Source organism: Nymphalis io, chromosome 15 (assembly GCF_905147045.1).
Source record: "Nymphalis io chromosome 15, ilAglIoxx1.1, whole genome shotgun sequence".
Classification (NCBI taxonomy): domain Eukaryota; kingdom Metazoa; phylum Arthropoda; class Insecta; order Lepidoptera; family Nymphalidae; genus Nymphalis; species Nymphalis io.
Genome location: NC_065902.1, coordinates 4,286,092 through 4,764,301, shown reverse-complemented (window position 1 = coordinate 4,764,301; position 478,210 = coordinate 4,286,092). Strand labels below are relative to the sequence as shown.

Sequence of the window (478,210 nt, the reverse complement as noted above, 5' to 3'; positions counted from 1 at the left end):
TAGAATATGACTTGCAAACAAAGCTTTTGTGTATTTATTTTTAATAATAATTGTTAATGCTCACATCCCATTAGTTATATGACAAAGCTTATAAAAAATATGATTACTTGCAAATAATTAGTAAATTCTTTCAGATTTATATATGATATAAGACCTCTAAAGCATCAATAAATTGTTATCTAAGAATACTTCATCTTCATTTCTCTGACCTTACAAAAATACCTGTACTTGACCCAGCCATTCGAAGTCGTCACACAAAACAAAAACAGTCGTCTTGACAAAAGTCACTCGTGCGCTTGTAGCTTGAAATGTGCTCGAGCATCGGGCACGTGCATCCGTCACGCTTCGCAGATACTTGGATATTCGTTTAGTTTGTTCTTGGACTTGGTACCACTCGTGCGCATGTGGGTTTAACCGCGCAGTGATTATGAAAAATTGGTGTTAAATTCCATGCCTCCACTAATGTTTTTAAACTGAAAACAAAGAAAATATCAAACTGTAAGTATTTATTTCTTTATAGATATTTTTACTTTAGTGTTTCATTATTTGCAATACCTATTTTTTTAGTGATTATTAAGCTTTTATATATTTTATATATAACGGAAATCCATTAAAATAATCTTCAAAAACTTTAATCCTTATTATGAGTTTTAAATATTAGTATATATAATTTTATATAAGCTCTATCAAATGCATATTTGAATTATAAGAAAAAAGCTAACGAATTACATAATGAATTAAAAATGTAGTAGAACAGCGATTATTTTTGCATAATTTCACCAACATAATAATTGTATCGATTAGTAATTTTTTAATTTAACTTCTGGGTAATACAGATCAAATACAATCAAATTAAAAATTACAAAATTATTTAATATAAAGTATGGAATAATTATAACTCGTATGGACTTTAATGTAATTATTATTAAGAAAAACAATACTAATGTACTGTATTATTATATATATCATAATCAATATCTGTCATTGATTAGTAGTTTTGAGAGAGGCTGATACTGCATTAACGCGAGTTAAATATCGCTTAAGCTGTTTGGAAATTTTACTTTCGTTTATATAATTAATTACTTCGTATGATCGTAGACGTATAAATCACCTTATATATTATGTAGAATGTGACTGAAATTCTGTTAATTACCATGACTTATTGGTGCTCTGTCTTATATTTAAGTGAATAGAAACTTATTCTTTTCATAAACTGTAATGTTATTTATTTTATAATTTATAAATAAAATACAATGATACATGATACAATAGAATGAAATATATTTTACAAATATTATAAACACAAAACTTGATGAGAACTTCTTTTCAATTGCGCCCACAGTGAACCAACACGTTAACATTTTAAAACAAAAAAAAGTTTCCATTATACCTCGAAAAAATATTTTCCGCATAGAGATTCAATTATGAATTCGCCCCCTGGTTTACAGATATTTCATTACTTATTAAATTTTACAGAACAAAAATGACGGATGTACACAATCCAAAATAGTGTAAACACTATAATTTGTTATTAATGTTACAAGTTAAATCGTACCTTATAAAAAACAACAGCGTTTTAGTTTAATATTGGATAAAATAAAATTGTACTTGTAGGATCAGCTGTAGCTATGCTGATTGCTAGCCTGTAAATGTCCCACAAAGGCCAGCTCTCCTTTTTTTGAGGAGAAGGTTTGGAGCTTATTCCACCACGCTGCTCCAATGCGGGTTGATGGAATACACATGTGACAGAATTTCAGTGAAATTTAATACATGCAGGTTTCTTTCACCGTCAAGTACTAGATGAATTATAAACACAAATTAAGCACATAAAAATTCAGTGGTGCTTGCCCGGGCTTGACCCACAATCATCGCTTAATATTCACGTGTTCTAACCACTAGGCCAACTCGGCTTATCATACCATCATATTATTGTGCTCTATCGAGGTAACACTTCAGATGTTAAAACCATATTAATTCTTCAAAAAATAACTGTTTGGGCTATTTATAACAGTATTACTGTTATTATTAGTCTTTAGTCTTTGTTATTTCAGCTATATACTATTAATGCATTAATTGTCATTGAGCTAATTTATATAGACCCTACTCACACTTAGCCTTGACGGTCTGTCGATACTACTATGAAAAGTACTAAAAACTGTCTACATGGGCGTACCCAGGGGGGCGGGCAGCTGCACCCTCTCTGGTTTTTGTACCTAATGTCGTCGATAAAAGTTATCGTAGCATATATATAACATAGCTGAGATCAACATTGAATGAAGACAGGTTAAATGGACTTTTATGCTCAGTGTACATAAAAAACTTGTAAGCGGTAAGGGCGATTCTTACACGGGAGACATCATAAACCGTTTTGCATCAACCTTTGTAAAGAAAAGCACCACCACACTTCTGTGCCATGCCTTTGGCGTTTAACCTTTGGCTATGACGGAGTTAAATAGCCTCTGAAGAGCCCTGAGGATCGGTGTACCACCCGCCTTCAGAAATTCAGCTGTAACACCACCAGGTGTCTTGTTGTTTTTGAGAAACCGCAACCAAATCAGTAAAGCCGTTTCAGGAATTAGCGCGCACAAACGCACAGAAAAACAGACAAAAATTCTAACAATTGATTTCGGTTATATTGCATTTATAAAGGCATATAATAGTTTTACTCATGTATCTTCCATGTACAGATAGCGGCCAGTTAAATTTTTATTATATGTATAGATTGATTAATTATCACAAAAAAATAAAACGAAAAACAAAAAAAAATTACTTTTGACAAATAGATACAATTTAGTACCCAATCATAATATGATTGGGTACGAGAAGAACGGCTACTTTTGGTATTGGCCCCATTAAATTGTTTCAAATAATTCAGTGCGAAGCCTGGACGAGTAGCTAGAAATCACAGATTATAAAACAAAGGTTTTTATAATCTTAGTGAGTAATTATAAAAAAGATTCAAGATAATTTTAGTTAATTTATTATGCGACTACAGACACTGAATTAAACAATAAAATGTTTTTTCTTCTTCTAATGTTTTGATTGTATGAAATGTTTAAAATGTTTTGTTTCATTGTCTAATAAAATATATTAGTATATAAATAAAATAAAAATCATAAAACAAGTTAGTTGGTGGTGGTTTTATGTAAGCCCCTCTGGGCTATTAAAACCTACTCTTCAAATACTTTACCAAATAATAACTACTTATTTCCCAAAGTTGGTGGTTAAATTTTTCTTACAGTACCAAAAAAAGTTTGTCACCACAAAGGTTTGTTGTGTTTAGTTTATGAACATTATGTCTTAAGCCTCCAAAATTACGAATAACATATATAAACACACAGTCCAATCATCACTTACGATCTAATTGAGGTTCCCTTGACCCTGCCATATTCCCTTATGGCTAACTGATAAAGTAATTTTTTTAGGTAACTTATCATATTAATATGACCAGGAGAAGAAATCTATTTTGTCAACATACAATACAAAAATGCTAAGTTAATACACATATACAATTTTATTACATCTTATAATCATTATATTTATATGTATATTCGTCAGATATTGTTTCTTACGACATAAGCATCTTTAATTCAAACTTTATGGTTGTTTACTATTTCGGTCGGAGGAATTCTAATTGAATACTAAAATTAAATGAACAACGATGAAATAATGTTAGTGAATATCATAAATATATATACATTATATTCTATATATCTTATAAAACGAAGAAATAAATACGAAATTTTGTCTTAACTTTTAAATCAATATATATATATAATATATATTTATATATATATATATATATATATATATATATATATATATATATATATATATATATTTTAGTAATTATGTCCCATCGGATAATGAGAGGTAATAGAGAGTGCACCTGCGTTTGCGCACACACTTGTGCACTATAATATCTGCTGCGCAATTAGCTAATCCGTGAATTTTGTCGTCGCTCATAGGGGGGTTTTTGCCTTAGTCACCACGCTTGGCAGGCGGGTTGGTGACCGCAGTGGCTGGAAATCTTTCACTAATAGCGCCGCTGCCCGCTATCAGGATTTGCATTTTCGGATTCCAGCATTTGTGTGGTTATACCGCCACGATTTCGGTCGCCAGAGCCTCGTTCGTTGATTAGCAGGATGTACCACGAGCAGGTGAGGTTGACAGTAGAGAGCCTAGGTTGTTATCGGCTCCCCTTAAATCCCTAATCGGGATGGTTGGCGTTCTATGGGGGAGGCTTTCGTCCAGCAGTGGACGGCAAAAAAAAAAATAGCTAATCTCTCTTGAGATTGGTCTGGAGGACATCTATCTATCTCCATCTCCATCTATATTATGTATAAAATAATTTTTAACTTGGTTTGTCGCCCCGTGCATATTTTCGACCCCTTAATATTTTTTATAATATCGTAGCAATTTATACTCCTTTTTCTTATGTGCAATTATCGAGTTTGGTTATTTGGTGTAGCTAGTAGTCGTATTCATGCTTAAGTATAAGAATTTGAAAAAAATATTAGCTTTCACTAATACACAATTACAGACTGCGTTTTATTGCCGCTAGTAAATTAATTATTGTATTGCACTAAAGTGCAAAAATATTTTATTCTGTAAAAAAAAAACAAACTACATTAATACTACAACATTAATTCCTATTTTATATTTAGCTGTTTTATGCTGACTTCGTTTACTTTACATACCTACATGATTTCTGATAATTTCTCTTTTTTCCATCAAAATATGATAATTCTTATAGAAGTACATATTGGACGTGATAAACCAACACTCATATATCTTTCTCATTTGCATATTTATATTATTACAATAATAGACATACAATATAAAAGAAATTCTTAAAAATATGTACCTTCTTTAAAATCATTATCATACTATATTACAAAACTCAGTATCCAATACAATTGAACACTAATTATGCAAGCTAAATTTAGTGTTGAATAATTCTTGGTAAGTGCGGAATGTGACATGGCAGTCTTCTCAATCAGTTCAGCCGAGTTTCACCCAGAGTATTCACGCTGTTACTTTTACAACGCGCGGCCGCACATGACAACGCTCTGTTTCCTTGGGTCTCATTGTCATGTAATACGTTGTTTGATGGAAAACTTTGACTTTCCACTCCTTATAACTTATTCCTCGTATAAATGCGATGGATCGATTAGGCCACACTTCATTACCATTGTCTGTGTTTTTATTTGGTTAATGTATCATACGTTCTAGTCTATATAACATTGGGTTGTCAAAGGGAAAGCATTCTCTTACTTCACGTTAAATTATTGTTGTTTTACTCTGTAATAGTAGTTTAAAATTTATAGTACATTTTCTTGTTTATTCTATACAAAAGGGTAGATACACTAAGAAAACGTATTATTGTCACTAAATATATGCCTTTGCCTTCTTTAATTAATTATTATATGACAGAGGTATCCGGCATAGAGCCAGACCACTTACAGGAAGCCGAATTAAAGATATTAAGATGAAACCATACAAAATACTACTTTTTACAGATTTGACATATTTCTAAATGTAGAAATTATGTTGGGAAAATTAAATAGCGTCTATACCTATTTTGGTTGATTCGTTAATTTAATAATAAAATCAGTTTGAACAGCTCTTCACTGTAAATTACAGAATGGTGTTCCTGTAATATTTGCAGGTATACCTAATGGTTCGGCAGAGACCTTTCGCTGCCGAGCGTGATTAACGCCATGCTCGGCAGCGAGAGGTGCTACATGGAGATGGTCTCTTTTTGCGAATGTGATGTCGCGGAAGGAGGCCGCGGAGTGCGAGCGTGAGGAGAGTGCCTCCGCTGACCCGCTCCGCCGTAGAAGACCAGGGAGAAGGCGCCGACGCTATGCGCACCTTCTCCCGCTGCCGTAAGCTTTGCTCTGTACCCGGAAACTCGCATAGGCGGGCCGACCATCAGAGCGTCACGGTAGAATATGCAAGCGATCCCGTGGCGTTTCTCAAAAAGACAAAGAGGGTACCGCTGGTTTTTTAGTGGGTATTCTAATGTTCGCGGCGTACTAGGCGTCTTGGACAGCGGCGAGTCCCACATACCCCCCACTTCACGTGGGAGAAACGTGCAATGCTTTTTTCCAGCGATAAAAAAGGTATACCTAATAGTATAGTGAAAAAGTGTAATAAGGCATTCATTTATAAAAGAACAATCTATTAACAGTGAATAGTTAATATTTAGTTCCCAACACTCCCAATATATAAAGCCTACAATACCAAGCTACAGACAGAGAGAACATAACATAAAATATATATATATATATATATATATATTTTATTTAATTATATATAACGGTATTCTTAAGTTGACTGTTGTGAAATGCAGTAAAGATGTATTGTTTTTCATAGGTTTCGTTTTTTTGTATAATCTGAAATTTTTACGAATATAGAAAGAAATAAAAACGAGAGACCATAGTCATCTGACGCCTTTATCCCTTTTACGAGTAGTACTGGCATTTATGGTTTACAAATACGCTCCAAATAACGCAAATTCTGCAAAATTCTCGCTAAATACCATATATATCATAGCATTGTCTTTATTATACAGTATATAGAAATGTTACTTTCATCTTGCTAAATGCTTATATGACTCAGGAGGATTACATATAAAAATTAAATATTATATTCATACATAAGTATTTAATTATTTACAAGTAACGTTTAAACCCACTTAAATGTAAGAAACAACGTAAAAGCATCTATTGATCATTTTTTATTGAGTTCGTGTTCTAAAATGGATGGAAATAACTCTAGTTGGTTGAAGCCTAAAGAGCCACAAATCAGGTATCACGAGCGTTGCAGATAGGTAATATTTTTTATACAGATCACGATCACGACTTGAAAACAGCACATAAATATGTAGGTACCTACAAATAAATGATAGAATAGATACCTATTAAAAGATGTCTTTGATAAAAGAAGTAACAAGTTAAATATTATGAAAGCCTTATAGGTAAATGTTTTATAGTTTCAAAGAATTGGTTAAGTATTCTTAATCAAAGGCGTGTTATATATTGAAATTAAAAAATATATATTATTTTGTACGCACGATATTTTATTTCTCATTTATAAATATAGTATTTACTAAAGCGAACAAAAAGTTATATTCTATTAATTTTTTGAACTAATAATGTTTAATCACGCAATCCCAACTACATATATACGTTACGATAAACATTGTTTTCTTTAATGTTAACGATATGAGGGATGATAATCGAGATTCTTATGATGTTAATCCATCATAGCATGAAGCGTTTTGAAGCTGATATCAAAATTATTCATTGCAGTATTACTTTAAATTTATAGATATTTCAATAAAGTTAAAAACGATTTTCTTAAAAAAGGGTTTCTTAGCGTATTAAAGAAAATAATATTTATACATTTTCATAAGAAAAAATCAAAGATATTGACTAGCCTAAAAATAAGTAATAATAATCGGCATCACAACAATCATGCGTTTTATTTCCAAAGATTTGGCTATGATTTTTCATCTAGATAAAATGACTGAATACCGTTGCCGCGATCATTCGCCGGCGCGGGCGAGATCGAGTGCCCCAAGCCAAGGTCCGCAGTCCACACCGTTACTTTAGCGCCAAATCTGTCTACAATATGCTCCATGTACATACTTTGATTCGGATAAGAAGTTTAAAGTCACGATCCGGTTCGCGGAGCTGTCTGCGTAATCTCGAGCTTGACTTAGAAGCTTCCTTGTATGGCACCGATGCATATTTTAAGTTTATCACAATTTGCGGCTAGCGTTGATCTTTAACTTACGTTTATCGGGACGATGTTGAGTTGTGAGAACTCAGTTACAGTCTTCCTGTAATGTAAGCCTTTGTTTCGCTTTATATAAATGTAAAAAGATACACCGAGATCTAATGAATAGGAAAGTTCGCATTGTAAAATTATTTAATTTAGAATATTTTTCTACTACTAGAAAACAAAACCTGCGTATTTAAATAAATGAAATATGCGATTATTACCTTTACTCTACGTCTTTCACTAAAAATCTTAATTATGTTTTAATTAAATTTTTATATTATTTTTAATGTTTCGTGAGTTACATACCTATTTATGTATCTAATCTTTACGTGGATACATTTTTAAAGGGAACTCTTTTTTCCATTAAATATATGCTGGTATTTTTATTTATTTGTCCTAATATAGCACATACGAATATAAGTAATAAAAATATATTAACTGGAAACTAGTAAGTTGTTGCCATGCGCAGGTAACTCACTTGTACAGACAATGTCCCTTGGGGATGAGAATTAATACGTTCGTTGCCCCTGTCGGACCAACGATCGTAGTCCTGTGTCTCCTTTACTATTTCTGTACACACGAGTAAATTTCATCACCACAAATAGACTTATGTATAAGAAGCTGTCGTGAGACTTCGTTCAAATGCGCTTCGTTTAAGGAATTATATCTGTATATAATTTTATACATACTCGCATCTTACTACATTTTAATATTTCATTTCTTAAACTTAAAATGAATATTAAATTATATTAATTCAAATAAATCATTTATTTTTCCATTTTACAATAAAAAAAATTCACATATTTTATAAAAAAAAATGAAATTAAAAACAAAATACGCATAACAAATATATAGAAAAAACACGCCATCTAAAATATTGTCTTGTGGCATTGTTCCCAAGACTTTCTGCACCGCTAGATTTGAGCTAAATAAGCGCCAGCTCTTAGGTCATCATAAGTTTGGAATTAATATTAAATTTTCTAAAATAAATCCGTTTTAACGCAGGCACAATAGTATATTACAAAATAGTATTCGATTTTATTAATGATTTCATTGACTATTTTCTTTAAACTTATAACATTTTTTATACAGAATTTTGCTTAAAATTATTTTTAAAGCAACAAATTTCACTCTTTTATCTGTCTGACATCTATGACAGGCAATAAATATTAAAGTATTTGATTTATTAGGTAGTTATGCTATTCAATGTATTGCAGTAGAATAAGTATTGTGTATAAATATGATACCCACCTAAACAGGCTTGCACAAAGCCAAGAAATCACACATTCGTTTACTCATTATTTCTTTCTTAAAAATATGTATATTATGAATGTACATATATTTAGGACGTACCTATAATCAGCTTGATAAGTAAATGCACATTCCCAGAATATATTTTTTTCGTATTTGCTGATCTTTTATTATTTCATATAACATGTATTAGTTTTTCTATAATATCATAATATACATTCGCTTTCATAATTTTCATTTAACGTCTATGAAATAATAATCTTAAATAAATCGAATTAAATATTCTTGGTAACTGTGTAGGTATATATATATATATATATATATATTGAATTTATTAAAATATTCAGTAAAATTAAATTAGCAAGTTAGGGTGCCTAGAGGTGCAAGGCGACCAGTAAACCGGTTTAACCGGGAGATTCTTTGTTTGGTTAAGTCGGGACGTCGCGACTTGTAGCGGACACCTTGTCGCCTGACTGACGGCACGTTTATCATTTTCAGAGACAAAGCGACGAGTGCGGATGTGTCGACAACGAAAAACGGGCAGCTGAAGGCCGGCCCGGCCTGATGGCGAACATAGCAGTGCGCACACTATTCGTGACGGCATTTCTGGCCACTGTTGCGGATGCTGGCGCAGCACGTTTCGGCGATCGCTTGGCACCCCGCGTGCCCGCTCCTTACGCACCACGCAATGCGCCCGCAGCGCAACACTATGTTGATAATGAAGATGACGATTTATACGAACAAGAATATGATGAGCACGACAATCGTAATGAAGAAGATGACCTACCATTAGCTATCAAACAACAACAAAGTCTTCCTCGACGACCAACGCGTACAGAAGCTCATCGCCTCGAAATGAGCACTGAATATTTCGTGATACCTGAGCGTTCATCACCGATTCCCACACCGTCATCAACCGCGCGCACTATTGCTGCATCAACGTTACGGCCGTCGAATACAACACCAACCCAGATAACACCATCACCGAAAGTCACCATTCTAAGAGAAGAATCTTGGGCAGTGCCTATCTTAGCACTAGCTTGTGCAAGCATGGTCATAATTGGTGGTTTTGAAGCCTTTATTGTGTGGGGAGCAAGTAAAAAGGCCCCCAGTCAAAGGCACTTGCTTTTAGGACAAAGCTTATTATTGGGACTTTTTACATGTGCAGCTACGGCTGCACTATTCACCGCTGCACCCACTGCATTTACATGTGGTGCCGTTCGATTTGGAACAGGCGTTGCCTACGTAATTGTGTTTGCATCACTACTTGTAAAATGTGTATTCTTATTAAGTTTAAACGGTGGAGTGTACTTACCGGCAGCTTACCAAGGATTGTTATTATTTTTTTCTGTAATGATCCAAGTGGCCATTGGTGCACAATGGTTAGGTGGTTCACCACCACGAGTGACAATTGGAGCAACAAAATGTGACTCATCTCTATCAGACTTACTGCTTTCATTGTGCTATGCAGCATTTTTAATCGCAGTTGTTTGTGGAGTAGCTCTGCGATCACGGGGTATACGTGACAACTACAGAGAAGCGACACACATTGCAGGAGCTGGAGGTGCAACGGCCGCAGTATGGATCTGTTGGATAGCAGCGGCCCTAGGGGCACCTGAACAACATAGGGAAGCATGTGTTGCAGCAGGATTAATAGGCACATGTGTTGTAGTATTTGCGCTAATGTTTGCGCCGAAAGGACGACGACTAGCGGCATTGGGACGAGAGGGTCGATGGGATGCAGACCGTGAAGAGGGACTTAGCTCAATAGGCGCGGGTGGTTCCGGTTACTCCCCCTCTTTTTTCCACTTCAAACCAGTCAAGTATGGTATGGTGTCAGCTGCAGCTCCTGGGCCAGCTATGCCGCCTATGCTCGACCGCAAGGAACCCCCTGCTCAGCCAGCCGGTTAGTTAAGTATCTAAAATGCGCTAATATGTGAGAACTAGCGCTTTTACGCACTGGGAATTGACAGTCGCTTGAAAAAATTTACTTTTGCAGATCAATACGGAGCTAAGTTCGCCGGTTCACTCCTGCACGCACGCTCACTGTGTCCTCCGCTACACTACCCTCTGCACCCACTAACGCATTATCACTACAATTTTCCTCCTTATCATTACCTTCTACCGCCAGGTAACATAGCACTTTCAAAATATTCTGTTTTTTTATCAAATTAAATATATATGCCTATATAAAATAGATACCTGAAATGTTATCGATACGTTAATATTATAACAAAGATTTTTAAATTTTAAAGCAATATATTATAGAAATAAATACTTAATCACATAAACTATATATAGGTAACCTATTTCAATCGACGAAAGAGTAAAGATAAACAAACCTTAGATTTACATATTCCATGCGATTTGCTAATAGTTCTACTGTATTATTCACTAAAAACAGTTATTTATTTACTTTTATTTATACAATACAATATTATTCCACTTAATTAGTTATAACCACTTTTATTTAACTTCCAAAGTTCCAAATACAACTTCACGGACATTATAATTGGTGGTAGGGCTTTGTGCAAGCTCGTCTGGGTAGGTACCACCTACTCATCAGGTATTCTACCGCAAAACAGCAGTACTTGGTATTGTTGTGTTTCGGTTTGAAGGGTGAGTGAGCCAGTGTAATTACAGATACAAGGGACATAACATCTTAGTTCCCAATGTTGGTGGCACATCGGCGATGTAAGCGATGGTTAACATTTCTTACAATGCTATGTCTATGGGCGTTGGTGACCAATTACCATCAGGTGGCCCATATGCTCGTCCGCCTGCCTATCGTATAAAAAATGTAAATATCGTAGATTGTTCAAGATCTCGACCAATGATATCGCGTCAATTGGATGTCAAAGTCGTTTATTTACTCCTCTTCTGGTTGGAATAGGCTATAGCTAAGTATGTTATATATACGATAACACTAAAAATAAAAAGTAGCAGCAGAATAAATAACTATGGAGCAAACCTTTGTAGTTTAATCTCTTACGAAAAAAATACACTTATAAATCAATATTTAATATAAATTATATACCTAAATAAAATAAATTAAAATATTTAAAAACGTAGATAAAATAATATATACGTTAATAGATTTCATACAGTGAAATAATGAAATAATATTATTAGGAGCACACACTTAAACTAACTATTTAATTGTCATATTAATTTATCGTTATACCTTAGGTTGTTCGGTATATATAGCTTTGTAAATAATATCTTTATTCATTTTTATATAATAATATGTTTTGATTTGTTAAAATTTGATGTTTTTATTTTAGAGTTACTTTCACTTTTTATTATATGCATATTACGCGAATAACTTAATTTAATTTATCTTAAAAAAAATAAAGTAAAAAGTTACTATATAAGTAGAGTAGATCATTAAGTAATTTATTTTTAAAACTTAACTTTTTATAAATATTATGTAGATTTATATACGTAGAGTATTTCGCAAAGAACTAACATCTAAACAACTTACAGGCGTGATGATGCGTCCGGAGGAGGGCAACGTGTACACGAGCGTAGAGCCCACCTTCAGCAGCAACCCCAACGTCTTCTTCCAACGGACAGAGCCGTTGCACGTCGGCATGATGTACTGAGCATCTGGCAAACCAGCGTTCCAACGCGAACAGTGAGATTTGACAGTGCAACTGCTAGTCACTACTTGGTAATTGTTATGCATTATTAGCATTCTGTACCAAATTTGATAAAAACGGAACATTTATTTTTGTATCACTACCCTTCTGTCAAATTATTTCTGAACAAAACGATATACGCCAGAAATATGAAACTTGGCATAATTAGTTAAGGATCGCTATGACCCAATGCCAAATTATAGATATGAATGAATCCCATCGAGTATCGAAGTGTGTATATCACTTTCCCTATATAGTTAAACTTATATTAATTAATTAAAGGTATCCAGCCTAGTTATACCTTAATTATTCTCCGAAAAACCTGAAAAATTAGTAAGTTTAAAATGATGGCAGTATTGAGCATATATAATTATAAGTATTATTTAACTTGTCCCAAACTGCACTATCATATAAATTCAAAAAATTGAGAGCTCGTTTAATATAAGTGAAAGTGGTAATCTAGTTTCAGTATGATATATTAAACAGCCATGTTACGGAACACTTATTTCGCGAAGTCGAATTCACACTTCATTTTAATATTTACAATTTTTAACTATAAATTAACTTAAAACTGTATAATTTCGCATTCTACTTGTTTTATTTATTCAATTCATAAATAGGTTGCAATTAATATTAATCTCGAACTCTTGAAAGTTGCTTTTAAAATACATTTTTATTTAACATTACATCTGCTATCCTTTGAAACAATTAATATAGTGTTTTTAACATATGGTCGCAAAATTTGTAGCAGAGCAACGTATGAGTAAATCTAAATAATCACAAATTTCATTTAAAAAAATCATTGCAAAATTAAGCACAATTTTCAAATGTCATCAATACGAAATAAATAACTAAAAATACTTGTACCATATTAGACTGTCTCTGTCTGTCTTTTTACTTTCAAATTTAGTATCAACAGATTTAAAATTGACTATATTTATAACAATTTAATTTGTTAAATTTAACATTGTGATTTTAACATTATGTGACCCACCCCTATTTTGACAACATGTATTATTTAGTTCCAATTAGATATATTTCTAGATGTAAGGTAATACTAGTTAATTGTTCTGAAAGATTGTAAATAAAACAAAAAGACTGTTTAAACCTATTTTATTTATTCCTATTTCTCTTTTTAATTTATAAATTTATTGTAAAAAACAAAACATCATAGGCATTAGCACATTTGTTAATAATTTAGAAACTGAGTACCCTATGCACTATGGTAGAAAATCATTGTGTTCATAAAATTGTCACAAACACACAAAAATCAGTCTTCACTTGCTACCTGTAGACAGCAGAGCCAGGAGACCAGAAGCTGCTGTGAGGGAAACAATGTAGTTACTGTGTAAACATTAAGGAAATATATTAATCACTTGCCAAATAATACACTGTAATATACTACACAAATAAAGTCAAAATTTATAAAAGTATGTCACTAACTACACTGAAATAGGATTAATTATTATATAATTGTCAAATAGATACTTGAACTTTAACATAGTATGTTCAGTTCAGTATTAAGTTTGTTTCTTTTGTTATTTGACAATAGTAGTATATTCTTACCAGAGGTTTTCAATACCAATTAGACATTAAAAATTCTACTAATGTATTTTAATAAAGGATACACAGTTGGTGTAAATGTGCGCAGCAAGTAGAAGCTGCTGAGAATAACAATCGTCAAGAACAGAGCATTGTTGTAGAAAATTGAGAAAGTTGTTGCTTCATAGTCTGCTACCTCATTCTTTTTCCACAAAATTCTGAAAATTAAAGGTAGTTAAAAATCAATACAATTACACACATGTATAAAATATGCACTTGCATTTTAATTTACACAGTTATTTAGTTTAGTTAATTGAATATATTTATGTCATTTAAACGAGAGAAAATATTTTTAAGGAACATACCTCTCGTCCTTCTCTTTTCGGCTCATTTTCTTTTCTTCAGCCAGTTTCCTGGCCATCTCACGAGCGACTGCATCCTCTCGCCGAACAGCGACACGATGCTTCAATTGAAACTTGGTGTTCCGGTAAGCTAAGGCCAGTAGCCATGTACTAGCTGTTGTTACTAGTGCAAACCAAGCCAACGAAGTGCTTACTTCTAAAGCATGAACTCTCCAAAATAACCCTAGAATTTTTTTAAACAATCAATAACTCATAGTATGTATACGAATTACTCAAAGTGTATCCGTAGCAGTCTCCAATTTAATAATTAAATTGGATGTATTAAAATAACCTTTTTTTTGCTTAAACATATATAAAAAAAACTCAAACAGTAACTTACAAATGGGAATAGCAGATACGATGAAAGCATTTCCATAGAATAAGGCTGATGATTTTGTGGAAACATTTCTACTAAAATCTTGTAATAATAATTCTTCTTCCTTGGTAAAGGCTTTGTTTGCTTTTACTGACATATTTATTAAATGCACTAACGTCTATATGAAATTCTGTGAATGCACAAAATAGGAGAAAGTAAATAACGCGACTACAACTCTTGAAACGTGTACGTTTTCAGCTGACAAGGCAATAGAAAATCTGTCCGATGACATTTAGCTTACAAGTCACTTGACGTTTTTAGTCTTGTATCCAACGTGTCAAATTTAATGATAGATAAATAATTTTAAACATACTTCAAGATGGCACATGGCGTTTAAAAATGTAAATACCATCAAGTTATAGTATAAACTAAACTTTATTTTGGTATAAAAAACAAAACCTATAAAGATATTTTAACACTTGTAATTGAAAAAAATTTTTTTTTACATATCCTAAATCAACTGGACTGGGATTTCTTACCATTTTTTTATGGACTAAGGAATTTAACAAAACAAGATAACTTCTATAACCGACTGTATTCTTATAATCAATTTAATAGAAAAATCACAATAATATTAAGTTTTCTCCCAAACACACTTAATATCTCTATAATAAAATGTTACCGACAATTTGTTATTGTAAACAAATATTTCCAAGGCGATTACTTTCTTTTCTTGTATTCCGACATATTGGCTTATTTTTATATATGTGTTATATACGTTTGTCGTGTGTATTTTGTTGTGTATGATTTTCAAAATTTACAGATTTTTTATTTATCGGCAATCTGTTTTGTTAACTTATCTTTATATTTATAGCGATAGTCAATTATTTCACGTAATGTATGGTCTTGTAATTTTTTTTCTAGATATATTTTTTCCGGTTTTTTGGGTTTTTGCAACTCATTTTTCTTTTTCTTAAAATTTTCTACCTCTACGTCTGATTCTTTCGAATTTGTTTCAAAATTTCCAGTTTGTCAGTTTAGTTTAGTTTTCTTTACCAGTGATTATATATAGTTTTTATTGACGATATTAGTGTCAGTAATTTGGTCATCTTCAATAATTTGCACAGTTCTGCAAGGCTATTTATTTATTTATTTTATTTTTTCTAGCTACTGGTGGTAGGGCTTTGTGCAAGCTCGTCTGGGTAGGTACCACCCACTCATCAGATATTCTACCGCAAAACAGCAATACTTGATATTGTTGTGTTCCGGTTTGAAGGGTGAGTGAGCCAGTGTAATTACAGGCACAAGGGACATAAAATCTTAGTTCCCAAGGTTGGTGGCGCATTGGATATGTAAGCGATGGTTGACATTTCTTACAATGCCAATGTCTAAGAGCGTTGGTGACCACTTACCATCAGGTGGCCCATATGCTCGTCCGCCTTCCTATTCTATAAAAAAAAAAAGCTATCAAAAGGCCTTGACTGGGATTGGGAAGTTCTACATCAGATAATATAACTTAGTCTTCTACCGTGTTTAGCGTGCTATATGATTATTCCTGTTGTTATAATTTAATTTTTCACAACTTCTAAAGCAGCCGCTGTGTTAGATTTCTTTAACGTATAAATATTTTATTATAGTCCGGATAGTCATTCGGTAAAAATCTACGAATCTACTAAAAAAAATATTATGAATCAGAAAAATAATATTGCTTCGTCATCATAATAATAAAATGAATCTTTTTTCTAAAATTAAGTAGAAATAATAACAATTTTTATGTCAGAAATATCCAACAATTTAGTCAAGACTAGGCTGTAAAATGTAATGTTGTAGTGTTTGCCGAGATAAAATTAACTTTGCTTGGAAGTTTGTAATTTGTTAATGTCAAGTGTCAACGGAATTTGTTTTCAAATTTTATATGGAGCTGTTCTGTGAGCAGTATCATTTAATCTTATATTTTAATTAAGGATTAAGTATCTATCGAATAAGTAAAATAGCAATAACATTGCTTTGAACATGAGTCATTTTGAGTTTTCTATCCCTTTACAAAAAGACGAGTTGTTGGAATCTCATGCTGGGCAGTATCATGTTGAAGATGTTGTTCAGCCACGGTTACTACTCTCGAAACTTCAAGGTTTGTGAATAAATAGTGAGTGAGTGAGAGTGAGAGTGAGTGTTATAAGTATGTATACTTATAATATTCATATCTTAAAATACCTTATATATTTTATGTCTATGTATACGATTTATCATCCGAATAGATGCGGCTCGAGCGTACAACTCTGATGGTATTGAATATATACTCGAACACTTTGATACCTATTTCTCAATTATAGTTCATGGAGCTAAATTGGAGTGGAATGTAATAAATAAAGGTATGTTCACAATACGTTATCATTCCATTTTTGTAAATTTCTGGTTCTTATCGAAAATGTTCATACATTTAGGTTTTGACCACATAGTAAGGACTGTCAAAAATATGTGTGGACATCTTGAACTTATATTACAAGAGCAAGGAATAGATGCAGATATACGAATGAAAAATTTAAACATAGTTAAAATGACTATGTATTTGTTCACTCAATTAATGAAAACAAAAGATGCCAAATTAGCTGCAGATGTAAGTATATTCATCATAAAGAAATAATGTATATAATTATTAAAACTCACGACCAAGAAGAAATATTCTACATTATTATACATTTGACTTTTAAAGGAGTAAGTAATTGCTTTTTTATTTGGTAGAATTCAACAAAATTAACATTAGGTAAGAAAGGAAAAAAGGCAACAGATGATGATGAGTTCTGCGGCTGGACTGAAACAGATAAGCAAGCAGCACTTATTTGTTTACATATGCTTCTACAACAACCATTGTCCCAGCTATGGGACCCACCATTGGCAGAAGACAATTTTGTGTCGTGAGTCCTTCGTTTATGAATATAATTATATAAAAATAATTTATTTTAAGTTGTTTTTTTTTAATGTTTTGGCCAGAACATACAATTTCAACTGAATTGTATAGTAAATATAGTGATGTAATGTTAATTACAGAATGGTAGCAGATCCTTGTTATAAAGCTTTAGAGGAACAGATAATAAAAACTAAAAGTGTACGGGAAACTGTATTTCAAATATTAGGAGTCCTCATAAAAAAATATAACCATGGGACATCTTGCCTCATAAAGTTGGTTCAGGTAAATAATTATAATATTAATATATATTTATTTTTGTGAACAAATTTACTTGAATAATCATTAAACATATTGTTATAGCTTATCTAAAAATTATATTCTGTGTATATAAATAACACATTTCCCTAAGGAAATAGATATTACCCCATTAGATAAAATCGGTTGTGAAGTTTTAAAAATAATCATTATCAATTATCATACTAATAATAATTTCTTATTCTTTTATAATTTCTTGTGAGAGATTAGCCAACTACGCACGAGATATTATAGTGCACAAGTGTGCGCGCAAACACAGGTGCACTCTCTATTCCCTAACTCTCATAATCATGATATGGGGAAAGAGAGATTATCATAGTTAATGTTGTTTTTTTTTTAAATATTTGTGTTAGCCTGTGAATGTCCTAGTGCTGGGCTAAGGCCTCCTCTCCCTTTATAAGGAAAAGATTTGGAGCTTATTCCACCACACTGCTCCAATGCGGGTTGGTGGAAGCTAAATTAGACGAATGCAGGTTTCCTCCCAATGTTTTCCTTCACCGTAAAGCACGAGATGAATTATAATTACAAATTAAGCACATGAAAATTCAGTGGTGCTTGCCCGGGTTTGAACCCACGATCATTGGTTAAGATTCTCACTTTCTTATCACTGGGCCATCACGGCTTCCAGGCCGGCGGCTTTAAAATATTGTACATAATAAACTCATTATTATCTATTTGCATTAATATTATTTCAGGTGTTACAAATAGTTGAACACTCCGTGTCACCAATATGTGCTGGTGTAGTGCAGTTGACTAAAGATTTTGGCCTCAGTACATTTGGGCCTCAAATGGTAAGATAATTTTATTTAAATTGTATACAATATAATCTCTTTTTATTTGATTATAAGTTACTTAAAGTAAAAGCAAAGTAACAGCCTGTAAATGTTCCACTGCTGGGCTTCTCTTCTCTTAAGGAGAAGGTAAATAATTTTTTGTATATTTCATAAACTTTATTATACACATGGTAAACTTTACTATATTACGATATACAAAAAGACATTAATGCTTGAAAGCATTTTATACCTATATGGAAATAACTTTAAAATTATTCAAAAGAAACAATCTTTTGTCATTGTTAGCAGTGCATTTCAAATAAAATCCATTATTATTGAAATAGGAGATTTTACACTATGATTTTGCTCAGGTCCGTGAGATTACGGAAGCATTGGCTTCGACAGAGGAAGACAATGGGGGTGCTGGTACTGAACAAGGTACTGCTAAAAACTGTGGAGCTTTTTTACTTGAACTTACAAAAGAATTGCCCAAGGAAATGGTGAATGCCATAGCTACTATACAACCTTACTTGGAAAGTGATGAGGTGTGAAATTTGATAATATTTACCCTTAATTATAAGGTACCGAAGTTATTATAAACAAAGTGTTAAAATAACAAACAAAACTAATTATATCATAGTGCATTTAAATTAGTAGAAAGACATCTTTAGTAACCTTTATTTGCAATTTTATAGTCATACACCATTCGCATTAGTATACTAGGCATGATGTGCGAGGTATTAAGTGTGGAGTTGACCGGAGAGGGGCTAACTGATGAACAAAGAATACAACGTGATGACTTCCTTGACGATCTGTATGAACATATGCATGACCTCTCAGCTTATGTACGACACAAGGCAAGTATAAAAAATATATTTTAACTGTATGTCATGTTTTGATAACAAAATTTATAATAAATCATGTTCTATTTCAACTTAGGTACTTCAATTTTGGTGTAGATTGCAACGGGAAAACTGTGTACCTGTGACTCGACAACATGTAGTACTCGAACGAGCAATTGGTCGCTTAAAAGACAAAGCGGCACTCGTTAGAAAGGCCGCTATTCAGTTGTTAAAGGTATATTATTTTATTGATTTTCAAGTGTATATAGCTTAAATATTATTTTCTTATAATGAAGATAGCTGCCATCTGCCAGAAAGCCAGCAGATGGGATCTGATGATAAGAAATACCGTGGGAACTAAGATATTATGCCCCTTGTGCTGGTAGTTACTCGAAAAATTTTAATTTAATGTTTAATGCTTATTACAGATATTTTTAGAATGTAATCCATTCTCTGCTCAATTGAAACTACAAGTTCTGGAAGAGCAGTTAAAAAATGAACAAAACATTTTAGAAGATCTCCAAAAGAAGTTAAATCCTGGTCCTGACCCCATCCTAGTCCAAAATTGGGAGAAAATAGAGAAAGATGTTGTAAAGACCATAAAAGAAAAAATGGATACTTTAACTCAAGATGAACCGGAATTATCTCAGTCTACTATTGAAAATGTGTATGAAGCAATTCGTAAAAGTTTACGTGAAAAAGATTATTATAAGGCATACTTGATCGTGAAACATGCTGAAAGACAGTATCCTGATGCTAAGTTGCTAAGATGTGATATGAAAAAAAGCGATCAGGTACCTAAAAAGCCATAGTTTTTTAAAACACCTATTATGATCAATGCTGTTTGCACTATCTATAAATTTTTAATTTATACAAAAAAAAAATTACTTTTTATTTTAGGTGGACTACTTTGTGGCATTATTACGTAATGTTTTCATTGTACCAGAAAGACAACAGTCCATATCTTTAACGCAGCAATGCGAAAATGAAATCGCACTCTACAAGAGGCTCGAAGAAAAAGAAAGTATTGTGGCGTTTTTGCAAGAGTCAGTATATTTTAGCAAAATGATATCGGAAGCAGTTCCTCTAATTAACTCATTGTTAATGTCAAAGCAAGCGGGAGACGTGAGTGAGGCTATAGATTTCTTTACGACTGCCCACCATTTCAATATAGAATCTGCTAAGGAAGGAGTCGCAAATATGCTTCTACTCGTATGGTCGCCGGATCAAGTGAGTAATAAACATTTTTAAGATTACCATTTAGTATTGTAAAGTGGTTTCCTTTTTAATACTTTTTGAATACAAAGGACAAACGCGAGGCAGTGGAGCGCGCGTACCGCGAGATGTACCTCGAGAGCGAGGTGAAGGCGGAGCGCGCGCGCGCCTTCGCCGTGGCGCGCCAGCTGGCCGCGCTCGCCGCCTCGCTCGACCGCGGCGGCGCGCTGGCGCTGCAGCACCTCGTCGACAAGTGGCTCGCGCGCGCAGACCTCACGCCCGCGCTCATACAGGTAGCCCACTCTACCGACCGACCTCTTGACGCATTCTTCATTATGTATACTCGAAAATGACGCCTACGTAGTACTTTTCAAAGCTTATGTAGAATATTCTATGAAAGCTTGATAATAAGGATGGGCTTCTAGTGTACGAAAAATGTTGATTACTGATCTTTCATTGCAGGTGTTTTGGGAAATGTTCCTAAAAAAGATTGACGGTACGACCGATATGGATAGCTATGCAGCTCTATCGTTTCTTGTCATGATAGCCAAAGCTAAACCGTCAGTGGCCCTCGCCAACATTGAAGTTATTCAAACCCACGGACTAACGGGAGATTACAACTCGAGAAGGTTAAGCGTTGAACTACTCATCTCGTTATCAAAGAAGAATACGAGATATCCCGCAGATCACACTATATTCACATCGTTGTATAACAGTCTTATGGAAACATTTTTAAAATTCGACAAGTTTACGGCATTCGCTGCCAACTCCATAGACTTTATTTATGCGGTTTGTGATACACCTGATGTAATTTGCACAAATATTCTATCTGAGATGTACAAGTGTATAGAGAAATCATTAGTGAAAGATACCGATAATGAGGACGAGGCCAGTCTGCCGACTGAACTGCTTATAAGATTCATATTTATGTTAGGTCATATAGCATTACAACAACTTATTTATCTGGACATAAGCGTTTATAGCGAACTAAGAAGAAGGAACCAAGTAAATAAATCTAATTACATTTTTAATTTGCTGTATTGAAATTATATAATAGTAAATCCTTTTTTTATAATTTAAGGTACGCGAAGAACGTAAAGTAGAAGAAAAGCGTAAAAAGAAAATGGGCACATTTGCAACTCCAAAACGTCGCGGCCGTGTCGATGACCTACGGCGGCAAACGCTCATGAATGCTAGCAATGCGAGTGCTTCCTCGCGCGGTCAGCGTTCAGCTAGTGTCGCCTCTAATAAGGGTCCATCGGTAATTATACTTATATGAACTATACTGCTCCTATTATATATATAGATATGGTAATCTAACAAATGTATATTTATATTTACATCCACTAGGCCAACACGACAATGACCGAGGAAGAAACGGGCCTCGAAGGAGCCGTAGCCGACGACGCGGACGCGGAGTACGTCCGCAGCGTGTGCGAGCGAGACATCGTCGGCGCCGGCACGGCTCTGGCGCGCTACGTGCCGCTACTGCGCTGGCTGCTGTCCAACCCGGCGCGCTGCTCGCCCGCGCTGCAGGCCGCCGCGGCGCTCACCTTTACTCGGTACAGCCGTCGCGCTCGTACTTTCAAATGCAAATACTTTTATCCATATAGAATACATTTCATGGCTTACTGGTGGTAAAAAAGAAATACCACCGACTACATAAATTTAACAATTAATATATTTTGTTTTCAATTTTTATTTGAAATTGCCTGGAGGTGATAGCTTCAATTCCAAGGTCATCTCAATAGTTACTGGTTTTATACTTTGGTACACAAAAATACCTAAATAATGTTTTTGAAATTGAAATTAAAAATGTTGGTTTTTTAACAGGTTTTTTTGTGCGATCCTGTTTTAAAACTTTATATGCTCTAGGAAAAAAAAATACTTAAGAAAAGCCCAGTTTATATATAGATCAACTTAGCTTTAAATAACTAAAAAAAGTATTCTTATGAGACAAGAACCTTTTATAGTGTAGTGTTTATTTGAAAATTATATAACCTTAATCTTGTTTTGAACAGATATATGTTGGTGTCCAGCTCCGTATGCGAAGAGGGTCTTCAATTAATGGTAACAGTATTGAAGAGGTCCAAAAATGTTTCCCTTCGAACAAATCTTACAATCGCTTTTGCCGATTTAACCTTACGGTTCCCTAATCTGACCCAGCCATGGACGCATCATATATACCATATGTAAGTGATTACATCCTCTTTCTCATCTTCTTAAGATATAAAGCCATTTATGAAATAAGATGTTTTCTTTGTAGTAAGAGGTGTTTATGTCAGGTACAAACGAACAGCTTTGATTGATCGCAGCATCTATAAATTATACCATAAATAAAATTATGCCGCTGTTAGTTGTTCTACATGTATTTAGTACTTTTATTTAACCATAACTAATAATAATGATGTCCTTCAGACCGATTAAGGCCACAGCGGCTAATCTCTAAAGAGCCAACTACGCATTAGATATTATAGTACACAAGTGTATGCGTAAACACAGGTGCACTCTCTATTCCCTTACTCTCATAATGCGATGGGACGGCAATCCGACACGACCGGAAAGAGTTCAGGCGCAGGACCAACGGCTTCCCGTGGCACGGGAGTGTACACACTTTGGCTATTGACCCGACCTGGGAATTGAACGCAAGACCTCGAGGTCTGAGGCCTTACATCTAGCCACTGGACCAGCGAGACAATCGAGAACCTTAACTAATATTATAAATACGAAAGTGTGGTTGTTTGTTTGTTGATACGGTTTCACGTTTTAACTGCAGGGTACAGAAAGGACATAGGGTACCTCCTCTCACACGCGGGCCATACCGCTGGAGAAAACTGGTTATTTATACCATAACAATAAATTCAATGATCTTGATCTATTTTTTATGTCATTGAAGGAATTGAAATGTAAAATAAAATGTCACCTACATTGTCACTTTAAATAGAATTTGAATTTGTATATTTATTATTTTTTACTAAATTATTAATTAATTGTTCATACTTCGTAAAATTTTAAATAATCTTTAATTTTTATTTTTATCTGTTATAATTCTGTTATGTATTTTGATTTAATTATTTGTGAAGACTTAATTGGTATATGATGTTTTCTTAATGTGATAAATATTTTTGTACATGTTATAACTGTTTGTCTTCCTAAGGTTAAATAAATAAATCTGTATAGATAAAAATATTTTTCACAGACTCAGTGACGAAGAACTGGAAGTTCGTCAATGCGCTGTGAAAATGCTGTCATTCCTTGTGTTACACGAGATGGTTCGTGTAAAAGGTCAAATAGCCGACATGGCTTTGTGTTGTGCTGACAAGGATCCTCGTATAGCTTCTATGACGCGATTGTTTTTTAAGCAACTCTCTCAGAAAGGAAATGCTTTATATAATGTCATGCCAGACATAATATCCAGACTAAGCGATCCGGAATTAAATGTTCCTGAAGAACAATACAGGGTTATTATGAAGTAAGACTTCCAAAATACTTTTTATCATTACATACTAAAGTAGTATTAAAGATGCGATACCCGCAGCGTAATTTTTTTTTGTTTTTATATAGTGTAGATAGGATGATGAACATATGGGCCACTTGATGATATCTGGTCACCAACGCCCATTGACATTGTAAGAACTGTTAACCATCGCTTACTTCGTCAATGCGCCACTGTAATTACACTGGCTCACTCACCCTTCAAACCGGAACACAACAATATCGAGTACTGCTGTTTTGCGGTAGAATATCTGATGAATGGATGGTACCTACCCAAATAAGCTTGCACAAACCCTACCACCAGTAAAAATTAGTAATAGATTGTTGAGGCGCAAGGCGCAATGCGCGGTTCGCAGCTTATCGATACATAAAAATTTTCTCGTTTATATTTTGATTTTAATAACATTTCAGTAACAGATTCAAAACAAATTTTAGTAATATCATACTTATAACTTTTACATAGTGTTTCCTTTTCTATCGGATAATATATCAATAGAAGAGTGTGGCACATAAACAGGCGTATGGCGATTTGACGTTTTTAATTAAGAGTCTTCAAAATTACTATATTGATACTACTTAAAAACATTTTAATACAAAACGTATATTATATATATGACATAATGTTAAATGATATGTTCGACTTTTATTTAAGTAACATATTTGTATTGTTTTTATAAATTATTGATAATGTATTTAATAGTATAAATTATTGATAATATAATATAAATAATTATAATTTTAGGTACATTACGTCACTTATACAAAAAGATAGACAAATGGAAGCATTAGTAGAAAAACTTTGTCAACGATTCAAACTGTCAACGGATGAGAGACAATGGCGCGATTTAGCTTATTGCCTTTCCCTGTTTACTTATAATGAAAGGTCTTTGCGTAAACTAATAGAGAATCTCGATTGTTACAAAGATAAATTACACTGCTCTGGTGTAATGGAGTCCTTTACAACGCTAATGAATAACACGTCCAAAATGGCGCGAAATGAAATAAAGGTAATGAAATATAAAGCTTAAGTGAAAGGATAAACTTATGGCAGCATAATTAAATATAATGTTTGATTGAATAATTTTAAATATTCTTGATAAAAGAACGAATTATTTACTAATTATCAAGAAACAATATTTCAATAACAAATCCTACATAAGATATTAAATCTTACATAAAATAGGCATATACATGGTCTGCCTCTCAAGGGTACCTGTGTGCTTCTGCAATATTAGTAGCATCTTAACAATACAAAACACATAAATATTTTTTTGTACATTATTAAGTAATATTATTAAAAAAATATATTAATATAAGTCATAAATTATATTTTCAGAGCCTGGTGAACGAATTAGGTGATAAAATAGAAGAGTGCTTTGCTGTTCGAGAAAAAGATGGTGAGGATGGTGATGATGTGACTAGCGAAGGCGCTGAGACACGACAGGAGCCACCCCGAGCCACTCCCAGACGTCGCCCAGCACAGCGACGTAACAGACAACGATCCTCGTCTAGCCCAGATGAGGTATACACATAGTCTTATTCTTGAAATGTATCACATAATACTTGTATAGCTAATATAATTAAATTTCTCTAAAACACAATTACAAAACAGTCAATGTTTAGAAAAAAACAGTACATTTAACTTACCAAACCAACAAAATATATAAATTATAATTTTGTTCTATTTTATTTTGATGGTATTTTTTATAAAAAATAATATTATTACACATAATTGTGATGCGTTAATAATACTATATATCTATTGCAGAATGAACCTCCTAATAAAGACACTACTCCACTAACAGTGAGAAAGTCAAGGAGGAAAGTTGCACAGAGAAATAAAACAATGAATGAATCAGATGAATCAGGTATTTAGTATTAATAAGATATTTTTCATAAAACTAGTAACATTTCATATTGTAATGAAAACTGATCCCTATAATCTATATTATATTATGTATTCTGGTCTGATTTCACCTCTTGTATAGTTTTTGCACAGTTTTCCTGTTTTTTCCGGTTTTTCAATTTTATGTATACCTTTTTTGCAGAAGATGAAGACTTTCAGAAAAAAGAGGAAGTGTTCAAAAAACCTTCCACAAGAAAAGTAACACGCAAGAGAACGTAAATTAAAAAATATATAATATTATTGTTTGTTTTATTATAAATAATCCCAGCATTTAACAATATTTATAATTTTGTTTGAACTATAAACTATAACAATTTAAAACATATTTATTGTACTTAACACAATGATATTATAAAGATACAAGTAAAAAGAAGCAGATATTAATAGCGACTGCAATTTGAAGACAAAAAAAGTCCCTATTGTTCGCCTTTTTATGTGCTATTGGCTTATCGCTACAGACGACAACAAAAACGAAAACACCTTCGTGTGAATACAGAAAGTGTACCAATAATGATTCAAAATAAATAAAGCATCTTGTACTACATGCAAATACCGAAATTTTTTTGTGAGTAAATGTAATTCCGTATGAAAATACGGAAATTATATATAATGTCTAGATCAGATACTTTTTAAAATCTTTTACGCTTTTAAATTATAGGAAGCGGTGCCACGATATCATTTGAGATGTCAGTAGTTATGTAGTTTGGGTAGCATCAAAAAATACACTTCGCAGTAATTAAATGCGATATTTCTATGAAACTAGTTCTTTTGTTTGCAGCAATAGTAAAGTTTACTTAGTTAATTTTCAGATACATGGCAATACATCTGAAATTATATGTATATTATTTTATTGAACATAATCATCACATCCATTCAATTAAATTGTCGGGCTATATACTCAGTTTAATTGCAATACTATATTAAACTGTCAGATTGCAATCGCGACTGATGACATTTATGTGTAAAAGTGACAATTACATTTTGTCAATAAGTTCAATAACAAATCAACAATCCACAGAAAGAAGTCATGAACTATAGTAATAAAATAACTGTTAATGTCTGCTAATTTTTTGTTTTTTAAGCTATTTACAAAACTTCACTTTTTAGTTGTTTTATTTATAATACTCATGTTAAGAAACGTCCTCGCTATGCCTCTTCATTTTAAATGCCGGTCTTCTTTATATCCTCGGTCTACTGTACAAAGATTTCCAGTGCCTGATGATAAAGTTTCTTGGAATGCAGAATTTATAGAATACAAACCTCCTAATTACACATCTCCATCAATTCATGGTCAAAAATGGGCAGATCCAGAAATTGGTATACTATTATAACAAATGATATTATCTTTTTGTTCATATTATTTTCCTATTTTTATGTATCTATCTTATACGTTAAAGGTGAAACAAATTTCAACCCAAAGTGGAATAGCTTAGATGGAACGGTAAACAGAGAAAGTTACATGGGTTCATATAATATAGTGACTGGTTTTCCACAAAATCCAGTTGGTCGTACTGGTATTTGTGGAAGAGGTGTATTAGGAAGGTGGGGTCCTAACCATGCAGCTGATCCTGTTGTAACGCGATGGAAACATACTGAGAAAGATAAAAAGTACCTGTTTTGTATTTTAAATGATAATCTGATAAAAACACAAAAAGTAGAGTATGAATAAAAATATATACTTCAAGTATTGAGTATACATGTCAACATTTAGTTATAATCAATCAATAAGTGCTCTATTTTATGCTTTCCATATTATTAAATTATTCTAGTCAATACAGTAATAAGTGCTGTGTGTCTCTGGGGTATCAGATCTCTTTGGAGTATCGCTTATTTATTATACAATGTGCCTTTAGTCATAACTGGCTTTGAGGTACATTTTTATGATTGCTATGTTTCACTGTCTCTGAGATACCAATTTGTAGTTTGATATTTAACTAAAATGTTTAGTCATGTAATATTAGGTATTTTATAAATTCTTGTAGTTTTACTGAACCTTTTATTAAATTTTCAGGCCCATTCTTCAATTTATAGCAATTAAACGAAGAGATACTGGAGAATGGGCATTACCTGGTGGAATGGTAGATCCAGGTGAAAAGGTGGCAGCTACTGCTATTAGAGAATTTCAAGAGGAAGCTTTGAATTCATTAGAAGCATCTGAAAGTATGTTTTGTTTGTTAGTAAGTAAAGTTTTAAATAAAGTTTCGTTTCATAAAATAATAAATTATTAATATTATAGGTGAAAAGCAAATATGGAAAGAAAAACTCGAAAATTTCTTTAGTGGAGGCATTAAAATATATAGCGGCTATGTTGATGATCCAAGAAATACTGACAATGCCTGGATGGAGACAGTGGCTTACAACTTCCATGATGAAAGTGGTTCTATAGTGAGTGCACTAAAACTGCAAGCTGGCGATGATGCCGTTGGTGTACAATGGGTAGACATTACAGATAACTTAAATCTGTATGCAAGCCATAAGGACATAGTAAATGCAGTACTTAAAAAATTTACTTCATAATTTATAATAGAATGTTGTGTTTACTTTTAATTAATCTCTTACTTACACTTAGATAATAAGTTTGTATTAACTGTTCTTTGAAAGTTTTAGTGTAGATGATTGTAAGTAAACCTAATAAATAAAATAAAAAAAAATAAACATTTTTTAAGGAACCTTATCTTTATTGCTTGGACCATTTACATTTAACTTTTGTACAGTAAATAGTGAACTCATAAAACTAACAAATAATAATAAACGGTTACTGCACCCTTTATAATATGAATATATAAAACATATATCAAATGTTACATTACAGGCTTCAATATAATAACAAATTCGTTCAATTCGCCTTATTCACATGTCTGGGACTCTTAATTCTTATAGAAACACCAAAGCAGGGCTAAAGGTTATTAAATAAACTTGGTCCCGTGTTCTCTAATAATTTCACTGCCGATGCCGATTCTAGGATACACCTAATCCGAACAGAAACGTATTTAATATATCGTAGTTATAAATGCGATTATAACAAGCAAACAAACTATAATTTTAATTTATTTTTATTAATTTATTTCGTGCGCAAAACAGAATAATTGGGTAGTACATACACAAAAACAATAAATAAAAATAAAATATTGACTTGTATTCTACTAACAAAAATTATTTGCACTTCTGTCAGCCCTATTATTTGCTCTTTTCGCCGGACCTCTATCAAAAATTTTGTAGATTTTTTTTACAATTTTACAATCGTGAATTTATTAAATATTCAGCCAGTTCAGCATTGCGAATTAATCAGTTAAACAAAAGACAATATAGTTACGTCATAAATACATTTCTTAATAACATGGGACGCTGGGACGTGAATCCGGTTTCGAACCCCCCATAGTTAATCGATAATTGCGTCGATAATTGACTCGAAAATGTGCATTCGTATTACACGTATTCAGAACCAGTTTTAGTAAATGAGCTTGGCAGTGAAAGTTCTAACTTTTGAAATATCTAAAAAATATTAAACTAGCGACTAGCCCGATTTTCCACGGGTACAATTAAGTCATTTAAAACATAACTTCTTAAAAATAGTATCAAAACACTTCACACTTGTTTACAAATATTAATTAATTATAATGAGCCCTTCTACAAAAGCACACTCATCGTAATTATTCAAATTACATACAATTTTATACCTGTTATTTAATCATCGTAAGTTTTTTAAATATTGCTTTTAAAATATATCATTAAAAATCATACTACCAGAATGACCATTCAACTGTTAATATAACCTCATAATTGGATTTTCCTTAATCTAAACAAACAAACATTTTATTCTATAAATATGATAAGTGTATCAATGGAGTATGATCATTATAACTTGCTTTATTAAAAGAAAATGAAAAAACATTTTAATTTAATAATAAGCCATGACTATAACTATTTTAGTCACAAATTTTGAAAACGTAAAATGTTATGGTTAGCTTTAAAAAAATTAGTTAAAATGAACATTCTGTTAGAAGATCGAGCGCTTCATTGACCTTTCAAGAACTGTCATTTTACTGTCAAAAATTACGAAAAATATTTAGAAATAAAATTAATATATACTACTAAAATTAAGCAGTGTCTATTATTCGTCTTCTATGACTAGTTAATTAAAAATAACATAAATTTGTCTGAAATAATAAATTCGTCTTCTATTAGATTTATAAACTAAATCTAACTAATATTCATAACCTTTTACAACAGTTAAACGAAGCTGTAAATGCACCTAATGTAATGTACGCAAAAGTATCAATTGCTTTAAAAAAATATATAAAAGTCATTACGAGGCTGCAATTATGAAATGGGTATTGAGATTTTTTGTATAATAGCGGTTTCTAAAGTACCAATGGCCTGTATCCAAACTTGGGCAAAATGTAATCAAATTAATCATTAACGATCACTATTACAATGTGTAACAATCAATCACGATTACAAATTAAGTTCATTCTGCATGGATCGCACAGGGATGTTCTTAGGCATTTGACAAAGTCACTTTACTTTTTGTTCATTTTCGTTATACTGTAATCGTGATTGATGATTACATTTTGCCCATGTCTGTCTGTATCAGAGCACCAATATTCAGTGAGACGTATTGACCTTCACTATAGACCCATTTCATTACACGTAAGAGACTGATATGCTCGATAGCAGTTAACGTCATTCATCAATCGCAGGATGTTTTGAGTGAACGTCGGAAGATCCTGAAAAGAAAAATCAAATAATATTTATCCAAATAGGCTCATAAGAGCACTTTCGAATTACATATGTCATACAGTATTGAATTAACCTTTAGACCGTTCGGTTCAGTTTTGTATGTTAATAATATCTTATTAATTTTAGATAAATTCAATATAAAATAAACTTATTTAGTGTTACAATTTTTGGATATATAACGATACCGTATCGGGCGGGAACTCCTCGAGTCGCTGCGGGTCGAGGCCGGGCAGCGACTGCAAGAAATGCGGCAGAAAGGCGTGGCGGAAGACGGCAAAATCCACGGCCGCCATCGCGTGCACGGCTCCCAGCGCCTCGTCGCGCAGCAGCGCTCGAGCGCCGCCCTCCGCCAAACCCGACAGCAGCACCGACAGGAACTCGCACATGAACTCGCTGCGGAATATTGCCTGGATCGACAGAATATATAATAATTAATTTAACCTACACATACGAGGAGCATCAGATGTATCCTAGACGAAGATTTCATTCGCTGGCATCCAACATCGATCGATCGCGCACCTTGTGATAGAGTTTCCACTTGGCGTTGAGCGTGTCGATGGTGGCGAGCGCGCCGCGCAGCAGCTCGATGTCGTGCGCGAGCAGCGCGCGCCCCACCGCCGCCAGCGCGCCGCGCAGCTCGGCCGCGCGCCGCGCGCCCTCCTCGCCCTCGCACGAGTGCGGGAAGAAGTAGCGCCAGCGGTGGGTGAGCACGCTGGCGAGCAGGCGGTGCGCGGCGCGGGCCAGCGCGGGCGCGGCGTCGGCGCGCGGCAGCACGTGCGAGTGCAGCAGCTGCAGCACCGCGCGCACGCGCACGCCGCCGCCGCCCGCCTCCACGCCCAGCCGGACGCACTCCACCAGGCGCTCCAGACTGCCCGAGCTGTCACCGGAGTCCCTGACGAAGCGAGGAGCACGATTCAGTTTGCGTTGCGAGTAACGAATAATTCACAGCTAAATAGTTTCATCTTCGTAGCTCACCTCTGCGCCACCTCGAGAAACACATCGATGGCGGTGTACGCGAACGCCCCGAGTTGCGGCAGCAGCGCCGTAAAGAGCGCCAGAAAGAAATCTGTGATTTCGGTCTCCGCAGTGGCGTAGGCCGGCTCGCACAGCATCCTCAGTGAGCTCTCCGCCGCCGAAGACACGCCCTCTGCTATTATCTGGGTGTTGCATTATCGTTCATTAATTTACGTCTAGTCGGTCGGTCACAAAGACAAGAGTTTATTCGCAGTGTTGGTTCAACGCTTTAGAGAAGATAGAGAATAATAAAATAGATATAAAAAAAATGAATTTTATAGCCAAACTCTAGAAAAAAAACCTCTATAATTCAAGTTAATTTATAAATTAGAAATAAATATTTATATATCAGCACGAATCGTAGGCAGAAGCTTTTTAGGTATGTTTGGGGAAATGGCATGCATTGGACCGATGCCTCTCTCAATTGATTTGTCTTTTACTTATTTTTATTCAATATTATTCAGCAATGGAATCACACGTTAACGTGTTTATTACTGAATATTTAAATAGTCAATGAGAAGAAACCTTATTATTCTTAACACTAACTGTAAATAATATGCCGGCTTAGGACCAAGCTTAAGGAATGCACACATGAGCGTACAAAGACTAAACTTAACTAAATAAAAATAATATGTATATTGTAATGTATAATGGAACAACCATTTTTAATTTCGTAGAAATTGTATGTATTGTAGACAGAATATGAGTGTTTTACTTTTTTAGCTGCAGTCGGCGCCGAGGCGAATGCGTGGAGTAGTGCAGTTAGCGGTGGCAGGGCGGCGGCGGGCCCGGCCACCGGCAGCGCTGCCGACCAGGAGGCCAGCAACGCGCGCGCTGCGTCCTGGCCACCCACCGTGCCGGCTGCGCTACCGGTCGCGCCGCGCGCCAACGCCAGCGACACAAGCGCCTCTCGCACCACGCCGGCGGTCTATGGCGCAAAAACGAAAGCGGTAAACTTTTGAATATAAATATCTCGTCAAAATCAATTATCTACCTGCGACGAAATACCCGGACACGATTGGGTGAGTAGAAAAAGAAAAATGTGAATATATATAGTAAAGAATATAACCAAAGGGTTAGATTAATATAATTTTATATATTAAATTACACTTATATATATACAAAAACAAAAAAATAGAAAATAAAGAAAACAGAGCTAAGATTCAAAACTCGGATTTAGGACAAATAAGTGTTAGTGAAATATTTTAGTGTAACATTTAACTTAACTTTAATAAAAAATACTAGAATAGATATACTACAATAATATAATCTACATACCTTCGGCTCCAAGTAGTGCAGAGATCGTTGCGCGTGATTGTATAAATCGCTCAGCATGACCATCGGATCGTTTGCGAACTTGACGTTTTTCGACAGACTGAGCAGCAGATGAGCCGCCGCGTGACACAGCAGAGGTGGCTCCTGGTACAGAAAGGTGGGCTAAAGACACTGGTAACCATAGACTTGTATTGTGTATTATATTACTGACAATTTTTGGATTTGGATTGTGACGTGTAGCTTCGTCATAGATTCTATTAGTCTATAAAAAGTCATAAGCTAAAAAATTCATCGGGCGTTCCCAGACATAACATCTAATCTAACATCGCCAATGCTCCACCGATCTTCGGAACTAAGATGTTAAGTGGCTCGTGCCCGTAGCAGCACTGATCGCCTCACCCTTCAATCCGGAACAAAACAACGCGTCGCAAGTATTTCTGCTCGGCGGTAGAACATGTGACGAGGGGGTACCTTGGTGGTAGTAAACCATTTCTGAGTGAGGTTAGTGCATAAACATAAAGCTTGGAGCTACCGGCGCGTCGTGCGGCACGAGGAAGGGCAGCGCGCTGGCCAGCAGCCCCTGCATGGTGGGCGGCGCCGCGCGCACCTCGCCCGCGTAGCAGCACCACGCGCCCATGCACGCAAACATCTCCGCGTGCCTGCGCAACACAGTGGACGTCTGACGCTTTATATTTCATGCGATTTATTTGAGTTTATAATTCATCGAGTGCTAGCTGGTGAGGAAACCTGCACGTGACACATGAAATCAATGGACCCGTAGTGGAGTAGCGTGACTAAATAAGCTCAAATTTTGTTTTGTAAGAATACCTTTTTCCGAGCAAATGTTCTTGTAAAGAGCCATAAATTATTATTAATTATTAGAGCCATAATAATTATTAGGAGAAGTAGAGACAAATATACAACTATGACATTAAACTAATATTATTTCATTGAGATGTTTTGGATGTTAAATAAAAACAATGGTATGGTTTTTGACTGCCTCGATGGTCTATTGGCTAGATATGAGGCCGCAGATTTGGAGTTCCTGGATTAAATTCCCAGGTCGGGTCAATAAAAATTTATTGAGTTTTTTTGTCATAAAATTGTCAATAGCAGCTCAGTGTCTGGATGTTAGCAATGTTGTAATCGGAACTTTGGAAGTAAAATTAAAGTGGATAGAAATAGTTAAGTGGAGTAGTGGTAGTGTTATAAATATATTAAATAATAACTTTGTAATGTATTATACAGCAGAACTATTAGCTAATTGCATGGAATAAGTTAATCTAAGGTTTGTTTATTTTTCCTTTTTCTGCAATAGGAATAGGAATAAGCGTCAGTTCAGTTTAAAAGTGAGCACACACAGTATGACGTGAGCACGCGCGAGCGCCGGCGAGGGGTGAGCGCGGTGCGGCCGCGTTAGAGCCGCGCCCGCCAGCGCGCTCGCGCAGCGCTCCACCAGCGCCGCGCCCGCGGACTGCGCGCGCGTCGCGCCGCCCGCCCCGCCGCCCGCCGCGCCGCTCTCGGGCTCTAAGTCGCAACAGACGAACGAATGTCAACTATATATAACTCGATGCTGCCATGTAAGACTCGAACGTGATTATCCACCGCCGCCGGACTCACCGGCGAGCAGAGCGGGCGCCAGACGACCCAGAAGACGCGTGAGCGTGGCGAGGTCGAGCAGCGCGGCCAGGAGGCGCTCGGCCTCCCCGCCCGCGCCGCCCCGCCCCGCCGCGCGCGCGTGCACGTCCGCCAGGCACTGCCAGCGCTCCATCTGCGACACCAACCAAGAGCTGTAGCACTGACCGGATGCGTTGAGTGCGTATCGATTCAGTTCATCGTATCGTTTATACATTTTTATTCACATGCGCTTGCGATTTAAATTTTTTAAGTATTGCAAAGAAACTTTGTTTATATATTACATGTTATGTCAAAATTTCAAGACATTATTACTTTCGGAACTACCACCTTTACATACCACAGCTGTGAACACTTCCAGTGGTGCCAGATCCGCTACTCGGGCGATGCATTCTATACAATGTTTAAGGAATGTCTGCCATTCGGTTTCTCCCTATGACAATATAGAATATTACTATTTTTTTTTAATATCCAATGATGAAAAATAAAACAAAATTATTTTACAGTCAAAAAAAATTAACAAAATGAAAATTCAATTGTCTCTCGACGTGACGAAATAGAGAAAATGATTTGTCTTACATCATCATCACACACGTCATTGTCGAGGTGCTGTAGCTGTGCTTTATTGTGCTGGAATTGTATTTTATTTAAGATACCAATCACTAAAGCTTGAAGTGCCTCCCAATATCTAAAACAAAAATTGATAAATTACCTTTATAGAAGATATTGCAACTCTATTATTTTTTAAAAAATTTATACTTACTTTGGAGTGTCTTCTGGTTTTAATACGTCTATAAATTGTATCCATATATCTAAGCAGCTTACAAATGTTGCGCATGTCGGAACCTAAAAATTTTAATTAAATTTATTATTTAACTTTAGGCAACATTAAATATAAATAATATTTATTAAAATTACTTACCTGGAATGTGTATTGGAATAAATATGATAAAAATTCTATAGCATCAAACTCAGGCTCGGCCTCCAGCCTCTTAAAATGCAGGGACACAAATAATTTTAGGAACTCGGCTAACTTGTTCAGATAACTGCAAAAAAGTGTATCAGCCACTCATCACTCGAATAATGTTATTATATTTATATAAAATTTCTCTCATATTGTAGTTCCACATAACAATTGTCGCTGCGGACGTACTCGGGGTGCGCGCGCATCATGTGGTGCGCGTGGTGCAGGTGTCGCAGCAGGCGCAGCGCGCAGTGCTGCAGGCGCAGGGCCGTGGCGGCCGACGACGGCGGCGCGTACCGCCGGTACAGCAGCTCGCACACGCCGCCCAGCCCCGCCAGCGCCGCCTCCGTGCTCTGTGCACAACACTCCTCGTTGCATGACGCACACGATTATAGCAGTATTAGAGACTCGCTGCGGCAGAGCAGGTCGCCGCTAGGACAAGAGATGTGACGTATTATATACCGGAACAGGTTTTAATACTAGATATCGACTTGGACGTCTCAGTACTGGTCGCGTAACAAAATATAAGCGCGTATCGAGTATTTTGAAGTATCGCGTACTTCTAATACTAACAGAACCTTATTAATCTGTCGGACTCACATGATACATACCTTTGAACGACGATAAACGTGAATATGCGATCCCTCAATATTATATTGTACTTCTTGAATTCATAAACGAACGTATTTGTTTTTTAAATTAAAAGTCACTTTTAATACGTATATATTTGACTTTTAATATTATGGTTTATTAACGTTATAAAAAAATATCCGTTTTTGCTGAATATAATAGTTACTACATTATTTATTGTAATGTTGTGTCTCAAAATGAAACACGTACCTATACGATTGCAATAATTTTTTCATCGTTCTTTACAGGCGACGCGACAAAATAATAATATTAGCTATAATTTGATTAATTTTTTTACTTATTCATTAAAATGACGATAAATGCTTAAATGAATTACGCTCTTATATCAAAAACATCGTTAAAAGTAGTCATCGCTACTTACTTAGTAGTATTTACTGGTGGTAGAGCTTTGTGCAAGCACCACCCACCACCACCACCCACTAATCTGATATTCTACCGTAAAACAGCAGTACTTGGTATTGTTGTGTTCCGGTTTGAAGGGTGAATGAGCCAGTGTAATTACGGGCACAAGGGACATAACATCTTATTTCTCAAGGTTGGTGGCGCATTGGTGATGTAAGCGAGGGTAACATTTCTCACAATGCGAATGTCTATGGGCGTTGGTGACCACTTACCATCAGGTGGCTCATATGCGCGTCCGCCTTCCTATACTATTAGAAAAAAAAAGTTAACCGATCATCTGTCTATGAACCCGAGGAGTGATTTGATGCCTTATACCAACCAAATATCGACCATATGGTATAGATTTTAAAACTGTGTTTGAATAACTGAAGAAACTGTCGCAGAGACATCTATTGTCTTTCTCGCTTTCATACAAAAATTCTAATTATTCTGTTGCCGTGTTTTTAATAATATTATAACACAGATAATCTCAGTAGTTGTTAGTAGAAGTCTGCATTCTTTTCATTTTTTTTTTAATTATTTAAAGCTGTCTTTATTGAAAGAAAAATTGATAAAGATTAACTAGTATTGCATAAGTGATGAGAGTTAGTTAATTTTAATGATGATTATGGTAAATAATTTAGATATTGTACATAATATAAATACATGTTATCAAAAACCTAAGTGGTTTTTTAATACATGATTTAATGAAAAAATATGCAATACATACATACTTAAAAAATACACATACTTCTAAATACTCGTGGAAATAGTATTTGGAACAGGTTATTACATGTATGAGTACTCGTAAGATTCAGTACATAATAGTAATTTACCTAGTACGTCTCATCTCTAGCTAGGACGCACTTTCACTTACTTGGTGGCTTGTGGAACACCATAGTTACGATTATGTATTGCTATTGATGTATTTTTTAACTCTGAAGCATTTACTCTATTTCTATCTCGAATTAAGTATAAACATACAAATTATGTTGGAAGGAATTGGCTCTCTAAGAATAAATGGCATATATTTATCACAGCATATACCAAACACATTTATGCTGTTTAATGCATTACACAATTGTATTCCTAGCTCACCATGTTTTATTACACTGCCTGCACAAATCCTTAATACTACTATAGTGATATCTTACTGTAGTCAAGAGTCTTCTATAGTCAAAGTACAATAATTTAAGCTAGCACTTTTATGACCTGTGATTGTGTTGCTATACTGCCCCAATAGAACACCGTAGTAACAAGTGAAGGAGGTACGTGAGAAGACAGTGGCAACCATGAAAATAAATGCTGTAGTGTAGTTAGACATTTCACAACTATTTCCATATTCATTGCTCTGGAAAAATAATTGCAGTAACAACATTATAATCACACTCAATAATCAGTATCTCATTATTCATCACATCAAAAATGTTTTATAAACACTTACTTATCTACTGAATGTACATCGTGAGCATTTGCTAATAAATCAGGTAGTGCCGATGTTTGTGGTAAGCCACTAGTAGGTGATGGTGGGGGATTCGACTGACCTTCTTTTTGAGCATTCTTTTCCAGTATAGCTGTAACAGAATATATTATATGTTTCGAGACATTAAATTTTTGATAATACATTCAAGTTAAAGTGTAAATTAATATATACCACTTAATGCTGATAGCATTTGAGGCATGCCCTTCAGCATGAGTCTTTCTAGTTGACTCTTTCGTGCAGAGGGCAACAACACTCCAGTATCACGAGCTGCACCCAACTCTTCACTTGCTGCTTGAGCTAACACCAAGCCAACTATGCATTGACGACCATCACATTTTAATAACTAAAAAGATAAGAATTTAATTTTTTTTCTTGTTTAATTATTTTTTTATGTAAAAATAATATATATAAACATTATTTCCATTCTAAGTGCTTAGCCTATTGAGTATTTATGCTTAAATCTTTTTGACAAGGCAATTAACGAAGAAGTTGTTTAAAAATAATTGTATAACAATCACAGTCAACAATGTACCTCAACAATATTTGTGAAGAAATCCGGATACAAGTGAGGCCAGTCGTAGCGGGCTATAGAGACAAGAAGAGCCGCTAATTTATTTCTTATAAAGTACATCACTTCATGTTTGTTCATAAGCTCATTCATTAAAGTTAATCTAACTTCTGTTTTTTCATCATCTGACAATCTAATCCATTGCCTATTTATTATTTTCTGTAATAATAAGATTTTTGTAATTGTTTTTAAAATACTAACCATATATTTCAATAACATTTGATTATCATTAAAATTAATAACTTACTTCCAATGTTGTCAAAATAAACATCAAAACATACTGATTTTGAGATTTTTGAAGAAATAACAAACAATGTTTCCATGAATCTCTTGCATTGGAAAAGTTTTCAAGCATATTTTCGATTTCTCTTTTTCTGAAATTATTTGTGGTTGGAGCAAAGAACTCCGACATCAACATCTCTAACGAGGCCAAAGCCTCGTTTATTTCAAAATCACCCTAGAAAGTATTGAAGAATAAATTTACGAAAGAAAATAAAAAATTTGGGAAAAAATGTAATATAGTCATTATTTTAAGTATTTTTTTACTAATGTATTTAAATAATTATTTTTGTTGCAAAAATTAAACTTACCATTATTGTTTAGTTCCGAATTTAACAATATTTACATAATGACAGAGGTGGGATTTTTATTGCCTGTGTGCTATAATAACCACACAGGTAAATTTATTTTTAAAATTAGTTTTTACTTATTTATTTGTGACAAAACTTTTATTCCTGTTCATAACTGAATACTTTATAAAAAACCTGCCGTAACAGATAAGATTTTATGAAATGTCAATGTCATTTTTTTTAATTTGTTTTTTTTTTTTTATTTGGAAAAGAAGTGTTCTAAGCATACATAAAACAATTTTCGTAAAATTATTGATATTATACAGGTAGGTTAAAATGGCACCAAGTTTAAAATTTAGCAATCTGGAGCCCGGAGTTAGCTTTACAGGGTACAGAGCTTTTCCCCTTCGCATAAAGTAGTAGATAGGTACTATGCCATTTCCATTACATAAAAGTAACTTCTTCGTTTAACACAAAAGTAAATAAGAAAGTCTATATATTTATTATACTGTTTAAAGAAACACAGTTGTATCTACAGTTCAACAAGCTAAGAATTAAATTTGTAAAATATATGCAATGTATATATTAATTTGAACATTAGGAGGCCAAGTCAATCATGAGTACATGTGCAAGGGACATAGTATCTTAGTACATAATAATAACGTCTATCATACTAAAGGGCCGTATGCCCTTTAGTATGATAGATAGATATAGATATTGGTGATGAAGATAAGGGATGGTTAATATTTTTTACAGTGTCGATGTCTATGAGCGGTGATGACCTCAAGTGCGGATTTACAAGTTTTCCCCAAAATTTTCAATGTCTGAATGCTTAGTATACCTATATTTCTGTAAGTAAGCTAATATGACTACAGAATATGAAATATTTATTAAGAAATTGAAATATTTGATTTTAAACCTGCTAGGTATTATGAAATTTTATGCTTTCTAATTATTACATATATATTTTCATAAAACAATAGATAATGGCAATCAAGTACAGTGGAAAAAATAATGATAGAAATAAAAACATATATATTTTTTAATTAATTTCCACTTTATGATGACGTATTCGCATTTTAGAATCTACGTTTGAACTCAGAACAGAAATACGTATTTTTGTCTTTAATTATAAATACACAAATAATTTTCGGTACTTTATGTGGTATAAGATCCCTTGAATGTTTTATTTAATTGGCGTCCGTTGTTAGTGTCTGTATACACAGAAGGGCAATATTATTAATTATTGTCAGCTGTCACACTTGTCGCCTTGATTGATACGGATTACGGATACCTTGAAGTAAAAACGTCCTGATTTGAGACATATTTCAGTTCAGTCTTCAATTTGTACTTACTAGTAATCTGATTCTTGTTACATTTTAGAAAGCTAAAACTTCGTAATATAATATAACCTCTATCTATTATTCTCTTTTCAGAAAGCTTTCTTTGTCTGTCGGCTTATAACTATCATTTTAACATATTTATATCGATTATTCGTTTAAATACGACATTTTAACTCAAACCACAGACCAAACATTGTAGCGTTTACTTTACTGAATAAAATTATTGAACTTAAACTTTTAAATAGTGACAAAACATATTTTTTTCTTAAGATTTACCATGGAGGTGGACGCCGCACAGCTGCCAGCAGAACAACAATCTGTTAAACTTGAAGAGTTACCAAAACCTTTAAATGTAGAACAGGATCCCAATTCAGCGTTGATTGCAACAAGTAATGGAAACGATAACGATATTGGCATTCAACCTGTAAACTCGAAAGATGTCCAAAAACCATCACCAAAAAAACCGAAAAAGCGAAAGCCAAAGATTCCTCGCGATGTAACTGCGCCGCGACAACCTCTTACCGGTAATTGTTAAAAAATATTTAAAGATGAATTTGTATCTCTAATAAATTTAAAAAATTGCTCAATTGTACATTTTATCCAAATACTTATAGTGATAATGAAAATGTCAGGTACATATTTCAAATTAAATCTACATAAACATTAAATAAGTTGAACTCCACATTAAGTAGAATATATGTTATAATAATATCATTAGCAAAGATTGGTGGTTGCTAATGCATTGAAAATTTTTATGTATATACAAATACTGTTCACATTTATTATGGTTATTTCACATATATTATATTATTAATAATTGTCACCAACTTTTTTTTCACCAATAAATTAAGAACTATGTTGCTTCCTTTTTAAAAGTTTTTTTTTATTTTTATTTACTAATAAAATAGAATATAATGGTGTTATGATCAAATTAAAGACAACATTTTTTATGTTTAAGGCTATGTACGGTTTCTGAATGAAAGACGTGATCAATTACGTGCTGAGCAACCAGAGTTAGGTTTTGCTGAATTAACTAGACAGTTGGCCAGTGAGTGGAGTAAGCTTCCATCTGAAGAAAAACAACAATACCTTGATGCAGCTGACCAGGATAAGGAACGGTAAAATTTTATCGACAAACAAGTAAATTTCAATACATTAACAGTATTATAAATATTCTCACTTTTAAATAGGTATATAAAAGAATGGGCTGAATATAAGAAAACTGATGCTTACAAAGAATTTAGAAAACATCAAATGGAACAAAAAGACTCCAATACAACTGCTAAAAAAATGAAACCAAATACAAATAGTGATAATAATTTAAATAATACAGGTAAACTTCTAAATATTAATATAGATTAATTCAGTATTAAAATCTATGTGCCCGTTGAACAACTCTATCTAACACAATCCCTTCGAAGACTTTGTTGACTGTAACCTCAAGAAGCCTGTTCAATACTTATTAAAAGAATATGCATATTCAGTAAATATGATAAATCTTATACCCTTTTTTTATTGAGGTCCAGGAAGACAAACACCAGAACAAAATATTGTTGGTAATGTAGCAACTGGCCCAGTAACCTCTGTACCAAGGCAACAAACACCACCTCGACCGAGACCTTGTATAACACCTGCTTCAGTATGTATATTTCTGTTTTGTTTTGTAATCTTATCGATCCACTAAATAATTTTTAATTTTACCTTTGCAATTCACAGGGAGAAGAAATACCCGGTGATACGGATATTCCTATATTTACAGATCAATTTTTACATCATAACAAATTAAGAGAAACAGAACTTCGCCAATTAAGAAAAGCTAATTCGGATTATGAGCAGCAGGTGAAAAATACTCTACATTAGTAGATTGCATTTTATTTCATATATAAATAAATTCACAAGTATGCTTTATTGTATTCCATAATTAAATATATATACTTACATAGTATATTATAATTTTAAGCTTATCATAACCGTAACGTAACCGTAACAGCCTGTGAATGTCCCACTGCTGGGCTAAAGGCCTCCTCTCCCTTTTTAGAAGAACGTTTGGAGCTTATTCCACTACGCTACTCCAGTGCGGGTTGGTGGAACGCATGTGGCAGAATTTCAGTGAAATTATACACATGCAGGTTTCATCACGATGTTTTCCTTCACGGTAAACCATGAGATAAATTAAAATCACAAATAAAGCACATGAAAATTTAGTGGTGCTTGCCCGGTTTGAACCTACTTTTATCGGTTTATACCACTGGGCCATCTCGGCTTATCATAAATCCATAAAAATCATTTTACAAAATAAGGTCAGAGTAAGAATAGTACTCACATTTTTTTCAAATAATTTTTGAAAAAAATCGTGCTCCAATAATAATATTCTGGGACATTTTTCACACACGGCCATCTGATCCTAAATTAAGCTTGTATTATGGAAACAAGACAACTGATATACTACATATACTATTTTTCACCCAGACTCAGGACAAACAGACATGTTCATGCACACAAATATTTGTCCTTTTATATATATATTATATTCGCCGGGAGGGCAAATGACTCTACTTCACCTGATGGTAAGTGGTAGTAGAGTCCAAACGCGACGACGGCCAGTACAGACGGGAAAAACGTTCTGCACTAGCCGCCTTCGCCTTGCCGGCCCGCAAGATGCCTCTTCACGCCTCGTTTGAAGGAACCCGGGTTGTAAGAGGAGGGGAACACGTGAGCTGGTAAGGAATTCCATTTTTTGGTAGTGCGACAAAGAAAGGAGTTGCCAAATTTCTTTGTGCGCGATGGAATTGATGTCACAGTTAGGCGGTGACATCGAGAACCAGCTCGCGTGGACTTAAGAAGGAAGGGGGAAGCAGGAATTAGAGAGAATAATTCCTCAGAGCACTCGCCGTGATACAGTCGATAGAAAGCGCTCAGTGCTGCTATCTCACGACGCAATTGTAATGGTTCAAGGGTGTTTGTGACCTTTACGTCGCCAATAATGCGTACTGCACGTCGCTGCAACCGGTTCAAGGCCTCAAGTAGGTACTTAGCGGAGACATCCCAAAGGTGCGAGCAATATTCCACGCAAGACCGTACCTGCGTTTTGTACAGCAGGCACAGTTGTTGTGGCGTGAAAAAGCGCCGCACCTTGTTCAGAACTCCGAGTTTCCGTGAAGCTGTTTTTATAACAGCCTCGATGTAATCCCTTGGACTAAGGTCGCAGCGAACGTCAATCCCCAGCATGGTGATTTTGCTTTGCATCACCAGCGGAGTACCACAGAGGGAGGGAAGAGGGGAAAATGTTGACTTTTTCGCCGTGAGAGCGCATACCTGTGTTTTCTTGGCATTAAACTCAACAAGATTATCAGAGCCCCATTTGGCGATGAGCTCTAACGTCCTATCGAGTTCAATGACAAGATCCTTCCGCCTCCTCAATTTCCGCTCGCCCAGCCACTGCTCGTCCGTGGTATCCACCATGCACTGTACTATCGTCTGCATATCAGTGTTTGTTCCCAAGAGAGAGCATATCATTGATATGCAAAAGAAAGAGTGTGGGAGATAGCACAGATCTCTGGGGGACCCCAGCATTCACTACATAGAATTGTGAAGCGCAACCATCAACTAAAACACGAAGGCTACGCTTGTGTAGGAAGCTGGCAATCCAGGTGCATAGCTGAGCAGGCAGACCATATGCCGGCAGCTTGGAGAGAAGACTTCTGTGCCAGACCCTGTCGAAAGCCTTGGAGATATCGAGGCTGACAGCCAACGATTCTCCATGCTTGTCGATAGCTTCACCCCAGAGGTGCGTTACGTACGCTAGAAGATCACCTGTGGACCGTTTTGGTCGAAACCCGTACTGACGATCATTAATTAGACAGTGATCTTCTAGGTAATAGATCAGTTGGTTGTTTAAAATCCGTTCCATCACCTTACAAAGTACTGAGGTGATAGCTATTGGCCGATAATTTGCCGGGTCAGACCGATCCCCTTTTTTGGGAACCGCTTGCACATTAGCTCTTCTCCAAGCCTCCGGCACACATCCCGAAGAGAGAGAAAGTTGGAACAGGCGCGTTAACACAGGAGACAGCTCCGCTGCGCACTTCTTCAGCACTATGGCTGGTATTCCATCGGGACCGCTAGCTTTCCGTACATCAAGTGATTGCAGCTCCGCACGCACATCACGTTGCCTGATTTTAATGTCAGGCATCGTATGGCCACATGAAGGTATTGTAGGTGGCAGCGCACTACAATCATCGATGACGGAATTGTCGGCAAAGAGTTTAGCCAGGAGATCAGCTTGCTATTGCGGACTGTGAGCTAGCGATCTGTCCGGATTTCTGAGCGGTGGCAGCGAAGGTTGGCAGAAATTGTTTTGCACAGACTTGGTCAGACGCCAGAAGCTACGGGAGCCGCTAGGATGCGAAACAAGGTCATGACCAATCTGTACAATGCGCTGTGCATCCGCTCTCGTGTATGCCTTTCTACAGGACTTGGAATTTTTGTTATAGTTTGCTTTCAGTGAGTCAATGTTAGATGCCCCGCTAATGCAGCCGTTGATCCACTTGCGATATGCCGCCTGCTTAGATGATACAGCATCGGCACATTCACGAGTGAACCAACGGTTACGCGTACTCCTACTGACGAGATCTGAGCTAGGAATGTAGTATTCTATTCCCAACATGATCTCGTCAGCAACAGCAGCGGCACCAGCTGTCGGGTCATTCTCACTGAAGCAACGTTCCTTCCAAGGGACCGACGCATAGTAATCGCGCATACCGTCCCAATCCGCCGACTTATAGTGCCAAACGCGACGTTTGCATACCGCTAGTGGCGGCAGCTTGGCCTGTGGCACTCTGGTAGAAATAAGGCTGTGATCCGAAGAGCCAAGAGGAGCCTGAACCACAACCTAATATTCCAACGGGTGAGAAGTCAGCAGAAGGTCCAGTAGAGAAAGTGCTTGCCCATCAATGTCTGGGATCCTGGTGGGCTGATCAACCAGTTGGGTCAAGTCATGTGTGAGAGCAAAAGCATGAGCAGTCCTTCCAGCATGGTCAGTTTTGAGGGATTTCAACCATGATTCGTGGTGAGCATTAAAATCCCCCAAAAACACCAATTCCGCGTTAGGAAATTGCTCTTGCGCAGCATCTGCCACCCGACTAAGATGGTCAAATAATTGGCTTGTCTCCAAGTCACCATTGTGGGATCTGTAGAGGCACACGTAGACTCGGCTCTGACGAACTAGGTCCACACGTACCACCAACATGGAGAAGGAGGGGTCCTCCAAGCAGCGCAGTCGGTGACAACAAACATCCGTCCTGACGAACAAGCATACTCCGGCTTTCGCTTTGAAGGATTCTTCAAGCGTGTAGCCGGGATAATTAAGGTAGCTGGTATCGGCAGGACGGAGTATTTGTGTCTCCGTGAGAAACAACATTGCTGGCCGTGCTGTCTCGAGATGGTGGTGGACAGCGTTGAGGTTAGTGTGGAGTCCACGGATGTTAGAGAACTCGACCTCAAACAGCGAGGGTATGGTGGGGGTGTGCACCGCTGTACGACCGTTATTTCTGTTTTGTTGCGCCATTTGGGAAAAATAAAATGGAAAAGAGACGTGAAGCGAGCGATGTATTGCCACGATAGGGATGGGCAAAGTGTGGAGGCGTGTTTCCCCAAGTGGTTGCCAAAAGGAAAAATACACTGACCCGCCGGACGGAAGGGCCCCCGAACCCCCCCCCCCCCCGGAAGTGGCCGCCGGGACCCCACCTACCGGTCACCAACCGGCACGACGGTCCACCCCGAGATTATGCGTGGCCTGGTGGGGCAGCTTCACGAGCTGGTTAGGCACGCTCGGGCCCCTGTACTATGCCAAGGGCGGCCAGCGGAACAGCCGTTTCTTCGGGTCTCCCTGTCCGGCAGGTCAATACAGTTTCCCCCGGCATTGGTTCAACAGCCGTCTCCATTGGACCAACACCCATCGCGGCAATACTCGCTCGGGCTCTGGCTGTACGCTGGCTGACCTCGAAACGCGGCTGCAAGCCACTTCATGAGTTTTTCACCATGCGTACGGTGGTAACAAGCCAGGCGGATGTTTAACATCCTACCACCAGATGAAGATTCCTACCTGGGTGGGAATCGAACCTACAACCTTCGGCGTGAAAGGCAAGCATCCACGAACCATGCCAACCAGCTAGTCATGTAATATAAGTTAGAAATACATTACTCGTTTATATTATGGTCCACATTCAAATTATTAATCTTCAAAGTAAAAGGAATTGCTATAAAAGTACTGTAAAAACTGTTCACTGTTCAACGAAGCCACTAGATTAATATATTGCAGATAGACCGGATTTGTTTAAGTTATAGTTTACTGATATTAAAACAAGTTACATAACAGTTGCAACAAACATTTGGTTACTATTGGGCCGAATACCGAATATTGAAACACTTTTCGGTCAGTTGTAGAACCTAATACTTAAAAACATAAGTAAAAAAATAACTTTTATTAATGCTGAACATATATTGCTAGTTCTAGTAAGCATGATTTTTCTAAAGGATCAAAGGAAAGTCACATATTTTTTATAAGAGATCAAAAGCAGGTAACTAGTAAACTTTCAACTAAGTTACCTATTATATAGTTGAATTATAACTAATATTAACTATTTCAATTACATGTTATTTAGAAATTTATTGATTGTAACTATATTATTCTTTATTTAACTATTTAAATCTCAATGCTGGATGGAATAAATTAATGTTTAATGTTCGTTTTTTTTTTTAATATAACATATTAGCTAAATATATAACTCTTTCATTACGTTATTTTGAAGTCATGTTAAATATATTTTTAGAATGCTATTTTGCAACGTCACGCTGAAGAAGTTAGTGCGGCGACTTCCAGACTCCGGGCAGAAACTGCAGCAGCAGCTGAACGAACAGCAGCTCTTGTAGCACACCGTCGAGCCCTTGTGTCTTCTTTGAGCCAAGCCTTACAATCAGTTGTATTGCCTTTGCAAGGTTGTTCATTCACTGTTCATTGGTTGTTCAATCATCTATTATTACTATATTTGATGCTTGATTTCATGCCCAATTTTACCTAAGTTGTGTTTAGGTTTTAAGGCAATACTAATTAATGTTATGGATTTAGTATATAATTATGTTATAGTTTATTATTGCAATCAGAATAAAAGAAACCATAAATTCCAGGTGGTCCTACTGGTGCTTTGGAAAATAACATAGAAGAATATATGGAGAAATTACATAGCTTTGCCTTAGATGGAAAGAATAACCCACTTCTAAAACAAGCAAAGGACATTTTGAACAGAATAGAATTGCCAACTATTTAAAACATTATTTAATAAAACCATGTCACTAGGATATTTGTTTTTTTTCATTAATTACTAAAGCTTATAGAATAGGATGTTTACGTGGGCGTAAATATATACTGTCATAGAAATAGATAGAATGCATAGTAATTTATTATTTATTTTTTTCTAAATACACATAACTATGAATCTAAATCTTCATCAGATTCCATTGTAGGCTCCTTGTTAGCTTCTGTATCATACTGATGTAATTTCTTTCTCCACATTTTTATTAACATATCCCAAGATCTTCTACTATATTTTGTATATTTGTCAGGCGTTTTTGGGTCCTCTTTTGTGCGCTTATCTCTGAAAGTTGTTAGTAACTTATAAAAACAATAAGCCCTATTGTTTTTTTTTTAAATTAACATTACAATTTTTTTAATTAAAAAGGTAATATAAGTTCTCAAATAAATAACGTTAGAAATCTGTTTAACCAGATGTCAGGTAAGAATTGATATATGAAGTGGAAAGTTTAAATAAACAAACACTTCCACTTAATAATAAAAATTTCACCATTTCTTCCCTTACTTCTTCTACAAACATATTTATAGCCATAAAATTAAAATGATGACGATAATGAATGAGTAAAAAGAAAAGCAATCTTTATTCTTCAAATAAACAACCATAAAACATTTTCAAGCTATTAACTATTCACAGCACAGTGAATAACTATTTCAATTAATCTATAAGGGATTAAGAATTTGGTATACTTAACTTAAAGATAATGATATAAATTATCAGTTAAATAAATTCACTAAACATTTGAGACACTTTTTACTTACATAGGAACTTTCTGTAAATAGCTATGATAACCAACAGTATTTTTGCCATAATCTATTTGTTTTTGCCGTCTTTGTAATATTGATGGATCTGTTTCCAATTCAAGCAGCTTTCTCTTAGGTTTACTAAAAAAAATTAAGTATGAAAATGAAATGTTGATTAATTTTCAACTTACAGCTATCAACTTTAAACCTACCCATTTTCTTCAGTTTCATTTTTAATATTCAACTTAATTTTTTTTCGACTAGTTGAATTTTCTCTGCTGTCTGTTTTAATTTTTTCTTTAGTTCCTCGCCTTACTAAAATATAATGTATTTGTTGTTTAATTACTCCATAATAACTGGTTACTTTGTTAAATAATAAAAAAGATAGTTTTACCCTCAATAGTATCATCATTGTTCTCATCCTCATTTCCAATTGGAACAACACAATTGTTCATTTTTGTTAATAACTTTTCTTGAGTGTTGATATTAGGAGTTTTATTCAAACGTTTATAGCCTCCAGTTATTCAAAACTTCATTATTACTTTAATTATACCCTTGATACCTAATTACTTATACGAAAAGCTCATAAACATTTACTTGTTTTGTAAGATGATCATTAAGAATTGTGTTTAAAATGAACACCTACTAAAATATACTTACGAGTAACGAATTAGATATGCAATTTATACGCCGAAATTTGTTTAAGTTTAGCGTTCAGCGTTGTAACCACTAGGTAGCATCATATAAGCGCGAAAACTGACATTATGATTTGTTATTTTTTATTAATGTTTTTATTTGATAAGGCAAAGGTATAATACCATACAACCCACATATTGCTACGGCTATTGTCTAACGTTAGGTATATTCAAACCCTCACATCGCGATTTGACTAGGAATTGAATTATGCACAGAGATTGACAAACATTGTCACATTGAAGTTCGATTTTAATAAAATAAGCTTTCGGCTTATATTTTCTTACTTTCTTATATAATTTTTTTGTATCGCGTATATACAAATGTTATTTTTTTTAATGTTGTATATGTTCGACCTATCAGTTTTTACCCCTATAACAAGTTCTCAAATAATTGCACCAGCTCCAGCCAAAAAATATAAAATCATTACATTTTTACGTTTGATTCCCACTTACATTTGCCTATGTCCAGTATAAAATGACACTATTGACTATATGCATCGTAGCGTAGACAGAAAAACTAATAGACGCAATGACGAATTCCTTCTCACTTACACAAGAAAGAGAATGAAAATTACGTTACAAATGGTTTAGACAGAGATAGAATTATCAAATCTTTTGTCCCTTATCGCGTAACCAGTTTGTTTCGCTACTTAAGTAGCGAAACAAACTTGACAGTTTGTGCGTTAATTGTGTTTTTTGTTCAATTTTCGCTTATTTTAATGTTAGAAAACTATTCTAATTCAGTGAAAAGGCCGAGAAACAATCATTATATAATATCGAAGGTATACGGTTAGATAGCTTCGTAGACGTAGACAGAGAAACAAATAGACCAAGGGGCCGTGAAACCGCGATTGAGACAGAGATAGTTTGTAATCATCCCTGAGAAACTATATTTTCATGTTAGAAAACGATTCTAATCCAGTAAAAAGACCGAGAAACAACCCTTATATCATATCGAAGTTTATACAATGGTGCATTGTCGTATTATTTAATGTTAAAGCGATAGCAAGAAGAAAATTGTCGACGTGTGTTTTCACGCGTAAGTACGACGGTTTTGTCCCTAAATATAGTTTCTCAGTGATGTTTATTTATGCCATAGCATGGCGGAACCGTATATTGCATTAAAATCCTGAAATTAATAGGATTTTCCAGGTTTTATCATGCATAACATAAAATTATTTATTATGTAAGTGCTGCTAGCATCAGTTAAAAAATGTCCCGATTTTCGATAATATCGACTTGTCGACAGTGTAAACAAATAAATACGGCATCCAATAATAACCTAAAGTGCTCCGTTATATGTAAATATGTTATTTACATAAATAAATTCGATTCCCTTTTGATTCAAGTCCAAAAACCCGATGCAAGCCGAAACACGTGACTAATCACGAGCATAAATGCGGTATAAACTTTTTCACGTCAAGAGAAAAAGACAATAACGTGATATTATTTCATAATAATATTGCACGCATTTACTTAAATGAATCAAAACTCGTTTTTATAAACATTTATTTCCAATTGTTTTTTATATACTGTATTACTTGATGTAACCCTTCTTTTCCAGCTTTTCCGTTTAAAAATTCCAATTCCACATTTGGGTGATTGTCTTTCATAAAAATTTTCATAATACCATGAACAATAATTTCTTGTTGATCCGTGTGTATACTTGCTTCATTAGAAATTATTTCTTCTACAACTTCTTTATGTTTAGAAGCAGAAATCTGTTGTTTATTTGAAATGTCTATAGGTCTTGGTTTTTCATTTATGTGCATTTCTAAATCATGTTTAGGTTGTTTGTGTTGGATTTCCGATGTTTGTTTAGAAAGTCGTCTTTTTCGCCGTTGGTTAGACCAGGTATTGTTATAAGCAATAATACTAAGGCTTATTTCGTTTCTTCTTTTATTAATAACTTTAAAAGTTATTTTTAAATCTATTAGCATTACTTTTATTTTTTCTAGACAACTATTTATATCATTTTCAGGTTCTGGTAAGTCTGGTAATATTATTATTAACGGTACATTCTTTTTTCGAGATATATGCTTCGGTACAACTGATAACAAAAACAATTAATTATTTTAAGCGACACATTATACTACAAGTATTACAATATATAAAAAAAATTATCAGATGAAATAGCTTATTCCTAAGAATATCTATATTGTGCAGAACTTAGCGAACATAACGGAGCAGAAATCCAAGAAGATTTTGTATTAAAGTCCACATCCCACAGGTCATCTAAACAGATGCCTACATTCCAACTAGATAGGTGGGTGCAATACCCACTTTGGTAGATAGATAGTAGTAAATTACAAAAACATGCGGCTCTCTTACACCGACTGAAGATAATTGCACAAAGATAGTGATGGTGATGTGAGAGAAAAGAAGGCAGATCCTTAAAGACGTTTGAGGTTTGTCTCCATGCCACAACACTTGTTTAATTAATAAGCTTTTATTTATTTTTATATTTTTTCAAATATTTAACATTATAAGTGTAAAATTAAGTGAATACATTAATTAATAAAAATATAATTATAATATGGATAGATTGCATTAAAATTGTAATAATATTGAAAAACATACAAAAACAATTAAATATATATATTTCTTAAAACTAAAACAAAAATAGTCAAAATTTAAAGAAGTCCTTCCAGTCCCTATTCAAGAAAAGATGCCCATCATACAGGCAGGTATGGGTAGAATATATTTTAAAAACAAAATATTTCAAAAGTAAATTTAACAACTTACCTAACTTAGACAAGTGATAATCTTTATATGTCCAAGCTAAACCCCATCGTGTCACACGCCCTTGGCAAAATTCAGTTGTTGTGTGCTCAATGCTTTCTGCTTTTAAGTCTAATATCAGTTCTTTCAAATTATACTTATGACCAACCATTGTTGTAAATATTCTGGAATGATAAAAATACCATTTATATTGTTGTTTATTTAAAAAAAAAATAAAGAATGCCCATTTTATAAGGAATTACTAATAATCATTTTCTATTTTCCCATCTAATTAAGCATAAAGTTTGTATTAGAAGTGGGGATGAACAATAGCTTATGGGGTCAGGATTAAACCTGCAAACTTTTTTCAACACTAGGTGGCCTGTAGAACATAGTGCTATTGATTTTGCTTTAATTTGTAGTTTAGTTCCCTAATAAAATGCAATATGAGTTTCCTCACAGTATTCTGTTTTTATAAATTTTGCTTTCTGCTATAATTTTTCTACAAAATTGTAGTTCGCCTCCTTCAGTTATTAGTTCATGTGAAGATCCAGTAAAGCCATTTTTCGGTTCTGGTCTAAAACATATACAAGATGCATTATATTCAATTTTAATTATAGTTTTAATAGAATTAAATATAGGACAGGCTTCAAAGCACATTCATTTGTTCATAAATAAATTTAAAAAAACTTAATACTAAACAAAATAAATGTTAAGCCATAAATATGCTTAAAATCTTATTATTATGTTAGGACAATTTACCTGGCTGGGCTTCGAGATTCTAATAATTCTTGTATGTTTGTATAGAAAGGTGGATTGCACATACAAAAATCATAAACTTGGTCATTGTTACCCGTAAATACACATTCAAATATAGATGTTGACACGTTCTTTTTCACTGCAATCATTATTATTCTGCATGTCACTTTTTGTTACTGAAAAATTATATACTCACCAAACCTGATTGGTATAACACGTGGAGGTAAGACTTAATAAATAAAACTAATTTTAAACTACATTTCCGTAAAAATAAAAATCATTATACATACATAGATACATAAATGATTCAGTATAAGCTGTAATGTCATTTAATATATATATATATTATATGTTATTTACATTTTAAATGTACCCATACTTAAAAAAAAGCTTACACCTATCATCAGTAATGGTCCATTCTCTAGACTTTATATGCATAATAAAATGATCACACCAATATTTAAGTTAAATCAATTAATTCATCAATAGTTGAGCACATACATTCAATAAGATGCTGTAAGTTATTCCTCTCAATATTGTCTCTTGCTTTCTCTAGACTTTCTTCATCCATTTCGGTTCCAAGCATATTCCATTTATTTTTCACAGCAGCCAATAATGGATATATAGCACATGCTCCAGTTCCTTTTAAATCACAAATAAAACACTATTTGTAACAATAAAATAAATAACAGCTTTGAAATAAGGATATAAAATTTTATTTAGTTATACTGTTTTCTAAGTATGTTGGGTCAATATAAACATACCAATATCAATGCCTAATATAGAACTATTTTTATTCATTGCCGTCAATAAATCTTCAATCCATAATATGTAATTGAGTCTCAAAGGAAGTGTAGGTACCAAACGATCTTCAGGAATATTTACATCAAGGTTAAAATCTGACTTTAATAAATACTTGGTTAAAGTTCTCAATGCATGTGGGTCTTTAAAGTCAATGCTCACTTTTCCTGTAATGTCCTAAAATTTTAATAATATAATTTCATTAAAAATAATGTTACAATACATAGTACTATTTTTATAACCATTAACAATTAAATTACCACTTTTGCTACATCAGAGAACTCCTTGTACTTTTTGGCCAGCTTTGAAAAATCAGGAGGTGTTTTATAAATATTACGGGGATGCATAAATTTATTCAAAGCCATTATAAAATTTACCAAGTTAAAACAAATTCACTTATGAAAACCGATATAGATTCTATTATTATTTCTGATTTCTCTAGTCTGTTCTCTTTGTATTTGAACTTGAAAGCTAAAATGAAAAAATACATTAGATAAGTAGAGTAGTAGTGATGCCAGAAGAAAAAAAGTGCAATGAAAATAACTTTGCATTCAAATTGTAAAAAAAAAACTGAACACACCTTAAATACAATATTTTCATAAGCCTTATTAATATCGATATTGGTTAAAAATGTATAATTACTACATAGTCACTTTGTTTCATCTTTCTGAACCGGAAAAACGTATTATTTTACCTACCTACTTATTTATTTTTTACAGTTATATCGGGTAACACCTCATATGCCTCCATTTTGGTAATGGTGAATCAAGTGAATCAACTGCTTATAGACGCGCTATTTAAGTTAATTTATCAGTAGTTATTCTACTTAGATCGCAAGTTTTTTAATTATTTTTAGTACGTTTATTAGTTTCATTAGGCCTAAAATGGCAGACAAAATCGATATGGCTTTGGATGATATAATAAAAGCAAATAAAAAAGGAAAACCTGGTGGAGGAGCTGGAAGAAAATTTGATGTAAAAAGACCTAGTCGTGGGGGCGGAGGTGGATTTCGTAATGCCCGTACGGGTGGTATGTTGCGAGGTCGAAATCGTGGTGGAGTATCCAAGCCAGCTAACTATACAAGGGTAAATCGAATAAAAGTATTAAGTTGATTATACAATTTGCAATATGGCGGACCAACGTGGTGAAATGACGCGTCAAGTGCATCGTGTTTGATTCATCTCTTCTATAAAATATACTTAGCTTACCCACCGTTTACTAGTATTAATTAATCTTAAAGCTGTTCTAAGCTTCCACTCCCATTCATATTTAAAATTTGGAGATATTTGGCATTATTTGTATTCTAAATAAATTTTACTGGACGTGTGCTCCATTCTTGGGACTCGGATATAATATCGACAATTAGCACCAGCAGCGACAACATTTTTGAAGATCTTTCACAATATTACAACTAAATGTATTGTGGATGATGGATTTGTTTGCAAACAATCCTTTCTTCGAGTAGCTGTCATTGTATTTGGGTGACTACAGCCCACGGACATATATATCAGTTGTATTGAATGTGGATGATAAAACTTTCTTGTGTAAAAGTTTAAAAAAGTGCAGTGTCAGTGGTGATAATAAGGATTCCATATAAATTGTTGATGTTGCAGTTGTTTTTAAAAAAAAAGTTATTCTATCATTGTATTCAATTTTTAAATGTATTTAGAATATAATTTATAAATCCTGTGAATTGTAATAGAACATGTACAACTAAAGTTTGCTAAGTATTTTGAGTGTATACTCAAAGAAGCTGCAGCGGGCAGTTGGCATGATCTATGAAGGACAACCTATTTCAGGGTGATGTAAACAGCACATGGAAACATGACATGTTCAATGACTTCAATGATAGGAAGATTCAAAGGAGTGCTCCAATCACAATGGGGCCCACTAAACTTTTAGTTTCAAATTTGGATTTTGGAGTTTCTGACTCTGACATACAGGAACTTTTCTCTGAATTTGGCATTTTAAAAAGTGCTGCTGTTCACTATGATAGATCTGGCAGATCATTAGGTTGGTATTATTAATAATATTTTTTCATTAGTTAGTATATCTGCAGTTTTTCCTGATAATTTTATTTGCATAGCTTTTTTAAGTTTTACTATGAGAAAACTAAAAGCAAAACAGGTTAATATACTAATATTTTGATTTATAATCAATTTAAAGGTACCGCTGATGTTGTATTTGAAAGAAGAGCTGATGCATTAAAAGCTATGAAACAGTATAATGGTGTGCCACTTGATGGGCGTGCTATGAACATACAGTTGGCTACATCTGAAATAAACACATTTAGAAATGAAGAGAGAAATAGACCCACCGTAGGTGGAGGACCCATCAGAAAAAATTTAAATAGAGGTGAATATTACAAAAATATAACAAAATCTTAATTAAAGTATTATTTAAAAAAAAAATTAAAAATTTTCTTGTGCTGTTATGAATCAAGTTGTTTTAAATTTTGTTATTTAATAGTAAATGATGATGTTTTATCACAGGGGGTGGAAACAGACCTCAAGGTGGTAATGCTGGTGGTCGGGGAGGAGGGCGACGCGGTGGTCGTGGTGGTGGAGCAACACGTGGAAGGAGACCGGTTCCAACAGCTGAACAATTAGATGCAGAACTAGATGCTTATGTTAAAGAAATAAAGTGATACAAGTCTTAATACATATAATATTAGATTATTGACATACCTAAGTGTAAGATACTATTAAGTTGGTATTATAATTAAATGTACAAGTTTGGTTTTCATAACCTAGACTATTTCCAGTTTTGACTGTGTCAGTTAAGATGCAACATCTGATTTTTCAAAAACATATTTTTATTAAAGTAATAACCAAGTGGAGATTTTTATTTCTTTGAGTACTTTTTAATGTGCCATCAACATAAAACTATCTACAAACAATGATTTATCTACCTTGATACCTACATAACAGTTTATTGAGCATGACAAAATATGAAGCTATATTAATGTATAGTGTACCCATACCTATTAGTTGTTATTTTTTAACTGGAAAAGTTTATAAACTGAAATAGACATTGATGACACTCATTCAATGGTTGCTTTTTATTTACTTCTCATTTGCTTTTAAATTAAAATTGAAAAATATTTAAAGTTATCAATACAATATTATTTAACTTTTTTGATATAAAAAAATGGGTTAATAATCTCTAGTTAAAAATTAAGAGATTAAAATTTGCCTCATGCTAATTCCTATTATGTAGTAACATGTAGAGAGTACTTACAATGTCGTTTTTTTAAGACAATACAGAAAATCTTTTAAAAAAAATATCTTAAATCTGTTTTTACATGTATAATATCCAGAGACCTCTACAAATTCCACAATGGTGACTTGAAGGCGAGCCGATTATTTGACCATCTTAGTCGTCGGGTGGCAGATGCTGCGCAAGAGCAGTTTCCTAATGCGGAATTGGTGTTTTTGGGGGATTTTAATGCTCACCATGAATCATGGTTTAACTTTCTTAAAACTGACCATGCTGGAAGGACTAATACCAGCCATAGTGTTGAAGAACTGTCTCGTTTGTTAATGCGCCTGTTCCAATTTTCTCTCTGCTTAGGATATGTGCCGGAGGCTTGGAGACGAGCTAATGTGCAAGTGGTTCCCAAAATCATCGGCCTATAGCTAACACTTTAGTGCCTTGTAAGGTGATAGAACGGATACTTAACAACCAACTGATCCATTACTTAGAAGATCACTGTCTAATTAATTATCGTCATACATTGCTATACAGACGACAGTACAGTGCATGGAGGATACCACGGACTCGCAGTAGCTGGGCGAGCGGAAATTGAGGAGAGGCGGGTGGATCTTGTTGTTAAATTCGATAGGACGTTAGAACTCATCGCCAAATGGGGCTCTGATAATCTTGTTGAGTTTAATGCCAAGAAAACACAGGTATGCGCTCTCAGCGAAAAAGTTACCATTTTCCCCTCTTCCCTCCCTCTGTGGCACTACGCTGGAGATACAAAAGAAAATCGTCATGCTGGGAATTGACGTTCGGTGCGACCGTAGTCCAAGGGATTACATCGAGGATGTTATAAAAACAGCTTCGTTGAAACTCTGAGTCCTGAACAAGGTGCGTTTTTTCAAGCCTTAACAACGGTGCCTGTTGTACAAAACACAGGTACGGTCTTGTGTTGAATATTGCTCGCACCTTTGGGATGCCCCCGCTAAGTACCTACTGGAGGCCTTGAATCGGTTGCAGCGACGTGCGGTTCGCATTATTGGCGACATAAAGGTCACAAACACCCTCGAGCCTTTACAATTGCGTAAAGGCTCGAGGCTCGAGCGCTTCCTATAGACTGTATCACGGCGAGTGCTCTGAGGATTTTTATCTCTAATTTCTGCTTCCCCCTTCCTTCATAAGTCTACGCGTGCTGGCTCTCGGTGTCACCGCCTAACTGTGACAACAATTCCATCACAAATTTCTTCGCGCGCGAAGAAATTTGGCTACTCCTTTCTTTGTCGCACTTCCAGAAAATGGAAGTCTTTACCAGCTCACGTGTTCCCCTCCTCTTACAACCCGGGTTCCTTCAAACATCTTGCGGGCCGGCAAGGCGGGGGCGGGTAGTGCGGAACATTCTTCTCGACTATACTGGCCGTCGTCGCGTTTGGACTCTACTACTACTTACCATCAGGTGGAGTGGTAGAGTCATTTGCCTTCCCGGCAAATATAAAATATATATATCCAGAATTATTCCTTGCTCTCTCGCAATTCCTCTACTTGTATATAAACTAGGAAATGTCTTTTCTAGGAAAAACTCGTCTATTTTGTTGATTGATCGATGTAGTGAAAGCTCGATATACTGCAGAACAAGAGTAAGTAAATAAACAAGAATAATAACAATAGTAATAAAGCTCTACTAATCCCTGATAAAGAAATGGACAGTAACACGAATAGCTAAACGAATACACGACAATTTTTTCTCAACCTTACGTTCTTAATTATAACTATTTTGTTTCCTTATGTCATCCAATATTCCTCGAAGGTGTTTTATGGCATTATTTGGTCCCAAACACAAAGCATCTGTGGAGAATGAAAAGGATATCCATTTGTAACCTGATTAGATTTAAAAAAGTAGCAAAAATTAAATTTCAAGAAATATGAAAAGGCATTGTTTACCTGGAAATGCTCAAGATTTTTGAAATAACAGAAATCCCAACTTAGAGCCCGGAAAATATCCCAAGTTCTTATTGTTTTAATAAATACAATATGTTTATCAGTTACTATCTGAGTAAAAGTGTTCTGTGTCCAGAACTCGACTCTTACGCAACGGTATACCATAAGGCTCTGTTATGTAGTGGGGCCAATATTATTCACATTATTCTTACTAACTATTCTGCTGAATGTTTTAAAAAGTATGTTAGACCTTTTTCTATTTAAGATTTTAAATCTATATTTCCTTAAGCACATTATTAGAAAAACTACAAAGATAACCCACTAAATTGCCTAAGGCGCTGAAAAACTTGTCATAAAATCCAAAATTTACAAAACGGACACAGCACCTTTAAAGTATGTGAGAAAGGTGATCTTATTGTCTTGTTAGTTTTTTTTTATAGAATAGGAAGGTGGACGAGCATATGGGCCACCTGATGGTAAGTGGTCACCAAACGCCCTTAGACATTGGCATTGTAAGAAATGTAAACCATCGCTTATAGCCAATGCGCCACCAACCTTGGGAACTAAGATTTTATGTCCCTTGTGCCTGTAATTACACTGGCTCACTCACCCTTCAAACCGGAACACAACAATATCAAGTATTGCTGTTTTGCGGTAGAATATCTGATGAGTGGGTGGTACCTACCCAGACGAGCTTGCACAAAGCCCTACCACCAGTTGTTAGCCTTAGACTATCTCCAATCAGACTTGGGGACGATTACGATAATAATATGTAATCATCAATAATTACTATTACAGTAAAACGAAAATAATCCAAAAAGTAAATAAGGGAGTGAGTGAGTGTAAGCGTGAATGATGATAACGCATATTAATCGTAATATTAAGTCCTTACATATGAAATTAGCGTTTTGTCGTACTGACCACATTGATCTGAAATCCACGTCTTTGGTTAAGAATTCTCTCTCTCTTTCCAGATGGTGCACTAATAATCATATGACGCTAAATATAGAAAAGTGCTTTGTAATAAGTTTTACACTGAAAAGATCGAAAAAAGTACTTTTTGATTACACTATAAACGAAAACATACTTTCACGCAAATCCACCGCAAAAGACCTGGGAGTAATATTTGACGAAAAACTCTCTTTTAGGGATCATTACGAGTACATAATTAACAAGAGTAACAGATTGTGTGGATTCATAAGCAGGTGCACTAAAAGTTTTAAAAGGCCTAAAACTACTATACATCTTTACTGTTCCATAGTTCGCAGTATTTTAGAATATAACTCGGTTATATGGTCACCTAACTATGCCACTCACTGTGAAAAGATAGAAGCCGTACAGAAAAGGTTTTTACGATTGCTCAGTTTTCGCTATCAGTACGGACGTAAACTCGAATGCTACAATGACAGGCTTAGTCATTTTAAATTGCAAACACTAGAAATGCGTCGTGACTGCAATAACTTAGTATATTTACATAAAATAATACACGGTGTTATTGATTCACCCTTGCTTTTAAGATCCATCAACATAAACACTAACTTTAAATACCGACACCCTAGAATATTTACCCTGGACGCATACAATAACAACATATCATATCATAATCCTATCGGTCGTATGTGTCGCGCATATAACAAAATTTTTCTCGAAAAAGACGCGAATGATGGTATTGACATTTTCAACAATAACCTAAATCTATTTAGAAAACAATTGGTTTCAATATTTTCAATTAACAACTAATAATAGTGATTAAATCTATTTTCTTATTCATTATTTAGTTCCTCATTTCAACATTTCATAATTTCATTTTATTTTTCATTGTCATAACTTGTTCATATTTTTCTGTATAATTTTTTCTTTTCATTTATTGTAAACGTTTTTTGTAAAGTGTACAATGTATTCTCAAGTGCTGATGTTATTTGATTTTTATAAGTGAAATATTTCGTCTACAATCTGTGTTCACATAGTTGTTGGGACATTATAAGCAAGCTAAGTTATAACTTAGCTTGCTTATAATGTTTACTTATATATTAAATGTGTCTTTAGTTATAATCTGTTTTGTGGACCATAAATAAAAAAATAAATAAATTCCAAATTCAAATTTATAAATTCATTTAGCTGGTACATTTGAGTTTTGAAAACAGTCATTCATTTGTTTTTTCCTCTTTATTATTTTTTTTGGCGCCGCTTATTACCGCACAATGGAAAACATGAAATATCGGTATATTTAATAATAATATTATAATATTATCTTGGCACATTTTTCACACACGGCCATCTGATCCCAAATTAAGCTTGAACAAAGCTTGTACTATGGAAACCAGACAACTGATATACTACATATACTACTTTTCTTTTGTAAATACATACTTATATAGATAATTACACCCAGACTCAGGACAAACAGACATGTTCATACACACAAAAGTCTGTCCTGGGTGGGAATCGAACCCACAAACTTCAGCGTGAAAGGGCAAGTATCTACCAACCATGCCAACTGGCTTGTCAAAATTTACGAGTACGAGTTCTTCTGGCACCAGTGCTGCAGAAACAGCTCGAAGGATTAATGATGTGTACGGCGCTGGTGTCGCAAAAGAAAGCACGGTACGTTTTTGATTTCAACGTTTTCGTTTTGGAAATTTCGACCATCAGAACCAACCCCGTGGACGGCCGGAGAACAAAGTGGAAAATGAAGAATTAATGGCTATTGTGGAAGCGGATCCATCACAAAGCACTTCAGAGATAGCTGCAGGCTTCGGGATAAGTGATAAAAGTGTACTAATCCACTTGAAGCAAATCGGGAAAGTAAAAAAACTTGAAAGATGGGTACTATGGGTACTGGTGGTAGAGCTTTGTGCAAGCTCGTCTGGGTAGGTACCACCCACCTATCAGATATTCTACCGCAAAACAGCAGTACTTAGTATTGTTGTGTTCCGGTTTGAAGGGTGAGTGAGCCAGTGTAATTACAGACACAAGAGACATAACATCTTAGTTCCCAAGGTTGGTGGCGCATTGGTGATGTAAGCGATGGTTAACATTTCTTACAATACCAATGTCTATGGGCGTTGGTGACCACTTACCATCAGGTGGCCCATATGCTCGTCCGCCTTCCTATTCTATAAAAAAAAACCTCATGAATTGAGTGAATCGAACTTGCAAACACGCGTCGACTACTGTGTTACTTTTATTTATTTATTTATTTATTTATGGTCCACAAAACAGATTATAACTAAAGACACATTTAATATATAAGTAAACATTATAAGCAAGCTAAGTTATAACCCAACAACTATGTGAACACAGATTGTAGACGAAATATTTCACTTATAAAAATCGAATAACATCAGCACTTGAGAATACATTGTACACTTTACAAAAAACGTTTACAATAAATGAAAAGAAAAAATTATACAGAAAAATATGAACAAGTTATGACAATGAAAAATAAAATGAAATTATGAAATGTTGAAATGAGGAACTAAATAATGAATAAGAAAATAGATTTAATCACTATTATTAGTTGTTAATTGAAAATATTGAAACCAATTGTTTTCTAAATAGATTTAGGTTATTGTTGAAAATGTCAATACCATCATTCGTGTCTTTTTCGAGAAAAATTTTGTTATATGCGCGACACATACGACCGATAGGATTATGATATGATATGTTGTTATTGTATGCGTCCAGGGTAAATATTCTAGGGTGTCGGTATTTAAAGTTAGTGTTTATGTTGATGGATCTTAAAAGCAAGGGTGAATCAATAACACCGTGTATTATTTTATGCAAATATACTAAGTTATTGCAGTCACGACGCATTTCTAGTGTTTGCAATTTAAAATGACTAAGCCTGTCATTGTAGCATTCGAGTTTACGTCCGTACTGATAGCGAAAACTGAGCAATCGTAAAAACCTTTTCTGTACGGCTTCTATCTTTTCACAGTGAGTGGCATAGTTAGGTGACCATATAACCGAGTTATATTCTAAAATACTGCGAACTATGGAACAGTAAAGATGTACAGTAGTTTTAGGCCTTTTAAAACTTTTAGTGCACCTGCTTATGAATCCACACAATCTGTTACTCTTGTTAATTGTGTACTTTGCTCAACCGACACAATAATGAAGGGATTTTAATCGAATCATTACTTGTTGTGCTCGTCGCAATGGCTGAACCCTGGAGACCCAGCCAAATCCTGCCCTAAACGAAAATTGACTCAAAAAAAGTTACTTGTGAGTGTTTGGTGGACTAGCGCCGGTGTCGTTCACTACAGCTTTCTAAAATCTGGCCAAACGATTACGGCAGATATCTATTGTCAGCAATTGCAAACCACGAAGGAAGAACTAGCTGCTAAACAACCGAGATTGGTCAATCGTTCTAGGCCACTGCTGCTTCACGACAACGCAAGACCATACACTGCACAACAAACAACCACTAAGTTAGATGAGCTACAATTGGAATGTCTGCGACATCCACCGTACTCCCCGGACCTTGCTCCAACAGATTACTATTTTTTTCGGAATTTGGACAACTTCTTGCAAGGAAAAGAATTCAACTCCAATGCGGCAGTCCAAACCGCCTTCAAAGAGTTTATTGATTCTCGCCCCCATGGTTTTTTTAGTAAAGAAATCAATGAATTACCTATGAGATGGCAAAAGTGCATAGAGAACAACGGTGCATACTTTGATTAATTAAATATATTTTACAAAAAAAAATTGACTTTATATTCCTCCCGTACAAAACGCGAATTTCATATGTAAGGACCTAATAATTAATATAATTACATTTAGCTCAAGTCTGATCTATGACCTGTGTTATTAGCATTGGGCGACTCTGTACACAAAAGCTTATAATATACTGTTTAGCTCTGTAATTCTGTATAGTCTATACTCTATACCCACTACCCGTTCATAACTTCACAACAATATACAACTTAGTTTTTTAATCGGTTTGGTACTAATTTATGTTTTACATATTTTTACCATTTACTTAAGTCACAATACAGTCTGTATTGTGTGTATTTACGCTTTTCGCAATAGAAAAGCAAACTTATTAAAATGCTACAAGTAGTCGGAAGAGTAAAAATATAAACGAAAAACGTTTATAATATTATATCGTGTCACTAGTTTGGTTTTACAAATCGATTTAGAAAAAGCAGTCATGAATCTTTCAGGTAGTGACGCCAATTCATCTTCATAAGTTGAAATGATTGTTGTCATTAAAACTTAATCATTTTTATTTGATAGATCCCTCGGATGATGACTCTAGTAGCGATGAAAGTTCCGTGCCTTCTAAACGTCCACGCGCAGATACGTATGGAGCTTCCTCAACAACCTCTCATGGTTCAGGTACGTAGTTTGTATTCAATAGTAAATTTATGACGTGATGGATTGTGTTACAGCATTTGATTTTTACAGTATTTAGCCAAGGTTAAGGATGTTACAAGCTTAATAATCATGAAATGAAAAACTTCCGTTTTAAATTTGTAATATTAAAATTTTACTTTTAGTTATTCAAGAATCTGATGAAGAATCGCCAGAGACACAATTCACTGAAAGATATGCAAGCGATAGTCAAAGGCCCAATAAAATTAGATTAAGCTACACTGATAATAGCCCGGGACGAGCAACTAGATTAAGTAGAAGCAGTTTAAGTGAAAATTGTTCATCGCCTAATGAACAATATGATGACTTTAGACCCGGATTTAAGGATAATGATGGTGAAGAAGGATCAGGTCGACAAGGCTTCCAAATGTCTAATGATAGTTCATTTTACAACAAACCGTCTGATAATAATAAAGACATTAACACATACACTAGTGGCTATTCTGAGATATCCAAAAGGTTGATGAGTAATATGGGTCATAAACCTGGTAAAGGATTAGGTAAATTTGAACATGGCAGAGTTGAACCTGTGCAAGCATCGACTCAAAAAGGAAGACGAGGCTTAGGATTAAAACCTTCTGTTGTTGGAGATGTACCTCAAGATTTTAAATGGTCATCAGATGATGCACTTCCTGAAGCCAAGGAAGATGTGGTGAATAAAAATTTCAATAATTTTTTAGATGTGTTTGCATTGTTATGGTATATATAATTTTTTAAGTTTTTCAGGTGTGGATGCCTCTTTCATCAGAGGAGACTCTTAATGGAGATGACTTAGAAAAGTGGTTAAAAAAAGGTCATAAAAAATTATCAATTGAGGATGAGACTGACTTTGTTGATCCACAAATATTAAAAGGAATTTTGAACTCTAAAGTAAGAAAAAATGTTTTTTCAATAAATGTTTATTGATATATAGTGAATTATTTTTTCCAAAAATGCATGTGAGTGTTAGGTGTGATTATAAATATATATGTATGATTTTTTAGACAATATTTGACAACTTAGACGGAGAGGATATGAGAACTGCTAGATCACGTAGCAATCCATATGAGACAATAGGTTCTGTGATATTTTTAAACCGAGCTGCAGTAAAAATGGCTAATATGGATGCTGTGCTAGACTTCATGTTTACCAATCCAAAGAAACCAAATGGAGAGCCAGCAGTTGACAAAAAAGACTTATTGTACTTTGCAGATGTATGTGCGGGTCCAGGAGGATTTTCAGAATATGTGTTATTTAGAAAAGGATGGAGAGCAAAAGGTTTTTAATACTGCGCTATGTATTGATTACAAAAATCTTTTTCTATTTGTATTAACAGTTTCTTTCACTTCAGGTTTTGGGTTCACGTTAAAGGGTTCTAAAGATTTTAAATTATCAGATTTTTATGCTGGAACTCCAGAAACTTTTAACACATATTATGGTGTAAATAAAGATGGCAACATATTTGATCCAGCCAATTTGTCATCTTTAAAAGATTATGTTTTAAAACAAACTGATGACATAGGGGTTCACTTTCTCATGGCTGATGGGGTAAGTAACACAAGTAATACAAGTGTCATTGACATAGAAACATTAGCTCAAACATAAAATTTTACAGGGTTTTTCAGTGGAAGGTCAAGAAAACATACAAGAAATATTATCAAAACAATTGTATTTGTGCCAATGTCTTGCTGCCTTGATGCTTGTAAGAACTGGTGGTCATTTTGTTGTTAAGTTGTTTGACATTTTCACACACTTCAGTGTTGGACTAATTTATATTATGTACAGAAGTTTTGAAAAAGGTAACAAATTGTCATAAAAATTTCTGAAACAATGCATGACAATTTTTATTATATCACTAAGAGTAAAAATCTTAATTTCTTTTAATGGAGTATTTTTGCTTCAAGTTATCCCACTGTATCAGAATAAAATTGGTTGAGATATATAAAATTACATTCAGAGGCCCTTATTTCCTTAAACATTTTTTTTTTAGTTTGCATACTTAAACCTGTAACTTCAAGACCAGCAAATTCTGAGAGATATCTTGTATGTATGTGGAAAAAAGTTGGCACAGAATCAGCTGAGAAACATTTGTTTTCTGTTAATTCAATATTATGGAATAGCCGAACAGGGAATGATGATGTTACAGAGTTAGTTCCCTTATCAGTTATTCAAGAAGACAGAGGCTTCTATGAGTATATATACAAGAGCAATTGTATGTATGTATAAATAATAAATCTGTTAAATATTTAGAATATCAATTATCAATGTTTTTATGGAAGAATAAATTCTAGTGAGCTCACTAATTACATTGAGATGTTTTTAATTTTTTTAATTATAGTAGTTAATTTAACTATTTATACAACTTTTTTTTGTGTATGAGTGTGTCAAATCTTAGGACTGAATTTTGATCAGTTGTAGATGTGTATCTTAGCAAACACTTATGGTTCTGGTGATAGTTGTATGTTTTAATATACTTTATTTAACTTGTCTTTAGTATATAGTACTATATAAATACTAACTATACTTAAATTAATAAAAAAACTATATTTAAAACAAATAAATTACTCAATATTGTTATTAAACATTCAATGTTTAAATAAAAATTTTCTTTTAGAATTGGTGAAAGGCAAATTAAAAATTTGCTAAAAATTGGTGAATTTAGCAAAGACAAAACGCTTAGAGATGAAAGTCAAGCTAAGATGAAAGAAAAATGTTTGCAGCTGTGGGAAGTAAGAGCCATGAAATTTATTTTAATCTGATATATTAATATAATCCAAGCATTTCAATTTTTCTTGGTGGTAGAGCTTTGTTCAGGTCCATTTGGGTACCACCCATTCATTACATATTCTACCGCCACACAACAATACTTTGTATTGTTGTGTTCCGGTTGAAAGAAAAGTGAGCCAGTGTAACGATAGGCACAAGGGATATAACATCTCAGTTCAAGTCAAGATTAGTGGTGCATCGAAGACACAAGGGATGATTAGAAATTCTTATGGCACCAATGTTTATGGGTGGTGATGACCACTTACTATCAGGTGACCATTGTGTCCGCTGCGTATCTATGCTATCAACAAAAATCTTTGTCTTCTAATTTTAATAAACTTCTATATTGATTCTTAAAATTATATTAAATAATTGAAGATTCGTTTTATTGATCAAATAGTATATTTTTTAAAATGAGAATATAAATTACCTAAAGCTAATGGATTGTTTTCAGCTACCTGATAAAGTGCGAACGAAACCTGAGCGCCGTGGCCCTGATGACACCTTAACAAATGTCTTGAACATATCAAAGATTACGAATGGTATTCACAGTTCTTATTCTTTTAAAAATACTTATCTCAATAGACCGCCGAGATATTTAGAGCAAGCATCAGACTTACGAACAATGTTCGCTAATGTATATGACTGGCATTTCACTTTTTTGAGTAGCAGTAAAAGTAACTCAGACATACGAATATTTATAGGTAAATAGTATATTCTTTTTTTTATTTCAATAATACATAATTTTTACGAAAATACATAACAATATTCTTTTACTTATAATATTTGTATAATTTTAAATTAATATGTTTTAGCCTGTGGGGGTAAACAAGTATACCAGCTGGAGGGATCAAATTGGAGAATTATAGCTGATCTGCATATTACTTTACCGGCAAATACCCTACTTTATGGAGAGGTACCTTTTTAAATAGCAAAAATAAAAATTAAGCATTTATTTATTTTTGCCATTCTATTTTATGTATAGTATTGTAATATGCTTGTTAAGGTTAATATGACTTTGACTGCCTCGTTGTTATAATGGGTAGCTTATAAGGCAGATCCTGAGGTCCTGGGTTCAAACCCTGGGTCGGGTCAGTAAAAAGTCATTGGGTTTTTCCATCCAAAAATCTTGATGTGTGTCTCAAAAAGCATATAAAGCCATTGGGTCAGGGCATGTGCTTTCCCCGATCTTGTTGAATTGTTGTTCAATGTGAGTGAGGGAACAGAGAGTGCATCATTGTTTGTGCACACACCAAAGCAAGGTTAGTAAAGCAAAATTATATTTTTAAAATTGTATGTTTGTGTAAATTTTTTTAGTGTATTTCAGTACAAACTATCCCAATCGAAATTAATTGTTTTTTCCTTAGATTGCAAGAGAGTACCGTGGGCAAGGAGGTAAACAGATGCGCAGTAAAGCACTTCACGTTATTGACGCGATGGTGCTCGGTGGTATTGATATATCAGCATTGCCACTAACTGAACGGTTTGTTTCATAATTTAAATTTAAACTGAACAAAACCAAAACTACTAAATTTTAAAATATTTTAAAACAATTCTTGTCACTTTCTTATTCTTTCTCTATGACTATATATTTTTAAAGTAAGATTTAATTGTCAACACATATTTTCTTATATTTAAAAAAAATGTAATGAAAAACATGTACATATTATTTTTCAGTGTCAATCAATGTAATTTGTTCTGTAATGCTTTGGAGAAACCAGATGATACTCAGGCTCTTCCAATAAGATGTAAAAGGTTTTTCAATATGGAATCTTTTTCATCTGCTATAGCTAATTTGGAGTATCGAGCCATGAAAAGAACTAAAAAGGCATTAACAGTAGACATACCAAAAAGAGGACAAAGGAATGACATGTTCTATGAAATTGGGTCTCTCTTATTTATTAAAGAAATAAAAGGTTAGAGTAATAATTATAATCATATTATAAATCTGATTATTTTATATAGTTGTTATATATTTTTGATCGAAATGAAAATATAGAAATGTGGTATTGGATTTTATTATTATTAAAAATAAGATTGAGCTTCTTGAAGATCAATTTCTTAATATGCTCATAATTTTTTAGAACCGTGGATTGCTCGAATTTCAAAAAAAAGTGGCTGTAAATATTACTACTGCATCGGACCAGATGGGAAACCTCGAAGTGAATATTACATTCCAGATAAAGCGCAACTAGATATGATAAGTGCGTATTCCGACCGGGTCATGTGGCCATGGGAGTCTGCTAGTGCCATTTTTGAAGGCTTACCAAATGTGCCACTTTCTAAGATACACATGGAAGAACACATTGGACTTCAAATTTAAAACAAACTATTGCAATAGTCCGAAAGCATAAAGAGCTCTTGCTGAGAATTGTAATACTATAATTTTGATATATTTAAGTGAAGATGGAATATAATTATATTTCAGTTTCGTAACTTTTTATATAGGGAAAGGAGTTATAAAATAAATCTGCATATTATTTTCTTAATTAATTAAAGAAAAAAAAATTACAAAACATTATCCCACGATTTTTTTTGTTTATATATTTTACGGTTTTTAATCATTTTAAAAAGTAGTAGTTTTATTTATAGTATAAATCAGTAGTAAACTAAAAAAAAAGAAACCAGAAACGAAATTACGCGATAATGATCAAATTCCCAAATGACTCTATAAATGGCGCTGACAGTAAAAACAATTGTAATTGATTACTGTAATTATCAAATTTTAAAATTATCGTACTCTATATATCGTAATCTACGTACGATAGTAGTGTATCATCATACATCGTACGTAGTTATGAAATTATCGTACTTGTACGATCATTATCGTACGGTTGCGATCCCTGGATAGTTTGTCAATGTATGCGTATAATGTTGTTACTAGTAACTGCATTCCCTGTTTTGGGAGATCACTAATTTTCAGGATTTAATTATAACAAAACGAGGTTATTAAATTTTACTTTTTAATATTTATTATACATTTTTTAATTACTATTTTTTTATTTTCCAACTAAATCCAAAATTGTTTTTGTTTCTGTTATCAATAGTACTTCAGCATCTTTATATGGTACTGGATTAGCATTCTACTCAGATGTTGAAATCTAAAACACTTAAAAATTAAATTAAATTATTAATAAAGAATGGTTGCCACATATATTTTTCTATGTTTCTTTTGTTCTCTTGACTCTGAATCTAATAATATTTTAAATTCGTGAAGAATGTAAAATAATGTTGTCGTTAGGAAATTATAAATAGGAGAACGAATAAATTAAAATAACATATTTACATATAACGAAGCACTTTACGTTATTATTGGACGCCGTATTTATTTGTTTACATTGTTGACGTTGAATTAAAAAATATTGGGACAGTTTTTTAGCTGACGCTGGCAGCACTTATATGATAAATAATTATAGGTTATGAATGATAAAATCTGGAAAATTCTATTATCTTCAGGATATTAATGCAATATAAGGTTCCGTCATGTTATGGCATAAATAAACATCTCTGAGAAACTATATTTAGGAATAAAATAGTCGCACTTACGCGTGAAAACACACGCCGGCAATTTTCTTCTTGCTATCGCTTTAACATGAAATAATACGACAATGCACTGTTTTATAACCTTTGATATGATATAAGAACTGTTTCTCGGCCTTTTCACTAGATTAGAATCTTTTTCTAACATAAAAATAAGCGAAAATTGAATAAAAAACAATGAACACACCAACTGTCAAGTTTGTTTCGCTACTTAAGTAGCGAAACAAACTTGACAGTTAGAAACACCAAAACTGATTACGCGATAAGGGACAAAAGATTTGACAATTGACAATCTCTGTCTAAACCATTTGTAACGTAATTTTCGTTCTTTTTCTTGTGTAAGTGAAAAGGAAATCGTCATTGGGTCTATTAGTTTCTCTGTCTACGGGTATTCTGTTGTCAGTTGTCACCAAAGACTACATTGTTGGTTGTCAACTTGTCACTGTCAGTTGTCAAATATCAGTATATATTTGTAATTTTGTAGTTTTCGCGGTTTGGAGTTAACAAATTTTAATAACTGGAGTGAAGATATAGTTTAATTGGAAAATCGTTAAATATTATTTTATATTAAAGTTATATTATGACGATCGATGGTGGTAAAAATTTGCCATGGTTAGCACGATATTTTCATTTGTATGTTCTACGAAACCTTAAGTTTTTAAAATTTCCTAATTAAAGTCAATTCTTTGTTATAAAACACAGGGTGGAGAAGTATCGCCCTTCTAAATTAGAAGATCTTGTTTCTCACGATGATATTATTAAAACGAGTAAGTACCTTTAACAAATTATTTAAGAAATATTTACTGTTTATCCCTATTGTTTCCCTAGATATTTTTAACTTAATTACACTTATCTAGTATACTTTTAGTCTTATTTTCTTGTCATATTCTGATTCTGCATAAAAACAGTACATTCTTTTTTAAATTAATAATTTGACCTTTGACAATGTACTTAAACAACATTTTTTTTAGTAAATCAATTTATGAAAGAAAATCAACTTCCACATTTGCTATTTTATGGACCACCGGGTACTGGAAAAACATCTACCATTTTGGCATGTGCCAAGCAAATGTATACACCACAACAATTTAATTCAATGGTAAGTGAAGTGAAATTAATATACAAATAATTTATGCCAACTTTACTGTTCATCATATATTTTTGTGTATTATAATGTAATATTGTCTATTATGCAGGTGTTAGAATTAAATGCTTCTGATGATAGAGGAATAGGAATAGTTCGAGGGCAAATTCTTAGTTTTGCTTCAACAAGAACCATTTTCAAAGCAGGGCCAAAACTTATCATCCTCGATGAAGCGGATGCTATGACGAATGATGCTCAAAATGCTTTACGCCGTAGTAAGTTTCATTGTAATATGTTAAAGTTGCTTATTTTAAAATTACAAAAAGTTATTTAAAAATTCATCTAATTTAATTATTTATACAATAATGCAGATATATGTTTTATGTTGGCTCATTTGTGACCAGCATGCTAGGCCAATCGGTGAAGGGTACAGAGTTATATGTTTTTGTCATAAGTTTTAAACACTGACTATCCAACCAAATAGTATCAGTTGTTCCTGCACACTTCATAAGATCTTAGAACTCTTGATTCACACAGTGGCTTCGTAATATTTAATATGTGTTTTGCAACAGCAAAGGTTATTGTATCAGTAACAGCCTGTAAATGTCTTACTGCTGGGCTAAGGCCTCCTCTTCCTTTTTGAGGAGAAGGTTTTGGAGCTTATTCCACCACGCTGCCCCAATGCAGTTTGGTGGAATAAGCTCCAAAACTTGGGTTAAGGTAATTGTAGTGTGTATAAAAATAAAATTATTCAATTTACAGAATTATATTTATATATGATAGGATTTATCCTAATCCGGACCTTACCTAGAAACGATTTATCTACTTTTAATTCTTATGCTGAAAGCTGTTGCTGAAGATATGATAATTAGTCTATATTATCTTTGAATATATGTTTCGCAAGTATCTCACAAGGGTTAAATTGATTTGAATAAAATTTAGAATAATAAAATTTAATTCCTATTCCAAAATAAAGGAAATATTGTGGCTGGTATTTATTTTTTATCTAAAACTAATAATGCTTAGAATAACATTTTTAGACAGTCTACTTTGGCGTACCTTAGGGTAATATGGAATGTTGCGTAGACATAAAAATATTACAATGTTGCTATAAAAATAACGAAATTTTCTTTTTTTTTTCACTACTGAATACCATGGAAACCAAAAATCATAATAAAGACACATTGACAAAAATGTTGACCTGTTTTTATTATTTAATAAATTTTTGTTAAATACAAAGGGTTGAATTTAAAATATTTTTGCCATAAACCTTTATCTTGTGGATTGGTTTAGTACTGCCAAAAAAAAAATTGTTTGTGACAAATGTCCGATACTGAAGAAGAAGAAAGCTTAAGAAAATTTGTAAAAATTACTCTTGTTGGAGAACCTGCAACTGGAAAAGTAAGTAAAATATTAAAATTGTATATAGTCTGAATTTACAAAGTTTATTTAACTAATATATTGTAAAAGTTAATCTATTAATTAATGTTACATCAATGAAAGTCAGTATAGAAAGTAGCATACTTCGATTGACTAGACGTTGTAGGAATGGTATTATTGTAGAGCTGCTTATGCAGCCGGTACCGCGGCGACGGCGGGGCGGCGGGCGGCGCGGGCGGCACGCCGGGCGCGGAGGTGAGCGCGGCGCAGTGGGGGGGCGCGGCGCTGCGGCTGTGCGACGTGGCGGGCGCGGCGCTCCGCAGCGACATGCTGGCGAACTACTTGTACGATTCCGATGTTAGGGGACCTTATTATATACGTTTTTAAACTATGTCATATCTTAAGATGGGATGTAGTTACATCAATTACCTAAATGTTTTTTTACAGTTTTTTGTCACGATCAAAGTAAAAAAAGCTGAGTTCCTTGAAACTTATGATGCTTTAGATTATCATTATGAATAATTTAAAAGAATTACTATTACATGGTATAAATTCTACGTATTATACGTACGTCTTACGTAAGTATAAATAATGTTATTTATATTTTAGATTGTAATATTTGTTTACGACCTGACAAATTTACAAAGTTTTGAAAAGTTGACCGAGTGGATAAAAGCAGTTAAAGATATTTTCGAAGTCGAAGCGAAAAAACCCTTGATGGCTTTGTTCGGCAACAAGTCAGACTTAGAACATCAGAGAGCTGTTAGATTGTCTTGCGTGCAAAAATTTGCGTCGGAATATTTATTAGAAAACTTTAAAGGATCCGCGAGAACAGGAGAAATGGTACAGGAACGCATTAAATAATCAGCAATGATTTTGTTATTGAATAATGTTGAAGTATTTTACGATATTTTATAATTTTCAGGTTAACACCGCCTTCACAAATTTAATTGCAAGGGTTTTAGGGAAAAAAATCCCCTTAGAAGTTGCTCCATACAAAAAAAATCAAGATCATCAAGATTCCGCTCAGATGAGTAAACCTCCACAGATGCAAGACCCAGCAAACTCGCTCATAATGAGTAGGAAGATGTTAAGGAAAGTTCAGAGGAAGGCTTCGTCGTCCGTGTGCCGTATTCAATAATAAACATTACATATTAAAAAAAAAATTATTTCGTTTCCTTCGTACACGTGTTTTATTTTTTATAATTATACTACTGGAATTTATTTTATTATATACCTTTAAATATTTTAGTCGGTCGTTTCATTTAAACACTTCTGATAATATTTTTCATTATTTGCAGTTATAGAAAAGTATACGGAAAACGTGCGGTTCTGCATAATTTGCAACTACCTAGGCAAGATTATTCCGGCGCTGCAGTCCCGATGTACTCGCTTTCGATTTGCGCCGCTGCAGCAGAGCCAGATCGTGCCGCGGCTAAAGGAAATTGTACTAAAAGAAAAGTAAGATATATTAATAGTCCTCCAGACCGATTTCGGTCACGGTGACCAATCTTAAGAGAGATTAGCCAACTGCGTAGGATATATAGTGGACAAGTGTGAGCGCAAACACAGGTGTATTCTCTATTCCCTAACTATCATAATCTGATGGGACGGCAATCCGACACAACCGGAAAGAGTTCAGGCGCAGGACCAACGGCTTTAAATGCTTTCCGAGGCACGGGATTGTACACACTTCCATCTTCCAGACTCCGAGCTGCTATTGAGAATTTTCGACAGAAACGCTTAATAACTTTTTTTTTATTAGCCTGACCTGGGATTTGAACCCAAGACCACCGGGTTTGCTGCCTTACATGTAGCCACTAGACTAACGAGGCAGTCGATTGATATATGTTGACATTTTCAAACAGAAAATTAGAATTGAATTAGAACTGAAATTCTGACTCGAATCTGCTATTTCGCTTCTCATCGGACTTGTTAATATGCAAATGGACGCCTTCATTTAAGTGTTGACATAACGGAGGACGGAATAGCGGCGCTGCTGACGCTGTCGGGGGGAGACATGCGCAAGGTGCTGAACACACTGCAGAGCACGTGGCTGGCCTACCGACACGTGAGCGAGGACCACGTGTACACGTGTGTCGGACACCCGCTCAGGGCAGACATCAACTACATCATGAACTGTCTCCTTAATGAGAATGATTTCGCAGCGTGTTTTAAACGTATCCTTTTGGTACTGGTGACAATAATCTATTGTACTATATAATATGTCTAGTATACTAAGTCGATTAAAAATGGCCGCCGCTGCAAGAATCTTTCTTTTACAAAGAAAAAATAATCATCCATCTTTATTAATTAACCTTTACGACTAATATGGATATAAAAGGAAAGGGCTTTGACGAGTAGAAAACTATAACATTTAATTGGCTTAAGTACAAGACGTAATATGACAAATATAGAGAAATAATCTCTCTTTGAAATTGATTGTATAGAGATTGGGTATTCAAATTGTTTATTTATTTGATTATATTATTATTTTTTCAGATTTAAATATCCCATATTCGTTATCATTCATCATATTAATAGGATACTTTTATATAGTAACATAACATGTAGTAGCTTAAAATAATACTTTGTGTTGTTGTGCGTTTTACTGGTGGTAGAGCTTTGTGCAAGCTCGTCTGGGTAGGTACCACCCACTCATCAGATATTCTACCGCAAAACAGCAGTACTTGGTATTGTTGTGTTCCGGTTTGAAGGGTGAGTGAGCCAGTGTAATTACAGGCACAAGGGACATAACATCTTAGTTCCCAAGATTGGTGGCGCATTGGTGATTTAAGCGATGGTTAACATTTCTTACAATGCCAATGTCTATGGGCGTTGGTGACCACTTACCATCAGGTGGCCCATATGCTCGTCGGCCTTCCTATTCTATAAAAAAAAACCCTGTGTACCGAGTAACTGTCATGTATAAATAATTTCCAACGGTGTCAATATTTACAAATACGGCTTTGCATGTAAAATATTTATCTTTCTGATTAGTTGGGAAAAAGTTATAGAAAAATTAGCAATGTAAATTCTTAATACTATATGCAGAAATCAATGATCTCAAGATTGCCAAAGGTTTAGCACTAGGCGATATATTGACAGAGATTCATACAATAATTCAAAGAGGTATAGCAATATTTCTAATTCTTGAATAATATTAAGTGAGTATTAATAAAAAATAATAATAAGGATATTTCATTTTAGTAAAATTTCCGCCGGAAGTGCTCATTTCATTATTAATCAAGATGGCGGACTCCGAAGCCCGACTTGCGAGCGGTTGCAGCGAACGAATAGAACTTGCTGCTCTCATTGCCGCCTTTCAAATTTGTAAGGATCAAATTGACTTGGATGCCCTTGCTTCGTAAAAATAAACCAATTTTTAATCAATATAAAATGTTGTATCATTAATAAGCAGTGTAATTAACTCATTTTTTATATGTTTAAAAATAAAGTTTTTATATAAAATTTAATAATAAAATGAAAACATGATAATAAAGTTTTGTACTGCCATTGTCTCATCTATTTTAGTTTACGAAGTACGAGATCGAACAGTTGCACTTTATTACTTGAATTTTTTTAAATTTTCGATATGTTTTATAATATCATATTATTATCTCAAATACACTTTTTGAAAGTTCATCAAAATTATCGCTTCTAATCCTTATAATAGTGGAATCTAGTTTGGGATACAGAGCAATGATTTTTATAGAATAACCATGGATGTATAACAAGGTTAGAAGAAAATTTGTTCTTTATTTTTGTTTAATTTTTATTTTCAAAATAAATTATTATTACAATCTAAAAAATACTTCTATATCTAAAATGTATTTACAATTTTTCTTACGAATTTTTTCAATGTTGATCTATTAATTGTATGTTTCGTATAAACAAAACGAATCAACACAACAAGAAATACTCCGAAATAAAGAGTTATATTTAGCGTCTGCTTAAACTTATTTCTAATCGGTAGGTATACTATCAAGAGAAATTTTATTTTTCATATGGTATTCTAAAACTTCACAAGTGCCAAGACTTTAATATTATGTAGGAAGCATATTTTTTTCTACAATTCTATTTCTATATAAGTTCAAATCATAATCAAAATATGGTCAGAATCCAAGAAGTTAGAACATAATAATTTACAGCGAACGAAATAACAAATTAACGAATTTACAGTTTAATTGTGTACAAAAATTTAAACCGTAATAATACTTATTATTTACCAATATTATACTGAATTTTCCTTTTCAAACAACTAAACATTTCACACAAAACTCAATATAGTAATTTAATTTCGTTTTATTAGTGCCTGATTGCAAAATTACCCAAAAATATTGGAGACAAAGCTGTTGATAGAGTTTGTCAGAGAAGAGAAGATTCCAGAAGGCGCTGGCGGTGGGCGCGGCGGCAGCGCGGGCGGCCGGTAGTACGGACCGCCATCAATTCGCTGTCGTGATCAAATCTTCGTTTAATTAACTTTCTTTCACATTAGAGCAGTAATAAGCATTTTTAAAACAATATTGATCAAACGAAAGGATAGGTAATGTTATATCTACAATTACATCGATGATTTGTAGTTGTTGATGAAGTTATGTTCCTAGTTGTCAGCAATAATTTGTAAATCATTTTTGCATGTTTCATCATCTACCTATTATGTGCAAACTAGTTTGAGATGCTGAAAATGATGTTATTTTTAGAAACGTAAATTTCCCAAAAGAAGGAAAGCCATGCATGTTTATATTATATTTTACAAGTAAAAGAGAAAAGCATGCAATATTCATTTCTTACCTGGATCTTGTTCAATAATTTGATGGCCAATAGATATTATTAAAACAAATTTTAGTTGACTTTCACATTAACATTTAATATTATTATTTCAATTGAGAGCTTGTTTCGTGAAGAAGTTTGCTTAAGCTGCATTTTAACATGTTTATAGTTTATAGGTAATTATTTTATAATTAAGTAGATACACTTTTTTAATAATAACGTGCATATTTGTTTCTTTTGTTTCAAAAGCCATTAGCATGAAAAACGTTTGAAACTGAAGTGGATCATCGTTTTGAATTTATTTATTGAAGACACGTTGCTAAATTTGGTATAAGAATTAGTCACAAAATAAGAATAAATATTAATATAAAAACAATGTACACTTTAAAAAGGTTATGTTCTAAATACATGCCACTAGTATATTACACATATCATATACTACAAGTTCTTTTTTATAATTGTTTCTTGGTTGGATGTATGATATAATTTCGGAAATATTTTACAAGGCAAGTGATATTTGGTTTACGATAAATAAAAATATTTTGCATATATTTTTCTTTCAACGAATAATCTTTCAGATATCTTTTTTCTTCCAAGAATCTGCATGGAAATATAACTGGATCCCAAAATTATTCTGAATTACCTAAACATTTGGTCACTCAATAACTAGACAGTTTCCATGTTAGATTTTTATTAAATTGAAACAGAAAGTACATGTTAGAGTAGATAAGCATAGGTATTTTATTGTTTTTTTTTTTTTAATACGCTATATGTTAGAAGTGGCTTGAAAGGTAATAGTGCTGAATATTTTCTATGGGTACAAATGTTAAGTAATTAAGTAGTAAGTAGGTATTTAGTTCAACAATACCAATTGTTTTTAATTATACTTTTATATAGTCACTGTAATTATCAATTCAATCTTCGGGAAATAACATTTTTCCTAATTCCTGCGGTAGCGTGGTCGTAGTTGTGATTCTTTTTGACTTCGTCTTTGTCGTTGTGGCTCGGCTTGGTGCGTGTCCCTAGAGTGCAACTACATTTACAATACTGTATAATAAATACAGTACACTAGGTATATGCTATTGGCTACTGGATATTATCTGTACATTTGGCTTACATTAAAGTTTACTCGCGATCCCATCCGCATACACAGGTGTTTTCGTGACGCCATTACATACAGACAGACAAAAATTCTATAAATTGTAATTTAGTATATACTGTATAACATTCATTTATAAGTAGGTAGAATTATATAAGTTCCAACTTTTAATTTTTTTAAAAGTTCATTGTACAGGTCAAAATACTATAAATAATTTTTATTATTGCTTGATTTTATAAACATATTTAACACAAGTTGTAGGTATACTTTACCACCACATACATTACAACTATTTACCCAAATAAATTGTGTTCAATAATTCATCATCATATTTAGAGTTAGTTAATAATACAAGTTTATAAATTAAGCCCTTCACCTCGGCTTGTAATCGGTACAAAGGTATTTACTATTTACAAAATAAAAATATTGTATACCAAAAATATATACTGAAATGTAAGGAACTCACCTTAGCCGAATGTAGCGTTACATTTAATAAAGTTGGATGACTCTCTATAACAAAGAATTCTACTTCTTGTGGTAGATATCCTTCTGCCGCGACCTGTAGTAATGTTTTTGACATATCATTTTTGTTGATTACAAAATATCTAGTAGGTAGGTACCTACTTATCGTTATATATTAATTTCATATTTAAAGCTTCATAATTTTATCACAAATTTCGATCATAGATTACGTTTTTTTTAGAAGATTTGTTTAGCAGCTATCCTTATTATTATTATTTATTTCGACCACTAAGGATCATATATATACATAAAATAATGTCCTCCAGACCGATATAGAATAATCTCTCTTGATTGACGGCCACGGCAGTCAATCAAGACAGATTATCCAACTGTGCTGGAGATATTGTTGTGCACATGTGTGTGTGTGTGTGCACTCTCTTTTCTAAGGAATTATGAGAGCTTATGAGAACGAATTACGAATCGAATTATGAGAGCTAAGGATCTCATAATTCGATTCGACGGCAATCCGATACGACCGGAAAGAGTTCAGGCGCAGAACCAACGGTTTAACGTGCTTTCGAGGAACGTAGAACCGATCTAAGATTTGAACACAGAGGTCTTGTGTCTGCGGCCGTACATCTAGCCACTAGACCAACGAGGCAGTTACACACACACATTGTCACAATACAATAAACCATACAATATAAAGACAAAAATTACAAACAATAATTATGTCATAAATTAAATTAAATCAAATTAAATGAAGCAATGTCATGGATGTATTTATTGTCAATTTACACACTAATCCATTAATTTCAATTCCGATTTCTACATAAATTATTATTAGTTAGTACATGAATTATATTCCAATGATTCAAGTACTAACAGTCAACCCTACATTATATATCTGTATAGTAATTTTCAAAGCTGCCAGCAGTTTTTATATTAAAATATTAATAAAATTATAAACGTTACCTCGAGTTTGTATGTCCCGGGTAATAAAATACGCCAAAATTCTCCATATTTGGTGGTATGGTATGTAACGTCACGTCCCTTTACCCTTATGGAGGCCCGGTCTACCGGATTACCATTCTCATCCATGACGAAACCATGAGCACCGCGATGGGCTTCTGCCAAAAATTTTATGAGTGACTGGAAAGAAAAGATTCATTTAAGACTGATATTTTGAAACGTTTTATTTTGAATTAGGTTGTACACAAATGTAGGTAGGTATGTATTAATGACTTGGGCAGTTTCTTCTGCAAACCTTGAACGCGAAACGACATGGTATTGCTTTTTTAACAATAAATATTCTTAAAATTGTATTTAATAACTATTTGGTCCATTAACATTAATACTATTCCGTTATAATAAGTTTATTTTGTTTTATAATAATATATATATATATATATATATATATATATATATATATATATATATATATATATATATAATAAAAAGATAGTGAGTTTGTTTTTTTTTTATGTTATAGGCAGGCGGACGAACAAATGGGACACCTAATGGTAAGTGGTAACTCATAATACTCACTGGCTAACTCACCCTTCAAACTGGAACGCAACAACACTAAGTATTGCTGCTTAGAGGCAGAATATCTGATGAATGGGTGGCACCCACCCAGACGGGACTGCACAAAGCTCTAACACCAGTGTATTTGTTTAATACGATATCATGCATTAATTACTCAATTGTGATGATCGGTTGATGTATACACACTTTCAGGGTTACAGAAAAGGGCATTGGGTTACTACCATTGGGACCGATGTATATATTAATTGTTACAGTCGTAATCACGATGGGTAAATATGACTATTATGTATAAGATTAAATGTATATTATACTATATATTATTCGGCAAAAATAGTGAAAAGCTATAATTGAAAGAAATGTGTTTTGTTTATCTTTACAGTTTAATCTTTGAAGATACCACTATCTTATCGATATTATAATTTAACAAAGACTATATTAAATTTGTGCGTTTTATTTCTCGTTCAGTGAACAATCAGACATTGAAGATTCATTCCATACTTTAGTACCTACCTCTTAAATAATTACAATTAGAATTTTACAATGTGGTGTCGTATTTTGTTTTATTTTGTAATATTCCATAGTGCAGTTCTAATTAATGGTGAAATCAGAGAGGCAGTAGCGCATTTGATTTCAGAACATGTCAATGGGAGTATATATTTTACGGAGGCAAGTAATGGACTTCGTGTTTACGGCACAATAACGGGATTAAGTACTGGACAGTACGGTTTCCATGTACATGAGCTAGGAGACACGAGTACATGTATTGCGACGGGTGCGCACTTCAACCCTTACGGAAATTACCATGGCGGGCCAGATCACACCGTGCGTCACGTTGGCGATCTCGGAAACGTGCGGTTTGTCGGGAATACCGCAGTAATTGACTTCGTGGATAATGTCATAACACTTCGAGGTCGAAATAATATTTTAGGTCGTGGCTTGGTACTTCACGAACAGGAAGATGACCTGGGTTTAGGTGACCATGAGACCTCCTTAACGACTGGAAACGCTGGTGCGAGAATAGCGTGCGGTGTAATAGGAATACGATCACCATCCGATTGGAATTCCGGATTATCAGTTTATCCATCTTTATTGTTACTTTTTATCGGTCTGTTGTTTTTGACACTTAAATGATTGATTAATTATTTATATTTATTAATTTTATGTGTAATTTTGTACCTGTTTGTTGTCGTGCCAGTATTTATTGAGTTCGTGGGCCGGAGGATATTTGCAACAAGATATTTCCAAAGTTATTTCCATACATCCATGCCATAAGTAATTGTAATCCTGCATACCACCTGTAAAGAATATTTTTAATAATTACTGAATGATCTCTCACAGAAATGTCTTTGAATTAGAGTTTTAATTTTTCTAACATTAGGGAAATATTTTGAATTAAGAAGTAAATAAATTTGTCACCTAAAAATAGGTTATGTTTAATATGAATTTTGTTATATTAATATATTCTGTATTATTTATTGTGATTGCAGAAACCCACTAAGTTGTTATTTTCGCTTAAAGATACGATATTTTGATTCATTATTTTAATGTCAAAATCCAAAGATGATGAATCCGAAGATGTCTCATGAACTTATCTAGAAAAATGTACAGTGGTGTCTAAAATTGCCTCTCAATCGATTCCTGTAATAGTGATGCTCCTAAATTAAAGAATTTCGTAAGTGAAAAACAATTATATTCTTCAACTAAGCCTTAATTCAAAATCGACTATACAATATTGTGCCCAGCGTAGATTGATTCTAACTACGCGATCGCATTTACCATCACTTTCCAATCACCTTCTAATTTTCTAATTATAACTAAATTTAATTATCAAATAAATAAATGGTGAAATAAAAATGCAATTACCTACTTAAGTATATAAAGGTAACAAATAATTAAATGTCTAACTGTATGACCTTCGCCTAAATAAAATGATTATTTTTTAATATAAATAAAGAATTTATTACGGACTAGTTTTGTTTAATCTGTAAATTTTATAAGTAGTTATTAGTTGCTAAACATAATAACCTACTTATATATTTTTATGATTTCATACGAATTTGAAAAATATACATAATGTTAAATATATCTAGGTCAATTGGCTCAAAGACGAAAAGTTTCCATTCAATAGAACCAACTATGATCTCTCTTATCTTGTATATAGATGTAGAAATGATAAAATGTATTACAAAATAAATGATGAATGGCTTGCATTGTATTCTAAGAGAAAGAAAATTCAAGTTAAGTAACTACGTCCTTTTTTTAGGAACACATTTCTATTTTGAATTTTGAAGTCATAAGAAAGAAAATAATTTCAGTTAACTTACGTTAGGAAAGACATGTGACGAAAATTGTTATCTGGTTACCTGTTAGTGGGTACCAAGCAGCACCATTTGTGATTCCTTTCTCGAACCTTGACGAGCCGGACTTGCATGACACTCCTCGCGACATCTTAGCGTGGTTGTTTGAGTAAACGAGTGCGAGGTGACGGAAGACGTCGTCGTCCGGAGCGATAGACGGAGTGTGCGCGTAGTTTTGGAAAACTGCGTTTATTATGTTATATGTAGAAAAAAAATTAAAGTTAGTAATGTACTGTAATATCGATGTTTAAAATTGAAATAACTTATGTTCTTGTTATATATTTATTTGGTTGTAGGACGTTGTGCAAGCTCGTCTGGGTAGTTACCAGCTTTGTGAGTGAATCAGTGTTTGTGGTGCCTTGGTGATGTAAGGGATGGTTAATATTTCTAATGGTGGTCTATGTCTATGGGTAGCAGTGGTCATTTACCATCAGATGGCCCATTTGTTACAGGGCACATAGCTAGAGCTAAATGCTTCAGCTTAATATGGTATTAAACAATATATAGATAATATATAACTGATTTCTGTAATACAGGTCTTTGAGCCTAGCTCAGAAATCAGAGACTTCATTATAATTTCTTACTTTTCATGTGAATAAAGATGATTATTATTATTAAACATCGAATTTTAAATAGGTGGTTTTAATTAAAAATTAATACAATCCTTAGAATGAGAAGGTAGGTACGTCATCGACGCTAAACTAATGTGAACTTTTCGCATGCTTCTTATGCATATAGAAAATTTAAAATTATAATTATTCTGATAAAAAATATTTTATTATGTGTCTTGAATAAAATTGATCAATTCACCTGAGCATAATACCGATGATCTGCATATTCCTGATAAGCAGCAGGAAATAACATAAAAAATTGAGCATCTACTTTATATACTGAAAATAAATTACAAATTTATAATATTATAGTTACTAGCACTGGGCGTGTTGTCGAAGGGGTAAGAGGCGACGAGCGCGCCACCGTGCAGCGAGCCCGACACCACGAACTGTATCTTGCTGATCCATTCCTTCACCGCCTCCGTCTCCGGTTGCGGTTGCTTTGTATTCGCTTTGAAGAAGTCCGGGAAGTTGCGGTTTAAGTCATACCGGCGAGCATTATGTCTGTTTAAAATTATAATTTTTATGTAACATTGGGATGCATTCTATTTTTTTTAAGTTTGTTATGCTTAGGAAGTATATGATACGGTTCCACATTATCTGTAGAAGAAAATAAGAAAAAAAACACATAGTTTTTTTTTTAAATTTAAGGTAAGTGGCAATAAATATATTTTTGAAAATGTTAACAATTTCCACAATTGCGCCTTTTTATTATTTTAACACGTCTTTATAAACTTTCATCTGATTTGAACCTCATTTGAGTGTTCTAGTTTTATATTTTATTGTAATCAACAATTAGCAAAATCTCTCTTTACCTGCTAGAACTTATTAACTTGATCACCTCACTTTATCTCGATTTAAAATAAAAGCAATTGGAAATGTCGTTCTAAATGTGTGTATTATTTTTTAAGACTTATTTAAATTATCTATAATATTAACTAGTTTTCTACGTCAAGTACAAATAATTATTTAAACTAATGTTCATACTACAAATAGATTGCTAAATACCTACTAAGATTAGGTAGGTACCTATTTACTATGGCACTAACTTTTACCTATTTTGTTAAATTCACAAAAATGATGTCATAATCAGCCAAGCGAATGTATGTCAACATTGTCATTAGTTCTGGCATAGATTTTTAGTTATGATAATTATATCTATACATTGACTAAATATAACTACATAACGAAAAGTTGGGAATTTTTAGTACAAAGGATAATTTTGTTATTTTTTTTTATATACAGTTGATTAATAGTGTGTCCGTGGACGCCTTTAGGATAAATAAAGCAAATTCATTATCATATCAAGTGTAATTACAGGCACAAGGGACATAAAATCTTAGTTCCCAAGGTTGGTGGCGCATTGGCTATATAAGCGATGGTTGACATTTCTTACAATGCCAATGTCTAAGGGCGTTTGGTGACCACTTACCATCAGGTGGCCCATAAGCTCGTCCGCCTTCCTATTCTAAAAAAAAATCACTATTATACCGAGTAATACAAAATTGAATGATAAACGTCTTTTTTTGTTTAATTGGTTCAACGGTTGAATTTTCATCACCAACTTCTTTCTAACAACTCGTTGGATTTTACTGCATTTCTTTGCCATAGTCTAGTTTATTTATCCGGCATAGTTTTGAGTAGGTTATAATTATACTATGTAAGTATAATATTTAATTTAATAATAATAGAAAAAATATGTTTTATAATATAGTCGTCAAAAGGTGCCTTTAAGAATAGGTACTTCAAGTACTAATAAATCGTATCGTATATCAATAAGCATAACTTTGTATTTTATTTTGCTAGATTTAAACAAAAAGGAAAGATTAAATTATTATTAATTTAATTGAAAAACTAAATCAAACCGTATTAATTAACAAAGAAATATCACTGGTTGAATCTCTAATTTCTCATGTGTAAAGTCGGGATGTATAGTAAATAAATAAATGATAGATAGGTATAGCCTAGGTAAACTTTTTGTTTTTTAAAATAAACGCCTCAAAAATCCGGCCGGTTCTGGTGATTTTGTAAATAAACATAAAATAAACATACCTGCCGTGGATTGTATCACATTGTCCTTCACGGGAGATAAGAAAGCCATCGGGATTCATAGATGGCATCAAGTGAATTCTCGTATTCTCTAACAACCATTTTATGTATGAGTCTGTTTCATAGGCGGTGGCCAAATACTGGAAAAATAATTTTACCTTTAAAGTAAATGGTATTAGTATTGACGATATTGTTTTCAATTCTCGAATATGTTCTTTATTTACAATACACAAAAAATATATTGATTTTTTCTTAAATCTTATTGATATAAGGAAAAATAAATATATTAAGCATAATTTTATAGATACAATATAACCTAGTTGTATTAAAACGTATTTACATGTAACAAATGAAACAGTTTACTATAAATTTACGGTAATATTCATCATTCATTTAAAATATAACTTATATATATTTTTTTATAATGAATTATAGAGCGAAATACTATAAGGGATGTAACAAATATAGGTAGGTACCTATTTACTATGGCGTATGGTTAAATTCACAAAAATGATGCCATAATCAGTCAAGCGAATGTATGTTAACATTGGCTTTATATTTTTGTGGAGCTTACGAGTTACGGATATAATCTATAACGATTAAAATACGAATGATATAATTTGTAGATTACTTGTATGAGATGCAACAGCAGTTCGCGACCGACAGCCTCGTTGCCGTGAATGTTAGCCACGTACTTCACGTCAGGTTTTCCGATCATGTGTTCATACGGTGATGCCGAAACCACCATCACCCATAAATCACGACCTGTATAATCGCAGATGAATAAAATCATGCCTCACTTCACTTTGTGGAGTTTTTTTTAATATAAATATATTGTTTTTAACGACTCCGTGTAAATTAATTTTAAGCGGTAAATAATTATTTTATTTAAATATATTATTTTATGGCTTTGATATCTTATTATATAGATATTTGTGATATATAATAGCGCAATTTATATAATCTGTATAACAGCCATGGTTTTCTAGCCTTTCACGGTAGCATGCGCAAGCGATCCCCTGAAACGCTCCTCGTTAAAACGGAAGGAGTACCGCTGGTTTTTTAGTGGGTATTCCGATGTTCGGGGCACACTTGGCGCCTTAAACACCGGGGAGCCCTACTGTTCCCGTGTGGGAAACGCGTAATGCGTTTTTACAGCAATCAAAAAATGGTTTTTTTAGCATTTATTAGCAAATCCTTGTTTTAATGTAGGTACATACATATTTATTAAATATTTTTCTTATAAAATTAAATAAAACGATCTCGATTAATTGATTTGTTAATATTCATGGTTACATGGTCTACATTGTTACGAATCTACGCGTAAAAAATCATATGATTGTTAATTTAATTACCTTGTACGGATTTTCCGATTGAATAGAGGGCCGTAAGAGCAGGGTACCGAGCGGAGATGGCACGAAGATACCTCGTCATCTCTTCGTGATCATGGTATTTGAATTCCAGGTCTGGGCCAGTTTCTCGTGATTCTACTTCGCTTAGATTTGTAGACACGTCATCTTCTGTAAACAAAAAACTTATACCTATACAGATGAAGTAAGGCCAGTCAATTCAGCATGCTTTAACTTAATCCAATACTCTTAGAAGTACTACACTATTAATGACTTATTATTTTACAGATGTATGTCTGATATCATTGATTACTAATTGAATACTAGAATAACTTTTGAACCAATTGGCGCCATTAAAAGACTGATCTTGTTGCTCTTATAAATATAATTACTTATCAATTAAATTTAAGAATAATCCAAAGAAATAATATAATTATTCTCTACCTTGATATACGAATAGTAAAAAAAGTTTTTGTTGATTTTTATTTATTTAAAGTTAAAAGTGCAAACTTAGTTTTTGTCTCTTCAGCTCCGACGAAGTTCAATAATAGGAATAGGTTATAATTACCCGTTGCGTAACCTGCACTAGAAGGGTATTGTCCAAAGCTTCCTGTGACTATGTTCATCAGCAGAAAGACATTGACTGTCCATGATGTCCATTTTAAGCGCAAATTCATCTATAATAAATATAATTTAGTCTATTTTTAGTGTTATTTTCAATTATGATTATACACTATATCAATATTGAAATAGCTATCTATTCCCCGCGATTCGAACTTAAGTGAATGTGCTATTTCATAAATTCGCCGATCTGTGTAATAGCTCAAGAAGACGATTTGCCGAAGCGACACAAGACTTGCTATTTATTCATTTTTCGATTTTTCCATTTTATTTAGCAATTTTTTATATGATCAAAATTACCATCATCAAAATAAATTCATGCCAAGGATGTAATAAAGTTATATAATAATATATAATATCCTGGTACATTATTCACACACGGCCATCTGATTCCAAACTAAGCAGAGCTTGTACTATGCAAACCAGACAACTGATATACTACTTTATTTTTGTAAATACATACTTATATAGATAATTACACCCAGACCCAGGACAAACAGCCATGTTTATGCACACAAATGTTTGTCCTGGGTGGGAATTAAACCCACAGCCTTCGGCGTGAAAGGCAAGTATCTACCAACCACGCCAACCGGCTCGTGAAAAAAGTTATTAAAAATACAAATGAAAAAAGTTCAATGTAGTTCAATTTTATGCAATAACGATTAAATATCCTGGCTTGTATTAACATAACAGTGTAAGATTTAATATTAACTGAAAATGCCCAATTTGTACGATGTCAAATGACTTCTTTAAATACTAATTAATAGTTGCAACTGTAACGTACTGTAAAGTGTAACCAATCTCCGGACTGAGATTGTGAATATATTAACGTCTGAACTACAAGTAATAATAAGAGAAACCGCGGATTTTGCTGCCATTATAAAAGATATAAGCTTCTATTCATACGATGACATGAAAAACGCTTTACGAAAAGGGTCGGAAGAACATAAAGCTCTCATTTCCAAATTGAACAATTTACTTAGTGCAGTCAAAAATCTGGAATTAACTTTATCACAAAAACAACAAGGCTCTCGAAATTCACTGTTTATAAGAGCTTAAAATCTAATTAAAACTATTGAACAGATAAGTTGTGTAATAAATTTTTCCTTTGACGATGTAGCTTGCTATAGAGTAAAAAAAGAAAGAAAAATAAATTTATCACATAATTCAAGAATATTAGTATGCTGATTCGTCAACGTTAATCAACTGGAATTATATATATCGAAATGTTACCATGCGATTGATTGCGTGATGATGAATGAATGAATGATGATGCGTATTCGCGAAAAAGAAACAAATATTTTCAAATTATTATATTAATCCAATAAAATTAAAAGAATTTTAAGATCAAGTTAGACACCTTGGTGTTATAATAGATTTTGAAATGAAATTTAAAAGCAATATGAATAAAACTGTCCGTACTTGCTTTAAGATGCTTAACTTTACCTATCAACCGAATACAAGATTTAACATAATAACAGTATATGCTTTACCACGTGGAAGGACGCCCATGCGATGGACCGACCAAATAAAAACAACTGTTGGCGGTCCTTTGCATGAATGCACCAGGCTCACCACTAACAGGGACATATGGCGAAGGCTCGTGAGGCGAATAACATCTGCGCCATAACATCTAACTTCATGACGACCAAGACCGCTCTGACAAGAGTGTCACGACGAAGAAGAAGATGCTTAAAAAACTTTATACAATGCTTATATAATGCTTCAAAAACTTTATGGCAGCATTACTATCTAAATGATGTTGAAAGAATTTACATCTAGTCTTGTTTACATTATTAATTCTGTACGAAACTGAAAACATATAATGTATGAGGACAGGTTTAATCTCTTTTAAATGGACTTATTAAACAACCCTCAAATTAATGTTTCTTTATAAAATGTGTACCTAACTTAATATCTAAAATTGGACTACAAGTTGCTAGCTGCTCGTAAGCTTAGGTTTTAGGCCAACCATTTTATTTTTAATTAAGACAGGATTAATTTGGACAAATCTCGCTTTTAAACAGAGTTTTAAGAAACTACAATTATATCTTTCGCAAGTATACTGATACAGATATATTTTCTAATACAATGTACAATTTCAAAAATTATCATTATCAAGGTTATCATGTAGTTTTTATGTAGTACGTTTTATCTTTTTATAATTTTAACAAAGCGTATGTACCAAATATTATTTAATATTTAAAATTTAAAAATGATACATCATCATAAGCATGAAATGCATAATATGCCCTTAATTTAGAGTAGTATAGAAAAAAAGTAATTGCTTAATATATATTTTTTTGTAATTAAGTTGTGTGTCCTCTGGTTAGTAAGCTTATTCAATAAATAAAAATAAAATAAGTAATAACGATTGTACAAATTTAGGATATACTTGTTTAATTTTCTTTTCTAATACTTTTTCGAAACATGCTTTCTTTTTTTTTTGGATACTTTGCGCGAGCGCAACCGGTCTATTATTCAAGGTCACTAGGTCAGTGGACCACCCTCAGTCACAGTGCATCGACCTTAACTTCAAAATTAAATACCGCTGTACCTTCCTGCCCTCTAATTTTCTCGATGATGGTAGCGGTGCAGTGTAATTTACATTGATGTATTGATTGATCAAGTGAAATTAATCTCTGATTTAAATATTTGATGCTTAATAAAGTCAAATCTATTTCGTTTTATATAAATTAGTTATTATGATTTTATACTATTTTATTGCTCGTAAGATTTAATACTGATCAGATCAAAACAGAATATCAATATAATAATACAAGAAATTCGCTTTTGAATTCATTAGACCGGACGGAACCAGGGTTTGACTTTCTTTTCGTTGTTCGATATTGACACGGTAACCCTAATGTCAAATTATTGTGACTTTTTAAAACTCTCGTTTTTACTTGATTCGTCTCAAAATTTAAAATCAATTACATAGTGTCAGAATAATAAATAAAAAAAGATATTCAAATTGAATCCTTAAGAATACCTAAACATGCGCTACTAAAAGAGTAAATCATGTTTGTAGGTTTTTATGTTTAGTATTGTAACTGAAATATAAATATAATCTCAAAGAAAAACCGTAAAATTGCCAAGTATTTTCTAACATTTCATATTGGACGTTGAATATTCAGCGCACTTTTTAATCAGTGAAAGTATTGTGATTTAAATTTATGTATGTGACACAACAACACTGACTTTTATTCACTGGAATATCTGGGACTTATAAAAATTTATTATTTACTTATTTTATTTGTTTTCCTCATATAGTTTGTTCTAGAAATAATGAAGTTTTATTAATGTCAGTGGATTAAGTACGAGTTCTTAAGCCTTTATAGCTAGTGTATCACGTGTAGTCGTAATTCCCAAATATTTTTTGTAATTTTGACCATCATTGACACTTTATATGTCTACAGTGTTGTATAACTTTAATCCTCTTCCTTTTGTTATAAATACTAAAAAAATTAGTACGACGACCCACGACGATTATTGAAGTTCACATATGAATACCTATATAAACTTAAGTACTATGTATATTTAAAATAAAATCATTTGATAGTATTTTAAAGAAAACTAGTCTGCATGAATTGATTAAAACTGTACATTTTTTTTACTTATACGGCAAGACACGTTTACAAGCAACTTTACATAAATAATTAATTAATGCTGAACTTCACAATCCAATAAATAATTATGTGGTTAATTCTTTTTTAGAAGATCTCTTCTAATAAGCGTATGTATTTCTTGATAAAGTTTGTTTTTAAGTTAACTATAGTAAAGGTAATTAAACAAAATTGATACAAATATAAAGAAATGTGAAACACTTACCTTTAAAGTTGTAAGCGCCGGGTTGCTATACTGCTACAAACTTTTTGTTGTCATTGATAGTTACGATGTACTCTTATAACATATAAAAGGAATGCGACCGCGTAAATTTCGAAACTTATTGTACCGATAAAATGGTAGCTTTGATAGGTCCTTGCCAGGGAGCGAACGAGACTCGACTGGCAGCCGCGTCGCTTAGTTGCTGCTGCTAACCATGAGCACGGCATCATCTGCGTCATCCATGCCGCCACACGACCGTAAAGTGCTTTCTCTCAAAACAGTACATCTAAAACTAATCGTAATCCCAAGGAATAAGGTTTACTTCTTTTTTAGGTACGCGGAAAATCCTAAAATTAGGTATTTTCTTCTTTACGACTGTGGTTATAAAATTGAATTTACTAAATTAACTAATAGACTTGAAGTGACGTAGCTTCACGCCTTCTCATCTGGCACTTTTCCCGCGGATAGAGTTTCTTTCTCGTCTACTCGATATATAATATGAGAAAATTCTAAGTGAAACTTAATAAGTCTACATTGTTTGGGTCCACTTACTTTTAACTTGTCCATTATATACGTGCTTACCTTTTAAAGACTAAACTAAAAGCTTTATTAAACTTTAAGAAATGTGTCAGTTTCGAGCGAAGTACATAAGTTATTACATATTTATTAACAAAATTAAATGAGTACTCTGACCTCTTGCCAGTGCTTATACGTTATGTTTGTTAATCCAGTAGTAACTTGTAATTAAATTGAATAAATGTATAAAGTATAATCAAACCTTTAAGTTATATATAATGTATTTATTATCTTTGTTGCAAATCTATTAAAAAAAATAATTAGTCTAGTACATTTTCAGTTAGAGTTTTAAAAGAAACCTCTTATTTTAGATATTCCGTCTAAGCATGCTTATTAGCTTGTTACTTACATTAACACAGTATAAACTGTTAATGTGTTTGCACTGTAAATTACTTTGTGTCTACTTTTATTTTATATAAATAGGATTGAAAAAGGTATTCGTAGCCATTTTCCAAGTTGTGTTAAGTATTACCTTGGTTTCGAGGTCTCTCATCCCCAGCAAATATGGGTCAAGGTTAAAAAGTTCTATTTCCAACAAATCCTACCTTCCAATTAAACATATTCTCTCAACTGAACGTCAACTTTACGAGAACGTGGTTCCACCTGACCTCAAGATAAATTATACTTACTATTTGTGTCTCAACTTCACTTCTATTATTAAACTAACTTTGTCCATGGCATCGTTTGCATACAATTAAAAAGAAGCATTGGAGCATAATCCAATATAAGCTCCAGCGTGGGGTTGTGGACATAAATATAGCAGTAGAGAGGACATAAAGTGTGACATCCGATATATGCATCCTCATTCCTCACGACGTTTTACTTCATCACATAGCTAAAGATCTTGAATTATAAAGGTGAAAACTCAGTGGTGCTTGTCGGGATAAAAACTTGAACTTGAGTTAAGACCTAGATGTTTTGTCCATTAAGACATATTGGGTCTACATCTTTATCTTTTTGTATATTCTCTATTTTACGAGGATTTATTATATTTATACAGTGATAGGTCAAAAAAAATGTATGTGGACACGATAAATTTTGCTAGGCACTATAACACACAAGATGCACCAACGCCAAAAAATTTCGTTTCATTGTCGGGGTTTTTAAAAATCTTTAAATTATCTGCAATATCTTCATTTCATTAGAGTAGAGACAGACTGTCTGGAACACTGAAGACAAAAATATAAAACATTGCGATTGAAAAATTGAAGTGTTTGAATTTGAAGCTGTGCTATATAAAATCAGCAGTTTCATCCTAATCTTTAAAGGCGCGAGGCGTTTTTAACCGCGAGGCCGTAAGCCACGTGGCCCACGCCTTATGTCGCCTCTGTATTTATATGCTAGCTTATAAACTGTTTAATTTTCCAACAATTAAAAAACAGTATTAATATTATCACTACGCTAGGTATTCTCCGCACCTTAAATTCTTTACATTTTCCGGGATAAATACTCGGGATTGAATTCAGGGTATTGAGATTCACAACCGCTTAAACTAGCCACGACTTAAACGGAACAGTTATTAGGTAATATATTACTATTATATGATATTATTATATACATTAAAGATACTAAAAAAATTAGTACGACGACCCACGACGATTATTGAAGTTCACATATGAATACCTATATAAACTTAAGTACTATGTATATTTAAAATAAAATCATTTGATAGTATTTTAAAGAAAACTAGTCTGCATGAATTGATTAAAACTGTACATTTTTTTTACTTATACGGCAAGACAGCTGTATAGTATGCGTAATATATATATATATATATATATTTACAAGTAATTGAGTAATTGTACATTTTGATGTAAAAAATATAGCATTATATTTTCGTGCTATTTAAAAAAACTTAAACTAACATGACACTTATTGTATTTGTTACAATATAATAATTTTCGTTTCAGAGGTACGTTGACCCAGAACGTGTTCCCATCTAAAGTGAAAACACATTCACTTATCGGTCCAAGTCAAATAATATCTGTTGATCAAGGTAGCAATTATAGGTAGGTATTAAAATTCTAATTTCGTTATTCAATATAATAAGCTGGGGCATCTCCCAGCGGTAAGAACGCGTGAATCTTAATCGATGATCGTGGGTTCAAACCTGGGCAAGCGCCACTGAATTTTCATGTGCTTAATTTGTGATTATAATTCATCTCGCGCTTTACGGTGAAGGAAAACATCGTGAGGAAACCTGCATGTGTCTAATTTCATTAAAATTCTGCCACATTTTTATTCTACCAACCCGCATTGGAGCAGCGTGGTGGAATAAGCTCCCAACCTTCTCCTCAAAAAGATAAGAGGAGGCCTTTAGCCCAGCAGTGGGACATTTACAGGCTGTTACGGTACAGAATTCAATAAAGAATCATTACGCTTAATTATTCATAGCAAAATTAAAATGTAACATCGACTTGAAAAAATATTACTCAGACCTGAAAAAAGCTGATGAAAGAAACTCCGCGAGTTTTTTGTTTTAATATAATTGTCCACACAGACGGTGTGAACAAAAGAGGAATATTTAGTTTTAATTCATTATATTTTCTAAGAAAGTATATACTTACTACCTTGATACCTATATACTTTCTTGGAATATATAGGGTTATTTGAACGGGCGCGCAGCTTAATAACTTGATTCTTAGTAGTATGAAAGGTTAAAAGTTAAATAAATGGTAGAAGGAAAATCTTTATTTAGCTCAGACCGACGCGGGTGTAATAAATTGTGGGTAATTATGTTAAACCTTATCGTATCGCTCCCATTAGACTCGTCTTTGATTTCAATTTAAAATATTCTGATGTCTGCGTCATCTGATTTGATCATGCCATTTCATAAACATAATAAAAAACATAAACGATTTTCTCAGAAATTATAACGTACATATCTACTGTTAACACCAGTAAATAAGTATAAACTTATAACTAGTATTGACCGATTACGCAGGGTTAGTATAATATAATAGGGCAAAGTCTTTTGTGGGACAATGTTTAATGGATCCCAAAAACGTTCAAAAATATTCTTTCAAAAGAATATTACAAAACCCATGATTTTTATTTAGATGATTTCAAATAAAAATTTCAATTATAAATATGAAATATTAAAAAAAACCCACTGAGATTCTTCTGCCGATTATTCTCAGATAAGTGTCACACATCACATGTTAAATAAAAAAAATTACTTTTGATTCTTACCATGTGCAATATGTGCGGTCATAATTTGTAAGGAAACTATTTTAAATTTTTAATTCTTGATATTCATAATTATTATGTAAATACGTCTTTTCTATTACTTGTAGCTATATAATTATTTTCTGCCTCGTTGGTCCAGTGGCTTGATGTAAGGCCACGTACCCGGTAGTCCTGGGTTCAATTCCCAGGTCGGGCCAATAAAAAGTTGTTGGGTTTTTCTGTCAGAAAATTCTCAGTAGCAGCCCGGAGTCTGGAAATTGGAAGTGTATCACTCCCGTGCCTCGGAAAACACTGAAAGCCGTTGGTCCTGCGCTTGAACTCTTTCCGATCGTGTCGGATTGCCGTCCCATCGGATTATGTGAGTTAGGGAATAGAGAGCGCACCTGTTTGCGCACACATTTGTGCACTATAATATCTCCTGCATAGTTGGCTAATCTCTCTTGAGATTGGCCGCCGTGGCGGAAATCGGTCTGGAGGACAATAGAATAGAATAATTTTTGTATTATACGTATAAGAGTTTGTAATAAATATTAACGAAAATAACGTAGTTCCATATAGTGCAGTAAGTAGTAAGCAAAGGCTTTCTTTAAAAAAAAAAAGACGATATTTTTAAGTAATAATTATAAGAGTATTGCTGATCCATTTATATTTATACACACATATTTAAGAATACACGAAACATGACTGATTTTTTATTCGACTTCAGTCATCGGCCACGACTGTTGGTTGTGTATAATGGTAATTTATATAAGATGATAATCCCAAATATTTATTTTGGGAAAATATTATAATTTTAGTATACTTTTAAACAAACTAAGAATATATATATAATAATTAGGGAAGGCAGGCAGATATCTCAAAACTCAATAAAACATTTTTTTTCTTTGTGAAATTTCACTTTTTGAGTATCTTTTTCACTGTGTGATTTGAGTGTGTTCAGTGATTGAGTTTGTGTGCATTGGAGTTGCTACCTCTAGGCTACCTAGGGTTCACATGAATATTAAAAGTAGCAGAAACTTAATCGCGGCAAAATACTAACGCTTTGTAGGTTTAACAATTAGTGACCTTGTTATTAATAAAATCAAAATGTTTATATTACCGCAATTCATCATAGACCAACATTATTTTTATATTACCAGTAAATAGATTTCCAAATAATTTCGTTTTATTTCTGCTTGCGTATATTTTATTATAACTATTATATTATATAAGTATATTTCATTTTATTATACTACATTAAATGAAATAGAAAATTGTTAAAAGATGATAAGTTACATATATTTTATTAATATGAAGTTCTGAACCAACGTTATTCCCTAGTACAGATAAAAAAATTTAAAGCAATCATTTTAGGTAAAATATTAATAACACAAACCTCGACCTTGACAGTATTGAAACGCCCTTAATACATCTAGGGCAACGTAGAAATAGAGAAAATGCAAAGCAGTTCGCTCGAGCGGGGTAGAGGGTAGTCGTGCATGCGCTTAAAGCTCTGCATTATCGATTTTTCTCCGCCCTGTAACTAAAAATTGCGCGCGCCAGGGACGCGAAACGTGTGGCCTCTCGCGCAGAACCGGGGCCGGGCGCAGGGGAGGGTTTTCGAGGACGCGAGCTCACCCCGGACCCTCAGATTATATAACGTAGACGCACAGGACGGCGCACAAACAATGTGATTTAATTTTACCAATTTTTTTTCTACTGTTTTAGATTATACAATATTTAGGATTAGGCTCGTGATATATTGTAGTTTTCGCGCGACTTTTTTTTATTTTAGTGACATTTTTGATGTGTAGTTTTAAATAATGTCGACATGTATCCGAAGCTATACCGGTAGTTATTTAATAAGATAACAATAGTTTATAGTGAATTTTACTCTGATACTGAATATTAAGCACACCATGAATGTTATAAGATGAAATGTTAATATAAATTGAATTACTTTCAATACGTGAAAGAAAAATATTTAGTGTGAATTTTGGTGAAGTCGAATCGATCACCTGGGAAAATGTTAATATTGAGAAGGTTAAAGAAATATGATAAAATGAAAGGAAAAACGTCGTGAAAATTTAATCATAATTTTCGCTACTTTACTTCATATATAGTTTGTGGAAGAAAAAGAAGCCAGACAACACAAAGATGAACGGTGAGATTTATGTATTCATTATTTTCTTTTTAAGATACATATGAATGTTTTGGTTTCTCATGTCTTTTTCTATAAAATGAAAATAAATGAGACTGTGCTGTTACAACTACATTACAATTAAATTTAGACAATTTTCATATTTATTGTCAAATTCGATGTTTTTGTTGTTTTGAGCCTTTTTAAAAAAGTCATGATAACCCATGGTAGCAAATTATTAGCATCAAATCATACTAGATTTGATGCTAATACTTTGAAAATCTGAATATAATCTTTTGCGAGAAGTAACATGCAACAATGTGACGTATGTGACGTGAATAGTTTCGCGTTAGGCAAACACAATTATTTCTTTGTTATTATAAGTTTAACAACAATATGGAATGAATTTATTTTGTGACATTATCAGTCGAAATACTAATAAATTTAGAATAAGATTTGAAAAAAACACTTGTTATACCGTCTTTGGTGTATTTTAAGATGCTAGAGGCTCCAGACCTCAGGTATCAGGATCCAACCTACGAATTTCATATCGCTAGACTGCTAGAGTGAACTTATTGAGGTTAGCAAATATATTCAAACTTTATTCAAAATTTTAGTAATCTTAAAAAGATGTTGTAGACTACATTTTTAAATATATTATTTTCAATGTATATATTTTTACAGTTAAAACATATATTTATTATTTACCATTTAACTAAACTAAAACGATGTATGTATACAGATAGAAAGAGCATATTTATACTTCACTTGTTAGGGCTAGTGATACAGTATAGGTAATAATTACAGGCACAAGGGACATAACTTCTTATTTCCAAAGGATGGCCGCATTGACTGTGTAAGAAATGGTTAATATTTATAACGATTCCAAAATCGGTTAGTTTATTCATATAAAAGTTTTATATTATTTTACGTACCAAGCCAACTCTTTTGCACCCGTCACGTCTTTATCTCACGCTGCCTAACTAATGCTACTAATGCTATGTAAAATAGGCATATATTACGTGAAATTACACTACGAAATTAAAGCTAAAAGCAAAAAGGGTCAAAGTAAAGTTAGTATATACTTCCACGTTTCACATATAGGTTATATATTACATCATTTTGAGCTAAAGCTTAAGCCTTAATATGCGGGCGAAATCGGAAGTGCTACCCTTAGGTTGAAAAAATATCTTAAAAGACTTTTCGAATTTATATTATTTATATGTTGTGTTCAAATATTTTTTTTATTTAATTATAATATTTTTCTAGATATTTACTGTAGAATAACATCACAGTTTTGACTCATCATCATTAAACGATTCAAAATTTGAAACCGAATAATCTCATATCATATGTGTCATCTATTTTATACGTGACATTAGCAGGATATTTTGCGCTCAAATAGCGTAGATACACGCCAGAAAAGGAAAAAAAAAACTTCGAAAATGTACGAAAACTCATAATTTTAAAGAGCGTAGTTTCTTCTAGCAGAAGAATTGATTTAGACAGTTTATGGCAAAGCAAATTTAAATACTAATAAAAGATTGTTAAATTATTTTTTAGAAAAAAAATTAATAAGAACAAATAAGCAATATTGCATACTTTTACTCAACATGTAGGTACAAAACGTTCTTATTCGATTTTGAAAAGAAGTATTTTCCGAAATACTTGTAGGTATGCCACCTATCATTTTAAAATATCAGATTTTGTATAGATAATTTAAATTATTCGTGTATACAATAATAAGAAACAATACGACAACAATATACCATGATAACGTTTATAGACAGATATGTTTATTAAAACTAAATATTAAACAAAGTTTAATGTTGCTCTACGTGATGCAATGAATAGAATGCATTCGTTTGATTTACAATCAAATTTAAATTCAAATTTATTAATATTCACTTCTACTTATTAGATTAATGAAAATATAAGTAGGTAATTAAATAAAAACAGAATAATTAATAATAATGACAGTACATTAATTATTGTTGTCCAATTTTACAAACAAGAGTATAAATCTATTTGACTTTGAAAAAAAAGTATAACTTTTTTGACAATATTTAGTGCATGAACACGTTAATATTAATTTAATTTGAATTGCCGTTAATTAATGACGTAATGTCATATCTATCTAAATCTTACGAGTGACAATAGAAGTTGTCGCTCGAACAAAGTATGTGCTATGGTGCTATCGTGCAGTTGCGTCGCGATCGTAGTACTGGTAGAGCGCGCGAGTGGCTGCCACCGGCGCCTGCGCTGCTCAATGTATCATTTCCGTAATATCCAAATACGTAAATTCCTGAATGAAAGTAAATAATTTATTTTATATTGTGTAAAGTTTTATTCCATTATTCGTAAATTTCCCGTGTTTTTATTCTATCTTTAATGCAATATGTCAGCACAGTAACACAAAAAAGTTATACAACCCATTCGTGGAAAAACATAAAGTCAACATTTCCAGTAATGGAGAAGAGCGATTCATATGCAATCTTAGACATAAATATTTGCGATAAGGATTCAGCACAAGCAGATAATAATCATAATAAAAATAAGACATCTCTCACTACTGTAATAAAAATACGTAAGTTTTTTTAATACGTAAATACTTATTAATATATATTTAGTAATAATTATCTTAATAATCTCTCTGTTTCCATAACATCCAATATTATTAGTCTCACGTTTTAGTATATTATACACAACAATGGCATTATATATTTTTTGTTTGTATGTAAGTATATCGGAAATCATATACAGTCTTACTATTGTCTATTAAGATCGTGTGAGTGGGATTTGCTCTAAATTGATACATTGATTGACTTTTTTTATTCTATAACGCACGATACGGAAGCGTCAGCAGAATTTTTTGAAATATTAACAATTATGGAAACTGTTGCAAGTCTTGTATTTTGGTGTAATAAAATAGTTTCACTAATTATAACGACAGCATAACATGTTCCATTGATGAGCACGTACGTCGTTTCCGCTCGTTGTCCTTAATATTTGATGCGCACGCACTGTGTCCCTGGGCTCTGGTACTCAGGAAACCCGACGTGTTCCACTTCGTCGCGCCCATTGCACTGAGACTCAGCTCTTGCATCTTCACAAAAGAACAACATAATTTGCGTAGGCAACGTAACTAGCGCTTTCTCGTCTTGTTTATATAAAAAATCGTCCTGTGTAGTCACTATTATCTGCAGGATGTCGCCGACTACATACTTCCGCAATAGTTTGCAGTAATCAAATAAGAATACTAACCCGCGTGCTCTGTTGCGTTTGTTGCGATCATATTTTAGATAAATTATACATGAGTCAGTTATGTTACACTACCTTCGATAAAATTTGTTATAACTTCTATTTTGTTCTTTAAATTCTTGCATATAAACATTTGTTAACAGAAAGAGAACGTGGAGAACGCGATTACATAGGATTTGCGACCCTACCAGAGCAAGTACATCGCAAATCTGTCAAAAGAGGTTTCGACTTTACACTAATGGTTGTTGGAGAATCTGGGCTTGGCAAGTCGACTTTGATCAATAGTCTTTTTCTTGGAGATCTTTACAAAAATAGAAAAATATCCGATGTTCAAGGTAAGTTTTAGAAAATTAAAAACGACGACATATTCAACGTAGCTCGTTTCTCTTTCAAAAATATTCTTTCGTACTAAGAAGTACAGTTTCGTACAAAACAGATCAAGGAACATATACAATATATTATACATTTAAAAGCTGCCAGTCTTTATTACGAATGCGGAAGTCCGTTCTAATAAATAAATAAGTTGACTTTCTGGGACGCATCCGTGACTTTGTACGGAAATTTGCATAAGGAATAAGATTTCTATGTGTTACTTTTGAGTGTATTTTAAGTTTATTGAGATGTGATTTAAATTCTTGCAACAGATAGAATAGAAAAAACAACGACAATAGAGAAAAAAACAATGGAGATTGAGGAGCGTGGAGTAAAGCTTCGATTGACAATAGTAGATACGCCCGGTTTTGGAGATGCCATCAATTGCGAAGAGTCGTGGCGGGTGTGCTCTGCATACGTCGATGAACAGTTTCGACAGTACTTCACTGACGAAAGTGGGCTTAACAGACGACACATGCAGGATAATCGAGTACATTGTTGCCTTTACTTTGTCCCGCCATGGGCTCACAGGTAAATAATTTGTTTTAATTAAAACATTTATTACTTTTTATTTGAAAACATCATATTAATTTATCTATATGTGATGTATACTCTAACTTTGTCACATCTTTCCTTAAAAACACGTTTTGGCTTGGTCTGTATTATAAACATGTATTATATTTCACGTACATAATATAGGAATATGTTAAGAAATCATGTATGTATTTATATGTATAAATCAAAACAGTTTTAGTTTTGCATATGTGTGTAAATGTATCTCCCTATACGTACATCACGATTAAATAAGACTCAAATATTTCTTAAACAAATTTCTTGTTTGTTCTTTGTTTTATTTTAAACTAGCTACCCGTGCCAATTTCGCACTGGTAGGATAAGGGTGTACATAAAACGTTTATATCGTAATACATATATCAAAAAGCATGATTTTTTCAGACATCTTCAACAATCATAGTCATATTTCAATCATTTTACACAAAACCTTAATGAATTATGCATCTAAGCATTCCACATGAATCACTCCATCAATTAGTGAACCGAATCAATATCCGTTTTCTAGTTTTTTTAGTTTATAACGTTCAGACAGACTCGGCGAGGAGACTTTGTTTTATAATTTGTAGTGATATATAAACAAATTATAACGATATTGAAGACACGGTTAAAACTTGAATTCCTGAATGTTGATGACAGAATTTATATAGCTGCCTTTAGGTGCGATAATATTATCGTCAATAAAATCTTGTTGTGTTAATATCTCTGATAGCGTTCCTTAGCATTTCGATTGATTAATGTTTGTTAACAACAGATAATAACTATGAATCAATAAACATGATTGGTATGAAGTGATTATATACAATTGATCATTTTGCTTAATAAACATTAATAGATTACTTTCTTTGCAAAACTTAAAATATTAAAACTAACTGTAAAATTATGTAAGTAATGAAATAAATTAAACTAAAACAAATAAGCTTTTTTGAGTCACATATATATGACTCTTTTAGTTTTTACAAGCTTTTATTGAATTTGCAATATTTGAGTGGAATGGAATCTTGCAACTCAATTTTAAAGCAGATATCTTTAACCGATTGAACTGAAATTTTGTATACACGTTTAGTTCCAATGACAATGCACGGTTAGCTGTGTGACGTCATTCTAAATCCAACATGGCGGAACACCGAAGATGGCGGACTAGTTATTTTTAATGCACTTCTACAATATGGGTATCAAATGAAAGGGCTTTTTGAGAATAAGAATGCGAGTTAAACTCTGTTGCTCCAATCCGTCTGAAATTCTGAGGTTTTTGGAGACTTCGATTATGATATTGAGGTCAAATTGTTCGAGTCTGTAGCATCGCTAAGTCAACTTTGACTTGGGTTATTTGGCGAGATAGGTGTTAACAGCATTGGTTTGTAACCTGTCTAGGAGAAGGATAGCCCCAAATTCAAATTCGGAACTGTGTTTCAAACAAGTAAGGCACAAACAAGTAAGCTTCAAGCTGAAATAAGTGGCGCATTCCTCCAAACATCCAAGTCAAGGTGAGGCTGTGCCGAGATCTGAGTTACATGTAACATGATATCGTGAACGTACCGCTTCAGGGCACCGTTGCAAACCCTGTTGTATATTAGCTCTAAACGAAGCTCTGGGAGGGTCGACGAATATTTCTTCGGTACTCGTGGGAACAACTTAGGAAAAACAGAAACATCAACACAAAGGCAGAGAAACTCCGATGACTCAGCAAAAAGCATGGTCAGGACAGTAGTGAAACACACACTCAACGACAGTTGAAACTTGATAAGGCTAAGCAACGTATGCAACGCAATTAATAGCAGCGGAATCACAGGAAGAACACGACGCACGAATTGCAAAAATTCGTCAACACATATCTGAAATACAAGAAACCGAATCAGTTGAACAACAAAAGGTTCGTATCAGCGCTTTACGAGAGCATAACTCTTAAATACGAACAGCAGAAAAGACGCAAACTTCTAACAAAACCATAAATGTATTCTGTGACTTCCGTAGAGCACAAATATATGTTACTGACATCCGTCCATCCGTATAGACTTCAGTAAAGACGGTGTTCATCTCGTCCAAAATATAGTCACGGCACTGCAAAACAAAGAATACTGCCAATTATATTATGTTGGGCTTGCACAGTAAACAAAATACTGGGTAGTACTGTCGACCATGACGTTGTATACTTAGGCTCGAAGCTCTTCGCTGTTGATCAAGCATACGTAATCGTAAAATCCTTAGAAGGCCTTCTTATTGAAGAGCTAGACTTTTCGAAATTAACCGGCAAACGACCTTGCAACATTGCATCGCGTTGCATGAGATGAACAGACTGAGAAACCTGTCCAGCGATAACTATAAATTAAAAAAGAAGTTAAGAGTAAAAAAAACCTTTTTAAAAAGAAACTATTTAAATGCACTAAAAAGAATAAGATAAACTTTTCCTTTAAAACTTTTACTATCAATTTATAATGTCACCTCTTTTTTGATTAATTACTTTGTTTATTTTAAATTTGTTAAAGCATATTATTGATATTGTACAAGACTATACAGAGGCTACTAATTAGCTTAAAATTTCTATTTTAATTTTACCAGGACGTATAAAGTTAAGTGTACATAGTAATTGCGTATATTTGATTGACGAAAAATAGTTCCTCCGAGTTTCTTGATGGTTCTTCTTGCTCCACAACTTTCTCCTCAAAAGGGAGAGGAGGCCTTAGCCCAGCAGTGGGACATTAACAGGCTGTTACTGTTACTTTACTTCTTGGTCGAAGCAATCCATATTCCGAGCCGGTGTTTGAATGAAAATTCAATTTGATCTTGTTAAATGACAATTCAAAAATGCCTGCAAGATCCTACTTGATTAAAGTATATTCTGATTTTAATTTTATATAAGCACCTTGACGATTGAGCTAAGCTCGGCTCTAATAATTATTCATAAAAATATATACATATTTTTAAGAACAAGACCTTAAATACAAAATTTGAAACAAGTCGTTAGAACCGTTTCCGAGATAAATATATTTATACACCTATACAAAACTTTTTACTATATAAATGTAAAGCAGTCCCACTATTAATACAACTATGTTAAGCAACCTTATATTGAATGATAATAGAAAAAACTTCTGATACTTAACAATGAATTACGTAATTAAATCATGATATATACTTATGTGCTTATCATTTATTTTTAACTTTCAATAATAATTATTATTAAATTTCAAAGTTTTTTTTAGTTTGCGTCAAGTAGATCTGGAGATGATGAGACGGCTACATCGTAAAGTTAATATTGTAGTGGTGATTGCAAAAGCGGATTCCCTCACTGCTGCAGAGGTGAAGCGGCTGAAGACGCGCATACTTAACGATCTGGAAGAGCATCAGATTCAGGTAAAATAATAAATTATTTGTACAATTTAATTATGGTGAAAATATCATTGTACCTTTTTTATATCAACAAAATTCGCATACTTAGTTATTTATTACGATTTAATTCAATATTACTTTAATTTTGGTGTATTTTTAATTTCGCTGATTGATTTTAAAATCCTCTTAGCTTAGCGTACGTGCTTATACTAAATTCATTTAACTTTATTTAGACGCAATAGCATTTGTTTTATCTTTATATTTGAAAATAGAATTTTTTATTAAAAAAAAGTATTCTTAAAAAAATGATACCGTAGGATTTATTTCGTCGTTTGAAAGATTTATTTTTCATGGCTGCCTTTCGAGAATCTAACGAGATCTTTTATATACCTTGGTGTTTTAGGTATATCAATTCCCAGAATGCGATAGCGACGAGGACGAAGAGTTCAAACAACAAGATCGTGAACTTAAAGCTGCGGCGCCTTTCGCCGTCGTGTCGTCCGACACCGTGCTGGAGGTCGGCGGGAAGCGCGTGCGCGGCCGACAGTACCCCTGGGGCATAGTCGACGGTAACTCGACTTTTCAGATTATTCGGGTTTTTCCTGATGCTATAGAGAGAGCTGCATATTATATCTACTGCAAAACTTGAACGATTTTATAAAACCTGCTTTGCAAACCTGTTAAATACATACATACAATGTGTAATATACACGATAAGGAAAATTTTATAATAATTAATTATCTCATAAACAGTGGAAAATCCCCGGCACTCGGATTTCACGAAACTGCGGACAATGCTGATCTCAACTCACATGCAAGATTTAAAGGACGTTACACAGGACGTCCATTACGAAAACTTCCGCGCCCAATGCATTTCACAGATATCACAACATGCAATGCGAGAAAGAGGGTAAGGCTACATTTCATATTGATAATTAGTCATCAGTATCGTTCGCTTGAAAATATGTTCTGTTGCATTCATCTCTATCTCTAATCATATCCTCAATTACCTTCGTATCGGATATGTCTTTCACACAGTTCATTAATCTTTTTTTGGTCTAACTCTTATTAAAAAAAAAACATTTCTTATTTATATAGCTAAGTCAACCCACATAATAAATTAATAGTCCGAAATTAAGTGAAAAATTTTCACAAAATGTCCGTTTTGATTACTTCTTGTTCGTCAACAGAAAGCTGAAGAGAGATTCGATGGGCAATAACACTGAAGTTGTATTTACGGACACCGACCGATTACTTCTACAAAAAGATGAGGAGGTATTTGCATTTAATTTAATTATATAGTATATATGAGTGAAACAATCAAGTGTTTACCTATATACCTACTAAATATATATTTGTTTAGGTAAACTATTCTACATAATATAATTTTCTGAACAACTTAGCTACTTATAATGAGAATAATTCTGACATTTTATTTAATTTAAATAGTTTTTATGAGAAGACTATTTTATTATACATTAATTTTAAGGAAGTACTATTAAATACAAATATAAACATCTTTATAACATTTCATGATTATCGCAACATAGGACTACCTTGGACCTCGTACGTACAGAACATGGTGCATGGTTTTCAGTAAAAGCATTACTTCCAACCATAAACTTAATATAACAGCTATTAGATATAGAATTTGATTACATAATATCATTCCAAGTAGGCTAACGTACATCCTAACACATAAAATATTAAATAAGACGCATGGTTTAATTCAGGTCAGACAGTCGGTCCATGAAGTCACAAAATTTAATAATATTAACGACACGTTCATCTTAAATAGGTTATATCGTTTGTCTCTATTGCATGTGTTATTACAACCTCGTAGATACTAAAATTAGAACATTTATGAAGACGAGTTATAACATTCTCCTGATATAGGAAACTAATTTAGGTTTTCATTTTGGAAACGTGTTTGTACATTTTTACTTATGAATAAATAAATAATTAATGTGCATGAAGTATGACGTTGGTTATTATTATCGATTAATATATTCACTTCACTTTCAGATACGACGTATGCAGGACATGTTAACTCAAATGCAAGAAAAACTCAAAGCTTCCGATAAAAAACATGACAGTATTATTGATGTATAGAAAACATAGACAGCAAAAGTAGCTAAGACCTAAAATAACGTTTTAATTAGTTGTAATTAATAGAACGTCTTTAGGAAAATTCGAAGAATTTAATTTATTGTAGTTTGTTAAATTTTAAATGAGAAATGTGTTATGTGAGTATAAATCTAATAGTATATTATTTATATAATCGATTGAGATACTTATTTATTTTAACTTGTTTGTTGAAATAAATGTTTAATATGTATCTAAAAATCAAAACAGGATTATGACAAATCAGAATTAGAAATGAGTTGATTGAGACATGACGTTTGAGAAATCTTTTATATTAATGAAAACAAAGAAGAAAGGATTAAATCAGTATAATTATCGTAGCCCTAATTAGTATTACACTTTGCACTCACAAAAAAGTTTATTTAAGTCGGTTTTAATCACGTTAGTTTAGCCACATGTCTATGTACCTACGTGGATTACACTAAGTATATATTTTAGTATGTACACTTAGACCATTAATATCATATAGACACAGATCTTCTAAATGTACCTATTATCAATATTAATTTAAACCAAAGATATTGAAAACAAAATATTTTAAATATTTATGTTAAGCTGTAATTTGATTAGCAAAAATGTATTAATTAAATATTTAAAAATGTATTTATAACGTTTTAATCTTATTCCACGTAAGATGGTGAATAATATTCTATACACTAATAAACAACGGTTTTACTTAAATCTAACACTATGCATATGTTATTCCATCGAGTTTAAACTATGAAAATATGAAAATATCCTTTAAATGTCAAATTTACCATGCTTTATACGTTGATGTATTGAAGATTACGATTATTTTTTGATCAACAATTATTAAGCGTTTATCTGCTAACACAAAATACCTAACAAAAGTTTATAAACGTACTACGGTGAATTTTTGTATGCGAATCATTATAGTAAATTGATACTTTATGTACCTATTATTCGTTTTCTTTCCTTGTCCCATCATCCAATAACGATATTCCTCTGATATAGCAACAGACGACAGTTATCTTGTATTTTTTGATAAAAAATAACATATTTTGCGATTTAAAAATACAAAATGTAAGTATTAGCATACCTTCTTTTTTCACGTAATGGAAACCCTTGTAAAGATAGCCGGGCTCTTAGGAAAGGAACCGAGTTATGTGGGATTCTTACCCACTAAAACCACTGCAATGGCAACATTCGATACGGATTAGAGAGACTGAAGGATCGTGTCGATATAACCCCCTCCCAGACAAAACCCCGTCAGAGGTGTCCAAGCCACGTGCAGCACGACAATTGGATTGACATGGATGGACATTAGTTCGGGGGATATCTTATTTTAAAACATTTAATGAGCAATTTTTCACGAAATATACAAAATATAAACCTATAGCCGTAGTACCTATTGTTTGCTTAGGTACTATGATGTAATGATGTAACAGCCTGTGAATGTCCCACTGCTGGGCTAAAGGCCTCCTCTCCTCTTTTTGAGGAGACTTATTTTTGAGGACTTAGGTACTAAATAAATAATAAATATAAGTAGCATCCATTCATTGTGTTTCTTTTCTTATTTTTATTTCAATTTCTGAGCATCTGTGAACACCGTACCGTACCCAAACTTATTTCGTCCGTATGTCCGTACTCGGTTCCTACTTCAATCATAGCTACAGATACGACGGCAACTTATTTTTTTTTTCCTTCGCAAAACTGGATACAATTAGATGGTCATAAACTAACACAATAAATAAAAATAAAAAAATTATTGTATCCTACAAGATTCAAATTCAGCTTACAAAAATAAAATAATAACATTTAGCGAAACAGGTTTTTGCTTCTCGCCGGACCTCTATCAAATAGTAGATTTTTTTTATTTAAACGGATTTTATTACGGGTGTAATGTAATAAACATAACATTAAATATTGGTTTATCGTATCCAGTATTGTGGAATAAATAATGAAAGAAATGTTAATGTAGTTACTATATAACATGTATTAATTATAAATTCTATATTTTCTGCTGATCCCGATGAGATCCATGTGCAAAGTTACTATTTAGCAAGAAGTATAAGTAATAATATAAATTTTTACATTATTAACTTATTAATTACGTTTTTAGCTGTAATTTTTTGTATCCAAATTTGAAAATTTTCCATTTTTTGATTGATTGAACTGATTTTAATATGTTTTTTTAATATTTAAAATTACTTGTAGTTTTGTGTAAGTCGATTTTTGTCGACGTTTTACAAACGTATAACTTCGGAAAAGCGAAGTTGATTATTAACAATCATATCATTGGAATTACTCGAAAATTATCTTTCCGTCACATGGTTTGTAAGTTAATACAATATTTTCCACGTGCTTTCGCAATCAGAGAACAAACCCGTCGAAATTTTGCTCGTTATCTGTAAAAATATTATCATTGTAGGATACCTCCGTTATACATTACACGGCAAAAAATTAAAGTGGTGCTAAAACAATATAAAGCTGTGCCATAATTCAACTATAATTAAAAAAAAGTAGTTAAATTTTGTCCATATATTTTTTTATTTTATATTTTTATTTTTGTCTAGGTAAGCAAAATGTTTCAAAATTATTGTTGGATTTTGGGACATCTGTAATCTATATACTAATATTACAGAAGTTTTGTATGTTTGAGCGCGTTAACCTCAGACGACAGTTTTTTTTTATTTCTTAGTAAGTACGAGTGTTGCAACAACAAAGTGAAGACAATTGTTCTTAAAGTTATATTAGTGGTAATTCTTATGATAAAAATGAAGTAAAGTCGATATAATATGTAGGTATTTAATTACATCTTTAAGTAAATTATTTAATTAATATGAACTTCTCCTTGATATCGGTATGTAAATGCAGAACAGTAGATGTTCAGGGTGTATTGATAATTTTATTATCTATACAAATAATAAAGCAATCGAAACCGCGTCTGTATATTGATAAAAAAAATTAACAACAACATTCCACAAAAGTACACGAACACAGGTTTTTATTTTTGTCTGTACGCACTCGCTTATCTTCGAAGAAGAATATTAAAGTTTAGCTTGGAGCAACATTTAGGCTAAATAAAGGACTAAAGTAAACTAAAATAAAAGACTAGCACCAAGTACAGGCATGCAAAGATAGACGGTTACTTGGTTAAGACGGTTTACTTGGTGGTAAGACTGTTCAAACCTACCTGGGTAGGTTCATACCCACTCATCATATATTCTACCAGTAAACCATTGGGTAATTGAGCTAGTGACAAAGCCAATTGTAGGCACTTGAGTCATAACGTCTTAATTTCCAAGGTTGATGGCGCATTAGCAATGTAAGAAGTAGTAAGTATAAAAATAATATGTTTAAGTGATTTATATAATATTTATCTTAAAAATTTAATTCAACATAGTGACGTAAAAGGAAAACCGTAGAGGGGGAAGGATTTAGAGTTCTGAAGGCCACGAAGAAATGGAGACCAATAATTATTTTCGAAATAAATTAAATAATTTTTCTAACACTAATTTTTACTGATTTAACATGTCTCCCAACAATTTATAAAAATAAAAGTTGTGGAAACTTCGCCCGTACGTGTTAAAAACTATATATAATAATTTTTTCGACATTAAAACCGTATATAACTTTCTGTGGTCTAACCTGGGGTTTTGCGGCCTTATATCCACGAGACCAACGAGGCAGTATTAAATCAATAATAGTCTCATTGATGTAATATGCTTCGCAACAATCCGTTTAAATATAACAAACAAATTAAATTAATTAATTATTTACTAATTAACTTAATATATTACCAATATTGTATTATAATAATAATAATAAACTTGGTATGAAGCAAGATTGAACCCCAAGCAAGGAAATAGGCAATTTCTATATTGTAACACCTGTCTTCAAACCATGTTGTGATGGTGTAAGTTATATAGTAAATGATTATTTTTAAAAGTAATTATTATTTTTTTATTACTTTTAATGTATTAGGTCCTACTGTAATATACATATGAAATTAGCGTTTTTTCGTACTGACCACTTTGATCTGAAATATCTCCTCTTTGGTTAAGAATTCCAAATTCAAATTTATAAATTCATTTAGCTGGTACATTTGAGTTTTGAAAACAGTCATCCATTTGTTTTATCCTCATTATTTTTTTCTTTGACGTCGTTTATTACCGCAAATAGAAATCATGAAATATCGGTATATTTACGAGTACAAGTTCTACTGTGGCACCAGTGCTGCAGAAACAGTTCGAAGGATTAATGATGTGTACGGCGCTGGTGTCGCAAAAGTAAGCACACGGTACGTTTTTGGTTTCAACGTTTTGATTTTGGAAATATCGACCTTCAGAACCAACCCCGTGGACGTCCGGAGACCAAAGTAGAAAATTAAGAATTAAAAGCTATTGTGGAAGCGGATCCATCATAAAGCACTTCAGAGATAGCTGCAGGCTTCGGGGTAAGTGATAAAACTGTATTAATCCACTTTAAGCAAATCGGGAAAGTAAAAAAAAACTTGATGGGTAACCTCATGAATTGAGTGAATGGAACTTTCAAACATGCGTCGACTGCTGTGTTACTTTGCTCAACCGACACAATAATGAAGGGATTTTAAATCGAATCATTACTTGTGATGAAAAGTGGATACTGTACGATAATCAGAAGCGCTCGTCGCAATGGCTGAACCCTGGAGACCCAGCCCTGCCCTAAACAAACATTGACTCAGAAAAAGTTACTTGTGAGTGTTTGGTGGACTAGCGCCGGTGTCGTTCACTACAGCTTTCTAAAATTTGGCCAAACGATTACGGCAGATATCTATTGTCAGCAACTGCAAACCATGAAGGAAGAACTAGCTGCTAGACAACCGAGATTGGTAAATCGCTCTAGGCCACTGTTGCTTCACGACAACGCAAGACCACACACTGCACAACAAACAACCACTAAGTTAGATGAGCTACAATTGGAGTGTCTGCGACATCCACCGTACTTGCTCTAACAGATTACCATTTTTTCCGGAATTTGGACAACTTCTTACAAGGAAAAATTTAACTTCGATGCGGGAGTCCAAACCACCTTCAAAGAGTTTATTGATTCTCGCCCCCATGTTTTTTTGGTAAAGGGATCAATGACCTACCTATGTGATGGCAAAAGTGCATAGATAACAACGGTGCATACTTTGATTAATTCAATATATTTTACAAAAAAAAAAATGACTTTATATTCCTCCCGTACAAAACGCCAATCTCTTATGTAAGGACCTTTTTTTTATACAATAGTAAGGCGGACGAGCATATGGGCCACCTGATGGTAAGTGGTCACCAACGCCCATAGACATTGGCATTGTAAGAAATGTTAACCATCGCTTGCATCACCAATGCGTCACCAACCTTGGGAACTAAGATGTTATGTCCCTTGTGCACAGGCTCACTCACCCTTCAAACCGGAACACAACAATACCAAGTACTGCTGTTTTGCGGTAGAATATCTGATGAGTAGGTGGTACCTACCCAGACGAGCTTGCACAAAGCCCTACCACCAATTATAATGTCCGTGAAGTTGTATTTGGAACTTTGGAAGTTAAATAAAAGTGGTTATAACTAATTAAGTGGAATAATATTGTATTGTATAAATAAAAGTAAATAAATAACTGTTTTTAGTGAATAATACAGTAGAACTATTAGCAAATCGCATGGAATATGTAAATCTAAGGTTTGTTTATCTTTACTCTTTCGTCGATTGAAATAGGTTACCTATATATAGTTTATGTCATTAAGTATTTATTTCTATAATATATTGCTTTAAAATTTAAAAATCTAACCCAGACGAGCTTGCACAAAGCTCTACCACAAGTGGAATATTAATTTTTGACTCCGAGTAGTAGTTTTTTTATCCTTTGTATATTGTAGCACTTACATATAAACAAAGTTATAAGTAGTTATAAATAATTATAGTAAACAAAATGTAATATGAAACATTTGAATGGAGGGGGGTTTTTCGTCCTCAATATGTTGATCAGTTTACAAAAATTTGGTTTAGTGTTTTCTCTTTGACCTAAATTGACTTTTCAATGACAACATTGTTGATGGCTTTGATTAGACGTTGAGGTTGTCACTTGTCATGTCAATTCGGCTTCGAAATCTTAAGCAGCTTAATTTTTTCTGTTGATTAAAATTTGTATAAAAGGTATTACATACGATACATCTATTAATTAAAAAATATGCATATGCATTAATATCTTCAAAAAACAAATAACAATGGCGGATAGAGATTTGTCGCTTGGCCCGAGGGAAGGTGTATCGTACCCAATAAAGGTTCAATACTGTGGTAATTGTTCTATGCCGATAGAATACTGCGAGTATTATCCTGAATACGACAAGTGTAAACAATGGCTAGAGAAAAATTTACCAACAGAATTTGAAAAAGTAAAAATAGGTAAGATTGAAACTAATTAATTAAGAAACTTGCAGAAAATGGTAAAAAGGTTATTTTAAAATATCTTTAATTTTTTAATTTTAAGATGAGGAAGATAATGCAGGTGGAGAAGAAGAAAAGAAAAGACAAAAAAGAGGTGGTAAAGGTATGCTGAAATCAAAGAAAAAAGAAGATGTTCCAAAATTAGTTCAAATTTCACGAGCCCCTCGTGGAAAAAAGAAATCTGTAACTGTTGTATCTGGGCTAAGTACTTTTGGTAAGTTAGACATAGTCTACAATATGTTTTTAAATTACAAACATAATATAGTGCTAGTGACTTATAATGCCATTAGAATGAAAAAAAAATCAAATATGTTGATAGAATCAATAATTTTCTTCAATCTACAATTATATCAGCCTACTTATATATTGAAACCTAATAATTAAATGTATAATAAGATAGAATAGTAAATTTACTTTCCTTAAAAGTAGAGACAATGGAAATATACTGCATATATATACTATAATATTAGTTTGTTGTAATATATTTTTGCAGAATTCCTCTAAAAGTAAAAACCTATTCGTGATAATAACTACTATGTGCAATCAATATTATGAAAAAAGTGTTATATTATTTAAAAAAGAAACTGTAGTCATCACACATATAAAATATAAATTCATGATTCTTATTTGAACATTAAAAGTGAAAACAATAAATAAAATTAATTACACTGGAACTTGACAGAAAATGTGGTGTTTTGAATACAAAAATAAACATCTATTTGAAAAACAAAAACAAATTTTCTAGTTATCAAGAATATTTACCGTTTTTTTTTTTAGATATTGATTTGAAAGTAGCAGCTAAATTCTTTGGTACTAAATTTGCCTGTGGATCCTCGGTGACTGGCGATGACGAAATAGTAATTCAAGGAGATGTCAAGGATGATCTATTTGATGTTATTCCTGATAAATGGCCTGAGGTAACAAATTATATAACCTACTTTCAAATAGTTCTTTACTTAACTACTCAAATATAAAAAAAATATTTTATTGCAGATTGATGAAGATAGTATTGAAGATTTAGGAGATCAAAAGAGATAGTCACAATATTCAGAAGCATATAATTCTTGCTTCTGTTTCTCAAACTGTAATGCGACAATTATTGTTGTATGTTTATTAATGAGAAATAGAAATGAAGTCTTGTCAATCTTTCATTTATCTAACCAGGTTTTTTTATAAATAAAAAGATATTATAAATTATTGCTCATATTTTTTTTTTATTATTACACATATAATTATTTGATAAAAATATATACATTCCTATTAGATAGATATAAATATGACCATCTTTCTTAACCATATTGAATTCCAAATGAGTTGAGATAGATCCTAGTAATCCACATAGCAAAAAAAAAATGAGTGGAGAATTAAATAATAATGTCGTAACGACATCTATCTATCATTTACTATTACTACTGCCTATCAATAGATGGCGACACTTGTGATCTTTAATATTTTTCTGTAATAAATTAAAATTTCTTTTTTAAAATGTATACTTTTAAATTTTCTACTCACTTATATTCACTCTATTCTTTTTTATTTACCTTATTTATATTGTATGCAGAAGTCAAAAATAAATTAAAAAGTCAATCTGGCAACTCTGAATAGACAATATTATTTGATATTTATTGCATTATGGCAATACAGTCTTTACTTCGCAAAATCAAACACAACACCATAATACAAAATAAAATCACTTTTATGCGTTTTGCGTTCAATGTATGTAGTGTACAGCAGAGAAACAATGATTCACTAGTGCATTAGGCTAATAGTTTAAAGATAATACGTGGAAGCTAATAGGAAGTGATTAGGAGCTTAAAATCAGAATGTAGCGCTTAGTCAAGTTCCATAAACGAGTTTCTAAAATTGTATTATCGATCTTTGTCTTTAGTAATAAAGTGTAATTTTATAAAAACTTAACATGTCAGTGGTCAAAGCGAAAGCGTTGATGAAAATGGAAGTAATCCAGGTTGGTGAATACGAGTTCACCAAACAAGACATAATAGGACACGGAGCCTTCGCCATGGTGTACAAAGGCAGGAAAAGAAAGGTATGCTTCCATTGCTGCTCTAAGAATTTCTATTGTCACCGTTAGATAGTTAGACAAAAAAAAACACAACGTGCGTTTCCTCTAACAAAGAGATATATTATTTTGGTTAGCATAAAACAATACATTTCGATTCGTTTTACCCGTGGGTTGTGTAAACGTCATATTAATCGAGATGAAGCAATCATAACGAATGACATAGTTGACATAGCCTTATTTTTTTTAAATAACATAAATAGGTAAATCAATATATTACTATTTGCATTCCGAAAAATTATATAATACAAATACATAAAGTAAATAAATAATATTCTAAATTAAAGGACTGATCATTCATGTGTTTCAATAACATCATGTAAACATTATATGCATATAAATATGACAATGCTTGATTTGACATTATCCTTGAAATAGTTTGCTAACAGTTGTGACATGAATATTAAATATATGTTGAATATTAACTCATTACTAGTTTTTATACAAAGGTGTAATATATCTATTCCTTTATCAACACAATGTGATTTACTAAAATCAAGAGACTTTTTATAAGATTTTAAATTGCTAAGTATTTAACAATAACTACTCCATAAAAATTAAATAGATGCAAATATTTTTAACAGCCTTACATGATAAATTTAAGATTAACTGTATATTTATGAATTATGATTTAAAAAACCAATTTTAATAATAAATATTCAAATAACTATAATATCAAATATTACTAAATAAATATTATTAAAGTAAACACTATACCAAAAAGGATACATAATGTATCATATGGTATCATAATACCTATAGATTATTTCTACTCTAAATTATTTCAAAATATTTGTTTTACATTAGAAATGCACTTCACATATCACTAAACAATATTATTGAAATGTATGTGTGTGTACATGAATTTTATCAGCTCAACTTTAATTAAGAGGCCTACACAAAATGAGGAGTCATTATGCAGATTATATTGGTATATTGGCTCATTAACATTGAATGTCTTTACATCTTTTATATTTGATACGTGTTACATTTAAGCATAATCATTGTCATGACTTATTAGTTCTTAATAAGTAATAACTTAAATAGTATAATATATTATTGTGGTGTTGTATGTAAAGTACAATTTAGCAACAACATATTAACAATGTAGACCACACACTAAGTGCTCCTTAACTATAGGAGACCACAGCTTGCACACTAAAACTAATTACAAAACTTGAATAATAAAAGAGATAATTAAAATTTGATGAAAACTCATTAAATTAAACATTAACTAAAAGTAATTTTAAATAATATATTTTATTATTGAAAATGAAAGATAAATTTTAATTGATAATTGCAATGTGTAGCAATTTAGATATTTTCAAATTTCAAGTAATTTATATATTCAAACTTAAAAATGAGTACTTAATTCCTTGTGATATTTCATAAAATGAGTTAATGTTTAAAAACAACATTATTTTTAATAAACAATTCTTATTTTTTTCCATAAAATTTCCCAACTCTACATTTCCAAAGATAAAAATTGAACTATTTTACCTTTTATAATTATTTTACCTTGATAATGTCTAATATGTTGAAAAATAGTATAATAATTCTATTACAATATAAATAAATGTTTGTATAGGCTTTTTAGTGTTCATAAAACCATTTTAAAAATAATTCATAAATACTTCTTATTCATATTTGTTGATTATGATTATCTTCTTTATCCTTCTTGCAACTAAATTTTATGTTTATGAATGAATAATCATTATAAATTTATACTGTAACAATTAATAATTAATAAATAAATTAATTAATTGTTTATATTTATACTGTAACAAGGTTTTAACTAACAAGATTATTTAGAAGCTATTTATTATTTCCATAGCCAGTTGTGAGTGGATTGGTATGTTAGTTTTTATTACAACTTTATTATTCCACAAATTGATATAATAGGAAAAAAAATATTTTCAACATTTATTGAATAAGCCACAATGACACAATGATTACATTATTCATAATGTTTATTAAATGAATTTCAAATTAAATTGATTATGATTATGAGTATTGAATATGTGGTACTTAACTAAATATTATTTGATTGAAATTTCAATTGAGATGCTAATACTATGCTATTTTTATGTTATCAAACTGCGAACTCCTTGTCTTGATATTGGAGGTTTTTAATAAAATACAAATCTCTTTGTTTTCTTTTTTATTTAGGATTTAATAATATGTCATGAAGTTAATATTATTTTTGTTTAAAAATGTAGGGAATGTTATCTGCAGTCATTTGCCAAATGAAAAATATACAACAGGTTTTTTAAAGCAGTGACAATTAACAGTGACAGACAAAAATAAGAGTAAGTTTTGTCATTCACTGTTATATTATTGATTTCAATTATTAGTTAGATTAATATACGAATTGATTTAGTCCAGTCAATGTGGTATGTCGTTTCGTATTTTCGGTAAAGCTCTCTTTGTAAAAAGGTGTACTAAATCTGTGCTTATATCTGGTTCTGGTTCCTGGTTTAATCTTGCAAACTAAAGTAATCCATGAGACTGACATCCAGAGACTCGACAAGTGTGATAAAATAAAGCACTATAAATGATTTATTTATAGTTCTAGTTAAATGTATTTGATTAATTCAACTTTTATCCAAAAAAGACAGTAGACCTTTTTTAACTTATTAGCATACAAACGCACACATACCAATCGATATTTTTTTATGTGGCTGACTTTTTCGGCATTAATGACATGCCAGTTATACTAACCCCTTTTTAACAATTAATTTTATAGCTCATTATTTTTCAGCGTTTTTATTAATCATCGGTTTATATATTTTATATTATATACCGCAAGCTTGTTAGGCCTCCCACCCACCCAGGTTACATTTAATAACGTGTGTGCAAAATTTCATGATGATCGGTTGAGTAGTTAGACGTGGAAGTTCAACAAACAAATAAATAAATAAAAATACAGACTAAATTTCGTTTCAATAATATTATAAAATATAAGCATTTAATGAAAATAAGTATTGTAAAATATTTCTTACGACTGAAGATCACTCGGAATGAGAATGGAATGATACCGTCAGTTATTTGAAAATAATGACTGACTAGGATGATGTCTGCATGTGCATGTAATAGAAGCCTTAATGTCGTGCTATGCAGAAATAAAAAAAAAACAAGTTATTATTGGTATTAATGCAGCTGCCATTCTAGTTTCTATTTCCCATCTATTAATGTCCAAAGCAAGCTTAAACAGTTCGCTATATCTGCACGTGTCTTAAATTTACGACCGTGTAATATTAAACCACTCCCAACAGCAATTCATGTGGTATTTTATAAACTGTTGCAACTTACAATCTCATGCTATCCTTGCCCTACTCAAATTGTGAAAGCGTAATTAGTCTTGTGTCTGAGCTAGTGCTTATCATAATATCATATAAATAACATAAATTAAATATTTCAAACTAAACAATTGATAGTATTATAATCATACGATTAGTTAACAAAAAATATAAATCGAAAGTTTTACAAGATCAAATTAAAATCAAAATATTATTATATTGTATTGTTTTGTTTATTTAAGCTGGTGGTTATTATATAGCTATGGTTATTAATACGATGACATGTTTTGAGATTCGGTTTCACTTCTTTGTATAAAACCGGCGAGACAATGCGTCGCTGCACAATACGACACGCGCAATGCGCTCCAAGGGCATACATCACATAGACACGTGCCATGTGTTGCTACCAAAATATGAATTGATTCAATAAATAGTCGTAATAATAGCATATTAGGAGTCACACACCACATTGACTTATATACATATATACATAAAATATGCCACCCACTCTTATTGAGTATCGAACCCTATTACAAAAATTGCTATTTTTGTTTTGTTATTATTGTTATCTGTAAATATGTGATAAAATATAAATTTAAAATACTTAATTATAGACATACTAACAGTGACACCAAAAGTGTAATTCGTGGTAACAATAGTACAACTAATTCTTCTCAGGCTACGGGGTACATGTCGAAATCGGGTCAAATTGTAATCGCTGCTTGAGCCTGCCGAGTTCGGAATGTAGGGCGGGCTAATGTTAGCTCAACTCCGGCGCACCACCGACTCCCTTCTGGATAAGCAAATAAAATAACAAATCTCTCGACCGTCTGTTCGCTAAATATATACTTAGATTCAATTAATACGGCTTGTTGTTACGGAAATATTTAATTTTGAATTAAATAAATTTATTATTATCAAACTTATATTCTGTTTAAAGTTAAAATTGATAATCAAAAAATATTCGCTGCAGGAAGAGGAAATTAATAGTGACTCATTAATCATTCTAGTATGTCGTACTTCGGACTTTAAGATGGTAACATGTAAAGCACATGACTGTGTTATGTCTAGAAGTATACATAGCTTAATTAAGATCATTACAATTTTATTTCTCGTTAACATTATTTGTTTCTACAACTTATGTAACACGTATTACTCACACTATCTTTTGTTCTGTACATTTATGATCAATTACAAGATTTATATGAAAATCGTTTCCAACGCAGCAATGATGTAATTCTATAGACAGCTTGGAAATATCTATATTCATGATATACTATAATACTATTGTTTTTATTATGCAAGGACAGTAGACCAAAACCTGGAATAAATGATCGCGTGAATATAAAGAACTAAAAATAATACGTAACATGTGATACACACGTGCTCACAAATAATAGTCAGTAGGGTTCAGTGATTCAAAAATATATATTATTTTATTAAGGTGGTGACAAGCAGAGTAATAAATGATATAAAATTTTATCTTATTATATATTAATAAGTTGTTTTGAATTGAAATTGAAGTCCAATTGATGAACTTTGAAGACGTTTTTCGCATAATTAATTAATATACGTATGTGTACGTTCGTGAATATAGTTTTCATCTATCATATTAAAAACAAAATTAATAATAACTAGTCAACCTACCAAAATCATCCGATTCGTATAATTACATAATGAATTACAGGCTATCTGTTTTAAATTAAAAGATTACTTTCGTTGTTATCACAGAATCCATCGCAGTCAGTGGCCGTGAAAGTGGTTACGAAGAAGGGTATTCAAAAAGCTTCAGAGATACTCGTCAAAGAAATCAAAATACTCCGGGAATTGACAGCTCTTCACCACACGAACCTCGTCGCCATGCACGACTGTATGGATAGCCCCGCTTACGTCTACGTTGTCATGGAGGTAAGACTTTTCATTGCTTTAAATACATTTCAGGTGCCCTTTTGTTAAAAGCTTTATATGATCTTAATCCATTTGTAGGCGTTTTTAGCATTAATGTTTATACTTGGCTATTTTTTTCAAATTTTTGAACCAGCAAAAAGTATCTTATTACGGAAACAATACTTGTTTTCAGTACTGTCGAATTTATAGTTGCTGATGTGCGCGACTAGCCCTTAGGACCATGATATAGAGAGCGTCCGAAGCGCGCGCCCAAGGCAATTTTAAAGTCAGAATTTATGGCGCTATGCTAAGCATAATATAGTAACGGCTGGCTATATAATGACACATGATGTAACTAACAAAGTCGGTATCTAAATAAATGTAGGAAATCGATTTAATATACTTGTAATGTTTATTGTTGAAAGTTGGTACAATCAAGGATAAAGTAGCGGGCTATTCAACTAGGTTTTTTTGACAAACTCAATATATTATGCTAACAAAAGCGTTGTTATACATATAAATATAAACTATAAATTAATTTAAAAGCTAATACAAAAATAAAACGATGTTTTTCCAATGACTTTGTGCTTTAGGACGTTCTTTACTACGTGGACGGGTTCGAGAACTTCAATAATTATAATAAACGGAACAACGAAATTACCACACAATAACTCCTGGTTCATTTCCCTTGTTTAATGCACTGCTCGGTACACCAACAATTACCAGGAAATGGTATAGTTCTTAACGAGCATTAGGTGGCGTCCGTAACCCACTGGCCTTGCCCTTAATCCGTTCATCGATAGCACAGTATTGCGTGTCAATTATACGATTTTACGGTTCCATTTTTACTTAATATATTATTTAAATAAATAGATATTATATGCATTTTTTTTTTCCTTTTAATATGTAAAATCAAATGTTGTTCCTAATTTTAAATGCAGAAGAATATAATCCAGTGGCGTTAATTTTTTTTTAGTGTTTCTTTAATTTAGGGACTTTTGTCCTACTCAGGCGGCGTTAAATTATTTTCTGCTAAATTTTATGTTTGCACTTTTACCTTTTTATGAGGAATAAAACTCATAGTTTTTACCTGGAACGCGCCAATAATTTCGCCAAAGTAAGGTTTTAGGCTTACTTTAACAGCAAAGGCATGAGCAAAACAAATATTAACACAAAAGCTGTATATTTTATTATTTGTCCACATAAAAAAAAACTATAACCAAATCCTCGAAAACGACATAATTATGAAGATAATTATGCTTTTTAGTAACAATAATTGTCCACTAAAGTCAGACGGTATCGTTTTGTTTGTACATAATAACTAAAGTGAAACTAATAATAAAACAGTTTTAGCGTTCCGTATTTATTATTTAAATTATCTATCATGTTGGCATATATATTTATTACATGCTGTGTAGTGTCTATTATTTGCGATAAGGAAATCGTCTGTGCGTGCGAATTAAAACCAGCACGCTGACTGAGCGTGCAATGTCGACGCCAGCCGCGACGTTCGAGCAATACAATATCGCCTAAAATTCAACAAAGCTTAAGATAAAATACGAGCTCGGCACTTAATATTGTATTAGTGCGTATTATTGTTATTATAAACCCAAGTTCTATAATAGGTCAATGATACATTTATTTAATTAGTAATATTGATAACAAAGCAGACATCAAAAATTATCTCATTCACAGCGGCCACTTAGCAATTGTAAGTGCGCTGTTTTGCCCCTTACAAAATGGTGTCACTGTTTTGCCCCACTAACCTTTATATAATTTAGTCAATACTTCAAAACTCATGTACACCTTATCAAGTTATGATAAAACATTTATGTAATAACATTAGTATGCCTACATTATAAATATTTATTTACTTAAAAACAATAACGTTTAAAATACTGATTCCACTCTTTTGGTTAACATTGATTTGAAATTTGAAACAAAAAGACACGGTATTGTTTAACTAAATACAATCTAAACAACATTCATAAGTAAAGCCTTAATATTTTATATCGCATATAAACTATAATTATACTAACATTGAATTAGAAATTTAAATAAAAATTGCAGTAACTTTAATTAGTATTGAGATTCGCACGCGTTAACGCAAAGTCTGAAACGCTAATTCATTTAATGAACGGAACCTATCAATATTGTTTTGTAAAATCTGCAGACAAAATTGTCGTAACTAGTTTTATTAAAGGGAATGAGTAACAATCCATTATGCAATGTCCTTCCCCATGTTGAAGTGTAAAGGAAGCGCTATATTTCTTGAGAAGTGCACGTGCTGAATCCAAACTCGTGTAGGATATAGTTATATACACCAGTCTAGGTTATTGCGCAGAAACTGCCGACACGCGTCGTCATACTTATCACTCGAAACGATGTGAAAGTAGCAAACGAAAGTGAACTGATCATAATGCTTGTAATACGATTTCGAACAGAAATATTAAATAATTGCGCCATTATATTATTTAGTATCGAATGTGGCTGAAAATAGCTCGTTTACGTTTCGAATGATATAAGTTGTATCCCCCTCTTTTTATAACGAAAACTTGGCAAATATACGACAATTTCGATGGTCACGTAACGATTTATTGATTGAATATTATTAAAAAACGCAACCACTACTCAAGCAATACACAACCTCGACGACCTATCAGCCAGCCAGAAATATGAAAGGCGTAAGTTCGATCCTGACCTCTGAACAAAGTTAATTTTGTACCTCTTCCATTATTTAGAGTAAAACCTATGAAATCTCCATAGGTTGACGAAAGCTGAATTGGTTCAGTAACTAAAACAAGTGAATCTTAAACGAAGATGGGGATTCAAACCTGGGTATGCACTAAGTTTTCATGTGCTCAGTTTATGTTTTAAATCTCATGTCCGGCGTTGAAGAAAAACATCGTGATGAAACCTGCATGTGTTGGATGGATATCTTCCATATGTTTACCCGACAAAACACACTAAGGCACCTGGTTGAAGAAAAGAGGAGAAAAGGAGGCCTTTGACCAGCAGTCGAATGTTATTAGTTTACTTTTATAACAAACATATTGCTTAGTTGGTCGAATAAACTGACTGACTGACAAAATATGCTTAAGTTGCAATAGCCATAACATTTGTAAAATTATGTGTCCATATTTAAAATGAGCTACGAAATACTGTCTCGATTCACACGCAGAGTCATGAATTGGATTTCAACTTGAACAATGCGAGATATCAACAATACTTGTTCATCAATGATGTAATACGCAGCCATAAAAAATAATACCTACTCGGGGACAAATATATACCCACACACCTTGCACAACAACAAGCTAATAATTATTATTTATGTTTTAATAACCTCAGCCTCGAATTAATAGCAATATATAATAAAGTCTTCGAGTCTGTAATGAAGATTTTAGGATCGCTAAATAACTATAATACAGTTTTACTGGTAAAGTTTTATTCAAAATATTTTTAAACATCATTATTAATAGATCCGCAAGGGCAAATATACCAAACATGTCTTCGCTGCGATTTTAAACACTTACGTAGAAAATATAATAAATAGGTCTGCCCTGAATGTTCGAAATTTAAGCGGTATTCTAAGAAGTCATCATTTTACAATGTATGTTTTTCGGACGTTATTGAATTGTTAAATTTTTGAAAAATAATGGACTTTTAAAGTGTGTTAATAACGCTGCATTTCTGCCCATTGGTGAAAATATGAGGTTGAATTTCATATGACAAATACAGGTTTCCAAGGTAAGCCCATTTTTAAAAAGAGCTCATGATCTACTAATTCTTCATTCGAAGTTTTGGCTTTTTCTATCTGAACATCCGAATCAAGAATTTCCTTCCCAACATCGTTGACATAAAAATTTATCTTGAAACTATAAAGGATATAGTAGCAAGATAAAAATCACAACCACATCCAATAAAAGAAATCAATAATCTCTTTATAACTATATCCTTTAAAGTATTTATATTCAATAAGTTTTAAAAAATAGCCATTATTGGACATTGGACAAACAAGCTATGAAATCAAACTGATTTCACATAAAAATGTATTACTGTTTAGTGATTAAAGAACTCGTTGCTACTGGTAATTATAATTTTATAAACTAGCGGCATGGGAATCAAACATTACAAAAATACACAACAATGCAATTTTATGTTTTATATTCCCTTGATATAGAAATAATTAATTTATCATTTACAATGCAAACCAGGATAATTATATAAAATTACAATATAAAGAAGAACATGTCATAAAAATACTGATCTTAATCTGTCGGAATAAAAACTTTACAGTTCGTACCCATACGAATTTCTTTCAATTAACAATTAGTTTCTACTATAACTTACAAATAAAAAATACCGTTATATTTATTTATATTCTATTTTTTAATGTTAATGTATTAAGTACACAAATATAATTGGTATATATATGTTCACATTTATATTGTGTTAAAATAATTTAAATAAGCTAGAAATTCGCGTCTGTGTTAGTACTCGATAGTAGGATTTTGTGGTAACAGGTATCGTATTTTGCAGAGGTTTGTTTCTTCACCATTATAATACAATCCCGTTACACACCTTTATAAGATATTAATGGGATATTTTCCCAAGAATTCAATATTAAGTTTTATTATATACGAAACAAATATTAAACTGACGAAATAGGAGTATTTCTGCATAGGTAAATAAATGCTTAATAATTTACTGGACACCTGCAGTGAATTAAGAGATAATAATCTAGAATTTCCTGTCAACGCTACAAATCTCTTTAGAACCACTTACATTGCACATAAGTTAACGAATAAAATACAATTTGAATTAAGGGTTTACAAAAATATCACTTTCTTATATGACAAACTTCTAGTGACAAACAAAATAAAAGAGCTTAATTTTATTCAATATTATAATCTAAAGAATCTCATAGATAACACAAATATACTGCATCTATTGTATACTTTAACATACTTCATCATCCACAATGTTATGCAAATACTTAATCATATATAGTGCGACAATTTAAAAGCTTTCACGTTCTGTTTAATATGACTGGCAGATTGCCCTACAGAATATCAACCTATTAATATGTTCTTTGAAAAACCGTCTACGTTCTATGTGGAACGATGATATGATAACCTGTCTGATAAATGAAAAATAATGTGATTGCGTCAGGTCGGCTCTGCACGTTGAAACTCGATAGTCGGAGAAGGTTGAAAGTGACTCACAGGATATGATAACCTTTCAGCTTTCTACCGAATCTATGAGCTATTAATGCCACAATGAAGTTATCTCACGGAAGTGCCCAATTGTATAATTTGGCTTAATTATTATTAAATAGTTTTTTTTTGTAAATTACAGCTGTATCCTGTAGCCTTTCTTTTAAAAAACGTATTATTATATATTTTTTTTCTATCTAAGTACATACGTATATAGATAAGAATATTTTAAGAATGAGGACAGTAACCTTCGAATCACAAAAAGTACATCTTGATAATCAATTCAGGCGAGATATAAATATAGAGTACGTCCACCGAAACGTTGCCACTGCGTACTGCGCAGTGCATTGGACGTAGGCCTGGCGTATTATAGGTCAATAACCCATACATTATTTGGAGTGTCCCAATGAACCTTATGGCTTATATTTGTTCTTCGTGCTTAGTAATGATTCATAAACAACGTGTTGCGAAATACTAAAGCTCCATTGACCCAAGTGTGTTATATCGTTCGCTACCGACTAACGGAACACTACAGATTGTCTCGGTCAGACAGGCATGCAGTCAAGCACGCATCCGCCCGCATTTTCGTTCTTTACGAGACCTGTTCTTAGTGCACACTAGTGTATACCGCACTCTAGCGTTACTTTCATGTCGCCTCCGAGCCGTCTATTGTTTTTAATTAGCAGAGCATGTGAATTTATGTTTTTTTTTGTAACGGTACACAATACACGTATAAGATAATATACATAACGTTATATAATTAAGTAAATTGATGATTTGTCATTTTTATTTTACCTAATTATTAACAAGTATTATAGGAATTAGCTTGTTCAATAAGTATTGAAAAGAAAGGATTGTCAATGGAGATAAAAAACTGTTTTTAAATGATTTCATTGTTTTAATCGCATATAACGAAGATAAAATTGGAAAACAAATTTACGTATTGGTAAATTATCACATCTCCTTGTAAATAAGCGTCAACCAGCTGAGTATAAAATATAACGGCGTTTTTCACTTATAAATTGCAAAAGAAGTAAATAACAACATTGTTATTCATGAGTAATCTTTGTTATCGTTAATTGCTTCGAGACTCGAGTGAATGTTTTACGCATAAAAGCAAATTATGAAAATAAACAGTTTATTTATCTCAACACATACATAATTATAGTAAACAACTAAACACCTATAAACTTTAGTATCGCGGGTGCATTAAAAACTGCTGTGTCAATAACCGTGTCTATTTTGATATTTTGTTTGTAAATAATATTTCAAGTTTTTGTGTTGTATTATCTTATATATTCTTCCTACTGATTTCACATCACACTGATTCCACATTTTTTTTAATTCAAGTTCTACTTTATATTTAATTACGCTTGCTTAATAGTCCATATTGCTTTTATTTCGATTGCTACGTTATATATAAGTTGAACTTGTGTCACATCCCAGACATGTGTATGAAATTGCCGATATTTAGCATTCTATTTAGAATTCTAAATTCGAATGAATTAATAATATTTATTTATTATATAAACATAGCTACAAGCTTTCTTTTAATAAATCAGTCCTTCATCCGTTTTACTGCCTTTTGACTTTTCTTAGACATAGTATAATGTTTCTGTAACTATAGAAATCGAATTTCGTCGTGACACCGCAGAGTCTAGCCGTGTCTTGAACAACTACAACAAAATCTCGTGTAGGCATGCATTAATCTGTTAAATATACTAAACATATAAATGTAGGGAGTTGTAAGCAGTCTAGATGAATCCTGTTTGACAATAATTGAAAACGCAAATTGAGTCAAAAGAAACTTGTTGTGACCGTGTGGCGGACCTGTGCCGGCATTGTACATTGCAGCTTCTTGAAATAACGGCAAAGGTTTACTGTAAATAATTGCAATGGTATTGGGACTAGCTCGCTGTTGAACGATTGAGACTTGTCTTTGATAAGGTGATGGGTCCCGATGGCCGTCCAAAGAATTTGCATACTTGGCCTCCGGTAAATTTCAAATTTAAATACAATATTTGTTAAATAAACCTTGATCCTAAAATAAAATCTTAGATGCATATCAATTATTTATTATAAAAAATAGTAAAAATAAAAACAAAGTAATGTGAGTGCCAAGGTACTGACGAGAATTGATGCACTTGCAATAATAAATCATACGCTGACGTCAACTGACGCTCTAAATCTTACCCTGTGTCATCTACTCTACATTGATACTGGTGGTAGGGCTTTGTGCTAGTTCGTCTGGGTTGGTACCACCCACTCATCAGATATTCTATCGCAAAACAGTAGTACTTGGCATTGTTGTGTTCCGGTTTGAAGGTTGAGTGAGCCAGCGTAATTATAGGCACAAGGGACATAACATCTTAGTTAACATTTCTTACAATGCCAATGGCGTTGTTAACCAATTACCATCAGGTGGCATATAAAAAAACTGACTCAAAATCTTACGCTTACTCGTCTTGAGCCCAACTTCTCAGTTAGCCACACCGTGTACCGAGCGCTAAGATGTTTACACATAAAATGTAAAATCTATTTATACAACTAAATTAAATTGAAGTGTCTGTCTGTGATTTCAAAATAAATGCCTCTTTTAAAGTTAATATGGCTATTTGTAAGTTACCTGTCTGTTTATCCTGGGTCAACCTCAAAGCAGCTAAAAATTAAAATAACTGGATTAAAAAGTATTTCAAGTATTCGTTTAGTTTTTATTTCATCAAGTTACCAAAAGCTATAAAGACGTACGTATTTTTGTTGTTATAATATGTATTGCGGCTATTAGATGGCGGTGTACCTAATACGTCAATTTCTAAATCGCGCTGTCAAGATTTGCCGGAGTAGAGTACCATACATATAAACATTCGCGTTTCGTACAAGTTAGCCTTTTTATTTTTCATTAATTTCTTTATTATAATTTACATTGATAATATTAGTTCATTTGTGGCTTTGGCTTGCAATTATAAACTCGGTTGTAATTTTGTTTTATTAGTCTTAACTTCTGAAGTAATATTTTTTTTAAACATTAGTGAAATTATAAAAAAAAAAAATTATAATGTTATATCAGTTATCAAGAATTTACAACATTAAATGTTATGAACTTAGTAAATTTTATGAATTAATTAATGTTATGGTTTTAGTAATAGAAGTGCAAGTGTTCCATTATTATTTTGCAATTGATTTGCCGAAGAACTTACAGAGCTAAAATAATAGCGGTTAAAGTTGTAAATAGTTTAACACATTAACATTTTGCCATAATATGATGACTATAAAAAAAACTAAGATAAATAACACTTTTTTATTTTTAAATTTTAACATCAATAAGTAGAAAACAAAAATACTGTGACGAGCGTAACTGTTGATATATTTACATTACGACTATCTTATCATAACTTAATCTAATTTAGTGCTTCTTAAATATCATTAACAACAAATATACTTTTCCACTGACAATCGTCTGTTCTAGTTTTAATACCTTACAACAAATACTTTAGTCCAAACGCTACCCTTTAAAAACATCATTATCTTTCAGATCAAACTCATTCACGTCATACTTCATTCAAATACAAGTCAAAATTTGTAAAAAGAGTTTTCTAAACCGGTGATTTGTCTGATTTATTTTGTAATGGAACCTCTTCAGGTGCAGTTCCATTAGCATTTCCTCCTGGTCTCTCATTAGGTCTATTAGGTGTTGAACTAAATCGTTTCTTAATAGAACTCCAATTCTTTTTAATAGTTATTCCTGCCACTATTATTATCATACCTGCAACGACCATACCAATCACACTTTTGTCTACTCCTCCGCTTTGCTTCGTATCAACTGTTTTAGCACCAACCTTTACGCTTGGAGCACTAACGCTATCTTTAGTGGAGTCAGGAATGGCATTTAATGATGCAATCTTTTCTTCAGGAGCGTTTTTCACAGCAGCACGGAGAGAAAATTCATTAGCAGGTATATTTTTATTTAAGTTAGAATCCGTCTCAAGAGGTTTCAACGGTATTATTGTCGTGGAAGTGCTTTCTGTAACTGAATTTTCAGTTGTTGTAACCACTTCTTTGTTACCTTCAAAAGTATTCAAAGGAATCATACCAGGCAGTGTGGCGTCAAATAAATCATCTTCAATTATATCTGGTGCATCTGGGCAATCAAATGGTTTGTCACAAGTCTCAGTACACACCGTTTCTAGTGTTTCCTTAAAAGTATCACATAAATCTAACGCCAATTCAGTGGGACCAGCAGGTAGCGTAATCTTTCGAAGTGCTTTAAAATTTGAGAAATTTTCAGAGGAGAGTTTCTAAAAATAAACAAAATTATAGAATAATTATATATATTATGGAAGTTTTTTAAATAATATTTCTCTGTGCGATAAGTACGATGTACGATAAGAGAATTTAATTAGCATTTGAGAAAATTGTGAGAAATTTTGGGGAAAAAAGTTACTATTCAATTCTTATTCTTCAGGTTAATCAGACAACGATATTTAATCGAAATAGATCTTTCTAGTTTTATTTGCCAAGTAAACAAAATTAAAATTATTTGTGTAGTCACTTAATATTTATTATATATTAAGTGACCACAAATATTATATTATATTGTACACCTCGAAGCGTAGCGATCTATTATCGGTAAGAAATAAAAATCACGATTCACACAGCTTTGATTCTAATCAAATAATTCTTTGATTCAAATAATAATTATATTTGACAATTCTAAGTGTCTTAATTATTTTAATTAAGATATTTTTCACATAAAACTTAATATTTACTATTAATAATGTGGGCCAGAGTTAGTCAATAAAAATAGTATATAAAATCAGCGAATATTATCAGTTACATCAAAATTAAGCAAGCATTTCTTTTCTTAATTCTTAATTTTCTTTAAAAAAAGTAATAAATAGCAATGCCTATTTTCAAAAAAAAACTACTAATATTTGTTGTTAGGCCTCCAATTAAGAATAAAGCGCATGCTAGAAGTTGGGCGACTTTTGTCACCTTGAAAAGTCCATATTATTGCTTAAAACCGAGGTTTTGCTTGACTGCTCAGGATCGGACTCGCATCAATGTTCACAAAACAAACCCAAACAAACTACTATGTATTATTTACATACATGTAATTATGTATAATATTTCTTTACATACCGTCCTGATATCATTTCCTCCTAAATCCAGCTCCTCTAATTTAGACAAAGATATACTATTCTTCAAGTCTTTTGGATATTCAATCAGCCTGTTGTTTCCTAGTTTTAGTGTCACTAACTGTGGTAATTCGCTAATAGACTGAAATACATAGTAATAAGTCAGTGCCAAGGTTTTTATATAAAATATTAATCCAATTGCATATAAATTAAGTACTTACTCCAGGTGCCAACTCCATGATTAAATTATTATTTGCATTCAAAATTTTTAGACTTTTTAATTCTGATATTGCTTTTGGTATTTCAGTTAATTTATTGTTATGTAATTTTAAAGTAGTTGTCCTTGGATCAATAGGGGACGGAAATTCAGTAAGACCGTATCCTGAACAATCTACAATAAAATTAGCTGTATCGCCCTCTGTATTACATACACACGGCTTAGGACACGGTAACTCAGTATTATTAGAATCTGTGTTTGGAACATGTTCTTCATCAAAAATAATCCGTGATCCTTCAATACTTTCCAGTTTGGGTGGTGATGATGATTCAGTAATACTGTCTATAGCAGGTTCATCGACTACTCCATCTCCACTACCTTCGATAAAACCCTCTGATTCCGAATGATCGGGTGGAAGTGGCAGTTCATTTTCATTTTGCGAAAAAGCTGCGTTGACCCTGAAAATAAATGGTTTTGACATTACCATGTGACATTAATAAAATCAAATGGGTATCATTTATTTATCATAACGAGGTGACGTAGAACTGTTAAGGACAAAGATAAGAGTTGTGATAGCGGGAAGGGTGTAACAAATTGTATAATTGAATAAACTTGACACATAAATTTAAGCATATTTATAAAGATGCATTTTGTTGCATTTGTCTAAGCTACGTATACACCTCTATGTTGAATTCGATGTATATTTTTCCAACGTCATGGTTGAAAATTTGTTTTAATGATAACAATTGAATCGTGTATGATTATGTCATAACTTTAAGTTGTATTATTATCGATGCAGAGAAGTCATGTCATTCCTATCTTTAATTATTTGACATGATTTCTTGACACAATTAAAACTTTTGTACGACTTTTATAAGTTATATCGTCATAATATTAACTACATACCATAATATTATAAATAATTTTAAATAAAAATTATCAAAAAGAAGAATTGATGCAATAGTATTTCAATTACCCAAAAAACTGCTTGTGCATAGATAAATTTATCGAAATATTATTAGAGTTAATTACTAGCACAAGGCGATAATTCGAAACCTAATTTAAAAAAAAAAAAACTTGCAAATAAATAACTTACGTAAGAGACAACACCAATAATATGCAGAGATATTTCGACTTCATCGTCAAGTTCTATGCAAACTGTCCACCTATTTCAGGAGTATGTACCTGCAAGAAACTGGTACTTTCGGATTGCAGTGCGCGAACTCACTGACACTTATAACTATTATCACTCAATGATAAGATTACCAGCGGCATGGCGCGGCTTATCGCGAATCAAACTTGATAACATGATACGAATAAACGGCAAAAATGATTGGATGTATGATTTTACTAACTCACTTTTGAAAATCATTTCAAAATACACAGGTAAATAGTTTGTGTGAAAGACGGCCAATCAAAATAAAGCTAATAATATGATAAAAAGTATTCGTCATTGCATTCTATATCAGGCTGTTTTGAATACTACGTCTGCTTACAAAATACCGAAATGAAATAAGGGCTTCATAACCGGAAACACAATTTCGCTGAATTTCTTATCAAATTTCAGTCCAGTCATTTTTTTTTGGACGTAATCAAATGAATTTACTGATCTGACATCTTACGACGAAATGTGACCGTCATAGTCATTGAACTAACTCGGTTCCTATTGTTCGTTGTATCTGTCTGTTTTCATTACTCAAAATGGTCGTTAACGACGTGATTTACTTTCCGTCAAACCGGTTTGTGGTTTTTGAATTATACGTTTATGTAAATTTAATGAATTATGTTACTAAGTTGTAATGTTTATCAGTGTAAAATAAAACTATTATCAAATTAATCAATGGGTCGAATAACTGTTACTAAAGTTATATTTACAAGTATTGCGACACATTAAACACAATACCTCCATTACAGAAAACTATAATATTAAAGTAGATTTTAAATAATAGTTATTTAAAGTCGACCAATGGTCGATTGAAACTTCAGATAGAAATGTTAATTATTACTATTCATTGTAATAACAGTTCTTGTTATAAAACAATAAACTCATCGAACCTTTATCAAATTTGTGGGCATATAACTTGCTTTGTTCGGTCAACCAGACCGATTTATCAAAATGAAAGGCTTAAATTCAATAGATCAGATATTATATGAGTTTTCAATTGCAAGGATGGTTCATTTGCAAACACATTGATTTATCAAGTTAAATTTATCAGTTAGAAAAGATTTAATGCACTCACGAAATCGAATGTTTATTTTGTGTAAGTTTTCTTAAGCAAATTCAGGTTAGGTAAGGTTTAAAATAAACAACATAAATAATTCAAAAAGATGTATTGATTTTAATAGCGAAAGAAACTCATCGGTTTTTTTTTACATGTGTCATGTTTCCTTTACAAAAAAAGGAGAGAGAAATAACCATGCGGCGATCGTCTCATTCCCAAGGTGTGCTAACATCCATAAATTCATTAATTGTATAATAACCTTTAGCACACAAGCGTTCCTTTACAATTTTTTTAAATTTGCCAACCGAGGCATTTTGAACGCTTTCTGGGATCCTGTTGTAGAACCGAATACATTGCCCCACAAAAGAGTTACTGACTCTATGCAGTCGAGTAACTGTAGTAATTAATTAGTGTTTTTAATACAGCCTTTTATTATATATATTAACCATATTGCAATTGTTGTAGATTATATGTAATAAACGATCAACTATTACTTTTGTCGTACAGTACTGTAACGGCGGTGACCTGGCAGACTACCTACAAGCGAACAGACTGCTCAGCGAGGGCACAATCCGGACCTTTCTCCGTCAGCTTGCAGAAGCGATGCGCGCGATACATGCTAAGGGCATCGTCCACCGTGATCTCAAACCGCAGAACATTCTCCTCACACATAATGTAATGCCTCCACGGACACCACATCCTACAGAGATTACCCTAAAAATCGGTAAGTTTATAAAGGTAGTATGAATAATTAAGTCAACAAAGAGTATGCGTTAAAAAAATTATGGTTAATTATGGTTTTAAATGAGCCTTTCATTGAGGTTGACGAAGTTTTAATTAACCCTTCCTATACTTTATCCTTAATGATTAATCATAAGAAAGTTATCACTATGCGTCAAGTGTCGCGCAGAATACTGCTGTGACTAATATTCCTCGAATAATTTTACTTTAGGAAACTGGTAAATAAACATCGTACAAATTATTGCTTTTGTTAATTATCTTATTCTTAAAAATTATACAATTTAACGTAGATAGAATAGTTATGTATATAATTAACACTTTTACTAATATTTTTTAATATTATTAGCGGACTTTGGTTTCGCAAGATTCCTAGAGGAAGGAAACATGGCCGTCACACTTTGCGGATCACCAATGTACATGGTAATTTGTACTTTTCATAAATATATATATACTGTTATAAATTATTTGCATCTATAATTTATTTTTATTATATTTCTGTTTAGGCTCCCGAAGTAATAATGTCATTAAAGTATGACGCAAAAGCAGATCTCTGGAGTCTAGGTACGATTGTGTACCAGTGCCTCACCGGCAAGGCGCCCTTCCAGGCCACCACACCGCATGAGCTCAAAGCGTTCTATGAAAACAGCGTCGACCTACAGCCCAAGTAAGACCCGTACCAAACAAAATAGAAACTGAACTAAATAAATTTACAATTTAATCGTTTGAACATTTGAATTTTAGATTTTATCAAATTAACTAGACTAAGAACTTGTATATACGCTGCTTGAATCCATTTTGTAACAGTTTTTGTATTGACACAATCGAGGCTAGGTCAGATATACAACAAAAGGTATTATTTTTTATTAGTCGTAAACATTGACAACGATAATGGACAACTCGGTATCGTTCAAATGCTAATATTGTGATTATTTTTTTATATACTCGCATGTTAGAGTTATGGATTACATGAAGTAGGTATGGATTTTTGGTTTACAGGCGAGTATTTTTTTGCTACTATTAACTAAATAATCTACGCAGTCAGCGGCCATATTCAAGGTCTGTTTTAAAGTGGCCGATATAAGCGTTGCTTCCTTGTTCAGCGCTTGCTTTATAAATGATGCCACGAACAAAATGTATTACTCACACTCACGCTCGTTTAAGTAGAGAGCTTATGTTATGTATTTCGGTCTAAATCAAATGAATATGATATTTGTTTATTTGTTGAATCAAAGCGATTCGTGCGCCAGCATCTGCGTTACGTCTTAACGCTTATGGTTATCGCAACCTATTCGAAACGTCTATAAATATTTCCTTTATGAAGGATATGGAAACCAAAATACCCATTTATTATATAAAATAAATAGATTAAACAGTATGTTTTTTACTCTGATTATAATGGATCGTATGTATCAAGACTTTGTTTTGGATTTAAAAAAAAACTATAGAATTTTAATATAATAAGTTCATACTTCGATGTAAAATAAATTATTATCTATCTAATCAATCAATTTGTGATTATAATTCATCTCGTGCTTGACGGTGAAGGGAAACATCGTGAGGAAATCTGCATGTGTCTAATTTCACTGAAATTCTGCCACATGTGTATTCCACCAACCCGCATTGGAGCAGCGTGGTGGAATAAGCTCCAAACCTCCTCAAAAAGAGGTGCGGAGGCCTTTAGCCCAGCAGTGGGACATTCACAGGCTGTTACGGTATCTAATCAACCTTTTGTGTGTATAACATGTCTAATAAAATAATTTTGACGTGTAGTAATCATTGAATAGACATAATCAATCTTATCTTATTATTATCCATATTTCATTAAAAGGGCCAACCATACATTCTCTCTTGCTTTCTGATCTATAGCCTTTTTTAATTATTGTCTTCAATATTTCTTAACTCAATTCATAATATCATAAATATTGATCCATAATAATAGAAAAACAGTCACAACGCAAATATACATTAAAGTCTATTTAATTTTATCGTAAAGAATGCAAACATAAGTATTACGATTTAAAAAAATATTCTGAATTTTACGTAACGATAAAATACACACCGTATGCAAAATTGCAAAGTTTCAGATTTTATTCATGTAAACTTAAAACTGTATGCTCCGAGATAGTATCGAATTGTCTCAACGCAATAAACAAATGACAAGTTGACAACGCGCTCATTACATAAATAATACAAATATACGGTTTAATGTCAACAGTACCAGATATCCTTTACTAAACACATTCAAAACATCTGGGTTACTATATCGAGTCGAATATTAAGAACTTAGTTATAATACGCATCTATAGTATCAAAATAATGTGACCTATTTACGTTTGCATTATTTAATTTAGCTTAATATATTATAATTGATATTGATTTCTGTTAAGTATATTATTAAAATCTACGAACACCGTTAATTCTTTCACCAATCAGCAAAGCATTGCTGTGTTTCGGCTTGGGTCTCGATGGCGTTTCGATGCGGTAATAGGTATTACAGAATAAGTTATTCCTGTACCGTATTGTGCTTTAATGTTGTCAACAACCAACAGTCCAGTATTAATATTGTTCTAGCCGTTTGTATGTACTTCATTTATGTCAACATTTTAAATTGATTACTCCGGTCTCATTCGGCCTAATTTAAACGAATTACTGGACTTATCTATGGCTCACGCGATCATCTATTTTTGGATTCTCAAAGTGACATTTTGAAAATAAGTAGCTAAATAAATCTCTCAAATTGCAGAATGCCATCTGGCACAAGTCCGGAACTATGCAACTTACTGATCGGTCTACTCAGGAGAAACGCGCGCGAGCGTATGCCCTTCGAGGTATTCTTCAACCATCCCTTCCTACAACGACCGAGAACGACATCCATCACCAGTAAGTACTAGATAAATATTGTTATACCATTTTTTCAACATGCTTTCCTGGTAGCTTATTATTTATTACACGAGTTTTACATGTGAAAGTAGATGTTATTTGACCCACATATCTGTTTTAATTGCTTCTTATTAAGATATATAAACGTGTAATTAATGAAACATCCGCAAATAATCAAAATAATAAATAATACTTGCAGACTATGATTAATGTGATGTTCTATTCAAATATTATTACACCCTATTACATATGTAAATATATTCACCCTTATTTACTCACACGTCCGACAACTGGTCATGTTTACCGAATTATAGCAAATAAAAATTAAATTTATTAAACTATTAATGAATATTTTTGTTCAATATTCGAAACGACGCCATTAATATTCGTTTAATTTTAATTTAAATAATGTAACATATTAAGGTGTAATGCTTTAAAGTACATAGAGGTTAAGTGAATACCTTTCTTGTAATAAATTAAGACACTTATCTGGTCGGATGACTCATTGTAGTCTATTCTATTGTTTATTCTTTCGTAACTGTATTTGATTTCAATTTCCAATAATACACTTTTATTTGACATAAGCCTGCTCTTATTTTCTACATTGCTTATAAATTATCAATTTACTTTAGTTAATTTAAAAGCAACATCAAAAATATAGTCATAAAAAAAACTTCCTGATAAACATGACAGATTGATGCTGTTGATCTACAAAATATAACTGGTATAATTCAATGTGTTTAAAGTACATTGACCTTATCATCTGTGCTTAAAATTGCTCTGAAATTAATTAGTAACCTTCATGAACTCAGATTTCTTAATAGGCATTCTCTTATGTTATCATATTATATATCATATTTAGTCATAAATAAAATATTGGTGTTGACCAATTTTTAAAAATAAAACTAGTTTTCATACCGTTTTTGTACAGCAGGTACGGCGTTTATGTATGTACATTTAAATTGTTTTGTAAAGTAGTAACTTCTACAAGGTTGAAACTTGCTGATGTATTCATAATAATTAAATTTTTTTTTTCTTTTTTTTTTAACATCTTATGAATATACTTTGTAAAATATTTAAGTCCAATTGACCAGCTCATAACTTAGTTGCTATGAATTCTAATTATACAATTCAAATAAACTCTTAAGAATATAATTAACAATATTATTTATGAAAGTAATAAAACCCCATCCATATCATTAACAAAACACATATTTCATACAAGCACGTAATCCAACATTGAGCATCACGCTTCCAAGTCCATGAATTTTTGAACACACGTAACGATAGGGTATTGTATCTAACGAGTAACGCGGTTACGGTATATGAATATTGTTCAGGTTTGGACTCGGAACTGCCTGACGTATTGGAGTGCGATATCGAAGGCTGTGTCGAAACTAACTGTATCCTAGAGGAGTCGTGGGACAGTCAGGGTATTTACATGTTTCTAATTACGCTTGATATGTACGAGGTGCATGGGGTGGGTTAATTTTTTAATTTTCTATACGACCTCTCGACAGTTTTGATATCTCCCATTTATAAACATTATTAACAAATCGCTTGAATCGCATGGCTTTTGTTAAGCTCAATGTAATAGGGCTAAGATGTTAACACTGTACACCACTCGGTTCAAAAATTTAAGGGACTAGCTTCACGGAGTATATGCTGCTTTTTCTTGTTGTCGCATCCCCAAATCTTGATACGCATCGCGACTCGTTTGCCGATAATATCTGATATAATTTATTATTGCGATAAAACAGTCGCGTTGCGTCAAGACCTAGGAGTTTTATCAATCGATCGCTTCAGCGGGTTAGTGGGCAAGCGCTTTCATTCATTAAAACACACATTACATGTTTACATAGTATACATGACAAATAAAGCGACAACCCGTAAATCCTTTGCTGGGAAAAGATTACACCTGCTGCTTCAATGAGGGTTGATACATACGCAAGTGGCAGTTTTTTTTTTTTTTTTTGAAATACTGGTTTCTTCTCTAAAATTTCCTTCACAATCACGTTCGAACACGAGATGAATATTATAAAAACAAATAAACCTGGAAACTCATTAATGCTTAATGTATATCTCCTACACCCGATTAAGATCATCATGTTTTATCTTCTGGTGTATCTCATCTCTTTGTTTATTTAATCTTTACATATACTTACGTATTTATAAATTATTTATAACAGTGACGTCATTCAGGCGACGATATTAATATCAATATCAATAATTTATACGTTGTTAATAAAATATAAGTATTTTAGGTTGCTTCCTTGTTTTATACTTAATGAATATTTATTTATTACACTATTTCCAATTTATATTCAAATATTGTGTTTACAAATTAAATTTAAATTTAAAAGTCATAAATATATTTTCGTTTAAAAGTACACAACAATCTGACATTATCACCTTGTATTGATTAATACATAATGAGATAGCATATGTATGTACATAAGTACAAAGAAACAAATAATACGAGGAAAAGCGCTTTCCCACAAATTCATTGATTATTATTATATAGTATCTATTGGGTTAAAGTTGCACTTACACTACAAAACACATATGTATGTTGTACATCGGGATAAAAAATTAAACATTGAAATTTCCTACTCTTTCTTGTTAAATTTTCCAAAAAAAGGAAAAAAATATTGAAATGCTCTAACTGAACTGAGCCAAATCTATACATCGTATGTAACGAAACTCTTGTTATGCAGCTTGTACTCATACTCATTTCACAATGAATATTATAAGTTTATTGATTCCGTATTTATAAATAAAAAAATCTCTCGTTTAAAACTCGTCTTAAACTTGCAACTCTTTTAAAGCATGTTTGCGAATCACTCCATTTTTATATACGTGTGTGGTCAGAGTTCAGAAGCATAAACAGGTAATTTTATTTTCACAGAGACAAATTCTAACAGCGCTATTCCCACGACGTCCAGTCCGCGCGCCCCCGTGTCCGCGCCGCAGCCGCAGCCGCAGCCGGTCGCGCAGCCGGCCAAGAAGCCGCAGCCCACGTCTTCGGGTAACGATAAACATTTTACTATTAGGGGTCACAAATATCGGTGATACTCATCTACAACACAGATAAACGTAGTCACACTTTATCTTTTAACCTTTTTTTAAATAAAACAAAAATAGCTTTTCAATACTCAAAATCAAAATTACAAGGTTTTAATATCGTTAATAAAATAATATTTAAATATGTCATTCAAACTAAAAATACATTGCGTTATTCAGTACTTTATTTAGAGTCACCTTTATTACGAACATTTACCTCTGTTGTAATGTAATGTCATTAAGAAATGCGCACTGTTAGTCATCAAAAGTTTTAAAAATAAAAAGTTAATATGTGATGTTAATTTATTAGTCATTGTTTTATTGGCTGACATGTTAAACGCACTAGAAATATATTGATAGAAAAAAAAAACAATGTCTATATACTGCAACGAGATATTCTACTCAACTACACTTGAAAATCCTTGGTATATTTTTTATTTTAACTTTGCCAACAATGATAATGGAAGGGCATGTGAACTGCGTTTAAAATTTAGTGTTATATTCTATTTCGAGTGTTCCGATAACCTTCGCTGATGTTGGCGACTCTCAGCTCTCGATATTATTGCTGCAATTATTCAATCAAATCTGATTAATTTTCAATATGAAATACATATAACTCAGTTATTATATTTTAATTTTTATTTACATTATTTTAACAAACACAATGAATTTGAAACATTTACATTTAGTGTTACGGAATGTAAAAAAATATAACATCTGCTCACTGATGACGTACGGAAAGCAATTACATAAGTTCATTAATACAATTTTTTAATGCTAAATATAAATATTTTATGTCATAGAAAGATAAAATCTATTTTTAAACGTACTATGGTAGAGAGTGCGCAAAGTTGGCGCGGGAACAATGTCGCTCAGCTGTTTGCCTCACATACAGTTTCTAATACCGTTTTTCTTATTGTCTTTTAAATTCACAATATTATGTACGCGGTGTTCAAGAAAACAATGGCTAGACTGCGTAAAAAGATCGGTGACATAATTTATTATTCTAATACTGTAAACGATTGTAATTTCTACAATATAAATATATTATAACCTTCTGTATTTCGGTTTGATTTTGACAAAAAAAATAGACTTTCGTAATAAAATAACTATTAATATTGTTTCAAAGTAATATAGAAAAGAGTACTAGTAATTTAAGGTGATTGTCGCATATCGGACGATAATTTTTTACAATTGTGCAAACACCATACCTTACACCATATGTAAGGTATGTGTTGTGCTTTTGTACATCGCACAGTGAACTACGGATTAAATATTACTTAGAAAGTGTATTGTAAATGAGTATTATTAGCAATAAGTTGGTATCGCAGAAGTCGTATACTGAACTTGTATTAATTTAGCAACAAACATAACAATTCGGTTCGGGCGACGCTCACCTGCACACTCTCGCACTGTAATGTTACCTATGGCACGCAATCTCGTAGATCCGAAAACTACCTACACGATATATGAGGAGGTGTGTCGGTCGACAGCCGAGTCGGCGGACACGCTGTGGGCGGGCGCGGAGGACTTCGTGGTGGTGGAGGCGGACAGCGGCTCGGCGGACGGCTCGCACACGTCGCACGGCTCGTCCGCGTCCGAGGCGGCGCCGCGCCCGCGCTCGCTGGCGCTCGTGGCGCCCGCGCCCGACGCGCCGCCCGCGCACGCGCTCCCCGCGCACGCCGCGCACCCGCAGCCTCGGGTGAGTCCACGCCACTTCCACCGATACAGTAGACATCAAATAACTGCCTAGCACCGCTTGGTAGATAAAATCTTACATACAACCATTGATGAAATTTTAACCGAGTGAGCTTTATGTTGATTTCATTTTAAAAGTTCTCTGCTAACCGGCGACCCAATATCGCTAAAACCTCATCATATAACTCAGCGGTTGTGTGAACAGAACCCACTGAGCGTGGCGTCCAACGTGCCGCGCTCGCAACCCATCGACGTGCTCCGATCCAATCACAATCGAAATACGACCGACATCGGCTCACTATCGCCGCCGACTGTGAGTAACATTCATTTTTCATATTTGTTAATTTAACTTGATTGTAAAATAAAAGTGTTTATTATTTAGTTAGATAAACATAAAAACTAAAGGAACCGTCCTTGTACTAATTTCATATTTTAACGCATAAAAATAATAATCATTTTTAAAACATTTCAAAATATGTTATAGTAGGGCTCTAGGATTGAATCTTGTAGTAACGTTGCTTCAACCATTACACCACACCACATAAAGAGTGAAATCTTTTGCATTATTCCTAATTTATTAACAAGTTTTGCTTTATTTTATAAATATGATTTTCAAAGTTGAATTTTTTTCTTTTTTATAAGTTGCTTAAACATTTTTATAATACTTTTGTTTAATGTTTATATTTAAGTTTAATATAATCATCGTTTTCAGGTACCGTTTACAATGAGGACTCCTCCTTCGACTCGACGACGAAGTGCATCTGGAAGTTCCCCACCGCCGTCACTATGGCAGGTCTCACCCACCAATAACAGTCCGCTGAGAAGATCGGGTGAGCATTTAAAAAGCATAGTTCGAGCGCATGTCGTCTCGAGAAGAAAATATGTTGAAAGTCCGGTGCGTGCGCAGGCTCGTCGCCGCCGGTGTCGCTGGCGCTCAAGGCGAGCGGCGAGTCGTCGCCCAAGCGCGGCGCGCTGCCCGACGCGCTGCTGCGCGGCCTCAAGCTGCACCACGAGCCGCCCGTCTACATCCCCAACCTGCAGGAGGAGACCATCCTGGCGGTGAGAAGCGTTACTATTTCCTAAACATCGTGATTTTTGGGACACACTACGTTTTTAGTCTGTGGTTTTTGTCTACAGTTAAAAGATTTAGTTTGGGTCTTTACACTTTATTACTCACTCTTATATTATGTTGCACGGTTGTCGGGTCCACTAATGTTGTGTCATATATTCGAGTAGAGCCGTCTACCGAGTTACTGCCGGAACACTAATCCAATTGAGTAATAAACTTCCCAGACGTTTTCGTATTGAAGAAATTAATATTAAGAATCCACTCAATTTCTCAATAGAGGTTTTTGGGGATTTACATAAAACGGATGGGATCCCTTTCACTCTATTAAGTAAGTAGTATAAAGGCTCGCGTCTAGGCCAGCTACTCTACTAAGAGCCATGGCTCAACTGCAAAGAATTCCTCGTCGCCAGTCAACGAAACTTCTTAACGTGGAACCTCTCAAACTAAATGTATGTACTCGCCCGCAGGAAGAGCACAGCAAAGTTTTCTCGCAGCTGAACTTCGTGCTGATGCTCGCCGAGTTGCTGTCGGACCTCGCCGTGTCGTGCGGCGCGCCCCTCGCCGCGCTCATGGACACGTCGGACGGTACGACGATACTGCCCGACTATTAATAACTGAATCAAATACTTTTACTTTTTCAGTTATTCCCTAAAATGCGAGCATTTGTTTCGGAATACACGTGTCAAATGAAATTGATCAAACGTTACCATTACGCATGCGGCGTGGAAAAAGATTTCATAAATTTTTAATTTATCGGTATTATAAAATATCCTACATGCCCCCAGAGTGCTGGAAACCATGGTCAGTTTCATCGTAATCGATGCAATTGCTTCTTAGTTATAATGAACCCAGACATTGTTTGAAACTGTACGTTTATGTCGTCATTGTAATCAATGTTCCCATTAGTACATTAACGACCCGAGCGAATGTTTTTACTATACGTTTTGCTGATGTTCCCTCAGAGCGCTGCAACGAGAGCGTGCGCCTGGGCCTGCTGGTGCAGGCGATGCAGGCGCTGGCGGCCGGCCTGCGCCTCGCCGCCGCGCACTACCGCTCGCGCACGCTGCAGCCCACGCTGCAAGTGCGGAACGGTATGACTCCACGTCTACCTCACAGACACACGTATATAATACGATTAAGAGGACCAACGATAATTAAATAATGATTTATATATTGTATAATATAAATATGATAGGATTATGTCGTCGCTTTTTAAACTCAATTGATGATTAAATCAATACTACATAATTCAAAAACAAAATGCCACAAATAATATATAATTTTAAGTTCAATATATTTTACAGTTGTATCGCTCATGAATGGGAAGTACAAATGGATTGTCAACGAATCAAAACGACTACACGAAGCGGGTATTACGCCTGCAGTCTGTGATAAAATACTCTACGAACACGCTATCGAATTGGTAACTTATATTCATTTACATAATATATTAAAATAATCGTAGTACTGGACTTAGTATCTAAATTATTGATGTCTAACGAAATAATGAATGGATTTACCGGTAGTACTTCAGTTAAGTTTTTGTTGTGCAGAACATAGTACGTAAAATTCCAAACACGATAAGACATTCTGAGAGTATTCGTCCGACAACATTTAACATTATAAGAAATTATATCCTATTTGTTTGTGTGTTTGTTTCGTTGTCCTACGGACTCTTATTTATTAGAATGGAAACATTTTGTTATTATTTAATGAATTGTATAATTTTTCATCTTTCAATTTTTTTTTCCCAGTGTCAGATGGCGGCAATCGAGGAGTTGTTCGGTGACGTAAAGGAGTGCGAGCGACGTTACATGTCCGCGCAGGTGCTTCTACATTCACTTGTGCAGCGACATCCACTGCATCCGCACCACCGCACCACGCTCTCCAAATGTGAGCTACTTTACATACACGCAACGTAGCCCATCCATAGATAATATAATTTGACGAAAATGATAAAATACTAAGGGAAAAATTGTAATAATAATAATGTACTCCAGACCGATTTCGGCCACGGCGGCCAATCTCAAGAGAGATTAGCCAACTACGCAGGAGATATTATAGTGCACAAGTGTGTGCGCAAACACAGATGCACTCTATATTCCCTAACTCTCATAATCCGATGGGACGGCAATCCCACACAAACGGAAAGAGTTTAGGCGCAGGACCAACGGCTTTAACGTGCTTTCCGAGGCACGGGAGTGTATACACTTCCAACTTCCGGCTGCTACTGAAAATTTTCTGACAGAAAAACCCAATAACTTTTTATTGGCCCGACCTGGGAATTGAACCCAGGACCTCCGGGTCTGCGGCCTTACATCAAGCCACTAGATCAACGAGGCAGTGGTAAAATTGTAACATATACATACATAAAAGACAATAAAAAAGATAAATATTTTTTCATAATATTAAAATGTCTGTGTATAATATATAAACTTTTAATAGTATTTACTGAAACATTATTGGCCATTTAATTTAATTCTACAAACATAGCTTGACTTTAAAATATTAATTTACAGACAGGGACGCAGTACAAAGGCGGCTCAATTGCCTCAAGGGGCCCCGAAAAATCATGGACGTGAAGTTAGAGGCTGGGATCTCATAATGTAATAGAGTATCTTACCTAGAAATAAGTAAATGTAAAACGCAAGATGAGAAGTGATTTTATTTTGTTTTTAAAATGACTTACAGTGATAAACTATTAAAAAGTGTATAAAAAGAATAAGTGAAAGATATCATTTGAAAATAATCACCATATACATACCTGATGTTTAGCAAAGATGAGATTCCAATAGCGAGTTATATTTTTTTATATATAGTGAAGATTTCTTGCAAACAATAATACCATGTAGAAACCTTAGAAAATTTGAATGTAAAAATTATAGTACTGCTTTAAGATAAATTGTAAGTAGACAATTGTCATTTCTTATCTTGTCATTTCTTCCTACTTTCGCAATAAATGGTAGTAATTTTACATAAATGAATTTCTTTCTTTCATACACAAAAAATATATATTAAAACTAATTTCTGCCGAAATAAAATGCACGTTTAATAATTTTCAAAAAATAATCTTTAGTCATCAAAATCCAATCATCAATTGAAAATGTAAAAAAATAGGTTAGAAGTAGTATGGATTTGCAAAAATATTTCATGGTTATATCAACACTTATTATTACTAATTTGTAGTGTGTTATGTAAAGTGAATATTATGACATATTATCTTATTACAGACATGATATAGAGATCTCATTATTATCGACCAATAACAATATGGCATTTTTAGGTTAAGTTACTGATTATATTTTTAAGTATTTTTTTTAAAATAAACAGTATAATTTTCATGTTTGTATTTATGCCCTAAAACTGCATTATATTGCCAAATTATAATGATTGTTCTTTTTGTTTTCTTCAATAATAATGTTCAATATTTTACAAAAATAAGAATAAAGACTGTCAAAATATATATGAATGTTTTGTTTTTATTAATAAATTATTATTTTTAACAGTAAAATATTGGGGATGTTTTAAGTCTTAGCAATAAGAAATAAATGATAGAATAAACAATTTTATTCACATTATCTATGGCCTTAAAATACGCAAGTTTTTCTAATACTGTACAAAAATTCCAGTACCTTGTTTTAAGTACTTGTATGGCTTCATTCTATTACGTCCTCGGATAGACTGTAACATTACTTTATCAGGAGGGAATTCTGAGGACCCCATAGTCTCCAAAAGAACATCCAAACATGTTAACAGTTTCATCATTTGTGTGGAAAGAATGCACTGCCTTTTGTCCATATTTTGCCAATCAGTATTAATTACTCGTTCAATATCTCTAATGTCATCACATGAGCCAGCATGGTGTGTTCCATTCCAGTGTAAAGTTAACGAAAAGATAGGTGTTTGTTTTGGGTAATCGCTATTTACAGATACCATTGCCACAAGTTTCGCAGACTGTCTTGTAATAATTGCACGGTATAGCATATTATCAGGAGTCACCAATCCTTCAGATATAACAAAAGATGTTGAAAGAGCTTGACTATATTCATGCCAACTTACAGTCTGCCATTGGGTCAAAGAACCAGATAATCTTACAGGACATGGTAACCCCTTAGCAGGTAGAACTTTACCACATTCTAAATCTTGCAATTCTTTCATTAAATAAATCCTAGCTTTGAGTCTTTTCTTCAAAGTAAAAATAAAATTTTCAACACTTGCTACGCTAAGACTTTGACAAGGAATAAAATTCTTGTTAGGTTTTTGAGTGTCAACAGATACTGCCATGAAATCTAACCCACACATTCTCTGAGCCCATATGTATGGTTTACCAACTTCTGAAATAAAATGTTGAAAATTTTCTGATATACCAGCAGCATTCAATAAGTAAGCAGTTGCTGGATGTGGTGAGTCATTACCGGTGTCACCAACATATAATTCATTCAAGATACAATCTCCGTTTAAAACATCAGCAGCAGACACTCCAGTAATGGGTTTTGGAAAATTCAAAGTAAATCTCACCACAACAATTTTAAGATGTATCATGTATGAAAAAATAAGATTTAATGCAGTGTCATCATTATTAGTAATGGTCACTTGAACATTTAATGGGTGCTTTTTGAGAACTTCTTTTTTCTTTGCTTCTGCTTTCTCCTCTCTTGACACTTTAGATGACCTGTGATGCCGCTTCTTCTTTGAATCTCTTTGATCTTCATCATTATTTTCTTGATCTGAATCTGAATCATTTGAAACAACTAATTCATTTTCAACATTTGAAAGTTGTTCAAGCCTTCTTGCTTCATCTTCATCTCCAGATATACCTAAAAAATGTCTTTTTTATTTCGTGTTCCAAACAATGAATAATTATAAAAAAATAATAACAAAATAGAATAATAGTTAAGCTACTAACCAACAGAAACATTTTTAGCACCAAGAGCATCTGAATATGCATTGGCATTGGCATAGAGCAAAAACAAAGGTGATGGAAGAAGTGTTGCAGCTCTAGTTTCATCTCTTTTTTCATCTAGTCTTAATGCTAAACATTCTTGAAGAGGCTTTGTGGCCTTTAATACATCCTTGAGATGTGGAGCCAAAGCATCTAATCTTGAGCGAGCAGCTGCTATGGCTGCAGCTACACGTTCTTTGGAAGCAACTAACTCACTGCATGCTCCAGCCAGTTCTCTACGTTGACGCAGTTCCCACTCAAGCCTTGCTAGTTGCAGTTGATGTTCATCAGTTTTTGTAATTTCCTGAAACAACATTTTTTAGTTTAGTAAACAAAAGTTTTAATTTAAATCATATACATAAGTATATCATTCATAAAACATACTGGTCTTGAAATTTCAATAGGTGCATGTTTATAAAAATCTTCCATTGATATCAATTCTATTTCTTCATCTTTAGATTTGAATTGTAAACATTTAGTGACTTCTTTATTTAAATGATCAGCCTCATACAACAAATTTTGTAAAAGTAAATGTGTTGAATCCACTCTTTGTTTTTCTTTGTGCAATGCATCACGGCCAGCTCTTGTACGGACTTTTTCTAAGCGATTGAGCTTCTTTAAGGCTACCAAGTGTAAGGAAGCTTCAATTCTTTTTGCAGCTATTTTTTCTTTTGCCTATAAATATATAAATAGTGAAAACATTCAATGAAAATTATGAAAAAAAGGTAATAATATGTAAACCTAATAATACTAACATAATAAGAATCCTTAGTAATTTTACCTCATCTGTTCCTTTGGCTTTCAACTCTGCAATATCTGCAAACAGCTGTCTAACATCTTGGCATATCTTTTTAAATAAAGCAGAATCTTTTTCTGCAGAACGTAATTGTGCTTCAGTTTCTTCGAATTCAATTACTCTCTGTAACAATGTAATATTCGCTGCCTGACTTAGAATTATTTACATTTTATACATGCTTCAAAGGTTTTTTTAAGTAATTTATAATTTACATAATTTATTGTCTAAAAGCCCGCTGAAAATTTAGAATAACATAAAATTTTAACCTTATATATATCTGTTGGTGATTGTTTAGTATTATCACTAGATGTTGTGTTTAATTTACGCCGCTTCTTAGTCGATACATCGTCTTTACCCATGGCAACCCGATATAATCCTCCTTTAGATATTAAAATAATAAATAGATAACGAATTAATCGATTACGAATAACAAAATTATTAATTGTCCTAGTTCTTAATAAATAGTAAAATATATTTAGACGGCGAATAAAATAATAACCACAAAATAAGACAAACGGACCAAACGGTATTGAGTAAACAGATTACCAATCATACAACCATAAAGGCATAAGCTAGTGTTGCCAGGGCTAAATTTTCAATTGCCGTGTTCAATGAGCAAAACTGCCGTTTATAGAAAAAACTACTTATGTTTTTCGAATAAAGTTATTAGAATTGCATAATTTATACGGCATTTAGACATTCGCGTGAATGACAAGGCGCATGTCTAAGTAAATATATGTGTAAATGGGGTATAAGCAATATACATTTTTAGTATTAGTAGGGCTGCAGTGTACAAGCCCGTTTGGATATAGGCGGTGATGTCCACTTAATATCATTGTGGCCCATTTACCCGTCCGCCAACCTATCTATCTAGATCTAGAAGAGATAAATAAAACAGGGTGCGGGTGTCAATATTTAATAGATAAATAACATTTTCATAAAAATATAGTTATTAATAATTGTAAATTTTTCCTTGTTATTGACTACATAGATTTTCAGAAAATGTTCGCAATTAGTTCAAGAGTTCAGAAATCGTTTATTAGGTGCACGGTATGAATATTTTACAACTCAGCGCTTATAAAATTTAAAGCTCATTTTTGATAATAATTAACACAAGTACACGAGTACTTCAATAACCTACGTTGAGTAAAATGACGTCAAGCGACATCTGACAGCGTTTAGCGGCAAATTTCAAAACACAAAATGTAATCAAGTAGATACGCTATTAAGCGATTGGTTCAAAATATAACAGACATCTATTTGAAAGTGTAGATTTAAATATTTATACTATTTATAAGCCCCATAGGCCGATACATCAAAAATCTACCTACATCGATGTACGTAATAATTTTCATAAAATATTTTGTATCCACAAATATTTGAGCAATCATGAATCTCTGCTCAAATTATTAAAATGTATAAAATTTTAATTGTTTTGTAATTTTAGTATAATAAATGATTGAAATAATGGTATTATAATTATTTGGTCTTTCGTAATGTTGATTAGAATAGAGCGTTAGCTAAGAATTGAACAAACAAAATTATCGAATAAAATAAATATACAATGATGGCAAATTGTTCTAAAGACCTACCTAGTACCTAGATAATTATATTATAACATTGTATGATAAAGCATGCAACGTGTGCGTGTTCAGACGTCGTCTCGCTCTGTGATCGGCTTACTGGAAACCAGAAAGATCGTGAACATATCGTGCAATGTTTATCATGCGTTGTTATTGAACGTAAACAAAGTTCTTTGCATTTTGGATTAACTTGTAATATAACTCATTGAGTTAGCCAGTAAGAAAGAGATTTTTAGTGTATCATTTAAATTTTAGTATTGTTTGTAAAATGTCGGAAGAAAAATTAGAATTACGAATAATAACTTACATGTGTCCTACACATCCCGTGGAAATATATGAATTAATTATAGAGCTATTGGAAGAGGCTTTGGACTGCCATACGATATTACAATATGAAAGCCGAAGCCCTGGTCCAATTATCGGACGACCAGATCCTTTTATTAGGAATAAGATTGACCTCGGTATGTATATGATAGTTTTATTTTTATTTTAATGTTTATAATTTATTAAATACTCTCAATCACATAATTAACTAAATGAAACAGATTATAGATGACATTTTAAAACTTTCTTAAAGTATTGTTGTCTGTTAGTATCTAATACATGTTTAGCCAGTTATATTTTTCATCACACTTTGATAGGTGAATAATTCAGTGATCTCTTAACTTAGAAACAAGTAGGTTCAATACCATTTCCAATCATGTTTAGACTGCACATGACTTCTTATTTTTCCCCAATTAATCTATCAGAAAAAGAAAAAAGTTGACCATGATCATGTCTATCGATATACACTACAAAACGTAGGTAGAGTACGTGTGTAGGTATTTGCGCAGAGAAGGAGATAGACAACGGTTTTATTGTAACAAAGTGTTGAGTAGCAAAACAATGCTGTCTTTTTCATATAAATAGCAAATGTTATCATTGTAATAGAAAGAGAAAAAATAACAAGTATTTATTTTTATAACATTATTTTTTATTTTAATTATAAAATAAAGCTTATATAATTTAAGCACATTATATAGTTTTATCTATAATATTGTACAAAAAAATGTGATTTTAAATAAACAATTTGTAAAATTATTTGATGCGCTCTGCACATGTACAGCATTTATGACTGCAGCAGCGTACATGGACTTAAGCGAAAGCAGCAATGAATTTGTCGAGCTACTACCCGTTACACCGGTGTTCGCCCACCAGATGAATGTAGACAATAAGCCGGGCTACTTTTCGGACGTTATCGTCCACTGTGATAAAAAGTAAGCGTTCTAGTCAAGGTTAAATTATACTTTCCTATAAAGTAAATATATCCAGACCATCAGATTATTTTCTCCAACTGACTAATAAGTAATAGCCAATTACCTAGTTCTAGAAGCATCTTTTGAGACACAGGTTATTTCCTCTTTAGTATCGCGATAGTCTAAGTGCAGTAAATGACGACTTGTTTAATGGCTCGACCATTAAAAAAGTCGTCAGTTGATTATCCGCTCAAAACAAATATGTGTACATGACTATTTTTTCATACTGACTAATAAGTAATAGCCAAGTTCTTAATTCTAGAAGCATCTACAACTTTTGAGAGTATCGCGATACTCTAAGTGCTGTAAATGACGACTTGTTCAATGTTCGCGAGTTGAATACCCGCTCAAAACAAATATTTATAATGCATATGCATGTGTACAAATATTTGTTTTATATATAACAAATATTGATACAATAAAAATATTCGTCGTTGGCCGAATACATTTGTGTTTTATTTTATGGGCATTATTTATAACAAATATGATAATTTACCAAAAAGTAAATATTGTTGAAATTGCCTAAATAAATAAGTAGATAAATTAATTGTTATCAAGCAAGTCGAGTATTCAGATAACGAGTGTTTCTAACTCCTATTATTACTCAATCGAATTCCATACAGTGTAGTTATATTATTTTAAAGAGCTCAAATGTTTGTAATATTCATTATACTATTTCAGAGCTCACAACGTAAACACTTTGTTGGATCTCAGAGGATGTACTTTTGCATGCAGTGACAAACAATCTTTTAGTGGAAGTAAAATTGTTCTTAAAACACTTAAAGAGAAAGGCGAAAATGCTTCTTTCTTTGGATCAGTTCTAAGTATAAAAAAATAATAATGGCTTTGTGAAATGCAATTTTTAAATATGTTTATTTATTTTATTCATTCTTTATTACTCTTAGAATCTGGATCACATTTGGCTTCGGCGCAAATGGTGTTATCTAAACAAGCTGACTGGGCAGCAATTGATTCAACAACACTTCTTTATTCAAAGAAGTTTATGCAGGACGGTGGAAAAGATATTATTACATTAGAAACGCTAGGACGGTTACCACCCTACCCTGTTGTGGCCAATAGAAGACTTCCAGGTACGTTCTTCACAAAATTTTGTTAGTGACAATCTCAAGTTGAAATATTTACTTCCTTTTCTTATAATAACGAAATTAAAATTATTTTGAGCTTACCAAAAGTGAGCGTAAATTGTTATATTATTAATTTATATATAATGTTGACCAAAGGGCTAGTTGTGCATTTAATTAAACATACGTAATTTTAATGTGCCAAAGACATGTGGTCACACATAGACAATTACTACTGTTAAACTCTTTAGACATATTCTTAAAAGTGACCTACTTTTTTCTATTAAAATATGAAAACACCTTTTATATGTTGAAAGTGCATGTTGTACTCGAATTAGAGCTAACTTTTTGCTATAAACATAGAATGGTGATTTGCATCGAGGATAGATACAAATCACTCAATATTTTATATTGAGTGAGCACTGACTCACCTTGGTAACAAGTCCGTAATTTTGCCATTTCATTTTTTTAAAAATAACGATGAATTACTTGACAAAGGCGATGCCATGGAAAATAATGTTATTTACTCAATTAATTAAAATAATTTTGGAACAGTATAAAAGTATCAAAATAGTCACATTTAATATAACGTGTGGTGGTGATACAGTACAAACGTCATGAAAGCCATTAAGTATTCATTTGTGCAAAAATGAAATATATCATTAACGATTAGTTTTTTCGACAAAGTCGTAACAAAACACAATGTTAAGACAAAGTACTAGCACAAATATATCTTCATTGAAGCAAATAACATGACATTATTCTCATATTTTATTATTGCTAGTAGTATGCAGACTGCAGTGTAACAATAACTTATTGATAAAAAATGTCCTGAAAAAAGCACCCTAGTCCACATCAAGTATAATAAAAGAATATTTCAAAAAATGGATATCTGCATTTTTTTTTATCCATATTAATTTTCATACTTAATAATTAACTATTATATAATATTAATTAAATAATAATATTTATAAATTACCATAACATATTCCTCATTCCACTAAGTTCAAATCTCAATAACAGATTTTAAAAATAGATATAACAATGAAATATATTTTCAGATGATATTAAAAATGGGATAACTAAAGCTCTTCTTACTTTGCCACAGTCACCAGAATGGAAAAGGCAATTTGCTAAGTTTGGTCTCATAAAGTTTGACAGTAACAGTAATGGTGCTTACAATGGGCCGGCTGCACAGATGTGGTCCATCCAGAACGAAAAATTCAATGTTAGATATTATTAGACTTTTTTTAGTCATAAGCTTAGTTTATGTTTTATATATCTTGTATGTTGATTATACACCAAAAAAATAAAAATATTTTTATACTATTTATAAAAAAACTCAAATCTTTTTGAAATCTCTATTATTATTAACATCTAGAATTTTGAAATATTTTAATGGTCTGAATTTTCTGTTTTACAATTTTGGAGAATAAATGTAAGTGATATTGTGTCTTTATTCTTACCACACTGAATAAGGATTTTGCTTGGAATTTGAACAGCAAGAGTTGTTGACTTTTTTATGCTCAGACTGCTGTGTTCCTGAAAAATTATAAATTTAAGAAATGAAAATAATTTAATGATAGTAATGTATTGTGCCTCGTATTGACATGACTTACTTGTAATTTTGAAGGTGATTGTTTATTTATATCAATTTAAGGAAAAAACTCCAGTTTTACTTTTTTTAACAACTACATTTATTTTAAAAACCAAAAGGGTACATTAAATGCAATAAAATAAAACAAATTAATTTTTTTTTTAAATATTTTCCAGCAACTATATTAAAATACCATCTAGCTAAATTCTATCTACAAACAATAAGGTGGTAACTAAACAACTCCTCCGCCGTTGATGAGATCAATCTCTTCCTGTGACATAGGCCGGCGCCTGTAGCGTAGTGGTAAATCAATGTCGGAAATAGGAGCACTGCTCATTGCTGCTGCTGGTTGAGATTGAACTGACTGAAATTCGAATTATTTCTTAAAATAATTATTTTTGACTCTACTTTCAATTTCATTACTTAAAAAAGTATTTTTGTTACAAATATTGTTACTGCTATTTTTATTAGTTGTACATAATTTTATAGTGAAAATATACAATATTTATATATGAAATATTTAATTAATGAATTATTATATTTAATTAACGATTTGATAATATATTCAACCTCACCAACCGACTTAATGCCGAGGTGAAAATGTTTGCGTAAGAGAAAAATCCCATTATTTATAAAGTGGTAAACTTAAGATTAATATAATTAAATATCATTTTGTGCTTTCTATTTATTTAAGAACTAATCACAATAGTTAAAGCTTTAATAGAAAATAATTACCGATTGAGCTGTTGCTGCTGCAGGAGCTGCTGCAGCAGGAGGTGCCGAAGGGGCATTAGAAGAACCTAGTCCTTTCCGAAATTTAATTACTGGTACTCTAAATAATGCCGCTGTTATTCGCACCATTATTAATTTTTATTTAAGAGTGGAAAAAAATTAATCACAGAATTAAAAATTTCTTTGACAGGTTCGAAAAAAATTATGTTAAAGTGACATTGACGGCTAATTTAGATAATACCGTGCTGACAGTTCTTGACAAAATAGTCTACAGACTCAGAAATAAAACTAATTAGCGTAGATACACGCCAGAAAAAGAGAAAAAAAAACAAGGTAATGATTTTAAAAAGTATAGATATCTTATACCCTAACTAAACAAACAAAAATAATTCTGCGATAGCACACATACACATTGTTACATATGAAATGTTAATAACATTTAACTTTATTCCGGATTTGGGAAAAAGATGACAAAACACAAAATGAGCACAATAAAACTTTGATTTTTTTAACTGCAGCTAGATAGTATGGTCTCACTATTATTAAAGATAAAAGTAAGTTCTCTCCAACAAAATTAAATTTTTTAAACTATTAATATCCTTTGGAATGTTTGCACACTACAGTCGTTGGATAAAATTCCTATTGCGTGATATAGATACAACGTGAATTATTTCACAAAAATTCTAATTTTTTCTGAAATAATTCATGCTATATCTCAATAAAATAATTCCATTTTCTGTGGAATTCATTACAAAGGTTTCAATAACTAAAATGAGATACAAAGAAATGAGCTTTGTATTTGTAATCTCATTGATTATAGTCTTTCATTAACTCTTTACAACTCTTAAATTAAAAGTATTTAAAAGAAATACATGTAGCTATACATTTATCTTTTATTTAAATTATTACATTTTCACTTTCACTTAAATTAAAATAGTCACACTTTCAACATTTACTCAAGCAAAGCAAATAATTTTAAAAGCATTTGCAATAAACAATTTCTGTATAAACCAGTTACAAACTTGGTATAAAATCATTATGACTTTAGTAAATAAAATCAATATATATAATATTGACAATAATTAACAAGAGTTAAGGTTACATTATAAACAGGGTATTTAACTTTTGAAATATACTCTTATCTATATGAATATTTAAACTGGTCTACGGAAGTTTTTGCCAGCGTATTTGGCAGCAGCTCCTAGTTCCTCTTCAATACGTAGGATCTGGTTGTACTTAGCAAGACGTTCAGAACGGCATGGAGCTCCAGTCTTGATTTGCCCAGTAGACAAACCAACTACCAAATCAGCAATGAATGTGTCTTCAGTCTCACCAGACCTGGATTTTTTTTAAGAATGGCATGTATTTTTAGTATGTATTTAAAACAGTGATTGAATGTAGATGGACTAAATCATTAATTGCTTGCATATTGTTTATTATGTTTTAGTGACTGCCTCGTTGGTCTAGTGGCTTGATGCGCGGCCGCAGACCCGGAGGCTCTGGGTTCAATTCCCAATAAAAAGTTATTGGGTTTTTCTGTCAGAAAATTCTCAAAAGCAGCCCGGAGTCTGGAAGTTGGTAGTGTGTACACCCCATGCCTCGGAAAGCACATAAAGCCGTTGGTCCTGCGCCTGAAGTCTTTCCGGTCGTGTCAGATTGCCATCCCATTGGATTATGAGAGTTAGGGAATAGAGAGTGCACTTGTGTTTGCGCATACACTTGTGCACTATAATATCTCCAGCGTAGTTGGCTAATCTCTCTCGAGATTGGTCGCCGTGGGCGAAAAGGACAATATTATTATGTTTTAGTAAAAAATTGACATTACATTATGTTGAAAGGCCTGATTCACTTAGGCCTTAAAATAACCATGGGCCCATTGTAAATTAGTCATTAACTGTACTAGATTACATATGATTGTGACTAGAAAAACTGATGTCCATGGATGACACACTTGCAATTGCACATACTTAGTACATTCTAATGCAGTTAAAGCTTTTTTTTCTTTATTAATTTTTTTTGGAAAAGCATGCCTTAGACCTGAGAAGAGCTAACTAAATAAAAAAAAAAAAGTTTACAATGCTATTTTTAATAACTAACTGTGTAATCTGGCAACAGAGGTTAAAGTTAATTGTTCTGAGTTTTTAAAGTATATATGTCTCATGTTCTGGAAAATATTATTATATTTATGTAAACATTCACCATATCATTATCAATAACCATTTCTTATCAGTTATTGATAAACAACCAAAGTATTTATATGAATTATGTTAAAAATATGCTTTATACTAAGTTTTATATATTGTATTGTATAGTTTACCTGTGAGATACCATAGTGCCCCAGCCATTTTGCTTAGCCAGCAAGTGAGCATCAATAGACTCGGTGACACTTCCAATTTGATTCACCTTTAGCAAAAGACAGTTACATGCCTTCTTCTCAACAGCAGTCGCAATGCGTTTTGGGTTGGTTACCTAGAAGAATTTGGGTTTTTAAAGATTTATATAAGAATGAAATGTTTGTTTTTTTTTTATTAAATAAAAATATCTTACTGTAAGATCATCGCCCACAATTTGGATGGGGGTGCGGGAAGTTAAGCTTGCCCATGCAGACCAGTCATCTTGGTCAAAGGGATCTTCAATTGAGACCATTGGAAAGTCCTTAATGAAGTCCAAGTATACTTCAGCCAACTTCTCTGAAGATAGATAGTCAGCTGGGTTGGAATTGGGATTCTTGAAGTCAAGATCATATGCTCCTTTTTTGAAAAATTCAGATGCTGCTACATCCATTCCAATTTCAATCTGGTAAAAAGCATTCATTTATGTTTTACAAGTTTAAAAAATAAATATAGAATACTTTGTATGTGTCTTTTATATTTTACCTTGCCAGTGTAACCGGCTTGCTTGATAGCATCTTGAATAAGAAACAGAGCATCCTTGTTGTTCTGAATGTTGGGCGCAAAGCCACCCTCATCACCTACAGCAGTAGAATCCAAGCCAAATTTGTCCTTAATAATTTTCTTAAGGTGATGATATACCTCAGAGCCCATACGCATAGCCTCACTGAATGAAGCAGCACCTAGAAAAAAAAGTTAGAATTATATCTTACACATGCTTATTCATATATTTTACTATTTAAAAAATATTTTTCATTTAACAGTACCTGTAGGTAAGATCATGAATTCTTGCATGGCAAGCTTATTGCCAGCGTGAGAACCACCATTAATGACATTGAATGCTGGCACTGGCAGAACAATGTTGCTGTTGCCTGCCAAATCAGCCAAATGTTTATACAGGGGAACACCTTTCTTTGCTGCACCAGCCTTGGCTACAGCCAGGGAAACACCGAGAATGGCATTAGCACCAAGTTTAGATTTGTTCTCAGTTCCATCAAGGTTGAGCATAAATTGATCAATCTGAAAGATAATATTGTTTTTATTATCTGCTCATGTGCCTCACTTTTTAGACATTCAACGCAAATATAAAATACTGAGCCCCTTTATATAAATAAATAAGTAAAACCATTAGAGTAGTAAAAAAGAACATCAGAAATATTATTATCTACTTACTTCCTTCTGCTGCGTTACTTCAAAACTCTGTTTTAATAATTCTGGAGCAATAATAGAGTTAATATTTTTAATGGCAGTGAGAACACCTTTACCATGATATTCGCCCTTGACATTGTCTCTCAATTCAAGAGCTTCATGAACACCAGTAGAAGCTCCAGATGGCACTGCTGCGCGGAAGAGACCAAGCTCGGTCACCTAAAAATACAAGAATAGTGTAAATTTGGTTCATGACTTTGTTATTATGAAGTAGGTAACTTATGAAAATTATTCTAGCTTACCAAATCGACTTCGACGGTAGGATTGCCACGAGAGTCGAAAATTTGACGAGCTTTGATTGACTTGATAGCCATTTTAAATAAGTTGTAATATATTGTATTGTACACCTGTCGATATCAAAGGAAAAAATATTATTAATATAAATAACATTATTACAACAGTTAGCGATTTATCAACTTATAAATAAGAAACGGTATTAAGTGCCTTTTTATAACAATTTTACTTAAATAATTTATTACGTGAGATTACCTAATAACTTTTACTGCTTAATTAAGAAAATCCGGCGATTAAAAATGTATAAGCAAGATATTAGTTTGTTGATTTACTTACCTTTTTTAAAAAGTATAACAGAGTAGTAAAGTATAACTGAGTGAGGTTTGACTTCTTTAACCTTTGCAAATTGAAATTGATGTCAAGACTCAAGATTTTACCGGCTGCTGAGCTGTATAAGTATACGTTTGACCTTTGCAAGGTGAAATTTGGGTTGCCCATTGCACTACTATACAAAGTAGTAAATAGCAAAGTTTAAAATTGTCTAAATTATTACTTGTTAATAGAAAAATGCATATTATTCTCAGTTGGTTTAAATTATTTATTGTATCATTACTCAATTTCAAGAAATTATTACGATTTTAATTTAAGTATAATTCTGATTTGATTAATTTTGATGAACGGACATATTGTTGTGTGTAGGTAGGCGAAGGATAAATTGTAATTTGATAAACCCCGATTATTTGTAAAGGAATTCACAAGTTCAGTTTATTTATTTAACGAATTTTTATATTGTACGTAAAGTAACTGTTCGTTTTTTAGTTATAAGTAACGTTTCTATGTCAAATATTTTTGACTTCGAAACTAACGGAACGTTTTTTTGAGACGCCCTTTAAGTATTATAGATAATTCTACACTTATATAAATTGTCACTAATCCCCTGGGCAAGTAATTATAATTCCAAATCCAAGACATTTTTGGAGTTGTCTACACTGAAAGTTGCTGTCACTGTCAGTGCCAGCCAGGTGTCATCTTGTTCTGTTAACATTTGTAGCATATACAATACCTACCTTGTTTTACTGGTACCTTTACTATAATAATAATTAAAAATAATATTTATATCAAAAAATACTGTACCTGAGGATACGAACTGAAATATATTTTTTAATAAAAACGTTCTTCGTATCAATATGAGCAAAAAAAATAAAGACTCGATTGAAGAAAAAAAGCCTATTGTTATAAAAAATGCAACAGATCTTCAAAGATTAAAACTGGAAAAATTGTTGAAAAACCCTGTAATTTTTTTCTAATTATAATTATCAATAATTGTAACTTGTTTTATGTAGAGCATTAAAGTTGTAAATAGTTCAATATATTTTCTTAGCAGCATAGTATATTTGTTTACTAACAAAGTGTTTGTTTTACATATTAGGATAAACCAGTAGTGATACCAGAGGGGCCCAAACAAAAGTCTTTAGCTCCTCCTCCAGATTTTGTTCGAAATGTTATGGGATCTAGTGCAGGAGCTGGTTCTGGAGAGTTCCATGTATACAGACATCTCAGAAGAAAAGAATATGCTAGACAGAAATTCATACAAGAAAAAAGTGAAAAAGTATTTTGTTTATATATTGAGAAATTGAAAGAGTATGTATTATATAACAGGAGTTGTTAACAAAATTATTAAAAAATCCCTTTTTGTTTATTTTATAGGAAAAGCTTGATGATGAATACCATAGGAAAATAGAAGAAAATAAAAGAATTGCTGATGAGAAAACAGCAAAAAAAAGAGCTAAACGGTTAAAGAAGAAGCAAAAGGCAAAGATAAAAGAAAAACGACCTAAAACTACTAATAATTCTGAATGTAATGATTCTTCACAGTCGGACCAAGATGATGAAGATGTATCATCCAATGAACATGAAAATAATTCCATTGCATCAAAGGAAGTTTCATAAAGTTTGTAATATTAATATAATGTAATGATAAGATATAAATAAATACATTATTTTTGACAATAATCTTAATCAAATTATTTAAAAAAGAAAGGAAAGTTCTTTTTTTTTTTTTTTTTTTTTTTTTTTTTTTTTTTTTTTTTTTTTTTTTTTTTTTTTTTTTTTTTTATGCCCCGGGATGGCAAATGACTCCACTCCACCTGATGGTAAGTGGTAGTAGAGTCCAAACGCGACGACGGCCAGTACAGTCGGGAAGAATGTTCTGTACTAGCCGTCCCCGCCATGCCGGCCCGCAAGATGCCTCTTCACGCCTCGTTTGAAGGAACCCGGGTTGTAAGAGGAGGGGAACACGTGAGCTGGTAAGGAATTCCATTCTTTGGTAGTGCGGCAAAGAAAGGAGTTGCCAAATTTCTTTGTGCGCGATGGAATTGATGTTACAGTTAGGCGGTGACATCGAGAACCAGCTCGCGTGGACTTAAGAAGGAAGGGGGAAGCAGGAATTAGAGAGAATAATTCCTCAGAGCACTCGCCGTGATACAGACGATAGAAAGCGCTCAGTGCTGCTATCTCGCGACGCAATTGTAAAGGTTCAAGGGTGTTTGTGACCTTTACGTCGCCAATAATGCGTACTGCACGTCGCTGTAACCGGTCCAAGGCCTCCATTAGGTACTTAGAGGAGCCATCCCAAAGGTGCGAGCAATATTCAACGCAAGACCGTACCTGTGTTTTGTATAACAGGCACAGTTGTTGTGGCGTGAAAAAACGCCGCACCTTGTTCAGAACTCCGAGTTTTCGTGAAGCTGTTTTTATAATAGCCTCGATGTAATCCCTTGGACTAAGGTCGCAGCGAACGTCCATCCCCAGCATGGCGATTTTGCTTTGTATCATCAGCGGTGTGCCACAGAGGGAGGGATGAGGGTAAAATGGTGACTTTTTCGCTGTGAGAGCGCACACCTGTGTTTTCTTGGCATTAAACTCAACAAGATTATCAGAACCCCATTTAGCGATGAGCTCTAATGTCCTATCGAGTTCAATGACAAGATTCTCCCGCCTCTCCTCAGTTTCCGCCCGCCCAGCCACTGCGCGTCCGTGGTATCCACCATGCACTGTACTATCATCTGCATAGCAATGTATGTTCCCAAGAGAGAGCATATCATTGATATGCAAAAGAAAGAGTGTGGGAGATAGCACAGATCCCTGGGGGACCCCAGCATTCACTACATAGAATTGTGAAGCGCAACCATCTACTAAAACACGAAGGCTACGCTTGTGTAGGAAGCTGGCAATCCAGGTGCATAGCTGAGCAGGCAGACCATATGCCGGTAGCTTGGAGAGAAGACTTCTGTGCCAGACCCTGTCGAAAGCCTTGGAGATATCGAGGCTGACAGCCAACGATTCTCCATGCTTGTCGATAGCTTCACCCCAGAGGTGCGTTACGTACGCTAGAAGATCACCTGTGGACCGTTTTGGTCGAAACCCGTACTGACGATCATTAATTAGACAGTGATCTTCTAGGTAATGGATCAGTTGGTTGTTTAAAATCCGTTCCATCACCTTACAAAGTACTGAGGTGATAGCTATTGGCCGATAATTTGCCGGGTCAGACCGATCCCCTTTTTTGGGAACCGCTTGCACATTAGCTCTTCTCCAAGCCTCCGGCACACATCCCGAAGAGAGAGAAAGTTGGAACAGGCGCGTTAACACAGGAGACAGCTCCGCTGCGCACTTCTTCAGCACAATGGCTGGTATTCCATCGGGACCGCTAGCTTTCCGTATATCGAGTGATTGCAGCTCCGCACGCACATCACGTTGCCTGATTTTGATGTCAGGCATATCTTGTAAATAAACGAACAATATACTGTTTCTGACTTAAACTTCGCTGTCTAGTGTTCCTCTTACCTCTTAAGGCTATTGAATAAGTTTAAAAAGGCTTATGAGAAGACTTGATGAGAGTACTTCCACAATATATTTGCGTTTGTGTATTTAACTGCACCATATAGTGCATGGTGTGCCTCGCTCCACCCCCTGTAACTTTTAGGTGTAGTTAATACATAATGTTGTAAAACATAGTTAACAAATTATTTTTTTACACCATAATACAATAGGCAAGCGTTTGACCGTTGACTTGCCTGATCTTAAGCATTGACACAGACACAGTCTAGAATGTAGCACGCTTGCCAGTTTACTCTGGATTTGAAGATACCAAAGTTGTACCTATCAGGAAATAAAGTCTCAGGCGAAGTTTACTGGTGGTAGGGCTTTGTACAAGCTCGTCTGGGTAGGTACCACCTACTCATCAGATATTCTACCGCAAAACAGCAATACTTGATATTGTTGTGTTCCGGTTTGAAGGGTGAGTGAGCCAGTGTAATTACAGGCACAAGGAACATAAAATCTTAGTTCCCAAGGTTGGTGGCGCATTGGCTATAAGCGATGGTTGACATTTCTTACAATGCCAATGTCTAAGAGCGTTTGGTGACCACTTACCATCAGGTGGCCCATATGCTCGTCCACCTTCCTATTCTATAAAAAAAAAAAAGAAGCATTCCAGTTTCACAGTGCGATCGATGAATGCGGATTCAAAGCGCTTCATACGTAAGTGGGGAATTTCCACTGTGTACCTATGGCGCTTTGTTCGCGTTTGCTTGGCCGTTCGATAGTAAAAGGCGGCGGAAGGAATCAGTTCGTGTAATCCATTATTCATTCATTAATTAGATAGAAGACTGAAAGTGATGCAACCACACGTCAATGTTCGAGACTTTGGAGCCTAGACTCGACCAATGTGTCGTCTCCTATCAGCCTCCTGGCACGCCTCTCAATCAACTCTAGAGCCCGAAGGTGGTGCTTAGCAGAGCTGTCCCAAAGGTGAGAGCAGTACTCCATACATGACCTCACTTGTGCTTTGTATAAGCTGAGCAGTTTTTCTGGAGTAAAGTAACGTCTCAGCTTAGAGAGGATACCAAAGAGCCGAAATTTAAAGTCGACGTGAGAGTAACGCCACGAAGGTCAAGGTGGTCAGTTATAGGTACGGACAAATTTCGGGAAGAGGGAGGTAGCTGAAATTCCCTCTTTTTGGCGAAAACAAACACGCCTGCGTCTTGGTTGAACTGAACATAACTAAATTGGCATCACCCAAATCGGACACAGTCTTAAGGGTTCAGGTTTCAACGCTCAGGCGCTCAACTATGGCCTCTCTCCGAGCCTGAATTTGGGCCTTACTAGCTCGCACGACTTGGACTTGTAGCTCTCGCAACTGGCAACTGTGCAATCATCTGTGTACATGGATATGGCATCAGCAAATTTTAAGGATTAAACAATATATGCAAAATTTTAAATGAAGATTTTATATTTTAATGAATTATTAGCCGATAGGCGAAATTTTATTTGATTTTTATTTTATGACGGCAATGTAATCACATAATCTTGTACTGAAAAACCACATCTGTTTCAGCAAATTTGTTAATTATATGTATCTACTACCATTGAAAGTACTCAAGATAAAAGTAGCAAAATTTTTTTCCGTATGGAGTGTATGGTTTTTGGACATAAGAAAAACACAAGTGTAAATTTTTGCATATTATTATTATAAAATGAATTACTTCATCACAACTTTAATACTATATTTAATTATAATAGTTTTATTTATTGAACCGATGCCATGACACTATCCTCATTCTTCTTGAGTATGACAAAACCTTCCATGACAGGGGAGAGCGGAATGTACTCATCAGTTGCTAGTTCTGCTCGTTCACCGAATGACAACAACACTGGTGTAGTGTGTGTATGGGAGCCAGCAATTGTCTTAGGAGTTCCTGCTTTACCAATAACATCCACAGCCTACAGAAAAAACATAATTACCATTATCTTTTATTATTCAAAACACACCTTAAAATTCAATTCAAAACAAAGATGTAAACAATAATTTATACCTGTCCAACACGCACGCTGACATTAAGAGGCTGGAGGTTATCATCGAGAGTCACAAGCCAACGTGGTTGCATTGCTGTCGCCAAGACGTATAAGAGGTAGTGAGATTTTCCGAGAATAACTGTAAATGCAAAAATAAATATGAACAATAATGTTCATATTTAAAAAACGAGTTTTTTTCCTATCAAGGTAATCTCGATCATTGAATCCATGAAGGCAAATTTTGCAACATGTTGCTGTCATAGGGAGTAGTACTCACTGTTCTTGCAGTCAAGGAAAGCTGTGAGCACAACAAGCAGGCCGGCCAGTGCGGGTTGGTTGATGAGGCGGCGGTCAGCGTGCGCGGGGCTCAGTGTGATCGTGCCCTTGCCGGCGTGGCAGAGCCCTTGCGCCAGCCGCACCATAAACAGGTGAACTGGAGACTTTCCGTGGTACAGTGCCAGCGCACGCAGCATCGTCGCCAATCTGTCGTAATATTAATAATTAAATGTTGCAATTTTAAATGTTTAATAGTTGTAATTTTAAGTATTATGTTTGCAGAACGAAAATAACAATTTATTTCTTTTATAATATGCCAGCTAGGTAAGGGATTCTAACCAAGAATTCTAAATTATAGTTACTTAGGTGTAGCAACCATACAAATTAATACCATAAATGCGAAATACACATCCGTATTCGTGTTAATTAGAAATATATTAAAAACAGAAGTCAACCTTCATAAATATTACCTAGCGTTATTGGTTCCGGCACCAACTAGACCCATGGCAAAGATGGCGTTGTAAGCGACGTCGTTGTCAGAATCGTGCGAGTACTTATTGAGCACGTCGATGACTGACAGCTGCGGGTTGGAGATGGAGCACAGGGCGATGGCAAGTGGCACTGCACGTCGCACCGCAGGCTCGCCGTATCGACCCTTTTACAACAGATTTTAAATAAACATTAACACGACATCTCAGATAAAAGAATGACACTCTTCTTCCACAATTTATAATTACTAGTCTTCTTATTTATATATCGTTAAGACACATTCATTTTACTGCACTAAGCACTACTCACCAGCTGTCCGAAGATGCGCGTGCACATCTCGGCGCCGGTTTCCTCGCCGAGCGCGATGACGGCCACCCCGAGCGTGGCGACGGCTTGCACCGACGACAGTTCCTTGTTTGCCTCCTTTTCCTTGTCCTTCTCCTTATCCTTGCCCTTGCTATCCTTAGACTTGCCTAAAATTATAAATTTAATCTATTTCAATATTTACTTATTCACTATATGAATATTGAACCTTTCTTTTGGTCATTAGTAACAAAGATCGACTAAATTTCCGAAACATACTTTTGCTTTTGTCGTCTTTAGATCCACTCGCCGAGCTCCCGCTTTCTTTGGATTCCTTTTTATCTTGTTTCTTAAAAGCAGTGTCTTCGGTCGACGATTGTTCATTCTTAAAATTGAATAGAATAACTAAAGTATGAGAAAGGGAATGCTTTCAAAAAGGTACAAATATAATACAATAGATGTCCTTACATCGGTGTCGTAGTGCTTGGAGCAGATGTGCAGCATCTGTTGTACGACGAGAACGTCTCCAGTGGCCGCGTAAGCACACATTGAGAGTGTGGTCTGGCACAGCGACTGTTGAGGCTCGGGCAACACTTCCAGTGCTGCCATCGTCGCCTCAGTGCGCTCCTTGCAGCCTTTTTAATTTTATGGAACATTATTTCAAGTAAGCTCATAAATAATATCACTCGGAATACAAGTTCTGGCTTTTCCATTCAAAAATATGTAATTATTATTATATTGTCTTAAAATATTAGTATTTATTTGACTTACCAAGGAAACACAATCCCAAGCCTAAATGGAGGAATCTAACGTAAGTAGAAGAATGCAGATCTTTGTTATCATCGATAAGACGCTGTATAATAGCACATGTCACCTAAAAAAAATTTAATATGTTTTGTAGATATTAGTAAGTAGAAAGAAACCGCAAACATATTCAAAAGAGATCACGAATATTACATCTCCGTTACAAGAGCCCACAGCGATAAGACCACAGGAGAGCGCGGCCAGCGCGCAGATCTCGGGCGGCGCCGCCGTGTCGGCCAGCACGGGCAGCAGGTGCGACAGCACGTCCTCGCGCTGCGTGCCCGCGTACGCTATGCCCAGACCTGGACAAACAGACTTTACTTTTTTAACTACAAATGATGCATAGGAGGATCAACAGGTTTCGTTGCAGCTTGACATCAATAATATTATAAATTTAAAACATAGCCATCCAAGAGATGTTACGGAGCTTCGATTCCGATTCCGAAAGTTCGGATCTTCCGATTACTTTTGCACCTTCGATTTCGGTTCTGATAAATTTGAATTCTCCGTTATAAGGTCGATGCACAGCGGTGGCGGTGGCCGCGATCAGCGCGTACAAACAAGTTTATACTTGTCGCGCGGAGAAACTCTCTCAACCCGGGCCTTCTGTCGATTACTCTGTCACTTGTTTTGTTTCGTATTTGGCATGTTTGCACTTCATTTATTTTATACATATTCGAGTTTTTGATTTGTTTTAGTAGTGTTGTAATTGACGAGAGACAAATTTATTTGAATTGGATAATGAAACCAAAATCAAGTGTTATTTGGAGCACATCTCAGATTTCGGATGCGGTTCTGCAAACCAAATTTAAAATCTCCGTTTCTAAAATAACCACTTCCGGAACATCCCTAAGCCATCCTGCTGTTGTTTTTTTTTTTACTTTAAAAACGAATAGATTTGCACATAATAGAATAACTTATTACTGAAAATTTATGAAAATTAATTATGAAATGTCATATACAATCAAAAGCTGGGACAAGAGTGACTTATCATACCGTAACAGCCTGTGAATGTCCCACTGCTGGGCTAAAGGCCTCCTCTCCTCTTTTTGAGGAGAAGGTTTGGAGCTTATTCCACCACGCTGCTCCAATGCGGGTTGGTAGAATTCACATGTGGCAGAACTTCAGTGAAATTAGACACATGCAGGTTTCCTCACGATGTTTTCCTTCACCGTAAAGCACGAGATGAATTATAATCACAAATTAAGCACATGAAAATTCAGTGGTGCTTGCCCGGGTTTGAACCCACGATCATCGGTTAAGATTCACGCGTTCTTACCACAGGGCCATCTCGGCTTTTTTTTTATCTTATCATAAGCTTTTGCAATTGAGTTTTATGTTGTAATTTTTATTAAAGCAGTTGAAGATCTCACCTAACACACTTCCAATCCTTAAGTTGGCACTGGAGTGCAGCACGTAGTCAGACAATAGCGCGAGCGCGGGGTCGCACTCATTACGCACACCGCAGTTGACAAGTCCGAGGGCCAAAAGTGCGCCCGCCTTGATGTGCTCCTCAGTTGTGTATAAATACTTGTCAATAGGGGTAAGTCCGCCGTCCACGTCCCACAGATGGATCATACCGAGTGATGCCGCCGCCGAAAGCATACCTATAAATAACAATTGTTTCAAGTCAACATGCTAAAAATATGTATGGTGTTTCAATAATTTTTGTACTATATTACAAATTTGAGCGTAATTAATTAAAGTAGATAAATAAATATCTTTGATAAAATCTCACCGTGATCTTTATTCTTATACATCCACTTGTTTCCATCTTCAGTAGTAACAAGTTTATCTCTACCAAAACCAGCATTCACAAATGCATTCACAAAGGTTGCTGATAGATTCTGTCGAGCAGAATCAACTGGGTGGTCAGCAAGCAATGACGGGCGAAGTGCTGATCCAGCCGATTCCAACCAAGTTTTGTATACTTCTTCGGGGGTTTTAGGCTCCATAATATCAAGCTATAGAACAATTAAAAATATACTTTGGAATTGTTTTTTATTGACTACATTTCTCTTCTGTTTTTTCTTTATTATAATTTAAAATAGTCTTATGATTAAGATTTCATTATACTAAAATAAATATGATTCAAGGTATATTTATTTATAAATATAACTATAATGATATATTTGTTTGGTAAATAATTTTGCTGAAAAACTTACTTCTCTAGCTAAGCTTAGAAAATGGTCATTAATGTGAGCATTTAATAGTATTGTTCGAAGATCTTCATCTTCCAATTCTAATGGCACATATTGCCGTGCCAGCATATAACATAGTTGTTTTTTAATCAAGCTAAAAAAAGAAAAGAATTTCAATTTAATTAATTAGAGAAAGTAAAAGAACAGAAATCATTGGCTTATAATATATACTTACGGGTCACTGCAGGTATTGAATACTTCTTCACATTTAACCTTGTCTTGCAGCTGCATTGCTACAAGTAAAGCACGAGGATACTCTCCAAAACGCAAGTATGTGTCTAAAACACCCTGCAAAATCTGTGTCGACTCTGGCTCCACAACATAACTAGCACAGCTAAAAATGTACAAAAAAAAATAATTAAAACAATATCATTATAGTTATTTAAAGTTAAGATTTCTTACTGAGATTGTAAATTATGGACTCCACCCCATTTATTCGGAGTGTGTTCATTGGGTACGAAATTTTCTTACATTATCTCTATTTCAAGTCAATCTTTCTCATCTGGTGCATGTCATCCTTTACAAACCCTTTACATCTCGCCTTATTGCCATTTATACCTAACATTGACAGCTTTTTGTCTCAAGGGCTATTTTTGAACTTTCACATTTGCAGTTATTTGTTGTTGTATCATATGATACAAAAATATTTTTATATAATAATGGTTAAACATTGAAAGATACAAGACAGATAAAAAATATATATACCCTATATTTTTATACCCTATATTTTTTACTTATTTTCTATAAATACGATTAGGAGACAAGACATATTTAAAGTGCTAATGTATTTAGATAAAGGGTTGGCAAGGGTTTACAAACAAATGTTTGTTTAATTTATATACATCTTAAAGAAAATATAAAACTTACCCAATTAAATAATGACATACACGAGGATAGTTACTCTGGTCCATGTGTTGAGAAAGAAGATCTAAACGATCAATCTCCATAAGCAAATCACAAGCTTGTATCTCAGCAGAATGTTGCATATCAAAGGCTACTACATCACGAACCAGTGGCATTAACGTGTTCATATTCTCTATGTTCCATTCTTCAGCAATTTCACCTTCAAGTTGTCTATGAAAATATGTTTATTAATAAATTAACTAAATATATAATAATTATCATTCCTTTCAATTTAAATGCTAAAGGTTACTTATTCTTACCTTACATATTCATGACCCCATTCACCTACATTTGACATAGTTCCTAGCATGCAATATTTAAGGCATTCACGTTTTTCAGCAGCATCCTAAAACACACTATTGTTAAAGTAAAATAAAAAACAACATAATATATAGTTTTGAAATAAGTAACTTACAGGAGAACCACTGACACCCATTGCAAGGACTGAAACAACATCAGCACAATATTTCTTTGTCTTTTCATCTTCGATTTTTTCATACACTAGTTTAAGAGCTGGATAGTGTTCTCTTAAAAACTTCAATGGTTTTGGTACAGACGTCATAGACGTTGTAGATGTCCTTATGAGATTGCTTAACATTTGCAATGCTGGTAAATAGAGATCGACTTCACTGCCCTTAAAAGTTATAAAACAATTGGTTGGTTAAGTGAAACAATGTAAAAGCATTACGTGCATTTATTCATAAACAAAAACATACCACAAGTTTCTCAACCAGCATGTTAAGCTCTTCTTGGAGCCGTTTATCTTCTTCCGACTGTAAATAAATATGAATATTACAGGCGATGCAAGAGATTATTTATAACAAATAGAATAATATTTTACCAAGTCATCATTAGCGGCAGGTGTTGATTCTGCTTTTTCCTTCTTAGTTTCCTCTGTTTTATTTTTTACCGTCATCTTTATTTGCGATTTAAAACTGTAAATGTGATAACTAACACTATTCCACAAGTAATCTTTCTACTGAGGCGGTGAATGAGATGATTTTATAAATTTTGACAAGTCACTGAATTGCTACAGATAATTAAGTTAATTTTTTTAAAGACAGATGACAAATACATATGAAATATAATTATAATTTAAAAATATAAAATCATTATTAATAATAATAACGAATGTTTCTATTATGATAATCTTACATTTTTTTAGTATTAAGTGTCTACTGCAGAAATTTTATTCGCACATTGTTAGTTATTGTGCCTTAAAATAAAACAATAAATTTCGAACACTGCGAATACTAATAGGTAATAAATAATTATTTAGTGGATATGATGTGACTTAAAAGAATAAATATTTATTAACTTTCCAAATAAGGAAGTACATATGACATCATCGGCATATAGGTAGAGATAGGAACGGACACTAATTAAGTGCCCCGCCAAGAAAAGACAATTCAAAACTTATTTGTGTTCTCCTTAGACGAAGCGAAATAAAATACTTTAATTCGCTTAGTCACCACGTAAAAAATTTCACCACGTGGTACGTGGGAGACAGAAGTATTTGTAGTGCTTTCTAGTTTTAAAAGAATCATGTAATCAAATATGTACTCCGAAAAATACATATTTTAATATTTTATGTACGACTCCATCTCCCTACTATCCTATACCTTCGAAACGTATGTATTCATTCTCCTTACTCTATACATTCCATAGTTTGTATAAAAGGAAGGTGGAAGCCGAGGGGCCTACGCGCACTCTTGTCCTGTTTTTTTGCTGACAGGCTTTTTGTAGTGCACCCAGCACATAATATTATAATTCAGTTCACCGTAGTAACACAATTTATCCATATTTATTTTCATTTGGTACAGGATTATATAAAGTTACATTTTAGTCTTTTACGTTCTAACTATAATTTATGCTTATGAATGATCTTTTGTGTAACGCATATCAAAAATATCAATATTTAAAATAATAATAATTAAGACGTAGGGCCTTTCTGAATAATCTTTGGTATTTACCATTTTGTACGTTAAAAACTCGAACAACTCAATTCCAACTCAAACAAACATGAAACAGTAAAAAAAACGCCTCAGTCAATTACGAATAAAAAGGTTTTATTAATATTTATTTAAGGAAAATTAATATTTTAAATGAAATGTTAGCATAATTCCTTCTTACAACTCTACGCCATTACGAATTTTAGACGAAATAATATTCTTCAGCCCGAGATACCTGGATACAAAGTCGAAAAACAAATTTAAATTCTATTAGCATATTTTATGCAGTTGTCAGCTGAACTAATGTTTAATTCATATATACCTATGTATTTTTTGTACCGCTTCCCTGATGTAGCTAAAATGGGCATAAAATTGAAATTTTAGTCTCAGTTTACAATAACAACTTGTAGGTTGATAACGTTTTGCAACGCGAAACCCCATTGGATAAAGAGAAATACTGTTTATATGTATAAGATCGCACGTGAAAAATAATAGGTACATACGAAAATGTCATAGATATCATATTATTTATACATAAAAAAATATATATATGCGGATACACTATACATAGTGTATATGCATTTTATTATTGTTGAAAAACAAATAGGTCGCTCATACTACCCACAACTAATAATGTTTGGTTTGGCATTTTTGTTATTTTCAGTGTTATTGTGTTAAAAATGTATCATTTAAAGAGAATAATGAAATGTAGTGCAAAGAGGTATGCGGTAAGATCAGTTCACCAATCAAAAACACCTTTAACTATTGCGGATATACCGCATCCGAAGTCATTACCAATTATCGGAACAAAATTAGATCTTATACTTGCTGGAAGCGGGAAAAAGTAAGTTATTATAGTTTTGATAAATAATAAATTGAAATGAACTATATCAATAGTTTTGAACTAAACCTTGCATTCAGATTGCACGAGTATATTGATAATCGACACAAACAATTAGGCCCAATATTTGCGGAACGACTAAGTGGGAACACGGACCTTATTTTTATAAGTGATCCTGCATTGATAAAATCGCTTTTTATAAATCTCGAGGGTAAATATCCAATTCACATATTACCCGACCCATGGGTTCTTTACGAGAAAACTTATGGATCACAAAGAGGTCTTTTTTTTATGAATGATGAAGAATGGTTGTTAAATCGACGAATTATTAACAAGCATTTATTAAGAGAAAATGCTGATGATTGGATAAGCGTTCCGGTAAATCAAACTATCGAAGACTTTATAGAAAAGTGGAAAAACAAATTAAAAAAAGGCTATCTTATAAAAGACATTGAATCTGAATTGTATCAACTTTCAACAAACGGTTTGTTTATTTTGTAACTACGATGGAACATACAATTTACTTACATTTCTTAAGTGGGTAAATAACTAATCAAATAATTACAAACATTTTTATTATTATTTTCAGTTGTTATAAATGTTTTATTAGGATCTAATATTATTTCACGTAGTCAATATTATGAAGAATTATTAACTATGTTTGCGACTTCTGTGAGAAAAATATTTCAAACCACAACTAGATTGTATGCATTACCAGTTAACTGGTGCCAACGTTTGAATTTAAAAGTCTGGAGAGATTTCAAAGAATGTGTTGATTTATCAATATTTATAGGTAAATATAGCATATAATAATATGGATAATATATTAGTAATAATAAATATAATAATTGCGAAGTAATATATTATAAATGTAATAATCGTATTGTATCTTTGAAAATTATAATGATATCTTAAAAATCAATTAACTAGCACACAAAAATTTCCTCCCATATATATCAGATTACATATTAATAAGTATTTATAATCAGGACTCCACTTCAAATGGCCATAACAAATAGTCACCAATACAATATTATAAAAACCTAACTAATCTTCTATATTAAAGTACTTAAATAAGTATACTTTGAAAGTTCGCCCCCATCATAATTAATAATGTTGCATTGGTTAGTGGTTTCTATTTTTAGTGAAATATAAGAAAAATAAAGGACAATTTATTCAATGTATGGACTTATATTTTGTATTTGCATATCACAATTTTATTATATATACTTACGTACATTATCAGTGTTGTAAGCTTGATACAACTTATTATTATTTTTAGCAAAAAAATTGGCCCAAGAAATGATTAGACAAAATGAACAAAGTAATGGATTGATTAAACGATTAATGGCAGACAATATGAAAGAAGAAATTATAATAAGAATTGTTGCAGATTTTATAATTGCTGCTGGCGATACGGTATCAGATTTTATTTTTTTGATAATTTACAATCATTTTTTTCATATTTTAAATAGTAATTTTAAAAAAAATAACATAAATAACAAAAAAATACATTATAATTTCAGACAGCGTATACAACCTTATGGATTCTTTTGTTGCTAACCAAAAACGATGAAGTTTTAAAGAATATTCGTGTTAAAGATTCTTCGTATGTAAAATTTGTAGTAAAGGAAGCAATGAGAATGTACCCTGTTGCCCCTTTTTTGACAAGGATATTACCACAAGACACTTTTTTAGGAAAATATAAGCTGAATAAAGGGGTATGTTAATTGATTTTGCATTTATTGTTTTTTTGACAAAAGAAGAGATATTTTTGCTACTATTAAGCCTACACACGTATAATTCTTTTTATATGTATAATTTCATTGTATCAAAATATTTTACAGAATATTCTTTTTTTTATAATCTATGTCGAGCACTAAAAGAGTGACAACTGACAAACTAGTGTTCGATTAATTGAGTTGTCAAGTATGACAGTACTACATAATAACCAAAATATAGAAATGATTCCTAACTTTATATAGCTTTAAAGTCTCAAAGAATCAAAACTATAAATATGAAGTTTTATAAATTAATGCACACTCTCTCAAGACGCTCTGTTATTTGCAACTATCGCACTTACAGCGCCTATAGTTTAACTTTTGAAAGAAGATATGACTACTCTGAAACCAACCACAACCACTTGTTTAAAAAGAAAACCGTACTAAGAGATATAAGTAAAAGAAATGTTTCGATAGAAGGTGTAGTGAAATGGCAAGAACAGACCTATACTAGCATATCAAATAGCAGTTTGGTTAATTTTATACAAGATGGATTGCTTCATTTTCACGATATCACTGGTTTGACGTGGTCAGCAACAATAATTACTTCAACCATACTTGTTCGTGCACTCATGACTTTACCCCTGTCGGTTTATCAAAATTATATTCTAGCAAAAGTAGAAAACATTGGCTTAGAGCTTCGAGATTTAAATAATGAGTTAAAAAAAGAGACAGTTGTAGCTAAAAAAGTTTATAACTTAAGCGATAAGCAGGCTATGATTTTATATAAAAAATCTCTTAAAAAGCAATGGAAAAAGCTAATTGAAAGGGACAATTGTCATCCCCTGAAAGCTACTTTGGTTATTTGGTTTCAATTACCTATATGGGTGTGCATGTCTTTTGCTCTTAGAAATTTGGTGAATATGCATCCACCTGATCCATCTGCAATGATAACATTTATGGAATTACAAAGCGGTGGTTTTGGTTGGATACCAAACTTAACTGAATGTGACCACTCTTTTATATTACCCTTGACATTTGGAATTGCAAATATTGCTATTATTGAAGTACAGAGATTGTCTAAATTGAGGGAGCCATCTAAAACCTACAACATATTTACAAATGTCTTTAGAATATTTTCAATAGCAATGATACCTGTTGCAGCAAGTGTTCCTTCATGTATGTGCTTGTATTGGACTACTTCAAGTATATTTGGTTTAGCTCAAAATTTGAGTTTATTATCGCCTACTTTAAGGAGAAAACTTAAAATTCCCGAGGCTCCAAGTGAATTAGAACATCCTTATACTCATATGAAAGAAGAAATAAATAACAAAATAAGAAAATTGTTACCTAAGAAATTGTTTTAACACTAATTATCATATTTTTTATCAATAAATGTAATAATACTTCTATATTACAGACACCAATAATAGCTTCAATTTATACATCAGGCCGTAATGAAGAAAACTTTTCCAAACCAAATTTGTTTTTACCTTTTCGCTGGAACAGAAATGACCAACAAAAAGAATACTTGGTCAATCATGTTCCTTCAGCATCTCTTCCATTTGCTATGGGAGCACGATCTTGCATTGGAAAAAAGATAGCTATGATACAATTAACAGAAATAGTTAGCCAGGTAAAATCACTCTTTGTATCCTTATTGAGATCCAAATTTGTTTCTCATATTCTATATATTTCATTATTCTCATTTTAAAATTAAGTACCATAAGAGTTTGTTAATTGTCTACTAACTGAGGTTATTTATTTTTCAGATTGTGAAAAACTTTGATATTAAATGTACTAATAAAGAAAACATAAATTGTATCACCTCACAAGTATTAGTACCAGATAAGCCTATAGAGTTGGTTTTCAGTATGAGAGATGACCTAATTAAATTGGAATAAATAAAAGTCATAAAAATGAATGTATACAGTGTTAAGTGTTGCACTTTATTTATATTTGATTATGCTTTATTGAATACACAGAATACAGTAACACATTTATTATTTTTTTATTACCCCATTTATAAACAATTCATATGGTATACAATGTTGAGTTCCAGTCATTGATAAATAAAAAACCAAGAAAACCAACAAGATACACACACAGTGTCTCAAAATTGTCCACATAAAATGAGTGCACAATTCAAAATTGTTCGCGCTTTTAGTGCGAGAACTATGCATGACAGCCTCCTTTTATTTTAGTCATATAATACAAATGACCCTGTTCTTAGTTAATGGAGTCGAATTTAATTTTTTATAAAACCTAATAAATTTTTTTTTTATTATGTTTAATTTTTTTATTATGTTTAATTTTTTTATTAATAATTTTTTTTTGTGTTAAAGTTTTTGACAAATATTTATATATTATAACATAGTTTCTAATTTAGAAATTTTAAAAATCAGTCGTATAAAAGCTATTGTAGAAAAGCTTATACGACGTTCGACGACGTAGACGTTCGTTTACATTATATCGCAGAGAAAACAACAGAATGCGTAAAATCGAATTTTAAAACACAACTCTACAATAAACTAATTTTATTAATTATTTTTTATTAAGTAAATTAATGTGCTTCCTGCTGTTGCCATGTCAGTTTAAAAAATAATTATATTTTTAAAGTTATTAAATTGATCCATAGCAAATACACCCTGAAACTTGAAAATTGAGTTTCCCGAGCTGGTAGCTCGCTACTCAATCACCTTAAACTAAATAGGTACCTACTTAGTTTCGATAAAATGTTCTACTAATACTTTTTGAACCAAAAACGTAAATAAATAATTTTACTATTAAATATGTTTAATTGATTTATACACATGCCCTACCCAAAACATATTTACGCTGAGATAAAAGTATAAATACATGTTTAGAACACAATTTAACAAACTTAAAAACTAATTCAATGTCGTATAAAAATAAACAGTATAAATAATATTCGTCTCCACTCCATGCCTTGTCTAACCGGCTAATTTCGCTTGTAAAATTTTATTGTTTTTTGTGCACTACTTTGTGAAAACAATTTTAAGCAATCCGCATAAGGTTGAATTTGCAAAAAAAATTTTTATAGTATAACTACTTATATAGAATTGCCGAGTGTTTGGTGACAGTTTCGAGTGCTACTTTTGTTCGTAACTGTGTATCTTGGGTTTTTTATATATCAATGGTTCTAGCACATTGAGATCATGGATAATTTTAATGCACCTACACTTTGGCGCATATTAAATACAAAACATAATTACACACTTCATGTATCATCACAAAAATATTAAATATTTTCTTTGTGAACACCACTCATACATTTTTAAAAGAATACCTTTTTCGAGTTTTTAAATGAACTTATATTTATACAATTTTGCATATGTGAAGGCACCCTCACTTATATATTATGTAAATCCATTTAAATCATGTACTATAACATCGAGAAACATTACACTGAGATTTTAATACTTCATGGTTATTTTATTTGCACACATATTTAAAGAACTACTTTATTAAATTGGATTATAAGAAGTTCAAGTTAATGCTAATTTATAAAGACCAGATCAGAGAATATATTTTATGTTTATTAAATATGCAGTATAGGATATATGTACACCGATAATTTAAGTATGTATATAGTTTGTTTCCTTATCAGTTCCATGTAATTATACATCATTCATCATTATTATATTATATTCTTTCCTGGAGTAAAATGTTTTACCGACATTTACTTTACCAATTGCCTTACGATCATTGACTTGATATCTTCCAACCACTGATCTTTAAATTGAAGATTAAGAATATTTTTAAATGATTTAAGTCTATCTAGCTCAGACATTTGGCCAGTTAATAAATATGCTACGGCTTCAACACATAAAAAGCCCATACCTTCACTTAAAGACCAAATATATATTCTATCTGCTGTATCCGGTGCTAATTTAAATTGTACTATAGCGCTACTTAGCAACTGCTTTAACTTTTCAAATAAAAATCTGTCAGTCAAAAGCAATACTTCTAAAGTAGTTTCCAAGTTTTCAGCTAATGGAAATTCTTCAATATCACATTTAGGATTGTTCAATCCACATTGAAGAAGTGTTATTAAATACTCCAGTGCTGATTTTGATACATTTTTGAGACGTACTAGCTTCTCTCCAGATTCTCTAAATTGTCCCATTAACATAGCACTGAATACATCAGAATGCTGACATAAAAATAATTTGTTTGCCCTTACTGTGGCCGAGTCGTCTAATTGAAAAATTACTATATTTTCAGGTGGTAAATTATCAAGATTTGCATTGTATTTGACCTGAACTTTATCTTTGTATCTGTTTTCTAAAATTTTGGGATCTTTTATGTGAATATTGTTTGCAAGTTTCACTAAAGCAGTGACACAGACTTGAATATCTTCTTTGGAATCCGCGATTGTTTTAAGCAAAAAATTCAGACCATTGCAATCTATTAGAAATTTCTTCAAAACTTTTTCCGTCCTGGAATCAAAATAAAATACAATTACAAGAAACAAATGATTAAAACATTACTAGATTAGTATATCAGTCATTTAAGTATAAAAAAGGGGTCAACCTCGGAATGAGAGATAATAACCTGAAAAGTTTTAGAACGCCAAAGTTAAGGTCATTTTTAGCGTTATCATTTAGCGTGTGTAGCTGCGTCATGTTCAAGGTCAAAAGTCACAAAAATACGAAATAGACACGAGAGAACTTTTAGAACGCCTAAATAAAGGAGTACCAGTTTTCAGCTTATTATCTCTCATTCCGAGATTGATCCCTAATTTGACGGGATTATATTGGTTTTTTAAACATAATTACCTGACAATATATGGTAAAGTCAAAGAAAGTGTTTGCTTCATCGATGAGCTACCTTTCAATAAATGATAACATATTTTTCCGATACCATAGCTAGATTCAGCTAAAACGGACAGTTGAGATAGTAGTCTTGAGCTCAGTCTTATGATCTGAAAAATACAAATAACGCAAACAATTAATACAACTACATACAATTTATATCAATTATTAAGTTATGTACTCACTTGTTTGCACTGAGAGCATAGGTTGGGTGGGTGTTTCGAATTCAGTGTCATGTAGTATAGCCTTAAGACTACCCTGTGCCTTAGTATACTTATTAAGCATAGATGATTACTGTTGAAATAAAAATAAACATTTTAAATATAAATAACATGACGTAAAAACAAATTGGCTAAATCTTTTGGTTTAAAAAAAATACTCATTAATAAATAATATACAAAATACATATTCGATATTTAATAAAGTATTGTCGCTGCGTCATTGGCTAGCCTATTGAACAGCATTTTATGAGTTCTCCGGGTCCTCAGGGACCAAAAAACGCCATTGAAGTTTTACGTAAATGAAATCGTAAAAGAGAACATCTATAAATATTTTAAATAATAAGCATGTCACCTGAGCACTCTAGCGAGTATCCTTGCCGCCCTGCCTATGGGACGATCACATCTCTCCACATAATCAAGAAGGCCGTTAAGACATTCCCGACCGGTAAGTGAAATCATGGTACGATTATGCACCGCTTCATCGCGGACAGTGCTGCAAGTTCTACACGAGCCATGAGCGACACGGAACAGTAGCACCATGACGCATGCTATGACTGATGTCTTTGAGTTTATATCTATTTTGCATACATCTAAAAAAGATTATCACTTTTTATAAGACTACTATAAAATGAGGTTTTATTTATATATCAAATTTTGATAAAAAATATTAAATATATTTTTTTAACTTAACGAAAATAGGGAGAAACCATGATGATTGTAAAAAAACTTAGCTCGTGTTTAAACTTTTGATGCTTTTAGTTAGACTATGACGCTGATTAATTAAATACGTAATATTTTATTAATCCTTACCATCTGAGGGAGAGTCCTCATGATCACTTTGATCGTCCATGACTAGTTCATCTAAATCTTGAACTACTTGTGCAGCTTTTAATTCGGTATCAGCTTTCGCCGATATATTTTTTTCTTCATCTTCAGAGTCGCTATCCGTGTCACTGCAAACTGGTGAGTAACGTCCAGATATCTCCGAATCCGAACTTTCTAAAGACGCAAATTACTATTTTTCAGTGGAAACACATTAAAAGTATAAAATTATATAAAATTATTAATAACTTTTATGTGTACCATCATTTGTGCTGTATGGAGATGAAGGGCCGGAACTGCTAGGACTCCACTGATAGTCCGAACGATTCGGTGAAGTTGAACCTCCTTCGCCAGCACTCGTTCCAGAGTCTGGACTCAAATCCCATCGATTGCGTCTGCTAGAAGATCCCTTAAGTTCTGGGCTAAAGTCCGAAAAATTTACATCTGATGCAGGGGACATGGGGCTTTTATCTTGATTAGTACTTGTTTCTGTAGGTGATTGACAAGGGGATGACCAATCAGTGGACATTGGTTCCCAGTAAACGCCCGCTGCCCAATCCTTATGAGCCATTTTTATTATATGGGATTTCTAAAAATGTAATTATACTTAAAGAAACTAGTAAAATTGATTTTCTTGAGTAACAAGAGCCACAATATAGATTAAGTCTAAGAAAATTAATTGCAACTAAATATGCCACATCTAAAGAAATAGGCAGAAGAGTTACAAATTCGTGGTAAAATTTTGAGGAAAAGATTTGGAGATTATTCCACCACGATGCTCCAATGCGGGTTGGTGGAATAAGATTATAATTTTAATTATAAGATTTTTAGTGAATTATTTCTCAGAAATGACGAGTCATAAGTAAAATTACAAGGCTAGTAGGTCACTGCTTATCTAGCACATGCAGAAAATTGGTACGATATTTTTTGGCAAATATATTTATGTACGAACTATTTTATCATGCAACATAATAACTGTCATCAGTTTTCCGATAATTAGGGCTTAGAGCCCTCTTCACTTGATTATGTTGCCTAAGCTAATAAATAGACACGATTTACAAGACGTAGGTAGTGTTAACATAACTTGTGATAATATAATATTGTAACAAGCGTAAAGAGCCTTAATACAAATATAAGCTCTTATTCTCTCTTCTCTTTTTATTATAACATTAGCTCTTGAAACTACATGTTTTGTCCACGTGAAAAAATATTATTACACAAATCCGACTAACCTTCTGAAGCAAATTTGGACTTTTTGACCGAGCTCTTTTTACCCCTTTTCGACGTGGTGGTGACGGTGGCGAAGGTGGTGGTGGTTCATTATCCTCACTTTCACTTGGCGCTGAGGCATCGCTATCAATGGCATCCACGAACCCAACAAACAAACTATCCCTTTCAATTACAACCTTCAGGTCATCTGTAGTTTCCGATAATAAAATACTTTTACGTCGCGCAAATAAACCTGGTCCTATGTTATTTTCAGTTAAATTTTGTAGAGCTATGTCATATACTGAGCCTGGCTCATTTTCTGGCGTTTCTTTACGTCTGACTGGTACACTTGAACTTCCGGACTTGACGATCTCTATGTTATGATCGTATTCCATTGTTGAAATATAATCTTTAAGTTTATCAGTGAGTAGACCAACGAGACCTGTACGAATAAGCATTTGGAAAGCTGTAAAGAGAATATTTAAAACTTTGATCAAAGTATTTAACAATTACCAAATAACATTTCCAATATAATCAATATAATATATTTATTATTATTATCTTGATTTAAAATTTGTGTTGCCTTACATTCATCGTCAAAAACGTATTGAAGAAGTGCGTGCAAAGCGTATGAGTCGTCTCGAGCGGCTGCAACAAGTAAAGATAAACCTCCACAATTACGCAAATGAGATCGGTTCACGGATTCCCTGCTCAATTGTGAGAGAGCTTTTGTCGCACCTTCCGGCCAACTCGAAACATCTGCAAATATCGTAATAACATGCTTATTAGTTGTTAAAGATCGACATAGCATTACTATATAAGTATCCTTGATTAACGACGTGTTTAGTTTAGTCGTACCTGAACGTTTTTGAAGTAAATCCACTAGACATTCAATTAGACCCGCTTGGCCTAACAGTAGTCGACTTTTTGTTATATAGCATAAATTAAATAGACATTTAAGAGCTATAGGCTCGTGTGTTTTAATTAGCGCGACTAAACTATGATATCCTTTGCCATTGCCTTTTATCTGCAACAAATAACATTATTAAATTAATGGCCATCGATTGGTTTACTTCGTGGAAAAAAAAGCTATTAATTTCGTAGTACTAAATGTTTGATTGCAATTTATACACATTACCTGTTCCGCGCAATCAACTACTGAATATGTTGTAAAATGTCCCATGCATTTCAGTATAGCGTTTATAAGTTCTTCCTGACTTTTCTTAGGCTCTTCTCTTTCTCTGTGCACCGATTTTATTATGCCTTTTTTTTCGCATTCCGTGGACAGCAGTGCTGATATACAACGCACAGCGTTTAAGCTTAACATTTCATTTCTCTTATCTTTTACCATCCACAGTTGTCTAAAAAAAATAATCTAACTATATTTTGTTCACAGAGAGATATCAAGTCTTTATAATAAAAATATTTTTAACGATTGTAATTTATTTTATTTCTCGAATAATCAATAGAGTGATATTTGATCACGAATTTAAATTTTACGAAAGATACAATGAAATTTGGGTAATTGTAATATAACGATTTTTGCCTAAAATTATATCTTCGGTTCTAATAGTTAAAAAAAGGATTCCTTGATAAGGGTTGTTAATACGAAGTTAAAAATATACTAGAACATGTATGAACAAGTCACAAGATCACAACATATTAACAGCCATATCAAGCAACGGACTAAGTTATTTTAATGAGTGTTACGATGGAATTTTTGTATTTACCGAATGGCTCTCACAGCCATCGAGAGTGTAGCGTATGATGTGGTCTTATCTCTATTTTCGATAAGGTCAACTAATGCCTTAACAGCCCCATGGCTATGTAAATTTTCGGCATTGCTTTGGTTTTGCGCTAAATTACCAATTACGCGAGACGTCCTCCCGAGTATACTATCTCGGCACACCGTGTTTAATATTGTTACCAGTGATCCATAACTATTTAATTGCCCAATCTAAAACAAATTTGCATCCAATGAATACAGGCGCGTTGCAAAATCGATCGGCAGCGCAGTTAGCAACGCAGCGGCGCATTCGTATTTATGTATTGCTCTTTATTACGTACAGGCGATCGGCGAGAACAATGTAACAACGAGAAATTGACTTAAGTAACATTTCATGTATGAGAATGTTTGTACTATTGAAATTATTGCTAATTCAATTATTTATTAACAAAATTCTCGTGTTTCATTGATACTCTCTGTAAAATTGAATAATCTTATTATGTTTTGTATTAACTTGAAATAATATACCGCTTTAGCTACATTATTTGTTTTTGTAAACAAAATTCGCATTGCATAAAACAATATGAATAATTTAAAATAAATGTTGTTTAAAAATAATTCAATTCACAATCTTTTAATTATTCAATCTCCATTTAATGTAAGGATTGATTGTTAGAAAATGTATAAAGTCTGGTCCAACTGGATAGTTATGTTGTTAATTGTACATAGTATTTTATATAAATAACTGAATTTATACGAAATGTTATCTTTCAAATGTATGTATATTATGTTTGATAATATTTATTCAATAAGTTTTTGTATTTAATATTAATATGGTAATGTATATTCTTTAACACATTTATTGATATAAATCATGAAACGTCACCTCTATTGTATTTTATTTAATTACATGTAGTTAAAAATTTAAAGATTTAAAAACACTATGTTTACAAAATATAGTTTACTTAAATATTTGATTAAAGGTATATTTATTGAGCTGTACATCAACTTTTTAAATGTTAAGTAAAAATTTCTTAATTGTAATTATAAAACTATTTCTTTAAATTATATTATGCTCTTATAAATACTCAAAAACTAAGATATTTATAAAACTACCTATTAACAACATTCTCTAAAATTGAATTTCTAAATTAATTGTTCTAAATTTACAAATATTTTTTTACATTTCTCTTTTAAGTCTATTTTACTATGATTTACATAAAATTAAATAATAACTCACCAATATGTTGCTTTTTTCCTCCAAACACAAATTCCCTAATATACTTAATGTTAAGTCAAGAATTCTTTCATTGGGTTTACGCAAATGGGGCAATAAGTAGTTTAAGCCGTCACAATCTCGAAATAATTTAATACCTTTATCATTCACAATAACATTAGATTTAATATATAAAAGACTATCTTGAATACGTTTAGAGGACGATGAATTTAAGCCTTCTAAGGCATTTTTAACATCATTTATATCCATTTTAATAATCAATACTTCATTTGAAGCTAGTTTAGACTTATAGTCAAAGAGTCACAGACTAATGGATTATGGATGCTACCTATAGTCCTGTACAAAGACTTATTTTTTGTAATTTATTCAAGAGTCAAGACCCACTCAATATTCGATAACTCAATAATGTCAATGTCAGAAATTGTTGCCATGTAAATATATTTTGTTTCTGAAATAAAATAATAATTTTCTGGGGTTTTTTGATTATTTGTATCGAAATATGTTTTTCTTATAATCCTCTTTGATAAACTAATTAACTACCATCAATAAATGAAAACTTATTTTGTAGATTTTTTTATTAGTACCAATGCATATATATAGTATCGTAGAGTAACCGATTTTACATTAATAACAGTTAATCGGAATTATTATTATTATTATTTTTTTTTTTTTTTTATAGAATAGGAAGGCGGACGAGCATATGGGCCACCTGATGGTAAGTGGTCACCAACGCTCTTAGACATTGGCACTGTAAGAAATGTCAACCATCGCTTACATATCCAATGCGCCACCAACCTTGGGAACTAAGATTTTATGTCCCTTGTGCCTGTAATTACACTGGCTCACTCACCCTTCAAACCGGAACACAACAATATCAAGTATTGCTGTTTTGCGGTAGAATATCTGATGAGTGGGTGGTACCTACCCAGACGAGCTTGCACAAAGCCCTACCACCAGTAAATTTAATTAATTACTATAATTTATATAAATTAATTATTATAATTATTATAATATAAAATTATAAAAAATTAAATTAAACAATTGAAAATTAAAATGAAGTTTTATTTTAAGTTTTAGAACAATTACATAAAGTTTTGTAGATTATTTCCTTTGACATAAAGCCTCATAGATTATTTCCTTTGACTTAGTATATGTCAAAATACATAAAAAAAAAAATAACAAAAAAATTGCTTTTGCAATGACAGAATTTCTGATACATTTTTTACTCTAATTATTACAGTGATTTCATATTATTACTTTAACATAAAATTGACATGAAATCGTTTTGTGAGAGATGAGCGTCTTCGGGGATTTTCAGCGTGTGTGGGTGCAACGTTTTCCAGAGAGCACTTTGCCAGCCGCTTGGGAAGAAGATGTCAGGGCCAATTTAGCTAAACATAAACAGAAAGTAGCTATCCTCAGGGAAGAATTAGAAAAGGAAGAATTCTACGTCGAGTATTTGGAAACGTTACTGTCTGATGTCGAGAAACATAAAGCTTCCCAAGGAAGTAGGACGGCGCCGCCCTCAGGGATTGACACGAATGACGATAAAACATCTGATAGCAAACAAGTGAGTCTACTTATCTTACGGTCAATTTCATTCGGCTAGATAAGAGATTAGTTACAAAAGATTATTTGTTTATATAGTGATTCATTGTTCTGGGTCTACCTAAATGTTAAAAACTAAAATTGAATTTCACATTAAGAACAATTGGTGTCACTGATACTAGTAATAGAAGATACATGGTAAATACTTAAATTTTATCTTGCTTAAATAGTATTGATAGTCATAATACCTATGTTAACATTACATTTATATGATTCAATCCATGCTTATGATCATATCAACAAGTTAATTTATTGTGTAGAGATAATAGTTAATATGAATCATATTTGCCTACAAATTACCTCCATTAATAAGTTATCTTATATATATATATATGTAAAAAAATATATACAATGAGAAACTTGCCATGTACTTTAGTGAAAGGATGATGTTTATATAAATAAGTAAAAATTTTTATTTTTTTCGTAAAATTGAACTCTTATAAAAATATATACATAAATTTAAATATAAATGCAGTTACTAAGTATTCTAATTCAATCAACTAATTAACTACAATCAACTAACTTTCTAATACTTTTAATGCATTAGCATATTTCATGTATGTCAATCTATCTTACTATGATAATTAAGTATGCTTGTCATACACCTTGAACTTAAATACTGGACCAACATAAGACTATAAAATTATTTATGGTGTTGAAGCAGTAATGAGAACCAATAAGATGAATATGTATATACATATTCCTAATTCAAACTACTAGAGGAGTACAAATAAATAAACAACTTGGACATTAAATTGGCAGAGATCTTAAATAATATGATGATAGTCATAAAAGACTGATTTTGGTGTTAAACATAAATAAAATTAAAGTGGATATAAGTATTTAAGGGGATTAGAGTTGTATTATAAGCAAAGATATATCAATCAAGAACTATTTGTGATACATAATATGGAAAAGTTATTGTCAAATGCTTGGAATATGTAAATCTAAAGTTTGTTTATCTTGACTTCTTTAATTCGATCACACAGTCTATGGTGTATAATTAATCAGATGCCACAAATAAATCAATTTATTTGTTGTTTTTATGCACAATAATAGTAGCTTATAATATTTTTGTAACAGATTAACTGTGAAGTAATTTTATTTTAATTGTATTGTTTATGTAAACATAGGATTCTAACACTGACTCGCTCTCAAAGAAAAGTGAAACGAGTCTTAAGAGTGATGACTCAGCAGAGGCTCCTGAATGTGAAGAGGTACACTTGAGAAGCAAACCGGTGAATTTTGCTGAACGGAGTTCTGTTAACCAATGCATAAATGAATTGTCATCAAACCTTGCAGCAGAAGCCCGAAGACGGTGCAACAGTGAAGTTGTAAAACGAACTGATAATGATATTAGTGGTAAGAAAATAAAAATTGTATTCAACAATACATATATATTGAAAAGTTTTGTTTATAATCTTCTTAAGCTAAATAGTGTTGATGCTAATTCAAAATCTAAATTAGTTTTTGTTTTTTGATTTAGACACACTTAAATAAAAAAATTGTCTAGTCAAAGATTGTATAGTATTGAATGTTTCCACTAGATGTAGAATCAACTAATAAAACTCAAGCTAAAAACCGTCCAGCATCACAAGCAGGTGATTTTGTAACAGTGATTGAAGTTAATGGTTTAAAAGCAGTTGAGAATGCTGCTAAGAAATTGGATGAATCACCACCGTCCTCCGAAAGTAGTTCTACAGATGCGGCATCTGCTACAAAGAAGAAAGTGCCACCAAAGTAAGTTACATATTTACTATTTATAAACCACTACACAACATAGTAGTAATGAAGCTCTAATATATGTAGACGTTGATAATTTAATAGATAAATTACTTTGACTATTGTTTTTTTTGTTGAAGGTTTTACTTTCCTTTTACAAAAATAGCTTTTTTTTTTTAAATTCAATACATTTTTTTATTATATACTTTGTACTTTGTCTTGTTTTTTGGACATTGAATAACATCAATTCTGTACATGCTATACACCTTGAATATTTTAGGCCACCACCAAAAGTGTTCAACAAACGTGGAGCATCACTACCAGAAACAGGCTTGGCTGAAGACAGTCCACCTTCGTCGTTGGGAAGAAGACTACGAAACGCCGAGTCCCGAGAATCTATTGCCAGCAGAGCATCTACACCCTCAATTAGCGAAAGAGTTAGTTCAATTCAATAAAAATAATTTTTATTAACTTGAAACTACGTATATTTTAAAAAGTCAATCATAGCAAAAAGCTCTTAATATAGGGAGAAGATCATCATTAATAGCCTGAATTGTAATTGTAATTTATAATACGTCACGATTTGTTCGAACACGTAGGTGAAGAGCTACGAGTCGATCAACTCGCTGTCGTCCGAACGCAAGCGCTCCGGCGGCGCGGCCACCCCGCGCTCCATCGACGAGGAGGCCACGTCCTGCACGCCCGACCCGCCCGACGCCTCCGACGACAAGTCGGCGCCCATATCGCTGGAGAGCATTCCCGCCGTCGTGCCCTCCGCCGAGGACGAACCCTACTACGACCAAGTCCCGGTGGATATCAACGACGGAGAATATGTTTATATACAAGCAGGTAAATCTTCGCTCGCATCAAATCACACCTCCAATGTATAGTAGTATTCGTTTATTACGTTATTATACTGATAGTCCCAATTTGAAATGATCGCCACTCCCGACCGAGCGCAGACGGGCGGGACCGCTTCCGCGCGCTGTCGGACTGGGGCGTGGTGCCGGCGGGGTCGGAGGACAGCTCGAGCGCCAGCACGCTGCCGCTGGCCGCGTCCGCGCCGCCCGCGCCAGACTCGCCGCTGTGCGCCACCGCGCCCAACTACGTCAACATACACTACTTCATACAGTGAGTACTCCGGTTGTTACTTTACCTTGCGCTTATAGAAACAATAATATCCTGGGACATTATGCACACACGGCCATCGGCTCCCAAACTAAGCAGAGCTTGTACTGTGGAAACCAGACCACTGATATACTACATATTCTACGTTTCTTTTGTAAATACATACTTATATAGATAATTATACCTCAGGACAAACAGACATGTTCATGCACATAAATGACTGTCCTGGGTGGAAATCGAACCCACAACCTTCGGCGTGAAAGGCAGGTATCTACCAATCACGCCAACCGGCCCGTCAAATTATATAATCATTGTCACTGTTTCTTGTAAAATTATTTTGAATAACATAATATTGTTGTAAGTATTCTGTGACGCTACTGTAAGTCACTTCACTCAAAAGCTCCAAGATTATAAAGAGATCCTTTTTGTAGAATAAAAACAGTTTCAATATCTGTGGCGTTACCCCAAGTAGCGTGACACACAATACTATAAAAGCAAGCAAAGTATACTCGAGCAGTATCAACATCAGTTGGTTTACAAACTTTTCTAACCGCTATCAGGGACGATAGCTTAGGATTCCACTAAAGTTTTCGACTCTTAAAGTGATTCCTACAAATACTATTTCAGTAACATCGACATCATTATTGTTTATGGTTATCTTTAAATTTTGTTTTTTTACATAAATTAGGTAAGGCAAACAGTATTTAATTTTTCTTTTTGGCATTTAGAACTGAATTATTTTTTTTAATCCAACATTGAATCAGTCATAATGTGTTGTTTACATCGTCATAATCAGCTTGATTTTTATGAATTTAAAAAAAAAATGAAGTACCGTCAGCAAATAATACAATGTATCGAATACCTTTGACATAAAAAGGAAGAACATTTATATATACACGAATGTTTACATCACACATTTAATTTTCGGCAATGAGTCATTCGTTTAAACGTTGCCTTCGCGTGACCGAAGTAATTTTTAATTAAACATGGGAAGCATCGAATAAAAAAATATTTTTATATCCTAATACATGTTGTTTATTAAATATTACTAAGTTAATATTACGTGCTGGAAAATTGATTAAATGTCGTAGTAAATCTTTGCAAGTCTGAATGAATTTAAATAGATTAGAGACAAATAAAATTAATAAAAAACCAATCAGAATTAAAATCGGTCTGTGAAGTGTAAAGTTATACATGTACTTGATTTGGACGTTTTACGTATTCATATAGACGTAAAAGAAGGAAAATAGAACAAATTGTCATCGTTTATAAATATAACTCGCTATTATAATATCATCCGTTTCAAATGCTATTAGGGTGGGACCTTTTGGAGTGGAACGGTGTATGACGTCATCTGACGCCTATACCTAACTATCCTTAGCAGCGCAAACGAAGTTATTTCTTTTAACATTATATCGCAATGAAAAAGCTGATGAAAGCATATTTGTATACAGTTTCAGAGTCATATGATCAAATTATTCTCATTGAGCGCTTAATGCATTATTTAAACCGTACCGTAACCGTAACAGCCTGTGTATGTCCCACTGCTGGGCTAAAGGCTTCTTCTCTTCTTTTTTTTTTTTCGAGGAGAAGGTTTTGGAGCTTATTCCACCACACTGCTCCAATGCGGATTGGTTGGTGATTATTTAAACAATAAACTTTTATACTGTTTTATGTTTGCTATGTATGTATTATCCAAATATATATAATAGAGAAAAAATCGGGTTCAAACAGGCAAATGCTGGCCAAACTGTGATATGATATATGCCAAAGACAGATACGCCACAACTTGTTTCTACTGATTTGAACTGAATACACTAATTTGCAAAGAATAAAGTAAAAAATACTAACTATTATAATTTCTAAACAACGGTAGTATTACGTAACAAAATGAGTGAAATATTATAAGGCTAATTGATTCTCGGAAAGTTGGAAATGGCTTTGTCCTTAGGTATATAAATAGATTATGACTATACCATTCTACTTCTCGAAAATGATATTTAAAAAATATATATATTGTAAATGTATTAAATGGGCCTAGATGGCCCAGTGAACCGATGATTGCGGGTTTAAACCCAGGCAAGACACACACCCAAACCTGAATGTTTAATTTCACTGAAATTGAGGCATTTGAACAGCATAGTAAAGACCTTAGTCCAGCTGTGGGACATTCACTGACTGTTACTTAAATGTACAAACATCATTCAGACAAGCTGGCGAGGGTACCGAACCAAGCGAGACGAGCTCCGAACTAGCGGACTCTAGCGATACCCCGCTCCTGCTACGTACCATTTCATCCGACACTGAAGCCAGCGCTACACCGCCGGTATTGAGGAAACTTCAACATCAGGTTAGTTTCGTTATTTGTTATTATAAAAAGTTCCCTTAAAATAACTTACGAATGAAAACTGAACAATTGTTAACTTTTCAATAACAAAAGGAGTTATGTGCTAAATATTAATATTATAAGCATATGTTATTACAAACTTTGATCACTCGTTATTAGTTAAATAGCTATGGATAAACATTAAATAATTTATAATGAAACTTTAGTAAAAGAAAGAAGTTTTTTCTTTATAAATCTTACATTTAGAGAATTAAAATAAAAATAAATAATTGAAAAAATGTCTATTTATTAAATTCATTATTTCTTACTTCATTATCTTCCACGTTAGTTTCAAGTAAATTTTTGAGCTTGTCTTGATAGATTAATTTAATGTTTTTTGTTTTATTTTTAGTCATACATTTTTTTTCTCCTGTAATTAAATAATATTTGCATAATTGTACCTCACAGTTGTGATTTTGACATCTCGAGTAGTAACATATTCCATCTGAGCAAAACGAATCAATTTCCATTTTTTCAATTAAATTATTCGTCAGTTTTGTAGCGTACTGTGTAAAGAATGTTTTAAAATAATTTCCAAAAATTCGTTCTAAATCAAACGATAAAATATTATAAGTGAATTCCTTTAGTGTATTTGCAGCTGAATCTGAAATATTAAAAAAAAACTTAGTTAAAATTTCAATAACTTATTATTTTTCTTTTTTTATATATTTTACTTAAATTAAGAAGAGAATGTTAAATTAATAAGAGAATGAAGAATTTTTTTTTATATTTTACTTAAAGTAAGAAGAGAATGTTATATTTATTTGTCAATTACCAGTCTCGGTACGGGTACAATAAGAGTAAACATAAAACGTTTATATCGCAATATATATATAATATACATGATTTATTTCCTCAACAATCATCTTCATATTTTAGCCAATTTACATAAAACCATAATGAATTACAAACTTGAACATTTCTCACGAATCACTTCGTCCATCGATTGGCGAAAACCGTTTTTTTTTTTATAGAATAGGAAGGCGGACGAGCATATGGGCCACCTGATGGTAAGAGGTCACCAAACGCCCTTAGACATTGGCATTGTAAGAAATGTTAACCATCGCTTACATCACCAATGCGCTACCAACCTTGGGAAGTAAGATGTTATGTCCCTTGTGCCTGTAATTACACTGGCTCACTCACCCTTCAAACCGGAACACAACAATACCAAGTACTGCTGTTTTGCGGTAGAATATCTGATGAGTGGGTGGTACCTACCCAGACGAGCTTGCACAAAGCTCTACCACCAGTAAAACAAGTCAAAAGTAGTTTTTGAGTTTATGGCAGAAAGCCGTGTTGGCTCGCGGTCGCCTTTATTTTATATGGTTATAATATATAGTTATTTAGCGCGGTTTCGGTTACAATAAAAACTAAATTGTAATACAATATGGAGTTGGATTACCTTTCAATCAGCAAGTGTGACGGTTCTCTAATTATCAGTCAGCTATTACTTCATCTACAATCTCGGTGACAGTTGACGATAATACTGCTTCTAATTCAAGCGGTTGATCTTCGACGGTTTTAGATGTTTCTGTGGTTGAAATAATGGGTTCCTTCGATGTCACGTCAGTTTTCTTATCTCGTGACTGTGGCTTCGATACAGATTCTGAAGACTTAGAAGTCGTAGGCTCTTCCGGTTTCACCTCGGTGTTATAATTCCGACACTCTCCAGTTAGATCCGTGTCATATATATTACACGTAATATTGACACATCCGTACTTGTCACATCTAATTGTAGTACATGTCTGATCGTTGCACTGTACATTGACATTCTGCATTTTTATATTGTCATAAGAATTTGTCGGATCTGATTGGAGAGGTATATCTGTCTCGGGTAGTGTTTCAGCTACGTCTGTACTCCACCAAGTAAACGGATACGTTATCCAACCCCATATTGTAGAACCGATACCGCGCCCTTCAAATACGTTATCTGTAACTATTGAATTATAAAATAAAGCAATACGTGGATTTTTCATAAAGAATCTTATAAGAAAATTTGTAAAACTTACTTGTGTATGGCTTACTCAAAGATCCGTGGACCATAAACAAGATAAAAAATAGTAAAATCGTCTTAGTTAACATAGTGACGGGTAACTTAAGGACAAAGTACGACCATAAATGTTTGAATAGACGTAGGTCTCCCTTATATATAGTTAACTGCGCTATGCGCCTATCTCGCGAGATAAGAAACTTTCGGGAATGTTTACTTAATGACTTAGGATGAAACATAACAAAACCTGTTAATTATTCTCATAGTTTTATCAATTTTACAAAATTTTACTTAATTGTTTTTAAATATATTTTTTTGTTTTAGGAAAATAAAAAATGTTCAATTTCATATCACTACTTAGTTTAATTATTTATTGATACATTCATTTTAATTTAATGATGTTGATTGATTAAAATAGTAATATAGCTAAGAAGTGCATTTCTAAATTTGCCCACGAGTAATTAAAAATGTAGTAGAATATTTTTCACACGTAGTTGTATTTTTTGAGTTGCTTTTCATTTGAACTTCGCATAAAATACAATTTTTCTTTATATTGGGACATGCTAAGAATCTACATAATTCCAAGTTTTTATTACAGTTCGTCAATATTTTTAATTTTGTTTTTGGACGTGACGAATCCGACATCGTATTTATATGCTTATTTATTCCTTGCAATAGATATGATGTATTCCATGTCGATGGATCATTGGAGCTTAAAATATTTTTCATATTCGTCCTAAAATTTTTCACGATTTTTTTCAAACTAATTATGTGTCCGATGGGAACGTTGCGTGTTTTAACTTCACCATTAGGTTTAAAATCTATTATTTTTGGTTTAGCTTTATTTATTACACTCCAAGGGCTTAAATAAATTTCATTTTCAACCTAAAATAATTTTATTAAGGGCATTTTTTACTTATATGTATATATTTTAGTATGATTAAATAGGAAAAACAATAAAAAAGTATTGTTATTATTATTTTATGGTTATTGATTTTTATATGTTAATTAAAAAAATGTACTTTACCTGTAATGTTTTGGGTAATAAAAATAAAACCATAATTATCATTGTGAATGAAATTAATATTTTGTTAAACATTTTTCATAACCTTATTCTCGTAACTGCTTAAGATAAATAGCATAGAACCAACATTTTATCAGAGCTTAATGAGTAAAGTACTTAATGTTTATAAACACTAAACGTTTACGCCGCGGTTTGTTTGATAATAGGTTACGTAATTTTTTTATTATATAATTTTAACATTTTTTAAATTAGGACAGTGACCTGCTAAATTAAGTTCCTTAAATGTGCATTTTGATTTTTTAAATGTTTTCTTAAATGCTGCAAATGCGCTACATTTTGAGTGAATGCATAGAGTTCCCTTTCCAAACAACTTTCCTAACATTTTCTCTTCTAATATATTGACAACTTCGAAAGCTATGTTTGACGGTAAATCCATTATAGACTCCATAGTGGCTACGCTATCTGAAAAGTTAATCATACAAGAATTAAGACAATTTCTTAATATGAATATTCAAAAATAGTTATAATGATTATAGCGTTCCTCACCACATAAAATCTAACTCTATTTGGCAAATTGTCTCTTAATTTACTTCATATTCATATAAAATATAAATACATCGTTTACTAAAACTTTATAAAGTTTAATTATAATAACGCGACTATGGAGGCGTATACTATATTGTAATTTATTCGTCTAGTAATACTTGTTTTTATATTACCAAGGGAAATATAAATATTTTAATTCAAATTACTTACCAGTATAGTTATTGCCTGCACAATGACCTTTATTATTGTACCGGTTATCTGGTGTACAAATTCTGTGTAAACATATTTTTTTACCACATTTCATAGAGTGACATATATCTTGAGAGCAAAATGTTAAAACACCTGTAATATATTTTCCTACAAAAGACATGAAAGTCGGAACAACTGCATCAATATCATTCCAGTCTACATCGCCAAATATTGCTTTCTCTAAAGCTGTTGTATGATTACTACGTATTTTATCTTTTGTCATGTTCACTTTTGTTTTTTTAATTTCTCTATCTAAAATCAAGGCCGTTATATTCTTTGAATGAATGAACGATTGACCTTTTTTAGCCGACGGCCAATAGAGCAATTCATTGTCTGACTCCGAATCTGAATCTAATTTTTTAGTAGATGTTAATAGATCTTCAGAAGAAGTAGATCGATTATTTATTGCAAAGTATGATGTCATACTTTTATTATTATTAAATAATGTAAGATAATTTGAAAATTTATTATTTATTTCACGCTTTAACCGTAATAATTTCGTGTTCGACACATTATCCTTTTCAATTTCAAAGTCTGTTTCAATACTATTTTTTATTTTAGATGCATTTTCAGAACGATTATTAGTTTCTTTTGTTATATTTATAGTTAAAACAATTCTCGGAGTTACAGCCGTATTATAACTAGTGTAATTGAATTTTGTTTCAGCTGTTCGATTTATTTTTGTTGCTAGTTTCGTATCTTCATGATTGTCTAATGAATTATTTTTATTCAAAGAGCTATTACCATTTTGTACTCTTGTAATATTTTGCTCAACTTGCGGTTCAAATTTAGAATTCTGCAAACTGTACATTTTCTTGTTTTTGAGTTTTTTGGTGTTATTGCCAAAGCGAATCTTTTTCTTTTTATGAAAAGTTATTTTATGTATTGGAGGCGATTTATTCTTAAATATATTTTGCTTGTATCCAATTAATTCCATTGGAATTGGAAAATTTAAGTATGGGAAAGGTAAGTTAATGGTCGATAAAGTATCTTTTGGTATTGGAAAGGTTTCTTCGTGGTCTTCATTTTCGTCGTATTGGTTGCGATATTTAAGTATATTACTTAACATGGATATATTCGGCAATTGAACGTCAATTTTTATTCGAAGGTTTAAATTATTGTCCCAAGTATTACTTGGATTATCTTCATCGTATTTCGGTGTTTTGAACAAATTGCTTGTAAAACGATTATTATCATTAAAATTTCTAGTAAAAGCAGATTTAGAGTAAAAACATTTCTTGCATTGACATTTGCATGGAATTATATTTTCTTGGCAAAAACAAGAAGACAATAATGGTTCTGATAGATTTTCCGAAAGTATCGCAGATAAACCTGTCGATTTTTTCCCATCGTATAATTTTTTCGAAAAATCAAATAGGTTGGCATTCTTATTGGTAAATTTCAAGTTAGGATTGTTTGGCATAAATGTGTTCAGAAAAGTTGTAGGATTTTTCATATCATCAAAGTAAAAATTATTGTTCTCACCGTAATTATTTCGATCAATCGGTTTTAATTTATTGAATTTTTCATAACGCATGGCTGGTACTTTATTCTTGTTTTTGTTTTTTCTTATGTAATTTATCCTCTGCTCGTGTGCTTTGTCTAAATATTGTTGGTACTCGGATAGCAGTTTTTCGATATCTTCCTCACTTTCACTGTTACTGATCATGTGGTTATTTAATTGAGGACTCTGTGAACATAAATGAAATAAACAATAGTTCGCCGTAAAGACATAATATTTATTATTTATGTTTTGCTTACCATGCTATTTTCAAACTCACTCATGATATCGACAATGTCGTTAAGTATAATAGCATCATGTAGTGGAGTGAATTCAATACGATTGATTTCATAACCTGTGGATTATAAACGTGATAAACAAACTTTATAATACAAGATATTATAATTATTTAAATTATAACTTTGTCGTGTCGGAGGATGACTCCATATTAAACTCCTTTAAAATAAACACTTGATCAATAAAATTAATTATGGACCTAATCACCTACCAAAAATTAACATTAATTATATTAGGTATACGTAGGTAATCCGAGTAGGTACAAAGATATATGTAAGTAGGTATGTAGTTTAATATGCTCCTTTTTGCATAACAACTTACAAATAAACAAATAAAATAAGAAAATCTCTAATACACCGTAATAATACTTACTATCCACATCCGTACACATCGCTAACCTTACATAAAGTATGAAAAGAAAAATAGTTGTTCTTTTCATGACCAACGAGTTTAATTGAAGTCGAATGTGAAATGCAATTTTTTAGTCACTCTTTAATCATAAATTTTTCGTGGTTAATTTTTAAACCATAAACAATTTACTTTTTAAAATTGTTTTCACAAACAAAGGTTTTAATTGAGCAATTGTGAGCAATTACTACCCTGTTTGTTATACAATCGTTTGTAAGTACAATGAAAAAAAAATACACAAGGATATTAGAGAAAAATAAGCATATGTATGTATATATGTACACAAAGAATAAAACAGATACGCTTTTTAAATTGGTATGAATGAACCTTATGAATGCTAGTATTGACTTAATAGGCATAGCAGATTTTATTTTATTAGCCGAATTTCATTCATATAAATATAATTTTTACATATTATGTAAAATCGTGTAATATGCTATAGCTGGTAGAAATAAAATACCTTCGGATACTAATAGTACGTAGAATAAAAATTTACTACATACGTCCAAAAATAATTTACCTTTTCCATTTCCTTTTAAAGAAATAAAATTCAAATTACTTTTATTTTCATAATGCGCTGAAAAACTGACTGCACAGAAAAATAAATTTCGATTTAAAAATTAATTTTGAATTTTCTGGAATTATAAATAATTTTAATACAATATATATATATAAAGCCCTATCACTGGTGGTAGGGCTTTGTGCAAGCTCGTCTGGGTAGGTACCACCCACTCATCAGATATTCTACCGCAAAACAGCAATACTTGATATTGTTGTGTTCCGGTTTGAAGGGTGAGTGAGCCAGTGTAATTACAGGCACAAGGGACATAAAATCTTAGTTCCCAAGGTTGGTGGCGCATTGGCTATAAGCGATGGTTGACATTTCTTAGAATGCCAATGTCTAAGGGCGTTTGGTGACCACTTACCATCAGGTTGCCCATACGCTCGTCCACCTTCCTATTCTATAAAAAAAAAAAATACAACAACAAAGTATATGAGATGTAAATACATATTAAATTTCAGGAGTCCAATATCAGCAGCAATGCAGAGGCCGAGCGTCTTACGATGCACCGCTGCATCGTCACAAGTATTATAGAAAGCGAGAATGTGTATGTGGAATGCCTATATGTTATGGAGAAGGTGAGCGTCATGAGCCTTTGCTAGTGTTGGCACTGAAAAGTATTATATAATAATATTAAAAATATTTTTCTTTTAGTACATGAACGCTATAAAAGCCACACTGTCCACGTCTCAACCTGTTATAACGGAGGAAGAGTTCGGTACAATATTCTATAAAATATCGGAATTGCACGACTTGCATAAGAGTTTCCTTGAAGGCCTAAAAAATGCCGTCGCCAGCTGGGAAGAACCATTGTCTGTCGGCATTCATTTTAAAAAAATGGTAAGAAATTGTAATCATAATCATTTGTTCACTTACTAAAACAAGGCTATCATTTTTATATATTTTCGTAGATCGAATCGTATCTATCTACTTAATGCATAAGTTGTTAAATTGATTTATTTTTTAAATATTTATTTTATTTAGGCTGAGAACATAAATGTATACGGGGCATTTCTCCACAACTACGGTCGCGCGACGGACGCGGTGCGGCGGCGCTGCGCGAGCTCGCAGCGCTTCGCCGACCTCACGCGGCAGATCGCGTGTCGCGGGCAGCCGATGTCGCTCGATGACCTCCTGCATAAGCCTGTAGCTCGTGTGCAGAAAAATGCACTGGTTCTACACGTATGTACTAAGTATCAAATATATCTATATAGAATAGAATAGAATATGCTTTATTGTACACAAAAAGAGTTACAGAACCATTTTAAACACAAACATAAAAAAACGAAAACTATTTTGTAAAAAAGGCGGTTACATCGCTAAAAGGGCGATCTCTTCCAGACAACTCTTTGGGTGAAGGACATGAAATAAATAAATAAAGCGGTAATGAGGTGTACTGATCATCTCAATTTTTATTTTTTTAAATAAATAGCTATATATACATACATATAAATAAATAATATATACATAAACATACATATATAATATATTTAAAAAAATATGTATATAGTATATATATATACTATATACATATATTTGTTACTCAAAAAGATTTAATTTTAATTGTATTGTCGATTCAACATTATTATACTAATAATTATTATTTTCAGGATCTCATCAAGTACACACCGGCGAGTCATCCTGACCATGCTATGTTAACCGAGGCGTTGAATATGACACAACATTTCTTAGACGAATTCAATATTATACAAACTAAGTCCATGTTTCCGGTAATAATTCATTTATTTTTAAAAATATTTTATTCTAAATATGAAATTTATGAAATAAAATTCATGTAATATTTTTTTTACAGAACGCGGATAGAGCACAGCGAAGACTCGTAAAAAACTCTTTCATTGTCGAACTATCGGATGGGCATCGAAAATTAAGGCATCTATTTCTTTTTAACGACGTTATCGCCTGCGCTAAATACAAGGTATAGTTTGATAATTATTTTCATTTGTTGATAAAGTCAAAATGTAAGGAAATGACATATGTTTGTATTTGCTTTATCAAATGATCGACTGTCGACATATTGTATGGAATCATTTAAATGAAAGCGAAACTTCTTCGACAAATTACAATTTTCTGATGAGCTTTATCTAGTCTCCGTTACTTACAGAACGCTTCGGTTAACGTAATTTATATATAAATGCAATATTTGCTTAGGCTTCCGGGAGGGATAAATTCACGTTCGAGCTGAAGTGGTTCATCCCGCTGCCGGACATCGTGGTGGTGGACGAGGAGGGCGCGGCCGAGCGCGAGGCGTCGCCCGCCAACATCGTGGCGCTCAAGTCGCAGGCCTGCACCGTGCGCGACCTCATCCTCGCCGAGGAGCGCGCCACGCAGGACGACAAGGTACTCGCGGACCAGGACTCTTTCAGGAAAAATAAACTCGGCTTATTTCGACTCGAGTCGAGATGGCCTAGTGGTTGGAACGCGTGAATCTTAACCGATGATCGTGGATTCAAACCCGGGCAAGAACCACTGAATTTTCATGTGCTTAATTTGTGTTTATAATTCATCTCGTGCTTGACGGTGAAGGAAAACATCGTGAGGACACCTGCATGTGTCTAATTTCATTGAAATTCTGCCACATGTGTATTCTACCAACCCGCATTGGAGCAGCGTGGTGGAATAAGCTCCAAACCTTCTCCTCAAAAGGGAGAGGAGGTCTTAGCCCAGCAGTGGGACATTAAAGGGCTGTTACTGTATTTCGACTCACTGATTTCATTAAATTCCACAAGTGACACGTTAAATCTCGATATTAACATTTACCGCTGAAGCCCGAAAGCAAAGTAACACTGGTTCAATTTAATTTTCAAACCTTACAGAAAATACGCCTGGGTGGTCGCGGTGCGGCGGAAAAACAGCGGAAGAAACTTTCGGAGCTCGAAGGGCAGCTTGTTCTGGCATCGCCTAATCTGGTGTTCCGGGTGGGCGCCCGGGCTCCGGGTTCCACCTCGCTGCAGCGACAGCACATATTCTTCCTCAGCTCGGAATATGAACGCACGCAGTGGATTGATTCCATTCACGCACTGCAGGTTAGTGTCGACAAATCAAAACAATGTAATACTTATACATACTTTGTGTGATACTTAAACTTTTATTTAATAATATATAAAAATTAACTACAAATACATAATACTGGCAAGCAAAATGATAAAGCTTAAAAAAAAAAATTAGCTTAAATAGATCTGAAAACAAGAACTGTATATGTGTTGCCTAATGTTTTAAGTATCGCAGTCACACTATTAATAACTTAAATCATATCTATACTATCTTCTAATTGTGATTAGTGCATTAGTTGAAATTTATTTATTGGTTTTTATATCTAAATTGTTTTGCAAAGGCGTCGTCTGCTCCTCCCGCCGGAACCAGTACCGTATCAATGTTAGAACTTCAAGGCTGGGTGACGGCGTGTCGCAGCTATCTGCAGACAGATATGGGCTCCTACCTCCTTAGGAGCGGTAGAGATGATTCTTTGCTGCTAGGAGACTTGCAACTACATATAGGAGGCATGACTGCTCCTTTGGATACTTCAGCTGGTAAGATTATTTCGCAAGTATACACTGTACCTCCAATAGTGTTTTGACCACATTTATTTTGTTAAGTACTGGCTTTTAAATAATTAAAAATATATATATATATATATATATTACTAATATTCTGCTACTACTTCAGACTATTACATCGTGGTGGAGGTGGATTCGTACGGGCATTACTTCCGGAAGGCGAAGTCGAAGCTGGTGTGTCGCAGCGCGCAGCCGCGTTGGAACGAGAGCTTCACGCTCGACCTCGAGGGGTCGCAGAACTTGCGGCTGCTGCTCTACGAGGACGCCGCCCGCCCGGTACTGCGGGGGAAGTGTACACTTAAGGTACAACAAACTGTCTGGCTGACTATAACTAAGCTAATATGATTTTAAAATATATGGACTCATTTAATAAAAAAAATACACATACTATTTGTACCCTTCAATTTTATTTATTCTACTATCATTTTAATCTGACATTCACACACACTCACAAACATACTACCCGTAAAACTCTGCCAAATCCATTTTTAAACAGTTTACACGTCACGCTTACTTCAAGTAAATGGGATAACAGCAAACTTTGCTAATCACTGTTGAAATATTTTGTTGTATGTCGCGCGGCAGCTGTCCCGGGAGTGGGTGGGCGAGAGCGTGTCGCGGACGGTGTGCGTGGGCGGCGGCTCGCTGCCGCTGCGCGTGCGCGTGTTGCCGCCCGAGCGCTCCGCCCGACACGTGCCCAGCGCCAAGCCCGGCGCGCTCTTTGGTGCCAAGATCACGCACGTCGCCAAGTCAGTACAGCGCACTTTCTGAATAGTCTTATCTCCTGCTCAGTTGACTAGATCTTCAGACTGGCCTCGGTTACCGTTAGAAAGACATTATTTTATGTATCACGACATAAATATTTTATATGGCAGTTATTTTGACTCTCCGGTCCATAATTTCTACTGTCGTTATCTGTCGACACTGGTGTGACACTGTGTGAAAAAAAAATGATCGAATTCTGTAATGTAATTTGCAGACGTGAAAAACGCAATATCCCCTTCATCATAAGTGCGTGCGTGCGTGAGGTGGAGCGCCGCGGCATCGGCGAGGTCGGCATCTACCGCGTGTCCGGCAGCGCTTCTGACCTCAACCGGCTCAAGAAGAGCTTCGAGACCAGTAAGTAATTTATAAATTATTTTATTCTCAAAATAATCTGTGTTAGTGAAAATATTTGACAATGTTAAATACACTAAAAATTCTTCGTAATTTTTTAATGAAAACAAATTGCACAATAAAGATTAGATGAGAATTTAGCCTAATTAAAATAGAACTGATTAATCTATACATATATAATGACTTGTACTTTATTATGTAAATTTACCATAATACGTATCTTCTTTATCTTTTAGATGCATACGAAGCGGAACAGTTGTTAAAAGAGGTGGATGTACACTCTGTGACTGGAGTGTTAAAACTATATTTACGTGAATTGCCTGAGGCATTGTTTACTGACGCTTTATATCCAGAATTGTTACGGGCTTGGGGATCAACACAGGTATTATGTTAACGTTTTTACACATAGCTATGAATTAATCACTAATCAAAAATAAGTTTAACAATGTTTAAATTTTGTCCAAATCTGTAAACTATTATGTTAAAATATAAGGTAAGACGTAAAACTCGTGAAACATTCTCATGTCAAGAATCAGTTTTTAAATCAAAATCAATCAATATAAACTTTATTCAAGTAGGCTTTTACAAGCTCTTTTTAATTATCATTTGTCAGGTGGGATAGCTACCACCGAGAAGGCCCGTCAAGAAAATCTATGGCTACTCTTTTCCACCAATTCAATTACAAAGTTTTGTCAATTAAATACAATTAAATTTATATATGGATAAGATTACTTCAATAAACCAAAAAGTTTTAGAATTATTATATTTAAATATTAATAGAAGATTAGTCAATATATTTACTAACATAGTTTTTAAGCTTGTAAATAACACTATGGATATTTATCTGTAAATTAAATTAATACATTTATTATTATTATTATTGTCAACATTTATATTCAACTTTCAGGGTGCTGGGGCGTCTTCCGATTCAGGGCCAGCACACACAAGGCGCCACGCTCTACTCAAATGTTATGCACAACTTCCAGACCTTAATAAGAATTGTATTGATTTTCTCCTTAATCATTTTGTCAAGTAAGTTATAAACCTGTTAGTATAATAATTATATTGTAGCGTCCAAATACAAATCTAGAATATTTTAAAACAAGTTGGATAGTTTAATGTTATGTGGTTTATTTGATAACATTTAATAAAACAGTCATACATCTGTAAACTAATCAATAGAACATGATTTGATTATAAAATATTTATAATATCTATAATACAAAGAGTAAAAATAAAATACTAATAATACTAGAACTACTAAGAACGAGTGCATCAGAATGACTGTACAAAGTGATAGATCAGTGTTAAAATATTTATAGATGTAGTACCTATTTGTTACCTGAACATACATTTTTATTAGATCAATCTGAGAAAAATTGAAGATTTTATTAGCAAAAAAAATATTATCGAATAATTTTTAATTATTTAATAAAACAATTAAATTTGTTTATATAAATAATATATAAATTTTATATTTCCTTAAAACACGTAATTAATTTTTTTTTAATGAGACAAATGTGGTTCCATATTTTACTATTAAGTATCTCAATTCTTAATGTATTTATTTATAAATTTTTGGTTTCGACTACCAAACATGTAACGTAATGTTGGCACATGGCAACAGAGTTAATCAGCACGAAAGCGAGAACAAGATGTCCCTGCACAACTTGGCTACCGTATTCGGGCCGACGCTGCTGCGGCCGAGCGCGGCGGGAGGCAAGCTGCGCGCCGACCAGCTGGCGGCCGGCACAGTGGACGCAATGGCGCAGGCCGGCATTCTCTATACGCTGCTGCAGCAACGACACCTCGCGCAGCACCTGTCCGCGCACCGCCCGCATGCCAACCCGCCGCCGTTACTCGACTAAACTTCATATTGAGTCATCGTATCTGTTATGCCATCGACCTAATTATTTTTCAATTTAACGATACTATTTAATTGCTTATATTTGCGTCGCACTCATAATTTTAGTTTGAATGAGACAATCGATCATGTATTTATTAAAGCATGAGCTAAATGTCAGTTGAAACATTCATTTCAAGCTTACATAAACTCAACAGGCGCACGCTTTTTGTATGTCTCATGTGCATCCGTTTTTTAACACGGAGATTGAATAAAGAGCAAATTATACATTGATTATAAATAGTTTCTTGCACGATAAGATATTGAGTGTTCAAGAAAAACTAATTGTAGATAATGTTATTCAGTTACAAGATGGATTATATTCAAAACCACTGCCAACAGTATTATCAAATAAAACTTTATTTCTGCATTCGATGATGTCAAGAAGCTGTTGTTAAAAAGCATTTTTTTCAATACCGAATCGTAACGTTCGCAAAGGTTTCATTAGTATAATGAGTCCAAACAAATCTTAGGAATACATATATCCCTAAGCTTCTTCGTTTTACATGTGCAGGTTTTTTTTTTCACTTATAGTTTATGTACATTATCTTTATACCATCAAGTATGTTTTATAATAAGCAATTTTAATATATAAACAATAGCTCAAAATGAATATTTCTTTGCCATACTTAATATTTTGATATTCAACCCATTGTAAAGTGATACATAATAGTTGTATAAATCCTAAGTCACTAAAATTTATTAACTAGTATTATTATCATATTTAAATTGGATTCATATTTTGTCATCACAAATTCCGAGATGTCACTCTCTTTAACCTATTTATACAAAAGATTAACTTATGGCACGAGCTATAATTATGTGAAATAATATCACAAAATGCACTTTCTGCCCCGACTGGGTATTTTTTTTTATAATCCGTTTATTCGAGAATCGATTTTATCGAACCTAATTATATAAGAACACCATAAATAACGAAATAAGTATTGATAGTCATATTTTAAGAAAAAGTTCGACTATGTCGTAATAAATTATTACATTTAGAGTTATTTTACAAGTGCTAGTGACAAGGTATAAAAAGAAACATTCTAACATATACATACAACTAAGTATATTTGTATTTCTATATTATATTTTGCATGCTTTTATATTGCAATCGTTGTTAAAACATTCCATAAAAACGAAACAGACTGAATGTAGTAATATCTTTTAGAATGTATTTTGCACAATATCTAGACACTGGGGTGTAGGTAACAAACAATGTTTCCTAAATCAATATATATATATCACAATCAGTGCAGTGCAGTTTCAATTTTTGAATTAAAATTTACACAATGGTTAAAGTAAAAAGACAGACATAAAAAATTTTTTTTTGGTTCATTTATTTAATTTAAATGTTGTTTTCATTAATTACTTTTTGAAGTTATAGGTAAGTAAGTGTATATGACTTTCTATATTTTGATTTTTTTAGTTACCTACTTCTTATATTACTGTATTATGTACACACACAATGTACAAGAAAACGATCCCTAATGTTGGTAGTAATTGTAATTGTGTAAGCATCTTATTTGCATTTCAATAAGTATTTAAAAGGGACCGAAAATATAAAAAATATTAGCTTAATACAATGGACTGATATTAATAACTTTGTAGGTTTATTTTTTTCTCAAAAATCTTAATTTTTTTGTAATGATTGAACGAAACAAATGAAATATTAAATTAAACCCATTTTACAGCATTTCAATTACTAGTCGTGCATATTATAGTATTATGTTCACTTCAATCAATAAAATGATATAAAACGGATATTGTTTCTGCATATTAAACCGATAGCATAACCTTCTCAAATGTTATTCACAAGTAGTGTTTACGATGTTAAATTAGTACTTAATATATGACAAGCTACCAAAAACGAAAAATTTAGAACAAAGTTATGTTTCGTTTATAATTTCTATAGATTTTGTTGATAACCTTTAACATTATTGATGATTCTTTTATATTGTTGAGTAATATATTTGTCCCTTAGTGTAGTTTCTTTTTTTTTCAAGACTTTCTCTCACCAAAGATCCCATGTAATAAAGCAAGCAAGTAGCAAGCTTTACTTGTCAATTTATGATTTTATTCTTAAATTTTCAGCACATTGTCTTACTCATTACATACATTTTTTCTGAAACATTTTATTGGTTTAATATAATCTTTTATTTAGGTTAGAATGAAATTGTTTGATATATGTCATAAGTATATTATATAAATATAAAATACTGGTTTAATTAATGCTCGACCATGAAATTAATTTTGTTTGTCTACATTCTTAGTGAATTTTGAAAGCCATGTCACATACATGCACATGCCACACCAACAACCTTTTGTTAAAAATTGTACAAATAATGAGTCAATATTACAACTTTTACTTTTATTAGTATATGTTTCGATTTTTTTATGAATTTATTCGAATGAGTCTCTCTAAGAAGATAGTATTTGTTCATAAGGAAAAGTTAATTAAAAAACACATATTCAGAGATTAAAGAGGCAAAATATTTAGTAAAAATTATTGGTACAGCTTTAACACTTTCACTGCCTTCTACCTAACCTGTTAATGATGAAAAATACATTGATGCTGTTGCTGTGGTGTGTGATGCTTTTCAAATATATTTAATATTAATGATTAAGGGATATCACAAAAATCTTGTAATAGAAAACAATGGTTTTGTACTGTACTTTGATAATAGTTATTTTATAGCTTACCATTTATAACCAGCCTCATATATATTCTATTCTTTAGTTAATTTTAGATTTTACCATTAACAAAATTTTATTTGAGGTGAGACATAAATAAGGTATTAGTAAATTCAATGCATTAAGTTAATTTCTTTATTAACAACTTTTCATATAACAGTACATAATTGATTTGATTTGTTGAATAAACTCATTCTGATTTCAAATATTTGTAACATTTCCCTTATTAACTATATTTGTTTTGTACTGCATTTCTTATAATTTTTTGGCAAGTATATGCTGTTAATAAGAAATGATTCTTTTGTTAATTGTATTTAATTTTTGTATATAATTGATACTAAAATGTAGTTATGTACCTTTCACAATAAAATGTATTTTTAATACACCTTTAAAAATGTGTCATTAATTACTTTTATTAATTAATATTTGGTATTATTTTAATCAAGCTTACTGCAGAAGTTGTTTCAGAATAATATATCAAAATAGAAATAATCAAAACTGTGAGGGATGCTAATGATTTTGATTTTCTAAATAAAAACATTACTAAGATAACCAAGCATAAATAGAAGGCTATCCTTATTGAGCAATTTATTAAAAGATCCCTTTGAAATTTAACATCGATACATTTACCAATCCACAAAACATGATTAGGAGAGCAAGTTGTACAGCTGGATGGACCAGCACCTTCACAAGTTTTGCATGTCTTATCACACAATTTACAAACAAATGTTCCTTCTTTGTTTATGCAATACTCATTACTTTTACAAATAGACAAATCCAAGCATTCATTATTATCAATACATTTACCAAACTTCAAAGTCCAACCATCAGCACATTTGACACAAGCTTCTATGCCATCACCGTGGCATCCATCACATGCTTTATGACAAGGTTTACAAGATTCTTTACTTGCATTATAAAAATTATGGGAACACTCATCACAATCTGTGCCTGTAAATCCTCTTTTACAAATGCATCGACCGTCACCCTTCCGTGTTCCATCACCGTCACATTTTCCATTTCCCCCACATATTTTGTTATTTCTAATATTCGGACAAAGAGTACAAGATTCGCCGTAATGATTCGCAGGACAACAATATTTTAAATTTTCTATACAAAGCCAAGTATATAAATCTAAATCGTTTTGATATTCATGAAACCACCATTTTTCCAGAAGTGATTCTGCTTCCTCTGACAAAGCATAACAATCGTCTTGATGAGTTTTTAATTCAGAACATAAGCTTTCTTGAATTTCTACTAATCGCATCTCGCTTCGGGCATAAGACTTTAATTTAGCTTCCTCCCAAGCGGCGTCGCCGCCTTCGTGTTTACCTCGAGAAGTTTCTTCGAGCCAATTACTAAAGGAATCGGTTACTACTTTACAACGCTGACATTCATTTATTTTTTTTGTGTGTAATTGTTCCTTAGTATCTAAATTTGTACGTGTTATACCATAACTAATAGTAGGCATGCTTATTAAAAAGAATTTTAAAAGTGTAAAGTAGGCCACTGAATAGAACATTTTTGTCAAGAATTAAGACAACAATAGTTATGATTGTTAAGTTAAAAATTATAACAATAAATAAATAATCCGAAATTACTTTCTTAAGAAATACTGATCAGTGATTGGTAATGATTATTGGAGATTTTTGCAACTACAACTTTTAGCTTGATAGAGTTGTAGTTGAACAGTTCCAGTGATCCATCCAGTCACTGTGACTAGATCCTAGCTGGAGCAGAAATGACTGTCTGACACTGACAGACGACAGTTAACTTTGAAGCAGTCCTACCAACCCTTGGAAAGAGAAAAGCAGCAAATCACTACAAAATATATAATTATCTACCTACATAAATCTTAATGTAAATAAATTTTACATGCTATTATAAAGTAAAAAAAATTATGTATATACATTTACAATTGAAAACCTTATCTTGTATTGGAGTCGGTTATAATATGAGCAAATAGTAGTAAATAATTTAAAACTATACACTATACATCCTTTATGTATCAAATCCGTCCAAACAAGAGCACTAAATTTAATTTTAAAGAAAAACACATTTATTTCAACATAAAGAAGAATAGTTCCGATTAAACGTAAAATAAAACATCAGGCAAATGGCCACCACAAAACCTCTGGAACAGGGTTATTCTTTTGTTGAAATTTTTAATATCGTACTTCACTCTCACTCGTATTTCACTAATAACGCGTCGTATTTCCTCTGTAAGATCTTTAACTGCTTCAGGCTTATTCGCCAACACCTTATCGTTCACATAGTTCCAAAGAGAAAATTAATAAATTGATGTTAGATCATGGCTATAAGCGATGGTTGACATTTCTTAGAATGCCAATGTCTAAGGGCGTTTGGTGACCACTTACCATCAGGTGGCCCATATGCTCGTCCACCTTCCTATTCTATAAAAAAAAAAAATCCTGGTGGCCAACGTTGATCGCCAAATCGAGAAATGGACACGGCCTGAAAACTTGGTCTGCAGTAACACCATTGTTTCACGTGTTGAGTGGCTGGTCACACCGTCTTGTTGGAAAAACATGTCCTCCACATCAATTACATCCAATTCAGGCAACAAAAACTTTTCGTGATAATGCACACTATTAACAGTTAGCGTATTGTTTTTAAATTGAATAGGTAGGGGGACGATCATCTGATGGTAAGTGATCATCATCGTCCATAGACATTGGCATTGTAGCAATGTTAACTATCGCTTACATCGCCAATGCGCCACCAACCTTGAGAACTAAGGATGTTACGTCCCTTGTGCCTGTAAATACACTGATACACTCACTCTTCAAACCGGAACACAACAATACCAAGTACTGCTGTTTTGCGGGAAAATATCTGATGAGTGGGTGGTACCTACCCAGACGAGCTTACACAAAGTCCAACCACCAGTAAAGTTTCCAGTCGCATTATCAAATTGTTGTTGTGACACCCTTATAACATTTACTTATATGAAGAAAACGGTCATTCAAATATTTTACTATTAACGGAGAAATTACTGAAACAAATGGATGGTAAAACGGTACTTCTACTTAACTAATGAGTTTATTTGTGTATATTGTGCATGGTAAAGAAATGTAGCGCTGAAGAATGAAACAAAAAACAGAAAATTTAATGTCAAAACAGTAAAACTATTGTTAAAATTGATGGTACAGCTTTGTACCTCTATTGACCACGGAAGGCACTTTTTTAACGAGGCAAACATTTTATGGTTATACTTATTTATTTTTAATAAAAAACTTGTTGTAACATTGTCTTCTATTTCATAGTATTAATTATTTTTTACCCAAAAAAATATCCTTACCTACTGTGTGTCATGCAATGTTACATTGCAACCAATATATACCTAATAGGAAACATTGAAAAGCAGAATTATCTTACTTAAGATTTTTTACTATTTTGCCGTTAACTTCGAATTTTTTTCAAGTATTAGCTATAATTGCATACTTTATATCAAGTCTGAGTTCCACAAGCAGGAAGATATTTCATTTGTTATCTGTCAGACTGTCAACATATCAATTGTCAAGTTGGTATCATTGCTATATTACTTGAAAATAGTAGTACATTCACTTACTATAGCAAATTTTGATAATATTAGAAAAATAATTACAATAAAGCACCCAAATTCTTTCAAATTTGTGATTGAATTAATTTGATAACATTTTAATGCAGACTTAAAAACTCTCAAATACTTAAAACGCATAATGTCTGAATAACCTATGAAACTAATTTCCATGCTTTTACATATAACGTTGAAGAAGCAGAAATAACCATGGCAGAAAATATAAGGTAAAACTTTTAGTATACTTCCTGTCTTATTCATATTCGAGTTTTGTAATGTATGTTTTTATAGAAAGGATATAAAGGATTTAATTTTGTTTTGCATAAAAAAACTATTTCGAATATATTTTCAATATAGTTGATGTTTAAAAATTATTTAATCATATTTTTTTAGATTGAAGTCTAAATATGATCTACAAGACAACTATGAACCATCGGATTCCGAAAATGAATATTCTGCATCAGAAAAACAAATCATGGATAAATTACGAAAAAGAAAACGACAAGATTCTGAAAGTGAAGATGAAGTGTATGCATTTTCTGAATCGGATGAAGATGGTGAAGACAAGAATGACTTAGGAATAGCAGATAGTGATGTAGAGGGTCAAGAAAAATCAGATGATGACTTACCTGATTCTAAAGCTTGGGGTAAGAAAAAAAGATCATATTATTCTACCGATTATGTGGATCAAGATTACGGAGGATTTGGTGATGACGAAGAAGATGCTCTCATGGAAGAAGAAGAAGCAAAAACCATTCAAAAAAGATTAATTGAACAACTCGGAGAAGATGATTTTACATTGGAATTTTTCAACAAACAAGTAGCAAAATGTGACGAAAAAGAAACAACAATAAAAAGTGATATAAGTGTAATGTCAAAGAGACAAAAACTTCAACTACTTGAAAAAGAGAGTCCAGAATTTTTAGGTCTTATTGATGATTTTAAATCCAAGTTAACTGTTGCAAAAGATGACTTGCATCCTGTTTTAGAACTTGTAAAAGGTGGAAAGTTACCAAATTGCTCGGCTTCCAAATTCGTCAAAACAAATTATGATTTAATTTTGAATTACTGCACAAATATTAGTTTTTACTTATTATTAAAAAGTCAAAAAATTAATATTCAGAACCATCCAGTTATAAAAAGACTATATCAGTATAGACAAATGCTGCAAAAAATTGAACCTATATATATAGAAGTAATAAAACCACAAATAGATAAAATATTAAATGCAGTCCAAAATAACTTAGAATTACAGGTAATTAAAGATAAAGATGAAAACAAGAAACGAAAGCCTCGAAAACAATTGAATGAGTACCCCACCAAAAAGCTTAAGTTAATAAATGCTATCGAAAAAGATGATGCAGAGGATACTGGAGTATCTGATAATGACAATGACTATGAAGGAAGTGACTTCTTTGCAAGTGATAATGGAAATACAGATAAAAATGTTAGTCAGTCTGAAGAAAGTGGTTTCTCTGACAATGATGAAGTAGAAATTGAACAGAATAATCCATCATCATCATCAAAGGAGGTTATAACGGAAGTTGGAGACAAAAGAGAAATCACTTATCAGATTGCTAAGAATAAAGGCTTAACTCCATATCGCAAGAAAGAACAAAGGAATCCTAGAGTTAAACATAAGCTTAAATATAGAAAAGCTAAAATAAGGAGGAAGGGTGCAGTAAGGGAACCTAGAACAGAAATATCTAAGTATGGTGGAGAGCCTTCTGGCATTAAGGCTAATGTTAAAAAGAGCATTAAAATAAAATAACATTTGATTGACCTTTTATTATTCAAAAAATGTATGTAACTTTAACTTCACAATAAAGTAACTAGTTACAATTGGTTTTTGTTTCCTTAGTGTTGCCACCTGTAACAAAATAATACATTTTAGGCCTTTAGTGTTCTAATAATATACAAAATACGCCTGAACTCTTTCCGGTTGTGTCGTATTACTGTCCCATCGAATTATGAGAGTGAGGGAATAGAGAGTGCACCTGTGTTTGTGCACACACTTGTGTTCTATAAAATCTCCTGCGCAGTTGCCTAATCTCTCTTGAGATTGGTCACCATGGCTGAAATCGGTCTAGAGGACCTTTTATAATATACAATTTAATTTTTTTGTAAAACAGATTTAACTTACAACTAAAATAATTAGTGCCATTTAATAATAGTTCATTTTAAATAGTAAAGAATTAATGGCTACTATTTTCTTTTGTCGAATTTATATTGGGTTTTCTTTATGCTTATCTATGGCATAGAAGTAATATAAGCTTTGTGACCATCCAATACTTAGTAAATGCTAAAAAACAGTTTTTGATATTCACATATAAATATAGATTAGAAATGTTTTCAATTTTACTTACAATTTTAACACTTTATCTTTTCCCCCCGAAGCAACATATGTTCCATCTGGTGACCAATCTACTGCATATACCTCATCAGCATGTCCTGGTAAGTCTAATTCTAGTTTCTTGGTTTTCAAATTCCAAACTGCAAAAATAATAAATAAAAATTAAAAAATAATTATTAAGGTAAGTAATCAAAGACTAAAACATTAAGATAATATTACCTTTTAATGTTGAATCTGCACTAGAACTTAACAAGAGCCTAGAATCTGCTGACCATGCAACCATGTATACTGCTTGCACATGTCCTCTTAAAGTTGTTATAAATTTACCAGTTGTTGATTCCCATAATTTAACAGACTTATCAAAAGATGCTGAAGCAATAATTCTAAAAGAAATTTAATGGTGCACATAGATTAAATATTCAACTATGGGTATTAAGTGATGTATTACTCTATATATATAAAATTACCTTGTATCTGGGGAAAATTTAACATCATTAATGAGCTGTTGATGGCCAGTCATTCTAGCCAGAGGTCTTTTTTCTTTTTCAGGCAGCCATAGAAACAGTGTAAAATCATCGGAGCCAGACACAAGTCTTTCCTCACCTTTTGGACATGTTTCTTCATATCTTTGCAATGCACGTTGGTGTAAAATGGTCTCTAGAAGACAATTATTTTTAGCTTTAACTGTTCTAGCTTCTAAAGCGTTTTAAATAAAATATAATTAAGAATAAACTTACTATCATTTGTAGAGTCTAATCTATCGAGAATAGGATGAAAAGGACCTGTTCGAAGAACATAATCTGTACTCAGGGCAAGTGTATTTACCCAGTGTGCATGACCTTCTAAAGTTCTACACAGTATTCCGTCATCAGCTCTCCAGACCTAATCAATAAGTTATTTATTATAATATAAAGTCAGACAAACAAATTTATAAGCAATTACTTAACTTATTAATTAACCGTAGAGATAATTGCCCAAGTTTGAAACCATAGTCATTGTTTAGATTCATCTTTTACATTACAATTACATTTTCTAGGAAATTTTATCTCTATGCTGTAAACTTCTCAAAGTATAAATATACTGCTAATAGTCAAATACTGCAAATGTTATAGATAATAGTTTTATTTTTTTTCATCAGTGATTACATTTAAAATATGTCTTTTTAATGTGCTTTTATTTTTTTTGAATTGTCAAGTGTTACTTCCAGTTTATGATTATATTAATTTATATTCTATTGTATGAATCATCTCATTTCACCAGATTACAATAATGTAAATTGACCTTTATAGTTCTGTCCTGAGATGATGTATAAATGAGGCCTGTCCCTCCCCATTTTACACATGTTACTGCTTTGGAATGTCCTGTCAGACTTAAAACTGTGTGTCCAGTCACTGTGTCCCATATTCTAACATCGCCATCTTTTGATGAACTTGCCAATTTACGACATTCCAGATTTCTAAAAAAAAACTTATTTTATATTTACAATTACAATAATCTTATAAATATAAATGAACACATATTATTTAGAAAAAGTGTAAAAATAATTCATATCAGTTATGTTTTTAATAAAATCAGAATTTTATAGAGAGAAATTGATAAAAGAAACATATACATAAACCTGAATCAAATTATCTTATTCAATAAAAATATTACCTTATATAGGGTTCCCAAGCTAGTGCTGTAACCCATTGCTTATGCCCCATCATAGTCTTTCCAATTTGATCTCCTGTTATTGGGTCCCACAGCATTATTCGACCTTGTTTACAAGCTGATGCAAGCTTGGACCCATCTGGTGACCAACTTATACACAGTACCCAGTTAGTGTGACCTAAAATCATTGTTTTACTTTAATTACAACTACGTGGTATCTACGTGGTATGTGGTATATACATGGTAACACCATACTGTTGTAAAACTAATCTTAGCTAAGGTATATATTGTGAAGATATAATAATAATAATGTCCTCCAGACCGATTTCGGCCACGGCAGCCAATCTCAAGAGAGATTAGCCAACTACGCAGGAGATATTATAGTGCACAAGTGTGTGCGCAAACACAGGTGCACTCTCTATTCCTTAACTCTCATAATCTGATGGGACGGCAATCCGACACGACCGGAAAGAGTTCAGGCGCAGGACCAACGGCTTTACGTGCTTTCCGAGACACGGGAGTGTTAACACTTCCAACTTCCAGACTCCGGGCTGCTACTGAGAATTTTCTGACAGAAAAACCCAATAACTTTTTTATTGGCCCAACCTGGGAATTGAACCCAGGACCTCCGGGTCTGCGGCCTTATATCAAGCCACTAGACCAACGAGGCAGTCAAGAATATGTGAAGATATATAGCTCAGCATATTAGTTTGTATGATTATGACGTTCTGTCTCATTTTAAGTCAAAATCTTTTTTGTTTTTTTGGTATTGCTTGAAGATATTTCTTCCAATATTGAAGATATTGGAAGAATATAATAGCAATAAGTATGCCTTTATACTTAGCTCTCTTTTGATTTTTGGTACAAATAATAAACTATTAAATTATGTTTTAATGGTAACCGAGTTACTATACATTCAATGAAATGCACCATGTACTGCTTTATGTACTTCATTATTGTCATCACTTACCTTTACATACATGTAGTGGAGTCTGCGTATTTAAATCCCAAAATCGAACTGTAGTGTCACCAGAACCACTGGCTAAATTATTTCCTGATGGACTAAAACAAGTTGAAATAACTGCTTCTGCATGTCCAGGTATAGAACTAAAAGTAAGATTATATCGATTAAGGCAAATCTGCTAAAAAAGTTATAATACAACAAACAATATGGTGTTATTTTAATAAAAACCTTGTACAACGTGTTACTGGTCGAACTTTAAATACTGCTTGTTGTTGATATATAATATCTACGACTTCTTCAGAGTTTAATTTAGCAAGATCCAAAGCTTCCTTTAGTGTTGATGTTATTTCAATATCTTTGACGAAAAATAGAAAAAGTTTATCTTCCTAAAATAATTAATATGTTTTACTATTATAATTATTCGACACATTGTTGGAATTAAACATTTTGTACAACAAACCTCTTTTAGCAATGCATTGCAAATAAGTGTAAGTTGGTCTTTATTTATGGTTAAAGGTAAATCCAAAGGACTGCCAGTTTCTTCTCCAGTATCTGATTTAAACCTAGCTTGCACACAGCTAGGCAAGTCGTTATTTATATCCATTTTAATATTTTACTTAAAGTTATTTTTGTAAATATAACCTAATCTTATTGCTTAAGTCAAAAACACATTGGAATTTGGAAGTCCTGTGAAGTATCAAAAATTATACCGACAGCTGAGAATAAGCCACAGAATAAAATATGCAAGCACTTTGTCACATATTATTTATTTTAATAAACATTAAAAATATTAATGAAACATTGCCTTTGTTTCTGAATGTAACACTTTATTATTTTTACGAGTGTTTTTTTTATTTTTACTTAAAAGTATCGCATAATAACTATACCTTTTATTTTCACCAAAGTATTTTTTAAAATTTTAAATTAAAAAAAATCTAAATAAAATATAGCAACATTCATATAAATGTCTGACGTCGGCTTTTAACTTACGTGTTATGTTTATCGTTTTATTTATAAAACCATCTATTACACCAACTTAAAATGAAAATTCTATACATTTTATTTATTTTGTGGCATATTGCTTACTGTGATGAGCATACACATACATATAAAGATGGAGAACAAGTGGTGCTATGGATGAACACCGTGGGCCCATACCACAATCGCCAAGAAACGTACGCATATTTTTCCCTTCCTTTCTGTGCGGGAACGAAAGTAACCATTGGTCATTACCATGAGACTTTATCTGAAGCTCTTCAAGGCGTTGAATTAGAACTAAGTGGCTTAGACATTACATTCAAAGATAATGTTCCAGCGCAACAATTTTGTGCTATTGAACTCGACGAACAGTCATACAAAGCATTGGTGTATGCCGTTAAAAATCACTACTGGTACCAAATGTATGTCGATGACCTACCAATATGGGGTATTGTTGGAGAAATAGATGGTGATAATCACTATATTTGGACCCATAAAAAATTCGATATTGGTTATAATGGAAATAGAATTGTGGAAGTAAACCTCACAGCTGAAAATAAAGAACGACTAGTGCTTAATGCGAAAATTCCTTTCACTTATGAAGTTAATTGGAAGAAGAGCAACATTAGGTTTGAAGACAGATTTGACAAATATCTGGACCCTAACTTTTTTCAGCACAGGATCCATTGGTTTAGTATTTTCAATAGTTTCATGATGGTAATATTTTTAGTAGGCCTTGTATCAATGATTCTTATGAGGACACTCCGTAAAGATTATGCAAGGTACTCTAAAGATGATGATCTTGATGATTTAGAAAAAGATTTAGGTGACGAGTATGGTTGGAAGCAGGTGCATGGAGATGTATTTAGGCCTGTTCCACATTTGGCCTTATTTTCTGCTCTTGTGGGAGCGGGGCATCAGCTTACTGTAGTTACATTAGCTGTTATTATTTTTACTATTTTTGGGGAGCTCTATACAGAAAGAGGTTCTTTGCTATCAACGGCTATTTTCATATATGCTGCTACTTCTCCTATTAATGGTTATTTTGGTGGGTCTCTGTATGCAAGAATGGGTGGAAGATTATGGATCAAACAGATGTTGCTCTCTGCATTTTTGTTACCTGTACTAGTATGTGGTACAGCATTCTTTATAAATTTCATAGCTATGTATTACCATGCATCACGAGCCATACCTTTCGGTAGTATGATTGCGGTAATGTCAATTTGCACTTTTGTGATCTTACCACTCACCTTAGTCGGAACAGTCCTTGGACGTAATTTGGCAGGTCAGCCAGATTACCCATGCCGTATTAATGCTGTCCCTAGACCTATTCCAGAGAAGAAATGGTTTATGGAACCTTTTATAATAATCATAATGGGTGGTATTTTACCCTTTGGTTCAATTTTCATTGAGATGTACTTTATCTTCACATCATTTTGGGCATATAAAATTTATTATGTATATGGTTTTATGTTATTGGTATTCTTAATTCTCATGATTGTGACTGTGTGTGTAACAATAGTTTGTACTTACTTCCTGTTGAATGCAGAAGATTATCGTTGGCAGTGGACTAGTTTTCTCTCTGCAGGTAGCACTGCACTGTATGTTTATCTGTATTCATTTTACTATTTCATATTCAAAACCAAAATGTATGGGCTATTTCAAACAACTTTCTACTTTGGCTACATGGCTTTGTTCAGTTTGACTTTGGGAATAATTTGTGGTACAGTTGGTTACTTAGGAACAAGTATATTTGTTAGGAAAATATATTCAACTGTTAAAATTGACTGAATATCGGAAAGAATAAAAATTAACAATTATATTCTCATGTGTTTTTGTCAAAATGAGTTGCTAACTTGAGTGGTGATAACCAACAAGATATTTAATCAAACCATTAACATATATTACAGACATACTATTTGAAGAAAAACACAGTCCCTGGACAATTTTATTGTTTCAAAATGTAATTTAATAAAAATACATGTTGAAACAATTGACGATTTCAATCTAATTGTTGTGATTATGAGTCGTTTGAGATTAAAATAAACAGAATCCTTAATTTTTTAATGCTATATAGAAATATTTAAGAAATACATTGTTTCATAAATATCTCTTTTATAATTTGTTTTAGTTTGTTGATCTTGCATATTATGTCTTATATACTATCATTTAAGTTTGTAAATATAAAAGTTAATCAAATTCCTAATATAGAAATTTAGGCGTATGTATCATGTTTATCTTTACAGTTATTACAAGCTTATAAAAGTTTAAAATTTATCACTAACTAGAATGCTATTACTATTCATTGCTAAGTCAGTGTTGTTGAAGTTTTAGAAAAAAATAATCCTAGGTATGTGATCACTTTATAAGTAATAACAAGAGTAATTTTACTTATGTAAATATTTACTAGAAATAGAGTTTGAACTCAAATCTTTATAATTCATTATTTTATATTTAATTTGTGTGGTAAGATGAAAGAATCTATAGTTGTGTATGCCATCCAACACCGATGTATATGATTATTATCCAAAATAAAGGTGACATGTATATGAAATAAACCAGTTTCATTCATATTTATTTATATTATGATATATAATTGAAAATACTGTATCAAAATAGGGCTATGTTATAAAGAACTATTACAATGAGTAAATAAAAATGTTTTTTAATTATAACTGGCAGGTAATGGACATGTGTAATAACAATGTGCATGAAAATTAATTTCTTTAGAATAAATAACTGTAACAATAATTAATCAACTTGAAGCAATAACACTGAATTTAACGTTTAGAACATCATAGGATTTAAATTAAAAAAAAATAGTATAAAAAATTATTGGTAGTCATCAAACTATTGGGCCTTTATGTTAAAATTAGAATTATTTATCTTTTGGACAAGTAATTTGGCTGAATACATTTATTTTATCTTGTTATTTTTATTATCAGCATTTATCTCTTAATAAATATTAAAAGTTAACATAAATAAATCAGACATTTGTACATATATGCAAACAACTAGACACATAAAAAAAAATATTTAGAGAAATGTATGAATACATAGCATTAGCATAAATATGGATGATTGTATTATTATTTATAATATATGTGTGTATTATGAATGTACGTTTGTATGAATTTTTAAAATGTATTAAATATTGATTTATGCTACATGTTTCGCAATTAGTCTTCTATCCCAAAGTTTGTCGAAAGAGATCTTTGCTTTGACAAAACAGCTGGCCATTGAATATTTCGTTTTTTTTTTAATGAGCTTTATTTTATTTAAGTTGTTAATTGAAGCGTTGAATAAATAAATATTTTTTCAACACAACCAAATTGATCGCATCAATACTTAGATTCTTATGTTTCATTACAATTTTTAATATTTATTTTACTATTAATATTTTGGGGGTTCATGTTACAGCAAAGTTCATTAAAATATAACAGTAATATTATTAATTTTATTTTATAAAAGTATGGGTATTAAATAAGATTGGATCAAAATAAAGAAAATTAACTATATTTAACAATTATTTCTCATCAGCTTCAACAAATGTTTCAACATCAACTGCTGCTTTTCTTGACTTTTTGCCTCCGGGAACCCTTGCATTAAACGCTTCAGCTGTCCTTTTTCTTAACAAGTCAACATCTTCTGTCTCGTCGCTTTGATCGGCCCACTCCAAAACTAAGCGCCTTCCATAAAGATGAGTTGATTGGCAGAGAGCTTCAAATGCAGACTAAAAAAAAAAGTTTAATAATAAAAAACTTAATAATTTACAAAAATTAAATATTACTAACTGTTTTACATTTATGAATAGTTATAAACAGTAAAAGACCAAATGCTTAAATCAAATAAAATCAATTATTATAATGTGAATATTCAGCATTAAACTTGTTATATGTTGGTCGTTTAATTTTATAACTGCACTGTTTGTTTTTAGACAAACAGCCCTAGATTAAATAGTTTATTTTAATTGTGAATATTCAACATTTATTACCTTTGCATCCGTTTTAGAATAATAGTCGACAAAAGCGAAACCTCTATGTTGGTCAGATCCAACTGTCAACTTTTTAGGGAGTCGCAATGTTTTAATTTCTCCGAACGCTCTGTAAGAAAGATATAGTAAAATAAAAAATAAAATTTAATATTCTAGTCTCTATGTTTTATTCCTTTTGTAAATTGTGATCTACCATTAAGATAATAAAATCGTAACTTACTAATTTTATCAGTAAAATAATTATTTTCTGTTTTGATATTTACAAGATAATACATTTAACGGAATTGATAGTGGCAAATATTTAAAGTTAAACCGCAAGGTTATTAAACATTACTTTATTATGTTATCAATACATTTATTTTAATTATCCAGGATATGATTATTTACATACTACTACTACTAATGAGTCTATAATCTATGATTACCTAAATATTTCATGTAATTCATTTCTATTAGCTTGGAATGGCACATTTCTAACGAGAATTTTTGTGCCATTTTGTACCGTATCCTTGACACTTTTCTTCGACGACTTCACTTCCGTGCTGAAACAAGGAACATTAATTAGCCCGCCTTATATTAAATAAGTAGATTGCTGTTTTCGCCAAAATAAATCCTATCTATTGAGAGAATAATGAAGACAACAAGGTCATAGAGAATAAATTTAATATCGACTGCGTCTCTTCGGTCTAGTATAATTGCCAGGCTTAAGAGGCTGCTATTGCTTAGATCCAGGGTTCGAACAGGGTCTGGGCTTTTCTTTCAAGAAAAAGTTGGGGATTGTTCACGCTTACGTGCCTTGGTAAGTAAACGTCCTATGCCTCTACTTGATTTGGTCGTGGCGAAATATGAAATTTGGGGAATAGTGAACGCACGAATGTCTCCGGTTTAGTTGGTAAGTCCACGTCGAGACATGTTCCATTTACATATACTTATTATAAGATTTATTATAAAAATATTTAATTATAAAAACCTTTCAACTTGTTACGTATCAAATATTAATTGTTACGGCGATCACTTGAACGAAGAATTTTATTTTGTTGAAAATGTTTTTAACATCCTACTTTTAACGGATAAAGCGAATAAACTTAAATAACTTTAAATATAAGTAGGCTATTCTTACGTATTCCCTCTCTCGGATCGCTTCAATTCTAAAGTTTTACCGTCGAGAATTGAGCTTTGAAGCTCCTTCAAAGCTTTGTTTGTATGTTCCCTTTTAATATATTGAATGAATCCATAACCCATAGATAAGAATTGTCCAGGATTTCTTGGGTCCTTTTTCTTGGCTATTGTCACATTGTGAATTTTTCCGCAGTAACTGAAATGCTAATAATATATTACGTTGAATTAAATTGCTCATGGTGTTAATGTGTTATAGAATTGCCAACAGTTTAAATAATGTTTATTATATACACGTCCTATTACAGTCTATTAAAATTAATTTTTATTCTTACGTTTTAGCTGTGAACAATTTTTGAAAAAACTCAGTAACCATTGACAAAATGACAAGGTAATTGTTTGAAGTCGCCGGTTTCCTAACTTAATCTTTGCCGCAAAGTTGGTTATTACATAGTCAATAATTATTTGTAATTAATGCCAACTTCTGGGCCAAGGATCGCAAGGCTCAGGCAGGGAAAATACGTAGTCGTTGGTTGTCGTTTTTTTTTATAGAATAGGAAGGCGGACGAGCATGTAGGCCACCTGATGGTAAGTGGTCACCAACGCCCATAGACATTGGCATTGTAAGAAATGTTAACCATTGCTTACATCACCAATGCGCCACCAACCTTGGGAACTAAGATTTTATGTCCCTTGTGCTTGTAATTACACTGGCTCACTCACCCTTCAAACCGGAACACAACAATACCAAGTACTGCTGTTTGGCGGTAGAATATCAGATGAGTGGGTGGTACCTACCCAGACGAGCTTGCACAAAGCTCTACCACCAGTTTCCGGTCGTGTCGGAATTTTCATCCCATCGCATTATGAGAGTGCATCTCTGTTTATGCGCACAATTTTGCGCTATAATACGTCCCACGCAGATGGCTAGTCCCTCTTGAGAATGGCCGGAATCGGTCAGGAAAACACCATCATCGTCACTAACTGCGTTTTAACTGCGTCATTGAAATTGTACAAAGTATGACAGCCATCATAATTGTTCATTAAACCATTGATAGCATACTTTCCAGCTAATATATGTGGACGCTAACCTTAAATGAACTTATATTAAAGATATGAAAATTAATAAAACTCACCGCTTTTAAATTCTCTTCCGTGGTTTTGAAATTAAGATTTTTCACAAAAAGCGTCGTATCATTCTCTGGTGCTTCATCTTCAATATATTCTTCTTTATCATTTTCTTTAATATTCTCTTGCTTTTCACTTTTTTCTTTAGACGTTACTTTTTCGTCTTCTCCAATTCTACTACTACTCTTATCTCGTACTACTTCGCTTTCGGCGACTTTTTCACTGATATCTTTTGATGTTTCAACATTTTTCACGAATATATTATCTGGTGCCCATTCCAAATAAAGGGGCGCCGACTTGAACTGAGAGTAAGCTAACTTAGTAAAGGCCTTTTTAGCTTCAAATGGTTCTATAAAATCTACAAGTGCGGTGATACCGTGGTTCGGCATGACGAAGCGTGATAATTGACCATGTTTCACGAATAACGATTTAATTTCTTCTTTGTCGGTTCCCGCTGGTAAATTTTTCACTAATATGCATGTTTTTGATCTTTTAGTTGCTGGCTGGAAAAACAAACATAATATTTAAAAAAAAATGCAAAATTAACAAGATTCTGTATCTTGTGAATTGTAAAATTTTTAAGATCTTACTCTATTAAAGGCATCCAAATAAACACCATTGGTTTCTAAGAACGTCCTAGTTTCGGCGACCAGCTGTGTCTCTCCTAGCGCAAGTCGAACAGCCGCACTCGTATCTAATATTAAATTTATATTTTTTAGAACGTGTTGGAAAATATTTAGTCAGATTAGAATGATTCATTAGACTGATGGTAAAACATTTAGTTGATTATTGAACGATTATCTTTTTTCTATTTGCAGTTACATTTTTACTCCCATAACCTTTTTTTATTATAGAATAGGAAGGCGGACGAGCATATGGGCCAACTGATGGTAAGTGGTCACCAACGCCCATAGACATTGGCATTGTAAGAAATGTTAACCATCGCTTACATCACCAATGCGCCACCAACCTTCGGAACTAAGATGTTATGTCCTTTGTACCTGTAATTACACTGGCTCACTCACCCTTCAAACCGGAACACAACAATATCAAGTACTGCTGTTTTGCGGTAAAATATCTGATGAGTGGGTGGGTGGTAACTACCCAGACGAGCTTGCACAAAGCTCTACCACCAGTAAAACCTCCTTTATATTGTTTGGCTTGTGGGTGAATATAACAAGTTAGTTATTACCACAGTACAGAAACCACTACACACTAATTCAATATACCAAATAGAAACATTTGCGTTAGATTCATCTTGATTTTAGATTTTTTCTTATTTGGTCAAAAGTATACCTAAGCCGAGATGGCCCAGTGGTAAGGACGCGTTAATCTTAATCGATAATCGTGGGTTCAAACCCGGGCAAGCACCACTGAATTTTCATGTGTTTAATTTGTGATTATAATTCATCTCGTGCTTTACATGTGTCTAATTTCACTGAAATTCTGCCACATGTGTATTGCCACCAAACCGCATTGGAGCAGCGTGGTGGAAAAAGCTTCAAACCTTCTACTCAAAAAAAAAAAGGTACAAGAGGCCTTTAGCCCAGCAGTGAGATATGCACAGTTACGGTATACCTAAAAACTAGTTACGCGTTTTCATCACATACCTATAAGGCAATTTAAAGCATATTGAATTTAGAAGATATCGCGATCGTAATAATAAGTTTTTATTTTATGAATGAAGTATTAAACTATAATCTAAACAAGTTGGACCATGATATGAAATTATAAAATCACTGCTTACTTTTACTGTTATCGCTCAGCAGCTGTTCCTTGGTGGTGTTATACGTGGCGGCGACCACGTCCGCGACGGCGTTGGCTCCCAAGAACAGCACGTTCCAATTATGGGACGACTTCGCTTGCTGTTTCAATTTTTTTGCCTTCTTTTCTTTAAATGACAGCCCTTCTGTAAATTAATAATTTACTCATTGGTTGTTTGCTTAATTACAAAACGGACAACGAATATTTGTGACGTCATAATGTTAACGTGTTAATGAACGATTATAAGAATGAGAATAATTAAATTTCAAACGAAATCACATCGAAAATCTTTGACAGAGGAAAATTTAACATTGTTACGTCACATGCGCTCGGGAGCTTGTTATTGGTACCAACAATAACAAGCACCCGATAACTTGTCCTACTCATCAAGAGTATATTTAAAATTATTTTTTTTTATATTGTATGACTATTTCCATTTACGACAAAAAATCATTCAAATATACGAAGTGCTGAGAATATGAAAGTTATTCTTTTTATGTTGTTAATAAATTCGATGTCTCCGTTGAACATGTCTTCCTAACTGTCTTTCCTTACTTTCCTGAATATCAGCAAGGCCACGTCTCAAAAACTTATTGCACTAAGCACTAGTGCACTCTAAAAGAAAAATAAAAGAGAGATCGACGGCTTTACTTGCTGTGTATAGTGATTAGTTTCACATTGTGAAGGAAATTCATCTCATAGTTTTGATTTATTAAATAAATAATCTTTAACAAATCTCGCGGTAAGTGGAAAAATTCAGAATGTATACCTAATATTGAAATCTATGAATGATTTTGTACATTCTTTAAATTAAAAAAGGGCTTAAAAAGGCCAAGGTGGCCTAGTTATTACCACAGTACAGAAACCACTACACACTAATTCAATATATCAAATAGAAACATTTGCGTTAGATTCATCTTGATTTTAGATTTTTTCTTGTTTGGTCAAAAGTATACCTAAGCCGAGATGGCCCAGTGGTTAGAACGCGTGAATCTTAACCGATGATCGTGGGTTCAAACCGGGGCAAGCGCCACTGAATTTTCATGTGCTTAATTTACGTTTATAACTCATCTCGTGCTTGACGGTTAAGGAAAACATCGTGAGGAAACCTGCATGTGTCTAATTTCATTGAAATTCTGCCACATGTGTATTCTACCAACCCGCATTGGACAGCGTGGTGGAATAAGCTCCAAACTTTCTCCTCAAAAGGGAAAGGAGGCCTTAGCCCAGCAGTAGGATATTAACAGGCTGTTATATTGATTGTAATTTATTAGAACTTACCATCATCCTCTTCATCAATTAGTTTTTCTGTTTTGGCCGGTAACAGATGTAGCATTCTTCCACAGAATGCCGTACCATCGAGTTCCGTGTATGCCTTTACAGCGTGCTCAGGCATCACGAAGGTGACCGTGGCGAATCCTTTCGGTTGACGCAAAACTGGATCAATAGGCATATTCACTTCGGTGAGTGGACCTGACAAATAAATTTAACATAATTCAATTTATCATTTTCAAACATTTTTGTTATGTGTATAATGATATATTACATATTTATAATAGTTTGTATTAAATACTAACCATATTTTTCAAACAAATTTGATACTTCTTGTTCAGATACAACATACGGTAAGTTCCTCACAAAAATGCTACCACTCTCGCCAATACTCTCTTCATTGCCGTCTTTCTGGTATGAAAAAAAAAAATAAAAATAATAATAATTGTAAAGAACTCAACGTTTTTAATGGCAACACATTAATTTATTTACCGATATTAATTTATTTTCAAAACTCTTCAATGTTAGTGATCACTCAATGGAGATGTTTTATTTCATTGTAATAATTTTTATTTTTGGAGGTGTCTAACGGTCGAATATTTTTGTAGGTCGGAAAAAAGGAGGGGCTCGGTTTTCTTACTACTTAGTAAATGCGGTATCCAGTCCGTTTCAAATCTGTGCGGCCCGCACATATGCGTGAATATGAGCTTGCGTGATCGTAAAAAAGCAACAATTTTCTTAACGCTTTTTTTGTCATTATTATATGATTTGACATTCGAAACAAGACGCCATAGCATTTTTACAATAATCACCCGCTAACTAAACGACATTTATAAGTATGGCATTGTAACCTTAGTTTGTTAATAGGAAAAGTACACAAATATACAATTTGTTCATTTGCACAAATTTAAGTACAACTAAAGAATGTTTACCTCACGTTTTTCCTTTATGTTTTTTTGTTCCTCTTCCTCTGCGGCTTTCTTTGCTTTATCTTCATATTTATAAACATGCAGACGATGTTTACCTAAAATTTTTACATTTCCTGGTTAGTTCATACAGTTTAGCTTATTGTTTCTTTGCATTGTAAATTACAATACAGAGCACAAATAAAAACAAATAAAATTGAAAAGAGAAAATGAGCTGCCAGAAAAAGAAGACACTAAATCATTTGTATATTTCAAAATATGTTTGTTGAATTTTTGGAATTTAAACCTAATTGGTTTAAGTTTTTATTTAATTATAAATTAATATGATTTTCAAAAATCCGAACCTTTAAAAACAAAAAAACATTAAATTTTAATTTTACAATAGGACAATTAACATGTAGAATATGTTCAAATAGATAATTTTGATTATCAGTACGAAATAAATCAATATATGTCAAAAATGTTTATAAACAATTATATTTTTTATCTATAAATGCTAAAACAATTTAATATATTTTTTTTATTTTAGTATGAGGATGAGCAAATGGGTGTCAAAAGTGGTCACGACCGCCCAGCATAGACAGTAGCGCCGTAAGAAATATTTACCAATCCTTACAACAGTATATTGCTTTTAATAATTCTAGTAGAAATAATACCAAAATCATTATACCTATAAAAAGTTTGTCTTTATTAAGTGCTTTGTTAAATTCCTTTTCAGTCCTAAAGCCCACATAACAGAACCCAGCTACCTTTCTACCTTTACCCAGAGGAAATCTTATTGAGTATGGTACTAGAGGCTTGAAGAGTTCTTTAATATCTTTCTTTTTACATTTAAATGGTAAGCCTGTTACCTGTAACAGAAAAAAAAAATGATAAGATGTTGGTATTGACTCTGACTTGAAATTTTAGTACAAAAATCTCTAAAGTAAAGTGAGAGAACTTAAAATATTGCCATACCTTTCTAATGCACGCAATGAAGATCGCAAATGTTATTCTCCTTTTAAAATAGAGATTTTTGATAGCAAATTACAATTATATAGTGTAATGAAAAGTATTTTAAGAATATTTTACGAAAGATATATGCATAAACAAATTTTTCACATATATCTTTCAATGAATAAGCTTAATTTGTAGCTTAGAATTAACCACAAAAAAATGAAAGTTCCAATTATTATGCTTACATTTTTGAGGTATTAAAAGATGTTTAAATGCATAAGTAAAAATATGATGACAAAAAGTGTGTGTAGGCATGGGTAATATCGCTTTGAAGCGATATCGTATCTATATATTTTAATATCTAGATATTGTATCGAGTCTATGGTACTCCGAAATCGAATCAGTACCAGATGATATCAGATTAATATTAATAAATATTTGTGTTTATCGCATATATTATGTATTGGTTTATTTTTGTTATTGATAATAACATGGTTAAATAAGTAAATATTTGTTTATTAATAGATATGTTGCAGTTCCGAATTTGAAAATCAGTGAAATGAACTTTCCTACTAAAAAAAAGTATGAATTTTTTAAGGCTTATGACTGACTGCGTAATAGCGATGTTTTTCTGTAATGCCGGCGTATTTAAAAGTTCATTTCTTCGTATATACATCTCTTTTAACAGTTGTCGAAAGAGTAATAACTCGTATCTCTTTTGATCTAATTTGACTTTTAAAAATATCTGTAAAATGCCTGAAGAGCCCTTGTCTTTTTTGCCTACAGTTGAATTTATCGAAAATTACGCTCGTATTGGGACGAGACAATTCTTCATTGTATTTAACACAAACATTAATCTAACTAAAAATCATTCTTTAAAATTACATTCAATGAATATTAACAGTTGCCCTAAATACCTCATTTCCTTGAAATGTTCATTACAATATGTACATTATTTTACACATATCATAAATTATTATATACATCTACCTAAACAAGAAAAAATACATGAGTTACGAAAAACACCTAAAATTTAGAAAAAAAAGCGAGTTATTAAATTACAAAGCTAACAACGCGACCGCGAAAACATAAAACGAAAATAAAATAGATCATAAAAATAATAGCAATTTCTAAAATGACACCCAAGGTCAAACAACCGATACCAGTAAAAATATCATAATATCCTTAACGGTTAAAATATCTAGATATCCGTACACAGAGAAACTAAACTTTGTTTCTCTGTCTACGTAGATATCGAATATCCGATATTTTAAAAAATATCAACAGATAACCTAAACGTGAGTCGTATTTATGAATTGTTCTGAAACCGATTATATTTTTATTAAATCAAATACAATATAGAAATATGTAATTATTAAATATTAGACTTGCGCAAACTATATCATTAAGAAGAAAAAAGAGATATATATCTTTTCGCTCTAAGATATATATATCACTCTTTTATATCTCGCTCAGAGCCTAAACAGGACGAATTAAACAAATGTAAGAAGCTATTTGTTATTGAGCTAGGTGGTAGACCAGACGTCACATAATAAAAAACCATATTACAAATATACTCAAAAATAGCTGTGACGCAATTATTGTATTATAATTTCCAAACTTTTTAATTTAACTAAGACTAACTTTTTAATTTAACTAAGATTATGTGTACCAATATTTTTCAGTGAGATTTTAAAAATACTTGTTGTATTATAAGTTCGGCGGCTCGACTACTGCGATTATTAGACAATAAAAGATTAATTCTAATAAAAACTTATTTAAAAAATATAAAAAACTTTAATATTTATACTTCAATATAAACTAACGATATGTCGTTCAAAAATATTACATAATAATAATAAACATAAATAACATAATAATAATAAATAGTACTAAACATAGATATTTCTAAATAATAAGTTCGATATATCGATATTTCACTAACAATCCTACTCGCGTTCGCGCCTACTCCTTTGACAATTGATATTTACAAATTTACAACGATATTCGATATCGGATATACTGTATGCAGAGTATACAAGACCGATATCGGTGGATATCCGAATATTATAAATACTGTGCGTGCGTTTCGATATCTAGATATTAGATTTTGTACCGATATATAGATATTGTATCTATATACGATTTGTATCACCCATGCCTAAGTGTGTGTAAATAAACTGCTAATTGTTTATATTAAATATCGCAATTAATTTAAATTATATTAAATATTTAACTATTATAATATGTATATACAATTATGTGAGCAGAAAAATGATATAATAACTCACTTTAACATGCAATAAAGGTCTGTTTCTAATTTTTTTAGGCTTTTCCTCATCCTCTTGTGTAGGTTCTTTTTTTTCTGCGAAACCATCAACTTTCTTCATTAGTACTTTCATATACTGCAACAGAAATTACACATTTTAATAAAATTAATAACATTATTATTATAATGTTATTAACCTATACTTGCTTATGTGATATAGTATATTTGTATTTATGGTATAAAAAAATAAGGAAAAATCATTTTATTCTAATAAATAGTAATTTTATCATATTACAATGATATTTTCACTTAACATCTTACCTCTAAATCGCTTATCTGTGTATCTGCAATTTTTTTTTTAGCAACATTTTCATTTTCTTTTTTATCAATTTCCTTGGTCTCCGCTTCTTTATCAGTTTTGTCACATTTTTCAGGGCTTTCGTCTTCAACACCACTATCATTTTCGTCACTTTTGTTAGTTTCTTCTAAAGCATCTTTTATCCAAGCAGTTTTCTCATTAATATGAGCTTCTATAAACTCTGTGAACAGGGGATCTCCTTTGTGCTATTAAAAAGTACAATGGAACTGTTAATAGAATATTAAGATATTGTGCTATATAGGTTAGGTATTACATTATTTATGCATAATCTTTCAACTACAAACAATATATCTAAAGAAAAGATAAATACAAAAATACTTTAATGCAATGTTTTTGATACTTTGGTCACAAATCCAGGAATTTTCTCAATATATCCTAGTTATTAAGTACCATTGCATAAATTGTACATCTAGAAGTGAATATTCTCAACCTCTGTGCCGCGGCACTTTTGTGTGCCGCGAAATTCTAAAAGTGTTCTGCCAAATTTTAGATATATAATTAAGTTAATATTATTAAATAATATGATTTAAAAAGAAAAATCTTTTTAACAGGAATAGATATTTAAATGCATAATTTTTTTTTAATTATTGCATTGTTTTGCAACATGTTCTTTCTTAGAATCATAAACTGATTTTTATGCCTCAAATCGGCTCACACTTGTCACTGGTACGTACAAAAACAGGTTGTTTTAATGACAGTGGGGATTCCCAACATGTTGCATAGTAGTAAGTGCACTTTTTCTTTCGTTAAAATTGGCAAATGTATGTGATTCAGTTTACTATTAATTTATTTGCTTGCAGTTTCAATTTACAGACAACATTAGAGGAGAGAATTATTCATTATTTCCCAAAATTAGATATAAAGAAATTTGATTGGGTTCGTCTGTCATTCTGTATTTGACTAAGCTTTGAATGAAGAGGAAGAACTCATTTTACTTTCCAAAAATCGAGATTTAATTTTAAGACATTCAGAAGAATCAATTGATTCATTTTGGATTAACATTAAATGCAATTATCCAATGATAGCCAAAAAAGCTTTAAATATATTATTACAATTTTTATTTATTTTATTTATTTATTGGTTTATGAATTGTTTTATATTTTTTATTTATTGTAATTATTTCACTGTTTGTTTCCTGTACACTAAATAAATAAATACAATTTTCCACATCTTATTTGTGTGAATTCTGATTTTCAGCATTAACCAACATTAAAACTAAAAAAAGATCAATATTATTAAATGTAGAAGACGATATGAGAGTAGCATTGTCATTTCTACGACCAAATGAAATTATCAAAAAACATCAAGCTCAAATTACACATTAAAAGTATTTTTATATTAAATTGTAATTAATCCCTTAATAAACATACTGTTATTTTTGTAGTACATGTTATTTTATTTCGAACATTTAAAATTATTGTATAAACTATTTTATGCAGTGTGTTATTGGTAAGTAAATAATTTTTAAACTTATATTTTTCTTTGTATGCCACCAAATTTTAAAATTGTTAAAAGTGTGCCGCAACAAAAAAAAGGTTGAGAATCACCGGTATAAATATTATGACTATTGTTGTAACAACTAGCCCTGTAGCTAATTTCAGTTCTACCTATAATATTGAACTTGAATAAATGAAAGTAATACAAAAAAAATTACCAATTTTAAAAGCTCCTTAATTTTGTTTTTGTTTTTTTCTGCTTTTGATATTTTATCCTTCTTAGGTTTAACATTTTCTGGGTTATCATTTTTGTGAAGTTTTTTATATGCAGTACTGTCGGTTGCATATTTGCTCCATGCCCTCGGCTTTTTCTCATCCCCTAAATTTGCACAATCTTCAACACTTATCTTCATACTATTTACAAATGTACCATTGAAATGCTCTTTAGCCGCAGCAGCTTGTTCCTCTGTCCGGTATCCCACAAAGCCGAAATTTCTGAATTTGCCATCTTTTGTATATTTTAACTGCACGTCAGTTACTTCTCCCTTTTCACCGAATATGTCTCGTAGCTTTTCTATAGTAACCTTGGATTAAAACATGACTTTGAATTATTGATTACCAAGACAGTTTATATTTATCAATGGTAAATAAAAATACCTTGTTGGGTAAATTCTTAACAATAAGTCGAGACATCTTGTAAAGGTTGAAATTTTTAACATAAATGACCAATAGTTTTAAATACGTTCGACTTCTTAAATTATGTTACAGATGACCTTAAGTATGGTTTAACAGGAGAAACTAAGCTAATTATTATTAAATTACAAAATTAACCTATTCAAAAAATATCGATACCTGTTCAAAACAATAACACGTGAAAGATTTGACAAAAGAATTTTTATTGACAAGTATAAATATGAAATTGACATTAACGCAGGGCTACCAATATCGTAGTTGCGTATAATGTTACCATAGTAACTGGATTCCCTGGCTTGGGGGATAAATAATTTTCCGGATTTAATTAAAACAAAATGAGGTTATTAAATTTTACTTTTTAATATTTATTATACATTTTTTCCATCTCACAATCATTACTTTATTTTAATAAATTTTATATAAATGTGTATATCTATCTATTACATTCACATATATTTAAATAACAATCTTAAGGAATTTTTTTCAATTAAAATATTTTTTTGTTTTCCAACTACACCCAACATACGTTGCATTGTTTATTGAGGGGACTTATGTTATTGAAACGAGTGTATTTGGTAGAAGATGATTTATTAATGACTAATTAGTGCAACGATCTTAATATTTATACGCCATCTGACTTACATACTACTTATTACACTACACCTCGGGGGGTGAATTGAAAAAAAAAAAAAGTTTTGATACAATTGTTTTTTTTTAAGAAATAGGTACATAATAATTGAATTTAGGTTTTAAATGGTTTAGTTGTATTTTTATGGACAATATAAGGCTTATTACATTTTAAAATTTTTACATTTAGTCCTAAATCTTCTAAAATTACAAATGGTCCAATCCACTGTGTCCAGTTTATTTGCCTTTTCATTTTTAATTAAAATTAGTTGTCCATTTGTATAAATTACATTATTTGTATATTTATCGTAATTACATTTACGATTTTGTTTGCTTAAAATTAAATTTTCACGAGCATCTTCCTGCGCTACTTGTAACTTAAACTTAAGATCTAAAGCATAATTATCTGGGTTATATAATGGTTCAATATATTGACTTACTCTACAAGGTATTACACTAGGTCTACCAAAAACTAGCTCGAATGGTGTGTATTTCGTTTCTGTGTGAACAGTATTATTAAAACTAAAACACCAAAAAGATAACCATTGACTCCAGGTGTCTTTCTGACCATCACCCTGAATGCGTAAGAAAGCACCTAAATTTTTATGCGAATTTTCAAGTGCACCGATAGATTGGTGGTGATAAGCTGTAGAAGTCAATTTTTGTATATTTAAAATTTTACATACCTGTTCCATTACAGTAGATACAAACTCTGTCCCACGATCTGTAGCTATGGTGTTTGGTATCCCGAACCTTAATATAAAATTATTAACTAATGCTTTTGCTATACTTACCGTGTCCTTATTTTTTAGAGGATAGGCCTCTACGAACTTAGTCAATTCACATTGAAGTGTTAAAATGTAGCAATTGTCTTCAATGTCCTTTTGTAAAGGTCCTACGACGTCAAGATAGATCTTTTCAAAAGCATGTGAAGCCGTTGTAGTTATGTCCATGGGCGCCTTGACATACCTACTATGTTTCATTTTTTGACACTGAACGCACTTGCTAACAAATGTTTTAACATCTTTATCCAAGCCTGGCCAGTAAAATTTTCTTTTAATATTATTTGTCATTCTACGCACACCTGCATGACCTGCGGTGGGTAGTAAATGAAAGTCATGTAATATGTATTTTCTTTCTTCCCCATCATATATTCTTTTAACTCCTCTTAGAACATAGATACGTGGACCACTCCAGTCCTTACGTTCTTTTATTTCTTTTAACAATTCTTTTATGATATTTTCAATTTCATTATTCTTTACTATGCATAGTTCATTTATTTTTCTAGTTTTACAAAATTCTCCTAACTTAGTCACAAATTCGGCTCGCGTAAATTGTGCCCTAAAGTTAAGATTAATATATAATATTTTTCTACGTAGACTATAAATAAAACATTCTTTCTCTTCGTATAAATTATCATTATTTTTCAATTTATTTAACTCCTCATTATTTATAAAAGTCATTTCCACTGAATCATTTGGTATCTTTAGTACCTCAACTACTCGTGGTTGATCAGGCCACGATTCGTTAGGTTTACTAATTTTAATTGTATTATCCTGCTCTACTTTATTTTCTAAACGCCTCTTTTGGCCTCTAGTCATAACTTACAATATTTCTTCGTTCATTTGTTTTAAAGTGTCCGATATTATGCTAATTCTAGACAAAGCGTCCGCTACGCTATTATCCTTACCTTTTACATATATAATTTTAAAGTCGTATTCTTCTAGTGCTAACCTAAATTTAAGAAGTCTACTTGAAGGGTCTTTCATTGAGAATAGATATAATAAAGGTCTATGGTCTGTCATAATCGTAAAAGATCTACCGTATACATATGGTCTAAAGTATTTTACTGCCCACACTATAGCAAGTAACTCTTTTTGAATAGTGGGGTAGTTTGTTTCGGCTTTATTAAGAGGTCTGCTTGCAAAAGCTACCGGTTTCATATTTTGATTACACAAAACAGCGCCAATTGCTGTACCTGAAGCGTCAGTTTGAATGACGAATTCATTATTTTCTGAAAAATCGGGAAATTCTAATATTGGGGGACTTATCAAAGACTGTTTTAATTTTTCGAAACTTTTTTGACACTCTTCAGTCCAAACAAATCGTTCATATTTTCTCGTTAATTTATTTAAGGGATATGTTATTTCGGCAAAATTTTTGATAAATTTTCGATAATAATTACAAAACGCTACGAACCTTTTAACTTCGTCAGTATTAGTAGGTATGGGATATTTTTGTAGGATTTCGATTTTTGCAGGGTCAGGTAAAACTCCATCTTTTGAAACTAAATGTCCTAAATAAAGAATTTCTTTCTTCAAAAAATTACATTTCTTGGGATTTAATTTTAAATTAACTTTTCTTAGCCTTTCCATAACGTCAATCAAATTTTTATTATGTACGCTCAAATTTCTTCCAAATACAACTAAATTATCTAAATAAACAAAACACTTATCAAATGTTAACCCTGACATTGCAACTGACATGGCTCTGCTAAAAGCGCTAGGACTAGTCTTAAGACCCATTGGTAATCTTTTCATTTGGTATTGACCAGTGTTTGTCGTAAAAGCCGTGTATTCCCTACTTCGTTTATCTAACTCTACCTGATAGTAACTTTGATTAAGATCTAAGTGTGAGAAATAGATAGAACCACAGAGAGAGTCTAAAATTTCATTTATATTTGGCAAAGGGAACTTATCGTCCACAATGCAGTCATTAAGTTTCCGATAGTCGATAACAAGTCTCCACTTTTTATCACTATCACTTTTTTTTTGGTACTAACAAAATTGGACTTGACCACTCGCTCTTAGCTTCTTCAATAATGTCATTCTTAAGCATTTCTGTAATTTGATTATTAACTTCATTTTTTAAAGAATGGGGTAATCTATACTGCTTAACATATACCGGACTCGTATTTGGTTTCAAAGTTATTGATTGTTGATAAATATTGGTAGTATTTAATTTATCACCTGGCAAAAAGAAAACATCTGAATACTTTGCACAAATATCCTGAATGGATTTGCGCTCCTCTGTATTGAGGTGATTTAAATTTAAAATGTTTAAAAAAACTTTAGCCCTATTTAAGTCATCAGCAATTGACCTAAAGTCGCATAACTCATAATCTTGAATCGAATATATTTCCGGTTGAAACATTGGCAAAGTAACGTCATGTTCATTGGTATTTAAAATTTTAACAAGTAATCTGTTATTTCGTATCCTACTGATACAACCTGCAAGGAAAACATATATCAGCTAATTGCTGACTGTGGATAACAAAGTCATTTTCCGAATCATTATCCAAAAGTAAGTAATGAAATGATTCACAACGCGCAGATATAAGTAAACTTTCATTAGAATAATTCAACGAATCATAAAGTGGTAAGGAACATTCCATTCCATATTTGTTTAAGGTAATGGAATTGTTATCAAAGTTGATACTTGATACGTAGCGACACAGAAAATCTAAACCTAAAATACCGTCAGCCTTTAAAGGTAAGTTATTGAAAACATGTAGCCTTATATTAAAGTCAACATGAAACTGTTGATCACGATGAAATAAGATGACATCAGTGTAACCTATGGACTGAATTTTACCTCCAATACCATTTATGATAGTTTCGTCTCTAATTACTTTACTGTTACTGGGTAATGCCTGTTTCTTTATTACAGATAATGATGCTCCTGTATCTACTAACCAAAAATATTTCCTATTGTTAATAAAAAATGATAAATATTTGGCTTTGCCATTTAATGCCAAAATGTTATGTTTCAACACGAAAAAACTGCATTTCACTATTATTATCTGCGTTTACGGATTGATTTTGTTCAAGTTTTTCTGAATAAAATACTGTTTCTATTGCCACTACCACGAGATATCGAACTCGATGGATTCTCGTTCCAATCTCGTCCGCGATTCAATTTATGAAATTTAGGTCTACCATGATAATATGTTTGGCCGCGTGGATAATTATTAAAATTTCTTCGATTATTAAAGTAACTGGAATTATTTGGCTTACCTGCGTTATTTTGTGGGAAATATGATCTTTGGACGCGAATCTGTGGTCTAGTACGGGAATTAAAATGAGAATGTGACTTACCTCTTCCACGAGTGGAGAAATGCATGACATCCTCATCTCGCGACGAAGATGCAGCTGACAGCTCTTCATCTTTCGCAGCTTGAATCGCCTCGTTTAGGTGTTTGTAGTTGCGTGCTAATTTCTTAGACCGTCAGAAAAACGTTGTATTGCGAATCGCTCATTAATAGGTTTTAAAATTTCGTATTTTTCAGCATCGCCGTCTGCCTGAGCTATCGTTAAATCTGCAAATAAGTTCTCTATCTCGGTTCCAAACTGTTCTATAGTGCGATATCTTTGAGATACAGTTTGTAGCCGTGATTGTATTGCGGTAGGACTTTTCTTTACCAATAATTTGTTTTTTAAACCTTAATTAAGTCTTTTGTAGAACTGTATTCAGGTAACATTCGTAATTTATCATTCTGTGACAGCCTACTTTTTAAAACAAATGTAATTAGTAATTTTTGACCCGATGATGACAACATATCCGAATACATTTCTATAGAGTCAATGATACCTTTAATGCTGTTTTCGTTATTATTCATAACAGGAATTAAACTACATGCTGTTTTCAAATCGAACTCCATTTTTAGTTCAGGATTCGAACACGTTTCGCTGTCACTGTCACTACTACTCATATGACATGCAGGCTTAGAACATAAATTGATAATTTGTGAGTGGTATGACTTTATTTCATCGCTTATTGAAGCAATGAATGTAAGAGACTTAGGCTTTATTTCTTTAGAAGTAATACATTGGATTATATTCGAACTTTTCTCAAATATTTTCTCAGTTTCCGCTAACTTATTTTTTATAACATTACCTTGATATCTTAACTTTCCCTTCTTAATTAAATATTTTCTTATCAATTTAAGTTCATCTAAACATTTAACTAAATCATCTTCCATTCCCTTATAACAACATATTTATAAAAGAAATACATACCAAGTATATTAACTCACTTACGAGTAGTTACCATGGTAGGGGCTACGACCTGATACATTGCAATATGAAACTCTTTGTTTACATTACACATACTTAATCGATTAAATAATATTAATAGGATACATTTATTTTACTAGATTCTACACTAATTCGTTAAAAAAAACACCTTAAAGTTTATAAATAGTCATTTTAACAGTTCAAAGTTTATTTCTGAAATGTTATTGGATCACTTTACAAAACACTCACGCACTTTTTATTAATATTAAATATAAACACCTGGTTTTCACGCACTTTCTTCGTAATTCTAATGCCGTCACTTCTCTACTTGTTGGGTATGTCTCTTGCGCGGGTGAATGACCGTCTTAAGTTGTTTTGCGTGATCTCATCCGATATCTAATTTTTATGGCATTTTTTGTACTTTTTATAAATAAAGTACAGTGCTGCAATGCCCAGTAGCACACAAATAACCAATAAAACTATGCTGATTGTAGACAGATGCATTCGTATTTCTTCAACTTGTGCCTGGTTCGAGCCTGCGGCGTTTTGATTTACAAATACTGTTTCTTTCTCGACACTGGATTGGCACATAGTTAGATTTTTTTTTTTTTTAGTAAAACAGTAACGAAGAATAAACTTAAATTTGTACATATTGCTTTAATTTGAACTTATATCCAATTCTTCAACTCATCGTCCGATTTTGGAGCTGCAACACTATACTGCGATGAAATTCGCGTCGCGCGCCCCAAATATGGCAGGGTCGCCATGAGGGGACTTATGTTATTGAAACGAGTGTATTTGGTAGAAGATGATTTATTAATGACTAATTAGTGCAACGATCTTAATATTTATACGCCATCTGACTTACATACTACTTATTACATATATTACTTCAACATCTTTATATGGTACTGGATAAGCATTCTCCTCAAATGTAATCTAAAACACTCAATTTAATTATTAATAAAGAATGGTTGCCACATGTATTTCTATGTTAATCTCTTGACTCGGAATGTAGTAATATTATAATTTCAAGACGAATATTAAATAATGTTGTCATTAGGAAATTATAAACAGGAGAACGAATAAATTAAAATAACATATTTATATATAATGAAGCACTTTAGGCTATTATTGGATTCCGTATTTATATGTTTACATTGTCGACGAGTCGATATTTTTATCGAAGATCAGGACATGTTTTTAGCTGACGCTGACATAAATATTATATTATTGATTTGACATGATATCATTATAGGTTATTAATGAAAAAACTGGAAATTCATATTATCTTCAGGATTTTAATGCTATTTAAGGTTCCGTCATGCATAAATAATAACCACTGGGAAACTATATTTAGGGACAAAACCGTCGTACTTACGCGTGAAAACACACGCCGGCAATTTTTTTCTTGATATCGCTTTAACATGAAATAATACGACAATGCACCACTGTATAACCTTCGATATTATATACGATTGTTTCTTTGTCTTTCTACTGGATTAGATTCGTCTCTTACATAAAAATAAGTAAAAATTCAATAATAAACACAATGAACACATTAACTGTCAAGTTTGTTTCGCTACTTGAGAAGCCGACCTTGATAAAACTAGTTACGCGATAAGGGACAAAAGATTTGATAATTTTATCTCTGTCTAAGTTATTTGTAATGTAATTTTCGTTCTCTTTCTTGTGTAAGTGAGAAGGAAATCATTATTGCGTTTTTTAGTTTCTCTGTCTACGGTCTACGGTTACAGTGTAATCACGTGTTTATGTTGGCAGTACTTACTTTATGTCTGATCTTTCAGTTGACATTTATTTATGTCATTGATGGAATGTCATTAAAATCATAACATTAGGATAAAATTATCTTTAATCACTACTATCATTTTGGCATTTCACTTATTATATGCTAAAGAATTACAAGAAAGTGTTCAAAATGTCGACTGCAATGACATTTGGGCAAAAACAATTCATACCAACACCACCAGAAAAGGGTAGTTTTCCACTTGACCATGACGGTATTTGCAAGAAGAATATGGTTAAGTACATGAACTGTATATTTAATAATAACAGTAATAATTCTATGTGTCGAAACGAGGCTAAAGATTACTTAGCTTGTCGTATGGAACACAATCTCATGGCTAAAGAAGACTGGTCTAAACTCGGTTTTAAAGAAGGGGACTTGTAGTAAAGAGAAATGAAAAGAGAACTTTATAAATAACATAGTTAAGGTTAGTTTGTTATTGATTAAATTTTTTTCATAAATCAATTGTTTTTTTTCTATAATTAAAACATCGTTATTCACTTTTTCATGTGCTGTAGAATTTATTCAAAATTTGATTTACGTCATATTTACCATTTGCTTTATTTAAATATGATGATCACAGTTTCTTTTTATATAATTATCGCTATGATTTTTATGCATACTTTATGGTATAATATTAAAGCATATATCAAAATTCAATTGCCAGAAATTGAAATAAATCCAAATACTAAATACTTATAATTGCTACATAATATTTTACTTTGATAAATAAAAAACCAAATGTAATCAAAATTACACCAGTTTAATGTAATTAATAGTCTGTTGGCTCGTTCAACGTTTGGTCTGTATTTAGGAAATATTTTTATTTTACTTTAACTTCAGTATTTTTATAATAAAAGGAACTGTAAATATTAAAATTCAATTACTTAAAAGCTTCATATCTTTGTGGAAGTTATAAAATTTTAAATAAAGGTAGTCAAATGTAATGTAACTCTTCTATTAAATTCCAAGGATGTAATTTTGTTTGTTGATGAAATTGATCTGGAAGTATTATAATGTTTAATAAAAAAAATAAACATAATAAAAAAAATCTTTATTTGTTCTTAATTAATAAGCTTAAGAGTAACTTTTATGTTATTTTAAACAGCAGTTACAAATTATTGAGTAGCATTTATTTTAAAAAGATTACAAATTTTGTTTTTTTTTTTTTATTGCCAATGGCATATTTTTAATAAAAGTAAATATCACAGTTATTATTAAATTATTTGTGACAAAGTTACTTGAAAAAAATACTCCTTGTCTATAATTAACTGATGACTTGAGATATATAAACATGATGTAAAACAGAAATTGGCTTTTTCTCCATTTTAACAATACTTATGCTTAGACTTTAAAATATGCCTATTTCCTCAGCTTATTGCACAAGGTAATATTAATATGATATAACACTATAGGATTATTATGGAAGAATACTATTATTAGGTAGGTTTAAAATATTAATTGTCCATACTTAAAGGACTTATAGAGGATAGCATACAAAAATACTTAATTTCAATTAATTCTGTACATTAACTAACTATGAAAAGCACCATTTTCATTCTGAAGACCTCCATTTGTTTCACTCATGCATTGGCAATCATTCAGTACACTTGCTATGTATTTATAAGTTCATATTCATGTTACTTAATGCAAGTTCTAAGAGGCATTTAATAATTACCTTACCAACATTTATGAATTGGCATCAGGTATTTTATAATATAACCTTTAGGTATATAGCTAAATAGACAAAATAGGTGAGTAATTTTATCAACAGAATGGAATTTCTTCTTGGTTAAATATTTGATGTAACAATACAAATTCTATTAATGATTATTATAAAGACAATTACAATATGTTTTACATATATATGGGATCAAAATATTTTTTTTTATATATTACTAGTTTTTGAAAATGACTACATTTTAAATAAGAGCATTTATTATACTTTACTACTACAATTTACAAATTACGAGTATGTGAACCTCTAACCAGCATAGGAATAGTCGTTTTATACACAATGGTATATTAGTATGTAATTTTTATATGTTACTATTTTACATTATAATCCAAATATTATTACTATTAAGGCATACTTGTGGATTTTTATATTTTCATTACAACAATAAACAATTTTTGATTAACTTATGTAGATTAAGATTTTACTTACAAGATTTGTTATTTGTTTCAGTATTTTATATGACACTTTTATATTACATAACTGACACTAATTGACAATACAATCTGTACAGAAGCTAAATAAATGGTGTTTTATACCTTACATTAACGAAAGAAGTCGATCATGTTGAGATCAAAATGTACATACAACATTAAAATAAAAACAAAATGCCTCATTTCTAATATTACACTAAGAGTTAACTGTATTTTACTTTATATACAAAATTTAATAATTTACTTACTAAGACGGGCAGTGCATCATTTGCGCATTTTATTTATTACAGTCTTATTTCAGACAATATCGATATGTAATGTCAGTTCAGACATATTATGCATAAATTATTTAAATTTATTTCTCCTCTAATTTAAATTAGATTAATAAAGTGGCACACAATTTAGAAATAATAAATATATTATTTACAGTCTGTATTTTATATAATGAAAAAAAATTAGAACTAGGGAAGCGAAATATGACAGGATGTTAATAGCATGTGTGGATGCGGCGCTAGGAGAGCGAAGCGTAGAACCGGGAGCGGCGGGTGCACGGAATGGCGCTCTGCGGCCAGCCCGTTCAGTCGGACATGACATCCAGTATGGTGCAGAAGGATACTGCCTTTCGTGTTCCACACGCATTTCAAGATCATTGAACTTCCAAAAACCTTTGCCTTTGAAAAAGTAGGTCTTACCTGTGAAAAAAAAACGAGACGTAATTTTATAAAGCATTTTTTACTACATTTAGCGATTAAATTGTACGTACAACTCTTAACTTTAATTTCGTGTTATAATCAATAATTATAATAATTTTCGTTCACAATAACATTTAATCTATTTTAAAATCAAAAATATTGCCAGTTTTTGCTTTGGGTTTTTAAAGTCGGGTTTAAATATTAAGCTCGGGTTTAATTTAAACTTACCATCTTTCCATTGGAACACACTGTCGATGTTGTACCCAACGCCTTGCCACATTGCCATATCCCGTGGGTAGTCTAATTCAACTCTACCAATGTCTTCATCAAACCTGTTAATTATTTTTAATAATAAATTTTAGAATAAAGTAATCGTTTCAGATACGGAGTACGGAAACTAAATAAAACTTACTTCCAATACATTGAACCACTGTAGAAATATGTTTTGCCATTGTGTCCCCAAACCATAGCAGCATCCAATTTCTCTACACTCTCGGGTAGACCAAGTTGTACTAGGTTTTTAGGATATCCTTGTATTAAGTATTGAGAATCAAACAAATACAGTTGTTTACCTAAAAATATTTAAAAGATTTAATAATTATGAAAATAACCTTAGTTTGGAAAAATAAAAATAGGAACTGGTTATGAAACATACCGACAAAGATAGCAATTTTACGATCTGGTCTTTCGTATACGGCATCAACGTGAGTGAGATTTCGTGGTAATCCTGACCACATTCTTGATATCTCAATTGGGTATCCCGGATATCGGCCATTTGCTCCTATCCTCCAATGGTACTGTAAAATAATCTATGCATTAATACATATACGTTTTTTGAGCCGACTTCAAAAGGAGGGCTTATCAATTAGACCCTAATTTTTGGGAAATAAATATATTAATTTTTTTGAGGATGATTTCATGTAAATTTGAAGAAAAATTCACCAATAATGGTGGAAAACTATATTTAGGTCATGACCATATTTAACATAAAAAACTATAAGTCTTATTTACCATTAAATTACAAAAAATAAATTAAATTAAAAAATCAAATACATTGAAATGTCGGTTGTAGGATATAAATATTTAGATATTTTAAATGAAATAATAAAATATGAAAATTGAAATAATTACCCTATTTTTAAAAATAAAGAGTTCTCCACGTATTAGTGACACAGCATCGTAATTAGTGTCACAAGTATCAGGTTTGTCTTTATCTGATGTGGTTGTGGGTTTGACGGTTGTTGTCTTTACGGTGGTAGTTTTAACAGTAGTTGGCTTAACAGGATAATAAGGTTTTTTTTTCGGATAATCTTGACCAGGGTCAGTAGGGTAATTGGGTCTAGGGTGAATGGGATATTCAGGACGACCATAGGGGTAACGCGGGCGGTATGTAGTAGCATGTGTCGTCGTTTCGGTTGGACGAGGATAGTGATTATGGTTAGTTCGCCGTGGATGGTCTTCAGTCGTATTATAATGACGCCGATCTGGATAATAAGGATTCCGCTCTGGATAATTTCTTTCAGGATAATGAGGCCTATCTGGATAGCTCGGTCTTTCGGGATAATATGTCGGATTTCTACTGGGTGCGCGAGGATAGGGAGTATAAGGACGATGGTTAGGGTGTCGTTCTGGGTGATGCTGGTGTATATAAGGTCGTCTCGTTGTTGTTGTTGTGGTTGTAGTTGTAGTTGTTGTCGTTGTTGTTGGTGGAGTTTCCATCGGTCTATAATAAGGTATCTTCGCCCATGTTCTTTTCACTTTAGGACCTAAAATACCATGACCATTAATAAATATTCAGATTTTTATAAAAAAATATTAATCTAATAAATTAATCAACAAATAAATTCTTACCATACATCTGTTGAATGCCATTCCTATCATCTTCCGGTAAAACAAAATTTGGTTGTATTCCTTGATACCAGGGAAACATGAGTGCACCTTTTACTGAGCTATGACTGAGGCCAAGCGAGTGTCCAAATTCATGAGCAGCAACAGCGAACAACGACGTTCCTGTAAAACAATACCTACATCAATATTGGTCAATGTTTGAACATGGCTGTGGAAATAGAACACAAAGCGTTGACATATCCGTTGTTCGGGTGAATTATCACGCGTGTGGTGTTACAGGGCGACCTTAGCACGGTAGTTGTGTTCAGTGTGTCGGCACTGCGGTCGGGCTTCGTATTGGGTTCCGATCGTATTTGTAATACATGCATCGAATGGGCTTATGTTGCCGCTACTAGTGATGTTGCCGGAATGTTTGCCTAGACTAATAAATTATTATCTTCGTGTTTTAATTTTATTTTTAGAAATATATTATATATCAAAGGTTATAATTAATACAATACAACTATAATTATATATATTTATTGATTTTATATTAATTTTATTTTATCAAACGGTAACAAATATTATTAAACAGATTTTATAATCATGGAATAAGGCGACCATGAAATATTATTCACACTCTGATTCACTGAATGAAACTATAGTTACATAGTAAGTATGTGTGCTCCTCTCATACTACGCCCCTTCTCGCCATTTGCATGTCAAAACATAGCTGACCGCGACATGCTCATTTCCGGCGAACTTTTCGCGGAAAAACTATGGCTTCAAACTGTTTAATTAATTTACTATCTCAGTAACGATGCTTTTATGCTTAAATGAACTAATAATATAATATTACAGTACACAGAATGACACTACATAAGTACATCGTCAATGTAATAAAGTAAAAAGTTAAAATATAAATTACATTATTATCTTTTACGAGTAGAAACAATATTATGTAACAATTTATAATTTGTTAAGATGATATATAAAGGTATTACTGGAGCTTAGTTGAGAATATACAGTGTCATGTCCAACATGCCACTCTATATCTAAGCTCAATGTCTGGTTAGATTAACTGCCTTCAGATCTTGCGTACCCACTCATAATAAGTTTGTTATATTCCTCGTAAATGTTAAAATTTATTTTAATTATTAAATGAAATATCTACTTATAAAAATCTAGAATGAACCTACAATAACATTATCGTTACGCATTCATAAACTCAATATCAAGTAAAATTGTTCAAAACCTACAAAAAATGTAAACCTTATTATAGAAAGAAAAAAAATGTTTATTGTTTCATGATGTAGGCATATTTTGTTCAATAAAAATACACGTACCTAGACATTGGCGTAGCCAGCATTTTATTTTAAGAAGAATGTCTAAAGATCGAGATTTTATTTTATAAATATGTTGTTTGCAATTTTGATAATACTTTATAAATATATTCATTTACCTTCGCCTAGAGTTGTACTGACAAAATAGCAATAATAAAGTAATAATAATAATAATTCAGTAGTTATTAGATATTGTTAAAAATAATGTAGGTCTAATTCCCTGTGTCGAAATCGGTGTAGGTGTGTATAAATATATATCGTTAATGCAATAGACGTCTTACCTTCCTCATCGTCATTGTTTGGCTGTAGCAGCCATAATTCGTCGTCATCAAAGTGCGCGTCACCACCACGACCCGTTCCCGGGAAGAAGGCGTGCGCAAGGACTGAACCCCGTCCGTCGAATGGATATGCATCGTCGTGGTAGCGCCTTAAAAAAAATGCATTCTTTTCAAGTTCCGTCTTTTGGTTATACACAATAAATAAATAGATTCTGCATTTTTTTTATTATTCCGTAGTCTTCATACAATGTAAGCATTATATGTTAAACTCAATGCAAAGTTATTAGAAATCGCAAGCGACGCGAACGAAATTGCCTTACTCATCAATAGCCCTCGAAAAATGTATTGATCTATAAAACGCAGCTGCACTATCTTTAAGCTGAACGCTATCTATTTGGTGTTAACAATTTTTATATGGGATAATAGTATTCGGTAATGAACATTGAAATGTATACAAATTTTAGCTTTATCACTAAATAGATTCTCTTATATATTTATTTATATATCGTATAAATAAATATATATTCGTCAAAAAATATTTATAATTATATATGTTTATGTATAATACTACTATGATTGGTGGATGAAAATAGACTAAAGTAATGTATTCATTTCAACACACAACTGTGGTCAGCGTTGAGTCTGCTCAGCAATCAAACTTTCCTTCCTCCAGGGATCTCCTCGGACACTACCAATCTAATCATTTTTCGTGCAAACAAAATAGCGGAAATACTTTATCCATGAATATTTCACGTATTATTAGTAGAACATTGAGTTTAGATGAGAAACTTCTGCTATTAGTGCACATGAGGCAAGGTATCATTATCATTTGTTATGATTATGTGGTTACATTTATTTTTCATGCACTGTATTATGGTGTAAAATTACCATTTAAAAAATTATCATAAGCCAGTCATTCTACTGAGAATATTTTGTATTGATGAAATCCATCGAAACTGAATTGAATGTGGACTTGATGAAAATGAAAAATTATGATTTGTAATTACGATTTTGTTTAATGTTACCAGGTCTAAATTTAGCATTTATGCTGCTATGAATTATTTATTATGGCTAGCGGAAATACTACTTGAGGACCAAATATAATGTAATCAAGCATTTTAATGTGGATAGACATGAAGGAGTGGTCAAAATAATATGTAACTATCGCATAGTTTAATCTTTTAAAAAAAGTATCGTTAGAAATATGGATATTAACGAGGTCTATTTTAAACCCTTTCCGTACCAATGGGAAAGTGTAGTGCTGACATACGCCATCAATATAATGGGTTTGCATGGAAAGTTTCCGAGTTCAAGGATGATTTATTGCGGTGATGGTGTGTATGGTACACCGCTATCTAAAGTACATAGATGGACGTGATAGTAGTTTGTGTGGTTGTGACAGTTTATTTAAACGATTAATGTAATTAAAATTTTCCGGTTTTCAGTCACTTCATATATTTTGTACAAAGGCTATCAAATTTATAATAACATTTTAAATTTTATGTCCACATTTATGCCTAATCTTATACTGTCGAAATTATATAGGAGGTTTTAAATTGTATGAATTCTTTATTGCTTGAGTCATATCAGTTTATGGGAGTAATAAATCTGCAGACGCATACAGTAAGACGCTGTGCTTTCTGTAATCATTGCATTATTTTGTACATTAAGTAAAATTATATAGAGCTTGAAATATAATATAAAAGTTATTGCAAAATAAACCTAAGACAATTTTAATTGATTTTTAATTAAAGTTGCGCTTATTGACAAGATGGCCGAAAATAATGAAGTTCTTGCTATAAAAAATTATAGCTTATAAAAAATAATAAAAAAATACTGTTAAATATAGTTCTAATTTACAGATAGAGCTTATTAAAAATAAATTATTAAAATTTAAATATTAAACTACAACCTTAGAAATAATCGTTACACAAAGTATACCATACAAATAGGTACAATAAAAACTTAAACAATAATTGAACAAATTATTTACTACTACATAAGAAACATTAGCGAAATTAGCTAACTGTTACATCTTGTCTTTGTTTCGAATAAGAAGCTCGTAACTCGACTAAAAGTTCGGAAATGTTATCATACGATATCAGAGCTCGTGTCGGGCATTCGGAAGTATCCCGTCGCAACTAATAAAAGAGTGCGCGTGATCGCAACTTGCCGCTCGCATAGTTCGTAGAAAAAAAAACGAGAAAATTTGATGTAGACAGTGAACTTTATGCTGCAAGTTTGCAACGTTCCCAGCAATATGGCGGCCGCAATATGTCCTCAGTTGAGGTTTTTGTCGCTGGTACTTTCTCATATCGTCGTCTACGGTGATCTAACAAGCGAAACTTCGCCCTACGCTCATTCGATATGCAACTCAAGTCTTCGGCTACGCGTAATTTGTATTTTTGTATAGCTCATTTCGTGGGATTATTTTCTTCTGAATTTTTGTTACGTAAATTATTTTCCTGCATGATTTATGGCTTTAATAAATACAGAAACATTACATAATTGGAAAGGTGAAAGTGGTGTTTTACTACGATATTTTAAGTAAAATGATATTACTCTTGCTAATAAAATTCGTGGATTGTGAACGATACAATTTACCGTGAGAAGGACCTATTACATTAATAGCAAAGTGAATTTAGCAAGTCACGTTCTTTCAGTAATACAGAATCGAGTAGAAACGGTTCACCTTGAATGAAAACGATAGACTACCTATCGTTTAATGCTTGGACTATTGTTGTGCAAATGGATAATCTATTTTTTATTTTGTAAAAAATAAACTATTTTATTCTGAACATGATTCTTTTTTTGAACAATTAGTACATTTTTCCAAGAGTTTTACAATGCCTACTTTTTTTTAGTGAAACATTATTTTTAACGCTATGAAAAAAGTATCTTGTATTTCGAGTTACAAAGAGAGTTTGCCAATATCTCTAGATTTTAAACGTTAAAAGTATTTTGTTTGAATCTTATTGTGATGCCTCGCACGAGAATGTCGCAAATCCTCTTAAATGGATAGGACGTGTCCCCCAAATCCACGCTTGATTATTATTTATTATCAGCGCAATGAATCAAGAAACGTATTTGATACTTTTTTTTAGAATGCAAGATTTTAAAATGTCTGTCTAAACGAGAACTATATAACTATACTGGTGGTAGGGCTTTGTGCAAGCCCGTCTGGGTAGGTACCACCCACTCATCAGATATTCTACCGCAAAACAGCAATACTTGATATTGTTGTGTTCCGGTTTGAAGGGTGAGTGAGCCAGTGTAATTACAGGCACAAGGGACATAAAATCTTAGTTCCCAAGGTTGGTGGCGCATTGGCTATAAGCGATGGTTGACATTTCTTACAATGCCAATGTCTAAGGGCGTTTGGTGACCACTTACCATCAGGTGGCCCATATGCTCGTCCACCTTCCGATTCTATAAAAAAAAAAAATGTGTTTTTCTTAAAAACGTTTAACTAACTATACAATTATACTAAATATGATCTATATTTGGTATTATATAAACTTGACAAATGGGGGCTTTGTAAGAAGAGTGAGCCGATTTCGGAGGAAGTTGCGAGCGAGATACAATTAATTTTAACGAATTTATGTATTACCTACATTTATTTACATATATTGTTAAATAATTCTGATAAATAATCTGTATTTTATTTCACTTTATAAATTTTTCAACAATGTTCATTTTAAATGTGTTGTGGAAAAAAACAAAAAGTAGTGGGTGTCAATTCAAAATAAAACACTTACTTTGCGAATGAAACTACAATATCAGCATCATCTGAATTGACCTCCGTGAATGTTAGTCTTGAGGCTTGCTCCCAAACATCGAGTGCGCGAGCGAGCACGCTTCTTGTGCCGTGCGGGTCCAGCTGCGATGGTCGCCGCACTTGAGATAGACTGTAAAGAAAAAAAATATATTTATAGCTGTACAACTTTTCGTTTTTGTGTATTATTATCATATTTTTTAGGATATTTATTGTGCTTGAAATAAATTATACAAATTACATTGTTTCAAATCTTTATTAAAGTATTATTTTCTTAAAATGGTATTAAACAAGTTCGCACTGTTCGTTTGTTCGTTTATTTCTTCTGATCTTTCTTATGATGAAAACCATTGCTTTGGTTTTCATCATAAGTTAGGCAATTCTCGTGAATAATATATTAATATTGTTTTGAACCATCACTATTGTAATCATCGTTAAAGGTATTTTTAGGCCGCTATAGCTTTCCTTGCCAAAAACTTCTTACTTTATTTTAATTTTATTAATACTTATCAAAATAAGAGTAATATTACTTTAGAAGAATTTCCAATTTATAGAATTTGCAAGTTGACTTGATTTGAATTAGCTAGAAATATTACAAGACATTTGAATAAATGCATATGAAAAAAAACGTAGGATTTGGAGCGTGCGTTAGGGTGGATTAGCACAACACGGTGATAGATCGTTTGTATCCATCCTTGTATTATAATATTTGATTATATATCATTATTGATATAATATCATAGATTTTGTCCATATGAAGTCGGGATGGGGTAGCTAGTGTCACATAATTAAAACAATATTTTTTTACTTAACAATCGGCTACCTACCGCTTGTTTATATACTCTAGTAAAATTAAATATAAAAAACTATTTAATCAAGTGTACATAACAAATGGAACTAGACGAGGCACCCAAGTCGTAAGTACAACGCTCTAGTGTGTATTTCAGTTTGTGGTCGTAGCAGCTTTCACGTAATGGAATAATCGCATTGTGGACAATTTGACTGCCTCGGCCCTATTTAACGGATGCTGCGTTTATTACGCTAGATTTATGCGTTGTCACATTCACAGAGTGATCTCATTAGGCCCGCACGTAGTTTTCATTAGAGAGTTAGCTCGATGTGCAAATTTTAAAGTTGCATTTCCAATTTTCCCACAAGTATAGGTACTCATTTAGTGGTTCAATATTTTATTTAATAAACAAGCCGATTTACTTAACCATATTTATAATAAGCTGTTAACAGTTGTGCACCAAAATTTGTTGTATAAAATATAGCTTTCGAGGGTAATTAAAACTAACCAACGCCGGTTTTGGCCGTCGCTGTTGTTAATATAATTATTTCAATAACATTATTAGGGGACACTGGGGAAATATGAAAGAGAGTATGAACTATGTTTTGGAAGTTAAATTTTTCATTTCGACGCTCATTTTGTTACATCGTTTTGAGTAGGTGAATTTTTTTACATTTTTAATTACTATTAAATATATAATAAATTATACTTATAATTTATTATTCAACATTCAAAATGTATTATTGCCATATAAACAAGACTCTTTTACGTATTACATCAGGCGACTAGTTAATTGCAAACTTTGGATGAAATTTGCAACCACATTTCAAAGTTAATGTTGTAATGTCACGTCGAAATAATGAGCGTGGTTGAATGCAGACTAACTTACGCGTGTAATTTAAAAACATCAGAAACATAATTACCGAAGTTTCATGTGTAAAGATTTAAAAGAGATTTTTAAATTACTGAAATACTAAGATACAAACATCATTAATAATAGAGTTTTATTCAGGTTTTTGGACGTACCTAAGACTGTGAATTTGTTATTTTGCAAACCAAATTTATCCAAAAGGTAATCGTTTTAGTCCCTTCGATTCGCAGTTTTTTATTAATCAATAAAGAATACATTAATATTGTTCCTCAGTTAGTTTATTTTATGTATAACGTTTCTAAAATATTTAAACGTTATAAGCTTATGTTTCATTGTAAAAGCTGATGAAGCCCAATAAACATCAAAATGAATTTGAAAAGTAAAATTTGAGTTGGTAATAATTTCATTCGCAGTACGCGTGAGCTAACGAATAAGTTTCCAGTTGTTTTGAAGGACTTCAGGGCACGTTGAGGTTATTTGACGTTATGGACAAACAGAAGCCTATTCTAATACGAGTTAAGAAACGTGAGTAATGCCACGTGAACACGTGACTGGTTGTGCGAACGGTAACGTTCAAGATTTTTCATAACAATAAACTTGATACAAAATAATCAAGTTATATGAATGGTTCTTTATAAACTTGAGAACAAATAAAACATATTTAGTTTTTTTTGCGAGCCGTATTCTATGTACATATTAATTTGTTTCTGTATTACTCTAGCGGAGGAACGCAGCATTTATAGCATAAAATAATAAAACATGCGATATCAGGACGACATGGCGACGTCTTCACGACGAAATGGACATAATCTCGTTACGATGTCATAACAAAGAGATTTGTAAGCATGAACTTTATGGTCTGTGTCCAACGAGCTAAAATTTAATTTTCCGAAATAATCTGTCAGAGATCCATTAAAATTATTCGTCCATGCTCTCGTTTGTGTCAAGTTACATTTTAGCGTCGCTAGAAAAGATGTCGCGACATTAAACATTGAGATCTACGCCTCGTAATATTATTTAATTCCCTAATCTACCTTTTAAGTTTTTACAAAAATAATCGTGCGAAAATATTTAGACAGCGATGACCGGACGCGGAGAAAGAGAAAAGAGTTTTCAAATTACATTTTATTTCACGGTTCGAGTGGAGGAATTAGCATAAAAATAATAAAATGTCAGTGGGATGTGGTCCCCCGTGGCGTGCTTGGCGCCCCTCGACACCGGCCGCCTGTCAAAACGATTGTCAACTCCGTCGGCATATGGAGCCCTTATCTTACTTGTTAATAATTTTAATACTATTTGTTAATAAAAAACGTGCCCATATTAATACACTCCAACAAACTCTCAACACATAATTTTAATAATAATACTAATTGATTACAAATCAGTAAGTAGACATATTTCCGCTTTAAAATTTAAAAACCTCTCTAACAACAGTGCTTTTTCCGGTTTTTAAAAGTTATCTTATATATATATATATATATATTAGAGTATATATATATATATATATATATATATATATATATATATATATATATAAGATTATTTATATAAAGTATAAATAATCTTATATATATATATATATATAATAGAAGACTATAGAAGATTAAGCAAAATCACGGGATCTAAACTATTCGCCCGATTGACTTGAAATTTGTCACTAAGTACTCCTTTCCCGACGTAGACGTTTACTAAGAACGGATTTTACGAAAATTCTATTCAAAATACATTTTTCTTTTAATCTAACCTTACAAACCCGGACGACTAGCTAGTAGAATAATATGCTCATTATTTGAAGCTTTGCGTAATTTCAGAAGAAATATTTTTATTAAACAAATGTTGTTTGATGAATAAAAACTAAAATAGCATTAGCCAAAACTTTGAATAGGGAATGAGTAAACTTAAAAATAGAGAAAAAGTACGTGCGCTACGAGATCTGAAGAATTGCGATTGATTAGCGTAAAAGTAATTATATTATGTCATATTGAAAACAATATTATCGGATAGAATGTTAAATTTAACCATGCAAACATTTAGTGTATAAGCGTTCTATTATAAATTGCAAAATATAATAAATAAAGATACCTCACAAAAATATACTATATTAGCTTATGTCCGCCTTAAAACTGTAAGCATTTTGAAATAGATATATTTTAATGTATTTTATCCATAGTATTTAAGTCAACCTGGCATAACAAGAAAAATTTCAGCTCATTCGGTTGAAGATATCTGCTTCAAAATTGATTTGCAAGATTTTACCCGAACAAACATACATTGCAAATTAAATAAAAGCTTGTAAAAAACTATACGCTATTCCAATCGGAGTAGGAACAAAGATAATGCTCTTCACAATGCTGATGCTCTTCGCAAACTACAACGTACTGTTGGCAAAGATGCTGCTCTCACTGCATATTATGGATATGTTGTTTCTTTATTAAATTATGGCTTAATTTTATGGGGGTAATTCTACTAATTTTAATAATGTTTTTATCCGTCAGAAAAAGTGTATACGGGCTATTTTTGGAAATCTACCTTTAGATTCATGTAGACCGATTTTTAAAGTTAACAAAATCTTGAAACTAGCTGGGTTATATATAATGGATGTAGTCATATTTGTAAAAAAAATTTCACATTTATTCGAAAAAGCAGGTGATAGAAGCAAGCTTGGATTAAGAGATCCTACTAGGTTATTGATACCACCTTGCCACTGTGCTCTCTTCCAAAAAAATTTTTTTTTTTTTATAGAATAGGAAGGTGGACGAGTATATGGGCCACCTGATGGTAAGTGGTCACCAAACGCCCTTAGACATTGGCATTGTAAGAAATGTCAACCATCGCTTATAGCCAATGCGCCACCAACCTTAGGAACTAAGATTTTATGTCCCTTGTGCCTGTAATTACACTGGCTCACTCACCCTTCAAACCTTAACACAACAATATCAAGTATTGCTGTTTTGCGGTAGAATATCTGATGAGTGGGTGGTACCTACCCAGACGAGCTTGCACAAAGCCCTACCACCAGTAAAATCCTATATAATGTGCATCAAAATATTTAATAATATACCAAAAAGCTTAAGGGATTTACCATTAAGGTTACTAAGGTCTAAGCTTAAAAAATGGTTAATTGATAAAAAATCTACTCTATAAATGAATATTTTAAAATTCAAGAATGTATTGAATTAATAAAAAAATAATGAATTTGATGATACATTAAACTTTAGTAAATGGATAATTTTGGATAATATTTTCTTTTTTAAGTTAGAAATATTAGCGTTTACAAAAACTTTATTTTATTAACAAACAATTACTTGTTAACAAATATACGTGCCTATCGTGGGCGAAATGTATTAGAGACTTATAAAAAAATCATGACATCTGTAAAACTATGTTTCATGCAAATATATGATTATTATTATTATTAAACAAGATTTACAAATTTAATGCGATTTTCAAATAATTCTGCTGTATTACACTATGAACAGTTCTTAATTAGTTTACTTTTATTTATAATAGACCACTATTTTACTTAACTAGTTACAACCAAATTAATTCAACTTAAGAAGTTCCGATTACAATTTCGCGGACATTGAAAACGCCATTTTTTTGCGATTCCCTAGTGAATATCATAGATTATTCATGATCTCGACCAATGATATCGCGTCAATTGATATCGGTGACCAAGTTGTTTATTTGGGTTTATTACTCTTGTGTTTGGAATAGGCTATACTATTTCATAATACGAATCCGAAATTTAAATCACACAAGTTATTATTACATTATGTTTCAAAGGCTATAATTGTTTAGAGTTGCATTTTCTCCTTAAAACGACCCTATCTCCCTGAACGCCTTTCTCACGCCGTATATTGTAGATAAGCGACGTGGCAATAGGCATTGATGTTCACCGGGGACTTCAATAGCAGTCTATCTCCTCGATTCTTCGAAGTAAAGCGGGATTTGAAGCAACTCTATGAATATAAGAAAATACCGATTTTTAATGCAGCGATTTCATTTTAAAATTACACGCTCAAATGCTTTCCTTTAACCTAGAATAGCCTGTTCGTTGACTTTTGATATTGATAATATTTTATTGTTCGATTTCATTAGGATTATTTTATTTATTGCTATAATTATAAGTTATCTTACTTTAATGTTTAAAACATGTTAACGCAATTTCACTCAACGGGTCCAGAAAGAGTAATATGTGCTGTTGTCATCGTTAGCAATTCATCTACAAGCCATATATACCTAGATGTTATTTTGTCTCTGCGATTAAACCTGACTACTCTGCTGTATGGGCCTTCAAACTCAATTGACGTCTATCGGTGTGCTTTGCTAATAGCTCCTTTGAATGTGATGTGGCCGACAGCCAGCGCTAACCGTAGCCATTGTAGAGAACTATTGATGTTCCTTCGGGATTTAGTTGAATATCTAGGTAAGGATTGCTATCACTACCGTTACGTACATGGAATACCTAGAATATTGCACTTCCGAGTATACGTCAATGCTTGTTTCGTAAATGATACAGGAAAAAAAATCTTATTTTTTGAATAAGGTTGGTAAGTAAAAGGAATTTTCTTTTTTAGTTTTTTTTTATTTAGATTTACTTAATATATTACTTATATAAGACAATTTAATATTTTAAATGTTTTTATGATCCTAATTCTGTCCTCTCTAATTAAAAAAATAAAACAGAATATACGACGCGTATATAATCAAAGACCAAACGATATTAATGGCAACTATTCGTTTTAAGATATATTCAAATTGGGTATTGATGTTCGTCGTCTCACATAAGAGAAATTAGCGAATCTGGCCGGTGCAGTGCCGGGGGCAGAATTAAGTCGGGAGTAACGTTGTTACGACGGTAATAGCATATTACCGCTCGGTGCTGCCGCGCTCGCACCCGTGCCGCCATTTTCCGCCCGAGTTCTGCTACCAAATTGAAACGATTTTTCAGTGACATGATTGCATCGACGAACACCGTTAGCACTTTTGATATTCATAACCGTGTTGCGAATGCGGTTCCGGTTCGCGTAGGCTGTCACGATATTCGCTCCATGATGTCGCCAGCAACGTAATGAAATCACGGCGGAATTGAAAAAGTGGAACACATTAAACACTTCAGTGTTCTACTATAAACATGAAAAGTAATTTAAATTTCAGTAAATTATAAAACTATAGCGTTATTAGGAAAATGTTAATGAATAATTTATAGATTAGTAATACAATACGACTAAGTAGTTTTAATTTGTAAATATTGTGATAATATAAAATTATTCAAATTGTTAGCCCCGCGTTGTATCTGATTTTGTGTTGATGAGATTGTCCTTTTTAAAACTTAAGTGATTACTGAAATTATTAAGAGAAAAAACATTAATGAATAATTTGAAACCTATATCTTCTTCATGATGATCTTTTTTTAATTTCTTAGTTACGAAACTAAGAAATTAAAAAAACATAAATATAATAATTAAATAACAAACTTTGAAGTGTACTTGAACAGTTATGGATTAATTTGAAATTATTATAGCCTTAGACGAAGCATCGTGGGGATCTAGTTAAAGACATGGGTCGGAACTTTTATATGAGTTAGCTAAACTGCAAGATATAATTGGAAACTCGAGACTCTTGGTGCAATAACGGGGGTGTGACGGTGATTATTTCGTGTTTTATATATTTCATATTATAATTATAATTTTACGAGGGTGAGGAATAACAATTGAATTATACTTATGTATGATAATATATTTTTTTAAATCTTTATTAAAAATATTTAAATGTATTATTAAAGCGATAGAAATGAAGGATAGTAGCTACATTGTTACTCTTGCGACACTAGACTTCAATTACTCCCTATTTTAAGGAGAATAAATTTGAGAAACGGCAATAAAAATATGCATTTGGATCTATACCAAGTGGTCGCTGTTTAATATCCTTTTTAACATGGGTTTGGAATATTTTAAGATGAAATTTTAATAAGTAATTTTGTTGGGATATGATTTGGGCTAACTTTCATTTTATAACAACAATTAAAATAAAAAAAACCTATTTCGAATATTTTTAGAATGACTAAAAATACATAATAAACTTGAATGTTTTGCCCTTCTTTCAGGTGTGATCGTAAACCGATCGAATTATTCCTAATTCATATAAAATGAATGTGCCCTGTTTTTATCCAGGTACATCTTTGATAAAAGTATTGATTAAATGGCTTATATACCTTTAAACAAAACAATAATAATTGTACGTTAATTGCATCATGAATAGAAAGTAGTTTTTTTTATTTTTCTGAAGATATTTTGTTTCCAGTGTGTATTCGAATAAAATAACTCGTATTGTAATAAAAATAATAAACTATCAAGTGATAAAATAATTTTGTTATTATTTGGTACGTAGGAATTTTTAAGCATCCGAAAATATGAATATATAGTATTTAGAATGATTAGGTAAAATTAATGTATAATTAAAAAATAAATATAGTGTATTCAAATAAAATATTAATAAAATATTCTTAGAATATTTAGTCTATTAGAATCTCGATCTTAAGGGTTTGTAAGAAAATAAAAAGTTTCAATACAGAGCGCCATCGATCGTCCTTTATCACTATGCAGTGAGTCTTTACAAAAAAGTTAAGAAGTGTTTGACTTAGAGATTGCCAACTACATGGATTGCTGTTAAGAGGGCACGGCATCTTAAAGCTTAATCTCTAATCTAATTTTAACAAGTTCGGAAAATTGGAAGGTTATTTTCTGAGATTTTCTAACTTATATTCAAAGCGAACTAAAAAGAAACTGATGTCAAAAGAGTTCCAAGAGCGAGTAGCAGACTTTTAGTTTATAGTTTATCTATCCAATAACCCCATTGGCTAAGTCAACGGCTCTGTTTGATGTTTCGACTTAAGTCGGTGCACCTCGAGAGCTCTAAGAGTCCCAAGTTATTTTACTGCTCCCTTACCGTGCTGCACTAAAAGCGTTTGTCTTGAATTTTTAAAGTGCCAATTGAAGTTTTGAACAAAAAGACGCGAGAATTCTAAGCTACAATCAACTCGGATTAAAAAAACAGATCGTAAATAATTTTATTTTCTACAATTCTGCGTTGCGAAAAGTGTTTCAGGATTTTTATATAAAATTAGACTTACTTCGCTCCATCTTAAGGAAAAAAAAGTTAAGAATTCGTTTGTTTGAAAATGTTGTATCACAGACCGGTACATAAAATAAGCTTAAAATTACTAAACTTTATATTTCGGAAATTTTAAAGAAAATTACGATATTTATTATATTAGATTCCATTATTACTTCATCAAAAGTGTGTGTAAAATTTTAACTCAATCGTTTGATAGGAGCTAATTTAAAGTTCAGTTTTGCAAGACTTGACCCTAACAGTTGAAGTTAAATTACGTTTGTTAAAAATTAATAATTATTTTAACTTAAACAAAAAAAAATAATCGTTGTTTAACGTAAAAATTACATGCTGCAATTATTATTTTATTATTTTGGAAGTAATAAAATGTTTTTGAATGTGTTATTATAAATTATAGTAAAACCAGGAACAATCAAAGTACACAATAGATAAATATTAAGTATTCAAAACGGCGTCGTGGCGGTCGATTGCGGAAATGACAAACCGATTAGTCGTAGGTCTCTGCGCTCGGGAGATATATCCGGCGGAACCCAATGGAATTACTTCCCGCGTTGCTCTCGATGCACGCCAACAATGTCCGATTAAGCTACGCAATAAGACTTAACAAAACCGTTGAAAACTTGTCATTGCGGAGTCGAGTCGCTTCATTACAATCGAAATTCTCACGGTTCATTAGGATTCCCCAGAATTCTCAACGTTCATTACAAATACTCTGGCGGAGTGGTCCGGGGCTGTAAATAAGTGATTAACGCAGTTGAGATTGTTTTCAGCCACTCCCGTCGTCGGGTTCAGCGCTGCAACTCTTAGTAAACTCTTGATACATTTAAAATGAGACGCTCCGTCCTATCCGCTCTGCTTGTTCATTTTTCATGAGATTACTTATATTTATGACAATTTCTTTCATTAATCTTTTCTATTGCGAGTAATTGAAACAACATATTAAAGTTAAAATTTTTATATTTGATAAATTCATGGAGTATTCCAATATATATATCATATATAGCTGTGAGAGTCGTGGTAACTATTAGGTACTTTTTAAGCTGAATTTTATTACATCGCCATGAAAGAAGGTAAAAGTAATCCGGCTGTTATATCTACGTAATAAGCAGGTGAGAGTTATATTTCGTTTCATCTCAGTTGGGTAGTTCAAACAAGAATTTATCAGTACGGATCACACCGCATATTGCGTTAGTATTTTAAAAAGTAAAATTTCAGTTGACATAGACAGACAGTTGAGTTAATAAAGTACCAGTAGGTTTTCATGTTTATTGCCTGAATTTTACTAAGAGACTGATAATGTACATACTAAATGAGTTAGACAATTTCAGTTATCAGCACTTGCAGAGAAGTTAACAGTTAGCAGCTAAATGGACCCGCACGTCCGGACAAACATCGGAAATTCGCAAGTCAAACAAGTTTACGCAAATTTATAACTTCCGTAGATTGGCAGCAGTTGTTCGATCGCAAGCCACATCGTAAGATTTTGTATTAATAGCGTTTAAATATCGATTTTTAAAATGAAAATAATGACACTACAATTTTTTTTCTGTAAATGTTTTCTATTGTTGTTAGTTAAAAATGATTTCGAAAATTTTTGACAATGGTTTTAATTAAATAGCTTAAATGCCTTAACATATCGACGAGTTAAACTAAGAAACTGATTATGACAAATATTAAATGCTTTTATGAAATATGCCATAACTATAAGAGTGTTACGTACCAAATATTTTCAAACAAGAGCGATATTTGAGCAAACTTTGAAGTACCTACTACTGCGACGGTCTGACTGACTGAATAAAGTTACCCGCGGTATGACCCAAAAATATGAGCGCGTTCGTGGAAGTTCAAGTACTAGTTGAATTCAAGTGTTCAAGAAACTTTCCAAATATTAAAATACCGTTGAGTTTTAATATATTCTTACGATCTAACTTGAATCGCAGTTTGACATGGATGATCTTTTAAGAGCGTCGTCCTGAAGGTTAGTGACCTGAATACCGTTTATGTTGTAGAAATGAATAATATAATATTATGAAATGTTTTAGGGTTGCAGTTCAAATCAGTTGTTTAAATTTTTTTTCGCTAATTGAAGTCAGGTCAGTGTCATTATGAGTATTTTATAAAATTTTCGTAATCATGTAATGATGTATTATATACTTTTTATCTACTTTTATCGACTGACATAAAAAGCACAGCCTAAGCCTGTGTGTGGGTCGGGATAACCTTTTTAAATAAAATGATTGTTTGTAGACACTTAGTCTTATTTACATATGCATAATTAAACTCGGACTAAACATTAACTTTTATATGGAGCATGCAAGTAAACGATTTTCCAGTTTTTCCTAAGCTAGGGCGTTACATAAAGTATTATCTCAAGTCGAGTGCAGGGTGCAAAGCCCTGGAGGGCGCCGCACCGAGGTACCCTTTGTTCGTACCTCTTGTTCTGTGCTAGGTTTTATTCTACTATTCGGAAAATATAATAAAAAGTTCATACAACGTTAATGCTGTGGCTATTCAGAAGTGTACTTCACATGTTTTTCATAAAATTTAAAAACATGAAGTGAGGATATAACTTGTTACAAAATCTTCAAACTTCGATACTATTTTTATAGTAAAAAAATTAAATATAAAACATTTAAATGAAAAGCTAATGACATATCGCATAAGATTTTACAAAAGGAAACATAATTATTTGAAAAAAGTACTGGGGTGAACGAACATGATCGTTACGACGGGTCAATAGCATTCAGGGGTCGGTGCTACCAAGGTCGAAGCCCTGAAGATGGAGTTCCTTTGTTATGTAACGTTACATTTTGTCTTTATACATTTTATCTACAAATTATTTTGATTTACGTAACGACTACGTTATGAATTTAGATTTACGGTCAATAACATTGGTAAACTGAATTTATTTCCGGAGTTAAAATTATTGATTTTATGAAATATTTTATTTTAGCTGTATATAAATTTCATATTTGAGTTGTCGTCGTCCACTTGTTCGTCATACCAACAAGGTAAAGATTATCTACATTGTTGTTATGGCGAACAACTGAATATACTATTTTTACACTATTATTATTATTATATTAAGAAAATTTGAATCTAAAGTTAATAAAGCAGGAAGTTTACTATATATTTTTGTATTTAATATATATCACAAAATATTTTATTCAACAGCAAAAATCGATGAAAAACGATACTAAATTAAATATCAGCTAAACTACTTGACTGACTCTTGACTGTCAGTAATCGAATTTATATTTGAAATGCTACGTTTCAAAACGTAAATAACCAATTGGGCAGTGTACAAAGAGACTGACGCAACTCCATACAAAAAAGGATTTTTTGCCAACATAATAAAGGTTTCCTTAGTCTTGCTGCTTCGGTAACTTAATAGGGGTTTTTCTATCTATTGCCGGTTATGTTGGCGATTCTGTGATTGGCGGTCATGTTGTTTACGTTTCACAGTTTGGCACGCTTTCACTTTTAATTTGCTTATTCAAAAAATACTGGCTAAAAGTGTGTTAGCGTGATTAGAGCTTGTAATTGTTGTTATAACTAAACCGTGGAACTATTTGTATATGTATATGTAATTATGAACTTTCTAAAATGTGAAATATGACATTTAAAGTCAGGAAGAAAAGAAGACTTAAAACGTTATTTTCTGAGAGATGAAGCTCGGTGAGTTTTTTTTAAATAGTAATGTCCTCCACACCGATTTTGGCCACGATGGGCAATCTCAAGGGAGAATAGCTAAATATTCCCTAAACTCTCATAATCCGATGGGACGGCAATCTGACATGACCGGAAAGAGTTCAGGCGCAGGACCAACGGCTTTACGTGTTTTCTAAGGCACGGGAGTGTAAACACTTCCAACTTTAAGACTCCGGAGCTGCTACTGAGAATTTTCTGACAGAAAAACCTAATAACTGTTTTATTGGCCCGACCTAGGAATTGAACCCAGGACCTCCGGGTCTGCGGCCTTACATCAAACCACTAGACCAACGAGGCAGTCAAAAGTGCGAGGCTTATAGAACAATATATAGAGAAAAATAATTATAAAATAGTAGATAATAACATTTTGAAAAACATTGTTTTAGTGGCACTCGACTATTTTAGCATATATCCGATGTCTTTCAGTTTTCAGGTGCCCGCTCAGCAACGTTATTTAAATTAAGTCCTACGTTTCAAAGCGAACCTCATTTGCGTTTACAAAAGTGCAGATCATATTTTTTCTTCTGTGTTCGAATTGAATGCGGTGTAATATTCTTTTTTGTCTCGAGACGAGAGCCGCGCGGGCCGCACAAAGCCGTCAGGTTTGTATTCCCTGCCTCACTCACCTGGAAAGGAAAGAAAAGAAAATGTTAATTAAGAGCCACTGAACAAAATTGATATCATCGAGAACGAAGCCTGGCTACCTCATTGTAAACGGATGCTGGCAGTTAGTTATGAGAGGTGTCGGTTGATAGGTTTTCATTTAAAAGCTTTTTGTTGTTGATCCGAAGATTAACTTCTTTCATTTAATCTTCTTTCTTGGTATATAGTAAAAATTTTATAAATATATCTCAAAGATATCTTTAGTTATTATATTCAATTAAATAAATTGTTTTTATTACATTACTAGGTAGTAAGGTAAGGTAGTTATTTTTGTAAGAAGATGATAAATGTATAACATTCAATAGTAAAATGTATCGTGTGATATATATGTACATGAAATACATTTCTTAAAACGATATATTTTTTTATAGAAATGTAGTTTATTTCATAAGAAAATTTGTTTACCGCTGTGGACTGAATTCAGTAAAGTTACCGAAAAATATATATTTATTTTATATATTGGTATATATTTTACTCGTTCAAAATCAGCTTTCATCAATTCAAAAATAAAAAAGTCAGTACAAATTAATTGTACTAGCACTAAATAGTAAAAGAAAATTCAACTGGGTTTTTTATTACGTAATTTTACATAAACATATACAACACCAAACTGTCTGAAGTCGGTGCCAAGCCCTTGAAGAATTATTCTTATGTAGCTAAGAAACTACGGGAACGATTTTAATAAAAACAACGTAGTTTTGCCTAAATCTCTATAAATATAAAGCAGATCAATGAAACTAAATCGGTTGTTACGTTATTAAGGAATAAAACAAAACCCACCAAAAGCACATAATGTCAGTTTAATAACATTATTTATGCTATGTTATATTTGTGTACGGTATCTTATACAAGAAAATATAGCTATATACGAGTAACTAGTAGTAAACAAAAAAAAAAAACATTTTGTGTCGAATATAATATAATCTCTTCCATTTTAATGTTATATTTTACAAGCATATATTGATTTAAAAATGTTATGATATAAACACAATTAAGTCTCACAAGATCCTTAAATCTCAATTTTATCATTTTAAGTAATACGTGACCTAAAAATCTACGCAATAGTGATTGTGAAGTGAACTGAGTAGATAGAGTTAATGTACCGCGGGATGACTAGCGCGTTCCCGTAATGCCAAACGAGGCCGAAACGTACATCTCATTTACACGTAGCGGTGGTGCGGTGGTATATTTAGGGAGTGGACGCGCGCGGTGAGCCGCGAACTAGCATTTGGCAGCGCACGCGTTCGTACCCAGCCGGCTCTGTAAACTAAACAACTCATAAAAGTGTAAAAGTCGTAACGATAGCGGTACAGAGAGCCGCCTAATATGAGCGGCAGCTGGAGCCGCGCCAGTACAGCTCATTATCAGATGGGATGTTCCGGGCGCAACCCTTTCGTTTTACGATTGGCCTCTAATTACGTTCGCGCTCAAGGCGGTACGTTTTTTAGTTGATAGGAGCTCGCTTTGCGCCAAATAGACATATTTATCGAAACTATTGGTTAGTCTCGGTTCGACTGCAGTACTAATAACGTTAAAATAATAACGATCAGCTTTCGCAATATGAAAAAAGTGTCAAAAAATGTCGCAGCCAGCCGCAATAACTGAGAGCGCTGTTTTACGAGAGTATGCTGATAAAGCTAGAGCGGCACGCAGAGTGCGGCTCGCCTTACGACGTGTTGCCAATTTATGCCGCGCGATAAGCAGAGTTTGTTTAGCCTCAAGCGGAGGTGAGTTACGACTGCTGAATCATACTTATGTCGTAATTCTTCTTATGCCGTATTAGTCACTTGTTAGCTCATAAAATTTTCTTAGGTCGGCTCTTGTTATGTTATAAGTGATCAATAAATATTTCTTTGTGCATAGCGCAAAATTGAAATAAGAAGTGATGAATATTATATTAACTACTTAATACATTTATAAAAGTTGTAATTAACATATGTGAAAATTGAATAAATAATATCGGTTGAAACGTTCACACCACTATCGTAATTGTACTAGCGATTGAGCCGGCTGCGGCGTTTATCGGTCGAACAATATTGTTTCGATAGGAATACCGATAGGAGTCAGTGAAATTACGGTTAGATGAATTCTGGTACAGTCAGGCATTTATGCCGGAGTTAGAATAATTGTAACATATTCAAGATGCTGGTTGGCGCTCGATGGTGGTGGGATAACTGGAATTACATGGAATCGCTCGCAGAGAGAATTAGTATGCTACTGTTGAACGCCACTGGAATGAGTCGGCGTCACGTAGACTGACATCCTTGCTGTTGCTACGTTAAAATGCATTGGTATTTATATTATAAACTATCAAAGAGCTTCGTTATTTAATCCGCGTAATAAACTACAAATTCCTTAATTATTATTTTATATGACTTTTTTATAAACCAATATTATTCACCACTAAATTTTAGGCAAAATTATTATTAACTACGTAAATCGATGAAAAAAACAGCGGAAAAAATAATGAAGATGTATTATGGAGCATACGTAAGGAAGAATGTAAAGAAAAATAGGTTTCCTTTTGTTGGTGGCTGAAATATAGCACGTGACAAGCATAGCGTATGTGCGAGTGAATTCAGGGGTAATCCAGGCATATTGGTGCGGAGACATGACATGCATCCACGCTTCTATGATATATTGCTACGCAATGTTGTGGATACAAACAACGGTCGTGTATCTTTAGCTAAAGGTAATGATAAAGTTCTGCTTAAATAATACAAATAAGTAGTACAAAATATAAACTTATTTCCTTGAACTAAAATCGTGTGTACAGCAAAGCAAATCGTATCCTTTGGGAACTGTTTCGCGAGTAAAAAGTTTTTTTGTATGTTAGTCCGGTTAAGTCATTATAATTATTATTAAAAACCATTCAGTTCTTTTTGTATTACATATATTTTATAGATTTCAATTTATTTATTTTATTCTTCATAGATAAATACATCATCTTTTGTATTCAGTAATATTAATATTGTTCGATGTAATTATTATTTATTATATAAAATACTTAATTGTTAATCTCAAATGAATTATTGTACCGAAAAATATTTGTATATATTTCTAATCAAATGAAATCAAATCAGATTACTTTATTCAACATAGAAGTGTAGTCAAATTAGAAATTACCGCCGGTTTGCAAAAGACATACCCTGACCGTAGAAAAACCGGTGAAAGAAACGTAATCAGATATCAATATGTCTTAGGTCCCTATGCTTTAATTTTTTAAACATATCTATAGATGTTATTATTTATCACGTAAGTTGCTAAGTAAACACAAGTAAAACAACAGTTGTAAAAGGAAATTTAATTGAAAGCGTAAAATTATGCGTGAAGATGAAATGTCGCGCGTGTCCTGCGCCGAGAAGGGTCCCTCGCCGGGGACCGTCAACTCAATCTTGCCCCATTACGCGCGACAAATTGGAAAAATATTCAATTACACCATGCTTAATATTGGATTATATCATAGCAAATTACAATTTTGCATTGGGGACGTAACACTATCTTCAAATTTGTTCGTACTCAATAAATAATATATTTATTTTACAGGTTCAGTTTGAGTCCAATAACGTTAAGAATAACGAAATGCCGAGTGTCAAATAGAACAGAATATCCTCGTGTGCTCCGTGCAATATACATTTATTAGCCTTGTTACTCCCCGAGCGACCATTGTAGTGGCCACCATCTTCAATTCATTCGGTACATGTCTGTTACATTGTTGAAACCATTAACTAAATCTTATGTCAGTGTGGAACCGAGCTTAGTGAGACCATATGTAACATTTTTAATATATTTGAAATCTTAGACAAGTATTATTATGAAGTAAAATATTTAGTTTAACATAAATGATCCTGTTGTTTATTTATTCCTATAATTATAATTATTTATTCCTATAATTATAAATACGGTTAGATTATAACAAAAAATAGTGGAATTGTAAGCTGTTGAAAAATTGTGAACGATGCTTAATTTAAAATAAAGCGCATACCCATAGTTTATGTTTTGAGTTTTGTTAAAAGTAAAAAAAAATACTGAAATAGAATAATATTGTAAGGTGAATTCTGGTCACAATTTTCAACAATTTATAATCCGTCTAAGCTTATTTTATAAGCTAACGGTACCTATGTATACATTTAATGTCTAGGTAGTTTTTGTTTTCTGTAAAAATATGTCCTAGAACATACATAACTATCAGTAGGAATTACTTGGCAGTCCGAGTAATTGGCAATTAATCACCGGCGTTTTCTATTTCAACGTGCGACGCTCCCCGTTGCTGTCCCTAACGAGATTGGGATTGCACCGTTTGAGTTCTAATAACAGGACACTTCATTTAGTTCCGTTAAGGAAAAACCCATCTCAACTTAATTCATCATTTCGAACATGTAATTTAAAGTGTAACTTATCTTATAATAGTACATTAAATTCTTGTTGTCTGGAAATAGTCCGTTAAGTGAAGAGCATAATGTTTTTATCCTCAAAGAATGTTATTCAAGTAATATGGCTCAGTTTTTGTCAATTTTATTTTATTCGCTAATTATTTCATACTTCAGTTAACATTTGCAGTTAAACGTTTATATATGTTTGTAAAATGTTTCTAGTAAAAAGTATAGTTTAACTTCGTAATTTGTAATAAATTATTTTATAAATTTAAATAACGATTGTAAGGCGTGATAACCATCGCGATCATCTATCAAATCGGCGCCTTGAATCTCAGCTCACTTTGTTCAGATTGGTATCTTTATAACGTAATTAAGTAAATTTTGAACTCGTCTCTGCTCGATCTCCGAAATAATAAGAGTAAGAGCTGAGTTAACCCACGATTTAATGTAATTTTATTTTATTTTCCCATTTCTCTTAATTAAGAAATTTAATGCGTGCGATATTATCTGCGCGCGTATGCCGTATTGTTTATTTTATTCATATTATCATAAAATTACTCGATATAAAAATTCACACCGTTTAATTTTAATAATATAATTTTTTTTTAAGATTGCTGCAGTCATTAGTTAGGCCAAAATTTTACGTATTTATAAATTTGTATTATACGATATACGAACACGAACAGTATTATACGAATACGAACAGTATTAAAAATAAGGAAAGTATAGCATTAAGCTGTTGAATTAATAATTGCAATGACGTTTGTTACCCGTATCAATTAATTGAAAATAATTAAAAACATATTTTTAATACCTTCGCGAAATCAGTTAATAGTGTTGCTTTTACAAAATCTCACAAACTACGACGTTGGTTAGTGACATGTCCATCTGAGCAAGTGGAACTACCAAAGTGATTTATATCTAGTTATTTGTAGAATGTTATTTGTATCGGTAGTGATCGTGTCGGAGTGGATTGCGCGACACCTTTCAAATAAATTGTCCTGAGACCACGATGCGGTAAACAACTCAACCCTATGCAGATGTTCGCAGTAAACCAAACATCTACGGTTTCCTCAAGGACTGGCTCGGTCAAATTGCTCTCCTCTCTTGTTTCCCTATGTGAAAAGTGAATTCACTATTCTTGCGCCCTTTTTGTTTAATCTACAAAGTAGATTTGAATTACGTCTAGATGGATTTTATCGGACCTCTTATAAAAACGTCTACGTATTTTTCTTCCCAAAACACTCGGCATTTTAACCAAGTGGATAGCTTTCTGAATTAATCTTGTAATCTCGTTGCGTCTATAAAGTTTTTTGATCACGTTGATTTAGAATACTCGTGCAGCTTGAGTCTATATTTTTGCAGAGACAATTTGTTGAGTACATTGAACGACGTCGGCAAACTTTAACAATTAGCAGTCACTTTTCACCTCCTACAGTGATACCGAGTAATAGTAACTAAGCAAGTTGATTAATTACTGGCCATCGGTGTCGCGTAACAAAGTTCAATTGTCGACTGCAAAACTAGACATAACAAAGGTACGGTAACAGTAAGGAGAACGAAACTACCATGTACGTCGTGTCATAAAATAACCGCAATGTTGGAGAAAATTGGAACGATAATTTCAAAAGTTATTAAATATAAAGATATTATTAATTGTTATTTTATTCCATTATGAATCACATCACAAAATTTCATTTAAAAAAATAAATTCTGTTTTTGTTTTTATAAATTAAAATATTAATACAGTTTGCTAAGGTCAATGAAGTCACACTTGAGTAATTGTTTTTCGGCGTAGCCGGGTGGTTTAATTAAGCTCACGGCTACGGCGTAGCACGCGATGGGTGCTATCTGTTAAGCTGCGTAGGCCTGTTGGCACACGCTACGAATATACGAGTTGCCAACTCGACGGATAAGCTAGCGTTAGGAATCTACGATGTGTGTGTACCTTAAGATTCTTATTATGTCTTGAGTAAATGGTATAGTCGCAATTTTAGTAATTTTGCCATACAGATGTACATTTAATGAAAGTAATAAACAAATATATGTCTTAATTTTGGATTATCGTTAATTTTGTCTAATATTAAATGAAAACTAAGAATTTTGTTATTCCGAAAAAAATATCCTAACATCATTAATTTTAATGAATATATTTCTTTTAAACCATAAACTTCTATTATCACTCTTATAACTTACTAAAGATACTAACAATGATGAAATTATTACGATTTCACCTGAATTCTGGCAGAAACAGACAATGAGTTACAATCAAGTCGAAAATACCTCATACATATTTATTGATATCGTTATAGTAATGCTCCATATAATAAGCTGTACTGGAACGCAATCAGATAGATGTAAATGGTATGAACACAATCAACGTCTAAGTGTGAAACACTGAATGCCTATCAAGTGCATTGCAAATGCAAATCAATGCGCCCAGGTGTAACACGGAGATAAAGCCAACTTACTATTGTGCATTTGATGACGATATACTGAATTGTAAGCAAAGTAATATAATTATTGTATTAAATATTAAAAAAAAATTATATATATAAACATAACTTTACAAAGACAAATATTAGTTATTATTTTGTTTTGTAAATTAATTTAATTATGTATTATATCTTATTTTTTATGTAAAGTAACAGTTTGACAATTGTTTAAAGGTAAGTTGATATGCTATTTAAAATACCATAAAGTGTTTAATTTCCTGCTTTGAACGATGGAAGTTGAATAGGAAGCATATCTGTTTGAGAGAAACATTGCGGAAGCCGTTCGCGAATACATTTACATAAAAGCGGACACAAAGGTAATGTGTTGAATTGTGTTTTCAATATAAGTATCTAATGCTGAATAAAATAGATTTTATTAATATATTTCATGAAAACATAAATTTGCTAAATGCAGTTGATATAACTCTTTAAAATTAACTTAAACGATTTATAACTTACACAATACTTACGATTTTTAACTTTTATCGTCTGGTATTTTATACAAACATTACTTACAAGTCAATACTTAAACAAATCTGAGTAGTTAATTGAATCGTACTTTTGCATGGTATGTATTATGTACGCTCATTTTAATAAACTGAGAGTTTTTCTATTTATAAAAACTTATAAATATCATATCGGAAAACAATTATGTTTCATGTTACATTTGTATTCAAATAAAATCATCAATCTTTAATATGTTGCTGACTGAATGTGTTATTCAATAATATTACGTGACTTATCATTGGCATATTTGTACTATAAACTATGAACATACTCTGAATATCGTAAGCCGCCGAATCGGGAACCAATAACGAATAAATCACGTTGCAGAATCATGCCTGCTTTCTGTATGTTAGTCTGGCTATTTTTACTGCTTCGCTGCCAATAGTTTTACCTATCAATATTTTTACGCGTAAACTATGGAATTTTTGGTTAATATATAATTTTCGATTCAACGACTTGTTATTTTCTTCCGAAAATAAAGAGTAGTAAATCATTATGCTGTAACAATCAAAATGTTTATTGGCTTACATGTAAAAAGAAAAAAAAGATATAACAGTACAGTTACTACTAAATTTTAGCTGGTACTAACACTACTGTGAGAGTAGAGAATGCACATAATTATTTGGAATTGTAAATATTTTAAAGCTAGTTTTTTTAAAGCAATCTGATCAAATTGTATATTAATTTTATCTCTTTCGTATCATATCAATATCACCCTTTATTTATCTAACAAAAAAAACAGTATTTTTTACACAAAATATATTATTATATTTTTATATATGTATTACAAATAAAAAATCACAATATGTTTTTCTGTAAACAATTTACAGAGTACATTTACTGGTGGTAGAGCTTTGTGCAAGCTCGTCTGGGTAGGTACCACCCACTTATCAGATATTCTACCGCAAAATAGGTTTGAAGGGTGAGTGAACCAGTGTAATTACAGGCACAAAGGACATAGCATCTTAGTTCCCAAGGTTGGTGGCGCATTGACGATGTAAGCGATAGTTAACATTTCTTACAATGCCAATGTCTATGGGCGTTGGTGACCACTTACGATCAGGAGGCCCATATGCTCATATGAATACGACCATAAGGTTTTGACATTAGTATTCGTGCGTTTTCACTTCAATAATATAATAGCAATTTCTGTGCTTACAACTATTTGTAATTCTTCAAAATACGTGAATGTTATTTAAATACCTTTTTGACACACTCGAAAGTGTAGATAACAAAGAAATGGCTAAGTATCCTTTCAAGCTCCAGATGTACAAACATATAGATTTGTTATCATATTTGTTAAAATACTTATATAATAATATAATCAGCTTCTTCGTCGTCGCAGATGTGAGTCCCATACACGGTCGCTCACTCAAGGAGGTTGTGATGGGAAGAGCAACGAGTGCACACATCACACCCAGGTTGAGTGAGTAACCGGAAATGAGTTCTTCTTTTTTCGTCTCTTCCACATCAGCAGTTTATTCAACACGATTAATTAAGATAAAATAACTCTTATCCAATTAGTATAAAATATTAACAAAAATGTATTAAAAAATTCGTAGATTTTTTAAAAAGTATTAAATATCATCAGTCGTAACAACCAATTACAAGTTTGTTACCGTTTTATACAAATTGGATTCGAACTGTATACACAAGGATTATTCGAAAAATACATAAGACAGTAAAATTTATTACTAGTAATATAATAAATGACACTGTATTTTTCATTATATTACTTTTTTATGTTATAGGTAGGCGGACGAGCAAATGGGACACCTGATGGTAAGTGGTCACCATCGCACATAGACATTAGCGATGTAAGAAATAATTGCCACTCCTTACATCACCAATGCGCCACCAACCTTGGGAACTAAGATGTTATGTCTCTTGAGCCTATAGTTACTATACTGGCTAACTCACCCTTCAAACCGGAACGTATCACCCTTTCAACAAATTATTGTTACTGAGCGGCATAATATCTGATGAGTGGGTGGTACCTACCCAGGCGGGCCTGAACAAAGCCCTACCACCAGGAATTGATAACCTTCCACTTACCATTATTTATTTACCACCATGATTACCACCAGGAAGGTTATCATTCTTTAATTCATTGTTTTATTGGTATTAAGTAATTACAATGTTTTATTATTTTGAAATATCAATTCAAAATATACTTTATTCAAAAAGGCTTCTTAGAATATTAATTTTTCAATATTAAATCTATTAAGCCAATACTGGTTTAGGAATGAACCAGCAAGTAAGTTACTTTTTTCACCAATCATAGATTCAATGTATGTATCCTATACAAAAATAAACGAATACTAGCTCAAAGTTATTTTATTATCTATATGGATAATTACGTACAGTATTATATATTATTTATTAATATAAAATGTAATTTTAACAATTACTATTTTATTTATTTATTTTGAATAAGACATGCTCGTATATTAATTGTTCTCTAGTGTTGCATAAATCTCTGAGAACGTTATCGCTTGGTCGGTGTTGTGTTAAAAATAAACCGATGTAAAACATTGCTTGTAAATCGTTCCACCGTCTTACTCAACATCGTTCTGTATGGTGTGTGGTTCATAATTTTTAATGGTTTTTTCTTTAGTTATTGAATAAGTTGCGTTACTGAAAAATTAGTTTCGTTTAAAACATTCTTAGATATATTTAGATACTGTATAGACGTGAATATGAGAAGAGATTCACAAATACTTGAATTAAACCGATAGTTATTCATAATAGGTTTGCAAAGTATTGCACAACAATAAAAGGCTTGGATGTCAGTGATATATATTTCGTCATCTTATGAAACTACCATGCTAGGTATAAATTGTACACTATCGATGTCAAATGGTCAGCAGATAAGCGTCTTCTATATAATTGTAATTATGTTTTTGTTTTATTTTTTATACATAATATAGAAGAGTGACAGGATTCTAAAAATCATTTACACAATAGTCAAGACTAATGTTTGATTAATATATTTTTAATGGATATATGTACATAAGAAATTACCGGGCTTCTCTTTCTTCTCCTTATAGTTATAGAGTTAATGGGAACACTTGTTTAATTAATCAAATACTCATAAAAATAAACTTCAATGTCATATTTTAACGACAAAATAAATACAGTTTTATTGTATAAATCTAACGAACAGAAGTGGTAGAAAAGAACGCCATCTATTGCTTGCAAGACGAACTGCATGTCTACCCTCGTTTACATCACAATTAAATTAATTTGCTTTTTCATAGGCTTCTTCCATTTCCTTATTGTAATGTGGAGGGTTGAAGGCGTGAATTTTCTTGTGATTTGGTAAAGGCGGCGGTAATTACTGTAATTGTGTGGTTTCTTAATTTGTTTTTACTTGTTTATTACCGATTGCCCGATTCCAGTATTAAAATAAGTTCGTTACTTTTATCCTAATAATTAATAATTTAAAACATAATTAAAATCTTATTCATATGTACAAAATGTTTATAATTTCAAATTGCAATTTATTTTACGTATTTTTAATAAAAATAAAATATATTTAAATAAAATAATTATAAAAAATCGATCATTTTGATTGCACAAAATAAAAATAAAATATTTAGTTCTTATATTTGGAAAAATATTTTGATCGTTCGAAACGATATTATACCATGTTATAATATATATCACCTATTGGTACCTTGAGTACATTAATGTTGCACATATGTTAAGTATTGATTACCAATGACAGGTTTTGCGGTGGATTCCTTGTTACTGTAAACTTGCGAATGAATATCACATAACGCGTAACGTGATACATTGTGGTGAGTGTTAGATATCAGCGGATATGCGCACGCGCCGACGGAAGTCCACTACTAACTTCCGATACGATGAGGCTTCATTTGATAAGATAATTAAAGGAGATACAAAAAACATTAATCAATAAAAAACATCCGGCACGAGTACGAGTACGAGCAAAATATATTCTATATAAACATTTGAAATATTGGATTGTTTAATATAAATATATTATAGGTATCAATCTGAATATAAGGAAAACCTAACGAATATTGTTATTTAAGTAAGTAAGTTATATCTTTTAATTACTTTTTGCATACATTAGAAAGCAAAGAAGTATTCTATATGCAGTGTTAGGTTGCTATAAATCTTCATCTAAGTCAAGCAGAGTGAGAGAGTTTAAGCACGCGCCCGCGTCGCCGCCTTCAATCTAAGTTTGTCCGGCGTCCGCTACACTCCTGAATAATGAAATGGGGCTGTCCTAGAATTCGCAGCACAACTTCCTCGATACCAGTGATAATTACGTTCACTTCGTTCATATTTTAAAATGATATGATGGGCGTACCGCAGCCATCATTGTGTTCTTTTTTCATCCCCTTATCTTACACGTAAAAACATTTATCTAGTATCTGTCACTTAAGCCTATGCTCTCGTGTAAACGGGTGACCTTATTTTTTGCTATAAGGCCCAAGCTATCAGTGCGTCCGCGACACAATATTACCCTGTACGACGATATATCGCGTTCGAATCACGTCATCGTTTACCCTTACAGGGCGTGGTTTCTAAAGGATGGGTCGCGTAACGCTTGGAGCCGATATAGATTATTGCCACTTTATAACACCCCATCTTAAATATTTGTTAATCGACATTGTAGTATAAAGTCATCGCTTTTAATTTAGATAAACATAATACATACATGTAAATGTTTTATTTTATACGGTTTAAATTATTAAATGATTTACGTATTTGTCATCATAATCCAAAATCTGTCTGAAAATACAAACATGCATATAGTTAACTGTAATATAGCAAAACGCATCTGTTATAAACGTCCACGGGACATTTGCAGAGAGACGACTGTTATGAATCTAGAGTGTGATGGATGGATCTGCAGCGAAGCCACTGTCGTATGTATTTATTACAGATTCCTATACGGCTCACCAACTATGCAAATGTATAACAGATTGTAAAATAAGATAGATGATAGTGTTATTTTTTGCTAGTAACGTCTACATCAGTAAAACAATCTATCTTACTGATAATTTTTTGGTCTTGTCAATAACGTCCAACACAAATAATATGCGATTTCATGCCAAACTTAATTAATTATATTGTTAACATTTACTTTATATATACTACAAATTTATAGAAAATGATCTTTAACATGAAAGCTAATCCTAAGTTATTCGTATAAATACATTTATTATATAAATACACTTATTATATATAATAAATGTACTTCGTACACAAAAATACATTCAGTGTTTTACTGAAAATTTAAAGACATTTATAAAGTAAATTAGGCGTAGAGTGAGGCAATTTGTCCGCAGCTTCTCACCCTTTGCGACCGAGTGACCTAAAAAAACCTCGCGGTTACAAAATTAAGTAAACTTCGAGACATACTGTCACTTTCAGCGAACCGCGTTATGGAGGTATCTATTATCTTTAGATTGCACTTTTACTCTGAGTAGTGAAATGTTAAATTATGTACCGTGTGTATACAAATATTGGATTAAATATTTGCTTTATTCTGTTAATCGTGGAATATAATATATAAAATATTATATCAATTGCCAATGCTGCTTTAATGTAAATTAGTTTTCTATAAAATAATATATATATAAATTAATAACTTCCGTAAATAATAAACTTAATAAATTGCAAACAAGTAGTAATCCTTATAGTAGGAAATGTGGGAATAGAATAACGGATTATGTTAGATATGTTATGTAGCAAATTATTTCGAAGCCATTTTGTAAACATTTATTACAAACGCAAATAAAAACATCACGTTAATTTGGAACAATCAATAATGAATTATTTATTGTCATTTCATAGATACTTAGGTGAAGTTTCTTTTAAAATATTTTCCAAGAAACGTCGCACATAAAGCTCATACTCAGTGACATGTAATATGTATCGAAGGTATAAACGACACCACGACAGAGCACTTAGCGGAGCGCGTACGAAGCGGGCTCGCATCAATCACAACACGATTTTATATCAAATGTCGCTCTCAATCAATTTGTGCGAGGATCATATTTCCTACTACTCTGCTCACCTTCTAAATCTTTTATGTGAAGATGAAGCTTTCTTTGTATAACGCTTATATTGGTATAGCGTTCGTTTCTAAATATGTTGTGATTGATTTATAGTATATTTTACTTTCAGTTCTGAATCTGTGCAATAACAAATATCGGTATTAGTAACTTACCTCTTCAAATATTATTTACTTTTATCTTGTTACCCTAAAGTTATTTTAAAGTGGTAAGTGGAACACATACAATTTTATATTCAATTATACGTAATCTAGTACCAATTGATATAAGCTAATTCATCTATATTCTAAAGGTAAGGTTATATGTAGTTTTACGCCTTTGTAAGTAATAAATGTGACAGCGATTTGTTGAAATCGTATGAAGAATATTGCTGTTATAAAATATCACTCGTGTTATTGCATGGCGTGATGGGTTTTCGTACGTGAAATTTGTTTTGTTCAAATTCCGCCTACTTTTTTATAAATTGAAATAACTAAAATGAATAAAAGTCTTAGATCAAACATTTTACCGCTTTAGTTATACAATTCGATCTATTTGAAACTAATGAAAGAGCGTGACTTTAAAAGGCATTCAGTGTTCACGTAATGTTATGCAATACCTTTAACAATACCACTTATAAGTCGAAATACGAATATTTTATTTTTATACATACTGGTTAAAACAAAAGCATTCCTCAGTAACAAAAGGGTCATTAGGACATATTTTTCGCTTTTCCCTATAAGGTTGTTTGGTCACTGAGTTATGTTACAACAACTCTTTGTTGAGATTTTCCGCGAAAATGACTAATATCAAGTGACGTTGTAACATGGCCCAAGTGAAGGGAAAATCAACTTTCCTAATGGGAGAAAGAGTTTTGAGGTACCACTATAGATAATTAGGGAGTTAGATTTTCGCATGACTGTCCTAATTGATGAGACACTTCTCTCATGAACTTGTGACAGTTATTCTTTTAAGGGCGGGTTCTTAGAATAAACTTGTATCTAAGTTTTTATCTTAAATTCGATTTGTAGTCTAGTAAATAAGAACTTATGAAGGATATCTTTAAAAATATAGTAATTATCATTGTTATTCAGTTAAGTATTAATATATAGTTATAAAAAAATATTATTTTTTTGTGAAAATTTGCGTTTTTTCAGCAGATCAAAGATAAACTTAAAAAGTAAAACCATCAAATTGGAGCCAAATCGGTAGAGTGGTTACATATGTACGAGTATAGAAGAATTGCATATATATTATTTTAATGAGATTATATACAGCAGTCAAGAGGTGGCCATAATAATTTCATTAAAATTAAAATTTATCTCCAATAATAAACATATTGTTTTTTAATAATTATTTCTATAAATTGCGCCGTGTTTTTTCTATAAATTTGTAATGCGTATTTTGTTTTTTTATTTCTTTTTATTTGATATATTATAAAAAATACTATACATAGCTAGAATAGACATGTAAAATAAGTATGTAGTTTTACTGTTGGTAGGGCTTTGTGCAAGTTCGTCTGGGTAGGTACCCACTCATTAGATATTCTACCGCGAAACAGCAGTACTTGGTATTGTTGTGTTCCGGTTAAGATTTCTTACAATGCCAAAGTCTATGGGCGTTGGTAACCACATACCATCAGGTGGCCCATATGCTCGTCCGCCTTCCTATACTATAAAAAAAATAAAAATAAATGGAATGTCAAATATCAGTATTGTTAATGTCATAGTATAGGGTACCAATTAATTAGGTAGGAATTAGTAGTAATATGGAGACGTCAAGTGTCAACAGCGGCTAATACAGAATTATTTCTTACATTGCTTGAATACTACCGATCATTCTATATCATGACATATTTATAATTACTAGAGGTCATCTAGAATCAGTTTTGGGATATTTGCCTAATCTCTTAGAACTTATTACCCAAAACTGTTTATAAAACAAATAGCTCGTTTAGTTTAGCAGTGTGTACTGTAGTGTACCTTTGGTTTTCACAGAATTAATGACCCAATAAATTCTTATTGGCTGTGTTTGGTTTCTTGACATTCTTAGCTTGAAATAGATGGGTGTTGGCTTCATATACTCCAAAAAATAGAAGTTGTTTTTTCACACTGAATACATTCGTATTTTAAAACAATTTACATTTTTATTGTATTAATGTGATTAATTGTATTAAGTTATTGGTTGTTTTTGCAAACTGTTCGTAAGTTTTGTGTTTCTGTATATGTACAAGAGAAACCAAAAGTAATTTTGTATATAATAGAATGCTATATACAATATATTATTTATAACTAACAGGATAACACAAATACAACAAACATAACAAAACACAAGAAATATAACAGTATAGTTTTTTTTTCAAGTCGAAATCACCGAATCATCAAACTAAATCATCTTTTAATGTCAGACCCGTATTTTGTTGTAGTTTAAATTTATACATACACCCTTTTGATACAAGTACACATAAAGTCTTCTAAAATATGTTTTTTATCAATTAGGCTGTTGAAATTACTAAACGCAAAAAGATAGGTAAAAAGTATGATATCAGCGAGTGGTAGGGACATCTTCATTAACTACGCGGCTTGTTTAGTTTTTTTCTGGCATTGGAGTGACAGCGGGCGGTCCTGTTCGAGATAAACTATCTTACTAACTATCTCTAGCTATCTGTTCGAAGGGAAGCTGTTCAATCAATGTTTTTGATACAAAAACGATTTTTATGACGAACAAATTTGAAAAAAGAAATTGCTGAATAATAGTATTCGAGTATCATCGCTCAGATGGTTTTCAAATGAGGTTAAGTGATAATATAAACCATTTATATTTATGGTGTATTTTTATTGGCTGCCTGTTGTGACTCTATAAATGGCCTAATGGATGTTGATTGCTTCACAATGCGCATGAGTGGCCAGTGACGGCTTTCAAGTGAAGCTATCGATGTACTATCTCAATTTAAGGCGACGTTGACACTTGTAAAACGAAAAAATATCTATAAGTATATTTCAAATTATTTGTATTATTATATGTAAATATAATAAAAACATGCAATTTATTATAAAAGCATAAAAAAACGAATATATCTAATTACTATAATAAAAGTAAATATTTTTAAACTTACCTTACAGTAACAGGTTTCCATTTTCAATTACGCACAAAATAAAAACAAGGAATAAAACGATTTGATATAATAAAGTTCGCGCTGCTCGATTGCAATTGCATTAGGACGCGAAATAAAAATATAAATAAAAGGCGTAAAGTAATAAAACTGCGCGCTTTATCGCCGCGTGATGCACAAATTAATGGAATGTTTGATTTGAATTGTTGGGGTGCGACCGTTGTATGCGAAGTGCGAGCGTGCTGTGACTAAGTCGAGCGCTGTAGCCGAGGCCGAGAAGTGTGGCGTGTTTGAATGCATGACGTGCAATCGAGCACACAGGCCAGCAAGCGGCGGGCGGGCGGTTATAACAGTGCCGAACGGGGCGGCACTGATAAAAACATGATAATATAGCGTTACATACCTATTAAAAGCTACACTTTACATATCCGCTAGGAGATAAACCACGAACATCTGTTAGAGGGCCCGGTCTTCCCGTACTTATCAGTGTGGATAAAAACGCAAAAAAGTCTTTATGACTTTAAAACTCGATGTGGCTTAAATACTTTGTTTTATTTATAAAATCATACTTTTCGTTATAAAATTTATATTAAATAACTGGTAATTAATATGGATCTATGTGAGTTTATTTTGTAATCCTATTTAAGGGACGATAAAGTATGACTCAGTATAGACGGAAATTAATAAGGATTAGCACTTCTAAGTTTTTAAATTGTGGCTTCTTTAATCGATGAGAATTTTCTTTGCCTTTTTAAGTAAAATTCAAAGTATATCCAATTAGATATAATTAGATATAAGAAGAAATAAGGACATACATTTTAAAGTATATTAATATATAAGAACTCTAATTATGAATAAATCTCTCAATTATATTTTTAGAAAATTTTGCTTATTTAGTGATTTTCAGACTTATAATATTAATATGAAAATGATTATTACGAATTGTTAACATCACATGAAACGATGTTAAAATTGTAATTTCACGGATCGATGAAAATTTTCATTGGCGATTAATTTTGCTTTTATTAAGTTTTTAAGGTATATAAAATAGCCGTAGATTTAAGCTGTTTTTATGTATCGCGATATAATAACGTTATTTGTAAGCAAATGATTAAAAACGCTTATTGACAATGATTTTCTAATGTATGTAGTGTTTAAATTTTATATTAAGTACTTTTTATGTTTTAGATATAAATAAAATGACTTATTTGACAATTTTATGTTAATGTGATTTTAATAAATTCCTTTTATAACTTTTAAGAAGTTCTATATTTTTTCTAAAGTCTACATACCTAGCATAGACTTTTTATTGAACTTCGGCAGTCGATGGCTATCCTTATGATGTCATCCTCTAATAATGTTTATTAGAGACAATACATTGACTTTAGTGCCCGGCAAAATCGGGATTCAAATATTTTTTCCGGTTTTTCACTTTTGGTATTTTATTGTTTTTATTGTACTGTTCTCGTATTTTGGAGGAGGAATGTTATAACAATATAATTTGAATCACTAGGATTTAAATTATATTGTTATAACATTCCTCGGTTTATTTTACAAAGAAAACATATTGCCTCTTTCAAAAACACTGTTTAAGAAGTAACTTCCATTTCAAATATTATTTTTTTAGATTAGGTTGGTCATCTGCAAACTAGCAAAAACGTATACGCATTTAATTTTGACGCTTAATATAAATTTACCTTTACGTGCCACGACACCCTTCGCACTTACCTGTAAAAAATATGTATTCAGAACAAAATGTAGGAAACGAAAAAAATTCAGGTTATTCAACTAATTACATTACGTATTTTATAAATCCGTATCCAATATACATGTAATAAATCGTAGTGTCGATACAGGTGGTAATGTTCCTCTTCGAGATACCCATGTAAAGATTGCCTCTATAAATAACTAAAGCAAGTATTTATGCGACAGGGACGTCCACACTAGGTGGTTGTCCGTTGAGTGATTGCGACGAAGTGTACCAGAATAGTGCAATAGATGGCGTTAATTGGTCAATTAATCAAGTTTAATAGTAATCAATCTGTAAGATGGTTCCCAAAATTAAGTAGACTTTCGTTGTAACCATTATATTAGAAAATGATATAAGTAATACACTAACATTTGTTTAATATAAATAAGATTCATGAAAAGATTATTTTTATTTAAAATTTTCATGCATATGTTTGAAAACATCTAGATTTATTGTATAGACAGATGTCAAATACGAATAGGTACCGAGCCAAAAACATTGGTGAGAAGGAGTCGCTTTCAAACATGTCAAATGTGACAGAAAAAAAGGTGGAAAAATGTCACCATAATGGATGTGTCAGCGGCAACGCGACTAAACGTGGCCTATTGGCATGCACAGGGTTAGACGCACTCCCAAGGGGTTAACAAATTTTGGTTTCCGATAAAACTTGATTTTGATTATAATAAACTTTATATAGAATATATCTCATAGCCAATTCCAAAACAGGAAGCAATTTAAATGAAAGCACGTTGCAAGCAAGAGACTGTACAATGGAGTTGCCATAATCAGAATAATGAATGCGATCGCTCAATGCGATAGTCAATAAATACGGGATCCGTAAACATGTCGAAACATGATAGATGATGAAAGCTTTGATATGATAAAATATGTACCTTCAACAGATATGCTATCATATAGTTTTCCATTTTATAGAATTTGCTTGCCAATAAGGAAATAAAATTAGACAAATTTATAACCTCACGATAATTTAGGCTATTGAATGAATTGTAAATTCGAGTTATGGTGGTAGATATAATTGACTTGACATTTACCATCGGCTATATTGGTCGTTATCTGTTACCGCCCCCTGCGCTCCATTTCACTTGTAACCCGATAGGGGGCGACGTCGGGCGGCACGACTACTCGCCTTGTAATGGCCACCACGGCCCCTTTTTTTATTACTGACCCGCTAGTAAACAGATCATTCGGGTTTGTGGTGTTATAAAAACGAAATTAACTCGGATCGGTAGATGTCCAGATATCCACTGCTCTAAGTCTCAGCATTAACATGAAATACCTATGGTATCAATCTATTCCTATGGTTATTCAAGAAAATATCGTATTTTATGCGTTTAAATTAATATTAAAACAGTTAAAATAATATTTAATTATAACATTATTTTTAATTAATCTAACAAACCCTTAGTGAACATTTTAACATTTTAAAGCTACACAAAACAGTAAATAGGATGTATTCGTATAATTTAATATCGACATAACATTTCTATTACTGTACTACTCGATAACGCGCTTGTAGGCGACAGCTTCACGAGTACAGCTTTGTGCAATGGAATATTGTGTTAATAGATTAATCCAATCAAAATATTAATTCCGTAACGCAGCTCGCCCATATTTACATTCGTATTGTTTGATTCGTCACTTGCATTTGAAGTGATGTTCATAAACTATTAAAATAAAATGTCGTTATTGAGTAATAACGTGTATACTGTCATAAATGGTAATAATAAGACGGATATATTTAGATATTTCCTACGAGTAAAATACAGCTATTTTAAGATTGTCTGAAAATGGAATTTGTAAATTTTCCTAAACATGGCCGAGTCTGATGGCGCGTGCTGTCCTCAACCCGCTCGGGATTAGAGTGCTAGTTGTGCGTTTGTACTGTTATTTCTGTATTCTAGTATATCTCTCCTGTTGTTACCGATGAAAACCTGATATTTTGTTTAAAGGCGTGCTATGAAATATGATGTAAATCGTTAAAGTTGATATCAGGCCATGCAGATTGATTTTTTTTGTTAAAGGTATAATAAATTAGTCCATAGTTATTCTCTGCCTATTTCGATATTCACTTTTTGACAGCTGGAACTATTGGGTGTGGCAACGTGACATTTTGATTACCGATTCGATTATTGACACTGTGACACTGACTTGCAGTATCGAAAATTGATTGTTGCTGTTGAATATGTTTATATACAACTAATTTATACTAGGTTTGCAACTAGGTTACAGCTGTTATTTTTAATTTCTCATATCATTAAATGTTTTTTGCATAATGGTATATGTATATCATTCGTAAAAGTATGTTTTGCTTTACCGTAATCTATGTTTTGTTTTACTCAATTTATGTTAATTTTCAGAATATTCATTTGAGAAAAATAAGCATTTTCGTCATTTGCTTATAATAACGATTATGGTGAAGTATATGAAGATGCTGGCATAGCATGAGATGAAAGAAACGCTCATGATTTATATATCAAGCTCAAAAATGGAATTTAGTTCGATAAACAGCGATTTAACCAACTTATGATACAGTTAACAGATTTAAGTTATATAAACAAATAGAAATATTATAAAAAAGAGACTTAAAAACCAAACCTTTCCAAAACTACTTCTAAATTTAAAAGACTTGAAACTGTTTTTGAAAACAATTTAAAATTGTTTAGAAACATACGTTTAATTTTGTATGTTTTATACAGACATTGTTTTTGCTGTATAATAAATATTTTTTAAAATATTTATCAGAATGATTTAACTAGAGAGAGTTTGCCGATTGAACCCTAAAACAACGACAAACAATCTTTTATTAGACAATGCCACCACCAATTGAGTTTTATATCCGGACATTTTTAACGTTGTCTGCTACATTAGATAGCGTAAAATCCTAGAACCAAGTGAGCGTTCGTGGCCTTTTACAAAAGACAATTGAGTCCATAAGGAGCGGCGATTGCGGTTTAGCACTGATGAAATGAGTCGGACGTTGGGTTCTGGACCCAATATTTGCGGTGCAATACAACCTTTCTTGTAAAGATCAAAAGGCTTGCGATGAGCGAGAATTTAAGCGATTCTTATAACACATTTAATAAAACTCTTATTTCTTGTTTTGTTGTAAAAACTTATTGATATGTGTCTTAAAATTGCTATATGTTTAAAAGCTATGTGTGTTTGACTTAACAATTAGGTGTTATCATCAAATAACTTTCTAATCCTTAGACTATATATAAAGAAAAAGTTTACACATAGGCAAAGTAATAGGTTACGATTGCACTGACAACTGCTAGCATTTATTTTGTTTTAGTTAATAAAAATAAAGAGACAAAAGTAAAAAAAAATAAGTTTTATGTTTGCGCAAATTCTAATACGAATAACATTTTTTTATTATATTTTGTATTATATAACAATAAAACTTAGTATATCATGCAACTTATGGTATTTTTCAGAGGAAGGAAAAATAGTAACTTATTGACCATGCGTGACATCCGTGAGTAAAGTCATTTGGGATCCAAAAAATGACACCATGAATAACACCATGAGTTAGATGATTAATTGGTCTACAACTTGTGTATGCATTAAACTTGTACAATTACTCCACAATTGGTTACTCGTTATTAACTTTTGCATTAAAAAATAGTAATTCCTTAACTGAAACCATTAAGTTGGTAAGGCTGAAACTAAGTTGCAGTCAGATTTAATTAAAAAAACCCTTTGTTCGTACAGTACTGTAACTTAATTAAAAAAATCAGTATACGTAATGGTTACGTGGTGATTATTCTTGTGCGAATTATATTTTTAATTATATTTTAGCACATACTAGCCGGTATTCGCGAGTTCTCGTCGATTTTATTAAGATTTTATATTCAAAAAAATACTAAAAATTTTTGTGTTCTGTTACTTATTTCGTAGGTTATTTAATATACAGACACAAGGATCCTACTGCTTTATTATACGTATAGATCACGTTGATGAAATCTTTATATCAATTTTTTAATTTTAAGCTTAAAATAACTTATTAATAAATAAATACTAATCATGTTTGTCCCGTAAGCACAAGTAAATAATATATGTAAAATGAGTTTAATAAGTATGTTATTAAATTCTATGTATTTATTTATTTTAAAAATGTATGTTACGAGGGAAAATTAAGTCAAACTATGGGAAACGACAGTCAGACAGTAGACTTTCTTTACGAGTAGTTCAGTGACGTAAGTTATATTTCACGACATGACTCAAGCTCGAATGGAAATAGATAACATTCAGTCACACAATGTCGTTGAATTTTCGAAGGATTTTAAGTTACGATTCTAAATAAATTCTCTATGCATAAGCGGGTTTCGTGATAAGCAGCATGCATCCGTAGTCTGCCTCTGCCCGCGCATTTATCATCCCCGGGTTCAAAGTTCAAACACAATAACGTTGTTAGTTGTATGTTGTATCGGCGACGTTTTTTGCGGAATACATGCAAGCGAAAATAACGGAAAATTCAAGAATAAATCAGAGTAGAGGGTAATGTAGCGCAATGAATTTCATTTCTTATTCTGTGAAATAACGGAGTAGAATACGAATATTTGTTGGCGACTATCAAAGATTTTTTTGTAGTCTTCCCTGTTATCTGTTCAACAATTAAGTAAAATAGCAGCCCCTAGCCTAATAATAGCCCACTGCTGGGCAATGGCGTCCTCTTTTCTTACGAAGAAGGTTAGAATTAATCTTCAACTAGTTTGTTAAGTTGTTTTAAGAAACCGTCTTCGAAATAAAAATATTTACTTAATGTTTTATGTTTATTAATAATAAATTTAATTAATAAATAATAAATTTCTATCTTAGCAAGTTAAAAATACTAGCAAGAAATTTAAAATATAAATATATTTTATAATTATGCAAACCTGATAAAATATCATAAAAATTGGAAGTTACATTTATTTTTAAATTGCTGTACTGCGAAGTGCTGATGGAGATACATATACCCACAAAAGTTCAACTATCATTTATCAACCCAACCTCTTATCTGGTTTTGTACTGGGAATTCAACAATTTATATATTTTCAAATTTCAAAGCCTTTATGGTATGATTAAACTTTTCTATTTTAATCCATGTTTATAGCTCGCTTTGTTTAAGATTTCATTGTTGATGTATTTGTTACAATTACAGTTTAATATTTAAAACTGAAAATGTAGTTGATTCAAATTTTACTTTGAAAACTTTAATTAAAATTAATTTGGTTCTTCAAATAATTTATTTCTATGAAATAAAATCTTGTTTTTTGTATGATGAGATTAATGTAGAGGTAACAAAATTATTAAATTTGTTAAATCACAATAATTGGTAAGATGCAAAATATTTCTTAAAACCAGATAAAAAAAATGGATTAGCTTTATGTTTGAAACAACATGAGAGGTTGAATCAGAGTGTAACACAGAAAAATCAATAAAATAGTGTGATGCCGGAGTTGACGTTGATGACAGTTGTTTTGTTTTATTTCCTTATGCTCGTTTGCAACAGGCTGAGCAAAAAAAGTTTTGTGTATATATGCGAAAATTGACTTTTGGAATGTCATCTGGTGAAGGATCGTTAACGAAGAACATGTTTTTAGGGTTAGTTATACTAAATTTGGTCAACAACGTTTACTAAAGTGGTATTTATTAATGAAATCATGGGTAGGAGCTAAGGTTTTATTTAGTTTATTTACCCCCTATTCTGTTAATCGTCGAATATATGCTGTAAAGTATATAAGGCTCCGTTAATTTATCCTTTTCTATTAATCCAATTAATTGCAGATTAAATATATTTTTTCACATTTTTTCAATTCTTTATTTTTTTTTAAGCCAATGAGACTGTTATACCTTATAAAAATCATCTTTACTTCTAATGTTGTGTATTATTTGGTATACAACGAGTAGAAAATACAGAAATAAGTTTTCACAAATCTTTTACAACAATGTATTATTGTTACCTTTTAGTATATATTCTTCTTGTTGAAAAGATATTGGACCAAAGTATTGTATGGTAAATTGTATTCGTTCTCAACGGCCTTTATTTAGTGTTAAGAGAGACTGCAATTTAAAAGGCGTGGACATAAATATATTTTAGTATACAATAGTAAATCAGAACAAAATTTTGCTATTATTTCATATTTGATTTAGTACATTATTAAAGTGTATAGTTTTTCATAGTTATATATAGATATTAAATTTTAAGTATATTTAAAATTTTAAGCTATAATTATATTTAACTCATACGCTTTTAAATAATATAAACATAAAATGCATCTTACTTTAATAGTTTTAAGAGAAATACGATAAATGACACTTAAGTTTGTTACAATATACTTATATAAATTGAATGATTAATATTATTTGTATTTCAATTATATGAATATAGCATGTGCACAGTTTATAGCAAAGATATTAAAATGTAGTTTTAAAGTATCAGAAAACTGTTTGAAACAGGAGTTCGAGGGAGCATTCTGAGTAGAATATAGCATTAAACTTGGACATCGCCGCGGGGGTAGTGCTAACTTTACACCGTACACTACCAACTGTCACGCTACAGTTTTCCCCACTCAGTTTTATTTTACGTTCAATTTATCCTTTAACATTATCTAAATCGGATAGTACGTATATTTAGTTTTTATTTCCGCTGGGCTTACATATTGGTTTTCATGGGGCGGGATTTCGAGTTTCTACTGAATGCGATTGCATAACTATGGTTTGCTTACGAGTAAATCTTTAATACATATTTAAAGTTTTTCCTTATTTAGTTAATTAACGAATGATAATAAAATATAGTAATCATTTTAAAAATATCCAAATACTGACATCATTGAAAATATCTGTAATACGGAGGGAGCTCTGAAAGTACAACTATTTTTGTGATGAAACCGAGGGGCTTGCGGCAACGTAATCGGGGTTCAGGCTCCGGACTTCGGCATCTCTGTAAACACTTTAATCGTACTGGGAAACTGCACACAATCTTACTATAATCTATACCTACATAACATTTTGTACTTAAAATTTAACGTTCTTTGACGTTGAACGAAATAAGGCTACAATCGTGAATATATTCACTTTCTAGTTTATCCGATTATAATTCAATAATTAGCTGAAATCCCCGATATTTAGACAATCTATTGCAATGAAATAAATAAAATAGTTGGAGGTGGAATATTGTACATATGTATAAATAGATATATGTATATATAGATGTGTAATTACAGGCACAAGGGACATAAAATCTTAGTTCCCAAGGTTGGTGGCGCATTGGATATGTAAACGATGGTTGACATTTCTTACAATGCCAATGTCTAAGAGCGTTGGTGACCACTTACCATCAGGTGGCCCATATGCTCGTCCTATTCCTAGTCCTATTCTATAAAAAAAAAAAAAAAAAGATACTAAAGAAGTATATGGTACAATTTTTATGTACATTCGTAACCTTATCCGGGTGTGAAAATAGCCTGTTTTGTATGATACATCAGTATTCATTGACGTCTTTTATGATCTTGGAACATGCGATGTTTTATATCTACAAATAAATAATCGATTAGTTTACATTAAACTGTTTCGTATAAAAATAATAATTGTCGTAAACCATAAAAGCGGGATGACTCAGTATTGAACTTCGCGTAAAAAACGTCGTTCATGTCTAAAAAGCCCTTAAAAGTAGTATCAATCCAATTTCCCTATTGGTGTTCAGAGTGTCACCGCATAAAATAAAAATGCCTATATTACAGCCACCCTCTGTTGGCACGGTGGAGGCGGTTGTAAAAATTCGTTAATAGCTCTATTTACTGTATTAGTAATATTTTAAGGCGCTAAAAGCAATGTGTACAAAAAGTAATAGCCTATTTGATATTTATTTAGATATTGTTCGACTTTATTGCTACAGTGATATAAGGATTGGGATACAGAATATAGAACCACAAAAACTTAGTCGTCGTAGTGATGCACATACAAATAGGGGAAATAAAAAGTGATTTTGAAACAAAATTTAAGCTACTGGCTTACATTTTTGTTTGCTATATTCTGTGTCAAACACATTTCCTGATATCAGTAAAAATAATACTATTATTCATTTCATTGCTAGTATTACCTATGTTCTTATATTTTTTGTTAACTATAAAATGATTTAAATTATAAAAGTTAAAATAACCAAAACGTATAAATTATCAATTCACATTTTCATTGCAACGCCCTTTAATATAATGTTTGATATCATGGTATTCTTAATAAACGTAGATATTTCCTTACTTTTTTAGGAAGCAATTTAATAAACGAATTTAATAAACTTCGTTTACATCCCGATTACAGCAGATAATGCTCCTTTAAAAGGATTACGGTTTCGTGAACAATACAAGCGATTATCTCAGTGAATGCTTGTCAGCAACATCAGGCTCAGGAGTTATTGTAATATGTAAACGAGCTCGCCTACTGAAATTATCCGAGATTTAAATGTTCTTGTCGATTTCAAATGTTTCAGTAGAGCAAAGTAAACGTTCTTTGTTGTTGTAATTGCTAATTTGTTTTGAGATCTAGTATATTTGATTCATTTTCACTTTGTACATACGACTGTGTAAGGCTAAACATACAGTACAATGTTCATTAGCAATATGACATACACAGTTATTGAAAATGTAATTAAAAAGATACAAATTTAACAAATCAAATTTAATTTTAATTGCTTAAAATCTTTCTGTAATATGGACAAATATTTTTAATAATTAATTATTGTGTATTAATCTCCTTATTAATTTTACAAATTTTGAAATGTCACTTGACAATACAGGTGACTATTATTTTATCTTAAATAGTAACCAGCTTGATTGAGCTTCGGATCGTGTTATATAACAATGAATAATATGTATTGTACCGTAACAAAGCGGTTTGTTATCACTTACCCAAATTTCAAACTTTGCGTTTAATCTTTTGACATTTGATACGTTTGTTGAGTTAAATGATCTTAACTATAAATTTCTCTAACAAATAATAACTTTCAAAATAATAACTTTTTACTAGTGAAAAATAGAAGACAGTAATAATATTAGATTATTTCTAATGCTTCTAAATTTTCATTATAATTCACCATTCCATGCTTGTTAGATAACTAGTTTATTTTATTATAAAACATAGACTACTTATAAAGCAATGTTAACGATCACAAGCCGTACTTAAAGATTCAAGACCAGTTTCAATGTTCGGGAAACCTTGCAGTGGTTTGCAATGTACCTTACTTACTATAGGGATCGCAGGTGTGTGTCGACCTGCTGGGAATGCCGGGATGGGAACAAAGCCTTCATGACTCAGCGAGAACCTTGCCAAAACTAGGTATTTGTTCTCACAAAAACAGGTATCAGCTTCTTCTATACATAAGTAATTTATTCTATGTTTCGATTAATGATAGCTAAAATTGACTAAGAAAAACTAACAATTTAAAAGAGGTTTAGTTTTTATCAATTCTCCCAATACAAAATAATAAATAGGCTAAACATTAATTACTTGGGTGAAATATAATAATGAAGACCCGTATATAACGTATTTTACTTTTCATTTATTAAAGATTACTTTTTCCATATTCAAAATATTTATCAAATACTGACCCTGTTTGTAGTCTAAATTTATATTTTCCAATAAACTCTGCAGTTATACTTTCGTAGCTTTCCGTTACGAATATGCTCTGAAATATTTAAACAATTTATGCTTCTTCTGTATACTTAAGATTTTGCTTACAACATTCAACATAGTAATTTTGTTTTTATTCTATTCTAAGATATTACTTGGGGGAGATAAGTAATTAGAAAAGTTTGATATGAAACGTCTGCGGTAAGGATAAAAAAGGAATAAAGAAAAAGATTCCCTGACGATTTGAATTTGAGGAGTCGAGTGGAGAGCGGCTGTACGCTCAGTGGCTGGCGACTTTAACGGACCGTGACAATCGCTTCCATGCTAAATGTCATGGTGGCCATTGTTCTGAACCCTCCCCGCGCCTGCTTTACGGCCCCCTCACTTTCTCTACGACGCGTTGGCATTTATACCCCACGCCCTTACCTGCGGGTAATGAAAAATGTACGACTCTGCTTATTGATTATAGTTTCGTCCACCATAAAAGCATTATTATATTAATATTAGGCAAAACCAAAAGGAAAGATAAAGATAATTTGATAATCTTTATTGTTAACTAATTATGAACGACAATAGTGAACTAAGCGAGTTCAAGTGAAGAAAAAGGGAGGAGGGGTACGTTAACTTAATATGGCGGGGCATCACGGCAATTTGTTCGAGACGAACCTCCAGCTGCCTGAGTGCTGGCACGGACAGGGTTGCCTGAACAATTACTATTACTTTAAGAGCTTTTAATTTTTTGTTTTTAACCTTATTAGTGTACGGTAATGAAGCATTCATTTATGCTTGAATTTTTAAAGGAGGGATAATAAAAGTAATATTATCCTGTATCCCAAATATTTTTCATTAAAAGGGAAAATCACTACATTACATTTTATCAGTTCATTTTACTAACATTTCATCATTGATATTTTAATAAGATTTCTTCGTCTTTGATTTTATTATTTTACATACATTACGAGTATGTTCTACATTTTGTATAATTTCGGCTGTAATTACAGCCAACCCTAAGTTTAATTTACGCGTGTGCTGGTGAATGAAATCGTGTGAAAAGAGATTATGGATCGCTAAGATCTTAGCTTGAAACCTGTACTCTATGCGACGCAAGGCTTAGACTCGCCTACGTCATTAGTCACGTATTTACGGTACTTAAACTCAGTAAAATTTCATTAAGGACCTAAAATCACTAGTATGTATATTAAATAAGTCTTGATAAATTCGTCTACGTCAATTATGGCGTTGATAGGGTGTATAGAGAATTAATCACTACTTTTTAAAATAGTTTCTGAATGTGAGGTTATCGTCCTTTATTATCCTTTTCCGTCACTTTCATAATCCTATAGCATGATCATATATATACCCTCCTAATCAGTATATTTTACGCGAAACAAGACATGATTGCATCTGGTTATTTATAAATTTAATCTTGTCAGATTAGAAAAAATTACAGGCAATTCCAAAAAATACATTTTCGTTGTTGCTTTTTAAATTTAATAAGAAGAAAACCTTTACAAATCTACTCTTAAATATTTCGTAAAAATATGTGTAAAATAATCAATAAGATCGTTCTCATGATTAAAATTTACATTACTGGTGGTAAGGCTTTGCGCAAGCTCGTCTGGGTAGGTATCGTCCACGCATCAGATATTCTACCGCAAAAAACAATACTTGGCATTGTTGTGTTCCGGTTTGAAGGGTGAGAGAGCCAGTGTAATTAAGGCACAAGGGAAATAACATCTTAGTTTCCAAGTTTGGTGGCGCATTTCTTACAATGCCAATGACTATGGGCTATGGTGACTATTTACCATCAGGTGGTTTATATGCTCGTCCACCTATCTATTATATATTATAATATTTATTTATTTAAATATCAAAGTACAAAATTTCTCCTTATAAACATGTTGACGTGTCTACATTAATAATAATAATTAAATAAATTTTTAATGATAAAAAAAAATATCATAAAAGCTGGCTGGGTTTGTGACACGAGTAAGTCATTATACTACCAACACTTGGGACAACTTCATTAGGAGGTCATATGTCGACGGGGAGGCTAGGTTTCGCGAACGTTGTTTGTTCTAAAGAGAGCTGCTGTTCGTGTTGAACAATACTTACTCAGTGGCATTTTTTAAGCTGATTTTGCCTAATTTTTAATTCACATCTTATATCTGTTATTATATATATTTGTCATGAGTACTTATAATATTTTTTAAATGTTTGTTGCAAATACATAAAATTCAAAATCAAATTCCAAATTTAAAAATACTTTATTTAACTAATGGGGCTTAGTGCAAGCTCGTCTGGTTACCACTCATCAGATAAGTTGGCTTTTACAAGCGGTTTATAAGAATTGTCTTAATATTTTAAGGCGCTTATGATGATAAAACAGGTTATGTAATAAATATATAAAGAATTGTTTGATTAATCAACATATGCGTACATGTCTTTCTTTCTAACAACTTTCTTCGTGAAAGCATTGCATTACATTTTATAGTACAAATACGCGCACGTATAAAAATAATAAAATGTCTCGTTTGCTCGGTTATTTGCGTACGATACAGACGTGAAGACAATGATGCCCGACAAAGATCAAGCCGTCTATAAAAGTGTATTTGCGAAGAAATTTAATAAAGCGGAAGTGGACGGCCATTACGGTGCCCCTGCCGCCTTTACATAGTCGTGGATGGAGGACTTGGATTGTCATACCACCCTAGTTCATATGGTGCAGACGATTCTTTTGTCGGCAAATTATAGTTGACATTACGAATAATATATTGTACAAATTGGAGGGTATTTTGAGGAAACGATTTTATTGATACGAGAGTTTATTTATATACAGATTAAACAGTATGTTATATTTTAATACAATTACAAAGGTAAAAATAATATAGTAATTTGTCCAATTTTTATATATTTTTTATAAGAATTCATGTAACAGTTTCGTTTTGGTTTCGCAAATGTATAATACGTGTTCACGTTATATTGTTATCTCTCATTATATTATCCGTGCAAAAGATTTTCAATTTCTATTTTAAAGTAACTTCTAATTTTGTAGCACATTCGTAGCTTCGTAGAATCTGCATAAGGTTTGGATGAATGTAAATCTACTTTACTGAAAACATCATGTCATTAAAAAAAAAAAAAAAATATATATATATATATATATATATATATATATATATTAATTTACATAGAAAAGTTATCAAATTAAGAAATCATGCTATTCGTTGATAAGAATAATTAAATTTGTAAATAATTTCCTATTGAAATTGTATATATATATTGTAATGCAAGTATATGGTTATTTTCTTAAATTTTCCTAAGGCTGGATAAAAATTATGAAAATGCAATCATTTTCATCATTCAATCATTTCATCGTTGATTCGTTATCAAATCATTTGATAACGAATCAACGGATTTGATAATCCTTTCGTATATACATTGTATCATATAATATGCAATATTGATAACGTTTAATCCAACTATTTTCCAGTGATACCTTTTTGTTAAATCATAAAACTTCCTTTAAATTTTTTATCGTATAGCGGCTTAATAGTGTAATTGACAAAGCCTATAAATTGAAAATCGAGCGTAGCTCACAATCGGCTCGCTTTGTTAGAGTTTACAAAATCGACTGACCCTGTGTGAATTTATACACAATGAAACCCAAGTGATGTTCTAAATTAAAGAGTATTCAATTTTTTCTCGTTAGGGCATTTTTTTTTATTTTTCATTAACGAATTTAATGCAACATAGCAATAACATCATAACGAAAAATAGTGTAGTTGTTAGCAGTCTGTTTTCTAAGCAAAAAGTCGATATTTCTGTTTGAAATATATATTTGAGAACTCTGAGTCTGTTTTACCTATATATATGTACATATACTTATGTACAGTATACGTATGTGTAGTAGATAATCAAATTCATCGAGTTATATGTTACGCGCTAAAACAATGATCTTAAAAAATATATATGTTATTGGTTTATTACATTGGGTGATATTATATCCAATCTTTAATAGTAAAAAATGGTATTTGACTTCGATAGTACAATTTCGTTTTTAAGTCATATGTTGTATTACGATTGCAACTTGAATCGAAGGGTGTACGGGCGCCGACGCGTCGCCCTACTTGTTGCGCGACGCCATCCAGTTGATTATGTACGCACCGGCTACATATATTGACTTTACAATTGTTGTCTATGGACTTTTCATATATGTATAGGAACATGATAGATTAATATAAGTTGCATTATATTTAAAAGGTGGAGCTATCGCTAAGTTTGTATTTATTATTTTATCTTTTGTATTTTATTGGAACGAAATTGGTTACTGAGTGCTGCTGCTATTGTACCTAACTTAAAAACTTCAACTTGTGCGACGATCGAATCAATCTGTGATGGTTTTGAATTAAATAGGGATTTCAAAAGCTATTTTGCTTTAGTAATCTTTAAGTATAATTGAAGTACTGTATTTAATTATTAATCAATTTTATTTTGTATACGTATCGTTAAGGTTTTTTAAATTGTAATAATTTCAAATAAATAAATATATTTTGCACAGATAATATTTACTTGTAAAAAGAAATTAAATAAAATTAAAAACTTTATCAGATTATGAGTTTACGTCGTGAAAATCAAGCCCGATGATTAATTAAAGATACATTTATTCGATTTAAAGCCAGTTCAAAATGACATAAGCCAGGCGCAAGTCATTGGATATTCGAAGCGTCTGGCGACCATATCGAAAATAGCAAAAGAGGGAAAGACGTGTAATTTACGCCTTTGCTCATCATGACCAGATTGAAATTCCGCCCAGCGCCCCGGCCGGCTGGCTGGCGCCTCACTTGTTGCTCGAAACGTCATAACTACCCCTACGTGATCATATTATTTGATAGTGTTACTTCATTTATTTGTATATTAAACTTTGAGCATCGTGGCGCGATAATATATCGCTTTATCTTATTGCCGATAAAGACTAATACATTTTTAGTATATTGCTTGTGTTTTATTTTAAACAATTTATTAAAAACGCCATACTTAATTAATAATTAATAATTCAAATTAATAATTTTTTACTTTCCAAATCGCCTCTTTCATTTAGTTTTTAAAATATTTTTATATTTTTATGTACCAATTATATTTGTTGTGTAATTGTAAATTGCAAGTTGGTATAAAGAATTATATGTATTTAATGGTTTCCGAAGTAACATTTCTTGGAACGTTATCTCAGTCGTTTTCATTTCAGTATTTTCTTCGTCAATTTGCTTTGCTTTCATGAAATACGTAATCTAGAGTAGTAAATAAGCACATACGAGCTATAATTTCACTAGAAACTTGACATATTCCTTGGTTAGTTGGCAGGGAATCCTTTCAAATGGCATTTCAAAAGCGCGCCGCGACGCCTTGCGTCGTGAAGGAAACATGCTTTAATCAGTCTGGGAGTATACGTCACAAGCTAGATGCATGACTATGTATGGCTGATCTATTACGCAAAATCAAGATTGGGTATTATCATGATACACATATTACAGTATAAAAGATTAAAAAATGTAGGAATCAAAATAAAACATTGTGTATTGAATAGTCAATATGACATAATTCAAACACGACAATGTCAAAATGACAAAGTTATTTTTAACGCTTTTTTTTTATTTATCACGTGATCATTTACCACAGCTCTTAGATCATTTAGCTTGTTTCACAGCTCATTGTATCGACGTATCGGGATTTACTGCGATATTATAGAGACATGAATAATTCAGTTTGTACTGGTGCGTCGATTCGATAGACGATAAAATTATTAGATTTTTATCGACGCTACGGATAGATTCTATAAATTTCTAGTGAACCGAGCTTTATCTTATTCTCATTGCTTATTTAATACCATCACTGCTACTGTCATAATCTTGATAGTATTTATATATGTGATTTTTAAAATATTTTTTTTTTTTTATCGTCAATCTTTATGTACTTTAAATTGTGTTAAATATATAATATTATAAGCTGATTCAGCGGATATTAAGAAATGTAGTTTTCTTGTCTCCAAAGTGTCAAACTGTGGCAGCGTAGATGAATAGCAAATGTTCACATGTAATTAATTAATTAGTCCTGCAAATTAATACTCAGAGGGTGCAGTTGACGTGACGTTGCAGTGTCGCGTGCGCCGTCTCTTGTTCTAGAATTAATTAAAGAAGCCTTCTAAGTGCATATGGCACTTAGTGGCCAATAATTTTATTATATTCTTAAATATATATTCATATATGTATTTATATTTACTTTCCTACAACCTACTTGCTACGCGGAGACGGTTTACAATTTAAAATACTTAAATACGTTTCACGTATATCCTATTGATCTATCATAAGATATTTATAATTTAACTAAAATTTTTTAACAATAAAATGAAGTGAATGAAAAAGGTAATTCTAACCTGAAAATGATATGAGTTCACGATCTATAATAGTAATGCGGTCGTAAAAGAACAAAAAACTAAAACTGTATCGTAAAGATAAAAATCGTGCAAACACGAAAAAAACATAAGGATATTTGAGGGCAGCGAAGCCCCGAGCGGGCACTTAGCGTTGGCTATTAAGGAGCCGTGACCGCCAGCGCGACGAACGACGAAAACTATAAAACCGTTAAAGTAACGTTTCAGCAGCCGTAAAGACCAAGATCTGTTGACAATGTCGCCCCAAGCTCCATAAAACGTATGCACCCAGGCAGTAAAACGGTACTATGATTAAACTTATCTCCAAACCTCGAATCAGGACCTCTGCTAATAAGCCTTAATTCGTTAATGTTTGTGCCTTTCTTTTTTTCGTCTGTTTCTTGTGTGCATGTCGAAAATTCGTTGGCGCAATGCCCAGCTTTCTAATATAAGATTGTTGTCCTACTGCGACATTTGCTTACGTTTCTCGGTCACATATGCGGTCCGAATTATTCTTTGACTTTTGCTATTGTAAAGTGTCGAAATGAAAAAAATATATGTATTTGTAGATAGAAGATGAATGAATGAATGAAAAATTTTAACAGCTCCGTTTGATGCTCTAATCTTTACGAGACACGAAATGTCGAAGTGCGTTATAGCGCTGGTCGTATAAAAAGGGGAGGACTCTCAAAACGCTTTACAAGTACTGGAAGGATGTTATAAAGGTTTTACGGTCGCTTTCCGTCAGCGAACGCTGCAGTGGTCTTAATGGATGACCTAAGTGCATAGAAACATTCATAGTACTGGTAAGAAATCGTTAACGATGCACATTAAATAGCAACGCCGGCGTAAACAATATTAATATTACCTAAATCGTTATAAGTGGTAAAAATAAAGTGATGGTCTTTTGTTATAAATTATTGGAACATAAAATAACTAAGCATTGAAGATTTGTCTGGATAAGTCGCGCCTTGGTTAATAAGTGAATGGTTAACAATCGCTACAATACATAATGTTTTCTGAAACCAAATGTAAAATAAATAATACAGTAAAAGCATTCGAAAGTTGCTGCTCGGAGTAGGTTTGATTTACTTAACGTTGAAACGTTTATCTTGGATCATTCATCACATTGGAAATAATGAAGAAATTCCTTGGCTAAACAAATTCACATCAATTAGTAATTCGAGACGCTATGGGGTTATTCGAGTATTTTCATTATTTATCAAGTAAGCCATAGTTAAAAAGTAATAATTAATTTAACAATAAACTTACTAATGAGAATGTTTAATAATGAGTACAATTTAATATTATATAGATTTCAGATACATTATTTTAAAGAAAAATATATTTCACAAAAATATTTATTTCGATTCGCGAATAATCGCAATCGGTTAAAAAGTTTTAGTTAAATTTTAATGTTGATTTTCAATTGATGAAATATTTCGATTTGTTTGATGAGCTGATTTGATTGTTTGATTGTTGCATACCTTAACTTTAAGATTCTACTCATACTAATCCACTTTAAACATAACGAAATATACGAATAGCTAGAGTAATAACATTTTAAAATTACAATCAAATACCACTTATCGTAGTAATACGTTTCCGTAGATGTCTTTGAAAATGAAACACTTTTACAGAGACGTGGAACTAGTTATTTCGAGTTCTATCCTAGTTGATTTATCTCAAAATAGTTACTAGGTTATGGTACCATAGTCAGGTGAGGTGGTAGTATATAGGCAGGGAGTGCTAGGCAGACTGACGTCGGCGTGCTTGTTTTAGCGACTGATCGATACGCCCGGCCCACTGTGTCCTACTTAGTTGGTAGCCACACCATTCTATTTTCTTTGGCCCTTTATTTGAATACAGCAATGAAAATCCGTTTTATACAAACACTTCATGGCAAATTATCCGGATTTTGTTATAAACTTTGCGGATATGTATAATAAAATTTTAATTTGAGAAATGCTTTATAATTCAATGTATGATTCTCCTTAGGGCATGATTTTTTTACAACTAGAACTAAACTAATACAATTGGTAATATGATTATTTCATTGAAAATTTTACTTAAAAAAAAAACGTTTATGTCTCTTACTTATATTTTGTTTTTTTAATTAAGATAACTTTTTTCCTAGTAGTTTAAGAATTATGATAAAGTCCTTGGAAAGTACATACTCTAGTAAATAAAAAGGAAATAGAGACTTGACAAATGAACTTTACGCAGTTGACGCAACATGATGTAAAAGACGATGTGAATATAAAATAGTTGTTAGGCAACAACATAAATTTTCATCTCATCGTATCCCTAAGTTTATTTAGACAAGGAACAAGTAGTCAACGTGCTGGGAATTTAGATAGAATACATTGATTTAAGCGAACACAAATAATTGAAATTGATATGAACTTCGGCATTACTATACCCAGTCTCAGTGGAATAAAAGGTTAATAATAATATCAATTTTGATAAACACAAATTTAATTTTTTTTTTTTTTATTTTACGTTTACGTAGTAATCCTTTTTTATGTGGTACAGTTTTTGAACCGTAGTAGGACCTCATTACTACTTTTAATGACATATTTTTATTTACAAACAGGTGTGTTAGCCAACAAGTCGTGTCGTTTGTGGTCGGCCGTGTTCTCTGGGGCTTAACTCGCAATGTATTAAAAGGTTTTACTTCACAGAAAAACTTTTATAATTAAAGGACATCAAAGAACCTCTGCGATGGGGTTACACTTTAGATCGTTATTCAAAGCAGCTGTAGTCGAGATAAGGGATCTTTGGCGCCAATTTAATGAAACTTTATTTGTTAGCTGTGACAACGAACTTTATTGAATATGAACAAAATTTAATAAGCGAGGCTTCGTTTACAGTTGTCTTGTTAATAATTGTAAAAATATAACATAGATTATAAACCTGTTTAATAATGTATAATTAAGAAGAAGAAAAATTACCGTATATGTGATGCTACGAGAAGATGCTTGAATTTGAGATATTTTTATACAACGAAAAACTAAATTATATATATAAACAAAACATATTTGTAATCAACTTATTGGGGTTAGTTGATAAGTTGATTGGTATTAGACTTGTAGACAACAAAAGATAATACCGGCTTCGCCGCCTAATGGATTTGTCAACTGCTGTGCCAGTAATTAAATAAAAATACTGCTGGTTTTTGTATCTATCACAAATGGTGGTTCTGTAATCTAATCAATCAGAGGAGATCCATAGCAATAATCTGTTGTAAAGTTCGTGTACGATAATAATTAATTATAATTGGTTTCCCTTAAAAAGTTTTCGATACTCCTTAAACTTTTTTTAGTTTCTTTATATTGGGGGTATTCGTAAAATTCGTGGACATTCTTAGTATTCTTTAAAATTCTTTCAAATGAAAGCTCCCGTTTCACGTGCAAATCGCGTTTGCAGCTAAGTAACCGGAGGCAAATAATCCTATTTTCATTTCGTGCGTCATGTTTTTATAGGATTAAGTTACAAAAGCCACTACCTCATCCTTTTATGCGCTTTGCGTTCCATCAACTTTTTAAAAGACCTACTCTGTCTCTGACAAACAATTTAACAGCCTAACTTCGCGGAATAGACTTTTTGGTAGAGATCTGTTATTCACTCAAAAGTTTTAAGTGGCTGTGAAACATTATTGTGAAAGAATTAAAAAAAGACTTGTGCAAAGCGATTTGATACTTTGCGGACATATGCATAAGTTGCATTATAAATTGTCTTCTGTGTCAGGTTTGTGAGGAACTGGTGGTAGACTCTTTGAATTTCAAAGTATTGTCGAACTTTTGTTTAAAAGTATAAACGTATAAATGAATTCAAGTTTTGTTAATCAAAAGTTTTGTGATAGCTTATTAAATTACTATTTTATTTTAACTTGAATTTTGAAAAAAATAAACTTTTTGTTATTACTAAATTTTATTGAAGGTAAACTATTAATTTTATTCTTTAATTAATAATAAATGAAAGAAAGTTAAAGAATTATGTAGAACTGTAATTTTATATCCAATACTAAATCGTAAATTTTAAACTTAAAGAAATTAATTTTCCATTACAGCAAAATTGCGGTGTTTGAGATAAATCTGCAAAACGAACTTTTGCTGGAACTTTGTAAATTGTGTCCTAAGGTTGGTTAAATGTTGCGTTATTAAGAAAGTCTTGGCTTTGATAAGTGCCGTGGGTAGGAGCACCCTAGTGTGTAAGCCCCTCCATTAGGCGGGTATGTTGCAAGCCCCCGCTACGCACAGCGGGTCCCCCGATCGGTTTCTATCAAGCCTTCTAAAAGAGCGTGGAAAATTAACTGTTGTTCTACGGCCTTTGCTGACGCAACTGCCTTACATACGTGGTTAGTCATGTTTTTCCTAGGTTTACAAAGAGTATTAAATATTTATAAGCAAATATGTAGTGGTTATTTTTCTTAAGTGTAATGCGACTCAGAGCTAATAAAAAAGCTAATATTTATTATTATCGCAATCGTCCAGTAACGTATTCGTTTATCAAATTATTTTTATCAAATTTAGTCTCATCTAAAATACTAGTAGTTTACACCGTACATAAAAAACTAAAACATTTTACGTGCGTAGCTCGTTAGTTTCAGGACCTTTTTAGAATTTTGATAATTACATTAAACGTACGAGAATTCTTCTGTGTAAAATGTAATCGAATTATTTTCAAAGCGTCCGGAACAAAGAGGTGGAATATATGAAATCGTTAACTAACCGTAACATGTGCAACAGACATATAAAGCACGATTATACTTCAAATAGTATTAAATACTATAAAATCCACTAAAATTTACTAGTTGCGTAGTTTAATAGCAGTTTTACTATAATTACAGCCCATTTAAATTTATTTATATTGTCATTATACGATTTTTTAATGTACTTCGAAGATAAATAACCCTAAATACAAACTTTAAATACCCAATAAATATAAAAGTTCATTTTAAGTACATTGTTTTAATATCTAAAACGAATTAATTTCAGTCAAGTATGTTAATAATTGAAAGAGCAATATAGATAGATCAGTAGCGGGTGTTTTTTTCTTTCTTGTTCAATTAAGAGACATACGTTTTCTATATTTCCAAGTTGGCGCTGCTCACAGTCGCCCCGCCCGTTGTCGCTGCGCTGCGGTGTCTAATTACAAACGTTGAATAGAACTTTTTGTTCAGCTAGATTGTCGCCTCACTACAGTTATTCATTTCAAATTGAAAATAAAATTTTACCGCAGTGAGTATACGAATACGTTTGTTTCATGTTCTTACTGTTTTGATTTGTATTTTATTATTCTGAAAAAAACATTCTTAAATGATTAAACTATATTGCCTCGCTTATTATAGTTTATCAAGCGTGCTTTTTCTGTTATATCTTTGTGATTATTTTAAGTTTGTGGTAACTTTTTAATAGATGGCAGCATTTTTATTGGGCAATCGGTACTGCATAATCCGCAGTATCTTATTTTAAAGCGGCTGCATAGCATAATAATGTCAGCTATTCGTTGGGCTTCGTCAGCGCTCTGCTCGACAGGCACTCGACGTGGCGAGACTCGAGCTCAAGGCTCGAGCCACCTCGAGCCTCCGACCCGCGGTCTGAGAGTGCTGGCGCGGCGGAAGCGAGCCCTTACGTGCTTGTCGTCACGACATGCCGCCTTTGTCCACCCACTAGGCTTATTTGCTGAACAATGAAAAAGACGAAAGCTTCCAACGTATTTCTGTATTAAGCCTTGTGTAAAAAAAGTATTAATCGTGGACAATGTGTCATGATCTCAAAAAAAGTAGTTAAAATCAAAACTTCGTATATTTATTTCATAGTGCGTGTCTAAACTATAAAACACAGGTGTCCTCCAATTTTTAGGCTTAAATTTCTTATAGTTGAGACTGTGCGCTGATATTCAGCCTTCCATGATATATTGTCTTTTATATGTAAAGATAAATAAATAAATAAGAAAAATAAATATTTTCCTTCATGATGATATCACAAACATTTACTGTAAGGGTCTATATACTTCTTAAATTATAAATTATAAGGTGCAATAAATCAGATTATTACATCTAGTATAATGTAATTTGACTTATCTCGGCACACTTTTATACATACATGTATAACTTAATGCGGCAAACTCTATTCGGAACTGTAATAAGAAACATTGGTAGCAATCTCCAGCGTCCGACAAGAATTTTTTTGTGATTACGCGTTTCAATTTCTCAATTCAGTCGGTCCGTCAAGGCGAGTGAGCGATACGCTTGTCGAATCTCTGTGACAGCAAGCGACCCTTCAAGAGTACACTGTCATGTACGATTAGAATTTTTATGGGTTATATCAACTTTTAATATATTACTATATCTACTGCTGTATGTGACTGTTTTATTTACCTTATATCTCTACAAGATAAAATAGATTACTTGAAAAATGCTTTACTATAAATTTAAATATAATCTCAAACAACTTATAAAATATATTTATTTTATTTTATTTATTTTATATATATATATTAATTTTATTATGTTATTAAGTGTTTTTAATTTTTTTTTTTTATATTTTCTGTTAGTTATTTAAGTAAAAACTATTGAAATGTAAATCGTAAATTTATGATATATAATATTTTATTTAAAGCGAATAAGTGCTGATTAACCGTTGTAAAAATATTTATGCATATTTGACACATTTGTAACCATAATTTTTCATAAAATCTTTAACATTGCAACACTCAAATGCTTCTCAATACCAAATCAATTAGTTTCCAGAAATCTGGGTGTTTGCTACATAATTCATTTTCATGTCTGAATACCGTTTTCAACCTTGCCGGTTTGAGAAAACCATAAAAAATATCGAAGAACATTACGCTATCTTGTGAAAGTGATTGATGAAGATCTATAAGAAACATCCTCCATATTATTTTGCTTAGCCTTATGTTTAACTCGTTTTGAATCGTGTAAGAGTTAAAAAAGTAATTGCAGATATACTCGTATCTAACAATTAAACTTCATTGTATAGACACAAAAAATCGTATTTATACTGATACATACACATCATTGTGTATGTATACGAGTATGTATAGAAACCACAGGGAAGCTTGTTGTTTTAAAAAACTGGGTAAAATGAAATATCCAAGCCTAGTCAAAGACTCAAATCTTTGATGAAAAGATGAAAAAAACAACATGTAGTTAGTATTACAACTTAATCATATTTAAAAGGCCAATTTATGTAAAATGATACCAGAAAGTGTGCCGGAAAAAAACTTAGTACTTATTTTATTATCGATATTTTAAAATCATGTCAAATCGAGCGATTTTAGTGAGGAGGATCGGAGAGCACTCGTGTCGAGGGCCCCGAGTGCACTTGACAGTCCGTCACATTATTCGACCTACTTAGAAGGCGAGGTGTCCTTCGAACCACCTACTTCATACTTTCCTTTGTATCCTTATTGGAAAATTTTAAAATATTTTCGTAGAAGTGAATTAGTTATCATTTATTTTAAGCTATGTACAGTAATTTTTATTCATATATATTCTATAACTAAAATTAAAATAAAAAACGTTTTAACGTTGGTTTTTACTATAAATCTATTTAAAGTGTAATTAATACATTTTAAAATTAAATTGTTTGAAATTGCTGTACGAACAAAATTTAGTAGAGTAGTTTGTTTGTAAACTCTAAAAGCCGCCAGTGAACCGTAGACTAGATTATGTCACTTGCAACTGCAGCTAAATTAACCGATCGGCTGCTACATGAGTTATATGTATGGGCTTTTATAAGGTACTACTTATAGGGATAAGTACTAAGATCATTATGATTTAGAATAGTTTACCACATATAAGATGAAGGTTTTTATAATTTTGAATTTGTTTTCAAAAATGGTTCTCATTTATAGTTATAACTACTATCTATTCTAAAATATATCAGAATATTATTATTACAAGTATTCAATTAAGGAAATAACTTAATTTATTTTAAGTTATTTTTTACAATGATGGTTTCAATCATATACTAAAAGAGACAATAATATAGAAGTTAGACTGGGTAACTATGGATAAAATTTGCATATTTGAATTTAAAATAAGAAAATTTTCCAAGATTACAATATGAATTAAACCTTGAAAGGAATATTTTACAATAAAGTATAAAACATTTTTTACATAGAAATAAAGCGGTCAAACATGGACGATAATAATATGAGCGGTTCGATATCGCCGACGAATGACAGGAGCCGCCATATTGGTCGCATAAATCAAGTCGGCGAAGTGACACCAGCGTAAGCGATCGAGTGTCAGCTCGTCTAGAAATAAAAGCAAAGGGATTTTTCACTAGTTGAGTGGTTTGCTCTGAGGCATGCGATGAAATTTGTCTCGTCCGCAATCACTTTTTATTTTAGAACTTTGACTTGGTGTTAATTTAAAACGCTAGATAGAAATATTTTTGTCGGGGTTACTTTTTAATTTTTTTTTATTTCCCACTTGTGGGTTGCGTTCCTCCGTTCCTTTTGGGAGTTTATATAATGAAGGTTTGGAGTTTATTTCTCAAAGACGCTCTAATCCTGTGAAAGTGTACCATAATTATTTTTTTTAAATCAACCATTCTGTCTCAAAAATATTTAAATAATAATGTAAACAATATAATTTAAATATTTTGATCGCTTTGCCTTTGGTATTTTTCTATACTATTTAGTTATTACAAATGCTTCAAACATTTATTTTGTAGATTATTTTTATAATTTATTTTATACAAAATATATCAAAGAACGTAGTTACGTAAGATTAAGAATTAATAACCAAAGACGAAAAATTTCTAGGATACTAAATGTAATCTAGTATTTGTGTCGATGAGAAAAGACATCGATACCATTCTAGACGCTGGTGTCATGTTCTGCGGTCAGATAGAAGCCGCAAGAAACATTCCCTAACGATGATTCCTGTTACAAATTAACTCGCTTGGGAAGCAATATTTTTATTTATAGACATATCAAGAGTATATATTTTATTGGGCTATATATTTTGTATGTCTATCAGTGACTTAAGACTTGCTTTATAATTTTACTTCAAACCATAAAAGTATCATGTTAAGAGTTCGTTCCATTTAATATTAAATTTCATAACTAGATTGACTATGAAAGAGAGAACCTTATGCCTATAATAGGCATAAGACCCTCTCTTTCATATATTTCATATTTATATTTCTATGGTCGTAACTCAATATCGAGATCCTTACTTTCTAAGATCCCTTTTCAACAGACGAGAGATCAGACAAACTCTTACTATGTAACTCTTTTCTTATTTCCCAAAAAAAGAAAAATAGAACTTTTATACAAAGAAAACAACTGTACCGTACTTGACATTCAATATTTCAATAAAACCTTATGTTTTGGTTTACGCAAAGCGGAGAGACGAAAATTTACATTACATAGGTTGTGGAGAAATTGAGGTCTTACTTAGCGGAAATGTATACATACTCGTTTAATGCTTTAAGTAGCATCGTTTTAGGTCACTTACTCTACGCAAAAATCTCCAACGAAAGATCTTTAATATTTATTACAAATTTTGAAAATGAATGATAAGTATTCGTGTAATATAAGTATACGGACTTTTGACGTTTAGGAGTTGATAAATTTTTTAAACGAATTTTTGTATATTTTAAATACTTTATGGAATTTTAATTTTTAAAACTTCTAGTTTATCGTAATTTCAATAAAAATTAAATTCAGTTTATTATTTTATTGAATATTGTAAAAGCTCTTGCGTAATTCGTAAAATATTCCACGGGCAGCTCCCTAAACGTTTAATATCGGATAAAATACACCCTAACGTTCCGTGTTCCCCCGTTGTTCATATCGGCATGTTATTCAGATTATACACGAATATTTCAATGCTTTCTACTAAATTACAGCTCACGAAACTCTTTTACTTAACGTCGTTGACTGAAGCGTGCTTTGGAGTAACTTCGCATGTTATAAGCGAACGCGGTATTCGATTTGATACTGACTTGATTTATTTAGAATATTTTGTTTTTCATTTATTACTTTAATTTCAAATCATCATGAATTTTTATATATTGTTAATTTCATTTGATAAAATTAACAATAATGTTAAAGTAATCGAATGAAAAAGTAATATACTTTAAATTAATCGTATGAAATATATCTTTATTAGCAAGGTTTCATTATATAATTGATATTATATAACTAAGTATTTCGTTTTTGAAAATAATGTACAGCATAAACTGACACCGAGTTTTCCATGTTATTACAAACGAAAAATTGCAACACATTAGGACGCACCGTCTTAAATTGTTAGAGAATGGATTTCCCTGAGCGTATACTCTCGTTTCATTATTCTAAACAACGAATAAATTTACCAAGGGAAACAAAACAATCGTATTAATTTTGAACGGCTGCGGTCGCTGCATCAGTTGATCGTATTATTTATACTTCTACTCCAACTCGCTTTTCCATCGAGCTGCCGTTATAGGTATTCCAGTGAAACCTTTTTGACAAACAAACCAATTAGAGCAGCCTTTGGAATGGTTACGTGGAGGAAAAAAAATGCGGTAAATGGCAACTGTCAGCATTTCGGACAAACACAGTGTCCTTTAATTAGATTCGTAGCGGGTGTAACCGGCTTATTCCAGCTTAGCCGGTACCCGTGAGTGCGACCGTGCCACTGCAAAAATGACCAACTAATTGGCTTAGAACATTGTATGTATGTACGCATTTCAATATCCAATATTCCGTTTAATGGTGCCTCCTAAAAGGTTGCCGATTTTCGTTATGTTCGATGGGGATTATCGAATGGTCATTATTTTGTTTTTGTTAAGGAGAAATCACTTGAACTTTGTGTTCAGTTTTATCGATAGCTATTTTACCTTTTATTATTGGAGAGAAAATGTTGATGTGACAAAAAACGATGTAATGTGGGTGTATAAGGAATAATATGAATAACGTATTTTTTTTTAATCCACAGTTCTTCTTATTCTTTAGTAGGCTCATAAGAATTATAATGTAGTAATCGCATTTATTTTTGCCTATTTTAGGCAAAAACTCAAAGGTCGGCTTCACAAGATGGTTGCGGTGGGCAGACATCCGCAAAGGCGCTTTTGCTCCGGATATATTATATCGATCCAATGCTTAAACTATTATTAGTATATATCATGAAGCAAGGGTTCATAATATTCTGAAATATGTATTTATAGTAAAAATTCTTATCTTTAGAGATATAGGCCAAGACAAAACAGTTCAGAGCTTTTTCTCCTCTGTTTTTAAGCATGCAATTGATATAATATGTTAACCTTAAACCTTCAACAATAATTACGGTCGAATTTCAACCGCTGGGCGAACATTATTTATCCATAAAGGATAAAAATAGTATATATTGAGCACAGTCAATAAGTATCAGTTAGAAAATTATTTTTAAACTAATATCTATTTCATAAAAAGTTTAATGACTTTATTTAGTTTAATCGTTACGCTGTTTACAAATAAAACTATTATTTTTACACACATGAGATTTTCATTCGATTTGAATCGTATTGAATAAAGAAAGTGTTCGTTAAAGATCCGTTTGCTTACAAACACGTGAAATTTGTTAATGTAAGCACGCTTTAGTCGCATGAGCAAGGCAGCCGAGTGTGTCTAACCGTAGGACATTCTGTAAAGACATAACAACACTTTCATTTGTGTTTCAGACTTCGCTATTTGTTAATGCGCTCGTTATATTAACAAGCTAGCGATAGTAAAGCTGTTCAACTTAAATATGCAATCCTAAGTTTTTAACGGTTTAAAAGTAAACCAAGAAGCTAGGATTGGTTGAAAATTTGGCAAATTTCTCAGACATTATATACTTTTAATACTATAATAATTATATTATAAGTCATCAATATATAATATCAAGTATTATAAATTGGTAGAGCCGAGATGGCCTAGTGGTAAGAACGCGTGAATCTTAACCGATGATCGTGGGTTCAAACCCGGGCAAGCACCACTGAATTTTCATGTGCTTAATTTGTGATTATAATTCATCTCCTGCTTTACGGTGAAGGAAAACATCGTGAGGAAACCTGCATGTGTGTCTAATTTCACTGAAATTCTGCCACATGTTAATTCTACCAACCCGCATTGGAGCAGCGTGGTGGAATAAGCTCCAAACCTTGTCCTCAAAAAGAGGAGAGGAGGCCTTTAGCCCAGCAGTGGGACATTCACAGGCTGTTACGGATAAATTGGTACATTTTTGATCGATATGGAAAAGTAATACTCAAATGTCACAAATAACAATTGTCTAACATCCGTCAGTGTCTAACCGAACTTATTAATAAGCGCTACAACCTTATATAAAGGCATAACATAACTTTTTATGGGCTGATTAGTTAAACAATATTAAATAATTAATTTCTTTCTGTATTCTGTAATTTGACGTTCAAAGTTTATATAACTTTGAACATTAAAATTATTATTAAAATATTGCCTATTTTGTATATTGCTACGCTTATGATAATTGAGAATAAAGTTATGTCACTGAGATTAAATTAAAAAGCGTATCTTATCTAAACTTAATCAATAAATAGAAAATATATCAATTAAATATGATTGCTTAAATAGATTTGATATAAAGTATTTAGCCTACAGGACAATATTCTTGCTATTATATTCATGTTTTGAAGGCTTTCACGGCATATTTTACAGGGAATGTGCAGTGAATTCTCAGCATGCCTTTATTCCCTGCTATACCGTCATACATATTCATTGCTTACTTTACGTTAACTTGACCATAAGGAAATTCTTGTTTAACCTCTATTAAAACTTTGTTTGTTTAACTCTTTTGATTAGTCAATAATATACGGTTCAATATATATTTTATTTATATTGTATTTCGTTTTTTATTGGATTTAAAATGAGAAATAAGAAATACTTTTTGTAAAAGAAAATGAGAAATAAGAAATTAATAATAACATTTCTTGGGTCAAAATATGTCAAAGATATGATTAAATCATTTCATATGATTCATACGTAATAAATACTTGTAATAACTCTGATTATAATGGTAGAACGGTATAGTTCGCTACTAGTATTAATTCACAAAATTCATTGTATTGGTAAAAAACATTATATTTGACTTTTTTTAAACAGACGTGTTCAGTAATGCATAACTCTCAATGGACTAGGAATTGGAATTTAACGCTATAGTAACTTTTGTCCAGCTTAAAAATACCTATCCGACTATGTATTACACCTCGCTATTGGAGGGTGGGGACCAGATTTCATAAAAGTCCTGGCATCATCCTTTACGAGGAGCAATATAACAGGAAAATACGTTTTAAATAGTACGTAACAAAGGAAATCACTTACACGTAATAATATTTAAATAAACAGCCAACAATAGTAGTGAAATCCCATTTTGCAATAACAGGCGAGGAAGAGTAGCGTCTTTTGTTGGATGTGTTATGAAATATTAAAACTACGAGGTTTAGTGATTTTGGCATTTTTTTAATTTAAAAAATTTGTTAGCTTCATATTTATCGTTATTTATTCTTTTTATTCGAAGATTATTAACAAAAAAGTTTTATCTGTTTTACTATTAATAACGGCTAGATAATACGTCTGAAGTCTCATCACTAGCAAGATATTCATAGCAGTAATATTTGCTATAAAATATCGGTGAGATAAATAAATTTTATGGATGTATTCATATTAATATTTTTGTTGTATTAATATGCAATATGCAATAACTGAACTTTTTTTTTAATTCAACTTGCTATTTATATTTTTGCTATTATAATTTTTTAGATGCTTAAGTCAAATATAAAGTTGAATAAGAACCATTTCTTCTTATCCTACAGATTTGAATTTTTACATATTAGTTCAGTTTCGATGATAATTCACTTTAATGGTAAGCATCTGATTCTACAGCCAGGATCAATTCTAACGAAGGAACGCCTCAACGGGCAATTGCATTGATAAGAAATATTGTATTTAACCTTGTTTTTGAAACTGTTTTTCTATTCGTTTGGTGTTTTACTTAAATAAGTTATTAAAATTTATGTTTGAGGCGCATGTGAATAAAAAAAAAAGATGTTATAGTGGTAATTAAAGTTTATAGTACGAGAGCCCATGACCAAAATCAACAATTTCAATTCCATTATCAACATTTTCTAGATCTGGAATTTTTAATTTATCGCGTTCAACAGTTTTGAGATGAAATGATTGATAAAATTTTTCCAACACTTTCATAATAGTCTCAAAATATAATGTACTCAAATAATAAGTAATTAATTTTGTTGCATCAAATGATCCAAGTTCACTCGGAAAAAGATTTTCAGTCGGCTTGCTGTGCTTATATTTTTATCTCAATTTTTTTATATCTCTCGGGTCGCACACTCCTGGCGCCGGAAAAACGTGTTATTCGTATCTTATATCTATCATTTAACTACATTCCGAAAATGTGACGGAATAAAATAATACAGTTCGGTAAAATTAGTTGACATTTTTGAAAGCTCGGTCGTTGATACGGCCCCCGCCTTGTATATTTTAGTTATTTTCGGTTCTTCTCAGGGTTTCTTCTCTTTTGTTTCTTTTCCGAATCGGTGGTAGTTTCTGGATTGACTATCAATAAGCAAGTGTAATGCTTCGATATTGAATAAATCATTTTGATTAGACGATACGCGGAAATTTTCTGATATCTATTGATATTTTTGGGTTAAAATAATAATATCTCTCAATTCGCTGGATTTTTGGCCGTAAATTAAAGTAATAGTATGAGATTAAAGTTTGATCGTAGACTCTTGTACTATTAAGTTAATGTATCGTGTGCATGTGTAAATGTGTAATGTTTAAATAGAACAGCGAAATGTATTCCACACGCTACCTGTCGGACGCAGTCGCGTCGGCGTCGCCCTTACGTCTTTAATTACTGATGAGTACACATTATTTCTGGTTCTATCGTGTTAATGTACGTTTTATCAGCCAACGTTTTAATATTTGACATTGCGATAATTATATCGAAATTTTTAACGTTTAATCGTTTAATATTAATACCCTTCACTGAAAGACAATTTAAGTTTACTGTAAGCAATCAAAACATTTACACTATTTAAGGGTGGAAATTACAGTTCTGTTTTGGGAATATGAGACCGTAACGCTGTTCGTCCTATTACTTAGTCACATGTCCGCCACCTAGCAATAATTCATATGCCTTTAGCTTCTAATGACCTTTTAGCTGGCCGCTTCAATTTCAAACGTAATTAGCCTGATGTGCTTACAAACTATAGCAGTAAATGCACAGTAAAACTATCAATTTGTACCTTTCAGGCTTCTACATTTATAACGGTTTGTGGCTTACGTTCATTTATTATGATAATGCGGCTTACGACGTTTCTATCTAATATTGAAATTTAAGTAAATGCAACTGCAAAATGAAATGAAATAAGATAAAATTATATATATATACTTTTATAATTAAATTAAATTATTATTATGATCCCTCTATTTAAAAAAATAAATTGATAAAATTAGGTCAGTAACCGCATAAAAGAGCACTAAGAGCTCTGGAAATATTACATTAATGTTTTTTGTATGGTTAAAAAAAGCATTAAATACTTCAGTGAAATTTAATTTGTATTCCAATTTTAAGTTCATGCTGTTAGCGAAAGTAATTAACTACAGTGTTCATGCTATATATATTGTATATGTTGTAAACGTATTGCCAACCCAGTCAAAATTTATACCATATTCTGTAAAACGCGACATCATCAGCTGTGACATACCAAAATTGTCTTGCTGCATTGTATTTCACCCGGAGTCTGTCAAGTTTCCTGTTTAGGACGTGTTTAACTTCATTAAGCATAATACTCGCTCACAACATACTCGTTTAAGTCCAATCTAAGTTGTGGGACGAGTTTACATGTGAATAAATTATCACAGCCAGCAGAGTTGTTGTGAGAGGAGGTAAGTCGATACAAATTTCGTTGAATATGGCACTAATGGACTAAATTTTGAGTCTTTTTACACATAAAAATAGCATCAGTTATTAAACTTGTTTATTATTATACTGAAATTATTGTATTTGAATATTTATTTTAGAATAAAAAGTAATTTTATTATTTATTCTTAAAGCAACATTAAAACATCAATATGACTGTGGTGGACTAAAACATCAATATTACTAGTGGTAGGGCTTTATGCGAGCTCGCCTGAGGAGGTACCACCCACTCATCAGATATTCTACCGCAAAAGAAGCAGGACTTGGTATTGTTGTGTTCCGGTTTGAAGGGTGAGTGAGCCAGTGTAATTACAGGGGACTTAAAATTTTAGGTCCCAAGGTTGGTGGCGCATTGGCTATGTAACTCGATCACTTACATTTCTTACAATGCCAGTGTCTATGGGCGTTGATGACCACTTACCATCAGGTGCTCATATGCTCGTCTGCCTTCATATTCTAAATTAAAAAAAAATCTGGAGGTAAAAGATGTTTAAAAATGATTCATATCATATACTTACACACATAGCCAAATCATATATTAGTTATTTTAAAAGTAAAATATAAGGTTTGTTTAAGAGAGTCGGAAATGTAGTAAGGAGCAGTATCAGTGGGCACAGCAGCCTGAAGTTCGCAGAACTGAATAATTAACTCACTAATGGCCACATCGCAAATAAACTCCGAATTATTGCACTACAACTTCGCCCGCATGTAGCGTCTGTGAAACATGATCTAACAAACATTTATACAGCTTAACGTAAATAAGTAATTACAAGTAAGAAACGAGGATGAAATTTGGGCATCCGAAATTTTATATATAACGTTGTTGCTTAATATTGAAATTTTCCACTCAAAAAGTTACGTATTGTGGAAAATTTTGCAGTTTTATTTCCTTGTATTATGTGAGTTTTAACTCATAGTTGTTAATTAATATAAAATATCAGAACGTATTAAGGAATATATCTCATTCATACTTATTTTCAAGTTACAGTAAGTCAAATAACAGCGCTACGCCTGTCGTAGACCCGAAGAATAAGAGTTTTTGTCCTGCCTATCATTGAAATATATAAAAACAATGCTTACAAAGATTAGTGTTAGGAGTAAATAATCAACCAAAAAGCACGTTAAATTAATTTAGATTGTTTTACATATTTAATAAGCATAATGTTGATGGATTTCTGTACCAAAGGGAACATGCAATACAGTGGTTAGAGTAATCCAAGTGACCGCAGCTTAATAGAGTTATACAAACATTGGCAAATGCCATTCAAGATGCATATTAATTACAGATCATATCACAATATTGTTTGTAATGAAGATGATTGCATAATTGATTGAGTGGGATTATACATCATCTATTGAGCTAAACTAAGCAATGATGTTTGTACATTTTTATAGATACTAATGGATTTAAAAATAAATATATGAATTTGTGTGAGAATATTCTTTCTTTTTCAAAATTTGAAAAAAATTGTTTCGCGTATATTTTTCCGCATTTTTTTGTCGCGTAACATTCAAGTACTCTCAAAGGATATTTGATTTAAAAATACACGAATGTAAGAATATTTGAAGTCAAATAATTTAATTTTATTCGATGTCTGGTATAATAAAAAAGTTGTTTCTCCCGGGTGAAGATTCCCATTACCGGCGGTGCTAAAGTTATCTTTAGCTTTCTACCCGCATAAGTGGTCCGATATTGAATCGGCATTGATGGCGTGGAAATCTTTCGATCCTACGCGTAAGGGAACAGCCAATATGTAATTTACGTGATATTGGATTTTTTATTGTTATAATACTCAAAATTAGTATTTTGTTACGATAGCACAATTTTTTATCGGAGTATTCAATTAAGTGTAAATGTGATAGTATTAAAATAAATAATTTCAACTTGAATAGTTTGCTTGCACTAAATATGGAGGTTCCAGTCGAATGGATGAGTATTGTTAAGCCGCAAAGTAAGCCATCAAACGTGTGGAATTCCACTTGTGCTTTATTACAAACGTGATTCTTTTTTATATTATATTCTCCTTTATAAATTCGCCCTCTCCTATATCGAGAGATTCCGAAGTCGGATTAGATCACCTTTTAGCGTTAGAGCTTATTCCCTAACTATTCCATAAGTATCTTAATAAGTTATGTTTCGAAGACCTAATGACGAATCTCCTGCAATATTTATATTATAATAAATAGAAATATAAGTTATATTAACTTATAATCGGTTAATATAGTCAACAGAAATAATTGTATTGTTGTGAGATTGATATACCAAATATCGTGCTGTAGAAGTTCTACCGCTATATATATATATATATATATATATATATATATATATATATATATATATATATATATATCAATGTCAATATTACATACCGCCTTCTAGCGGTAGAATATATATATATATATATATATATATATGTATATGTATTAATAATTTTGTTTCAGTGTTAGAAGTATAAGAGATATGTGTAAATATAAAGTTAAACTATAAATCTATAAAAAAAAAATGTAATTTCCTTATTGTTTTGTAATTTTGTGATTTACGACATTATAAGTATAATAAGCGCCGACAACCAATGGGGCTGAGTCTATAGCTCTCGTGCATGTTATTACTCAGCCTTTAAACCACTGTAATACAATGACACTGTAATACAATGTATTATTGTGTGGCGGTAGAATAGATGATGCAAATCCCGACATTAACGTAAGCACCGCTAACTTTTTTAATAATAATCAGTCAAAATTCAATATCTACTCGTATATCCAAAATTGAAGACAAGGAAGTCTTTAGACTGCTCATGTTATATTTGTTGTCGTATAAAATAAATGAAGCAACCATTTATTTACTGCGTAAATTTCCAATAATTTTGTAAAATATGTACGGAAATGTTTAATGTGTCCGACGTCGGACTTATGTTTTCCCTTTGTTTATCTTTCGATAAATTAATATGTACTACGATCATTATATTGTATATATGAAAGTATCTAATAATAAAATAAATAAAATTCAGAATTTTACTTCTAATATACTATTTTGTTAAAAGACATGTTATTAAAATTAGATATTAAAGTGATATTGAAATATTCATCGCCAATATCAGTAAAAGAAAGTAAGGAGCATGTTCATCGATATTCAACAGCACTTGACCTGCGGTTGTGTAAGGCTAATTCTTTAATGTACTGGGGCTAAGGGACCCTCTTTGGCCTCAATTTATAATGCACTATAGCTTACAAGGCTAAACTTAGCTAATCGGCTAAAGCATATGCGTGCTATGGCCGCTAGGAGCTTTGTTAAATCGATTATATAAATTTCGCCTAACATGATACCCTTGATAAGTTTATGGAAATTACTTTTTTACCATTACTACAGTTAAAATGTCTAAATAACTAGATACTTACAATATAGAGTAATAGCCAGTGAAAGCCAGTTTGCAATTAAGCAATTAAATATGCTTTTTTAGTGGAGTTTGATAAATTACGAATTATTTAAACGATTAAGTGTATTTTTATTTTTGTATTACGTACTTTGACTTACCAAAATAATATTGAAAATTTTACGTACCTGTAACAGATAAAATAATCATTAATACAACATATAATAAATTAAATTAACGAATCAAATAAAATACTGCAGAAATAATTTAAAAATAAAAATGCCAAAAAATATTAAGTTTATTGTTATTATTATCGCATAGTTCTATTATAGATTAATATATATAAATGAATAATAATAAAAAAAATGTACGGATAAAATATAAAATAGTGTTGAAAACCTTCTCCTCAAAATGAGGAGAGGAGGCCTTTAGCCCAGCAGTGGGACATTCACAGGCTGTTACGGTTACGGTAGTTGAAAAACTTTTTATCTCGGTGTATCCCAATTCTCGTAAGTATAATATTTATTTATAAGGTTTTTCAGTGATTTCGAGTTGCATACTGAGCCTTTTATGTTTTTGTCAAAGATTAAGAAGTTATATGTTGTTTGTATTTATTTATACAAACAAATGATTTATTGGACTACTATATCAAATAATTAAATTAGGCGCACTACATTTAAAATAATTAAAAAGAAATTAGATTGAGCCAACACAACAGTTATAATGTATCAAAATTAAACGAATTCTGCTACCCTATTAATTTTCATATTCATACATCATAATACAACGTTAATACCAATTAGAAGAGGCGGAAACCGGTGCTCGACAAAAAACAAACATAAATATAATTTAATGTGTTAAAATCTGACTAAATTTAAGCGCAATTACTCAAAATTAATGGTGAAATTAATACTTTTGCTGCTAAACTTCATTAAGGGCTCAAGCGAATTTAGTGAATTTATCATTGAGGATGTTCACCGTGTTTTCTTCATACAAAATAATCTATAACCCATATTTTTAAAATGTTTCTTCGTTACCATAAAACATATTAATATCTAATGAATTTAAATGTATAACTTTTGCATAGATCAATTTTGTTATGTTAATATACTTGATGTTATAATGTAGAGAAAATAAATGTGTTAGGAAGTTTCAAATATGTCTTAGTGTTTGTTACTTCAATGTTCAATGTGTCCGGTCGTTAATGTAGACACGGCATGAATGCGTAAAAAGTCACATTACTAGAGTAAATATCTCCCATAAACCGAAATATTCAAAACGTGTATTACAATTTACATAAACTCCGACGTCATTCGAGATGTATTAAGGAAATGTTATTTCATACTTTGATATACAGCAATGCATTCAAGCTTTGTGTTGAATACGAAGCTATAGCTGCGAATGAAACATCCACTGCATGTTATAGCGGCCACTTTAAGAAAAGATTTCGTTTATATTGCAGAATTTATAAACAACTTCGAATACCCGCGATTGTATTGAGTTCACACTTTATATCGAACGGAGTATATTGAAATGGAGTTTTTCCGTTTATCGTCAAATAGGTTAAAATACATACATATTTTGATTTCTTTGAATTGTCCTATTGAAATTACAGAGTTTTGATAATTTTCTATGTTGTGGAATGTAATACAATTTCAACGAGATCTATCGTCCATAACTGACATCAAACAAACCGCGGTCTTTGAGTCCTGTAATATGATAGTTTCTTTGACATGATAACGACCCGCCTTCATCTTCGTGCTTCTACCAACTGAATATATTATATTCTATTGATGATAGCTTCGATGTATATGAAAATAGAAAATATTGAAAATATCATGCAATGATGTTTCATTGGTTACATTTATTCTTTTCATTTTAGATTTGAATACCGAACATATAAGTGAGACTGTGAGATATGAGATATGGAAGTGGTTTTGATTTTAGTTCTTTTCTAGTTTACTTAAGTGGCTTTATAAAAGTATAGTTATGCGATTAATATAGCTACGAATATTCCAAACATTTTAACAATCTTTTTAAAATGTGTAGAAGTTAATAATATTATCGATAAAAGATAAGTAACTATTTCCTGTTGTAAAAGTGTTAAAATATGTCGAAGTGTAATAATAATTATACTAAGTAGTTTGAATTAAAAGTGTTTAAAATAAAAGCTTTCTGTTATCGATTAGGGATTAAAACTACGCACGGGACGATCGCAAGAGGATCCCCATTGTCTTCATAATTGGAGGATTGCGAATACAATGGCCGGCTTTGTCACCAATCGACGCGTGGCAACACTGCGTACACGAGAAGATTCTTACTCAAGCTAAAATATTTTCCAAAATATACTAAAAACATTTCCACTAAATATTGTAGATATTAAAAATATTTTTTGTAATTTTTTGAACAAGAAAACATGTAAAAGACGTGTCACACACAAGTAACAGAGAAGATCAAATGAAATTAAAGAGACCGTATCTTTAATCCTTAACCAAATATTATAGAGGGTGAAACGGTCGCATTAGCCGCGTCAGTCATCAGCAGAATGAATCATTACTTGAAGAGTGCGCCAGTGGCTCGTGTCAAAGAGTCTGAGCTCAAAGGTCCTCGTGGCCTCGCCCTCCCGCGCCGCGCCGTGTTCTTCCTCCCCCGCGCATGCCCGCAAGGAAGGGCTGATTGAAGGGCCACTCTAAAACCTCGGCCACCCGCTCGTTCGCTTGTATTCAAGGGTCGAATCTGGATTATAGGGCGCCAAAGCCTGCACCTTCATCAGATATGTATAAAAGTATTTGGAGCTCAGCAATTCAAATGCCGAAAATTGTTGTCTGCCTCTAATTTTATTCTATTCAATGGGCAAATATACAGCCGCTACACGTTTCGCTGCAAAAAAGGTGTTTCGGTATCACGAGGATTCGTCGAAATTGGAATAATTTATTTGCTCTCGCTATCGTTACAAAAATTCAATTATATTTTGTTAGTACATTTAGCAATTTATGTGGGTTCTGTATCCCCATCGTCCCATACTACATATATATTTGTATCTTAAGGCGATGTTACCGTGTAAGTTATTATAAGAGAGGTGCGCCTAGGGAAATGAATGTCGAGTAGGTCGACCCGTTGTCATTCATATTAGCTGCGACTGCTTAAATTCGTAATCATACTGTCTCGATTTATAGAAGAGACGCGACATGTCGAAGTGTTGAAAGACAGTGCATTGTTTTTAAACTAAAACCAAGCTATATGAAGCCAAAGTGTTTAAATTTAACTTGATGAACTTATATAATTTTTTACTTTATAAACATAATTTTAATTAAGTTAAAAATATTTTCATTAATTCTACTGTAGCGCTTGAAAAACGTTAAGATAAAAATGTCTAGAGTGAAAACGTTTCAGACTTTGCACACATTGAATACTTTAAAAATCACGTCATGAAAGCTGGGGGGACGACAACGCCTTAATAACACTCACGAGCGACAAAGTCCGTCGTAACACAAAATGATTACACACATAAAGAACCTTATCTCTTTACACTCTGCAATGGCATAAACCGGTTACAGTCGGGAGTAACCGTTCCGCAACCGCTCGAATGTTTACGCGAGTTTTACGCGCCAATCTCACCGACGACGTTCGCTAGAAATTGAAAACGGAATTATGTCGAAATAAAAATGGCGCGGCAAAATGTCCAAAAACGAACCAGGGGTGTCGAACCGGTTCACTCATCGAATGTAGGGGCAGCATGAAATGTTCGGTGACTGCCGGATATCAGAGTATGCATCAAAGTTTTAGTAATGGTGCAATGCAAATATTATTATTTTGTAATTAACTATACTGGTAAATATATTATAGTAAAATTGAAACTAAAATAGTCTATGGATGATTTGCTTTTACGTTATATAGCAATTAATAAATTTTAACAAAACCATACTGGTGACATTTAAAAATTTGCTTGAAATTGAATTAGTATATAAAACAATTTAATTTATATTAAACAATACAACGCTTCGAGTTTGTTATAATGGAGTGTTGCGAGTAGATTACAATGACCTTGCATAATAACGCGGCGCCGACCCGGCTGGTGGGGCGGGCAGAACGTGGAAATCCTAAGGAAACAAAAAGCCACCTCCACACTCGCCTGACACACGCCTTAGAGCACTTTTATTCGGGGACTTACACATGTGGGAAAATTTAGGCTGCGCAACGCATTGGACGTGCAGGCTGAATATTTTAAAAAAGGCAAAGAATTAATCTGAAAAAATCTTGTACGAAAATGTAGTGCTGAAAAATTCTGGAAGCCATATAGAGAAGAAATAATATATCTATTTTTGGTTTATTTACTTTATTTTCAATATTTATGTTTATAGTAAAACTTTCTTTTGAAATTAAAAACTATATTAACAAATGCAAAAATTTAGAAAAGTATAAATAAAAATTTATCGTAAATTATCAGAAAAATAAATGACAAGAGAAGAAGAAGAAGACCGTAGAAGACATATATTAACTATTGAAAAGCGGGCGGGATAATCTGTAGTGAAGTGGCGCGTAGATCCAATAACCAAACATAAATGCGTTTTTAATTACCAGGAGTGGGATGAGTGCGAGGGAAATTTGAATCGAGAGTCAAAGGCTTAATGATTCATCCGAGTATTTATATAGAACAATTAAAATCGGTCAAGCATTCTGACGGTAAATAATTTTATCGTTTAAAAAGGGTTTTATTCGTAATTCGAGAAGATACGTTTTTTCATCATCAGATAATATATCTATGTACGTAATTATATAAGTACAATTAATTAGTCGAATTTTATTTTCTTAGTAAAAAAATTATCTACAAGATGGTATACTAAAAGTATAACTACCAGCTTGTAAAATCTTATTTTATTTTTATATCCATTTTATTTCGTTCCCTTGTTGTTGAATGTAAATTAGCATTTCCAGTCGTTCAGTTCAGTTGCAACCGATTTTTCACTTCATTGTGCCTGGCAATTAACAAGGAATCAGACTGGGTTTATTGAAATAAAGTAAACTTAATTAATGGTTAAATTCGTTCCAATCAACGTCGCCGTTGGCATTTTAAAATGTAAATGAAGATGATTTGCTTCCAATTTATATGCCACTTTTATTCTGAGAAATGCTATTACGTTATTGAAGACTTACGTTACTATCAGAAGAATATTCGATAGTTCTTGTGATAATCTTACAATTTCGAATGTAAAAAGACGATATTTGAATTTATCTAATAATACAATAATATGACGTATTCTTATCGTTAGATTTATTAAAAATAAAATAATTAATGTAAGTGTATTATCTATTTGTGTGCTTAAGTTAAATCCAAACTCAACATTCATCTGACAAACAAAACTCTTTCTTATTTTTACATCAATCGGAAGCGGAAAACAAAACGAACACCAGAAATCTGATTCAGTTTGTTTAAAGCTCTTAAATTATTACGTGTATAAGTGCAATCGCTCTTTTGTCGACCGGCGACCTGATTGCTTTTTTTGGTTAAAATAACAGACTTAACTTAGAAACATATTTTTGTTCTAAAAGATTTATTAAAGAGCTAATCTTTTGATTTAAAATTGTAACTGAGTTAGAATCAGCTGTGAGAATTATTACTACGTTGATTGAACGTACTATTATTTTATTCAAGTTATCTAGTATTTTTGTTATAATTAAAAAAAATATGTAACATCATTAATATAGTTAACAGCTGAACAACATTCCATTAATAATCCAACATATCAGGAGCCTATAATTATTTAGTTTTATCATTTTTTTCATTATTTATAGCTTAATCAATAACACGAATATATTAAAAATATGTATTTTATTTTAGAGTAAATATCATATCTTTAAGAATTTATTCTAAATATATTTAAGTAAAATATATTGCTTCGAACTCAATTTATATATCATCCCTAAAATTAAATTTGAACGTATATTGATATAATTGAATATGCTTCCAGAAATGTATGTATACGATGAGATGAATAATAAGAGAAGCCAGGGTTGGAAGTTGAACATATTAAAATTGTTCGAACTCGTAATAGATGAACGTTTTTCTTTAAATCCTATTCACAAGTTTTTAACGAAGTAGATTAACGTTTTAATCTTTTATATTGTATGTCTTTTTTCTTATTTATTTATGTAAATAAACTTATAAAATAATCTTTTAATTTTATTGGAATATCAAAAATACTCTTTATTCGGGTAAGTTTTTACAAGAAGATTTCTACAAAAATATTATTAAATAAATATAATAATTAAATATTTAGTGTTTGATTAACTATGTATGTATAAATTCCACCAACCCGCATTGGAGCAGCGTGGTGGAATAAGCTCCAAACCTTCTCCTCAAAAAGAGGTGCGGAGGCCTTTAGCCCAGCAGTGGGACATTCACAGGCTGTTACGGTATAAATACAGGAAAATTAAACGGCTACGATAAAAAAATAATATTTCTTACTATTTTTTACTTACATTTTGAAGTTAAATAATAAAAATGAATGAATGCTTAAAAAAATGTCTTAATATTATCAAACGCACCTTTCTACGAATTGAGAAAATTATCCGTAAGATACACCATTTACGGTACTCTAGAAGTATCAATGTTGTAATTAAATAAGGCAGCAGAAAGCTCTTCCTTTAATTAAGAAGGCTGTTTTCTTTCTTATCGCTATTTTATTACGATGACAATACGCAAGCTCTCGCCTATTAAATTATTTGTACGATAAGTCGAAACTGGCACTTTAAGGAAAATTATATATTTTACTTACAATTTGCTGCTCGGTCTTTATATTTGTAAGCCGAACTGATTATTCATTTTTTTTTACTATAGAAAATCTTTAGAATAGTACATGTACCCTCAAATAATTTTTTTTCTTTGTATACTCCAAGTACGATTTGTACGAATTAACTTACAGAGGACTTGGCGATATACACACTCTGTTTTTTTAGTTCCTGATATATTAATCTGAGTTATTTATTTTCCTATGTATGCGCAATAAAGTCCTAACACCCTCGTAAATCTGTCCAATAATTTGTGTGATAAAAACATATTTCGTACACCATGATGATAATCTTAACGATTTCGGTCACGGCGGACATTCTACACGAAGAAAATCCAACTGTGTAAGAGTATTATAGTGCTAAATTATATGCGTATGCGCAAACACAGGTGCTCTCTATTCCCTCCCTCTCATAATTGGAAAGCTATCGACACGACCAGAGAGAATTCATGAAGGATTCCGAACCATCGACTTTACTTGCCTTGGGAATATAAACACTGGCAACTATCAAACTTTCGACTTCTACTGATAATGTTTAGCCGAAAAATTCAATCCTTTTTTTTATTTTTCCGACCTTGGGATTGAACTGCCTTTATAAACTGCCTATTGGTAGTGACCAATAGTTAAAAGTTAATAGTTACACAGAGTGCTGTGTACAAAGTATTTATTTTAGGCATGAGCTTTGATTTTTTATTCTTTTCTTCTAAATTTAATTAATTCTAACAAATTTCAATATATTTATATAAATGCAGATATTTTAATATTAATAGCCGATTTTATTAAAAAATATTAAATAACTTAAGTTAAATTAAGTAAAATAAATCTTAAAAAGCATATATTAATCAACAGTTTGAAGTCAAATATGCCAAGAATTAATTCGGAAATAAGAGACGTAAAGTTTTCGTTTCAATGCCGTACACAACATGAGCGGTTTTCCTCGAAGTTTTCTACAAAGTTTCTGAATTTTCAGCTCGAATAGAGATTGATTCAACTTCTTAAATTTGTTGTAACTTTCATACGAACCCACAATCATTTTCATCGCTACCGCTGAATGCTTCTTTTTACACATGCATAAAATATAATGTTGTATTTCGAACGTGTTGGTTTCACGTATCTAAAATTCATGCTCTAAATACGGCTCTGCGGCTGAGTACTCGGTAGGCTTTTATTGTAAAACTATTCTTCAACAACTATTGCATTTTTCAGCGATTATATTCGCAAAATCATTTATTTTATCATTTTTTTTCCTATTTGTAATTAAGTAGATACTTATGAAACATCCGTCTAGAGAGTATACTATATATAATACTTTGAGTTTAACTATCAAGAAAATAAGTCGTCTCAGACAGAAGGCGTAAGATAATGCGAATCATTCTAATATGCCATTAGACCTCGCGATTTACGCCCAGGAACGTCTCGGGATAAATTAAGCAAATTAAGTGATGGATCGTGAGACAGTAATCATACGGCGTCTATACTTGGCCACCCACCAAGTGTAGGACCTAGCTGCTTATCCCTGAATGTACTAGATTTATGGGGATACAGATTTCCCAACGATTCTCGATTGGTTTAAGCCCCTGGGGCTGTGTTATGAATGTTATCGCAGAGTGCCGCATCATCGGGCGTGAAAGATTTTTATTTACAGCTGAATGTATTTTGAATAAACTTTTAAAATATTTATTTTTGATGTTTTTAGTTTATATTTAATTTACACGAAGATTTATAGTTTTTAAATCTAATTTAGTTGATAAATCAGTTTTTAGTTTATAAAAATGTCATGAAATATAAAATAAGGTATAGAAAAAAAAATTATATTAGGGAACTTTGAACATAAATAAAAATATTAAACCAACCGAAAACATTGTAACAGTTAAATTGTAAGCGAAATAAAAGTTCGGACAGTAGGATATGTGGGGAAGCAACGGAATGACACGTTATCAAATAAAACAGCTGTAGTGCAGGCGCGTGGGCGGGCGGCACCGGGCCTATCGACTTAACCGCGCGCTTGCACTGACTTACCTCAAGGTCGACCACCATCGCTGCCCGAAGACCGAGCCCTAAACGCAACCCCCTAACCCTCTTTACATTTTTAGTTAATCTAAAATATCAAAAGTAGCCCTCGTCCTTCCGACACATTTTCCCGATGGGAACCGCCGCCTAGGGCGTCCCTGAGAAAACTGACGGACATCGCTGCTCTTCTATGGCTTATATAGGCAAAAGAGGGGCGGGGCGGCGGCGCGAGTTGCGCCGTCGATTCGCGACTCGATAAATAAATTAATTAAAAGTGCAAGTGAGTGATCGCTTCGTACAGGCCTGCGAACTCGCCTAAAGCTTCCCTTTAATTAGAATATGCTTGAGTGGGAGGTGAAGATTCCTTTCTAGACGAAAATACGCCTAAAGAATACCCACTTAATATTTATATTGAAAGAATTATTATCAAACGAAAAAGGCACATCTATATTATCTTATGAAATAAGCACATCAAAAAAGTGTCATGTCACAATCAATACAACAACAACAGATATACTAAGTAAACATTTTATTTAGATATACTGTATCGTTACAAATAAAACAATATAAAATTCTATTTTAAATTAAAAATCGCAACTCCCTTATAGAAAGGTTTCTCTGTGAGTAAATATAATTAACAGTTATTCTCTTCGTAACGACCCAAAAAGTTATGAGAAAATGTCGCATTTAAAATACCGTTCATGAGTACCAAGAGTTAATTAATGAAACATAAAAGACTTGATACTATACCTTCATATCCTATATCTTCGTAACCAAGAACTGTGACCATGTGAAATTAAATGAATTCCGATAGCCTTTAATGCAATCTCAGATTTGTCGAATGCTGGTATACAAATTATATATTTACTTTATACGTAAAATTACAGAAGTTAATATAGTTTTTTTTTTAATGATTTTACAAAAAGCCCTTCTTCGTTTTACGAGATATTGGGGAAGTAATCCCTTGACGTAGCTAAAAGCCAAACAGTAAAGAATTAAATTAATTAAAATTGAATTTTAAGGTTCTTTAAAAACACTAAGAATTGCTTTATATATTATTTATTAAAATAATAGATGATAAAAGATCTACAGAAAATTGTATTAGATAAGATGAATAAAAATTTTCTAATACATATTAATATAGCGTGGAAGGTATGTGAGGCTCGCAGAGCCAGCACCCCATTCTTCATTTATACCGAAGGGACAAAGCGATGAAATAATTGAAAATATATTAAAACTTGTTTATCTTTCAGTTACAGGATTCAAAGAGGTGTCAAAAATGTATAGTAAGTTATTAAAACTTTTCGGTTAACGTATTTTAATATAATTGCTACTTTTATTTGATGTTCATTTCGTACTCGGTACGTGTTTCGCCGCGGACATCTTAAAAACAACCCAAGAACAAGATGATATCAACTGATCGTGAGAAGTAATTTCTTCAATCGTGTTTAAACAAGTTAATACTAAATTAAGTTTTCGTTAAAAACGTTTATGTAATTAAAAAAAAAAAAAACTTTTTTTATTCAACTATATAGACAAAAAGCTCGAGGGTAAAAAAGTAGATGAATGTTGTCATCGCATAAAATGTGGGCAGACAAAACGTATCCAAAATATTTTTATTTCGAGGACGCTGTGTGTGTGTTATATCATAAATTGATATTAAGGGTTAATTCGAGATTTAGATTACGTTATTTTACGAACAAATAGATAATTCGCTATAATTAATTTCCAATTCAACACGATAAGGTTTGAAAGTACAATTAATATAAAATAATATATTTCTTATGTCATAGTTCACCATCCTTTCCTTTACTAAGCTCTAGATGAATGGCCCTAAATCATTATATTTGTTGTGTTTATTATTTTAAACTACTGGAATTTAAGAATCCGCTGTCGTACAATTAATAATAATAATAAATAACTTTATTCACCAAAAAGAAGCGAAGACAAAAAAAGTGTGACTTATTGTTCAATACCATAGGTAATAATTATGATATAATATTGTCCTCTTTACCGAATTTCGGCCTTGGCGAGACGCAAAAGATATTCTATGGTGCAAGTGTTTGCGCACACAGGTGTATTCTACAATCTGATACAACTAGGTTTTACGTGCTTTCGGGTTTCAGGTTGCTTTTTAGATTAAAAAAAAATCCATATTACTAATTTAGTCTTTGACAAGCCGGTTGGCGTGGTTGGTTGATACTTGCCTTTCACGCCGAAGTTTGTGGGTTCGATCCCCACCCAGGACAGACATTTGTGTGCATGAACATGTCTGTTTGTCCTGAGTCTGGGCGTAATTATCTATATAAGTATTTATTTACAAAAGAAAAGTAGTATATGTAGTATGTCAGTTGTCTGGTTTCCATAGCACAAGCTTTTTACAAGCTTAATTTGGGATCAGATGGACGTGTGTGAATAATGTCCCAGGATATTATTATTGTTATAGTCTGATCTGAACTGGGTCTTGAACCAAAGATTTCGGTGTCACATAATGACATAGCTGTCAGTTATATTATTTCAAATGTTAATAAAAGAATAAGACGTGTAAAATCACAAAATTGGTAATCTCTTTGAATAGAATATATATTAGTAGTAGTAGTAACAGCCTGTGAATACTAGGCTAAGGCCTCTTCTCCTTTTTGAGGAGAAGATTTGGAGCTTGTTCCACCACGCTGCTCCAATGCAACCAGCATTGAAATACACATGTGGCAGAATTTCAGTGAAATTAGACATATGCAGGTTTCCTCACAAATGTTTTCCTTCACCGTCAAGCGCGAGATGAATTATAAACACAAATTAAGCACATGAAAATCAGTTGTGCTTGCCCGGGTTTGAACCCACGATTATCGGTTAGGTTTTTCGCGTTCTAACCACTGTTCTTTTAATTTTAAATTGTTCAAAAAGATATAACGAAACATACTTTCACATGATTCAGTAGTCGACTCGACTCGACTACCATTACAACCTGCATAAGACATTGGTGTAAAAACAGGGGCTGTTTCCTTGTTTATATGAAAAATCCGTGACGGTTCTCATACCTTATCTATGATGACCTAAAAAAAGGACTTGTCCTTTTAAATGGTATCATAATAATAATCTTATTATATTATACAACGCAATTTACCAAGAAAATGTTTCAACCAATATATGTATAATATATGTATATGGATAATCAGTACATTCCAATTAATAAGATATATTTTTGATGGAATCGGATTACTGTTTTATATTACTTGTATGATGAAATATGTTAGCGAATTAATGGTTCAATTAAAAAAAAAAGTGCATTAAATTAGAACTCCCTTTTATTTTTAATAAAAACAAAACAATACTAGTATTTTATTTTAGATAATAGATTAGTAGATTGAAAATTATGATATTAAAAAGTCAGTACATTGAAGTCAAATGTAATCATGTGCTTTCAGTGTTTTTGCTATGTTAAAATTAATCTTATATTACATTATATACTACTTCAAACACCTGTTCTTTCTTGTACTCGACTATTAACGTATTTAATTTAGTTCTTTATAAAAATTTGATTTCGCCAAAAATATATTTTTTAAATAATAGCATCTAAACAAGCATCCGACCGTTTTATCCGCTCGTACTCTGCGTTGCATGCCAGATGCATGCAACGCACGCTTCACTTATTATTCCCATAGGTTTTTATCATATATAATTAAATATCTTTAAATTTACTGGCACAAATTGCGAGGTGTATTTACTGTATTAATTGAACAAAAACGGTCTTTTATTTCTTTCCCATTTTTTAAAATATATAATACTTACTGTGATTTATCAATGAAAGAGATAAATAGGATCTGTCATTTTTACTGCGTTTGCTTGGAAAGCACCAGGACCAACAATTTTCTTTTCAAGTACGTTTGCATACTAAGCTACATAGAATACATGAATATAGTATGTAGCCTCTGACTGTCTTATAACTATAAACTATCATATAGTGAAATTCAATATAAATCGGGTTAGTTCTGAATATGATATAAGAAGGGAACACAACAAAACCTCTTATTTATGGTTGATATATATGTTTATTAGGAATTACGATTTAAGTAACAAAAAAGTATAGTGTCACTTTTTGAATAATAAATTCAAAACGCAACATGCTATCGACCCAAAACGATGTCAGCCTTAAAGCGTATTGTGATCATGCTTTGAGAGATGATGCAATTAACCCCTGTTAAGGGTTCGTCTCGGCATCGGTGACCAAACAAACACAACGTACAATACTGACCACGTCATGAGTGAGTTGTTATCGGAATATTCGGATAAACACGGCATCAATAAGGACCTTTGAAATATACTAGTATTAGCCACATAGTTTGTATGAGGACGCGTGGAGTATACTGCATTGCGTTAATATAACTGATTGTTGGCGGAGGCTAAGATAGATAGAGAGAAGTAGATATAGGATCGTAATATAATTTATTATAATTATTTTATTATAATTAAATTGATTATGGAATTAGTTTCGGTGACTATCATATTATAAATGATGCAATATATATATATATATATATATATACATAGAGCTTCACTTCTTATTTTTACTCAGACGTTGTACATAGATATATATGGATTTCTCGACCATCCCCTGGGATAGTCACATATTCGATACTGTACATATAAAATGAAACATCACTTGTGTTAAAATGTAGTTATTATTAACAGCTTCACTATTTTGTAAAATTATTATCATTTATAAATATAATCACAAATGTCATCGTTATTGAATGTGTAAATTATACAAATAAGTTCAACTTTAACATTTCTAGGTGGTTTTAACAATTTCAAAATATCCATATTTTTATATTATCAACCCACTAAGGCCTTTATAGTTAAAATATAAATATATTTGTGTAGACATCCAGACTATTGTATCAACACTTTAATAAACACTTGCTCAAAGTTACGGTTTTCTTGATCGAAATAACGCAACTGCTTTGTTATACTACGAGTTGAGTGAAACCACATGTATGCTAAATTTCGCTTCGACCGTTTGAGTGTGACGGCACATTTTCATCGAAGTAGACTCTAAGGCTTCTCACTAATCACTCAATCAATACGGTAAAGCCATATTATATATATACATATATATAATTACATACGAACGTTTTCGATTTGTAGTACTCACGAGGAAACTAAAATACTCGTCTGAAAACGTTAATAATATATTTCGTTCTTTACTCAGTTCTATGTTGTAATTGTTTTTATTTAACATTTTTATAAATGATTTCGCTCGTGAACAGTTTTTTTTGTGACATTCTCAAAAAACACTTAAATTTTTAAACGAAGCCAAATATAAAACAATTGCACTTTATTTCTGAATTTTTGGGGTCCCTAGTAGGTAGTAGTCGGTCGGGATAACAAATCTTGAGCAATAAATTTAAAGTATACTAGTGTTCGCCCGCGGCTTCGCTCACGTGTTAGGCGGGTAGGGCAGGTGTTAGGTATAAAAAGTAGTTCCACAATGTCCTTCCTTCAAATTCAAGCTTGCTACATACCGAAATTCATCAAAATCGGTTTAGTAATTCTATCTGTTTGCATCAGGAAGTTGCAAAATTCTACATTCATAGACTTTGTCAATGGTAGTTAATAAAAACGTGGTAAAAAATACAATACTTTAACGAGGAGAGCAATTATAAAAATGTTAAAAGTTAACTTTTTAGTGTAAATAAAATATAATAAAAAGATTTATACATGAGTACCAATATTGTATTTTATCATTCAGGTAAAAATAAAAATATGGCCGCCCGAACAGGGACTTGAACCCTGGACCCTTGGATTAAAAGTCCAATGCTCTACCGACTGAGCTATCCGGGCTCCTGAAGTCTTTGTCAAAATAATTAATAGTATTCTTCATATAACATGCTTCGTTAAAACTCTAAATTATATACATAATGTATTTAAGAATATAATCTGAATTGAACAAAACTTATCATAATATCAAACATAATATTTAAAAAATAATATTATACTATGAATGCTTAAAGTGTAACCTAGCGCTTTTATTGATATGTTTAAAAAAGTTTAAAAATATAAAACAATGTATCTTAGAAATCTCTATTACGTTAACATAAAATGATCGGCATTACTTTTATTATTTATAAAAAAGGATCAATTTTGTATAATAAAGAAGTGCACAGACATGCGCAAAAATGGTCAAATTTTGTATTCATATGTGTTTTTAAAAGTGCGAGTTTTGATAATAAACGATACTAATTGTAATAATAAATATAAAGGTTGACGTCCTTAGAAAAACTCGTCGTCGCAAGATGGCGTAGTAGTCCTAGAATAAAAATTAAGAAGCGCTTAACGATAGTGCTGCCACTTAACGCTTTGTTGAGTTTTATGATCCCGTGAGAATGGATTCCATGACTAAGGTTAATTTAACACATCTTTGATACTCTAGAATATAAAATGAAACATTACTTGTATTAAAAGACGGTCGTTAACTACTGTACTATTTTGTGTATTTAAGGGTTAGAAAAAAAATTAATTTAATGGTTTAAAAAATGAAAATTATACATGTCATAGTCATAGTCATAAAAAACATTGACTCATCAACATTTTGTTTTGATCGTTTTTGGCAATTATATGAATACGTAATATTATGTTATTAAACTATTGTAAATATTTGATTTATAAGAATAATAATTTATTTTATAGCGATAGTGGTCGCATTATTTTATTTACTTATATATGTCTTACAAAACTAATCATAGCTGTTACGGCGTGTAATATGTGTTTGATAGAAGATTCAAATTATGACTATAAAACCTCAAATGCTGTTATCGCGGTAGTACATTCAATTTACGCATAATAAGCTGTTTATCGCGTCATATAGCAAGAGCTGCTATAAAGCTATTGATATTGTGAAATGCCTTCAATATTGAAATGTCAATCCAGTTCATGTTTATGTCGATTTTGAGATAGGGGTGATAACAAAAAGTTTTAAATAAGAATTTACGAAAAATAACCTTTTGACTGACCGTCACGAAATATTTATATAATGCGAGAAGTATTATAATCAAGCTTGCTTCGTACCAAATTTCATCAAATGACTAAGAAACAATATTCATCTTTTAATCCTATTATTTTTAAAATAATTACGCATCGAATGGAAATAATTTGAATGAACGAACGGACGGATGTAAATGTAGAAATCCTACTAATTTGATGAAATTTGATAATATTTGAATACTTTCATTGGAACATTTGTATGTTTATTGAGATAATAATTGAAACCAAGAAAAATAGGTATACGTTGTCTAAAACAGTGTTTTATTTGCGTCTCGTGATCGAGTTTATCAAATAAGCTTGAAGTTTAACTTAGAAAGACAGTCCATTATTTATTTTTTCTTCATAAAGGCGATATCCATAATATCAATAACGCTTGTTTAGCCGCACCTAACATGAATTTTATTACGAATTATTCCAATAACTGATTATATTTTTACGCATATATCCCCTTGCTTATGTTCCAGTGTTGCCTGAATGGCGATGACAGCGCTGCGCGGTGGGGGGCGAAATGTGGCCGTCATCCAACTGTCAGCACCATTGCGAAAACAATACAATTTCGATGTAATAACTATCGTTATTGGGTGTCTCAAACATAAGGCTCGTTTACATTTCAAATTGTTCAATGTCGCGGATAATATAACTAAAATGAAGTTCATTCGCATAATATTATTATATTGCAATTTAAATTAAATTGCCATATTGAACTTGCGCAAATTATTAGTAAATATGCAAAAAAATGGTGATAAATTAATATTGCATTTAGTCACATCGTGTATAATTACTCTAATGATTCGATGAAATAAATAGAAGGTAATAGTTATTAAATATAAATTAAGTGAGTTGTTTTCTTTTTTTTTTGTTGTAAGTAAAACAAACAAGCAATGTTATAAAAGTGAGCACAAAACTCTAAAACAAAACAAAAAATAAGGAGATTACAAAAGTCGATATTTTTTTTCGTGACCGTTCCACCACCGGCGCCACGTTCTCATAAACTCGCCGCGAGATGGCACTGTTCGTTTTATTGCCAGTTTGCACAACAAGCAGTAATGGAGGACTACAATATTGACAGACCATTAATTCGACAGGAAATTGTGCTGAAACCGCGATCGGTGCAGGTGATTGTGAACTTTTCAAATTAGCCGCATGTTCTGTAGTTGTTTCCACTTCAAATAAAACCGACAACGTGCCTAGCTTTCTAAAGTATTTTCAGAGTTATGTTGGAAAGTAGCTAAGTCCATCACACTTTGTTACGAGAATGTCTGACTAGTGATATTAGTTTTCTAGTATTATATTGAAATTGCTGAGACGGTTATTAACTTTTTCTAATCTTTTAAATTAAAACCCGAATGTTTAAATATTTCCTTGATTTTATAAAAATTAGCCACAAAAATGTTAATGTAACTTACAATTAAACTTTGTAATTATTGTTATTACTAGTAACAAAAATGTAACATAGCTTTCAAAGTATGTCGTGAAATAAAATGTTTCGTAGAAACCTTCTCTTGTTTATTTGCAGCTCGAAATAGGCACCTACACTCAGCGGCGTCGGATGGACATATTCTTTTAATTAAGCCACGCGAAAAGCGTCGTAACTTTTACGATCTCCGTGATTTAACTATTATTTGTCATCAATTTTATGTGGCCCTAAAGTATTACTGTGCTGTTGGAGAAATAAATTCTGCGACTTCATAGATAATATGTCCATAAGGTAAGTAATAAAGAAAACAGTTAAGAATAAAACATAATTATAACAACAATATTAAACTGAAAATTTCGCATAATTATAATTAAATACCTACTTATGTTTTAATTCAAAATGATAAAACAAGGTTTTGTTTTTTTTAATGTTTTCTTATTTTGTATTCAGCTACATAATTATATTAAATTCGACAATAATAATAAAAAACAAATAATTTTATTTGGGTATCTAGCGACATCTAGTGAAGAGTAGATTTGTAAAATGTTTTGGTTGATATGACGCTAGAGGCCGCTGTTTTGCTCTAGAAGCGCCACCTAGGAATTTACTAAAAGACTAATTCAATTTGTACTAAATGGTTTTTACAATATGTAATAGATGGCGTTGATAATAATGTAATTTTTGATAATACAGGAATTTATTTTAAAATATGCGGTCATCTTTTATACTTATGGAGTTTTATAATTATCTTAAACTTACCTCCAAGTTAAATTGGTGTGTTTCCATTTTTCTCCCTGTACTGCAAAACGCTTCCGTCTTCTTCCATTCTCGTCATATCCCGGCTCCCTGTCTGGTCTTCCACATCTTTTCTTTTTCATTAGTTCTACGGTGGCATGATCTATAAGACCAGTCACTGGTAAACCACCAAATTCCTGAAAATAATGAGTTATTTTACGATTGGTAAACATTTTTGTAGCATAATTTTAAATTTTCAATATTATATAATAGACATATGTGTACATATTTTGTGACTACTGCTACGAAAATTAATAGAACATACTTGTAACGTTTTGATGGCAATCCTAAAGTCATCCTCATAGGATTGCGAGACGTCCCCCATGAGCAAGTTCCCAACTTCTGGGTGGCCTTTTCTTAAATAACCAAAGGTTTCGAGGTAACTTTTCTGAAATAAATAAAAAAAGTTAGTTATGCACTTCGAACATACTTATATTAAAATATTAATAAATAGTATTCATGAATAATTCAAACAATTCGAATATCGGGGGTTAAAAAAATATTTTACAACGCATCAGTTTAATCTTATATTTGGCTATGTTCTTTCCTTCCACGTTAACATTACGTTATTGTCAAAATATATATTTATATTTTTTTGTAATGATTTAACATAAGGATTTGATGTAAATATTTTGAGCCAAAACATGAATGTTAGAATTGAATTACTTTACATCAATAGAATTTGCTTCGCAGTGCCGATTAGAGGGTCTAGTTTACTTATGAAGTTTACCTACGCTCCTCTACAAATGGTAAAGCCTCGGAGCAAGACGCCGCCCTCTGATACGTAATATTTATCTTCCCTATTAATGTATGTGTCTTCTGTTCAAATAATTTAGAAATCTAAGGAGTCACCGGTTAAAAAGTAATGGTCTGGTACAAATAACCTTTAGGTATATTAACACCTACTAATACTTTATAAATAATTATTGGCAAAATTAAAAAAAAATCTATTGATTTCTGTATATAATTACAAACGTATATAGTAAATTAATATAGGTATTTCTTTTTGTTTTACAACACATATAGAATTTGATTTTTTGCTTAAAGTATTCGAAAGTTGCACTCCTTGTACGAGTTAGTGAGGAATTAAAAAATTTGAATAAAATTCATCGCTCATGTATTTTATAAACATATCAATGGAGTAAGAATCAAGCCGTATTCACCTTAAGCTTTTTTTTTTATAGAATAGGAAGGTGGACGAGCATATGGGCCACCTGATGGTAAGTGGTCACCAAACGCCCTTAGACATTGGCATTGTAAGAAATGTCAACCATCGCTTATAGCCAATGCGCCACCAACCTTGGGAACTAAGATTTTATGTCCCTTGTGTCTGTAATTACGCTGGCGCACTCACCCTTCAAACCGGAACACAACAATATCAAGTATTGCTGTTTTGCGAAACCGTTACGTAAGGCCGTGTGTTATGTCAACCTTTACAATGTTAAGTAACCATCGTAGTATCTTTATCTACGTAGTAGCACGTAGTTTATTTATCTCATTAAGATTCATAATTTTTGAAGAATTTGGTAGATACTTCCTGTTTTTCTTTGAAATATTTATTAAGAAGTTTATTAAAATAACTATATTGACACACATTATACAATAAGTTCAGTTATTATATTATACTACTACTTGAGTACGCTGTACTTTTTCTTCGTATTAAGATATGAATATGATTTATCGATTTTCATTAAAATTTTACTTGTGTCTAATATGTTCATTTCGCCGTGGAGTACCGGCTTAGAATAGTACTCCCCCAATCTCATCCCGTGGGTGTCGTAAGAGGCGACTGAGGGACGGGGAAAAGGGGGGATGGGCAGCAGCGTCCCCCCTCCCATAAACATCTTACCCCCTACTGCGCTCGCCAACACGCCTGCCCAGCGCGGCGAGTATGGGCAAACCACCTCCCTAAATGGCAGATGCGCCCAAAAAAAGGCCCCCAGTTACCGGCAAGCCCGCTAGGCCCGACCAAGGTAGCGGTCGCGGTATCGGCAGGGCAGGGGGTGCTAAGAATCACCGGTTCACGGCAGGCTACCGTATAAAACGACTGAAAATGGCAACGTATAATGGACGCTCGATGAGGCTGGACCATCACCTCGCCGAATTAGAAGTAGAGTTAAGTCATATAAACTGGCATATACTGGGGTTATCTGAAGTCCGAAGACAGGGGGAGGACACGATAACTCTAGAGTCCGGTAACTTACTCTACTTCCGCGAAGGTGATAACCTCTCCCAGGGTGGTGTCGGTTTTCTAGTCAAAAAGGATCTCATTAGCAGCATTGTGGAAATCAGTAGTGTGTCGAACCGGGTAGCGTACCTTGTCCTAAAACTTTCCGACAGGTACTCCCTGAAGGTTGTACAGGTATATGCGCCAACTTCGACATACTCTGATGATGTGGTCGACGCGATGTACGAGGACATCGCAAAGGCCCTCAACGACACCTCGAGGGCCCACTACAATGTTGTTATGGGAGACTTTAATGCTAAAGTGGGAGTACAAGATAGCGGTGAATCGAAAGTCGGACCTTACGGCTTGGGCTGCAAAAATCACAGGGGGCAAATGCTGGTAAACTTTCTCGAAGCGCAGGGGCTTTTTTTGATGAATTCTTTCTTTCAAAAGAAGCCTCAGAGGAGGTGGACCTGGCAAAGCCCCGATAACGTGACAAGGAACGAGATAGACTTTATCATCTCGAATAAAAGGCACATATTTAGAGATGTTTCAGTGATCAACAGGTTTAATACCGGAAGTGATCACCGCTTGGTTCGAGGCACTCTAAATATCAACTTAAAAGCCGAAAGATCGAGAATGATGAGGTCTACTCTCCGACCTACCATGCTCCAAGCTGCTCAAGGCTCCGAAAAGTTCCAAATGGAACTTCAAAATCAATTCACCGCGTTGGAAACCATAAGCAGCATTGATAAGAGAACCGACACGCTGGTCAAAATACTGCAAAACACATCCCGCAAGTGTTTTCCGCCACAGAGAAGAGACAACGCACCAAAACTCTCTGCTGAGACACTCGAGCTCATGAGAAAACGACGAGAACTACCATCGTTTTTGTCAGATAAGGCCTTAAACCGAACAATAAAAACGCTGACGCGACGCGATCTCCGACGCTCCAATACCCGTGCCATCAAGGCTGCGATTGAGCAAAATCGGGGATCGAAAGTGTTCGCTCGCAAGTTTGGGAGGCCGCGTCTGACAAAACTTAAAACTGAAAATGGTGGGGTCGTTACCTCTAGGCCTGAGATTATCGGAGAAGTAGAGAGGTTTTATGGGCAGTTGTTCTCTTCAAGATCGAATAAACCCATGGGAATCAGTATTGATGACCAGCGCGCCCCTCTTATGCGCCATTACTCCGAGGAGCTCCCGGTCGTTGACCAAGGAGAGATTAGGGCGGCTCTAGAATAGCTTAAAAACAACAAATCTCCGGGAGATGACGGAATCACAACAGAGTTGCTTAAGGCAGGCGGGACTCCGGTCCTGAAAGAGCTAGCAAGCCTCTTTAATTCCGTCATCCAACATGGCAAGACCCCGGAAACGTGGAGCGGGAGTGAGGTGGTACTGTTTTTCAAGAAAGGTGATAAAACCCTCTTGAAAAACTACAGACCAATCTCCCTCCTGAGTCACGTGTATAAGCTGTTCTCAAGAGTCGTCACGAACCGTCTCGCCAGACGACTTGACGAGTTCCAGCCCCCAGAGCAAGCCGGCTTTCGATCAGGCTACAGCACCGTGGACCACATCCATACTGTTCGGCAGATTGTGCAGAAGACCGAAGAGTACAATCAGCCGCTGTGTATGGCATTTGTGGACTACGAGAAAGCCTTCGACTCCATCGAAACCTGGGCAGTGCTCGACTCATTGCAGAGATGTCATATCGATTGGAGATATATCGAGGTACTGAGATGTCTGTACAACGCCGCTACAATGACTGTCCACATCCAGGACTGTAAGACGAAGGCGATCCAATTGCGCAGAGGGGTGAGACAGGGGGATGTAATATCCCCGAAACTGTTCACCAACGCGTTGGAAGACGTTTTCAAAACGCTGGATTGGACTAGGTATGGAGTCAATGTAAACGGCGAGTACATCTCACACCTTCGATTTGCCGACGATATCGTCATCATAGCAGAGTCGCTGGAACAACTCACCGAAATGCTGCGTAGCCTAGGCGAGTCTTCCCGGTGTGTCGGTCTCGGCATGAACTTGGACAAGACCAAGGTCATGTTCAATAGGCATGTCGTGCCGGGACCGATATACGTCGAGGGGAAACCTCTCGAAGTTGTTAGTGAATATACCTACCTAGGACAGATTATACAAATCGGTAGGAACAACTTCGAGAAGGAAGCCGATCGAAGAATTCGCTTGGGATGGGCAGCATTTGGCAACCTTCGTCAAGTCCTCAAGTCGTCTATACCGCAATGTTTGAAGACGAAAGTCTTCAACCAATGCGTCTTACCTGCCATGACATACGGTGCCGAAACGTGGACACTAACTGCGGGACTAGTCCACAAATTCAAAGTCGCTCAGCGTGCTATGGAGCGAGCTATGCTCGGAGTATCTTTGAAGGATAAGATCAGAAATGAGATTATCCGGAAAAGAACCGGAGTCACCGACATAGCTTGCAAAATTAGCAGGCTGAAGTGGCAGTGGGCTGGTCACGTATGTCGTAGGACCGATGGCCGTTGGAGCAGACGAGTCCTAGAGTGGAGACCGCGAATCGGCAAGCGCAGCGTAGGGCGCCCTCCAGCCAGGCGGACCGACGACCTTAAGAAGGTGGCGGGCACCAACTGGATGCGGAAGGCGGAGGACAGGGAGCTTTGGCGCACCTTGGGAGAGGCCTATGTTCAGCAGTGGACAACGATTGGCTGTTGATTGATTGATTGATTGATAATATGTTCATAAAAATTTTGGTTGTTAAATTAAATTAATTATTTAAAATAAGAAATTAAAAGCAAACAAATAGTTTATTTTTAGTACAACTAACGTTTGAGGACGTGACCCGGCGCTCTACAAAAGTAAGTCGGGTCAACGGACCTATAGATTCCATAGAGGTCTGCAATAATTTATGCCAAACGGCTGAATGAACCCATAAAGCAATGCGAATATGTCAATAATTAGGTTAAAACCGTTATTGATCGTCGGAATCAGTGCCACGTTAATTGATCGCTGTTAATTTGAAATTTATTACCGATACCGCTGATTTTCAATTTATTAAAATGATTTGGAAGATAAATAAGTACTGACACAATAATACGATGTGTTCATATTATTCATACTTCGTTTGTTAATTGATTCTCGTTAATGGATGTTTTAAAGATATATTTTGTTGAGTCAAAAGCAATTTCATTTTTACGGTTATTTATTTCACTTATTGTAGTACTTTTTAAAGATATGTGTAAAGGTAAATTGGATAAATAGTTTTAAAGGACTCAAAATTTTAAGTTATTATAAATTAAGTAAACAATAATTGCCCAATGGGTGTCACACAGCTGAGCAAGGGCTCTTCTCCTATTAAGGAGGAAGCTACTCGCAAATAAATGGATGGTTTCCTCAGTAGGTTTTCCTATACCGTCGGGAATGCATAAAAAGTAAGCGGTGCTTATCCGCATTTCATGAAGCAGGCTTTTTATATATCATTTCCAAAATCGATAAAATATATATGACAGTGTACTCTTAAGGATCACAGAGTAAAGTCGTCTTATTGCTCAAAATTTCAATGCCAAAGGCAGAATAACATGCTTGTTAAATGTATACAAGAGTTGATCAAGAAACAAATCACAATATCGCGTGCCCTCTCAAAACGACCGTAATCATTGCTAATTTAACAGCACTTCCCTACTCCATAAATGGGCTCCTGCCGAATCTAGGACGTTAAGTTCCTGAATCGCGTGATGTTTGCTATTTGTCCTTTAATTCACTTAAATTAATTGAAGAATCTCATTAGTCTGGACTACTTTCTTTTTAATTGTGTATCCGATACTTCGAAAGATATCAAGGATGGTTTTGTTAAATGTTTGGTGTAATTTTGAGGACAATGAATACTTGTTAGATTTAATTTCGTTTTGTCGACGTGAGTAATCAATAAATGTATTCTTATATGACGCGGTAAATGTAAATCAACCACACTGGCCTGAAACGGCAAACCAACATTAACTTCAGTGGTACAAGGTTTAGTTTGTAATGAAAAGCAATTCTCATTGAATTGCAATATAAATTAAATGTATTGCGTTGTTTTTAATTTATAGTTTATAATAGACTTACTTACATATCTACCAAGATTTTAATATAATCTTGCTAACTGGTCACTGGTGGTAGGGCTTTGTGCAAGCTCGTCTGGGTAGGTACCACCCACTCATCAGATATTCTACCGCAAAACAGCAATACTTGGTATTGTTGTGTTCCGGTTTGAAGGGTGAGTGAGCCAGTGTAATTACAGGCACAAGGGACATAAAATCTTAGTTCCCAAGGTTGGTGGCGCATTGGATATGTAAGCGATGGTTGACATTTCTTACAATGCTAATGTCTAAGAGCGTTGGTGACCACTTACCATCAGGTGGCCCATATGCTCGTCCGCCTTCCTATTCTATAAAAAAAAAAAAAAAAAACTGCAAGTAGGTAGTATGAACAGAGAAATAAAACTATGAAAACAAATTCAATTTCTTCGCTTGCTATAAATCAATAGGATTTATCACTCTACCCTTACAGTTGTTTGCAATAAAGTTCACGATTTCTTTGTTACAAAAAATAAATCCATTGAAAAAAGTATGTGCGCTCAAGGCTTGAAATAGTCTTTATTCCAAGACAAGGCAGTGCCTTACGATCGCTGTATAAATGTATGTGGATAAACGGACAGAAATAACTGGTTCTCATTTCACAATAACAATGATATATCATTTACAATCAAGTCCTTTTATTTATTCTGATTTACATCTACGATGTAATTATATAATACAATTGTTGTATTTTCAAAATTTACTTTTTTACAATAATATTAACATAAAATGGAAAGTATTTATTTTATTTAATTAAAAAACTTAAATACTACTTATTATACATATTAATGTTCAATATCAATGAGATGGGATCGCCTTAGATAGATTGAAGTCGAATTACTACGAACTAGGAGGTCCTCAATTCGTCTCTATGTATATATATTATGTTCGGGTTTAATTTCTTATTTATTAATGTTTTGATGATTATTTTTGTTCCATCTCTATCAAAGTGGGAAAGATATTGATTAATAAGCAGTAATATATTGTAAACTTTTACATTGTAATAAATTTACAAAGTAATAGTTTAATAAAGAATAATTTGAAATATTATTTCAAATTATTCTCTGTATATTGATTAACTTATTTGGCAAAATGTATTGAATAACACAACAATGATTATTATTTGGGTATACTTTCGATCAATACATTTTACCATGAGACTTTTTTCTGATTGCAAAGTCATTATTTCATTACCATACCCCATCGTGTCTATCATCGTAAACTAATTAAGCTTTGGGGGTTGGGCTAACTCTGTGTTCGCACCCGTTGACATGTGTCAGCACATTCGACGTCATTACCCTATCGAGAGTGGATATTAATGGCTCTGAACAACGCGTGTTTAGTGCAGCGGTTATATCGACTATAATCGATATTGTTGAATTAAAGTTGATATTCAAATTATGTATTTTTTATAACATTTTTTTATTAAATATTTAAACGATTCATAATAATATTAATTTCAAAATTGATGTATCATTTGACTAGCGTTTATTTTAAATTATAAATAATATAAAATAAAACGGCTGTATTCTTCTTTCTTTCTATATTTATAAAATTTCATAAAAATATTATATGACTTAAAACTACAAAAAATTAAGAAAAAACAACCTATAAAACGGTAAATCGTATGAGATATTATTTATAATATTCGTTAACCATTTTTTATAAGTGTTCTGGAAATAAGATAAAATCCACTCAATAACATTATTCATTTCAATTATTTTTAAAATTATAGTAAAGTTGTGAAACAAATAATCACATTTTGCAAAGAACTACAAAATTAAATAGGCCATAGCTTCAGCAGCTTCTATATTAGTGGGTTAGTTAATAACAGTTAATAGGTTATAATCATCTGTTATATGAACATCTGTTCGACGACTAATGACAATAATGAGTAATACGTGGGAGCCATATATCGTCCGTCAGAACTTATTCTGACAATAGAATAAAATTCTAGACAAAAGATTTAAGCGTTTTACATTTGAAATCATTAAAAGTTTTATACCGATCGTTCTGATACATTGTTTATTGGATAGTAATGTTTAATGTGGTTTGAAATTTTTGGGTCATGAATCGCTTTGTAAATAGTTTAATATAAATAGTAGAGAGAACTACTTGGTATTATTTTATTCAGGACAAAAATATTTTGAATGATAGAATTGTTTTTTATATTTCACTATTAATTTATAGGAAAATGATATGAAGATGATTGTGAAGTCTGTTATCGATACAATATAAAAATATTTACAATGTGAGAAAGAGCTAACAGGTCGATTGCCAAATAAAACTTACTGTCTCTAAACGGTGAAGTCATTTTAAATTTATATATTTTATTCAAAGCAAATTCTTCGAGGAAAATATTAATATTTTGTTGCAAAAAAAGCCTTCCATTATATCATTGAACAAAAGCATATTATTTTCATCGAGCTGTGAGTGAGGGACAATAGTATCTGTTTGAATTTCGAGGGACGACAATAAGGGACAGCATTTGCATTTCAAATCTGCGAGTGACACACGAAATTAAATGAAATTACTTTGGCAGGGAAATTGGTTTGTTCCGGCGACTTTGACGTAAGTATAGTATTTGTTTAATTCATCAGAAATCAGAGTGCATAGTTTGAAACCGCAATAGATTTCCCTGTAGTGTTCGTATATGTCTTAATGTCGTCATTGGAAATATAATGAATATAACAACGTTTCATTGTTCTGAATTTAAGTTACAATTACTTTACTAACTTCATGAAGTATATCAATTGGGATATGTAAGCAGTGATAAAGTAGGCATTGATAATTTGTGTTGGTGATGGGATTGATTTTATTGACTATTAAATATATTATTAGATTTTCAGAAAATTTGTATTATGAGTATATCGACAACAATGAAATTAAATTTAATTAATTGCATATATTTTAAATGATATAATAAAAATATCGTATATTTTTATTATATTTATATTTATTATATTTTTATTAGATTAAAATCGGCGAGGTTATATTAAAATAACAATTTCAATATCAAATAACAACAATGAATGAAGTAAAACAAGTAATGAACAAACTTCTATAAAATAAAACATCGTGTTTTTAAAAAAGGTTTTTTAAAAATAATCTTTTTAGCATCCTATTTTGTTTCATGTTAATTTATGTTCAATATTATGTTGCAAGACATCTTCGAGTTTCATTTCATTTTCTTAGTAAAGGAGAGTCTAGACGTAATGCAAACTGGTTATATTAGCTTTTAGTTGAAATAAATTTCACGTTCAGCTAAAAATGAAAAATATACTCGAAAATAAGATTTTACGACATCGATCTTCGTCGGTAAGTAGGTTGTTGTGAAATAAACACGTTTTATTGGTAGTACCTAATTTATTCAAATAAATAAAATGGAGTGACTGTCTTTAATTTCAAGCTTTTTATCGTCTTATAATTTTAGTTGGAACTTCGAAAGGTTTAAACGATTTTTCATTCGAATTCACGTGAACGAAGTCACGAATAAAAAGGAAACATACATTTAGGGGCGAGATTTAGGTATATTATACGCATAAAAAATTCTTAACACACATATAAAATTACTATTGTTAGCTCACACCTTAAAATAACTTTAATGTTTCCCATTTTACCATAATTAGTCGATCTTGTAAAATGGGATTCGACCAGAAATGTCATTTTTGTGAACACTGTTGCTTTGTGTCACCTTTGGCAGAATGCCACACTGCGGCTTATGAGGATATTTTAATTACGGAAGTTGTTTGGTTGAGGGTGTTGCAATGATAATCAGTGGTCGTATTAAAATGTATCATAAATAATTAACATAGAATGTATCTTTTGTTATAAAGACGTTATAGCTGTATTTAATATATTTTTTTAACAGCATAATAATAGCTTGCATTTTAAGATAAAATTTTCCCACATGCAGTTTAATTTAAATCTGTTTATATATTTTCACGTTAAATTTTATCAGCTATATGACGATATCAGCACAAGCTATATGCTATATATAGTTGTGTTTGACATTTATCTGATTTACCCTTTCTTTTGTTTCAACCGATAGATATACTTAAGTTTTTTTGATATTAGAAATATATAAAAAAAACTGCATCTAGGTAAGCTGCACCCAGAACGCTGCAGCTTTACCTAGATTCCAGTATACATATGCATATAGGCGGTTATAAAGAATTGAATAAATCCTGTCATATTGTAGCCGAGATGGCCCAGTGATAAGAACGCGTGAATCTTAACCAATGATCGTGGGTTCAAACCCGGGCAAGCAGCATCATGTGCTTAATTTGTGATTATAATTCATCTCGCGCTTGACAGTGAAGGGAAACATCGTGAGGAAACCTGCATGTGTCTAATTTCACTGAAATTCTATCACATGTGTATTCCACCAACCCGCATTGGAGCAGCGTAGTGGAATAAGCTTCTTCTCAAAAAGGGAGAGGAGGCTTTAGCCCAGCAGTTGGTAATTCACAGGTTATTACAGTCATATTTATGTTTTTATCTTAGGTATTGCAATGAAAACAATACATAGCAGATAAACAAAACACATTAAACGTGACCCATATACTTAAAACTGCTTCATCAAGCGTTTTAACGAACGAAAGTTAAATTAGATTCAGGAGGCGCTGATATCGTCCGTACACTTGGCGCTCGGCTAATGCCACTCAGATTACTATCGGTTTTCCAGGGAACAACGTCAAAGGCGCTTTAAACATCCATTTTGACGCCTGGCTTGTGCACTTAATTACATTTTCACCGATAAACTACACTATTTTATTAACTTGCTAAACATTGTTATAGATTTTGTGGTTTTCGTGTAAACTGCTATTAATAAAAGTTTAGTAATAAGAGCTTTTAACTGATTTGATGTTTTTATTGTTCTAATTTAAATGGTTCTAAAACAATTTTAGGTTTGAACCTGATTAAAATATATTTTAAAAATATTAGCAATTAAACTAAAATAGAAAACTATATTTCTTTAAACAATATTTTTATCCCAGTTCTGGTAGAGGTCTAATTTAAGTTACCATTAATGTTTAAATAAAATTGACTTATTTAAATTTTTGGCTCCTTATAAATCATTGATAATTAAAATCAATACATTCCTTTTAAGCCTTACAATGAAAGTGCATTGCATTGCAAAACCTAGACACGGAACGACTCAGATGGAATACGTAGGGCGTCGTGTGCATACTCAATCCAACGGCCGCAAAGCGTGAGAATGACTATTAAAAACGTATGTTATGTCAGTTCAAAATGATGAATTTTTATAATTCTTAGTAGAAGAATCGTTTTATTCTAAGAAAGGTAGCTATTAATCTATAAATAATTGATCTTTTAAACATTTTATGTACGTTCTTTTTGTTACAGAATTTGCCTTTAAAATTTATTTATTAAATTAGTAAAATAGAAATATGGTTTATTTTTTTAAAAAGAAATATACATATCATCAGTTGAAGACTTAGAAATTGAAATAAGTCACCCAAAAGTCCGCAAGAAACCTTATATAATCTTGCACGTTTTTGTTTACATCAAGGTGAAAATAGTTTTCTAAGGCGTTACTAGAATCGCCTTAGGAATAGTGCTGAGGCATTGAAAATCGGTTATTGCTTCTCAGTAAACAGTAATATTGTCTTTTCATGACAAAAATTGCCGTTAAAACTAGAGTATCTTTAATATTGAATTCTGCAGTGCTTTTCTGTAGGAGTTCGCTTCGTATCTCACTCGTGAAATATTGAAAACCGACGTACTGTGATAGGCTATATTCTTTTTTAATTTTATAATTATTAAAGTGAAGATCCTATCGATCTTAAGCCTATAATATTTTCGGGCATTGATCACACGATTAAAAATAATATTTACTGACAGTCACAAACATATTTATCCTTCTAAGGGTAATTGGAAAGATCGATTTATTACAAAATATATTATAATTATCTGATGCTTCGTATAGTTTTATTTTTTTAAATGGCTGTAAAGTGATGAACAAACATAAAAAGTATTTTTAAGCTTCAAAGTGAATTAAGTGACAATACTATCTTTTTGTTAGTACTTTATGTTCGTCGTTTTCATTACAATATTTCCATTTTATAAAATTAACGCAGATCTTTTCTTAGAATGTCGTAAATTCGTTTTTATTGCATAGATAAAATTTAATACTTTATAACTTTATTTATGTAATGTAGTGTAGGTGCGAAATATAATCATAATAATAAGCTTTTGAAAATGGTTTCGTTTTATTAAAAAAATTTAGTTGAACTTTACGTGTTCATAATACATTTAATTTTTTTATAACTTTAGATGCATATGATATGCATATCTGTATAATATAAAAATAAAATATTATCAGATCAGATAATATCAGACGATATTTCGTCATAAATAAATAAAAATGTAATATTATATATTACAATTAATTTCAAAATATTTTTTAAACCATAAAGAAAAGAGCAACAAATTTGGTATTGAGATAAAGTATTTTATTTAGCGATAAAGTTTGAGTTGTGAAGTTGTATTGTTTATATTTTACTGTACGATATATCAGCGACTAAATTAGAATGAGATATGAGTATAACATTTCGACTGCTTTAATTATTTTTATCGTCCGTAACAGCCTGTGAATGTCCCACTGCTGGGCTAAAGGCCTCCTCTCCTCTTTTTGAGGAGAAGGTTTGGAGCTTATTCCACCACGCTGCTCCAATGCGGGTTGGTGGAATACACATGTGGCAGAATTTCAGTGAAATTAGACACATGCAGGTTTCCTCACGATGTTTTCCTTCACCGTTAAGCACGAGATGAATTATAATCGCAAATTAAGCACATGAAAATTCAGTGGTGTTTGCCCGGGTTTGAACCCACGATCATCGGTTAGGATTCCCGCGTTCTTACCACTGGGCCATCTCGGCTAATTATTTTTATACTTTTACAAAAGTTTATTGTCGAGATACAACTGAACTAGACAGTACGTATACTCTATCTGTTCTAACATATACACGATATAAAACGGACTTACTTTTTTTACATGCTAATTTAATCAAACAAAAAAGCTGAGCAACTGTTTTTCTATTTTCTTTCTTTAACATAGTAACTATGTTACGTGCTAGAGTCCAATTGGAAAATGTTTTGATAAGAAAATGAATAGAAACTGAAACTCGTATCTATGATCAGCATGACTTCTTCAATGTACGTGGAGTAAATATAAATACAAATTGTATTACTTCATTGTGTTCTTCAATATAAATTTGAATAAATCCAGTTTTCTTTTCTTTCCCGAAGTTCAATTTCTTGTTCTAAAAAGAAGGATGCTTCTTCATCTCTACCCATGTGTGAGCTTTTGTATCGTCTAATTTGAGTATAAATGTTGATATGGAGGCCTAGCTAAGTTCCTCCGACTTGCATGCTTAAGTTTGAAATCACGAAATCCGGTGTTTGTAAGTTTTTTTGTTGATCTTGCATTCCGAATTACGGTAGTGTAAACACCGGTAGTTTCCAGACTCCATGTTACTACTACGAATTTCTCGACGAAAAAAATCCAACAACTTTTTATTGGCCCGACCTGGGATTCGAACCCGTGACCTCGGGATCTGCGTCTTTATAAGTTAGCCACTAGACCAATGAGGTTCATTATTAAAAATATAACTATAGCTCAATAAAGTTTACAATAAAAATCAACATGATCGTATATTAAATACCTTGTAAATTGCGATGATAATAAGAATTTACTGGTGGTAGGTTTGTGCAAGCTCGTCTGTGTAGGTACTCATCAGATATTCTACCGCAAAAGAGGACTAGAGTAGGACTTGTTATTGTTGTGTTCCGGTTTGAAGGATGAGTAAGCCAGTGTAATTACAGGCTCAAGCGACATAACATAATCTTAAATCCGAAGGTTGGTGGCGTATTGGCGATGGTAGCGATGGTTAACATTTCTTACATTGCCAATGTCTATGAGCGTTGGTGACGACTTACCATCAGATGGATAAAAAAATGTAGTAATAAGAATAAATTATTTCTTGCGACTATAAATGAGAAAAATCTCAGGATAATTATAGTATAGTATTCAAGGCGCTTCTTTATTTTACCTTTAATACCGTGCGTAACTCGGTAAAAAGTGATTCAACATAACCAGCTGCGGTTCTCGTTATGACGCTTATGGCAAACACGCCTAGTCAACCTCCCAACATGGGAGATAATAACCAGCCTTGATTTAAGACAATTTTTCTACAAGACATTTGAACGATTATCAATTTAATTACGGAACAAAAAAATATTATTTGTCTTGTTTCTAATGAGTAAGTTCAAAATATATGGTAAAAATTTTTTGTGATATTTAGTAAGTATTATTATTAGCCTATACTCAGTTCGTTTTCAGAGACTTGATTTATATAACAAACAGGGTCGAATGGCATTACAAAACTTTTGTGATAATGACAGTTTTTCTTGCTGACCTTACCATGTTTTCTTAATCGTCACTCGATCAAAATATATTAAAAAAATCATCGAAAGATTTTATATTCTCACTCTCCCAACATGCTCACCTCTCAAATTTCCGCTCTGCTCGCTAATAATTTACTAGCAAGTTTAAAAAAGAATATCAATTCAAATAGTTTAAAACAAAAAAAAATTTACTGTAGTTTATTGTAGCTTTATTCTCAAAATAAAATTTAAGCGAACAAGTCGAAGGAACTTAGCTAGGCATCCATATCAACATTTATACTCAAATTAGACGATACAAAAGCAAACACATGGGTAGAGATGAAGAAGCATCTTTTTTTTAGAACAAGAAATTGAACTTCAGAAAAGAAAAGAATATCAATTTAAATTGTTTGTTACGATATGAAATCAATAATGTATATCCAAGCCATATTTACAAAACATATGATAAAAAAGTTAGAGATAGTCTCAGTGCTAAAGAAGGTCTGCGCCGTTTCTTACACAAAGAGATGCGGTCGACTGTTATTTATGTTTTGATGTTTGGAATTACGCAGTAAATAAATTAATCTCTGGATCACATCTCAAACGTCTCCGGCACGCAATGTTATATATGTCAACGGTATGTAATATGTTTACCAGAATCTGTTGCAGTTCGTTATACATATATATATTTATTATATTACATTGTTATATGTAAGTACTCAGAACAATGATTACACTTTATATAACACGAGTTGTTATGTCCCCAATTCCACTTTTGGACGGTGAATGTGGATAGACAATTTGTGGAATGTATCCCATGGGAAAATCTTCATTTTTTGGGATGTATACTTTTATTCTGTATGTTGAAATAGGATTAAGACTTGTTACCAGCTTGAGTTACACGAAATTCATCAATAGAAAAGTTCCTTACAACAATGAGGCAGATGTTAAAAAAAACCTCAGCGTCCCCCTTATATAATATCAATTTTAATTTCAATATTTAATATACTTATACGATTAGCACAATTTTGTTATATAAGTAGGTTAGGTATAACTTTAATAGTATATTATACAAATCAGCGATTAGGAAATGTGTATGATGGTAAATGAGTCTACATACATACATAAGTATGTATGTTACACCTATTACAATGATACACTCCTTCGTTTTTGTTACTTGATAATTTAAACATTAAAATTATATTTATGTTTGAATAAAATGTATCTTAATAATCTAAAGGTGCTGCTCTCGATATTTTTATCGCGCAAATATTTTATGTGCATTCAATATAAATGCAATTTTATTTATACAAATGAATGCGATCTACAAAATTTGAATGCGAGTCTGTATTTAGCATAATTTCCCTTGGGGCATCAATTCAAATTAAGCTGTGATAGGTTATATACCATCATCAATTTATTCTGATTCATCCGCTGATTACACGAATGGTATGATCACTTTAGTTTTCAATATTATAATATTTTTATACGTTCAATACTTCCGAATATTACCATTTACCGTTAGGCATAATTTCCCTCGGGATTTTTGTAAATCAGTCGTCTTTATTTTACGAATTTCATATTTGTTTCTGTCGTACGTATTTCGTGTCTATAAATGTAACAATTTAAGACCTTTTTAGTTTAAATGCTTAATATGGAGTCATTGCCTTAAACTGAATGATAAAGTTTTCTTTTGAATAAATATATTTATAATCTGATCTGTCTCCTACCTGAATTCAAATTATTTATATAATACTAATTTTTGTGTATATATTGTAAGCGATGTATTTAAAAAATATGTTATATAATAATAAACAAAAATATATCCTTTGAATAATTATACAAATATTGAAAACTGAAATAAATTGGTAAATTGAAATTTAAATCTGTTTTTGTAACACCTATTTTAGCGCTTTTTTCGGTAGAAAAATATTTTTATTTTATCATTTTGAGCACTAGTTTTATAATCTGTTATAGACCTATATAATACTTACCATTACAAAAACTTGAAAGAAATATCCCTGCAAAGTCAAGGCAATGTAGTTACGTAGGTACTCGTAACTATAACTATTAAACACGTCTCAACGAAATGTAAATATAAACACATTTAAATAAACGAAACTTATTAAAATCACCAGGCCTTATACAGAAAACAAGAAAGCCCGTCATGTCAAAGTAGATGCGAGACGTCACACTTCTAATTTATCAGGAGCGTACCAAATAGGGATAAAAGCCCGCGGGAAGGGACCTCGTACGAGTTACAGCTTTAACGACGTCATAGATTAAACCCGTGTAGAACCTTCCTACAACCAGTCCTATTAACATAAGTTACTTGCATTGACCCTTACGTGTTTTAAGTTTTAACCATTTCTTACAAATACGTTTAAAGTTTTTATGTCGTCGACCATACATGTCTTTCTATTTAATATGATTATGATGTACTGCTGACCGATATCGACCACCGCGGCCACACTCAAGAGGGATTGCCCGACTCCGCGGAACATATTATAGTGCAAAAGCGGCCTTATATCTAGCACTAGCCACTACAAGGCAGTCAGTTCTATTTAATATATATCCTCGTTAAAATCTTTTGAATATCCCCACCTTTAAAAAAATTAGCACCTCCTTAGCATCAGTTGTCATATTGTTAATTGTATGTAGATAAACCCACGTGAAACCATCTAAAATGCGCTTTCGTGACTCTTAAGCAGTGCTAGCAGTTTTTTTTCATTCATCCAATATGAATATATTACATTCTATTTTTTTTTTTTTTATAGAATAGGAAGGTGGACGAGCATATGGGCCACCTGATGGTAAGTGGTCACCAAACGCCCTTAGACATTGGCATTGTAAGAAATGTCAACCATCGCTTATAGCCAATACGCCATCAACCTTGGGAACTAAGATTTTATGTCCCTTGTGCCTGTAATTACACTGGCTCACTCACCCTTCAAACCGGAACACAACAATATCAAGTATTGCTGTTTTGCGGTAGAATATCTGATGAGTGGGTGGTACCTACCCAGACGAGCTTGCACAAAGCCCTACCACCAGTAAATAATATATATATAAATGTATTATATATAAATACATAATAAATGTAATGTAATATATATAAATACATAATAAAAAAGCACGGGTTAGCAGTCATTGATACAGAATAAATAATAATTCGATTGTATTTAAATTCCAAATTTATTTAATTACTTATGTATTATATAATTATATAGACGGGAAGAGTCATTACAGAGTTACTTGTTGGTCTCGGTAGAACGTACATTTCGAACATGACTATAATAACTTATAATCTATATTGACCTTGTTAAATGAGTTTCTTTTAATTCTTTGTGAGAAAATATTCTGTCCTTATATCTCATTTGTCTATAGTTATAAGAATTGATCAGTTCACGTAACGGTGTGACGAAATACTTGGTACTTGACAACATGTGTGGTCGAGTGCAAGCAGACATCAGTCAGTGAACTGCTATAGATTGGATGAATATTGCACCCGAATGAAAGTAATGATTTTTTTAATTATTAGATCACATTATCATCAATCTCCAATATGAGAGTCATAAAAAATACAAGCAATAGCAACATTTGAACGAAATACTAAATCTATGCACTCAAAATTTTAATAACTCATTTGCAGAAGTAACTTTTGTTAACTTTTATATCAAGAATAATGCAACAAAACATATAATAAATACTTAAAATCGAATATAAAAAAATCTCTCTGAAAGAGCAGAGATTGCCAAAAAGAGCCGGTATGGCCCAGTGGTTAGAAACACGTGAATCTTAACCAAAGACTACGGGTTAAAGGCAAACTATTGACGTTTTAAATGATTAATTTCTGTTTAATCTCGTGCTCTGCGGTGATCCTTTTCCTTAAAAAGGCTTAGAAGCTCCCCACCAGCAGTGGGACTTTACTTTACTGTTTTTCTTTAAACATTTGTATAGAGTATGATTATATATTATTTTTTCACACACCCAGATTTTAAATGTTATTCTGTAAGTAACTGTTTCACGAATGAAAAATACCCTTTAAATTAGCACTGCGTCATTTCACAGAAAACTGCTGAACGAAGTATTATCTTTAAAATTCGTTTAAAACGCTGGTGAAAATAAATTCCTAGTTTGCCGATTAAGATTAATTGAAACGTAAGATAAATGGTTCTACGGTAATCTGGAATGAACGAAATCGTTGTTGTTTTACTATTTTGTGTGGATTAAGTCCATTTTCATGTACAACGGTGAATAGTTCTTGTTTTTACATCTCGGAACTTTAATTAAGTCTCACTCATATAAAATTGAATGTACAAAATGACATAAAATAAAAGATATGCTCATCATATAAAGCTATCCAGTTACTAGTTTTTTTTTAAATTTCAAATTTACGTTATAAACCACCCAACGAATTCAAAAACTAACATTTTTAAAATAGCAAACTAAAATTTAGAATAAATTAAAACAATAGAAATAATACAAAAGTATCCTTAGCATCAAGAAAAATATAAATCATTAAAAAACATTGGTAGCCTATTATAAAGTGATTGTTAGAAATATAATTCATGGTGATAAGTGATGATACCAAATTAGGTCACTATACATAAATACAACACTACTCTAATGAGTCAATGACCGGCACGTTCGGCTGCCGTAACTCGACGTCAGCAAGGTCACTCCGGATGAGATCGTGAAATTCAATATGCAATATGATTGATAAAGTTATTATTTACGCATAAATTAATATATACAATATTGAAAAATATATAAGTGTGCATATATGTATTATGGTTATGTAAATAATCTAAAAACCAATTTAAATATGTAGCGGTAATGATACATATTGTTAGAACTATTAGCTGTTGAAAACACGTGTCTCTTACCCAAGGTCGGTTTTAATCACGGAAATAATAACTAAGCTTGATAAGTTTTAAAGTATATTTAAAAATGTAACAGAAAATATCGTGATGATGTTTAGGATACATCATACATGTTTCAGAAGAAGCATTGGAATCATACGTATAATATACTAAAAAATGTATACGTCATTATTATTAAATAGCAGATTTTTCTGTTAAATTTTTAATTTCAAAAAAATGAAATTACTTGCTTTTGAAAACATTTAATGTTGATTAAATGAAAATGTTTACAAATTAATCAATGATTGTCTATCTATCAAGGATTTTGGGTTTTGTTTACATTACGTATCGTTAGAAAGTGTGGCGACTGGCATATAATAATATCTATGACAAACTGCAGTGAATCATTATGCCTGAACTCCTCATTTAATTTTAAACTTAACAGGAGAGTAAGCCATTTCCACATGTCATTAACGAATATAGTTACAGTTATCTCACGTTACAGTAGTTATGTAGCTTTGATATAGTAAATGTAAATTGTTTTGTTTGTGTTAAATGCTATTATAGCGTTTGTAATAAAAGAAAGTCTCTTTCTTTATGTATTAATTAAAAAAGTCCTTTTTTTCATACAGTAACAGCTTGTGAATGATCTACTGCTGAGCTAAGGCCTCCTCTCCTTTTTTGAGGAGAAGGTTTGGAGCTTATTCCACCACGCTGCTCCAATGCGGGTTGGTGGAATACACATGTGGCAGAATTGCAGTGAAATTTGACACATGCAGGTCCTCACGATGTTTTCCTTCACCGTCAAGCACGAGATGAATTATAAACACAAATTAAGCACATGAAAATTCAGTGGTGCTTGCCCGGTTAGAACCCACGATCATTGGTTAAGATTCACGCGTTTTAACCACTTTTTTTCATATATAAGCTTAAATTTTAAGTAAAGAATTTACATAGAATGATTTATTGAATGATTTATATATCCTGCTTGTTTTTGTAGTATGTAAGCGTATACACAATGTTAATCATATGTTTTAAAAATAAATGTTATGGAACGCGTTCATTGTGTAGCGTTGGCTTCCATAAAAAAAAAATAATAATAATAACGCTTGGTTATCTGTTATCAATATAGTTTCATTTTGTTTCATTAATTTATTATAAAAATATTAGTTGCGTTAAAATATAATTCCAGAGGCTAACCATCTGGACAATACTCATTTCAATCTAAATAACAACTTGTCTGATCCAGACAGAACACAATGATAATAATAAATACATAAAAACTTTTCATCTAGATACAGGTACGTTTAATATTAATTAATACTAAAGATTAAGCTTTACTTACGGTTGAATACGTCTAGTCAGTAAACTGCATTTATCTCAACTATTAATTATCTGCGGACTTTGAGAGGGAATTGTTATAAATTGAAGTGGTCCTTGGACATTATTAACGTCCCTTAGTTGTTGGCAAGCTTGATTAATTATCGTGAACATACACAGACGGACAAGCCAATTTGGGTTAACAAAAAGTTCAGTGACTTGAAAAGCGATATGCGATGCCCCATGCAGCGATGCATATTGTAATCCTCTTGATGAATTAATAAAATTAAAAAGTGACCGATTTATAATCTACATAAGAATTAAATTAGGCCGCTACATTTATTAGCTTAGTAATTGTTGTTTTATATTCATCAATATTTTAATTTGTTTAAAGTGTACTGTTGTATATGTGCCCTTTGGCTGTATACAATACACATACGCAGTCAAACGCAGTTACAAATTTTTGCAAGATACGTTAGGGGTCACGTCTTAATGTCGTGTTAAGCAAATATGGACTAAGGAGTTTTTATTGCATAGTTGCAGAAGATCATATACAATACACCTAATAATTATACAAATTAGATTTTATTTCGGATGATAAATAAGATGTTTCACGAAGTTAAATTACTTAAAACGGTAAGAGTATTAATGATATATAGTAATAAAGATATTACATATATTACTTACAACAATAAACTTCAACTTCAGTCGTTGAAATTAATTATTCGTTATATTTTATACAAATATAAAACTTTTGATCTTATTCGTTACTTATTCGCGGTATGTGAGAATATAATTTTTGTTATATTTTATTTCTTTTGTTATTTAAATACTTCAAAGCTTCGAATTTATTTATTTCGGTTACATTTCTTTGAAAATATATTTGAAAGATTAACAGTTCATAACACAAGATGCGAAATGCGACGACGTTTGCATAAAAATTATAGTTGCTGAGGGAAACGCTGGTACATTTTTTTAAATTGAACAGAAGTCCATTTGATGTAAAAATAGTCGAGTGATTTAAGATGAACATTGACAAAGGAAATTAGACTCCAGATTTAAAGCATTGTTATAGTTTAGCATCTGCAGCGGCTATCATAGTTTTTATGACTGTTTGAGCTTTTGTTTTTATCTGTAGTTTTACGCCTTGAGTATTAAGGTGTAAAATCGTTTAGCAGAAGAATATTATGCTAAGGAAGTGCTGTAGGCGTCCTCTGATTAAAGAGGTCGTATGAGTCAGAGCGCCGTCTTGGCGCCTATCATATTCACTAGTATTCCTACTTCTTGCCGACTCACTCTTCTCCTTAGGGAACTGAATCTATTTTCACACCCTACTATTAAAAAGCTTGTTTGTATATTGTTTTCAAAACTATACCGCACGAGCTGCGGTTTCCTATTTAAAGATAATGAATTGATTTCGAAAAAAAAAACAAAAAATATCTAACTACTGAAGATACTGATATGGAGATTCCAGGGGACAATTATAGTTTAACTGTTTTATTATTAGAATTTTAAAATAAAATTACTACACTAGACTATTACCAGAATTTTAAAATGAAATGTTAATGTTTATAAATGTAGTGTCGCGTGACGATAATTTAAAAAAGTAAAATGTTCTTAAAATAAATTGAATAAATCTGGGTTATTTGTTTTTATCTTCATATAACGTACTTTATGTATTTTCTGATCAAATTATTCTAAAAGTAATATAACTTTATTCTCTGTCAGCGCTATTAGGAGAGAAGAGGGTTTTAACAAATCTCCTTCCGAATAAGACTTAATTAATTTATTCCCTCTGAAGTTATGACGCGTGATGCCGCATTTATTATGCAGATTTTAACAAATTTACTTGACTAACGCGAGGCCTTTTATCTCTATATAATTTTACAAATTTTGTCTACTCAAATTGTTTTATTATAATTGCCTATTTCATAGCATTAATGCTTTCGACTTTGTTAAGTGTCACATTATATATACTCGATTTCTTTATGCCAATTTTAAATAAATATGGTTTTTACTGGTTTTTGGGTATAATATGAGACAGTTTTGGACAAAATATGTCAATCTTAATCGAAGACTACAGGTTCCAGCCCGAGCGAGCCTCTCTTAATTTTCATGTGCTTAATTTGTGTATAATGCATGTGTCCGATGAGAATCTGTTACATGTATTGGGTAGACGTGTAACAGAACTCCAGCTGCGGATGTGAAGTCAACCGCATTGCTGCAGCGTGGTGGAGTAAGGATCAAACCTAAACAGGGGACTTAGCCTTACTTAGGGAGGACTTAGCCCAGCATTGGAACATTAACAGGCACTTTTATGCTGCTATATCAGTCATTAAAATATTTTAAAAATATAATTAATGTTATAACAACTAAAATAAGACCACGTGAGCACGTGAGGATCAATGTTTTACGGAAATGAAAAAATATGATATAGAACATTCTCTCACTTATTTTGTAAGTATATAAATTACATGAAATATTTTATTACTGCACGGTTACCACCTACTAAACTAAGTATGATCTCGTGTGGTACCATTCACCCATTCAAATAATTACTGTCGTATATATCTTATATACGCATAGCATCTGTTTCATCACAGGAGGTAAATAAATAAAATCATTATAATCCTTAATGTGTCAATTGCAATATGATTTTAATTAATTTCAGGAAATATTTACGTTATTCGAAACGGAAAATTGATAAATTTGCAAAATTACATTAAATGCATTGAAATACACCAATGACGCAAAACGGAGATTTTGCTGTCGTATGACTATTTTGAAAAGTTTTATATGTATTTCTATTTAACTTTATTGTCATAAATTAAAAATATCTGTTATTATAATTGTAACTGAGAAATGAAATGTTTTAATAAAATAACACAATTAAACATAAAAAATAAATTAAAATCAAAATATACTACAGAAGTGGTGACCCGGTTTCTTCCGCGTTATATTTGCTTTACACAAATACAAGAAAAACGTTGTAACGTTAATAGTCTTAATTCAAAGCAAGTAATACTGCGAAGCGCTTCCACGTTTATTAGTATATATTTGCCTAAAGTTAGCTAGATTGGCCGAGGTAGCTCAGTGGTTAGAACGCATGAATCTTAACCGATGATCGCGGGTTCAAACACCACGGAGTTCATGCGCTTAACTTGTTTTTATATATAATTCGTCTCGTGGTCGACGGTGAAGGAAAAAGCTCAAATCCACATGTTTTAAAAATTTGTCCGTGTCGGTTAAGTTTATTCTTTTATAAGTTGTGAATAATAGTAAAATACTAAAGGCTGAAGGGAGTCAACTGCGCAGGGCATATTATAGTGCATAAATGTGTGAACTGTTGGTAGAGCTTTGTGCAAGCTCGTCTGGGTAGGTACCACCCACTCATCAGATATTCTACCGCAAAACAGTAGTACTTGGTATTGTTGTGTTCCGGTTTGAAGGGTAAGTGAGCCAGTGTAATTACAGGCACAAGGGACATAACATCTTAGTTCCCAAGGTTGGTGGCGCATTGGTGATGTAAGCGATGGTTAACATTTCTTACATTGCTAATGTCTAAGGGCGTTTGGTGACCACTTACCATCAGGTGGCCCATATGCTCGTCCGCCTTCCTATACTATAAAAAAAAAAAAAGAACACACGTGGGTATTCTCATAATCCGACACGACCGGAAAGAGTTCAGATGAAGGATCAAAGGCTTGACGTGCTTTCCGAGGCACGGTAGTGTATACTTGCAACTTTCATTTTAAACATGAAGTCTTTGCTGCTACTGAGGATTTATCGACAGAAAAGCTCAACAACTTTTTATCAGCATGACAAACCTTGAACCCAGGACCTCGGGATGGCTCTATATCTAGCCAGTAGACCAACGAGGTAGGTAAAAATAGTAATAAAATACAGCACAATAAAAACACCATAAATTGTCAACACCGAATTGTCATAAATAGAAATAGAAATCATATCAAATGATCGAGAAACTTCGTTTTAAGCTTACTATTTGTATTGATCGGTTATAACAGCCTTAAGGTTAAAGTACACATGTGTTTCCGACTTCATATCATAAATTAAATAGTTATGACTTTATGAGACTTTTCATCCGTACTTTATTTATACTGAACTCGTTTATGTTAAGAGCTACCTTTATGCACCAGACGGATTCAAATATTTATTAAGAACATATTATTATGACAGTATCGTTTTACTTAGTTATACTTCAAAAAGTATTATCTATATATGGCAAAGATAAAACAGTTCAATACACTTTTCTGCACAATTTGTCAACCAATTTTCTTTTAATAATTTCTTTTGTTTAGTAACTTTTGACGAACTATCTTGTTTTCAATAAATAAGAGCAGAAATTAAATGTTCGTAACATCAATTTGGTATATGTTTTTTTCAAATATTCAATAATGATAACCACCGAATTTCGACCATAGGACTAACACTAGTAATATGCATAGTATTAAAGTAAAGTAACGGCCTGTAAATATTCCACTGCTAGGTTAAGGCCTCCTCACCCTTTAAGGAGAAAGCTTGGAACTTCTTTCACTACGCTTCTCCAATGAGGGTTGGTGGATACACATGCGGCAGAATTTTAGTGAAATTAGACACATGCAGGTTCCCTCCGATGTTTTCCTTCACCGCCGAGCATGAAATGAATTTTAAACACAAATTAAGCATATGAAAGTTCAGTGATGCTTGCTGGTGAACCCGGGACAATTGTTCAAGATTCAAGAGTGCTAACCACTGCAATATACATGTATAAAAGGTATAAAAGGCAATGTCCTGACTGGCTGACTATAAAAACACATCGTGAACTATAAGATTTTAAATATAAAAGAGACATTTGTTTCATAATAATTTATTTAATAGTGTAATCAAACGATACAATGTTAAGGTTTTACTGCGTCGTGTTTATAATCTGTGGCCTACTTATACTAATTATAATTACAGGGGTTCACCGAACAAAATTTATAATTCTATTTCTACTAATCCTCTATATGTATATGGCGCCGGGTTATTGTCAAAGTAATATTAGAATTTCACTAGTGAGTAATGACCATACAATGCTGTCAGATCAAATTTTAAGTCAAATATAAGTAACGCAACCTAACTTAACGAAAAACTACGAAAAGCTCTGTCCATAATTTTCGTAAGCCTACAATGCCGTTAATTATAAAATAACAGTACTTAATAAGTACTTATTCGGTTACACATATTTTACTCTAATATATTTTGAATTGTACACTTGAGTTATATATATATATATATATATATATAACTATAAGCCATAGTTACTTGTAAACTAAATGGCTTAATGTAAATTAAGTATATGTAGGTGCATTGACTTTAATAGAAAATTATTTAAAAAGAATTATTTTCTTTGAGTACGTACAAGTAAGTTTATGTCGTACTAAAGATTTAAGAATCAATTAGTTTATTCGTTTTGTTGGATCATTACTTTAAAAAAACACAAATTGCTCATTGTGTATTAAACACGTGTACTTTATGGTCCATCGCTGAAATATGGTTACTATTGCGCGTTGTAAATTTTATCGTCATGTCAAAACCGCACGCAAATCTTTCACTAAAATACCGCCATACGGTCACTTTAACATAATTTATACGGTCACTTTAACTGTGAGCATAATTCTTTACGAAAAAAAAATGTCGTCATTGTAGCATTCACTCCGCACGGGCGCCAATGTAAATGGACACGCATGCAAAATTCATCACCGTACGTACTTTGAATTCACTGACAAAGCGCATTAATTTCATTGTTAAATTATATAGAAATACTATAAGTATTTATAGTACTCATAATATATTACGGAAATGGCTTTTCGATGAATATAACAAAGAATAGCACATCCTGGTGCTTTATTCATAGATTTTTTAAGACGTCAGTTGCCTTCAGGAAAAAATGTCATTGAGCTGTTATTGCTTACATTCTTGAATTATCGTCTCTATGTTCATCGTTCTAAGTTCTACATATGCGATCGAATTAAAGATTCCATTTTTATAGACGATTCCTGTTAAATAATATAATTAATCCATACAGTCATGAACAATGGTTGTCCGGCCACGTCACCGTACAGCAAATGTGGCGTCTGGACTGCATCCTACTGTAAACATAATTAATCACAACGCATGTTGCTTAATATCGAATTACACTATTGCTCTGATTTATGAGTGAAATTTCAAAGTTCTTGTCCTGTCCTCATGTGACATTAATATCTTATTCACACTTGATGTGTGACCCATGATGTATGTATTCATAGGTCATTATCAGCCTCAGTTAAGACAGTATTTTATTCAAAACAGAGCCATTACTTATAAAACACAGTTAAATAAATTACAAGAAAGGATAATGAAAACAGTGGTTAGCTTATATCTAAATATATACATACTGATAGATGTTAATTACATAATAAAAGCGATCACGCGCTAGCTGCTTAATGTTTAATATAACATCGTAAGCAATCACAGGCATATAAATGTTGACATTTAAGGTTGTTAAATTCACTCTATCTCACTTTATCTCATAAAAGGCATTTATCTCATAACTCCAATATATTTCACCAATGATTTCCTCATTGATCCTCTAAAAGGGCTATTAGTCTTAAAAACGGCAAAGGCTAACGGAGTCGCTTTCAAAAGACCGGATAAAGTAAGAAGATTGAGCCGGAACGAACGGATTGACTCCTTCAAAGGAGTGAGGTGAGGAAGAGGAAAATTATTTACTTAAATGATTAAGGAGAATTCGCTTTTGTAACAAAGTTACAACCGCAGAAACTACTGAAAGGTTATTTTGTATTGAAACTTACGCTTTTAATGACTTGCTTCAATATGAGTCAGAAATAGATAAACGGATGTAGTACAAATGTGAGACATATAACTACTTTACATAAGATTCATTTACGCATGTATGGTCAACCATAGTCTTCTTTAAGTCAATTTGCCTAGAAAAGCAAATATTCGATATTTAAAAGTTATAGTAAAACTATAAAATGAATTGGAAATTACATAAAAATATTTAAGTAATTAATTTTGAATGCAGAATTAAATAGCGCGGAAAATTAAAATATTTAATTTAATAGCTAATTCTACTTTAATTTGAATTTATATTAATACAGACAACATTCATAACGAATACGAAAAAAAATATTTAACGCACGTAAAAGATAAAATTTAAAAGTAAATTAGGAACTTATACAACTTATAAGTATACAAGGACTGTCTTATTGCTTTATATATTTTTAAGTTTTATATGTGGCAATAATAATAATATAACCATAGAACTATAAACTCGGCAGTTGGAGTTTTTTATAATTTTTTTTTTATATAGAATAGGAAGGCGGACGAGCATATGGGCCACCTGATGGTAAGTGGTCACCAAACGCCCTTAGACATTAGCATTGTAAGAAATGTTAACCATTGCTTACATCATCAATGCGCCACCAACCTTGGGAACTAAGATTTTATGTCCCTTGTGCCTGTAATTACACTGGCTCACTCACCCTTCAAACCGGAACACAACAATATTAAGTATTGCTGTTTTGCGGTAGAATATCTGATGAGTGGGTGGTACCTACCCAGACGAGCTTGCACAAAGCCCTACCACCAGTAATTTAGTATTCAAATGATTTTAAGAGTACAATAAATAAATATAATATAATAAGAAATAAACGAATCTTCATCCCAAATAGATTAAAGGTTATAACGACTAAAAAATCTTGTACTCGTAATTTTTGAGTTGTAATATGTATAATTTGATATTTTTTTTTTATTTAAAATACGAATAATCACATTAATAGTCGTAGGCTTGGTATTTTAATTAAAAATACGTAAATAATAATTATCTTTTAAAGTATTTTTTTAAATGTTATTATATACATACAGTTAAAAAAGGACCTACAATGAAAACAAATCAATAAAAAGGTTAAAAGAAATATTTAAATATGAACGGTTAAAATATATATATTACAATCTACAATTGAAAATAAAAGATTACAGAACATTTTGACAACCCTGCAATGACGATGAATGAGTAACTCGCTAACGTGCTTTTCATATTGCCGTTAAACTAAATGCATTGATTGACGTCTTGATGGGGGACCGTAAAAAGTTCCTCGAACTAATAATAAAACTGCTGTTGCACAAAAATATCTTTTACATTTTTATCGTTCTAGCCGATCTCAACGAACAATGAAAAATTATAAATGAGTCCATTAATTCGTATTGCCGAGTTCACGCTTTATCAATGTTAACTAAATTTAGTCTTCTATGACTGTACATATGATTAAACACATCGTTTATTTATAAATTTTAGGGCATACATCAGTATATTATTTTATTTTTACGTTATTTTAATATAAGCAATGGGCCATATCTGATGGTAAGTATTTGTCCATATACTGTAAAAAGTATAAACTGTAAATATAAACCACCCCTATACAAAAAAGCACGTCCCTTGTGTTTGTAATTATATTATACGGCTTACTCACCCTTCAAACCGGAACACAGCAATGCAAAGTATTGCTAAGCTGTTTGGCAGTAGAATAACTGATGAGTGTACAACCCCACCAATAAAAATCATTAATTTTGAAGTGTTAGAAAAGTTTAGCTACTTTCACGAGAGTTGTTACTGTCTCAAACTTTATTGCAGTAATCATCGCTGTTATTCTTTCTAAAAATAATCGCATTAACGGCCTTTGCAAGATACGATAATATATTCTTTAATATAATACAATAAGATTGATATTAGTTAATTTGCATGAGATGTTTCAGAAAAGCTCCTCAATGGGCGTGATGGGTAACATCCTGCGGCTCAATTACATGTGCAACGGTTGATTGATACAAATATGGTTGTGACTGCGCCTGCGCCGATGTGAATGATTTGGTTCAATGAGCAGCGACTAGCTATTTGTATACAAAGTCATTAAACGTTAAACATCATAATGTATTTCTTGGTTTCATTTGGTTTCACTCACACACACTCACACACACACGTGCGATGGAAAAAGCTTTAAGATTAACAAAATTGAAATTAATTTTGCTTGTTTGAAACTTATAGCGTTACGTTACTTATAACGTAACTACCAGATGTTAAGTTATCAGTTTAGCGCATAGACACAGGCAATGTAAGAAGCATTAGTCGCTTTTCATACTGCCCATGCTAGTTACGGAAACTAAGATATATTACCCTTTTGTGTCTGAAATCACTCTGACTTAATAATTCTTTTAACTGAAACAGTACAATAAGACGTGTTGATGTTTTGTGAATAAATTACTTATGTACTCGCACATCTCACTTAGACGAGTTTGTACAAAGCTCGCCTTTCGCTGAAACCTTTCCTGTACAAAGTGATACAGCGGTAAAATTTTAAGGAAATTAAGTGGGTTTTAATATACAAAAATAATGTCAATATAGGTACTTATTATACTCAAGAGTGCGTTTCAAATTATCTAATAACAATGATCGCTATGTACAAGCTGTGCGAACAATGAAATCCTTCACAACGTTCGCGTCTGTGCTTTAAATAATGTTACATTTCCATTTCAATTTATTACACACTCAATAAGGAGTTTATTAAAGGCGCTTGTGCGATATCAAACGTTCCGAACTTCAAGAGTGTACAAGATCTTGAAGCGTTTTTGCTGCCATTTGTTAAAGTCATGATTATCAGTCTTGTCGACTTGTTTTAAAATTAACAAAATGTTTGAGAACAACCAGATGATGATTTAATTAAATTAAATTGTTTGTGAGTTTCAATAACGATATTGATATTTAATCTAGTTTTTATATTTTAATCAGAAACATTAGTTAAAGTATCTAATCCAAATTTGTATCGTATAAGGTATATTATTTTACGAAACCAGACAGTTCAGGTTTTAACTGATGATGGGAGGTTCAAACTCTGCACAAGCCATTGAGGTTCTTAATTTATATTTATAGTCTCGTACTGTGGGAAAGCATCGTTAGACAGCCCGAATGGTCGGATGAAATTCTAACCTACCAACCCGCAGTGGAACATCACCTTAGAATATGATCCAACCATAAAAAAATATATCTTAAAAATATATATTGTGTCAAAATTGAAACAATGATGAAAACTTATTGTTCAAGCCTCTTTTAAATTTTCAATCGCTATACATTTTATTAGATACGTAAGTTTTAATACCTTTATTTACGTTACTAAAATCAAAAGTAATAGCCTTCATAGAATTTGAAGTACATTAATATTTACGACTTGCTATAAAAATCGCTACCAGTATCCTCGAATCCGACGTTTAAAACAAAAATCGATATCTGCAGTAGCACTCAGCACGTAGCGCGTAAATTGATGTTGGTAGCATACTGTCGAATTGAAAACCAACAACAGGAGCCAGTCTCGCCCGTAATGTACACGTGTTCATCAATGAACTAAGCTGTATCTCCTGGCTGCATTAGTGTAATGTATGTAAATGTTGCCGGCACTGGCAATTAATAAGTAGTTTTTAATTGTATTTATAGTGGAGTGTGTCAGTTTTGTAATAAAATGGTAATGGTGATTGTACATTTTTTCTTTTAACATAACAATTAGTAATAGACCAATATAAATTACTTAATTTTTAATATTTAAAAATAACCAGAAATAAATGATTTAAATAATAATTTTAATTCTAGATTTCGTACGCGGCTTTGCCCGCGTGTGAGGTGTTAGCTAGCTTAGCTTATTTTGTACCCCTGACAATGTGTATTCGAAGTGAAGAAGTAAACTCGTAACAAATGAACTCATTTTCGCATTTATAGCATTAGTAAGGATATATAATTTTTATTGTACAATAGATTACATAAAAATAAGCCAAAATACTATTAGCAAGGCCTTATCGCTTACTAGTAATAATGATAATTATTCAAACGAAATTCAAAATAAAGACTAAAGGATTAGGAGCTCTTAAAGTCTTCAATCGATAAATAAACAGTAAATGTAAATGTTAGGGGACTTCTTGTGTTTATAAACGAACGATTCATTCCTCATGTTTGATTAACTGTGTTGTTTACTTACTTTCATCTTAGTTGCTTGTGTTCAGAGAGTATACGTCACAACTCGGAACACACATCGTTTGTATTCTCTACTAGTGCGAACTAAACTTACGTAAGACTACAAAGTAAACGGGAAAAGTGTTACTGTGTGACTTTGTTCAGTACTATGAGCTTTTCAATCAATAACGATTGATTGAAATGAAAGAATATAAGTTTTTGTGTTTTCGGTTTTTAGCAGAGATATGATAGAAATAGATCTTTATTTTAATCGTAAGTTTTCATGATTAATCAAACGTTCATACGAAATACACACGTTTTGTGACTATGACGTTATTTAGTTTCTAGAAAGTCAAAATTGTTTTCATTTTATAAAAAACATATATCAACAAAATTTTATGAAGGTATTTATGAAGGAGCCTATGTAAATGCATTGTTTTATTATATTAGGAGTAAGAATATACATTTTTTACGACGCATAAGTAAAAAACTACAATTATTTTCTTGCAAAATATTACTAGGTCACTTAAATTTATACTTGATTATAAATTGTAATGGATATCGATTAATTCTCATAATGTCAAGTCAATAAATAAGACGTTCACCCGGTGCTGTCCCAGTGCTCATTGATTTGACAAACATTCCTCCGCCAATCACGATCTAATTTTATATTTTTTTGCATCAGAATTTCTAAATCAATATGAAAAAATATGTTTGCGCGCGCAACAAACTACTGTAATATTACAGGATGCGGTTTTTTAAATTTTCTTGTAAAAGCTTAGTAATTATTTATTTATCCTAGCTTACGTATATATTATGAATAATGAAACAAAGCGGTTACGAATAGTAATTATTTTTAACAAAATATTATGATGTTAAATAATTTTAAAGTCCGAGATGAGTACATAGTTTTTTTAAATTTTATTTTTGTATTTTATTATTCAATGAAACATCAAACCATATTGAGATAATTGCATAACGTTACTTCATGAATTTTTTAAATAAAATTCTTATTTATTATTATGCTGAATATTAGTTGCACATAAAAGTTAATATCATTTATATGATATGTCTAATTTTATGCATTAATTCTCAGTTATATTTGGGAACGTTAGTTTTACATATAAATTGCAAATTCATCCGAACGTTGTTTGAATTGATAACAATACTATTCAATAATAATTTTCCTAACAACAAAGCTAGTAATAATATTTGTGGTCCCAAAATCGGTAATAGAATATGAACGAATACAAATAATCGTTACAAGTACACTCCCGTATGTTGTTGATATTTACGAGTATTATATGTATTACGAGTGTATATATTATGCGGTTGTTTTATGATAGTTAACACCTATAAGGTCGATAACCTCTGAATTGAAATTTGATATGATCATGTAAATACACTATTTTTTATGCTTTAAAATATTTAGTTTTAAAAATAAAAACATACATATGTGTAATCAGTTTTTTTAAATGATTGATCACAGTACATTTTTTTTTTTTTTTTATAGAATAGGAAGGTGGACGAGCATATGGGCCACCTGATGGTAAGTGGTCACCAAACGCTCTTAGACATTGGCATTGTAAGAAATGTCAACCATCGCTTATAGCCAATGCGCCACCAACCTTGGGAACTAAGATTTTATGTCCCTTGTGCCTGTAATTACACTGGCTCACTCACCCTTCAAACCGGAACACAACAATATCAAGTATTGCTGTTTTGCGGTAGAATATCTGATGAGTGGGTGGTACCTACCCAGACGAGCTTGCACAAAGCCCTACCACCAGTAAATACTGTATTGATATATTACAAACTAAGCCGGCTCCAAGCGTATATACAAACCATTGCTAAGTCAAATAACTACTAGAATTATTATTATTCCGTAATGTATGAAAATGCCTATTCACAGACAAAACTGTAGATTAAATGTAAACAGTCGCTTATTAGATATTTACAAAAACATAGTTATCTTTGTGATTCTCTTGATGATTTATGATCAATCAGTAATAATTTATATATTATATATGCTACTATTATAATGTTGTAAAGTTTATTTGTTATAGGTTTAATCATGCACGAACCATGGGTGTGGCAGTTTCTATTAACTCGATTGAAACTCGGGGGCAGCTAGTAGTATAATAATTTAAATAAAATTTACGTCTGTTAGCTATATTTTTTTAAATTAATTAAGGCCTGTGTTAGAAGTGAGAACGGGATCGAACTTGCGACTTATTCGTCTTATTATTATCATTAAAAATAATTCCAGAAAAGTGCAAAAAAATAACGAATGTGGTCAAAAAATAATCCAATATTAGTTAATCGAATAATAATCATATATTTATCATATACGAACTTTGAAACTTGAATATATATATGATTTATATAATTTTTAGTACGTGGTACTTCTTATACAAATAAAAATATATCGAATCTATTATAATTTTAGTGTTCGCAAGTAGTGCACTTCTGTTGTGTTAAGATTAAGATACTTTAACAAGAGTAGTTTAACAAGTTATGTAACTCACAATCCCTAATTCTATAATTTCAAAATCAACAATTATACGATTTGAACAAATAATATCAATGTTTTTGTACAGAAATCTCTCTGTACGCAGTTTCATAACGCACTGGGCAATATGAACTTTCAACGACCCACATTTATGTAACAGGTTTTACGATTTTGCGGGATGAATCACCGCCGATACAATTTTATCGGTGCAGTGTAAACAATGAAATTTGTCTGCTCATTTTAGATAAACAATTTGAAATCAATTATATAGGTTATTACAAATATTAGTATTATATGGAAACACGGTTTAAGTTATATATGTGAGGCGCATAATTATTAATTTTTGAGAAACAAAAAAAAGAAAAACTTAAGAAGTGGTTTAAAAGGAAAATTTATTTGGGCGAAATTGTTAAATTCGATGTAAACAATATTGAACTAGACTACATTTATCTTAGATAGGAATAAATTCCTTTTAGACAATTGCATTACCTACTCAGGAATAGGATTTGAGTAATACTTTGATATATATATATAAGTTATAAAAATAAAAATGTATCCAAGAAGGTATCTTTAAATATTTAACATTCGTTTTATACCTTGATTATGCATAATCAAAGTCTATAATACTTTCGGAGACTCTTCCTAAGAATACAATTTGTCTTGATACTTCGCACAATTTCTCTACAGTATCTAAGGTCTTAACCGTCTCGCCAGAAGGAGAGAGCGAAAGAGGCAAGCCGTTCAGTTGACAACAAAAGGATTCTGTAATAGGTTATTTTACGCATCACTGGCCGCCAGCCAAAGCGCTGCATTTGATTCTACCCCAACTGACTGATTAGCCACATTTAGTGTCTCCTTGTTGTCAGCCACAGAAAACACTTCATTTAGCAAATACGATGTGCCAAATAAAATTTGCAATGGCATCAAAAACATTCCCGTTGACAAGATAAAATACTACAGCGATTGTGACATGACGTGAAGATGCATGCGATTATGTTTGATATAAATCACCAAAATAAAGCTTTCTTTATTCTTTAATTCAAAGATTAAAACCCGCTATTTATGTTCTTTGATTAAAAATAAATTATGTAGAAAATTAACTGGGTATATGTTTGAAGATATTGAGACTTATGATTTCGTTGAGACGTTGATCCTTTTAATGTCAATAACTTTTTTTCGTATTTGAATAGAATATTTTTATAATTAAATAATGTTCGATCAGCTGTACTTTACAAAAGGTCAGTTCCTGTGTCGTTGACCTCGTCAATCGATTGCGCTTCCCGCCATAGTGTATTGTGCGCCCTCCATTGAATAACATTGACGTATATATTTTGAGTAACAGTATTCGTGCAATTAAAGAATGTATGTCTGTAACATGTAGTTATATAAAAGAGTGTGTAATCCTAATATTTACATTTTTGCAATAAAATGTAATAAAATATTAATTCTTTAAGAAACAAGGGTGTTTTATATGTTCGACGCAACTTCAGATGGTTATCCATCATATTAGTGTTATCCCAATTGACATATTTTTGAAGATGATATTTAAAGTTTTATGTGAAGGAACACAGGGCCCTTTTATTTTTATTATATATATAAATACAATAGCTTGAAGGGTATAGAATCCGATATCGTGATACATTACGAATGGGGCGACGCCGACGAATTTTAAAGCCCCAGGGGCGCTTAGCTATTAATACGCGGGGCTCGAACGACCTTTACAAATATCGCTTTTACCGATGCTATACAAACAACCGCCATAAAAGCGGACTCGAAATCAACATCAATGCCAGTTTGTTTTAACTTTATGTCCCATTTAAATCACCATTGTAAATGCCGTCACATGGAGTGTCACCCGGAGTCGCTTGTCATTTTTAATTACCAAAAGCAAGAGTAGTGCATTTATGAGGGTAGACGCGCCACATTTGAATATGAAAACCAAGGCGTAGACATATCTACGTACTTTTATATTACTTGATAGCAATGGCCAGACATGTGGTAGCAACGATATATATTTATACGAAAGAAATTTATGACTCGTAAAATTGAATGAGTAATAAATTTTCCTAGCTCGATAATAATGTTGTGTATTTAGTTTAGGTATTGTTTTAGATAAATAAAGCAATTGAAACTTAGATGTTAAGTTGCTAAGTCTCATCGCAAGATTCCAAATTAAGCCCTTGAGTCATATGAGTCGTAACTGTGAGCGCTCAAACATTTCAGAGTTATTGCAAAACATGAGTGCGTTAACTGATTTTAATGTTATTTATTTTAAGCTCAAAACATAAAATTGTTATATTTACAAGGAAGATATAAAATCTGAAACAGAACAATAACAATATAAAACTATATCTACATATTAATTTTAATGTATGTTGTTAATATAATAATTAAAATTAGTTGTGCTACTAATTTCAAATGCCATGATTGCGTGCAGAAGTCTTTCTATGTTATATGTAGGCTGTATAATTTTAAATTCATAATAAATTAACCTTAATTAAAAAAGATCGGTCTAGGAGTAAATAAAATATAAGTACAGAACGCTAAATAAAGAATCATAGACCAAACTTTTTATATATTACACGTACATACTTATTTTAATTATATACCTACTAAATGTCGTTATTATCTATCTATCTATATGTCTATAAACATAATATAAAACATAGTGAAAATTATATGGTGGAACCCTTTAACACATTCTAAATCCTAAATTCATTTTTTTCATTCGTTCTAAATTTCTTAATTCATCATCATATTTTGACATTAAAGGCGGCAAATAAAATGTTTATTCATAATAATCTATAATCAAAGTTTGTTTAGGCGATGAAATAAAGCCCCATCAACACGTGTTTATAATATGAATCTCTGATCTGTGCCCTCATTCGCAACGCATCAGCTGATCGTTCGCGCCCTCTCGCGGAGAAAGTTGCCCGTTACATTTATTTATAGACCGGTCGGGAAGGTAACGTGATAAATAGAGCAGTTAGCCCGGTACAGTGAAATATTGATTTGAATATTGTTTCATAGTATGTAACTACGTGTCCGAAAACTCACTAATTGCTAAAAGTGCAATAATAAGTAATCCATTTTATAATATTTTATCGATTTCTTATTTTGGTATGTTTATGAAGTATTTTAAATAAATAATAGCAAAAGCAAAAATATTGTTACGAATTTACTTATAAGTAAATCTAATTGACATCATATATGGGTTACGATATGATAACTAATCCTCTTCATATTGTAGTAGACAATAATTTATCTATATACTATGCCATCCATTATAGTGAACTTTGTTATGTATGGAGAGAGAGAAAATACTCGTAAACATATTCATTTTTTAAGGACAATTCTACTTTATATTCAAACGAGTTTTTTGTTTATATTTCTGTAAAAACACACCATTAGACAAACATATAATTCGAAAATGTTACATTTTTCAAATGTGCTGAAATTTAATGTTGAATTTATATAACTATAAACCTTACAATTATTAAATCAATCGCTTATGAAATTATATTCTATATAATGTAAATCTTAATTAATTATCAATCTTATAGTCTTAATAATTATTTATCAAACATTTTTTAAGGAACCAGTAATTGTTATTAAGTTGAAAATATGATATGATTCATATTTTGAAAAATATGAAATTTTGAAGTTGAAAATATGATATGATTCATATTTTCAACTTAATAACAATTACTATGAATATATTACTATGAACTTTGTCAAAAGTTGCTTGTAAAATAAAAATTTGTCATTTGATTTTTACTCAATATTTTATTCATCCTTTATCTGCTTGGTCTCGATGAAGTTAACTCTTGGAAATGGTTTCGGGTTGCTGAAGCGCTTATGTGCTTAATTGGATGCGTTACAATACGCCAACCATAAACCTTTAATCAGCTCGTACAACACTCATGATATGAGACGGTAAAGCTTTAGTCTACTCAAGTACCACACCTTTAAATAGGTAAACAATTAATCCGAGAGACACCAAAATGACAGTAATGAACAGAGACGTTGTGGTTTTCGAGAAGTTGAGTGGATCCAGGGTCCATAAATAAGAGGAAATTATGATACTTTATTGTATTTAAGAATAGCATTAGATGTAAATGGAGTATTTATAATATGTATTTAATGTATAAGAATTCAATTCGAAATAACGGAGTGATAGAAAAAAAAACAAAAGCTCCAAAAAGGCACGGAAACAAGAGTCTTTGAAAAAATTGGCACATAATAATGTCATAGCCAAAATTCAGTGAAACTCCGATAATAATTTTAAAACATAATAAAACTATATTTCAAAGTTATTGTTTTTGCAACAAAATAATATATACCGTTACCTTCTTATTTTTTAATATTAATCACAGTGATAATTCTAAGGTTTATCTCAGTTCATCATGACATTTCGTTGTATATGGACACTGTCATTTGTAATTGACAGATTACGCAGATAAGAGCCGAGATGGCCCAGTGGTCAGAACACGTGAATCTTAACCGAAGATTGCGGGTTGAAATCCGGACAAGCTCCATTCAATTTTCATATGCTTAATTTGTAATTATAATTCATCTCATGAGTAAAACATGCATGTCACATATTCTCATCAAACCTCATTTGAGCAGCGTGGCTGACGGATTTTGCTTTGCTAATTATAGACATACAAATGTATATAAAATAAATGAGTTTTTATTAATTACTTGTTTTAATTAATTGTAAGTTCAAAAACTTACATTTAAAAGGTAAAAGTACACAGTCATGCTGTATGGGATAATAGCGATAGCAATTAAAACCTAAAAAAATCTACATTATTATTTGAATAGACAGATTGTATGTACATAAAAGAATGAAAGAGATCATAAAAGAACCGAATCTGATTTGTTTAATTAATTCGAGAACATAAAAACAGTAAAAAAATATATCTGCTTTTACCTTTGATCTATTTCCGTAATTGTATCTTAGTCAGGCCTCTCACCCTTTCTAAACTTAGCACTAGATATAGGTATTCTATGATAAATAGCTGCACACGCGCCGTTCCGCTCACTCCGCTGTATATTTGGAAACGTCTAAAAAGAAAACGAGTGAAAACAATAACATACTCTATCGTAATTAATGTTCTTCCGTGTTTTGTATCTGGTATTTAGGGAATAATTAGGTAAGTTTGATCGGTATGAATACATTTATTCTGATTATGTTGAAGTTTATTCAGGTGACTATGTTCTGGAGTAAACCATACCTTACCATTTAAAACATATTTTTTACAAGTTGAATGTACATATTTCTTATTACTTATAAAATACCGTTAATATATAATATTATCATTTAAAATAAAAGTGATATACCTTAATTAGGAATAAAAACTTTATATCAATTATAATAAAAGACATTAAAATTTTACGCGGTTGTTACAAAAATAGGAAGATTAGCAAAAAGTTGCGCCCAACGTGGGGCTCGAACCCACGACCCTGAGATTAAGAGTCTCATGCTCTACCGACTGAGCTAGCCGGGCTTACTCTTATTGTTTTAAATTAGTGTTTACGTCACAACATTTTTATAATTGATACGAAAACTAGCTATTTACTAGTAGCTTTACCTCGCGGTTTCATTTGCGTAACTGGTGGTCAAGATATAATTGAAGTTAATAAGATGCACTATCTTAATAACTTAATGCCAATATTCTTTTTCCAGATCGTTTTTCTTTAAAAGTTACTGCTTTTCTGTCTTTATGATATTTTTTTATAGAATAGGAAGGCGGACGAGCATATGAGCCTGATGGTAAGTGGTCATCGACGCCCATAGCCATTGGCATTGTAACAAATGTTAACTATCGCTTATATCACCAATGCGCCACCAACCTATGTATATGGGAACTAAGATGTTTTGTCCCCTGTGCCTGTAATTACACTGGCTCACTCACCCTTCAAACCCTTCAACTGCTGTTTTGCGGTGGAATATCTGATGAGTGGATGGTACCCAGATGAGCTTGCACAAAGCTCTACCACCAGTAAAAAAAGGATTGTAGTGTAACGTCATAAAATCTAAACTAATATTATAAATCCGAAAGTAGCACGGCTAAACCACTTAACTGATTTTGATGAAATTTGGCGCGTAGAAAGTTTGAACCCCAAGGACGAACATAGACTACTTTTACCCAATACCTCACTCACTCCAAAGGCGGACGATGCCAAGATCAGCTACTAGTATAGTATAACCGGGCAATGAACGAACCAAGATTTTTCTTACGTTCTTGAACTACTAGTCCAATTTGAAAAAAAATTAATCTTCAATTGCAATCTTTTAACGCTCTAATCTCAAGATTAAAGCTTTCAAACAAACAAACTAACCCAATAATATTAGTATACATACATGTAAGTATCAAAGCACAGTTTTTTTACTAAATATAAAATTGTTACGACACCTATAAAGTCCACATTCGGTATTAATTAATTTAATTAAGATAAAAACTGTTTGCTATTTCACAGCCATTTAAGATATACCTATCCGTAAGAATATATCTTGTATGTCGAATATTTAGAATACATATTTACTTGTTGTGATTTAAGGTAATAATAACGCATTTTTAAGAAACTAATAAATACACTGTCGTCAGTGCAATGTACAGAATTATTTAATTCAAAACATATAAGCCCAAACTTGATGGGTTTATTATTAGCTATTGAGCCTAATGACATACATATATTTGCTAACTCTGTAATACGATTAAACAACAGGTTAAGGAGAACATTATATTTTTGGGTGCTCATCAATTTTGTTAATTGCAAACAAGATAAGTTAAAATACGAGTAGGCTAACCGTTATTGTTAAGCGGCAATGGTAATTTTAACAAAATCAAAAATTAACGAAAAAGAAATACCGAAGATGAAGAAATACACGAGTATTGCTTTTTAAAAAAGGAAATAATAAGTCTTCACATAGCTCAACACAAGATTAAAAATAATATACATATGTCATATTTTTATATAAGAGTTAAAGTAAGACTCGAGGAGAGTGTTTTTGGACCTCCTTCAACATTGCTGCTGCGGCACAAGTTTGTTCATGCGTTAATTTCTGAGAGCGTGTATGGCAGAAGACCACCTAACTGGACTGGCACTTCTCCACGTAGTTCACTAAACATACATAAGTGAAAAAATATAATGTTATTTCTTTGTAATTTAGATTTACTATTGTTATAAAAATGAAACCTATCCTTTTTTTAACTCTGGAAAAACGCGTTACGCATTTCCCCCACGGGAACAGTGTGGGGGTATGTGGGGCTCGACGTTGTCCAAGGCGCCGAGTGCGCGTCGAACATCGGAATACCCACTAAAAAAACCAGCGGTACCTTCCGTCTTAACGAGAAGCGCCACGGGATCGCTTTCGCATGCTACCGTGAAATGAAACCTATCCTGACTCGACCTACGTGACTCAGAGGTTGGAACCGCTCTTGATCACCCCACGACGTTTTCTTTCATCCCCAAGCATGGGATGAATTTTAAACACAAATTAATTCTAAGTACATGAAATTTCAGTAGTGCTGGCCCGAGATTTAAGTTGCAATCTTCGGTTAAGATTTACGTGTTCTAACCTCTGAGCCATCTCATACAGTTACTCATAAATGTAATATAATCTACTTGAAAAATAATTCAAATGTATCCCGTGCTTCTGAAGTAAGAAGCTTCACTTTTGCGTGTTTATTATTTACGTAACACTGAATTCATAGCGAAAACTTAGCGAAGTAATACGTTAAAAATATTATAGTTTGATAATATTTTTATAAACTTTAAAAAATAATCTTAGTTTAATAATAAAATAAAAAATGAGACAGAAAGCCGCTTGGCAGACTCATTAAAGGGTAAGGGAATACTTAATATTATATATTAATTGTTTTGTAGTGAGTATTTGATGATTAAAACAATTATTAATTAATAAAACAAGTTTCATTACGCAATAGTTCAAGAAATGTGACGTTGGAATAAACTTTGCGACATAAAAACTGTGGTCACAGAGAATGCAGTATGCACTTTTAAGGTTGCTGTCCACTATAACAAGGGTGTACAACCAATCAAAGAGCTCCAAATATGCGTAATGATTTATACAGAGAAATATAGGCTTTATAGTTGTATTATAAGATCGAAAGTCCCGTATAATTGTGGAGATATTGTTGTAATACTACTTTAGTAAAATTCTAGTGAAACCGCCGACCTGCCTTGAATGTGCGAAGCCTTTAATGACAAAAAGTTATAATAGGAAACATAAAAATGGCACGCTTACTGTGTTTTATTTAATTATTACTTCTTTTGTTTTGCTATAGAACGTGATGTAACATTAACTATATATATAATCATGCCGAGATGGAATAGTGGTTAGAACGATTGAATCTTAACCGATGATCGTGGGTTCAAGCCCGAGTAAGCACCACTAAATTTTCATGTGCTTAATTTGTGTTTATAATTCATCTCGTGCTTGACGGTGAAGGAAAACATCGTGAGGAAACCTGCATGTGTCTAATTTCATTGAAACTCTGCCACATGTGTATTCTACCAACCCGCATTGGAGCAGCGTGGTGGAATAAGCTCCAAGCCTTTTCCTCAAAAGAAAGATGAGGCCTTAGCCCAGCAGTGGGACATTAACAGGCTGTTACTGTATATATAAATCATATTAATTATTTATTAAATAATATAAAAAATTGTTACAATCCTGCCTCAAAAACCATAATTTGGTATGCAAATGTCATATATATGTATACTACAAATAATTACGCACAATATCAGACTACCTTTTTTCAATATATTCATATAGTCTAGAAAATTTACATTTATAAATTATATTTTAAAAATTCAATCATTGTTTAAGAATTGAAATATTTATTGTACGGTTTTAACTATTTTAAATATTCTTTTGAATTATAGTAACATGCGTTAATTAATAAATGCTTTTGTTTTTGTTTAAATCATTTTAAGTTTTTGTATTGTTTGATGTCATTCGGCAACTTATTAAAAAAAATTGCAGCCATAAAATAAAAGTTCGCACTGCATAATTTAGTTCTGACTTAATGTTTATTTTGAAAAAATAATATTGTTTTTAATACCCTACAACATAGTATTTAAATTCGCCAATTAAACTTAGTTTAATAAGTAAATTGACTGTAAGACTAATTAAAATACATGCCAATGTCAACGAATTTGTAACTTTGTTTAAATTAACTTAAAAGTCAACATTATTAAGTTACGCTACAGTTGCCCTCTTGCTGCTCTCTAACGGTAATTAAAAATAATTAACATCAATTACATTCATTCGCAAGTGACTTTGGCAAAATAATCTGTTCCCTGCTGGCACAAATAAAAGCCATTAACAAAAAAACCATAATTACACTAATATAGTATTAATCATAAGCTCTAAAATTTAGCTAAAAACTTTTTTCTATTTTCATTTTCAAATTATTCAATGTATTTTAACATGACTCATTAGATAGAGAGGGGTGATGTTTCTGAAACCTAATTATACGGTTTCACAAATGCAAAGTTTTAATTTATATAAGTTAAATTAATTGTTTATTATAGATTATAATAAAACAGTTCAAATTCAACTACTAATAAACTAACTCTCACTTAAATATGAGATTGTTTGCAACATATGACACCTGCATATGTGTTAGGTTATTTATAAAGCAAATTGTCTAGTATGTATTTATTGCCAATTTATATACATTTTTTAATGTTGTCATATCAAACAAACAAGCCAGTCAACCTTAAATTATGCAGATGAAAAATGTCATGATTGTATTAGATTTAATTTAGTATGAATGTACCTATCCGCTATAGACAAAACGGATACAATGAGTCACCGGAACAGATTCGAAATTCGTCCGGACCTCACGTGTGTTGGACGAACGAGATTTGAATACTGATTAGTCCGATTAAGGCTGATGGTCCATGTTGCATTTGGCGCCAGACGGTGCCGTTGCAACAAGACTCTTATATTCTTACATGTTGCTTATATTACTGCCATTATCACATAAATAGTACGAATCAGACATGCGAATGAAACCATTATGACATGCGATATCGATCAAGGGACAATTTATATCGTTGTTTAGCGTTGTACAATATGTGGAGGAACGACGTACAAACAGACCAAAAGCTAATAATAATGTACAATTAATGGTATTGTTACATTGTTCAATAATTTGGATAATAATAAATTCATGTCGCGTATTTATTTTGTGCCATTGACTGTAAGTTAAACAAAACGGTGTGTACTGAAAAATACTTACATATTATGCGAACAATCATTGTCCTTAGGTATTTAATTGATACAATCTCATTATGTATATAATTTCAAAAGGATTGAAGCGTAAATATAATGCAAAGTTTTTATTGTCCTATTAAATAATATATGTGTAAGTATTTAATATCGTAATATTTAGTAACAGCTTTAACATACTGACTGTTATCCGCCTACTTCGCATAAATTATATTTTAGTTATGGTTTTTTTTTTTACTTTTAATAATCTTCATAAAAATAGATTTAGCGATACCAATCAAACATAACTAAGTAACAAACATCTTAACTAAAAACTACTTTTATCTTTATAATAGGAAGATAAAAGCCTCGTTAAACTTATTTATTTTCACATCTGCAAATAGTATCCAATTATATTTTGGTGCTATTCCGAATATATTTTAAGATCGTTTGAGTTTTAAGTTTATTATAATTTGTGGAGAGCCTCTTGATTAACTTCAATAATTTTGAAAATCTTTTAAAATTTTGTATGTAATTTTAATGTCATATATATTTTATTACTTAAGTATATATTTACAACGGGTTAAAAAACGTAATCTCAAAAATTAATAATTAAATGCATCAACAATTAACTTGACTACTCAATTCACATGAAACACATATTATTTTCCTCTAAAAATTACATATTTAATGAATTTGTAATAATTGCAATAGCAACTAAAGTCGTGTTTGTAATGTTTTCATGTCTGCCAGTTCTATATATATCCTTCAAGACGGGGTTTCCGGTTCGAGGATGCCGCTCAAAGCCCACTGCATCGTGTGCATTATAAATAAAAATTATCTGGCACAAGTGTGAACTTCCTCATAAAATTGCATTGCTATGTTTATGATCATGACATTGATCAATATGAGACACTGTAAATCACATGATTTTTATTCTTGATATTGTGAATATAGTCATAATATTTAAAGTGAAAAAAAAACCTTTTTATGGTCAGCACGTAAATAGCTAACTAGTATTATTAAAAAATATAATAAAAATACAGTACACGCAGATATTATATTCGTTTAAGCAATCGTAACTTAAGTAAAGAAGACTTTTACAACTTTTGAAGTCTATCAATTTTATTGAAGTACTGAGATAAATTGACAAAATACTTAGCAGACAATTTCAATACATAACTTTTTTTATTATTATGAAACCTACACGCACGTTCTCGTCACCTCGTCATCTAATAAAAAGATAAATACGGATATAACTTATGGATAAAAATATGCTTTAAATACCATTTTAAGCGTATAATATTACACCTTTTAAAATATATATACATTTCTCTAATTGAAAATCAACTAAATTACAACTAATAATCATTATTGGTTATAAGAAAAACAAAACTAATATTCTATAACCATCTACAGACCATCACTCTAACGATAAGTCGAATAAGGGACATTCAATACTAGATTTGTAATACCTCACTCACAAATTACAAACTTGTTTCATAGTTTCTCATCACATATGCAACGCTATGGCATACCGATTGTCTTAGTACGACCAATAAGGTTGAGGTCCTTATAAGATTTTAATTATGCGGAGGTTAAGTTAAAAAAGATTCTGTTTACATAACCAATCAAACTTGAGTAATGTAAATCTAATTTCGTCACGAAAGACGTTCTTCCCTATATTATAAAATACGAATTTAACAATTAGCTGATAAAACACTAATTACCAACATTTGTGTCGGGTCCTAAAGTTTTACTTAAGTCGCAATCAATATTACTTTCTGCACAGACATATGTAGGTATGTATGACACACTACTAACGATTGAAACTAATTTAACTTCGATACACATATGATGTCAAGGGTTGAATATTATATTTTACCCCATAAATAAAAATTCAAGGAACCGTATAATATTTTTTATCGCTGTCTGCGATCTTCAGGCGACTAACCCGTGATAATTACGAAATGTATTTGGGTCAGTTTATATTCGATGAAATATGAAACGTTTGTGGGTTACTTCAAAGAAAACGTATTAATTTCGTACAATTGATAAAATGTTTTATTATCATAAGGAAAATAATACTATTTACTAATATCCGTTGTTCGAAAATGATTCAATAAATGAGTATTTAGTATTTTTGTTGCATACAAAGTGCAATGTATTGTAATTGTAAGTACTACTGTATATAATACATGTTATCGGTGTTGGGTCTTTGTGCAGGTCTACTGGTGGTAGGGCTTTGTGCAAGCTCGTCTGGGTAGGTACCACCCACTCATCAGATATTCTACCGCAAAACAGCAACTTGATATTGTTGTGTTCCGGTTTGAAGGGTGAGTGAGCCAGTGTAATTACAGGCACAAGGGACATAAAACCTTAGTTCCCAAGGTTGGTGGCGCATTGGATATGTAAGCGATGGTTGACATTTCTTACAATGCCAATGTCTAAGAGCGTTGGTGACCACTTACCATCAGGTGGCCCATATGCTCGTCCGCCTTCCTATTCTATAAAAAAAAAAAAAGGTCAGCCTGGGTAGAAACCTATAGCTACATTATATAATAAGCAATAAAAAGTATTGATGTATTCCGGTTTCAAAGACGAGTGAGCCAGAGTGAGGCACAAGAGACAACGTATTAAGAATGGTTTAAATACTTCTTGTAGTACCAGTATTTAAGGACGAAGCGAAGGTGACTTACCATTAAGGGGTCTGTCTATCCATTTTGTCAAAATGAAATGTTTGATTGAAAATGATATCTGTAAAAACTCTTTTTAGCATGGTATGTATATTTGAAATGATTTCCATAAAATTTCGACGATATTGAAAATAAGTTGACAATGAATGAATTGAAAACGTATAAACTGGCAATTTTCGAATGCAAATTCTAATTATGAACAATAAACGATCGTAACGTATATAATGCAGATTGAGTAAATTTAAGAGCATAGCGTATAATTTGCTCAGCGGATATGAAGTGCGGTAGAGATATAATTACTCCAAATCCATTGATTTTACGATCTATATAAATTGTATTGTTCATGAATTATATAATTTGTAAAATCCATAGAATTATTATTTAATATTCAGAGGTGAAAATCGACAATTCAGGTACTTTTGCTTAGTATCACTACATACTACAGTCCTACTAAAGTGTGTCTGTCTGAACGCGATAAACTCATGAAATCAAAAATACGAAAACCGGTTCCGTAGTTTACTAAACGAATTTTCATATCGTCTTCACCATAGGACGAAATGATTCGAGTTTAGGTGTAAGGTGAATTTAGGTGTAAGATTGTGTAAATATTATTTAACAGACAGGCTTATACGTGGACAAAGTCGCGTTCGGAAGCTAGTAGAACATTAAATGAAGTAAATTGATCCTCAATGCTTACAAAGTTTCTTTAAAATATATAACATTTCGCTTAAGAAATTGTTCTATATTGAGGACACATTAAAATTACATTATTGTATGAATCTAAATCAATTATCTAAAATGCAACTAAATGTATGCTGGAAATATAAATGTTAGCGTTGATATTGTATTAGCGATGCAAATTGAGGTCAATGACGTTGAGTTACTACTACTAAATGTAGTAGACATTTGCAATTTTTTTATGTAATATAAACTTGTGATGATTAATAAAATAACAAGTATTTTAAATTATTATCTGTACAGTAATATAATATACTATTTCATCATTTCTGTATAAGCCCGGCTAGCTCAGTCGGTAGAGCATGAGACTCTTAATCTCAGGGTCGTGGGTTCGAGCCCCACGTTGGGCGAAATTTTATTTTATTTTTTCTACCCAAAATAACGAAGTATTCAATCAAGTCTCAAGAGACCTCTAAACTATGATTTATTCAAATTTGTTCAGAACATCACAACTTTTTACATTGAAATTGTTAAACTACTCTGAAGTTAGGAAATTTTATATGATTTCCTTTCTGATGCTTTTGATGTTGCTGACTTCAACTTTAGTAGAATATTTAAACAAAATTACTTTAAATTTTATTAGTAATAAGAGTAAATTCGTTTAAACATAATTATATTTATTACAAAACATTTACTTTCATATGATTTGAAACAAAATCAAATTTTAAATCTAGAAAAACAGGCTAAGGCTTTCCAATATTTAATTCATTAATTTAGTAATCTTAGCTAACGAAGCGAACATTGCCAATACAAACTATATGTACACTGACTACACTATAAGTATATAAATATCTCAGACTCTAATTACACGCCCATTCACACTTGTTGCTCAACTGATAGCATCTTACGTAATTCGCTTATCGCAACGAAATAGTTAAGTACTTCTCGTAAATGTTGAATAATAAATATAGTTACAAGTTTACAACAAGCGGTTGTGTTCCCAACTATACTAACGTCTTCGTTGTACATTAAAGTTTCATTGTTTACAATCGTCAGGTTTAAAATTAATGTATATATTTACTTAGTATATTTGAGGAAAAATATATTTACCTAAAGCTTAATACGGACCCTTATATGATTTCTGTGGTATGTTTGCAGACAGCAGAAATAGTTTATTTATATTTGTTTCGTTTTTTGAATCGTATTAAATCTACAATAACAAAAGCTGCGATTATTTTCTGCGATTATAGTCACCCCATGTATTCGAATTTGCTAGAGACCTTATTGGTTCTAATCGTTGGGTATAAATTACTCCATGTATTTACTCAGGGTAAAATATACTTGAGCAATCAATAAGGCAGTATACAATCCGTATAATACTTTCTGCGAGATGTTTGTGGACAGCAGATATACACAATTTTATTTTTTTTAATTTAAAAAAAATAAATAAATACGGTCGCAATTATTTTAAAAAATAAAGGTTATATGTTGCCTTATAACACTTTTATTATTTATATGTATATACATATTTAATATTTAACAAACAACTTTCAAATGTATAATACAAATCTTTGGATTTATTTTTCGGGAGTTCCAAAAATAATAATAATTGTACCTGTCATATCAACTGTTTTACCTACATATGTACGAACTATATTCTACTACTGTACTATTCGGTTTATATTGTTATGGTTTCAACTTCATTTTTATTAATATATGTTTGTGTGAATGTTGAAGAAAGAAAATACAGGCAAACCTTTTTTAGCTATTTTTAAAGAAAATGCTTTGTTATATTCAAACGTAAAAACTATTTAAGTAAAAGCTATATTTAAAGCTGTTTACACATGTAACGTTTGAACGCCATCTAAAAACCCATGCACTCCACAAAAGATTTCACCGTTCAAGCTCAGTTACATACATTTCTGTGAAAGAAGTAGTGTGAGTTTCGGGACAATAAGTGCAGAGTTCATAGAAATTGCCCCTTTTAAAAATCTCTTTTATACTTCAAAAAAGGTTTTATAAATATGTGCTTTGTACTTTTGTATTTAAAGTTCAATGTAAGCAAGCTATGCAGGTAAATTTGACAGTTCGAGAATCGAGTCATTAAACGCGTAGTATAGAGTGGTAAGAGTACGCGGTTAACAACGCTAGTTTCTGCGACAGGATGGTCAATTAATTTTCAACTACTATAAATTGGGGACGAAAGTGATTTCAATTAGTGCCATTGCCTTAACTAAAATGTCGATGGTTTGCGGTTGAATTAAAGCGTAACCGCTGAATTCTGCAATTGTTTAAGGACTTTTGTAATGTAATAAAATAACCAGTTATTGTGAAATCATAAATCAAATATAGTTAAAGGTGTGTAATCGTGTTATTATTCGACATAATTGCTTAATAAAATTAATTTAGTAATACTGATTCTTTAAAATATCACTAACCTTTCAGCTTCTGAAACGCTGATCAAAATCACATTCAATAATTTGACTTTAATCTAATCATAATCATTGGTTGGCGGCAGACGATGACGTAATAGGCGACCAATGAACATTTAATATTTAGTCGGATTAGTTAACAAACTTTACTCATCATTTCAGAAAGTAGCTTTAAATATTGTAGTAGGCATCTACTTATATCTATTTGTTCTAATTAAAAAATACATTTGTCGTGCATGAAACAGACATTAAGTGGTCTTTCAAAGAGTGGCGCGATATGGTTGACAATGCAGAACAGTCTGATGCAAAGGTAAAAAGCATACATGATTAGAAGAGAATAAACTGTAGATTCCACGTAATAAGGGCTACAGGTACGGTAACTGTCTAGTAAGACAAAGTGTGCACTTGAAGCTAACGATCCAGACGAACCTTTGTTTGCAGCACGGCAAATGTCACTAGCACGGACGTTGCATAGGCAGGAAACCTGTCGTGTCCGCGGATAGGCCTCGACTGTACAAGAACAGCATTTGTATGAGCAGTGAAGTATGGAATAGCTTTTTAATCTTGTTCGTATTTTAAATATATAAAAAGTAACGGTATTGTCGTATAAAAGTCGCCGACGACAAGACTCCATTCAATTCTGAAAAGATTCCAACGAAATTGGAATCTTTAATGAGAATAATATTGCCCACGCTACATACTAAATAAATATAAATGAAAAACCAGTACGCTCAGCCCCAGACATGATCTGAACACTGATTTGGCTATCTTCTCTTTGTATCTACACAATCTCAAGTCACGTGATAAATGCAAAATTTTCTTATAATAGGCGATGGTGTTAATAACAGTGTCGAGTATATTTTTGTCCCTATGGCGTGTATTTTCACTAGTTGAGCGCAAAATATTCTACAAGAACTTAATATAAATATGTAACCAACCACTTTGAGAAGTTCCATTGACTTTTGTGTTTTATTTTAATGAGAAAGGTTAGGTTAGCAAATATAAGATCTATTACAATGGTACGACTAACGATTTGTTGTTATTACCACTTGTTACTATTCGAAGCACTCGGAAAATGAATAAAAGAAACGGAAAAAAATTAGTTCAACCAAGACATTGTTATTGCGTTGTTCAAAGGTTTAATCAACAAAAACTGCCCAGTACCAATCAGTACCTAATATTACAGCAATTGTGTGGGTACTTTATAAATACCACCACCTGATCCAATAACATATATCTCTGTGGTCCCTCGCGCTCCATTCGATCAGTATTGATTCGATCGTTATTGCTATTAAGCCCATTAAGATTTTTCCCATTTAACTGAATTGCTAACCTTTTATAAATTTTACATTTACCATGGGTTTCACTTTCATATATGTATTTTAAAAATGAATATTAACCCATATATATATATATGGGTATATATATATATATATATGATATAACATAGAGAGAATAGATATCTCGAGTTTATTAATCAGACGAAAACAACTCTTCGAGGAAAATTATGCCATTTTGTTTCATCGGCAAGTTGTAGTGCCGAGTATTATAAAATATTGCTTTGTTGAGAATTAGAGTTGTTTCGTGTCAATTCTACTATCTATAATCAGGTAAACAAGTGAATCCAGCTTGATTCATTACCCATTCGGGCTTTGACTTATAATTTAAATTATTCGTCTTCTATCAATGTTGTAGACACTTATAGATAAAAAAGCTTAATATTGGTAATGTCGTTTTCAGTTCATTTATTTATATTTTTATTAGTTTTTTTTTTCTTTCTAAGATTGTTGAAGTTTTTTGTTCTAAGATTTACATAGTTCCAATATTTGTTAAGTTTACTTTTAATGTCTTTTCTGTTTTGATTTTTGCAATATAATTCGTCTGTAATGTGTGTAGATGCAAACAAACAAAAAATCGATCAGAACAAATGATTTTATTATTCCCCTTTAAAACAGTGAGGTGTGCCGTTGATTATACACTTTCTGTTAAGAAGTTTAAAAAACATTATTTATATTTTAATTTTGTTGACCTATTCAAAGAAATAAATGTTTCTATTAGCTCCGATAAAAATGCGATCCTATTTGTTCAAAGCACTTTGATAACGGAAGATTAGTGGGAATATAAAAGAATCGACGTTTTTCGTAAGTGTGTCCCCAACCCTGAATAATTCTCGTGCCGGCAAAGTACCCACTTGTACATACTAAAAAAGTGGCACGTTTGGTTTTAAATGTAATTTATAGCACTTGCGGCAAAACAAAGATATTTTATTGAATTTTCTGATGAAAACATTATTTAATACACGTTTTGAATAATGATATAGTTTTATTATTTTAGTACTTATAAATGTATCACAGCACCACACACGACTTTAATAGGCAAGCAAAAATCAAAAACGTTCATATAACAGCAATGGAATAACGCAACGCGATGGTCTACTTATCATTCATACAGCTACATAAGTTTAGAACAAACTCGACCTAGTTGTACAGGAAGCTGCTAACCATCGCGATCGTACCGTGTTTAAACTGTAATTAAATTTAGTTTAACTTTGATTTAGCTCATTTTGTTTTTTTTTTTTTGTAACGGTACATCCCATATAATCTTTTACAGAAATATAACAAATGATTGCTTTTGATAACTTGCAGATGCTTTGAAAATTGCTTTATTTTGAAAATATTAAATACTAAGATGCATCAAGCGAAAATAATTCGATGGATTAATAAAATTGAACATTTAAGCTTAATATCTTATTTCTTTAGATGACTTTCTGGCACGGAATCACTTATTTTTCAGCTTGTGATAAGAGTAGATAGTTGTGACAATAAGAGCTCAAAGGCAGGTTAGAACCTGGGACTTTTACATTGGTAGATAGCCTGTAAGCCGTTGAACTACTGAAGCTCTAATACAACATAGCATGGGTAACCATATGAGATATGAAATCGGAGTTTTAGCAGCTCCTTATAAATTAAGTAAGGTTCATTATATCGCGTAAAAACTAATAAATAAAAGTTAATGCAATTGATTAGTCCAATTATTATCTCACACATATAATATATTATATTATATGTGTGTGAATTCCAATCAATATACATATAAAATGTTTACTATAATATGTTTACTATAATTGGATATTTCTTGGAAAACCTTTTATTCTAATATAGTTTAGGTTATTATTTACTATTGTCTGCGGGCGCTGCAGCAGATGTTGCATAGGGAGATGTTTTCTTTCACATTAATAAATTAAATTAAATTCCCTTTTAAATTTTACTCATTTTGTATTTTTGGAAAAAATATAGATAAGAGAATTACAAAGTATCAAAAACGACATAGATAACAATTTATCACTTCCATTTTAAATTCGCCGGATTTTTCATTTCTAGCTGTCCCCGTAATAAATGGACGTGTCTTCCCGGCCATGGAGTGTTAGAGGACGATGGAACCTCCCACTCGTCACTTAGCCCATTTATCTCGCGAACGGTCCATCCGTCTGTCACTGTCAGTAATCTAATACGACACGCTAGCTTTTTGTCCCCATAATAGTGGCACTCAGAAGTAAGCCTTGGAAATGGCCGTTAATTCGTCAATATAAAGAAGCCTTTTTAAAGGATACGTTCAACATTCCAGAGATAAAAGAACAGTGAATCTACGCAGGAAATTGGACGCTTATTCATACCCGAATATAGCCACAATCAGAGTTCTAGTCGCGTGCATCTAAAAACATGCTATTACTACATAGCCGCTGATAACTCTAATGCCGGTTCATTAACGCAGCGTGATGGAATAAGCTCCCAAAGTTATCCTTTAGATAGCGTTGCCCAGTAGCACATTTATAAGCTGCGGCTAATTTTTCTTTAAATATTTATTTATCATTTTACTGTTCCTACTGGAGTCAAGCAAAACTGGAGTCTAGCTTTGTTCACATTAATACAGTATAGTAATAGTAAAATATAAATACATCGAAGTGTTGGATACCAGTAGCTATTTTAGTTATATAAGTTTATATAACTAAAATTCGTGTTATTAAAATGAGTAGAAAAAGGAATACCTGTTTAGGATGTTTATTCTGTTTCCTAAACATATTTATCATCCTCACATCGTCTCATCAAAAGCACTTCTTTTGAGAGAAACATCTGCGGTTATATCAATAGATGCATTCCCATTTCTTTTTGGTATAACAGATAAGGATGCAGATAAGCAGACAATGGAAGCATAATGTATGCATTCAGTTTCCGGCAAGGGCCAGACGAGACAATTCGTTCAGTCCTCAGAACACATTGTATACCACTTTGTATGCATGTCATAACCCTGCTGTTTCAACATGTTCTATTTTAAAAAAATAAAAATCTCTAAAATTAGACTGAATTGTTTGAATTTTCATAATCAAATCCAAGAATCTTTAAAGCACTTACCGCATTTTTTTCAATGTGTGTAGTTCGTCCTGTGCGAGATCTCGCCGGCGCGGCTGCACTCGTCGCCAGTAACATGAACACGAGTCCTATCACGGCAACCACTCGCACGTGCACACCCATTGTCCTCCCGAAGGCATCCGTACACTCCTCCGTCTCCCGCACACATTTAAATTTCAAATCGGCGGCTCGCCTTGCACCACCATATCCGTCGAACCGTACCCTCTGTCTAATCGATCCTTTTCCGTATTCGTCTTCGTTCTTATGCAATCCATACTCGATTAAGGAACACCGTGTTTCGATTTGGCATCCGTATTCACTCTTACATTTTACACTACTAACTAAATCAGTCGAATCGTTTACCTCTATATGCTTGGAATGATTTTCACTCGAAAATTTTGTATCGATACGTAAATGTGATTTTTGCATTTTCGTTTTCGTGTCGTTTCCCCATGCTAATTCTTTAGTGACCCCCATGTTTACCAATTTACTTAGTGCTTATTATTTGTTGGTTTTTAGGTTTTCAACTGTGCTACATTACTCCGGATTAAAACAAGGTCAATGATCATTTCAGTTTGCCAGCAGTGCCAGCGATATAGAGCTGTGCGCTCATCCAGTGCTACAGCGCAGAGCACTTTATCGACAAGTTTCCTGATACCGTGTTCCAGATTAATTTCTCTGTGGACGGGATGCTGTGTTATCAAGCAACGTGGGTGGCGTGACTGTTTGTTTTACACTTATAATATTCTTGTATGCACAAGATATCGAAGCGATTTTCTGCAACAAAGACAACCTATGATAAATTAAATCTGATAACAAATGAAAACAAAGGTAGTGACTGTTTTCAAGTATGTTAGTTATATGAAAGCTCGTGGCTTACTTTCTTATAAGTTAAGTCTTTAATTGAGTAATAATAATCTTTATCTGAATATACCGAACAAGATGACCATTGAATAATAAAAATATTATGGAACAGAACAAGATAGTTGTCCATTGATAAGATGTCTATATAAACAAAGTCAGTACGATAACGCTTGAAGGACATCGTCACATAAATCTTCATTTGTAATGTCCTACAATGATATATTTAAAATGCATGATGGCAACATTGCAATAAATAATATATTAATGATTAAGACTAATTCAATAATAATTTCCTTCTTTAATACCGAATGATATATATTACATTATAAATAACAAAACGCTATTAAAATTTAATTAACATAACTAAATATTTTATAGGGACATTTTGTCAAATAATTTTAAAATTATTAACCATCCAATCTTCACATCATATTTTATAACACATCCTATATGAGATGATCTTTCCAAAAGACTAACTAGAATCATAGCATGTTATTCCAAAAAATAAGGAATTTCGCGATGTCATCGTAGTTGTTTAAGTTGAAAAATTCTATATTACGATGGTTAATTTAATATATTATAACTTATTAGAATTTTTTTTAAATGAATTTATCAGTAATATATTTTATCTATACTTTTTATTACACGGGTTTTTATACTTTATATTTTTTAATTATATGTTTTGCCGCTACGAAAGAATGAAATAATCCACTTTCATAACATTGTCAATGCTATTCGTGCTATGCGTTATAAATAAAAGCCATCAAAATAATAAGAAAATATTCAGGAATATATTTCAATAACACGTTTTAAATTGCAATTTGCCTGTGCGGTTTCCGTAACCAATAAACACGGAAAATAACAACCGGTACAATGATTAATCTAGATCCCTTCAAAGATAATCTAAGTAAAACCGGGATAAATACAAGTTGACAAACCCTTGATTGGCAAAACTACTGTTGATTCCACTTATTTCTAAATGCTTGCAATTCCGACGTCGCCTTGAGATACCTTTTATCTAACTCATATCAAAACTTATTATAGATATAAATCATCATATTGCAACTGGTTATTTTTATTGAAAATGTGGGTATTTCTTTATAATTATCCAATAATATCACAGTTTTTCAAAATATTGTTAATCCTTTTATGGATATAATTTAAACTAGTTACAACGATTGCTTTCTGTAAATTAACATTTTTAATATACATAACTATTATTTCAGGAAATATAACGATGTCTCCGTAGTGTCTACTCCGCCAATCTTTAAGGAAAATAACTAGGTCTGTGCACAAATTCAAGTGAAATAAATCGCGACCACTAGGTACTTATATTTAATGAGAACGACTCGAGTAATTGTTGGTTTTGAGGTGATAGTACTGTTACGTCGGTAATACCTCAACTCTTATTATTCTACAATTATTTCAATTAATAAATATGTCTGACTAATAAATACAAACAATGCTGTTTCTTATGTGTTATCTTATGCTTTTAGTTTACCAGTAAGTATATAAAATATAAACGGCCGGACATTATACAAATACAAAATAACACATTTTACATTTTGGATCGGATTTTGGACCGGATCGAAGTGTAGATTTTACCAAGTAGAACCCCCTAGGAACCCGGTAATTACTTTTATTGGTTTTTAAGTTAACTATGTAATGTTTATAATTATTTAAATATAAGAACTTAAATGCTAATAATATTGACAATTTAATATTGGACATGTCACTAGTATCACAAAAAACCCGTTACTTAAGTTCTCTAACACCCAATTGTGTCAATCCTCTCAATTAATTACGGTTATATTATTTTATTGGGCCTATTGATTTTTATTTGCTCAGCAGAACGTTAAGAGAATGTCATTTCCTACTTACATAAATCACAATTCAAGTAACGACGACTGTCTACATATAAATTGGCGCCTCTAGTCTTTTTTATTTTATGATATTTTATGGCCTTTATTGCTATAATTTGTACGTCAAACAGAAATAGGCATTAATGACTATTTGATTCATGACGTTATGGTATCAATATCTACCAACCCGCGTCGGAGCAGCGTGGTAGAATCAGCTTCAAATATTCTCTTCAAAAGGAGAGGAGACCTTAGCTCAGCAATGGGATACTTACTTTACTTCTGTGTACTGTATCAATGTAATTATCTTAGAGAATACGTACAAAGTGATAATATTCAAACAATAATAAAAAATATGTAAAATGTATACATTTTATATTATATAAAATAACATATATATTATATAAAAAAACAGTGTCATTGAAACATTTTGATACATTCATCGGTTTGCGCACTTTGAATAATGTCCTATTAAAAAAAAAAAGTTTTTCTGTATAGTTACTGTTAAGTTAATTAAAAAATCTAACGAGAATGATAAACTTTCAGAAAAAGCACTTATAATATTTGCTTATCGTAATATTATTTTATCCATTAAAGCAAATGGTTTTCTTAAGCAAGAACAGTTGAATTGTAAGACGTCTGTTGAGTTGTAGGATGTCGAAATAAGCTAAAATAAATGTAGGAGTTCCAGTCGACGGATCATGCTTGGCACAAGTTGAAAGCAAGTATGAGCCAAGTGAAACTATTTATAAACTAACCCCGACTCAATTAAAGCTTCAGAATATGTTGAAATAATCTTCTATCTATAAACACTAATAAAAATGATGTATGTAGTTTTATATATAATAATGTATCCTATATTTAACGGTTTATTTTACAGACAAATATTACATTACATATTAAAATTAAAAAATAAACGAGGGTAGCAATAAAAGTTCAACGCTCAAAACAAAATAGAACACTTACGTTTTCTTAATTCGCTCTACAAATTTGCCGCAAAGAAAACCACGAAAACAAAACAACTCCCCCTATGCGAAGCGCTTCCTTTCGCTTTCATTCGACAGAGACAACAAACATCCACACCGCTACACTGAAAGCACTGCTCTACAAAACTTTACACTGAATATTGAAGTATAATTCGGTAATTAAATGTATTACCTAGTTTTTATAGAAGACAAACCCGTAAGTATAAATAGGCCACACATAAAATCGTATTTAAAATAGAGGTATAAACTTTATTTCTTTTAAAAATCACGGACTTATTGACGATCGCATTCAGTCGGAATATTTCGTGAGCAATAAAAGTGTCCATGAGCAAAGTGCTCGGCACGCGTTCGCCGCGACCACGCGCGAGTCGGTACTAAACTTCGAATCGTGAACTTCGGGTGAACGGAACGTAGTGCATGCGCCTTCGCTCGCGTTGTAGTGAACATGCACATGTGTGTGTGGCGCTTTGTGGATTATTATTGTCGACACAATGAAGTGTGTACAATAAAGGGCAATTTCGTCTGATTATTTCTTTCGGTTTAGCGTTGCGCCTTTGTTTAATGCCTGAAGCTTCTGTATGGTCTTTGTGTGCAACTAAATTAGGGGGAAACTTATTTATCGGTAATTTGGTTCGAACAAATGCAATTAGTACGGCACACCGTGAAAAATAAAATCTTAGCAATGTATGAAATTAGTTTTTTTATTTTATTAATGAATTCATTCAACAAAATATTTCGTCTTTGACTAAGTAAACATGTTATTTATGAAAATTGAAGTGACTTTATCGAGTTCCCTGGAGCAGTGTCTAGACATCAAGCAGCGTTGGAGCTTACAACTAATCTTCTCACACAGTTTTAGTAAAACTAAGCTGCATAATATCAGACAAAATTTATATTCATCTAGACAGTTTTAAAGCTGTTTCATAATACAACACTTAATTATGTGGAAATTGTATGTTTTATTTTGTATAAACGTGATATTTGTCTACTAAATCAAAAAATGACGATTAAACTTCGGCTAGTATATAATATTAAATTTTTTCAATGCAAATACATAAATGCCTAAAAACGACATCAATTGCTTTATAATAATATATTAGTTTTTATAAAAAATAAATTATAATGCAAGTATACTACTAGAGAGATAATTAATAATTATTATAAGATCATAATTACCTATATGTTAAGTTTCATTTGTTTACTTTTTTTCAGAGTTCATACAAAATTAATAATCCGATTAATATGGAATTTTCACATTACTTACTTCTAGGAAGGACATATAATGCAACTGCGAAAGAGATATCGTTATAGAGGACAAAATTATTATCTGTCTTGACGTTTCCGAGTAAACTATCTGCTCAACCTATAAGGGGTAAAAACTAAAAAATTTGTTTGTAAGTAGTAACTTTTCTGTAGACATTTTGGAGACCTCTTGTAGATCTCTAAATTGTCTACAGAAAAGTAACTTGTAGAAAAAAACAATTTAAAACATAATTTGTTAATTATAATTTTTTCTATAAATAAAAGTTGAAATAGCTTATGAAGTAGCAAAGACATTTAAATAAGCCCATGAGAAAAACAAGATATGTGGCATATAGTAAGATGGATAAGCACAATACGGGCACATAAATCGTTTTGATTGATACTAATTTTATTATGTTATTTGTTATATTACATCAATATTTCAAGTAGTGTCATGAGGTAAAACCTTAATCTCAACACTTTAGATTTTTGTTAAAATTTGAGGATCAATGATGTATTTTTTACTGGTGGTAGGGCTTTGTGCAAGCTCGTCTGGGTAGGTACCACCCACTCATCAGATATTCTACCGCAAAACAGCAATACTTGATATTGTTGTGTTCCGGTTTGAAGGGTGAGTGAGCCAGTGTAATTACAGGCACAAGGGACATAAAATCTTAGTTCCCAAGGTTGGTGGCGCATTGGATATGTAAGCGATGGTTGACATTTCTTACAATGCCAATGTCTAAGAGCGTTGGTGACCACTTACCATCAGGTGGCCCATATGCTCGTCCGCCTTCCTTTTCTATAAAAAAAAAAAAAAAAAATTCAAAATTGTCATCAAAATTGATGGCCACCTGTCAAATTATCTTTTAAAATGAAGTCCTTTGTCGTTAAAGGAATTCTGTGTGAACTGCAAGTGGTTTTATTTACAATGGAAGACGAAACTCTAATATTGAACTCTTCGACATCCCAAAGGATGTTCTGTATGTCCTATACAGAATAAAAAACATTCTGTATTTAAATACCTAGTAAGTTTTTTTTTATAGAATAGGAAGGCGGACGAGCATATGGGCCACCTGATGGTAAGTGGTCACCAAACGCCCTTAGACATTGGCATTGTAAGAAATGTTAACCATCGCTTACATCACCAATGCGCCACCAACCTTGGGAACTAAGATGTTATGTCCCTTGTGTCTGTAATTACACTGGCTCACTCACCCTTTAAACCGGAACACAACAATACCAAGTACTGCTGTTTTGCGGTAGAATATCTGATGAGTGGGTGGTACCTACCCAGACGAGCTTGCACAAAGCTCTACCACCAGTATTATTAGGAAGCATTTATTTAGCTAGATATACTTCGAAGTTAATTGCAAAGATAAAAATATGACACTGAATGAGTACAGCGCTAACGGAATCAACTGGAAATGTCCTTATTTATCACAGATCTTACATGCCGTTAAGACTTACGAACGTGAATAAACATCCGATTTTGGTATTTGCCATTTACGTAAATAGCTATGATTAAACGTTATTGTTCAACGAGGCCTACCTGTTCTCCAAACACAGTAATGTATGTGAAGCTACCGCATTTGCTTGTATTTAGATTCTAGAAATTGACAATTATTTTTATAATCACAACTGAATTATCTTACAATGTTAACTTTATCTATAAATACAATTAGGTATGTGAATTCTTATTTCGAACCGTTTGTTTGACAGTAAGTATTGTAATTTGCATAAATGAAAACTTTTCTATGTTTATAGATAGAAATGTTTCCAAATAATTTTGGTTGAAAGTAACAATTTTTTTTTCTACAATATTTGGTCGAGGAAGAATATATAAAAAGGCCAGTTGGCGGCGTATTTTGAAAGTCTTGATAAATAAAATTATACAAAAAATGGAATTATAACATATATAAATATTTATGTGCATTGGCTTAGTATAACAATATTATAAAATGTTAGTGGGTGCCTTTATCCAAACACACACAAAGTAAAGTAAGATTTTGTTTTGATCATGTGAACCATACCACCATATAATTGAATTCTGACATATGGTGTTTTTTTTATTTTTTCATAAAAAAAATATTATAAAAGTGAATTTACGCTGAAAGAAGCGGGCGGTTAGCAGTTAGCTATAATTAATCAAGTATTTTTAACGAGCTTGTATTCATCCTCCGTCTAAATAAATTAAGAAAAAAAAATATGAATAGATCCAACTCAGTTAAAGTTTATATTAAATATTCGTCTCTGATTCAAATTCAAATTGTTTTTTGATGCCTTTGCTGTTGGCACACTTGGTCCTCGGAATATTACCTAGTCCTAAAATATCCAGATCCGCACTAATAGCGTAGTTTCAATAAATATAAATATATTAATCATACCACACAATTGAAGTTTGAAATCGTGCATTAAGTTATATTAATATATAATTAAATCTTAGTCGATGATTTTATTATTTATTGTACATCCTATAAAGTAGTCCAACTTAAAAACCAAACTTATTTTATGAGTTCTTGGAGGGGTATGTATTGAAGTCATACAAGTATTTACACTTAAAATTAAAACCAATAAATATTTCAAACGCATATTTTTAATTGTTCATTTAAGTATATATTGTAAGTCATCTTCTGCATTTCTGAAGTACGTTGTAGTGTTTGTATTGATATAATTAGTTAATTAATCATAAAGTCAAAATTCAAATTTATATATTAATATTGGTAATAATGGTATTCTGATCATGATTCTCATATCGCAATTCCTCGGGCGAGCGCCGTTCCACTCTGCATTATAATTTCAAACCGCACAGCTGATTAAATTATATCCCAGCTGGTAATAGTAATTAGCAATAGAAATATATTTATTAATGACAAAATATTGCTATGGATTTGTTCAAAGATGCAGTGGATATTGATGTACAGATTTTTGTGAAAGTGAAGTGAAAAATATATTCACTGCAATACGGGCACAAATGTAAAGGACTTAATTGTCTTCTTTAGGTAAAAAAACAGCTACCTGTGCAGACTTTGACTTTTCTATGTTTTATCATAATATTTTATTCATAATGCGACAATCAAATATTTTTAAATTTATAAAATCAGCATCGATGCAAGCGATGTATCAGTCGGCACTGTACTTACTTTAGTGTCAAATCATCTTACGCGCGCTTTTTCGTGCGTTTATAAAAAAAAATATATCTAAAACTACTGTTCTAGATTTTGTAAAAATGTAAGCTAATATAAGCATAGTAAAGATGTAAGCAGTAATTTTTATTTACAGCAAACACTATGATGATTTTAACACTGCCGCGTTGGTCTAGTGGCTTGATGTAAGGCCGCAGACTCGGAAGTCTTGGGTTCGATTCCCAGGTCGGGCCAATAAAAAGTTATTGGGTTTTTCTCTCAGAAAATTCTCAGTAGTAGCTCGGAGTATGGAAGTTGGAAGTGTTTTCACTCGGAACTCACTCGTGCCTCGGAAAGCATGTAAAGCCGTTGCGCACACACTCGTGCACTATAATATCTCCTGTGTAGTTGGCTAATCTTTCTTAAGATTAACCGCCGTGGCCGAAATCGGTCTGGAGAGGACATGATGATTTTAGGTATTTTATTGAAAAAAATACTGTTTAACTCAAGTAATTACGAAAATAATTTACGAGAAACCTACTTCATACAAAAATATACTTTATAGCTTATGTAAATATCTCAGGATATATGAACATTTCACAAGAAATATGCCTCAAACACGTCTCAATTATCTATAAACGTATAAGTAGCACTCAATTATTTTAATACTAAAGTACCAATTTAGGTTTTTTAATAAAAAAACATACGGTAAGCAATATTTTATATGAAACAAAGATATAATATTATTTGTTTAAGCCATAAAGCGATTATTTCTCATTGTTCATAATAACGACGTCACGATGGCTATAGCTGTGCTGGTGCTGCTCCTCAGGCATGTACTTTCATGGACTTCCTCGCCTTATATGTAACAATTTCATGTTGTTTATTGCGACTATCCATGTGGAACTAAGTGTGGAAATAAGATTAGTTAATAACGCTTAGTCTGCATGCATGATGCACGATAGTAGTACATATGTATTATGTATAACTGATACTTTTATTACAGGTCCCTTTATTTCCTATTATTATGTTATTAAAAATATATATGCCCGAGAAAGACATACATTATATACAATATGAAACGTTTGGGTATTGAACATGATAGTAACAGTTATTTCGAAGTATATTTATTATAAATAATATATAGTATAAATAAATTAAATATCGCACCTGGTTTCGAGAGATACCATTGACCAACCCATCCATTAATTTCCGTGTCGAGGTACCACAGACGAAAACTGAATAACACAAATCACACAAATGTAAATCTTACGACATTAATGCGTCAAATAATCTCATATCAGTTACCCACTGATAATTTATTTTTAATAATCATATAATTTTTATTTTGTATAATTTGTAATGAGTAATTAATTAAGTTTTGGGAAAATCAACAAAACCATGTCTCGATAAGGTATAAAACATTTTTCCGTGTTTTCCTGTTACGACCTACGTCAATTTAATTATCCTCCACGCGAATAAGGATGAAATTGAGCATTACACTGACGCTCGCCCTGCTTTCATTAAGTTTGTAAACTATTCTCGTTATACTTATGTCACATACGCGGCGCAAGCGACTAAATAGGAATATAAACAATTTTATATTCTGTTACAATTAATTTTAAGTGTTGCAATCGTAGTATTTATTCTCCTTTTTTTAAACGTCATTAAAAGCAATTCAGTATAGACCGAAGTGAAGCTTCCTGCGTCGAAAATATTATATATAATGTTGCACGAATTTCACTTTGAAAATTTATTCTCATGGTGCCCAAAGAAACGACGCTTAAAAAAGTACTAGTATATATAATATTTCTATTCTAGTATATATAATAAAAAGTATATGAATAATTCTAGATATGTTAATGATAAATGTAATAAATAATTATAATCGCTATCCGCTATATCAACGTCGCAACGTTTATAATATTTGTGTTTCTGCGACGTCGGTGAGTAACACGGGAACACACCAAAACGCAACCTCAGTCATTTCCGAGTACTTGACCTACTGGACGACTACCGTTACAAACGTTTGATGACTAAGTGACAGGTCAATAGTTTTGCGTGTTCTTGAATGCGAGAAATTAATTTATTAACATTTTTTTTGCTAACCATACGTCTTTTATATGACGTATATTCGATGTGTCAACTTACTTTTGAATCGCTTGAAACAGAATATTGATCGTTTTTATTAATAATTTGAAAGAGTAAATGATTGAGTGGCGTCTTGTTTTTGAACAGACTGCACGATAATTGTTCCAATAGTGAACGAAATATACTTAAGTATTATCGTTGATGTATAAATCCAAAAGCTTCAAATATCTTATTTAATAACTGCTTACACTTGCGATAAATTTAGATTATTTACACGCCTATTTCATATATTTTGAAATATTTATTGACATTTATTATTACTGCATTGCTCTTAGAGTTGCAGTAATAATAAAAAGCAGTTGCCATTAAGATATAACCTGCCTTCATAAGTTTAGTATCAAACGCATTATAAATATACAATTACTAGGATTGGTAGTTCTTTCGATTACCACAACTGTTTTTTATAGTGTATATGTATATGCGACTCAATATAAATTGTTTTTTCGGTATTCATACAATCATATCGTTAAATACAAAGAGTTTTGATAGAAAATTATTTTAATTTAGATCAACCTGGATTGTTTGAAATATATTAAAACATAATCAGCCAATTTTTTAACGATGACAGGAATAAAATTCAATCAATGATTTTTAGGATCAATCTGTTTACACAGACGTTTTTTTGGCTATAATGACGGTTTTATTTAATTAAGCACAATATTTATCAGTGTGATGTTTATAATGCTGTATTTAAAGTTACTCAGATCTTTAAAATAACTTTCAAGGTTTATAACTAATCTGTCGTTCCGAGAAATAATTCCAGAGCAAAAAATAGTCTGTATAGCACTGGATTGGATGTCTTGATAAATGATCCACGCTTGGAATTAAATGAATCAACAAGGATATTTGGCCCTGTTTTGACCTTTAAATGAACCGGCTTTTTAATACGAGTTACTTACCTAAAATGCAAGTATTAATCATAATACAATAATTACATTCAAAAACAATTTACTATTACCAAATATAGACCGTAACAAATATCAGTAAGTTTCAATAATTAAATAATTTATTGTTCATTCAATAAATAGAAAACTGTGTTACAAACTATGCAATGTTTAGTTTTTATCTTTATCTTTTTACATTCCTTTTTTTGCAGTCTCATCTACTAAAAAAGTTTGCCTAGTGCGTTGACGTTAATTGTGAATTGTATAGACTGCCGATTATTGTCACTAATCGGCGCTGTTTTCAGTACATACAAATCACTGTTACCGTCAACGCTATCGAAACACTAGAAAAAGGCGCACTTACACACAGTAAGCGGTTGTTTTAATTTGACATATATATTGCGTTGCAATCGTCTCAGTGATACTGAAAGCAGCGAAAATAATATAAAGTCAAAGAGGCTTATAACGAAAATATAATAGATTAAAATATCTAATTGCTTTGTTAGGCTAGGATATATAGGTCGCTGATAATGAGGTCGCGGGTTTGAATGTCAAATGAGACCAATTCAACTTCTGAGAGACATAATTTCTGAGTCATAACAAGAGTTTGGCAGTGTTACACTTCCGTCCATCCTAAAGCACGTGTAATTGGTTCTTTGCCTGATCCTGTATTGTCTGATTGCGATCCCATCGGACCATGATTGTGAAGAACTAGACAGTTAACCTTGCGCACACGCTTGTAAATGCTGCAGAATTTTCTTACTACGGAATGAGAAATATTGAAAATGGCCGCCGTGGACGTAATCGGTCAAAAGCACATCATTAAAAATGCAAATATGTACAAAAATAAATGTTTTGTGTCATGCTACAATATAATATTAACAAAATTAATAATGTTTCTTTAGAAATGCTAACACGTGCATACAAACGCATGAATAGTTTATGCACATAATGACTAATTATGACAATAGTGACCTTACTAATAGGTTTTTATTTATACTTTGGACAAGTTTTACTTGAAAAAATATATTTTATAAGGCACCTTTTTGTGGTTTTACAAACCTTGGTTGAATAGATTAAGAAATCTGTTGGTGTCATTCCGTTGTTGTTTTTTGTTTCTTAAATGAACATTTCAAACAAAATGTATTCTAATTATATACAACAAACATAGTGAGATATAAAGAAGTATAAAGGCGTAATTAAAGTTCTTTTACAATAAAAAAGTTATAAATTTTATTTTATTTTGGTTTAATTTTTATTTTACATAATAAAACATAAGTATTTCTATCATTATGTTTGATATCCAAATAAATATAATATTTCAAGCTGATAGAGAATTCAATTTGTAATAATTAGTTTCGGGCTGTCAGACCGACGACCCGACCGACATCCTGCGTGATAATGACGCTACACAGACCTACAAACATATTATTACAATTAGATCAACTAATAAAATTGATAAGCTGTAATTGTTCTAAGAGTATATACTAAATTTAGTAATTGTTCAAAGACCTCCATATTAGGCTTATATAAAAAAATTATACATAGCGTTCTAAGTTAAGTCAAGATAAAATAAATGTAGCCTTCATCCTATTTCCTATTCAGATATTATTAAATAAATAATAATTCATAATAAATCGCTTAAATTTTGTTCGAAAAGATTAGCAAGGTATTACAAAAAACTATAAACATTAGCTATTATCTTTTATGTAACATACAATTTAAAAAAAATCCATTGTATATTATTTTTAAAATATGTATTTAATTTAAAAAACAGTATACAATAATGTTACGCTTTAAAAGTATTTGAAAACAAACGTTTTCAACAAGTCTATTTAATATTCTTTTTGTAATATCCGTTGTTCAATATCAGTATTTAAAAAAAATTATAATATCTAACATTATTCTTATAATTCAGTTATATTGCTAGTTATTCTTTAACAAAAAGAGGTGAATCATGTATAATAACAATCCATTTCAGTTATTCTCTATGAGGAATTACATTTGGGCATTTAGGTCAAATAAATATTAGCGTCTGTTTAAAAAGTAATGCGAAAATTATCCTTTTTACTAGTGCAACGCTGTACAGCCTGTTAATTAAAATTAATTAATGCGTTAATTCCAATGGAATATTTCAAGCTGAAGCGAAGAAATTACCCCGTCATGCGTCATTAAAATTACATATTGATGGAAATAATTACATATGCATATCACCCAATTGTATTATAAGTAATATGAGCCCGTCACAGAACTTAACTTGTGGTAGGGATTTGTGTACCGGTTGTAAGGCTTCGTGTACCGGTGGCTTAGTGGTCATCTAGTTAGGTAGTCGTCTGGTGGTCATCTAGTTAGGTGGTCGTAGGTGGCTTAGTGGTCATCTAGTTAGGCACTCGTCAGATATTTTCAACATTGAATGAGTCAATACAACTACAGGCACAAAGGACATAACATCTTAGTTGCCAAGGTTGGTGGCGCATTGGCGGTGTAAGCGATGGTTAGGTTATAAAAAAATGCTTTTTTTCCAATACCAATGTCTATGAGCGGCGGTGACCACTTACCATCAGGCGGCCCATTTGTACGTCCACCTACCTATTCTATAAAAAAAGTCCCGGCAAATTCGAAACATAGTAATCGCAATTGAGCCAATAAATAAATATCATCATCATTATCACTCTTTTCGCGTCCACTGCTGGACATAGGTCTCTCCAATGGCACGCCACTGAGCTCGATTTTCAGCTCTTAATCTCCAACCGCTACCAGCTTCCTTGTGTATATCGTCACTCCACCTAGCTGGAGGGCGTCCTACGCTACGTTTGCGAAGGCGTGGTCTCCACTCTAGAACGCGCCTACTCCAACGGTCGTCGGTTCTGCGACATATGTGTCCAGCCCACTGCCACTTCAGCTTACTAATCCTTTGGGCTATGTCAATAACCTTGATTCTCTGTCGGATCACCACATTTGGGATTCGATCCTTCAGAGAAACTCCAAGCATAGCCCTCTCCATAGCTCGCTGAGCGACCTTAAAATGGTGGACTAAACGCACTGTCAGTGTCCACGTCTCGGCTCCGTAGGTCATAACCAGTAAAACGCACTCGTTGAAGACTTTTGTCTTCAAGCATTGCGGTATTCGTGACGAAAAGACTTGACCGAGTTTTCTATACGCTACCTAGCCCAGCTGTACTCTTCTTCGTGCTTCCCCCTCGAAGTTGTTTCAACCCAACTGCAAAGTTTGCCCAAGGTACACATACTCCTGAACAACTTCGAGAGGAACTCCTATAAGAGATATTGGTTCCGGACTGACGTGTTCATTAAACATTATCTTGGTTTTCTCCAAGTTCATCCGGAGACCAATTCGAGCAGAAGAATCAGCCAGGCTGCTCAGCATATATTGCATTACCTGCACGGTTTCTGCCACGATGACAATATCGTCTGCAAATCTCAAGTGCGAAAGATACTCACCGTTTATGTTTATGCCCCGCCCTTCCCAGTGCAGCGTCTTGAACATATCCTCTAATGCATTAGTGAACAATTTCAGTGAAATGACATCCCCTTGTCTCACTCCTCGATGCAAGAGGATAGGGTCAGACTGCTGATTCTGTACTTTGATGGTCATAACAGCAGCATCATGCAGGCCTTTCAGCACTAGGATGTATCGCCAATCGATTTGGCACCGTTGTAAGGACTCCAGAACAGACCAGGTCTCAAAAGAGTCAAAAGCCTTCTCATAGTCGACAAATGTTAAGCACAGGGGCTGATTATACTTTTTGGTCTTCTGTATAATCTGCCGCACTGTGTAAATGTGGTTTATGGTTCCATACCCTCTTCGAAATTCGGCCTGTTCCGGGGGCTGAAACTCGTCAAGTTTACGCGCGAGACGATTCGTGATGACTTTAGAAAACAGCTTATAGACATGGCTCAAGAGGGAAATAGGTCTGTAATTCTTCAAAAAGGTACAAAACCTTTTTGAAGAACATTACGACAACACTCTTGCTCCATGCCTTTGGAGTTCTCCGCGAGAATATGACAGAATTAAATATTCGTTGGAGCTGCGCTAGTAAAGGTTTTCCAGCTGCTTTTAGTAGCTCCGTCGTAATTCCATCTTCCCCGGGGGCTTTTCCATTTTTAAGCTGCCCCAAAGCCATCACGATTTCGTCTTGGCTTACTTATGGCAACTCTTCTGTGAAGGAGGCTAAAGTGGCTCTAGGATCCCCAGGGTCGGGTTGAGGACGAGGCGCTACTGATGTATATAATTTACCGTAGAAGTCCTGAACTTCCTTAAGAATCTCGAGCTTAGAGGCGACGAGTTTTCCCTTTGAAGTGGTCAGCTTCGTCAGATGGCTTCGACCTAGTTGTTGAACAAAGACTTTCGACCCCCGATTTTGCTCAATCGCTTCTTTTATAGAGCGTGTATTGGAGTTTCGGAGCTCGCGTCTTACTAGCTTTGATATTTTTTTATTAAGATCTGACGAAGTGACTGTAGTGTTTTCACGTCGTTTTCGCATTAGCTCTAGAGACTCTCCCGAAAGTTTGGACTTGCCGGTCTTTTGCGCTGGATAGAATTTCGTCCCCTCGTCCCTAAGGATACCCACCACTTGGTCGAGTTCTTGGTTGATGTTAACGTCAGTGTTGGTTTCCAAGCAGCGAATCGGTTTTCCAGTTTTAAGTGAAATGTACTAGACTCCACGGATTGGAGCAGTTTTGGTCGGAGTGTAGACCTCATTAGACGGGCGCGCTCGAGCTTGTAGTCAATATTTAGAGTGCCTCGTACAAGTCGGTGATCACTTCCGGTATTGAACCTTGTGATCACAGAGACATCTCTAAATATTCGCCTCTTGTCCGTCATAATAAAGTCAATCTCGTTTCTAATCATAGCGTCTGGGCTTCGCCACGTCCACTTCCGTTGAGGCTGTTTCTTAAAGAAGGAGTTCATTAAGAACAGACCCTCTTTCTCCAGAAAGTTGAAAAGCATTTATCCCCTATATGATTCCTGCTTCCAAATCCGTGTTGTCCTACTACCGATTCGTTGCTAGTATGTACTCCCACTTTAGCGTTGAAGTCCCCCATGACAACATTGAAGTGGGCCTTTTGGGTGGTGTGCAATGCCTTAGAAATGTCTTCGTACATTTCTTCCACTTCATCATCTGAGTGTGACGAATTCGGTGCGTATACTTGGATAACCTTGAGGCTATACCTCTTGGTGAGTCTGATCACAAGATACGCTACCCTTGCCGACACACTGGAGATTTCTATGATGTTGTCAGAGAGAGCCTTGTGGATCAAGAACCCGACGCCACCTTGGGATGGTTGGTCTCCCTCTCTGAAGTACATAAGATGGCCTGATTCTAAGGCTATGGTATCCTCTCCTTTTCTTCGGATTTCACATAGCCCCAAAATATGCCACCTTATGTTCCTCAGCTCTTCTTCGAGCTGTACCGGGTGTTCGTCAAGCCATAGCGTGCGTCCGTTATACGTAGCCAGGGTCAGTCGGTGTTGGCGGCCTACCGTAACCCGGGGATTCTTAGCACCCCCTGCCCCGCCCTTACCATGACCGCCGCCTTGGCCAGGAACAGCGTGGCGACCGGGAACTAGGGGCCGTTGCGTATAGGTGTGTGCCATAAAAGGTTTTGCCCGTAATCACCACGCTGGGCAGGCGGGTTGGTGATCGCAGAGCGTAGCTCGTCGTACAGATGACGCTGCTGCCCGTCACCGGTCTGCAGTATTTAGCTACGCCTTAATGGAATGGTTATACCGCCATTAGTTGGTCGTCAGAGCCTCGTTTGTTAATCGGCAGGATGCACCACGTGCAGGTGAGTTTGGCTGGGAACAGCTAGATACAGTTGTGCTCCCTTACATCCCTTAAATACATATGGATTGACATAAATAAAAACAGTTTCACGGTGCGACGTCGTTCATACCATACTGCGTCAAATATTTGTTTGAATTAATCATTAAAGACAGTATTTTATAGGAAATACAAACACAATTGTGGACGGATTTGCTAGTTTGTTCACACGTCATTTGAAAAATATAATATATACAAACACAAGATTGTAAGCGTAATTACGCTTTTCCTTATTCGATTGGTTCATCAAAACAAATAATATATATTAATAAAAAGAATAATAATTGTCATATACTCTGCTCGTCGACTGTGAGAAGATATTTTTGTTCAAGTATATCCAAATGTTAATGTAAAAAAACTATTAACCTTTCTAATAATTACTTTTATTACATTTTTACCTAAAACTTACCACATTCATTTAAGAAAGAAAATTAGTTTTATTGAAAAACAAATATTAAACTGAGACTTTTCTACCTGTAAATAAAAGGATATAAATCCTAATATTTCGATTGATGTTGCCTGGAAATAAAATCATAAAGTTACGTCAACAATAAAGGCAAAAAAAAAGAAATGAAACACATAAAGCACGGACAACACATCTGCGAATATATAAATGTCTTTTTTCTTGAGTAAACAATTACTCAAGAAAAAAAAACATTGTATATCTTGATATTAATATAAGTTATCAAATTATTTAAAGAATTAAAAAAACTTCAATCAATCAACAGCCAATCATTGTCCACTGCTGAACATAGGCCTCTCCCAAGGTGCGCCAAAGCTCCCTGTCCTTCGCCTTCCGCATCCAGTTGGTGCCCGCTACCTTCTTAAGGTCGTTGGTCCACCTGGTTGGAGGGCGCCCTACGCTGCGCTTGCCGATTCGCGGTCTCCACTCTAGGACTCGTCTGCTCCAACGGCCATCGGTCCTACGACATACGTGACCAGCCCACTGCCACTTCAGCCTGCTAATTTTGCAAGCTATGTCGGTGTCTCCGGTTCTTTTCCGGATAATCTCATTTCTGATCTTATCCTTCAAAGATATTTCGAGCATAGCTCGCTCCATAGCACGCTGAGCGACTTTGAATTTGTGGACTAGTCCCGCAGTTAGTGTCCACGTTTCGGCACCGTATGTCAAAAAAAACTTGTTAAGTAAAAAAAATAAATAATATAATATAAAATCCGTTTCTTCAAAAATTTAATATATTTACTAGATTTTACTGCATTGACTTTCAGCTTAGGCTTTGATCCACGCTTACTAACAAGTGAAGTTAAATAAAAGCTTCCTGTAAAAAAAAACCTAAAAATATACTAAGAGTTATAAATAATAAAATATAAACTACAATTTACCGAAGTTTGGTTAGGTAGGTAGGTACCTTATTCGTTTCAATTGGATCGAAGGGTTGTCTGTATCATCTCATTGATCGTGGCTTATCATATAAAAGTTTCCTTTAAGCGAGTCCGGAAACCCAGACAGACACGTAGACTGTCCTACGACAATTGTTTCAGAGAGCCACGTCGAGCGCTTAATTGATCAAATATATTTCTGTCTGAGTTGTTTGTACAAACGTATTTTATGTCAAAGCTCTAGGTAGGTTTTCATTTATTTATTTTTAACTATGTAATTTTTCCTTTCACATTTATTGGGTATCTATCGAAGTATTAAACAAAGAAAACAGATATATAGTTTACATTATTTTATTTTTTATTGTAACTAAATAAAAAATAATAATATACTAAGGATCAGACATTGGTACTGCTGTAAAAAATCTCTTAACACCATCACTGCACATTAAGCACGAAATCTAAGATGTTATTTATTTCCCTTGTACCTTCATACTGGAATATTGGAAAACATATATTACAAAGTATTGATGTTTAGAAGTAGATAATACGATAGAATTATTAAGAATGGATGGTACCCACATAATTTGTAAGGTATTTAGTTGTCTTATACGATCATTTAAATTACTTACCAATTAGACTTTAATTAAATAATCTTAAGCATGTAGTCTTTGTTAAATTTAAACAGATAACTGGAATTTTATTGGACTGTCCCGCACCTGCCGATTAGAAATAAAGGATCAACAAAAACTAAAGTGATATAGCAAAACTCATTGAATTTGCGTGAAAATATTGTTTTATCAGTAACACGAAAACTGTATCATTTTATGGATATAACAATAATAAAATAAATTATTTTGAAGTTATTTATATGAAAAAAGAAATCGCTAGAATATTAATCAAATAAAACTATTCGTCAAGATTATTGCTAAAAAATTATGGCTCACTATGGAACATTATGGAAACTACCTGTGCACAGGTTCATCGTGCAAGGTCATTCGGGTCAGGCCTTTTTGCATACCTGGCAATCATAATATTGTATGTACGATTATAATATGCCCGTGATCTGCGTGGCTTTACTGAATCCGTACTTCGTCTCTGCAGATATCTATTTTATAAACACCATAGTGTAAGTACTCTACAATAATGACTGTTTCTGCTGATCGTATTTCCACTTGATATGATTGTACTTTTTGTAACTTATTGTTCATAAAGACACTCTATTCCATTTCTAATTTTCTAATGAAAGTTACATTGCCTACCTACTAGCATAGCATAATAAAATACGAAACATTCCCCTTCAAAATAACTTTATACTGACTTTAACGAGTGAGTCACCTAACGCGTCATACCGGGGATACTGTTAATTTTTTATTTAAAAAAAAAATTAGCTGGTCCCGATTTTTTTCGGAAGATGCCGTTTCATGATTGAATTATAATGAATCATAATTGAAATGATAAATAATTAGAATTACAAAAAAATCAAGAATTTCTTAAAAACAAATTAAGAAGTGGTTATAACCCAAATATGAAATGAATAATACTTTAAATATTATGTTATCTCTTTGGAAACTTCCATTTTTTTCATTCATTCATTTTACCAATAAAGCATATTAATAGTTTAAATAAGAAAACAATTTCCTGAAGTATGATATTCATACGGTTTTGAATTAAATTAAAATATGGAAACAAAAATAAATTATCACAATAAAACAACATTGAGAATTATTAATTGTTTACATTATAACTAAAAGCGTTTCATAAAAGCACTGTCGTTATCATAAGTACTGCAGCGGTAGCACTATTATTTTAATGAGGTTTTTACCACAAGCAAGTGATGAATTTCGTTTATACACAATATAAATTTAATACATCACTTGTTTCTAAAGGAAACAGTATTAAATTATACTTGTTTCGTTACACGTGACAGACGTTATTTTTGCGTCACTAAGGCTTTTTTTTAATTTGTTTTAACTTAGCAATTTTATTTCAATTAGGTAGGCAGAAGGGTAAATAGACCACCTGTTTTACGTAGTCACCCACAGCCATAGACATTGGCCGTGTAAGTAATATTAGCCATCCCTTGTATGTCAATGCGCCGCCAATTTTGGGAACTAAGATGTTATGTCCCTTAATTACTCACTCGTTCTTCAAATCAGAACACAATAACACTAAGCATTGCTGTATGGCGGTAGAATATGCGATGAGTACTACCCCACCATCAAGTAGCTCTTCCGTAAATCCGTAACAGCCTGTGAATGTCCCACTGCTGGGCTAAAGGCCTCCTCTCCTCTTTTTGAGGAGAAGGTTTAGAGCTTATTCCACCACGCTGCTCCAATGCGGGTTGGTAGAATTCACATGTGGCGGAATTTCAGTGAAATTAGACACATGCAGGTTTCCTCACGATGTTTTCCTTCACCGTAAAGCACGAGATGAATTATAATCACAAATTAAGCACATGAAAATTCAGTGGTGCTTGCCCGGGTTTGAACCCACGATCATCGGTTAAGATTCACGCGTTCTTACCACTAGGCCATCTCGGCTTTTAGAAGTAGCTCTTCATAGACGTGTTATCCTTGCCTTTGGTATCTATCTATTATTTTGATTGAATTTATTACTTTGATGTTTCTGCATGTTTTTCTTTAATTTCCAAGTAGTAGTAATTAAAACGTTCAATTTAGTTTCGATACCCAAGAATAGTTATATTTTATAAACATAGGATCAAAATACGTTCAGTCATTTTTGAGATAAGACTGAATTAAACGACAAGCTTACGAGGCTTTATTTTAAAAATGATGATTATATTAAACGAGTAATGGACAGGAGATAAAGATTTAACGTTCCTCATACCGGAATGTCAATTTTCACATGAAAAACGATATCTTAAGTAACTCTCGTCGGTGGCGACGAGGAAGTAATAAATCAATCCAATAATAAAAATACAATAAAGATACAAACTTCGTAATATGAAAAATTATTACTTCTTAAAAATATATAAAATAAATCATATGTATTTGGGTTATAATAAATACTTATTTATAAGCGAATCAGTCACTTGTTGACTAATTTTGCATTCCTATCTGGTTTAAAAAGATATAAACTTTCCGTTGCTTAAATTGCGAATAGTTAGTAGTAACGTAACCTGCTATGGAAATACCTCGTGTCCTCTAATGGGATAGTTTTGAAGCTTTGTTCACAACGTTGCTACACTACTGGTTGGTAGATACACATATGGCGTAACTTAATTCACTAGTTGAACGTTTCCTCACGATGTTTATCGACGCTGAACAATATATGAAAATATTAACACATATTAAGCACATGAAAAACAGTGACATTTGCCTTTATGCAGTCGCGACCTTCAATTAAAATCTACTGTGCCATATCGACTCTTACGAACATTATTGAATTAATTAATATTATAATCATCACGTACGAGCCCGTAACTTCAATTACTTATATATCCGATAAAACAATACCATATAGACTCTAGGTCTAGGTATTTATAAATCGTTCTCAATACTAAAGATTCCCCTTCTTTGAACCCCTACAATTAAAGGTATATTGATTGATAACACTAAATCGCCTACGACATCTTTATATGAAAGAAAATCCGTGTGTATAACTTTTTGTGGACTATTTCTAATATATATTATATTTCTAATCTATAATATTTTAGTTCACAATATGTACTGAATTACTGATTGGTGAATATTATGTAATTTGAATTTAGTTAATATAAGTTTTGATAAATAAATTTATGCAAGATGTACCTAACACGATTAAATTGATTAATTTAAGCTGTGAACACCAGTCACACTAAAAATAATTAAAACAGAACTTTTATGTAGAAGACTAATTTGTTGATGTTTCTCAATGGACATCACTTTCTGGTGAAATATCTCGACATTAACACGTGATATTTCGACGTACGCTCGTGAAGAAGACTTTTTTATTTAGAAGCACAAAACATAACACAATTTGCGATGTGCACTAAATTAATTACAACAAACATGAGCTCCATCGCGCTCATTATTCCGACTATAAAGCCGTCGCAACGCTCGTAAACGACGGGTGAATGATTCGATATGTTCATATTGTCATCATACTAAGAAATGAACGTATGCGAACTGAATTAACCTTTATCGCCAACGATTTCATACATAAGGTATAAATCAGATGAAAGCTTTTTATTCTTTAATCAATTCGCTAATTCCATTTCATTAAACTGAATTTATATATGTTACTGAGTTTAAGGACGATGCTGTAAAGTATGATTAAACATTAATTTTTCAAACAAGAAATGTGAGAACATGGAATATAATAAATTAACTGTTACTTGCAATTCCGTCTGCGTCAAATTCCGTATCCTGTTAATATGTTTATATCCTTAAGGTTTATATGTATTTGAAACATAATATAGTATATAATATTTATATATTATTATTCGTATTGATGGTTAGTTATATTTTCTACAAATAAATAATGATTAGATTGATAATAATTAATTATGCCAATCAATTAAAATGAAAACAACTGCTAATGTCATTATTTTTACTATTATTTTAAAATAAATTCTAGCTATTACCGGCGAGCTTAGCATTACAGCAGAGATGGTCGTCGTGTTGAAGCCGTGGATGTCGACTCGAACGTCACGGTCGCTGTACCAAGTAAAAAATACTGTCATTATAAGTAGATCCTTAATTATTATTTTATAATAGTGAACTAAGATAATGAGTGAGTGAAAAGTCGCTAAGTTAGGCGGGCTGAAGTAGTTTCCCGATATATTCGCGCATGAATAGCCATATTAGTCATGGCGGGGCGTTGGCAGGGAATACACTAAGTATTTTTATGTCCATTGGAATTAAAATAAGCAAATTATTTCGCTTTAGAAATAGTGATAAATACACACACACACACAAGTAACACCACTTGCTTATATTGTTGGAAAAATATTTCCAACGTTATATCATATAAGTGGTGTGATTAAATGAGCCTTACATCATTATAATTCCTTTCATACAATTTAGATTATTTACATACTGAAATGCGGTTATTTTGTTTTTTTTTGACTTGATCTATAATTAAGTTGACAAAGAAATATTATAAAAATAATTTACCCAATACCAAAGTATTCTTAAATTTAATATAATTCTTTGTATATTTAAAGCTACTAATATAAAGTCTATGCAATACTTCTTCGGAGTTTCACAAATGATTGTATAGGTTGTACTAAGTTGATCTTGATTTGGGGCGAAATTTTACAAAAATATTAACATTTTCTCCATAACTTAATTGTATACGGGTGTCCTATCCATTTGAAATTTGCAGGTTCGATTCTGAGACCTTGAACTGTTGTCGTTCCTACTATAAAATGGCAATTGAATAATGACATGGCAAACTATCTATCCGCAAACCAATCGCTTTTAACTAGGATAGTTTACTAATTACAAATTAGAGAAAAATAAAATTAAAAGTCTACAGTTTATTGATCTAAAAGCTTTTTTTTATAAATAATATTAATTACAAAATGAATCATTGGAAATCCCGTTTACGGTAAATTCGCGAAACAAACCGCAAAGTACAAATTAAATATTTATACCTTCGTTCCTAAACTAACCAGTTCATTAATATAGAAAAAAGATGACTAAGAACCTTTTAAAAACTAATACTCTCTGTATTAGTAATATCTTCATTAAAGAATAATATTCTGTAGCAAAAACCAGTAATGGTTTCTAAACTATGTTGAGGTGTACGTAACGAGTGAGTCAGTAAAAATAACGTCCTTATAACGGGGTTTTGGTCACGGCGACTAATCTCAAAGATTACATTTGCGCAGGATTGCAATTAGTGGTATGGTTTTGTGAAAGCCCGCCTGGGTAAGTACCACACACTCATCAGATATTATACCGCAATCAGCAATACTAAGTGTTATTTAGTTTTGATTTGAAGGGTAAATGAGTCACTATAACTATAGTTACAAGGGCCATCTTAGTTCCCAAGGTCGGTGTGGGTTCATTAACCCGCATTGAAACACCATGGTATGTTACAAAACTTTTTTTCAAAAGGAGATGAAAACCTTAGTCCAGCGGTGGGACAATTTCATGCTGTTACTTTACTTGAATTTTCATAGTAATAGTCGCGTTTGGACTCTACTACCACTTATCATCAGGTGGAGTAGAATCATTTGCCATCCCGGACATATAAAAAAAAAAAAGTAACCATGCAGCTCACTAAGAGAAAATGCTATATAAAACCAATAGACGAATTCACGGTTTTAGTATCAATAGCCATTTTTTCTACAGTTAAACTATAGAGGCTTCAATGAAATATAAAATGACTCATAGAAATCCATTCACTTCACTCTCATTATACCTAAACTAAGACTGCTGATCTGACTGCTGATCAAATGACCGGAGTTTATCTAAATTCCATTCAATGTTTTCTTGTTGTAGAATATTCATCATCGTCGGATTTAATGAATGAAATGAACGTGAGTAAATTAGCAAATGTATTTGAAGATAGAGTAGGTATTGTTCACAATATACTTACGAGAAAAAACAGTGTCAAATTCATTATTATAAAGGTCCACTGATTAGAAGTTAGACGAGAAGATAATATAGGACACATTATTACAAATTAAAAACATACAGTTTATTATGTCAATTGCGGTACATATTTTTAAACAAAAATCTCTTTCATTGCCGCTATATTGCATCACAAGTAAGCTTGAGGTAAAACCGAAATATATCAAAAATATATTATATACAAATATTATTAACATACATATTTATTTAATACACAACAAATTTCCGATTTTCGTAGTTTATCCAAAACAAACGAGCAAACGGGCCAAATGATTGGCTACCATTATTCTAGGTATTTACAGATTCAACCTTAATATATTGCTTATATTATAGAAAATGCCTTAGAGACAATATATGCAGATAATAACAATATAAAAAACATGTTCGCTAGAACACAATTTCCCTAAAAAGGGGAATAGGCGCCACGATACACGACCTCTTCAATATGCCACCGGTGTCGCTCACAGGAAGCGACACGCATCGACGTAGACAGTTAGATTTACTAAGCAACGCCAATGAATGACCTAGCTTAGCAGTTAACCACAGCCATTATTTTTCCATTATATTTAAAAAAAAGATATCCTTATCAGTTATGAAATTTTAGGTAACGTTCATATTAGTTATGAAATTTTAGGTAACGGGGAACAGAAAATGACAAAGGTTTCCTAACGCCTCCCCCCCCATACACGAGTGAAGTCGCGGGTGGAAACTAGTTAATAATAAAGTTAGTAGAACGGTCGACTACGATCAGCTTAAAGATTTATTTACAGTTTTAAATTAAAAGTTAACAGCTTTAAATCTTATAACTCATATTTCAATGGTAATGGTTAATGTTGTTATGGTTTGTTTGAAAAAATAACTAGATTTTTTAATATAAAATTAGTTAACTAATTAACCATTAACGATTTTAATTATGAATATTAAAAAATTTCAATTAATATTTAAGAATTAAAATGAAAACTATCATATTAAATTTATGCAGGTAGGTTTTAACTAAATAGAATATTTAGTGTACTTAATTACCTACCTACTACTAAAAGTATATGCAAATACAGCAAAATCGGTTAGTTCATACGTCAAATTTATGTATAAGATTATAACAGAAGCATGCCTGTTCATGAGTTTTTATTTACTTTTTTATTTATTTTTTTACGCTGGAAAAACGCATTACGCGTTTCCCCCACGGGAACAGTGGGGGGGTATGTGGGGCTCGCCGATGTCCGAGGCGCCGAGTGCGCCCCGAACAACGGAATACCCACTAAAAAACCAGCGGTACCCTTTCCGTCATAACGAGGAGCGCCACGGGATCGCTTGCACATGCTACCGCGACACTCTGACGGGTGGCCTGCGTATGCAGGCCTCCATTCTTTGTGGGGATTACCAGGGTACTGAGAACCCCCTAGTCCCAGCGACGCCTATTGCGGCGAAGGGAGACGGTGCGCATAGCGCCTCATTCTTCTCCCCAGTCTACTTCGGCGGAGCAGATTTGCAGTGACGTCCTCTTCCCGCTCCCGCTCCGCGGCCTCCTTCTGCGACATTACATTTTCACAGAAGGAGACCATTTCCGACCAACACTCATTGCTTCCGAGCATCGCGTTGATGATGCTCGGCAAGGAGAGGTCTCCGCCGACAACTGCCGCCAGAGAAACCCTCTCACACGCGGCACACTCCGTCAGGGTGTGTTGCGCCGTGTCGGTTGGCGCACCACACTCGTGGCAGGAAGGTGACATTTCCCGCCGTGCTATCTTGTGCAGGTACTTACCGAAGCAGCCGTGTCCGGTAAGTACCTGTGTTAACCTAAACGAGAGCGTGCCTCGTTTTCTTTTGACCCAGCGATTTAAGTGGGGACGTACCGCCTCCACTGTCGCCAGGCCCGCTGTGGGGGACCTCAGATCTTCCTCCCATCGGGCTATCAGGGCTTGCTGGGCTAGAGCCCTGATCCGCCCAACATCCGCCGACCCTGGACGGTCGCCGCGGTCTCTCGCCTCGGCCCGGGAGCGGTACACCTCTGCGAGCACCTCCGCCTGGAGTTCCCAGGGCGGATCGCCCGCAAGGAGCATCGCTGCTGTCCAAGACACCGTACGATACCCTCTTATCGCTCTTACCGCTATGACCCTCTGCGGCCTCCGCAGGAGGGCCCGGTTGTAAGCAGTGAGCGCATCGACCCATATCGGGGCACCGTACAGTGCCATCGACCTCACTACGCCAGCATAGAGGCGCTGACATAGCGATCCCTGTCCTCCCACGTTGGGTAGGAGGCGACCCAAGGCGGCAGCTGTGTTGACGAGCTTCGGGCCGAGTTGCACGAAGTGCTGTCTGAAGCTCCATCGCCCGTCCAGGATCAAGCCCAGATATTTCATCTGATGCCTGTTCATGAGTTATGAGAATATAATAGTAACATATTTCTTTGCAAAAGTAGAAATGTAGCATTGATATAATCTTATATAATAATATCCACAAATATAATACATTATTCGATGATCACTAACAACTAAACTAGGCCGAGCCTGCTTAAATGTGTTTTTTCCTGTGTGTGTTACACATTTTATATACATTTAACATTAATAGCACACACACGACAATAATAAAATAACATAAATAATCAAAAAAATATATATTGCAAAAGTTATATTAACTTGTAATTTAATGGGTAGTGGGTAATACAAAAAATACCGACTAATAAACGACGCGCATCATCAATAAATTCTGAAACTGTGGACTTCGAAACAAAGACATATTTTTTTAGAATTTTGTTATATAATGTTGTTGTAATATCGAGTTATGAATTTAAATATTACTTATTGATTAGATTAGTGAGTCAAAATATTAAATCGTCAAAACTCTATTTTACTAAAGATAACTCTATTTTAATAAAGAGTTTAGTCAAAATCTTCCATAGTTCGTATGGAATTTGACGACACGATAAAGAAGTGGACATGTTAATCTACAGTTAAACGTTGATGCATGTTAAATTAATATTAAGAACTTCTTAGTCAGTTACGTATCGCCATCTTGTAAACAAAGTAATCTGAGATGGCTCATATTTCAAACATTTTAAGTATAATTTGAAATAAGCTATGTTTAAATAATGTATATTGAATAAAAATGGGTTAGTTTGAGATAACGAAATAGGTTGTCTAATAATAATCGGCAAGTGGGTGACCCAACTACTGCTTATTGCAGGTAGAGAACGTAATAAAATATTGTATAAACGTCTTTATAGAATCGTTACTCATAACCTAAGCACGATCGGTTACTAATGTAAAATATAAAAAAGTTTACTTCGATCAAACTAAAGCATTTGGTTCAAGATTTATTTTTGTTAAGACAGGAATAGTGCATCTAATAATAGGATATGATCATTAATTTCACATAATGCTGCATAAGCCCGGCTAGCTCAGTCGGTAGAGCATGAGACTCTTAATCTCAGGGTCGTGGGTTCGAGCCCCACGTTGGGCGTGTTACATTTTAAGTGATATTTTTAAAAAAGCTTTTTTAAACAAATTTACATTAAAAGTTTTGTAGCAAACTGAAGTCAATATATTTTAGTTATTTGTGAAGACATTTAATGATGTTCATTTTAACCACTTACGACAATTACTAATAAACGTTGGACAGCGGAAAAATAGTTACACACTGATTTCTATTTTTCTATCATCAGTAATAAGGCTTTTGAAAGACAGAGACGGAGCATTTTGTAACTTTGCAACCGCTTCATGACGTTTATTAATAGGAGGGAATGTAAATACTTTATTACATATACTGTTTATTACCAATAGGTACTTACTATATACAAAATTACAAATACAAGGAAAATGATATTTTGAAGTTGAAATATATCTAAATACTTCAGCATTTCTGACACTTATGTAAAATGCAAAAAAAATATTGTAATATATATTTTATAGGTAGCTTTTGTTTGACATATTTAGGTCCATAACCTACGAAGTCGGGGAGGATCATCGTTAATAGTGTAACTAGCATAAATAATTGCATTGTATGTATATACAATAAATAATTGTATCACTAATAATATATATCACTTAACAGAAAATTATTCATAATTAAGGTGTATGTTTGGAAAAATATAAATTAACAATGTTCACCACACACGAAGAAATAGACTAATGAAGTATTTATACATATTTAGAAAGCAACATTGGAGAGGCCTACGTCCAGCAGTGGACGACGAAGGTGTGATGATGTTGATGATGAGAAAGTAACAAAATTAATATCCTATGCCTGGACCAAGGCCTCCCCTTCCCTTAAGGAGTTTTGAAGCTTACCACGCTGCTCCAATGAGTGATAAATAGAAGGTGAATATAAATGGACCATTTCTCATGTATTATTTTTAAATATCAAACATTATACAACAAATTTAAGAAATAAAATTAAATGACTATTTTTATCGATACATTTTCCGTGGTGCAAAAGTGTGTGTGTGCTATATTTATATCAAACCCATCAGTTCAAATTAATAGGAATTACATGTTTAAAAAAGTATCGCAAATAACATCTAGATCAGACAAGCCCGGCTAGCTCAGTCGGTAGAGCATGAGACTCTTAATCTCAGGGTCGTGGGTTCGAGCCCCACGTTGGGCGAATTTTTTTTACATATACATTTATTTTACATATAAAGCAAAATTTAATTAATCACTTTCCAAAGACAAATGAGAACATCATTGATATTACGCTCATAAAAATAATAATTAAATACACACGTCACACATTCGCATATAATATAATTACTTTAATACATTAAATATAATGTTTTATTAAAAAAAAATATTATTGATCAATTCACATCTGGTAGTAGGGCTTTGTGCATGACCGTCTGGGTCCCCACTGGTCCACCTACAATAATTACTCAACTAAAATACAATACAATACTCAACAGACATTCTACCGACCAGTACCAATCAATAATACTTATTGTTGTTGCGATTTGAATTATGGAACACACAAGGGACATAACATCTTAGTTCCCAAGGTTGGTGGTGCTTTGGTAATGTAAATAATGGTTAATATTTTAACAGCCTCAATGTCTAAAGCGGTGGTGGTGACTAGTAACCATCAGGTGGTGCATTTGTCTGTCCGTCTAATTATTTATAAAAAAAAAACGCATTCGTATATAATAACGCATATAATAACGCAAAGCGTTCCAAAAAGAAGGTTTTACGTAAGTATATATCAACATCTACAAAATTGAACAAACCGTAAAAGATATGCATTACTTTACCAACAAAAAGAACTGGTAAGTACGGAAACACTTAAAGCTCAAAACGCATTCTGAGATAAGAAGCAATACGTTTGTAAGTGATTTATTGTCCCACATTAAGCGGTTATCTCCTCTCATGTTTACTGCCTATAATATTTTGAAATAGCAACTGATAAGCTCTTTATCAAACACTTACTCATCTTCTTTATTACAACTTTAAGACGATTTTAAAATAACTTATGTTAAAACATTAGGCATTGAAATGAGACCTCAGTAGATGGAGCCAGTGTATCAAAAATAATGATTAAATTTTTGAAAATCTTTGTTTGTTTTTAAAATACTTATATAATCAATCAATCAATATATATTATTATTGGAAATCGTAATTTATCCGAAAAAAAGATTCTACTGTGAAAAACGTATTCTGAAAAGTTAAATTTCATGATAATTTAAGGAAAATTTCGAATTGGATATGCGTTTTTTTGTCTTTGTCCTTAAGAAAGGCTAGGACTTTTTTTAAACAAGCTGAGTATTTATAATAATACATTTTTAAGACTGAAAATCATATATTTGTATATTACTCTCGTATAAGGAACTTTGCCTTATTGACCACTATCTACTTTTCATATTTCTTTAACCACGATCACATTGAAAATACCTATACTTATAAAATCATTTCATCTGACGATTATCAAGGCACAGTCAAAAATATTGAATCCGAAATTTGGATCATAGGTATAGTTTATAACGTGGACGTCCAATAAGAAAGGATTTTCAAAATTTCAACTTTAAGATGGGGGAAAATGTAGGGGTTTTTATGAAATATATTTACACATATTTCTATTTAGATTTTAATTTATTTTTTGCCTCATAAGAAATATCTTAACATTAAATAATGTGAACTGTTACTTGAAATTATTTAAATTATTACAATACTTCGAAAGCAATACAATATTGCATGTAAATTAGGTATTATTTATGTATGAAAATATCTGCTATAATTATGTTACGGCTGTAAATAAATCCTATTAAAGACTTGAAAACCGACAAGGCGTTTGATTACTCGCGTGGACACATTTTATTTACATATTATCGTTTGACCTACATTTGCTACCAAATTACATCAAAATCGTTAAAAATCAAAATAAATTTAAATCAAACAACCTCTTACAAGCACATTTGACAAATTCAAAAGTCATTTTACACGATGAAATGGAATGTCAAGCTACCACCGACCGGTCGGAGTGTCGAAAACGAGAAGTTCCAGAAAGTTCGAGTAGTAACTTTTTAACTAGGCTTTGATTTTTTTATTTACAAATGACATACAAATATAACAAAACTGAATAATAACTTAGTATTAAAAATTAATTATAGACATTATAGAACTAGACCTTTCTTACTAGGCTTTTAACCATCTATATAACCCCGTGTTTAGTAATATGATATTTCAGATTAATCTTTTAATTCAATTACCAATTTTTAAACCCACAATCTTCTGCTAAATTAAAATTTGCGGTGTTGTCATCACTGGGCCATATCGGCTCTTATACTCTAAGACACAATTCGAAGACGACATTTAATTATATTATAAGTTCTAACTACCCATACGTTTAGTATGAATGTTACTATGCGCTTCATGAGATAAAAATGCACGGGATGCAAGTTGTAATCGATTTTTATGTTGCATTTATAAAATTAATGCACAATGTGTCACTTTACTGACTCATCACCGACAATTGTCTGGCTGTCTTTTGTATCTATTATATTATAACGTTAGCACCAAATAAGCATAAAATGTGATAATGTTAACACTGTATTTATTTATTAAGTAGTTTTAATTTATTAAATACTTTTAAGAAAAATAGTTAAAAATACTTATTTTTTCTGTAAAATATTATCTATATCAAAAATCAATTAAAATAACTAGTTGAATAACTATAGTCAATATAATCTATTTATTTATTATCCACTTATAGTATCATTGTTATGTAACATACATTCATCATTCGTCTCATTGGCCTTTATCCTATTTATTAAAAGTATTCCAATGTGTTTTAAAAAATTGGCAAAACAAAGATATGCTCGTACTTTCGCAGCAGGCCACCTGCCTTACGGTGGGTTCACTGTATCTGGGAACCCCTCTAGAAATAGAGGCCCGCATAGGTGGGCCGAGCGTCGGAGCGTCACGGATGCATGCGCAAGCGATTCCGTGGCGCCCCCCCAAACAGACGAAGAAGATACCGCTGATTTTTATTGGGTATTCTGACGCTTTCAGCGCCGGTGATACATACCCCCCACTATACGTGGGGGAAACGCGTAAACGCGTTTTTCCATCGACAAATGGCCGCCTGCTTGACACCAACCCTCTTTGGTAAAGCTTTTGTTAGTTTCCTACCACCATAAAACAATATCAAGTTTTTGAAGCGCTAAGATAATTAATTCATGCGATGTATGCGGTAAATACAAAATTTTCGACCTAAAAAGTTACCCTTTTGAAAGTTCTAGATCCAATTATCAATACTTAATCCGCGCTCAAAGCTCTTGTCCTCTAATTTCAAGTCTCATGATCCGATTATAGTAACCGTTATATAACATAAGAATGAGGTGCCTTGGTATATTAAAAAAGTGTAGGTACTCGCAAAAGTTCCGCTATACCGTATTTTAAAACAATAGGCCGCCCACATGCACCAGATTATACAAATTCTACCAATGCATTCATAACGCATTCATAAAATATTATCATCTTTAGCTTCTTGCAATAGGTACAAAGAGTTAATAATATATAGTTAGTTAGTTATAGTTAGTTAATAATAGTAGTTACCTTAACTAAAAAACCGTACCATATTATCAAAAGTTTAGTTATCAAGCAAACACTTTAAGAAAAACTTATAGTGCTAACAGTGGCTTTGCAAAATCATATTCAGCCCACATTAATCCACTGCTCGCATCCATTGAGCATCCGCCATCTTCCTAAAATCGTCTGACCATCGGGCGGGTGGTCTGCCCACTGGCCTTTTTGCTTCTCTTTTTTCTTTCTTTCTTCTTTTTGGAGTGGTGGCCTCACTCCGTGACGACTTTAGTCCACCTTCCGTCTTCTCGTCTGGCCAAGTGTCCAGCCCATCTCCACTTTAACCTCGAGATATGCTTCCCAATATCTTCAACTTTCGTCTTTCGTCGGATTTCTGCGTTTGGTACACGATCAACGAGGGAGATGCCTAGCATAGCACGCTCCATCGCCCTTTGTGCCACTTTTATTTTGTGCATGTTACGCTTAGTAAGCGTCCAAGTTTCGGCACCGTAGGTGAGTATAAGCAAGACACATTGGTTAAACACCTCTTGGTCTTGAGGCATTGTGGGAGTTTGGATGTCAACGTATCTTCGAGCTTTCCAAAAGCAGCCCACCCTTATCCAATGCGTCGTTCGATCTCCTGTATTTGAGATTTCCGATCAAATGATAAACGATGTCCAAGATAGATATAATCGCTGACCAACTTACCTACGATTATGTTAGGTGCACGTATGTGGCGATTAGTCATGATTTTGGTCTTGGACATGTTCATCCTCAGACCGATCCTCAGTGAAACTTCTTGCAGATCTGCTAGCATAAGTTGAAGTTCTTTGGTGCTCTCGGCGACAAGAATCAAGTCGTCCGCGAACCTAAGGTGCGTCATGCGTGTTCCGTTTATATTGATACCTCTCTCCCTCCAATCCACCTTCTTCAACAGATCTTTTAAGACGGTGTTAAAGAGTTTCGGCGAGAGGTTATCGCCTTGTCGGACCCCTCTGTGAACAGACACGAGGTTGGTGTTTTAGTGCATGCACACCTGCATAGTCGCGAACTTGTACAGCTCTCGGAGGATATCTACGTATCGCTTGTCAATACCGCAGCGATGGAGAGATTGAAACACGGCCCAATGTTCGACACTGCCGAAAGCCTTCTCGTAATCAACGAAGGCAAAGCACAGGGATCGGTTATACTCATTGCACTTCTCCATTAGCTGCTTGACAGTATGGATGTGGTCCATAGTTGAGTATCCACTCCGGAAGCCAGCTTGCTCGACAGGTTGATATTCGTCGAGGGTGTTAGCGAGTCGGTGGCACAGGACTTTAGCGAACAGTTTGTAGACCTGAGAGAGAAGGACTTCAAGTATAGGTTTTCCACCTGCCTGCAACATTTCGACATGCACCCCGTCCTCACCAGAGGCTTTACCTTTTTTCATTTTGCTTAGCGCATGTTCTACTTCATCTGGTATTATATGAGGTAATTCGCCTTTTTCGATTCGCTCTACTAGCGCTGCTCTGGGGTCCGTCGCATCTTGTATCGATAGCGATATTTTTGAGGTATACAGGTCCCTGTAAAACTCTTCGACGATCTTTATAATTTGTTCACGATCAGACACAATATTGCCGGCATGATCCGTCAGCTTGTTTATTTCCCTCATGCCCAAGCTAAGTTTTTTTCTATAAACTTTCGGGCCCCTATTGTCTTGGATGGTTTTTGCAATAGTTCTGGTGTTATAATTTCTTAAGTCATTACGGATTGCCTGCTTTATAGCCTTATTAATCTCTCTCTGATCTGATGCTATACCAGTCTTCAATTCCCTTCTTTGGGATAGGAGAGAGAGCGTATGAGATGTTAATTTCGCCTCTTTATGTGGCTTCTTTCCCCCTATGTGTCTCTTCGTGGTCTCCGTCAGTACTGTGCACAGCAAGTCGTTCAATGAGTCGACATTTCGGTTCTCTTCTATAATCCCTTCGAAAGAGTTTTTGAGTTCCAGTTAAAACTCATTTTGAGTTTGTAACTATCCCTACCATATTTTGAGCTAGATGTTTTAAGCAGTTTGGCTCTTTCTTTGGGAAGGTTATACCTGAACGTGGCTCTCACTAGACGATGGTCGCTATTAGTTTTAAAGCGACTTAAAACTGATACGTCTGTTATATTTGACTTATGCGAGCTAATTATGTAGTCGATTTCATTTCTCGTCCGGCCATCCGGGCTAGCCCAAGTCCATTTCCTTGAATGACGCTTTTTGAATAAGATATTCATTGCGTATAGATGATGTTGCTCAAGGAAATTTACTAAAGTTTGCCCCGCGGATTACGACTACCTAGCCCAAACTGTCCTACCGACGTTTCGTTTTTTACTTGAGGTCCTATTTTTGCGTTAAAGTCACCCATTAGTATGGTATAATAGCAGGCATTTTCCTGACGCGCTCTCCTTATGTCCTCGTAGAAGGCCTGTACTTCTTCATCGATGTGGTCGCAAGTAGAAGCGTATGCTTGTATGATCTTGATGGCATACCTTTTATTTAGTCTCAGATTAAGATAACAAACTCGTGTTGATACACTTGTTACCTTCTAAACATCTGAGTAAAGTCTTCTATGTATTAAGAATCCTACACCACCATAAGAAGTGTCTTCGTGGCCTCTGTGGTAAAGCAGATGACCACAAGATAAGCGTATAAGATCCTCTCCTTGTCTTCTTACCTCAGATAAACCGATCACATCCCATTTTATACATTGAACTTCCTCTAGGAGTTCATAAAGCCTTTCGTCAGCATTCAAAGTCCGAGTATTGTAAGTAGCCAGGGTCATTGTATGGCAGCCGAGTCTCTTCCGGAGATTCTTTGCACCCTCCACCCCGCCGGAACCGAAGCCGCCGCCGTAACTAGGAATAGCGGGGCTGCCGGGGACTGAGGGCCGTGGTACTGGTGCGCTATTCATTTTGAGGGGTTTTTAGCCTTAAAACGCCACGCTGGCCAGGCGGCTTGGCGAGTCTTCCTGTCACGTTGGCCTGTTCCTCACCAGCTCCTTCCACCAAGAGAGAAGCTGGTGAGCAGCAGTTACCGGGAGGGACCACTGGGAGGTGTGACTCGAGCTTCTAACGGCAAACCGGCGTAAAATATTGATACTGAAACACTCAGCATCGCCATCTCCAACCAATTCGCCGTCAGAAGCCCCATTTACCCTCCTCCCCCTTAGCAAAATTATACGTTAATAAATTATTGCTTTACGATACTTTAGTAATTTATCTACATGGGCACCGTATAAGCAGTCTTACACCCACGCACAACATCTGAGTTAAATATGACTTAGTTTTATAAACGAAAGTCATGCGGGATCGTATTCATACCGTTATATTTCATTAAACGTGCGATTTCAGTACGTGGGACGTGTCCTAGGTGCGTTGGGACGGATTATCCCTTAACTGCAAGACCATGCGTCATGAGTTTCGGATATGGACTTGTAGGGTGTGGCGTTGAAGGATTTATATCCGTTGGGTCTCAATTGTTCAAAGCAACTTTCTGTTGAATATTTAACAACGTAATATCTTACTTGTGTTTCTTAGTTGTCCCAACACCTTTTTATATTCAAAATGTGTGTCTTCAGTTCAGATCTCTGATTTGTATTTTTTGTTTTGAACTTTTTCATATTATTTTATTTTCTATTTTATTATTATATTCATCGATTTTCCAGTGGTGAGTTACGTATCGAAAGATATCAGAAGATAAAGAAATTTATTTTAATTACAAGCTAATAGGGAGGGAAACACAGCCCCCTAAGCAGTACAAAAAATAACAGGCCCCACATGAAGTCCTTCCTTGTTTACTCTCCGTTAATGAAAGTAGTCTTACAAACTTATTCCATTACAAAAGTGTTTATAAAACTATTTATAAATATTTTAATAATTCTAAATAATTATTATATAATAAAAATCTAAATAATATTTACATACAAATATTTCAGAAGCATTAAGTAGGTAAAGCTTTTCAGATTTTACTCTCGTGTAATCACGTGTTACATCCACTTTGCCATTAGGTCTGTTAAACAAGATGAGACTTTATTATAAGTGAAAAGTTTTCACCGCCACATTTCGTTCCATAACTCATTATATTTCATAAAACCACACTATACTACAGCAAAAATAAAAGAATCAAACGAAGAACAAAAACTTATTATGTTGCAAAACAAAGTAGAAAATAATAATTATGATTATGATAATAAATGCGAAACGGATAAATAATTGTACATTTTGTTTTTTTTTTTAATATTTTCATTATTATAAATGGATAATATAAAAAAAATACATAATAACAATAATGTTGCTGTCGTTGCGCCATCTAGTAGTGAATAGCTACAATATACAGAAAAACCCTGTATATAGTTATCGGCTGTAAGTATAGATGGCAGTTTTAAATATCATAACTATGTCGATGTTTTTAACTTTGACATATATACAAACAAATAATAAAAAAACATTATTTAATATTACAGAAACTGCTTAACACACACAATGTAAAATTGAAACTAAGTTATTCCTAGTTGGCAGATTAAAAATACTCAAGTTTAAGAAGACCAATATGAAATCTTACATCTTATATTTATAAAGTAAATAATGTAAATAATAAAAATAAAAAGAATTGAAGCAACCAAACATAAAAATATTCAAAAATAATGCCAAATAAAAAATTCTGCATCGGCCGGGAATCGAACCCGGGCCGCCCGCGTGGCAGGCGAGCATTCTACCACTGAACCACCGATGCTCACATATGGAGTGACAAAAATATGCTTCTATATTTAATTTATATCTAATTTAACAGTTTTAATAAATTTTATATGAATATAGAAAATGATCGTACAATTTTAATATTTATTATTAACAAAAAGACTTTGTTCTTTTTATTTTAATTTTGTATTTTATAAAAATGTCTGTATATAGATGTAATTTATTTGACCGAATTATCACCTTCGTTTATTATTTTTTTATTCTGTCTGTTATTTAATACATAATATAGCGAAAGGAACTTCGTCCTATACAGGTATCCCACAACGCCTCTCGTTTTCTTATAATTTTATAATTGATGCCTAAATATAAAATTTGCGATAATTATAAGCTTTATAATTAATAAACTGTACAATAACCTTGAAAACAAAAAGATAAATCGAATGAAATTTAGAAGGTACAAGGAATATAATTAATATTCGGACATTTACACATTACTTTAAATTATGCACAAAAAAATTACTTCTTGCCGCCACGCGTTTAAAAACAACAATATTTTTACAAACCTAGTATATAACCACATAATATTGTGCCATTTTATTAAATATTTACCTATATGGAATGAAATTAAGGAAAAAGAATATAAATATTAGTTTAGTACCTAGATGTCTTGTTTTATTACGTATATAGGTACCATATTTTAATTCCGGCATCGATGTATATTACAAAAACGTTTTGTTGAAGATTTTACTTGTGGAAACATCAATAGTACTCTGTCTTGTTGTAGTTCTGGTATGGTGAGTAATCTTAGACTCCATATTAAGCGATACAAAGATATAGTACCTACATGGGTTAAGGTGACCGCTTACAACTAAACTGAATATTTGCGCTTCTGCTTGCAAAAAAACAAGTAATTTTTATATTTGGTGCCTGAATAATATTAAATACTTACAATTGTATAACTGTTTTTTTTCGGGAAACTTAAAGTAATATTGTTAGAGATAATCCCATATATTAATATTTTAATTACTATATAAATGTACTGATCACAACTATGATCTAGAGGCTAGCTATAAAATTCAAGCATCAAACCGCATCATGTCAACCCATTAAAAAGTTATTGTTATTTGTCGTCACATCGCATTATGAACATGAGGGAATAGAGAGTGTCCCTGTCCTGTTTGCACACACACTTGTGCACTAGATATAATATGCTCGCGGTTAGCTAATCTTTATTGAGTATGGTCGCCGTGGCCAAAATCGCCTAGGAAAACATAAATGTCGTAAATGAACAATCAAAGTATATTTATTAGTGTATATTATATACATTTCATTCCAATCACGATTTCCAAACAGAACTGCAAATTATATGCCAATAAACTTAATAACGGAAAAGATTTGTGTCTTTATTGATAAAATATTTGTGTTATTTTTTGTTTACATTTCGCTCGTTGCTTTTTGGTGTTCCGGTAAAGTAGATTGCAACACTTGGACTAACGCAGGTAATGACCGGTTACGGTAGTTCTGGCGAATACTTACATAAGATTAGACACAAAGAGAAAACAATATGCCAGCAGTGTGTCGCTGACCGGGATATTACCGGTCGGCATACTCTGGAGTCATGTATGTATTCATAAAATAAAAAGAAATTTCTCCCTGCAAGCAGTCGTGTCAGCAATGCTCCGAAGTGAATCGGCGTAGACTGCTGTGGTGGACCGGAAATTGACCGATTTTTCCACCTACCTAAGACTTAGGTAGTCTTAGGTATGCCTTGCAATACAATAAGTTACATATTGCGTGACAAAAATTATAAAGATTTACACAACTTTGCTTAAATCTAGACCAAGATTAAAATTTACTCAGATTGACGATACATTTTTATATGCTTTTCTTAATATTAAAAATTATTTTTTTTAAATAAATCTTTATTTTTGGGTTAAAAAGCTCAATGCACCTGCGATATAAATCTTGAAAATCGCTACAGTTCGTTGACACAAAGGTATATTTAATCGATGCTTACAAAGCATAATATGACTATGATTTAAGCAATTGACCAAGCCAATTGTTAAGCTATCACTAAATAAATAAAATAAATAGTGGAGCCTTCCACTTAAATATTTCGATAGACAGTTTTATTTAAAAAAGAAATAGTAGCATTCAATATAACCATTTGATATAAAGCATTACACTTATATAATGACTTAGCATTATTTATTTTATATAAACCTAAGAAAATGCAATCATTATCTTATCCAAAACTCTCCAAATTTATTTACAATGATCTATAATAAAAGTCATAAAATTGTTATTTATACGCTACGGCTATTATTTTTATTGAGTTCAAAGACCTTAATTTATTTTTTTAAGTGAGAATCAACTTTTAAATACATGAATAGTAACACTTTGCGTGTGGAAAACATGTTCTTAGTAAAGAATGGTAAACAACAATGATTAAGCCTTAACTATAAACTCTCAAAGCAAAACTCTTAAACCATACATACGGAGCCTAGAAAAACACCTAGGGAGCAAAATGAAATCAGTATGATTTTTTTTAGACCTTCAATTGTATTGAATAACGATATTCTACGTAATTATTAAATTACTATGGCAATTTAAAGTTATATTTCCAGAGCTGTTCCAAAAAGGTATAAATTGTGTGAAGTCTTTTGGATATTAAATAAGAATGGGCGTTCAATCTTTGTTTTTTTTTTTAATTATAATTCCTAATTTGCATTCTAGTAAGGTTGGTATGACATCGTATCTTTTACAGATGATATATTTGATTGGTAGCCAAACCTTATTAAAATTATTCAAGTCTATTATTGGTTTACTGTTGATGCCTACTTGATAATGATAAACAAACTAAATGTATAAAATTCTCTATTTAAAAAATAATTGCATATATTTGTAAATATTTTTTATTTTATTTATTACAACACGATTGTTGTCTTTTTGCTCAAATTTGAACTGAAATTTTAGTCTTATCATATCTGAAGAAGTTAAATTTCAATAATACATAATCATTGCATACATTTTCTTTATAAACGCTATTTTATAAAATTTTAAATTTATAAACTACAAATACATTGTACTGTATAATATATTCTACACTTCTAAATCATTTTACTATATATTCTAAGAAAATAATTACTTGGAAGTAGATAGTTACTATAAAGACATTTCGCGATTTTGATGTGTTTCTAAGTCGTTTCGTGAAGATTTATATCTCTACTCACGAATTGATACGCTGTCAATAGACGCTTTATGGGAAAATACAGTTATCTCGTGATTCAGAGAAGATATAATAATAGAACGATAAACACCTATAACTAGTATCGACCACAACAGAGGTAAAGCCAATTTGCATAACATTTATTTAAAAAGGATCGTAAAACTTGTAATCTGTTTTATTTGACATTGAACGTCATGACCACAACATAAATATGTATATATGAAAACACATTTTATATGTACTTATATATTAAGACTGTCATCACCCGTGCCTTTTTAAATTATTTTTTGCGTTAATCGCATTCAAAGTCAAATTCATGCATCGGTATATCATTTCTTTATTTTACTTAAAGGCAGATAGAACTACTTGATTATTTAACATAAGTAGACTTTGTCCATAGACATTAACACAGTAAAAATTATAAACTATTTCTGACACTCTTAATGCGGTGACAACAGTGAAACCTAAGATGTTATGTCTCTTGTACCTGTAATTAAACTTGCTTACTCACTCTTCAAACCGGAACACAATGTAGTGGGAATTTTACAGTTAGAATTAGGAACTAAGGATTGTTGTGTAGCGGCAGAATAACTAATGAGTGGGTGGCACCAGACGAGCTTAAACAGGGACGGGAAAGCTAGTAGTATTCTAATTTTGTAGCATGTACATTTAATATGTTAGTATTTTTATTTTATTTTTTTATTATTTTACAGTTTTGTTATACTTTCCATTGAGACATATTAAATTCAATATGACCTTCTCGCCTCGATTTCGCATCCGTCATTATCCCGTTCCACATAAAAGTAACAGATTGTAAATGTCCATAGCTGGACAAAGACCTTCTCTCTTTTTGAGGATAATGTTTGGAGCACATGACACTGATTTTCACCCAATATAATAAACAGTTTTCCTTCACAGCCAAGCACGAGATGAGTTATAAACACCAATTCAGTCATGCTGGACCGGATTTGAAACTATAATCTTCGGATAAGATTCATTTGTTTTGACGTCTTGGTTATCTCGGTATTTCTTATACGTGGTATGTCATTATATAGTTTGGATAAGGGTTAATAATAACAAGCAAATCGAACTAAACCTTTGTACCTGATTTTTATTTTTATTTTGAACGATAAAGTAGTTATTTCTACTTTTTAACTATAAAAACCTACATTACGTAAAAAATAAATGGTTTATTTATCATCACACCTTCCCAAGGGACCAAGACCATATCTCCAAACTAACTTTGGATTGAAACCTTGAAGGATAAAGAAACATGGACGGCCTAACCAACTCTGGCGTGCGTCGTACCGAAAAGAAAAAAAAAAGTATTGCTGTGCTCTATACCATTTACTTAAACGTTTATACTTTCAAGTATGATATAATTTTTTTGTTTTTTAGAAGATTATATCGTATAATCTTTAACTTTTTATACAATATTAAAATCACTACATTTACTACGTGTTAATATGACGGCTTAAATTTTTTTTTTTTAAATAAGTACGACCAATATTTCTATAAAAGATATTTTAAATATTTGGCTATGTATTTAAATTGAAATTTATTATTTAATTTCAAAGCATTAAGATCTATCAAATAAAAACAATATTTTATGTTATTATATAGTTTTTATATATATTTAGGTAACAGTTATACAATATAGGTACAATAGCCAATCTTGATTGAAAGGTCACGTCGAATAATAGCATTAAGGCTAGGTCATTGGGTTAGTGTTGTGCTGGCCCAAGGTTTTATTCTAAATCCCGTTTGCCATAACAAAATTATACCATCTTCTTCAAATATTTTAATAAATACTTTTGCATCACATAAATAACATACTTTTTTGTAAACTCCCCTGAGAAATTTGAATTAATTAAAAATTTATAAAATATTTCATATTAAAACAGATCATACAATAATTTAGATTATAAAATACTTTTTTGCTGACTGTACACATTATGTAGCTCCCATAAGTCAAGGTGTTCTCACTAATATCAAATTACATAGTAACTGGTAGTATAGCTCAAAACGTGATGATTTTTTTAATAATTTACTTTTTGAAAACAAAAGCTTCTCAAATTGTTACCTATACAAGTTTATTCTTGTGATTTTCAAAACATCTACCGACCTTTGTTAATAACTAACGTCATTTAATTTAAGTTGTAATAATAATGTGAATAATGCAAATTGTATGTCGTTGGAAGCTATTATTTTAATTTATTAAATTTATAAAAAATAAATATGTTAATACGAATTAAAATAACACAAATATTTCTAACTTTTTAAATTCTTAATTACTTAACTTGCTAGAAAAGAAATATACCAAAAGTACTTTCATTTTCATACCTGCTGCTGTAGGATAATTTTACTCACAAGAAGTTGAATTAGTGAGAACAGTCAGCTACAAAATTGTAGGTCATGATATGACCTAGTTATTCTATCCTGTATGCACATACCTCGCTGCAGAAGTTTAAGCTAACTAGTTTGAGTATAAGCTTAGGAGAAACAATGAGGCTTTAAAAATAGCCTTGTTAATTACTAAAAATTGCAAGTACCTATGGTTGTATGTAGGTACCTATGATTTATTTAGTAAGTATAGTTCGGAAATGGCAGATACATTCTTGAATCTTTATCATATATTAAATACCAGTATAACCTAAAAATGGTATCAGATATCTATGTATATATTTTCCATTAAACATCGTACAATTGCGGTCCAAACCATATTTTAATAAAGCAATTATTGTGAAAACTTGGTTCATTATTAACTAGGTTAGTTTTTGTTACGAAAAATAAAAGATTACCGAGGGCTTAAAGAAGTGTTTTACATAACCACTTCACGTCCAAATAAAGAAAATAGAGAAGCAAACCTAAAAGTAATTTAGCTATGCCGGAAGTAGAGGTGGGACTGTCGACGAAACGCAGCTGCACGGTAATAACTGTTGAACATCTGTAGGTACTTAACCTAGGCAGTAGGCCGTAATATGATTAATTTCTCGGTACCGGCATGAACATTTTAATGTATAGTAAACTTAACGTAAGCCTTTACTTTAAGTTACTTTGAAATTTTTCAAGAGTTTTATGAAAGCATTTAACAGTTTTCGTAACATTTATGGAATAATTTTTAGATACGCAAATAATTTTGATTTAAGAAGATACCATCTTTTGTACTGTTTGTGTACTTTTTATTTTTCATTGTTAATTATTTTTCTTGGTATGCAAAAACTTTTAACGTCTAAATAAATGTCTCTGTTACATTTATTTAGGCGTTAAAAGTTTTTGCATACCTAAATATAAATAAGTGTCTATATTTTTTTACAGTCTGATTAATAACTTTTTTACACAAGATGATGGTGAACGTAAGCAGAAAATTCTGGAACTATAGTCTAAGTCAAAAATAATAAAATTATATTATTATTTTTATGGAACTTACTATACTATTACCAGTGCCTGAACAATTTCAGAATTTTTTTTCATTCAAATTCATATTACTATTATATTGTATATGAATAAATTATATATTTAAATAAAATTAGTAATGGTGACAAAGGAGCATTGAATAGTACTTAAAAATTATGCTCTAATGATTGTCGTGCAAAGCTAAGGTAAATTACTTTTTCCCAATTTCCGTTTAATTTCTGAGCACGTTATAAATGTAACTTAATACGCTCAAATTATACATCAATGACGGTATTACACTTTTAATTTAATTATACCATTAATACCGCAACATCAAATGCCCGTTTTTATCGGACTATTTAAGTGTTTCAGTATAATATGTTTGGTATATGTTCAAGGAATGTTACAAAATATAAAAATCATATTTTTAACTGTATTATATTATGTTCCGAACCCGTATAGTAAAAGAAAAATAAAATTAGAAATTAATTTATTATTATTTAGTGCAAAACTGTTTTGTATTATATATATATAATTTTTTAATTTTATTGGATTATAATTTATGATCAAATTATTGTATTAAATAATAAACAACAACGTTAAAAATATAATCATTCAGCGTAAAAGAAAGTATGTCATAATAAAAATGACAATAATAATAATATATAATAAATCAATTAGCTACATAATAGAAATCATCGCCACAAACAATAACCTTTAATCGCTAGTTATCATTGTTTACATTACATTAGTTTGTTTTTAGCTCTGGAGCAACTCAGTCACGCTAAACCTAGAAAGTGAATTGGTATAACGTAACCGACCACGTAGAATTGCTTCATGAATACTAGTGGAACAGTAAATACTTGTATTAATTCTGATTTGGTTGGTTTATGCCGGTGCGTTCCTATCTGTGTGACAGCTTTTTTTTACATCCAGCCAGTCCGGCATCTGGCGTGGCGTGGAGAACGCGCTTGTGATCGAAATTTGAATATAGCATGAAGGGAAAATACGTGCAAATTATTTGAAATTTTAGAACGATTAATTAAAAATATAATGTTTTACTTTTAGTAAAAAAAAATATTGTAAATAGCATTAAAGTGAGAATATTTTTTAAATATTGTTATAAAATATTTAAAAATTGCGGGAAATTTTAATTCATCTGAAGTACCTCAAGCTTTCTTATTAAAACGTAAGTATGTTTTTTATTGATTATTTAATTAAATGATATTTTCTTATTGTTTATTGATTTTATATTTGTTTCTCGATTTTTATAATAGCATATATAAGTAACAAAACTTGAAAAAAATATATTTTTAAAAATCTTAATGCTTCATATTAAAAGATGTACATGAATTTATTCAGATTTTTTACATATTAATTTAAATTAAGTTATTGATTTTTGAGATATCGCCAACAGCAGTATGCATCTACAACAATTATAAAGAACAAAACGTAAAAAAAAACAATTAAAATTGATTATTTTTTAATAATATTTAAAAGACATACCAAATATGTTTTTATCGTCATAAATTCATTGATAAACAATTAAATTAATTTAATATACCTATATTGTGATTGTTTATTACGCACATCTATATAAAACAATAAAAATAATATACTTAAAAATATCCTTATCAATTTATTTTAATTTTGGGATTGAAATATTACCATTTAAATTATCATTAAAAATGAATTATTTATAAGGTCTTAATCGCTTATTTTTTGTTCTATTGTTTTGATAAAATATAAGGACATTTTAAATTCACGTTAAAAAAACAAAACATCTGGGATCGTGGCTTCGACACCTTAATAGCAATGAACTCCTTTAACCTGCTCAATTAGGTAATTTAGAGATGGTAAATAAAACTAATAAAATGAAAACATAATAATTTATCTTTTTGAAGTTCGTTCAACTTTGTAGCAATAAATTCCTAATAAAATGTCAGATCCACTTAACGCTTCATTTTAAAAAGTAAATAATATTATAATGTAATTTATATTAAAGACTAATTTTATTCTTAAAATATAAATCTATTATATTAAAATAAAATTGACATTTGTTTAAAGAAGTTCAAACTTTAGACAAATAAAATAAACGCAAACAAGTACCTAGTATTTATTTAAAATGCTATAGAATATTTTATTTATTAAGAAACGAAAAGAAACACGCGCCCGCTTCGTTTTTAAAATATCGGTATTTTTTTTGTAAATTAAACGTACCTATTCTCTTTCCTTTTAGTCGTAATATACATATAAATAAATTGAATATAATAAATTTACTAAAGAGTCATAATTATACCATTTTTGATAAGAATCCGTCCAACACTTCAAGCATGATTAAAGGAGGTAGGTATAATATTGGACAGTTAATGACGCTAACATTTATCATTTTAATATATTCCGTACAGGTGTACAAGTGTACAAATACATGTTTGTTATTATGGTATTAATTTTAATCTTTAAATAATGTGTAAAAAACGATATGTTTCTTCATAATATGTAATAAGTTTGTATTAAGTTATGGAAACAATAAATTTCAACTTTCATGTTATCTATATAATATTATTATTTTAGCTGGTTCGATTTTAGTTAAGCAATACTTGATAAACAAAAAAAGTAGAAAACAATTAAAAATTTAAAAAAAAATCAACAAATCAATCAAAAACTAAATCAACAATTGTAAAAAAAAAAGAAAAAACATATTTAAATCGATATTTGTAGCTTCAATTTGAAAATCTGTTTGGAAGATTCAAATTGCTAAGTTTTGACGGTTACGTGATAAAGGAATAATTAATTATTATTAATAGTAGTTCTCGAGAATAATACTTCTCGTTGTACCTAAACAATATGTAAACTGACTACTTTGACAAATACAAATATTTTGGATCTTGGTAAATTTAGTTAAAGATTGAGCACAACACAATTTGCTTAGGCATTAGCTTACGTAGCTAAGCTGTGGTTATAATTAGCCTATCCAGCATTTGTAGGACACATTGGCATATCTACTGCTTGAATGAGAATTAAACGTATTATATTACATAAATACTTTCCCACAGTATCATATTATAAAATATAAGCGACAACATTACAGCACAGTTTTAGTTATTTTTTGTTGAACATTATTTGTGTATAGGATCGTAGCAAGCTTTATGAACTTATTGATAAATACAAGTTATCTTTTTTGAAAACCAATTTAATTTTCCTTAATTGTAAGTAAACTAATCTATGGCGATTAAAATTGCATTATTATCGAATGAAGAATTAAATTAACTCTTCACTTACACTTGTTCATTATTACTTCATCATCATGAAATGGCAACTACAGTACTACAGGTGCTATAATAGAAAAAGTAGCCCGTGTCCTTCCTTGGGGTTCTTACTTAATAACAAACTTCATCAAATTCGGTTCAGTGGTTTAGTCATGAAAGCGTAATAAACAGACAGACAGGTACTTTCGAAATTATAATATTAGTTTAGATAACTGTACTAAGACCATATTTTAGCATTTAGCATACTAATGTCAACAATAGAATAAAGATAAAATACCTACAAAAATAAGGATATTCAACAAACGTTAATGTTTTTTATTTTATGTATCGTTTTTTATCGATTAATCTCGAAAATGAAATTAAATATACCCAAGTAGATACTTATTATGTCAACGTTTTAAACAAAAAAAAATACAAAATATATTCACTTACAAAATTGGAGTACGAAAACACATGTTAATTGATATCCGATGCACATCGATCGAACTACTTGATTCGTACATAACATGTTTTTATTCTGAATACATACGAGTACATTATATAATTCTTCCGCGTTTTATATCAACTTATGAAATTCTACACTTATACTTGATATTTGTTGTATTTCTATATCATTAAAATTTTAACTTAATTAATTATTTGAGTAATAGTGAAAAAATATAAAGGATAAGAATTGTTTTTGTTATTGATTCTTAGTTTTGTTAGAGATTAACTTCATAATTATGTTTACTATACAAAATACTAACTAAATATGTCTTCCTCCTTTATACATCACTACAATATAAATTTTTAAGCTACCAAAGTATCATTTCACAACTTTCTCTTGTCCCAATCCATCACTGCCTAGTGATGTAAGCCTTTAGAAAACCTTAAATCCATAGAGCCATCATAAATAAACAGTACATTAACTTACAAAGATCACTCAAGTAAGGTCGTGGGCATAGCTTGTGTATTTAATGCGATAAGAGTCTCATTCATTTATTCTAAATTAACCCGGTCGTAGAATATTATACAGGATCGTCTAGAACTCTAGATAAATAGAAAACAATCATCTTCTATTTGACCGCTATACATCAATACCCGTGATCCGTTCTGAAGTATGAAAGTAAAGAGTAGCAAGAGTTTGTCAGTTTAATGATAGTCACACTGCACATGAAAAATTACATCTTCAATCCTACGACTAGCAGTGCGGACGGATTACAGAATGGTTTATACCTTTTGCAAAGTCTATGAAAGAAGGCGATATCAGCTGAACTACTTTCTTATCTACCTTCCTGAAATAAAGTAAAAAAACCTAAGTGAAAAAAGTCACTACCGATTATAACAAAAACACCAAAACATAGTCTGAACATCGAATTTACCATCATTGTTGTAATGCGAAATAGGATATCGTATAAAATTTGTATTTCAAACATCTTATGATGATATTATTATTATCTAATGTACAATCTTGTGTTTTTAGAGCATTATGTATTTTCTTAGTCACAACAACAATTGGAGGAGCGTTCAAAGGCGGCCCGAATGAACTTTTAAACATGTTAATATAATCTTTATTTCAAAAAATATATGCAACAAGTTTAATCTTCTAATAAAATAACCATGTCCTTCCTGAAACTATAACCATATTACCTATGTGTCACTCGTGTAAGTCAGTAGATTTTGTGTGAATCCGGAAAAAACAAAAAAAAAACAAAACTATTTATAATAGTAGCATAATTTCAAAAGTATAACAATAAACAAAAAAAATGTTATAACAGAAAATATTTTCTGTTATAACATTTTGTTTTGCTAACAAGGTAACCTTTCGAACCCTTCAATTTATCCTTAGTATTACAGATTACAATGATATTGTGCACAAGTTTCTGAATCACGACTCACACGATCTGAGGAATAAATTATAACGAAATAATTATAATTGAAAATAATAAAATTATGATGGTAGATGATCGTATATGTATTAGGAATTTCATACTCATCTGTGTAAGTACAGAAGTAATACCTACTTATATATATATATATATATATATATATATATATTTTGACAATTGAATCGATATAAACTACAATAATCCAACAATTTATTAATATATGTACATATATATAGTTTTTCTTAAATGCTTATTATATTTGTATTTTATTTTGAGTTAAATTAAAGTATTGTTTAAGTTTTATAATTTATGGAAAAAAAAAATTTAAATAATACTTAAATTTAACACATACTATAACAAAAAAAATATATACATGATTGGCCACTCCGTTCGAAAATCCCCTTAAAATCAAAATCTATAAATTATAAAAATATTTTATATGAATTATTAATAGACAATTTCTTGTTAATTTCTAAGCATAAGCTCTCTTTAAGATTTTGTAATTATATAATTACAGTTAGCAAGAACAGTTTCTCATTTCCAAAACCTACTTCGAAACACTGATCACAGACGAGGAAAAATAAAAACGATTTAATATAAACGAACAAACGATGTAAATAGGTCGCAATTTGTTTACATCAACAATGTAAGTAGTAATCTAAGAATCGAGCTTTCAGTCTTTAGTATGCCCGACAAATCACCATATCGATGTGGGACAAGTGCTATGAACACTGACACGCTGTACCAACTAGCTCGAAAGGAATACTAAGTTTTAAATCAAATTAGACGTATATCGGCTATGATATCGAAAATGATCGGCTTACAAATGATTACGTAAGTATATCGAATCATGAAAGTCAAAATATCAATGTCCTTGGTAATGTTTAGATTTTTAATCGTAATTTAATATTCATATTTTCAACAAACTTTTTACTCGTTTTATGAATAAAAAATAATTTAACAAGTAACCGTCCGAAAATGTTAATTCCATCAATCATTTGACAAATAATTGATTTCATAATTATACTGGTTAAGTTGGAAGCGAATTGAGTGTTTGTTCGTTTCCAAAACGATATGTTTGCATCATAAGATGGTGTCTTGAATAGTAATTCTATATAAATAAATAAATCAATAAAGTAATAAAAAGTGGAATAAATTGTGTAATGACTTATAATTAAAGAGTAAATAGCAATAACATATAAACAGAAAAGCAGACATGATCATAAAGAAATAAGCTGTACAATTACGTACTAGGTTTGTTAAGGAAATAACATTGGTATACTAGTGCTATATTGTTAATATAAAGGTTTTATGAGGTGCTTGACGCTTTGTTACCAAGATATGGTATTTGATAAGGCTAAAAGCTTGTTACAGCTAACGAAACCTATCATGTTTGTTGGGAATTTAAACTGGGTCATTATGTTAAAACTCGGGTTACAATTTAAAAAAAAATATTACCGTAACAGCCTGTGAATGTCCCACTGCTGGGCTAAAGGCCTCCTCTCCTCTTTTTGAAGCCGAGATGGCCCAGTGGTAAGAACGCGTGAATCTTAACCGATGATCGTGGGTTCAAACCCCTGGCAAGCACCACTGAATTTTCATGTGCTTAATTTGTGATTATAATTCATCTCGTGCTTTACGGTGAAGGAAAACATCGTGAGGAAACCTGCATGTGTCTAATTTCACTGAAATTCTGCCACATGTGAATTCTACCAACCCGCATTGGAGCAGCGTGGTGGAATAAGCTCCAAACCTTCTCATCAAAAAAAAATATTACCGATACGTAATTTTCTATTCATGTCGCCGAGCACAATGTTAGTTTTTACTTATAATTATAAATAGTAAGTATCTATAACAAAAGGTTTCAAATAGTTTGATTTTTATATTATTAATTGCGTGATTAACTCTCCTGTCATTAAACGACATGGCTATTAATTATTGAAACGAGTTTGACTACTAACACGATAAAAACAACGGTTAGGCAAAATAGGTTAAGTGGAAACTAATGCGTGGCTATTTGTGCTCCTTATTCCGTAAAGAAACGTTTGTCAGGTCAATAGCTCTGTCCATTAGCACTTCATTATTTCATACGTGACGAAAAGGTAAAATTCATTAACTTTGCTCTAACTAAACCAGCATTGCCGCCACCAAGCAAATATCCTTTTAAAATACACATGCACTTGCGCATATCTTCAAATAAAAATAACCATTATTTATTCAGAAATTTCCATGCCTCGCATGCTGCAGGTTCTAAAAATATAATATAATATATTTTATATAAGTATTTAAAACTACCTGTTGTCTGTACTGCTTATTGTCTGTACTACCTCGTTGGTCTAGTGACTTGATATAAAGCCGTAGACTCGAAGGTCTTGGGTACAATTCCCAGGTCGGGTCAATAAAAAGTTATTGGATTTTTCCGTCACAAAATTCTCAGTAGCCCGGAGTCTGGAAGTTGGAAGTGTGTACACTCCCGTGTCTCGGAAAGCACGTAAAGCCGTGGGTCCTGCGCCTGAACTCTTTCCGGCCGTGTTGGATTGTCGTCCCATTGGACTATGAGAGCTAAGGAAGAGAGAGAGAGAGAGAGAGAGAGAGAGAGATCTGTTATCAGTTTATGCGTTCTCATATTGTTCATTTCAATCTTTATCGAGTTGTTTTTGTACAAAATGTACAATATGTGATGTTCTCTATATGAATATGAATATGAATAGCTAGCAAGGCAGGAGATATTATGCGCAAGTATGTCCGCAAACTCAGGTGCACTCTATTCCTTCACTCTCGTAATCTTGTTATATATATATTAGTACCTACGGCATCTACCTACGACATGACCGTAGAGAGTTCAGGCGTTCAGTTAACCAAAGGCTTAACATGCTTTCCGAGGCACGGGAATGTAAACACTGCACTGAATAGCAGCCCAAATATTGCGAGCTATTCCGAAACTCGGTACTCATATAGTTCGGTGAACCAATTTATATCGTACATAATATAAAATATTTTCAAGAATATCATATGGCATATCAAATATGGCATACAAAAAATCATATTAAGAGTATGATATTGAAGTAATATGTGTAATCGAGATTTTTTTAACATTTTTTGCATGCACGCTTATTTTTAAGCTTTTACTCCTGTACAGTATTATATAGCTTGATATTATGCGTAATTTGCTTAAAACTAACGAAAACCTACTACTGTAACAGAAAAACGGATAAGTATTGCATTTTTAATTTCAATGGTCGGAACCCTAAAAATTAATAGAAAAAAATATTACTTTTATAATAGGTATATACTAACTTGTTTTACCTGAGCTGTGAACTTGCGTATTTATACAAGTTTATGACAAGAATGTGAATATCCATTAATTTGTAAATTCAATGTTAAATTCAAGGAATATTCATATTGTAATTTCTAATGCTAATTTTATTACTTTGCCGACAATATCGTGAAAACCCGACCTTAAATAGAATATAAGTATGCATTGTGCACCAAAAAGCTATTATTAACAGAAGTAAAGTTATGTAATAAATATAAATTATGTATGTATAACAAGCGGTCCGATCGGTGTTTTAGCAATATTTTCCAGACCTACTTTTTGATAATGGACATGCAATTAATAAAACGGTTAGCGGGGTATACATGTGGTTAAATTATATAAGAGAAATAAATAATATATACATGTGTTGTTATATCGTATTTGTATAAAAAATAACAAACAAATGAGAAAATACTGATATGCGACATTAACCAAAAATAAACCCACTTGCCACAGATACAGTGTTATGAACGCTAAATATTAAGCCCTGACTTGGGTTTTATTGACTAAGCACGTTTTAATTACAGTGATAAGGACTTCCATAGACTAACTCCTTAGGTTTAGACTCCTTGCAGTCTTAAAAATTAAATAAATAAATAAATATCCTGGGACATTATTCACACACGGCTCTCTGTTTCCAAATTAAGCAGAGCTTGTACTATGGAAACTAGACAACTGATATACTACATATACTGCTTTTCTTTTGTAAATACATACTTATATAGATAATTACATTCAGACTCAGGACAAACAGACATGTTCATGAACACAAATATCTGTCCTGGGTGGGAATCGAACCCAACCTTCGGCGTGAAAGGCAACTATCTACCAACCACGCCAACCGGCTCGTCAAGATAACGACGTTAGTTTAAAGATAACGACAATATTGAGAGTATCGAAGCGTTTCATTATGTATCGTAACATTGCGATAATTTCTTACTAAACATTGTTTTGTAAAGTTGTTATTAATTATCGACAGCTAATTAAGCAGTCAATAATACATTTATCGAATTGCATATTTATTTTTGCGTATTATATATATGAATATAATTGATTTCCTATAATTAATTTCTTGTAATTCACCTTTAGCTTAAAAAGCTTGATGTTAATAACAATAATTCCTTTTATTTTCTTAATAAAAACGAAGATTTAGAAAAAGATAAGAGTAGTTTAATGAATTATCTGTTTTATGCTTAAAATAATTTTACATTTACGAACATTTTGAAATTTCAAAGAAAATTACGATCCATCAAATGAAAACTAATCTCGAACTTAATCAATCTGCAAACAAACTTAAACGATAACTTAATCGGATATCAACGACCTATCAATAATTATATTATTTACTCAACTTACATGTTTATGGAAAGTTTGTGAAGAACCGTTTTATATATTTATATATTTTTTTAATTTGGTCAGGGGATTGAACTTTTTAATCGTATGCAATACGTTCAAATAAAAAATCCATTTGTCATAGTCTAATAATAATCGTCGTTGAATAATATTTTTTGCTACTTAATCGGAATTTTATAACTAACTTATATTATTACATCACTTTGACCCATGTCGTGATCAAAAGCTTGGTGTACATTTTTTTTATTTAATTAATTTAGATTTTATTGAAGACCTAAATATAAATATTTTTTTCATTATTAGTATAAAACAAATAATGAAAAAAATATTTCCAACCTATTGTTAAAAAATTATTTTTAACATATCGGCAGCTAATCTCATCTTAATAGCTTATAATGCTTAATTGCTGAGAAAAGTCCTCTTTCTACCTGTCAATTTCAGCAAAAGTAATAAAATATAATAACATATTACACATAAAACACGTTGTAATGTTGCCGAGAGTTTACTTTACGAGTAGAATAAATAAATGCTAAAAAATGAAGTTGTCTTTGGTTAGTCTATATCCGCCTTCAGCTTTATTTATATGCTAATAAGTTTCTTGCGACTGCTTATAAACTTAACAAACAATTGTTGACCTCCGCGGGATCGTATGTAAAATATTTTTAATTAGATTTTTTTGGATGTTATTATAATTATCACGAAGAACAATAAGTATATTTTTCTATTCAAATTTACGTACACATAAAAAACTATAATAATAATAATAATAAAGCCTTTAATTCCCATATGTATGTATGATAAATTAAAATGTTTTTTTTTTTAATTATTTCTTTGCGGTATGTGCCCCGAAAGGCCTCCTCCAGCTTCTTCCAACTTTCCTTGTGAACTGCTATCTTCCGCCGTTCGCTCCCTGCTATTTCCGCGAGGTCATCAGACCATCTTCTCCTCTGTTTGCCTACTCTCCTTCCTTGTTTTTTGTATTCAATGACTTCATTTCTAATTTTGTATTGCTAGAGATCTGACATTATAGGTTCCATTTTTTTTTTTTTTCTAAAAGGATCTCGTATTTTTTGTTTCGGTTGGTTACATGGTTTTGTGGTTTTGCTAGACGGTTGTGGTCGTATTCTTCCACGGTGACCAGCCGGCTTGGAAGATGTGTTTTAAGTGTTGTAGTTGGTTCGTCTTCTGCGCTTTTGTGAATTTTTGGGAGGGTATGTTTGTACTCGCTTCAAAAACTATATCTGACCGTTAATTGATAATTACTGAAATTTATATAACTTCAAACTTAATTTTAAAAGCCAAGTATATATGTAACTCTCGTTTGATTAAAATAATATGTAAAATTGCATTTATTTTACAACTAGCAATACAATTATAGTAAAATATATACAGTAAGTATATATTTTACTATAATTGTTGCTACAAAATGTTTCACTCTGTTTTACTTTTAACGTAATTGAAAGAGAGACGGCAACAATTTGTCATTAGACAAAACCAAATATAAAAAAAAAAACAAACTGAGTAAAAATAAAACATTACAGTCACAACGACGACGTGTGAGTTCCACTTATAAACTGTGATAGAAAATATACTTGAATATCGCAAACAATGCTATAATTACTTGTTTAAAGCTTGTGTAACAACATATTATTATCATAATTATGTGAAAATTGTAAAAAATCCGTTTATCGTCACATTCTGCAATGACTATGGCGGCATGTGGAATCCGAAACAGAATTTTTATTAGTCCTATTGTTTATGCGCATGCGCTAGAAAGCCAACTTGTTTCGCAACCATACATCAATATATAACCAATTAAGTATTGGGTTCATCATTCGGCTTTAGAAATTCTGTTCAAAATCGATATCGCTCTTAACCTGGTAAGAACTGACAGACTTTTTAATATTTTAAATCAAATTTGTATTTTATGTCCATATACAATTGGGGGTCAATAGTTTTAAATATACATGACGTACCTGTATTTGTGTAAATATATATTCTTAGAAATTACTTTATTTAAAAAATATTGTACTATTTTTCTAAATTAAATTGAAGACAATAACATGTAGCCAATCTAAAGAGTATTTACTTAAAACCACAGAGGCTATAATATTTATATTCAAAGTCAAGATTGCTTAATAAATTTGTACTTACACTATAAATACAAGATTGAGTATCTTTGTTGTTTTTTATGAAAGATGATCATATATAACTTTCTTATCGCAACATGAGAGCTCACTATAACAACATGCAATATAAACTAATACAAACAGCTTGCGTGTCAAAATTGTTACATTAGCCATAAACAATTAATATAATCGTTACAATATTATTGTATAGGCGTATAACTGTTAAAAACGTATATTAATTCTTTAAAGTAAATCAAAAAAGGTTTTCAAACTCCTTAAAGGCGATTATATTTGAAATAAAACAAATTGCTATCCTTTTACAGATAATGATAAAAAGTCAATCAAGTTTAGTCATCTTCTCTATTATTGTATCAATTGTCAATGCTACCGTTCCGGGAACAGCGAGCGCAAACGAGATTAATCAACCTCAAAAAAGAAAAACTCAATATAATGGAGGAGCCTTGTACCCAAGAGCAACAGAAACCAGAGATTTGAAGACTTTAGATGGAATATGGAACTTCAGAAGATCACCAACAGACCCCGAATACGGTTACCGAAATGGCTGGTACGAACAGGATTTGGAAAAGGTAAATGTTTATTCAATAGAAGCATAAACCACATTCATTATTTATTATTATTATTGAATTGACTGAATGGTTACAAAAACTTGTAATTCGTATTAATACGAAATATAATAAAAAAATAATACAATGAATATTAATCAGACTATTTATCCTCGTTTTTTACTGCATGCTAAATTTATTCATCCATACATAGTTCACCGGGCTATTTACCCCGGATTCTGGCCTCTTAAACACATTTCAATTTATTTGAATATGTCATTGTAAATAAATTTAAATTTCATTATCATCTTAAGAACCTGATTCTTTAAAAAGTGTTTTAGAGGACGTATTTTGCAAAATAAAAAATATTGTATCTAATAGTATCTACGCCAGATGTGTTACTTAAGGTTTTCTTACATACATTCACACGCGTATCTCATCGTAATCGCACACACGAACGGAAGTTACAAAATTATTGTTTCTTAGTTCTGATATTTACTTCTTCGTTTTGCAAATTTCCTAAACATTTAAATATTCCTTTTAATCCTCGCTTGGAAACTGAAAGCCATTTATTCATTTAACGAATTAAAAAGACACAAGTTTCATTAATCCTTTCCACACATTAATTCAGATAATGATACTACAAATTTTCAGTCAATTTAAACTTAATTTAAACGACTTTTACTGCAAATCTGTACAGACGGGACCAATCATTCCGATGCCGGTTCCGGCCTCGTACAACGACATCGGCGAGGATGCGTCTCTGAGAGACCACGTCGGACTGGTGTGGTACGACAGACGTTTTCATGTCCCTCCGTGGTGGTCTAAAATGGAGCAGCGCGTTTGGCTCAGATTTAGCAGCGTACATTACGCCGCGCAAGTTGTAAGTATATTTTATTTAAATCTTAAAGTTTTACTATTTAAAACATAGTATTTTATAATAATATATTCTTATTTAGAATTGTATTCTATAACAGATAATTTGCGAATTACTTAAGATAAAATTCTTGAACCATTCAAACCGAATAGGTACGTATTATATTACTCAAAGGTAAACGTAATTTAAAAGATTTCTAAGTAATCCGATGTAACTCAATAAGGATCACGTAAGTCTTCGGAATGAAGGTATCTATGCCAATCATCTGTCGCTAGGCAATTGCTCGGATAATTGAACAATTTGTCAGGTCGGGCGAGACCGGTGTCGCGATAGCTCGCCACACCCGCCGCCACGTTAAACCGAATGACCGATACTGACCTGTGCGCTGTGAGAAACTTAGGACATTAATTATATTACTGCCTTTTTTGACTAAAATGCACCTCATTTTCTACTGTCATCAATTTCTATACCTTATAATACCAGCAACTGCTTATATAGTTTCTATAGTTTGCATACAACATAGGTACCTTCATTATTAATTTATAAAATTTAAATTATTTTAAATAAATTTATATTTTGTCCTTAATATATCTTAAGTAACATAATGAAAATAGCAATTGAAATCGTCAATTTGTTAATTACACGATGCTTGAACCACCCTGTTATATAGCAGTTCCGTCAAATTACTAGAAATGATAGACCGTTAACCTCAGTACAATCGAATTAAATTAATACAAGTAGATGGTTTTAAACGAAGTCCCTCGTCCACAATTGATCTAGACACGCTACGTTCAACTGACCTGTCTCAACTAGAGATATTACATACGTCCTCTAGCCAAAGTAAATATATATCACTTCTCATTATATTTTTACATATATACATCTTCTCACAATATTTTTTAAATTAAAATAACTATACTTTTTTACTAACTATACTATATTTGAAAGGACACTATTTTAGGAAGTCTACATTTTGCCAAATATATTCTATTTTAGGAAAATGTCTGCCACTTTTTATGTATGTGTATAAGACAAACGAATGCGTGATTCTTTCGATGATCGATATTAAGAAGAATTAAAATATCAACTGCAAAACTATTTCATGCAATGTCTTTTCTTATAATAATAAAATATTTATATTATGCTTCATTTAAAATCCAAACAGATTATTGAATATTATTTACACTGCGATATTCCACTTTCGAAATAATAATTTACCTACTCATGTTCAATTGCCGTATTTAATTATTTTAACAGTTAAAAATACATAAAAACGAATAGGAAATAATTAACCGTTATCGCAATATTGACTTACAATATGACATTCTATATCAAAGAAATCTTGTAACACAATAAGATGAATTTAATTCTGCGGCTAGTTTGTGGGAGATAGTCGCATTTAAGGAATGCGGTATACGTCATGGATATACGAGACATCGTGACATGAAATTGATGAAAGTTATATTAACGACTCTGTTTCTGTTCCTCACACTATTAATATGGCAAATGGTAATACTATAGGCAAGAAAGACTGGCACTAAGACCCGTGTTATATACGTTATAGTTTGCCAGCTCTTGTTAAAATTTACAGATCTTGAGCTCTTCCAAGTGAAACTATTTTGGGCACAATATATTGGAAACATATAAGTAATTTCCAATATAAGTTCCAGTGTAAGTTTTCAAGGTCAAATTGGAGTGCAACGTTTATATAAGTAAAGTTTGACAGCTTGGAAGTAATTTACACGTACTATGTAATTGCTAAATTTCTCCTAATCTTATGGTTTAAGTAGCAACCTTTTACAAGTGTTTCTATTCCAATTTAAAAAGCTTAGAATAGCAATAACTCGACTAATAATTATCCAACTTGTAACTTATTACATCACTAGACTACGATTTGTTTCGCTTATATCGCCAATGCGCCACCAATCTTCAGATGTTATATCCCTTGTGCCTGTAATTACAATGGCTCACTCACTCCTCAACCCAGAACACAAACAATAACAAGTACTGCTGTTTTGCAGTAGAATATCTGATGAGTAGGTGGTACCTACGCAGACGAGCTTGCACAAAGCCCTACCACCAGTTATGTGTATAAAAATTTAAAGAGTAAATAACCCAATGATTAATTAAAATATATTTCCACAGTCATATTATGTTATCAATGCGTCTCATTTATTCAGGCCTTATCACTAGAGTGCTACCTCAGTGGGAGATCGTTTTAACCATTTAGGCGTTAACGATAAAGTGACTCAAATTGATAACAAAAATTTAGGTTAAGACTAATATTTCACTTTTGTGCATTTTTTCAAAGCAAGACATAAGCAGTTGGTGAAAATTGAAACCATTCATTTGATATCGTACTGAAAGTTGTTATATTTTTAATGTTTTTGCATGGTTGAATACGCAAATCATAGTATGTTGGATCATTGGCATATGATATCTCTTACCTACCTTATGATATGCGGAATTCGAATACGAAGCTACGACACATCATTTTTCAAGTTTTTTTAGCATTGATACACGGTGTCAGATGAACATACTGATACACCTACAAACAAACTGCTAAAATCACAACCCTCCTTGTTACTTTGCGGTTGTGGGTTAAAATATAGACAATAATAAGCTCAATTTATTAAGTATATATATATTGATATTATTTAGTGGGTGAACGGTATACCGGTGACGTACCATGAAATCGGTCACCTACCCTTCGAAGTTGAAGTTACTGATATCGTGAGTTACAACAGCAGCAACCTCCTCACTGTTGTCGTGGACAACACGTTACTCAGTGACACGGTGCCACAAGGATCTATACGAGACATTATTGTAGGGTGAGTTATAACTGACATTACATATCTCTGAAATTATTTATGCAAGCAATTTATAAATAAGGAAAAGGTCTTATGATTAATATATATAGGAAATGTTAAGCTCTTATGCTTTCAAGGTAGCCCTTTTTACGCAACCGTATAAGAAATTGTTGAGTTACTTTATTTAACTTATATTCTTATCCCAGGTCTCGTTAATTGGGGACTTATAAGGTTAAGAAATTGTTCTATCAACGTTAATATTCATTTAATAGTTACCAACAACTACACTAGACTTCAACCATGAAAAGCCTAGTAGAAAAGTACAGTACGTACGGTCAATTTTTTTATTTAGTTAATATAATTAAGTATGTTAATACTAAATCAAATAGCATTAAAGAAAAGAAGAGAAAATATGCTATATCACAAAAGGGCACGATCAGTCTCTTATATTTACTATAACACATATTTATAACATATATTTTTAACTTCTGGTAATAGTAGGAAGTTGGTTTACATTAGACGAAAATATTGCTAACATACTGTCTGTTTTCTAAGAATCCCCACTTTCCTTTACCAGAAACACGAAAATTCGTCAAGAACAGTCATATACGTTTGACTTCTTCAACTATGCGGGTATACACCGTTCTGTGTTCCTTTACACCACGCCGCAGGCCTATATAGACGACGTCATCGTCAATACGGATATACAAGGATTGACTGGTAAGTAAATGTGCAAAAAGTTATTAATTTTTATTATGTTATTAGCTAAATTTGATACTAGTTCCTCTCAGTTAAATCCATTAAAATAAAGCCCAATCGATTTATACTAAGACTTGTATGAGCCTAATTGACTATTATAGTATTACTCTTTACATAAACCCCATAAGCTACTTGACGCAGTCGCTTTCATTCGTCGTATTGGAATTTTCTGTTATGAAAATCTCCGTACTAACTCGGAGTTAGGACGTTGAGAGTAAGTGCTTCAGAAAACACATAAAATCGTTGTCTCTACAACTGAACTCTTCACGGTCGTGTCAGCTTGCCGTTTCATAGATTCAGAAAGTTAGCGAATAGATGATGCACCTGCGCTCACACACACATTTCTGCAATATGAAATATCCTGCACAGATGGCGAGTCTTTCAGATGAGCCGCCGTGGAGACATTTCGGTATATCTATAATAACAAGAAAATACATTTCAACAAATATTGTTCACACATTGATTAAACATTTGTTTGCTAGTATTATAACCATAAAATGATTACGTGAATATCGTCTGCAATTCTAAATCCTCGTTTTATCTTATATGCAATTATTCATACGTCTTATAAGACATGACATATTTATTTAATATATATAATATAACGATAATAAATGAAAACAATTACAATAAAAAATATACATTACTCCAAAAAGTCACTCAGCGTGAGTTATTTTTTTATTGAACAATAATATTAATATTGAAGTCTACATTGAACATAGGGCTTTATGCAAGTTTGAACAAACTGGCTTTCAAAAAGTAAATACCAACTAGTCATCAAATTTTATTACCGCTAAATACCAATACTTCTGTACCGCCGATACTCAGTTTGAAGATAGAGTGGCCAGTGTTAAATTGTTTACGGTTGTTGACATTTCATACAGTACTCATGTAAGTCTATGGACAGAGGTAGCCACATATCATCGGAGACATCATTTATGTTCATGCATTCATAAATTAAAAAATTCTTCAAAAAAATTTACAATATATTTCAATAACAGGTGTGTAATGAACAAATAACATACATCAATATGTTTGAGTGACAAATATTTGCCCTTCGTATGACGACCCTGAAGATACTAGCTCGTTAAAAATAAATAAAGCTGTAGATTGTTACTACATTACAATATTGAGTAAATATATTCAATATAAACTTCAATTTAATAACTAATATACATACACACACACATAAAAAATGGTAAATTAATAAAACAATAATTTTTTAGTCTGCAAGTTTACATAACCTTGTAAAGGACCTTATTTTGTTGTAACCTTATAACCTATAATAATAACATTATAAATATAATTATAATAACATTATAACTTTTTAGCTTATATTAGTTCCTAGTATGATTATTTTAAAAATCTATCTATTATTTAATAGATAAAACTATATATACGTCCATTGTATTCGTACTAGAAATAAAAACAAATTAAAATTTAACCGTGATCCAAAATCTAACAAAGCAAGCATTATTAAAACTGGTATTTAGGTATATAATCGCTAAAGTTAATTAAAGTTTAGTAATTGTTAGTCTTACAACAATCAGGAGATATATTCGCATAAGCAGAATGTCGAATATTCTATGAGATCCACCAATTAGCCGAATAATCCGCTAAACTATTCAAGGTCTTTTTTGATGCCAATTCGTCGTTGTGTTCGTATTGCTGACCTGTAATTGGTTCACACTAATAAATAATACATTTAACTATTTTCTCTTATGAACAATTCTTAAAGTAAACTTCTTTAGGAGCGGTTAAAGTGAAATTTCAAGGTCAAATTTAAGTACAACGTTTATATACGTAACGTTTGAGTGAAAACTTTTGTTCTTAATATATACCTATACTATATTTCATTAGAATCCGAGACAGAGAAATATTCACATTATTTTATAGTATTAACAAAAATGAGGGATACAAAAGAATGAAAATCATTAAATATTACATGGAATTAAAATTCTAAGATTGAATTCTAAAGTATTCATGATAAGTAGTGAAACCGTCCAGTAAACAATTGTTTGAATATTCGAAATGACGCTGACTGCATGATCCTTGTACAAGTTATGCTTCATACATATATTACGAGCCTGTAAACCACAATGCAATGATCATATCAACGTTGCACTGATGGCGAACAATAACTTAACGGTTCATGTGAACGAGGTTGCTTGACGTTTACTGTCAAAAGAGATGTTAATTGCGTATATACCATGCCATTAAAAGTCCATTTATACTAGTTTTAAATTAAGTATGGGAATATGTCACCAATCACCATGCCTCAACTTATTGTAACTTTATTTTTATTAATGAATTAATTAATTATTATCTATGTATGATGTGTCGGTTTTACTTATAAACATTGTTTAGCGAGTGATTAGTTAAACAATGCCGTGTCTTTTTCTTTCGAATGTCAAATCAACAATGAAAGTAAGAGAGAAATCTGGGTTTAACTAAAAAGCCGAGTAACGTTTGTTTGTAAAGCCGTGAGTAATATTATTAAAGTTAAAACACAGAAAATTTCATTTTGTAAGTAATAACATAAGATAAAGCCTAGCTTTAAGTGAATCTACAACGTTTTCAAGATCTTATAAATTGTACGATATTATTGACATATAATAATATAAACAGTTTTCAATCTAGTAAAATTGTAAGTTTTTAAAGTTCCTGATATCTGATTGGGCTCATTACTTAATAGTACCGTATTCCAAAATTACATAAGCAAATTGATACTTTAAAGCTAAATTTTCGAATATTTAAAGTTTTATATATTATTATATAAAACTTAAAAAAAAAGCCGAGATGGCCCAGTGGTAAGAACGCGTGAATCTTAACCGATGATCGTGGGTTCAAACCCGGGCAAGCACCACTGAATATTCATGTGCTTAATTTGTGTTTATAATTCATCTCGTGCTTGACGGTGGAGGAAAACATCGTGAGGAAACCTGCATGTGTCTAATTTCATTGAAATTCTGCCACATGTGTATTCTACCAACCCGCATTGGAGCAGCGTGATGGAATAAGCTCCAAACCTTCTCCTCAAAATGGAGAGGAGGCCTTAGCCCAGCAGTGGGACATTAACAGGCTGTTACTGTTACTGTACTACATAAAACTTTAAATATTCGTTCTTAGATTAGAGCTTACGACAATTTATTTATTTTGCGAGCAAAGTTGTTGGATGTATTTTGATTTTATATTTCAAATGCACGACCTGAAAATATTTCGTATTATAAATACGTTCAAAAAACTATTTTTTAATTTGTATTTTAATTAAAGCTTTAAATAAAAATACATTAGCCAGATCTTCTAGGTACATTCAGTCGAATCAGGAAGACCTTAACATTGTTTCAATTTTAGTATTTGAGAACTTGTTGAGAACTTGTTTATCAATCAAAGGTTTTAAATAGGAGCTGAAATATGTTTTCAATATGCTTTACTTTTTTCTAATTTATCACATGAGACATTGGTTCAGCAGTAAAGTGATGTCCTAGATTATCATCTCATCCTATTCCTTAATAGGAAACAAGACATTATTTGATCAGTATTAAAAAACTCAAAGGCATTCTCCTACTTAAATAAATAACATCGAAATATCTAATAATGAAAAAAATCCTTATTAAAATAATAACATTCTGGAATACTGCAAAGTTTTCAATCAATTTATTACAGTTAATCTTACTTATTATAACTTCTTACACAGGTTTCGTAATCTACAATGTGACATACAAAAACACGATATCCAATACACAATGTCTCATACAATTGTACGATAAGAACGGCTCCCAAGTAGCCGGTGCTAATGACTGCGCTGGTCTTCTGGAACTCGGAAACGCTAACTTTTGGTGGCCCTACCTCATGCACCCAGAGCCTGGCTATTTGTATACTTTAAGGGTAAAGTTATTTCTATTTTTATTATACTTCAACGATAAATAAAAGTATTACATACTACATTAAAGAGAAACTATAGTCTGTACTCGTAGTTTTGTATGCTAAAGTTTCCTCATCTTTGGTATTTAACTTATAAGGTTCCGAGTTCGAATTCCGAGTCTGGCCGGTAAAAGTTGGGATTTTCTGTCTTAGAACTACTAGTATAAGCCTGGAGTAACGATTTATACGCATACACTAGTGTGCATCATTTTATAAAAAAAAAAAAACGATTAATACCCATACGTCACAAAATATTTGTTCGTCTTAAAAATTCTTCTAATAAAGAAAATAGTTTTTATTCAACATATGTATCTCTATATTTCAGGCATCTCTATTAGGTCCTTTAGGAGAATTAATTGATACATATAGTTTGAAAGTAGGTATAAGGACTGTGACGTGGAGCAATACAACGATCTACCTCAACGATAAACCGATCTATTTAAGAGGGTTCGGTATGCACGAAGATTCCGATGTAAGTTGAATTTTATTAAACAAGTATTTTAGAAGTATTATATCATCTCATGTCAACTATCAAACATACGTTTCTGTTATATTAGATTATTAAATGATAATATAGAGCAGTGTTTTAGAATTTCCATTACAAATCATGACCGCATGGAATGGTAACAAGAATGCTTGAATAAATTAAGTGAATAATTGAAATTGATTAGCGAAAGATTAAAAGTAATATATGTAGAAATTAATGATAAAATTATAATACAGGGATAACTTACAAAAAAAATCTTCCAGATAGTATGATATATTAATACTATTATCATATTTATTAATACTAAAATGATATTTCATTTTTTTCTTATTTATCTGGACTTAGTTTATATATTTGTATTTTTTCTCATAAAATTTAATTCACATAGTTTTACTTTATTGGCATTATTGTTATGTTCCTTTGTCTGCAGCAATTAATTAATTGTTATAACGCCATTTTCAAGATAAACACAATAAATAACTTTACATTTAATTTGATTTAACAGCTACGTGGGAAAGGCTGGGATCCTGTGTTATGGGTGAAGAACTTCAACCTAATCAAATGGGTCGGAGCGAACGTGTTCCGCACTTCTCACTACCCGTACGCGGAAGAAATCTACCAGTTAGCTGACGAACAGGGCATCATGATTATTGACGAATGTCCCGGCGTTGACACTGAGTGAGAATTTATATTTATAATAACACGTAACGATGCCAATATTTGAATTTATATAATTTAAAAAATAAAATGTTCATTAAAGAAGACTTGGAAATTAGTTTAGAAATATATAATACTAGATCATTTGTAGACAACTAAAAATTTATTATTGTAATCGATACAGTTAAATATGGCGCTGCTGTAGTTACAGTAAATACTCTATACGTTGTTGTCTTACAGGGTTCGATTTTATAAGAATTAATCAGTGATAATACTATATATTTTTCTAAATAATTCTTATGTACATAAATGTTACTGAATTCTGCCTAAGCGAGTGAATCAATTCTGATGATTTTTTTGTGCATTTAATTGGGTTCCATAAATGGCTAGATTGGATAGGAGCGATCGCGTTTCAAAGTCGGGACGGGTAGCTAGTAACAATATATATATATATATATATATATATATTAAAATTGTAGATGACATTTACAGTATATTCACGGACGCACTTCTGGAGAAGCACAAACAGTCTCTAACTGAACTCATCCGACGAGACAAGAACCACCCTAGTGTCATTATGTGGTCCATCTCCAACGAGCCCAGATCTCAAAATGTTAAGGCGAATGCATATTTTGGGTGAGGATATTACGTGATTTCACTTTCAATCACTTCTCTTTGTCGATACACAACCGCATAAATATATAATTACGACAATGGTACGACGTCAAAGTACATTTTCATTTTTGTTTTTCCGTAAAGGTTTTGGGGTTTTATTTTGGGTTACACATGTGGCAGACTCATCCGACACACGTCATGCAGGTTTCTTTGCGATGTTCACCGCCGTGATCGACATGAATTATAAACACAAACCAAGCACATGAATATATCTATATTATAGTAATGTATTAAAACTATTACATATTTTTCAGTAATGTCGTTAAACACGTGAAATCCATGGATTTGTCAAGACCGGTTACGATTGCAATCGCACAAAGCTACCTCGTCGATAAATCGGTGTGTATTTACCTCAACACATATATTGCGTTGTTAATTAAAAAAACACAAATATAACAAAGCACTACATATTTATATAAAGTGACAGATGAATTACCTACATATGAATACATGTCACATAAGTATGTAATCATAATTAATTCATATGTTTAATTATATTTTATAAACATCAACCTGCTTCCTTCTACAAAAGATAATTCAAGTATTGTGCATAATATATTTGTACTCGTGGATAGATAAGGCGTTTAAAAAAGTAAGTATGCTAAATTTTTTTTTTCAATATCGTTTCTCTATCTCGATCTATTCGACGCTAAATAGCGATATGCTCTTAAGTTTTCCTTTTTAGTATTTCTTGTAATCTATACCTTAACATGTCCATTTAATAAAATCAATTTGGAAATATAATCAGAATTTGACTTAATAAACATGTACTCGTAGATGTTTCAAATATTTTAAGAGCAAACCATTTTCGAATAAAATATTTTTTACATAATTCGTAATTGGGTTTCTCGGACATTTTGAATACAATTTCGGTATAGGATAATTTTCGCTTTATTACCTTTAACTATTTATTGCACTGTAGTGAAATTGTAACTTGCATTTTTTTAATTAAAACAATTTATCGTTTAATTAATTATTATCGTAACTTAACGTATCGTATCAGAACTTACGTAACGTCTTCTATCGTACCTACAAAAGTATTTTATAAAACGTTATTGTTACCGTTGGTAACTGCAATAGAATTTACTTTAAAGCTACTACTATATCCTATAACACATTTTATGTTATTTCTAACTTAATTCATTGATAGGCAAAAGTCATTGACTCGTAAGATAAGAACTTCCAAACTGGTAAGGCACCTCTTATACATGGGTGCTACTTCATAAATAAAAATAAGTTATTTAAAATCAAATCGTCTTGACGCTAGTTAAAAGGACGTGATGATATAAAAAAAAATCCAGTTAGATTATATATAACAAAAACATTATTTACTCATGATCACAGTTTAAGTACCAGCCAATTTTTCTCAATCAATCCCTCATATATATAACTAAATTTTGATAATATATATGTGACAATATACTAATATTATTAGCAAATAATAAAAAAATGTACCCTTTAAACAGGGTCAACACTTAGACGTAATTTGCTTCAACCGATACAACGGCTGGTACGCGAACACGGGCTCGCTCTTGAACATCGCGACCTACGTGGTGGACGAGGCCACCGCCTGGTTCAGGAAACACAACAAGCCCGTCATCATGACTGAGTACGGAGCTGACACGATTGCCGGGTTGCATATGGTAAGTCATCATCAGCTGCTTATCCCACTTTTTGGGATCGCCACAGAGTATATTAAAAAACATTCGAATAAAAAAATTATATTGAAGACAGATATTTACGGTTGATCTTCTGCCTAACGGCAACTCATCCTGTAAAAACAATTGCCGGTGAATTGATTTCCCGCCAATATGTGGATTTTATAAAAATGATATCCTATTTATTTATGGATTTTTGACTCAATAATAATATCATTGATGCTAAGAACTCTTCGAGTACCGCTTGGAACAAATATTTCTTGAGTAAATAATTCTTATGGAACCATTTCAAATAAAAAAACACTATGATCGTCAAGATAAGATTGTTTGGGATAAACAATAGTTTTATCTAAGAATTTGTACTTACGATTGTAAATTTTCGTTGACGTTCAAATAGCGACACTCAATTCCATGTTACTAGGTACCGGAATACGTGTGGTCGGAAGAATACCAAGTGGCTTTGATGTCGGAACATTTTAAAGCCTTCGATCGACTTCGTAACGCTGGCTTTTTCGCGGGCGAGTTCATCTGGAACTTCGCTGACTTTAAGACTGCACAGAGTAAGTAAACTATATGCATGTCATTATTCGAGTATACCGACATAGAAATAAATATAATATAATATATATATACAGCTCATTAACATTACTAATTAGGCGGCACTTCATTTGACGTATCACTTATCGCGTGAAAAGTTTTTTTAAGTGATTACAGAATTTTAAGTAATGTTTTCTCCCATTAAAAATACCATTTGTAGAGTGGTGGTAAATAAAGCGGCCTGTATTTAAATTGGCCGCACTGGACGAATACAAATCCACTCCCGTGGATTATTAAAAGGAGAAGGAGGATAGCCGGTTTGGAATATAGTCGGATATAACTCTGTAGCGGCTCGTTTTCGTTTTCAGCGATAACGCGAGTGGGAGGGAACAAGAAGGGCATATTCACGCGGTCGCGGCAGCCCAAGGCGGCGGCGCACCACCTGCGGGCGCGGTACCGCGCGCTGGCCGCGGCCGACGCCGGCGCCGCGCCCCCCGCGCCGCCGCTCTACGTCAGCGACCACGCGCCGTTCGCGCGCTCCGACCTGTAGCACGCCGGACCACGCCGGACCACGCCGGACCACGCCACACTACAATTTTTCACTAGATTGATATTTTTTTCCTGTTCCTGTTTAATTTGTTGTTTATGAAATAAGAAACCAATGCGCGGCTTGGACTCTATATTGTATTATTTGCGACTGTACTAATTGGTTTTTGTGTTTCACTTAATGTCAGCTCAAAGTAAAAATCTTAAGCAACTGACGATATTTTGTATTGCAAATAATACACTCGTATTGTAACCAAGCTTATTGTGTTTTCTCTTATTTTAAAATTCTTAAATATGTTTTCTACTTTTATTTAATTTTTTGATTTATCTATTTATATCTATTTCATTTTGAAACTTTAAATAAAAATATTTAAAAAAAAGTGACCTGGTTGCCGGGCCGACGCAAGGAGAGGAAGTAAATATAAACCCACCAACAAAAAACTTAACTAAGCACATGTTTTACTTATATCTATTCGTTTATATTCGTATACACTTTGTAACTTTTGTACTGTTATAAACTATTATATTCCTAGAAATAATGTTACCTTATAATTTGACTTGTTGCATTATAATCGGTTGAAATGAATATGTTGTGTTTGTTAATATTTATTGTGTGTAATTAAAGTACAAACATTAGTATCGTATTTTTAATTCTTTGTTTATTCTACGATTATATTATATTTGCGTGGTTACGCAAAATGGATCCAGCCAGACTTTCCGGTCGGGTCGTATTGCCGTCCCATCTGATTATGAGAGTGAGAGAATAAAGTGCATCTGACTTTGCGCACACACTTGTAAATTTTGTGGATATTATTGCTATATTTCTTAACATCAGAAATACGTTAAGCTGAGGGTTTCAATCCAAAAAAATAACTACGTAATTCGTTAATTTTCTTTTCACAATTTGCTTTGCTTGCAAATGTTAAATAAATATACCTTATATGAAAAAGAAGAATTGTATTAGAGACGATGTAACTAGCTACTAAACTTCTGAAATTCCAAAAAGAATATAAGAGTTCAGTTAATTTGCAGTAATGTACCCAAACTACACTTTTTAGGCAAGACATATCTAATGACTTCCACTCCTTCAATTGTTTGTATTAGACGTGTTGAGAAGATTTATTTTGTACTCCTTAATTGTTACTATCTAGCACATATGCTTAGGGAATCAAACAAATAGTCCAACATTACAGATTATATCTATTAGTTGCCGACGTTCCCTGGTTACCTGTATGTCTTCATTCATAGGAATATACCCAATTCGTTAATAAAAATAGTTATTGGATTTAGGATTATTTATTAATTCATTCAAATTTTGTGATCTTTTACATTAGCTTAAAAATGACATCCGACACAGGTACAGCTTTTTTATTTTAAACCTTTTTTATTTTAAAATTATAACCATTTTATTAAAAATGAAATAGGTTTCTTAACGAAAATTAACTTTAAAAAAAATCCATCCAAACCATTTGTCAATGTCAAATTGACACTTGACAAAGTCAATGTCATCTGTCATTGCTCAAAAAAATTGAATTAACTAGTAAATTACAAACTTTACTTAACTGTTGTTTATTTTTCGTTAATACTAGTAATAAAAGTTACACTGTTAAGTTAAAAATAAAAACAATAATACACAACAAATATTTAAAATAAAGCTCAAGAGAAGATTCGTCTACAAAAGTTGATATGGATTATTGTGTACAATGTGGTGAGGACTCAAAATATAAATGTCCAATATGTAGAGAGCCATAGTAAGTACATAACATAACATTGTTAGATGCGATTAATAACGGATATAAGCCTCTACTTATTTATTGCAGTTGTTCCGTTGCCTGCTGTAAACTTCACAAAGAAAGCCCTTGTTCACCACCACCAACACAAATCCAAGCTCCAAAAGAAGAATCTCGTAGCACAGATGAGTTTCCTACAGATGACACAGTGCCACCTGAAAAGCTAAAGTTACTTGGTAAAAGATCACTGTTACTACTAAATAAATTTACTGCACAAATTAATTTATTGATATAGTTTTATAGTGTACATTGGATATAGGATAAAACATTAGATAAAATATATATACATATTTATTGAAACTACTGGAATTACATACTTTATTACAGGATAATTAACTTTGGATAAACAATTATTTACCTTAATAATTTAAAAACACAAACCTGAGACAATGAATTTATAACAAATGTCACTTGGGGTGAAGGATTCTTACACCTCAAACATTCAAATCTGTTCAGACATTTTTTTTAAAACTTTTGAATAATGAAACTCATGTATAGCCTATTCCAACCACAAGACGAGTTAACCTAAATAAACAACTTTGACACCTATATCATTAGTCACCAATATCAGTTGAAGCTATATCATTGGTAAAGATCTTGAATTATCTGTGTTATTCACTATGGATTTGCAAAAAATGGCATTTTCAATGTCCACTAAGTTGTAATCGGAACTTCCAAAGTTAAATAATGTGGTTAAAACTAGTTAAGTGTAATAGTGTTGTATTATAAATAAAAGTAAATTAATTAAGAACTGGTTATTGTGCATAATACAGCAGAACAATTAGAAAATCTACTTATAACTCTGATTTAACTTTCAGTTCCAATTACAACTTTAAGTACATTAAAGGCATTTTTTCACATGTGCATAGTAAATATATATTATTAAAGATCAATGTATTGGGTCAATTTAATGTCAGTTATTTATTTTTCTTTACTCCTGTTGTTGTTGGAACAGGCTATTGGTTTTTTCTGTTTTATATATTTATTTATTTGTATTTAATGGAAAAAAAGAATACATAATAAAAACTTATTTATTTCAGAACAATCAACAGATTTAAAAAAATGTTTAGAAAATCCACATGTAAGAGAGATACTGGAAATATTAGATTCATCACCTCACCCTGATCTACTAATAAATCAGTACATGCAGGAACCAATATTTACAGAATTTGTTGATGCTTGTTTGAATGTTGTTCAAAACAGCAGTAATGATGACTAAATCTGAATGTTTATGAAACTAAATAAAAGAAGAAATCTTAACTATTGTTATTGTTTACTTATTAAAATATTTTTTAAATAAAATGTGACCAAATTTATGCAAATCATTTTATTTCAATAATGATTTGATTTAAATAAATATTTATAAAGAAGATTTTTTTTAAACATTTAATAGAGCATTTCTTAATAAGGTGTCTAATTCTTCCGATTTTTTCTTCTCTTCATTTAACTTCTGTTCCAGATCTGACACAACATCTTTATAGGTGTTATATGTAGATATATTTTGATTTACTAATTGAATATTTTCTTCAACCATAGTACAATCCTTATCTTCTAGGATTAAATTCTCAAATGAATTATTATTAATCTTTCGCCGTTTTGCTTCTATAATATAATCAATGTCATCTTCATATTCCAATGCCCGATGTTTACTTTTAGAATAAACATCTACTTCATATAACCAATGAACATTACGATATTCCTCTAAATCAGCTTTTATATACACAGCAAATTTATTTTCAAAATTATTTAAACTATTTATTTTTTCATAGACAATGACATTTAATAAATCTATTAGATCATAATTCTTAAAATATTCATTGAATTCATCACATTGCATATTTATATCAGAAAATTCATTCGGTAAGATAGCTACAACTTTGCAAACAACTTCTTCGGGGTCTTGAAACCAACTTATTTGGTTACAATATTTTCTAATCTGTTCTTGCATATTAGTTATACTATTGGGTAGGAAGGCCGACACAGGACTCGGAAGTTTCAACTTCTGCATCATATATTTTATGGCACTTACATTATCAGACTGTTTAACACTGCTAGTAATAAACTCATATGGTTTGGGATATGGTGATGTATCATCTAAATATTTTTTGAATTCTAATGGAAAAGCCATATAGTTAAAGTTGTCTTCATTTGTTATTACTTGAGTCAATTTATCAACAGCACAGTTATAGCAAGTAACTAATTTTTGCAAATCTTTAAGAACATAATCTGTTTGCTGGTCCTTTTCAGATTTTAATTTATGCCATATTTCAAAACCCAAGTATCTTTGGCAAATCGATTTAAGATAATCTATTTCAAGGGGTGGCGTCTTTGGAAAATTCTTTGCCAGCCACTTTAACGCATTCTTAGTACAAGAATTAATAGAATCAATAACATTTTTAGGCTCAATAATAAACACTTTATAGCCCAAAATAGTATCATTATTTTTTAAAATGTTTAATTTATCATTAAGGTGATTTAGTACAGCAGGATCATTAAATTGTGAAGTAATCAGAACAATAGGTATTACTTGATACGGATATTTATATTTCAATGTTTGCTCTATGATATCTATGCAGTTATTTTCGCATTCGGTATTGTAAAATATTACACCATTGGCACCATTTAAAGCCTCATTAGCAACACTTAATTTATCCTTATTGATCAAACTAATTGAAATAGCAAATTCCATCAAATTATTCCACGACTGTTTGTTGACATAAATCAAACTCTCACTTGTATCATGTATGTGTCGATCGCTAAAAACATCATTTAACCATTTTTCGACATTTATTTTTCTATAAAGATGTTTCGCATCACCAGGTGATACTAAAGCCACTTTCCAGAAGAAACATTTATCATAAGGATACTCAATTTGTTTCATGCGCTTCAAGAGAGGTGATCTAATAATATCTAAGACATTGTACGGCTTTGGTGTCGGTATCTGTTTCAACTCTCCCGTAAATTTATAACCTCTATGAATAGCATTCATATTTTTTAACGCTGCTTTTTCACTCAATCTTCTTAAGTATCTTGCTTCTTCTTGAGGTGTTTTATCTGGTAACCAAACTGGAGTTCCTTCCAAAAGACTTCGTCTTTTATCATTTCTAACAAATTGTAGTCTCCATATTAAAAACCATTTTTTCATAACCTTTCTAGTCCTGAAAATTTCAGCTTTAAGTTCAGAAGCACAAATTTCATTAAATAAATCTGAACATATGCCTTCAGTGATTTCATTAGCAAAAGAAATTAAATTTTCCAAACGTTCATTCTCTTCTTTCACAATAACTCCTGCTTCTTCATCTCCAATCTCATTAATTAATTCATCTAATAGTTCAACAGATTCATTTTCGACTCTCTCCTTAAATAACCTTTCTTGCTCCTCAGCAATAAGTTTTAATTGCATTTTCTTTTCTTCCTCTAGTTTTATCTTTAATTCCTCTTGTTTCTTTGCTTCTTCTCTCTTACGTTTATCTTCAATTTCCATTTTTCTTAGCTCTTCAATTTTTCTCAACTCCTCCATTTTCTTTCGTATTTCTTCTTTGCGTTTAGCTTCTTCTTCTTTGCGTTTAGCTTCTTCTTTTCTTTGGAATTCAAGTTTTTCTTGCTCCATCCTATTTATTTCCTGTAGTCTTTTTTGCTCTTCTTCGTTGACTTGCTCAACACTAGGCAACTCGGCTGTTGGTTCGCCTTGATTACCATCAAATTCATAAACATTATTTTTGGAAAGAACAGAATGAAAAATATTTTCAGCGACTGTTGGGGCTTTATTTTTGCTTTGAAATATAGTATACGGAGTTTCGGATAATGGTTGATTTGCATTTTTAAATAAACTTCCTGGTGATATTGCCACCGATGTATCGCCGTTTTGAGGAAAGGGACGGATAAGTCTTTGTGTGCTATTTTCTGTTTTAGAATTTGGTTCAAACAGAGATTTAGAAGTAAAAGGATTTGTTATTGATGACTGATTCTGCATAGGTGGAGCAAAAATGCTTTTGCTAATACTATCCGCAGGCTTTTGAAATAAGCTATGACTCTGGATTTTTGTGAAAACATTGCTAGAAACGCTTTCGGGCTTAGAAAATAAATTCGTATTTGCACTCATAAAAATATTTTTGCTGCTCCCAACATTTGTCTCATTATTAGTATCAACTTGCTGATTAAATATAGACTTTCCAATTACAGATTTTTTTAAACCATCCCCTACTTGTTTAGTAGTAAATAAATTGTTTGAAGCAGTTAACAAATTCGTATTATTTTCACCTGCCTTATTAAAAATGTTTGGTCTGTCTGAAAAGGATTCTGTTGCTAAAGCTGTACTTCTTGTTTGAAATAAATCACCTGTAAGGATACTACCAGTCTCTGTTTTTTGGGGCTTAGAAAATACAAATATATTTTTTGAGCTTTCTGCCAACACTTTTTCTGGTGAATTTTTAATAGCTTCTGTTGATGCAACTGGAACAGCTGCTTGAAATGAAAATACCTTACTTGGATTTGTATCATATTCTGCACTAGAAAACAAATTTGTATTTTTTCTGGGACTTATTTCGGCTTTAGCAAACAAACCACTTTTCTTAGGTTCTATTATTCTTTCTGAAATTCCAATATTTTTACCAACTTGCAATAGCTTTTGTAGTTCGAATTTTAAAGTGTTTACATCTTTATTACTATCGTTTATAGTATTATACTCTAAATCTTCTGCTGTTAAAGCGGTCTCCTTTAATCTGCCATCACTATTAAAACTTGAATGAACATTATTCTTTGCATAATTGTATGTTGGTAGGTGACCTCCAGAAATTACTTCTCCAACTGTGTTTTGTCTCTTTGATTCTATAACTTGTATTGCTCTCGAGACGGGGTAGGGATCACTATCTTCAATAAATTGATTTCTATTGAGAATTATTGTTAGTTCTTCTTCATTTTTTGCGAATCGTAAACCATAGTGACTTATGAATGATTTCATGCTTTCAACTGTTTCAAAAGCGAGAATTTTAATTAAATCTGCAGCAGGGTATAGAGATCCGCCTCTTGGCGCATATGCCTTGATAATTCTCGCTAAAGCCCTTGCTCTGACATCATTAAAATATCTCAAAAGAATACAAGCTTGTAGATATGTTGCTTTTTGTTTAACAAGACGGAAAAATTTCACATAGTTATTATTGTCCAAAGTTGTATATATTTGTATAGCAAAAACAATTGATTCTGACTTTTGAATCTCTTGTGGCAACTGTTTAATCTGGAAAATTAAAAATAATAAAAACATAGAAAGTGGCTGTATAATTTAGGTATTGTTAACAAGTTGGTAAGAATGTTACTAACCTCCCACCAGAAGTTAGAATCGCCAAGATTTAGTAAAGCTATATAACCACGGAATTCTGCTTCATTGGGCTTTTGTTCAGGACTAACATCGGCATACATGTGTTTAAGTGTCTGAAGACATTTAGTAAGATTGTCCGTGTTTAACTTTTGGTCAAATTGAGTGTGTTCCAAGTCAGCAAGGCGAGCAGCACAGTGAGCGTGAAAACGTGCACATATCTCTACCATACGAATCGAGTCTGTAGCAAAAAACAAGTAGATTAGTTAGAGAGACTATATTCATATATGCAATTTATAACAAGAATTAATAAATAAATACCGGCACAGCATAGAGCCTGCTGAGTAATATCTTTGCGAATTCCACGAAAACGATCCCACATAAAATGAAACCAGTCTGCCAAAGTTACCTTCACAAAAAAAAAAAAAAAAACAAAGTTGATAAATTATCAAAAATGCAAAATTTAATAAAATATTATCTATGTTATTTTAAGTACTGATATCAATTTATATTAGTTTTACTTCCAAGGTTCCAATAAAAACTTCGTCAACATTCAAAACGCCATTTTCTTAGGAATCCATTTTCTATCGTAGATTATTTTAACTCGACCAGTAATGTTAGTACATCTTACCTGTCTAGAGGTATCAGCTACTTCATGCAGGAGGTAAACACAAGTTCTCATGAGTACTGTTGCTGGTCTCAGCTCATAGCACATTGGAATCTCCTGATCAGCTGAGCTACGACTGTATTGCTTCACAGCTCGCCATGGTTCTAATAAACCATCAGAATCAATTATAGTTTCTAATGTCATCACCTGTAAATTGCCTACATTAGAATATACGCCTAAACTTATTCAAATGTAAACTTATAATAAATATAATTTTAAATCATTTTAATTTAGTGAATCCATTTTCATAACAGAAATAGTTGTATGTGTATCACAATTATTGTTATATATTATATTAATTTACTTGATGTTCAGCTTGTCTGTGTAGTAATTCTTTTTCTGGACACATATCAGGACATGTTCCTATAGTAGCTCCACCAACTTTTACCCTTGAACCTGCACCCCCCCATGCTCTAAGAATCCTGTAATTTGTAAAATATATGTATAAAAAACATTTTTATCGGAAACAAAATATGCCTATTACTTCGACATTAAAAAGATTTTTTCATTGCACTCAGACTACTTGTATAATTATAAAATATAAATTGTTTTCCTGTCGAGAAATTCTCAGTAGCGTAGTCTAGAAATTGGCAGTGTTTACACTAACGTGTATCGGAAAGCGGACTAAGGCCATAGTCCATATTTTCGAATGTTTCGTTTCGTTTCAAATTTGAGGTCCCATCACATTGTGATAGTGAAAAAAGTGCGCACTATTCCGAGGAACAGCTGCCGTAACCGAAATTGTCCGTGAGGACATTAATATACGGTTAAAGACATTTATTTTCTCAAAAGATTTACGTTCAAATCACATACAGAGAAAATTACAGAACAATAAGAATAAAAAATTGTTTAAATCGAAAAAATAAAAATTAAATCGAATAGGCGTACACAGTAAAACAATGAATGTTATAATAACCTAATAATATAATAATATATCGGTGCAGTGCAAGCAAGTACGAGTAGTTTGTGACGTGAAGTAGGGTAGTCTAGTAAAAAGAAAACATAAAAAATTAAAAAATATAGTGTGTATACAAAGTAATGACAAGTAAGGAATTTGACACATTAGACTCATCTGATGTTTTTAAATTTTATGCACAATAGGCAATGCACAATATATATTGTGTGTATTTATTTACGATAATGCTTATAAATATACATATATAAATCAACTAATTTAATATAACATGATTATTGTCATATGTAAAATGTATAATTGATTACAATAAGTGTACATTAACAGTGTACTCTGGTACATTATTATTATCTTAGTATACATACATAGTTGAGTAGTAGTTTCAGTAGTTATTTTACATAAGATATATCTATAAGTAATGTTATTTTAAGTTAGGAGTAGTGTAGTGTTATTAGGTATTATATTATATTAGTTACAGCTTTATTTATTTAGATTAATTTTATATAATAATCAATTGGATTTTAAGAAGAATCCTTTAAAATGTGGCTTTTAAGACATTTTTTAAATTATGTAGCGATTTTATATCTTTGATATCCTTCGGCAAATTATTGTAGGTGCGTGCTCCTTCAAACAAAATACTTTTCTTGCCATAGTTTGTCCTTGATGGGCCTAAACATATGTTATTAGCATTTCTAATCATTCGCTTATGAATTTTTTTTTTTTCGTGAAAGTAATTTGGGAATGTATATCTTTTGTAAGGATTTTTCTAATATGAATTCAGGTTCATTAGTTTTGTATCCTTATAAATTTTTATAGTAGGTGTTAAGTAGTTGTATTTAAATAGAGTCTTTGTGAGTTTATTTTCTACTGGTGGTAGGGCTTTGTGCAAGCTCGTCTGGGTAGGTACCACCCACTCATCAGATATTCTACCGCAAAACAGCAATACTTGATATTGTTGTGTTCCGGTTTGAAGGGTGAGTGAGCCAGTGTAATTACAGGCACAAGGGACATAAAATCTTAGTTCCCAAGGTTGGTGGCGCATTGGCTATAAGCGATGGTTGACATTTCTTACAATGCCAATGTCTAAGGGCGTTTGGTGACCACTTACCATCAGGTGGCCCATATGCTCGTCCACCTTCCTATTCTATAAAAAAAAAAAATTATGTTGTTTGTAATTTTTGTAGATTGGTTTTGGCTGCCGAACCCCAAACTTCAATTAGATAGTCCAAATGTAGTTTAGCTGATGAATTATAAATAGTATAACATACACTTTTCGGAAGGCATCGTATTATACCTCGCACAGCACCGTTTGTTGAGAGAAGTTTTTTACGTGTTTTGTCAATATGATATTTCCACGTAAGCTGATTATCCAGGAGATATTTTTGTGTATTCACCCTTTTTATGAATTCCCCGTTAATTGTCAGGGGTTTGAAGTTGCCTATCTTTTTGTTTTTTGCAGCAAAAATTATGTTAGTTGTTTTAGACACATTGATAGTCAGTATGTTGGATTGGAGCCAGGCATTCAAAGTGTCTAGATTTTGTTTAGCTTGATTAACCACATCATCTATCGAATTACCATAGTAGAACAGACTAGTATCATCAGCATACAATGTAAGGTCCCCTTTTAGTCCAATTTCATGTACATTGTTAATATAAATTAGGGACAGTAATGGGCCTAAGATTGAGCCCTGAGGCACGCCGTAATTGATCATTTGAGGCCTACTTTGGTGATTATCTAGGTGAACAATCTGCATCCTATTTGCTAAGTATGACTTAAACATTTAATATGCCTGGTCCCTGACACCCGATGCCTCTAACTTCATCAAGATAATTTTATGGCTTACTGTGTCGAATGCCTTTTTTAAATCTATAAATATTCCTAGGGCTATTTTCCTTTTATCGATGTTAAGTCTTATATTTGTCACTAGATCGACAGCAGCTGACACAGTATTTGATTTAGATCTGAATCCATACTGTTTCTCGTAAATAAACATGATATATATTACATATATTACAATAACATGATATATATTACATATATTACATTTATATATAATATATATCCTATAAAGACATATAGGACGGATTTCTAGGATCCATTTTGTTTCCTGATTTAAATATAGGACGAACTTTGGCGATTTTCAGCGCATCAGGGAAATATCCCTTAGAGAAACATTTATTGAAACAGTTGATTAAATTCTCTGCTATAACATTTTTTAAGTATTTAATAACTTTTGTCGTGATTCCATCCACTCCTGAGCTGGTATTTGAGTCAAGGTTATTTATAATACTTAATAATTATTGTGTTGTGATTGGTTCTATTTTTGTTAGCTGTTTGTCTTTGCTTGACTTGCACATTATAATTGTATATGTTAAATTATTATGAAATTTGGAGGGAATTTTATTGGCAAGTTCACTCCCTACTGTGGAGAAAAATGAATTGAAACAGTCACAAATTTCCTTAATATCGGTCAGCATAGATGTTGATTGTAGTTTTGATGGTATATAATTGATATCGTTTTTATTTCAAGTTAAATTATTTATAAGCTGCCACATTTTTAAGGGATTCTTTTGACAATTTTTAAATTTTTTGTAATAATATTGACATTTAGCTGATTATATGTTTGTGAAAACAGAGCTTCTTTGCTGCTTAAATTCTTTCAATAGCTTTTTGTCTTCAGGTGCTTGCTTTAGGTCATGCCACAGTTGATTTCTTTTATTTATTGATGTGATTAAATTTTTTATTAATTCATTCTTTACATGGTGGATTTAATACTTTAGTTTTTATTATTTTATTACTATCGATTTCACGCTGTAATTGTAATTCTTCATATTCCGTAATCTTGGCGTTACCGATAATATTTTCAACTGACTTCACGAGATTCGTATAGTTTATTGATTCATATTGACGTCTCTTTATACGCTCTGGTTCTGATCTTTTAATCTCGAGGTACAATTGTTTGTGGTCAGATAAAGCAGATTCAATAATAGCTAGGTGAAAAGTGTTATTAGTTAAATTTGTACTCACGTGGTCCAAAATCGTTTTTGACGATGTTGTTTCCCGAGTACAATATTCATTGCTGATTTTATTGAGGATTTTAATATTATTTTCTTGGAGGATATCTTCATAGGCCTAAACTAATTTTTCTTTGCTTAGTAGATTCAAATTAAAATCGCCAAACACGGCAACACGGTTCCGTTTATTAAGAAATTGGTTGTAGTTTTCAAGAAATTCATGGAGGCTAGCCTTAGGTTGTTTATAGACGACACCGACGTCAAGGGAAAGTGTTTCTAAATGTATGCGAAGCATACTTTAAGCGGGCGTGTCTTCTTCCTATCGTATTTGCCTAGTCGTAATATTTTTATAGGTTCTGAACAATCAAGGTGAATGGTAAGTAGCTGTTTCTTTACTTCTAATCTGTCCAGTTCTCTTTTCTTCTCCATGCTGTCCATATGTACCTCTGGTATACCCGTTATTATAATATTCTTGCTGCGTTCTAAGCGTTCATGTACTTCAGTCATAATGTTATCATAAGTTAAGCTTGTTGGTCGTTGTAGTGAAGATGTCTTTGTCTGATTACTTTGGAGCATATGAAGACCATTTTCAAGAACCTTAACTTTTTCTTGAGTATCATTTACATTTTTTTTTTGAGATCTTCAATCTGTGTTTTGAAGTTATTATTCTTAGCAATTAGTAGGTCAGTTGTATTCTTTATATCGGTTATCTGTTCTTTTATTAGAGAAATGTCTTTTCTTATCAGATTAGTATTTTCGGCCTGAGATCTTCCAAAGTCCTTGAGTAACGTTAATATTTCCTTCTTAAATTCCTTAAATTGGATTTCGAAGTTATCATCCGGTACTTTACGCTTGCGGATAGATATGTTTTGAGTCTCGAGGTCAGTAGTATCAAGATTATACAAATCCGGTTGAGAGATATTATCGCCTTCCGGAGCATTCATATTGAAGGAATAAATTAATAATCTGAACTAAAAAATAAATAAATTCTGTGGAACATACAGTATATCCGCTCCGCTTGTAACTCCGCTTGTAACTCCGCTTGGTTACCCTGAGCGTAAGCCTTATCTGAGTACCGCTATGTATGCGCGCGCGGCAGCGTGTCGATTTGTTGTTTATCCCTTTCGCACTGGCACTTATGAGTTGTTTAGTGTAAATAAATAATTCGTTGTACATAAAACTTTACGCTGATTACAATTAGGTTAAAATTAGAAAAGCACGTAATTTTTAAAATGTAATTTTTAGTCGCTTTAAGTAAGACGCGTCCGATCGAATCTCCAATATCATTATTATATAAAAGCCATCAATTCATTTATTGAAAAACAATAAATTAAAACACTTGAGAAATATATACCATCAAGTGAAGAATGATGTGTATACTCCTTGTTGGTATAATATGGTTAAGACAAATAAAATAGAAAAAAGTTTACAAGTAACAAAAATTAAATTTAAAAATATTTTAACCCTCAATAATTTATAAAAATGAATCAAAAAAAATTAATTTTACCTGTCCCTTGCATCTAATGTCCTCCATTTCTCATCCGGTGTCATAGATACCCTTGAGCGAAGTTTGTGGAGTTCTAAAGCTGCCTCTTTAGTATTAAGCAATGTTGGTGCTGTTGTCACCAAGATAGGAGGTTCAAGATTCATAGTAGGTTGTTTACTACAAAAAAACACAGAGATGTTAAATACATATATCTCCGTTTGATGAAAATATTTTCTTTATAACTTTTGTAACTAAGTGTAGCAAAAATTAAGTTTACTTATTTTATTAAAGTGAGGTTATTTTAAATAGAAACATTTTTATTGAACTCTATTATGTTTACTTCCCTCCCTCTGTGGTACTCCGCTGGTGATGCAAAGCAAAATCGCCATGCTGGGGATTGACGTTCGCTGCGACCTTAGTCCAAGGGATTACATCGAGGCTGTTATAAAAACAGCTTCACGGAAACTCGGAGTTCTGAACAAGGTGCGGCGCTTTTTCACGCCACAACAACTGTGCCTGCTGTACAAAACACAGGTACGGTCTTGCGTGGAATATTGCTCGCACCTTCGGGATGGCTCCGCTAAGTACCTACTTGAGGCCTTGGACCGGTTGCAGCGACGTGCCGTACGCATTATTGGCAACGTAAAGGTCACAAACACCCTTGAACCTTTACAATTGCGTCGTGAGATAGCAGCACTGAGTGCTTTCTATCGACTGTATCAGGGCGAGTGCTCTGAGGAATTATTCTCTCTAATTCCTGCTTCCCCCGTCCTTCTTAATTCCACGCGAGCTGGTTCTCGATGTCACCACCTAACTGTGACATCAATTCCATCGCGAACAAAGAAATTTGGAAACTCCTTTCTTTGTCGCACTTCCAAAAAATGGAATTCCTTACCAGCTCACGTGTTCCCCTCCTCTTACAACCCGGGTTCCTTCAAACGAGGCGTGAAGAGGCATCTTGCGGGCCGGCAAGGCGAAGGCGGCTAGTGCAGAACGTTTTTCCCGTCTGTACTGGCCGTCGTCGCGTTTGGACTCTACTACCACTTACCATCAGGTGGAGTAGTCATTTGCCCTCCCGGCGAATATAAAAAAAAAAAAAAACTTACACAACTTTTTTTACTCGTTTTGGTGTAGTCATAATCATTTTCTTCCTTATTGGTGATTTAATTGGTTTTAAGGAACTCATTGGTACACTAACATCCATTGCTGCAAGGAATGAAGAAAAAAATGAATTATTAACAGATATAAATAATGCTTTGAAACATGTTATTTTAGACAAACATATTAATTTGATTTGAAATATTCAGGCTTAATACTAGTGAATATTTATCAGTCTTGAAAACAGGTGCTGTACCATAAAATTGTGACTGTCGCAGAATAATAAATACAATAAAAGAATATAGAAATTTAGAGAACTGGAGACCTATTTAAATACAGTAGCACCCTATGAATATGTCCCATTGCTGGGCTAAGGCCACCTTTTCTTCTTTGAGAAGGTTTGGAGCTTATTTTGTTTGTGGTGGACCACACTGCTCCAATGAGAGTTGGTGGAGAAGGTTGAATATTAAGATCATGTAATATTATTCATTGAAGCTGTCACTTTAATATGATTGATCAATCAATCAATATTATACTTTATTTAAGTATCTACAGGATTACATTAATTGTAAAAATACCACCTGTTCGGAATGTAGATTCTAGTAAAAAGAACCAGCAAGAAAATCATTAGTTACTCTTTTTGTCAATATATTAAATACAAATTCTTCAATTATATGAATGAAATACAATTAAATTTATATATAAAACCAACAAGTATTGACTTCATGCTTTTTTTTCTATATAATCTTAAGTTGAATAGTATGCCTTATTTATTAATATTTTTTATAAATAACAATTTAAATTTCATTAATTAGCAAAGATAAGAAAACGAATATATTAAAATACCTGTTCTACAATATTATAAAGGATTTATTGACTTTACAGGATTGGAAACTTAGCACTTGAACTACCTTTTTCTCTTGAAATTCTGGAAAATAATGGGGCTCCACTCATAGCAGTTAGTTCTTCTTCTACTTCTGGATCTGGAACCCAATCCGGATCATCATCCTTTCTACTTTTTCTTCTACTGAAAGATTAAATTCACATAAATATACATAATATCACACATATAAAAAAAATTATATTGATTCATTGTAAAATATTATATGCAAAACTATGAGGAACCAGCTAAGGAGGATTCCAGTAGCATTGAAATAGGTGGAAGTAATATTGCAGTCTAAATAAGATTTATTTTCACTCCCGAATAATAGAAACAGTATGCTATACAACTAATTTTGTTATAAAAACACAAACACTCCCTAACAATGATTAAATATGTTATAGGCTCAATATGAAAATACTTAGAAAGGAGATTAAATATAAATCATTAAATTAAAAACACTATTTATAATATTGCACTTAAAAACTCGCTTAGTCCAAATCAGAAGATAAATGTCAATGTATTTACATTTTGGATAAGAGACAATTCAATTTACTTAGTTTCAATGGTATACTTACACTCTAGGCTTCATGCGTGTTACATCAAACATAAAACCATCATAAGCCCCAGCATTGAGAACAGCTCGCTCTGCTGAACTCTGCTGGTCATATTCAACAATACACATGAACCTCTTTGGTAGTAAGCGAATCCTTTGTACTCGACCAAATTTACTAAAGTGCTTTTCAGCAGCCTTAGCTTCAAATAAACATTCTGGTACCTTAGTACAACTGGAAAAGAAGTGTTCGTATTTGTATACTACGAAGCTTAGTCACAAATACCAATAATAGTTAAAATTACTTACGTGATCGACGTTTTGTTGTTAATTTTATCTAACAGCGAATTTTTTAATACTTTTTGAGGACTTTCGGGTTCTTGATCCATGTTATTAGTAATTTAATTTAACGGTAACCTATAACAATCTATAATCATAGGTGAACTTGACAACACAACGGTTATTACGTTTATCAAATTAAATTACCATTTTTAAAAATACTAAATTAAATGTCACCTAGTGATAAATTTTATTTTATGTAAGTTAAGTTTAAGGTAAGTTAACGAAAAAGCAGCACAATGTATATTTTATTCATAAAATAAATAAACAGATTAAAATGAAAAGTAAGCAATTGCACAGATAAAAAAAAACAGATTATATAAACAAAATAATAAAATTCAAATTTCGGAAGTCGTCGTATTATGGTATACATCTTTGCCTTTTTTAAAGCCCTTATACACGTTAGTTTTATTTGATCGATCGAAGTTGTGTCGATGTACTGGGTAATAAAAAGTACTGTTAACACATTGTCATATAATTCATTCACACCTTAGGTAAGGGTCGATACTATCCAATAAAGGTGTACATTTCAGCTGTAATAGTAATTACAGTACATTTTTATTTAATTTTTCACGTATATTTTTACAGTATAGACTATTATTATGAGAGACCAAATCAGTTTAGCCTATATTAGGATACTCTATATTAAGTAAATAAATTCCTAAAAATCTTTCGTTCTCTGGCAGACTTGGCCAAAATGAAACCAGATTAATGATTAACGATTATGATTACAATATGTAATCATCAATCACGTTTACAGTATAGCGAAAGTTATTAAATATTGTAAAGTGATTGAGTGAGTCAAACAAGTGCCCTAGTATCCAGCGCAGGGATTCATGCGGAATCAGAATCAAACAAAGTTAATCTGTACACGTGATTGATGATTACGCCTCGGAATCGTAATTGTTAATTATTACTCTGATTACATTTTGCCCAAATCTGATCAAAGGTGGAAAATCGATCATAATCCTATTTTAAGAAAACGTATGTATTTCAATTTGCATGTTTTGAATTATATATTTTTATCTACTATTAACAAACAAAAAATGAAAACCAGAGGAGAAAAAAGGAGAAACCGAACTGTTTTGTCTTTGCCTATTTATTAAGATGTCACTCTAAAAAAAAGCCGAGATGGCGTAGTGGTTAGAACGCGTGAATCTTAACCGATGATCGTGGGTTCAAACCCGGGCAAGCGCCACTGAATTTTCATATGCTTAATTTGTGTTTATAATTCATTTCGTGCTTGACGGTAAAAGAAAACATTGCGAGGAAACCAGCATGTGTCTAATTTCATTAAAATTATGCCGCATGTGTATTCTACCAACCCGCATTGGAGCAATGTGGTGGAATAAACTCCAAACCAACTAACTTCTTTTTAAAAAAAAATGTTTATTTGTTTTTTTTTTGTCCGGATTGATGAAAAAACCTTTAATGCAACTAGCAATAGAACTTTCATATTAAGATAGCTACGGATGGAATATAGTAAAGACATTAAAAAAATGCATACTTTTATACATGTTATACAAATTTAAATTGTTTTCTCAGAAAAAAAATTGATTATATTCAAGAACTTATGTTAATTTATTCAAGCAACAAAAGGCACAACCTTGGAACTGCATGAGTGGCGTCTTAATGAGGCTTATATTTGAGTAGCAGAATTTGCACTGAAACTTAGTATATTTTGTTTTAGCTAAGTTTATTGTTAGTATAGCTTAAGTGAGTTTAATACATTAATAACACCACTTTCAACGGCTTCGATGGATTCTTTCTAACTACATCCTTCAAAAAAGTTATACTTTGTGTGAGTTATAAATACAATGTTATATATTCAATGTTGTTTACACCTGTAATGATTTATTCACCTAGATTTAATACCCTGTATCTAATGCTAAGTGAATGTGTTAGTGATAAGTCGATGGTGTAACTATTTCCAATAAATAAATAAATAAATAAATAAATAAATAAATAAATAAATAAATAATTTAAGAATTGTAAAGAACAAATCATGTTTCATATAAGTGATATAAAAAGTTGGTCCTATGATAATTTCTTAATTTTGTAAATATTTCCCTTATTGCAAATATATAGATGCTACAGATTTTTATCGGATAAAATAATTTAAATATCCTCTATATGTCTATTTTATATATTTTAATTAAAAAATATCGGAACAGAGACAGTGACAAACGCCTTAACCTTACCCA

At 32.3% G+C, this 478,210-nt stretch overlaps 38 protein-coding genes, 1 long non-coding RNA gene and 6 other non-coding genes across 70 annotated transcripts; 25 read left to right on the top strand and 20 right to left on the bottom strand.

The window, feature by feature from the left end:
* Nucleotides 1-394: 394 nt before the first annotated feature.
* Nucleotides 395-13,787, top strand: LOC126773562 (metabotropic glutamate receptor 6). 2 transcript variants are annotated; one of them, XM_050494512.1, is made up of 4 exons: nucleotides 395-498; nucleotides 9,544-10,951; nucleotides 11,045-11,176; nucleotides 12,532-13,787. In XM_050494512.1, exons 2-4 carry the CDS (start codon nucleotides 9,610-9,612, stop codon nucleotides 12,648-12,650), a joined length of 1,593 nt encoding a protein of 530 aa, XP_050350469.1. In that variant the 5' UTR covers nucleotides 395-498; nucleotides 9,544-9,609; the 3' UTR covers nucleotides 12,651-13,787. The 2 variants fall into 2 exon arrangements, with proteins under 2 accessions (XP_050350469.1, XP_050350470.1); XM_050494513.1 differs by lacking the exon at nucleotides 11,045-11,176.
* On the bottom strand, nucleotides 13,784-15,259 carry LOC126773575 (translocon-associated protein subunit gamma). The gene is made up of 4 exons (XM_050494535.1): nucleotides 14,970-15,259; nucleotides 14,594-14,813; nucleotides 14,315-14,446; nucleotides 13,784-14,030 (listed from the first exon to the last, which is right to left on the bottom strand). The coding sequence occupies exons 1-4, from the start codon at nucleotides 15,100-15,102 to the stop codon at nucleotides 13,964-13,966; spliced, it is 552 nt and encodes a 183-aa protein (XP_050350492.1). The 5' UTR covers nucleotides 15,103-15,259; the 3' UTR covers nucleotides 13,784-13,963.
* A 1,615-nt stretch (nucleotides 15,260-16,874) lies between these two features.
* Nucleotides 16,875-26,618, top strand: LOC126773934 (condensin complex subunit 1). The gene is made up of 21 exons (XM_050495196.1): nucleotides 16,875-17,076; nucleotides 17,204-17,317; nucleotides 17,390-17,562; nucleotides 17,688-17,860; nucleotides 17,994-18,135; nucleotides 18,864-18,959; nucleotides 19,313-19,486; nucleotides 19,637-19,798; nucleotides 19,881-20,018; nucleotides 20,212-20,577; nucleotides 20,684-21,013; nucleotides 21,091-21,291; nucleotides 21,461-22,003; nucleotides 22,080-22,259; nucleotides 22,349-22,560; nucleotides 23,020-23,190; nucleotides 24,198-24,470; nucleotides 25,236-25,500; nucleotides 25,830-26,015; nucleotides 26,262-26,361; nucleotides 26,542-26,618. The coding sequence occupies exons 1-21, from the start codon at nucleotides 16,959-16,961 to the stop codon at nucleotides 26,616-26,618; spliced, it is 4,194 nt and encodes a 1,397-aa protein (XP_050351153.1). The 5' UTR covers nucleotides 16,875-16,958.
* A 769-nt stretch (nucleotides 26,619-27,387) lies between these two features.
* LOC126773570 (ADP-ribose pyrophosphatase, mitochondrial) lies at nucleotides 27,388-28,967 on the top strand. 2 transcript variants are annotated; one of them, XM_050494531.1, is made up of 4 exons: nucleotides 27,388-27,716; nucleotides 27,797-28,007; nucleotides 28,411-28,559; nucleotides 28,636-28,967. In XM_050494531.1, the coding sequence occupies exons 1-4, from the start codon at nucleotides 27,455-27,457 to the stop codon at nucleotides 28,914-28,916; spliced, it is 903 nt and encodes a 300-aa protein (XP_050350488.1). In that variant the 5' UTR covers nucleotides 27,388-27,454; the 3' UTR covers nucleotides 28,917-28,967. The 2 variants fall into 2 exon arrangements, with proteins under 2 accessions (XP_050350488.1, XP_050350487.1); XM_050494530.1 differs by having other exon boundaries at nucleotides 27,797-28,013.
* A 97-nt stretch (nucleotides 28,968-29,064) lies between these two features.
* Nucleotides 29,065-39,871, bottom strand: LOC126773553 (exportin-6-A). The gene is made up of 20 exons (XM_050494489.1): nucleotides 39,701-39,871; nucleotides 39,358-39,567; nucleotides 39,075-39,269; nucleotides 38,714-38,885; nucleotides 38,504-38,633; nucleotides 38,272-38,410; nucleotides 36,217-36,380; nucleotides 35,986-36,109; nucleotides 35,827-35,909; nucleotides 35,643-35,751; nucleotides 35,404-35,496; nucleotides 35,049-35,199; nucleotides 34,790-34,955; nucleotides 33,961-34,087; nucleotides 33,432-33,572; nucleotides 32,869-33,081; nucleotides 32,115-32,296; nucleotides 31,659-32,031; nucleotides 31,325-31,546; nucleotides 29,065-31,126 (listed from the first exon to the last, which is right to left on the bottom strand). Exons 1-20 carry the CDS (start codon nucleotides 39,701-39,703, stop codon nucleotides 31,028-31,030), a joined length of 3,096 nt encoding a protein of 1,031 aa, XP_050350446.1. The 5' UTR covers nucleotides 39,704-39,871; the 3' UTR covers nucleotides 29,065-31,027.
* A 1,069-nt stretch (nucleotides 39,872-40,940) lies between these two features.
* On the top strand, nucleotides 40,941-48,376 carry LOC126773567 (high mobility group protein 20A). 4 transcript variants are annotated; one of them, XM_050494523.1, is made up of 8 exons: nucleotides 40,941-41,010; nucleotides 41,293-41,546; nucleotides 41,981-42,140; nucleotides 42,213-42,355; nucleotides 42,543-42,661; nucleotides 42,739-42,861; nucleotides 47,853-48,018; nucleotides 48,208-48,376. In XM_050494523.1, exons 2-8 carry the CDS (start codon nucleotides 41,300-41,302, stop codon nucleotides 48,345-48,347), a joined length of 1,098 nt encoding a protein of 365 aa, XP_050350480.1. In that variant the 5' UTR covers nucleotides 40,941-41,010; nucleotides 41,293-41,299; the 3' UTR covers nucleotides 48,348-48,376. The 4 variants fall into 4 exon arrangements, with proteins under 4 accessions (XP_050350480.1, XP_050350479.1, XP_050350481.1 ...); XM_050494522.1 differs by having other exon boundaries at nucleotides 40,948-41,036; XM_050494524.1 differs by lacking the exon at nucleotides 40,941-41,010 and having other exon boundaries at nucleotides 41,048-41,546; nucleotides 42,549-42,661.
* A 90-nt stretch (nucleotides 48,377-48,466) lies between these two features.
* On the bottom strand, nucleotides 48,467-49,941 carry LOC126773577 (histone RNA hairpin-binding protein). 2 transcript variants are annotated; one of them, XM_050494539.1, is made up of 5 exons: nucleotides 49,793-49,941; nucleotides 49,527-49,694; nucleotides 49,345-49,447; nucleotides 49,151-49,273; nucleotides 48,467-48,674 (listed from the first exon to the last, which is right to left on the bottom strand). In XM_050494539.1, exons 2-5 carry the CDS (start codon nucleotides 49,585-49,587, stop codon nucleotides 48,509-48,511), a joined length of 453 nt encoding a protein of 150 aa, XP_050350496.1. In that variant the 5' UTR covers nucleotides 49,588-49,694; nucleotides 49,793-49,941; the 3' UTR covers nucleotides 48,467-48,508. The 2 variants fall into 2 exon arrangements, with proteins under 2 accessions (XP_050350496.1, XP_050350495.1); XM_050494538.1 differs by having other exon boundaries at nucleotides 49,527-49,701; nucleotides 49,793-49,908.
* A 1,378-nt stretch (nucleotides 49,942-51,319) lies between these two features.
* LOC126773980 (U6 small nuclear RNA (adenine-(43)-N(6))-methyltransferase) lies at nucleotides 51,320-54,571 on the bottom strand. 3 transcript variants are annotated; one of them, XM_050495250.1, is made up of 7 exons: nucleotides 54,369-54,571; nucleotides 54,072-54,285; nucleotides 53,809-53,949; nucleotides 53,311-53,446; nucleotides 53,009-53,125; nucleotides 52,573-52,733; nucleotides 51,320-51,877 (listed from the first exon to the last, which is right to left on the bottom strand). In XM_050495250.1, exons 1-7 carry the CDS (start codon nucleotides 54,471-54,473, stop codon nucleotides 51,336-51,338), a joined length of 1,416 nt encoding a protein of 471 aa, XP_050351207.1. In that variant the 5' UTR covers nucleotides 54,474-54,571; the 3' UTR covers nucleotides 51,320-51,335. The 3 variants fall into 3 exon arrangements, with proteins under 3 accessions (XP_050351207.1, XP_050351208.1, XP_050351209.1); XM_050495251.1 differs by having other exon boundaries at nucleotides 54,372-54,571; XM_050495252.1 differs by having other exon boundaries at nucleotides 54,072-54,275; nucleotides 54,369-54,472.
* A 280-nt stretch (nucleotides 54,572-54,851) lies between these two features.
* Nucleotides 54,852-56,947, top strand: LOC126773971 (THO complex subunit 4). 2 transcript variants are annotated; one of them, XM_050495238.1, is made up of 4 exons: nucleotides 54,852-55,193; nucleotides 55,893-56,121; nucleotides 56,275-56,463; nucleotides 56,601-56,947. In XM_050495238.1, exons 1-4 carry the CDS (start codon nucleotides 54,993-54,995, stop codon nucleotides 56,753-56,755), a joined length of 774 nt encoding a protein of 257 aa, XP_050351195.1. In that variant the 5' UTR covers nucleotides 54,852-54,992; the 3' UTR covers nucleotides 56,756-56,947. The 2 variants fall into 2 exon arrangements, with proteins under 2 accessions (XP_050351195.1, XP_050351196.1); XM_050495239.1 differs by having other exon boundaries at nucleotides 54,855-55,193; nucleotides 55,908-56,121.
* A 7,181-nt stretch (nucleotides 56,948-64,128) lies between these two features.
* Nucleotides 64,129-70,359, top strand: LOC126773968 (cap-specific mRNA (nucleoside-2'-O-)-methyltransferase 1). 2 transcript variants are annotated; one of them, XM_050495234.1, is made up of 14 exons: nucleotides 64,129-64,412; nucleotides 64,486-64,587; nucleotides 64,749-65,275; nucleotides 65,350-65,493; nucleotides 65,607-65,880; nucleotides 65,954-66,150; nucleotides 66,218-66,401; nucleotides 66,593-66,818; nucleotides 67,217-67,331; nucleotides 67,823-67,910; nucleotides 68,184-68,284; nucleotides 68,736-68,851; nucleotides 69,046-69,284; nucleotides 69,453-70,359. In XM_050495234.1, the coding sequence occupies exons 1-14, from the start codon at nucleotides 64,400-64,402 to the stop codon at nucleotides 69,689-69,691; spliced, it is 2,565 nt and encodes an 854-aa protein (XP_050351191.1). In that variant the 5' UTR covers nucleotides 64,129-64,399; the 3' UTR covers nucleotides 69,692-70,359. The 2 variants fall into 2 exon arrangements, with proteins under 2 accessions (XP_050351191.1, XP_050351190.1); XM_050495233.1 differs by having other exon boundaries at nucleotides 67,823-68,072.
* Nucleotides 70,360-71,321: 962 nt separating this feature from the next.
* LOC126773886 (replication factor C subunit 5) lies at nucleotides 71,322-76,796 on the top strand. The gene is made up of 8 exons (XM_050495114.1): nucleotides 71,322-71,520; nucleotides 71,611-71,675; nucleotides 71,880-72,007; nucleotides 72,105-72,267; nucleotides 74,674-74,833; nucleotides 75,338-75,552; nucleotides 76,427-76,504; nucleotides 76,583-76,796. Exons 1-8 carry the CDS (start codon nucleotides 71,489-71,491, stop codon nucleotides 76,741-76,743), a joined length of 1,002 nt encoding a protein of 333 aa, XP_050351071.1. The 5' UTR covers nucleotides 71,322-71,488; the 3' UTR covers nucleotides 76,744-76,796.
* On the top strand, nucleotides 73,308-74,557 carry LOC126773887 (ras-related protein Rab-28-like). The gene is made up of 4 exons (XM_050495115.1): nucleotides 73,308-73,393; nucleotides 73,556-73,729; nucleotides 73,982-74,215; nucleotides 74,298-74,557. The coding sequence occupies exons 1-4, from the start codon at nucleotides 73,316-73,318 to the stop codon at nucleotides 74,511-74,513; spliced, it is 702 nt and encodes a 233-aa protein (XP_050351072.1). The 5' UTR covers nucleotides 73,308-73,315; the 3' UTR covers nucleotides 74,514-74,557.
* An 836-nt stretch (nucleotides 76,797-77,632) lies between the features above and the next one.
* Nucleotides 77,633-92,242, bottom strand: LOC126773883 (carboxypeptidase D). Of its 4 annotated transcripts, XM_050495108.1 has the most exons (13): nucleotides 92,073-92,236; nucleotides 88,189-88,297; nucleotides 87,627-87,791; nucleotides 86,903-87,036; nucleotides 86,275-86,411; nucleotides 84,539-84,726; nucleotides 84,422-84,451; nucleotides 83,618-83,794; nucleotides 82,431-82,549; nucleotides 80,682-80,858; nucleotides 79,711-79,803; nucleotides 79,033-79,167; nucleotides 77,713-77,825 (listed from the first exon to the last, which is right to left on the bottom strand). In XM_050495108.1, exons 2-12 carry the CDS (start codon nucleotides 88,295-88,297, stop codon nucleotides 79,060-79,062), a joined length of 1,437 nt encoding a protein of 478 aa, XP_050351065.1. In that variant the 5' UTR covers nucleotides 92,073-92,236; the 3' UTR covers nucleotides 77,713-77,825; nucleotides 79,033-79,059. The 4 variants fall into 4 exon arrangements, with proteins under 4 accessions (XP_050351063.1, XP_050351064.1, XP_050351066.1 ...); XM_050495106.1 differs by lacking the exon at nucleotides 79,033-79,167 and having other exon boundaries at nucleotides 77,633-77,825; nucleotides 92,073-92,242; XM_050495107.1 differs by lacking the exons at nucleotides 79,033-79,167; nucleotides 84,422-84,451 and having other exon boundaries at nucleotides 77,633-77,825; nucleotides 83,618-83,812.
* LOC126773888 (uncharacterized) lies at nucleotides 81,740-82,434 on the top strand. Its single transcript, XM_050495117.1, has one exon. The coding sequence runs from the start codon at nucleotides 81,795-81,797 to the stop codon at nucleotides 82,383-82,385; it is 591 nt and encodes a 196-aa protein (XP_050351074.1). The 5' UTR covers nucleotides 81,740-81,794; the 3' UTR covers nucleotides 82,386-82,434.
* Nucleotides 92,243-97,812: 5,570 nt separating the features above from the next.
* On the top strand, nucleotides 97,813-108,549 carry LOC126773884 (septin-2). Of its 3 annotated transcripts, XM_050495112.1 has the most exons (9): nucleotides 100,151-100,540; nucleotides 101,358-101,549; nucleotides 101,859-102,117; nucleotides 105,360-105,510; nucleotides 105,890-106,055; nucleotides 106,240-106,396; nucleotides 106,677-106,761; nucleotides 107,037-107,052; nucleotides 107,512-108,549. In XM_050495112.1, exons 1-9 carry the CDS (start codon nucleotides 100,345-100,347, stop codon nucleotides 107,568-107,570), a joined length of 1,281 nt encoding a protein of 426 aa, XP_050351069.1. In that variant the 5' UTR covers nucleotides 100,151-100,344; the 3' UTR covers nucleotides 107,571-108,549. The 3 variants fall into 3 exon arrangements, with proteins under 3 accessions (XP_050351070.1, XP_050351069.1, XP_050351067.1); XM_050495113.1 differs by lacking the exons at nucleotides 100,151-100,540; nucleotides 107,037-107,052 and adding an exon at nucleotides 97,813-97,977; XM_050495110.1 differs by lacking the exon at nucleotides 107,037-107,052.
* Nucleotides 108,550-113,693: 5,144 nt separating this feature from the next.
* Nucleotides 113,694-115,270, top strand: LOC126773901 (density-regulated protein homolog). The gene is made up of 4 exons (XM_050495154.1): nucleotides 113,694-114,024; nucleotides 114,110-114,280; nucleotides 114,844-114,983; nucleotides 115,060-115,270. Exons 1-4 carry the CDS (start codon nucleotides 113,847-113,849, stop codon nucleotides 115,102-115,104), a joined length of 534 nt encoding a protein of 177 aa, XP_050351111.1. The 5' UTR covers nucleotides 113,694-113,846; the 3' UTR covers nucleotides 115,105-115,270.
* A 455-nt stretch (nucleotides 115,271-115,725) lies between these two features.
* LOC126773890 (serine/threonine-protein kinase unc-51) lies at nucleotides 115,726-146,917 on the top strand. Of its 5 annotated transcripts, none has more exons than XM_050495125.1 (17): nucleotides 115,726-116,113; nucleotides 121,177-121,353; nucleotides 134,633-134,849; nucleotides 135,213-135,286; nucleotides 135,370-135,530; nucleotides 137,610-137,746; nucleotides 139,087-139,179; nucleotides 140,655-140,774; nucleotides 142,303-142,511; nucleotides 142,713-142,820; nucleotides 143,220-143,337; nucleotides 143,415-143,566; nucleotides 144,044-144,161; nucleotides 144,539-144,667; nucleotides 144,881-144,999; nucleotides 145,331-145,469; nucleotides 146,096-146,917. In XM_050495125.1, the coding sequence occupies exons 1-17, from the start codon at nucleotides 115,985-115,987 to the stop codon at nucleotides 146,179-146,181; spliced, it is 2,286 nt and encodes a 761-aa protein (XP_050351082.1). In that variant the 5' UTR covers nucleotides 115,726-115,984; the 3' UTR covers nucleotides 146,182-146,917. The 5 variants fall into 5 exon arrangements, with proteins under 5 accessions (XP_050351082.1, XP_050351081.1, XP_050351085.1 ...); XM_050495124.1 differs by having other exon boundaries at nucleotides 142,255-142,511; XM_050495128.1 differs by lacking the exon at nucleotides 139,087-139,179.
* On the bottom strand, nucleotides 129,836-133,135 carry LOC126773893 (podocan-like protein 1). Its single transcript, XM_050495131.1, has 4 exons — nucleotides 133,000-133,135; nucleotides 131,908-132,361; nucleotides 131,691-131,828; nucleotides 129,836-130,846 (listed from the first exon to the last, which is right to left on the bottom strand). The coding sequence occupies exons 1-4, from the start codon at nucleotides 133,041-133,043 to the stop codon at nucleotides 130,145-130,147; spliced, it is 1,338 nt and encodes a 445-aa protein (XP_050351088.1). The 5' UTR covers nucleotides 133,044-133,135; the 3' UTR covers nucleotides 129,836-130,144.
* On the bottom strand, nucleotides 146,643-149,832 carry LOC126773892 (THO complex subunit 5 homolog). Its single transcript, XM_050495129.1, has 5 exons — nucleotides 149,581-149,832; nucleotides 149,300-149,437; nucleotides 148,903-149,193; nucleotides 148,483-148,822; nucleotides 146,643-148,393 (listed from the first exon to the last, which is right to left on the bottom strand). Exons 1-5 carry the CDS (start codon nucleotides 149,671-149,673, stop codon nucleotides 147,183-147,185), a joined length of 2,073 nt encoding a protein of 690 aa, XP_050351086.1. The 5' UTR covers nucleotides 149,674-149,832; the 3' UTR covers nucleotides 146,643-147,182.
* A 1,151-nt stretch (nucleotides 149,833-150,983) lies between these two features.
* On the top strand, nucleotides 150,984-154,881 carry LOC126773757 (uncharacterized). Its single transcript, XM_050494871.1, has 5 exons — nucleotides 150,984-151,358; nucleotides 152,003-152,153; nucleotides 152,874-153,016; nucleotides 153,098-153,283; nucleotides 154,336-154,881. The coding sequence occupies exons 1-5, from the start codon at nucleotides 151,166-151,168 to the stop codon at nucleotides 154,515-154,517; spliced, it is 855 nt and encodes a 284-aa protein (XP_050350828.1). The 5' UTR covers nucleotides 150,984-151,165; the 3' UTR covers nucleotides 154,518-154,881.
* A 46-nt stretch (nucleotides 154,882-154,927) lies between these two features.
* On the bottom strand, nucleotides 154,928-155,840 carry LOC126773758 (alpha-ketoglutarate dehydrogenase component 4). The gene is made up of 2 exons (XM_050494872.1): nucleotides 155,607-155,840; nucleotides 154,928-155,235 (listed from the first exon to the last, which is right to left on the bottom strand). Exons 1-2 carry the CDS (start codon nucleotides 155,730-155,732, stop codon nucleotides 155,104-155,106), a joined length of 258 nt encoding a protein of 85 aa, XP_050350829.1. The 5' UTR covers nucleotides 155,733-155,840; the 3' UTR covers nucleotides 154,928-155,103.
* Nucleotides 155,841-156,480: 640 nt separating this feature from the next.
* LOC126773756 (enolase) lies at nucleotides 156,481-159,918 on the bottom strand. Its single transcript, XM_050494870.1, has 8 exons — nucleotides 159,773-159,918; nucleotides 159,445-159,549; nucleotides 159,167-159,361; nucleotides 158,761-159,013; nucleotides 158,480-158,676; nucleotides 158,151-158,399; nucleotides 157,921-158,072; nucleotides 156,481-156,941 (listed from the first exon to the last, which is right to left on the bottom strand). The coding sequence occupies exons 2-8, from the start codon at nucleotides 159,514-159,516 to the stop codon at nucleotides 156,758-156,760; spliced, it is 1,302 nt and encodes a 433-aa protein (XP_050350827.1). The 5' UTR covers nucleotides 159,517-159,549; nucleotides 159,773-159,918; the 3' UTR covers nucleotides 156,481-156,757.
* A 619-nt stretch (nucleotides 159,919-160,537) lies between these two features.
* On the top strand, nucleotides 160,538-161,458 carry LOC126773909 (PRKR-interacting protein 1 homolog). The gene is made up of 3 exons (XM_050495164.1): nucleotides 160,538-160,728; nucleotides 160,866-161,045; nucleotides 161,144-161,458. The coding sequence occupies exons 1-3, from the start codon at nucleotides 160,624-160,626 to the stop codon at nucleotides 161,384-161,386; spliced, it is 528 nt and encodes a 175-aa protein (XP_050351121.1). The 5' UTR covers nucleotides 160,538-160,623; the 3' UTR covers nucleotides 161,387-161,458.
* Nucleotides 161,459-164,946: 3,488 nt separating this feature from the next.
* On the bottom strand, nucleotides 164,947-171,280 carry LOC126773881 (26S proteasome non-ATPase regulatory subunit 2). Its single transcript, XM_050495103.1, has 18 exons — nucleotides 171,110-171,280; nucleotides 170,985-171,041; nucleotides 170,684-170,902; nucleotides 170,529-170,614; nucleotides 170,233-170,439; nucleotides 169,541-169,699; nucleotides 169,330-169,459; nucleotides 168,903-169,128; nucleotides 168,538-168,771; nucleotides 167,318-167,466; nucleotides 167,132-167,234; nucleotides 166,829-166,995; nucleotides 166,640-166,745; nucleotides 166,367-166,530; nucleotides 166,039-166,223; nucleotides 165,570-165,775; nucleotides 165,313-165,431; nucleotides 164,947-165,220 (listed from the first exon to the last, which is right to left on the bottom strand). The coding sequence occupies exons 1-18, from the start codon at nucleotides 171,182-171,184 to the stop codon at nucleotides 165,026-165,028; spliced, it is 2,787 nt and encodes a 928-aa protein (XP_050351060.1). The 5' UTR covers nucleotides 171,185-171,280; the 3' UTR covers nucleotides 164,947-165,025.
* A 1,329-nt stretch (nucleotides 171,281-172,609) lies between these two features.
* Nucleotides 172,610-176,783, top strand: LOC126773914 (cytochrome P450 315a1, mitochondrial). Its single transcript, XM_050495173.1, has 8 exons — nucleotides 172,610-172,715; nucleotides 172,885-173,064; nucleotides 173,142-173,545; nucleotides 173,651-173,854; nucleotides 174,344-174,480; nucleotides 174,588-174,782; nucleotides 176,203-176,418; nucleotides 176,555-176,783. Exons 2-8 carry the CDS (start codon nucleotides 172,901-172,903, stop codon nucleotides 176,684-176,686), a joined length of 1,452 nt encoding a protein of 483 aa, XP_050351130.1. The 5' UTR covers nucleotides 172,610-172,715; nucleotides 172,885-172,900; the 3' UTR covers nucleotides 176,687-176,783.
* LOC126773913 (armadillo repeat-containing protein 5) lies at nucleotides 176,711-185,218 on the bottom strand. Of its 3 annotated transcripts, none has more exons than XM_050495171.1 (12): nucleotides 184,839-185,218; nucleotides 183,603-183,829; nucleotides 183,011-183,233; nucleotides 182,731-182,899; nucleotides 182,461-182,631; nucleotides 181,896-182,314; nucleotides 180,925-181,252; nucleotides 180,652-180,840; nucleotides 180,194-180,431; nucleotides 179,806-179,914; nucleotides 179,585-179,730; nucleotides 176,711-179,245 (listed from the first exon to the last, which is right to left on the bottom strand). In XM_050495171.1, exons 1-12 carry the CDS (start codon nucleotides 185,082-185,084, stop codon nucleotides 178,486-178,488), a joined length of 3,225 nt encoding a protein of 1,074 aa, XP_050351128.1. In that variant the 5' UTR covers nucleotides 185,085-185,218; the 3' UTR covers nucleotides 176,711-178,485. The 3 variants fall into 3 exon arrangements, with proteins under 3 accessions (XP_050351128.1, XP_050351127.1, XP_050351129.1); XM_050495170.1 differs by having other exon boundaries at nucleotides 181,896-182,338; nucleotides 184,839-185,217; XM_050495172.1 differs by lacking the exon at nucleotides 183,603-183,829 and having other exon boundaries at nucleotides 181,896-182,338; nucleotides 184,839-184,944.
* Nucleotides 185,219-186,046: 828 nt separating this feature from the next.
* Nucleotides 186,047-207,790, top strand: LOC126773614 (active breakpoint cluster region-related protein). Of its 3 annotated transcripts, none has more exons than XM_050494597.1 (21): nucleotides 186,047-186,405; nucleotides 187,577-187,805; nucleotides 188,087-188,183; nucleotides 188,446-188,602; nucleotides 188,765-189,014; nucleotides 189,128-189,296; nucleotides 191,502-191,643; nucleotides 198,721-198,837; nucleotides 198,914-199,099; nucleotides 199,244-199,441; nucleotides 199,870-199,989; nucleotides 200,073-200,195; nucleotides 200,429-200,617; nucleotides 201,094-201,303; nucleotides 201,612-201,807; nucleotides 201,944-202,137; nucleotides 202,420-202,583; nucleotides 202,814-202,953; nucleotides 203,187-203,332; nucleotides 203,858-203,982; nucleotides 204,578-207,790. In XM_050494597.1, the coding sequence occupies exons 1-21, from the start codon at nucleotides 186,130-186,132 to the stop codon at nucleotides 204,816-204,818; spliced, it is 3,669 nt and encodes a 1,222-aa protein (XP_050350554.1). In that variant the 5' UTR covers nucleotides 186,047-186,129; the 3' UTR covers nucleotides 204,819-207,790. The 3 variants fall into 3 exon arrangements, with proteins under 3 accessions (XP_050350554.1, XP_050350553.1, XP_050350552.1); XM_050494596.1 differs by having other exon boundaries at nucleotides 188,084-188,183; XM_050494595.1 differs by having other exon boundaries at nucleotides 187,991-188,183.
* On the bottom strand, nucleotides 194,737-197,797 carry LOC126773618 (putative uncharacterized protein DDB_G0282133). Its single transcript, XM_050494602.1, has 4 exons — nucleotides 197,662-197,797; nucleotides 197,253-197,347; nucleotides 195,453-197,181; nucleotides 194,737-195,158 (listed from the first exon to the last, which is right to left on the bottom strand). The coding sequence occupies exons 1-4, from the start codon at nucleotides 197,726-197,728 to the stop codon at nucleotides 194,920-194,922; spliced, it is 2,130 nt and encodes a 709-aa protein (XP_050350559.1). The 5' UTR covers nucleotides 197,729-197,797; the 3' UTR covers nucleotides 194,737-194,919.
* On the bottom strand, nucleotides 207,779-209,287 carry LOC126773627 (cysteine-rich with EGF-like domain protein 2). Its single transcript, XM_050494611.1, has one exon. The coding sequence runs from the start codon at nucleotides 209,070-209,072 to the stop codon at nucleotides 207,966-207,968; it is 1,107 nt and encodes a 368-aa protein (XP_050350568.1). The 5' UTR covers nucleotides 209,073-209,287; the 3' UTR covers nucleotides 207,779-207,965.
* A 1,824-nt stretch (nucleotides 209,288-211,111) lies between these two features.
* LOC126773624 (something about silencing protein 10) lies at nucleotides 211,112-212,974 on the top strand. The gene is made up of 2 exons (XM_050494608.1): nucleotides 211,112-211,357; nucleotides 211,524-212,974. The coding sequence occupies exons 1-2, from the start codon at nucleotides 211,341-211,343 to the stop codon at nucleotides 212,899-212,901; spliced, it is 1,395 nt and encodes a 464-aa protein (XP_050350565.1). The 5' UTR covers nucleotides 211,112-211,340; the 3' UTR covers nucleotides 212,902-212,974.
* On the bottom strand, nucleotides 212,904-216,768 carry LOC126773623 (notchless protein homolog 1). The gene is made up of 10 exons (XM_050494607.1): nucleotides 216,558-216,768; nucleotides 216,326-216,483; nucleotides 216,104-216,240; nucleotides 215,137-215,311; nucleotides 214,765-214,939; nucleotides 214,221-214,365; nucleotides 213,951-214,140; nucleotides 213,703-213,866; nucleotides 213,497-213,623; nucleotides 212,904-213,000 (listed from the first exon to the last, which is right to left on the bottom strand). The coding sequence occupies exons 1-10, from the start codon at nucleotides 216,699-216,701 to the stop codon at nucleotides 212,988-212,990; spliced, it is 1,428 nt and encodes a 475-aa protein (XP_050350564.1). The 5' UTR covers nucleotides 216,702-216,768; the 3' UTR covers nucleotides 212,904-212,987.
* A 303-nt stretch (nucleotides 216,769-217,071) lies between these two features.
* LOC126773621 (transmembrane 9 superfamily member 3) lies at nucleotides 217,072-219,047 on the top strand. Its single transcript, XM_050494605.1, has one exon. It carries the CDS (start codon nucleotides 217,139-217,141, stop codon nucleotides 218,864-218,866), a length of 1,728 nt encoding a protein of 575 aa, XP_050350562.1. The 5' UTR covers nucleotides 217,072-217,138; the 3' UTR covers nucleotides 218,867-219,047.
* A 1,436-nt stretch (nucleotides 219,048-220,483) lies between these two features.
* On the bottom strand, nucleotides 220,484-233,164 carry LOC126773615 (probable RNA-binding protein 19). The gene is made up of 15 exons (XM_050494599.1): nucleotides 232,953-233,164; nucleotides 232,514-232,879; nucleotides 230,802-231,044; nucleotides 230,503-230,616; nucleotides 227,946-228,126; nucleotides 227,282-227,373; nucleotides 226,655-226,760; nucleotides 226,359-226,550; nucleotides 225,061-225,222; nucleotides 223,904-224,007; nucleotides 223,322-223,816; nucleotides 222,190-222,392; nucleotides 221,495-221,611; nucleotides 221,070-221,178; nucleotides 220,484-220,808 (listed from the first exon to the last, which is right to left on the bottom strand). Exons 1-15 carry the CDS (start codon nucleotides 232,986-232,988, stop codon nucleotides 220,602-220,604), a joined length of 2,727 nt encoding a protein of 908 aa, XP_050350556.1. The 5' UTR covers nucleotides 232,989-233,164; the 3' UTR covers nucleotides 220,484-220,601.
* Nucleotides 233,165-240,459: 7,295 nt separating this feature from the next.
* On the top strand, nucleotides 240,460-240,902 carry LOC126773632 (cytochrome c oxidase assembly protein COX19). Its single transcript, XM_050494623.1, has one exon. The coding sequence runs from the start codon at nucleotides 240,540-240,542 to the stop codon at nucleotides 240,819-240,821; it is 282 nt and encodes a 93-aa protein (XP_050350580.1). The 5' UTR covers nucleotides 240,460-240,539; the 3' UTR covers nucleotides 240,822-240,902.
* Nucleotides 240,903-241,547: 645 nt separating this feature from the next.
* LOC126773616 (matrix metalloproteinase-2-like) lies at nucleotides 241,548-394,363 on the bottom strand. The gene is made up of 12 exons (XM_050494600.1): nucleotides 393,988-394,363; nucleotides 390,302-391,075; nucleotides 335,689-335,811; nucleotides 335,388-335,560; nucleotides 250,505-250,654; nucleotides 246,750-246,895; nucleotides 245,150-245,308; nucleotides 244,430-245,064; nucleotides 243,954-244,095; nucleotides 243,711-243,870; nucleotides 243,527-243,630; nucleotides 241,548-243,298 (listed from the first exon to the last, which is right to left on the bottom strand). The coding sequence occupies exons 2-12, from the start codon at nucleotides 390,773-390,775 to the stop codon at nucleotides 243,030-243,032; spliced, it is 2,535 nt and encodes an 844-aa protein (XP_050350557.1). The 5' UTR covers nucleotides 390,776-391,075; nucleotides 393,988-394,363; the 3' UTR covers nucleotides 241,548-243,029.
* On the top strand, nucleotides 265,214-267,536 carry LOC126773634 (uncharacterized). Its single transcript, XR_007669755.1, has 2 exons — nucleotides 265,214-265,420; nucleotides 267,240-267,536. It is a non-coding gene; the product is annotated as an uncharacterized LOC126773634 (long non-coding RNA).
* On the bottom strand, nucleotides 331,939-332,011 carry Trnak-uuu (transfer RNA lysine (anticodon UUU)). The gene has a single exon. It is a non-coding gene; the product is annotated as a tRNA-Lys (tRNA).
* Nucleotides 375,281-375,353, bottom strand: Trnak-cuu (transfer RNA lysine (anticodon CUU)). The gene has a single exon. It is a non-coding gene; the product is annotated as a tRNA-Lys (tRNA).
* Nucleotides 383,798-383,870, top strand: Trnak-cuu (transfer RNA lysine (anticodon CUU)). The gene has a single exon. It is a non-coding gene; the product is annotated as a tRNA-Lys (tRNA).
* Nucleotides 394,364-418,562: 24,199 nt separating the features above from the next.
* On the top strand, nucleotides 418,563-418,635 carry Trnak-cuu (transfer RNA lysine (anticodon CUU)). The gene has a single exon. It is a non-coding gene; the product is annotated as a tRNA-Lys (tRNA).
* Nucleotides 418,636-419,705: 1,070 nt separating this feature from the next.
* Trnak-cuu (transfer RNA lysine (anticodon CUU)) lies at nucleotides 419,706-419,778 on the top strand. The gene has a single exon. It is a non-coding gene; the product is annotated as a tRNA-Lys (tRNA).
* Nucleotides 419,779-427,867: 8,089 nt separating this feature from the next.
* Nucleotides 427,868-427,938, bottom strand: Trnag-gcc (transfer RNA glycine (anticodon GCC)). The gene has a single exon. It is a non-coding gene; the product is annotated as a tRNA-Gly (tRNA).
* Nucleotides 427,939-435,303: 7,365 nt separating this feature from the next.
* Nucleotides 435,304-460,593, top strand: LOC126773620 (beta-glucuronidase). Of its 2 annotated transcripts, none has more exons than XM_050494603.1 (13): nucleotides 435,304-435,715; nucleotides 446,785-447,048; nucleotides 447,725-447,907; nucleotides 450,563-450,732; nucleotides 451,289-451,431; nucleotides 455,168-455,358; nucleotides 455,720-455,866; nucleotides 456,387-456,559; nucleotides 457,031-457,174; nucleotides 457,468-457,552; nucleotides 458,680-458,856; nucleotides 459,293-459,431; nucleotides 459,777-460,593. In XM_050494603.1, exons 2-13 carry the CDS (start codon nucleotides 446,788-446,790, stop codon nucleotides 459,956-459,958), a joined length of 1,995 nt encoding a protein of 664 aa, XP_050350560.1. In that variant the 5' UTR covers nucleotides 435,304-435,715; nucleotides 446,785-446,787; the 3' UTR covers nucleotides 459,959-460,593. The 2 variants fall into 2 exon arrangements, with proteins under 2 accessions (XP_050350560.1, XP_050350561.1); XM_050494604.1 differs by lacking the exon at nucleotides 435,304-435,715 and adding an exon at nucleotides 446,075-446,212.
* Nucleotides 460,594-461,469: 876 nt separating this feature from the next.
* Nucleotides 461,470-463,060, top strand: LOC126773631 (zinc finger HIT domain-containing protein 3). 2 transcript variants are annotated; one of them, XM_050494621.1, is made up of 3 exons: nucleotides 461,470-461,662; nucleotides 461,775-461,920; nucleotides 462,785-463,060. In XM_050494621.1, the coding sequence occupies exons 1-3, from the start codon at nucleotides 461,658-461,660 to the stop codon at nucleotides 462,961-462,963; spliced, it is 330 nt and encodes a 109-aa protein (XP_050350578.1). In that variant the 5' UTR covers nucleotides 461,470-461,657; the 3' UTR covers nucleotides 462,964-463,060. The 2 variants fall into 2 exon arrangements, with proteins under 2 accessions (XP_050350578.1, XP_050350577.1); XM_050494620.1 differs by having other exon boundaries at nucleotides 461,474-461,705.
* Nucleotides 463,057-476,245, bottom strand: LOC126773610 (uncharacterized). Its single transcript, XM_050494590.1, has 10 exons — nucleotides 475,977-476,245; nucleotides 475,693-475,902; nucleotides 475,146-475,261; nucleotides 474,243-474,342; nucleotides 473,158-473,313; nucleotides 468,027-468,144; nucleotides 467,687-467,869; nucleotides 467,377-467,464; nucleotides 467,061-467,296; nucleotides 463,057-466,977 (listed from the first exon to the last, which is right to left on the bottom strand). The coding sequence occupies exons 1-10, from the start codon at nucleotides 476,054-476,056 to the stop codon at nucleotides 463,123-463,125; spliced, it is 5,142 nt and encodes a 1,713-aa protein (XP_050350547.1). The 5' UTR covers nucleotides 476,057-476,245; the 3' UTR covers nucleotides 463,057-463,122.
* Between the last annotated feature and the right edge of the window lie 1,965 nt (nucleotides 476,246-478,210).

What these genes read in the sequence shown, in the direction of transcription:
- LOC126773887 (XM_050495115.1), top strand. Translation starts at nt 73,316, where the DNA reads ATGTCCGATACTGAAGAAGAAGAAAGCTTAAGAAAATTTGTAAAAATT. An exon ending in GAGAACCTGCAACTGGAAAA is followed by an intron (nt 73,394 to 73,555) that starts GTAAGTAAAATA and finishes GTATTATTGTAG; the next exon opens with AGCTGCTTATGCAGCCGGTA. An exon ending in CCGCGAGAACAGGAGAAATG is followed by an intron (nt 74,216 to 74,297) that starts GTACAGGAACGC and finishes TATAATTTTCAG; the next exon opens with GTTAACACCGCCTTCACAAA.
- LOC126773623 (XM_050494607.1), bottom strand. Translation starts at nt 216,701, where the DNA reads ATGGATATAAATAACGACTTGCCTAGCTGTGTGCAAGCTAGGTTTAAA. An exon ending in TCCACTACATGTATGTAAAG is followed by an intron (nt 215,312 to 216,103) that starts GTAAGTGATGAC and finishes CAATGATTTTAG; the next exon opens with GTCACACTAACTGGGTACTG. An exon ending in ATTAGACTCTACAAATGATA is followed by an intron (nt 214,141 to 214,220) that starts GTAAGTTTATTC and finishes ATTGTCTTCTAG; the next exon opens with AGACCATTTTACACCAACGT.
- LOC126773968 (XM_050495233.1), top strand. An exon ending in ATACCCTACTTTATGGAGAG is followed by an intron (nt 68,285 to 68,735) that starts GTACCTTTTTAA and finishes TTTTTTCCTTAG; the next exon opens with ATTGCAAGAGAGTACCGTGG. An exon ending in ATTTATTAAAGAAATAAAAG is followed by an intron (nt 69,285 to 69,452) that starts GTTAGAGTAATA and finishes ATAATTTTTTAG; the next exon opens with AACCGTGGATTGCTCGAATT.
- LOC126773618 (XM_050494602.1), bottom strand. Translation starts at nt 197,728, where the DNA reads ATGAAAAGAACAACTATTTTTCTTTTCATACTTTATGTAAGGTTAGCG. An exon ending in GATGTGTACGGATGTGGATA is followed by an intron (nt 197,348 to 197,661) that starts GTAAGTATTATT and finishes TATAATCCACAG; the next exon opens with GTTATGAAATCAATCGTATT. An exon ending in TGCAGGCAATAACTATACTG is followed by an intron (nt 195,159 to 195,452) that starts GTAAGTAATTTG and finishes TTAACTTTTCAG; the next exon opens with ATAGCGTAGCCACTATGGAG.
- LOC126773934 (XM_050495196.1), top strand. Translation starts at nt 16,959, where the DNA reads ATGAGTCATTTTGAGTTTTCTATCCCTTTACAAAAAGACGAGTTGTTG. An exon ending in ACTACTCTCGAAACTTCAAG is followed by an intron (nt 17,077 to 17,203) that starts GTTTGTGAATAA and finishes TCATCCGAATAG; the next exon opens with ATGCGGCTCGAGCGTACAAC. An exon ending in CCTCTAATAAGGGTCCATCG is followed by an intron (nt 22,260 to 22,348) that starts GTAATTATACTT and finishes TACATCCACTAG; the next exon opens with GCCAACACGACAATGACCGA.
- LOC126773890 (XM_050495124.1), top strand. Translation starts at nt 115,985, where the DNA reads ATGTCAGTGGTCAAAGCGAAAGCGTTGATGAAAATGGAAGTAATCCAG. An exon ending in AGAGATTACCCTAAAAATCG is followed by an intron (nt 134,850 to 135,212) that starts GTAAGTTTATAA and finishes TAATATTATTAG; the next exon opens with CGGACTTTGGTTTCGCAAGA. An exon ending in AGGAGGAGACCATCCTGGCG is followed by an intron (nt 143,567 to 144,043) that starts GTGAGAAGCGTT and finishes ACTCGCCCGCAG; the next exon opens with GAAGAGCACAGCAAAGTTTT.
- LOC126773884 (XM_050495110.1), top strand. Translation starts at nt 100,345, where the DNA reads ATGCAATATGTCAGCACAGTAACACAAAAAAGTTATACAACCCATTCG. An exon ending in CACTACTGTAATAAAAATAC is followed by an intron (nt 100,541 to 101,357) that starts GTAAGTTTTTTT and finishes ATTTGTTAACAG; the next exon opens with AAAGAGAACGTGGAGAACGC. An exon ending in CCCCTGGGGCATAGTCGACG is followed by an intron (nt 106,056 to 106,239) that starts GTAACTCGACTT and finishes TCTCATAAACAG; the next exon opens with TGGAAAATCCCCGGCACTCG.
- LOC126773632 (XM_050494623.1), top strand. Translation starts at nt 240,540, where the DNA reads ATGCTAAAGAATTACAAGAAAGTGTTCAAAATGTCGACTGCAATGACA.
- LOC126773614 (XM_050494595.1), top strand. Translation starts at nt 186,130, where the DNA reads ATGAGCGTCTTCGGGGATTTTCAGCGTGTGTGGGTGCAACGTTTTCCA. An exon ending in TCGCCTGCGCTAAATACAAG is followed by an intron (nt 200,196 to 200,428) that starts GTATAGTTTGAT and finishes ATATTTGCTTAG; the next exon opens with GCTTCCGGGAGGGATAAATT. An exon ending in AAGATCACGCACGTCGCCAA is followed by an intron (nt 202,584 to 202,813) that starts GTCAGTACAGCG and finishes TGTAATTTGCAG; the next exon opens with ACGTGAAAAACGCAATATCC.
- LOC126773621 (XM_050494605.1), top strand. Translation starts at nt 217,139, where the DNA reads ATGAAAATTCTATACATTTTATTTATTTTGTGGCATATTGCTTACTGT.
- LOC126773881 (XM_050495103.1), bottom strand. Translation starts at nt 171,184, where the DNA reads ATGACGGTAAAAAATAAAACAGAGGAAACTAAGAAGGAAAAAGCAGAA. An exon ending in TTCTAAGCTTAGCTAGAGAA is followed by an intron (nt 169,129 to 169,329) that starts GTAAGTTTTTCA and finishes ATTGTTCTATAG; the next exon opens with CTTGATATTATGGAGCCTAA. An exon ending in GTATAAGAATAAAGATCACG is followed by an intron (nt 168,772 to 168,902) that starts GTGAGATTTTAT and finishes TGTTATTTATAG; the next exon opens with GTATGCTTTCGGCGGCGGCA.
- LOC126773620 (XM_050494603.1), top strand. Translation starts at nt 446,788, where the DNA reads ATGATAAAAAGTCAATCAAGTTTAGTCATCTTCTCTATTATTGTATCA. An exon ending in ACGAACAGGATTTGGAAAAG is followed by an intron (nt 447,049 to 447,724) that starts GTAAATGTTTAT and finishes AAATCTGTACAG; the next exon opens with ACGGGACCAATCATTCCGAT. An exon ending in AAGGCGAATGCATATTTTGG is followed by an intron (nt 457,175 to 457,467) that starts GTGAGGATATTA and finishes CATATTTTTCAG; the next exon opens with TAATGTCGTTAAACACGTGA.
- LOC126773562 (XM_050494512.1), top strand. Translation starts at nt 9,610, where the DNA reads ATGGCGAACATAGCAGTGCGCACACTATTCGTGACGGCATTTCTGGCC. An exon ending in ACCCCCTGCTCAGCCAGCCG is followed by an intron (nt 10,952 to 11,044) that starts GTTAGTTAAGTA and finishes TTACTTTTGCAG; the next exon opens with ATCAATACGGAGCTAAGTTC. An exon ending in TCATTACCTTCTACCGCCAG is followed by an intron (nt 11,177 to 12,531) that starts GTAACATAGCAC and finishes AACAACTTACAG; the next exon opens with GCGTGATGATGCGTCCGGAG.
- LOC126773901 (XM_050495154.1), top strand. Translation starts at nt 113,847, where the DNA reads ATGGCGGATAGAGATTTGTCGCTTGGCCCGAGGGAAGGTGTATCGTAC. An exon ending in ATCTGGGCTAAGTACTTTTG is followed by an intron (nt 114,281 to 114,843) that starts GTAAGTTAGACA and finishes TTTTTTTTTTAG; the next exon opens with ATATTGATTTGAAAGTAGCA. An exon ending in TTCCTGATAAATGGCCTGAG is followed by an intron (nt 114,984 to 115,059) that starts GTAACAAATTAT and finishes ATTTTATTGCAG; the next exon opens with ATTGATGAAGATAGTATTGA.
- LOC126773909 (XM_050495164.1), top strand. Translation starts at nt 160,624, where the DNA reads ATGAGCAAAAAAAATAAAGACTCGATTGAAGAAAAAAAGCCTATTGTT. An exon ending in AAAAATTGTTGAAAAACCCT is followed by an intron (nt 160,729 to 160,865) that starts GTAATTTTTTTC and finishes TTTACATATTAG; the next exon opens with GATAAACCAGTAGTGATACC. An exon ending in TACAAGAAAAAAGTGAAAAA is followed by an intron (nt 161,046 to 161,143) that starts GTATTTTGTTTA and finishes TTTATTTTATAG; the next exon opens with GAAAAGCTTGATGATGAATA.
- LOC126773631 (XM_050494620.1), top strand. Translation starts at nt 461,641, where the DNA reads ATGGATTATTGTGTACAATGTGGTGAGGACTCAAAATATAAATGTCCA. An exon ending in CCAATATGTAGAGAGCCATA is followed by an intron (nt 461,706 to 461,774) that starts GTAAGTACATAA and finishes TATTTATTGCAG; the next exon opens with TTGTTCCGTTGCCTGCTGTA. An exon ending in TGAAAAGCTAAAGTTACTTG is followed by an intron (nt 461,921 to 462,784) that starts GTAAAAGATCAC and finishes TATTTATTTCAG; the next exon opens with AACAATCAACAGATTTAAAA.
- LOC126773980 (XM_050495250.1), bottom strand. Translation starts at nt 54,473, where the DNA reads ATGGCTTTGAATAAATTTATGCATCCCCGTAATATTTATAAAACACCT. An exon ending in CTTACAGCATCTTATTGAAT is followed by an intron (nt 53,447 to 53,808) that starts GTATGTGCTCAA and finishes TAATGATTGCAG; the next exon opens with TGAAAAAGAACGTGTCAACA. An exon ending in TTATCACTTGTCTAAGTTAG is followed by an intron (nt 51,878 to 52,572) that starts GTAAGTTGTTAA and finishes TTTTGTTATCAG; the next exon opens with TTGTACCGAAGCATATATCT.
- LOC126773553 (XM_050494489.1), bottom strand. An exon ending in GATGTACATTCAGTAGATAA is followed by an intron (nt 38,411 to 38,503) that starts GTAAGTGTTTAT and finishes TTATTTTTCCAG; the next exon opens with AGCAATGAATATGGAAATAG. An exon ending in AGGAGTTCCCGCCCGATACG is followed by an intron (nt 31,127 to 31,324) that starts GTATCGTTATAT and finishes TTTTCTTTTCAG; the next exon opens with GATCTTCCGACGTTCACTCA.
- LOC126773615 (XM_050494599.1), bottom strand. Translation starts at nt 232,988, where the DNA reads ATGTCTCGACTTATTGTTAAGAATTTACCCAACAAG. An exon ending in CACAGATAAGCGATTTAGAG is followed by an intron (nt 230,617 to 230,801) that starts GTAAGATGTTAA and finishes TTTCTGTTGCAG; the next exon opens with TATATGAAAGTACTAATGAA. An exon ending in CGGAAGAGAATTTAAAAGCG is followed by an intron (nt 222,393 to 223,321) that starts GTGAGTTTTATT and finishes ATATATTATTAG; the next exon opens with CATTTCAGTTACTGCGGAAA.
- LOC126773971 (XM_050495238.1), top strand. Translation starts at nt 54,993, where the DNA reads ATGGCAGACAAAATCGATATGGCTTTGGATGATATAATAAAAGCAAAT. An exon ending in TAGATCTGGCAGATCATTAG is followed by an intron (nt 56,122 to 56,274) that starts GTTGGTATTATT and finishes ATCAATTTAAAG; the next exon opens with GTACCGCTGATGTTGTATTT. An exon ending in CAGAAAAAATTTAAATAGAG is followed by an intron (nt 56,464 to 56,600) that starts GTGAATATTACA and finishes GTTTTATCACAG; the next exon opens with GGGGTGGAAACAGACCTCAA.
- LOC126773577 (XM_050494539.1), bottom strand. Translation starts at nt 49,587, where the DNA reads ATGAACAATTGTGTTGTTCCAATTGGAAATGAGGATGAGAACAATGAT. An exon ending in CAATGATGATACTATTGAGG is followed by an intron (nt 49,448 to 49,526) that starts GTAAAACTATCT and finishes ATTATATTTTAG; the next exon opens with TAAGGCGAGGAACTAAAGAA. An exon ending in AATGAAACTGAAGAAAATGG is followed by an intron (nt 49,274 to 49,344) that starts GTAGGTTTAAAG and finishes AATTTTTTTTAG; the next exon opens with TAAACCTAAGAGAAAGCTGC.
- LOC126773913 (XM_050495170.1), bottom strand. Translation starts at nt 185,084, where the DNA reads ATGGATATAAATGATGTTAAAAATGCCTTAGAAGGCTTAAATTCATCG. An exon ending in TAGTTGATTGCGCGGAACAG is followed by an intron (nt 182,900 to 183,010) that starts GTAATGTGTATA and finishes TATTTGTTGCAG; the next exon opens with ATAAAAGGCAATGGCAAAGG. An exon ending in ATACTCGCTAGAGTGCTCAG is followed by an intron (nt 179,915 to 180,193) that starts GTGACATGCTTA and finishes TTATTTCAACAG; the next exon opens with TAATCATCTATGCTTAATAA.
- LOC126773758 (XM_050494872.1), bottom strand. Translation starts at nt 155,732, where the DNA reads ATGGTGCGAATAACAGCGGCATTATTTAGAGTACCAGTAATTAAATTT. An exon ending in CAGCAGCAACAGCTCAATCG is followed by an intron (nt 155,236 to 155,606) that starts GTAATTATTTTC and finishes TTCGAATTTCAG; the next exon opens with TCAGTTCAATCTCAACCAGC.
- LOC126773627 (XM_050494611.1), bottom strand. Translation starts at nt 209,072, where the DNA reads ATGTTCTATTCAGTGGCCTACTTTACACTTTTAAAATTCTTTTTAATA.
- LOC126773914 (XM_050495173.1), top strand. Translation starts at nt 172,901, where the DNA reads ATGTATCATTTAAAGAGAATAATGAAATGTAGTGCAAAGAGGTATGCG. An exon ending in TAATTGCTGCTGGCGATACG is followed by an intron (nt 174,481 to 174,587) that starts GTATCAGATTTT and finishes TTATAATTTCAG; the next exon opens with ACAGCGTATACAACCTTATG. An exon ending in AATATAAGCTGAATAAAGGG is followed by an intron (nt 174,783 to 176,202) that starts GTATGTTAATTG and finishes TCTATATTACAG; the next exon opens with ACACCAATAATAGCTTCAAT.
- LOC126773893 (XM_050495131.1), bottom strand. Translation starts at nt 133,043, where the DNA reads ATGAAGTCGAAATATCTCTGCATATTATTGGTGTTGTCTCTTAC. An exon ending in TCATGGAGTTGGCACCTGGA is followed by an intron (nt 131,829 to 131,907) that starts GTAAGTACTTAA and finishes TATGTATTTCAG; the next exon opens with TCTATTAGCGAATTACCACA. An exon ending in GAGGAAATGATATCAGGACG is followed by an intron (nt 130,847 to 131,690) that starts GTATGTAAAGAA and finishes GTTTATTTTTAG; the next exon opens with AAACTCTCCTCTGAAAATTT.
- LOC126773616 (XM_050494600.1), bottom strand. Translation starts at nt 390,775, where the DNA reads ATGGGGGTCACTAAAGAATTAGCATGGGGAAACGACACGAAAACGAAA. An exon ending in CACACCAATTTAACTTGGAG is followed by an intron (nt 250,655 to 335,387) that starts GTAAGTTTAAGA and finishes TTTTCTTTACAG; the next exon opens with TCTATCTCAAGTGCGGCGAC. An exon ending in TGTGTTCCAATGGAAAGATG is followed by an intron (nt 243,299 to 243,526) that starts GTAAGTTTAAAT and finishes TTTTTTTCACAG; the next exon opens with GTAAGACCTACTTTTTCAAA.
- LOC126773892 (XM_050495129.1), bottom strand. Translation starts at nt 149,673, where the DNA reads ATGGGTAAAGACGATGTATCGACTAAGAAGCGGCGTAAATTAAACACA. An exon ending in AAGCCAAAGGAACAGATGAG is followed by an intron (nt 149,194 to 149,299) that starts GTAAAATTACTA and finishes ATATATTTATAG; the next exon opens with GCAAAAGAAAAAATAGCTGC. An exon ending in CTATTGAAATTTCAAGACCA is followed by an intron (nt 148,823 to 148,902) that starts GTATGTTTTATG and finishes ATGTTGTTTCAG; the next exon opens with GAAATTACAAAAACTGATGA.
- LOC126773567 (XM_050494523.1), top strand. Translation starts at nt 41,300, where the DNA reads ATGGAGGTGGACGCCGCACAGCTGCCAGCAGAACAACAATCTGTTAAA. An exon ending in CTTGTATAACACCTGCTTCA is followed by an intron (nt 42,662 to 42,738) that starts GTATGTATATTT and finishes TGCAATTCACAG; the next exon opens with GGAGAAGAAATACCCGGTGA. An exon ending in AGTTGTATTGCCTTTGCAAG is followed by an intron (nt 48,019 to 48,207) that starts GTTGTTCATTCA and finishes CATAAATTCCAG; the next exon opens with GTGGTCCTACTGGTGCTTTG.
- LOC126773756 (XM_050494870.1), bottom strand. Translation starts at nt 159,516, where the DNA reads ATGGCTATCAAGTCAATCAAAGCTCGTCAAATTTTCGACTCTCGTGGC. An exon ending in AAGTAACGCAGCAGAAGGAA is followed by an intron (nt 159,014 to 159,166) that starts GTAAGTAGATAA and finishes ATTATCTTTCAG; the next exon opens with ATTGATCAATTTATGCTCAA. An exon ending in GGCACTATGGTATCTCACAG is followed by an intron (nt 156,942 to 157,920) that starts GTAAACTATACA and finishes AAAAAAATCCAG; the next exon opens with GTCTGGTGAGACTGAAGACA.
- LOC126773570 (XM_050494530.1), top strand. Translation starts at nt 27,455, where the DNA reads ATGTCTGCTAATTTTTTGTTTTTTAAGCTATTTACAAAACTTCACTTT. An exon ending in ATGGGCAGATCCAGAAATTG is followed by an intron (nt 27,717 to 27,796) that starts GTATACTATTAT and finishes TATACGTTAAAG; the next exon opens with GTGAAACAAATTTCAACCCA. An exon ending in TTCATTAGAAGCATCTGAAA is followed by an intron (nt 28,560 to 28,635) that starts GTATGTTTTGTT and finishes TTAATATTATAG; the next exon opens with GTGAAAAGCAAATATGGAAA.
- LOC126773575 (XM_050494535.1), bottom strand. Translation starts at nt 15,102, where the DNA reads ATGTCAGTAAAAGCAAACAAAGCCTTTACCAAGGAAGAAGAATTATTA. An exon ending in CGTATCTGCTATTCCCATTT is followed by an intron (nt 14,814 to 14,969) that starts GTAAGTTACTGT and finishes AAAAAATTCTAG; the next exon opens with GGTTATTTTGGAGAGTTCAT. An exon ending in CGAAAAGAGAAGGACGAGAG is followed by an intron (nt 14,447 to 14,593) that starts GTATGTTCCTTA and finishes TTTAATTTTCAG; the next exon opens with AATTTTGTGGAAAAAGAATG.
- LOC126773888 (XM_050495117.1), top strand. Translation starts at nt 81,795, where the DNA reads ATGTGGTGTCGTATTTTGTTTTATTTTGTAATATTCCATAGTGCAGTT.
- LOC126773883 (XM_050495106.1), bottom strand. Translation starts at nt 88,297, where the DNA reads ATGAATTTGCGCTTAAAATGGACATCATGGACAGTCAATGTCTTTCTG. An exon ending in AATCGGAAAATCCGTACAAG is followed by an intron (nt 87,037 to 87,626) that starts GTAATTAAATTA and finishes GCGATTATACAG; the next exon opens with GTCGTGATTTATGGGTGATG. An exon ending in CGACAACACGCCCAGTGCTA is followed by an intron (nt 84,452 to 84,538) that starts GTAACTATAATA and finishes GCTGCTTATCAG; the next exon opens with GAATATGCAGATCATCGGTA.
- LOC126773757 (XM_050494871.1), top strand. Translation starts at nt 151,166, where the DNA reads ATGTCGGAAGAAAAATTAGAATTACGAATAATAACTTACATGTGTCCT. An exon ending in ATCGTCCACTGTGATAAAAA is followed by an intron (nt 152,154 to 152,873) that starts GTAAGCGTTCTA and finishes ATACTATTTCAG; the next exon opens with AGCTCACAACGTAAACACTT. An exon ending in GGCCAATAGAAGACTTCCAG is followed by an intron (nt 153,284 to 154,335) that starts GTACGTTCTTCA and finishes ATATATTTTCAG; the next exon opens with ATGATATTAAAAATGGGATA.
- LOC126773886 (XM_050495114.1), top strand. Translation starts at nt 71,489, where the DNA reads ATGACGATCGATGGTGGTAAAAATTTGCCATG. An exon ending in GGTGGTAAAAATTTGCCATG is followed by an intron (nt 71,521 to 71,610) that starts GTTAGCACGATA and finishes TATAAAACACAG; the next exon opens with GGTGGAGAAGTATCGCCCTT. An exon ending in CACAACAATTTAATTCAATG is followed by an intron (nt 72,008 to 72,104) that starts GTAAGTGAAGTG and finishes TCTATTATGCAG; the next exon opens with GTGTTAGAATTAAATGCTTC.
- LOC126773610 (XM_050494590.1), bottom strand. Translation starts at nt 476,056, where the DNA reads ATGGATCAAGAACCCGAAAGTCCTCAAAAAGTATTAAAAAATTCGCTG. An exon ending in CAGAATTTCAAGAGAAAAAG is followed by an intron (nt 474,343 to 475,145) that starts GTAGTTCAAGTG and finishes CATTCCTTGCAG; the next exon opens with CAATGGATGTTAGTGTACCA. An exon ending in TAGCTGATACCTCTAGACAG is followed by an intron (nt 467,465 to 467,686) that starts GTAAGATGTACT and finishes TTTTTTGTGAAG; the next exon opens with GTAACTTTGGCAGACTGGTT.